Source organism: Saccopteryx bilineata, chromosome 1 (genome assembly GCF_036850765.1).
Source record: "Saccopteryx bilineata isolate mSacBil1 chromosome 1, mSacBil1_pri_phased_curated, whole genome shotgun sequence".
NCBI classification, from domain to species: Eukaryota; Metazoa; Chordata; class Mammalia; order Chiroptera; family Emballonuridae; genus Saccopteryx; species Saccopteryx bilineata.
Genome location: NC_089490.1, coordinates 243,605,310 through 244,086,617, shown reverse-complemented (window position 1 = coordinate 244,086,617; position 481,308 = coordinate 243,605,310). Strand labels below are relative to the sequence as shown.

Genomic DNA, 481,308 nt, shown 5'->3' with positions numbered 1-481,308 from the left:
CTTTGCTTTGGACTCACGTCAGATTACCACCATAAAGCATAAAACTCCTTTTATGACTTTCCTCTCTTCAAGTTACCTTCCGTGAAAGGAACTGAGAGTTAGAGGCCAAGATTATAAGAATCTGTACAATTCTGCAACTTTCTTACTTCCCCATGCTTACGTGTTTTATATTATTCCACGCTTCATTTTCATTCATTCAAACATTGAGCATCTGTTGTCAGGTGCTGTGCTCTACCCTGGAGGTTCCAAAACAATAATTAATGGGTCTACCCTCAGGAACTTGCGTCTAGTAGAGGGTGTGGTGGGCACTGATGCTGCCCACTCAGGACACCTGGTTCTTTCTTCTTAACAGAACCCCTGTTTTGTTCAAACAATAACATGTCTAGACAGGGGAAATGATTTGCTGTTTGTCTAGGAGTGAGCCTGTGAATGAAGAGTGAGGGGAAGTCTGCTGGGGATTCAGTGATGGATTTCCCCCTGAAGGGAAAGGCAAGAGCCAACCCCTACATCCCAGCCACAGGGAAACCCAGTTTCAGATGGTGGGCTGGTGAAAGCCACGAGGAGCAGCTGTGGTCCTGGGGCTCACTGCTCTGGAGAAGGGGAGCCCAGTCCAGCGCCAGGGGCCCTGAGGCTGAAGACTGTGGTTCGATTTCAGGCTCGAGACATGCGCCCGCCCCAGTCCTGCTACTCACTGTACTCTGGTTGGCAGCAACATAAGACTCTTCACAAGCCCTCGAACATGCTGTTGCCTTCCCCCATGCCTTCACACATGTTCTGTGCTCTTCCTAGAATGCTCTGCCCCATGTTTGCTGAATTTCAGTGTATCCTCCCCAAACCTGACATGACATTATTTTTTCTGGAATGCTTTCTTGGCAGACACTTCTGTATTTACTACGGTAATGTTGATTTCTCCCTTTCTATAGATACTAATGTCCTGAAAATGATCATTTTGATGATAGTAAACATTATAGAGTGCTTCAGTGTGCCCATAATTGTTAAATGCTTTATATTAATTACATAACTTAAGCTTCATGACAGCCCTATGGAATAGAAACCATCATTAACCTCATTTTACAGATGAGAAATATAAGTGATCTGTCCAGGTTTAATAGCTAGCATGTGGCGTAGCTAAAACTTAAACCCAGCTCTGCATGGTATCAGAGTTGGCCATATTTACCACTTAATGTAGCGCTTTTTGCTAATTATTGGTTTGCAGAATGTTTCCCTACTAGAATATAAATGCTTTAAAAGCAGTGATAAATTCTTGTTTTTCTTAAATTTTCAAAGCCGAAACAAGGATCTGGTACATGTAACGTACTCCAGCAATGGTTGCTGCATGAATGAAAGAATGAATGAATGAATGACTCAAACACTCAAATATTCCCATTGTCTATAGTAAAGTCTATCATTCAAGGCCTCTCACTAATCTTTGATACTTGCATTTCCCTAAAAGGACCCTGCTGAATACAGAAACCACTGTCTACAGAACACACCTTGCATTATCAGACTTCTGCTAGCTTATTTATGCCATTCTTTTTGTCTTTTGCCCATTCTTCCCAATTCAGTCTCACTTAAATAAGTGATTTCTCTCTCTCTTTTTTAAACCAAAATGCCCACATCACTCTGAATTACTAATTTGGCATATATATATTATTACACACGATACGTATTTTGGGTCGGTGCTCAAACGTTATGTGTTTCCAGTTGTCATGTTACCAGTCATCTTTGAATCCTATGCAGCCCCTGTGGCAGTGCTACGCAAGCCGATGGTGATCAGTGAATGTCTGCAAAATGAACGGGTGAGTGACAGGTAGTTGTAGTAGAGTGAGCGCAGGCTTCTTGGGAAGTCCTTTGTAATCCCAATCTCTCTACTCAGGTCAGTTAGGCTCAAATCTTACTATTAAATCTTTGGTTTACTACTTGGCTCCTTCTGAATTTCTTTTCTTATTCTCAATTCTTATCATTCTCATTCATCTCATTCACCCCAAAATGATGGCAGTGTTTTCCTCTTGGTTCTTTGGGAGTTCATGGTAGAACCAAGTACCCCTCCTACGGAGGTGTCAAGGGCTTTAAACTTTGCATCTGGTGGGCCCGGAAAGTCATGTCTAGAATCATCAGGTAGAGGACAGCCTCATGTGGGTAATGAGAGTGTCTTTTCAGCCACTCTTAACAGAGATGACAGTTTTCATCCATGATAGGATGAAGGAAAAAATATACTCAGCCCAGATGGCTACCTGTGAATTTGTGAACAGTTAGTGTAGCAAACAACCATATCTGTCTTATTAATTCTGGTCCCCTCTAATGGTTTACTTATCCAAAGCAAGTCTCCTTTGACCTGTTTAGGGCTAGCCTGGCTAAAAGGTGTTTTAAACACAAACCAACTATTATTGGCCTCACACACAATTTATCAGTTTCTCAGGCAGTTTGGAAACTCCCTTGGGGCTTAGAGTAAACTACACATTACCTATCTAGACTTTTGTAGGTTTTTATCAGCAGTCTCGCCATCAAGGGCCAGTCCTGGATGATGAAACTGTGGTCAATTCCATGTACCGGATCCAAAACCACCATGCTTGAAATGCCTTTAATGTCCTTCAGAAACCCAATGGCAATACCAAATGTCAGTTTCCTATGAGATAAATATTCCTTTCTCAAATTATTTTCACTTTTAACTTAACTCACCAATGTTCATTCAATCATCTTTCCATTGGAGTGTATGTGGGGTTTTTTTGTTTTATTTTTTTGAGTTTTTTTACAGAGACAGAGAGTCAGAGAGAGGGATAGATAGGGACAGACAGGAACAGAGAGAGATGAGAAACATCAATCATCAGTTTTTCATTGTGACACCTTAGTTGTTCATTGATTGCTTTCTCATATGTGCCTTGACCATGGGCCTTCAGCAGATCGAGTAACCCCTTGCTGGAGCCAGCGACCTTGGCTGGTGAGCTTTGCTCAAACCAGATGAGCCTGCGCTCAAGGTGGTGACCTCAGGGTCTCGAACCTGGGTCCTCCGCATCCCAGTCCACTGTGCCACCGCCTGGTTAGGCTGCAGTGTATGTGCTTTATGTAAACTCTGTCCCCTATGATGACCCAAGGAAGGGTTTGCTCCTCATTTCTCTCAAGTTCATCCCTGTCTCAGCACAGCTGATCTCACACTGAGTCCCCACAGTGTCCCCGAAGCAAGGAGCACATGGCGCCCTGCAGAATACTTGTCCGTTAGCGCAGTCGCTACTATCTGCTGTGCTGGAGAAACTAGACACAGCTGAGATCTGTTTCAGATCTACTTTACAGAGAAATAGAATTATGGGCTGAGGCTGGATGGGGAAACAGATGAGAAATACTCATTTGCTGATTCTGCAGAGGGCTCCCCTCTCCTTTGCATGATGTTCTCACCAGCCCGAACTCCCCTTGCATCTCGTGAGGCTTACCTTTACCAATCACAGCCCACAGGGTGGTACTTGGTCAGCCCGGCAGTCTCAAACTCTACCCTGTGGTTAAGCAAACCAGCTGCACCACTAATGATTTCAGTCCAACCTCATGTCTTATCAAACTTCCCAACAAGCCCCAAGAGGTTAAGCAGTGTAGCCCATGAGTCAGTCGCTCAGCTATGTTGTAAAATTTGGGTCCATTCAGACTTCTTTCTAACCAGCAGACCACATGGTCCCTCTTCTGCAATAGAATCGGCTAGTCTGCAGAGAAATGGTATTAAACTATTAGCAAGTGGTTTCTGACTCTTGCAGAAACACCAGCAACAATAGCCACTTTTACATAATGTTTAAAGAGAGCTGTTTGTGTTGGCAGCCTTCACTGTATTACACATTCCTGTCACTTAATTGTCCTTGCAAAGATAAACAAAAACCTTCTGGAGCAGGGCTGGAAGCAGTGTAACTCAGCCACCCAAATGTTTGTGAAATTGAGGGTAAGGGGAGCTAGCTCTATCTAGTCGGCTATACTCTGAAAGGCACCCTTTTCTCTACGCAGCCATCCATTTCCTCTCCTACTGCCTTCAATTCAGAAAGAAAGTCTAAAAATGTGTTCTGATTGTTGATCTCATTATTATCAAACTGCTTCCTCTAACCTTAAAAGTTGTTTGGCAAGTTGAAAGCTCACACGAGGCACAGTATCCAAGTCCCCTTAAATGCATCACATTGTTATAATGATGTTGATGAAGAGTGCGAAGAAATATCTTGGTAGACATTGGTAAAGAATCTGCATGAGCTAAGAACTGTGCAAAACATGGGCCTAAATATGGCTCTCTCTCTCTCTCTTTCTCTCTCTCAATAAAGGCAAGAAGAAGAGAAAACAGCTGCTTGTATGCATTTCTCCCTTCATCTTTTCTATGTATGGTTTCTGGCTGCGAGTCAGGGCAGAGACAAGCAAGGTGGAGGGCAGTTCCTGTGCACAATGAATTAACGATCGAGCTGCATGGTGAGGTCAAGCTGTTGTTAAAGATGGCCAAGATCTTTTCAACGAAGCAGAAAAATCATGCAGTGGCTTTCCTGAAACTTTGGGAACACTGAAAATTAAAAGTAAGTTTCTGAAGGTCATGTTTAGGGGTTGAGTGAGAGGGTGGCCTCCATTCTGGCCACACCTACTTCTAAAGACATATTCATGTGTGCCACGTCCTGTGTGTTTTATCAAGAAACTCATGAACTGTGGAGATATGACGTTATAAAAACAGGCATATGAGACATGGAAATGGGAACTAGGACTCTCATTCCCAACCCTCAGCTGCTGATTCTACTGAAGCATGTTGTCAGAAGAGAAAGCAAGGAAACTGGTTATGTTAAAATTATGCTTTCCCCTTTGAATAAACGTGCAGAACACTAACAAGCATGAGGTCCAGAAGAAAAGATCTTTTGTGGGTCTTATCAGTTAATTGAAGGAACACAGGGTGCCTTAAGATGCAAAAGACCTGAGAGATGAACCAATTGCTGCCTTTGCACATGCTGTTTCCTCTGCCTGGCTCACCCTTACTTCGTGTGTAAGCCTCAGATTGGATGTTACCTCCTTGAAGAAGCCAGACTTGGTCTTCTCAGATTCACCTGCCTCCTGAGTGATCTCATAGACTTTCTCAGTCTTATATTCTTCTTTTCATGTTTTTTGTTTGAAATCACCCTGCCAAGCACTGTCCAAAATTGAACCAAGCTCTTTCAGAATAAAGATACTACTGTACATGTTAATCCCTAGAGCCTGGCACATAGTGGGCTTAAAACAACAGAAATTCATTGTCATAGTTATGGAGGTTAGAGTCTGAAGTCAGCCTCACTAGGTAGAAATCTAGATGTGAGCAGAGTTGTACTTCCAAATCTGTTCCTTGCTTCTCCCAGCTTCTGGTGACTGCTGACATTCCTTGGCTTGTGGCTACATCACTTCAATCTTCAAGACCAGCATCTTCAAATCCCTCTCTGTTCTCTCTTTGCATTGCTTCTTCCTCCCTGTGTGTGTCAGATCTGCTTCTGCTTCTCTCTTACGGATACATGTGATTAACTTAGGGCCCACCCAGGTAATTCAGGATGATCTTCCCATCTGAAGATCCTTAACTTAGTCACATTTTCCAAGAGTTTGCCACATAAAATAATATTCACAGCTTCCAGAGATTAGGACATGAATATCTTTTCTGGGGGAAGCATTTTTCAGTGTACCACAGAAAAGTGGTACACTGCTTCTGGCTCTGCCACTGCCTGGAATTCAGATCTGAGCAGGCAGGCTCCTCTGTTGTTTGACTCAAGAAGGGAGGTGGTGATGCAGCCGTGTGCTGAGACCCGAGTGCTCTGGGGCTTGGCCCTCCCTCTTCAGACTCACTCTGGCTTAGAAGGCTTAGAAAGAAATTTTTTATAATGATAAAAGCATTATTATAAAAGTTATTTGATGAAGAATAAGATAACTGATAGAATGAGCAAATTCTTTGAAAATGAGGACATTGATGAAAAGGACATAAAAAATAAGTTATTATTAAAAAGGAATCAAGACATTTAATTTGGCAATCTGGGGAGATACTCCATAGCCCAGTAGTTAAGAGAATAGCTAAGACTCAGGTGGTTTACCATTTACTGGCTGTGTGATCTGTGTTCAGCTACTTAACTTCTCTGTGCTTTAATGGCCTGATCAATAAAATAGGAATAATAATCATATTTCTTCATAGGGCTGTAGCAAATGATTATAAGACTGAATATATTTAGAGCATTTGGAAGTGTTTGCTATTATTATTCTATTGTTTCAAGGAACCCAGAAATCCATAAGAAGAAATATGAATTTAGAACAAAACAGAATAGAGCAATGTGTGGAAGAGATACTTGATAAGAAAGAGACACTTTAAAATAACTGACCAAGAAAAAAGAGTTTAAAAAAATGCTGTATAAATGATGTAAGATGAAAGATATTTATTTTTTAAAAGCAAATTAAAGACATTTGCAACCACAAATTTGGGAGAGAAATGGGATAAACATGTTGGCTATCAGAAGAAAGATGAGGACTATAATTGAGGACATCAGAAAAATTGCAGAAAAGGCAGAAAAGAATGTTCCAAGGCAAACTGATCTTCTTTCCTTTATATGTGGTTGGTAGTGTTTTTTTTCAATCTTCTATGTCTTTGCTGATTTTTTAGTCTAGTTATTCTATGAATTGCTGAGAGAAGATTGATAAAGTCTCTAAGGTTGTGAATTGATCAATTCCTCCCTTTAATTCTGTTTTTATCTCGTCTTTTGAATCTCTCTTATTAGTTACAAACACGTTTATGACTGTTAATGCCTTCCTCATAAACTGACCCTTTTATTAAAATGAAATATCCCTCTTTATCTGGGATAATACTTTTTGTTTGGTGTGTTAGTTTCTTAGAATTGCTAAAAAATGAAAAAGTAACATAAACTTGGTGTTTTAGAACAAAAAAAATTTATTCTCTCAGTTCTGGAGGCTAGAAGACCAGAGCGGGCAGGGCCATATTCGCTCTGAGGGCTCTAGGGAAGAATCTGTCCTTGCCTCTTCCAGCTTCTGTTGGTTGTCTGCAATGCTTGGTGTTTCTTGGCTTGTAGACATATCTGTCCAATCTCAGCCTATGTCATCACATAGAATTCTTCTCCCTCTGTCCAAATTGCCTTCTTCTTATGAAGACACTTATCATTGGAGTAGGGTTTATCTTCGATGACCTACTTGATTATATCAGCAAAAACCGTATTTCCAGGAAAGGTCACATTCACAGGTACTGGGTTAGAACTTTAACATAACTTTTTGAGAAATACAATTCAACTCATATCTTGAAATCTATTTTATCTGATATTCATACAGACATTGCAGCATTCCTATACTTTTATTTGAAAAGTATAGTATATGCATTTCCATTTATTTACTTTAAAACTATTTGCATCTTCAGATTTAAAGTGTGTCTTCTATAGATGGTATTTTTTAAAATCCATTGTGACAATCTCTGCCTGTTGGTTGAATTGTTTAATCCATTAATATTTAATGTAATTATTGATTTATTAGGTAGGTCCACCATTTTAATCCTTTGTTTTATTTTTACCTGTCTCTTCTGGTTTCTTACTTTATGTTTTTCATTTATTGCCTTTAAAAATATTTGAATATTTAAAAATCAATTTAAATTTCCTTAGTGGCTTTTCAAAAGTTGTGTGTTTTCTTTGTAAGATTTTAAAAATTGATTTTAGAAAGAGGAGAGAGAGAGAGAAAGGCAGGGAGGAGTAACAGGAAGCATCAGTTCATAGTTCTTGCATGTACCTTGACTGGGCAAGCCAGGAGTTTTGAACCAGTGATCTCAACTGCTAAGTCAATGCTTTATCCACTGCACCACCACAGGTCAGGCTTTTATTGGCTTTTTAAAATTTTTCATGTTTTCCTTAGTTGTTGACTAAGGATTACAACATATATCCTTAATTTTTCACAGTTAACATGTGAAAACAAAGTTTTTAACTTTGTGTAAATTGTGGAAACTTTGCAAATATTTAGAGTTATATCCACTCTTGTTCTGTCCTTTGTGTTATGGTTTTTATATATATTACATATACCTATATTATAAATCTCACAAAACAATGTCATATTTTTTTGCTTTAAACAGTTATTTTAAAAATTAAGAGGAAAAGATAACATTTTTCATTTCCTCAGCTATTTATTTTTACTGTTTCTGATGCTCTTCATTCTTTTCTGAAGACCCAAAATTCTATCTAGACTCTTTTCCCTTTAGCCTCAGAAACTTCCTTGGGCATTTCTTATAGTTGATCTAGAAACAAAATCTCTCTGTTCTCTTTTATCTGGAATTGTTTTTATTTTGACTTCATCTTTGAAGGATATTTTTGCTGGATAAATTTTTTTCTGTCAGCACTTTCAAGACATTTCCATGGTTTCTGATGATAGTTTATTTCTTAATTTCATTCTGTGTCATTTTTCTTTTATTGTTTCCAAGGGTTTTTCTTTATCTTTGGCTCTACAGTTGATGTATTTTAATTTTAGTGTCTTCATGTTATTCTAATTGGTGTTGACACAGCATCTTGACTCTGTAAATTTCTGTTTTCAACAAATTTGGGAAACGTTTGGCCATTATTACTTCAAATATGTTTTTCTTCTCTATTCTTTCTCTCTTTTCTGAAGCTGACTCTATGTTGAACTATTATAGTATTATCTGAGACGTCCCTTGTTCATTTTTCAAACTTTTTTTCCCGTTTACCTATTTAGATAATGTCATTGATTTATTTTCATATTCATTTCTCTTTCTTCCTTTTTTTTCTTTCTTTCTTTTTTTTTTCTTTCTTTCTTTCTGATTTTAGTGAGAAGGGAAGAAAGAGAGCGAGAGAGAGATTGAGACAGAGAGAAAGAGAGAAAAAGAGAGAGAGAGAGAGAAAGAGAGAGAGAGGAACATCAATCTGTTCGTGTATGGGCCCTGACTTGGGATTGAACTGGCAACCTCTGTGCTTCAAGGTGATGTTCTAACCAACTGAGCTATTAAGCCAGGGCCTTTAAAAAAAAGGATTTTATTTATTGACTTTACAGAGAGAAGAGAGGAGAGAGCAAGAAGTATTAACTCATAGTTGCTTCACTTTAGTAGTTTGTTGATTGCTTGTTGTATGTGCCCTGACCAGGCAAGCCCAGGGCTTGAAACCAGTGAACCCAGCAATCCAGGTCAACACTCTTTCTACTGCGCCACCACAGGTCTGGCTCACTTACTTTGAAACAGCTCCATTTAGTTATTAAAGTTTATTCAGTAATTTAAAATTTTCAGTTACTATATTTTTCAGATTTAGAATTTCTACTTCTTTGTTGTTGTTTAAGTATCTCTGCTGAGTTTTCTGTTTTCACTTACTGAGTACATACTTCACTTTACTTTATCAAGGAGAGTTCAGATAGCTGCCTTGACAGTATCAGTTAGTTCAGCATCTGGTTCATCTCAAGGTCCGATTTGTTTCAGTTTCTCTTCTCTTGGAAATGTGCTCCATTTCCCTGATTCTTCATATGTCAAGTCACTTTGGAATTATCATGTCCATTATGAATGGGAAATTATGAAGATTCTGGTGTTTGTTGTTTTTCTCTGATGTGTATTATTTCCTTTGCTGTAGCAGGCAAATCTCTTGGCTAGGCTTGAACCACAGACTGTGTTTCTTTAGGCAGCAGCTCTGGTCTTGATTCAAATCATTTGCTTTAGCTGAAGTGTTTTCTTTTGCTCCATGCGTGCGTGGCTCATAGGCCAGCCTGAGACGTGGGGGGGACAGAATTGAGGGACCTTCTCTGGCTTCTTTCTCTCTCCTCCCGAGATTCCTCCACTCACTTCAGCAAGTTTCCCAGCTTCACTTTTCTGATTCTGCTAACCAGAAAGACTGTGGGTTTTTCCACCAGTGCCCTCTCCAGCAGGTGCCAAAATGCCAAGTGAACCATATTAACCCGAGACTAAAAGCCACAGAAATGGGGAACTTACATCATAGCCCTCCTCTCCCACCAAGTGTTTATTCCCCACAGCAGCCTGTCTGCTTCTGTTCACTCTCCAGTGACTTTGGGTAGTTTGCTTTTGTATAATATCCAGGTTCTTCTAGTGGGGAACTCATTCCCTTATTACCAGAAGCTGGAAGTTAATTTGACCTGCAGGTCTGTGTCTAACAGTAAAGAGTTGGAAACAACTTGAATGTCCATTAATAAGAATGATTATAGAGACTGTGATACATCATCAGGTGGAATACTATCTAGCCGTTAAAAAGGATAAGATCATTTTAGCTAGGAATGACCTCCAGGACATAGTCTTAGGTTTACAAACAAGTTTCACACGCTGTGTGTGCGGCCTGTAAAGGGGATACTGTGATGTGTCCTCAGGTGTCCCTTCCAGCTCACTGCACTCATTTCTCCAGCTGTAGGGGTGTGGCTGCAGAAGGAGCCCAGGGAAGGCCCTCTCTGGGAATTTCCCTCAGTCCCCTCTTCAGGAGCAGCTCTGTCAGGACTGAGTATAATGTGAGGGTAAAATGGCCTAGTCCCTTTGCCTGAAGGCCTGTCCTAGTGCTAGACTGCCCCAGTAATGTGGCAGAGACATCAGTTGGACTTGCTCCACAGTTCAGCCTGTTCTTCTGCCCAGCCTAGCTCCCTGACTCCCTTACAGGTGTTGTCCCAACAATCCATTCCCCCATTAACTCCCCTGCATGCAGAACCAGACCTAAGACTGCCATATACCTTTCAGGTAAACAAACAAACAACACACAGTTCTGTAAGCCATGTATCTAGTATGTAAAGACAGGAAGAAATTCTGCATGTATCTAGAAGTAAGGCAATAATAGCAGTTACATATAAGGAGAAATGAACCTGGGGGGAGGGTATTCAAGAGACTCTTTGTGTATGCTGTTTGATTTTGTTACAACTCAAATACTATATTTGTGTATCTTTGCGGGATTAAAAACAAATGCAATTATTTATCAAAACCAAAAGAAGAACTCTTCCTTTATCCCTTTATCCCTTATCCTTCAAAGCCCAGGTTCTTGGACCCTGTATCTGTATATTTTACACCCCTGCATGGATGTCCCTCAGAATCTTCACACTCAAGAAAGACTCAACATCTCCTCCCTCTAATTATTCCCCCTGTATTTTCTCTCTTGGTGAATGAGAGCGTCAACCACTTACCGAATCATACAGACAAGAAATGTAGAAGTCACTTTCAACTTTTCTGTCTTGCGGCTCCACTTCCAATGCATGTTCAAATCCTGTAGGTTCCATCTCCTTAATAATTCTTGGACCACTTAAATGCTTTTCATCCCTTGCCATTATCTTATTATTCCAGGTTGTTATCCACTTTTTTTCTGAATTACTGTTTCAGAATTCTCCTTAGCCCCTGTCTTGCTCTTACTTAATTCACTCTTTACGTTTTAGCAAGGGTAGTCTTTCTAAAACAAACTATTCAAATTTGACAGGGTAGGGGTTTGCCTGGAATCGTTCATACTCTTCAGTTGAGGTGTAATGTATTTTATGACCATTTCTGTGTTGGGCTAGGGGCAGCCTATAGACTGGAAAGAAGAATGACATGCCCAGCCTTGGCCCAGGTGACACAGAGGGTTCCATTGGGGCTCACAGCTTATTTCCCACAGCAGCCTTTCCTGGTGGTTCCACTGAACGCCGTGGATTATGCTGTGTCCATGGGCTAGCTGCAGGGAGTTCAAAAGGAGTAGCAATGATGAAAGAACAAAAGAAAAGATGCATGAAGAAAAGTTAAAATGTAATTTTGGCAATCTCACAATGAGCTAGGTCATGTCCTTAAATGCAAATGGAGGCTGAGAACTCAACTTGGTCTTAAAGTAGAAAAATAAAGACAGAGAAAGGGTAAAGAGGATTAAATTGAATTCTCTGTGTACTGAGAGGGCCAGTACATAAAATGTTATCTAAACAAGAATTTTTTTTCTTTAATGGCAGAATTGTATATCTTTAAAAAATATGTTGGTTTTCATTAAAAAAAATTTTTTTAATTTTAATTTTTTTCTGAAGTGAGAAGTGGGGAGGCAGAGAGACAGGCTCCTGCATGTGCCCACCAGGGGGATAATGCTCTGCCCATCTGGGCTGTTGCTCCTTTGCAACCAAAGCCATTCTAGTGCCTGAGGCAGAGGCCATGGAGCCATCCTCAGTGCCAGGGCCAACTTTGCTCCAATGGACCCTTGGCTGCAGCAGGGGAAGAGAGAGACAGAGAGGAAGGAGAGGGGGAGAGGTGGAGAAGCAGATAGTCGCTTCTCCTGTGTGCCCTGGCCAGGAATCGAACCTGTTAAAATTTTTGATATGTTTAAAATAATAACACCAACAGTTTAAAAGATTTTTTAAAAAGTAAGCCTGTCAGCTCCTCTTTTTTACCTTAACTATAGAAAATTTTCAAACATGCACAGAACTAGAGAGAATAGTATATCAACCCCCCACACCACCCAATTTCAACAGTGAACCTCCATGGTTCTGTGTGTCCCCTCCTGCCACTTGTTAAGCTGTTCTCTCAGCTCCAGCCCCCCTGCTGCATGCTCTCTGAGGTGCTGGGGCTGGGTCTCTTCCAACCTCACCTCTGTTCTGCCAGCTGGCTCCCTACTGGACTCCACCAATGCAGATGCTAGAGGGAGGCTGAGGCCCAGGAGGGAGAGGGACCTGCCTCTTCCTGGGCTCTCTGTTGAACCTCTCCACGATGCTGCTTCACCCTGGCAGCGGTCAGCCCTTCCAGAGCAACAGGAATGTCCAGTTTGCACTTTTTCTAGCACAGAAACTGGCCTCACCACCCCCGTCAAGGACAGCAGGCAGCCAGAGTACCTTTTGGAGTTATCCCGAGATTTCTGAGGCTGTGAGAGCCCTTCCTCGGGCTCAGAGACTAATACTGTCCTCTTCTCAGAGGTCTGTGTTCTAGCTGAGGGGCTCCGACTCCGAGCCTCTGGGTTCTGGTCATTGTGACCCCTTCCCGGTGTTCCCCACCCCTGGGCCTGTTGCTCCCTGCAGCTGCCCTGCCCGCGGCACCTCTGATCCTCTCTGCTGTTCAGTGACCTGGTTAATAGTTCATGTTCAATTCTCCATGACAATCAATGGTGTGGTTTCTGTCCTATGACAAGATCCTGCTGGTATGCCCCCCACCCCTTTCTTTCTGAAGTATTTAAAAAGCAAACTCAGGCCTTATGTCATTTCATCTGTAAGTATCTCAGAGTATAGTGCTAATTTATATGCCTTAAAATTTTTTACATGACCATCATAGCATAAACAAGCAACAAAATTAACAGTAATTCCTTAATCTGCTTAATAATTTGTTTTGCATACAAATTTCCTTGATCTTCGTAATGACTTCTGAGATCTTCATAAGTGTTGTTCACAGATGCCCCTGGGATGGAGGGAGGCCACGGGGACAAGGAATGAGGGAGGATGGTGCACTGCTCCCGCTGGGAATTCTGAAGGGCTCACAGGTCCCTGTTCTCTCTGTGTGAAGGCTGTGCCCAGGGTAGAAAGGAGTCCTAGGAGAAAACAGGACTTGAAGAGCAGAGCAGGGGGTCCTGGGAGGTCCTGGGAACTGAACAGCAGGGCTCAGATGTGTTGCCACGGAATTATCGATCGCTGATGGGCACCACCTCCTCACCATAAGCCCGTGTGACGAACATGAGTGAAGGAAGGCTCTCCATCCACAGCCTTAGCAAGGAGAGAACTGGAAAAGGTGTGTCTGGGTGGCGACAGGTGGCACGCACTCACAGGTGGAGGCTTTGTTTAGTTCACTCTGTGCCAGGGAGGCGGCTCCCGCACAGTGCGCCCCATGGGCTGTCTGTCCCCGGCCTTGGACATAAATCTTCGTTGCTTTCCCAGAAGCATCACTGTTGCCAAGTGGCGGTTTTCATAATGAAAGTCTCGGTGATTTATTTATCTTCTCAAGATTCTCCAAACACAAGAAACTTAATTGAACTCGTCTAAACACTGTCAGTCACCCGTAGCCTTGAAGACCTCCTTACTCCATGTTTAGAGCATAACTAAAATTAATGACACAATAAAGATGCCAAAACTCTGGTCTCTGGTAGAGGCAAAGGGAAAAGTCGTGAAAAATGAGCGTACGTTTTTCATTGCTGTAGTGCATTATAATTCAGTTTCGCGGGAGACGGTGAGCGTGAGCCACCCGGTGGAGAGACTGGCTGGCGGTGGCCGGTTTCTAATGAGCGCTGTGACCCCCCTGAGCCTGCCGGCTGTCCTCACATCAGACTGGGAAAACTCGGCTCACAAAGAAATCAAGATAGTTTTAATTGACACTTGGTAATTTTCAGTGCTGAACCATTAACTATAGAACTATATTTGCACATGATCATTTTCTCAGCATATCAAATTAGCTGTATTTTCACAGCTTAGTTAAAACAGCCCCAATATTACTCTTGATCTTAGAGTCCAGGCTACCCCAGAGTGTGTTTCTTGGTTATTTTCTGTGGATTTTATTGGCTCAATAGCTGTGCAAACCCCAGCTTTGGAAGATGAAGCTATATTCTCCTTAATCTCACCCTCACTGTTCATGAGAAGACCAGAAGAGAGAAAACCAAGTTTCTTCTTTTGCTTTGCTGCTTTTAATGATATGAGTGGTTTAACTCAACTACCTAGGGTAGCAGTTTTCTCATGTGTACAATGGAAATGAGTGTGAACATTTGCCTTGTTTTACTTATAGGGTTGTGACAAGAATGAAATGAGATAGTTTCCTTTAAAAATGTAAACAAGGAGATGACGTCAGAGTAATGGCGGGGTAGGAAGTGATACCGATAAATCTCCCCCAAAACTCAACAAGATCTTCAACCAGAAACAGAAAAACCTATATTTGGAGTTTCCAGGTGCTTCGCAATACACCCAAAGGTATGATTGAGTGAAAAATAGGCTAAATATATAACCAAACCCCGAAGGAAATAGGGAGTAAGAAATGCTCCGCCTTCCTCACTAACCTAAACAGGGCGGCTTTCTCTGGGAACTGTGAATATAGAAACTGAGGCGGGCAAAGGGGGTGAATAGATCCAGGCCGCCGCGGCACAAACGGCCGAACCAGGCTGTGGCATAGAGATCCAAGCCGAGGAAAATCTGATCCTGTGGCAACCCGGGCAGTACAAGCTAACACTCGCGCCAAACCCAAACAAAGAAAGACAAGCAGAGCGGCCATTTTACCCGGTCTCCTGGTCGGTGCGCAGTTAGTGGGCGAGAATTTCTTCCTAGGCCCCGAGAGTGGGTGCCCGTGTTGCCCCATGGAGAGGCAGGGTCAGAGGCCTTTCTGTGGGCCGAGGGCAGAGTCTCTGGGCAGCCCCAGCGCCCTGGGAAAGCCACACACGGGAGTGAGTGAGAACTAATTCCAACGGTGGAGATTTTCCGTGCTGGAGGGGGTTTCACTCAGAGGGAAACGCGGCCGGCCTCATATCCTGGTTTGCGCGCGCAGATAAGGAGTGAGCAATTCCTCCGAGTGCCTTGGCAGTGCGCGCCCATGTTATCGCACAGAGGGGCAGAGTCAGGGGCCTTTGTGTGGGCCAAAGCGGAATCTCAAGCCACCCCAGTGCCTTGCAAAAGCCACGCACGGGGACGGAGCGAGACTCAATTCCAACGCTGCAACTTTTCCCTGCAGTTGGGGGTTTCACTCAGAGCGTGAGACTGCTGGCTGGATATCCTGGTCGCAGACAGTGAGTGAGAGTTTCCTCTAAGCGCCCCGGAAGTGGGCGCCCGCTTGTGTTACCGGACAGAGTGGCAGACCCAGAGGTCTTTGAGTGGGCAGAAAGCCCGCCTGATTATGCTAGCAGCTCTGACTGACTGAGCCTTATCCAGAGCCCTGTGCTGAGTGGAAATAGAGTGGGGAGTTGCCAGCTCTTTGAGCCTCTTACTATCCAGGCAGAGGCAGCAGCAACCCCATAGCTGGATTATCAGGCTACTAATTGAGGAAGGAAAGACTAGGAGAAAGGCTCCAGGAACACGGACTCTCTCACTGGCGGAGCCTATAAATGCTAATGAGCTTCGACTGCCAACGAGACTAAAGCACAATACATGACATCGCCATAGAGACTTATCAACTGCAAACCTCTACCTGAGCGTGCCAAAGGGGCAGAACCCGGGGTACAGAGTCACCGACCAGGAAGAGGGAGAGAAAAGAAAAAGCAAGAAGATAACCTCTCAAAATCAAGAATAATCTGCAGACTTTATAACCTATCCCATTTTATTATATTTATTCGTTTGTTTCTCTTATCTTCATTCTTGATACTTTTTTTTCCTCCTCCAATTTGGCTGATTAACTCTCTACTGGTCTTACTCTCTCCTCTCCTTGAACTACACTACCCATAAGTGTTACATCTCCCATTATCTTTTCTCTTCTCTTCCTTTCTCTCTATGAGGGTTGCACTCCAAAACCCTTAACTCTCTCTCTCTCTCTCCTTTCTTTTTTCTTCTTTTAGTGGTTCCCTCTTTTTTTCTCTCTCTCTCTTTCTTTTCTCCCTCTATATTAGTTTCTTCCTTTCTCCTTTACATCTCCTCTCATTCAAACCTCAATAACAAACAAATTATCTTATCTGGGACTCAAACCTATGTTTGTGGCATTTTGGGGGGTTTTTACTTCACCTTTTTAACTCACTAGCAGTGCTCCCATCCCTGGCTCTCCATATTATCTAGTTCTTATTCCACTAAATACAATAGTAATTTTTTAATTTGTCCCCCCGTTTTTCCGTTTTCCTCTTATTCCTCTCATCATAACTCTTAGACAACCAACACCTAAAAGCAAATCTTTTTATTCTTGACCCAAATTTTTTCCTTATTTGCTTTTTCTGGGTCCATACGCTCTTTTTTTTTCTTTTTTCTTTTTTTTTTTCCCTTTTTTTTTTCTTTTTTTGCCCCTTTATTACTTTTCCCCAATTCAGGCCCTCCATCACAGGCATTGTTTGTTATAATTCACAGTCCACCACAAGATTTTCTCAAGAAAGAGGGGAGAGGAGAGGAGAGGAAAAAAGGAGGGGGGGAATAATTTCCTTTTTTTAAAAAATTTTTATTTTATTTTATTTTTCTTTATTTCATTATTTTTTTTTTTAAAAAAACAACTCTTTTCGATTTTTTATTTTTTTATTTTTTTTAACTTTTTATTCTTTATTAAATCTCATTAATACTATCAACAAAACCACCCTCAGATGCCATTAAGGAAGAGAAAATCGAATATCATGGATTCAAAAGAAAGAGAGGTAACACAGCTAGATGAGGAAAAATCTATGGAGAAAAAATTTAATATATTGGAAACCTTGGAGCTAAATGACAGAGAATTCAAGATAGAAATCCTAAAAATCCTCCGAGATATACAAGAAAACACAGAAAGGCAATTTAGGGAGCTCAGAAAACAACTCAATGAACACAAAGAATATATGTCCAAGGAAATTGAAACTATAAAAACAAATCAAACAGAGATGAAAAACTCAATTCACGAGCTGAAAAACGATGTAACAAGCTTAGCAAATGGAACAGGTCAGATAGAAGAGAGGATTAGTGAAATAGAAGACAAGCAACTTGAGGCACAACAGAGAGAAGAAGAAAGAGACTCAAAAATTAAAAAAAATGAGATAGACCTACAAGAATTATCTGACTCCATCAAAAAGAATAACATAAGAATAATAGGTATATCAGAGGGAGAAGAGAGAGAAAATGGAATGGAGAACATACTCAAACAAATAATAGATGAGAACTTCCCAAGCCTGTGGAAAGAACTAAAGCCTCAAGTTCAAGAAGCAAACAGAACTCCAAGTTTCCTTAACCCCAACAAACCTACTCCAAGGCATATCATAATGAAATTGACACAAACCAACAGCAAAGAAAAAATTCTCAAGGCAGCCAGGGAAAAGAAGAATACAACATATAAAGGAAGGCCCATTAGATTATCATCAGATTTCTCAACAGAAACTCTACAAGCTAGAAGAGAGTGGACCCCAATATTTAAAGTCCTGAAAGAGAGGAACTTTCAGCCACGAATACTATACCCATCAAAGCTATCCTTCAAATACGAAGGAGAAATAAAAACATTCACAGATACAGAAAAGATGAGGGAATTTATCATCAGAAAACTCCCACTCCAGGAATTACTAAAGGGGGTTCTCCAATCAGATACAAAGAACAAAAAAAAAACAGAGCCACAAGTAAAAGCTCCAAGAAGAACACAATAAAACCAAATTTAAACTGTGACAACAACAAAAAGAAAGAGGGGGAGAAGACGGAGATTAACAGTAGCAAAGGACGATGGAGTACAAAAGTACTCACAAAATAGTTCGCTACAATGAACAGGGTAGGGACCCTTTTCATTACTCAAAGGTAACCACCATTGAAAAAACCACCACAGAAGCACATGAGATAAAAAAGATAGCAACAGAGGAAAGATGTATGGAATACAACCAAATAAAAACAAAAGATAGAAAAACGAAAGAGAAGGATCAAACAAGACACAAAACTAACAGAAAGCAAGATATAAAATGGCAATAGGGAACTCACAAGTATCAATAATTACACTAAATGTAAATCGATTAAACTCACCAATAAAAAGGTACAGAGTAGCAGAATGGATTAAAAAAGAAAATCCAACTGTATGCTGCCTACAGGAAACTCATCTAAGTAACAAGGATAAAAACAAATTCAAAGTGAAAGGCTGGAAAACAATACTCCAAGCAAATAACATCCAAAAAAAAGCAGGTGTAGCAATACTCATATCGGATAATGCTGACTACAAGACAGCAAAAGTACTCAGAGACAAAAATGGCCATTTCATAATGGCTAAGGGGACACTGAATCAAGAAGACATAACAATTCTTAATATATATGCACCAAACCAAGGAGCACCAAAAAATATAAGACAGCTACTTATTGACCTTAAAACAAAAACTGACAAAAATACAATCATACTTGGAGACCTCAATACACCGCTGACGGCTCTAGATTGGTCATCCAAACAGAGAATCAACAAAGACATAGTGGCCTTAAACAAAACACTAGAGCACCTGGATATGATAGACATCTACAGGACATTTCATCCCAAAGTGACTGAGTATACATTTTTCTCCAGTGTACATGGATCATTCTCAAGAATTGACCATATGTTGGGCCACAAAAACAACATCAGCAAATTCAGAAAAATTGAAGTTCTACCAAGCATATTTTCTGATCATAAAGCCTTGAAACTAGAATTCAACTGCAAAAAAGAGGAAAAAAATCCCACAAAAATGTGGAAACTAAACAACATACTTTTAAAAAATGAATGGGTCAAAGAAGAAATAAGTGCAGAGATCAAAAGATATATACAGACTAATGAAAATGACAATACGACATATCAGAATCTATAGGATGCAAAAAAAAAAAAAGAATCTATAGGATGCAGCAAAAGCAGTGATAAGAGGGAAGTTCATATCGCTTGAGGCATATATGAACAAACAAGAGAGAGCCCAAGTGAACCACTTAACTTCCCACCTTAAGGAACTAGAAAAAGAAGAACAAAGACAACCCAAAACCAGCCGAAGAAAGGAGATAATAAAAATCAGAGCAGAAATAAATGAATTAGAGAACAGAAAAACTATAGAAAAAATTAATAGAACAAGGAGCTGGTTCTTTGAAAAGATCAACAAAATTTACAAACCCTTGGCAAGACTTACCAAGGAAAAAAGAGAAAGAACTCATATAAATAAAATCCAAAATGAAAGAGGAGAAATCACCACGGACACCGTAGATATACAAAGAATTATTGTAGAATACTATGAAAAACTTTATGCCACTAAATTCAACAACCTAGAAGTAATGGATAAATTCCTAGAAAAATACAACCTTCCTAGACTGAGTCAAGAAGAAGCAGAAAGCCTAAACAGACCTATCAGTAGAGAAGAAATAGAAAAAACCATTAAAAACCTCCCCAAAAATAAAAGTCCAGGCCCTGACGGCTATACCAGCGAATTTTATCAAACATTCAAAGAAGACTTGGTTCCTATTCTACTCAAAGTCTTCCAAAAAATTGAAGAAGCAATACTTCCAAACACATTTTATGAGGCCAACATAACCCTCATACCAAAACCAGGCAAGGATGGCACAAAAAAAGAAAACTATAGACCAATATCTCTAATGAATACAGATGCTAAAATACTAAACAAAATACTGGCAAACCGAATACAACAACATATTAAAAAAATAATACATCATGATCAAGTGGGATTCATCCCAGAATCTCAAGGATGGTTCAACATACGTAAAATAGTTAATGTAATACACCATATCAACAAAACAAAGAACAAAAACCACATGATCTTATCAATAGACGCAGAAAAGGCTTTCGATAAAATACAACACAATTTTATGTTTAAGACTCTCAACAAAATGGGTATAGAAGGAAAATATCTCAACATGATAAAGGCCATATATGATAAACCATCAGCTAACATCATATTAAATGGCACTAAACTGAAGGCTTTCCCCCTTAAATCAGGAACAAGACAGGGTTGTCCACTCTCTCCACTCTTATTTAATGTGGTACTAGAGATTCTAGCCAGAGCAATCAGACAAGACAAAGAAATAAAAGGCATCCATATTGGAAAAGAAGAAGTAAAGGTATCACTTTTTGCAGATGATATGATCCTATACATCGAAAACCCCAAAGAATCCACAAAAAGACTACTAGAAACAATAAGCCAATACAGTAAGGTCGCAGGATACAAAATTAACATACAGAAGTCAATAGCCTTTCTATATGCCAACAATGAAACAACTGAGAAGGAACTCAAAAGAATAATCCCCTTCACGATTGCAACAAAAAAATAAAATACTTAGGAATAAACATAACAAAGAATGTAAAGGACTTATATAATGAAAACTATAAACCATTGTTAAGGGAAATCGAAAAAGATATAATGAGATGGAAGAATATACCTTGTTCTTGGCTAGGAAGAATAAATATAATCAAGATGGCTATATTACCCAAAGCAATATACAAATTTAATGCAATTCCCATCAAACTTCCAATGACATTTTTTAAAGAAATAGAGCAAAAAATCATCAGATTTATATGGAACTATAAAAAACCCTGAATAGCCAAAGCAATCCTAAAGAAAAAGAATGAAGCTGGGGGCATAACAATACCTGACTTCAAACTCTATTATAGGGCCACGACAATCAAAACAGCATGGTATTGGCAGAAAAATAGACACTCAGACCAATGGAACAGAATAGAAAGTCCAGAAATAAAACCACATATATATTCAAATAATTTAGGATAAAGGGGCCAACAACACACAATGGAGAAAAGAAAGCCTCTTCAATAAATGGTGCTGGGAAAACTGGAAAGCCACATGCAAAAGAATGAAACTGGACTACAGTCTCTCCCCCTGTACAAAAATTAACTCAAAATGGATCAAAGATCTAAACATAAGACCTGGAACAATTAAGTACATAGAAGAAGACATAGGTACTCAACTCATGGACCTGGGTTTTAAAGAGCATTTTATGAATTTGACTCCAATGGCAAGAGAAGTGAAGGCAAAAATTGATGAATGGTACTACATCAGACTAAGAAGTTTTTGCTCAGCAAGAGAAACTGATAACAAAATAAACAGAAAGCCAACTAAATGGGAAATGATATTTTCAAACAACAGCTCAGATAAGGGCCTAATATCCAAAATATACAAAGAACTCATAAAACTCAACAACAAACAAACAAACAATCCAATAAAAAAATGGGAAGAGGATATGAATAGACACTTCTCCCAGGAAGAAATACAAATGGCCAACAGATATATGAAAAGATGCTCATCTTCTTTAGCTATTAGAGAAATGCAAATCAAAACTGCAATGAGATACCACCTCACACCTGTTCGATTAGCTGTTATTAGCAAGTCAGGTAATAGCAAATGTTGGAGAGGCTGTGGAGAAAAAGGAACCCTCATCCACTGTTGGTGGGAATGTAAAGTAGTACAACCATTATGGAAGAAAGTATGGTGGTTCCTCAAAAAACTGAAAATAGAACTACCTTATGACCCAGCAATCCCTCTACTGGGTATATATCCCCAAAACCTCAGAAACATTGATACGTAAAGACACATGCAGCCCCATGTTTATTGCAGCATTGTTCACAGTGGCCAGGACATGGAAACATCCAAAAAGCCCATCAATAGATGACTGGATAAAGAAGATGTGGCACATATAGACTATGAAATACTACTCAGCCATTAGAAATGATGACATCGGAACATTTACAGCAAAATGGTGGGATCTTGATAACATGATACGAAGCGAAATAAGTAAATCAGAAAAAAACAGGAACTGTATTATTCCATACATAGGTGGGACATAATAGTGAAACTAAGAGACATTGATAAGAGTGTGGTGGTTACGGGGGGGGAGGGGGGAATGGGAGAGGGATAGGGGGTGGGGAGGGGCACAAAGAAAACAAGATAGAAGGTGACAGAGGACAATCTAACTTTGGGTGGTGGGTATGCAACATAATTGAACGACAAGATAACCTGGACTTGTTATCTTTGAATATATGTATCCTGATTTATTGATGTCACCCCATTAAAAAAATAAAATTATAAAAAAATAAAAAATTAAAAAAAATGTAAACAATATGTACTTGGGAAGTCTCCGGAAATATCTAGTAATTTATGTAAGTCTTAAGATTGCCGCTGCTTATGACTTTAGTAAGTTCTTTAACCTTTCGTCTCCTTCAGAAGGAAGTTCTGGAAGAGAGATACTAAGTAGAAAGATTCAATAAATTCTACATTTCTTTCTAAAATTGTCAGCAATGATAGCAGCTGAAAGTCTGATATATGATGTAGAATTTATCAAGTCTTTCTCTACTTATGCAGTGTTGGAAGAAAGGACTCTAGACTCCAGGAGACTAGTCACTTGTCTATTTATTCTATTCACTGTTGTGTGCACTCAAAGAATGCCTGGGCTTGCTCTAAATGCTTAAAGATATTGGATGAATAAATGAATGAGCAACTGACTCATGTTTGAGAAGCACCAATATTCCCTTATTTCAGCTATTTTCTGTAATGAAAGAACTGTTCTTCCTAACATCGGAAACAATATCTCTTCAAGGTTAAGTGCTCTGGGTTTGTAGTTAGTTGAGTCTGAACTGTATTTCTGGTCTTGCCATTATGCAGACTGTATTATCCAGAGATGGTCACAATGATTATCTCCCATTCCACACATTCTTTTGCAACATGAACTTGCAACTCCTGGATCACGAGGTACTTGGTTTCTCCACTGTATTGAATCTGGGTGAACTCAATGACTAGTTTGAGCAATACAATTTATCAGAAGTGATGTTGCACTAGTTACAGACATAGCCCTGCACCAACCTGGCAGTTTCTGCTTCCTGCCTCTTGTACGTCAGCCCCCAGGTAACTTACACACCCAGCAAGTAGGCAAATCCTTTAGCTCCAGACAGCAGCCACTGTCTGCTGGACTTGTACCTTCTCAGCTGTCTGTGTGACTTCTTAGATGCACAGCAGAAGCCAGCCTGAGTCTCTATGCTGTTTCTGACAAGTCTACCTGTTGCTTTAGCATCTTCATGGCCCAAAGCCCTGTTACGTCACTTGGTTTCTGCATGCTTGCATTTCAAACATTTCTTCTCCCCATCTTGCTTCTCTACATTCAATTTTCCTTGCAGCAAAAGTGGGTTAATGCCAACTGACATGTTTCATGATGTAACTGCGTCTTGTTATTTGAATTTAATTAATCCAAAGCCTCTTCCTGTGGCATATCCACAGGATATGGAGAGTCACTCTGTGGACCACCAATTTGGTAGCATTTATTGTTACATTAACTTCACACTGTCTCTTACAAGGCATTTTAGACCATTTAATTTGGCTTTTATGAGCTTGATCATCAGTACCTTAATGGCTAGTGTGTTCTCTAGAAGCAGAACTGAGTTACAGCTTTCATAAATGTATGGCATGGAAATAGCCAAAAGCTTCAGAAAGATTCCTAATTTCCCTTTACAAATCTCAAGTAAACACATTTAATTAGTAAAACCTCATTCAGATCTAAAACCTTAGCTGCAAGAGATTCTGGAAAGGAGACTTTAGTATTTCAATCTTTCCCAACAGAGATCTGTCAAATCTTTTGACATCTCAGCAGCATTTGACACAATTGGCCACACCTTCTTTCTTGAAGCACTTTCTCTTGTCTTCTGTGATATTCCACAATTCACCTGGGTTTTGACCTACTTTTCTGGTCCCTCTTCTCAGTCTCTTTTAAGATTGTTCTTTCCCTACCCTTTCCTCAAATGATGGCGTTCCTCTTATTTATTATGCCCCAGGCCCATTTTTTTCTCTTCTCCTACATGTTTTCTTAGACAATCTCACTTATGTCTATGTTTCCAGTTAGCATCTAGACTGCTCACAAAAACTAGGGGATATTTTTAAATGAATATAAAGCTATAAAATATACCCTAATTTTTGTGAGCAGTATATTTGCTGTTAACTCCCAAGTCTGTATCTTCAGTACATATCTCCCTTTTATGTTTCAAACCTATATAGCCAACTTCTTACTAAAATTGTGTGTCCCAGGCCCTGGCCGGTTGGCTCAGCGGTAGAGCATCGGCCTAGCGTGCGGAGGACCCGGGTTCGATTCCCGGCCAGGGCACACAGGAGAAGCGCCCATTTGCTTCTCCACCCCTCCGCCGCGCTTTCCTCTCTGTCTCTCTCTTCCCCTCCCGCAGCCAAGGCTCCATTGGAGCAAAGATGGCCCGGGCGCTGGGGATGGCTCTGTGGCCTCTGCCCCAGGCGCTAGAGTGGCTCTGGTCGCAACATGGCGACGCCCAGGATGGGCAGAGCATCGCCCCCTGGTGGGCAGAGCATCGCCCCTGGTGGGCGTGCCGGGTGGATCCCGGTCGGGCGCATGCGGGAGTCTGTCTGACTGTCTCTCCCTGTTTCCAGCTTCAGAAAAATGAAAAAAAAAAAAAAAAAAAAATTGTGTGTCCTGAAGGCAAAACAAATTCAACATGTCCAATAATAAATCTATCCTATTTTCACTCAAACTTTATCCCTTTTCCATGTTTTTATCATCTGTGCAGTAATTCAGTCAGAACCTTGATATTTCAGAGGTTTCTGTTTTTTACCTGGGGGCTGACGTACAAGAGGCAGGAAGCAGAAACTGCCAGGTTGGTGCAGGGCTATGTCTGTAACTAGTGCAACATCACTTCTGATAAATTGTATTGCTCAAACTAGTCATTGAGTTCACCCGGATTCAATACAGTGGAGAAACCAAGTACCTCGTGATCCGGGAGTTGCAAGTTCATGTTGCAAAAGAATGTGTGGAATGGGAGATAATCATTGTGACCATCTCTGGATAATACAGTCTGCATAATGGCAAGACCAGAAATACAGTTCAGACTCAACTAACTACAAACCCAGAGCACTTAACCTTGAAGAGATAATTGTTTCTGATGTTAGGAAGAACAGTTCTTTCATTACAGAAAATAGCTGAAATAAGGGAATATTGGTGCTTCTCAAACATGAGTCAGTTGCTCATTCATTTATTCATCCAATATCTTTAAGCATCTAGAGCAAGCCCAGGCATTCTTTGAGTGCACACAACAGTGAATAGAATAAATAGACAAGTGTCTAGTCTCCTGGAGTCTAGAGTCCTTTCTTCCAACACTGCATAAGAAGTTTCATTTTGACTTGATGGAATTAGAATCGGTTGTGTTTACGAGCAAGTAACAATCAATTTTTGATCCTAAGGAATGCTGGAATGAAGCCCTATGGGGAAGTGGAGGTCTGTACAGAGTTAAATTCAAGCTTGACCCAATCAAAGTTTATGGCATCATAAAATATTTAGACCTCTTGGTGTGGCGTGTATTCAGGGGACATTGTATACTTAAATATTTACAGCTGATAAATATTTTTAATTTTATGACTACTTGACACAAAGTAGCTTGTAGGAAAAATGCTTGAATTTAGCATGCAAGCGAATTAATGTCACATCCTGTCCTAGGGTCAAACCATGGTGTTAGCTAAATGTTTGCAGGCCAATTGCCACAACAATCAGTTGGATCACTGTGCAATCCAATTTCCTCATTAAGATAACTGAATCAATAACAACCAAATCAGACTCACTCTATGGAAATCTAATCAATTGCTCTGTAATCAGATATACCAACTCTCCAATCATATTAATTTAATTTGATTTGGTTTAGTTAAGTGACATAGACACAACCTTCATGGGTGCCTGGTTTCTCTTCATACTCATAGCATGACATAATATTAGCGTGTGAAGGGATCCTACAGACATCTGGTTCTGTGCCTCTCCCATGGGAGAAAGTATATACAGTATACAAAGTCACCACATAAATGTGATGTGTCTTTCTAGAGTGCCAAGTAGATCCTCTGATTTGGAGGGAGATACATTTATATATTTAAACAAGTACAGCTATATCATGGAATATGTATTAATCACAGTAAATTACGTAGGTATTTGCTGGGGTAACAAAAAACTCCCAATCACATAATTTAAAGCAAACAAAGCCTATTTTTCATTCATGTGACATGCCCATGAGGGTCAGTTGGGGCCTGTGTTCCAAGCTCTACTCATTCTGGGATCTAGATTCTTGGAGACGACTCTAGAACTTTGCCTGTTGTCTAGTGGAGGATAGATAGCTAGAGTAAATCATGGACTGCGTCTTAATACATTCATCTGAAAGGGGCAGGCATCATTTCCACAATTCATTGGCCAAAGCGTGTCATATAGACCCATATATTTTTAAAGAGGGATTGGGAAGTGCAATCCTACTGTGTGCTCAGAAGAGCTAGAAATATTTAGTGAACATTATTATTGTCTGCCACAGAATGGAGTCCAAAGGTCATATAAACTTTAGGATGAAACACAAGACTTAGAAGTTTCTTGCATTCTGTGTGCATCCAGTAAAATGTTGATTAAACAGGAGAATCCTAGAAAATGATGCATATTTGCCTAAAATGTTTCATCTATCTATTTATCTATCTATCTATCTATCTATCTATCTATCTATCTATCTTTTGATGTCTAAGGTGATTTCTATGAGAGTGAATAAATTGACTGGAGTTTCTTATTGTCTAATATCCCTAAGTGCTAGATCTATGTGCTACTCTGAAGCCATCAGCAAAGCCACCTGAGTGGAAATTCCTTCAAGATGTTTTACAAGTTTTTTACTATTGTCTTTTTCATACACTATTTGGAAACAATTTCCAAATGCGGGGGATTTGCATTTATTAAATATTTCCAAAATTTTAAACTTATTTTTCCAGCAATTATTATTTATTTTGGAAGATTTCAAATATACAACCAAGACTCCGTTCTTGCATTTCTACCACTTAATCTGTATAGTTTTCATAGAAACAACAGCTCTACTTTTTTGTAATCATATTTTCTGTGTATTTCAATAATATTTAATTAAATTCTGTAATTATAATAAGTGCAAAAGTCACCAACATATTTGGAAATGCTGTAGTTCAAGTAGCAAGAGCAGCAGTGCAAGGACATTCTAGAAAAATCTATGACCCACTGGCCCCAGCCATTCCTGTGCATTGGGTAAGACATTTAAATAACAAATGGACAGTACCTGGAAATAATCTGGTGAAGTGATTGTTTAAAAGAACTTGTACTAAACTCTGGTGGAAGAGTTTTAGAGAACTGTCCATGATCCTCATATTTCAATTAATAACCCTAAAGCCCAGAGCCTATGAACTACATAAACTCACCCACTCATTAATTCATTGATCACTTAACATAATACCCTCTAGGTTCATCTATACTGTCACAAATGTTAAGATTTAGTTCTTTTTATTGCTTAGTAATGATTTCAACACACACACACACACACACACACACACACACACACACACACCACATCTTCTCTGCCTGTTAATTTATTGATGGACACCTAGGTTGTTTCCATATATTAGCTATTGTAAATAATGCTGCAATGAACATAAGAGTGCATCTGTCTTTTCAACTTAGTGTTTTTTGTTTCCTTTAGATAAATACCCAGAAGTGGAATTTCTGGATTGTATGGTAGTTCTATTTTTATTTTTTGAGGACCCTCCATGCTGTTTTCCATAAGGGTTGTACCAATTTACAATCCCAACAGTGCACAAGGGTTTCCATTTCCCCACATCTCCACCAACACTTGTTATTTGTTGACATTTTGATAATGGCCATTCTGCAGGTGTGAGGTAATACCTCATTATGGTTTTGATTTAGATTTCCCTGATGATTAGTGACATTAAGCATCTTTTCATATATCTATTGGCCATCTGTAGGTCTTCTTTGGAGAAATATCTATTCAAGTCCTCTGTTCATTTTTTAATTGGATTGTTTGTTTTTGATGTTGAGTTGTATGAGTTCCTTATATATTTTGGGTATTAACCTCTTATTGGGTACAAACTTTACAAATATCTTCTTCCGTACAGTAGGTTGTCTTTTCATTTTTATTGATGGTTTCCTCCACTGTGCAAAAGATTTTTAGTTTGATGTAGTTCTATTTGTTTATTTTTGCTTTTGCTGCCCTTGCCCAAAGAGACATATGCAATAAAGAAATATTGCTGAGACCAATGTCAAAGAATTTACTGGCTGTGTTTTCTTCTAAGAGTTTTATAGTTTAAGGTCATATATTTAAGTCTTTATCCACTTTTAGTTTATGTTTAATTATGGTATAATAAAATGTTTCAGTTTCATTTTTTTGCATATATTTGTTCAGCTTTTCCAACACACTTTTGATGAGATTGTCATTTCCTTTTGCAATTCTTGCCTGCTTTGTCATGGATTAATTGACCCTATGAGCAAGAATTTATTTCTGGGATCTCTATTCTGTTTTAGTGATCTATGTTTTTTTAGTGCCTATACTGTATTGCTTTGATTATTACAGCTTCATTGTTGAGTTTGAAATCAGGGAGCATAATACCTCCAACTTTCTTCGTCTTTCTTTTGATTGCTTTGGCAGTTCCTAGTCTTTTGTGATTACACATAAATTTTTGGAATTGTTCTAGTTATGAAAAGAATGACATTGGTATTTTTATAGAAATTGCATTGAATCTGTAGGTTTGCTTTGGGTAGTATGGACAATGTTAATTCTTCCTATCTATAAGCATGGTATATCCTTCCATTTATTTGTGTCCTTTTCCTTTTTCTTCTTCAATATCTTATTGTCTACAGAGTACAGGTTTTTGCCTCCTTGGTTAAATTTATTCCAAGAATTTTATTCTTTTTGATGTAATTATAAATGAGATTATTTTCTTAAAATCTCTTATGGATAATTTGTTAGTGTATAGAAATACAACAGATTTCTGTATATTAATTTTGCATTCTGCAATTCTACTGAATTCATTATTAGTCCTAATAGTTTTTAGGTGGAGTCTTTAGGTTTTCTCTATACAGTATTGAAATAGTGACAGTTTTAGAATTTGGATGTCTTTTATTTCTTTACCTAATCTGATTGCTGAGGACTTCTAATACTATGTTGAATAAAAATGATGAGAGTGGGCCTCTTTGTCATGTTCCAGATCTTAAAGGAAAAGTCTCAGCTTTCACCATTGAATATGATAGCTATGAGTATGTCATATGTAGCCTTTATTATGTTGAGGTATGTTCCCTAAATACCTGCCTCGAGAGTTTTTATCATAAATATGATGTTAAATTTTGCCAAATGCTCTTTCTCTATGCATTGAGATAATCGTAAAAATTGAATCCTTGGTTTTATTGATCTGATGTATCATATTGATTAATTTGCAGATATGGAATTATCCTTGCATTACTAGACTAAATCTAACTTGATCATGGTGTATAATCATTTTAATGTATTAAATTCAGTTTGCTAATATTTTTTTCTTTTTTTTATGATTTTTTTTTTTGTATTTTTCTGAAGCTGGAAACGGGGAGAGACAAGTCAGACAGACTCCCGCATGCGCCCGACCGGGATCCACCCGGCACGCCCACCAGGGGCAACGCTCTGCCCCTCCGGGGGGTTGCTCTGCCGCAACCAGAGCCACTCTAGCACCTGGGGCAGAGGCCAAGGAGCCATCCCCAGCGCCCGAGCCATCTTTGCTCCAATGGAGCCTTGGCTGCGGGAGGGGAAGAGAGAGACAGAGAGGAAGGAGGGGGCGGGGGTGGAGAAGCAAATGGGCGCTTCTCCTATGTGCCCTGGCCGGGAATCGAACCCGGGTCCCCCGCACGCCAGGCCGATGCTCTACCGCTGAGCCAACCAGCCAGGGCGGTTTGCTAATATTTTGTTGAGAATTTTTACATCTATGTTCATCAGGGTTCTAGGCCTGTAATTTTTTTTATAGTGTCTTTGTCTGATTTTGGTGCCAGGGTATTGCTGGCCTCATAGAATGAGTTTAGAAACATTCTTTCATCTTGTATTTTTTGAAATAATTATAGGTATTAATTCTTTAAATGTTTGGTAGAATTCAACTGTGGGCTTTTGTTTGTTGAAAGTTTTTTTTTTTTTAAATAAATTTTTATTAATGGTAATGGGATGACATTAATAAATCAGGGTACATATATTCAAAGAAAACATGTCTAGGTTATTTTGTCATTAAATTATGTTGCATACCCCTCGCCCAAAGTCAGATTGTCCTCCGCCACCCTCTATCTAGTTCTCTGTGCCCCTCCCCCTCCCCCTAACTCTCTCCCTCCCTCCCTCCCATGTCCTCCCTCCCCCCACCCCTGGTAACCACCACACTCTTGTCCATGTCTCTTAGTCTCGTTTTTATGTTCCACCAATGTATGGAATCATGTAGTTCTTGTTTTTTTCTGATTTACTTATTTCACTCCTTATAATGTTATCAAGATCCCACCATTTTGCTGTAAATGATCTGATGTCATCATTTCTTATGGCTGAGTAGTATTCCATAGTGTATATGTGCCACATCTTCTTTATCCAGTCTTCTATTGAAGGGCTTTTTGGTTGTTTCCATGTCTTGGCCACTGTGAACAGTGCTGCAATGAACATGGGGCTACATGTGTCTTTACGTATCAATGTTTCTGAGGTTTTGGGGTATATACCCAGTAGAGGGATTGCTGGGTCATAAGGTAGTTCTATTTGCAGTTTTTTGAGGAACCACCATACTTTCCTCCATAATGGTTGTACTACTTTACAGTCCCACCAACAGTGAATGAGGGTTCCTTTTTCTCCACAGCCTCTCCAACATTTGCTATTACCCTTCTTGTTGATAATAGCTAATCTAACAGGGGTGAGGTGGTATCTCATTGTAGTTTTGATTTGCATTTCTCTAATAACTAATGAAGCTGAGCATCTTTTTATATATCTGTTGGCCATTTGTATCTCTTCCTGGGAGAAGTGTCTGTTCATGTCCTCTTCCCATTTTTTTATTGGATTGTTTGTTTGTTTGTTGTTGAGTTTTATGAGTTCTTTGTAAATTTTGGATATTAGGCCCTTATCTGAGCTATTGTTTGAAAATATCATTTCCCATTTAGTTGGCTGTCTGTTTATTTTGATATCAGTTTCTCTTGCTGAGCAAAAACTTTTAATTCTGATGTAGTCCCATTCATTTATCTTTGCCTTCACTTCTCTTGCCATTGAAGTCAAGTTCATAAAATGTTCTTTAAAACCCAGGTCCATGATTTTAGTACCTATGTCTTCTTCTATGTACTTTATTGTTTCAGGTCTTATATTTAGGTCTTTGATCCATTTTGAATTAATTTTAGTACACGGGGACAGGCTGTAGTCGAGTTTCATTCTTTTGCATGTGGCCAGGGTATTGCTGGCCTCATAGAATGAGTTTAGAAACATTCTTTCATCTTGTATTTTTTGAAATAATTATAGGTATTAATTCTTTAAATGTTTGGTAGAATTCAACTGTGGGCTTTTGTTTGTTGAAATTTTTAAAAATTATTATTGCTTCAATTATATTTCTAGTAATTGGTCTATTTAGATTTTCTCTTTCTTCCTAGTTCAGTCTTGGAAGATTATATGTTTCTAGAAATGTATCCATTTTTTCCTACATTGTCCAATTTGTTGGCATATGGTTGTCTGTACTATTTTTTATGATCCTTTGTATTTCTGTGATGTTGGTTGTAACTTCTCTTTCCTTTCTGATTTTATTTATTTAGCTATCTCTCTTTTTTACTTGATGAGCCTGACTAAAGGTTTATCAATTCTGTTTCTATTTTCAAAGAACCTGCCCTTAGTTTCATTGATCTTTTCCACTGTTTCCTTTCTTTGTAGTCTGTATTTTGTTTATTTCCATTCTGATCTTTATTATTTTCTTCCTTCTACTTATTTTGAGTTTTTGTTTTTCTTTTTGTTACTTTAGGTGTAAAACTAGACCATTTATGTGGAATTTTTCTTGTTACTTGAGATAAGCCATTATCACTATAAACTTTTCATTTAGAACTACTTTTGCTACATCCTATAGATTTTGGAAATTTGTGTTTTCATTTTCATTTGTCTTGAGGTACTGTATTTCCCCATGTACAAGATTCAGCCTTTTTCGAAAAATTTAGTGTCTAAAAACTGGGTGTGTCATATACAGTGGTTGTAGTTTTATTACTTGCATTCCCTGCTTTTTCACGAGGCAATATATGAAGACAGTGATTCATCATCAGACAGAGATGAGGACAAGTTAATGGATGAGAGTTTTGACAGTGATGAGGAGTTGTATGAATTTTATGATGAATAACTTTATGTAATACATTTTTTTCAAATTTTGAGCCCCCAAATTAAGATGTGTCTTATACTTGGGGAAATATGGTAGTTTTTGCTTTCCTATTTGATTTCTTCTTTTACTCATTGGTAGTCTAGTAAAATGTTGTTTAGTCTCCCTATGGTCGTGTTTTTTCCAGTTTTCTTCCTGTAATTGATTTCTAGTTTTATACTGTTATGATTGGGAAAGATAACCTGATATGATTTCAATCTGTTCGAATTCATTGAGACTTGTTCTGTGGCCTAACATGTGATATATCCTGGAGCCTGTTCCATGTGCTCTTAAAAAGAATATGTATTCTGTAGTTTTTGGATGAAATGTTCTGAAATAGCTATTAATCTATCTGGTCTAATGTGATATTTAAGGTCATTATTTCCTTATTGATTTTCATCTGGATGATCTATCCATTGATATAAGTGGAGAATTAAAGTTCCTTACTATTATTGTAATACTGTCAATTTCTCTCTTGATGTCTATCTACATTTGCGCTAGATATTATGTGCTTCTATCTTGGATGTATAGACACTTACAAATATTATATCTTCTTCTTGGATTAATCTCTTAATCATTATGTGGTACCCTTCTTAGTCTCTTTTTACAGTTTTTATTTTAAAGTCTATTTTGATACAATTATTGCTACTCCAGCTTTCTTTTTGTTTCTATTTGTAGAGTATCTTTTCTATCCCTTTACTTTCAGACTATGTGTATATTTCAATTTGAAGTGCTTCTCTTGTAGGCAGTATTTAGATGGGTCTTTAAAAAAATTCATTCAAACACCATATGTCTTTTGATTGGAGCATTTAGTCCATTTATATTGAAAGGAATTACCAACAGGTATGTATTTATTGTATTTTGTCAAATTTTTTTGGTTGTTTTTGTAGTTCTTCTCTTCTGCTTTTACCTTCTCTTGATTTTTACCTTTGTGGTTTGCTTGTCTTCTTTAAGGTTCTGTTTGGATTCCTTTTAAAAATTTTTTTGTGTATCTTATGTAGGTTTTTTATTTGTTTACCGTGAGGTTTATATATCTAGATCTAGAACTATAGCCATCTACTTTCAGCTGACAGGTGTTTAAGTTTCAACATATTCTATTAGTGTTACAGTTTTACTTTCCCCCTTTACACTATGTTTTTGAGATTATGTGTTGGATCTTTTTGTTTTTTGTAGCCCCTAACTACTTATTATAGTTATATTATAGTTGATTTGCTACTTTTCTCGTTTAATCTCCATATCTGTACTAACTTTTAAAGTGGCTGATTTGCTGTGTTTCTTACATATTTGCCCTTACCAATGAGATTTTTTTCTTTGATATATTTTTTATTTCTGGTTATGGCTTTTTCTTTTCTGCTTGAAGAAGTCCTTTTAACATTTCTTGTGAAGCTGTGATGAATTCCTTTAGGTTTTGTTTGTCTGGAAGCTCTATCTCTCTTTCAGTTCGGAATGATAGCCTTGCCAGGTGAAGTATCCTGGGTTGTAGGCTTCTTTCTTTCAGCACTTTAAACATACGCCACTCCCTTCTGGCCTGTAAAGTTTCTCCTGATATATCAGCTGGTAGCCTTATGGGGGTTTCCCTTGTATGTGACTCATTCTTTTCCTCTTGCTGCCTTCAAGATGGTCTTTTTATCTTTAACTTTTGTCATTTTAATTACAATATGTGTGGGTTTTTCCCTGGCAGGATAGCTAGGTTGGTTAGAGCATTGTCCCAATACACAAAGGTTGTGGGTTCAATCCCTGGTCAAGGCGCATATGGAATAGATCGATGTTTCCGTCTCTCTTTCTCTCTTCCTTCCTCTCGCTCTAAAATCAATCAATAAATTTAAAATATATATTAATATATGTGGGTTTCTTTGGGTTCACCTTGCTAGGATGTCTCTGCTTCCTGGGCCTGGATGTCTGTTTTCTTCCAGGTTAAGAGAATTTTTAGACTTTATTTCTTCAAATAAGCTTTCTGCTCTTTTCTTTCTCTTCGTCTGAGATCTTTATAAAGTGAATATTAGTGTGCTGCTTGATGTACCAGAGGTCTCTTAAATTTAATTTTCTTTTTCCTGTTCTGAATGAGTGATTTTCACTATTTGGTCTTCCAGGTCACTAAGCTGTTCTGTGTTATCTAATTTACTGTTCATTCACTCAATTGTATTTTTCATTTCAATTGTTGTGTTCTTCAGTGTGATTGGTCCTTTATCTAGTTGTCTTATCCTTTGGTGAAGTGTTCTCACTGACTTGCCCTATTTTACTCTCAAGTTTGGTGATCATCCTTATGACCACTACTTCAAAGTTTTTATCCAGCTAATTATTAATACTTATCTCCATTTCATTAGGGTTGGGTTTTTTCCACTTTTTTTTTTCTTGTTCCTGCATTTGGAATATATCCCTGTGTCTTTTCATTTTGTTTGACTTCCTGTGTTTGTTTCTATGAGTTAGATAAAACAGCTATCCTTTTTGATGTTGAAGGAGTCCTCTAGTGTCTAAGCAGCCTCTGTGTAGACTGTGTGCTGGGTGGTTTGGGCAGGCTGCGGGAGCCTGAGAGGGTAAGTGCGGAGCCCGGGGCACCCTGGGAACTGGCTGGCTGGGTCTGGGGCTTGGCGCAGGGCGGCTCAGGATATGTGGGTGTGGTGATGTCCTGGAGGGCTGGCTGTCTGGGGCTGGAGTGAGCACAGGTTGCGGCGGCCCACGGCACACCGAGGTACCCTTGCGGACCATCCAGAGCATTTGGACAGAGCTCCCTCATGTTATGTATGTAGAGAGGGAACAGACACATGGCATTTACAGGAACTTCTTATCTTGGAGAGTTTCTGCAGATCCCAAGGTGTTTCAGAAGCTCCCTAACGTTCTCTGTGTCACCTCCCTTTTTCTCTCTTGTTTGTTGTACAAGAGCTGTTTAATCAGCCCCCTGTTGTTTTTCAGGAGGAACTGCTCTATATATAGGTGTATAGTCAATGTGTTCATGGGAGGATGTCAGTTCAGGGTCTTTCTATGCTGCCATCTTGAGCAACCTTTTCACAATATTTAATACTGGCAGTGTTTGGTGTCTAGTTTTCTGTGAGCACTCACTGATGTAGACGTAGTTATTGTAAACAATGATCATATATAATTAACCCTTCAGAAGTTTATTTTGCTTGTCTTATAGACCCCTCTCTTGTCCTCTGAAAGTTTTAGTGACATCTGCTCACTTCTTCCTTCAAAGTTATTTTCTCTATTTTTCTTCCTTTCTTCCTCTCTCTTCCCTCTTTATTTTCTCATTCTTTTCCTCTCTTTCTTTCATTATGCTTTTTCCTATTTCCTTATTCTTTCACCTTGCTCATCTCCTTTCTCTTTATTCTCCTTTTACCCTTTCTCTTGCTTTCTTCAGCCTTTTCTCCCTTGAAAAACCTTACTCCTGTTTTCTATCAGCAGAAACCTCATACAACTTGTAATCTTTTCTGTTGCCCTGCAGTTTAAGTCAAAGGGTTTCCCTGGGGTGTGTCTCCTAAGCTGGCAGCCATTCCGGACTTCAGATCTGGAGATACAGTGACGCATATTTCGAGACGAACTGATAAGAATAATCAAATACAAGCTGCCAGTCAACACTTACAGAAAAGCACGATCTTTAAAAGAATGGAAATGATGCTGTACAGAAGCCAGAGGAGGATATAAAATTTCAAACTACCACTCTGAAGTGTAGGGCAGACAACTGGAGAAGCTTGAATTAAACACAGCAGAGTAAACACACAGCACTGGATGTGGGAAGAGCTAATGGCGGCTAAACTAAGAATTAGAAAGTGGGTTTGAAACTTCCTGTGGGAGCCCTGAGTTGGCCTGTTTTTCCACTCTGTTGACTCTGTGCCAGCAAATACATCTCCTTTTCATTTGTCAGCATTTGTTTTCTTGTTAGAGACTGGGATTCCCGGCAGTGGGAGAGACCAGCACTGCTTAATATGCAGGACCTGAGCTCCTGCAAGGATCTCTGCACGCTCGCTTCTTCGTGCTTCGGAGAAGCTGGTGGCAGTGACAGCGACCTGGGCAGTCGCTGGGTGTGTTTCCGGGGCTGGTGGCACCTCGGACAAACCCTTGTCTTTCTCCAGAGGCAGTTCCCTCATATTGTCTAGCGACTCCTCCCCTCCCCAAATTTTCTGTCTTGGTTCAATTTCTTTCTCCCTGAGCTTACCTGGGCTATACCGCCTTTCTTCACATAGCCAGATAGTTAAGCATTAGCATTCTGTTTCTTTTCTGGGAGGGATGTTAGAAAATCAGCTGGGGAGGGGACATGAAGGAACTTCCTGGGGTGCTGGAAATATTCTCCATCTTGGTGTTAGTGGTGGTTGTATGAGGGTAAGCACATGTAAATAGTCATTGAGCTGACATAAAATTGTGCACTTCATTGTGTGTAAATTATACCTTAAAGAGAGAGAGAGAGAGAATGAATTTAGGATCAGCAGACCTGGGTTCGCATCCATTTAGCGTTGTGTGACCTCTGCTCTTGCCAAAACTACACTTATTCCTGTAAACAGGAGTAGATACAGCACCTGCCAAGTAGGTTTGTGGATGTAATGCGAAAGCACTCAGCACGTATGAAGTGCTTGGTACAGAGTTAGTTCTCAATAATAGATTGCAGGAATTATTATTGTTTGAGAAAATTATTCTCTGAACATGGTAACAAATGCAAATGTTTTTATGTAAAATCCTCTGCATATTGGCACATCTGAGAGCATCTTTCAAGGCCTTGACTCAAAGGTGTGACTGAGTGTGAAGATTAAAGACACTGTAACAGGCCAACAGAAGAAAATTATCAGGCAGGCAAGGGGCCTGTGGATGCTCTTTAAATTACACTGGTCAGGCAGCCCCAGTCTCCTGGCCAGTCTGGGCTGCTGGCCTCACCTGTATATCACACTCATTACAAACACATTTCTTGAGTCCAGGAGGCTAATTGTGATGAATTCATTTGGCAAATTAACTCCAATCATAGGCAAAATGCAAACTCTTAATGTATGTGCTCTAACACCAGGGCTGAGAAACACAGCTGTGACTAATGGCGTTATTTCAGCTCAGCAGTGAAGAATCAGAATCTTCCTTATCCTCTTCCTGCCATCATGAGAGTCTGTGTTACTATGCCCAGGAAATGGATGAGACCCCTGGTATTTATTGCTGACCTCTCCTTTGCATATAACTACTTAGAAATCCATAGAACTGTAGAATTTCAGAGCTCTGTAAATTCTTAAGGATTAGTGAAGTGAAAACCCCTCACCTTATAAATGCAGTAGCAGGAGAAGTAACTTGCACAGGGTACATTAATCTTCAACAAGTATTAAGTGACTGTGCCAGGATTTGTGGTAGACTTTGGATTCCATAGCATGCCATAGAAAAACTTCTTCAAGCTCTCTTTTAGAGTTTTTCTAAGCCAGACTATAACTTAACTCAGTGCTGCCCTATGTGTGTTGATGTCTTCAATAAACCAGTGATCTTCTAGACTGTGTATGGAGGCTGGAGTGCCAAGTGAAGGATTACGGGAAAAGCCAGGGCTCTGCTGCCGGCACCGCAGTCTTGCAGGCCTGTACGCAGGTCCGACCCCATGTGCTGTGACTATGCTCCTGTGCCCCAATCTGGGGGGGGTGCAGCCTTCATCGCTGTCTTCCCTGCATCCCCCCTTACCCTCTCTGCTTCGTGCAGCTCTTTGATCTATCACTTTTCTTTTCTGACTTCCTGACTTGTAGGTGACACTGGATGTCACTCCATTTTGAATCCAACCACCTAAATATCCTGGAAAGAGAAATGGAATAAGCAGGGACTGGCCAGTGTCCAGACCCCCTAAACCCTGGATGCTGACTGCACGTGTTATGGGGTGTGGAAGGAACCACACTTGACCACCCTCTGGGCACGGGACCTGAACTAGTGAAGTGGACCAGGTACACAGTGCCAAAGACTATCGGAGGGTGCGGCAGATTGGAGAGGGCCCGTCCTACATAAAGGGATAGTCACTATTCTGCTCAGAGGGTTTTGCCATGGAGATTGCAGATCCAGCATTGCAACATCTTCAGATTTTTGAAAAAGATAAAGCAGAAAATTTTATTTTTAAAAATGATATTCTGCAGCTCCTTGAAATCATTCTGTGGGTCAAATAAAAACATTTGTGTGTCTTGAGCTGATTTTTTTTCTTTCTTTTTTTTTAACTGCTACCCTAAAGTGTGGTCCAGAGATATTCTTTCAAATTCAAGGCTAGCAGGTGGATAGATAATGAGGTTTGTGGAAGGAAGGGGTTTGGATATTGGAGGCTGTTGTCGTGGGTCAGGCCAGATGGTGCAGATACTGTGAGGGAGCTGCGATCACGAGGGAGCTCAGTCCCAGCCATACCGTGTGCCTCTCCCTCTGGCAAAGTCATGAAAGCAATCTGAGCCTCCCTTTCTCCTCTGGTGATATGGGCTCATGCCACCTTCTCAGGGATTAGTGAGTCATGCAGTCAAGACAGTTCATGTTATCGAGGTACTCCATCCGCTCATTCATTCATTCAAGTGTTTATGAAGCACCTGCCCCGCAGCAAACACTGTGCTAAGGGCTTGCTGATTAGTAATGAACAGAATAAACACAGTCCTGGGCCTCAGAGAGCACAGTTCAGAGGGAAAGGCAGGCGACATGGGGGCAGTGTGACAAGTGTCATCAAGAGGGTGGAGGTGCTATGGAAGCCACGATGTGACCTGGCTTCATCTTCCTCACCTCTTCCTTGGCTTGCTGTGTTCCCACTGCAGGTTCCCGAGCTCTTTACTGAGCGTGCTGAGCCTCTTCCTGCCAACCTCTCTCCTGTCCGAGCATCCTTGGCCTTCGATCACTCAGCTGGAGTGATCTTTCCCCAGATATTTGTAGAGCTGCTCATTTATTCCATTCACCTTTCCTCAGAGAGCTGTCCTCCAACTGTCCTCTCTAAAATAGCAATTCCACGTTTTTCTCTATCACTCATGGCTCTGGTTCATTACCTTTTTGCACTTGACATTCTGGTATATATTTGTTTTGTTGTTATTCTTCATTGTCTGTCAGCTTCCTGGGAGCCTGGGCTTTTGGCTCTTTCATTTAGGGCTATCTCCCCAGTGTTTGGGACACAGCCAAGACTCTGGTTGTTATTCATCAAACGTTTCTTGAATGAGCGAACGAGGGAAAAGCATGGGGGGACCTAATTTGGTTCAGGGAACGTTTCCTGGCTGAGGTGACATTTAAGCCAATAGGTTGGTCAGATAAAGAAGTTGTTCAGATAAAGAGGGGAGAATGCACAGTGTTTGGGGCAGAAGACAGCGTGGTGGAAGTCCTGGAGATTAGTCAGAGCTTGTCACAGCAGTGAAAGAGTCGAATGTGGTTGAGTGATAAAGCATGAAAAGGGTGGGGAAGGGGAAGGAGCCATGATGGAGAGACAGGCGAGCCGTGTGGAGGGCCCTGAAGACCTAAATGGAGCTTGGATTTCATCCTACGGGATGGGGATGCAAGATGGGAGAGCCACTTTGCAAAATGGCTTGGTAGTTACTCACAAAGTTAATATATACTCTTTCCAAACAACCCAGCAGAACCACTCCAGGTATTTACCCAAGTGAAACAGAAACTTACTTTCACACAAAAAAAAACTCTTAAGTTTTTATAGCAGTGAGTTTTTTATTCTTTGTCACCAAAAAAACCACTTTTCTATATTTTGAATGCTGTGGTGGTTGTTACATGGCTGTGTGTGTTTGTCAAAATTTGCACAATCCTGTACTCAAAAGAGTGATTTTTCTGTATGGAAATTACTTTTTGATTAAAAGAACTCTGGGAAACCATTGGAAGGCTTATGGCAGAGGAGTGACACAAACAGATCCATGTTTCCAAAGCATCGCTGTGGCAGGGGGACGGCGAGAATGGACCTGGGAGCCCAAGGAGAAGGTCTTAGTGGGGCAGGTGACAGATGACTGCAGCGTGGGCTGTGGTCAAGTTGGGGATGAGTGAAATGGAGGATTTGAGACATTTAGAAAGTAAAATCAGCAGGGCTTGGTAATTGATTAGACTCGGGAAATGAGAAAGAGAGGAGCCGACAATGATGCTGAGGATTTGGCTTAGGGGTCACTGGGCAGACAGTGGTGCCCTCTGCCATGGACACGTAGGACGCACAGGAGGAGGAACAGGCCTGTGGGGCACATGGTGTCAGGGTGACACGACCTAACCACAGGTGGACACACATCCTGTGGGCACTTAACGTTTTTGTTGGTTTCATGGACTTGTTGTTTCATTTCAGCTAGGTAGCACACACCCGAGTACTTACTTCTGGGGGCCTCTTTGCAGCCGTGGATCAGAATTCACCTGTCTTGTGTCAGTTGAGACTTCATGTTCTGTAGCGTCAGAACCCTCCCATCTTCCACACTTGCTGCTGCCACCACTTGGTGGGTCAAGCTCTCATGTCTACTTAGTTTACATGGCGTCAGCCATATCATTAAAATAGTTATTGAGTCAGATGGTGGGCCGTTCCGCACGCCAACGACCATTTTCAAGGCTCTTTAGAGACATATCAAAATAAAACAACACAAAAGAGCAAAAACAGATTTCATAAAAGGTTGGTACGAATGCCCTAGAAAAGAGAGCTGCTTCTCCCAAAGGCCCGGCACCTGCGCCTGGAGGCGGCTAGGGGGGCGTGGCTGTGCAGAGAACGGAAGCGTCCACGTCCTCCTCCGAGCTGTTCGCTCTGTCCATTCTCCACCTGGATGAAGACGGTGAGTGCATCTCTGGCCAAATCACCTTCTCCTGCTTTCAAGTGGCCCAGATAACGTGTGGTCTGGCCTGGCGAACTGAGACTGAATAAGTGCGGGTCATGGCCTGGAGATGATACATTTTTTTCAGAGCATTTAGAATTCCCAACCAGTGTCAGACTGATCCCCCAAACATGCTTGTGAAGGTAGTTGGAAACTCTTGCCTATATTTATGAATAGGGAAGCTGAAAGAAAGAGACATTCATTCTAGACAAATCAGCCTAGACTCCAAATAAAGATAACAGCAGATTATTGTTTCTTTAATCTTCCCTAAAACATCTTACCTTGCTTTAGCAGCATGTTGCAATTTTATGGGCCTTCTAAGCATCGCATTCAATGAAATTGTTTCCTAGTGGCTGCCTCCAGGTGGGTGGGGTCACAGCATGATTTTGATATTCTTTATGTTGGCTATGTTTTCTGGTTTTTCTATCATAGCCTGCATTACCCTTATAATTATAAAAGTCATGAAAGGAACTTCACTAAAAATAGTATGCACAGTAAGAGACCATTTAGAAGTCGTACATATGAGATTGCACACCCAGGTGTCAGTAGCATTCCTCAGGTCTGCCTAGGAGTAGGGATGATTTTTCTTTTCTTCCCTGTGCTTTCTGTGTTTTTCCAGACATTCTGTGATAACTACAAATGACTTCCATAACCATAAAATAATAAACCACTTTTTTAAAAATAATTTTTTTTTTTTTAATGGGGTGACATCAATAAATCAGGATACATATATTCAAAGATAACAAGTCCAGGTTATCTTGTCATTCAATTATGTTGCATACCCACCACCCAAAGTCAGATTGTCCTCTGTCACCTTCTATCTTGTTTTCTTTGTGCCCCTCCCCACCCTCTATCCCTCTCCCATTCCCCCCTCCCCCCCCCCCCGTAACCACCACACTCTTATCAATGTCTCTTAGTTTCACTATTATGTCCCACCTACGTATGGAATAATACAGTTCCTGTTTTTTTCTGATTTACTTATTTCGCTTCGTATCATGTTATCAAGATCCCACCATTTTGCTGTAAATGTTCCGATGTCATCATTTCTTATGGCTGAGTAGTATTCCATAGTGTATATGTGCCACATCTTCTTTATCCAGTCATCTATTGATGGGCTTTTTGGTTGTTTCCATGTCCTGGCCACTGTGAACAATGCTGCAATAAACATGGGGCTGCATGTGTCTTTATGTATCAATGTTTCTGAGTTTTTGCTCAGCAAGAGAAACTGATAACAAAATAAACAGAAAGCCAACCAAATGAGAAATGATATTTTCAAACAACAGCTCAGATAAGGGCCTAATATCCAAAATACACAAAGAACTATAAAACTCAACAACAAACAAACAAACAAACAATCCAATAAAAAAATGGGAAGAGGATATGAATAGACACTTCTCCCAGGAAGAAATACAAATGGCCAACAGATATATGAAAAGATGCTCATCTTCTTTAGCTATTAGAGAAATGCAAATCAAAACGGCAATGAGATACCACCTCACACCTGTTCGATTAGCTGTTATTAGCAAGACAGGTAATAGCAAATGTTGGAGAGGCTGTGGAGAATAAACCACTTTTTAAAAGCTGCTATGCAGCATTCTTTGCCTCAGTTAAGGGCTCTGTGGGAGAGAAGCCTGGCTCTCAGGGCTGACCCTGAAAGTAGCTGGTTTGTGACACCCCAGGGGACGACCAGTTCCATGGATCTAAAGAGGGGTCGGAATATTAGTGCAGTCCTTTCCATCAGCGTCAGGACGCGATTAGCTAACACATGTAAGAGTGCTGGGAAGGAAGGTACTGAGCTGGCCGCCATGGCTAGAGCTGCAGTTCCATAATGTTCTGTTCAATAGTATGAAGGGAACATGTGATTTGAAGGCACATTATTTTTATTTGAGGGGAAAAGACTAAATCACAGTCATTAAACCAATCTCCTGTACTTTGGCACTTCTTGTGCCAACTGATGTCACGTGACAGCAGAAGGGGGGAAGGTTTGTCCCTACACGCCTGGGCATCCTGCCACCACCAGGCTCAGACACAGGGATCTGGCTCTGAGAGGGTGAGAGCCGTGGGGGTGCGGGAGCCCGGGGCACTGCCAGCTCTGGGAAACCAGTGTGAACAGGGGTTCCGGGAAGCCGCAGCAGGCACCCCTCTGGGTCTCGTTGGCTGCTGTGCCTGAGTCCTCCATAAAGACAGACAGTCCGCTTTCTGACAAGCAAAGCACCACTCTTGGCTGCACATTGACAGAAAAATCTATGGCTGAGTGGGATGGGTCCGTCAGAGCACCAACGCCATTGTTCTCCTCCAGTTAAAAGTCATGTAATTATCGGTGTGCAGTCGTATAGTTTTATGGCTGTAATGATTCACACAGATTCTCCTTAAGAAGGGGGAAAATGACACAGAAAGAATGGTTTAGAGAGCAACCTGTTTGACTAGAGGAGATTTTATATATAAAAGAGAGAAAGAGATTTATATTTCTCTGAACTGGAAGTTTCACTAAGCATTTAAAAATATATTCTCTTGGTACTTCCCTCCCACTTTCTCCCCAGGAATGGAAATGAAAATTATTTAGTCTGGGTATTCAGCATAGTTTACGTTTCTTCTGCGGTTAACACTAGTAGAAGAGAGGGGACTAGTTCCAATGCTTGTGTTCTGATGCCACTGTCGTCGAGGTTTCTCTGTTGTGAAGTGATTGGTATCCTGGTGGAACTAGGGTCCTTCAGCTGCTTTTCTATATTACCATGGGTTCTTTTTTCATGTACCTAACAGAAAAAAGAATAGTCTCTTTACTTTTCAAGCAATTTTAGGAATTGTCTTATGGTTAGAGAAAGAAAACAATTAACAAAGCTTAAGTTTATGAATATTAAAACCAAATGTTAGAGAACATCTTGACGTATTTTGATTACTGTCAGTGTGACCGCAGGGAGATGGCCGGAGGAAATAAGATGGTCCTCTTGGCTCAGGCTCCAGAGCTGAGGGCAGTGCCCGCGAGGCCATCCACAGACTTGTCCCATAAGAGGCTGGAACCAGCTTTGCTCCCCACAGCGGCGTTGCCCACCTTTACCTGCACATAGAAAAGGCAGTAACGATACTGAAAGAAGGTTAGTGAGAGAGATTCCTCCGAACCCAGGACCTGGGTTCCTTCCCCTCCTCCTACTCTGAGGAAATGTGTGATGGGAGGTGGGAAAGTGTCGGAGGCCCAGGGTGTTGGCCAGGAGAGAGGAATAAATCATCCCCACTCCCCGCCAGACTAGTTGTGTGCATACCTGCACGGACCCAAGGCTGCCGTGATTCAGAGAGAAGTCTTAGGAAAGTCTGACAAGTGCTCCACAGTGTGGGAAGGGCACAGAGCCAACAAAAGTCCAAAGGGGATGATTGATGGAATTGTTCTCAGTAATAAGTTGAAGAGAGAGGATGAAGGGACAGCAAATAACACTTCCTCCTATGGTGGCAAGGGTGGGTGTCATCCTGTCATCTACAGGTCACGGGAGACATCTCAGATGAAAGCCAGGCTCTGGTTTTCTTGAAAGAACCCCACCCAAAGGGTCTGCCCACGGGGACGAGACAACCCAGCAGAGAGACTGATGAGTCAGCTGCTATGGAGGAACTAAAGGCATCTTGAATGGCCAGCCAGGAGACATTACTCTCTTCAAGCAGGTGTCCCCAGCAAGCAGGTTGCCAAAGAATGACAAAAGGGATGGCTGAAAGAAAAAGCCAAGATGTGCCCTGTAGAAGATACAGAGCGCACCACCACCATATTACTCCAGTGCTGGTCTGGTGAGGCTTTGCCCCTGTACCTCCCTCTCACCCCTTGCCCTGCTTCTGGAGGAGCTCAGAGCGGCAGAGTAAGTGGGGGGAGGGCATTACAGCGCGACTAAGAACTGATCAGCACCCTCCTCCCTTTCTTAATGCAAGTATTTGAGCCCAGGTCAGGCCTGTATTGGGGAGGAGAGGAGTTTTGAAAGACATGAGAGACTAAAGTTTGGGTTCAATGAACTGGACTTTTTAGAACCTGAAAATGAGACATCTTTGATAGACATATTGACTAGGAGAGATAAGGGGTTGGCCTGGGAGACCATTGAGGTGTGGGAAGAAGGACCCAGCAGAGGAGGTTAGAGACCAGTGGGTGGAGAAAACAGATTTGCTCCCTGAGGGTCCCACCCTTTGAGACATCAGTTATCTGAGGAAGGACAGCAGAGGGATGTCCTGTGTCCTGTGGTTTTATGGACAGTTTTGGAGACGAGCAGTCTCAGTCCTTGACATGCAAAAATACTCCTCTGTTTCTGTTATACACACCTTGGAAGACCTTTGTTTTTGATAACATAGTCTAGTCTAGTTCTGGGTTTAAAGATCTCTCTTCCACTTTCTCTGAAGATATTTGATGTTAAGAGCTGTGTAGCTGGTCCAGAATGTAAAACCGAGACTTGAAAGGCATGCTTTCTGTTGAAAGGTAGGCCTGGTATTTGTAAAGCATGACCGGGAAGCCTTCTCTGAAAGGCAGGTTTGATCTCAATCGAACCCCTAGTGTTTGGTACTAAGAGCACAGTGATTAAGACATCAAACCCAGAGCCTGGCTCTGTCTCTTCCTAATTATATGACCTTGAGGAAATTACATAACTACTCTGTGCCTTATTTTTAACTCTGTGTGAGTTAATGCTGGTCAAGTGCTCAGAATGCTGTCTGGTATGGTTAACACTGAGGAGTACTCGTCATTGCTGCAGACACTGTCAGTTCCCAAGTCCCTATCTTTTTGGCCTGCTTCAGAACTGCCTTCGGTGGTTCCCTGTGCGCACCCATAGCTTCCTGCCCCTTCCTTCCTTTCCCGTGGGTGTTTCCTAGGAGCAGGAGTGAGCTCAGCCCCAGTGCGCGGCTGGTTGGCTGGTAGGCTGGTAGGAAGAGCCAGGAGTTAATGTCCCAGAAGAAACAACCAATCACTGAGGGCTGGGGGTGGAAGACCAACCCCCCAGCTCCTGTTCCCCTCAGTGAGCATATTCTGAGGTGTGTTCCCCATGTTCTGTTTGCGGGTCCTCAGTGGGGCAGAGCTCAGTTGTCCACAGCATGCCCCATTCATTTATGCATCCTGTATTGACTTGCCTGCCTCCCTTCTCTGTCCCACATCCTCACTCTCTTATCAAGTTTTCTAAGATCGCCTCCGAAATAAATGACCTAAGCGCAAATCTTTGTCTTATACGTGGGTCTTCTAGGTCCTGAGAATTCTATCTTAAACATGTATCATATCACCCACAACCCATAGGAGTTGCAGAGCTCACAGTAGGAACTCAAACGCTTGTTGATTTTTAATTCTAAATTATCTCCATTATTTACTGTCTCTCCCTGAATCCCCATGAGCTTACAGTTCGAATTGTATTCCCAGAATTTCAGATGGAGATGTCATTGTCCTTTTCTTAAATATCTCCACTTAGAGGCTCCAGGCTCTGCGTTTGCTTACCCCTGCCTCCCAGAGCCAAACAGCATCTCCTGATAGCGGAACGCAATCAAAACTCTGTCTTAACAATCGAGACCCTACCTTTCATGTTAAATCAGAATCTGGCTGGCTGCAAATTAAATCTCAAATAGTAAAAATGCTAATTTTATATAGTAAATACATCAGTTTAACGATTGTCCTCAGATACTCTAGACCTGTGCTGTCCATTACAGTAGCCACTTGCCCCCTGTGGCTACTGAGCACTTAGAATGTATGGGGTGTACACTAGAAAATAAGCTGTGCATTTTCTAATCTTCGAACAAATAGCTTAACCTTTCTAAGCCTCAGGTCCCAACTCTGGAGAGTGGAGATGGTGTTTCTTGACCGTATATTTCATAGGGTTACTATGAGGAAGGAATCGGAGAGTAGAAGGTTTGACTTATGTGGATTGGTCTCTGAGATGAGTTCCTAAAATAACCAGTTTGGGAAGCTGCAGATTGGGTGACTGAAGATTGGCAGAGGGCATCTAGTGGTAAATGAAAAAGCCCTAAAAGAATATAGACCTAAATATATATTATCACTTAATTTCCTTAACTGAGTCTGACATATCGGTTAGTAGGATAATTATCCCTATGGGTTTGTTTGTTTTTCTAGCTATGCACACATTTTCATTCTTGAGAACCCAAAGGAACAAAATGTTATTGGCATCCTCTCCAGAAACAAGAACAGCTGCATCTGTTTGGGACATGTCCCAGGCTGCTTCTTCGTCCCTGTGTGGAAGATGCTGTTATCTGTCAACTCAGTACTGTGGAGGGAGCCTGCATGCCCACCACCCGCCTTCACCAGCACACACGCAGCTTCTGGGTGTGCTGTATAGACGCTCTGCTCTATCTTGTGAGCCTGGGGCAGTGGCCTTAGGCAAGGAGGACACTACCTGCATTGGGTTTTCTCTTGAAGTGCACAGTGATGATCATGGAGCCCCAGTGGAGGAAAGTTCTGGAAGGCCCCTGCTTTTCCATCACTGATTTTATTCTGACAGTCACTGCTGTATATGGAAGGGTCAGACTGTTGAGCCTGGAAGAGGCTCAAGCAGAGGTTCCCAGCTCTGGATGCCAGTTAGACTGTCTTGTGGAGACTTCTCTGAGAGTCTGAGTTGACTGAATGAAAACAGGGTCCTGGAACTTGGTAATTTATAAAAGCTGTCATGGCTTGAGAACCACTGACCTAAAGTTGGGACTAGAACCACTGTCTCTGGAATTCTCATCCAGGTAGTTAAAGAGTCTGAACATGGGCGTCAGACTCAAATATCTTGGAATTTTGATTATTGTCTCATTTACTCACTAATTGAGGACTTGACTAACCTATTGAAGTTCTCAATTTCCTTGCATATAAAATGGTAAAAATAACACTTACCTCAGAGCATTTTGGGGAAAATTAAGTGTAAAGATGTGTTTGTTTTCTCTAGTCATTGTGAGCAACTTGAAGAGAGGGACCATCTGGTACTGAAAATAACCAGATCTTTCTGACTCCAGAGTTTATTATCTTAATCAATGTGCTACAATGTCTCCCTAGCCTGTGCTAAATGCTGTGTCCCTGGCCCTGGCATGATGCCTGCCACCTCAAAGCTACTCACAAGTATTCAATGAATGGACACAAATGAAAAGACGCACGTGAATAAATAAAGCACCTAACTCTTGGTAAATAATTAGTTAAATGTTCTCTTTTCTGTGGATCAGGCCTCTCCACTGACACTAGTAGATAAAAACAGTTTATTTTCAATAAAGGCAACATCTAGCTAACAAAATTATATTGTGCCTTATATTATTGCCATAGCAATACAAGAAACTTGATCAGCAACAGATCAGTCCCATTCTTTCATGTACTGTTAGGCAGGATGTGATTTTAACTTGGCATGTCTTGATAGCTCCAGATCAGAAAAGCAAATATCAGTTCATATCTTAGGCTCCTGTTAATCTTCCAAATTATTATTTGGACACTAGCTGTCAGCATATTTTATATGTTTCCTACATGGATTCTGAACACAGCTGTGCTAAAGCTCGGAGGGCTTGTTTAACACATTGGAGCAGCTTGGAGCAGTCGGAAATGCACAATGTGTGGAGTCAGCAAGTCTGAGTTCAGGTTTTATCTATCTACCAGCTGTGAAGTTTTCAGCCCAAGCATCTCAGATGAAGTATTCATGCCCTAGAGGTTTGGGATATTATGCTAGAAGGTCTCTGATATGCAAAATAAACACAAGGCATCCATTTATCCATTAAGCAAGTATTTATTGAATGCCAGGCATTGTATTACAAGTGAAATGAACAAGACAAATAAGTTCCCTATTCTCATAGAGCCTTAGATTCTTTAAAGAGAGACATATAAGTAAGATAATTTCAGATAGACATTATTGCTATTTTTTTTAAAAAGTAACATGCCATTATGTTATTTATTTATTTATGTGTTTATTTATTTATTGTTTTAGAGACAGAGAGAGGGACAGATAGGGACAGACAGGAAGGGAAATGGGAAGCATCAATTCTTCATTGTGGCACCTCAGTTGTTCATTGATTGCTTTCTCATATGTGCCTTGACAAGGGGGCTACAGCAGACTGAGTGACCCCTTGCTCAAGCCTGAGATCTTGGGCTCAAGCCGGCAGCCTTGGCTTCAAGCCAGTGACCTTTGGACTCAAGCCAGTGACCATGGTGTCATATCTATGATCCCACGCTCGAGCCAGCAACCCTACACTCAAACTGGTGAGCCCCTGCTCAAGCCATATGAGCTTGCGGTCAAGCTAATGACCTCAGGGTTTTGAACCTTGGTCCTCAACATCCCAGTCTGATGCTCTATCCACTGATCCACCACCTGGTCAGCCAACATGCCATTATTTTTAAAAGGTAACAAGTTTATTTGAGAAGGTGTGGTAATGGGTTATTATTACTTACCTACCACAAATCCATGTTGTAATACATGGATTACGTGTAACTACCACAGTAGTAATAAGTTTCATCAATAAATACTAAACTTCATGGACAAATTATGGTAAGAAACAGCATATTTAAATAATCTCAAAGTATCTTTCCAAAAGTTTTTCTTTTTAATTACAAAGGGCAAAATAGCAACATTATAATAGATAAATGTGGCAGGCATCACCTTAATTTAGTGATAAAAGTGTTCATCACTGTAATGGTCCAAGTCATCAGCATATGTCCGTAGTCATGATGCACTCAGATGGAGACAGCATCACTTTGTGGTTTGTGTTCCAAAAATACATAACCTGATTTTCAATCATGAGCAAACATCGGCAAATCCAAATTGAAGGCCATTCCACAAAATAACTGACCAAGAGTCTTAAAAAATATCAAGGTCATGAAAGACAAAGACAATTCGAGATTAAAGGAAACTAAAGAGATATAACAACCAAACACAAAGTGTGATCCTGGATTAGGTCTTGAACCAGGAAAAGAACATTAGTCAGGCAATAGGTGATATTTGAGTAAGGTCTATAGATTATAGTATTATATCAGAAAACCATGTCCTGACTTTGATCCTTTTACAGAGGCTATATCAGATGGTAACATTTGGAGAATCTGTGAAGCATTCACAGAAAGTGTTGTACTGTATTTGCAATATATTTGTAAGTCATTTTAATAAGAAAAGTTTGAAATATTTTAAATTATTTTAAAATGTGAAAATAAAACTCTCAGCCTTTAACGTATTTCCATGGTCACCTCTTTCCTAAAACCTTTTCTGGCCTCTTCACTATTGTTGTTCCATACTTATATTTACTTCTATATTAAAATGGCTTCTCTCATGACTCAGAGGTCCATACTTTGGCAGCCTGGAGAACACACTGACCTATGATCCTTTTGTCATTTGGTTGGTGCAAAAGGTCCTCCCACCCCACCCTGCAAATTTGTCATAGCTCTCTACTGTTCCTTATTGTCTCACACAGCAGGTTGGCTTTACTCATTCCTAATACCGATCTTTTTTAATAGTTTGAACATTTTTACCAAAATATTAAAACCTTGTTTAACAAATTAAGCAAAACATCTCTTCATAGATAACTTGACTTCAGACTCTTGGGATGACCACATTCACTGATTCACAGGGTCTGAGTTAATGTTCACTTGACTTCTGTTAAATCATGAAAATAAATGCTATTTCATTTTTGACTCAAAAATAGCCATTAGTCACCAGATTCCTAGCATTGCTCTTTGGGTTTAATATCAAATGAGATCAATCGCAAAATATATGAAAATGAGGAAGTTCAGAGAGATTTATTAGTCATTTCTCAGAAACCTGATGGGCTCTCAGTTCAGGAATTACATCAACACTTCCAGAGCCTTCTTCCACCGCATACTCCAGTCACCTGGAAGATTTTAAAAATATTGATGCCTGGCTGCCACTTATGGAGATTCAGATGAACCCCTGTGCAGCAGGACTTAGCATTCATGTATCCTTTTAGGTTTCTCAGATGACTCCAGCGTGTGCCTGGGTTTGAGAATCACTGCTCATCTGTCATTGTGTTAGAGGTGATTGAGCACTCTTGTCCTGGGGAAAGAATGTACCAGGAACTTTGGCAACTTAACAAAGTTTACCCCTCCCAGTGCCTCTCGATGTGCAGTGTGGGTCACCGAGAAGAAATTATACATTGAAAATCCCTGGGGAGCTTGTGCAGCACGCAGATGTCAGGGTCTCACCGTCACAGATTCTGATTCATTCTTCCTGCTGCACGTCATGCTAGTTGCCTGTTAGCGACCTCAGAGGGGGGCCTGCGTTTTTCTCCTGTTTCAAAGCTTTCTCTCTAAATCTCTTGTCCTGACCCATTCATTCTGCCAACCACTTTGCCTCTTTTTAATCCCACACAATTCCAAGTTTATTGCTCATGCTTCATTCTCCATCTTGAATTTTCCCATTGGACTTGACTTCTGGCATATTCTTCTCCCTGGCTTCTCATTGACCACAGTGTGGTCTCCCTCTGTGAATCTGCTGTCGTTTGTCTTGGGAAACTGTCCACACACCTGGTCTACTCTTCCCAGCGGTTTCTCTACTTTAGTGTCACCTCCTCCCATCTTTCATAGGCTGGACTTATCTCTGTTTGAGCCTCCCTGTATTAGTTGCTTTAAAAAACTCAGTGACTTGACACAATCACTGTGATTCTCTGGGATAACTAGCTGTTTCTTCCAGTCTGGACCAGCAGGCCTGGAGTGGGACTCACTCAAATCCTTGAGACCTCCACTGAGATGGTGGGGACAGCTGGGGGCCCCTCTCCCTGTGATCTCTCATCCTCCAGTTGGCTTCTTCAGATGGTAGAAAGGCTCCAGGCAGGCAGCAGGCGAGCACCAGCCCCAGTGAGCACTCGTCTCTTCCAGCCTCTGTTTGCTGATGTCCCACTGGCCGAAGTCAGTCACATGGCAAAGCCAAAGTCAATGTGGGAAGTGGCTACCCAAAAGTATGATCTCTGGTGACCATTACTACAAAAGTAGCCTACAGCCTTCCCCCCAGTTCCAATTATTAATGCCCCTTTCACATGCAAAATATCTTCCCTTCCTCCTGAGACCCCCTTAAGTCTCATTCAGCTATAGCATTAGGTTTAGAGGCCCAGATCTTGTGATTTCTGTCAACTCCGAGTGGGATCAGACAGTTCCCTGGCTGTGGCTCCCCTAGATCCAGAAACCTGTAATTTACAAATTAGATGCTCTGCACACATTCAGCAAACAATGGGAGACAAAGACAGAACAATAGTAGTAAATACTTCCGTTCAAAACGGAAATGAAAGGAAGACAAAGGCAGGCACGGCTTCAGAAGAGTCTGGAACCCTGCCAGGCACAGGCTGCGGGCCCTCCCATCCCGAGAACGGGATGCACTTCAGCAAGACCCCCGTCCATTGTTCTCCATCGCTCTTGGCACCCGTCCTGGCTCTTGGCTTTGCCTTCTGATACAATGTTCCTTTGCCGTAAGAAATAGCCTGTGTTGGCTCCTGAATACCTTTCTAAACTTGCTTCTTAATTAAAAAAATGTTGGAGCCTCAAAGGCTATTGTAGAGTTTGTGAAATCTCAGCTCCTTTTTCTCTAAGCCGCCTATATTTTTTGTTTGATTGTTTTTAATCAACACTTTATTTTTTAGAGCAGTTTTAGGTTCACAGCAAACTTGAGGGAAAGGTTCAGATTCGGGGCCAGCATCGCCTGCCTCCACACGTGCACAGCGTCCTCCATGACCAGCGTGCCCCCCAGAGTGGTGCGTTGGTTACCGCTGATGAACCTGCACTGATACAGCATCATCTCCAAAGTTCGTTTACGTTAAGGTTCTGTTCTGGTGTTGTAGATTCTGTGGTTCTTGACAAATGTGTGGTGATCGGGCCCATCATCATGGTATCATACGGAGTAGGAAACATCCTCTGTGCGCTGTGCTCAGCCTGTTCTCTCCCTGCTCCACCCCCACCCCCACCCGTCAACCGCTGACCTTCTCACTGTCTGCATAGTTGTCCCTGTTCCCGATGTTGCTATGCTTTATCTTCAGTACCACTCTCTAGGTCGTTGCAGGTGTTCTGTTATTTTCACTTAAACTCACTGCATGCTCCAAAACCACACTTACCACCCTTTTTGTGACTGGCCTCTCTGATTTGGGTGTGACTGTCTGCTGATAAGCAATATCCATAAGGTCCTTAGAAGCCCTTTGTCTACCTGACACGTTCCACTGGGAACCACCTGTAAACCCCAAACCCCAGTTTCAAGCACCAGAAAGTTTTTTAAAAAAGGAGAACAGGAAGGGACTGTTCCTGTAAAGTAGAGACCAAGGGCAGAGACAGACCCTCAGTGGACGGATCTGGAACACTCAGTTCTCACTGAGCGCAGTGTGGACGGGTTGAACTCCCCTAAAGGCACAGGGCTGGGCAAGAAGCCAGAATCTGACAGCTGCCTTCCCAACGTATTATATATTCAGTTTCTTAAAGTATTTTTTTTTTCTTAAAATATTTTACAGGTACGTTTGCAAGTGATTTCATGGTATTTGTCACATACTGTTTTAAATGGCTGGATGGTTCTCCATCAAGTTAATATGTCATTCTTTACCATTCCCCTAATTTAGGCCGTGTTGGTTTTGTACTGTTAGAATAACACCACTGTCATCATCTTCATACATTTTCACTTTTGAGTTAATTGACTATGATGTATTTTCCAGGCTTTCAAGAATTGGCTCACTGGGTAATAGTAAAGGGACATATTTGAGGCAGGTGAGCTAAGTGTTGTCTATAAGAGTTGTACCCATTTGTTTATAACACCATCATAGACCTACCTGTTTCCCAGAAGATTTGCCATCATTGAGTTTTGTCCTTTTTCTATCTTTTCTAGAATTTAGTGAACCTCATGGTTTGAATTTCCATTTCTTTAATTCCTAAATAGGACAATCATTTTTCCTTTTGTTAATTTACCCAAATTAATTTTTCTTGTCTATTCCAGTTATGGAGCGTAAAATTAACATTAGTTTCAGCTACAAAAATAAATGTAATCAATAAAAAGTTTAACCATGGTTGTTTTCTTTCTCACATGAAAGAAGTCTGGGGACCGTCAGCGCTGCCTGGCTGCGGCATTGCCAGGAACCGGGCTCCGTGGCTCTCACTGCTCTCCCAGCCTCCGGGTCAGTGCTGCCACCGGCTTTGTGTTCCCGCCGGCAGGCCAGAGCCCTTCTCTTTAAAGAAACTTTCCAGGGGCACAGCACTTTTGTTTATAGCCTACTGGCCCCCACTGAGTTTTAGATCAGAAAAACAGAGAACAGATATCATGGTGATGAGCAGTCTCTGCCGCACACAGCCCATCTCCTTCTTCCTTAGGGCTGAGGAGGCACCCGCACCTGCACCGGAGGAGGAGGAGGAGACTTGCAGGGGGGGGGGGAGTAAACATCAGAGAGCGCCAGGACTCAGGGCACAAATGCGCGTGCAGCAGTGCAGAAGCTTCACCCTGTGGGTTCAGAGTCCCTCTGATCCTGGACTCTTTCCGATGCTCAGCTCGTAGCCATCCTCTCTCCATCCCTTCCCCAAATTCTTGACATTTTTCAGAGACCCATCCAGATCTCAACTCCTCTCAGTCTTCCCCTATTACTTGTTTGAACCTCAACTCTGAGATGGGTCTTTGATCATGTCTGCATGTGCAGTTGAACGAAAGAGATCATACGTTTATGGAAAGCGGGCCTAGTTGCTTACATTTTCAGCAACCAGCACCTCTGCCTCCCTAGTCTTCCATATTCCGTATCTGAGTCTAGGAACCCCTGCCTCCTCCTAAATATCCTGTTTGGGGGAATCCAGGGCTTACAGAGTGCGAGAGTGTAATTTACTCAAGAAGGAGTCTGTGTGCCTTCACACCATTGGCTTTCGTATTCTTCTAGTTGGTGAGTGACCAGTATGGCCCTGGGATAAGAATGTTTGGGACTAGTGATGTGATGTTTTCCTTTCATTCTTTTTTTTTTTTTTTTTTGCATTTTTTCTGAAGCTGGAAACAGGGAGAGACAGTCAGACAGACTCCCGCATGCGCCCAACCGGGATCCACCCGGCACGCCCACCATGGGGCGAGGCTCTGCCCACCAGGGGGCGATGCTCTGCCCATCCTGGGCGTCGCCATGTTGCGACCAGAGCCACTCTAGTGCCTGAGGCATAGGCCACAGAGCCATCCCCAGCGCCCGGGCCATCTCTGCTCCAATGGAGCCTCGGCTGCGGGAGGGGAATAGAGAGACAGAGAGGAAAGCGCGGCGGAGGGGTGGAGAAGCAAATGGGCGCTTCTCCTGTGTGCCCTGGCCGGGAATCGAACCCGGGTCCTCCGCACGCTAGGCCGACGCTCTACCGCTGAGCCAACCGGCCAGGGCTTCCTTTCGTTCTTTTATTTTGGCTCCACAGATCTGCTTTAACAATAACCCAGTTATCAGAGAGTATATTCCTGAAAATTGTTACACGTGTGGCTTGGAACTATCAGAGATACATTATGTGTATGATGAATAGGAGGATGGTGTCTGATCATCAAGATGCAATACTTTGTTTCATAAAACGGGATGTCTGTCCATTTAGTCACAAATATATAACATGGATCAAGTGCCTGTAACCTACAAGGCACCATGCCAGACAATGTGGGGTCCGATACTGTGGGAGAGTCGAGATGGCTCAGCCCAGGATTCTGCTCTCAAGAAGTTTTTAGTCTTGTAGATGAGAAACACATACATAACTGTTAGTACGTACCCTTCTATTTTCCCCTTTAACTGCTGGAGGACGGAAGAAACCATGTTAGTAGAAAGAAAACCTTGCTATAGGTTGATCAAGCACAAATGGGCAGCCTAAGAGTGGCCCAGAGCAGCCCTTCACTTTGCCCTGGAGATACGTCTCAGTCTATAGTGAGCCACCTCCGATGGGGCTGAGGGCTGGCACTGCCCTCTCTCTCTGACGTCCTCTCCCAGGGTCTCCTCTGTCTTTTGCCTGCTCTGCCCTCCCCCTGCACCCTTCTACTCTGGTCCCCGCTTATCCCAAGATGTGGGCGTGGAAAACCATCTTTCCTGGTTGAGCTTCAGAGTATATCACTTAGTCATTCAACAATCATCTGACCAAATAAAGTCAAAACAAAATTTCCAACTTGTTCTTGCTAATGCGGATTAATAGTATTACTGTAGTATGTTATTATGCTAATAGAGAGACTATCTTTTTTCTTACCTTTACCAAGCATCAGCTATGTTTTCTGCTTTTGTGTCCTTGACAGGAAACAGAGTTTTAAGAGAGAGGATTTGATTGGAGAGAACCCTGTCCTGCCCTAGAGGGAAGCCATAGGCTCATAAAGTAGGAGCTGAGAAAATGCCTGGGGAGTGGGTAGGGATGAATGTCAAGGCTAAGAGGACAGTAAGGCCCTGGGTAGACCGTGGGCATCCTCATCATGGGAGGTGACATTTGCATGGGCATGTTCAGGGCAGAAATTTGGGCCTTTGCTATAGTGTCTGTTGCGGCCTGCCATGTTGACTATTATGAATTTTGGCTCTTAAAGAAGGCGGGACAGGTGAGAGAGGGCCTAGACAAGAAACTGGGAGGCAGTGTGGTCTTAGACTCAGATAGAGACCAAGTTCACATCCTCTCTGTCAGGTACTAACTGTGGGGATTTGAACCAACTACTTATTTCTCACGTGCAAAATGAGATTAATAATACTGACACCATATTGGATACATAGTAATGTCTTGGTATTTCACATGTTGTTTACCATAATGTGCTATACTATGGCTAATAGCCTTATGAGGCAGCTTATAAGCTGCAACTTGATAAAATTATAAATGAATTAGTTCTTTTATAGCCACAAAAGTATTCAACATATCACTCATTCAGATTCAATGGCTCCACTTCCAGAACGTTCTTGACACATCTTGAGTTGTCAGGCTGAGGCTTGAAAAAGGAGGAACCCCAGGCTTTGTGAGTCAGAGGAACCGCAGGGGATCCAGGTGCTTGGGCGTTCCTCCTCCCTGGGTGCCAGGAGGGAGGCCCCCAGCCTGGAACTCCAGCTCAGGGAGCTGAGGCAGGGCAGGGAAGGGAAATCTTGTTTTGCTTAGAGATAAGGCCTAAGGCCGGTCGCTTTCCTTGTCATGGAAAGCAGAGCTCAGCTCGAAATGAGGAATCACCACCCTCTTCCGTTCTCCTTTCCAAACCGTGTTCTTGTGCAGTGGCAGAAACACGTGGGTGGACAGGACGGGGATCCTCGGTTCTAGTATCCGAGCTGCTAACCCTCTGGACACCCAGTGCCCTCCAAGTCTACACTTAGATCATGCTCACGCTGGAGAAATCTCATCCCTCTTCCTACGCCCCTATGTCCCTCCAGCAACTGGGCTTTGGAGGGCCTTCGGAGCTAGAGGCTAAGGTTAACTTTGCCCAGTAACCTGAGGTTGTATTTGGAGGCAGTTCAGGTAGGTGCCTTCGGCATTTGCTTTTCATGATTAGAAACCCTGAAATGCTGAAGAGGCTCTAGTTGGAGGAAAAGGATGCAGAAGTAAGTAGGTAGGAGTGTTCTCACCCACTTTACTCACCAGGAGAAGGGCTTTAGAAATTGTCTGCCTTCAGATTGCAAGTGATGTGTCTGGACCATCTCAGCTCATCAGATCTCCTGCACATCTGAGGTTCCTGGGAATGAGAATGTGCCTGGAAGACTGAGGGTAGGGCAAGAGAAAGAAGAGGGAATGAGCAGTTGGAACTTGGAGGAAGTCAGCTGTCTTGGCTTGAAGGAAACAGTGGGGATGCAGTGAAGGAAGGGATGATGGACAGAGGTTGCCCCAGAACAAGCCACTGTTAGGGGCACACACAGTCCCATGGACGAGTACATGGGTGCGGGTAATTTTAATAGAATCAGTTTCCAGACCTGTCTCCACATGTGCTCCTTTCTAGAACCGATCCCTCCCGGGCACATCCTGGGTGTCACGCTAGTTCTCATTCCCCATCTCCCCCTTTGCAGTGGCTCCCATGGCAACTTTTCAAAAGGAAGGTCAGCCTGTCGCTATGGGTTACTGCTGCCCCAAGGAGAATCCTCCTAGCGCCACAGAAGGGGTCAACTTGAAATGCTGCTGTCTGTGTCGCCAGTACATATTTTGCATTGATTTCAAGTAGGAGGAGGGGAGAGATTAAGGTTATAGTTTCAAATTAAAGTAAATTATATGGAATATTTTCTTTAACATTTGCTCAAACTCATGGGGAAAGAATTTTGTTCAGTTTCTGACAAAAGATTGCTGTATATTACAAATCCATACACATCTCTTAAATGTGGGCAAAAGTCTCCTGCTTGCTTCAGTTTTCTGCACTTTTAGTGCTGGGAATTTCCACAAAATACTGTCTCATTCTAGCAATAAGCAACATTCATCCATGAGACATAAACTAATCTGCTTTAAAAAGCCAGTTTCCTATTTTTTGTATGTAATGATTATTTTAAAATTTTATAATTATTTTATTTCACTCAATTATAGACTAATATGAATTGTAATGATAAATCAATTGAGTATATTGATTACCATGTAGAACTTTATGGTGATAAGAAATTTTAACTTTTTCCATTTTGAATGAATAATAATCATAATGAATGTTCAATCTAGAAAAAATTTAATATGTAAAATTTCAACTTAGGTAACATTTTGCTGCCAAGAATTCTGATATGATGATCAATAGAAAATGTTCCAGCTTAAAAGTATATCATGCTAAGATCAGATTCTGTGGGTAGCATAGACGGCAATGGGTGCCAGGAGGGATATAAATGATGGGAAATTCTGGCTGTTAACGAGCCTGCTCATGTTAAAGAGCTTTTTGAATAGATGAAGGTAGGTAGGTATTCAATACATTTAATCAATTGATTTAATAATTTTAAAAGTCAATGTGTCAGAAGATGTATATTTATCAATTACTTCAACTTATAATAGAAATTGTACATGTTAACTAAAAAACGTGTGAGGAGGATATAGTTTTGCCACAGATGTTAGGAGATCCCAGGACAAAGCATTTTGTAGATCAGTCCTAGGAAGTGGGGGATTAGAGAAGAATGGGAGGGGTGGGGAGGATGTGTCCGCCCCTCCGCAATCATTTCTGGGCCGTCTCTGCTTGGTTGTCAGTATGTCTTGACTGGCTCCCCAAGAGAATTTGAAGCAGAGAGACCCTGGATTGGAATGCGCTTCATCCTCCTGAGTGCTTGCTCAGATGTGACTGGCGTCACGATGGGCTACACGCATGTATCCTGACTGCAATGTGTCTGCCGTTCTTTCTGTAGGGACCACAACTCTTCTAGAGAAACAGGGGGTGCAGTGGGACATGGCCAAGGGTTGGCTAATCAGAGCCCCTGGAGCACCAGGGTCTTGATGGTACTGCCATTTAAGTGAAAGGATGTGATCTTAAAAGTGTGTGATGGAATGCATAGGAGACGTGGATTCTCCCATCAGCCTTCACGGCCCAGAGCCCGAGATGTGAATAGGATTCTTCACACTCAGGCTCCCAGGCTCTCAGTCCCCCATTGGTGGTGATGGCTCTCCCCTCTCCGTGACCTCATCTCACATCTGCTGGTGCGCCTGCTCGGTCCATTTCATTCTCCTCTCCTGCTGCTCTCCAGACTGTCACCACTTGCTTAAGATGTTTGCCAGCAACTGCTGTTTGGGTGGAAGGTACGTTGGGTTCTCTGGGTCTAAGTAAAAGCCAGTCCTTGTAGAATCCAGTTTCCCTGCGGCTCCAGAAGGAAGGTATTCTGTATGGTTTGCCCAGTTCTCTAAGGACAGGCTTTGTCCTGGAGTGTTGACTTTGGGCCTGGTATGGCGGGCACAGGGCAGGTGGTGGTGGGGCTCTCTGAGGCCTGCTAAGACACCCTGTTGGCAAAGTGAAAAGGGAGGGAGTTCTCGGACAGCCACCGCCTGTGGCCTCACAGCTCTGAAGCCCAAAGAGAAAGCATTTGAGTGTGAAACGGCATCTCCAGTTAAAAGTTAAAATAATAACCTTCTCCATTGGCTGTTTCCTTATAAAACTTAAAGTTGCCTTTATGACGGAAGGGTGTCATAGTGGTCCTCAAGGTGGGGTGCAAGGTCTGCAAGGTCAAAACTGTTTCCATAGTGATACAAAGACTTTTCTAAATGCTTATTCTCTAAGAGTGTATAGGAGAGGAAAACGTTTTCATCAACTCTCTTAGGTTAGCGTTCCAGGCTGGGTTTGAAAAAGAAACTCACAAAGACACACTAACAGGAGAAAGCCTACACATTATACTGAAATTTTATATGTACCCGGGAGATTTCACAGCAGGATGAAGCCCAAAGGAGTGCCCAGAGTGGGAAGCTTTAATACTGTTTGACAAAGAACCAGTACATTTATGAAGAACTGACAAGACCAAGAAGTTGGGGCTAAGAGTAGGAAAGGAGAAGTAACTCGGAGAATAAAGTCAGTTTAACCAGGTTAGCTCAGCATCACCTGGTGTTGTGTCTGGGCTGACGTGTCAGTCTTCAGTAAAAGGAGATTGTCTCTCCTGCCTTTAGACAGAAATATGGAGCCTGGTTTGTGTTTTGCTGCTTCTTAATTGCCTTCAACTCAAAATGAGCATTTTTTTATGCTAAAAAGTCACACTTTGGGGTGACATATCCTGGTTTCCTTCAAGTGTACTGTGGAATTTTCCAGATGGCATCTTTGCTCTGATGACAAATACAACGTGTGCTTTTAAAGTTATATGTTTTAGATATCTCCCGGTTCTAATTTTTATTACAGTAAACATCAATAGATATAACCCAATAGATATAATGAAAGCTCTTTGGGAGTTTCAATAATTTTTAAGATTGCTAAAGAGTCCTGAGACCAACATGTTGAAGAATGGCTGCCTTCGAGCTTATATTTCAGTGCCTGTTTGTCAATTTGGAGAAAGAGGTCCCAAACCAAGGGGAGCCATTGCTCCGGGTCACACGTAGCTTGAGACAGAGCTCCCCCTACTTCCACCCCCGTCCCTCCAGGGCTTGCTACCCTGTTGTATGTATTGCTGTGATATGTATATATAATTTGGCTAATCCCTTCACCTTCTTCAATCCAGTCCCCTTTCCCTCTTCCCTCTGACAGCTGTCCATCTTTTTCCTATAACCCGGTCTCTGTTTCTATATTGTTTCTCAGTTTATTATATTCATTAGGTTTTGCATATGAGATCATATGATATTTGTCTTTCTCTGACTGGTTTATTTCACTTAGCATAATAATCTCCAGGTTCATCCATGCTGTTGCAAAAGGTGAGATCTCCTTTTTGCATGGCTGCGTAGTATTCCATTGTGTATATGTACCACTGCTTTTTTATCCACTTGTTCATTGATGGACACTTGGGCTGTTTCCAGGTCTTGGCTAGTAGACAATGCTGCACTGAACATGGGGGTGAAGATCTTCTTTTGAATTAGTGTTTTGAGTTTTTATGGAGTCTTTTAATCTGAGGATGCAGCAAAACAGTGCTACATTAGGCTACTAGTGTTAGGAAAATTGGTCAAGTAGGGTGTGTTTGTGCTCCTCTAGGAGGGATGCTTGGTTTCTCCACAGGGAGCCAGGCACAGGTCGTTCGGGATGGGAGCAGGCGGGACTGAAGCAGCGGAAAGGGCAGGCAGGTCTGCCACAGGCATGGTTTGGACTGAAAGGTGACCATCTGATGGTGACAGTCAAGGTCTGTTTTGCCTCATTTCTTGGATTTCAGTTGTGACACTAAGCAAGTTACACATTTAAAACTCAAGTTCTTAATCTTAAATTCTACTTACATGTAGATTAAGATTTGTAAATGTATCAATTTTAAAAAATTATTTTGGCAGACAATTTGTTGCATCACTTACAAATTCAAGTAAGAATTCTGAAGGTTGATGGAAATGAGTTCAGAGAAATACAATGATAACAAACAAATTTATTAAGTAATTACTATGTGCCTCATTACATTTTAAGTGTTTTATACATATGAACTATTTAATCTTCCCAACACTCCCGTGAGGTAGATATCATTATTATCACCATTTGCCAGAATGAGGAAACTGAGGCACAGAGAGAAGTCATTTACTGTTATGCTGTTTGTATGATGATTTAATGTTAAAATATTCCAGCATAAACTTGAGGGTGATGTTTGTATGTGTAATTTAACATTAGCGCCCCACCCCAACCCCAGGTAGGTAGGTGCAGGTGAAGTCTGCTGATCAGGAATCCACATCCTCGAGGTGGCCATGTTCCCTGAACCTCTCTCCCCCATCTTGCTGGCTGGTCCTGCTCTCAGAGTATTTTTCCGTCTACCTTGAAGTGACTCCTTTTTGCAAGGTGCTTGTTGGAGTGTTTGAGGATGGAGCAGGCCCAAACCAAGCTTACAGAAATGGACTTGGGGTAACAGCTTCATGCCTGCTTATCAATAAACCTTTGCATCTCTATAATTTGATCTAAGACTTTCTATCATGGTAACATGCACCTGTTAGTGAGCTTGTCAGGGACTGCTGCACCTTTGGTCACCAACAACCCAGACTATTATCTAACTATCTCAGTGGTGAGGACAGCATGCCATGGCCCCATGTCACATGGCTAGCAGGTGAGCATACCAAACTACCTCTCTCTCAGGGGAGACTGAGCACAAGCAAGCAGGGTGTTAGCAAAGGGGCAGGTTTGTAGGGAGAGGGGCAGAGGGCATAGCTGAGGGCAGTGGTGTTTTAAGAGGAAAGAGTCTTTGAGTCAGTAAGGAAGAGGTGGGTGCCTTTTTAGGTAAGTTTTGGGGCAGAGGGAGGAAAGCGGGGTTCTGCCTGATGGATTCTATTTCTTTGGTGAAGGAGGAATCAAGGACTTGGATTGAAAGTAAAGGGAATGAAGTTGGAAGAAGGTCTAAGTTCAGCCGTGATGGAGACAAAGTCCCTTGTGTTTCTCCCATTGATGTTCTTGTGTGAAGCTGGCTGTCCAGACGAAGGAATGTGGGACTTCTCCGAAGGAAAGCCTTGGGGGCTAAGCATGGCTCTAGGGTCAAAGCAGAGAGCATTTGTCCCAATTCCTGGTGCCTATGAAAATGTCAAGGTCATCCAAGGGGAGACCTGGGAACCTGCCTGTCCCTCTAATGAGCAGTGAGAAGGGGAAGGAACACAGCTCAGACCGAATGGCCACGTAGAAAGAAACATCCGCTCAGCAAGACTCAGCCAGCCCAGAAAGGGAAGACACTGGGGCACTTTGCTGTCCCTTCCCAAAGTGCACGGGCGAGTTCAGGGTGCCCTTGGTGAACGTAAAGATTCCCTGAGGTCAGAGAGTAGGACAGTTTGTTCTGGAGAAGATGACATGATCCTGCCTTGTTTCTCTGCAAGAGCGGATGAATAATTCAAGGCGGTGGTGGGGAAGTGGACTCTGCAAGGGCCAGCTCAGAGCAGGGACAGCTTGGTGGGGTGCCATGGGACTGAGTCCTCATTCCAACTTGTGTGCTTCTCAGCATCCTTGGCACCAATCCCACATGGATCCCTGGAGCCGTGCTCCTTTTCAGCCAAGGGAATGAATGTCTGCCACAGAAAGGCCCTGGAGGAACTTCAGAACTCGGATGGAGACAGGCAGGCGAAAAGAGGCCAGCAGACCCCCCCTCGGGTGTTTGCACTGACCTCGGAGGACAAATGAGGAGGGGCTGTCACAGGAGCGTAGGTTGGCTGGCCTGGGAATCCCATGGGCCCCCTGGACCTCACTTCTGTCTGCCCACGACATGGCATGGCCACGGGCTTCCTTCTCCACTCACAGGGGACAATCTCTTCCCCAAGGACCAAGTCCTGGCGGCCCTGCGCAGGGACTCACCTTTACTCCAGATTCTCAGTTCAAGGAGCAGATGTGAAGGGCCCTCGAGTCCAGCTCATGCCCACTTCCAGCTGGAACCAGATGTACACACTGGCAAAGCAGACAGCTTGGCTGAAGAAATGGCAATCAGCTGGCTGAGTGTGCCCCAGCTCCAGCTGTCAGTGTATTATCACTGTGTCCCTGACACTCAGAACACAGCTGCAAGGCCCCTGAAATGCACAGAACACCCACTGCTCTGGTAGGGCAGCTGTACACAGGCCTGGCACTGCCACCCAGCTCAGACAGAAGTGCCAGCTCCGAGACCAAGGGGCACTCTGTGCCCCACCACGTGGAGGACCGCTTTCAGCAGCCAAACGCGAGTTAAAGCTATCTGGGCAACATAACTGAACATCAGTGTATGGTGTTTTCACACAGTTTTCAGTAAACAGTATTCAGCTTTAAAAAAGCATGTCGTAGCCACTCAGCCACACACTACTCTGAGAAATACCGGCAGCCAAATCAAGGTCTTGCAGGAGACAAGGGAGTGGATATTGATTTCAATAAGCCTTCATTAATCTTCAGCAATCGTCCCCAAAATGCAGAGTAAGGAACAGCTGTGTGGCCGCAAATCCTGCTCAGCCAGTCAACCCTTGGCAACTTTGAGTCGATCACTCCCTGGGGTTAGTGCGGTCTGATAACTTTTTGGTCACTCAGGGAAAACTAAGCATCGTATTTCATTAAAATGCATGTCCTCACATTTTTTTGTAAAGTAGTACTCCCTGTTATTTTCCCAAAAACATGTACGTGGGGGTAGAAGGAAGATGTGAGGGAAGTCTTAAGGGAGTGGGCTGTGTGTGTGTGTGTGTGTGTGTGTGTGTGTGTGTTTGTCGGGGTGGGGAAGGGGCACTGAGAGAAAGAGTCACTACAATATTTATGAAGGCAGAGCATAAAGAATCCACTCATCCATTAGCAAGCCAAGACTGAGCACCCACAGAACTACTAGGATTTAGGAATGAGATAAATTGAGACAATATTAGTAATGAGAACAGAGCACTTGCTACAACTAACCCCCATTCCAAGCTGCTATACTCCGAGGGTTGTGTCCCCCCAAGTTTGCATGTTAGAACTTAACCCTCATGGTAATGGCGTTAGGAGATGGGGCTGTTGGGAGATGAGCAGGCTATGAGGGCAGAGTCCTCCCTAATGAAATTAGTGTCCTTACCAGAGAGCTCCCAGAGAGCTCCCTGTCCCTTCCTCCATGTGACACAGTGAGCGGACGGCCATCGGTGAGGAAGCGGCTGTCATCAGACCCCAAACCTGCCAGTATGATCTTGGGCTCCCAGCCTTCAGAACTGTGAGAAACAAGTTCCTGTTGTTTATGAGCCGCACAGTCTATGGCATTTTTGTTACAGCTGTGTGAACGAACTAAGACACAAGCCATTGTAAGCTTCGGAAAATGTGTCATCTGGGGAGGAAGAGCAATATATACCTAGTTAGCAATAAAACGTAGGAGAATGTGATCAGTAGTGTAAGAAAAAAATGCTATGCAATTGCACAGAAGAAAGACAAATTCTGAAGTTGGAGGCAGGGGATAAGAAAGGCTTCCTGGAGAATGTGTGTGTTGGCCGCCTCGGCACAGCCAGCTGCCACCCGGAGGGATAGTGACAGGGCAGTGGCTCTTGCCTCTCAGCTGACACAGAGGATGGTGTGATACATCTTTGGATGAGCATTTGCAACCCCTATTTTGCCCTCTTTTTCTATGGGGAGGTTGGAAGGCGGAAAACAACTCATCCAAGGCTTCCTTGCCTCAGGAGGTCCACGTGAGAATTAGAGTCTTCCTGGGAGCTGCCTTGCATGACATTTGGACAGAAGATGTGAAGCAGAGGCTGTTCTCTATGGTGGATGCTGACAAGTCAACTCCAACATGTCTGAGTGTTGGAATAGCAGGTCCAGCCTCATGGGGTGAGGTGGTTCTTGAGGCAGCAGGAGCGGTGGGCACTACAGCAGTGGAAGAGGTAGGCACTGCAGCAGCAGCAGCAGGCACTGCAGCAGTGGGAGAGGTAGGCACTGCAGCAGTAGGAGAGGTAGGCACTGCAGCAGTGGGAGAGGTAGGCACTGCAGCAGTGGGAGAGGTAGGCACTGCAGCAGTAGGAGAGGTAGGCACTGCAGCAGCGGGAGGGATGGGCACTGCAGCAGTGGGAGAGGTAGGCACTGCAGCAGTGGGAGAGGTAGCACTGCAGCAGTGGGAGAGGTAGGCACTGCAGCAGTGGGAGAGGTAGGCACTGCAGCAGTAGGAGAGGTAGGCACTGCAGCAGTGGGAGAGGTAGGCACTGCAGCAGTAGGAGAGGTAGGCACTGCAGCAGCGGGAGAGGTAGGCACTGCAGCAGCGGGACAGGTAGGCACTGCAGCAGCGGGAGAGGTAGGCACTGCAGCAGCAGCATCAGTGGGCACTGCAGCAGCGGGAGAGGTAGCACTGCAGCAGAGGGAGGGGTGGGCACTGCAGCAGCGGGAAGGGTGAGCACTGCAGCAGCGGGAGGGGTGGGCACTGCAGCAGCGGGAGAGGTAGGCACTGCAGCAGCGGGAGAGGTAGCACTGCAGCAGCGGGAGGGGTGGGCACTGCAGCAGCGGGAGGGGTGGGCACTGCAGCAGTGGGAGAGGTAGACACTGCAGCAGTGGGAGAGGTAGCACTGCAGCAGCGGGAAGGGTGAGCACTGCAGCAGCGGGAGGGGTGGGCACTGCAGCAGTGGGAGAGGTAGGCACTGCAGCAGTGGGAGGGGTGGGCACTGCAGCAGCGGGAGAGGTAGCACTGCAGCAGCAGGAGGGGTGGGCACTGCAGCAGTGGGAGAGGTTGCACTGCAGCAGCAGGAGGGGTGGGCACTGCAGCAGTGGGGGGGTGGGCACTGCAGCAGCAGGAGAGGTAGCACTGCAGCAGTGGGAGGGGTGGGCACTGCAGCAGGGACAGCGGCAGCTTGTCCTCTAGATGCGACCAGCAGGGTGACCTTGAAATCAAAGGTTCAATGGCAGCTGCTTGGCTTCTGCTCCTGCAGCATTTCCCATCTGAAATGCCTGCTGTGCCTCTGTGTCCTGAACTGAACCCCAAGAAATAGTTGTCTTGAATGGCAATTAATAACTCCTGCAGATAAACAGTAATATAGAGGAGTATCAGCTGACTTGGTCATAGTCACATAGACTGCATCCTTTGTCGGCCTCCTGCATGATGGCCTTTATTCCGTCACCCGGTGTTGTGTCCTTGACAACCAGCAGCCCGTCCCGCAGAGACGCATGTGGGAACCACTCTTCCCTCCTCAGCACCGTTCCTTCCTCATCCCTCTCCACTGCGCTCCTTTCCACCCCTCCTCTGTCTCTTCTCTAATTCTCGCTGCTCCTCCCCCAGCAAGCTGCACGCGCCTTTGGCCCTTTGCACTCCTGTTTTTGTACTCTCTCCTTCAGGAAAATGCATTCACTCTTTCTTTTGTCACTTCCCGAGGGTCAGGTGTGTGCTGTGACCAATGTAAAAATGACTAGCAAGTCTCGTACTTGAGGGACTTACTGTTTACTAAGAGAGGTATAAGTCTGGTATATAAAAACCACATTCTAGAATAATGAGTACTATAGGAGAGTTACCAAAAAAGGCTTTGAAATTGAAGACAGGAAATAAAGGAGGTTTCATAAATAGAGGGCATCCTGGCACCTGAGCCTGAGAGGGCTTTGAAAGATGGAAATAGACCTCAGAGAAAGGAGGGTGTTTGAACAAGAGGCAACATGAGAAACTTGAGTAGAAGTAAGGAAATTGCAAGTTGTGCAGCGATATTTTATACTCATATCCATAAAGCAGCGTGACAGTCAGAGTGTCAGGCCGGTGGTCAGAAGCCTTGCTTACCAGCTTGTATCTGCTCAGCATGGCGCTGGGACGTAGCAGGCATGCAGCCCACTCAGTGTGGGCAAAAGGAGGTGTACTGTTGTGAGTACACAAAACACAGCTTATTATTGTACTATTACATATTAAATATTATATTCTTTTCCATACAAACAACTGTAAGCCTCCTTTGCCCCAGCCTGTATGTGTTGAATGAACATCTAGAAGGATGAATATTCTTTCCTGTCATGCCCAGAGATGAGTCTAGTCAAGAACCCTGAAGCCCCCTCCACCCTCCTCCTGCAGCGAGGCCACTGCGAGTCAGCTCAAGACACTAGGCCCCTGAATTAAGAACTAAACAGTGTCCACATTTTCCATATGCCCCAGCCAAAGAGCCTCCTGCTTCCTTTACCTTCTACCCTTCTGCAGCTGGCCCGTCCGCAGGGCTGGAGGGCCTACCTAAAAAACATATCCAGAGTACGGCCACGTCTCATCTCCTCCCGTGCACCGCCCTTCCATTGCTCACTTTCTGCTGTTGACCCCCAACAAACGCAGCAGCCAGAAAGTTCCCCTTGGACTAGAAATCGCAGCACAGGACACCCAGGCGCCTCTCATTGCCCACGTTCTGTAGGGCCTCATGGGGTCTGGCCCCTGCTAACCGCAGGAGCCCATACGCTTAGTGGGAGAGTAATAACAACACTCCTATTCTGTGAATCCCATGCCAGCTCATTTCTTACTCACACATGGTGACACACGCACTTTGACTTTTTCCCACTTTCTTCCGACTCTTGCCTATTACGCTGAAGTGTGTTTTTTCTTCTCCTTTCTTGGTCTCATTTGTGAGCCAGAGAACAAGCTGTATTAAGTCTAACACACCTAGAACTAGTTATACTGATTTAACTACCTTCGTGTTTGTTAGTTGAAGCTAAGCACCAATGTTGGCATCTTCTGGTGTGCAGACCTCCCCATCTGCGGGGCCTGTTGGGCACCCCCTGGGCGTTTCTTTGCCTCCCTCTCCTCCCCAAATATCCTGCTACTCCTCAAGTTCCAGGCTCCTTCAAGTTACAGACTATTTCCAAAATAATTGCTTCCTCAGGATTATTGTTCATATATTTTGTTTAAGCGGTGTTTTAAAAAGGCTTTTCTTATTTATTTCCTTTGTGATAAACAGTTTTTACCAATATTATTAATTAAATAACCTTTTGTGATGTTACCCTTAAGATAAAACTAATTTACAATGAAGAGGAAGGAACAAAGAAAAATTATTGCATAACAAAGTTATTTTTAAAATATTCATTAAGTACATTTTCTCTTCTGCTTTCTTTCTTTTAAAAAAAATTTTTTTTGAGTCATTGTTAGGAAAAAGGCAGAAATGAATCTTAGTCCCCAATGTCAATCAAGTCACAATATAAAGAAAGAACAAAGCAACTGAACATACATGAGTGTGCACAGGCACACACACACACACACACACACACACACAAAATGAGGCAGCCACAGATTCCAAATTAAAGCGGGGCACAGGAAGTCCGTTTTCATCAAGGTAAACTGCTGTGCCAGGTAGAGGTTCTCGCCTCTCAGGCCGCATACCCGTCTGGGAGCCGGAGGAGGGAACAGCCCCAGAGCACTAATGTCGGAGTCCTCAGAGGAGGACTGGCTGTTTTATCTCACGGCACACCTCCGTGTGCTGGTGCCGCGGGCCCTGTGGTCTGTGCAAGGAGACAGAGGGCGCATTTATTCTGAGCCAGTGCATGCTTTACAGAGCATCTAGCCAGGCTAGGTAAGTGGAAATAAAGGGACGGGCTCAGGCCAGTATTTTGGAACTTGAAAACATTCCACAGCCTGAGAGAGTGTCTGCACAGTGACCGTGACAATGCTGGCTGCAGGCCGGAGCAGATGCACTTCCCAAGCGTGTCCAGAGGAGGCAAGGAGACCAGAGAGCACCCCGTGGGGCAGGGCAGATGCGTTACTGCCAGATTACCGTAAGAAAATGGGGAAATCGGAGGGTGTAAATGACTGATGTCCTCAGCAGAAGTGAACATCTCAGCCTGAGTTCTCATAAACACTTTTGCTTCCAGGAGAGGCAGGGAAAAGGGTGGCTTCAAGTGTAAGCATGACTTCAGGGAACAGGGAGGCGGTGTTTTACGTGTGCATTGAATCCCTGCCCCCGTGGCACACATGCCCATGGATGCTGCCCGGAGCCTGGAACACCACCTCTTTGCGGTGGCTGTCTGCTGTGCCATACGGCTGCAGAGCACCTTCCAGAACTCTTCTCTGGTTTGAACAGTTTCAGATTTACGACCCTGTTGGCCCAGGAAGGAGCCAGAAGTACATTTTCCCAAATTCCTTTGCAGCCAGAGAGGGGCATGGGCCTGGCCTCTTCCAATGCACCATGCGAGACTGATTATTAGAAGAGAAGTCCACAGAGTAGAATGCTGTGTGCAAGATTCAGATGATGGCAGAGAAATGCAGGGTCCTCAGAGGTGCCAGCAGTTCCTGCAGCTGTCCCCTGCCGCGCTGTGACCGCAGAGTCCCTCCTGACCAATAATGAGAGCATTGGTCCTAGCTGACTCGCCTTCAGCCCTGATACCTCGCCCGCCCGCACATTCTGTGTAACAGCCAGCATGGTCCAGTGAATACAGCCAGGGCAGCTATAGTGAATGCCGGTGTTTGCAACCAGAGACTCTTACTAATATATAGTAATACTCCTTGCACATATAGAATAGGGGATGCCGAAAAACTCAGTGGTCAAAATAAATACCTTAATGAGCATTTAGATATGCCAACTTGCAAAATGTATGCATGTGTTTACCTTTATTTTAAAGTCAAAGGAACAGAGTCTCAGAGATGCCTCAAAATTGATTCAGATACGCTCAGATTAAAGCTAGAACCAGGCTTTCTGATTCCTTGTGCAGCACTTTCTCCACAAGAACCTGCTTCATTTTATGAGGATACTTGAGTCACATTCTTGATTGACTTTAAGTAGAAATTCTCAAAAATGTTAAAAAGTATTTTACAAAGTGGCTGTTGGCTTTCAGGCACTGACATGACTGTGAACAGGGCTGGGAGGAGGGGCAGGAAGTACAGAATTTAAAGGGCACCAAAATATGCAGTGGTCATAACACTAGCACAACATTAATGAACTAAGTCCTCGATGAATGAAATATCATGATCTTAAATGAAAACAGGTTTAGTATGACCAATTTTCCCATTCATCTCAAACTCTGATGTATGTAGTTACAGATCCTGCCTGTAGGGAATGTATGTGTATTGTTTTAAAATGAATTAACAGCACAGCTGAGCTGCCTAATCTCCTCCTCAGACAGCCAGAGTTTGCACCTTCTCCTCCAGGTGTGCGCATTTCCCCAGCGGGATACACAGCAGCACGTCTCTGAGCATTCTGGAGCTCGTAAGCTTGGACTCGGCCAGAATATCCACATCCAGACCTGTCTGGATCTTGCAGCAATATTAGCTCTGGCTGAATATCTAAAATAACAGAGTAATAGAAACCAAATGAAACACAATGAGACAGAAGATTAAATTTTAATGAATATCTGGACTGTTGGCTGTCCAGCAGTAGATGCCTTGATAAATCATAATGATGATAATAGTGATTGACATTGATTTGACACTGTGAGCTGGAGGCTGTGATAGACACTTGACATAGCCCATGCATCTTACAGCCCCTGTGATGGGGGGACCTACAGAAGGGAGGTTGAAGTCTGTGGCCAGTAAGTGGCAGAGCCATAATCCAAGCCCAGGGCTGACAGGCTCCAAGGCTGAAATCTTCCCGCAATCCTGTTTCCCTTCCAGAAGTGGATGTGTCTTCTTTGGAAATCAAGAAGTGTGAGCACGACAGAGCATAGGGCAGGACCTCCCAGCAGGCCAGTGGATGTCATCAGATAGATGGCCCTGCCCTCTCTTTGATGAGCAACCAGAGCCGTGGAAAGAGAGAAAGCAGTGACCTTCAAACCTGCTATGTCCATCCAGTGACCCAGCCCCACAGAATTATTTCCGTCATGTTGTGAAGTTTGTACAGTTCCGAAGGCTGACCTCACATACATTTATGATCATTACATAAACCTGGAAGTTTTGATGTGAGGACCATTTCAGAAGGCATTCTAAAACAGATGGGGAAACTGAAGCCCCAGTAACTAAAACAATTTCGATGGTAAAAGTGGGACTGGAACCCAGTTTTCTCAATACCCAGGTAGAGCTCCATTCACTGGCACTCATTAAACACTGCCACTCAGAGTAAGTCCCCATTCCTATGCTTCATCGGGGAGGCTGAGTGGCTGTCCTTAGAAGATTTAGTCTGCAGACCACAGGTCAGAGGCTGGCATTTTACAAACCAAATCTAATTTGCAGATGTAGTTTTTTCTTGGTTTGTAAAGTGTTTTTGAAAAATTTCAACTGGTCAGTATCATTTAAAAATCAGAAGTTTTCACATACAAATCCAGAGTTCTGGCTTCTTTTGAAAAATTCCGAGATGAGGAAACACTGCAACCATTTCCACACATGGCAACTGCTGGCTAGAGCTGGTGCTGTGTGACTCCCAGGAGCCAATTGTGAAGGGCTCAGAGATGGTGTGAGCTGATTGTTGAATAGTTAATAGTCTGAAATCAGCCATGGTGAGATTATTTACACCATGGGTACTGGCCAAACAACAAATTAGGGCTTTTATTTCTCCTTCTTTTCCATTCCCTGCAGTGCTTGGCCCTCCATTTCTCTTCTTCCTTTCCCCCTACCTTTCTCCTTTCATCTTTCCCTTTCCCTCCCCCCTCCCTTGCTTGCTTACTTGCTCCTTTTTTTTTTTTTTTTTAGTGCCAGCTTACCACCATTTCACTGGCTAGAACTAAAGAGAATCACCCTGTTTAAAAAACACAGTCCTGCTGAGCTGCAGCATCTTCACTTATTTATGTTACCTCCTAGTTAGGAATGGAGCTGAGATTGCATCTCTTATAATAGAGTAAAGATATCAATGGTGCTCTTCCTAAAGCAAGCTTGCACATTGTTGTTGAATAGGAAAAGGGGTCAGTCTTCACTATTTCTTGATTTTAAATGTTTTTAAAACAATTTTTAAATGAAAAAGACACAATGAAATGGGAAGATATTTTGTGTTCATGGATTAGAAGAATCAGCATAGTTAAATTGGCCATATTACCCAGAGCAATATACAGATTTAATGCAATCCCCATCAAAATCTCAATGTCATTTCTTAAAGAAATAGAACAAAAAAATAATCAGATTTGTGTGAAACCATGAAAGACCCAAATATCCAAAGCAATCTTGAGAAATAAAGCACAAAGCCAGGAGTATATCACATTACCAACTTTATACTACAGAGCTACAATAATCAAAACAGCATGGTATTGGCAGAAAAACAGACACATAGAGCAATGGAACAGAACTGAGAGTGCAGAAATAAAACTGCATGTATATGAGCAAATATTTTTTTTGACAAAGGAACCAAAAATACACAGTGAAGGAAAGAAAACCTCTTCAAAAAATGGTGCTGGGAAAATTGGGAAGCCACATGTAAAAGAATGAAATTAGATAAAAACTATAAAATGAAATTTATAAAAAATATAATTCAAAATGGATCAAAGAAAGATCTAAATATAAAATCCAAAACAAATTATATAAAAGTAAACATAGGTACTAAACTTGTAGACCTTGGCTGTAGAGAACATTTTATGAATTTGACCCAAAGGCAAGAGAAGTAAAGGCAAAAGTAAATAAAAGGGACTATATTAAACTAAAAAGCTTCTGCACAGCAAAAGAAACTACAACAAAACAAAAAGGCAGCCAACCAAATGGAAGATGATATCTGCAAGCAACAGCTCGGACGAAGGGTTAATATCCAAATTATAGAAAGAACTCATAAAACTCAACACCAAACAAACAATCTAATTAAAAAATGGGTAGAGGAACTGAACAGACACCTCTCCCATGGAGACATACATACAGCCAACAGATATATGAAAAGATGTTCAACTTCACTAGCTATTAGGAAAATGCAAATCAAAACTATAATAACTATAATGAGATACCCACCTCACACCTGTTAGATTGGCTATAATCAACAAGACAGATAATAACAAGTATTGGAGAGGCTGTGGAGGAAAGGGAACCCTCATTCACTGCTGGTGGGACTATAGATTGGTACAGCCACAGTGGAAAACAGTCTGGCATTTTCTCAAAAAATTAAGAATAGAGTTACCATTTAATGGCCCAGCAATACCTCTACTGAATATCTACCCCAAAAACTCAAAAACATTTGTTTGCAAAGATGTGCACCTTCATGTTCACAGCAGCATTATTCATGGTGGCCAAGATATGGAGACAACAAAAGAGCCTTTTGCTAGAGGACTGGATAAAGAAGATGTGGTACATATATACTAAAGAGTACTACTCAGCCATAAGAAAGAATGAAATACAACCGTTTGCGACAACATGGATGGACCTCAAAACTTTTATGCTAAGCAAAATAAATCAATCAGAAAAAGTGAAGAACTATATGATTTCATTCATATGTGGAATATAAAACTGAGATGCATAGACATAGACAATAATATGGTGGTTACCAGAGGGAAGGGGGTGAGGGAGTGGTGGTGGATAAAGGGGGCCAAATATGCAGTGACGGAAGATGGTTTGACTTTGGGTGGTGGGCACACAATGCAATATACAGATAATGTAGCATAGAGATGTACATTTGAAACCTATATGATCCTATTAACCAATGTGCCTCATTAAATTTAATAATGGTAAATAAATAAGGACAATCATACCCTCCCTTAAACATTTTTAAAAATTCAGCTATAACACAAATGTGCAAAACCTAAAAGCCCAGTTCAAGGAGTTCTCATAAAGTGAGTAGCACTTTACAGTGTCCAGTTGAAGAAAGAGAATATTGACAGTCTACCTGGAAGCCCCCTCATAACCTCTCCCAATTACTGCTCCTTTCCTCCTTCCCAAAAGACACCATTCTCCCGACTTCTTAATACTATGATTGTGCCTGCTTTTTTATATCAATAGAATTGAGAGTATATATTCTTTTATACCTACCTTCCTTGATTTGACATTATATTTGTGAGATCTATTTTTTTGGAATGGGTGAGTTCAGCAGTTCTTTCTATAAATATTCCACAATTTATTTATTCATTCTTCTATTGGGTGGTTTCCAAATTTAGTTATCTTAGCCTGGGTCCCTGCGGACGCTTTATTTGGAAATGTTTTTCCTGAGAGCAGGTGTGCAGGCCAGGGAGAGTGAAATGGGAGAGGCAGGGCCAATGTATGGATGTGCTATTAGGTTAACCACTGCTATGTGGAGCTGGTGTCCAGTCCTGCCAGCATCCTAAGGCAGTGGTAGTCAACCTGGTCCCTACCGCCTACTAGTGGGCATTTCAGCTTTCATGGTGGGCAGTAGTGGAGCAACCAAAGTATAAATAAAAAGATAGATTTAACTATAGTAAGTTGTTTTATAAAGATTTATTCTGCCAAACTTAGCAAAAATCTGACATAAAGTACTTGGTAAGTAATTATTATTATATGCTTTAACTTGCTGTAACTCTGCTTTATAAATTTTATAAAGTAAAGTTACTTCCCTACTTTATAAATCACCATTACTGTGGAACCGGTGGGTGGTTAGAAAATTTTACTACTAACAGATACAAAAGTGGGCGGTAGGTATAAAAAGGTTGTTTACCCCTGCTCTAAGGGGATGGGTGGAATGCATTTTAGAACTATTCACCAGTGGGGACAGAGGGTAGAAACATTTTCCATTGTCCATTGGCTCCTGCCTCCCACTGGCGGACAATGGCCCCACAGCATTCCCTGGAGAACACATTCTCCTGTTCTCCCTGGTCATGCATGTATAAGTTTTTTTGGGAAGTCCCAAGTCAGAGAAGCTGCATTGCAGGAAGTCAGATGTGTGTGGAGCAAGCTCGAGGCAAGACATTACTCACTGCACCTGCTAGAAGCCAAAGCCCGCAGGAAATCAATAGTGACAGCAAAGTGGGGCCAAGCGGAAGTGTACACATAATGGCTTTTTGAATAGAGTGACTGTGGGCATTCTTGTGCATGTGCCTTGGTGCACATGTGCATATAGTTCTGTTAAGCTTAGTCATAGGAATGGAATTGCTTAGCATTATGTATTTGCATATGCAGCCCTAGGAGATACTGTCAGTCTTTTTAAATGGTCATTATTTATTTACATTTCCACCAGAAACGTCTAAGAATTGAGGTTGCTTCATCATTCTTTGTTGTCATACCTCTTTCTAAAATGTCACTTTAAAATAAATACAAATCACAGACTAATGGCTGAAGGCTGTTGCCAGATCGTGTCTCCTCAATGGTGTGGTTCACTCCGCATCACATTTCACATCTGGTCATCCAAGTGCTGTCCTGGGCCGCAGATGTGCTCATGTGTTCTGGACTGTTGGGCTGAGATCAACAACTTCTCACTTGACCTCAGTGGCAATCCAAAGTAAACAAAGAGAAAGGAACAAGACATGTAACATCCCAAAAAGAAGTTGCCATAATTGATTACATTTCATTTATCAGGAAACCATTCCAAGACTTTGACTAATGTGAGACTCCCTGTTGTGATAGAGACTCTCTTCCTCAATGGGGTGTTAGGACTCTCACCTGTAACATCCAGGCGCCTGCCTGCTTCTCTCTGCTCCATGCAGGCTGCCGGTAACATGTCAGAGATATTAGATAATACTGGGGAACAATTCTTTTTCATTTTCTGTTGCATGAGGTTTTAGAACTGTTTCTATATATTTCTGCATCACTGATTCCAAATCTGAAATCTGTTTTCTTGTACATGCTCTAGTTTTTATGCAATTTTAATTTGTTTTTGTTACAGTTAATGGTATGCATTGGTTTTTAAATTGGAGTTAAAGGGCAACGACTCTTGGATTGAACATAACCACAAGGCAATTAATGTTTTACAAACATCACTTTTACATAATTGTAGTTGTTTTTACATGTAAAAAATTATTATCTGATAAAAACACCCTCTTATTTTAAGATTGAATCATGGCTTTTTGAGTAGGCGTAAATGTAAGAATAGCCCTGACACCTTCTGTTATATTTGTGGCTGTTACAAACTTCAATATCAAAAACGCAATATTTCATCATTTGTGACACGTGCATATATTGCCTATTTTCAAGTTCCCCTTGGTGATCAAGCTAAGAATTGGACTCCTCATACTGTGTGTCATAATTATAAGAAAATGCTTCGTGACTGGACGAAAGAAAAACGCAAAGGAATGCCTTTTGGTATTCCCATAGTTTGGCGTGAACCTAAGGACCACAGCAGTGACTGTTATTTCTGTCTGATCCATACAAAGGGCATCGGCAAGAAAAAATGGCATATGATCGCATATGCTAATATTCCTTCAGCAATACGACCTATCCCACACTCTGAGACACTCCCTGTTCTAGTTTTCAATGGTTTTATCTCTTCTAAGGACGAAGAAAGTGAACATGGTGATCACGTGTATTTTGATAAGATGCATGAGGGAATGGTTGTAGAGTCTGAAGGGTCTTCTGATGCCAAGCAGTCATTAACCCCTTGGCAATTTAACCAACCCGAACTGAATGACTTAGTAAGAGATTTGGGCCTATCAAAGAAAGCAGCTGAGTTATTAGCCTCCAAGGCTTCAAGAAAAGAATGTAATTCACTGGTCAGCTAAAGTATCCCATTTCAGGAAGCGTGAACAAATTTTTGTGGACTTTTTTTCCCAAAGACAAGCACTTTGTTTACTGCCATGATATCAGTTAGTCTTATCGGCCAGCTAGGTCTTACCACTTACAGTCCAACAGAATGGTGGCTATTTCCTGACAGCTCTAAACGAAGTCTGAGATGTGTTCTCCTACACAATGGTAGTGTTTATGCAGCAGTTCCAATTGGTTATTCAACTCATCTGCAAGAAGATTATAATGGCATAAAAATTGTCCTCAACTTTCTGAAGTATGAGGAGCATAACTGGATCATTTGTGTGGATCTTAAAATGGTAAATTTCCTGCTAGGACAACAGAGAGGTTTCACAAAGTATCCTTGCTTTCTGTGTTTGTGGGATAGCCGAGCTCAGGAGAAACAATGGACACAGAAGGAGTGGCCGAAACGTAAAGCTCTGGAAGTAGGGATGCAAAATATTGTGAATGAACCTGTAGTTAATTGAGACAGGATCATTTTCCCCCCACTTCACATCAAATTTGGCTTAATGAAGCAATTTGTTCATGCTTTGAATAGAGAAAGTGAATGCTTTCAACATATTATTTCTGCTTTTCCTGCCTTGTGTTATGAGAAGATAAAAGCAGGTGTATTCGATGGACCTCAAATTTGAACCCTCATACGTGATGAAGAATTTGCCAGGAAGATGAATAAGGAGGAGAAAGCAGCATGGCAGTCTTTTGTAGCAGTTACAAAGAACTTCCTTGGCAACAAAAAAGCAGAAAACTATGAACTTCTGGTTCAAAGGATGCTGTTGGCTTTCCGCGACATTGGATGTAACATGAGCATTAAGATTCACTTCCTGAATAGTCAGCTTGATAAGTTTCCCGAAAATCTTGGAGCTGTTAGTGATGAGCAGACTACTGTTGGAGCATCAAACGAGATTGTCCTCAACAAGTACACAAACACAAGAGCTACAAGCACAAATTTTTGCCTGAACAGAATTTAAATAAGTTTTGCACAAATTTTATGATTAAAATAAGTGTTTTAATATGTTCTATTTTGAAATTGTAGACATATTTTGATGCAGTCATATATTTTAGTGTATTTACTGCATTATATAAATTATTATATTTTCACAAAGATGATGCCCAAGAAGACATTCTACTTCATTATGTTAAACTAAATGTTTAAAAATTGTATAATAAGATGAAAACCTAAAATCTGGAATTGCAAAAAAACTGTAGTTTACAGAGAAAAACTAATGTCAAATTTGAGATCAGCACACTCAAATTAGGTAAGAACAAGTGTTTTTGTGGATGCAACAAAAATTTTGTTCCCCAGTGTAAAGAAACAGGAAGGAAGGCAAGACCACTTTTCAAGGTCTGGCCCCAAACTCCCTCCTCAGTTCCAATCCAAGGTGAACCCCCACCTGACTGCTCCATAATGCAACAGAGCAGCCAATGCTCTCATTCTGAGTGCTTTTGGCTCCCACTGGCCATAACAAAATTCCTCCTTCTGGTCATCTTGGCCTGAGCTTCAGGGAAACACCTAGGAGATATACCAGGTCTAAGAGAATCACACAAAGTCTCTCTAGCTCTAAACATTCGTTCCAAAGACAGGGGGGTGGCGGTGAATGAATTGTAAAGAGAAGGAGTTTCTACTCTAGAAACCTCCAGAAGCTGCTGTGTTCCTCCTCCTATTTGGCCTGTGTGGTCGTGCCTCTCCTTGACGACTACGAGCAGAAACTCTCCAACCGGCTCCCACCCTTCCCCTGCCTGGCCCAACCCGCCTGGTATCTGATCGAGGTGGCTCTGGAGCTCCCTGCAGGCCTCCCTTGCTCTGCCAGGCCACTGGAGCTGTGCCCAGTGCGGAGTCCTGGGCACAGGACACCTCTGGGGAGTCCTCTTCCCCAGAGGGATGGCTCACCATTCAGGGCAAAAGATTCTTTCTGTACCAGAGGCCAATGGAGGTCCAACTGACCCCAACTTCTTGCACTGATTTGTATCCCAGAGATGTCCTCAAGTTTCTCGACTTCCTCTCAGCTCCTGAGGAGGAAGGCCCAAGGTTCAAGCATTTTTCTCTCACTCTTCTCTCCGCTCCAGGACAAAGCTGGCTCACTGTAAAGTGCTCCTGCATTTCCTAGACTCTGAACATGCTATTCCCTCTACCTATGGGCAGGAGGGAGGCTTCCCTGAGGGTGATGGGGAGCCAGAGCTTAGACCAGGGGTCCCCAAACTTTTTACACAGGGGTCCAGTTCACTGTCCCTCAGACCGTTGGAGGGCTGGACTATAAAAAAAACTATGAACAAATCCCTATGCTGACTGCACATATCTTATTTTAAAGTAAAAAAACAAACAAAATGGGAACAAATACAATATTTAAAATAAAGAACAAGTAAATTTAAATCAACAAACTGACCAGTATTTCAATGGGAACTATGGGCCTGCTTTTGGCTAATGAGATGGTCGATGTCCGGTTCCATATTTGTCACTGCTAGCCGTAACAAGTGATATGACGTGCTTCTGGAGCCATGACACCTGCGTCCCGCGTCACCGGAAGTAGTACTGTAGGTGAGCGACACCGCCCTTTGCGGCGCCGCTCACATACAGTATTCTCACTGACCACCAATGAAAGAGGTGCCCCTTCTGGAAGTGCAGCGGGGGCCGGATAAATGGCCTCAGGGGGCTGCATGTGGCCCATGGGCCGTAGTTTGGGGACCCCTGCCTTAGACCCTTATCCCACAACAGTCAGTATCCATTGTCGGGCTCACTGTGTCTACTTACCAGCACTTCTGTGCATCACATTCCATTTTCATGGCCCTGGAGGCAGCTGCTAGAATGAACAATGTTACCACCCAACAGGGAAATGGTGCCTCTGGACACACAGTTAGGAAGCGGTTGCACTGGCATTCAATCCCAGGCTGTGGGGCTCCGGAGCCCACACCTTAAGTAGCTATATTGCACCCGGATTTCTTGCCCAAGTCACTCAAATGCAGGCTCTCCACTCCCAGCTATCCACTTTAATCTGTTTTCTTTGTGGTCCCAGCTCCCCGGATTGTCCTGAAAATGACTCTGGGGAATCTGGTTGGGAATTTGGTCGTCAGCTTGACTGAGAAGTGTTTGTTTTCCCTCTCAGCCTCTTCTCAGAGTCAGACCATCATTATCCGTAGGAGCCAGCACAGCCCCATAGAAGTACAGGGAGAGCCACAAAGGCCAGCCTCACATTTGCAATTCCAGGCTTCCTGGTGGCAATGCATTTTAACAGGGTGAAAAGAAGGCAGTAAATTGATTTGAATAATATACTGTATTTAACCTAATATCCAACACATTGTCAGCTCAATATATATTCAATATAAAAATACTTTATGAGATAACTCACATTCTTTTTATTCATACTAACCCTTTGAAACCCGGTGTGTGGTTTACACTTAGCGCACCTCTTCATTTGCACGGGCCACATTTCACGTGGTCAGGGGCAACATGTGGCTGCTGGCTAACATACTAGACAGAGCAGATCTGAGCCATCGGTCCCTGTGCCCCTGAGACATTTCCTGTTAGACGTGTCCATTCTAACAGTGTGAGCCTGTAACACAGTGTCTGGCACACAGGAGGTAGGCATTATTCTTTCTTCTGTTTTTGCTTTTACTCATCCTCATACTGACTTATTCTTTCCCTCTGATCTTGTTATATTTGTTCTCCCTTTCCCAGGTGCTTGGAAGGGTGTTAGGTGACATCACTGAGGCCAAAATAGCTCATCTGTCCAGAATGAAAACTAGATCCCTGCTCTGCAGACTCTTCACCCAGCCCTTTTGTAGTTTATTCAGAGTGACTTGAAATCAGCCAGACCCTCCCGGCAATGGAAAACCCTCAGAGACAAATATTATTAATGTCTGGAAAATGTATAGTGCATTTAATCAAAATAACATCAGAGAGCTATCCATGAGAGTTGGCTCCTTGTCCCAGAAGTGCTATATTGCTCATGTCAAGGACATGTTTTCTTATCTCTTGCAAGTAGATATGATTGAGGTTAAAGTTCATCCGAATGCAGTGGTTTGTAAGCAAGGCAGCATTTGAGAATTATACCTCTGAGGAGATTTCGCAAATGTTGTCTGTCCCAAGAGCCTTGATAAATCAAAATCACAGAGCCAGCTATATGTATATTTTGATTCTCACACTGTTTCCTCCTCCTACCTTGAGGAGGCCACCTTCCCCATCAGAAGCCACCATCACGATGGCTCTTCAGCCACATGGCATCCAAAGAGCAGCACTGAAATGAACTGGAGAAAATCACAGCCCTCAACCTGCTGGCAAAGGCCCTTCTACCTGCTCCTCAAATCTTTGCCTGTTCCAAACAACCCCCCTTTCCAGTTAACACATAAAGGCTGTGACCTAATTTTCTTTTCCTAACCGTCATCCTGGTTTTCAACCTCTTCTCCTTCTCTGCTGTTATTTCAGACGTGGCAGGTGAGACATGGCCATAGCTAAGAATGTACAGGAAATCAAAGGATGGAGCCCAGATTGAATCAGGGTCTCCCGCATCTTATCAATTTACCCAACAACATTGTCTTCCTCTGTAGAGGTCACTGCTTTATGCGCATAAATGAGAATTAGAACAGCTCGGCCCTGCCCCTTCCTGCAGCACAGCCCTGCGGGGACAGGGCTGCCCACTACTTCCCTAGAACATTTACCATAAATCTGCTTTTAAAAGACATTCTCTTACAATACTGTCAATGGCCCCTGTATTAAAAATGAGAAAAATATGGAAACACGCATTAAAATATTCAGAAATAAATGGCTTCTTTATTACATAAAAGCTCTCATGTGTCTCAAAGGTACTGAGAATAGAATAATTTATCGTAAATGAGATTATTATTGCTGGGAAAAGGTCTATTTTAACGCCAATTTTCTTGGGGATTAAACCAGACCCTAACTGTCCACTGGGGGGTGTTCACAAATGTAAGTCAAATACTTAAGAGCTTTAAGTGGGAAATTTATGCTGATGCAGCAATCTTGGGGGAGACAGAATACATTCTGTTTGTTCTTATCTCTGCTGGGGGCGGGGCAGAGGGCTCAGCTACAGTGTCCAGGGGAAAAAAATGAAGATAATGGTTCCTCTGAAACGAAGATGAAGACCCATGGTGCTCTGGGGGTTTGCACCGCAGCGTCGGAACCCGACTCGGCCTCCCGGGTGTCCAGCAGCTGGGCGGCGTCCAGCGTCGGGGATGGATACGCTCTGCAAAACAAATATTGTCTGAAGAAAATTTTATCCTGTTTCCTTTGGGATGTATGTTTCGCAAGAAGACAAATGGGACTCAAAAGGAAAAGTGCAGATCTGGAATTCAGAAAGTGAATTGTATTGTCCAACGCAGACAGAAGATAGGGCTTTTTGGTTAATATGCACCAAGGATGTATGGCCGCTTTTCAGAGACTCGGATTGAATGTATTTCTGAATGAAAGTTACACTGAATATTACTTGATCTCTCTTTGTTGAAGCAGGGTCAGCTTTATAAATATATATATTAATAACCACTGTACAGTAACCAAGCAGAGAGTCAGTGACTAGAATGCCCCTTAAGTCAGCTTTTATGGGACATGGTTTTAATGGTCCCGGGGGAAGAAAAACAAACTTTCTCACTAGTCCATGGTGTCTGATGACTTATGTGAGGCAGGAGAAGAGTGATTTTGCTGCTCAGATGACTTCCATGGAGGATAGCATGCTGCTGATTGTATCATATTTCACATTCCCTGTACCTATCACGGCGTAATTTTATAATCCAGCATTGTGATAACAAATTCAAGGATTCCTGTTTGGAGCGTTCCTTCCCTTCCTTTCCCATTTTTAATTCCTTCCCAGTATCCTTTATGCTAGGTGCTTTTGCAACTCTGTTTCTGTTCTGTGCCCTGCTACCCCTCTGGAAAGATCCCTGGAGCTGAGAACATAAATGGTCATGCTTGTCCTTTGTTTAATGGGAGGAGGGTTGGGCAGCCAGGGTCTGGGGCTGGAAGAGAGGAGCTGGCAGGGAAGAAGTCTGTCTTAAGGACAGGCCTCCCAGGACTGATGCCTTGGCCGAGTACTCAAGTCCTTGGATGTCTACACTGGGGTTATAATGAGAGCTACATTTATTCAGCACTTAGTGAGCACCAGGACTTGTGTGTGCATCATGCCCCTTAATCCTTATGTAGCCCATGAAGTAGGCACGATTGTCTCTGTTCTAAAGAGGAGGGCTGAGGCTGAGCGAGGTTAGGTCAATTTCCAAGTCCACATCTCACCTGACTGGCTGATCCATGTTGTGTCTTATCTCAGGGCCTGAGCTCAGACCACTCTGCTCCCTGCCCCACTATTAGACACGGCGTCCTTCCCTCCCTTTACCCCCAGCCCCCTTCTCTCTCCTTTTCCAAGTGAGGACCTCAGAAAACGTATTCACATCATCTCTATTCTTTGTAAACTCTTAAAGAGCGGCTCCTAGACCAAAGGCTCACAGGTTCCCAATTCTTTTTACCTCAGTGTGGCCACCAGCTTACTGCATCCTGGTGGCAAGGATCACTGGGCCTCAGTTTTCCTAACTGTAAAATGAAGACGTTGGGTTAGATGGTATCTGAGGACAATCTGGCCTCTGACATTGGGTGACTCTCCCAGGTCTAAGTGGGGCTCTGGGACATGACCTACCTGGCTTGTCCCCACCTGGACCCTGAGTGCTTGGAGGTCAGCACCTCTGATTGCAAAACCTGGATTTCCAAGCCCTAAATCACAACATCCATGGTCTGAACCATTAGGTGACAATAAGTGTAATAATAACATTAAATCTGTTCTAGAAATTCAACAACATGGAAAATATGGTGGATAAATCTGGACCTACCCCCTTGTAAACAGTGAGGAGCATCAGGAACTTCCTCATTTCTATCACCCTAGCTCTCCTTCAACACCCAGACCCCGAACACTCCCCTGCCCCAAGCTCCAGCAGCGGAACAGCTGAGCCAGTGCTTCTGTTCTGTTGTAAAAGCATTCCTAGGATGCTGGGTGGTATAGCTGATTTGCATATTATTCACACGTGTTTGCATGTTGATTTTGTCGAGTGGTTCCAAGTCCGGTTTGTAAAATAAGAAATTGCAGCAAATCAGCGCAAACAGGGCCACGGCATGTCCATTTGGAGCAGACACACCAAGAGTAAGTGTGTCTTTAAACCGTCCATGGAAACCCTCCCCACGTCAGGAGAGAGAAAACTAAAGAAGTAGGCAAATTTGCCATGGTGAGAAGCCTGGCTTTCCTGGCGTCTAATGGGGATAGAGTACTCGGAGAGGAAAAGTGCCAAATGGTATGTGATTTCTAGAATCTTGTGTTTAATAATTAATCCCTGTTTCCCTTCCATTCTTTCCCACCCCCTCAACTCCTTCCCCTACTCAAATACAGAGCTTTGATATCCTCTCAGGAATTAGTGTATCTTGAGCTGTTTACATAACCAGAGATTAAGTGCACTTTTAAGTAGAAAATTGGGCAAAGAAAAAAACAGTCGTGATAAGAAAACCAGAAATGTTGTGTGCCTTGGGGTTGCATTCTCAGATCCAATGTTAGCAGCCTTGGAGGGGCGCCGGGTAAAAGCATTTGGGGGACTCCCAGGTTGGGGTGGAGTGGCTGGTTGACTCTTCTTTGCAAAACTGGATTAAGGGAAAGCAGATGGTGATTGACACCTGGCCCCCTCTCTGAAAGGAATTCATTGTGCTTGTGAGATAAGATAAAACTCTAACACGAATAATACTGTTTAGTTTCTCCTCTTTGGTGTTGGCTGGCTCTGCTGGGTTCTTATTTTTATAGGCTTGATGGTGGTGCAGTCTGAGATGATCCTGGTGGAGAGTTGTTGCATCTTTGTACACAGTAGGGTCTTGTGCACGAAATGGATGTAGCACAACCCTCTGCCTCTCCTTCCCTCTGTCTGTGCCCTACCCCCCTTCTCTGATGAGCCTGCCTGACTCTCAGGCAAGGGGAGCCATTACTTCAGTAAGATTTTCTTCAAAGTGGATTGGAATGACAGTGCACACAGGGAGGTGGCGTCAGCCCGTGCTGCTAATCCTTGAAGAGCCGACATTGATGTGCAGGCAGAGAGGAGACACAGCAAGGTGGATCCAGGCCTCTCCCTGGTGAAGGGAGAGGTGGAGCGCATGGGGCAGTGGCAGGGGCTGCAGTGGTCAGTTGGGGTCAGTAGCTCTTGTCCTTCTCAGGTGCAGAAAAATCAGTAGGCTGCTTGTGAAAATGCAGATTCCTGGGTCTCAGCTCCTGCCCATGTGGATCTGACTCTGCCCAGATGGGCAGTCTCAGACGCATCTGATGCAGGCAGCCCAGGATCAGAGACAACTGGACGGGATGAAAGGGAGCAGAGAGTCAAAGGGCACCCGAGGCAGGCAGCACAAAGTAAGGTCCTCCGTCCAAGTAAGTAAAGAAGGCCACTGGGAGTCAGACTCAGGTTCCGATCTCAGCACCATTTTCACTCCCCTCAAGCCTTCTTCCTTTGTGTGTGAAGTAGGGGGAGGAGTGGGAATAACAGGGGCTCCGTGGTGAGTTCTTGCTCAGCACAGGACTGTGTTCTGCGGATTGCCTCATGTGACCCTGTCCTTCCTCCTCATTTCACATGTGACAAGACCAAGGACGGACTGATTACATAACTTGCCTAAAAGGCCACACTGCTAACAAGTGTTGGAGCCAAAAGTGCGAGTTGGAAGATTCGGTGAGAAAAAACATAGAGGAATTATCTAGCCCCACCTGACACACAAGGGGTGGGGAGGGGAGCACTTCTGTTGAAGTGAGAACCTCTGTTTGGGGAGCGTCAACCTGCACCTGCAGTGAGGAGTGTGGCAAGCGCCAGGTTCTAGATTGGATGGTAAGAGCAAATCAGAAAATGACTGCTTTGAGTTCTCCTCCTTTTCCTAGGAGTCCCCTCATCATGGTTCTTAGAACAAACTCAGAGCCACCAAAGAGAAATAATAATTTTGTCTATAAGAGAGTTTGCAAATAAAATCTGTGGCACGTCAGCACCCTCCCACTCCCCACCCCCACATAGACCTATATATACACTTCCTTCTGAAAGAAAGAGGACCAGTTTCTGCCCTGGCCAGAAAGCTTGATTGGTTGGAGCATCATCCAAAGGGCAGAGGTTGCCGGTTTGATCCCCAGTCTGGACAAATACAGGAATGGATTGATGTTTCTGTCTCTCTTTCTCTCTCTCCAGACCTCTCTCTCTGAAATCAATAAGATAAATGTTTAAAAATTTATAAAAAGAAAGAGGACCATTTTCTACTGGGAAAGGTAGACAGTAGACCTGGGAAGAGCCCAATTAAAAAAAAGAAAGAAAAAGAAAAGATATTCAACTTTCTGAAAAGGTAGAACTCACTTTTTAAAATCTGTATCTGTATCTCATTAGGTAAGACCCGTTTAGTTAGTCTTCCCTTTAAGGTAGACCAGAGTTTGGGGAGGGAGGGAGTTGAATTCACTTCTGGGAATTCAGTTCCCTTCCTCTCCATTTCATTCTAGTCCCTCAGTGCAACCTGATAAACGCTAAGGGGCTGCTGTCCATCCGGGAACAGCAGGTGCGGGGGAGGGGAGTGCGACAAGTGGGAGGAACCCTCCCTGCACTTCTTCCAGATAAGACCAGAAGTGGGCATCATTGGGCCAACAGTGCTTTTTTTGGCCAGAATGAGATCAGAGAAGACAAAAGGGCTATAAACAACCAGGATAAAAAAAAAATGGATTTAGACTTTGGTGATTAAGCAGAAGGGACTAAAGTAAGGGGACACAAAGATTTGCCTGTAAGCAACCATCCATGTACAACTCCGTGAGTGCTGGTTTTCACTGAGATAATAGAATCAGAAAATTATAATGTATTATACTTTCCCATGCTCTGCTTCACCTCATCCCCAAAACAGCCCATGTTATCACCGTGACTTACAAATGGAGACACTAAAGCTCAATCATAACTTGCCCAGGGGCCTAAGATTTTTACATGGCCAAGGTGGGGCATTGACCTCCTGTCTTCTGTCTCCAAATCTATCATTCTTTCTGCTCTAGCACAATTTCTATGAACATCTTGCCTTCATAGAACATCTTGCCCCAGTACAAGTACTTGACGTTGTATTGTCCTTATGTGTACTTCATTTATTTTTTGCTTAAGCACTAGACCAGGGATAAAGGAACGGTGATTTTGATTGTGTTTTGTGACTTAACAAAGCCTTCGTTTTCTCACCTTTAAAAATTGGGTCTGGACTAGGTAATGTCTAGCATTGTCTAAGCTCCAGCATTCTGTGATTCTGAAATCTGTTATTACATGAGTTCACACTTCATTTTTTTTAGTCTTCCAAAAATCACATTTTAAGAAATGGTGTTCATGCCATATTCATTAGAGTTTGAAAACAGAGCTATATTTCAGCTTTTTGGAGGCCAAAAAATGAACTTTGATATTTTTGCAAATGTGAAAGTTCTTTCAGCCATGCCAAATTAACTTAAAACATCTGAACGGTCTGCCTCTAGGTATCGTAAAACGTTCACTTTTAGGCTTGGAATTCTCCTTTAGAGAAATTCTATTCTCATGGATGGTAGAGTAAGACACTGAATGCTGCCGAGAGCTCTGGGGAATGCTGTTTGCTGGGCGGGCTGGCAGCCAGCTAGTTATTGTTCTTGCTAATTCTTGATAGAGAAGGGAGAAGTATTTCCTAACTATCCCTGGAATCCCTGTCAATTAGCTTGGAATTTGAGGGATTTTCCTGATGTGTTTTGTGGAGGTCATTGAACTTCGAAGGGCCCAGGTGATGATTCTTAACCCTGCAATGGAAGATGGGCTGGCTTGGGAGACCCTTTAGGGTTGAAATCCCACGTCGTTTTCATCCATCAAATGTGGCTCTGCTGTTTCATACCATGAGTGACACAGAAGCAGCTTATGACCGGGTCCACACAGAGTAGCTTGAGAGTGACTTTCTCAAAGTGCAATCTGGCCTATGTGTCTAGGCCCAACCTCAGACCAACAATCGCCTAAAATTTCTATGGGTGGCGGCCAAAAATCAATGTTTTACTGAGTGTCCAAGTGATACTTAATCGTGCTGTAGACTGACAATCACAACCATTCAGTCTTCTGAAGGAAACACATTTACAGGCACACAGAAAACAGTTATCGCTACAAAGCCCTATACCTGCGGAGTGACAAGCCGACAGCTTCTGGGTGAGCAGTCCCCTGGGGAGCCCGTGGGTAGATGGTCAGGTGGAGAGAAGACTTCTGAGACCCCTACACCTGCGACAGCCTAGGAGACAAGACGTGCCAAAGAGGCGACGAATGCGGCCGGCAAGGGTGGGAAGCTGGGGGCCGGGCACTGTGTGGGGAGCATGCGCAGACAGGGGCGGGAAGCTGGGGGCTGGGCAACTGTGGTGGGGAGTGTGGTGGAGATGCGGCAGAGCCAAGCTCAGCGTGGGGAGAGGGCGAGAATGTGGACAGCTAACATTTGATCGAAGAAGTAGTCAACTTAAAAAAATTTTTTTAAAAAATATTTGATACATCATAGGCTATGGCAGATATGATGGTAAGACAATCTGTTAAGTAGCTGCCTTTGTGGACCTTACACATTAGTTGTTGGGGGGCAGCAAGGTGAAGAGTGCAAAGCTTCATGAAGCAAATCTCTTCACCCACAGTAAGATGTAAATGACAAAGGAGATGACTGGAGATGCCAAGAGGTGGTCGTTAAGGTGTCAGACAGGAGCCATGTCATTCACTCGTGAAGTGACTGTGAAAACAAGGTCACACAGGGATGGTGTGCAGGTGGAGGAGGCTAGGGGAAGCGGAGCCCAAATTTGGGTTTAGGAGGAAGTTACACAGATAAACAGGGAAGAGAATGGAGTCAGAGGTCTCCCTCTTGGGGAGCAAAGGCTGGGAGAGGAAGGAGGGCTCAGAGAGGCATGCGATTTTCCTGCCCTAGTCTGGCTGCGGGTTAGCATTCTGAACTTCCACCATCTTGCCCACCGCACAGTCTTCCTAGACTCTAGTCACCTCCTTCGGACACCAGGGGACCTCGGGGTACTGAGGTCTGTGGAGAGCCCACCATTGCTGGCAGTCTGAAAGGTGGGACCTACCCCAGGCTCAGTTCTCAGAGACCCAGCTCTGAGGGCAGGTGAGGTGACACCGAGCAGCCCTTGGCCTGCTTTCGAGCTTTTCTTCTCGAGTTCCGATGGTCAATTCTTTTATCGTTGATCTCTGGCTCCTAATTTGCAAAAGGGAGCCAAAATGTTAACGAACAGAAAAGGTTCAGCAGTTGCTGCCCCCCCCCTCCCGCCCCCAGTCTTGCAGAGGGGCAGGGCAGGAGCGGGGTGGGGCGGAAGGCACAGTGACCTCTGCTGGCCTGTGTTTATAGGAAGTGCCTTCCACACACGGAGCCTTCAAGAGACATGAAGGGTGTGATTATCAGGCTGGCGGTAAACGGGAACACACTGTGGCTTTGTTTGGGCTTGTGGGGAGTTTTTGGTGAATTTTTTTGCTTTCAACCCCCCTATAAAAATATTTGGGGATTCATTGGTGCTGACTCTGCGTTTCTCACCTCGAGCCCACACTTTCTCTCCCATGAACACACGTGTGGTTTCTCAGGAGCCCCAGCGAGCCCACTCCTGTTAACTTTACACAGACCAGATGTGTCCAGACAAGTCCCCCCACTATTGCGCCCAGGCGAGGCTTCACTAGGAGCGTGGACGAGAGCTGGGGAATGTTGGTTCCTGGAAGCGCACAGGGATTCCTCTAAGCCAGCAGGCCATGTTTATTTTATTATTAAGAGATTTTTTTCCCCCATTGAAAAGGGGACACTGCTCACATTCAGAGACTCGGTAATTCTTCAAGTCAATTGGGTTGAGCGCGCTGACGCACGCCGCCACAGAGCCCACTCTGGCCAAGGCGCTCCCCGTGGCACCGGCGACAGCAGGGACCAGTGGCCAGCCGCATCCTCAGACCCGCTGACTCAAGGCTTACTGAGTTCCAGCTTCTGTGTTCAGGGATAAAAAAGATAGGTATTTGAAATGTCTTATTTAGATTTAGCTAAAGCTTGGCTCTGGCTGGCACCAATTTTGGTCTTTGTCACCAAGCTTACAGGATAGCTTGAAGAACTGATGGCCCTTGGTGGTGACAGGCCTGGCTCCTCACTACACCAGCGGCCTTTTGCACTGCCTTCCCTGGAGCCCAGGTCTGCGAGGCCACTTTCACTGCCTGGCTCCCTGGGAGGCACACATGAGTTGTAGAACAGCTTCTTGGAGGAAAACGTGCCTGTTTAGAGCAGATCATTTTAAAGGTGCACGGGTTGGGGAAATAACGGATGGGGTTTCCTCCGCTGGGCCCATGCTAGGGCTACACTGCCTTTCAGACACGCTCATGCCCCAGTGTGTTCTCCTAGTTTTTGTTTTGCTTTGTCCGTGATCATTTCGACAAATGCATGTAATAAATGACCATGATGTGCAAGGTGCCAGGTGCTGACATTTATCCCTTAATTTGTATTTTACTTTATTATTTTCAAGCACTTCACTGTGGTCTCGGCGGTCCTTTCTCTGTTGCTGAAGGGATACAAGTAGCCCCACTTCACAGTGAGCTGGCGGAGGCTGGGAGGAGTGTCTGCAGTCACAGAGCCAGTCGGAGGTGGAGCAGGGATGCAACCCATGTGCTTTGACCGTAAGAACAGAGCATCTTCATGACACCACAGCCCCTTAGAGGTTGAAGCCTGGAGATCTGTGAGAAGATTTACTGTGACAGGCTCTTAGAAAGTGGCACCCATAAAGTGGGGAAGAAATGCAGATGGTGAATCAGAGCGGAGAGCTTGGCATGCCCACTGCTCCTCCCAGGTGCCCAGGGCCAACAGTAGAGCTGAGAGCAGGTGAAGAGCTGCCTTGGCTACTCATTGGCTGTGTGACTTGGGCCACCTGTTTAACCTCTCTGGGCCTCAGTTTCCCATTTGTAAAGTGGGAATAATAAAAATTCTCAATTCATATACCATAGTTATGAACAGTAAATGAATCGATATTTGCATTGTCTTAGAAGAGTGCCTGGCACACTGGAAATGCAAGGTAAGTGCTGGTCAAATACTGTAAGTGGAAACTTTGCTCCCAAGCTGAGCTGGGCCAACTGCTGAGGATGAGGGTGTGAGTCGAACCCAGCATGTCATCAAGCACTGTTCTCGAGGGCTGCACAGAACACATGCTAACAAATCAGCCCATGTTATTGTCAGTGGGCAGGAGCCCCTCTTGCATTGCCCATGTTTTCTAAAGTAAAAATTGTGCACATGCTTTGAGAAGTAGAGAAAATATCTGAAGTCTTCACTGTGCTAGAAAATCTGGATGGGTATGGACACCTGCGCTCAAGGGCACCTGGCTGGTCTAGCTGGGGAAGAACTGCTTTGCAGAGTCATCAAGTGCCCTGATGAAAGAGATCTTCACAACCAACTAATTCTTTCTCACCACAGACCCAGCCCTCTCTGCCACAGACCAGGAAAACAAGGTCCAGAGAAGGCCATCGACTTGCTTGTCATCACACAGGCCATATGCCAAGGTCACCTAACCTTCTGAATTGTTATTTTTCCTCTCCACATTAAAGACCAGGCATCCCGGTCTTTGGGAGGTTGGCTGAGGATACTTGTCCTGGCTGTGTGCTTACTCTACGCCCAGCTCTGAAGGCTTCAATGGACTTTGGGGTTCCCCTGGAAGTGACAGTTGTTTTGTTCCTGCAGGACTGGTGACACCTCACAGAGGGTGATGAGTTCTGGATTGTCCCATCCCACCCCAGTCCTGCTGCTCCTGGGCACTGAGGTGGCCACTGTACTCTCAGGGCATCTTAGTAAAAGAGACACAGATTCCAAAGGCATCCTAGGTGGTTTCAAAGTTTTGGGATAGGCCCAGAAACTTAATAGACCCCTGAGTTCTTGGGTCAAATGGTCTAAAACAGGGATAGTTATATACAACCTACTAATTTTTTTTTTCTGTGCCTGAAACACTCCATTTCAAACACATACACACCTGTTTTAAAAATGGTGGTATTGACAAGTGGTTGAACAGAACCTATATAGTAATAAAAATGACCCAAATATTAATGGTAATGACTGCCAATGCCACTATTATTTATGAGCCTATTCCTATTGCCCCTTTACAGATGAAGAACTTGGGGCTCAAAGATGTTAAGCTACTGGCCCGTTAAGATGTTAAGCTACACAGCTAGAACATGGCAGAGCAGAGCATCCAAATGCAGGCAGATGCCCCAGCAAGGGCCCTGATCTCCACGCTGTCCTCCCTCTGCAGACATGTGACAGGACATGGACCACGTGGAAATCTACAGTGAACTTACAGAGAAGAGGCCTGAGGCCATTCACATCAGTGTAGACTGAGATGTACAAGCTGAGGCCTTTTAAAGAGCATGAAAAGGAAAGGAAGGCCCATTAACATCCAGATGGAGAGGAAGCACATTGCCAGAGCAAATGCGAAAAGCCAGGCAACAGAGGGGCCATTGGGAAGGAGGTGAAAGAACAAGAGAAGCACAGGAGAAAGGTCTTTTGCCGCCCACCTCATCAAATAGCTCGGGAACCAGTTTTTATCTTCATAAGTTATGGCTGGCTGCAGCCAACTGTTTGCATAGTGTGCGGATTGGGATACTTTATTGCTTTATGGGTACTATAAAGTAAATGTGATTAAAGGCAGAAATGACATGTGAGTTCTGGTGAAGGAAGCAGTAATGCTTGAGCCAGGGAGTTATCTCTGCAAGGTTTTCTAATCAGAAGAGTGAGCTTCCCATTCCTGTGTTGGGAAGACAACATAAGAATAGATGGAGGACAAATATTAAAGCCCAAGACCAACTGCACATTGATTACAGTCTGTGAGGCAAGTAAACCAACACCGAACCATGTAGGGACCATGACAGAGGCAACAGAAAGACCTTAGCACAGAGAAGAACTGTTTAATTACATATCATTTCAAAAAAGGCTTCCTGCAGTAATAAGCTGGAGCTGAGGCTTAGAAGATTAAGTAAGCACTACCCAGCTGGAAAAGGGAACACAAGATGGAAGGGATTAAGGAGACTGAGACAGTGTGTGCAAACACACACAGCATGAAAAGGCGTACAACAGAAGAGGAAGAGCAAATACCCGGGCTGAAAAAGGAAAGTAGTTGCTATAATATTAGCTAGGCTCTATATTAGTAAATTAGCAGGTATGACTGAATGGGCCTTGAGGCATACACAGCAGGGGCTAGAGGGCTGTGGCCAAAGGTTGAATGAAGACTGTCTTATCAAAGAGTTTACACATTAAATGGAAAAGTGGTGTAAATCAGAGTTATATTTTAGAAAAATTATTCTGGCAGCAGCGTGAAGGAAGGGTGGAAGGGGCACAGTTTAGGAAGCAGGCAAACAAGTTAGGCAATAGTGAGGTAATGGGAATGGCAAAGGGGACAAGTGTGAGAATGTATGAATAGGAGCAGCCAGCTGAGTGGTGACAGATCAGACATGACAGAAGAGGAAGGAACCAAGGAGGAGTCCAGGCTCTGATCTGATGGCTGTGGTTGATAGCGATAGATTTCACAGAGCTGGAAAATGGAGTAAGATGGGTTTGCGGCAGGGGGGATGGCCGCCTGGGAGTGAGGGGTGATGGGTTCTGTTTTGGACCTACTGAGGAGGGCTCGTCTGGGCGTCATTGCTTGTAAACAGTGGGATACATGATTCTGGAGCCAAAGGAGAAGCTTTGGCTGAAGGTCTGCAGTTGAGAGTCATCTGCCTATTTTGGCGGTCAAAGCCCAGGGGCTGGGTCACATCGCTCAGCCTTGTGAAGGGAGAGAGGACCAAAGACAAACACTTGGGCAACAATCACATTTCAGGCATGGGCAGAGAAGAAGCAGCTTGGGAGACCAAGAAACAGTAATATGAGGGGTAAGGGGTAAACCAGGAGAGGGTGGTGCCCAGAAAGGGCAGGACTTTTCAATGAAGGGGAGTGGTCAGCACACCCAGATTAGGCAAGACGCTGGAGACAAGCCAGAGAAGGCTCAGCAGGGCTCTCCGGCGGGGGCCTTTCGATATCAAAAGCAAAGACGTGAAACATATTCCTGTATTGTGAAGACTGTGTGAGGGCAGAAATGAAAATGATAAAGGAAGGTGTGATACTGTGATTCATAATACAAAATATACTTTTGGTCTTTATCTCATTTCTGGCACAGAATTCCTAAAAAGAAAACACCACCTTTGAATTTCCTGTTAAGAGTAAAAAAAAAAAAAGAAAAGTCTTGATATTCATAACAAACCTCTTTCAATCATACCTGAGTTTATGTAATCAGGTGAGTTTTGGAAAGCACCTAAGGACAGGGGCTGATGGTTGCCAGGGAAACCTTGTGATTGACGTTGGAACTTTCAGTTCCACCCACAGTCCTGGGGGGGTGAGAGTGGGGAGAAACAGACTGGAGGTTGAATCCAACACCAGTGGTCAGTGATTTATTCAATCTTGCCCGTGTACAAAGCCTCCATGGAAATGCAGACAGGCTGGGTTTGGGGAGAGTCCAGGTTGGTGAACCAAAGCACTGCCATGTGCCATTGTGCTGGGTGGAAACTCCACAACAGAGAAGCGCCTTTGTTCAGAACCTTGCACTATCCATCTCATCTGGCTGATTTGTATCCTTTAAAATGCTTTGTAATAAACTGGTAATCTAAGGAGTGAATGGGTTCCCTGAATTCTGTAAGCCACTCTAGCAGATTAATCAAAACCAAAGAGGGGGTCTTGGAACCTCTGATTTATAGTCAGTCCATCTGAAGTCCAGGTGACAACCTAGACATGCAATTGGCATCTAAAATGGGGGGAATGGGGGAAATCTTGTGGGACTGAGCCCTTAACCTATGGAGTCTGGTGCTATCAGGTGGTCTCAGAACTGAGTTGAATTGTGGGACACTGCTGGTGTCAGAAAATTGCTTGATGGTGTGAAGAAAAAACCCACATATTGGTGATCAGAGTCTTAGAAGGCAAGTTAATGGCCTAGATTATATAAGGCACTATGGGGCAGGCAGAGGAAAATACTGTAGAAACAGGACAACAGGCTGAAAGAATTGTTACAGAATCCACTGCACGGTCATGTGCATATTCTCTTCCTAGGGGAAGTCGGGGGGGGGGCAGGAAGTAGAAGAAGGAGGAGTAACCATCTCGTGGCAGAAGAAATGACACACTGGAACGATAATTGGAATTATGGAAGCTGGTGCTTAAAAGAAAGAATGTTATAAAACTAGTGGAAATAAAAATGGCTAAGACCACAATAAAACTTGCAGGTATTTTAATTAATATTTTTAAATATGTAAATATCACCCCCCCCAAATGGAGATGTAGAGAGTTGTGTAGAATAAATGATGACTGCTAACATCACAAAAAGATTATAATGATGCGCCCGCTGAAGACTGTATACAACACCATCTGTGAAGTATTCACAACCAAAAGCCTGAGCCTCACACTGATGGCCCCTCTAGATCCAGCCTTCAGTTTACACGAACCAAGGGGACCAAGCATCTTATTGAACAGCATGGAAATAAAATGAGCAAAATCTAGATAGTGGGAAGCTCTGCAGGACAAATGACCTGGTGTTTTCAACAAATAAATTACAAACACAAAAGAAAAAAGATGGTGAGACTGGAGACATGTCAAACAAATGCAAATGTGTGGAACTTTCTAGATCCTGATTTCAATAAAGCAATTATAAAAACAATTTGATTTAAAAACTGGGGAAATTCGAACACTAATTGGATATTTTATGACATTAAGGAATTATTTCAAATGCTTTTACATGCAATTTTTTTTTTTTGTATTTTTTTTTTTCTTAAGCTGGAAACGGGGAGAGACAGTCAGACAGACTCCCACATGCGCCCGACCGGGATCCACCCGGCACGCCCACCAGGGGCGACGCTCTGCCCACCAGGGGGCGATGCTCTGCCCCTCCGGGGCGTCGCTCTGCCGCGACCAGAGCCACTCTAGCGCCTGGGGCAGAGGCCAAGGAGCCATACCCAGTGCCCGGGCCATCTTTGCTCCAGTGGAGCCTTGGCTGCGGGAGGGGAAGAGAGAGACAGAGAGGAAGGAGGGGGAGGGGGTAGAGAAGCAAATGGGCGCTTCTCCTATGTGCCCTGGCCGGGAATCGAACCCGGGTCCCCTGCACGCCAGGCCAACGCTCTACCGCTGAGCCAACTGGCCAGGGCCATTACATGCAATTTTTAAAAAATCTTTATTGTGTGTGTATTTATGTATCTATATCTATCTTTCTACCTATCTATATACTGAAATATTTTTGATGCAATGACACAATATCTGGGATTTGCTTTAAAATAAAATAATGAAAGTAGGACGGGAATGCGTATGTGTTACAGATAAAACGGGGATTATCCTGAGCTGATGAGTGTATTTTAGGTTCATAAGGATTCAGTATACTGCTCTCTTCATTTATTGTATGTTTAAAAATTACTATAATGAAGGGTTTTAAAAAATCAAAGAATATGAATATACCCATGACTTTCTTTTACAACTGCCAAAGAAATAAGCTTAAAGTGTTATTATTTCAAAATTGTCATTATTTCCTTATGATGTTGAATCTCTTCTGGTTTTAAATGGTCCTAATTAAAGAGCTTCCACCAATTCTTAAAAGTTAAATTGCTGCTGGCCGCTATTACAAATGTGTGAGGAATGCGTGTGTGTGTGTGTGTGTGTGTGTGTGTGTGATGTATAATTATGACAAAAAAGGAAGTAGTGTTCTCATAAAATGTGGCATTCTGAAAAACCAGAATAAAGGACAGCTGTCTGAAGACTTTAGGGAGCTTAACAAACATTATCATTATTACTCATCTGGGGGTCCCTGATTTCCTTATTTACAGAAGTCAACAAATGGTGGTTGATGCTTCCCAGTACCAAGCAATTTTGGGGGTTTGGAGGATATAATGGTAGACCAGATAGACAAAATTACTCCCTTTGAGAGTATTCACGTGGGGAAGCATTTCTAAACCCACAGAATGGTTGTGCAGATCACGTACAAAGAAAGCATTGGATGATTGCAAATTCTCTACCATGTCTGGTGTTATTGTGGTGAGATTCCAGATGTGGGAATGAGAAATTGATTTAAGATACCAGAGAAAAGAAGTCTGGCAGGAACCAGAGAAATGCTGTAGTGTGGACAAGTGTAAGTTGTTTTACTTTCTGTTGGGTTTTCCTACGGGTTAAATTCCTGGAAAAACTTTCTAAAACTTTTGCACAGTGGAAGGACTTATCTTAAATGCCTGCATTTGGCACTATGCACTATTCCTCCTATTCCAGAGGTAATGGGAAATGTGAATTTAATCAGTATCATATTAGAATTAATGCATTTTAGTCTCCAAATAGTCAACCCAGCTTGAATTAATCTAAGCGTAAAATTCCTTTTCTGAATTGAATGCTCTTCTGATACCCAAATATGTAAAGTCCAATTTGTTTTCCTTAATTCCCTAATTTTAAAGTTCTGTCCAAAAGGATTAGCAAATTTCCCTGGATTCATTTTCTCTTTTTAAATCCCCAGAGTAACTTATTTCTTAACTGGCTTGGGTTGCGTTATGTTTGCGTTTAGTGGATCTTATCAACTCGCAAGTGGCTGCTTGACAACATTTAAAGGGCCAGCAACTCCTACTTGAGAAACTGCCACATCAGTGAACTTACTAAATAATAGCCTACTGGCTTGAAAGAGTTAAAATAAGTTTTGAAAACATCCTAATTTCCAAAAAGGGAATAGCTTATGTGCTGGGAGATTCTGTTGAAACTGAATAGTGATGAATTCATAACAAAATAATTGTCCAGAAGACTAAAACCAGAATATGATATACGGAGACAATGTAACAGGCTGGAGCCAACATGTAAGAGGAGAGCTGTACTAACTAGACCTGCACAGGAGACAAGTCCACAGAACGTAGCTCTCAGCCCCTCTGCAAGCAAGTAACTGGAGACGATGATTCATGACTTCTAGGCCTTTCCCTGCTCATCTGTCCTCCCACGTTTAGCATTGTTACTGGGGATGATGGTTTCACTGTTTTGCTGAAGAATCTAAGACTGAATAGTTTGTTTTTTGCTTCATTGATTCTTGCTAATGTGCATAGTAAGTTTATAAATTGTGCTTCTGTGTATAGGGTTATAAAAAAGAAAAGCTTTAGGCTTTCATTCTGACTGAATAGTAAGTAGATGAGATTACTTGCTAAACCTGGCTACCTGGCATGAAATGCAAGGCTTGTATATTTCAAACGAGGTCAGAATAGAAAATTATTATTTTAAAAAAAATCTCCCAGAATTCAGAACCCAAAGGAATGCGGTCTCTCTTCAGCACATTCTCATTGGGAGGTCATATACTTACTCTAATTGCGTTGTTTTTGCTCCAAACATTTGGAACTCCTCTTGTGGGATTGTCTTCCGAGCCTGCAAAGCATTTTGCTGAGAGTCCAGCTCTGTGCCAAGTCTCCGTCCTTGGGGTGGGGTGGGGGATGGGAGCCATGGAAGGGAGTGGATTTAATGATTTCTGGAAAGAGCCAAGAGTCATCCAGAGGCCAATCTGGTAAATGGTGTGAGTATAACCATTTTGGGGTTAAAAAAGGAAAAAGGCCGTCTATGAAGTGTGGAGGCTGGCCCTGCCGTTTGGCCTGTGAGCCGACTCTTTGAAGGCAGTCCTCAAAGAGGCATGCGTTCCCAAGCAGCTTTGGCCCCTGACTGGCATTCTTGGAATAAATGTATAGTCTCCTAAAGTGACTGCTTTCGAAGTAGCATTTCAAACGCACATTTTCTTCTACAAAATGCAGAGTGCTTTTTGCACAAACTAGCACGGTCACGTGCAGTGAAGAGCCATCATTTGCTTAGGATCCAGAGTCAAGGTAAAGGCTGTTAGGTAAACATACTCTCAGTAACACTGAGGAAAGAAAAGAACTCACCAGTGGAAGTGTTGGTTGTTCCTCCCCCATAGGCCTCACTTAGGATGCCGCCATTCTCTATAGATCTACCGTATATGCCCTAGTATAAGGCCAGCCCAAACATGAGACCCGCTTCCATTTTCCAGTAAGTCCTTTCTTTCCCCTCAGCACAATTTTAGAGATGTAGGTAAGAATCACCAATTATTTACTTATAAATATAATACTTTACCAATTTAGCTGCAAAGTTTAAATGATTGTACATGTTTATAAAATTGAAATATTAGTATTATATATTATTTTATGTCATGTAAAGAAATATTAGTATAGTTTTCTTTCTCCGCTCCTGTATTTCAACTACATCCCAAACCCCAGGACCGCACTGAAGTCTTTTGTTTCCTCTCCTCTTTCCTGCCGCTGCATGTTCTCAACCTCAGCCTATTCCTGTAACACTTTAAAAAAGTGCTACTTAAAAGGCTTCTTTTCAACACTCACTCTTGCAACTGTGAGGCCAGTCACCCCAGTGAAAGAACAATGAAATATGTATTAAAGTTCACTGAGTTCCCTTTCAAATCTTGCATTGATTAAGGGCATTTCAGGAGAATGCGGCTTCTCCAGAAAGGACTGTGTTATTTGAAATGAAACAATGCTGAGAACACCCTGTAGTGGGGGGTTCTGAATATACAGTGATCCTTGTTTCAACGAGTGACTTTGGGGAGGGCCTTGCTTGGTTTTTTAGTGTACACAGAGTTAGTGATTTGCTCTGTGGTACCCCACAAAGACTGCACATCTCTCTGAATTTTCATGCCTCTTAAAAGCGTGAAAGTGGGTTACCAGCAAAAGAGTTCTCGGGAAGAAATTTGAGAGGAAAACAGTGTAACGGACAGAGAATGGAGGACTGTTGATTCTGTCTTGGGGTACAGTAGGGGAAAAACAAGGTACAGTGAAATGTTTGCCCCTAGGAGTGGGAACACATGACCTGGATTACAAAGCAAGTCCTAAAACACTGTACAATGTTTTTGTGTGTGGAAAAATAACAGAAAATAGCTGAAGGAGACAGGGATAGGAAAAGGAAGCAGGAAGGACGGGAGTCTGTTTAGTTAAATAATAATGCCACTTCTCCGAGGGCATGATCAAGACTCTGGCTTTGAGATTGCAAACGTTGGCATACTGGAGGCCATTCTGTTTTGATGTTAATCCCCAGATGAACTCTCACTATGGTATTTAACATCGTGGCTGAAGCTGTTGTTCTGATCCTGGCTGGGCTCCCAGATTTTGAATGGCCTTGGTGGCTCTCCTCATGTGTCCAGAATGGTTCATGGTATTGACGCCTTTGCAGGGACAGTGGCACTCCGGCAAAGAGGCAGGCTTCACGCTGCTGGCAGCTGCGTGTGTGCTGGCCTCCACGTTCAATTTTGGAGATACAGAATTAAAGCAGTCTCCTGGAGCAGGGGTAGAGAGCCCCGGCTTTACACTTCTCTTCCGTTTCTACTTTGACAGAGCTCAAGATAATGGCCTTCCAGGTATGTCTGCTGACCTGGCTTATGATGCCCCCCATGCATCATAACCCGCTCCCTAATTTCCTCCTCCTAGCTCTATAGGCACTTTCTCCCCTAATGTTGGACAATCATCAGCATGATTTGGAAGTTGCATTATGTCTCTGAAAGGAGCTGATATGGATAAATAGTCTTTTCTATTTTCTGTATTTTTGTTATTCCCTTCATGTGCTTCATTAGCCAGAAATGTTGACACCATGTGGACTGAAACATTATGAATAAAAATTCCAGTTGGTCCAGAAAAGTGAATTCGTGTATGTCTTCTCAGGGAAGCCTGGAGAGGCAATGAGTGGTAGTGGACAGAACTGGGTGATGAATGAGTTGAGCTAGTGTCTCATTTCTGTGCTCCCCCTTAATCTCCAGACTATGGGCAAGTCACTAAATCCTCTGGTTGTCTATCCTCACAGTATTGCAGCAAGAGTTGACTCGTTCGCGTCTCAGATTTGGGCAAGTGCTAATACTGAGCATTTACTCTACACCAGAGACTTGTGGGGATCCGCACTGGTCAGTTCTTGGGATGCACCCACCCATCCTGGAAGGTGGCCTCTGTTATTCACAGGTAATGACACAGAGGCTGAGGAGTTGTACGGTCCCAGGGAAGGCAACTTTCCTTTGACAAGGTCCTACGTAATGGTTATATTTATTCTGAAGAAGTGAGGCAGATGTTTCTGAACATTGACAGAAAGAGATCAGCCAGGTTTTTTTATACCTTTGGTTCCCCTCCCCTTTTTCCCTTTGTCTTTCTGAAGCCTCAGGTAGGTAGAATTATTAAAACTCTTCTTTTCGTGATCCATGATCAACATCAGTGCACTCAAGACCCCTCTTATTTTTTTCATATTTTTCCACTCTACCCCTCGTCTCCCTCCCTTCCTCTGTGTGCACTCACTATAGTGTCCTTAGTCTCTGTCTTTGCAATCTGTCTTCCAGACATCTATTTAAACACATGGATCCTTAAACAATAAAGTTATTTTGTATCAGTGTTTTAAATTTACATAAATACTATCAAGCTTTGATTCTCATCCTTTTTTATTCTTTTCTTACTCAATGCTTTGTTTTGAGATCCATTCATGTTGCTGTGGGTAACTCTTGTCCGTTTTGTCTGGTGGTCACACAGGATTTCATCATATCATATCACATTTTCTTTATCAATTCCCTTATCAGTGTACATTTAGATTGCCTCCAACTCCTTGCTACCACAAGCATCTGGACATGAACGTCCTCTAATATGTCTTAATGCTCACCAAAAGTCAGGAGTAGGACTTTAGGGTCACCGTGTGTATGCATTCTTATTGCAATGAGTGTTGCTGGGTTGTTTTCTAGAAAGTCTGCGTTGCTTTGCGCTTCCTGCGTGGGCATCACTGTTTGCCCGCAACCACACAAGCACTTGCTGTTTTCTGGCCTTCTAATTTTTGCTGTTCTCTATTTTTTAAGTGTTATATCATTCTTGTTTTACTTTACATTCATCTGACTACTACTAAGGAAGACCATTCTTCATACAATTATTAGACATTTGGTTTTCCTCCTGTGATTTGTTTATTTAAACTTTTGCCCATTTCTTTTTCTTACTGTGTTTCTTAACTTGGCTGGTTATTATAATATGGCTTTCTAATTGGTCTAATTATCTATAAGGAACCTCAGCCTCTCCATGTTCTCTGCTGTGAACTCCACTTTCAATATTGACTTAACTCAATTGCTAGAGTTTCTTCATAGATTTAAAAATATAATTCCTTGTGGGTTTTGGTTGTTGTCATTATTTTCTCATAGTCTGCTACTTCTGTTAGCTTTATCAATAATGTGTCCCAATATCTGATATATCTTCTTTTTTGGTTTTGCTTTAACTCTTTGAGAATTCTTATTTTCCTACATAAATTCTAGAATCTATTTTATGTTTAAAAAATCCTTCTGGGATTTTGATTGTAATTGCATTGAATTAAAGATTAATCAAGGAAAAATGAACGCTATATGATGTTAAAGCAAGCTATTAATCTCTGGGCTATTTAGACTTTCTAATGTGCGCTTTATTAGGCTTAAGTTTATTCTCTATAAAGACCTTATATTTTCTTTGGTTAATGTCTACATACTTTGTAGCTTTTGATGCTACCATAAATTGTGTCTTATATTCCATTGTATTTTCCGTGAGGTTATTGCTTGTTTATAGGAACATGATTGAGTTTTGTATATTGTTTTTATATCTAACAAGTTTGCTGAACTCCCTTTTAATTTTAGTAGTTTACTGGTTTTCTTAGGTCTCCCATGAATTTGATCACAGTATTGTAACAGCAAATAATTATTTGGTCTCCTTCCTTCCCAGTCTCGGTGGGTTGGCCAGGACTTCTCGTCTCTGTCTGTCAGAGAGTGGCCCTTGTACCAAAGCAGTCATGTCTTCTTAACTTCAAAGGAATTGAATTGGATTTTTTAAAATTAAGTTTTATGATTGCAGTAGGTCATTTCTAGAAAGCCTTTATTAGGCTGAAGAAGTTCCCCTTTGTTCCTGATTTTAGAGAGTTTATTTAAAAAACATAGATGTTGAATTTATTCAAATGCTTTCATGCTTTTGTTAAAATAATCATGTCATTTTGCTCTTTTAGTCCGTTAATGTGATGAAATGTTTTAGTGGTTTTATAATTTATTTTCTTAAGCCATTTTTCTTGAATGGGCCCTATTTGATCATGTTTTACACTCTAAATGTATTATTGAATTCTGATGGCTGATGCTTTAATTAGGATTTTCACGTTCGTGTTCATAAGTGAAATTCGTCTATAGACAGTTTTGTCATCTTGAACTGAATTTGGTATTAAGACCATGTAAGATTTAGACTCTTTCTCTCTCTTTTATTTTTCATTATTTGTGCAGCAGTTAGTGTAAGACAAGGATATTCGCCATGACACAGCCCTTCTTCCAGTTTCTCCCTGTGAATGAATGGTAGCCGAGTGTCAGAACAGCCCCGCACTTTCTGTCCCACCCACATTGACCCCTGCACATCTGACACGGCAGCCCAGCACAGCACAGCTCTCCCCCAGTGTCTGCTCCCACCACCACTTCCGCTCTCATCTCTGTGACATGATGAACATGTCTGGATGATGCCACAACCCCCGTCTGGTCTTGTCTTTGTTTTTACCTCCTCGCAATTCATTCTCGACACTAGCAGACATCCACTTCCCATGGAAATCAGCTCACCTGATGGTTAGAATTGCCTCCTATTTACCCCATTGAAGAGAAAGGGATTCCCACCTAAACTTGTGGGCATGACTCATGGTCAAAGACATGACACCCTACACTGGACAGATGACATTGATAACAGTTTATCAGTCATGTATGCTCACAGTCTGGGGGAGAAGTATACTGTGTGTTGTACTCATTCAACAGAATGACCCCCCTGGGGGGGGCAGGAGGCTGGCTCTGTAGTATTAAGAGTGTCCCAGAGGAGGATGTGATTGGTTGTTTGACTAATTGGGGAATAAGCAGGAACTGCAACTTGATAATTTAATAAAAGGGTTGTTTGGCGAGGAGCTCCTTTCTGCAGGAGGAAAATGAAAGGAGAGCTTGTGAGTAGCCATGTGATATTCCCAAATATCAATGCAGAACACAATATTGGGCCTCATAACACAGGCTCCCTGGTCAAAACTCTCCAGTGACAACTACAAGGCCCTTCGTGGTCTACAACTGGCTACCTCTCTGCCCTTATCTCCTATTCTCTCCCTCCCCCCAAATACTCCACTCCAGGTAAGCCAACCTGTTTGTTCTTATGCAAACTCCATAAATGTGTTTTCACCTCAGGCCCTACGCCCTTACTTCCCCCACTCCTCTTTCCCCAAATATCTCCATGACCTCTTTCCTCACTTTCTTCAGGTCTCTCTCACTTCAGTGTATAATAAAACACATTATTTTGCATGCTCTCAAACTTTATATAAAGAGTATTCTGTTATATATTGTTTTTCTTCATTATTATATTTTTGAAATTCATCCAGGATGCTACATTTATCTCTGTGTCATTTATTTTATCTACTGTATTTATTCCATTTTATAAATATAGCTACATACCTTCATCATCTCTTACGGATTGATGTTTAAGTTGTTTCCAAGTATTTCCCATTACAGACAATGCTTCAGGGAATAACCTTGTTAGGCTTCCTTGTGAAGATGTGTCATATTTTTCTTTAAGGTACATATTGGAGTGTGGAATTGTTGGTCAATGGGCAACATGGCCTTGCCGGGATTTGGTCCCCAGAGGTGGGGCGGAGAGAGCCGTGTGGTCTTCTTCCCACTGGCTAGCGAGAAACTCCCAGAGGAGATGAGAGGCACTGAGATCTAAAACAGGCACTGACATGAGGAAGCGCTGACAGTTGTCTCCATGGCTCGCTGAAGGGGCTCTCTCTGTCTGTGAGCCAAGTCATTGTTCCCGGATGCTCTCACTGAGGGCCACCCTCTGTGAAGCACATGCTGCCGCTAAGGGAACTGTGTCACGATGCTCCCACTGGCTGGAAGGGGTGGCTGCTACGGCCAGTTACTAGACTGGGGGCAGGGGTGTCTTAGCTCTTAGAAATGTTGGACCTTCTCCCTCAGCCATACGTGAGTCACTTTTTACCAACAGGGAAGAATAGGGATTTGGTCTTTGTCAATAATCCCCATTAAGTTGAAAAATAACAATTTCCCCCTGGGAATCCTTGGTAAGAATCAGAATGCCTAGAAACTAGGGAAAGAAACTCAAAACAGATTGAGAAGTTCTGAATTAGAGCATGGTTTTCAGATTTCTGGTAGAGGGTGTGTTCTAGGGAAAAATGGCTTCATTGGCATATGTATCTATTTACTTCTCCCTCTGATAGTCCTTATTTTTTTTGTGTATCTCCTCTATCTCTGTCTCCATCTATCCTGATCTCCCTCCTTCCCCTGCTTCCTTGGTCGTCACTTATTTGGTCCCTTGAGTATGTTAGATTTGTCAGTAGTATCTCAAGAATTTCAAGACCCTGTTTTGCTCCTGTGGTGTTCATGTTTGGACACCAAAGGAAGCCGGAGGAAATGCTTGATACTTTTAGTAACAAGAAAGGGTTCAGAAGAAATCCATGCATACAGAATCAACCCCTGCCCTAGAACTTGTCCTTTGGCTTGACGGCCTGAGTCATGTTATTGGTTCAGCTCTCTTCAGTGCATTATAGAAGTGATGCTTCCCCTCCAGGATGTTGTCAGGGAGGCCTCTTGGCCACCAGAACTTCATACAGCCCCAGGAAGATGGCTATAAATGGCCTGATTAGAAAACCATTTCTCGCAAAACACCATGATGCGCATATACCCAATTTCCTCAGAAACAGGAGCCAAAGGCAATGTGGAGTGAGAAATAAGACAATGAACTGAAAGTCGGGAAACTTAAGTTCCAGTCCTGACTCTGTCACTATATATAGCTGGTGCCCTTGTCCGAATTACTTAGCCCTTTGGACTTAGTTACCTCATTTAAAACATGAAGACTTTGGGGTAGGTGATCTGGTCAGCAGCTGCTAGGAGGCTATAATCTATTAAGCAACTTCTAGATACACTCCAAGGCACTTTTTAGTTTTTAAATTTCTTGACATTGGAAGGAATTACACTTGTTTGTATGCTTGAGATCACTTAAGTCATAATCATTTTGTGATCTTCAGTGATTTTAGATGCCATGTTATGAAGAAACCTCATGACTCCTCAGCTCCCAACCCAGGCCTGTTTTCTCATCTCTGCCATTACCACATAGTTACTTTGAGGGGGGACATAAGCATATCAGAATTAGATCAGTTTTGTCTTACCATGACCACTCTGTTTCTAAGCCTGTCCCCTAATACTCGGGGGAATGTCCCAAGCCTACTATACTGTTCTTTTTGGGAGGATGCACTCTACTTCTAGGCTAACAGTGAGAGGCATTGTTTCAATTAAATATTTCCCACTAAATAAGGACTTTAGCCTACTTCTGTGGCTTCCCAAGGGGCATTTTCCATGAAATTGGAAGGAACATTCTTTTAAAGAGGTTGGCAAAGGCCTGCATCTCTTATTAACCATTGTGAAAACAACTTGCTTCTTGTAAATATGGCTGACATATTTTTGCCAGAGCAACAAATTTCTCAGATTAAAATTTCTCATCTCACTTCCTATCCAAAGATTGCTGTCAGCCCTTTGCACCAACCCCCCATCTTTTAAAGAAGAACCTTTATTCTTTGGCCCCTTCTTGCCTTTTTATCGTTATTCCTCATTGCTCTAGTTTGCATACCCCCCCTTTATTCTCTAATAAGCATATTTCCACCCCCAAGGAATAGGGAGAGGACAAAAACTGACTACCTACTATGTGCTAATCACTGTCCTAGATATTTTTACATTTGTTATCTGACTTTATAGCTGAGGAAATGAAGGCTTGGAGAGGTTATACACATGCCCCACTCATGAGTGGAAACGTTGCTGTTACCAAGGACTGTTTGACTTTGAGCCATGATTATTTTGCTGTAACGCCTGCCTCTAGTCTAAGGGTCCCACCTCCCAGCCTGTTAATCAACAGTGTTGTTTTGGGAATCACTCTTGTCAGACTGCTCAGTAGCTGCTCCTCCTGCTCTTTCAGTCACCTTCGTAAGCATCTGACTTCCTGTATTAAATGTCTTTGGCTGACATGACTTCTGGATCCGGACTGGTACAACCCATTATTCAGAAATGTGTTTTATATAGTAAATATTAATATCAGATTATTTTAGAGCTTAAACTTCTTTTAGCCCTGCCTTTTTATCCTCTATGTTATTAGCTGAGGTCATTGAAACCCAGAGAGGTAACAAGAATTGTCCAACATCATGTAGCTAGTTAGTGACAAAGTATAAACCATATCTTTGCCCCAAACAAGGAACCAAAATGGCAGAATGGGAGCATTTCAGAGGGTTAGACATTTTTAACCTGGGCCCCAGTCCTGACCAGTACTAGATCATAATTCTCTGGACCTCAGTGTCTTCATTTGTGAAATGGTAATGATAACCTTTTGCACCATTGTTGCGAATGTCAGGAGATTTTACATGTAAAATGCCTGACACAGCATCTACCTCATGATCTGTACTCAATACATGATAATTAAATGCATTATTCTCTCCTATCCATAATCGGCAAGACTAAACTTCCCCACTTTGGGAGCCAGCAGGAAAATGTCCAATAAAGACAGTCATCTTTTAACTTACTCCTGCTTAATTCAACATGCTATAAAGCAAACCAGATGTCCCCTGGATTCAGACCAGGGCATACCATATTGGATCCCAGCAATTCAGTTAGTTTTGCACACTGCAAAGAATAAAAGAGTTTCTTATCAAATAAGTAGTCATAAGTTTTCCTCCACAGCACATATATGTAGTACATGTTTAGGAGGGCATGAAAACATTACATTTTCTTCTTCTTGCTAAAGAAATGTTAAGTGTGCTCTTATACCATGCCATTTTTCTTCAATTTCTTTTCTTTTTGTAGGAAGGAAGATGAGGTAATATAAATTTCTGATTTTCAAATATATACAAGCTAATCAGAATTGTGTTATTTTCTATTTTCAATTGATATTCAACAGAATGCAAAAGGCGTTGTGGAATTTATAACCACATCAATAACTTTTTTTAACCTCTGGATTTTACGGGGGTGAAAGATTTCTAGACTGCCAACAGTTCTAAGTCATGCTGAGTGGCAGGTGTTTCTAATGCACAGATATCCACATACTGAAATGCTCTTCTCACCTATTGACTGGTTTGAGGCAGCTGTAGACTGTGTCTATGTATGTGAGGGTCAGAGCTTCCCAAAGAGGCAGCTCTCCAGAAGGTAACTAGCTGGCTGTTGTACATGGCAGGGGATGTGTGAACACGGCCAGGAATCCAGACTGAAATGCAGATGTCTTTGAATCCACTGTTGGTAATGTAGTGTAGTGCTTAGGTCTCAATGAAAGCAAGGAGTGTGTTCAAGGCAGTGATTGAGAGGTGTCAAAGTGGGGACTGTTTGTAAGGATAGTATGGACCAGGGTGTGGAGTCAGAAGAGACCACGAGGCACCAGGGGCTGACAACAGTGAGCGGCCATCACCACTCTAGACTCGAAGTGTCAAGGGGAAAGATGTGGTTACCAGATCCTAGTAAGAACTATGATGTGGGAAAGGGGCTGTCTGATAGGAGTGTGACCATCAGCAGGTGAACAAGGCCACCATGGCCAGGAGAGAAGGGGTCAAAACTACCCTGACCTCTCTATGCACTCTGACCTCCTACCAGTGCTTGCCATTGACTGAACCCAACAGAAGCCTGTTGATGTACTCCACATGGGCCAGCCTCCTGGGTGCCCTGCAGAGTGAAGAAAGGTGGAAATGGGCTTGGAGGGGCAGGTGGAAACTAACGTGTGGCCAGCCTTTGACTGCAGGGAGAGGAACAAAAACATTACTTCCCTCAGTTTTTCCTGCATTATAGTGGCTCTATGATTCATTCACACTTGCTGATGGAAAAAAGTATCTATTATATATACTTGTACCAGGTCATATGAGATTGGGCAGAAGGTTAAGCTCAGTTCTCTTAAGGAGCTGAATTCTCTCAACTTGGAAGATGTTTCACTTGTGTGTGCGCGTGCATGTGAGTGTGTGTGTGTGTGTGGGGGGGGGTGTATTTCTGAAGTGAGAAGCAGGGAAGCAGAGAGACAGACTCCTGCATGCTCCCGACCGGGATCCACCTAGCATGCCCACCAGGGGGTGATGCTTGGCTCATCTGGGGCATTGCTCAGCTGCAAATGGAGCCATTTTAGCACCTGAGGTGGAGACCATGGAGCCATCTTCAGTGCCCAGGCCAACTTTGCTCCAGTGGAGCCTTGGCTGTGGGAGAGGAAGAGAGAAACAGAGAGAAAGGAGAGGGGGAAACATGGAGAAGCAGATGGGCACCTCTTCTGTGTTCCCTGGTCTGGAATCGAACCTGGGACTTGCACACACAGGGCTGACGGTCTACTGTAAGCCAACCGGTCAGGGCCTGGGAGGATGTTTTACTTTTAAGCCATAGAAAGATCCTCAAGGGTTTGTGGTCTCAATAGTCTTCTGTATATGTTGGGGTTCTCAGGGGCTCAAAAAGTGACAGTTCTGTTCCTTGCTCAACATAGACATAGGAATTGGGCAGATGAAGATTTTGTTAAAAGTCACCTTCAGCATTAATAACCATTATTAATACTGGTTATTAACATTAGAAAGCAACATGTCGTGGGAAGCCGAACAAATGGGTTCCTGAGGCTGTTTGGAGGAGTCCATGCAGTCAGAGGCACGGCTGGAGGGGTGTAGGCCATGCCCACAGGGGCAGGGTCCTTACGGCCAATCTCTTGAACAAATGGAAGTATATACTTCATGCGAATGGACAGACCCCATGAGAGGAGGGACAGGAGCTGAGGCACCGTCCGTGGTTCTTCTTCCCAAACGCAGGGGGGAAGGCTGGCCTTGTCCCTTGATGGGAAGAATTCCAATAACATTTAAGGGAGTGTAAAAACAGGCAAGTCGGACAGACTCGTGGTTCATCCACTCCTTATTCCCTTTCTAACGGCAGTACCCAGGGGTAATCTCTAAGAGAAGGGGTCCAGTTGTTTCCCAGGCTTTTAAGAAATAGACCTGTGCCCATACCTGACTTCCAGAAACCTTTGTTGGACCTGTTGACATTGATTTGCACAACTTCATAGGGAAGCCAGGTCCTTGTCCTCCCTCCCCACCCTCCACCTCCATACACCTGCACAATGAGGGAGAGAGGCAGGGGGACCAGGTGCCACCTCCACTTCTGTCCTGCAGGTGGCAGAAGCACCATGGACTGTCCTGATCCGGGGCAGCCTCAGGCCAAGCCAACGACACTGTGTCCGAGCACTCTGAGGTTTCCCGGACACCAAATCACAGTCAAGGTCAACAGTGTTGTTAGACTGTGGATAGCTCATGGTTAGGGTACAACAGACAAATATGAGACCCCTCGACTTCCTTCCATCAAAGCTCAATAGCCACTGCCAGTCCCCTCTGACCCTTTGCTAACTGGGCTCATTCAAACCCTGTTTACTCAGTGCCAGAAATTCTTGACCAGCCTAAACTCAAGTACCCAGGGTGGGATGCTGCTCTAGCTGCTCTGTAGAGACGGGCAGGTTGTTGCAAAGACCCTCATGTCCAGGTCCCACTGACTCTCTTCTCCAATGTGTCCCCCTCCCCCATCGGCCCATCCTAAATCTAGTGCCACCAAATGCAACATAGAGGACCTTCTCTCACACACAGTGCAGAGATGGTCAGAAACTAAAGCCATGTATGCTCCTGCCTACTTGACTTTTCTTCCTAGACCTCTCAGAGGGACATTCCTCATCTCCGTCCCAAGCCCGGCCCGTCTGTTGTGCTCCCTATGTCTGTGAAGTCACCCTCACCCAGACAAATGTGCCAGCCAAGAATCTAGGGGTCCCTCCTGCTATCTCAGCCTATACCCAAGTCATCGCCAACTCATTCCGATTTTTCCCCTGATGATCTCGTGTGTCCCTTCCCCACCCTCCTGGTCAGTGCCACCATCCTCTCTGGCCCTAACTGTTGTGCCTGCGCCCCCTCTCGCCCTGTCTCCAGCTTAGCTCCACACTGCAGCCAGAATGATTTTTTTTTCTTTTCGAAATGCAAATCTCATCATTGCACTTCTCCACATTAATGCTTTTCCATAGCCTCCTCTTGCTCCTGGGATGAAAATGAAGCCCTTCCACTGACCAGTTAGACCCTAATCTAGCCCTTGCTTCATCTCCATCCCCTCGGCCAGCTCCACTCCCCTTGGCCTCCCTCCACAGCCCTGTCTCCTGGGTACCATTTCTCCTCTTGCCAAAGGCCCCAGACAAACGTGCTTTTCCCACTTGCAACACCCTGCATTCCCCTGCAGGTGCGGGGCTGTGGACACCAGATAGTGGCCAGCAGTCACGTCTTGGGACACTGAGACTCAGACACACCATTTCATGGCCCCAGCGCACATGCCTCTTCTGGGCACTTAGTGTATCACAATTGGACACTTATTTGTGGGTCACATTTTATTGATGCCTGTCTCCCCAACTACAGTGCATCCTCACGTGGGCAAGGACCCCTCTCTTTCTGCTCATGATGCGCTGCGTCCACGGTGCCTGGCATAAAGAGGAGTAGGTTGTCTGTAACTGTTGAATGAATCACAAGGTCCTTGAACATCGCTGGAGTGGGGCACCACCCGCATGCCCTGGGCTATTCGCCCTCAGCTCCTCTGCCTCCCTGGTGGATTCAACTGCTACCCTGTGAAAGCCTGTCCTGCTCCTCTGCTCTGTGCCTCCCACAGAGGTGACCCCACTAGGGTGGGACGCGGGAACAAAAGGACCGATCCCTGACACTGCGGCCCACAGGCCCCACCCACCTCCTCAGAGCCATTCCATTGATGTAACTGCCCCAGGCTGCCCGTGTCACCCACACTGAGGATTTGACTGAGCTCACTGGGCTTCCCAGCTCTTCCTCTGCTCCAGGCAGAGCACAGAACTGAGGCCTGGGATGCAAAGCAGAAACTCTGTTCTTCTCTCTGCCTTTTTCTCCTTTTCCTTCTCTGCTTTCTCCTTCGGAATTCCTCAACCAAAGCCACTTCTAAGACATTCTTCCTTCCAATGGAAATACAAACCAAACGTGCATAACCAGATCAGTGCGACAGAGTGACCCCCATGCCTGCACATCAAGCCAGTGAAACCGGGAGACTTGATTGGATGCACAGTTTTACAGAAAGTAATCTATCCATGCCTTTTGGAATATGTAGCTCTCCTGTAGTGTATGTATGTCCATAGTATGTGATTGCATGTGCATTTGTGTGTGCATGTGTGTAGGGGACCTGCAGAGAGGTCAGCCCCTGTTTCCACAGGCGGGCCTCTCTTGCTTCTCCAGCTGCCTGAAGTCTCTGTAAGAGAGCCAGGGGCAGTGAGCAGCCCTCTTCCCTGGGGTGGCGGTGAGAATGCACTTTGCAGACCTCCACTTCAGGGAGCCAAACTGAGCCCAGCCCAGCACCTGAGGTCTGACAGCCATCTTCTGTTTGCCCTAAGGTCATGCATTCTTTAGGTGGATCCCAGCTGATCCCTGCACAGAGCAGGGATACCAAGGCAGATTTGTTCCTGGGTGACATAGATTCCTGTGACAGCCAGCTGACTTTCACTCAAGGGCCTCCTGATCATGAACCTCTGTAGACTCCAGGGCTATCTAGGATGCACCCACACAACCTCCCTTCCCTCTTTCCTCTATTTGGGTCAGACTTGAGTTGTCACTCCCAGGCACACCAGCTCCCTCCCCATGGTCTCTTGCAGATGGTTCTCCTATGAAATCCTTGCATGTTCAGTCCCATTTTAGCACCTGCTTCTCAGAGGACCCAGACTCATTCATCTTTCCCATCTTACCCTCTCTAGACGAGCATCATGTCAACAATAGCAAAGCTTTCCAACCATTGTTTTGCAGTAAGAAAAATGAAAAAAGAATTTAAAACTACACATATATAGTGTGTAGACATATGGATGAACCACACACAATATCTAATTCTTATATAAATTAAGCAATTGCATGTTTTAAAAATGCCCTTCAGAAAGAATGAAACAGTTCAACATGCTGGGATTCATAGGTGGTCCTTAGTCCTGCTGAATTTCTTCTTGACTTTGGGAACTGTTTTATGTAGTGATAAGTCCTTAGTGACCTCACCAAGGTCAAAGTATTGTGCATAAAGGCCAGAGCACCTCAGAATTTAACCCCAGGCTCTGAAAACTCTTGGTCTTGTGGGACTTTGCCTCATTCATAGGGTCAGAAACTGAAATGAAATGTTTTGTATCCCAAACAAAAGAGAGGAAACTAGTGAGAGAATGAACAAAGCGTCTGTTTTGAAGAGGAGCTGCCAAAGCTGTGCTGTGGAAGATGAAGTTCATGGCTCCACCAACCTTCTGGGATCAAATCATCCACTGGAAGAATGGTGTCAATCGTATAGATATAGTATATTCATATACATATGTATAAACGAGGGCCTTTTAAATCTAGGAAATGATTGCTCTATGATTCTAATCATAATGTTTATTACAAATATAACTAAGCATTTATTGAATACTTAAATATGTGTTAAGAATTTCAGATACACATGCCCATTCATTTTATTAATTTCCAATTTACAGAAGATGAAGTTATATAATATGATAAGATTGTACACACCAAAGATAATTTTATTCCCTCAGAGTTTTTTCTAAATAGATTTATCTTGATCACTACATCAGTCATAAGGTTCTAAGGAGAGAGCCACACGGGCGCTTCTGGAACAACCACGGCAGGTGAAGCTGAAGAACTTCCATGGGTTCCACAGCTAATAAGGCGAGAAGCAAGATTCAGCCTCAAAACTGTTAAACTCCAAAGATTTCTGTGCCTTAGAACTGCAACAGTAAACACTTAACAATAGAGTTAAATGTTTAAAAAACAAATAACAACAAACTGTATGATTAAAGAGATAGTTGGGCAATTCAATATGAGAAATTACTATAGATTGAACATGAGTTCTGGTTCAGTATTTAAATGACCTTGACAAGCAGAGTTTTCTCTGGAGAGAAAAGAGCCTATTTTCTTAAAATAACAAAAGAGCTAATAGTATTGAAAAAACACCACCTTCTCTCAGAAACAACAGGAGGAATGACATAAAGAAAGAAACAGAAGAAAAACAACACACCACTATTGCATACAGTGCAATTGCTTCACTCAAGCTGACATTTTATCTTTCTTATGGGTGTAGGAAACATATTATCATGGCTGAGTTATATTTTTCTCTCTTCCTTATGGCCCCTGAAATTCCACGTTGCAAAATAAACTAGCTTTTAAAAAAATATCCTACTTCTTTGAAAATTATTCACTCTTTTCCGCCTGTTTTCTCCCCAAGAAATATTTTGGAGCAGTGTTTGGTACCCCTATTTATAGCATTCCAGTTTTGGCAGGTATGGGAACATTTCTAAGTGGGTTTTGTTTTTTCTTTTTTAATCCAGTGTTGATTTAGGTCTGTTTAGCCAATGAAACAATTGGAAGCACTCTCAAGGAAGGTTCAGATCTGCTGATGGCTGATAACATTGTGAAATCTAGATGGCCTCAACCAAGATTTCAGGGCTGGGGAGTTCAGGTCAGTCAGAAAAATCTTCCTCTTGCCATGGTTTGAATAATTATCCTTATTTCTTTTTTTGGTGACTGTTCTGAAGTAAGCTTCCCCTTGACACAGGTAGGAAGGGCATCTCCTGAACGTTTTCCTGGTTGCTGGTTACTCTGGGCTGGACTCTTAGTTTGACAGTGAGGTAAGGAAACATGTCAAGGCCTCCCACCTCCCTATAGCTGGGCTCTGGCCTGCGAGGGACCTTCCTTTGGAACCTATGCCTAACATTTGGGTTTTAACCAAGTTTCACATGCTGACCAGAAACAAACATTAGTGGTTCTTTTGTTTAGGAGAGATGCCTGCAATTTCTGGGTTTTGTTTCATAAATCACTGAAGTAAATACACTGGAAAGCCAGTTGGATAACAGGCACCTTCCACTCCCATCTGGCATATTTTTATGGGTGGTATGGTTGGGTTTGGTGTTTTTTGTGTTTTTTTTTCTGGATTTTTCCACCCTTAGCTTCCCTATAATTAGTGGGCCTTGAAAAAGTCCTGGTTTGCCTTGTAAATGTAGAGGGAGAGCTTGTTTGGGGTCAGCTCACTTTTTCTTGTCGCCTGGGTCTTGTTGGCTACAGGGAGGAGGGACCACAAGGCATACAGGGCCCCAACATGGCGAGATGGATGTCCAACTTCAAACATGTCAGAGAAAGCTGCCCTTTCCTGAGACGGAGTGTCTCTGGCAAAGTCCACCTCACTGGGGCCAGCTGCAGAACCAGGGCAGCCCGATCCAGGAGTAGTTTGGGTCAGTAAGACCACCAGAGCTCAGCAAGACGCTTAGGAGAATCTGAGGCCGGTGAAGAGCTCACGCATTCATGGGGGACACAGAGCCGCCATCAGGTACCATGCCACCAGGAGGCACGTACTTGGCCCATTTTCCTTGAGTAAGAAACCTCTCCAAGGTCACTCAGTCAGGCTAGGTCAAGGCGAGAAACAGGTCTGGGGCAGCCGCGTACCCGCCATTCCCCTCCTCACCCCACATCATCTAATTTGCAGGTTAGTTCTTTTCTCTCCTCTGTTCATCACTGTGATGTATGTTTCTCTCTTTCTAAAATATGGTAAGTACTTTAACAAAGTCTTTAAACACTTTTATTATGAAAACTTCACATATATAAAAGCTAGAAAGAATAGTATCTTGGACCTCATATGCCATGACCTAAGCTCAACAATTATCAAGAGTTTTGCCACAGTTGCCCCATATCACCCCCACTTCTCTCTAGTAGACTATTTTAGAGCAAATCCCAGACCCCGTCACATCTCTGCTGTACTTCCATACACATGCCTAAGCATTGCAGATATTTTTACGTGTAGACATGCCATTTTCCCACATAAGAAATTCCTTAATATCTTCTCCCCTACTCTTCTATCTAAAACTTCCCAGTTGTCGCAGAGAAGTCTATTTGCATGACTTGATTGAGCAAGGATCCTATGGACGGCCTCTCATTGCACATCTCTTGTCTTTCTTTATCTTTTCTTCCCTGCCACACATTTTTTGGAGGAACCAAGTCAACTGTCCTGATGCTCATTGCTTTCCCACAATTACATGTGTTATTCGAGGACCAAGAGTTGGGAAAACCCATCTTACCAAAAATCTCACAGCAACCAACAAAAAGCATTATTTATCCAGAAAGAAGACATTATTAATGTGTAGACAATGTGTGGGTGATGATGATGATATATAAAAAATAAAAATGTCCTCCGATGTTGAAATTGATTAGTAAGGAGGGTTACCCTATAAATCACTTGCTGTCATTTAGGTACAGTTCTTCTCTCCGGAGATAGCTTACAGTAGCAGGACACGAACTCAGTTTGGAGGCAATCAATTGGAACTGGGAGGGAGTACTCACCAATGGAAGAGTCTGGGCTGCACTTGGAGAAACATTCCATCCATTGCCCACTTTTCTCTCTTCCCTCGTCCTGTTATCTATTTTTTCTATCACTGAGTTTTAAAAGCAGCTTTATTGAAGTAACATACAATAAAGTGCACATATTAAAAGTGTACAGTTTGATACATTTTGAGGTATGAATATATTTGTGAAACCAGCTTCACAATAATAATGATATCATCCAACCTGAAGTTTCTAGGCACTGCATTGTAATTGTCCCCTGCTCCCCCTGCCTCTGTTCTCAGCTTCTCCCTACCCCAGACAACCGTGATTTGACTACCATCACTATAGATTAGGTTGCATTTTCCAGGAACTTATATAAATGGAGTCATTCAGTATGTACTCTTGTCTGGCTTCTTTCATTGAACATAACTATTTTGCAACTCATCGGTGATGTACTGAGCATCAGTAGCTCATTCCATTTTCCTGTTAAATTACAACCCATCGCATCCTACTGCTGATTAACCAAGGGGAGGGTTTAGAAGGGGACGTCCTGAAGTTCTCTCGGGTCTTCAGTGGCTTCTGTACTTCTCATGACCCGCTGGCCTTGGGTCAATCTTGCTTCATAAACCTACTCCTACATGAATAGATTCTTGCCCTATCATCCTATTCTTGTGTTTTCCTGACCACAGTTCAGATAGGAATCTAAAGTTTATGTCGCCTTTCAGTTCTGTAATGGCATGAGTACGTAGGTAGTGGCGCTGGGCCTGGCTGAGGGCAAGGACAGAGGAACATCCATCTAATAAATCATAGTAACACCAAATTTCACTTTAAGGCAACACCAAAATTGCTTTACCCACCAGTTCTGTGAATGCTGCCTTTAGCTATGGTATCTTCAAGGGATCCTATTTCTTTAACTACTATACTATAAATGCCTTTACCTTTTCTAAAGACTGAAACAATGATTGTAGGGAGAATGATTTTCTTTAAATCTTATGCAGAGGATGTTGCTGTTGTTGTTTATGACTTATTATTATTTTAAAAGATACAGTAAGTATCTTCCAGGTGTGGTTTTTAAGCGCAAGCTCAGAATGGTGATCGGATGATGGTGAGACATGTTTACAGAGAACAGTTCCAGAAAGGGAAGGTGAATAGACGCCATTGTAGGAGAAAAGAAAGAATGAGAAACACTGTTCTTCTTGCTCTTAACCCAGATTATAGAAGGAAAACGATGTCCCCATACTGTCTCCCCTCCCCCACCCTGCGGGGATTCAGTAGGAACAGGATGTCTTTTTACTTAGAGAAGCTTATCTTTCCCGAGAAAGCAGTTCTGATTTGCTTGGCACATACTGGCGGTGAGCCTTCAGCCTTCTTCCTTAAGGAGTCAAAAGGAGAGTGTGAGGAGGGTGTGGCAGGGGATCCAAGGTCACAACTGCCATTTTATTTCTTCCTAGAATAACATTTTCTTTGCTGGTTGCCAGCATGTTTATTTTTATGTAGATTTGACCTTGGTTGCAACCTTGAACAACTAAAATAGAATAAAATAACTATAAGCTACTTCAAAAAGTTTGACCTTAAAAAGTATATAAAAATGTAAGACAAAGGCAGGAAAACGAACCAGGCCACAGCTTTGAGCACAGACTCAGTGAGCTTCTTGGGTCTAGTTAAAATATCAGCTTGGCGCATATTAGACTCCATCCTGTGTAGATTACTTCTGCAGTGAGCGCCGCCTTTATCGATTGTTAGAGTGGAATGCGCGGGAGCATTATGTTACAATCTGTCTCCAAATGGCTTTCAGAAAGAAATTTCCTGTAACTCAGAGGCAGACATTATGCAGGGAACTGAAAGGGGAGAGAGTAGACAGCGGAATCTCACCCGGACTTTCGCACATGGAAAGGTGGTGGAGTGTATACCCAGAGAGAGCTCGTATTGGTTTTCCCAGCACAGAGGGTCAGTTTCAGCTCATTTTCATCTCAACACCAGAAACTGTACTGACTGTGTGACATGAAGCCACACTGACGGGGTGGTGGCTTTGAGGGTCGTAATTCGAAAGCTGGTTTAGAGTCCAGGGCCTCTTAGCTCCTGTTGCTCCCCTGGTTTATCTCTCCTTCAGCCATCTGCTCTTGCCCACACCTCAGCTCCTCCACGAAGCCCCCCTCTTCCTTCAACGGCCGTCGAAAGCACCACATCTGGTACTGACTGCCGTCTGCACATTATTTTCTAGCAGTTATACATGCATTGAGCTTTTATTATGATTAGTATGTCTTACACATTGTGTATCCTCCAAAGAGAACTTTAATGCATTGTGCAGAGATTAAGTGCTGTGTGTGCGCACATTTACCCCACCCTGTCACCTATTGGTTCTGTTAGTCAAAGATGTGCTTTATCTAAATTAATATTATTTGGGTTACGAATACCAGAAACTTCAGTTTGTCTCAGTTTAAACAATAAAAGGACTTTATTAGCTTAATGTAACAACAACAACAAAATTCAGTTGTTGGTTTGGTTTCAAGTGAGGTTCAATCCATGGATTAAGGATATCAAAACAGACCTGATTTCTTTCGGTCCCTCTGCTTCGCCATCCGTGAAACTGGCTGTATCCTGCACTTTTGTTGTTGTTGTTGTTGTTGTTGCAGGATGGCTTTTAACAGCTCCTGGGACAATTTGCACATCCTTGGTCACATCCAGACAATAGAGAGCATCTTTGTCCCAGCATTCCCAACACAAGTCCTGAGAATCCTTGCCTGGGCTAACTTAAACTGTGTATTCAGCCTAATGACCCCCTGGATATACAAATTAGCTTAGGCTAACCTCCCTGGGAGATATGGATCCCCGAACTGAAGCTGGGAAGGTCAAATCAGTACATGAGAGCTTGGGAAGCTACCAACAAATGCTGTAAAACTTCAACAGACTGTATTTATCAACCTCCCACAGTCTGCTGATGTTGAGTCTCATAGAGATTGATCTTTTCTCTGCCTTTCATGTATTTTTATCCTAGGGAAGATAAAAGGAATAGATCAATAACTTTGGCATCATGTGGCCTCTGCAGAATTTGGCACATTCTCACATTGCCACTCACTAATAAGGTTTTCCAGGGACTGCTGTACCTTTCTGTTCACTGCCCAGCACCACAATGTTCTCTTTAAAAAAAGAAATATGCAAAGAGGGGTACTAAGAAAGAAGGAAAAGAGAGAGAGGAAAAGAAAGGAGGAGGAGAAGAAATGCACTTGAGTTTGTAAGCAAACACAGAACCCCCACAGGTCTGGTTCACTCAAACTGAGTTCACTTCCAGGACCAGGTCTGCCGAGTACCATGTTAAAATGCACAATGAAGAGCCACCTCATTCTGCTGGATTTACCTGCCTTTGCTAGTTTATTGACAGGCGAATGGCAGGTATTTCTGCGTGAGTGATTGGGCTCCTTGAAGGAGACATTCCCCTCCAGTATGAAGCTTGTTTCTTCTTGGTCCCTACAGTGGGAGGCCACATGATTTCAATTCCTATGTTTCTATTTCTGACATGATCTGGGGTCATTCTTGCTGGCAGGAATAAGCTATTGGTCCACGACATGACAAAAATGTACTTTCAGTTTGTGTGACCAACCAAGCAAAGCCCAGCTCTCAAAAGCTAAGGGCAGGAGAGAGGCACACAATGCAATGATCCTTCCGGCCCTGAATTTGCCATCTAAAGAATCAGTCTTCAGTGCGAACCTAGGTGGCAGAGGGTGGCAGGCAGGGAAAAAGGTCAACCTCTGGAAGGAGTCTGTGTGGAAGAAGGAAAAACCTCCCCATCCTTCTATTTTTGAGTATAAGCTTCAGACTTACAAACAATAAACAATCTTCACTTTGAACAACCCTAGTATCTGAAAATACTACGTGATGCAAAAGCAGGTTTACAGTTGTGAGGCCACAAAACACAGGCTTTATTCTTGTGTTATTATTTATTGTTTTATTATTTTCTAATTGAACAACTGTAAATTGACTTTTTGCCTCACCCTGTGTAATTTACAAAACATCAAAGAAAGAAAGTAAAGGGGATAGAATAAGGAATTTTTTCTTTTCCAGAATAATGTCTGCCAGGATACATGGCATACTCCCTCGCCAGGCATGGCAGCTCAGTGCTCCTGGAACTTCTCTGGACCACATCTACTTTGTGAAAGAAGACAATTTAAGACTCACTGTTTAGTTGCTTGTTGAAACTTGAATAAAAATGTGGAGGGCTGGCTTTATCTGCCTGGTGGAAGACTTCGGTTTTAAAGAGATCTGAAATGCATTTTCCTTTAGTGCCTTATGCAAATTACCGTGTTCAAAGAGATCGGGAAGATAAGACTAGTTTTTGCTTTGGGAGAGGAATCATGTCAAATAAAAGAGCCACAGACTGTACTAAAACAAAAATGACGTTTGGAGACACATTGTTCCATCATCTCCAAGACCTGTCTCAACAAAAACGTGCTATCTGGTCCCATCATCCATTCAGGAAGGGGGTTGAACCTGCCCGTCTCTGGGGCCCTTCTGGGGGGCCTTTCAGTCTTGGATTCTGTGTGCCTGGGTCTGCCAAGCAAGGATCAGGACTGACACAATGCAGGTGTTCAACCACATGTTCTTCTTGCTCACTGTGCCTCCTGGGTATTGACTGTCCCGGCACAGGGCAGTTTTAATAGTCTCATCATGGTGTGTGGCATTCAGGTGTCTGCTCACTGCTTTCTTCACACCAAACACCTGTGAGAGGAGCATTCTACAATCACACAATCAGAAAAGTCATCTCTATCGAATGTTTGGGTAAGATAATCTGGTGGTCTTCAGCATAACTTGTTGCTAAAAGCTGCTGTCTGGAAAATTCCAGCATCATAAAGGCTTAATAGGTGGTCTTGGTGTTTTAAATTTTTAAAGGCATGTTCATGGCTAGACATTGACCTGTAATAGAGGCTGAACATCAAAGATAGTGTTCACAGCTATGTAAGAGTAGGAATAATAATATCAACTGGGTCCTTCTTGTAATCCTGAGCCCAAGTCTGAGTACCAAATGCTAGTGGAACCCACAGAGAACCTGGGAAAAGGCACAGAGGAGACCGAGGAATCTGATTAAATCTTATTAGAAAATAAGGTACGAAGGAAGCTGATGTAAAGGCCTTGGAATTATCTAGCTTAGAGAAAAAGGTTGTTCTGATCTGATGAATCTGATCTTCTAAAAATCTGGTGATTCTCAGAAGGGAGAGTTGGAAAGTCAAGAAACTTGTGAGGTGGGAATGGTTTCCAACAGTGACTCAGGATTGGTCTTTCCAATTTGGAATAAATGATTAAAAAACAAAAACAAATAAACAAACAAAAAACTATGCCTAAGAGCAGAAGAAAGACTCCTAAAAGCTACCTTCTCATCATTTTAGGTTGTTTTCTCTCCATAGACCTTATGTTTTGACAAATTCTGTAAATCAGTTCCACTTATTAAATAGTCATATATTCACTTTAGTTTTTCTAGGATAGTCCCACTTTATGACTCTTACCAGTGAGATTATTAAGAGCTTCCCCTTTCAATTTCTAAGTACCCCATTTGAAAAGTAAGTTATATGGGGATCCTAATAAGCACCAACATGGTTTGTTTTTGGAAATATATAGGGATGCCATAGGCTACCTCTTTTAAAAAGTAGCTAAAAAAACTCTATTATTGGAAAAATTGTTTGAGATAGATGATCTTTTACCCTGCAAATATATGACTCTGTGATACTACTGGAATTATCCAGAACACCCGTTACTCGTCCCATGAGAGTGACATGGACAACTACTCACAGGTTCTTCAGCCTAATTTGGAACAGACAAGAATTAGAACAAAGCACATACTTTAGCCATGCATCTCAAGGGAGAGAAAACCTCGTTCTATCATCTAGGCTGGGCTCTTCATAGTTTTCAGATGCTCAAGAATCATATTCCTTCTGCCTCTGGTAATGTATGACTGTGGAAAGAAAATCAACATGTCTAAATTGATCTCTTATTTAATTAATCTAGCAAATACTTAGGAGCATCTAAATGTGCCAGGTACTGTTGTAGATTCTGGGGAAACAGGAGTGAAGAAAAAAGGCTTAACCCCCTATCAGATGTACTATTGGTGAATATATTCTCTCATTTAACGGGTTATCTTTTTATTTTGTTGATAGTTTCCTTTGCTGTGCAAAATCTTTTTTGTTTGATCTGGTCCCATTTGTTTATTTTTCTTTGTTTCCTTTGCCTGAGGAGATACATAAAAAAAATATTGTTACAAAATAAAGTCTGAGATTTTACTGCCTATGTTTTCTTCTAGGATTTTTATTGTTTTGAGTTTTGTTTTTAAGTCTTTAATGCATTTGGAGGTTATTCTTGTGCATAGTATAGGAAGGTGGTCTGGTTTCTTTTCTTTCTTTCTTTCTCTCTCTCTCTCTCTCTCTCTCTCTCTCTCTCTCTCTCTCTCTTGCACATATCTGTCCAGTTTTCCCAACACCATTAATTGAATAGACTGTCTTTACCCCATTGTATGTTCTTGCCCCCTTTGTTAAATATTAACTGACCATAAGGTATAGGTTTATTTCTGGACTCTCTATTCTGTTCCATTGACCTATACATCTGTTTTTATGCCAGAACCATGCTGTTTTGTTTACTATGACTTTGTAGTATAGTTTGATATTAGGTAGTGTGATTTGTTCTCCTTTCTCAAGATAGCTCTTGCTATTTGGGGTCTTTAGTGGTTCCATAGAAATTTTTGGAATATTTATTGTAGGTCTGTAAAATATGCCATTGATATCTTGATAGGAATTGCATTGAATCTATAGATTGCTTATGGTAGTATGAACATTTTAATGATATTAATTAATTCCTCCTCTCAAGGAACACAGTATATGCTTATACTTACTAGTATCTTCTTCAAGTGTTTTTTTCTTCAGAGTCCTATGATTTTTCAGGTACAGGTCTTTTACATCATGAAATATCTTTTTTCCATCCCCTTACTTTTAGTCTGTCTATGTCTTTTTTTCTGAGGTGAGTTTTTTTCATAGCTAGCATATATAAGGGTCTTCTTTTCTTATCCATACAGCTGCCCTATTTCTTTTTAATAGAACATTTAAGCCATTTACATTTAAAGTGATTATTGATAGGCATGTATTATTGTAATTTTATTGTTTAAAACTATGTTCCTCTGATTTCTTCTTCTTCTTCTTCTTCTTCTTCTTCTTCTTCTTCTTCTTCTTCCTCCTCCTCCTCCTCCTCCTCCTCCTCCTCCTCCTCCTCCTCCTCTTCTTCTTCTTCTTCTTCTTCTTCTTCTTCTTCTTCTTCTTCTTCTTCTCCTTCTCCTTCTCCTCCTCCTCCTTCTCTCCTCCTCCTCCTCCTCTTTCTCCTTTTTCTTCTTCCTCACTTTTCTCCTTTTTCTTCTTCTAGAAGACTCATTAACATTTCCTGTAATAGTGGTTTGGTGGATTTATAAAGAACTTATATAACTCAACACCAAACCAACAAAAAATATAGTTAAAAATGGGCAAAGAACCTGAATAGACACTTTTCCAAAGAGGATATACAAATTGCCAATAAGCATATGAAAAGATGCCCAATATCACTACTGATCAGAGAAATGCAAATTAAAACCACAATGATATATCACCTCATACCCGTCGAATAGCTGTCATCAGTAAATCCACAAATAACTAAGTATCGGCAAGGATGTGGAGAAAAGGGAATCCTCTTGCCCTTTTGGTGGGAATGCAGACTGGCACAACCACTATGGCACACAGCATGGGGTTACTTCAAGTAATTAAAACTGTAACTGACTCATACCCCTGTGATTTCACTTCTTAGAATATTTCCAAAGAAAGATGAAACAGCAATTCAAAAGAATATATTCACCCCAATGTTCACTGCAGCATTATTTACAATAGCCAAAATTTGGAAACAGGCCAAGTGCCCATCAGTAGATGAGTGAATTAAAAAAAAAAAGCTGTGGTGCATTTACACAATGGAATGCTACTGGGCCATAAAATGGAAAGAAATCTTATCCCTTGTAACAGCATAGATGGACCTGGAGAACATTATCCTAAGTGAAATAAGCCAGACAGAGAAAGACAAGTACCATATGATTTCACTTATATGTGGAAGCTATTGAACAAAATAAACTATAAAAAAAAAAAAAATGGAACAGACTCACAGACACAGAGAGTAGACTGACAGCTGATAGAGGAGGGTGTGTTGGGAAACTGGATAAAAAGGTGAAGAGATTAAGCAAATGCAAAAGAACCTTGTAGACACAGACAACAGTATGGTGACTACTGAAAGAAAGGGGTGGGGAGGCAGAGGAGCGTAAAGGGGGATAGATGGCGATGGAAGGAGACTTGACTCTGAGTGATAAGCACACAATGCAATTACAGATGATGTATTATAGATTTGTACACTTGAAACCTATATGATTTTATTAACCAATGTCACCACAATAGTCGGTAAAATAAAAAAAAAAAGACTTAATCGCATCTTCCTGGTACTTACAATTTCATTGGCAAACAGAAGGTAAACCCAACAAGTATATAAATGATATGAGGTGTGGTCACTAACACATTGTAAAATACTTTTAAAGAATGCACACCTTGCATACGAGAACCCAGGTCACCAGAAAGAGAAAAGCAAAAGAGCCCATTCTCCAAGCCTGTCCTTAGATTGCAGGCAGCACTGTGGCTGCTCCCTGGGCTGCAAGACGCATGCTTCAGCCCTTAATATAAATCAGATGAGTGACTGCTGGTCCACAAGCAAGTGACTGTCATTGCTGCAGGCCACGCTGGGGAGATGGGCTCCCCAAATGCTAGGGTAATAGCTGTGGCGCTTCCCTGAGCTCTCAGTGGGGGTGGCCCTGCATCAAGGCAAAGCGAAGGCCCAGGGATCCCATGTTTCCCAAAATAACAGCAGGGCCAGAGAACACAAGTGTTTTTCCTGAGAAATCACTGGTTTGGGGATTTGAGTTCACTAGTTTCCCTTTTATTCTCACGCACTACTTTATCTTGAAGCCTCTCCCCCTCCGTTTCATTCCTTGGGGTGTCCGTCCATGGGAGCAGTGTTAGCTAAACGAGGGCTTGGGTTTTATTTATTTATTTAGTTAGTTTTATTTCATTTATACATCAGAAGAATTTTATAAGGAAAAATGGTCAAAAATAAATTTTTAGGGATTATAGCATGACCGTGCTCATAGCATTTTCCAAAAGTGAGCAACAGCACAGCAGAGTTGTTCCTCATGTCCCGCACATAACTGCATGGAGCACTTTATCTAGACTTTACAAGTAGCTGTGGGTACACAGACGGTACCCCCGAAATCCTTATGGAATCGCATGGAACAGTCAACGTGTTCCAGACAAGCCCCGTGGTGGTCCGAGGGCCCCGTGGGCAACTGCTCTGCTCTGGCTACATTCCAAGGCTCGATGTCACCCAAGGGTGCAATCTATAAGGATGGCACAATGGGCTCTATTTTCAGGGGAATGCGTGGACACTAATTCATACACCAGAAGCTGAATCACATTGTTTTTTCAGGCACACAGAGAGGAAGTGCCATCTCCCCTGAGCTATGACATACTGCCAGTTACTGGATGTATAGTTACTTCTTTTTATTTTTTTATTTTTTTACAAGGAGTAAGAAAAGAAACAGAATCAAGAGCAAGCTAAGCCTACAGAAACCTCAGAGACGATTCACACAAGGAAGAAGGAAGTGTGGGAAGTCAAGGGCATTGCCCAATATCACCGAGCCTGGCAGCATCAGGCTCTTTTTCTCTAGGACAGAGGCGAGGAGCCCTCGTCTTAACCCATGAATGCCTCTGGGTTGGCCTGGACCACCGCTCTCTCCCATTCTGCATGGCAACGTGGAGAGCCAAGCTCTCCCACCTGTCTCCGCCTTTGAGCCCCTCAACACCTGCCATCCACCCCAGCAGGGACACTATCTTGTCTTTCCAGGTAACAGGGGGCCTCAGGGAGCAGCCCCCCCCCGGGGGGCTGCCATCACACAACTGCAGAGGTGACTTCCCTCCAGTGTCACGGGGTCTGTCCAGCTGTGCTCTCCATCCAGTTCTTCCCACATCTTCGGGAACTGGCTCCTTTCTTCACCCAACTCTTTCCTATTGTCCTCTGCACACACAGGAATGTGCTTGGGTCTCTCCATCTTTAGAAAAACAAAATAAAACCCGTCAATTGTACATTCCTTTAACGAGGCGCCTTAATCACTTCGGGGCCACAGCGTTAGACTAGGTGGCATTGCCTCTTCCTCCCGGTTCCCCCTAGCCTGCAGCCCCTCCCCCACCTCACAGGCCAGGCTCACCCCAAGGGCCCTGTGCCTTTCTGGCGGCCAATCTCATGGCCATGCCTCAATCCTCGCCTTTCCTGACCTCTGTGGCATTGGGCACTCTTGTATCTTTCTATTTCTTGAAACACTCTCCTTCTAGTCCACAAAACCACTCACTCTTGGATTTCCTCTGAATTCTTTGGCTTCTCCTGCTCTGCCTTCCTCTTGGCTCTGTTTCCCTCATACATGTGGGAGTCCCCTGGGGATCTATTCTGATACATTCTTGTCCCTCTTTGCTGTTCCCAGAGTGGTGTTTTTTTTGTTTGTTTGGTTGGGTTTTTTTGCGAATAGAATCCTTTCCCTCCCTTTAAGGCCTTTCATAAGTTCCCAATTATCCTCCGAATAAATCCCAACTCCTGCACAGGCCTTACCAAACCTCTCCTGACCAGACTCATGTTAACTTCATGGCTCCCCCTGCCCTGCAAACTCCCTAAGCTCCATTTCACATGAGCAATTAAGTGAACAAATCCCCTCTTTCTGGTTTCCACGTTTCAGGAAACGTTCCCTTTGCTCACAGCACACTGTCTTCCCCCATCTTCCCCCAGCAAATTCTAAGATTTTCTCTCGACGCTCAACGCCAATTTCTAGCGTAAGGTTTATTGATTTTTATTGTTTTTGTCTGTTTATTTTCCCATTATATTTTGAGTTTCTTATGGTGAGGATTCTTTTATTTATTTATTCTTTTAAGCTCTGTAGACTTCCAGTGCAACACAGTGCCTGCATGAGCAATAAATTTGTTGAAGGAACGAGTGAATAAGTGAAAGACCTCATTCCTCTTGATTTCCAAGTCCAGCAAGTAAACTAAGTTTGGCTCTCACAGACTTTTCCTAGCAGACCTGAGTACAATGCTTCTAAACCAACTGCACATTCTCCACAAAATAAATATCTTGAATATTGATTTTCTATCTTCAAAATAAATGTAGTCCTGTGGGGAGGCTGGGAGTAATGTGTTTGTTCTGGCCTTCCTGGTAGTCATGGAAAAGAATTACAGCCTTGGGCAAAAGGGCATCCCTCAGTCAAGGGGATGTGGTGTAATCTGGTGGGCAGAGAGGGCGTCTTAGAGACAACATTCTATTTATAATTGGTGTTGACTCCCTTGGGCCACTAAGGTGACAGGCAGTAAGGACTGATTCCTCCTCTCCTCTCCTCCAGTCTGTCCGCGACTTGATGCTAGCAGAGGGGACCTGCACTTCTAACTTCCAGTGGGGTTTCTAGGGGAGAAAAGCATTTTCTGGGAGATGGAGGCCAGAGAGAATTCTGCTAAGATGTTATTCTCATGCGTGTTTCTGGTCTGGTTGCCACATCTGTGTAGTTCTTATGGGCTCATCATGGGTTCGTGCTGTTTTCCTCACAAGATACCAATGTATTTAAGAGCTTGAACCACATATTTTTCTTCCTTTGTCATGTCCCTCAAGCCAAGTTTAGCTGTCTGCTTTCAGAGCATTGGCCAATAGATCTTAATAATTGTTTATGAGTATAGTTACCAATCATAAACTTGGATTCTTTTCTTGAATATAAGTAAAAAATAATCATAAAACCACCATTTAGTATTTAGATCTTCAAGGTGATGACATATAAGCTTCTCTATGGAACCCTAGAGAATAGAAAACCTCAAGAAGAAAATATGCAATTCAAAAAAAACAGAAAGAAAGAAAGAAAGAGAGAAAGAAAGAAAGAAAGAGAGAGAGAGAGAAGAAAGAAGCAATTTCATTACACAGGCACAATGACATGATTTTTCAAACTATTTCTAGGATAATAAACAGTATATTTTTAAATTGTGGCACAATCTGCTGCAATAGATTATTGCGGTGATGGATTGCGTCTTGTTGAGTAAATGTAGTTGTGTGTAGCAAGGAGAGAAATGACAGTCCTCAAGTAGAATGAATTTCAGCCACCCCTAAGTTCTGTATATTTCTAGCTCCTTCACCCCCTTTAGACACTGAGTTAAATAATAAAAAGAGCGGAGCTTTTGATAGAAGGATCTTTGGTTCAACACTTCTAGATCAATGAAACCTGTTTGTTGTATCTAGTGTCCAAGATGACCACAGTGGTCTTTGCCTTCTGGTATTCATGCTCTTGTGTAGTCTCTTCCTACAATGAATGATGCTGACATGCAAAACCGACAGGATTTAGACACACTAGAATGTGAATTTCAATGTTGGGTCATAAAAGACATGGTGGATGTTGCTTCGCTCTCTGTTGGATCACCTGACCGGCTGCTCTGTTATGCAGACTTTCATAGCAGCCCTATGGAAATGTTCACATGACCAGCCATTATAGCTTCTTATCTGCCTCAGCTTGTTGGCAATATTGAAAGCCATCTTGAAAGCAGCTTCTCCAGCCCCAGTCAAGTCTTAAGATGACTGCAGACTCAGCCAACATCCTCCACAACCTTGAGAGAAATCCTGAGCCAGGGCCAGCCAGTTCAGCTGCTCTTCAATTCCTGATCCACAGAAACTGTGAGATAAATGTTTGTTGTTGTTTTAAGACACTGAGTTCTGGGTAATTTCTTACATAACAATAACTAAAATGCAGATCAGAGAACAAACTGATGGTCTAATACTGTCATGAATATATGGTCACTGCCTAGATTGCTTCTTCAAAACTGACATAACCATCTCCCATCTCCTGAAAATATTGTTTCATGACAACACATAGCTCTGTCCCTTAATAGAAACTACTCTCAGCTAAAGTTATGTTTTATCCTGAATTATGGCCCCTGCCTGGGGCAGCCTGTGACCAATGACTAACAGGTGGAGATAAAAATATCTAGCACCTTTCCTTCAATATGTCCCTCTCCCTCTCCACAGTCTTGCTTCCTTAAATTCCTTAAAGGTGCATCTCCTAAATTCTCTGCAAAACTAACCTTCTACATGCAACTCTATCTCAGAGTCTAGTTCCCAGTGCAATCAACCTAAAACAGGTGGGACCTGTAGTGGTCCTTGGAAGCAAACCATAAGGCAGATGGTCTGGTTGGTGTGCTGGGGCCTGGTAATTTATAGAATGGGGACAAGGATGTCTGGGGAGGCAACACTTGCTTGGGCCTTTATGGGTGGGCACCAGTAGCATGTACTATTGAAGAGGCATTAAATAATCAAGTGGCTCAACTACTAGATGTCAGCCAGCCTCTGTCCTCGTCAACCCAGTGCTTGTACAGTGGATTCACAGACAGAGCAGCCTTGCTGGAAGAGATGAAGGCTGATGCACAGACCCAACAGCACACTCACAACGGCCAGTTTAGCCAACAGTGCTGCTGAGAGTTTACCCAACCTGCTGGCAACAAACACTGGGTCTCCACTATGGCACCTTCACTCAAGGGGACCAATGAATCATTTGGGAGCAAATCAGTTCTTTTGAATCTTTTCAATTGTAGAAGGAACAATTTACTTTGACTAGAATGGGCACGTATTCTAAAGTAGGTTTGCTTTTCTTGCCTGCAGGGCTTTGGCTGATTGTCTTTTGGTGCCCATGCCTGGATTTAGTGGACAGGGCACAGGACCACAGCTTGAGAAGGGCCTGGGAACTCGGGGGGCTGGTCTAGGTCCTCCGCCAGGCTAGCCACCTAGATCAGTAGACTTGCTGGCTAAAGATGGCAGAAAGCTAGGGTGAGTGGTGGAGGATAAAGACGATGAGCATCAATCATGAATGTGAGATTAACTGCAGCAGTGGGGCTATTGTTTATCCCATTAACACTTCTGTGTTTTTGTAAGAAACAAGACTACCCAGCACCCTGGAGATATTGTTTCCAGATGGGATAAAATTGCCAGTAAATGCAAGTGTATCCAAGTGGCCTGTAGTGGGTGCTGGAGTGTTCTATTGAGGACCTTCTTCAGGAACCCTGTACTCGTGCCCCAGCTGCTGGACTCCCTGCTGCTGACAGGTCAGAGCTACGTGGATCACTGAGGACTGCCCCTGGCCACCGAAAACCAGTTCACTTAAGGCCATGTTTTCTCCCAGGGACAGCCAGTGACCAACGGATGGTTGAAGAGAGGATACAAGGGCAGGGGCATTTGTTGGCACTAGGTAAGAGCTGCCCCTAGGAACAGCTCAGGCCCCTGTGCAGCTGTGCTGTGTGGGTTAGCGTCCACACTTCCCCACCTGCCTTCCTTGGGTCCCTGCAGGTGTGTGTCTCAGGACACCCCCCCAGTAGACACACATGCCACTCTGCCCCAGGGTCTGCTTCCAGGAAGCCCAACCTAAACAGCTTCCATACAGGGATTTTAAACTCAATCAACACAGAGAAGAAAAACAGGCCAGAGGGAAGCCCATGCTTTTCATTATTAGCCACCTAGAGAGGAAAACTAAAAGTTATAAATTTTAGGAAGGTAGGGGAAATGTTGGCTTCGGTGCGTGTAATCGGCTTGTTAGTGGCCACGGGGAAACTGAGCCTGTCCTCACAGCATGGGTGGATGGGCAGGAAAGAGGACCAGGTGTGCGGCCGGTCTCCCTCAGCTTGCCCGAGGGAGACGAGTGGAAATTATTGCGAGGCTCTTCGCAATCTTTATGGATATTATTGTCGTGCAACTTTTTGTTTGTTGTGATCACTCTAGTATAAATAGTTGTGATTTTTAAGTTTCATTAACATCTTACTAAACAACTTGTAGCCTCTTTAAAAGAAGAAACAGTTTCCTGGACATGTGACATTTTGCCGGGGAAAGAAAGGGAAGCAGGAACGTGGCCATGAGTGGAAAGGGCGAGGGGGCGCTGACGTGGGATCCCAGAGCTTATTCACACTGAGATCAGTGCAATCTGTCGTGTATTTTGATCCCCCCCCCCCAAATTCTTGTCTTTTCTTAGCCTGCTTCACCCTGCTCTCCACCTCGGAGGGAAGGTTGACCAGTAGAGGTGACCATACCGGTCTCTCTCTGGCCTCTGGAAGGATTGAGCCCCCGGAAGCTCAGCGGAAGGGGAGGAGACCTGAGGAGGGAGGGAGGGAGGCTGGGGAGGCTGGCGGACTTCTCCTCCTCGCTCCCCTCCATGAGGTTGCCCCAGGCTGGATGCGTTCCTCCACTGAGGGCCACCGCTCCTGTCCCACAGCCCCTCTGCACAGCTCTGGGAATTGCGTTCTGCTGACAGCTCCCCCGCCCGGCCCCTTTTGCCTTAGGGGTGCTGACTACCCCAAGGTGTCAGCTGCTCTAAGGTTTTGACTGCCCCCTCCGGTCTCCCGACCCCCGCTCACATCTTTGTCAATCACGCTTTCATGAAACCCGCACACTGGACAGTCCCAGTGGGCCGCGCTTCCTCAGGGCCCTGGTGGATCATTTCCCCGGTCCGGTTCTTCCATGGTTCAGAGACAGGACTCTGGGCCCGGCTCTTACAGAACCAGCTCAGCACCCAGGTGCACATCGCCTCCTTGCTCTAGATTAGGACATCCCCAGTGAGGCCTTCCAAGATATAAAGCGTAATTCTGAATCCAACAAGGAAGTGCTTCCGCCTCCTTCGGGGCTTTGGTGGCTCATGCTGTTTTCCTGTGGGAAGTTACCAGGCAGGAGGCCGGAGGAGAGAAGGATTGAAATACAAAGCTGCCCATGAAGAGAGGGGGCGAACACTGAGACTTGGCGTGGGCCTGGCACAGGTAGCAGCAGGCCCAGGCAGACGGGAGACTGAAACAGGCTTCAGCAGAGCCAGGCCAGGAAAGACGTAAGTAAACATGGGCTCTGGGGATGGAGAGGTGGACGGGGCAGTGAATGGCCATTCCTACCACCCCTGCCACTCGTGTGCCTACCGTTCTAGTGGCAGCTGCATTGACCAAGCACCCCTTGTGCCCTGGTCATGATGCTTTGCGTTCATTGGTTTGTTTCAGCTTCACAGGACAGAGAAGCTGCTGTGGGGGGACTGGCCGAGCGACACCCAAAGACTCAGGCCTCGTAAATGACAGCGCAGGAACTCCAACCCTGGGGTTCAACCACTGATTTAATCACCTTCTAGAACAGATCTGGCCTGGCCCTACTGATGCACACCCATGCCAGAGTGGACATTGGGAAAGTTCAACACATCCTCCTCTTATCGCTCAGAAATCGTGGAAGCAGACCCAAAATCACGGTCAGTCCAGTACCAACCCTATCCGTCTGAGCCAAACATTATGCAGAACAAGATGAAGCCCCCACAGGCTGGCGGGTCCTGGATCAGAGAGCCCAGTTCCTTCACTGCCCCCTCCACTGGCTCTTCCCATCCAGATGTGGCGACTCGCTTCCATGGGGCCAGGTCCAGAGCACGGGCCAGCCTGGACACAGAGAAAGGGAACATGGCAGCGTGTCTGTCCTCTGTGTGTGGGATCGCCGGGGGAGCAGGGTGGATGGAAGGCACTCCTCGTGCAGTCAACAACCCAGAACAGTGTGCACCCCAGCGCAGGGCCACAGTCTTTGCATTAGGCCTTGTGTTTGTATAACCAAGGATTCTACTGCTCTGGTACAAAGCCTGCATTGAGCCTGCCACAGGGTTTTCTTCAAACATCAGGCTTGGTGGAAGAAAACCCAGTTATCCACATTGAATCTCCCTTCACAAAGCAAGCTGCCCCCCCCCCACCCTCTTTCGCTAAAGGACAGAGTGCAAACTTGAACCTAAGACAAGGGGACTTGCTTCTTTAAACTGCTCTCCTGCTCTCCCCACCTGTCCCTCAGTTTGGTTAGAGTCTCAACTCCTTTTAAATGTTTGCCTGGGGGCCCTCCTGCTTGGGCTGCTCTGGAGAGCCAGTTTCAGGCCCTTTAATTTGCATGTCGTGAGGGCCATGTGCTTTTCTGATTCCCTGAAGTGTGTAAAAATAACTGAGGAGCTTTTACTCTGTACAATCCTTTGCTACAAATATGCTTGCCCAGTTCTGGGCCCATTAGCTTTAAAGGAAAGGTGGAACAGAAAGGGAGACCTCCTCTCTGTTTCCCAGGTCTTTGGGCCTACACCCGCCGTGAGCTACGATGGAAGCAGTTAGTTATCCAGAAACCAGGCACGTCCTCCTTCTGATCACTGTGGACAGGAGCGATGGAAAGAAAAACTTCAGTCATGTGGGTAGACCGCCGACGCTGCGGGTGGCGCAGGTCCGAGGGCCATCCTGCTGCTGTGACCGGAGCTCAGGAGTCACGGAGCGGGGCACCATCTCCGGGACAAGGCACCTGGAAGTTTGAACTGGACTGGAAAGTCCTGGACATGACAGGGTCTTTTTTAGTGAAAAAGAGAGAGAGAGAGAGAGAGAGAAAAGAAGAAGAAGAAGAAGAAGAAGAAGAAGAAGAAGAAGAAGAAGAAGAAGGAGAAAAGAAAGAAAGAAAGAAAGAAAGAAAGAAAGAAAGAAAGAAAGAAAGAAAGAAAATGTTACTTAGATGTCGAAGGGTTCAGAGAATTCCCACACCGCCTTAGAAAGACCCCAAATGAAACGCCCCCTGGTGGCCGCACGCGTTCTCACTGAGGGGCTAGACCTGTGTCTGCTCACCCACCAACATTGGGATCCTTTTTCTGGGTCGCTCAGGACCTGGTCTAGGGAGAAGCAGAGTCAAAGAGTGCATTTCTGCTGCTATTCTTGCTCCTTTCCCCAGCTAACCCTCAGTCGCCAGCATTCTTCAAACCCTCGTTTAACTGTGAACACCCGGGTTTTCTTCCTGTGCTGACCACAGTTGCCCGGTGGTCATGCCACTTTCTGGCAGAGCCGGGCAGAGGGCCAGCCGCCTCTGGTCCTCTGAGAGGAGGCCGAGGAGAGATGCCTCCCCTCCCGGCCAGAGGGGCTGTGGCTTCCCACCGCCTGGACACTCAGGGTAGAATCAAGCAGAACAAATTATAGGGAGTAATTTAGGGACAGGGTGGGGTGGGGCATGTGCCTCCATCCAGACCAACATTTTCAAAGGCCTTCATTTTGTGAAGGTGTTGTAGCCAAAACTTGCCTTTCTCTTTGTAAATGAACCCATTTGTGGAAAATTCTGGAAATAAAAGAATAAGAAGGAGGAAAGAAAAAGACAAATAAGTTCTTTCAGTGCTAGCTATCAAATAACCCTACCATTTCGGAGTTGCAGTCTCCCCCGAAGGATTCATTTACCGTGGCTAGCAATATTTTAGTCCCCACATCTTGTCTTCAGAATGCCAGCGTGGGCTCCCGGTCCTCGGAGGGGCTCTTGAGAAGGGGACATGTTGGGTGCAGCGCTGGGTACCCGTTCCTGAGCCGCAGACGCCGGGTGCTGGGCAGGCACAGGGGTCCTCGGCTTCCGTTTGGAAGCTACAACTTTCACACGTAAAACATTAGAAATAATGTTAGGTCCATATGTTAGTAAAAGTGGTGAATAAAGATATAAGGAAAAGAGGAATTTTAAAGTTAACAAAAGAGAATTGTGAGGGCTTGAGAGAGGAGGAAAGCCAAGCAGAGGACTGAGTGAAATGTGGAGTGACCACGAGATGAGTGACTCACACCGACCGTGCTGGTCAGCACTCCTCGCCTTCGAATCCCACTTCCTCTTCCTCATTATCACTTTCCAATTTCCTTCCTTCCTTCCTTCCTTCCTTCCTTCCTTCCTTCCTTCCTTCCTTCCTTCCTTCCTTCCTCTTCCCTCTCTCCCTTCCTTCCTTCCTTTACTGGAATCTGAGCTCCTCTTTCACAGCCTGGTTGTAACCTCTGTCTTCTTTGTGGAGACTTTATCCACACCATCACCCCACTTTCTGGAAACTCTCCTTCCGCTCACAGTTGGCATCACCCATTAAGTGCTTAGTTGATTTTTGTTTATTTGAAGTGTATGTGTTGTTGATCTCAACAAAGGATACAGTCTTTGAGGACTAGGATATCTTCCAGCCGGAGGAGACATTGCGGGAAACAGTGGAACCACTTTGCAAGCACTGGTTTGGTGGATTGAAAGTTCAGGACCTTGTTTCTCTGGGAACATTATCATGACAAATGTCCCTGTCTGGGGAAGCTTTCCATTTCTTGGCCATTTCTTGGACATCATGCTTCTTGATGGCTCTGCAGGATTCCCTTCTCAGCCCAGTGGGTGAGTGTGCTAACTCCTTGCAAAATGTTTGAAAAGAAGAATTGCATTGTTCTTAGAAGACAGAGAAGAACAACCTGCTTTCTTTTTGTACTTTATACTCAAATATTTGTCTGAGCCAGATTTGGAGACTACACTCTCCGCGTGGAAAGGAGGGCAGGTCAGCTGGTGATCTTTTCAGCTGATACACAACAGTGTCAGCTTCCACTGCAAGAACAGCCAACCATAGTTAATCAGTATGTGATCCAAGACCTTTGCTCTGCTCATATCCCACCTGTCCTCTTCCTCCATTTTGAGTTTCTAAGGTTTCTCTCCCAGGAGGCATGGAGGATAGAAAAGAACAAGGGAAAGAGGACAAAGTAACAAAGGAGACGTTGTTAACAGTCACATTGCCCTGCTTGGAGACTGGCTGCAGAGAAGGCAGAAGGTTATGCTCAGAACAAAAATTTTGGGTTTAGGATCACCTTGAGATTTAGCTGTATGCCAGCCATGTCTCCTTGGCTTCAAACAGTAGTCTGAAAGCAAAGTAGACCACGTGTGGTATTTGAATCGTACCATGGATAGCTTCACCCTCTGCTTTAATTTTATTCCAAGGTGTAATCATGGTTACTTTCATTTGATTTGATAAGTATCAATTAAGTACCAGTCACATTATGTATGAGGTGATCTGATCTGTACAACTATTCTTCCAGGTGGAAATAATCACCCCATTTAAACAGATCAGGAAACCAAGGCTCAGAGGAGTGAAGTAAGCTTCATCTGTTCAACACATACTGATTGTGAGCCTTTCAAGTGCCAGGATTTAGAACCAACAGGTAGTAGAACTAGGAGTCTGGGACACGTGTGACTGGATTCCGAGCCAGGGTTCCTCCCCCAGGACTGTCTCGTTCCCCTTAGGGAGGAATGTCTCCAAAGGCGCTTCTTCTCTTTCATCCTCATTTTAAAAATATTCCCTTTGACTTCTGGAAGCTCTTTGAGTACAAAGTGAGGACTGTTAACTACTTCACCAAATGGCAGTGACAATATTGGGATATGTCTGGTTTGTTTGTTTTTCAAAGGAGAGGTAGACAGAGACAGTTTTTGGACTTAATTTCATGTTTCTTAACTTAGGAGCAGATTTGGGAAAGAATAGGAGAGCCAGTAGTTCCTAAAAGCAATATTTCGGGTGTGGGAGACTCTTCAATGTGATTAACTGAGCTGGAGAGATCAGGATGGTTTTCTTAAAAGGACTCAGTCTGACAGTTACACTGTATTCTTCTTGTCCTCTGGCTCTGTCTCAGAGAATCTACGCAGGTCCCCAAGCCACATCCCCAAGAGTCAACTTGGACTCCCCAGACCCGATCTTACTGAGGGAACCCACTTCTCCAATATGCCATGTCCGCCATTCACAATTCATGATTTTCTCTTGCCTACATTTCTACAACTAATTGGTCTCCATAGCGCTGGTTTGATTTCCCTCAAATCCATTTCCCACACAGCTGCCAGGGTAAATTTCCTGATATGTAAATATGTAATATGTAAATTTGATCCTGTTTCTTCTCAATGCTCTTAGGATAAAGTCCAAACGTTTACTTATTTATTTTTATTTTTTATCTTTTGAGAGAGGCAGGGAGAGAGAGACAGGAACATCGAGCTGCTCCTGTATATGCCCTGACTGGGGAATAGAACCGGCAACCTCCATGCTCTAGGAAGATGCTCCAACCAACTGAGCTATCTGGCCAGGGCTTAATTCTTATTGAGACAGAGAGAGGAAGGGAGTGAGAGGAAGGAAGAGAGAGAAGGGAGAGAGAAGGGGAAGGGAAGTATTTGTTGTTCTACTCAGCAGTGCATTTTTTGGTTGCTTTCCATGTGTGCCCTGACCAAGGATCAAACCTGCAACCTTGTTGTTTAGGATGATGCTCTTAATTGACTAAGTTAATGGGCCAGGGCCTAAAGTCCAAACATTTTAGCAGAGCAAATAAGCTCCCTCATAATCTAGCCCAGCACTGTTCAATATGATGTAAACCACATGTATTATTTAAAATGTTATATTAACCATATTTAAAAAGTAAAAAGAGGCCCTGGCTGGTTGGCTCAGTGGTAGAGCGTCGGCCTGGCGTGCAGGAGTCCTGGGTTTGATTCCCGGCCAGAGCACACAGGAGAAGCGCCCATCTGCTTCTCCACCCCTTCCCCTCTCCTTCTTCTCTGTTTCTCTCTTCCCCTCCCACAGCCAAGGATCCATTGGAGCAAAGTTGGCCTGGGCGCTGAGGATGGCTCTGTGGCCTCTGCCTCAGGAGCTAGAATGGCTCTCGTTGCAACAAAGCGACGCCCCAGATGGGCAGAGCATTGCCCCCTGGTGGGCGTGCCAGGTGGATCCCAGTTGGGCGCATGCAGGAGTCTGTCTGACTGCCTCCCCGTTTCCAACTTCAGAAAAATACAAAAAAAAAAAAAAAAAAAAAAGTAAAAAGAAACAGGAGACAATAATTCTAATATCTTTTATTTAACCCAATATATTAAAAATATTATTTCATCATGCAATCAATATTTTAAAAATATCAATGGAAAAAAGTTTTCAGTCTTTTTTCTTGTATTATATCTCCAAAATCTGAACAACAAATTTCTATCAGAAATCCTTAATCTGTTTTTAGAGTTCATAAAATCTATACTTTGAAGAGTAAGTTCACATAATCCAAATTGTTAAAACATACTTAAAATTATTCCAATAACTGAAACAAGTATTAGTTTAAATTAAAATTAATCAAACACAAGTCAACACACAATTATTCTGTCCCATTAGGCACACTCGAAGCACTGACTAGCAGGTGCCCGGGGCTGCCACATCAAACAGCACACATCTAACCCGTCTTTAAATCCTCAATAAGACCTCAAGGACATTATGCTCAGTAAGATAAGTCAGGCAGTAGAGGACCAATACCAAATAATATCACTTATATGTGAAATCTAAGAATGTCAAACTCAGAAAAACCAAAGAGTAGAATGGTGCTTACTAGAGGCTTACAGGTGGGAGACGAAAGATGTTGCTTAAGGGTGCAGACTTGCAGCCAAGAGCCCAACCAGTCCCGGAAGCTCACGCACAGCACAAGGAACATAGACAGCATCGTATTATCATCACCAAAATACTAAGAGATTTGACTCCCCCCCCAAAAAAAACCAATTATGCTATGTGGTAGAGTGCTATTTTTACAATGGCCATCATATTAAAATATATAAATGTATCAAATCAACATGTTGTACACCTTAAGTTGACACAGTGTTATATATCAAACATTTGAATTTCTAAAGAAAGAATAATAGCGACTGACAGTAGTATATGTCAGGCACTGGTCTAAATATTTTCACATATTAACTTATTTTAATTGCGTTGCCATATGACAACAATCCTATGGAGATACTATTATGCCCCCCACTTACAGAAGGCACAGAGAGGTCGAGTAATTTGCCCAAGTTCACCCCGCTGGAACGTAGCAGAACTGAGGTTTGAACCTAGGTTACCATACTCTTGACCCTATGCTCTTAACCACAGCGATCTTGACCGCCTCAAATTCCTGGAGCTCCAGGAAGCGTCCTGGCGGTGGTCACATCTGTTTCTCCCTGGTGCTCTGGTGACTCTCGAATAGAGGCGTGCTGGCTCCTCCAGCCTGGGAGGGTGGTGTTTCCCACACTGCAGCGCTATTTTTCTGGTAATTGTTTGGTACTTATCTATGTGGATTGTGGAATGTCAGGATTCATAACAAATTCCAGGGCAGAAAACATATTTAATCAGATGAACTTATCAAGGCTCATTTCCCCCACCCCTTTAGAAATGTTCAAGCTGCTTGTCAGCTGACACTGTCCCGCTACCCCCAACGAAAGCATTTGATAAGCCCCCTGGGTCGCATAACTTGGTGTGAACTCTCTGCCTCTGGCCTGGGAGCCGATGGCTCTCGGGGCGCTGACCCAACATTTCCTGTCCTTCCTGGCTAACGAAGAGCAGCCCTTCCAGGAAACGCCTGCTTTATACAATCCCAAGTGAAGAGTGCCCCAAGGCAGCCCGAGGATGGGTGCAGTGAAGTCTGATCAAAGGTAGAAGATTAAAAATGTAACAAAAATATTACAACAGGAGATGGAAAAGAATGCGAATTATGGGGCAAGGCAGCTCTTGCCACACTCTGACTGCAAGAAGAAGTCACCTGGTCACACGAGCAGGTAAAGGAATGCTGCTGCTATAAATCACTATAAAAATCCACATGAACAGAATTACATTGAAAAAATGAGATGAGAAGAGGAAAAGCTAATTGTATTTTGATGTAGTCAAACTAATCAGTATTCTTTTCACAGACAAAAGATAGGATTTACACAGTGGAGCCATGGACATATTAATGGTCTTTGGTGAACAGGATCAAACGGTTTGACAAAACTACTAGAGATGAATCAGCTTCTTAATTTAGCCTCATAGACACGAACCAAGATAGATTAGCTTCTAAGACCCTAGCCAGAGTCTGGCCTTCACATGACTCCAGGTTCTAAGCAAAAGACTTGAACTCTGTGGGCCCCAAACCATGGGGGACTAGCCTAGGACAGACATCCAGTGACAGCAGGTGAGTTGTTCGAGAGAAATAATATGTGGCTGGGGGTATGAAAAACAACTTTGACCCTTGCAGGAAAAAGACTAATCCTGCCTTCCCTTCTCCTCTAACCTGTCCCAGCATACACCAGGGCTTCCCCTTTATCTTTGTCCACTGCAGAGAAAGGAAAGAGTAAGTGTTTTGCCTGCGAGGTTGCTGATATCCACGTAAAACGTTTTGCCTGGAGACCAGACTTCTGCTTCCAGCCATGATGGAGTAACAAGGACTTGAATTACCCTCCCTACTGAAACAACTAAAAGCATTTTCAAAAACATGAAACAATGGTGTTCAAGACACTGATTATCAGGCAAAAAAGGAGAGTGATCTGTGTGAGATAAGAAAAAAATCAAAGTGAGTCCTACCATTGTCCCCACTCGCTTCTCTGAGTTAATTTATGGGCACAGTGCTGCAAAGGGAAACCCAGAGAGTGCCCTGAGTCGAGGAGAGGGAGCAGAGAGACAGGAGAGAGCAAGACCACCAGAGTTCTCAGGACAGACTCTAGAGAGGAGAGAGAGAGAGAGCCACAGAGAAAACTCCAGAAAGAAGACTCCTTTGAGTAAGCATTTAGCTCATAAGTGCAAGCATGTGGAGAACGACTGGAGACAAAGATAGAACCACCAAAAGGAGAAGAGGTGGCAATGTTTGGTGGTCACGTAAGGTCAGAAATCGTGCCTATTTGCACATTGTAGACTGAACACTGCCATGATTCCAGGGGGACGGGGCAGGGTCCTCAGCAGGCCTTGCTTTCGTAGTGGGGAATAATTAGCCCTGATTATTGAGCACAGAGCACTTCTTCATTCCCACCTAACAAGACCGAAAAGCATATCTCAAATGATCAAACTGTTTCCCAGTAACTTAACGCTGTTCCAAACAAACTAAACAATGTTTATAGGGATACAAAAATATCCAGCATCCAACAAGGTAAAACTCACAATGTTTGGCATCCAAAAAAAAAAAGTACCAAAAAACGGGAAAATATGTGGGGGGAAAAAAGCAGTCAATTGGGATTTCCACAGGTGTTAAAATCACAGCAAAGGACATTAGAAACAGTTAGGACAACTCTATTCCTCGTTCTGAAAGCTAAGTAGAAACATAGAAGGTATAGTAAAGACCCAAATTCAACTTTTAGACATGAAAGTGTAATGTCTGAGATGAAAAATGCACTGGATTAGATTAATAGCTAATTAAACATTTTAGAAGGAAACATTAATTAACTTGAATACATAGAAAGAGAATTATCCAAAATGAAGTACAAAGAGAAAAATGAATTAACAAAAATAGTAAACAGAGCATCAGTGAGCCATATGGCTTGAAGCGGCCTGATACATATGTAATTGCAGTTCCCGAAAGAGGGGCAGACATAACAGGCAGCCTCCAAGAGGTCCCCCCATGATCCTCAATTCCTGGAGTTCATGATCTCCTTAAATCCCTACCTCTTGAATGTGGATTGAATTTATTGACTCACTTCTAAAGAAGAAAATATGGCAGAAGTGATGGTGTCTCACTTCCCGTGTTAGTTTATAGAAAGGCTCTGCTTTCTATTTTGGGCACTTTCTCTCTCACTCTTAGATCTCTTTTCTCTGGGGAAGCCAGATGCCATGTCACAGGGTAGTTCTGTAGAGCGGTCTACCTAGCAAGGAACTAAGGTGCCTAACAAGCATGTGAATCAGTTTGAAAATGGATCTTCAGAGGTCTTCCAGTAGCTACTGGCCAACGCCTTGGTTACCGACTCAGAAAACGTGTGATACAATTGCTTTTCAGCTGCTAAATTTTGGAGAAATTTGCTGCACAGCAATAAATAACTAATATGGAAATAGCATTTATAGAAATAATGGTCAAAAGGTTTCCAAATTTGATGAAAACTACAAAGCCACAGATCCAAGAAACTCAATGAATTCTAAGCACAGAACAATGATGAAAACTATAGTAAAGCATATCATAATCAAATTATTCTGAATAAGTGACAGTGAGGCAATTTTAAAAGCAATGAGTAAAAAAAAGATTCACCCCAAAGATATAGATGACAGCACATTTGTTGTTAGAAAAAATATGTAAGCAAGAAGACAGTAGAGCAATATGTATGCTCTACTATGTATTCCAATCCTTAAAGTTCTGAAGGATAAAAGCTGACAACAGCAAAATTATGTTTCTAAGACAAGGTGAAATAAAGATTTTTTCCAGACAGAAGATCAGGACTTCAGTACAAGAAGCGTTAACAGAAGTCCTTACAGCAACAGGAGAATGATACCAGATGGAATTATGTATCTACACAAAGAAATAAAGGAAACTGGAAATTGTAACTAACTACCTGGGTCAATTTTTAAGATTTTAAGAAATATTTAAATCATATAAAAGTATAATTTACTATTTAAACAAAAAACCCTAAAAATTAGTGTGGGATTTATAACATAAGTAAAATTAAATACATGACAAAAGAAAAAGCACAAAGGACCAGAGAGAGAAATGAACACTTCATGAAGTGGTTCATGTCTTTAAAAGTAGATTGTGATAAATAAACATGCATGCTGTAATCTCTAAAGTAACCACTAAAATAACAAGGATATTGACTATTCAGCCAACAAAGGAGATAAGAGAATAAAATGGAATTATAAAAAATACTCAATTCAAAAGAAGGCAGGATAAAATGAAAGAACAGATGGGACAAATAGAAAACAAGTAATAAGATGAATTATTTAAACCCAACCATATCAGTAGTGGTATAAAATATAAATGGTCTAAACTCCCAAGTAAAAGGCAGAGATTATCAGATCATATAAAGAAAACTAAGATTCTTAGTTTATACCCACTTAGTTGCACACCCACTTTAAATAGAAAGACACAAATTAGTTAAAAGTAAAAGAATGGGAAAATATATACCATGACAATGTTAATCAAAAGAAAGCTGGTGTGATTATATTAATATCAGACAAAGTAGAATTAAAGCAAAGAATATTACCTGGGACAAGGAGGGTCATTTCATGAAAAATATAACGATCCTAAATTTTTCTGCATCTAGTAAGAGAGAATCAAAATGCCCAAAACAAAAATTGATAGACATGCAAGGAGAAATAGAGAAATCCATAATTAGTCAAAGATTTCAGTATCACTCTCTCAATGATTGATAAAACGAGTAGACAGAAGAATTCAAGAAGACATGAATAACTCTATTGACCAACTTGACTTAATTGTCATTTATAGGACACTCCAACTAACAACAGAATACATATATTTTTTAAGTGCACACACAAGATAAAGTATATTCTGGGCCATGAAACAAGTCTCAGTATAATCTTGCATATTCTATAGCCATAATGGAATTAAATTAAATTAAAATTAAATGTCAATAACAGAACAAAGTTCCCCAAATATTTGGAAACTATATAACACACATCTAAACACATGGGATAAAGAAGAAATAACAAATATTGAAAAGTATTTTGAAGTGATAAAAATTTAGAAACAGCCTATCAAAGTATATAAGATTCCTCTAAAGACGTACTTAGGAGATTTTTTATAGTGCAAAATCACCTGTATTAGAAATAAGCAAAGGTCTCAAATCAATGATATCTGCTTCCACCTGAGACACCAGAAAAAGAAAAGCAAATTAAACCCCAAACCAAAGCAACTTTGAAAAAGAACAAAGTTGGAGAACTATCAACTGATTTTGAGATTTATCATAAGGCTTAAGTAATCAAGAGTGTGGTGTTGGTGTAAAAATAGACAAACAGGTCAATGGAATAGACTAGGAAGTTTGAAATAGGTCCTCACATATAGGGGCAAATGATTTTCAACAAAGCTGAAAAGACAATTTCCTTGAGAAAAGATTCTTTTCAACAAATGGTATTGAAACAATTGGATAGTCCATACAAAGAAAAAAAATTGAACTATTGCAATCTGTACCTCATACCACATACCAATGGATCAGAGACCTAAATACAAAGCCAAAACAGTAACACTTCTCTAAAGAAAATACAGAAGAAATTCTTCACAGGCTTGGGTTAGGCATGTTGTTTAGATGCAACACCAAAGCCATGACCAATAAAAGAAAAGACTGATAACATGGACTTCATCAAAATGAAGAACTTTTGTTCTTCAGGAGATACTATTAAGAGAAAGAAAAGATAAGTCATAGATTCATAGATTGGGAGAAACTGTTTACAAAGCATCTATCTGACTTGTATCCAGAATACGTAAAGAACTCTAAAGACTCAAGAAAAATGGTTGTACAGATGCACGCCCTCAACAGGGGTGTATGAAAGCTCCTGCTGCTCCTCACTGCTGATACCCAGGACAAAGTAATATTCTTTATCCATTATAATTTTAGGGATCATATCCCTAATTATTCATAAAATTAAGCAAACTTTCATAGGCTATTTAGTACTTGAAAATCTTTTGTAAAGTACCCGATAAAGTCTTTGCCTATTTTTCTTACTAGTCTGCTTTTTAAAAAATTAATTGGTAGACAGTTTTTAAAAAATCTAGATAGAAGTTGCATATATCATAATAAATATTGTTTTCTAAATTAAAAATTAAAAGATTCAATAATAAGTAAACAACTGACTCAATTTTAAAAAGGGAGCAAAATATTTGAAAAGACACTTCACTATAGACGGCATGTATTCATGGCACATAAACATATGAGAAAATGCTCAATTTGAATAGTTATTAAGGAAATATAAGTTAAAAGCATGATGAGATGCCATAGCACACCAATTCAAATGGCGACAATGAAAAAGACCAAGTCAGTATTAACCAGGATGTGAAGAAACAGAAACTTCCAATACTTTGTTCCTGGGAATGCAAAATGGTACAACCACTTTGGGAAACAATGAGGCAATTTCCCTTTTTTTTTTTTTTTTGAGTCTTATTTTTCATCTTTATTGAAATATAATTGACATATAACATTGTGTAATTTTATGGTTTTGATTTTTTTTTTTTTTTTCATTTTTCTGAAGTTGGAAACAGGGAGAGACAGTCAGACAGACTCCCGCATGCGCCCGACCGGGATCCACCCGGCACGCCCACCAGGGGCGATGCTCTGCCCACCAGGGGGCGATGCTCTGCCCATCCTGGGCGTCGCCATGTTGCGACCAGAGCCACTCTAGCGCCTGAGGCAGAGGCCACAGAGCCATGCCCAGCGCCCGGGCCATCTTTGCTCCAATGGAGCCTTGACTGCGGGAGGGGAAGAGAGAGACAGAGAGGAAAGCGCCGCGGAGGGGTGGAGAAGCAAATGGGCGCTTCTCCTGTGTGCCCTGGCCGGGAATCGAACCCGGGTCCTCCGCACGCTAGGCCGACGCTCTACCGCTGAGCCAACCGGCCAGGGCTATGGTTTTGATTTGATAACTTAATGAGTTGGTTTGATATATTTATGCATTGCAAAATGATTACCACCATACAGTTAGCTAATACTTTCTTTTTTTATTTTTTAATTAAAAAATTTTTATTGTTAATTTTAATAGGGTGACATAGATCAATTAGGGTACATAGGTTCAGAGAAAACATCTCCAGGTTGTTTTGACATTTGATTATGTTGCATACCCATCACCCAAAGTCCAATTGTCTTCGTCACCTTCTATCTGGTTTTCTTTGTGCCTCTCTCCTTCCTACACCCCCTCCCTGACATGAAGCTAATACTTTCTTCATGTCACATAACACCATGGTTTTTGTGTGGTGAAAATATTCACTATCTAGTTCTCTCAGATCTATAATACAGTATTGTTAACTACAGTCACAATGTTGTATATTAGATTCCTAGAATGTACTCATCTATAACTGGAAGTTTGTGCCTTTAATCAACATCACCCCGTTTTCCCCACCTCTGAGCCCCTGATAACCACTATTTTCCTTTCTGTTTACATACGTTCAGCTTTTCTAGGTTCTATCTGTAAGGAATATCATACAGTATTTGTCTTCTCTAACATATTTCACTTAGCGTAATATCGTACATGCTGGCTGGTTTTCTTAAATCAAGCAATTGAATTTGTAAGCTTGCCTGCTGCTTTTAGACAGGGCAGTGGGAGAAAGAAAAGATGTCAGTTTCCATTTCCTCCCTTTTCAAAAAAGGTACTAGAGCCACAGTCCTGTAAATTCTTCTCTCAGTGGAAGCCCCGAGGTTCATGTGTGTAGATCAAAGTCAATACCAAACCCGTTTCACCAGTTTCTAGGGCCACAGCATTGGCACAGGTACATGACAGGCTCAAATTCAGGTCTTTTTACTGATACGAGGCCATGTCTCCTTGGTGATCATTATGTCAGATCCACGTGTACCTTAAAAATCCTTCATTTCCAAGATTCAAGCGTGAGCAGGTCTTCCCGTTACTCTCCTTGCTAAAACATCATCATCAAGGTTAAGAATACCTATGTTTGAACTTCATGTATAAGCACATGTCTCTGTGTCTGAACTCAAGTAAAAAAAGTAAGTTTTCTTTCAATAAAAGGAATATTAACTGTGCTTTATAGATATGTGTGAGTAAACAAGCATGAATGATAATAGGACAGTGTTCCAATACTCTGAAGACTGTTAGCAAACTATCAGAAAATGCCAATTCCTTAACAGATATTTCAGGCCTCCACCTGCAGTGCGGGCATCCACAGTGCTCACATTGGCCAGATAAGTAGTTTGGTCTTGAATTTCAGGATTTCCTTTCATCAATGTGGAGAACTGTACCCTTTGAGCTGAGGAGATATTTCTTGTCTCTGGTTTGGTTTGTTTGGATATTTTTGGCAGCAAACACTTGTGTTTGTTTGCACATTTATAAAAGAGTCCTTTATTTTGCCCTGTGTGAATTTGACCTTTCACTTTTAATATAAATAAATTTCAAATAAAGCAGTAGTCATTTAACCCTATGCCAACCAGAGTAGCTAAATACAAAAATCAAAAGTCTGGAAGCTTTCAGAAAAGCAAAAGTGTCAGCTTTTGCTGGAACGACAAGCTGCTTGCGTTACTTCAGAGCTGAAGGGTTCGAGGTGGTGGTAAAGAACTGTGGTGTCTTCAGTTTCCTGTTTGTTGCCTCTGTGTGCTTCACGGCAGTGCTAATACAGCCATTTTGACCTCTCAGCTTTGTTAAGTGAGATTAACGATGAAAGACGAAGTGTTTCTGGTTCTGACCAATACTTGGGCAGTGACTTCTGGCCTCTTCACTTCCTCCGTTCAGGATCCATTGTGCCATCTGTGCATCTACGTGCAAATAACCTTTATGAGGCTTGATTTCTCACCTGTGAAATGTCTGTAGTAATATTTCTCTGTCTGAGTTGTTCTGAAGAAAAAATGGGTTGTGACTGCCCTGCCCTGTGTCTGGGACATAGCACACACCCAGTAAATGTGGGAGCCCTGCCCTAAGTCTCCTTCCATTTCCAGGCTGACTTCATGGCCGTGGGACCTAGACAGCCAAACGGGTCCCATGCTTAGAAGGGTCCGGCTCTTGGTTTCATGCTCTGCTGTCGTTATCTTGAAAATTTTAAGACCTTTTGAACAAGAGGCCCACCCACATCTCCATTTTGAACTGGGCCCTGCAAATTATGTAGCCACTCTACTCTCTCTCCCCTTTTTCAAACTTTTTGGGTTTGAAATACTAGATGTGGTCTTGGTTTCCTGGGTTGGGCCATTCTGTTGGTTACCTACGAGGTGTGCTTACGGCCAGAGTGCTGCCCGCTCAGCTCCACTTCCCCAGCCTGACCTAGGCCTTGCCCTCCTGCCGACAGGGCCACCACCAATCTTCTGGTCAAGGCACATGTGAGAGGTCGCAGAGCAGCTTGGAACAAGAAGGCTTTTCTTCAACTTCTAATTGACCCAGCAGGGAGGCTGTCTCAAAAGACCCCATCAGCAACCAGGCTGTCAGGTCACTGGTGGTTTTTGATGGTATACTCTGTTCCTTAATCTTCCCTACCAGGGGCAGAACCAAATTTTGTGAGGCCTAAATTTATGGAATGTAGAGGCTCTCTAGGGGGAAGAGAAAAAAAAAAAAGAGTACTCAACCACAAATACAAAATTATATCCAGGGTCTTGTAAGAGGCCCGTGCTGGCGAAGGAGCCTGAAGCTTATGTCCCCTTCGCCTCCTGGGAAATCTGCCCTGCTTCCTCCCCTGACCAATTCATTCGCACATGCTGCTTTTTATACACACGTGATACAAAACCCTTTAAGAGATCTTGAACATAGCACATTGTATATAGCTCCTGGGAATGTCGCAACCACTCAGGACAGAGCTCCCCTCTTTTTCATTCTGTGAGTAACATATCTGTTCCTGTTCTTTGATGCTATGCAGGTGCCCGAAGCTTGTTCATTTCTGTCCTGAGCTGTAGACTCTTCCCTAGGATTCAGGCTGTGTGTGCAGTGACCTCCTTGACCCCCTCACATGTGTCTCTCTTGCCCTCACTCTTCATCACAGTCTGAATCCAGCCCACTGTCACCAACCCCGCCCAAGTCACCTCAATGTTCTAGATGGTCTCCCCGTAACCACAAATATCCTGCCCTAATATAGTCGCTGTTTGGCACCCAGAGCAATTGTCTAATACCTAAATAGATCATTGCCATCCCCAATTTAATATCCTCCAGTGGCTTCTCATTGGGCTTTAAATAAAACTCTTCATCATGGTCCACAAAACCCTGCCTGACTTCCCTCCAGCCTCACCTCTGCCACTGTCCCCTTTAACCACAGTGCTCAGTTTAGGTCTTCGGACACGCTCACTGGTTCCTGTCCCCCAGCCCTAGCCCAGGCTGCGCCCTTGGCCTGCAGGGCTCTCGCCTCTGCTGTTTGCGAGATGGTTCTTCTGTCCTTAGGGTCTCAGCTGAGCCTGAGAAACCTTCAAGAGTGCAGGTCTTCCCTTTCCCTTATCACTGTGCCCTGTTGGTTTCCTTTACAAAGCTTGCTATTTTTGGAAATTCCATGCTGTTTTTTTGCTGTTTGTTCGTCCACTTATCTATTTTTCCATTAATCTATGGATTTCGTAAGGTTAGAGACTGTCTGTTTTTCCCCTGTGTGTACTACACAACTTGGATAGTGACTGCATGGAATAGGCACTAAGTACACATTTGTTAATGAATGAGTGAATCAGCTACCGCTGAACATTGAACAGGCCCTGTTGCTGTGCATTTATCACACTGTGCCACAATTTAATTATTTCCATGTGTCTTTGCCTGCTTGACTATGATCTATATAGGCAAGTTATAAATGATATTTACTGTTGGTATTGCCAGCATTTAGCATTGCTCGAGGTGGCACATAGCCTACTGAGTACTTAATCAATGCATATTTAATTAAATTAGCTATCAAATTATTGATGACCACTGGCTCTCAACTTAGAAATGCTCAGTGGAACCCAACAAAGGTAATCATTTCAGCTGAAGAAGCAGGCAATAGTGAGAAAATTTTATAATTAGCCAAGAATAAGATAAACCAATGTTATTTGCATCATAGTAAGTTAGATCATTGAAAGATACTTGAGATGGTTGATAACACCATGCTACTAACTGAAGTGTTCATGCAACATGTTACTATAGTTCATATGACTGGAGAAAAGTCACAAATTTTTCCTAAATATATCAGCACTATTATCTGTCATACTTATTAAGTTAGGATCTAACTTATGCAATAGGCTTCCAATAAATGTTCATTGATTTAATGAAATACCAATTGGTGCTTCTGAATGTTTTTATCTGATAGAACTCCATCTCTTCAACTAAATTATAGTCTTATTGATAGTAAAACCATGGAGATATAATTACTATTCCTTTGAATTTTCCATAGCAATGCCCTGACATTTCTCTCTCTCTCTCTCTCCATTTTTTTTGGTCGAGACAGTACTCAGTACATTTTTGTTGACTGACATATAGCATGTTTCCACACCCAGTGCCAAGGCAATAAACCAGGCACTTCAGCATTATTTAGGCTTGTCAAACTGGTAATCTGCGTTCTTGCCAATTTAAACTTGAAAATAATGTTGCATACTACCTGGTGACATCATCACATTTCTGACAAGGACACAGTCTGGAGAAGATCAGTGACTTGCTGAAGTGGTACCATGACATGAGCAAGACTTCAGGCTTCTCACCTTGGGGTCCAGTGTTGACTCTGCTCTAGAAAGCAGACTGTGTGGCTTCGGAAGAATGAAAAACAAAAGGAACAAAAATTAGGTAGTATTCACTTAAGTTACAGATTACTTAATGAGATTCTTAAGCATTGAGAAGTGTTTTTATTCTATCAGTTTCTGTAGGGAAAGCAGAGTAATGATTCCAACATTAATGTTAGATTAACTTTTCTTCTAAAGACCCTCTTGCATTGAAACAGAGGAGAAAAGCGCAGAATTAGATCGGTCATATTTCATACAGACAAAGTTTGTGTGATTTATGATACTCTCCCATTATTTTTCACAAACCATAATTCATCTCAAAGCTTTACTTCAGGATTGCTTTATCTTTCTTTTTTTAAAATTTTTTTTATTCAATGAGATGAGGGGAGGCAGAGACAGACTCCAGCATGTGCCCTTACCGAGATTCACCTGGCAAGCCTACTAAGTGGCGATGCTCTGCCCATCCGGGGCATTGCTCTGTTGATCAGCAATGAACTCTTTTTTAGCGCCTGAGGTGGAGGCCATGGAGCCATCCTCAGTGCCTGGGGCCAACTTGTTCCAATCAAGCCATAGGTGCAGGAGGGTAAGAGAGAGAGCGAGAAGTGAGAGGGGGGTGGAGTAAAGAAGCAGATGGACGCTTTTCCTGTGTGCTCTGATCAGGAATCGAACCTGGGATATCCACGTTCTAGGCCAACGCTCTGCCACTGAGCCAACCGGCCAGGGCCTGCTTTATCTTTCTACACTAGGATAAAAACATTTTCCCCCATGACAAATAAATAGCAGAGTGTGCTTAGTTATAAAGATAACTTTTAACATTTGGTTTACCCTCATTTTCTGATTTTGATAAATATTTAAAATTAGTATAAGCCCCCAGTTTGAAATATAAAAAAACTCTGAAAAAAAAAGACACTCAAAGAATTTGGATTTGCCCAGATGACCCAGGCTGACCACAGAGTTATAACCCTTTCCTCTACCTGAGAGGTTGGTGCCCAGGAGGGCGCCCAGGTCCCAGTCATAATTCTCACAGCTGTTTGGACAGGTCTGCTCTGTGCCCACTGAACAAGCTGCCTGTCCTGGAGGAGTGTTAGCTCGGACTGCACTCCGAGGTGTGATTATCTGGGGAGTCCCTAAAAAAGGTCACCCAGACCCCATCCAAGACCAATTTAACTTGAGTTCTGAGGATCTATATATATTCTAAGTATTTGAAATGACATGAACCCACTGTGCAGCCAGGGTTGGAAACCACTGGGAGTCTCTCTCTCGGCAGAGGGAGCCCTCTGCCCCCCCCTGCACCCAGTGGGACGAGGACCCACATGGGGCATGGAGAGGCTGGTTGCACAAGACTGCCGTTTTCTCCAATTGGAGTTGAGCAGGGAAGACAACAGCAGCAGCCTCTAGGTATGTGCCTAGAGGACAGATTTTGTTTTGCTTTTGTCTTTCTGCCAAAAGTACAGAAAGAGAATAAAGGCCTCCACTATCCCCTAGAACAAGGTGTTTCAACCTCAGCTCTGTTGGCAGTTAGGGCTGGATACTTCTTTGTTGTAAGGAGCTGTCCCGTCCAATGGAAGCTGAGCGGCAGCAGCCCCAGCCTTTCCCTACTCAATACCAGCTGCACACCTTTTCCCAGATGAGTCCACCAAACACTGTCTCTGGACAGTGTAGAATGGCCCCAGGGGGAACAAAATCGCCCGATTTTCCATCAGAGCGGCAGAAGCCCTGACGGAAACTCTGGCAGTCGCTGGGGCAGCGTGGCTTTTGTAATCATTGCAGAGGAAGGCAAGCATGCCTGTGTCGGAGATGACATCGGTGGGGGTGGAAATTCTGGACAAGGCATATGAAAAACCCTGAAAGGGGTCATAGTGATCGTACTCCGAGCCAGCAGCATGGTGTGGTGGCAGAGGCCTCCATGGTTGTTGTGCCAAGGCTCTGGCCTAAGGGGGTGATGCCAGGCAGCCAGGGGGCGAGGGGCAGCTGCAGGCTCTGCAAGAAGAGGGAAGGTATGCATTAAACCTTGGCTGTGGCTGGGAGAAAGAGGAGGCATGTGGAAGGGTTCAGAGGGCACCTGGGTGCCACTTTTGTGGGATTAAAATGTCACATTTGGTGGTTCAAAACCCTGCACTTGCCTGGTCAAGGCACATATGGGAGTTGATGCTTCCTGTTCCTCCCACTTTGTCTCTGTCTCTCTCCTCTCTAAAATGAATAAATTAAAAAAAATTAAAATGTCACATTTGGGTTGGACAATAGAGGACAGCCAATGAGAAGGAGCTATGCTTGATAGGGTGGGACTTCTGGGTAGTAAGTTAATAGAATAAAAAGAAGAATGGACTTTGTGATATCCTCAAGATTTATTTAACGCTGTAATTGCTGTTTCATTAGTCACAGGCATTAAATTAGGACTTTAAAGGTTGTATTTACCTACCTCACGCTGCCTCCTTAAATAAGGCCAAAGGGGAGTTAGAGAGGATAAGAGAGAGCAATTTTCATAGCCTAAGGGATTAGTCCTAGGTTCACATTTTACATCACATCATGCTACCATTTACGTTTGGAAAAGAGCATTATTTCATCTGTGCTTATCGATAATATTCTCATACAGAAAGATCGCCAACTGTATCTGCACTGACACAGGAAGTTAAGGTTTTGGTAAACAATATATAACACAATGCATTTATTTTTCCACATGTGCACTGAACTCTTTGAAATAAACAAAACACAACTCAGAAATACTTTCCAGAATTGGTTTACATAATTCACCAGGTTTTCCAGTTTAGGGAGCAAACGACTTTCTTTTTGTAGAGAATTGTAAATTTTTAAGCAGAAAGTGATGTCAAAATTTATCTGGCTCATTAAATATTAATCTCAATAAAAACTAGAGATTATTAGAACATTGTATTTGCAATTCTAACCTTAAAAAAGATGTTAAATGGTGTCTAAGTTTCAAAGTTGAAAAAAAGAATTCATGAGCAGTCTAGCTCCCCTCTGACGTGTATCACCACCACTTTGCCACGCTCGTTCCAGGGGATGTACTGGCAATTCAGCATCTTCAAGTGTTTCAATGGAAATAAACCAATTGCCACTTGGAAAAGTTATTAAAATGTGCTTGGAGAATCTTATATCAAAGTTCAGCTGGTAGCGATTGCAGGTCCCCTATCATGTTGCAAACAGGTTGCTTTCAGACCAGCTCAGCTTGTGAGTACTTTTTTTTTTAAGGTCGTGGAAGCTGAAGGTTAAAAAAGCAAACAGGAAAAAAAAAACCTTTTTTTTAAACTTAGAGATAAGCAGGAAACCCAAAGAACATATTCCTAACAATAAGACCTCAGTAATAATACTGAATAGAAATTCAACCAGGTGGATCGGACAGAAGCCCAGACAGACATCCAGGGAGTATTCTGTGAGCCGCTGCGTCACGCCTGTGCCTCCCCATCCTCGTCTGCATATTGGGGCTGTGAGCCAGGCAGCCCGTAACACCAGGAAAGCATCCCCTCCATTGTATATATTTTAAAATGTGTAAGCATCCTCTTGAGAGATAGCAGTTGAGTTAATGCACAATAAACAATAAAATAAATAAAATATCTCTGCATCTGTTTCTGAAGCATTGCCCAAGATTTGGGGAATGCAGAAGGTGAGGGAGGGAAGAGGCTTGCTTTTTATGGTAGTGTGTAGAAAAAGGGGGAGGGTGTCATGTGCAAGTTAAACATTTCCAATTAAAGTACTAATTAGTTCCAAACATCCAGGTGGGCTATGGCATGAACTGTGTGATTTAAGAGGTTTATGAAGCACTTCCGGGGCAGAGAGTCATGGAAATAATGGGTTGCCTCTAACCCAGACACCCCCGTGAGAGGACATGTTCTTGATGAGAAGGCGCTGGGTTTGCAGTGGAACGAGTGTAAACTTGAGGGCCAGCCCCCTCGCCTCACCTGGCAGCCTGAATGTGTCCACCTCTGAGCCTGTTTCCAATAAAAACATGAACACAGTACCACTTTGTAGGTCATCAGGGGGTGGAATCAGACAATGAAGCACCAGCTTTTATTCTCATGTTTAAATAGTAGGTGCTGGCACTACAGATAATTTGCACTCTCTGGTCATGATCCATGGTCTCATTCCAAATCGGCTCCAACCCAGAAACTAACCTTGATTGATTGATTTTGCAAGCACAGATAGCTGCATGCCATGCACTCTTCCAAATCCCATGTGTAGTGTAACTTGTTTAGTTTTCCTAAGAATCCTAGGAGGTAGGTATTATGATTATCACCCCCATTTTACAGATGAGAAAACTGAAGCACAAAGAGGTCAGGTAATTTGCCCAAAGTCACAGAAGGAGCAAGCGGTGAAGCCAGGATTCCAGCCCGCACACCTGGCGCAATGCTTACCCTAAACCCCTGTGCAGTGCTGCCTCCGTGCAAAGCTGGAAATAAAGTTCGATGTCTTTAAAACAATTGGCCTTCTTGGGAGGATTGTGCTGGATATCCAGGTTAGAGATGTTAGTCTGCCCCGTTCTCCCATCCACAGGTTTGGGAGTTAAATGGGAGCTGGTGAATTCACTTTCTTCTGGGCAGCAGCAGGGGCGAAGGTCTGCTTCCATTAGCCTCAGCAGCTGCAGAAAGTGCCCCCCCAGGGTTTTGCGGCACAGGTCCTCACGCTCTGCACTGTCACCTTTGTATCTCTGCTGCCTCAATGCAAATAGGAAATATTAAATTATACCTGTATTTCCTGCATTCAGTAAACATTTGTTTGGTGCCCTGTGTGCTTGGGACTCACAGAGTCCACCAGAGAGCCAGCGCCTGCCTTCAGGAAGCCCGAAGGATTGCGGTTGGGGATGGTGAGGCGTGCACAGGAAAATACCAACAGGAGGATAATGGATGGAAGGCATTCAGTGAGTAGAGTTCAGGGGTGTGATTCAGCCTGAGGCAGGCCAGTTCAAAGCTGAATCTGACCACAGGAATGAATCGGAGACCAGAACATCCTGGATGACTTGACTTTCTTTACATAATGAAACTCTTCTGAAGTTCACTTCCAAGCCTGAAGTTCAGGCTCTGGAAGTATTAGGGTACCAGAGAGTTTCCCTCCTGGGAATTAAATAACTGACTGTTCTATGATGAGCCACTGTGATCATTTCTTCCAGAAATGCCGCCCTGGCCCCTGAACCTGAGCCAGCCCCGCCTCTGGTCCCCCAGGTCACTCTGGGCCCATCTCCATCTGAGCCCCTTGCACCTGTGAAATTTTCCTTGAGGGTCTCCACCTGCCCTGGGCTTTAGAGAGACGGAGTGAAACCACATCAAACAGGTTTCTGCTGAAAGGTTTCCCTGAGTTCATGTGTAGTGTCAACATACAGCTCTCCTGAAACACATCTGACTGTATGTTCTCGTGTGAGGAACAGCTTTTGATTATTCTTGAGACTAGGACTCCAAAGAACAGTGTTAGAGGCACTGTGCTAGCTGCAGAAGAGAGAGAAACCCCAACAGGCCCTGCCCTCCAGGAGTTCAGACTTGAGAGGGGAAGATAAGAGCGTAAGTAAGTAATCATAATTTGGTCCACTAAGTGCCAGATTACAGGTCTGTCCTAGGAATGGACAGGTGGTGGAAAGGTCTGGAAAAAAGAGTGTCAGAAAAGACTTCAAAGAGAAGCTGATGCAAGAACTGCGTTTTCAAGAATGAGTTGGTCTCCACCGGGATAAAAGGAAAGGGCCTTCCATTTAGCCTGCTTCCATGCTTGGCTATTGTAAATAACGCTACAAGGAGCATAAGGGTGCATGCTTATTTTGAATTAGTGTTTTGAATTTCTTTGCATAAATACCCAGGAGTGGGATTTCTGGGTCATACAATAGCTCTGTTTTTAAGTTTTTGAGAAACTTCCATACTGTTTTCCACAGTGGCTGCACAAATCTGCATTCCCACCAGCAGTGCAGGAGGGCTCTCTTTCCTCCACATCCTCACCAGCACTAGTTTGTTGATTTATTGATGACAGCCATTCTGACAGGTGTGAGATGATAGTTCATTGTGGTTTTGATTTGCTTTTCTCTCATGATTAATGATGTTGAGCATCGTGTCATATGTCTATTGGCCATCTGTATGTCCTCTTTGGACAAATGTTTATTCAAGTCCTCTACCTATTTTTAAATCAGATTGTTTGGGGTTTTTTTGGTGTTAAGTTGTATGAGTTGAGTTCTTTATATATTTTGATATTAACTCCATACTGGAAGTCTCATTGGTGAATATCATCTTTCATTTAGTAAGCTGTCTTTTCATTTTGTTAATGGCTTCCTTTCTTTGCTGTGCAATTTTCTAAAGTAGTCCCATTTCTTTAATTTTCTTTTGGTTCCTTTGCCCAAGGAGACATATCCAAAAATACCTGCAGCTAATATAATACTTAATATCAACTGTAATCAAAAAAAATTTTTTAAAGAATGAATTACCTTTAAAGTCCCTAATTAAAAAACACAACAACAACATGTGTTTAAACGTTATAAAAGAAAAAAAATGGGTCTTCCAGGAAGGGGCACCCATGCACACGGAGGCAGGGAATTAAGAAAGCATGGCTATTAGGAGATTGTCACGAGGTGTAGATGAGCATGAGCTACTATTTGGAAGGCAACTGTACCTACCTAGAAGGAGGGCGGATCAGGAAGGAGATTCTGTGCCAGGGATCGTGTTTAAATTTTTCCTGGGGATAGGCAATGAGAAGTCATTGAAACGTGGAGTGAGGTCATCAACCTCCCACTCTGAGAATAAAATTATAGGGTGGCATGGAGGATGGTTTGGGGCTTGCAGAACTGGAGGACACTGCAGGTGATGATGATGGGGGACAACCAAGAAGCTGGCAGTGGACAAGGAAAAGAGTGGCCAGACAAACAAATGATGAGGAGGCAAACTTGACTTGCGGGTGTAGGGAAGATGAGTCAGAAATGACTGCTCAGTTTGCGGCCTGGATGGCTGTATCATTATCAGGAGGAAAACACAGGCAGAGGGACAGGGTCAGCTGGGAGGAGAAGAGAGTGGCTTCAGTTTGGGGCATACTGGTTCTTACGTGTTTATGGCATCGATGGGCAGACCTACAGGTCTCGAGTTTGGGCTGGAGATACATATTTGGGAGTTGTCAACTTAAAAATAATCTCTCAGGCCATGGGAGTGGATGAGATCACTCAGCAGAGTGAAAAGGGAAATGAAAAGAAGCACTCCGAGTGTAGAACCCTGGAGAACAAAATGCCAGGCGAACGCGGAGGAAGCAGGAAGGTGTTCCCAGCAGAGCAATGCAGCAGAGCCTCCTGGAACTGTGGTCTGTAAGTCAGGACTTCCATGTTCTTCCTGGTCTCAGGAGGTGTGCACCAGCCCACAGAAGAGCTGTGCCTCCATCAGAGCTCAGGGTCCCCGAGAGAAACCTTGGACTGACATCGGACCTGCCTGGACCTTGCATCTTTCCCTCTCTCTATTGTCATTCCAGTCCTTTGAGTTTACGTCCTGGTTGACTGGCCCCCTAACCTTGTCTTCTGCATCAGACCAGTGGTGGCTTCCCGCATCAACCCTGGGCGCTGGCCACTTGGTTAACAGGTGTCTGCACTCAGCTCTTGCGCTCATTTCCAGAGACCAGGCCCAGGATGATCAGGAATGTCACAGGGCTTGAGTCTTAGACTTGGAAGTCATTGTCACAGAAGCCATATCTGAGATCATGGATGAGATTGTTAAGGGCAAAGTTTGGGAAAGGAAAGGTGAGAGACAAAAAGAAATTGAAGCACTAATGTGCCTTCAGGGGACCTAGAGAGTAACAGGGCCAGTAAGGTCAGGGAGCCTGGAGGGTAATATTTAAAAAGACTGAAAACAAAACAAAATATAGTGACATGGAAACTATGGAAGGCAACTAGTAAATGAAGGAGGGGTGTCTGCAGTGCAGAATGCTGCAGAGTTTGCAGGAGGAGACTGGAGAATAAGCCAGTGGGTTTGACAAGGCAGAAGTCAGACAGTTTGCTAAAGAGACATTTCAGTCCAGTGGTGGAGCTCAAACTCTTAAAAGAAAATGGAGACAAAAAAGAAGGGCTCAAAAAAAAATTGTAAGAGTCCATAGCTGCCCCTAACACTAAGGAACTTGCAATAGAATTGAGAACATGAGCTAGCCTAAGTTGAGTGAAAATACAAGACACTGAGGAAGTGTATGCCGCATGCTCAGCCCCCTTCTCACTGTACTTTCATTCCTTCATGATTTTATCCACAGCCACAGCTTCAAAGACCACCTGTGGTGTAAGCCCTCCATGCTGACATGGCGCTGGGCTCAGCGTTGGGTCCCGACCCACCTCCAGCCTCCAGCTCCACGCTTCTGCCTGCAAGCTGAGGTCTCCCATCTGCATCCTTCCTACACTCCACAGATTCTGTAACGGGGCTGCTTATTCTTTTAGCAGTGGTGCCAGGACACTGAAAATCAAATTTGGGGCCACTTGACCAAAAGGGCTTACCTTAGTTCTGGGACTTTGAGGCCCTGGTTTTCAAACAGGGTTACCTGGGGACTTAGGCATGGCCCCTGGTTTATCTTTCAGAAAGGGGAATGCAAAGGTCTTGTATTTATGAAAACCTATACTCCTGACTCACTTTCTGTCCTCACTGCTTGTTTGTCCGGTGACCTCTTTCTGAGCTGTGCCCTCCACAGGACGCACAGCCCCCGGCGGGGTTCGCTCACTCTCTCTCCTGACCATCAGTCTCTGGAGGTTTAGAGCCCAGAAATGGGCACTGTGAGGGGCTGTCCTGTGCACTGAAGGATGCTGGGAAGCATCGCTGGCCTCTGCCCCTAGATGCAAGTAGCACCTTCCTCCCCAGTTGTGACAACCAAAATGTCTCCCGACATGGCCGATGTCCCTTGATTGGGTGGGAGCTACTACGTTGGTGCTTTCGGCGCTATTTCTTCTGCTCCTGCAAAGCACTATCTGTGAGTTCAGTGACAGGTTGCTCAGCCGGGGAGAGAGGGCATCCCCAGGCCAGAGGGACCGGAAGGGAAAGCACCTGCCCCTGCTTTGCATCCCTCCCACCCTGCCAACCGCGCCTGCTTCTTTTCTTTGTGCAACACTGAACTCTCCAGCTCTGAGCTCCAGCTTCCGAGTTGATAATCTCATTACAACTAATCCTGTTTACAGCCATCCTCTTGGCAGAACAGTCTTGTCAGGAGCGAGGCCCTTTCCTTGCCACCTATGTCCTGGCTGCTCCATTGTTCCTGGGGCCTGTGGCCTGGCCAGTGCAGGCTGTCATCGATAGGGCTTATCCTGTTTACGGGGCGTCTGCAGAAGGGCCTCATCCAACACTTCCATCCCTTCCTTCACGAAATGGCTCTCTTTGATCTGCGCAAGGCGAAATAGTGTTTATCAGAAGCCGAGCTTCCTTTAGCTAATGATGGGGACATCCTGTCCCAGAAAGCTCCCCAAAATAACACTTTCCGAATTTCAGAATATTTTCAGGTTTCTCTTTCTCCATAAGCATTTTCTGCAGGGTCTCCTTTTATGGCAAGTAAAGCCCAAGGTGGCTTCTAGTTTTTGAAGCTCAAGGTAACACAAGCTGAATGGTTCTTTGCAGGTCACCACCACACAGGAGGAAAGGAGGGCCCGATGATAATATGAACATTTGGAACCAGGACAATATACAAGATTAGGGCTGGCCAGGTGAGTTGTAAACTTCAGGTTACTTAACAAGGTGAAGAGAAGGGCAGGGGTGTTAGTCATCTGAGTAACAGGGTGGTAGGAGCTAGTTCAATCCTGTGATGAATGGCAAGTGGAATTTTACTTTTTTTTTTTTTTTTTTTGGCTTTTAAAGAAATTGGCAGGTCAAGAGAGATTCTCTGCCTATTGCAGAGGTTCTCAGAATGTGGTCTCTAAACCAGCAGCATCACCAGGGAACTCATTACAGATGTAAATTATCAGGCCCCTGCCCAGACACTCAGGAGGTGGGGCCAGCAGTGTCCACTCATACCCCAAATGCAAGGTGTGCACTGTCAGTTAGGTAGCTGGTTAGAATGCAGATTCCCAGGTCCCGTCCCTACAGACACAGATCCCAGATCACTTGGCCTAGGGTGGGCTCTGGAAGTCTGTCTTGTTTTTTGTCTGTGTTTTTGTTTGTTGTATTAAAATATAGTTGACACTTGACAACAATATTATACTAGTTTCAGGCATACCAACCACATAGTGGCACTTATATACCTTACAATGTGACCTCCGTAAATCCAGTAACCGTCTGTCACTGGACAAAGTTATTCTGAGATCAGGGCCTACATTCCCTCTGCTACACGTTAATCCCTGTGACTCATTTATTTTTTAACTGGGAGTTTGTACCTCTTAATCACCTTCACCTTTTCACCCCCGTCCCTTCTGGCAACAGTCAGTTTGTTCTTTGTTTCTGTTTGAGTCTGTTTCTGTTTTTATTGTTTGTTTTGTTTTTTGAGATTCCACATATAAATCAAACCATACTGTAGGTGTCTTTCTCTGGCTTATTTCACTCAACATAATACCTCTGGGCCCATCCATATGGTCACTGCTGAATAATATTTCATTTTATATATATATATCCATTCCTCTATTGATAGATACCAAGGTTGCTTCCATCATGACTATTATAAATAATGCTGTAATGAATATAGGGGTACATATATCTTTTTGAATTAATGTTTATGTTTTCTTTGGATAAATGCCCAGAAGTAAAATTGCTGGCTCATGTAGTGGTAATCCAATTTTTTTTTTTTTTTTGAGAGAGAGAGAGAGAAAGAGAGAGAGAGAGGCAGCGGTTTGTTTTTCCAGTTATTCACTCATTCATTGGTTGATTCTTGTTTGTGCCCTCACCTGGAATTGAACCCATAACCTTGGTGTATCAGGATGATACTCTAACCCACTGAGCTACTGACCAGGGCAAGGTAGTTCTATTTTTAATTTTTTGAGGAACCTCCATACTTTTTTCCATAGTGGCTGCAGCAATTTACAATCCCCTCAACTGCACTTAAGTGTTGCCGTATCTTCACATCCTCACCAACACTTGTTATTTATTGACTTTTTGATAAAGTAGCCATTTTGACAGGTGTGAAGTGATACCTCACTGTGGTTTTGATTTGCATTTTCCTGATGATTAAGGAGGCTGAGCATCTTTCCATATGTCTGTTGCCCATTTCTATGTTCTCTTTGGAGAAATGTCTATTCAGGTCCTTTGCCCACTTTTTAATTAAACTCTTTGTTTTTTTTATTTTGAATTGTATGAGTTTTTTATATATTTTGGACATTAACCCCTTATCAAATATGTCATTTATAAATATCTTCTCCCAGTCAGTAGTTTGTCTTTCATTTTGTTAATGGTTTTCTTCACTGTGCAAAAGCTTTTTAGTTTGATATAGTCTTATTTCTTTATTTTTGCTTTTGTTGCCCATGCCTAAGGAGTCATATACAAATATATATATTGCTAAGACTGATGTCACAGAGTTTACTGCTGGTTTTCTTTTGGGCATTTTGTGCTTTCAAGTTTTATAGTTAAGTCTTGAATCTATTTTGAGTGTATTTTTTATATGGTGTACAAAAATGGTCAAGTTAAATTTTTCTATGCCATTTATCAAAGAGATTGTCATATCCCCCATTGTACATTCTTGCTTACTTTGTCATAGATTAGTTGACTGTATAAGCTTGGGTTTATTTCTGGGCAGCCTATTTTGTTCCATTAACCTAAGTCTCTGTTTTGTATCCATACCTTACTGTTTCTATTGCTATATCTTTGCAATATAGTTTGAAATCAGAAAGCATAACTCCAACTTTGTTCTTTTTTTCTCAAGGTAGCTTTGGCAATTCAGGTGTTTTGTGGTCCCCTATAAACTTTAGGATTATTTGTTCTATTTCTGTGAAAAATGCCATTGGTATTTTGATAATGATTGCATTAAATCCGTGGATTGCTTTGGGTAATATGAACATTTTGACGATGTTAATCCTTCCAATCCATGAGCATGGTGTAGCCTTTCATTTATTTGTATTATCTTTAATTTCTTTCATCAGTGTCTTATAGTTTTCAGAATACAGGTTTTTCAAGTATTTGGTTAAATTGTTTCCTAAGTACTTTATTCTTTTTTGTGCAACTGGGACTATTTTCTCAATTTCTTTTCCCTGCTGATCTGGGAATGTTGCTGCCATTTCCCATTCACTGGGCAGGTGCCTTGGGGTTAGTACAGAATTTTTTTCAAGTATACTCTAGTCTTTAAATGGCTGATTTATCACTGTGCCACATAGCAGGCTTGTATGATCCTACACGCTGCACAGTGACATCCCGCCCCCCCACTGCAGGCCACCCATTTGGGGGTGGAGTTCCCCCAGGTATGCCGTCTCTGTCTCTCCTGACCTTGTTGTGCAAAAACTGCTCCATCAGCCGTCCGTTGTGCTTCAGGAGGAACTGCTCTACATGTATGTACTTCCAGATTTGTGTGTCCATGCAGGAGGTGAGTGCAGGGGCTCTTTATGGCCCCACTGTGGACACGCCTCTGCCTTGTTAATAAGCATCCCAGGGCGATTTGGATTCACGCCTAGAGAAACACTGACCCGTATACACAGGGGCAGTGAAAGTTTTCCAGTGCTCCAGTTCTATTCTGAAGAGCCTCCCTTCATGGCTGAGTAAGAGCAGGCATCACAGTTCGGCTTCCCTCCCGGCCAGTGGTGAAGCTGGCTGCTAGGGTTACCTATGCTGGCAGGTGGTTCTGTTCAGGATTCCTCTCATTCTGGAAGGGAAAGCTGGCCCTTTCAACCCCTTCACGCTGACATCTGAAGCTCTTTGCTAACCCCGAACCTGGGGCTGGGCCCATGCTCCTGGCCTGGAAGCAAATGCTTTTTATCCCATTACCAGTTCTTTGAGCCACAATCCAAGACACAGCTGGTTTTCCCAGGAGCTTTGTTTTGCAGGCTGATGCATTCCAGGCATTGCTGAGATGCACTTTCCTCCTCCTCTTTCCTTCCGGCCCCTGGACTTAGTAATCTGTGCACATGTAGCCTCATGGCATGAGTATCCTCAGCTCCTACCTCTCTCTCCCAAAAGCCGTCTATCCCACCAGGTCCCAGTCCTCACTCTGCAGAACTGCACTCGTTGACCACTGCCTGTTCCAAGAGGGAGCTGTGTGTCTCAGATGGCAGCTTTCAGGGACAATAGTGCCGCAGTTTGCCTCCTGCCTTCCTGGCTTTGACTTCTCTGTCCCTTTAGACTTCTCACCACCCCACTTTCATGTCAGTTCTGAGGGCCTCTCGGGGGCTCTATGTTTAGCTTTCCACTAATGAAAACAGTACTTCTCATAAGGTTGACTGTCATCTGTTCTCGATGACTCTTCTTCTAATCTGTCATCGGCACCGCACTGAGATGGTCATCCTTTGTCCCCAGCACCCAGCCATATCACCGTGCCAGTCCCTGGTGGGAGCCTACAGAGCGATGCAGTGCCACCTGCACAGACATCGGAGGAATGGGACAAATGCAGGCTAAGATCAGCTCACGCTCTGCTCACTGGGACGAGTGGCTGGGGACACCTGGAGGAAGGTGCACTGTTTTCCTTTTTTTGTTTGTTTGTTTTTTACATGACAAATGTTTATATATACACGTAATTACATGAGATTACTAGCTGAGACTATATTAATGTGCTTTATTGTCATCTTATTGTTTATGTGAAAATGAAGGCTTGAGAGTGTTTTATGGGAAATAGTAAATTCATAGATTCTGTGACTTAGAGCAGTTTTAGGTTTACAGATAAACTGAGCAGAAAGTATAGAGAGTTCCCATATAGCCCTACCCACTCCCTCCCACCCCACCTCCAGTTTCCTCTATTCCTAACATCTTGCAAAAGTGTGCTACAATTGATGAACCAATACGGTAGGTACACTGTCATAGGCTCAAGTCCGTGGCTCAGGTTAGGGTGCGCTCTTTGTGTTGTAAATGTACAGGTTTTGGCAATTAGAGAATGACATGTATTCACCATTTTGGTATCATATAGAATAGCTGCACACTCTAAAAATCTCTTGTGTTTCACGTCTTCACCCTTTCACTCCCCCTCTTCCCTCCCCAGGCCCTGGAAACTACTGGGTTTTTGCAGTTTCACAGTTTTGCGGAAGGTACACTTTTTTTTTGTACAGAAGAGTACCTGCCAGCCTAAACCACAGGGGTGTTTCTGCCCAGAAGCATGCCATTTTTAAAATTTAGCAAATACTCGGAGCCTAAGATCAAACCCAATTCAGGACATTTCCTTAGGTCATTTTGACATATCCTAACTCCCTTGTTTCTCCTTATTTAACACGCCTTTTCTTGACGAACATGTCCTTCTGCTCCCCTCCCTCCCACGCATTCCTTCCTTCTCTCCTCTGGTCCACCATCTTCCATGTCAGTGCGTCCAAAAGGACCTCCTCCAATAATGTAAATGTTCAACCTCTGTGAGTCCGTACAGTAACCGCTAGCTTCACGTGGCCATGAAGCACTTCAGATGTGGCCACAGGGATGAAGGAACTGAATTTTAAAATTCTATTTCATTTTAATAATTCCAGTGTAGCCCCATGTGGGTAGTGGCTATTGTATTGGATAGCACAGGTTAGAGTTTTGACACATGCCAGATCACCCATTCCGATAGCTCTCATAAACTGTCCCCTTCCCTTCGTACCTGAAATCCTTCCCTTCTTCTTGAATCTCCCCAGAGTAATTAGAAAAGATACAGCATTCTGTGTGACGTCACTGGAATCCACAGCTCCATGTCTGTCATATTCATCATCATCAAATGTGCACATATCTTCTCTCACTCATGACGTTAAGATGTCTTGTAGGAGTTCTTTAATTTCTGAGGCTCTTCCGCATTCCTTTTCTATGCATTTTATGCCTCCCTCTGTATTGTCTGTTCCAATCTCTCTACTCCTAGAAAACACAGCTGAGTTACCTAACTAATGCTTTAGTTGGCGCAATGACAATAAGCTATTGTTGGTGGGTGAATGGTGCCCTCATAGATGACTGTGGCACAACACGTAAGGTATGGAAAAGGGAGGAGAGAAGAAACAATAACATCACAGGAATTAAGGGCTTCTGTCCAGGAGTCGGCCCAGAGGGAGCAAGTTGCTATGGACTGTGGCTCTCAGGGGGCCGGAGTGCCAAGTACATCTGTGCCACCTGCCAGCAGGCCTGTGACATGGGTCCAAGTCTTACTTACTCCCTAGGCACTCAGCTTTCTCTTCATACACTGCAGGGTTTTGACCAGGTGCTCCAATTTAAGACGCCTCTCAGATTAAAATGCCCCTGTGTCAAAAGTACTCTGAGATTAACGGGGTATGTTGAAACAAACTTTGTCACCCACAACGTTTCACACAATCGCACCCCCACCACCTCCTTCCCCAACTAGCCGTGTTTCTGACGAACACATCAACTTTGCTAAGGACAAAACCAGAACAATATTTTAAGAACCAACAAAACCCAGTTTAGAGTGAGTCATCAGTCCGACTGCAGTGGCTTAATTGGCCACAGAAGTTTGTGAATAGTCTATATGGTGACCTTAAAACATCAGCACAAACCTTTTATTTCCAGTGCTTTGAACAGAAATAAACACAGTCATTAAGCCAAAGTCTACATTCCACCAAACAGATGAGAAGCGAACACAGAGGTATGGACACCCGGGCCAAGTGTCTCTTGCCTGAATGCCCATGTGAGTGGTCAGTTAAAGGCCTGCTCTCTGTTTTATATAAGCAAGAGCAGGTCTTTGCACAGAAAAATAGGGTGAGTTGGTGCTAGAGTGAAATCAATGCGCTGAAACTCTCAGTGTGCACTTAATTAGCACTTAGGCTTCCAAGCTAAATGACTTGCTAATGGCAACTAAATTGTGGCATGACACAGAGTGGAATAATTGATACCTAACTTGGGAGGGTCTGATGGAGTGTCTGTAGCCAAGTGCCGAGACAGTTTTCCCGCCCCTGCGAGCCATTGGGAGGAGCGGTTCCGGGCCTGCGCAGTGAAACCAGGGCACCGCGCGGTGAGCCCTCCGGAGGGGTCCTCGGCTCTGTGGCGGCTGTGTGTTAGTTTTACAGCATCACTTGCTTACTGTCTCTCTGTCCTGGGCTGTAAGTTTCAGGAGGGCAGGGATTGTGTCAACTTTTGCTCAGAGCATATAGTGAAGAGTCAACAAAAACCTTTTGAAGGAAACACGGAAGCCATTTGCAGTCACTGGAGTCACATCCCTGGGCCTGATCCCGCGCTCTTGGACAAGTAGTTGCCCTGCCTAGGTCTTGGTTTCTTTTTCTGTAAGGGAGGATAATGATAGTATCTAGTTGACTGAATAATTGTAAACGTTAAATGAGATAATACATGCAAAGAGCTTAGAACAGCTCTGGCAGGTAGGGAGGGCTCAAGAAATGTCAATGTTTTTTAGTAATGATGATGATGAAAGCTAATGTGTAATAAGCACTTCATAAATGACAGTTCTTTTATTATATACTGTCATTACTGAAAAGGTATTTGCCCTTGGAGGTATTAGTTATACGGAGGTCCTCAGTTACACTGTAACAGGCCCGCTGTTTCCCCTTTATTATCTATGCTGGCACAGAGGCAGAGACAGTGTGTCAAAGGAGACACCCAAATGATGTTCACAGTGGTACATGGAAATTTTACAAGCGTTTCCCACTGCACTACATTCATCCCTCTCTTACCTCCTGGTACCCTGCTCTCATCTCCATTTGGCCAGTTCTCCCAGAAAGCTCCCAGCATGCAAATCAGCCTCCCCTGCAGGATCTGTCTCTACCATCACAGCTAAGGGATGCTTTTTGGCAACCTGTTCTCTTGTGGAAACAATTTATTGCCGGAAGGTAAATGATAGAAACCTATATTATTAGGATATACTCAGGACAAGAAGGGAAGTAAGAGAAAAGACTTGAGGCTAAGTTTAGATCCTGCGTTTACTAACTGAGTCACATCTGGTAAGTTACCTGGTTATGTGAGTCTCAGAATACTCTCAGTTCAGTGGAAATTATCAATATGTGATTTACCTCCTGGGCTTACGACAATTAAATAAGGTAAATATGTAAAAGGGCCTAGTTTCATTTAAGATAAGAGAGTTTCTAAATTGTAAAAAGTAGAAATTTTGCCACTTTCCACCCTTCCAAATCTAGCCATCCGGTATTTATCATATATAGTTATATAATGGAGTAAAGTTATCAGATCCTTACCTCCCTCCTTCAATTTTCTTGATTTAATGACATTAGATTTAAATTTTATGGCATTTTCAAGAACAAGGTTTTGTCTGTATTTGGGATTGAATTTTATTTATTTGAGAACTGACAGTTGTTTACATCAAATTATTTTTAATAGGTAAAATCACATTGATTTATTTTATTCTCTTTTTTACAGTTTAGAAACTGTAAAATTTCTAAATTTTAGTATTCATAGTTCTTTGAATTATAACTCTATATGCATTACTATTTCTTGTTTAAACATTATCTAGCAAGATCAATAGTTAACTTACAAAAAATGAGGGAGAAGTTAGTGTGAGACTTAAAACAGTATCCTAAAGAATGTAATTGTAAAAATGAGAATAGTATCATAAATCTCCTTGATGTAAAGGTACAATAAACACTAAGAAATATATGCATGCTCTGCTCCATTGTGTTCCAATGGAGAGAATACATACACACATTGCGGACCTGTGGAGAGGCAGTTCTCACAGATGGTCAGGGAGATCAGCTGGCAGAAGAAAAGGAAAAAACCAACAGGGTCTGGTTGGCGGTGGAGCTCTGAGAGTTTTGTTCCTCAGAAGAGAGATGCTAATCTCCCAGTTCTGGAACTTTCCACATGTGTAGTGTGAGTAGTGGCTTAACCTTCTGAACCTCAGTCTACTCATCTGCAACAGGGCACCCACTTCACAAAGTTGCTCTCATAATTAAATTGGACAGTGGGGACTCTGCTAGAAGGAAAATGGTTTTCCTCACAGCCACCAGTCCCAGCTGAACTTTCTCTCTGAGATAATGTTGTTATCAGTCACAGATAAAGTGGGCCCGGGGATCTGTATAAATGGGTGAGGCCGGGATACAAATGCCGAATTCTCATGGAGCCACAGGAAGGAAAGAAGGCAGGGTGCAGCTCCTGGCCAGGGCCTTTCCATGGGCCCGGTATGCGGTAAGCACCAGACATGTGCTTTGGAATGGTCTTTCAGGGCGTTTGATGGAGATAAGGGACCCAGACTGGAATGCAGCTGGTAGAACTAGCAGACATTCAGGAGTGAAGGGTTAAGAGCAAAGCATGGAAGTTAAGCATGCTGGGTTCAAATTCCAGCTTTAGAGCGACTTTGGACAAAAGTGCCTAATTTCTCTGCATCTCCGATTAAGTCTCATCATTAATCTTTCTGTCGACCCTCCTGCCTGCCACCTCACACTCACCAATGACAACATCCATCACTTCGAATGGCTTTGTGTTGCCTTTCGGATAAAGGCCCAAGCATGGCCACAAGACCTGGTCCCTGCCCGCCTCTCCGTTCTCCCTGCCCGCTCTATCCCTGGTTCTCTCAGCTCCAGCAGCAGTGGCCTGTTTTCAGGCCCTCAATAAAGTGCCACGTGGCACTTTATTGCCCTTTTGATATTCAACATCTTCTTGTCTCTTTGGCCTGGAATGATTTTCACCCCCAGCTTCACTGTCAACTCTCAATGACATGAGTAACAGGGATGTCTAGGCATAAACATTTCTCAGCAGGATTTTTGCTCCCGTTGGCATCTAGGTGAGAATCCCTACTCCATGCTCCTGATTTTCCTTTCTTTATGCTGACTATACTGTGATGTCTTCTTCCCCACCCCACCCCCATCTCTGCCTTGACTGCATGAGATAGCAGTGTATGTGTAGAGGGTGAGGCCAGGCAGTAGGAGAGCATTAGGTCCACCTTTGTTGTGACTGCAGTCTGAGTTGAGCCCATCAGCAGCCTGTACTACTCACCAACTAGATGCACGACAACTTCCCATCAGGAGACCTGTACTGACCCACAGATTTGCAATGGCTGGAGGAGGAGATGTGTGTACAGAGTTTAGCACAACTCTTGGCACGTGGTCCATGTCTCAGTCAATGGTGACTACTGTTGTTAGTAAGATTGCTTCAGTGATAAACTTGTTTCAGTTCTAAATTCTTTGGTGGGCACATCTCCAAATGGGAGAGTCAAAGCAAGATAAGCACACTGCTTTTTGCATCCATTCTTTTGAATTCTATCAGAGCGTTTTAGAGCAGAATGAGATAAAACAATGTACCAAACCTAAAACTAGAGCCAGGAGAGAAAATGGCTTCAATGCGATAGCTCCAGTGTAAATTGTATGTTTGCATGGGCTCGGGTCTGGCTGCACTCCAAGCACAAACATAATAACTCAGTCCCTCAACCAGATGTTACCAGTTTGGAGAGCTGTTATTTAAAAAAAATAAATCATAATTTATGCCTTTCAAAACCTACATGTTAGTATTCAAACGTGACTGCAGTGGATAACATATGAAAACACAATTTGTCGAAGGTTATTATGGCATCCATATGAATGTCAATACCCGAGTCTTATAGCTGAGTGATAGAAGGTCAGTACTGTATCTACAGCTGAAAGTTTAAGGTAGGATTTTCCGAGTGGAGACCAGATCATGTAAAATTTGGTATGATCGAGTTGCATCTTTTTTTATTAAAAGGTTATGAATAAGTGTGAACCTTCTTTTATTTTCAACTGTCCAGGTCTCCTGTGTCATAAATTTTGCTGGAAATCTAACATGAGCAGGATAAATGCTAATGATTCTTAGTGTTGGAAGAAACCTCATGTTTCAGAGGAATGAAGTTCTGATGTTGGTATGTCATGTATCAGGACTGATGTTATAAAACAGGAAGTTTAATTCCATCTTCTAAGACTGCTCCAGAACTGCATGAGAAGGTGAGCATGAGAGAGGATATGAAGGGACATTTGGGAAAGGGAAGGGAAACCTGACTAGTTTCTACCTCTTCTAGACCACAGTTGCTCTACAGCTGGTAGCCTGAGCCTGGCTTTTCTCTGACCATCCCCATGAGCTTCTATTAATAGCTGCGGTGTATCTGTTAGGAATGCGTTTGGCTGCAAGTAACAGAAAATCCAAACAATAGTGGCTTCAACAAATTGGAGATTATTTTTCACACATGACAAAAATACAGAGTGAGGTGGCTGCTGCTGTTGTTTGTAAGTCCTGAGGACCCCAAGCATTCTATCTTTCTGCTCTGCTATCCTCACACCCTCATAGTCTAAAATGTTTGCTGTAATTCACATCTGCTTTGAAAGCAGGAAAAGTGTGGTGTCTCTGTTTCTTTTTAACAGAAAATTAAAGGCTGTATCAGCATTCTCAGGCAAACCATCCACTTTTGTTTCACTGGCCATGAAAACGAGCGTTGGTTGGACAAGTATTGAGTGAGGAAAAGGATGGATGTGGATATTAGATAAGCAGTTAACAGCGATGCTGCACTCGGCTTAGTCTCCATGCTATACTGGTTGCCGATGGCAAGTAGGAAAGGAGACTGACGTAGGCAGTGACCAGTCACGTTCTTTTGGCAGAGAACAAGTGTAAGTGAAGATGTGACTGGCCGTTTCTGGTGGCTTCCAAATCCATAAGAGCTCAGCAAGGAAACTCACTAATTATATTTTGCTACTAATTTATCCTTGAAAAATTATAATACTATTCAAAAATAAGGTAGGTAGCCCTTCTGAGCTGAGCTAGATGTTTTACAACACAGAAAATGAGTGACCAAGGAACCTGTCATAATGGCTGAGAGGTGACTGTATGACTATGGGGGTCTCTGTACTCTAGAAACACCTGGGCCTCCCTGAGGCCCTGAGCTGGCACACAGCCATTCTGCCAGGCTGGGCGGAGACCTGAACCTTCCCCTTCCATTCCTTTGCAAAAGCCACACAGCATTTCTCCTCCTGACCTTAATGGGAAGCACATGGGGAGCCCTGAGTTGGGAGCCCTTCGATGTTCAAATTATGTTGTTCAAGTGAGGGCTATGATAAACTAACCTCCAAACATGACCCTGGCAGAATTAGTAGCCTTGCTTGTCCTGGCCACGTTCCTGGTGCAGTCCAGGGTTCTGGGAAGATTCACTTTAATTACAACCTCTTTCGTCCTCTTCTCTCTTTCCTACACTCACAATCTCTTACATAACATATGGTACAGATATCAAAACTAAAAATGTCCTTCTTGAACGATTTAAATGGATGTAATTTGCATTTAGCTTCTTTTTGACCAGAAGAGGCATGCGTCACTTGAATTCTATTTATTCCTTTCATTTTTTATGTCTTAGTGAAACTTTCATTTTTGTTTTCTGTGGCAAAGATAATAAAGAAACTACGGTATTTTCTAAAATTTTTTTTAACTCTATGATATCCTAGGAAGACTATTTCTTTTAAAGACTTTATTTTTCTTAGTAAACTAGGAAGTTATCAGGAGAATTGGTTCTTTTACAGTGTTTTGCATGGTGCTGATGTATAAAAGTTAAAATTTACATTAATTAACTCAAAACATTGGTTATTACTAGAAACACCACATTCTCCATAAGCTGTGAAAATATTAGCTTGCATTAAAACGCTGGATCAAAAAGCATTTTCAATTGTTTCAAGTTACCACAAAATGCATGCCGTATTTCTTCCTTCAGTTCCACAAGGACTCAATGTAGCAAACATTGAGCGTCATAAGTACGTGCTTTGAGTAGAGGCACTGCACATACCAGGACCTGCTCTCAAAAGGCCCTTGTTCCATTCAGAGGAAACAGATACAAAAACAAATAATTGCAGTGCAGTATGATAAAACACAGTGATAAGAACTTACATCAGAACAGGGTTTAAGTCTGTTGAAGGACGGTGAAGGAAGGGCGCTGAAGAGGGTTCAAGAAGGAAGGTGACGCCCAATGAGAAGCTCTGGATCGGAGGGAGGCTGAGCGTGGTGGGCATCATTTGGGCAGAATGAAACCACGTGGGGTGTGCGTTCTAGCGCAGGGAAGGAGAGGCAGGGATGAATTTGCAACACTTAGAAGGTTAAACGGAACACCTCAGCAATTTGGTTTAGTGTCTTCTTAAAAAGATGAAGCTTAAGATGATTTTGCTGGTATTGTCTCTTCAACAGATAACCTGATCTGAGGCAAAGTTTTGACAAATATGATGTGGGCATATATAAATGCCTAAGGCTATATGTGTAAACAGTGTCTTTTCAAGGCATTTGTTCTTGGTACATAGCAACGACCTGAGAGCAAAATAAGAAAATGATCTCTGTACGTGGTGGGCATGGAGAAAAAAAGCCAGTGTGGTTTCCTCACTGGTCTGAGAGTCTCCATTCTGTGTGAAGGAGGGGTGGCTTGGCTACCTACCACTGCATATAGGCAGGAAAGCCTCCCTGGTTAGGAAGGGCGAAGCAGCAGACTGCCTCATTCATTCATCTTGTGGACATGTTCTGAGTAGCAGGATGCTTAGAACTGGGGATAGACAAGTCAAGAAATTGTAGTCCTTGCTCACAAGGCAAAGGGAGATGTAAACAGTTACTCTTTCTTAGAAGTGAGGCCAGCATCCTTATAGAACACAGAGAAGTGACCTAACTCCTGGTGCCAACAGAAAAACTTCACAAAAAGGAAATGATTCTATAGCTTTGAAGGTTTTGAAGAATGAGGACAAAGAGGGACATATGGTGGCATTTCAAAATAGGGAAATGGGAGGTGACAGCATTGTTTCTAATTATTTGCTCCATCCCCCTGTTAATTTCCCTGCTACTGTTAAGTCCGGCTTGATCACGTGACTTGCTTTAGCTAAGAAAATGTGAGAAGTGTTTTGTTTCACTTCTGAGCAAAACCTAATAGATTCATCACAACATTCCAACATTACTCCTTTTCCTGTGCCACATGGGAAAAAAAAATTATTTTTCAGAAAGGTGCTTCTCAGAGTAAAGAAAACTCTTAGAGTAGAGCTGTAGACAACATGTAGCATAATCAAGGTATCAACCTGTGTTGCTGAAACCACCTGTGTGGCTGTGTGGGGATGGTTGTTACAGCAGCAACTTAGGGAAGCTAACGCAGAAGTAGTACGTGCAAAGGTGTAGAACTATGAATGGTTATGAAATGTTTGAGGGGTGGTGAGAAGTGTTGCATGATCCGGAGTATAGATTCAGTGTTCAGAGACTTGAAAATCAGAAATGAAGTCAGAAATGTAGGTTGGGAACAGATTTTTTAGGAGTCTTTAATGTCCTGCTAAGAAAATTTAACTTGGCCCTGGCCGGTTGGCTCAGCGGTAGAGCATTGGCCTGGCGTGCGGGAGTCCCGGGTTAGATTCCCGGCCAGGGCACACAGGAGAAGCGCCCATCTGCTTCTTCACTCCTCCCCCTCTCCTTCCTCTCTGTCTCTCTCTTCCCCTCCCGCAGCTGAGGCTCCATTGGAGCAAAGATGGCCCAGGCACTGGGGATGGCTCTATGGCCTCTGCCTCAGGCGCTGTAGTGGCTCTGGATGCAACAGAGCGATGCCCCAGAGGGGCAGAACATCGCCCCCTGGTGGGCGTGCCGGGTGGATCCCAGTCGGGCGCATGCGGGAGTCTGTCTGACTGCCTCCCCTTTCCAGCTTCGGAAAAAAATAAAAAATATATATAGAAAATTGAATTTGATTCCTTTTTTTTCTTTTATTGTTTTTGTTTGTATTTTGTGTAATTTTTTTCTAATAATTTTATATTTTAATGGGGTGACATCAATAAATCAGGATACATATATTCAAAGATAACAAGTCCAGGTTATCTTGTCGTTCAATTATGTTGCATACCCACCACCCAAAGTCAGATTGTCCTCTGTCACCTTCTATCTTGTTTTCTTTGTGCCCCTCCTCACCCCCTTTCCCTCTCCCATTCCCCCCTCCCCCCGTAACCACCACACTCTTATCAATGTCTCTTAGTTTCACTATTATGTCCCACCTACATATGGAATAATACAGTTCCTGGTTTTTTCTGATTTACTTATTTTGCTTCGTATTATGTTATCAAGATCCCACCATTTTGCTGTAAATGTTCCGATGTCATCATTTCTTATGGCTGAGTAGTATTCCATAGTGTATATGTGCCACATCTTCTTTATCCAGTCATCTATTGATGGGCTTTTTGGTTGTTTCCATGTCCTGGCCACTGTGAACAATGCTGCAATAAACATGGGGCTGCATGTGTCTTTACATATCAATGTTTCTGAGTTTTTGGGATATATACCCAGTAGAGGGATTGCTGGGTCATAAGGTAGTTCTATTTTCAGTTTTTTGAGGAACCACCATACTTTCTTCCATAATGGTTGTACTACTTTACATTCCCACCAACAGTGTATGAGGGTTCCTTTTTCTCCACAGCCTCTCCAACATTTGCTATTACCTGTCTTGTTAATAACAGCTAATCGAACAGGTGTGAGGTGCTATCTCATTGCCGTTTTGATTTGCATTTCTCTAATAGCTAAAGAAGATGAGCATCTTTTCATATATCTGTTGGCCATTTGTATTTCTTCCTGGGAGAAGTGTCTATTCATATCCTCTTCCCATTTTTTTATTGGATTGTTTGTTTGTTTGTTGTTGAGTTTTATGAGTTCTTTGTATATTTTGGATATTAGGCCCTTATCTGAGCTGTTGTTTGAAAATATCATTTCCCATTTAGTTGGCTTTCTGTTTATTTTGTTATCAGTTTCTCTTGCTGAGCAAAAACTTCTTAGTCTGATGTAGTCCCATTCATCAATTTTTGCCTTCACTTCTCTTGCCTGTGGAGTCAAATTCATAAAATGCTCTTTAAAACCCAGGTCCATGAGTTGAGTACCTATGTCTTCTTCTATGTACTTAATTGTTCCAGGTCTTATGTTTAGATCTTTGATCCATTTTGAGTTAATTTTTGTACAGGGGGAGAGACTGTAGTCCAGTTTCATTCTTTTGCATGTGGCTTTCCAGTTTTCCCAGCACCATTTATTGAAGAGGCTTTCTTTTCTCCATTGTGTGTTGTTGGCCCCTTTATCAAAAATTATTTGACTATATATATGTGGTTTTATTTCTGGACTTTCTATTCTGTTCCATTGGTCTGAGTGTCTATTTTTCTGCCAATACCATGCTGTTTTGATTGCCGTGGCCCTATAATAGAGTTTGAAGTCAGGTATTGTTATGCCCCCAGCTTCATTCTTTTTCTTTAGGATTGCTTTGGCTATTCGGGGTTTTTTATAGTTCCATATAAATCTGATGATTTTTTGCTCTATTTCTTTAAAAAACGTCATTGGAAGTTTGATGGGAATTGCATTAAATTTGTATATTGCTTTGGGTAATATAGCCATCTTGATTATATTTATTCTTCCTAGCCAAGAACAAGGTTTATTCTTCCATCTCATTATATCTTTTTCGATTTCCCTTAACAATGGTTTATAGTTTTCATTATATAAGTCCTTTACATTCTTTGTTATGTTTATTCCTAAGTATTTTATTTTTTTTGTTGCAATCGTGAAGGGGATTATTCTTTTGAGTTCCTTCTCAGTTGTTTCATTGTTGGCATATAGAAAGGCTATTGACTTCTGTATGTTAATTTTGTATCCTGCGACCTTACTGTATTGGCTTATTGTTTCTAGTACTCTTTTTGTGGATTCTTTGGGGTTTTCGACGTATAGGATCATATCATCTGCAAAAAGTGATACCTTTACTTCTTCTTTTCCGATATGGATGCCTTTTATTTCTTTGTCTTGTCTGATTGCTCTGGCTAGAACCTCTAGTACCACATTAAATAAGAGTGGAGAGAGTGGACAACCCTGTCTTGTTCCTGATTTAAGGGGGAAAGCCTTCAGTTTAGTGCCATTTAATATGATGTTAGCTGATGGTTTATCATATATGGCCTTTATCATGTTGAGATATTTTCCTTCTATACCCATTTTGTTGAGAGTCTTAAACATAAAATTGTGTTGTATTTTATCGAAAGCCTTTTCTGCGTCTATTGATAAGATCATGTGGTTTTTGTTCTTTGTTTTGTTGATATGGTGTATTACGTTAACCGCTTTACGTATGTTGAACCATCCTTGAGATTCTGGGATGAATCCCACTTGATCATGATGTATTATTTTTTTAATATGTTGTTGTATTCGATTTGCTAGTATTTTGTTTAGTATTTTAGCATCTGTATTCATTAGAGATATTGGTCTGTAGTTTTCTTTTTTTGTGCCATCCTTGCCTGGTTTTGGTATGAGGGTTATGTTGGCCTCATAAAATGTGTTTGGAAGTATTGCTTCTTCTTCAATTTTTTGGAAGACTTTGAGTAGAATAGGAACCAAGTCTTCTTTGAATGTTTGATAAAATTCGCTGGTATAGCCGTCAGGGCCTGGACTTTTATTTTTGGGGAGGTTTTTAATGGTTTTTTCTATTTCTTCTCTACTGATAGGTCTGTTTAGGCTTTCTGCTTCTTCTTGACTCAGTCTAGGAAGGTTGTGTTGTTCTAGGAATTTATCTATTTCTTCTAGGTTGTTGAATTTAGTAGCATAAAGTTTTTCATAGTATTCTACAATAATTCTTTGTATATCTATGGTGTCCGTGGTGATTTCTCCTCTTTCATTTTGGATTTTGTTTATATGAGTTCTTTCTCTTTTTTCCTTGGTAAGTCTTGCCAAGGGTTTGTCAATTTTGTTGATCATTTCAAAGAACCAGCTCCTTGTTCTATTAATTTTTTCTATAGTTTTTCTGTTCTCTAATTCATTTATTTCTGCTCTGATTTTTATTATCTCCTTTCTTCGGCTGGTTTTGGGTTGTCTTTGTTCTTCTTTTTCTAGTTCCTTAAGGTGGGAAGTTAAGTGGTTCACTTGGGCTCTCTGTTGTTTGTTCATATATGCCTGAAGTGATATGAACTTCCCTCTTATCACTGCTTTTGCTGCATCCCATAGATTCTGATATGTCGTATTGTCATTTTCATTAGCCTGTATATATCTTTTGATCTCTGCACTTATTTCTTCTTTGACCCATTCATTTTTTAAAAGTATGTTGTTTAGTTTCTACATTTTTGTGGGATTTTTTTCCTCTTTTTTGCAGTTGAATTGTAGTTTCAAGGCTTTATGATCAGAAAATATGCTTGGTAGAACTTCAATTTTTCTGAATTTGCTGATGTTGTTTTTGTGGCCCAACATATGGTCAATTCTTGAGAATGATCCATGTACACTGGAGAAAAATGTATACTCAGTCACTTTGGGATGAAATGTCCTGTAGATGTCTATCATATCCAGGTGCTCTAGTGTTTTGTTTAAGGCCACTATGTCTTTGTTGATTCTCTGTTTGGATGACCGATCTAGAGCCGTCAGCGGTGTATTGAGGTCTCCAAGTATGATTGTATTTTTGTCAGTTTTTGTTTTAAGGTCAATAAGTAGCTGTCTTATATATTTTGGTGCTCCTTGGTTTGGTGCATATATATTAAGAATTGTTATGTCTTCTTGATTCAGTGTCCCCTTAGCCATTATGAAATGGCCATTTTTGTCTCTGAGTACTTTTCCTGTCTTGTAGTCAGCATTATCCGATATGAGTATTGCTACGCCTGCTTTTTTTTGGATGTTATTTGCTTGGAGTATTGTTTTCCAGCCTTTCACTTTGAATTTGTTTTTATCCTTGTTACTTAGATGAGTTTCCTGTAGGCAGCATACAGTTGGATTTTCTTTTTTAATCCATTCTGCTACTCTGTGCCTTTTTATTGGTGAGTTTAATCTGTTTACATTTAGTGTAATTATTGATAATTGTGAGTTCCCTATTGCCATTTTATAGATTGCTTTCTGTTAGTTTTGTGTCTTGTTTGATCCTTCTCTTTCGTTTTTCTATCTTTTGTTTTTATTTGGTTGTATTTCATACATCTTTCCTCTGTTGCTATCTTTTTTATCTCATGTGCTTCTGTGGTGGTTTCTTCAATGGTGGTTACCTTTGAGTAATGAAAAGGGTCCCTACCCTGTTCATTTTAGCAAACTATTTTGTGAGTACTTTTGCACTCCATCGTCCTTTGCTACTGTTAATCTCCATCTTCTCCCCCTCTTTCTTTTTGTTGTTGTCACAGTTTAAATTTGGTTTTATTGTGTTCTTCTTGGAGCTTTTATTTGTGGCTCTGTTTTTTTTTTGTTCTTTGTATCTGATTGGAGAACCCCCTTTAGTGATTCCTGGAGTGGGGGTTTTCTGATGATAAATTCCCTCATCTTTTCTGTATCTGTGAATGTTTTTATTTCTCCTTCATATTTGAAGGATAGCTTTGATGGGTATAGTATTCGTGGCTGAAAGTTCCTCTCTTTCAGGACTTTAAATATTGGGGTCCACTCTCTTCTAGCTTGTAGAGTTTCTGCTGAGAAATCTGATGATAATCTAATGGGCCTTCCTTTATATGTTGTATTCTTCTTTTCCCTGGCTGCCTTGAGAATTTTTTCTTTGCTGTTGGTTTGTGTCAATTTCATTATGATATGCCTTGGAGTAGGTTTGTTGGGGTTAAGAAAACTCAGAGTTCTGTTTGCTTCTTGAACTTGAGGCTTTAGTTCTTTCCACAGGCTTGGGAAGTTCTCATCTATTATTTGTTTGAGTATGTTCTCCATTCCATTTTCTCTCTCTTCTCCCTCTGATATACCTATTATTCTTATGTTATTCTTTTTGATGGAGTCAGATAATTCTTGTAGGGCTATCTCATTTTTTTAAATTTTTGAGTCTCTTTCTTCTTCTCTCTGTTGTGCCTCAAGTTGCTTGTCTTCTATTTCACTAATCCTCTCTTCTATCTGACCTGTTCTATTAGCTAAGCTTGTTACTTCGTTTTTCAGCTCGTGAATTGAGTTTTTCATCTCTGTTTGATTTGTTTTTATAGTTTCAATTTCCTTGGACATATATTCTTTGTGTTCATTGAGTTGTTTTCTGAGCTCCCTAAATTGCCTTTCTGTGTTTTCTTGTATATCTCGGAGGATTTTTAGGATTTCTATCTTGAATTCTCTGTCATTTAGCTCCAAGGTTTCCTATATATTAAATTTTTTCTCCATAGATTTTTCCTCATCTAGCTGTGTTACCTCTCTTTCTTTTGTATCCATGATATTCGATTTTCTCTTCCTTAATGGCATCTGAGGGTGGTTTTGTTGATAGTATTAATGAGATTTAATAAAGAATCAAAAGTTTAAAAAAATAAAAAAATAAAAAAATCGAAAAGAGTTGTTTTTTTTTAAAAAAAATTAATAATGAAATAAAGAAAAATAAAATAAAATAAAAATTTTTTAAAAAGGAAATTATTCCCCCCCTCCTTTTTTCCTCTCCTCTCCTCTCCCCTCTTTCTTGAGAAATTCTTGTGGTGAACTGTGAATTATAACAAACAATGCCTGTGATGGAGGGCCTGAATTGAGGAAAAGTAATAAAGGGGCAAAAATAAATAAATAAATAAAAGAAAAAAAAGAGCGTATGGACCCACAAAAAGCAAATAAAGAAAAAAATTGGGTCAAGAATAAAATGATTTGCTTTTAGGTGTTGGTTGTCTAAGAGTTATGATGAGAGGAATAAGAGGAAAACAGAAAAATGAGGGGACAAATTAAATATTACTATTGTATTTAGTGGAACAAGAACTAGATAAAATGGAGAGCCAGGGATGGGAGCACTGCTAGTGAGTTAAAAAGATGAAGTAAAAACCCCCCAAAATGCCACAAACATAAGTTTGAGTCCCAGATAAGATAATTTGTTTGTTATTGAGGTTTGAATGAGAGGAGATGTAAAGAGAAAGGAAGAAACTAATATAGAGGGAGAAAAGAAAGAGAGAGAGAGAAAAAAAGAGGGAACCACTAAAAGAAGAAAAAAGAAAGGAGAGAGAGAGAGAGAGAGAGAGAGAGAGAGTTAAGGGTTTTGGAGTGCTACCCTCATAGAGAGAAAGGAAGAGAAGAGAAAAGATAATGGGAGATGTAACACTTATGGGTAGTGTAGTTCAAGTAGAGGAGAGAGTAAGACCGGCAGAGAGTTAATCGGCCAAATTGGAGGAGGAAAAAAAGTATCAAGAATGAAGATAAGAGAAACAAACAAACAAATATAATAAAATGGGATAGGTTATAAAGTCTGCAGATTATTCTTGATTTTGAGAAGTTATCTTCTTGCTTTTTCTTTTCTCTCCCTCTTCCTGGTCGGTGACTCTGTACCCCGGGTTCTGCCCCTTTGGCACGCTCAGGTAGAGGTTTGCAGTTGATAAGTCTCTATGGCAATGTGATGTATTGTGCTTTAGTCTCGTTGGCAGTCGAGGCTCATTAGCATTTATATGCTCCGACAGTGAGAGAGTTCGTGTTCCTGGAGCCTTTCTCCTAGTCTTTCCTTCCTCAATTAGTAGCCTGATAATCCAGCTATGGGGTTGCTGCTGCCTCTGCCTGGATAGTAAGAGGCTCAAAGAGCTGGCAACTCCCCACTCTATTTCCACTCAGCCCAGGGCTCTGGGTAAGGCTCAGTCAGTCAGAGCTGCTAGCATAATCAGGCGGGTTTTCCGCCCACTCAAAGACCTCTGGCTCTGTCTGCCACTCTGTCCGGTAACACAGGCGGGTGCCCACTTCCAGGGCGCTTGGAGGAAACTCTCACTCACTGGCTGCGCGCGCAGACCAGGATATCCGGCCAGCAGTTTCACGCTCTGAGTGAAACCCCCAACCGCAGGGAAAAGTTGCAGCGTTGGAATTGAGTCTCGCTCCGTCCCCGTGTGCGGCTTTTGCAAGGCACTGGGGCGGCCCGAGATTCCGCTTTGGCCCAGACAAAGGCCCCTGACTCTGCCCCTCTGTGCGATAACACGGGCGCGCACTGCCGAGGCACTCGGAGGAATCTCTCATTCACTATCTGCGCGCGCAAACCAGGATATGAGGCCGGCCGTGTTTCCCTCTGAGTGAAACCCCCTCCAGCACGGAAAATCTCCACAGTTGGAATTAGTTCTCACTCCCTCCCGTGCGTGGCTTTCCCATGGTGCTGGGGCTGCCCAGAGACTCTGCCCTCGGCCCACAGAAAGGCCTCTGACCCTGCCTCTCCGTGGGGCAACACGGGCACCCACTCCCGGGGCCTAGGAAGAAATTCTCGCCCACTAACTGCGCACCGACCAGGAGACCGGGTAAAATGGCCGCCCCGCTTGTCTTTCTTTGTTTGGGTTTGGCGCGAGTGTTAGCTGTATTGCCCGGGTTGCCACAGGATCAGTTTTTCCTCGGCTTGGATCTCCGTGCCACAGCCTGTTTCGGCCATTTGTGCCGCGGCCTGGATCTATTCACCCCCTTTGCCCGCCTCAGTTTCTATATTCACAGTTACCAGAGAAAGCTGCCCTGTTTAGGTTAGTGAGGAAGGTGGAGCATTTCTTACTCCCTATTTCCTTCGGGGTTTGGTTATATATTTAGCCAATTTTTCACTTGACCATACCTTTGGGTATATTGCAAAACATCTGGAGGCTCCAAGTAAAGGTTTTTCTGTTTCTGGTTGAAGATCTTGTTGAGTTTTGGGGGAGATTTATCGGTATCGCTTCCTACCCTGCCATTACTCTGACGTCATCTCTGAACTTGATTCTTTAAATGGTAGAAAGCCAGTAGAAGCTACAGAGTGAGATGAAAAGATTTGTTTCTTAGGAAGATGATTCTAATGGGAGTGGACAGAGCCTAGCACCAGAGAAAAGTTGTTGGAATACTAGGAACTAATGTTTATGGTACACTTACTGTCTGCCAGGCATTTTGTATATATTTACCAAAGCAATCCTCACAGCCCCACTTGGTAGGTATTATAATGGTCCTTTTTTTAATCAGTAAGGAAACTGAGGCACAGATAGGTTCAGTAACTCAGCTTGGTCACTCTACAAGAAGCAGGAGATTCAGAATTCCATCCCAAGCCCCTGGGACCAGAATCCATACTCTTCCCCACAAAACGACGCTCTCAAAATCCAGGCCAATGGCGCTCGACATCTGAATGAAGACAGTGTGTGAGATGGAGAAGGTTTCGAGTCTCATATATCTGAGATTGCACAGAATATGACAGGAGTTGGGGCTAAGGGTAAGAGAAATGGAAAGATCATAGACAATGCCCCATTTTTTAACTTAAAAGACTAAATAAATGGTGAAACAATGAGCAGAAGCACATGTTTGGGGTGGAAACTAAAGAGTTTGGGGAAATGTTAATTTTGAGGCAATCCCAGGTACAGATGGCCTGGTGGTGCTTAGAACATGGTGCCAAGGCTCAGGAGCAACGAGGGGTGGAGACAGATCGGGGGGCACAAGGCCAGAGCAGGATGGTGCTCCAGCAGATGCAGATAGCGGGCTGAGAAGATCAGGGGCAGAAATCAGAAGACCCCACACTGAAGGAGTTGATGAGGAGGAGCCAGGGAGAGGCTGAGAGACAGTGAAAAAGGCAGGAAAGGTGTCAGAGACCAGAGAATGGGATTGCAAACAGGTGTTTGCCACCAGTGACTTACCACTGGAAAACCAGGAGGTGACCACTACCACCTCTGTCTGTGCCATGCTCCAGCCATCTAATGACTGTGAGAACCAAGACCCTCTGCGTGGCGACATAAACAGCATGGACACCAGCATCCCAGGGGAGGTGCAAGGATGCACAGGGTGGAGGTGGAGATGATGAGCTTCCCCAATCATGCCTCCCCCAGAGCTGAGCACTTGTACACTCATTGAAGACTACATAATTGCTCACGGACTTTTAAAACATTGGGTTCCCATAACTGGGGAAAAGTGCATTACTTCAATTTACAGGAATTGCCTGGTTCCAAATATGGTAATGAAAAATATTTAAAAGTACAATCTTTTCTGGAATACTCCCATACCTGAGAGAACCAGCTTATTAGATTTACTTCTTATGTGCTCTCCGGTAACACTATTAAATTTCAACTGCCTATAACTAGTTAGAATAATGCCAAAAATATTTGCATAGAATTCCCCCAGTTTTTTGACTTAGTAGAAAACCAGAATCTTTTTTACATACAAATAGCTTGAAGCTGCACAGAATTTATTATGCAGTATTCTACTAGAATACTGCATGCTTTGTAGTACGGGGAGAAGATATTATTATTATGTCTACAGTACAAATGAATCTCTGTCCAGTGAACCTCAAATTGTTGAAGTGATGTTGAGATAGTATTGGAAAAGGGTTCCACAGGAACAAAACTTAATATGTAAAGAAAATCATAGAGCATTCAAAAAATACTTTCAAAACAATAGAGGTAAAACGATCTTAATGTTTTTTCCATTGCGGGATTTCTGAGAGCCGTTAATATGCTGGTTTACATTGTGTAACTCCACAGATGACTATATAGTCTTCAATCTTATGTGACCACAGAGTGCCATTTTTTTTCAAGAACATATGACCTACTTTATTCACTGTCCTAGGTGGTGGAGTATATTTCTGTTCAAAATATTTGCTGCCTCTTCCTAAACCATTCTTTTTCTATCCTTCCCTACTCCACTGAACACAGGAGTGGCTATGTGACCTTCTTTGGCCAATGTTATGTGGCTGCAAGTAGCACGTGTCACCTCTCCAAGCGGACACATTAGCCAGCCTGTAGCCCACCTATCTTCCCTACCTCTGCTACAAGACCAGTGGTGTTCTAGAGAGAGTGTGTCCCTCTAACGCTGAGTTCTGGAGTGTTCTGTAATGTAACAAGTTCTGTACTATATAATGTTCTGAGTTCTGTAATGAAAATATAAGTGTGTAAGAAATAAACCTTTAAAGTCGTAAGCCACTAAAACAGCGATTCTCAAACTTTTTGAAGTCAGGGCGCATTTAAAATCCTACAAATAATTGTAGGCGCAGTGTATACAAATTTCTGAGAAATATCTTATAATAATTAAGTCAAATATTAAAGAAAAAATATAAAGTCCAAGTGTGCTTTTATGGTAATTAAACAAAATAAATATGACAAAATTAAATTATTCTGACATTAAGAAACATTTTTATGTTACATTTTTTGAGTTATGATTTTTAAAGTTCATAAAAAAGAGGGGTTAAAAAATTAAAAAATGACAAAAAAGTTATCTTTTTATATATACAGATACATTCTTAGTAAGATTTAGTAAATTTGGCAGGTCCCGGCATGAACGTGTTAAGTTTTTTCATTCTTGTGTTTATGAGAAACACAAGCCTGATGTGTCCTAGAAATTTTTTTAAATGTTTGGGCATATATTTGAAGGCAAACTCTCATTTCCTCGTCAATACATTGAAGAATTTCTCTCTTTTTACTCTTAATTGTGTTGAGGGTAGAAAATCCTAATTCACAAAAATAGAATATTGGAAATTGTAGTAAAATGTTCAAAGCTGTTTTAGATATTGCCACATATTCTTCTTTTATAGAAATCCAAAAGGCTTCAAGAGACAATTCCTTATGCTTAATCATTAATCCACAATCTGCGGATATAGCTGCCAGTTCTTCTTCTTCTGTTAATGTTAAACCAAAATCACTTGAAGCTTCCATGAATGGGTTTCTAATCCAATCGTATTGTTTAGTGTTAAGTGATGGAAAATGCTATAAATTAAATTCTTCCCATCAGCCTTCAAGTCCCATTTTATTTACACTTAACTCTTTTTTTTGCTTATTTCCAGAATCGGATTCTTCAATATCATGCTTCTTTTTGAGAAATCTATCCATTTTATTTGGGTGTATTTATCTAAAAATAATATAATGATGTGTTAATAATAAATATAATAATGATGTGTTAACAAAAAGAGCAGTATTTCTGTAGTGAAATGGTATAATAGAGTAACTGTATTTATTTTTATATCTGGGCACATGCTGTGAACCAATGCAGCTAGTAATTCCAGGTCCCAAGTGGAAATGGTGCAGAATTAAGAAAATATGCAGAATTAAGAAAATACGGGGTTGGGATGGCCCTGTGATTGCTGCTAGCAAGAACAAAGTGCACCCAAAAACTGCATCTTGCTTTATTTATAGGGCAAAGTGAGGCCATTAGCAAATCTTAACTTTACACCAAACAAAGGATAGAAGAAACTTGCCTCCAGTCTTTCTGGGGAACATGAAGGGTAGTGTAACAATCCAACACCACAGTTTAACAGCCTTTGCAACCTAATCAGGCAAGTGAAGTGGAGGTTTGGGCGGACTGTCAGTTTACAGCCAGTTCCCCACACCTCTGTCCCCCAAAAATCTAAACTCCAAAACCCTGTTGAATTTTTGATCCCCAACAGGCACATATTTCTCTGGAATACCATAGGACACACCTGGTCATCTTCTAGGGCACACCAGTATGCCCTGGCACACACTTTGAGAACCACTGCTCTAATATGTTGGTTATTTGTCCACACGGCTAACTTAGCCTACACTGACTCTGTCCTACCGCTGAGCATTTCCAAGTTGTCTGAATCTCACTGCTTCTTGCAGGTGCTTCATTCAGCTTCAATCTCATACATGACAAGATGTCTTTAGAATTATCTTTTAGGCTCAGGCAGTAACACTTGAAGGTGAACTAATATATATATATATATATATTTATATATAACAGGGCTTAGTGTTATGGCACACATACTGTTTCTCATATGCTGAGAAAATTGCCTGATATTTGGCCAAAATAAACATTTCTAGGCTCAAGTCTCAGAGATTTTGATTAAATGGGCCTGGGAGGTATCCAAGGAATCTGAATTTGAAACCAGCCTCCCACAATATTACTGGTGCAGGTGATTTGTCAGCTCTACCTTGGGGGGTATTTTGCTCTAACGCCACTCACTTTATTAACTATATTGTGATAACATGTATTTATATAAGTCCATTCCAATGTAAGGAGGCACATGGAGTCTCCTGTTTTGAATCACTAGAGGTATGTATGAAGTTATTTTTGCCACATTTCAGTTTCTATTCATTATATTTTATTATAGTATCATGTAAATAGTTTATGCACAAAATCATACTCTCGTGTTTGAATGTTTATCTTATTCAAAAAGCCTGGCTCTAAGTGACCCTTGGCTCTTTCCAAAAATAAAAAAAAAATCAATCCTCTCTAAAATGATTAACTTCTGTTACCAATGAAGATCAAGGGTTATTTCAAGTTGCAAGTGACAGTAACCTGATTCAAACCTCAAACAAACAAATAGAAAGGTTACAAAACTAAAATGTCCATGGTTTTGAGAGCACGAAGTTCAGTTGCTGGTTGAATGAGCAGGACATGTTGGAACTGGAGAGCAGATCTGCCTTCCGGAAGGTGTCAAGAGTGAGGAAGAGCATGGAGTGGAGGATGGTGTGCAGGCTTTCCTGAGAGGAAGACCCAGCAGGCAAGGCATGACCAGAAGATTCTAGGTTCAATGATTTCCAACAGATGTGAACAGACAGAAGCCCTGGCAGCTGGGTAGTGAATGGCCAGGGAGTAGGGAGTAGGTAGACAGAGTAAGGGTGTCCGTCAACTATATTCATTTATAGCTGGATCTAAATGCTCATAGGATGGCTTCAAAGTGTGTCTTTCTACACTCGGCTCCGCTCTACCCCATGTCAGCTTCACTCTCTGGTGTCTCTCCCACCGGGAGCAAGATGGCAGCCACCATGCTAGTGACACCCAAACCGGGTTTCATTGGTCTGGCTTGGGAAAGCCAGTCTTTGATCAGAAATGTCCTGTTTGGACCACATACCCAACTCCGGAGACAGGGATGATGTTATTGCTCCCTGAATCACAGATGTCCCCCCCCCAAAGAGATGAGGGCCCTGTTCCCAGCAGCAAGGGGGCAATGAAGACTGGGCAGGGAAAATTCTATCTTTCCACTGTTGACTTGATGACATTTCTCCTACTGTGCACCTGCAATCTGACGCACACACTGGGAGTTTTTTTTTCTCTAAAGAAGATTTTTTTCCTGAAATAAGTAAAGCAAGCAATTTTATTCCAAAGTGTTTGAAGTAGTAAGCTGATGATATTTATTCCTTTATGAGAAAATATAAGAAAGGACTTCAATGTGATAGACCTCAGTTAGATCTAATTGCAGTCACAGGAACCTGTGCTTTCTACATCAATATTGTCTGTTGATAAAGATTTTCTGCTAGATATATTGAACCTACATACCTATTAACCTTTAAATTCACAGTTATTTAGTTTGCATGGAAACTGTATTTTCTTCAGATGCATGAGGTTTAATGAGAAAAGTGCTGGCAGCCATTTGTCCCTGTAAGTCAATTACTAAAGGCTGGAATCAGAGCCATTTGCTACAAAGAGTTCTCAAAATATCACAGAGAAAAGCAGTTCAGCCTTCATCATAACTTCTGTTGACTCACTGTTGATTTTAAAGCAAGATGCTACACATCAGGTCTCAGTATTTTTTTTTAAAAAGGGTTTGTGGTGCCTTTTTATTTATGCTCATATTTTCACATATTGATTGTCATAAACAATTTTAGGGTAAGGAAGTTTACAAATAAAGATGTTTCTCCATTGACCTCTTTCTTTTACCTGAACAAAGCTTCCTCTGCATGTTCCCCCATATAACCAGGATGCCTTTCTCAAATGTTTGTATTTTGTGTAATGTGTTAGTTAGTATGACGCCTTGTATACAATGCGTGTTTAGTAAAAGTCACTAATTAATGACTCAGCACCACATCAACATGTTTTTGCATTATGCCACCACCCACTGAAGCACTTGGAGTCATTTTTGAGACAACTTGGAGTTTGGCCAAGCTATAGATACTTAGATATTTTACCAGAAACTTGGGAAATTCTAAAAATGAGATTTTTTTTTTTTTTTGGAAAATGTGACTTGAAAAAACCAAAACATCACTATGTTTATATGTTAATGCTCAAACTATGAAGTGCAGCACAATGGATAAAATGAGGTTTATTTAGGAAAACTATTAAACTCTTTCTAGTTGTTGACAGCCTCGGCCTCAAGGTTTCAACATCTGACTGTGCAGAGGAACAGCTCCCACGTGGATAATCCTCGTGGAACTTGTGTGGTCACGCAGCTCCAGTGACTTCTGCCCTCTCTCCCTGTACATTTCCTCCTCTGCACAGCAGATATAGTGACATGTGTGTTTACTGGAGAAAACATAAACCCAGTCAGGAAGCCAGACTGCCCCTGTAGCCTACTGACCATTGTGAAGGTGATACATGGCTGCTGTCCCACATAGTGTTCCAGAACCGAAAAGTTCAAGGGCATGGAGGGCTTGTCTGTGTCGGTCCCTTCCTGCAGAAGCTTGTAGGAAAACTGTTAGAAAGAGAGAGGAGAGTGAACAGTGAGTTGCCCGGATACATGGCCAGATGTCCAGAAACCAAACCATAATAGTCTTTGCAATGGTGTCCTTGAATTCCTTGAGCAGGTCGTGAAATTCTGACAACTTCCGTATCTGTTTATGTCGTCAGTGTTGGTTCAACTTGTGGATTCTGCAGACAGCTTGATAAATGATCTTCAATTTTATCTCAGACAAATGCATTATGGTTCAGTCAATTGTTTTGCTTATGAGAGCACTTCAGGGTTTTGTCTATAAACCTATTTCAAGTTAAAAGTTTCATTTCCAGCATGTTGCTTTACCGATTTTCACAAGTTTCTTCTTTGTATGTATCTGGATTTTGCTCAAGCCCCTCCCCACAACACGCACACAAGCAAACTTAGGGTAAAAACATTGTGTATTCGGTTACCTGATCATTTCTCATCTCAGGCAGCTGACTACTGTAGGTACACAAGTCCCTGCTGACATTACTGTGAGGCCTGCCAACAAAACAGTCTAATGTCATGTTAAGGTAGTAGAAGTGATGACCAACCCAAGTGCAAGTCCTGCTTCATGCGAGGCTAAAGGCATGTTGACTCTTGGCATTTACAGTTGTTTGCTTATTGAGCCGTGTTGGGTTTCTATGGCTCCGAGTGCTGGCTCACATTACAGTCAAGTGAAAGCAAGAAAATTCAGGCAAGCCTTTCATGGAAAAACAGGCCTGCCGATACTTCAGGTTTCTTGGTTAGTGAACAGAGCAGAGGGAGATGTAATCTCCCTTGATTTTCCCAAGATTTTGACGGAAAGAAGTTGTGGAGTTGGAGATGTGGGTAGGTCATGTTAGAACTGGAGACCAGACCTGCCTCTGCCCCTGGGAAGGCAGTGGGGGGGGGGTGCTTCCCCAGGAGGGGGGATGAGGACAGTGTGCGGGCCCAGTAGGGGCACGGCACCCAGGAGGCTAGGCATAGGAAAGGGGCTTTCCAAACAAGGTATCTGCACTAGGAAGGCTGGATGCGGTAGGAGCAGGTGAGCAACCGGAACTGGCGAGAAGGAACGAGGTCGTCAGCATCAAGAGCGCTAGGCAACCGAAATCATGGCAGCCTCTGGGGCTAAGGGGTGGGCCCTAACCGTGGGTTGTAGAGTTTACAAGGAGACCAATAAGATGGGAGCACAGGGATTAAATCCAGAAGCAGTCTGATTCCAGCAGTGATTTGGCACAGACCAGTGAGGAGAAGGGAACCCATACCCACTGGTTGCCTGCCATATGCAAAACGAAGCAAGATAGAGAGATGGGGAGTGTGGAGGATTCAAAGTTTACATGAAGTCGGGGAAAGCCTCACCTAGGAGGTGACCTTTGGCAAATCCTTGAAGGAGGGGAGGGAGTGAGCCATGCGGATACCTGGAAGAAGAGCATTCCGCGCAGAGGAAGCAGCAGGTGCCGAAGCCACGAGTGTGAGTGCGCCTGCTATACTCCACGGACAGCCAGGAGGAGCATGTCGGATCCGTAGGAGTGCGAGGCGAGCAGGAGACAGGAGAAGGAGCAGGACGGAGCTGCAGGTGAGGCCGGCACAGCCCTTTTAGGCCAGCGGCTTTCAGCTGGGGTCAGTTTCTTCAGGGGACATTTGGCAATGTCTGGAGACATTTTTGGTTGGCACAGTTTGGGGCTGTTTGTCCCAATGTCGACTGAAACAATTCAAAGTGGACGTTCTGCATGCATAGGGAGCTCCCATCTGGGCAAATGGGTGGCCAGCATGTTGGACAGGGGCATTAGATTCCAGACTGGTGTCTATAGATTGAAGTAGTCAGAAACAAACAGATACAAAGTTGTGTTGTAAAACCTATTATTAAAGTATGATATACGTAAAGAACAGCGTACATTGGTGAATTTCTCAAGCAAAATACCAGCACTTCACTAGCACCCAGATCAAGAAATAGAATATTATCAGTACACTGACAGCCGTGTGCCACCTTCTCCAATCAGCCCTCTTCCAAGAGTAGCCTCTATCCTGACTTTAAATGCCATAAATTAGTTTTGTCGGTTTTCGAACTTCTAATACGTGGAATCATATAGCCTGTACTTGACTTCCCTTCCTCACAACATTGTTAGTGAGATTCATCCATATTTTTATATAAAGTTTAGACCTTTCATTCTCATTGTCATATGCTGGGCCACTGTGTGACTGTAGGACAGCTGATCTGGTCTACTTGGGTGGGCATTTGGATGGCTTCCAGTGTGGGGTTATCATGAACAGTGCTGCTGTGAATTTCCAGGGCATGCCTTTTGGTGAAGCCAGGTACCCATTCTGCTGGGTGTACATGTAGGAGTGGACTTGCAGGGTTGCTGGAGAGAGAAGCTATCAGGACAAGATGAAATGTAGCATGACAGGTGCAGTAACAACTAGTAGAGATATACTAGAGTAGGTTGGACAGGCTCAAGAGTGGAAGATGAAGCATTCAACAACCACGAAGGGAATGCACACCACGTACAGGGTACTAGGGATTCAGTGATGAGCAGAAAATTAGGGTCCTAGCCCTCAGTGATTTTACTGGGAACGAATTAAATGAACAGTGGTCATTTAATTACAACCGTGGGATGAAGGGATCTAACCTAAGCTGGGGGTCAGGCCACTTTCTGAGCCCAAGTAGATGTGAACCAGCCCAGAGCTGGCAGTGAAAATTCCCAGGCCGGTGAAACAGCGGGAGGGAAGTCTCAGGAGGGTGAGGCACGGCCTGTGAGGAAAACAGATGGTGCCAGTGGGAACAGAAAGCAGAAATGAGAGCAGCTGGGAGGAGATGGCAGGGGCGGGCAGGCCCATGGGCCATGGGCTTTGTCTTAATCGATTTTGAAGCCTTTGAAACTGAAAGTAAGGAGAGAGCTGGGAGCAGGAAGGGTGACAGAATAGGGTGAGTGCAGATATACAGATCGATCTGTGAATCTGCATTTCAGCATTCATCCAAGAATTCAATCACATTTATGGGATGAGGGACCACCAAGTGATTCTGGTAAAGCCTGGAATTGTTTGGGTATCAGTAACTATCGAATCAGTGAATACATAAAGAGAAATTTATGGGGTTAACACAACTTGAAAAAAAAACTTGTTAAGACTAATTTGCCTTTGCTCTGACATTAACTTGGTTCTTTTGGTAGATTTCCATTCTAGCAACAGTAGCTAATATTTGTTCTGTTATTATGCAGCAACTTTCACTCTAAGCTGTATGGAGCTGGTGTGTTCTCACATTTATCCTCAGCACAAGGCAGGGAGGCAGGTTTTATTCTAGTCTCCACCTTAGCAAGGGGAAGTAGATATCTGAAGGCACGCTGACCATCCCATTAGCCAGGCAGGATTCACGCTCAGGCACTCTGACTGATGCCAACCCAGGGCTCTCAGGGACCACTCCCTGTAGCCTGCAGAAGGAGATCCCAAACAAGTCTTAATAAATTGGCATTGTTCATTACACACTAACCTTGTGAGCTGGTGTGCAGGACTCCGTTCTCGAGGGCATCATCCCCTTGCAGTGGACTAAGAAGGCTGAGCTGCGAAGCCAGCTGTGGACCAATGACTGGGGCTCAGCAGAGTGTGAGGAGTACCGGGGAGGTGCACGGTTCAAATTGTGCAGGCCTTGTGGACCACAGAGTGTTTCGGATGGCTCTCATCATGCAGAGGGCAGGGGTCTGAGGGGTCTGAGTGAGGGATGCTGGTCACTTAGACCAAGGTGAGAGCAGTTAACATGCAGATGAGATGAGAGAGTCTAAAGAAAAGACTTTGCAAAACGCTGGGCCATTGCGGGCACTTTGTACGAGGTGGCTATTGTTAACCATGAGGGCAAGCGACTGGGCCAAGTTCATGGACTGGAGACTGCTCCCTACAGCCTGGCACTGAGAACGATTCCAAACCTCTTCCAGCCCTGTGTGGAGAGAATGCGTGTTGGGTAAGTGGGGTTCCCCATGAGCTCGGGATAGGCGGCGGGGAGCACACGCCAGGATACCTTCATCTGGTTTCAGGTAGAGACAAGATTCTCATACAGATGATTTTGAGTCATTTTCCTCACTATAAAAATATTAAAATACCTGAAATATTATGTGATATAAGAAATAGGTAGGTTATAAAAGGATTTTTTTTTTCATTAGGACAAAGTAACACCTGACAGATGGTGGATTATAGAAATTTACACAAGTGACCTTGGGTTTGGAACTATTGATGGACAAATGCACTGTAAACAGAGGATGAGCAGGCAAGTTGGTCTGATTTAGGTCAAACACTTTCTTCCCCCTGCAGAGACCCATAAGGCAGACTAGCATGTTAAATGTCCAGAAAAGCAAGCACACTGAAGAGTCTTCCAAATTGACTTGACCAAGGAAACTTTTCTCCACCTAATACCTATTAACAGCTCGTAGAAATGATAACATCTGCTTTGATATTGTGTTATAGTAACATGAGGCTGTGCTACAAAATGTCTGATGTCCTCTATTTTGGTCCTGCCTTTTATAGAGCTTGATGAGAGGGAAAAAGAGGAAGGGAGGGGGCACCCCGTACATAGTATTTGTTTTTATAAAAGCATTATCACTTAATGATAATTGATTGTATATGTGGCACTTGCTCTGAACCCCGTGATGGACTCCATGACTGACAAGGTTTAGCCTCTGGCTGTTGAAGATGGACGCCCATCCTGAACCCATGTTCTGAAGTTGCCTGAGTTCGGACTGTCCAGCAGACACATAATCCCACAGATGGAGCCAGTCGCACAACACTGGGGCCTATTCATTTAAAAATGCTTTAAAATTCATTTCCAATTCTCAGTTCAGTGCCTGGTACATAAAAGACACTCCACAAATGTCTTTGGGGTAAATGAATGAAAACATAACTGAATGAATAATTATGGTCACTATTTGTCCTCACCAGAGAAAGTAATTATGAAACCAGCAGGTATTATGCCAAACCTCAGAGAAATTTTGAATAAAACAGTAAGTCTGAGAAGTAAACAAAACGTCTTTGTTGTTCTTTGCAGATTTAGCAAGTTAGGTCTACTTTTGTTTGAATTATGCTTACAGAAGAAAATAGTGCCTTTGGGGGAAAAAAAACTGGATGATGTGATTGAGTAACTTTGTCCTTTAATAAGTTGGATGTGTTTGTGTACATTAGGCAAATCACATAATCTCCTTGTTTGCTTGTTTTGTGGACTAGGTGATCCCTAAAGTCCCTTTCAGTTCAAAAGTGTCCATGAATCTATTCACTTATAAATGTGATGCTTTGTGCTTGTTTTCTCCTTGCAACATTGTAAATGTGCATAATCTTCACCCTAAAATGTCTTAGTCCAGATTGCCAAGGCCCCAGGAAAGCAAAGAATTCCAACGTTTTGCAAGAATATCTTCTCATTAAAGGAATGCGCGTAAGAAGAAAATAAGAGCTCTATTAACAGATGTCCTTGTAGAAGTCCCCGTCACTGAGCAGATGAATTTAGCCTACTCTGCAGCAGATTTGATGAGCATAGTGAAGACAGTCAACAAGAGGCCTGAGGACAGGGGCAGGTCCCTAATAATCTCTGTAAGCCAACATTTGTGCGTTCTTATGAAGGGGTAGCCATGGGTCTAATGCTCTACTGGTGCTAATTCATTTCCTCCTGACAGTTACCCTGTGAAGCAGGTGTTGTTATTATACTTATTTTACAAATGGGAAAACTGAAGTGTAATATGGTATGTTAAATCTTCCCACTATTATGGACCTAACAAGTGGTGGAGCCAAATTTGAACCCAAGTAGAATGGAAGCAGCAGCCCTGCTCTGAGCCACTCTGCTATGCAGTCATTTCTGCATATCCTCTAAGCCACTGATGGAAGCTGAGGTAGCCCAGTCACCCAACATTCATGGGAAACTCACTGTACTAAATGCTGTCAGGGGCTGAGGGGGGTGAAAGGCTTGAGGACCTCATTGCTACCCTTGTTCAGCTAGCATTAAGCAACTCACTCCAGGCAGGATGAAATGAGCAGTAGAATAGAGTTTCCAGGGAAGAAGGAAGGTGGCATTTGGACTAGCCTCTAAGAGCAGGATTTGAATAGACAGCATTTTGGAGAAGAGCATTTCAGCTTTGAGTAACAGCATGGATTTTCAGGTGTGCAAAGTAGATGCGTCTGCCTAGATTGTGGGGCATGCAGTGGGAATGATGCTTGGCTCTTAGAACGTTCTGAATGCTATGCTGAGGAGTCTAAATGTCATTCCACAGGCTATAAGGAGCACTTTGGCTTTTACTTTGAAGCATAATTCTGGAGAGAGCATGGTGAAGTATAGTCTAAGCAGAAGGAATAAGAAATTAAGTCGGGGCAATTTCAGAGACAAGTAGAAAAAGGGATGGAATGGTGGATGTTGTAATATGGCGCCCAGAACCTCTTCAAGAATGAAGGTCTCACTATCCTAGCCACTAAATATACTGCCCACAGAAAGCCCTCAGCTGCCAAGCTCTTTTACCCAAGATCACGCCCCCTTCTGGTATGGTTGGCATCAAATGACTGACTGATTACTGTGGGGGGTGGGTTAAAGACCTCTACTTCTCACCATAGCTCAAGACAGCTCTGAAGGATCATCACAGATTTAGAATGCCCTGCATTGCCATGAACTTTTTTCTCTGCCCGAGCCTGCTCCTTCCCTTCTTTTTAACAGGCTGTTATCCCAGGAGGACTCCCTAGTAACCCTCCTCCGTGCTGATGTTTTAGAATCTGCATCCTGGGAAACTCAACCTGTTTCCAGTGGCCATGTGGTTCATTGTAGAAACAAAACCCACAGCTGGGCATCTATGCTGGAACATAGCAAGTAAAAGAGAAGTATAAATCAAAGAAGATGCCTGACCAAGGTGGCTAGAAGAATGATGGTCTGAGCTGGTATGACTTCTCCTCTGGATAACTCTATTAGGTCCCTCAGCGGCCTCCCTGGTTCTCTTCTTGACCCCTGGAAGCTACTCTTCACACACAGCTAGAGGGATCACATACAGAAGGAAATCAGAAGTCCTTATCTTACTTACACTGCTGCACTTGACCTGACCCCAGGTACCTCTTTACGCTCCCATGTTGTAGCCACCCTGGTTTCCTGGAAGTCCTGGAACATGTCAGCCATGCTGTTGGTCTCCAGATGTTCCAAAGGCCCCATCTCTCATTCTGTTTAAGCCTATCTTCTCAAAAACTCAGTGAAGCTCTCCAAGTATCCCACTTAGAATTGCAACCCTTCTTGTTCTCTATCCCTTAAATCTTTTATTTTTTCTAAAGCACTTATTTCAAGTTGACATTGACATTATATTACTTACTTGCTTGTAGATGTGTTTATCATCTGTTTCTCTCTCTACAATGAGATCTCTATGATGACAAAAACTAGGTGTTCTTCCTTGCCACATCCCTGGTCAGGCACACAATGTATGCATATGTTAATGAAAACTGGGGATAGAGGAGGAGTGCATTTTCAGCAGAAAATGTGAGTTTTATTTTGAAAATGTGTCTGAATAGCCAATTCAGGTGTTCAGGTAAAGACAGAGTAGAGGATGTTCCCTGTGAAGTGGGCATGGGGTAGGGGGAGGAGAAAGAGCTAGACCACAGTTCTTAAATTGTTTTGGGGAGTATGAATCTCATGAGAGGCTGTTTGATGGAATAGAACCCAATTCAAACAGGTTTAATAAAAGAAAAATAAATGAATAAGAAAGAAAGAACAGGGAGAGAGAAGCAGATAAAGATAAGATGGATGGATCGATAGATAGATTAGATAGATTAGATTAGATAGATAGATAGATAGATAGATAGATAGATAGATTAGATAGATAGCACAAACCTGCAGAGGGAGAGAGCAGAAGGGGCCTACTGGCTCATACAACTGCCAAGGCCAGAGGCCAGGCCGGGCTGGGCCCAGGGACCCTATCAATGCTGTCAGCAGTCGGTCTCGTCACCTCTCAGCTTGCTCTTCTCCCTCCGAGGCAACTGCTCTGTTAGCCAGGCTCTTTGGAAATGGGTCAGATGGCAGGTAGATCACCAGAACTACTTCCAATCCCTTCTTCTCAGCAAACCCAGCTAAAGACATGACTCTTCCACAACAGTTCCAAGAATATTCAAGGAATTGGGCCTAGGAGCTGGCTGGCCTGGCTTGAGTTACGCACCCAGAGGGATAAACAATCTGATTCACTTTCTCCTGAACATGTCTGAAATGCTGAGCAGAGCTCCCAGGAACTGACAGTGTGTGTCTCTTCCCAGCTCCACATTCCACGATTTCTCCTTGGGAACTTGAAATTAACCGTGGTGAAAGTATTTACATCAGTGGTTCTCAAACTTTTTGAAGTCGGGGTGCATTTAAAATCCTACAAATAATTGTAGATGCACTATATACAAATTTCTGAGAAATATGTTATAATAATTAAGTCAAATATTAAAGAAAAAAATATAAAGTCCAAGTGTGCTTTTATGGTAATTAAATGAAATATGACAAAATTAAATTTATTCTGACATTAAAAAACATTTTTATGTTACATTTTTTGAGTTATGCTTTTTAGAATTTGTAAAAAAAAAGGGGGGGGTTAAAAAATAAAAAAAAAAACAAGAAAGTTATCTTTATATATATATAGTCTTAGTAAGATTTTGTAAATTCAGCAGGTCCTGTTGCAAATGTGTTAAGTTTTTTCATTCTTGTGTTTATGAGAAACATGAGCCTGATGTGGCCTAGCGATTTCTTCAATGTTTGGGCATATATTTGAAAGGCAAAGTCTCATTTCCTCATCAATACATTGAAGAATTCCTCTCTTTTTACTCTTAATTGTGTTAAGTGCAGAAAACCCCCACCATACTTATCATCTTAACTTCACACCAAAGAACAGAAGAAACTTGCCTCCAGTCTTTCCGGGAAACATGGAGGGTAGTGTAAACAATCCAGCACCACAGCTTAACAGCCTTTTGCAACCTAATCAGGCAAATGAAGTAGGGGGTTGGGCAGACTGTCAGCTTACAGCCAATTCCCCACACCTCTGTCCCCCCAGAATCTAAACTCCAAAAACCCTGTTGGTTTTTTGGTCCCCAACAGGCACATATTTCTCTGGAATACCATAGGGTGCAACTGGAAATCTTCTAGGGCACACCAGTGTTTTTGCAACTCAGGTTAATAAAGAATATTCTGATCTTGTTTTAAATGGGTCTTAAAATGTAAACTTTATGGAGATAAAGTCTCTGTTTGTTTTGTTCACTAGTACATAGCAAGTGTTCAATAAATATTTAATACGAACTTAAAAATCTATTAATGATAACAGAGGTATATTTTTATCCCGCCTTATGCTTCCTCATAAACGTCCCCGTCATACCTCTGATATGTATTTATATATAGGAACTGACCTTTCCTCCCAAAGCCCTGATCACAGTTCTGCACAGCCATCTGAAAGTTTCTGTGCTTATTTGTGACCCCTCACCCCTCCCTTTTGCCCGACATTGCAAAATTAGGGTTGGTTGCATTTCTACCACTTGCAGGAATGAAATCTTTACCAATCAATTTTCATTGATATCTGTTATACTGAAAACTATATGGAATATAACATTCTTTGTTCTTTAACTGAAATTTTTTTATTTATTAAAGATGGACAAATGTATGAAAGTCCAGGGCTCAAAATACTGAGTATAACTATGTGTATAAAATAAGGTGTTGTTGTAAGGCATAAGTAAAAACAACACTCTCTCTAAATCCAATGGCTGTGTATTGGGGGCTTTTAACCCTGTCTGTTGGGGGTTTTAAATATAAAGATACTTTCATGTTGAAGGAAGTGCTCCTCCTACAGAGGTAAGTGATAGTGTTAAAATATGATTATGGGGTCTCAATGCAGAGGGAAGCTTAGGGGTAGTGGGGTGAGCCAGCCCCCACAGAAACACTGTGACATACAATATGGCAGAACTCAGCACCCAGAAGAAACAGCATGTCATCTATCTCGGTGAATGAGAAAGTCTGAAGCAGGGATGTGCCAGAGATGGAGTTAGATTCAAGCAGAGGCAGAGCTGAGGGGCCAGTTGGACTACAGAGAGACTGAAGAGCCTACCTCTGGGTTGGGAAGGGCTTTGCATAGTTCTTGGTCAAAACCCAACTTTGTCAAAGCCTCACCTCCAGTGTCAGCAAGTTGTAGGCGAAGTCCTAGTGAAGTTCCTGAAACTATAAATGGCAAAAGGCTTAGTGGCTGGCACTAACAGTGGGACATGGGGTCCAGTGATAGGAAGGTGGGTTCTGGAGCCAGCTGGCTGTGGTTTGCATCACACTGTTGTCAATATCTGTGTGGCCTTCTTTGTAAATGGGGATGACAGGCCTCCCTGCAACCCACAGAGTTGCTGAGAGGATGGAATGAGTTGGCATGCAGCACTAGGCATGCTGTGAGGATGCAACACATGTTCATTGCTGGTACCTACCAACGAAGTATTCTGAACCTCATGCCTAGCCAGTGTCTTCTAAAGCACTACAGTTACTTTGAAATTAGATGATGTTCACTCTTTGTTATTTTGAACAAGCTTTGGCTTCTTCATCTCTAAAGTGGGACTAATACCTGTAACAAAAAAAAGTGCCCAGCCCTGAGAATATATACACTGATAACCAATTCGTGTTAATCTCTCAACCAGGGGGGTGCATGTACAGCTATCTCTCCTTCCTAGAGTTAAGAAAAAAATCTTGTCAAGTTTAGATAATTGGTGTAGTCCAGTTGGGCCTACCTGGGTGGTACAGTGAGAGTCTATGAGCACTCGAGTTCGAACTGTATGACACCTTAAGTTTGTTAGTGTTAGGCTTTGTTAGTGTTAGCTCTTTGAGCATAAAATTCTGAGATTAAACAAAACAGCCAGAAACCGACGTCTTGGGCTTGTGTCAGAAAGACTTTTGGAGCTGCAGACCTTCTCTCTGAGACCCAGCAGGGAAGTCATCAGCAGAAGTGTCCCTGTTGACCAGAGCTGCCATAGTGACGGTCACTTCTGTTTTCCCCTAGGATACTCAGGTGGTGGACCAGACTAGGTACCAAAGGAAACCCGAGGGACATTGCTGTTTTTGAAATTATTTAACTGACTCGTTATTCTTCAGCTACCCAATGTGTCAGAGACCTTGAGTTGAGCCTGTTGGCAAATGTGTAACCATTAAAAATTCTTCACCAGAAAATGGAAATAAAAATTCACTCTCTTTTGGTTTTAGATTTTTTTATGGTGTTCAGACCATTGAAGGCTGTGAATTAAGTGCATCAGTTAGAATAATATATTTAAAGATGTAAGGAATTTGGGTCCAATTTCGAACCACTCCTCTACCTCTGGCTTGACCTCAGCTCCATTCCTTCATCTTCCGGCTTCGTCCTCCATCTGCTCTGATGCCTCTGGCAACACGCTGAGTGCAGTAGCTGTAGGAGTAAATTAAATAATGGGCTTAATATCACCACTGAGAATGGAGTAAATTACTCTTTGGTGGGTTCCATTAGCTCAACTGAGAATATTAGCTCAGGATTGTGGGCCTATGATGGACTATAAGGAATAGGGTAGCATCCATTTTAACGTCTTGCTTTGCCCTTAAATGACTTGACAACAGATAAAGAATACTACGGGGCAACAAAGAGCAAAGTGAGGACAAAGGAGAAGGCTTGGGAAGTCAAAAGAAGAGAAAAAAGGTGGAGGGATGGAGGACTCTAAGAAAAGACCAGAGGTCTGAGAGGAGACGTGCGGAGAAGAGAAGATGGGGTGATAGGAAGATTACTCAGTGAGAGGAGGAGCAGGATTTGAAATGAGGGGCCCAGTGGGAGGTGTGGAAAAAGGGGCAGAGCAGAGGAGCAGGCCAGTTTATTCTAGAAAATGAGGGTTTGCGAGTTGTGTCTCTGGTCCTTTCAGGGGCTCTCCCCTCCCGATTCTCAGTTTCTGCCTCTGGGAGTTAGCTTTAACAGTGGGAGGCAGTTTACCTGTCAAAAGTCTCAGAAATTTAACAACATTCTTCAGGTGAGAGGTCTTAAAGACCCAAGGAGTTAACTGAACGTCAGCCTGTTGGGGGAAAGGGGCATTCCTCAGTGCTCCTGGGTCAAACAATTCAGCAGTTAGAGGACAGAAGATGACAGGGAAACAATAAAAGGGATAAAAGGGAACAAGATGATCTTATGGATATCTTAATGACACCTGTTTACTCCTCAATCTTCTAAATATACCCACTAAGGATAACAGGAGTGTATAATCACCTCACAACCTCAACTAGTCCCAAAGCAGGCTCATGGATCTGCTTTGGCTGATTTAGGGTTGGTAACAGAATATTATAATAGTGATAATAACCGTCACTAATATTTTTGCTTACTTTGTATCAGGCTCATATACTGTGCATTCGTCCAAAAGGGATTTGAGGTGTTTACAAAAAAAGAGAAATTATACGAGGGGAGGAACCTCTATACATACACACCTTGGCTGACAAAACAATTGAACACCTACCCCAAGTGGTTTTATAGAAATGAATTCTTGTTTTTTCCACCACCCTATGAAATAGCTACCTTTTTTTATGGAGAAGGAAACTGGGAAAACTGAGATTTGATATCACATCCTTGGATTGCCTTCAAAGGCCAGTATTAAAAAAAAAGAAAGAAAGAAAACAAAACTCTGTAGGAGCCTGGCTACTTACTTTCAACAATAGCAATTTCAAAACTCTTTGCCAGGGGAAGGAAAATATATTAACTCTTGTCTGCCACCAAATGATGGCCCAAACCGCTGTTGGGAAGTGTCTCTCTTAACTTAGGTTTTTGAATACTGCTCAAATAAAGACCCTCCTGACAAATTCCTCTCGGAGCTTAGCCCAGGAAAGACTTTCTCCCAAACAAACTGTGATTTCTTCCACTTGGCAATGAGAATTATGAAAATCTTCACTTCCCCTAATTTCACTTGGCTGTGAGGAAGCTTGGAACTAAGTTTTGTGCTCAAATGCTATTGTTAGTTTCAGCAAGACTTTTTCTTGATTTTTTTTTTTTTTTAATATTTGTCTTTCATGGCAAACCACCTAAGTCTCTTTGGAAGAAAGCACAGTATAAATAAACAAAAGGTAAACAAAATATAATACTGTTGGGGCTATGCTAGAGATATAATAATTTACCAAAAGAGTTTATATAACACTGCTGAAATCTTTTTATATGAAAAAGAGTATTCTAAACAGAATCCCGGGCAGATATGATTGTTTATAGTGTTAATCACATTTTTCATGACCCTCAAATAACATTCCAAACCACGTTGGGTAAAGAACATAACATCTAGAGAAAATTAGCTGATTGCTCTCATATGTCATTTTGTTACAGGGATCTAATTAAAGTTTTGAATCTTGTCCAAAACTGTGCTCTAAAATAAACCAATTTAAATCTACATTTATCATTCAGGCTTAAAATGAAGAATAGTTTCACTCACTTCAACCATTCACTGGTTAATGACTATGCTTAATTTGCAGATTTTTATTTGCTTCCAAAATTTCTTCCAGGAACAAAGCCATATCTTGTCCCCCTGATTGATAAATGCTATACTACATGTTCTCTCACCCATCCCGAGAAAGTCTGTTAAGGGCCAAGATGTAATTTAATAACAAAACTCCATCATCTCATGTTTGCTGCTTTTGTGATGATCAATCCTTTCAAAGAACAAAGCCTTTCATTTCCAGAACTTTCATTGCAGGTATGATTGCCTCTGCCTAAGCCTGCATGATTTTAGTAATCTAGCAGCTTGATTGTGGTGACTCCATTTTATTTCTTCACTCTAGTCCTCAGAAGCATTATTTTATTTTTTAAATTTTATTAAATGTATTGGGGTAACATTAGTTCATGAAAGTATATGTTCAAGTGTGCAATCCTATGACACATCATCTGTATATTTATTGCATTATATGTTCACCATCCAAAGTCAAATCTTCTGTCACCATATATTTGACCGCCTTTACCCTTTACTGCCTCTTCTCCACCTCCATTTCCTCTGGCAACGAACAAACATGATAAACAGACAAATACAAACTGAGAAGAACAGATAACAGAAGCATGTAGTTTTGGTGTTCAAAATATGCAACTGGTCGGGACCATGCGTTACTGTGAAACATTTTCCTAGGGAGTCTACTTTGTAATCAATGTACTGGCAGGTGTCTGTTGCCCGTTTTAGCTACATTATCAACAGGGAAATGTTATTTCAGAAAATAAGCTTCATTTTGCCAATTTAGAAACTGCTTTGGAATTTCATCCAAAGGTTTCTAAAAAACACGTTGGCCTTGGGGCTCGTGCATCAAATAAATCGCAAATAAAAACAAAACAAAACAAGCTGGCCTCTTATTGAAGGTGGGGCTACAGAGCCCTATGACTCTGCGTGCCAGGGGCTCTATCTGGCACATTTTTGAACTTTGCAAAATTAATTGTGTCTTAGAGAACATCATCAAACGCGTCCGGCATAGAGCGTAAACATCTTCAAACCTTGCTTCTGCGCCATCAGACGCTTTCCAGCTAATTTCATTTGGTGCATTACTCTGGAAGAAAATCAAGGCCAAGTGAAACTGCGGAAATGGGAACAATGCAGGGAGGAAAAATCTCACCCCATTAAGGGAGCCGTTTCTTCTCTGCACAAATAAGCCCACCACGCCTTGGAGGCAAGACTAGATGGCTCCAGGATATTCTTTAGAATGCCCCGCGGGCCCTCTCGGGCTGAGGAAGCCTAGCACCGGGGAGGAGAAATGGGGCCTGGGCTGCAGCGCCCGGCCAGGGGCATTTTAGGTAACTCGTAAAATCTGTGCAATCGCCCCGTCCCTCGTCGCACTCTCAGGCGCAGAAGCTGGCTTTCCTGTGTCTTTTCAGGGGACGCTAACACAAGGCCCCACGGCTCCTTCTCCGCTATGCACTGTCTGCAGAGCGCCTTGGCTGCGCTCGGGGAGCCGTTCCCGTTCCCGCAGGGCCTCTGCGCGCTGGGCCGGCCTGGCGTGAGGGCTGCACCGGCTCGGCCGCTCCGCTTTCCCTGGCTCTTCCGTGACCTTCCGAGGCCGGCCGCGCGACCGGACTCCTCGCGGAAGCGCCTCTTCTGGCGTTCGCGGCCCGCGCGCCGCGGCTCGCCGCCGACTCGCAGGAGCGGCCTAGCGGGTGAGCGGCGGCCGCGCGCGCGGCCGGGACGGGCCTCGGGTGGGTGTCACAGCGGGGGAGCGCGGCAGCTTCCGGCGGGGGCGCGCGGGGCGGGGCGGGGGGCGGGGCCGAGGCCGCAGCGCCCCCAGCCGAGTGGCGTGCAGGCGCCGCCCCCGCGCGCCGCAGTCCCGGCTGGAGCGTCTCCGCCGTGGCCGTTGCGTGACCGTTGCCTCCGCGCGGCTCCGGCGGCGGCAACGGCTCCCGGGGCTCGCAGAGGGCGGCGGGCCCCTCGCCGGTGGCCGCCTGTCGCGCTCCGCGCGGGGACAGGGCAGCGAGGCGGCGGCGGCGGGTAGTGCCCGGCTCTCCTCCTCCTCGCCTCCAGCCCCGGGCGGCTGCGGACTCCGGGCAGCCCCCGGGCGGCGGCCAAGGCAGCGGAGCCGACGGCGCGGGATGGCGAGATAGCGGCGCGGGAGCAGCCCGTGAGTGCCGGGGGCGGGTGGGCGCGGCTCGGGCGGCGGGCACCGCGGAGCCCGGTCCCGGGGGCGCGTCGCCGCGAGCGCCGGGCGGCCCGGGCAGGGTTGGGGGACAGCGCTCCGGCCACCGTTCGTCTCGGGGTCTGGGGCGCATCCGAGATGAGTGACTGGGGTGGGGGAGGGGGAGCGCACCGAGTCGCGCTGCTCTCCGCGCGCCCTTGGGCCACTCGGGTCCCGGAGGGCACGGACTCCGCGGCTGCTAACTTCTGCCCCACGCAGGGCAGTAAGTTGAGACCAGTCTACCTGGGAGATGGGAAGGAGCTTTAATTTTTATTTTACTTTGATTTGCATATATCCCAAGTCGGCTGTACTGATTAATTCCGAAGTTTAAGTGTTGGAGATTGCAGTTATGCTTTATGACAAATGCTGCTTCTGATGTGTCATCTCACAGGACAGAGCCGGATCATGAGCTCTGACCGACAGAAAATTGTACATCAGTGTTGTGAAATTGACATCTGGGTTTGGAAAATGACTCTTTCTGGTCCTCACCTTCCACTGCCAAACATATATGAGTTCTTTTATTTGAAGTTGGTTATTGTTCTTTTCTGTATGGGTGTGTTTAATGCAGTCAGATATTGATATAACATGTATACTGTTATGAATGGCATTTGTGTGGAAATGACCTTTTTTGCATTACTTTTTATGTGTTCTTTTAAGATTACATTCAACAGAAAAGTTTGTTTAAAGTTTGCCTTCGTTTGCAGTTTCAGAATTATCTTTAAAGTTGCTTGAAATACAATTAATGTGACTTAATGATTCCTAACTGAAATTTAAAGCAAGCTCTCCTCCCCCACAAATGACAACGCTTTAAAAAGCGTTTGTTTAGTGCAAATGATGCTTGCCCCTCCCCTTAAAGGATTATTTTGCCACAGATCTGAAATCATATTTCACTAATATCAGAGGGTTCCTTGTCTGAGCCTGACAGGAAAGGAAAACTAGGTATGGTGTGTTTTTTAAAAACAGGAGACTGTCTCCTTACTTGTTTCTTAGTGTGACTTTATGTTTTATGGCTGGGTGGGAACTGTGTTGGTTTGGAAGCTTCATTAGGTACTTTACACGCTCAATATAAATGAGGTGGGTTTTTTAGGTAAACCAAGCAGCTCTTTTCCCTCCAAGTATTGAATGGAGGCTTATTTGCTTTGTAATAGGTGAGCTCACTAGCGCACCTCTCTAATTAGCGGAGACTGGATTCTCTCCTTAGAATTAAGGATCAGGAACTGTGTGGTTGAAAAGAACAAACGTTTGTGATTTTTTAAAACACTTTTGCTTTTCGATGGTCATCCCTAAATATCATAATTTCATAATAATATAGAATATTTTAATATTTAAAATTTTCCTATTAACTTGCGGGACAGGCAATATATGTATACTGTTGAAGATTCTATGGAAATAGAAGTCTATAGAATGGAAAGTACAGGGTGGGGCAAAAGCAGGTTTACAGTTGTTTGTATGGAAAATAATACAATAATCAATAAATAGTAATACAAGGATAAACTGTTTCCCATGCTCAGGACTCTAAATCTGCTTTTGCCCCACCCTGTGTGTATGTCTCCCCCTGATGTTCCAGTTCACCCTGTTCTCCATTCTTACTAGCTCCTTGCTTACATCTTTCCAGATGTAGCCTATGCTAGTATAAACATTTAGTATGTGTTCTTTTTATTTGACTTTCCACAAATAAGGACACATTGTATACTTTGTTCTGCACCAGCTCCCCGCCCTCCCCTTTGCGTACTCAATCTTGGCAGTCTCTCTATCAGCACCGAAGAGAGCTGTCTCATTCCCTAACAGCTGCTGAGCACTCCATAAAAGAGAAACCATAATTGATTTAACTTCTTCTTTATTGAGATATGTGTAGGTTGTTTCTAATATTTTGCTATAAATTGTAAAACATTCGTTGTTAAGTGGATTTCAATATTTCCAAAGGCCCCTAAAAAGTAATTTACTTCTCTGTATCATGTTCCAGGAAATAAATGCCCTTCACTCCAATGTACATCTTTACATCTTTAGCTTTTATATAACTTCAAAGTGATCCATAAGGATCTTGTTTATGTTTATGGTCAAAGGGTGATGGCCAATAACTAAAGTCATATTCCTTAACACCATAGCTCTTTGTTTTAACACGAGTAAAAGAAAAGATACACATTTTTAAAAATAATCTATAGGAAAAATTCTTAGGGGCTTAAATGTTTTTGAACAGGGAGAAAAGGCTTATGCCTTTGATTAAATTGAACATTATGGTAATTAGTGTTCTATAAAACTTGTTTACCTCTAGGCTCTAAAATCCTTTTCTTCTGTAGATTATCACCAATATATCATATTTTAATGTTGCTATAGTATTGTTACAAATCTTATAGTTTGGGAGGAGGTTATTAATAAGTCTTAAGAGAGAGTTTGCTTTTAGAAAATATTTAGCTCTTTTATTTTAAATTAAAAAGAATAAATTGTACAAGGAGTAATGGTATATATTGAGCCTAATATATTATAAAATTTGAGTATTAGGTAATGTTGAACTTTACATTTCCACTGTTTTTTTTTTTAAACTTTATTATGGACACTATTGTTACTACAGCCTGTTCCATTTTTTTTTTATTTTTTTTTTTTTATACAGAGACAGAGTCAGAGAGAGGAATAGATAGGGGCAGACATACAGAAATGGAGAGAGATGAGAAGCATCAATCATCAGTTTTTCATTGCGACACCTTAGTTGTTCATTGATTGCTTTCTCATATGTGCCTTGATGAGGGGTGAGGGGGGGCTACAGCAGACAAGTAACCCCTTGCTTGAGCCAGCAACCTTGGGCTCAAACTGGTGAGCTCTGCTCAAACCAGATGAGCCCACACTCAATCTGGCAACCTCGGGGTCTCGAACCTGGGTCCTCTGCATCCCAGTCCGACACACTATCCACTGTGCCACCACTTGGCTCTACTGTTTGTTTTTGAGAATGTTGTAAAGACTAGAACAAGCAATAATGATCTCTTTTAGAGAAAAAGAAAAGAGAGCAGTGGAGTATTGGGACAGATGTTCTAACAAACTGAGCTACCCGGCCAGTGTAAGTGATCTTTTTGTTTTAACTGATCAAACAAATCTTTTAGTATTTAAGGTGTTTTCTTTTTCCTTTATTATTTGGTAATTGTCATTGTGGTACAAAACACGAATATTGTTTATAATTGCTCTTCTTAAATAAGTATTTATTGAGTGTTCGTTACACTATTTCAGGCACTTTGGAAGGCTAAGAATATAGCAGTGCACAGGATGTACAGGTCCCACTGTGAGTTCACATCTTAGTGGGGGAAACAGACAAAAAGCAGAGAAGTAATAAAGGAGTTAATATCAAATAGTGTTACATACTGGAAAAGTAACGAAATAAGGTCGCTGTGGTAAAGAGCGGGGCCTGCTGCTGATTTACATTGAGTGCCTCTGAAAGCCTTTCTGAGATAAAGAGATTTGAGTCAAAAGCTGGAGGGCAGGAGGAAGCCTGTATTTTGGAGATTTGGATGGAGAGTGGCTCAGGCAGAGGGAACAGCAAGTGCAAAGGCCCTGGGACGGGGCTTAGCCTCAGGTGCCCGAGGAGCAGAGGGCTGCCTGTGTGGCTGGGGTTTGTGATGAAGGGCAGAGTGGCAGGCAGGAGGGAGCAGAGTTGGGCCCTGTGCCCTGTGTGTTTGCATACGTCAAGGAAAGTTTACAGAAGTGAAGAGACCTTGGACGGTGGAGTCTCTCCACCTACTGGAAGCCCCCAGGAGGGCAGGCACACACCTGCCTGTTCTTGTGGGTTCCCCAGCATCAAGAACAGCCAGTATCACAACAGGCTGTGAATATTTGTTTAATTAATGAATAATCAAAAAGTTTTAAAAATAAGCTTGGCCGCTTTTGATTAGAATGCTCAGATTCGAAAGTCTTTCATCTAAGCTTGCCACCTTGACTCTGGCCCTTGACGTCACCCAATCCGTCACACTGTTCACAGCCTTTGAAAGGGTTGCCTTGAGTTGGTTGTGTTTGATGGCGATTCCCTGAAATTAAAGCATGAAGCCTTAAAAACACTCCCAGTTTTCCAGGACATTATAGTGATTTCTAGCCATTTAGTTAGGAGTTTCACCTTGATTTAAGTAGATTAGCCATTTGCTGCAGTGTAAAGTTTTCAGAGATGCCCTTTTTTTTTTTGTTGTCCTGATGTTTTCATTCTTTTGGGCTGATGACAGACTGACAAGCACACATATGTACTTTGTGAAGGTGTTTTGTTTTTTTTCCTCACAGGAAGAATGTGTGCATGCTCTATTTTAGAGAATATCAGGAACTGTAGTATTTCCTCTTCCCAAATCTAATGTTTGTCATTCTAAATATATGTTCCTTTATGTTAATTGAAAGCTTGGGAAATGAAATTTTGTGCCAAGCAGTTGTGATAGACAGCTAATAAAAATCTGCTGCCTTTCCCGTGGCTTTGGCTTTTGGGCTCCTGTTCAACATCAGGAGTTTTGTGATCTTGCAGAATGAGGGTTTTTCATTTTTCTGTTTCCTATTCTGCTTGGTTGATACCAGAACCCAGTAAATTGTTTCCACATAAGATAATTTTATTTTCCAACCCATTCTCATAAATTCTATGCAAACACTATATCAGAGATGGATGCTATCACTCCGAAATCTACAGTAAAGTCACCTTTGTCACTGTCATTGAAGGGAAAGCATTTCAGGCAAGCAGCAGAAGCCCTTAGGCCTCTGCTCTATATGTAACTGGTTGGGGTAAATTTAGAGACTTAGATGTTTGAGTTAAGGTACTTCTACTACTTCCTTTGCATTTCCCTTTGTGAACTATAGAGATTCAGGAATTGCACATTTGCCTTACATTGTCTAATATTACAACACACTTTTTTACCAGTTGTTGCTGACGTCACTCATGTGAGCAGAGGTTGTGTTTTATGGTTTTACGTTGCAAGTTGAGGAAAAACGTCTGGTGGGTAAAATTTTCATGTCCTTTTGCGCAGAGGTGAGAAACTCTTGGCTCTTACTCATTCTTTTGGTTTTAGAGCAGGTACCCAGAAGACTTGGAATCGTTCTCTGTACCTGTAGTTGAGAACATGTGCTGTTATTAAGTGGCAGTATCCTGAGAGACCACAAGGAGGCGATATTACTTCCTGAAAGTCTTTGTGTGGCTCTTCTCTAGTGGGGGGCTCTACGCATACTGAGCCCCTTGCTGCGATGCCTTCCTCTAACTGCTGTAAGAAGCAGACTTTACCCAGGAGACCCTGGATCCAAGCACAGTTGCAGAGGTGGTAGCTGGAGCCTCTGGTGGAAAGTAACCAGTGATGGCAGAAGTAGTGCTTCCCAGTTCTAATACTAGACATGCTAGTGGAGCAGTGTGTGGCAGTTGTTCTGTAGGCAGAGTCGTGTGTCTGTTGAGTTGGGAGTAGGGGTTAGCTGCTGCAGAGTAGTAAGAATTCACCACCAGGACTTCTGTACTGCAGCCCCTGAGGGTGCCAGTGTGCCATCTTAAGCTGCAATGCCTGTCACTCCTCTCCACGGGCTTGGAAACCCACCCCTGTACTAGTGAGGTCCTGTTCCATGTTCCATGTCTTCGTATTTATAGTGCAGCGCAAAAGTAAGGAGGCAAGAGCATTTTAGAAATCTCTGAGAAATAGTTAAAGTTGGGATCACAAATCTTCATCCAATTGGGACCTTATCCTATGTGTATTCCCTGAAGATACTTGGGTTGTCAAAGTTTTACTGTAGATATAGAATATTTTTGTGAAGTGAGGGGAACCTGGTTCTCATTTCATGGAGGAACACTAGAGCCTAAAATGGAAAGCTCTTATGAGTAATAGGAACGTAAACATTCAAACAAAACCAAAGCCATATAGAATTTTAAGAGCCAGAAGAGACCCCAGTCATCTGGTCAAGTTCTTTCATTTACTGATAAAGGAACCAAGACCCAGAGGAGTAGGCATTCAGTGATCTGTTGAATCAGTGAATATCTAAAAGGATTTTGAGAACTTCAGATTGCACATTAGCTATAAGATAGTATTTATAAAACTAGAAGGAATGTACAATTTATTTATTTATTTATTTATTTATTTATTTATTTATTTAGAGGGGAGAGAGAGAGAGAGAGAGAAGAGGGAGGAGCAGGAAGCATCAACTCCCATATGTGCCTTGACCAGGCAAGCCCAAGGTTTCGAACCGGCAACCTCAGTGCTCCAGGTCGACGCTTTATCCCACTGCGCCACCACAGGTCAGGTGGAATGTACAATTTTTATGAGTTTCTTGTTCAAAAAAATAGAGCATGTTGCTATTAAAGCCCAACTATGCAGGCTAATACTAGCCAGAGGTCAAGTGAAGATATGGTGTTGTAGTTACTAGCCTGAGGTCTTTCTGAGCCTGGTGGCACTGGATTTTCCAATAGTCAATAGTCATTGAATAAGCTCAGTCTGCTTGGAACCCAATGCCATTAAAATTTTATATTTGAAAACACATGTACTTTAAAATCTAGCATTTGTTGTCAGATTGTTTGTGGATTTTCTGTGTTTTATTAATAGTTTCACTGTTTTTAGAATTTAGGGCCATTTTGGGATTTGACTATTTAAATATGTATCTAGCTAACCAGGAAGTTTTGGAAATTGTCACTTCGAAAGTCTGCTGGTGGGTGTTTCAATTGTTACAACTTTCCAGGACAGCAGTTTTCTGTTACTCATCAAAAGCCTCAAAAATGTGCCATGTTCCTTAGTCAGGCGTTTCCACCAGAGGAATGTAAGGAGAAAAGTAAAGCATGTTTACAGAGGCCAGTCTATAGCAGGGTCCTTGCCCACATGGTGCCTGTGGGCATCATAGTGCCAGCAGGAGCTTCTCCCCCAAAGGCACATCCTGATTGGTAGGAAGTCCGCTTAGTGGGCTGTCTCAGAATTGGGAGGGGTGTGCTTCCTGAAAGTTTAGGAAAGACCTGTCTCCAGAATCTGGTGACCGCCACAAAAAATGCATGCAGAAAGTCCACCTCTAATATGCAGAAATTATTGCTGAGGCTTTCTTTATGATACTATGATAATTATAAACTAGAAAAAAATTTAAATGCTCAGTGATAGGGAAATTGATCACGCAAATTATGGTATGTACATGTAATGGAGAACTCTTTGTTAATGGTTACGTAGGGGAGTATTTATTGGTGTGGAAATTCTCAGAATTTGTAAGCTGAGAAAGCAGATTATGAAAAGGTATGTGTAACCTGTGGTGGCTCAGTGGATTAAGTGTCAATCTGGAATGCTGAGGTTGCTGGTTCAAAACCCCAGGCTTGCCTGGTCAAGGCACATATGGGAGTTGATGCTTCCTGCTCTCCCCCCTTCTCTCTCTCTCTCTCCACTCTAAAAAAATAAAGTCTTAAAAAATTCCTTAAAAAATCCATATTCTTTATATATGTGTGTGTGTGTGTGTAAACTGATCTAAGGTTTTTTGTTTTTGGAGGATAAATGTGAGAGAGAGCTAGCTAGTGTGTGTGTGTGTGTGTGTGTGTGTGTGTGTGTGTGAGAGAGAGAGAGAGAGAGAGAGAGAGAGAGAGAGAGAAAGAGAGAGAGAGAGAGAAAATATACCAAAAAGATTATATACCAAACATTAGGTGAGATTATCTTTATGTGAAATTACAGATGACTGTTATTCTTTTATTTTCCTGATTTCCAGCATATAAAGCATGTTGTATTCTAAAAGGAATGAAATCAGATCCCATTTTCCATTTACTGGTTGTGTGAACTTGGGCAAGTTCTATGTCTGTTTCCTTATCTGTAAAATGGGAACATTCCGGTGTATTGGTGTCTGCAGGTAGAGGTGGATAAGTGTAGCCTTGACCCCACTGAACTGATATTTTGAGGGCCAATATTATATAGGGTAGGGCAAAGGTAGTTGTGAGTATGTGAAATGCAGACTTTATTCTTGTTTTACTCATTAATTATTGTATTACTTTCCATATGAACAACTGTTAGCCTACTTTTATCATACCCCGTGTTTCTGTTAATACAGGATTTCTAAGCAGAATAACTTTCTTTCCTAACTTACATAAAACTGTTGTGAATAGCATTTCAGGACATTCTGACAAAATATTCCGTTGTTTCTGGTCACTGGGAAATATTTGTTGACTTTTTATTTGCTTTAATACTGAAATGCTTTCCATTGCCAAGAAATTCTGTTTTGAATTGAAGGCAATTTTTTCTTCCAGTGTTGTCTTCAATAATCCTGTATGATAAATTCTTGAAGGTCAGGGTCCAGTCTTCTCCTACAAAGTTGTTAGAATGCAGTGTGAGCCATTATTCAATAACTAGTAAGGGCCTTTTTCTTTTTCTTTCTTTTTTTTTTTGCCAGGCAGTGGGTAGGCATCAGATACGCACCAGTGCCCAGGACAGACGTGCCCTGCCCCACCCCGCACTTGAGTGACACGGGAAGTAACCAGTACTGTTCAGTGCCGGGAGGTACACACTCAATAAATGTTATCACAGTTGACCATCAGGTAGGCTTCATTTCCTCTCCAGCGATTTTAAAAGAAACTTTGTTGTCTGTTATTTTTCAGTGAACACAAACATTCCTCTTGCTTATTCTACAAGTTTCACCGGGAACAGATGAGGTTATTTCTCCTGGGCATTTACTGATGATTTACTGAGAACTTATACTATAGCTGTGTGAGAAGATCCTAGGGTAATGGACTTAAAGTTGTTACTATGTATCTTCTGTGAGGGACTTTCCTTTTTGAGACTATCTTTTCTGAGATGGGTCCCTACTGATAAATTTAGGAAATGGAATTCATGGATATTCTGTTTGGGAAATTCTAGCACATAATCTTACTGAGGACAGGGTCAATAAAACATTCAGTTGAAAATAATGTTTCTATCTGACTTTAATTTGATAATTTGTTCCTTATGCATGGAAAGTTGTTTGTTTTTTTTCTGAGTTGGTAACAGTTGTAAATATTTGATATAAAGTAGACCCTCTGTAGTCACAAAAGCTGTCTTGGAACTTTCATGGCAGATGCTGACCTTGAGTTTATGTCCCTCACATAGCCTAATAAAAGAAGACGCTTTCACAAATCACTTTTGTTGTTGTTCCAGTGTAGAATGCATGATTTGTTAAGTCACGTCACGGGTCGGAGCCACCAGCAAAGTCAATGTTTTATACTTTATTTATGTCACTTTTTTTTTCCCTACCTCACCATTGCTTTCATGGCTCACTTGATCCCTCTGTCCCTGCTGGAACCAGTAGTTAGCTTTCTTTTTTTGGTTAGGGGGGAGCTGTCACTTTTTACAAAGAAACGCTTTTTAGCCCTCTTTATGAGATATGCTGAGTTCGTAATGGCAAATAGAGAGCAACGAAACTGTGTTAACATGCAGACACTAGACTGCTGGTCGGATGGAAGATTTAGCCAGCTCACCCTTCTCAGATGCCAGCTTCAGTAAAATTACAGATGACTCTGTTTTGGAACTTTTCAGCTCACTTGCAAATAGTCAAAGCTGTGATTGCTATGCTCATCCATTCCATGGGCCAAGTTGCTGGGGTCAGAAACTCAAATGCTCCAGGGGCCATGGAGGTCTACATTGCTGGGTGGGTCTCATCTGCCTTTTGTTCTTAAGCTTTTGATAAGACGGTAAGGACTGTTTCACTTTCTTTTTAGTTCTGGTAGAAGGTAGACAACAGTGATGCTCTAGACCAGTGGTAGTCAACCTGGTCTCCACCGCCCACTAGTGGGCATTCCAGCTTTCATGGTAAGCGGTAGCAGAGCAACCAAAGTATAAATAAAAAGATAGACTTAACTATATAGTAAGTTGTTTTATAAAGATTTATTCTGCCAAACTTAGCGAAAATCCGACATAAAGTACTTGGTAATTATTATTATATGCTTTAACTTGCTGTAACTCTGCTTTATAAATTTTATAAAGTAAAGTTACTTCCCTACTTTATAAATCACCATTACTGTGAAACCAGTGGGCAGTTAGAAAATTTTACTACTAACAGAGATACAAAAGTGGACGGTAGGTGTAAAAAGGTTGACTACCCCTGCTCTAGATGGTAAATGGCAGCTGAAGTTTGTCTCAGTTTTGGGGACTGGTAAGGAAAGACAGTGGGAAGGAGCATGCCCCCCGAGTTTTGAAGGCCAGGTAGTGTTTGTTAAACGGACAGGGACCAGTGGAGTGAGAAGGGTGTTCCAGGCAGAGGGTATATTGCGTGCAGTGGCACAGGGCTCGAGCACAGGGCCTGTGGTCAGAGCAGGACTGGGAAGTTAGGCGGCAGGAAGCAGTGGGGAGCCTCATGCCATGCTGAAGTTGGCACCTCTTCTGGTAGGCCAAGGACAGCCATGGAAAATTTCAGACGTGTGAGCCTGACATTTCAGAAAGGGGACTCTGGGTTGTGCCATGGAGGACTTGGGAGTCCAGCAGCAGTGAGGAGCAGCAGTTGCAGGCTTGGGGCAGTTCCCCGCAGGCCCAGGGCAGACCCCTGCCAGCCACAGCCAGGCTGGCCCTGGAAGCTGGTCTCTGGGCACTGACATGTGCCGTAGTAATGGCCACAGGCTCCTGCCCTGCTCAGTCCAGCCTGCCCTTTCCTAAAGCTCCTGATGAAGCATACTGAAGAGCGTGAATGTGTTCAAAGCACTCAAACACAGATCTGTCACTAAATGTTCAAGGAGTCCCCAGGTGTGGGTGGTATTCGAAAATAGGAGCAGGTGGAGTCTGGAGTGACTGATTAGCTGCTTGAGCTAAAGCCGCTGGCCAGATGGCGTGACCTTGCAGTGACAAGACAAGTCCATTCCGGGGTCTCGTGGACAGCTTAGTGCCTAGTTGTAATTCTGTCTCGTATACTTGAAATTTGCTAGGAGAGTGGCTCTGAGGCATTCTCACCACACGTGCAAGAGACAGTAGCTGGGAGACGACAGGTGTATTAATTAACTAGGTTGTGGTAATCATTTCACAGTGTGTATGTATATCCAGCCATCACGCCATACACTTTCAGCACACACAGTTTTACTCATCAGTTATATCCCGGTGAGGCTGGGAAGCATGTTGTACCTATGGAAAGATGGGATAAGGATACTTAAAAGGAAGATCTGTATTGAAGAGTACTTATCATTATTTGGACCGTAATAAAGGCAATAATAATAGCTTCTGTTTCATATTAATAACACCATAATGTTTGGTTATCTGTTTATGAATTTTTCAGTCTAAAAATGCATCCTCCAATTCTAATACCGTTGGAGGACACGCTTTGTGATGAAGTGAGGAGAGAGAGCACGCCCTTCTTTTCCTCATTTCGGCAGTTACCCTGCATGATTGGCCAGTCTCAGTGCTTTTCCCACATGCTGCTGCTTAATCAAATCCACTCCAACCTGGGTTTGTCCATTTTCTACATGTCATTGTTAATGACACTGAAATTGTTAATGCTAAATTAATCTTATTGGACTAGTTTGTTGGATTAATTCATCAGCATCCTCACTAACACATCCAATATATTTGTTATTTTGCCCATTTCTTTAATTGATAGATTTACTTATTGCGATGCCTGTTAACCTTCATCCAGTTCTTAGAATGTCAAGAACTCTGTCCATGTGTCTGTCGCCTTTGTCCAGGTTGACAGCATCCATTCATTAGCATCCTTTGAGCCAGGTTGATCATGTGGTGAAAGAATCCCTTCATGCTCTCGCTCTCTCTCTTTATTTCTCTTCAACCTGTACTTCTTCCTCTTGCTCATAAGTATTTTTCAGGCATTACTTTGGCTCTTGTTCGAACCGAGTCACCTGTCTTTTTCTGACCCATGCTTTCCCCATTCAGCCTTGTCAGGTACGGGCATGAAGTGGGCTGAGGTCCACTGTGCTGGGGTCTCTTCCCTGCCCGTTCCCTAACTGTGTCCAGGATTGGTGTCAGGCTCACACGTCGATGATCTGTGTGATCCACTTTCTATACAGAATGTCCCTTTCCTAAATAGTTTTGTCAAATACCAATTATTTCAAGGTCTGTTGTATTTTTCATTCTCCATTCCACTCTTCTGAAGAAGACTCAAGAAAACTGCAAAGTAATGTTACAGGGTTTTCAGTTTTGTTTTGTTGTTTTTTTGAGAAGCATTTGTTGTCTGAAATGATACTTAGGATTTTGTGATTTGGGAATAAACAAAACAGAACCAAAAAGACTGTTCATGTTTTTTTGGAGAAGAGAGATTTCCAATTCAGACCCCAAAGAATGTTAGGAAAGCATTCAGGCACATTTTGGTCAAAATCTGTGCCCTGAAATAAAAGTCTTCAAACAACTTATATTTTAAGGTTATTTCAACAGCAACACCAGAACTTTTTAATGCCAATGCATTTTGAAACAGGTTGTTAACTGGCGCCCGAAGAGCTGGGTTTGGCTTGCGTGTGTGTTTTGTTTGGCCAGCATGAGGTTTTTGCAAAAATTGGAATTAGTTGCCAGCATTTAAAAATAAGGAGATTTCACATTTAAAAAAAACACAAAAAAGCATCCTGCGTTTCTGGCCTTTTTGGAAATCCTTGAAGGTCAGGGTCAGGCCTATATGGGACTCTGTTCCTGCAGGTGGTAACAGAGCAGAGCAGTAGGGAGCCCGAGCCGACTGCCACCAGCCTCCCATCCGCCCCGCCCTGCATCTCCCTCACCAGCTTCCTGGTTGGTAGGGCTGGCTCTCCGTGTGTGTGTGTGTGTGTGTGTGTGTGTGTGTGTGTGTGTGTGTGTGACAGAGAGAGAGAGAGAGAGAGAGAGAGTTTGCACCTGCTGCGTTAAGAGCTAAGTCGTTAAAAGCACACTTAGAATTGGAGGGAGAACAGGAAGGTGGCAGATGGTGGTTGTGTTGCTGCTTTGTCCTGCATGATGTGATAAATTGAAATTCTTGTAAAGCAGGTGGTGCCTCCCCCAAGAACAGCATGGAGCCAGGGAGGCAGGGTGGTGATTGACATTTCTGATCACATTCTCCATCTACTAGTTCATAGAGGTGACACATAAGGTGTTACATCTAAGAATAATACAACTATAAAATTTTCATGACATTTAAAGTAGGGAAAGTAGGCCCTGGGTCAGAGTGTGTAATGTCAGAGCTATTAGGGGATTTGTCCCAGGTCACATACCTGTGACTTAGTCATTGGTGGAATAGGGGCTGGAGCCTAGGAATCTGGTTTTGTGGGTTTTTACTCCACATTTTCCAGTCAGTGTAATGGTCTAGGGATGAGATTTATAGTCAGAACTGAATTCAAACCCAAGCTCTGTCCCTGACTTTCTGAGTGACTTCAAGCAAATGCCAGAAACCTCTCTGTACCCCACTTTTTTGTTATAAAAAGGAGAGAATAATGATACTAACCTCATAGGGTTGTTATGGGATTAAACTCAATATTGCATTTAAAGAACTCAAAGTAGTTCCTGCCCATAATAAACTGCGTGATATCTGAGAAATGGTGTTTATGAATCCTATGTTATCGTAGCTGATTCAGCTAAAACCAGAATGTCAACTACACAAAACAGTTACATAGTTAGTATTTTTCCCCCATAGAATGCAAAAAGGGATTAAAGATATTTTTACTCCATGTGTGTTTAAAAAAGTCTCCAGCAGTTTGAGTTGGTACTGTTTTTTTACTTATACATTTTTCAGTAACAAACCAGTGATTGAAAAGCATACTGTTCACCCTTCTCTCCAGAATGTAAAGAAACAACTGAGAGTCATCAAAGTATTTTAAGTCCTCACCAAAGACTCCACGAGGGTGGGTTTGTTCAATTCACTGCATAAATGCTGAATATCTAGCACATGTCTGTCAAGCCCCCATCTCTGCTCTTGGGGAGGTCATAACTACCAGGGAACCAGGGCCGGAGGAAGGGTAGGGCAGCCCTGGAGTGCCTGTAGGCGATATGATAAATGCCCAGGGGGAAGTTAAGGTGCCATGGGATCACAAGAGTGCTCCAGTCCCTGGAGGGTGGTGGTCTGCAGAGACAGGAGCCGATGCCCGGAGGTCCAGGAGCAGCAGGAGGAGGGCAGACTGTAGAGTCCAAGTTTGAGTCTGTTGTTCCCACCTACAGTCTGACTCTTGGTGGGGCCAGCACAGGCGCTTGGCCAGGAGCTTGAGCATACAGATGAGGGTGAAAGGTAGAGATGTGATGACTGAGAGCCAGGCTGGCGATTGTGGGAGGTGGGTTGTCCGGGCCTGGCTGGAGACCGTGAGCAGAGTTCAGTAGTGACTTAGATCACTTGTGCAGGGGAGGTGGATGAGGGCCTGAGCCGGAGCCCTGGGAGTGGGAACAGAGGTAGAGGTGGGGGGAAGGAGGCAACGCCTATTCTGGAGCTAACCTGGTGAGAGGTGGAAGGAGTGAGGAAGGAAGAGCCGTCTCCAGTGGGTCCTGCCTGGCGACCTGCAGACCACTGCCCTTATGGGGGTGGCTCTGGAGTGCACGAGAGCCAGTTTGGAGGGAACATGTGTTTAATTTTGTGCATGTGGAGTTTTTGAGGAATCTCTGAAATATCTAAGTGGTTATGTAGTATCAAAACATTCATCGTTCCCAGAGGACCTCATTCGGGTGGATTTGTGTAGATAGGCAAGAGATCGTCCAGTAGACCATTCATCTGTAACTGGTAGGAGGCCAATACAGGAAATACAGATTTGGAAGTCATTAATTATGAGTGGTGGTTAAAACCACAAAAAGATAATGCTGTTCAGTGAGGGGAAGGGGGTGAAGAAGCCACAGGCTGGACAGCCCACCGAGGACGCTGACAAGCAGTGGCGTCCCAATGGCCTGTCAAGTCAAGGGGGAAGGCATGGGCTATTTAATTAATAGTGTTAGGGTAGGTGGTGACCCTTTAGAGGGAGAATAAGGGGGATGAGTTCTTGACTCATACTGTTCACCAAAATTAATTTCATATGGATTAAAGCTTAAAATATTAAAAGCCTTCAGTGCACTTGAAGGCAATATAGCTGATTATTTCTGTGATCTTGGTATGAGAGAGAAATTTTGGTCAGAAACCGTAAAGGGCGATATTGAGAAATCTGACTTAATGAAAGTCAAACAAAAACGACATTGGAAAGTAAGAAAGCAGATTGGGAAATACATTTGCAATGTATTGACAAAGTTAACATAAATCTTATGATAGTTCTTTGTTATCAAGCAGTGAAGCAGAGATTAATACCCAGTTAGGAATAAAAGGGCAAAAGATAGAATAAGCAGTTTATAAATAAAGCATTGAAAATTACCAATAAACATAAGGAAAGGTGTTTTGATGACACAATAAGGAAAAGCCGTTTATGGTCCAACAGTTGGAAGAGATTAACATTTCATATAAATGATACTTCTTGTCTTGAGAGTGTGGGCAGCAGGTAATGGGAAAAGGAGCTGTTCCTGGTTCTTTATGAAGGTAAGCTTTTCTTCTGCTTTCTTGCATATTAAAAATATTTTGGTTATATTTTTTTAAAGATTTATTTCTTGACTTCAGAGGGGGATGCGAGGAGCGGGAAGCATGAACTCATAGCAGTTGCTTCTCCTGTGTGCCTTGACCGGCAAACCCGGGGTTTCAAGCTGGCGACCTCAGCATTCCAGATCAGCGCTTTGTCCACTGCCTCACCATAGGCCAGGGCACCTCTTCCGGATGTTTTTGAACAAGAATGAATGTTCTTTAGGTTGTTTCTTTACTGTAATAATGGAGTGTTTTACCATTGTTATAGAGAGAACAAGCAAGCTCATTTGTTTGATGGACATTTATTAACATTTGTTGCATACTAGTCACTCTTGAAGCCTGTCCGAGGGGAGATGGGTACAGATGTCACTTGTCAGTGTGATAGAGTTTCCCACGGACCCTGAGGGGTGGGAAGGCCTGGAGTGTGGGGAACATTGCAAGGGGTCTTCTGCAGAGGCAGTGGCTTGAGGGGGAAGCGAGAAGCTAGTGGCAGCATGGAGCTCTTGGTGGCCCTCTGCGGTGTGGAAGGGGATGGTTGGTGGCCATGTGAAGGGGTTTGACCGTCAGACTGAACAGGAGCTTGACGTTTGGAGCGGTGGGCGCCCTGGAGATTTTAAGCACTAGCAGGAGGCACTCAGATTTGTCTTGATGTATCACAGTTGATAATGCCCGGGCTCTTGAATGAACAGGGAAGTCCTCACTGGAGTGAAGACTACCAAAACTGAAAGGGTCCTGAAAAACAAAAATTTTAATGACAGTATATAAAAAACTCCAGGAGACACAGAAAAATGTAAAAATGACAAAATATTCTACTTGAATTGCAGACCAAGAAATAACTGCGATTCTTTTGAGGAAACATTTTCCTGCAGAATCCACTAAGATATATTCTTATCATGTAGCAAGAGCTGAATTTCAGTTTTAAATTATTCTCCTGCGAGCAGGACACACCTGCAAGTGCAGCGCTGAAGCCAGAAACAGTCCTTCTGCCTAGGTTCCCAAAAGTCCTTGGTTCACAGTGCCCTTAGTGTTTCATTAATGTTTTTATGGTGCCCTCAGGTCAAAAGAAATACCCAGCAGTTCCTTTTATGAACTAGTTAGGTCCAAACAACTTAATAAGTATTTATGACCTGACATGTTAATAGCAGTTTAAAAAAATAATGCATATCAACTTAAGGGAAGCCACTGTGTGAACCTGTTGGGGACTGCATAGCTTCCCAGATTCTGGCCACAGACTGGCCCTGCCCCCCATTTCTTTTTCTGCGGTGAGTGCTTGTGTTTCCTTCCAGCCACCAGTGCCCTTTGCTCCCCTGCACGATGAGGTGACCCTGGCGTCCCTGAAAGGCCTGCAGCGTGACCTAGCGATGAAACTGAACTTATCTTGAGCCTAAGGTTCTGACAGTGCTGAACGGATAGCACTTCTTCTGCTCTGAATATGTAAGAAGTACTGTAATAGCCAGTTCCTTTGCTTCTGTGCCTTGGGGCCCCAGCCCTGACTTATGCCCTCAGTGTTTGCAGACCTGGGGTTAGTATGACACCTAACAAGGCACCAAGTGTGGGCATAGAGTCATGTATATCTTGCTGTTCCAAGTCACCCATCAGCCAGCCTCGAGTTTTCAGTGTCTTCCCAGTGCTAGGCGCTGGGTGGGGGGAGGGGTGGGGGAGCCCACAGCCAACGGTGAGCTCCCACCAAGTCGCTTACAAGTTGTGGGAGGAGTTACAAAGTGAGGCATTGGGCCAGGGGCCAGCAGACCTACGGTCAGGAGCCAGGTAGTACACATTTTGCCTTTGCAGGCCGTGCAGTCTCTGCAAAAGCTGCTCTACCCTAATGCTGTAGTGGGAAAGTGGCCGTGGCCATGCCTGAACAATGTGTGTGGCTCTGTTCTAATAAAACTGTTTACAAAAGCACAGGTGGATCGAACTTGGCTCCTGGGTCCCTGTTTGTGCAACCCCTGTAATAGGGGTGTAATTAAAGTGTCACTCTTCCCCTTGGAGGTTCCCAGGTGAATTGAGGAGAGTGGCAGAGAGCCGTAGCGAAGGAAATCAGAAAGAAAAATAGGTGCAGATGTGGAGCCAGGAAGGAGTCCAGCAGCTTGGAGAACCGTATCAGTTTTCATGTGACCCGGAATGAGATTGGCAGTGGTGGGGCGAGGGACACAGGCCTTCTTCCCCGGGATGAAACACCAGTTTCATGGATCCTTGTTATAATTTTGTTTGGTTTTCTGCCTCATTTTGGGGGTTGACCCACATCCTCTCGTAGCCTAGAGAATGGGTGCGTGGCCGGTTGCTGCCACCTTCAGGGATGAGGTTGGCAGCTTGGTTCGCAGGTGCCCATGTCGTTGGTTACCTCTCCAGATGCCCTCTGGGCATTTGCACTGTCATTCTGCTGATACAGCAAGAGACAGCTACACTCATTTTAAAAATTAGCTCCTGAAATTCTATAAAAATGTGTTCTCAAAGAAGAAGGCATTGGAGGGAGAAAAAATCAAATTCTGACAATTGTTATGATCAGAGAGGAGCAGAGACAAGTTTACGTGTGCTTTTTTTCCCCTGGAAATATTCAGGAAGACTCTGCTTATGTATTCTTTTTTCTTCAGATGGCCCATCTGAAAGTCTCGCTCAGTAGAGAAACCAGATCTGTTACAAGTATAGTATTATGTTGCCTAAATGACTTACTCTAAGTAAATAAATGTTGGTACAAAAAGTCTTTTTTATCATTCTGCCTGTTTTCAGTCAAGCAGGCATTGGTGACACAGACTTTGATTGTTCTGTTTCCCAGAGCACACCACCCTGGTGCTCATTGACTTCCTCAGGGTGGCCCTGATCAGTGGCCCTTGCTGGCCCTAACCTGTGCTGAGGGTGTGCTTGCGTGTTGCCTGGCAACAGGAGTGGGATGCTGAGGCTTACCTTTGGGAAGCTTCTCACATGGACCCCGAGTAGAGCTGCGCTGCTTGAGGCTGGAGCCCACAGTATTAAGTGATTTGCCCTCAGTCATGCCGCTAATTAGTAATGGAGCCAAGGTGACAGTCTGAGTCCACACAGAGCAGCACCTAGCCCAGAGCTTGGCCTTGGCTTCCTCTGTCCCTGCCCTTGCCACTTTGTGGGTCACGCTTCTCTTTTCTAAAACAACTGTAAATAGGTAGTGAGGGACAGTCACTTCAAGATAATGCTCAGCCAGTCAGCGACTCTGGTTTGTGATTATTTCTGTCTCTGTTATCCAGTTTTTTCTGTACGTGCCATGTCACTCTGTAACGTTAGCAACTGGCGTGTTAGACATTTCATGGGTACGTTTTCATTCTGATAAGTCATTTCGGTGACACTGGAATTGACTAAAAAGTTGTTCATCCAGAAAATAATTAAACAGTGAAAGAATGTATGCTCGGGCCTCGTGCATGTTTCGATTATAATTAAGCTGTTGGGGGTTCATGTCCTGGGCTTTGACAGCACTCTGAAGTCACCAGGAACAGTCCTGACATTTCCTTTCCCTGAGGTTTTCTGAATTATCTTCCAGGCTCTGGTTATTTAGATGTTGAGTTTCCTTTCCTTTATCAAGTCCCTGTTCCTCATATCTCTGGTGACGTTTTCTATTTTTGTCTTCCTTTTTCCGAAAGTTTGCTCAGTGTTATCTGTCTTTGAAAAAATGTTAATATCAAGCCACGTATTTAACTTGTAAGAGCTGTTTTTATATCTGAGTATTCCTTTCTCATAGTGCTGTGTTTGCTGCAGGAGTACAGTTTAGAGGTAGTTGCTGTCTTTCTCCACTAGTTTTTTCCTGTTTCCCACATTATCTCTGTGTCCTCTGGGAGTAATTTTTATTTTCCTTTTGGTTTTCCAGTTTATCCTGAATTTCTCTTATATTCTTTGCATGTATTGGGGTGGGCAAAAGTAGGTTTATACTAGTGAGTATGCGGAACAGAGTTTATTCTTGTATTACTGTTTATTAGTTATTGTAATATTTATTTGTATTTGTCTTCTTCTGTAAACCTACTTTTGCCCACCCCTGTATGCTCTGTGGTCTTTGGTTGTCTGTTCTGGTAAAAAAAAATCATGCAATGTGAGGTCTGGCACGGAGTTCGCAGTACGTTGAAGGACGTGGCTGGGTTCAACAAGAGTGGCTGGGCGTCTCCTCTGGGCACTTCCTCAGTGTCAGGTGTGGACAGCTTTCTGTTTTGCCAGTTGTGACTTTGTTGCTGCACTGCTTTCTTCAGCTGTCCTTTGTGTCTGTAAGTAGAATGCCTCTGTGGAGTGGGGAGCAGTAGCCATCAATGACGTCTGTGAATGGACCTCAGAGCCTTTAGTGTCAGCCCCACAGGTCACCGCCGCCTCCTTCTTGCACCCAGAGAGGGCTTAACTGGCACAGCCCTCCGCCATCGCTGTTTTCCTCCAAACCTGTCAGCTGTCCCGGCACCTTATCGGTCCCCCGTCCCTCCCACAATATGCATACAGGACTTACAGTGTGCTGGGCACTCTTCCAAGTGCTTTGCATAATTTGCTCATTTAATCTTCACAACAAACTTGTGGGGGGAAATGCCGTTATTACCCCCACTTTACAGATGAGGAAACCGAGGCACAGAGAGGTCAAGATCATAAAATAGGTGGCAAAGCTGGGGTTTGGACCCCGTCTCTGCTTTAACCAGCACTCTGTCCTGCTTGTAGTGCACTGGTAAGACCCCCCCATCTCCAAACAGTCTGAATCTCACCACCGCATGCTACCTCTGCTCTCGTCGTAATGTTAAACTTGTGTTGTTTGTGTGTAATCAACATTTTTGTCACATCCGTGAACTTCCTATATTATCTCATTTCCTTTTCTCTTTAAACTATTTAAATTTATATGAAATAGAAACTTTATATCATGATGTTAATGGAAAACTGATACTATTCATAAGCAAGTGACTATAAAAGTATATACTCATCTAAAATTTAAAATGTTGCATGCATCCCTTAAAATTGTCAAAATTTGAGTTTTATGCGCTGCTTTTCTGTACTCTAGTAACATTAGAGCGGAGAGTTGATAAACGTGGTTAGTCATAATCTTGGACTTGAAGCCTGTCATTTGGAAATTGATGCCCTAATGGATCGCCGAGGCAACAGCTGTGTCCGATTGCTAATGTCGCCTAAAGCCAACTCAGCTTGCGTCCAGTGTCTCCGGGGTTATTAGTGCACAGTATGTTTCAGTGTGAGCGTGCACAGCAGGAGGCGTGGGTGTGGAGAGGTTGGAGTACCATCTGAAACTCTCCTTCTCCCCTAGGACTTGACCACGTCTTACAGACCACGTTGTACAAGTGATGGACGTTGCCTGGTGTTTGAGACGACCGTCTTGGATGGTGGCCAGCGAAAGCATGAGGGTGACATCAAATTTCCGGTGGCTCTTATCAGCATTCATTCTTCTGTATTTAATGAGTCAAGTAAACAGCCAGAAAAGGGGTAAGTGCCTCTGAGTTGCAGAGAATGAACTGACTGCCCTGTGATCCTGTGTCTGCATCAAAATCTATAGCGTTTGGGGGTTAAAATCCATTTCTTTGTCATCTTTTATTCTGTGTACTTTCAGTTCTTCTTAGAAGGCCCTTAAAGATAGATCTAAGTATCCTTTCCCCATTTTAAATACTGAAGTACAATTTACATACTAAAATTCACCCATTTGGGATAAAGTTCTGGGAATTTTGATGGATGTGCACAATAATGTAACCACCAGCACAGTGAAGACCTGAGCAGTCCTAGCTCTCTAGGGGGCGCCCCTGCCCTCTGGGGTCACCGGCTCCTCTTACCCCTGCCCGCACTCACCTGCTTCTGTCCTGCTGGGCCTTTCCACATGTCAGAAACGAAGTCAAGTCTCTCTCTTTAATATGTTACTTGTTTTCATCTTATTTAATTATATTAAGAATGTGTGTAGATATAACCTAGCTTAATCTATAAAACATTGTCCTTCTGTCCCTGGGTTTAGTTTTTATATTATTTCCATAATTAAACTGAACATCTCATTTCCCCAAGATCACCATTCAGTAACTTTATTGTAATTACTAGGATGAGCTAGTAAGAAAGTATAATTTCTAGTGTGAGTGCTTCTAATGTTTTTGTTTCATACATAGAGTTTTATGATTTATTGCTGTAGTAAATATCATGCCAACTATATGTCAAAATTAGAGAAAGAGACTTTTTCATAGACGTTGACAGAGAGCAGCAATTTTCAACCAGTGTGCCTCAAGATTTTTTAAAGCATTTCAATACCTATTTGCTCAAGGGCATTGACCTCGTTTCTTTTAGAATGTCAAATAAAAAATGCCAACAGCCCCCACAACAGTAGCTGTCTAGTGTGAATGAATCAAAATTTTACCTTTTATTTATTTTCTGTCAGTTCAGCAAAAAATACATTTTTTGGTATGCTATAGAATTTTAGTAATCAGTTTATGTGTGCTGAAGATGAACAGGTTGCAACTTGCTGAGCTAGAGTCTGGGTAGAGGACCTCACTTACTCTTGAATTGCTTCTTTCTTCCCTCCCTTTCTTCCTTCCTTTCTTCTTCCCTCTTTCCCTCCCCTTGGACCCTCCTCTTTTCTTTCTTTTCATTTTTCTTTTACAGTGACATGTTTTTCATTGCGTAGTGCGTACATTGCGAAGCACTACGTAGTGCTTACATACATTGCATCCATGATGCATGCTGTTTTTTAGATGTGAGTAAGCACTGTTAGATTGTAATCTTCTGAATTATTTGATACTTTACAGTTGTTCAGGCCCACATGAAATACATATTTTTCAGAGCCTTGTGTGAGCTCATTACTGTGTAAATTTAATACGCTTCATAAAAATCTGAAGGTCGGTTATGGGATTTCTCTGCAGGTGGCAGTCTGGTACCCTGCAGCGAGGTGGCTGTGCTGGCTGGGGAGCCCAGAGCTGGTTTGTGGGGTGGGGAAGACATGACTTTTACCTCGAGTTTTTCTTCCTTTTCCTTTATCTTCATATTTGCAAGTGAGGCTCTCAGAGATTAAAATTCTCCCAGACCCTCTGGGTCCCATCACTGAATCAGCACAAGCACTCCTTCTGTTTGTCTTAGTTGCTTGCAAGTGGAATTTTTGATAGAAGCCTAACCCCTAAGTGGTTTAGCGGTTGGTCCACTTTCATCAGGTTACTCCCAACCTCTTTGAAGCCAGAGCTACAAAAGGAAATACAAAACCAGTCACCTCCTGTGACTCAGGTTCATCTCAGCACAGAGCGCACAGGCCCTCTGCAGACACACGGGCTTGTACTTAGGACCAAAAACAGTTTCACTTACTGACTTTTACAGCGCACTTAAGTTATTAAGCATGGTGTGTGTGTGTCTCCTTCCGCAGGGGCTCCTCGGGACCTGAAGTGCACGACGAGCGACCTGCAGGTGTGGGACTGCTCTTGGAAAGCGCCGTCCAGAGCCGGCCACCCTGCTCTTTATGAAGTTTGCATTGAAAACAGGTAACAGAAATACTTTGATTCGTTTACAGCTACAACCTAAAAATAAAGGTCCTTTCTCTTAGATTTTAGAGTGTAAAGATTTTGTTTTGTAAATTTTTAAATGACGTTTGAAATCATAGCTCTCTATTTCCTAAAACTTCTCTTTCGTCAAGATGAAAACAAACCTTTCTCCTGGCCAAAACGTTGATTCTTTAGTTCTAGAATAAGGAGTAGGTGACACTAGTGTGCTGTGGGTTTTGATCCGCTATGGGGAAGGTTCCCGGGTCTATCCCAAGCCAGTGTTTACCTATATCAGGCTGAAGCTCTGAGTGTGCCTGACAAAAGATGTCAGTAATGGTGGCTTCACACTATCATGTCAAAGGTCTGGATTAGGAGTTCAAGGCTACCCTGGCTGTTTATGGCCACAGGAGACCCAGGTTCCTCTGTTCCTGATCTCTGCCATCTTTGGCACGTGATCCCCTCGTTCAAGATGAGGTATGAGGAGCAGCTGTCGCGTCTGCATCCCAAAAAGCAGGAAGGAAAAGAGAGATGCTTTTCTTTAAGGAGACTTCTAAGAAGTCCTACACGACACCTCTGCCCACGTCTCCTTGGTGGAATTTAGGCAGAGGCTGGGCCACGCCTCCTCCTAGCCAGATGGCGGTGTGCCCTGACAAACATTGGATTGATGTTAATAAGGGAAGGGGAAGTGGATATTAGGAGGCAAGTGGAGGGTCTGTTGCACCACCTCACCCTCTTGGTGAGGCTGGAGTGGGCTGGACACTTGGAAGTCTGGAGTTGGGACTTTTGGGCTGCCTTCTGGCTGGAACGATTTGCCTGCTCTCCCTGGGTCCCAGCAGGGCCAGAGGACTCGAGCACAGCAGGTCCAAGGCCCGCTGTGCTGTTATATGTTCCTGGTGTACATCAACATAGATGTGTGTTTAAGTACACTCAGATTTTTCTCTCATTCAGTGTGCTGTAACTGCATTGTTCTAAACCCGGGGTCATTGATCAGTTTGGATTAGATTGGATGTGTTGCAGAAATAATTCTCAGTTTTTATTTCTTTATTTTCTGCTGCAGAAATAAAGGACTATTACTGTTGAGTTTGTGTAGTTTTGGGTCAGCTGCCATCTCTGCCCTGTCTCTCCTTAGGGCTGCAGGCCCAGGGACTGTGGTGGCCAGGAGGGGCACTGCCCAGAGGGCTTTTAGAGCTTCCTACCAGAAGTGGTAGGTGTGACTGTCACTCATTTCTCTATAAGTACAGTCACATCACCGTCCCTTGTTTTGAGGAGCGGGGACGTGCCCTCCCACTGCAAATCCAGTAGAGGGAAAGCTCAGAAATGTGGTAAGTAGGAGCACAGGCCGAACCGGGGGAAGTCAGCTCTGACTGAGGGAGCTCACAGTGGACAGGTCCTTGTACCGCTGTGGGTTAAGGTCACGATGGGACTGTATGTGAGGGGCCAGGGAGCGCTGGCCAAGGATTGTGGCGGGCACTTCAGAGACTCTTCTCAGAGGAAGTGTGGTTGTGGAGCAGGAATACTCAGTTTTCTCAGCAGTGAAAGGACAGAATTACGCTCTAGGCTGGAAGAATATTGGGCACAATACATGAATGTTTGAAATAGCACCATTTGGAGAATTCAAGTGGTTCTGAGGCTGGGGGAGTGAGTCCCTAGCCACGAGGATTCCTGCTCCACCCAGGAAAGAATTCAAGATCCAAACTGTACAAGAGGTTAAAGTGGAAGTGGGTTTATTTGCAAAGCTGTGAGCCAGAGCGTGGGCTACTCCGCAGACAGAGCAGTGGTCTCTTCTTGCCCATGAGGCAGGGGAGGCCCCAGCCATCCCTAAAGGTTGGGCTTGTATCTGGTTGTTGTTTCTATGGGAAATGGCTGGTATGGAGAAATAGAGAGTGGAAAAAAATCATTAGGATGAACTTTAACCTATACAAGGCATATTCTGTGGTCTGTTTTTCTTTTATGGTATGAGTAAATGTTTGTGGTGCAAGCAAGCTATTGATAGTAATCTTATCTCATAACCGATTAGCCAAGTTTCATACTGGTGGCACGTAGCAGGCTTGGAGTGTACCATGGCTTCACGTGTGTCTGTTTGCTTAGTTCTCATGCCTCTTCTCTGTATTAGTTCTGTGTTGCTGGCACCAGAAAAAGCCTCACCATGTGAGTTGGGAGGAGGTGAGCCAAGCTTTTTGAATCCTCAGCCCTGTGTGAATAATGTGAACAAGCCCCTGTAGGAGCCACTGAGAGTCCCTTTGATTGAATTAACATTTTTATGAGAAATAAATATATAGGTAAACAATAGTAAGTAGAGTGTAAATGTGTTTCATAAAGAGACAAAGGACCGTGGAAGCACAGAGGAAACAGTCTCTTCTGTCTGAGAAAAGACTGGTGGGGAACTGGACGCATTTTTGAAAGTTGATCAGGGAGGTTTGTTCGGTGATCCATGAGCCAAGACAGGAGCAGACAAGTTGACGGTGTATTTTTTAGGGGCACCGCGTAGCCAGTTTCCTTCCTGTGTCAGTATCTGTAGGAAGTGAGGGCTGTATGGGCAGGTGGCTGTGTGCAGCGGGACGCAGGGCTGCAGAGGGAACTTAGGTGGGGGTCTCAAGAGCAGGCTACAGTCCTGATTCTAGAAGAAACCCTCTGCTCACTCACTCAGCTTTCCAATCCTGTCTGGGTACTTTTCTTACACCTGCATTGCTGCTCTTTCCACTAACCTCTCTCTTGTTGGTCTTACCACACAGTATAACCTATCAGGGTGTTGTATACACAAGAGATTATTTTCCAATGCATTCTGTGTTAATTGAGTTTTAATGGAAATTGTTATATTTTATCTGCTGATTAAAATTTGACTTCTTTTATTGTAGGTCCCATTCTTGCTACCAAGTGGGGAAAACAAGTACTAAAATCCCTCCTCTGTTAGCTGGTGATTATGAAATCACAGTAAACTCTCTACATGACTTTGGAAGTTCTATAAGTAAATTCATCCTAAGTGAAAAAAATGTTTGTAAGTATTTGAGAAGAAAATGGACTTGGAAATAAGTCAGAACAGTGCCTCTGTTGGTTTTATTGGGCTTTGTAATTGGCAGAAATTGAGCACTGTTTTGAATTTCAGTTGTCACATGAATGCTTTCACTTACCCAGCAGCTGTACTGATTGAGGAGTATGGCTGCCATCGAGGGGACACATGCTGTCCTCTCGTCCAGCCATTCACAGCCACTGTGCCATAAGAGTTTTTAAAACTTGAGTCAGGGGCACTGACTTCTTTTCCCTTAGATTGTCAAATTTAAAAAAAAGAGAGACGACACTCAACACCAAAATATCTGTTCAGTGTGAATGAATCAAAATACATGCTTTTTTTTTTTTTTTTTTTTTTTTTTTTGTCAGATGGGCAAAAAATATAGGTGTGCCGCGGAATTTTAGTAACTAGTTTAATGTGTACTATGAAATGAAAATGGTTGAAAACCACTGCTCTAGTCAGTTAAAAAAGTTGTCACTGAATTCCAGATCCTTCAGTTAGATGCCTCTTTCTTAGTCCCTTTGCCTGGTTGGGTCCTGCACACCTGTTAGAATTCCTCAGCTGCTCCTGGTCCAGAAAGTCTTTTCTGACCATCTCCTCCCAGTCAGACCCCATGCCTTGCCCCTTGGGCTCTCCCTATTTCTCCTTTGTGGCGTTCGCCATTGTATTGATAATTGTCATGTAATTAGGTGCTGACCAGGTTCCAAGGGACAGGGACTTTTTCTTCCTGCACTCAGCACCTATCCCAGTGCCTCGCTCATGGTGGGCATCTTTTGTCAATATATGGATTGAATGTCTTAGTGCATATGCTGCGGGCTGAGGGGAAGCATGCAATAAACCCAGGTGGACAGGGAGGGAAATTTTACTCTGCAAGGAGACCTTCACTGCCCCAATTGTCTTAACTTGAATGGTGGGGTAAGCAGGTTTATTGGCTCCTGACAACTCTTATGGAATTAGCATGATAGTAATATTATAATGAGTCTTATGAGGATGACCTACTTGGAAGCAAAGAAAAGAAGATATAATTACCTTGGCGATCTGTCCAGTTTCATGGACAGGGTGCCTCTTTGGAGTGGTCTGTGTTTGAGAAAGCACAGATTTTGAAAGAATAACACCAAATAAATGTCCAGCAACTTAGAAGCTGCCCCATTTTCTGGCCAAAGTGTTGTCCAGGGAAAGTGCTACTAAGAGCCATCTTTCAAGTAAGGAGGACAAAGTCATGTTTTTTGTTTTCTCTCCATAGTTGTATATGAGATTCTTTTGTACTAGTCATCCATAATCCCAGTGCCCACAGAGAGGTACTGTAAACACTTAAATATATATATATCTTCTGTGATCTAAATATACAGTGAGGTTCATAGTGGTCTATAACTTGCTTAACAGAAGACCAGATTTTCCAGTTGTTCTCCAAATACAAGTTGCCTAGTGTTCCATTGAATGGAGGTACCATAATTACCTTATGTGATTGGTTATTAATATTGAGTTGTTCATTTCCAGTTTTTCAATATTATAACCAGTGCTTTAATCAACAGCTTTTGCACATACATGTTTCTGAATTCGTGTGATGGTTTCCTTGGGCTAAATTCCTAGAATTGGGAATACTGCATTAAAGAAAATTCTACTTTTTATGACTTTTACTATTCATTGCAGATTGTCCTCCACAAATTTTGAATCCCTTTGTATTCCCACCAGCTTTTGTCTTAGAGCGTACCTGCTCTTCCACGTCCTTGCCAGAACTGGCTATTGTCCACCTTAGTTCTGCTGTTTCAATCTGATGGCCCCAGAATTATAGCACTGTTGTTTTTACCTTTCTGAGTATTATTTTTTTAATTATCACTTTTATTTTTTTCTTAATGATTTGCATCTTTTGTACAGTTTCTTCTGAAATTATTGTTGATTCTGTCATATTTGTTACAAATATTTTTCTAAGTTTAAAATGTTAACTTTATGGTATTTTTCATACTACAGGTTTTATTTTTATATAAATGGAATCTCTTGCTATTTTTCTAGATCGATATTTGGTTTTCATGCTTGATTTAAATGTTTCAATCACTTGGAATTTTGTGGTATGGTATTAGGAATCTAACTTAATTAAAAAAAATTCCCAGGACTCTGTCAGAGAGCCTGTTTGTATTGTCTGATTGCTCAGTGAGTCTTCAGAAGTAAAGTTACTGGAAGACAACAGTGCTAGAACTGGGAAGGCAAATCGAGAGATACTCTAGCCGACTTATTTGATTAATAGCTGTTTTTGTATATCATGTAATTTGTTGGAAGCATTTTTAATAATGGCTTGACTGTAATTCAAATATTAAGTTAACAGTGTCCCAATACGAAGATATTACTACTCCCACTCAGTACTGAAGAGAACATTGAAAAATGAATTAGATGACTAGGAGAAAGGAAGGTGGATGCATCAGCAAATCTTGGGGACCCCGCTGAGTGCCAGAGAAGCCACAGAGAGGCAGCTGTGCCTCAGAGGGTCTGCCTTCTTTGCTTATTTGTCACTAAAATAAAAGTATGAGAAATTATGTTTTCTCCAGATCTTAAGATACTTGCAAAAGTGGACGGTAAAAAGCAAATGATATATTTAACATATCTACATACATGTAATAAGTTTCTAACTGACAGGGTCAGGCACCAAAATAAGCCTTCCTGAGACATTTAATTTCTAAGCTTGTGATCTGTGTGTTGGACCTGTCTGGGGAGATTGAATATGTGGGGGAGTGCATTAAAGAGCTAGAAGGGCTCCTAGCCTGTGCTGTCCTAAGGCAAAAAGAATGGGGAGTGGGCAGGGATGTGAAAAGATGCTCTAGCTTTAAACAAATAAGATGAAAGAATCAAGTTTCTCGTTTCTAGAAAGCAAATTAACATTGTTCTCAAGTGTCTTTTAGCTGGAGAGAAATGAAGCTCATTGAACACCATGAAGTGAAGAAAATATGTGTGTGTGTTTAATCCTTTCATGTAAATTACCATCTTTAGCTTTAAATCGTGGATATGCCTGTGTTTTGAAGAGTAGCCCACTGCTATTAGATAAAATGTAAATTATGTGGACTTCTCAGGGAGGAAAGCATTTTAATGGATGAATGTTGCCTTAGTAAGATACTCCCATGTTTCATCCTTTTGGAATTACTACATCTTGATATCTTGAAACATTTGAAAGGAACACATTCTTGGAAAGACGCCTCTGCTCTGTATGGTCACAGTGGCACCTTGAACTTGCCCTCTCTTGGCACTAAAACGACTACTTTTCCTTATTTGCTCTGTTTTTAGAAGCAGGATCCCACTTAGCACTTCTCCTGTGGAGCGTGCCCACCCCCCCACCCCCGTCCTTATACCCTTATGTAGCTGAGTGGCTGTCGACTTTGCCACACACATGCACTGCTTCCTGTGCGGCCCTAAATATTGCACTCTATCAGTCCGTGGTAGAGCCCTGGTCAGCAGATGGCAGTTAAATTTAGTCGGGTTATTTTTAGGTTCCAAGATGAATGTACTATGTGGGTTTGCTCTGCCGTCTTTGTTGTCGAACAGTCAACTACCCTCTTGTAAGGACTTTATTTCTTTGGACCTTGATCTTTGTGGGAAGCCACTAGGATAGATAAGAGGCTTGAGATTGTATGTCTGCATTTCTTTTAACTTTCCTTCACCTGACTGTCATTTGAGGAGGGAACATGCAAGGAGTCCCTAGTTTCCTGCCTCCCACACCCGAAAGCCTGCAGTTTTGTAGAACAGAACAAGCTCATACCTTGTGGTGTCTTCCTCTACAGCAGGCAAAATTCAATAACGTACTCATGCCTTATAGATAGGCTACCTTACTTTTTTCTGATACTTTTTGTTAGTTTACCAGTTTTTCCCTGCGAGATGTCCATATTCTTCAAGAGGCGTTTCCTCCGTACTTTTCGTAACACAGCTACAGAGTCCACTGCCCCCCACCCAGACTTCTGACTTCTTTCTCAGATATTGATGGTCCCCTCACCAGTGCCACTGGTCTTTTCTGTCTTTGGTGAACTCTTGTTTGCCTAGGTGCCAGTCCATTTCTTTTGGTCTCAGGGATCCTGAATTTTCTCTGGTTTCCTTCTCTTCTCTGTCCTTCTTTCTAGGGCCTCTGGTCTCCAGAAGGTGTATCTGTCTCTCTGTAGCCCCCAACAAGGGGGCTCTCCTGTCTGAGCATTCACGTTCATTTCTTCTGCTGCATTCAGCAAGCTCCTCTCGAATCTGCGTCCACTTCCTGCAGATCCCTCTGTTGGTGACCGCCTCTTCCCCTGACACTTGGTCATCCACAGTGGTTTCCGGCATCTCTTCACAGTGGTCCCTGCTTCCTTTTGCCTTTCTTGCTTTTCTGGGCTAGAAATTTGAGGCGATCTTAGGTGTTTGCCTTTCTTGTTGTATTAATCCTTCATTTCTTTGATCCAGTCATTTCTTTGAACTGCCAGTCAGATTTTGTCCTGTCTTTAATGTAGATCGTGTCATGATCCAAGCCTTATTGTCCTGGACTGGCTTTCTCCAGCGGTCTCTGACTTGACTGCCTACCTCTTTCTCAGTCCCCTGCAGACTGTGCACGACACTGCTGACCCAGCCTGTCGGAGGGACGTCTAGATCCTGCTAGATCCTGTACTTCTTAGATCTGCACAGTCACCTGTTAGCTTCCTTCCTCAATGGCGTGGTCTTTACTGTGGTCTTGCTGCTACTTCCTGATACCTGTAACCAGGTGTAGCCTGTGGCATCCTGGTGTGAGCTTTTCCCCAACACAGGGGGCTCTCACACTGGGAGAGGAGTGGGGAGGCTGTGGAGAGAGCATACAGGGAGCTTTACCCAGATAAGCTTTTCCAATCCCCTCATTATTTTAGGCCCGACCTACAGCTGTACAGAGGCAGTTCTACTTTTCCCTGATGTTGCCTGCTTGCAATTCCCCACCAGACGACACTGAGTGTGGTGGGAACCTAGTTGCTATTAGAAGAGATATGAATTTGAAACAGCCAGCTGATAACTTTCTCTGATTTGGCTGTGAATCATTGGGAACTGCTTATACAAATAAATGCATATACTTGTTCTCTTTCATTAGTAATGGGTTCAAGAGTTTGCTTTTAATTCTTAATCATTTATTTTCTGATCAGGAAGGAATAGAGTTTAAGATGAATTGACTAATGGAATTATAATATGAAAAATCATTACCGATTTTATTAATCTTTATCTTTTGTTTCCTTTTTTTTAAGCCTTCATTCCAGACACACCAGAGATCCTGAATTTATCTGCCAATTTCCCAACTTCTACGTTATACCTGACGTGGAATGACAAGGGTTCTGTTTTTCCACGTCACTCAAATGTCATTTGGGAAATTAAAATTCTACGTAAAGAGAATATGGATGTGGTGAAATTAGTAAGTCTGAACAAAGTATATATTTCTTTCTTATGACATTAAAGAAATAATACTTTTTAAAACAATTTTTAAGGTGGTATCAGTGAACTTCTGGATTATTAAGGAAGTAAATCAGATGTTGTTTCAGGGTTTATTAAAACTACTGTGACTCAAAAACGAAAATTAAAATAATGTGCAACCATTATAAGAAGGAAGTTAAGGGAGGAATAACACGATTCTTCTACTTGAACACAGCAAGCATTGCCTCTGTGTATCCCCGTCTAGCCTGTATCTGTCATATGCATGCTTTTGCATCAGTGAAATAAAAGTGTACCTATAACTTAGTCTGTTATTTTTATCTTTGTCTGATAGTATAAACATAAAAAGAAATGATTTAAAACATACTTAGCCATAGTAACTGTTGAGAAATTTTATATAAGTCTGTAAGTTTGAATATGTTTTAATATGAAATAATGGTCTTATACTATTATAGTAATGCATCCTTTTTTAAAAAATCTAATTTTAAATGGTTTCCTTATGATCTGTCTTTAGTTTGCTCTTAATCTAAGGAATGGAGAAATAGTGAAGAGTTGTGATAGCTGGTAATTCCCCTTTTTATCCTTTTACTTGTTTCTTCCTTAACGGATTTGGAATATACCTAGTTGCCCCCCAAACACACACATTTTCTGTCTTTTTCCAATATTTTTGTTATAATTTTTGGTAGGCCAGTATTATTGTTTGTGTTATGGTTAGATAAACACTAATTATATCTCAACCAAGTAGTGTATACTATTCCCTCTCTTTCTTTCCTTCCCTCCCTCCCTTCCTCCCTCCCTCCCTTCTCTTTATTACTTTTTAGTACAATTTCTTGAATTGTATTGTATTTTTAGTTTTATTTATCTGCCTCATTAATTCAATCCTAAATTCTCTCCATATTATGCAAATCTCCTCTCAGAATGTTCAACCATACTAGTATTTTATCAATTAAACAATATTTGTGGCTAAATCTCTCTGAGGGCTTACTTCCCAACCCTTTTTATGTAAGGGCTCACAAAGATACTGACAATATTTGTGTAGCACAGAGTGTGGTAAATAGTTGAGGATTCTTTGGGCCAGAAGTGCCTAGGGAGCTCTAGTGGCCTTAACTCCTACCAGTCAACCTCAGTTTGCAGATTCAAACCTCAGTATTCCCATAACTCTTTGAAGATAAGCCTCAAGTCTTGAGGCACATTCATTAGGAAGCTGTGGTCTAAGGAGTCTCTAAGATTGTTCAGGCCATTCCTTTTACCTTTTCTTTTAATGGAGCCTCTCTTTCCTATATTCTCTGTCTTTTATTTCTTCATTTTGTTAAAAGCATATATTTTAGTAGTTACTTAATATTTATTATACTCTGCTATTTTTAATGGTAGCTTGCAGATATATTTTATTTTAAATTTAAATTAGTTGCCAACAGCATTAAAATGACTGTTGATTTCACTATTAAGAAGATGCAGAAAAATTGTAACTTTTACACACTTCTGGTGGAAATGTAAAATGCTGCTTGATGAATACACTGAGTCATGACATTCCTGGAAATGTCTTTATTCTGCATTCACTCATGCGTGCTAGTTTAGCTGGGTATAGAATTCTAAATTAACTCAAGATTTTGAAGATATTGTTCACTTTTTCTTATGGATCTGTATGGATCTATTTTGTTGTACACTTCTTTTGTGCCCCTTTCAGTCTGAAAAAACAAGTCACTCTGCTTGGGAAATTTTTTTGTTTTCTGTCTTTGATTTTCTCTTTCTTTCTTAGAACTGATGTTCTTTTAAAAATTGGACCTTCTTCCTGCTCCTCTAATTATCTTATCATTGCTGCTTTGCATCTGCATTTTCCTCTATTTTCTGAGCAATTTTTCCTAAGCTTTGTTTTATAGTCCTGCTATTGAATTTCTGTTAATATATTTTTAATTTATAAGCTATCCCTTTTTAGTTCTCTGTTCTTTTAAAAATAATGTATCCTGTTTTTACAGCATCTCTTTCTAATCTCTGAGGGTATCAGTGACTTAATTTTCTTTCTTTCTCTGAAATACCTTTCTTCAAGTTGCTTTTTTCTTTATTTTGATCTTTTATATTAGAACTTTTTCTTCTTTTCTGGTCATCTTGGTTGCTGCTCATTTTAAGTGAGTGACTCTTAAAAAATAAGAAAAATATAATTGGACTTTCTTTTTGCCTAGATGAGGCTTATTGTCTGGGGCTCATTATAGGTAATTGGGATAGGCTAATTATTAATATTATTTTAGGCAAAATTTTAATTATTTTAATTTTTTATCTTGACCTGTTCATATAAACAGAAAAGTCTGTTTAGACTCTTACCTGGTGAATATGAACTTGGCCATCACTGTTCTGGTAGCTGAATAGGGGAAGAAGGCAGGAGTCTGATCCCAGCCTTCAGAATGTATTGCTTAGCAATCCCACTCTTTTTGTTGCATTATTCTGCATTTTCAACTCCTCCTGAGACTCTTCAATCCAGAAGAGTCTCTGTTTTACTTTTCCAGAGCATTAAGCTCCATCCCTCTGCCAAGGTGCAGAAGGGTAGTAGTCCTTTGGTAGCAGAGAATGTGAGAGGCGATCTGGGTGTCTAACATCTCTTCAAACAACTTTTAAGCAATCTTCCTGTTTTGCACCTCACCTTCACAGTGCATTTCCAGGGGAACCTGGTGCGGCCACTTTCTGAGCCCTTTGGCATTTGTATGGTAGAAGGCAGGTTGTTTCGGGCTTTTCCATTGGAGGCTTGAGATTCGGCTTTCTCAGGTCTTCTGAGTCGGTTACCATTGATCATCCGCCCTCTAGCATCCCAGGTTTTATCAGTGGTGTGTCTTCTGTTTTTGCTCTTGTGTATTTTACACCTTAGAAAAATCTGAGTACTCCAGTTTTAAAAGAGATTTCAGGAAGTAAGAGAAGAGGAAATACTTTTATTTAGTCTGTTGTCTCTTTTAGTAGGTCTTCAATATTTGGTTTAAATCTTGTCAGTTTTCATAACTGAAATTAATATTTTATATTATGAATTGCATATTTAAAAATAAAAATTTAAATATAAGACACAAAAAACAAATCCAGTATAAATCAATAATTACTTTTTTTTTAAATGATGTTTCTCTCTTTGACTTCAAGTCTTGGAGCTACAAATCCATTAATTCTTTCTTCTCCATGAAAAATGGAGATCGTTTTAAGCAATTGTCTGTTTTCTTGTGAACTGTATCAAATGTTTTAGAATATCATCATTTTGTATAATAATGTAAGGCCTGAAGCTGAAGCAGTAAACATAAATGAATCACAATTATTTTTACTATAACTCTTCTGTTGTGCCTTATAGGAAACTGATAGTCTGTGTTTTTTAATCGTGAAGGAAAGCAGCCCATGCCACTACTAGGAAATGTAACTTTGTGTTTGTGCTCACTTTGTAGATGACTTATGCCACAACTCTGAATGGCAAAGACACAGTTCATCACTGGAGCTGGGCCTCAGACATGCCCTTGGAGTGCACCACTCACTCTGTGGGACTTCGATGCTACATTGATGATTCTCATTTCTCTGGTCGCAAAGAGTGGAGTGACTGGAGCCCCCTGAAGAACATTTCTTGTAAGCTTATATTTAAAGAATGTCTTGTTTCAAGTGAGTGAGGTTGACCTTGCTTCAGGGTAAGAGACAGTTGAAGCTTTCAGTTCTCTGTCCCTATTTGTCTGCATGAGGCCATAACTCAGGGAGAGGGGGATAGAGACCAAGGGCCCATCCCTTAGAAGCTTGTATTTCTAAGGGGAGGGTGGAAGAAAGAGACCAGCAAAGCAACCAGCCATAAGAGAATGAAGGATAGCCCAGGAGGGGACAGGGAGGGAACCCAAGGGGATGGTGACTCAGAAGTGGCCCTTGGATTGAGCAGTTCATTCAGCCAGCCACTTTAATAGAATGGCTGGTGTAGAAGCCAGATTGTAGTCTGTGGAAGAGTCAAGAGGTAGAAAGGAGAGTAGAAGCAATTTAAAAAATGGCCTATAGAGGAGAATAAAACCAAAGGTGTGGCTTTGAGCTGCAGAGAGATGGGATTAAAGAAAAAGTGCCTTTTAGGATGTGGAGTACACAAACATAGTTGGGCTGATAGAAAGTAGGTCTACCCTCAGTAGTACATAGACTCATTCAGAGGGATGGAATTATGTAACGAGTGACTTTTACTTGGTGCTGATTTTTCGCAGTTGGATATAAACACCTTATCAAACTTTTAGAACTTCTTAGACATTAACCTGTAACCTTAGACATTGACCTACAATCCCCTCCACTCCCCCACCAGCACTCCCCCATAAATAAATGAAACACACACACTTACTTTTTATACAAAAAATATGTCTAGGTCCTTTGAAACCTGGAGACATACCTTATCTTTGGGCCACCATTATTACGAAGCACCCAAAGTATGTTTTGTATACACTGGGCTATTTTATGGTAAAAGACTTCTGAAGTATTTGTAATTCCTTTTGATCTTCCTAGGGTCTGCTGATTCTCAGAGTAAGGTTTTTCCTCAAGACAAAGTGGTACTTGTGGGCTCAGATATAACAGTTTGTTGCGTGACTCAAGAAACAGTGTCATCAGCACATGTCGGCAGTACAAAATGCCCCCTTATTTATCTGGATGGGAAAAATGTTGCAATCAAGATTCATAATATTTCTGTTTCTGAAAACAGTGGAACAAATGTGGTCTTCCCAACAAAGGAAAACATTTATGGAACAGTTGTTTTTGCAGGATGTAAGTATGAAAATTTTTTAAAAAATGGTTCCTGCACTCTCTGAAAGCCATAATGTTTTTTTGAGGGGGCGGGGGGGGGGATTTTATTTCTTTTTTTTTTAGGTTCTTTAATATAAATGATATATAAGACACCAGGACTTTTACTTTGTTAAAGGTGAGGCCTAAGCTTGTTTTCTATAAATTTGTGTCTGTATAGTTTGTAGGTTTTGTAAAAATATATATATATTTTTTTCATTTTTCTGAAGCTGGAAACAGGGAGAGACAGTCAGACAGACTCCCGCATGCGCCCGACTGGGATCCACCCGGCACGCCCACCAGGGGCGACGCTCTGCCCACCAGGGGGCGATGCTCTGCCCATCCTGGGCGTCGCCATGTTGCGACCAGAGCCACTCTAGCGCCTGAGGCAGAGGCCACAGAGCCATCCCCAGCGCCCGGGCCATCTTTGCTCCAATGGAGCCTTGGCTGCGGGAGGGGAAGAGAGAGACAGAGAGGAAAGCGCGGCGGAGGGGTGGAGAAGCAAATGGGCGCTTCTCCTGTGTGCCCTGGCCGGGAATCGAACCCGGGTCCTCCGCACGCTAGGCCGACGCTCTACCGCTGAGCCAACCAGCCAGGGCCTTGTAAAAATATTTGAAACATTCAGCTGCCCACTTTTAGTTTCAACTTTTAGTCAACTTTGTTGAGTGAAGCGTAGTTTAAAACGTTTTTGAATCCGACATTGTTTAGGAATTATTCTATATAATTTCCTACCTAATTATAGCATACCTTTTTAAAATAAGTACCTGAATTAAAAAAAAAACAACTGATGATTTTGCACAAAAATCTTTATCATAATATATGCTTCTCCAGCTTTAAAATGAATATCTGAGAAGAAGGTAGTGGAGGACATGGGTGAGAAGACCCTCTGTCACTGCGTTGTGTGTACTGTGTCCAGAAGTGCAAGGCCCTCTTTACTGACAAGTCCCCGCCTATACCTCTGAAACTCCACTGCAATCCAGAAGCTGCCACGGGGGCTGCCCGACCTGGGTGCCTTGCGTTGAATGTGCACAGATAATATTGCGTGTACAGTTCTCTGACCCACCCCCGGGTCCCTCCGATGTGGTGCAGGGATGGCTTTGTCTCTAGCAGTGCTGCCTGTCTCCCTGCATTCTGAGTTAAAAGGCTCTGCATGTCGTCTAAGGGTCTCATGAAATGAAGTGTGTGAAATGCAATGATTTTGTGATTTTTTTTTCAATTACTTCGTCGTTGTCTTACGCTGTTTTACAATTTTCAGCTGTGCTCCAGATGAGCAGCCTTCTGTCTCTTCTTTCACTTCCGCAGACATCTAGGAGGAATTACATTCAGTTGCTGCTCTGCTCCCAGGGGAATAACCAGGATAAGGTGCTCTCCGCAGCCTGACGGCTGTACCCTCTCTCTCTGCCTCGCTAGTAATGCATCGTGGAATTCAAGCGAGGTTGAAGTTGTGTTCAAATTTAAATTTTAGAAAATTAAATTTTCTAATGGTATTTTAGGAAATGACTTACAGTCTAAGTTGAGATCCAGTGGTTTTCGGAGTATAGCTGCGGATAGGTAATACCTAAAAGTGAGATGTCCACTTAAAAGCATGAAAGAAAAACCTCAAAACTTAAAAGATGAGAACATCCACAGGTGTTATTTCAAACAGTGTTCTACTCTTTTCTTGTAGTTCTAGAACAAACCCATTTATTTCCTAATTTAATCTTTATTTGTAATATTTGTAAGTTGAAATATTGCTCAATCTATGTGAATTCAGAAACAGCTGTTGAGTTTCCCTCCCCAGGGAGCTCTTTAGAAACTTACAAGCAGAGCAGTTTATGGTGTGAGTCAGGGTTCAAGATTCATTTATTTTCTTTTCTCCTGTGGGGATTTTGTTAACCCACAATTTGTGGAAAAGACTTCAAAATTTTCGAATCAGCTTGTCATCTTCCCCCTATTCACATATATTCATAACCAAAACCTGCCAGGATTCTAATTTGCATTATATTAAATCTATCAACTTAGGAAAATTTTCTTTCTTACAATATTGAGTCACCCAAACCAAGGGCGTGGTACATTCCTCCATGTAGGTAGGTCTTCTTTCAATAATCTTGGTGATATGAGGTGTTCTATATTTTTTAGTAAATTTACTCCTAGGTGTTTGTTGTTCCAATAATAATGGTTTTTTCTTCTCCCCAGTAATTTTCTAAAATAAATTTATTATATAGCAGACAGAAGAATAGTTATTTGCCGATACCTGTCAGTGTTCATGCATAAGCTAACTTAAGTCATACGCAATATAGATCTTTAATGAACATTATTTGTTCAGTAATCATTCAGATGACTTATTTTTATTGATAGCGACACTTCAACATTAAATATTGACCTGAATGTTAATCTTTCATGATACTTAAGATATTTTTTTTATTTATTTATTTATTTATTTATTTATTTATTTATTTTTAAAGATATTTTAAAATGAGACACTGTGACATAGGATTAGAGCACATAAATATTTATATCATATGTCAAATTTTATACTTCCTCACTTGAAAATATTTTCATAAAAATGGCTTTGATATTCAAATTACATTTTCTATTTGCTTTAATTGCTAGCATAGAGAAATACAATTGAGTTATATCTGGCTTGCCTGGTTCACTTGTTTCTTTTGTATGTTAACTTCTTTGAAAAGAAAATCTGTACATTACCTTGTAAATACTACTCTTTCATTTTTTCTCCTTCTGTCTTTGCTTCCACATCTTTCTAGTTTGCTCCTGTTGTTTAGACTTTAAATATTTCAACTTAAATATATCTGCCAGATACTAAAATATCTGCATTTTAAATATACTAAAAAAAATTAGGTGTGTCGTTTTAATAAAATGACTGAAAGTTTGGTCTTAGATTTAAAAGTTTTTAAAACAAATATGTCAATATTAGCATCATATCCAACTGTTAGATTGTAATATAAATATATATTACTTCTTCCGGTATTACCTAAAATATCCCTGGAGGACATTATTCTTATCTTCAGAGAAGGCAGGTATATTTTCTAACTCTTGGTTAATAAACTAAAAACGGTTTAAAAATTTGGGTTTTTTAAAAAAAATAATTTTACAGAATTTGTCAGCAGGTAGATAATTATTTTTTAGAAAGCTTACTTTGTATGGCAGTTTGTTTGACCCTTTTGAGTAGTGAGTTTTTTTCATACTTGCTGACCCCCAGGAGTGAGTTTTTTTTCAAAAATGAAATTAGTTCCAGTGACAGTTTTATTAACTTAAAATCGTGTTTGTTTGATAACTAACTTATGGAAACAAGAAGAACATACATGTGCCTTTTTTTGCCTTACACATGTTTGATAGTACTCTGGATGGTCAGGAGGCACGAGGATGTACATGAACATTCATACTACTCAAAGGGTTTAAATGTCACCATAGGAAATATTGTTTTTTTATATATGCTTGGTGAAATATATCACAGAAATTTCAACTTTATAATCACTGTCAGACTGCATAATTTTCCTTCATCACTTTAACACACTCAGAAAAACATTTTTCCCTTTTTAGTCCTGCCTGAACAAGGCCAGAGAGAATAGTTTCAACAAAGAACAAAAACAAACCCTGGCTGGATGATTTGGTTGGTTAGAGCATCTTCCCGAAGCACAGATGTTACTGGTTCGATCCCTGGGTAGGGCACGTACAGGAACAGATTGATGTTCCTGTCTCTGTCTCTCATTTCCCCTCGCTAAAATCAATATATTCAATTAAAAAATAATAATAAAAAGAACCAAAATGACAGAAGAGGGGCAATCACTTTGACTGTAGGGAGATGCTGAATTTTATCTAGAGTTACTTTGTAGATAATAGTTCTGTTAACTTATATAAGAGCTTCAAAACTTCTAACATGACTTAGGTTGACTATTATTATTATTATTATTATTATTAAGGGAGAGGCGGGGAAGCAGAGAGGCGGACTCCCACATGCGCCCCAACCAGGATCTACCCAGCAAGCCCCCTATAGGGCGATGTTCTGCCCATCTGGGGCTGTTGCACTGTTGCTCAGCAACCAAGCTATTTTAGTGCCTGAGGCCAGGGAGGCCATGGCGCCATCCTCAGAGCCTGGGACCAACTTGCTCAAACGAACCATGGCTGCAGGAGGAGGAGAAAAAGAGAGAAAGTGGTCCTGGCCGGTTGGCTCAGTGGTAGAGCGTCGACCTGGCATGTGGGGGAACCGGGTTCGATTCCTGGCCAGGGCACATAGGAGAAGCACCCATTTGCTTCTCCACCCCCCCTCCTTCCTCTCTGTCTCTCTCTTCCCCTCCCGCAGCCAAGGCTCCATTGGAGCAAAGATGGCCTGGGGTGCTGGGGATGGCTCCTTGGCCTCTGCCCCAGGAGCTAGAGTGGCTCTGTTCGCGGCAGAGTGATGCCCCGGAGGGGCAGAGCATCACCCCTGGTGGGCGTGCCGGGTGGATCCTGGTCGGGCGCATGCGGGAGTCTGTCTGACTGTCTCTCCCCGTTTCCAGCTTCAGAAAAATACAAAACAAAAAAAAACAAACAAAAAAAAAAAAAAAAAACAAAAAGAAAAAGAGAGAAAGAAGGGAGAGGGGAAGTGATAGGGAAGCAGATGGTCGCATCTCCTGTGTGCCCTGACCAGGAATCAAACCTGGGACTTCCACACTTTGGGCCAACGCTCTACTACTGAGCCAACTAGCCAGGGCCATATTGACTTAATATGACTTGGTACTTCTTTTCTAATCATATATGTATAGGTGATTAGTAATAATACTTGTAACCTGTAGATTTTTCTGACTTAACTTACTGGACACACCATCCATTGAAAGACCTGATAGACTTAAATAGTATGTAAGGCCAAAAGGAAAAAAAAAGTCCATATCTTTACGTTGCTTTGAGGAGTTTTCAAATGAGCTAAGAGTCACTCTTCAATATATTTTAATTTGTCATTTCTAATGTAATATGAGTTCTGAAAAAACATGCTATTGTTTAAAAACTAAAGTGAAAAATTACATTATTTCATTTTTAAGGAAGTTGTACAAAATATAATTACCATTTGTGAAACATTTGCAGGGAACATATTTTAAATAAGTAACTACATTTTTCTTCTTTTAGATCCACCTGATGTTCCTCAAAAACTGAATTGTGAGACATATGATTTAAAAGAGATTATATGTACTTGGGACCCAGGAAGACCAACGGCATTGGTGGGCCCTCGCAGTACAGCTTACACTTTATTTGAAAGGTAAAGATCACCAGAGAAAGGTACTGGACTTCAGCAGCAAGAAGCCTGTTAGAAGGATGGTACATGATACATGATACAGGGAAATGCTCTATCTCTTTTATGTTATGAGCAAGATAGAAGACCAAATACATGGTATAAAATAGGATATACTATCGATACTGCAAGTAATGCATATAGACTCGATTTGTCTCCTTTTTGACAAAGCCTAGAATGAGCAGCCCTCAAATATGAACAGAGACTCTCCTGGTAGTAAGCTTATGGCTGATTATTTTCTTCTGTTTACTGGGTCCTATACATTTTCTTCCCTGAGTATGTAGTACCTCTATACACTTCAAAAACATTAATTAGAAATTTACCCATTCGTTTTTTTCCCTGCACTATTTACCTCTTGCCATTTTGACATTATTTTAATGTTCTTATTAACAGTTTTTCAGGAAAATATATTGAATTTAAAAGAGTTGAAGCGCCCATAAATGAAACCTATCAGTTATACTTTCAAATACTTCCAGATGAAGAAATATACAACTTTACTTTGTATGCTCGCAATCACCTGGGTCAGACAGAATCCACGGTTTTGGTTAATGTGACTGAGAAAGGTAAGCCGCTATTTAAACCAGTGTCTTCAAAATGACTTTAGAAGTGACATGTATGGAGATTAATGACAAGTGCATCTAGGGATTACTTTTTATGATTATTTTCTTTGCCATTGCTAATATGAACCTTGTAAATTTTATTTTAAAAGCTTTAAGATACATAATTTCAAGTCACCATTTTCTTGAATCCAGATAAAATTTTGCATTGGTCATTTCATTTACATAGAGACCATCTGTGGCTTTTTACTTAGTAGTTTTTAACTTCTAAAAAAATTTTTGCCCACTTTTTAAAGCCTTTTTACTTTGAAATAATTATAGGTGGTTATGAAAAATAATGAATTAACCCCATGGTCCCTTCACCAGGCTTTCCCCAATGGTGACAGCTTATGTCACTGTAGTACGATATCCAGGCTAGGCAATTGATCTGGGTGCAGTACCATGAACCACACTACTGACCTTGCTCAATTTTCACCAGTTTTTGTGTGCATTCAGTTGTGTGTGTGTGTGTTGTGTATACGTGTATGCGTGTAGCTCTCTGTAATCAGATGTATGTATGTATATAGATTCATGGAACCAACACAGTCCAGCTGCATAACTTCTGTCACAGCTCCATCCCACACTCACACTGTCACATTCTCGTCCCCAGGCAACAGCCCTATTGTTTTGTCAGCTTGAAAATATTCCATAAATGAAATCACACAGTATATAACCTGTGGAGGTTGACATTTTTTTAAACTAAGGGTAATACCTCTGAGACCCATCCAAGTTATTGTGAATTATCAGTAAATAGTTCAGTCCTTTTTATTGCTGATGATTTACTAGTTGTTACCAATCCTATTGATGTATAGCTCAAAATAGAAATAAAATATGGTCCATCACTTGGCAGTCATTGCTGTGGGCATTCCATGTGCATCAGCTCCGTGCCAGGCTCTGCCTCCCAGGAGATTCAGTTGAGGGGACAGGGCTTAACCCAGACGCACTCTGCTACAGCCTGGCAAGCGATGAGCAGATGACACTGCTGTCCTCTTTGTCAACTAGGAATCACTTTTATCAATTATTTCTCCCCATCATTGTCATTTCCTATTTTATGTGAGGACAAAATGGCTACATTTTATACTTGTGTGGTAATGTTTATATGCATTTGTCTGCCCTCTGCTATTTCAACGCTATTTACTATGTGGTTCTTTCCCACTACTCAGATAGGTGTATGCGTTGTCACGGGTGTCATGTGCTCTTAGCTTCACTGTGCCAAGACCTCAACTTGAAATGCTGTCCTGCATTCGTTTTTCCAACATTAGTCTGATTCTTCTTTCAAAGCTCATCTTACATCTTCACTATAGGATTCTTTTTACCCTGTCTCTCTAAATACCTACTATAGCTCTTAATATGTGTGCCCCATATTTAGAACTTAACTTCTGTGCTCTTTCTGATTTACCTTCTGTTTGTCAATCCCCAAGTAAATCAGAGGTTCCTTACATGTAGAGACTATACTCTAACTACCTTTCCGTATACTTGACAGCAGTGGAGGAACCTTCAGCAGGATTGGTTCTTGAACAATGTTGGCCTGTTGTCAGCAGTGAAGTGAGGCTTGTGTATTCCACAAATGCTGAGCAGAATGTTGCTCAGCACTTACAGTACCTCTCCTATTTTTATTTCCCTTGAGTCCCATTTGTCATATTAGGAAATATCTTTTAAAGTAATTAATCTTTAAATATTATATTTGCAGTTTATCCTCATGCTCCTTCTTCAGTTAAAATGAAGGATGTTAATTCCACAGCTGTTATACTTTCCTGGAATTTACCAGGCAGCTTTACCAAGATCAAACTGTTGTGTCAAGTTGAAATTAACAAAGCTAACTCAGTGCAAGAATTGGTAAGATTCTTCTAGAAACTCTCTTAGAGGTTATTTTGGATAAAATACTTAGTTTTCAAAAATAGCTAAGTAAATAAGTAAATTTTATATGCATAAGCTCTCATTATTATAAGAGATTTACTAAGAACCAAGATATTATATACAAATGTAATAACATTATATTTAGCAGTTGAAAACAGTTATAGTACTGGATATTACAAAACGTAAGTTTGACTTGTCCTACTCACATTGTTTCCAGGTCTAGTATAGTGCCTGGTATGTAGCTGGTGCTCAAGAAATTTGTGAATCAATGAGTAGTTTTTGCTGTAACCTTTCGCATTAGATAATGGACTAATTGGCAGCAAAGAGAAAATGTGATTTTTAAAACTGCTAAGTGCAGCCACAGGAGCAGGTTATAATTGGTTATTATAAGTCAAAACATGACTTTTTAATACATTTTCAATACTTAGGTTGATTTTTATACTGCATCATCTTGTAATTTGTGGTAAGTCCAAAATAAATGATAATCATACTTAAATGTTCATTTGGAAACTTACTAATGATTTCTACAATATCAGTCACACTGGAAAATGTAACTCCACAGGCTCTTTGTAATGGGTAATCGGGAGCTTAGAGGCTTTTCCTGATGTATGCAGATCCTCTAATTTGTTTTGAATTACTTAATTTTAATTTTATTGAGTTTAAATGTTTATTGACTTGCTACATTATGCATCACACTAGACGTACTGTAAAAAGAGCCATGTAAAAAAAGCAGGTTTGAGATGAAGCCTGCCTTCAGTAAGCTTCCAGATACCATCCAAATAATATGTGTAATTCTCAAGGTACCATTAGCCATTGACTTATTACTACAATTATATTCTCCTCTTTGCATAATTTAATTGACCACTATTATTAGATTCAGTATTTGGATTAAAAAGACACCTCAGTTTTGTTTATTGCTATTGCAGGGAATAATTTCACTGGTTTGGCATTTATATAAGAATTAAAATATTATAGTCCAGCTGGTTAGCTCAGTTGGTTAGAGCATTGTCCCGATATGCCAAGGTTGTGGGTTTGATCTCTGGTCAGGACACATACAAGAATCCACCAATGAATTTGTAAATAAGTAGAAAAATCAGTGTTTCTTTCTCTCTCACTCAAATCAGTAAAATTATTTTTTAAAAGACTTAAAATATTATAGGAATGAAGTATTTTTGATTACAGAGGTAAACTTATGTGGACCTTGAGTCAATTTATGTTACATATTTGGGAGGCTTTCTTATTTTAAAAAAGTATGTGTGTGTGTGTATTCATACACACATACACACCTATTCATTTTTTTTCTGATAGCGGAATGTCACAATCAAAGGAGTACAAAATTCAAATTATCTCACTGTTGTGGACAAGTTAAATCCATATACTGTGTATACTTTTCGGATCCGTTGTTCTAGTGAAACTTTCTGGAAATGGAGCAGATGGAGCAATGAAAAACAATATGTAACCACAGAAGCCAGTAAGTTAACTAAATGATTCATGGTTAATTATTACTGTGATTCCTGAAATTCTACAACTATTTTTAAAGAAGATCACTAAATTATGTAATCATATAATATCTACTAGTAAAATATCATACAGTCCTTTTAGATGGTGTTTTTGAAGTTTTGTGACGGGACAATGCTTGGCTTGTGTTGTGTGGAAGGCCTAGGCTACCCACCCCACAGTATGATCATGTCGACAGGAAGGTGATGGTGTAGGAAACCAGACTGGGACCCCAGTAAAATCAGGGGCTGATTTTTCTCACACTCTTTCTTGTCCTGGAATTTTCTTTTTATTTTCTTTCTTTTTTTGAGAGGAGGGGAAATAGACTCCCACATGTGTTCTGATTGGGATCTATTCGGCAACCCCTGTCTGGGGCCATGCTCGCAACTGAACTATTTTTAGCACCTGAGGTGGAGGCTCCATGGAGCCATCCTCAGTGCCTAGGGCTGATGTTCTCTAACCAGTCAAGCCATGGCTGAGGGTGGGGAAGAGAGATAAAAAAGAGTGAGGGGGAAGAGTGGAGAAGCAGATGGTCCCTTCTGTGTGCCCTGACCAGGAATTGAACCCAGGACTTCCACAAACCAGTTGATACTCTACCTCTGAGCCAACTGGCCAGGGACTGTCCTGGACTTTTCATCATCTATTTAGATTGCCTTTTCATTAGAAACAATTACTAACAGAGAGAATTTGTGAGAATTTTTATTTTTGACCGAAGCCTGAGAAATGGATGGGGCTGAGGGCTTGAACTTTGGTTTCTGAAGTTCATCTGAATTAGAATAGCAATAGAATCAGGTAACTGGTTTTCCTAGTATAATTCCCAAAGACAGGAAAAGATTCCTTGATTAGTCAGATGTCAGCTTTAAAACAGAAAGTAGAAATAGGTGTGATTTTCAGGAGTTATTCATCAAAAGATAGCAGATTCTTTACTTATATGGTACAGCCTGGGGAAGACAGAACTTCTTCCCCCAAGTTTAACAAACAGTAAAACAAAAAGTAATGAATGTTCATCCAGATTTTGTCTCTCCACATGAAGACTGGAGAGAGGAGAGAAGCTTTGCAATATGTGTAAGAAATATTTAGATCATCAGAAATGAATCGTAGGCATGAGTCCAGAAAATGAATATATTAGTTATCTCTTGCTACAAGACCAATTACCCCAAAACTCAGTGCCTTAAAACAGCAGCAATGTATTATGTCAGTATCTGTGGTCAGAAACTCAGAAGCAACTTAGCTGAGTGGCTCTGGCCTAGAGTGTGTCATGAAGCCAGTCACCACGTGGGCGGTAGCTGCTGGCTTTTTTTGGGCTGGAGGGTCTGCCTCAAGATGGTGCACTCACACAGCTGCGGGCAGGAGACATCAGCTGCTCTCCGTAGAGCTGCTGCCATCCTCGGAACCTGGCAGCAGCTCCTCGTGGACTTAGTGATCGTGGGGAGAACGGGGGTGCCTCCACAGTGTCTTTCGTGACCTAGCCTCAGAAGGGACATACCTTCATGTATGCCAGGGTTCCCCAAACTACGGCCCGCGGGCCGCATGCGGCCCCCTGAGGCCATTTATCCGGCCCCCTGCCGTACTTCCGGAAGGGGCACCTCTTTCATTGGTGGTCAGTGAGAGGAGCACAGGATGCGGATGCTGTATGTGGAGCACTGTATGTGGTGGCACCGCAAAGCGAGGCATTGCTCACGTACAGCACTACTTCCAGTGACGCGAGACACACGCGTCACGGCTCCAGAAGCGTGTCATATCACTTGTTACGGCTAGCAGTGACAAATATGGAACCTGTCATTGACCATCTCATTAGCCAAAAGCAGGCCCATAGTTCCCACTGAAATACTGGTCAGTTTGTTGATTTAAATTTACTTGTTCTTTATTTTAAATATTGTATCAGTTCCCATTTTGTTTTTTTACTTTAAAATAAGATATGTGCAGTGTGCATAGGAATTTGTTCATAGTTTTTTTTTATAGTCTGGCCCTCCAACAGTCTGAGGGACAGTGAACTGACCCCTGTGTAAAAAGTTTGGGGACCCCTGATGTATGCCATACGCTATAGGTCACACAAGGCAACCCTGATATAGCATGGAGGGGACCACGCGAGGGCAGGGACATCAGGAGGTGTGACCAGTCTCATTGGGCATTTTGGAGACTTGCCACCACTGGTGCTTTGCCTTCAGTTGATGAGCTGTTGTGGCCCAAAGGAAAGGGACATTTTGTTTATACTTCATTAAGATGAAGGCATTATTCACCTCACAGTCATTGAGTACCCATCATGTGTCAGGAATTGTTCTGTTCACCAGGGGCACAGCAGTGAATAAAACAGCACTCTCTGCCCATGAGATTTATCGGATAGAGGATTACAAATGACTGTTTTTATTACATACTAGTATGTCAGGTGGTAGTGAGGGCTACAGAGAAAAATAGAACCTAGGAAGGGGCTGACATGGGAGGAGAGTTGCAGTTTTAAACGGAGTAGCTGGGCAAGACCTCACTAATAGGAAAGTGAGCTGAGATGCAAAGGAGGGGGTAAGCTAGCCGGGAGGTCTATTCTGGGGCAGAGAATGTGCACAAAGCCTGGGGCAGGTCCAGCGCAGGCTAGAGGAGCAACCAGGAAGCCAGGCAGGGCCTGAGTAAGGAGGATGGGAGGATGAGAGACAGAGAGGGACCCTCACACCCACCACTTTAGCCTTGTGGGTGATTTTAACCCATCATAAGGGGCCCTGTGTTCTGCAGACTTTGAGAGCTTTTTCTTATTTCACTTGTTAAGTGGAAGCCACTAAGTGCTTTACCTATTTATTTAGAATTCCAAAACCCTAGAAAAAAAATGGCAAGCACCATCATCTAAATTACTGGCATTATCAACCAACCAACACGTCTTCAGACACTAACTCTTACATCTCTTTCCCAGTTCCTTCAAAGGGACCAGATACTTGGAGAGAGTGGCGTTCTGATGGGAAAAACCTAATAATATACTGGAAGGTAAATGTCACATGTCTCCTTGAATATTTCCATAACTTGATGATGGTAAACTACCTACTTGGTTACCAAGAAGCCAGGCTTTCTCGGGTATGCGGAACTGCCGAGCCTGTGACCGGGCTCCTAGAACCCCCGGATCCCTCCCGTCTCGCTGCTGCTGCACCGCAGTCATGTTCGTGATGAACGGCTCAGATCTCAGCCTTCTGTTCTCTGCTTTCATGGGGCCCATATGGTACCTGAGGATTTCATGAATTTAGTCCGTCTCACTTTAGTCAGAAATACAGCCAGAAGCTGCACGTTAAAATCCTGATTGTCTATGTTGCTTTTTTTTTTGATGAATAGGACACCAACTTTTTATATATTTTACGTGTAATTTGTTTCCCTTAAGTAAATTGCATTATAATTTGACAGTTTTGTAAAATTTATATAAAAATACAAATTGCATTATATTTTAGTTTTTTCCTAGTGGAACATTTTTGTTGCTATATTTTTTAATCTGATTTATGACCATTAAAAATTGCTTTCAACGTCAGATTTCATAATATCAGTCATAATCAGAGTTCTTTAGTGGATTTTGTTGTTGAAAGTAAAACAATGTGATTTTTACAAAAATTTGACAGGAATCACACTTTGAGTAAAGTGAAGTCTTTGGTGTGTATTCCAGACAACTTCCATTGCTTTGAGATTGTGTAACTGTTTCGTCCCCTCTTATCCTGACTAGAAATTCTCCTGGCTACCCTCAGTTGTCTGTCAAAACTCACAATAACATGGTACTGATTATATATTATTTCAATGTAGAGGAAGTTTTTTTGAATATTGTTCAAAGTAGATGAATGTTTAACCAAGGATTAAAAACATGGAAGTGATTCAGACTCTAACTACAGTCACAAGGTTAACCGTTCTGTCATGTTTGGGTGGAAAATTAAGTTGTTTTGGACATGTTGAGGTTTTTAAAACATGTGTCACTGGGCTGTCCTAGTCGAGTTGAGTCCAGTAGGTGGTGGTGGCTGGGAGGAAGGCTCTGGAGCTCAGGGGAGAGAGTAGAGCTGAAGTCAAAGCCTTTGGTAACCTACAGGGTAAATGGGGTCCCTCGGGGAGAGTGTGCAGGTGGAAAGAGGAAGGGGGGTAGACCCCCAGAAGATTAGGGCATTTTAAAGAGCCAGCGAAGCAGGAGAAGCCTGGGCAGGTTGCAGTGGCCAGATGACCAGAAGAAAATACCACAGATTTTCTGTAATGAGCATGTGCTCCTTTAAAATGAGAAAACAGTAAATGTTCTAAAAAGACTATGATGCCATGCTTTTTAATGTTTTGTTTTTATATAGAGCAGTGCTTCTCATAACACATTTTGACTTGCTTCTGTTTTAGCCTTCACAACATGTGAGGCTAAATGTTGCTTTTTACTTACTTCATTTTTATATTTCTGAGTGCTCGTACTGTGTATAGCACAAAGTTTTTGTCCCGAGTCACTTGCGCAGTTTACACTGCTGGTTAGCATCATCTTTTCTGATGTTATCTTGTGATTGTATGGTGTCCAGTTTAGACTTGATGTCCTGGCCTCATCAAGTGCTCACTTCTGCAGGTTTCTGTGACAGAATTTATCTTGCTGTTTTTCATAGCCTTTACCCGTGAATGAAGCTAATGGAAAAATACTCTTCTATAATGTGTCGTGTTCATCAGAGGAGAAAACACAGTCCTTTTCTGAGATCCCCGATCCGCAGCACAAGGCAGAGATACAGCTGGATAAAAATGACTACATTATCAGCGTCGTGGCGAAGAACTCTGCGGGCTCCTCGCCGCCTTCGAAGATAGCTAGTATGGAAATTCCAAATGGTGAGTGTGGAAGACAGCGTCGTGCCTACGAACAGGAAATTCAAGTCAACTGCTTTGCAAGGGTTGCTTGCTATCAGCTTTCTTCTCATAGTGTCCTGCTGCCGCTGACATATAAGGAGGAACAGACAGATGACTGTCAGCTGCTCCTGGAAACAGCGGTCACTAGTCTTGACACATCTACGCTGATGGATAAGATCATTATTGACCCAGTTATTGTGATGCATTGTGTTGGGGAGTTATGGTGGCAGATATTACTCCTAGGGAGAAATGTTTTAACAGTTTATTCAGATTCCATTTTCATGTATCTCCCCAACACCACGAGAGCTGATCCTTATGTTCACTAGGCTGTTTTCAAACTGTTTCAAACTGTCAGACAGGAAAAGATACTCAGTTTTATTGGCAGCTTCATTGATAAATCTTTCTTTTAATAGGAATCCTTTATTGATAAATTCCTCTTAAAGTCCAAATGACACCTTCAGTATAAACTTTTAAAAAAAGTATAATTTAAAAAAGGTGTAATTTTAAAATTACACCAAATGCTTTCCTTTAAATTTCATGGATTACCCATAAGGGCCTGTTCCGCCTCAGCTACCTTGGCAGCTTCCTGAATCATGCGTTTTAAATGGCCACTTCGCCTCTTGTCCCTGCCAACTTCTCTTCTGAGTCCATCTCCTTGGCCCGTTCTGTGCTGCCCCTGTACGGGGCACCTTTCTCTGAGCACCCGCTGTTAGAGGAAGACGGTCCTCCAAATATCTCTTCGATTCTTTCCTGGGGCAGTTTTACTATTTATCACTGACCTGGTCCTTGTGTCAGGGGGGCCAGGGGAATCGGGAGGGTGTTTCCGAGGCCCAGGGTCCCAACTGACCGATCCCAGGGCTGTGGCCCCCTGGCCTCGCTGCCTGGAGGGGGTGTGAGCAGCCCTCAGCCTGCACGCAGGCTCAGCCCCTCCCATGCTCTCCTGGGCGAGCAGTAGCCGTGTTATTGTCTAACTGGAGAGCTGTGTTTTCACCTTCACCCTGTCCCCTCAGAAGACAGTAATTACAGAACTCACAACAGTCTGGTCATTCGTTTTCATTACCGAAGTTCTAGAATAAATTGCTGTTCCTGAAGGGTCCCAAGCTAGAGGCCCGGCTGGTCAACACAGTTTACCTTGTGGCTTTATAACCTCATGGAGCCAAAAAGCTGTTAATATCCAAAGGCTTCTTTACTCTAAGCCAGATTCTTGTCTTGTGTTCAGTAGTAGTTGATTTGTGAGTGCAAATTTTATTCACAAAGTCTTTCTGTGGCTTTTTACTAAACCCTTACCATACATCAGTGGGAGAAAGTACAGTCATCCCTCAGTTCCTGTGGGGGACAGGTTCCAGGAGACCCCAATCCAGGGCTGCTGAGCTTCTCAGAGAGGATGGTGTATGACAGGGCGTTCAGGGGGCCCTCTGCATCCGCGGTTCCCAGCTGCTGACTGACAGTACTGTTTTTGTGGCTGCTTGAATCAACACATGCAAAACCCATGGACACGGAGGGCTGGCTATGCTTCTTTCTGCTGCTATTCTGCAAAAAATTTTTCTTCTTTTTTGGTCATTGTATTCTAATCCATGCTAATTTATTACTCCCTACCTTGGGCCTATCTTACCACCTAGGCTGAGATTGGATACAACCTCACACTGAACCCCTTCCCACCAGCCTCTGCACCTCACCCCTCTGTCCTCCATGGGCCCTGGTTGGGCTGTTCCCTCTATATTGCCCCACTAGCCTTCCTATCCCCTTCCCTCCCCTCCCCTCTCCTCCCCTCCCTTCCCCTCCACCCTGCCCTTCCCTCCCCATCCCTCTTCATCCCTCTCCTTCCCTCCCTTCCCCTTCCCTCCCTGACATACCCTCCTCTCACCCCTTCCCTCCCCTCCTCTCCCCACCCTTCCGCTTTGCCTTCCCCATCCCTTCTCTTTCCTCCCCTCCCCTCCCCCTTGCCCCCTCCTCTCTTCATCTTTCCCCTTCCCTCCCCTCTGCTCTTCCCTTCCCTCCCCTCCCCTCCCCCTGCCCTCCACTCCCCATCCATCCCCTCCTCTCCCTATCTCTCCCTTTCCCTCCCCTCCCCAACCACTCCCTCTCCCCCCAGTCTTCCCCTCCTCTCCTCTCCCTCCTCCTCCCCCCCACCCCTCATCTCTCCCTACCACCACCTCACACTCACTCCCAGGTGGTGACCAGGGGTGGGACATAGACTGTCCCCTGGTGCTCTGCCCCACCTCCACCTGCCACGTCCCCTCTGGTACCCTCTGCCCCAGCCTTCTCAGGCCCCAGGATATCACCACCTGATCCTGCATGCTCTTTTATTCCTTTGTTTCAGCTGCTGAGTTCATCTGCATGTGCAGGTAATTGCCATAGTCACAACAGAGGTAACAGAGTGACACTTCTAGGCTTTACATAAAGGTTGATATAGTTTGAGCGCTATTTTAAAATTTCTGTACAGAGAAGTAATTTTTATAACTCTTGCCTGTTTTCATGAGGTTCACCTTATGTTACTGTTTTTGACATCAGCAAAGTGTCCTTCTTTCTTGTTGAAGATGACCTCCAAATAGAGCAGACTGTTGGAGTGAGAAATGGGATTCTCCTCACCTGGAATTACGATGCCAACATGACCTGTGATTATGTTATTAAGTGGTGTAACTCCTCTCAGCCTGAGCCCTGCCTCATGGACTGGAAGAAAGTCCCTGCGAACAGCACTGAAGCCATAATAGAGTCTGGTACGTGTTTCTCGGAGTTCTGCAAAACTATCCTGAAAAGAGCAACGTGTGGGGCGACTGGTGGCAGTGAGGTGACCGTTCTCCCTTTCCACTGGGCTGGGTGTGGGTTGGGCCATGAGTGTGTGAAGGGATTCCTGTCCCGTGATCCAGTGATTACTTGTCTAGGAATTTATGATAAGAAAGAATGAGAGGGCAGCACTGATTCACATCTGAGAACGTTCACCACACACAGCATTATCTGTAGTCATAAAAACTGAAAACAACCAGGACAGCACACGGGAGAATGAGTCAGTTATGCCGTGGAGTGTTGCAAGCACTAAAGCCCATGGGAGATGGGACAGCGTGTGGATGTGCCCGTGAAGGCGGCTGCCGCCCTCTCAGATGTGTCATTGCGCGCAGTGATTTCTGGCTTGTGTTTGCCCTGGGCTGGGTTACTGAGGTTAGGGAGAGGCTGAGCACAGACGATCTGTACCCACATTCCCACTTTGCCTGATGTCAAGCAAGGGGCATCCGAGTGGCTGTGAGCGTGGGCACAGTGGGTGGGGCCAGCTTCCCCTGAGCCGTGCTGGCAAGCTGCCCTCGGTGCCATGCAGCCTGCAGGCTAAGCCAGCCTTGACCTTGGGCAGAAGTGACCTCTGCACTATCACTGTTCCTTCTGAGTAGCTGACAAGTGTTGTGTCACTCTGATCATTTACTAATTTTGAAAATACAAGTTATTTTTTATGATTAGAAAGCATCTGTTTAGAATTAGCTTCAACAGTTTTCAGAGTAAGTTATAAATTTGATATTTCTAAAAAAGATATATTCATGGTAATGTGCACTTATGAAAGTTTACTGATTGTGTCTATCCTATAGATCAATTTCAAGCAGGTGTAAGATACAATTTCTTCCTATATGGATGCAGAAACCAAGGATATCAATTACTACGTTCTGTCATTGGATATACAGAAGAATTGGGTAAGTTAAATGGGTAAGTTTTCTTAGAGTTTAAGGTAACATGAGAAATTATAAATTGACAACTGTTAGGTTCTAAAAACATTAAATTGAGATGTTTTAAGTTCAAGGAAGAAAAAATAATTTGTATGATAAATTTATATTTATAAATTACTTATTTTTCATTGATACTGTTTATATTTCACAAATTCATTGTCATTAAAAAAAATCAAAATTTGGGTGTCAAAAATACTTAAGTTGTAGTTATACAAATTTAAGCAACTATGAACTTATTCCAGACTATCAATAAAGAGGGGAGACAGAAATGGAAGTGTAGTTGAATAGCCACTTACAGAGTTTGCATAGGTTGCTTCCCTAGATCCCTGGATCGTAAGTCTGCCTCTGTGTGTCTGGTTACTAGTTTCACAGTAATATCTGTGAAAGGTTATGATTAAATAGAAAATAAAGCTTTAATTCCAAGTTTAGCTGTGTTTCGAGGCCAGAGGTCCCATTAGCCATTGCGGTCTGACCGGAGTCTGTGACCCTCCCTCAGCTGTTCACCTCTTCACTTCGCAGCTCCGCTTGTCGCGCCAAATTTTACCGTTGAGGATACGTCTGCAGATTCGATATTAGTGAAATGGGAGGATATCCCTGTGGAAGAGCTTCGGGGCTTTTTAAGAGGATATTTCTTTCGCTTTGTAAAAGGAGAGAGAGACACCCCTAACATGAGGGATCTGGACTCAGGTGAGTGGATTCCTAAACTGCGTGTCATGCTTCCTCAGAGTGCCCCATTCATTCCAGGAAGTCCGAGGGGGTGCCACTTGGGGCTTCATACTGGTTTCCAGACTCTGATAAAGCAGGGAGATGCAGCCGTTTGATGAACATGAGAATTTTAAGATTATTTTAAGTCCGTGGGAAATGAAGTGTTGTCTTTCAGAAATGACTTGTTATTCTGAAGCCTTTGATCCAGGCCCCATAGGACAGACACCTCCCTTCCTAGTCTGGCATGAGCTGAGAACCTTTTTTTTTTTCCAGAGACAGAGAGAGAGTCAGAGAGAGGGATAGATAGGGACAGACAGGAACGGAGAGAGACGAGAAGCTTCAATCATCAGTTTTTCATTGTGGCACCTTAGTTGTTCATTGATTGCTTTCTCATATGTGCCTTGACCGCGAGCCTTCAGCAGACCGAGTAACCCCTTGCTCGAGCCAGCGACCTTGGGTCCAAGCTGGTGAGCTTTGTTCAAACCAGATGAGCCCACGCTCAAGCTGATGACCTCGGGGTCTCAAACCTGGGTCCTCCGCATCCCAGTCCGACGTTCTGTCCACTGTACCACCGCCTGGTCAGGTGAGCTGAGAACCTTAAGTGGCCAGACTGGGGCTAGGTGTCTCCGTCAGCTCTGGTATAGCTGGCCCTTGACCACTGGTAGGTTTGTGCCCAAAGGACTTAGAGAAGCCTTAGACTTACAAATACACGGATATTTGTTTAGCCTCCTGATTTTTCCCCCAATTAGATTTCTGTTGGATCAGATGTTTCTTGTTTGTAGCCACATAGCACAAGCGTATCATCTTATCAGTTTGAGAGCTTTCATTTCCCTGAGTGACCTCTCCTCAGAAGGAAACCATTTTAATTACTTAATGCTAGCCTGACAAGTCAGGAACATGGGCATCACCGTATGGAGATGCTGACCAGGCTGCGCCTAGCCACCTCCCCAGAGCAGCTGCTCTAAAGATGTGCCCCCACCCCTGCCCAGATCACAGCGTTCTGCATTTCCCGAACCCGCGGCGCGGCCTGTGAAGGAGGGAATCACTAAATACCAAATTCTACAGACATTCGCAGTCTAGTGTAATTTGCCTAAATGCTCACACATTTTACTCTTGAACCAGTTAGAATTCTAGCATCTAGACTTGCAGTGAGACATGGTGAGTTGGTCACTAAAACTGAGTAGAGGATAGAGGGGGAAATACACAAAGCCACAAAGACAGAGAACTGGAGAGGGAAGAGTGCACCCAAAAAGAGGATCTGGACCTTGGGGGCCATTGGAAGAGAAGGACCTTGAGGAATGGAGGGTGGTGGAACCCCGATGGACAGCCAGGCATCAGCAAGAAGTAACAGGTGTCACCCTGCGGGGCCAGGTTGGAGGTCCATGGTTAGGATGGATCTGGACCAGACACTGGGGTTTGGTTGAAAGTCTGTGTAAGGAGCTGTTAGAACTCCCACGCCCTGCACCAGTGCCATAGAGCTAATATGAATGCTCTTCCTCTTGCTTGAAGACAAGAGGTTTATATTTTTTTTGGAGAAACTGAACCGAAGGGCCTCCAGACGGGACACCTTAGAAAACAGCATGACCCTTCCCTCTTCCTCCTTCCCACCCAGCCAATAGGATATCTCCATCCAGGCCTATTTTCCTGGAAAAGAGATGAGAGATTCTTTAGAAAAAATAAGCGGTTCATGGTGAGAGACATAAAAGGCACTGATGTTTGGGGGTTGTCCCAGTGAAACGTGTGGCCGTTCCCCACCAGGAGTAAGTGAAGCCCACCAACCAGTAAGCCCCACTCACATGCACCCTGAGCCCCGTGGGCCTCAGTGACTCACTCTGACACGTGAGGATCAGCCACGGGTAACCAGATGGCTGAGAAAGCTGCTCACAAAACAGATTCAATGTGGAGAACCAGTAATTTAAAACAAAACTACCCTTGGGTTGTTGAGCTATACTGCATGTATTAAAAAGCCACGACTCTGTAAAAAGGAAAGAGTAGGAAGACAGGTAAGAACTCAGCGTGAAGCCTGGCACCAGACTTCTCAACAACACGGCAGATGCTAGAAGGCATCACAGACTTGTCTGCGAAATACTGAGTGAAAATTACTTTCAACCTGAAATTCTCTGCTCGGCCATCTGTCAACCAATATGGGGGTAGAATGGAGACAGTTTTGGAGAGGCCAGCCACACGTGTTTCCTTCCCGCCCACTCCCTTCCCCAAGAAGCTGCTGAGGAGCAGCAGTGAGGGAGTAAGAGGGCCGGGAGGCCAATCCAGAGCCCTGTTTTTCAGTCACAGGTCCACGGACCAGTCCTCCAGAAATTCTATGCAGGTCCATGGAAGAGTTAACCAACCTGATGCTCTATGAAGATTATAGACCCAATTATCTTAGTGGAATCCGCTTATTGTCCAGGGCAATTTCTGCTGTAGTGGTCCCCGAATTAATTCCCATTTCCACCGGTTGCCAAGTGTAAACAGGTTGAAAACCACTGGTCTAGAGCACATGCTCTGGGACGGAATGCCCGGGGGGATAGGGGAAGAGACTGGTAGGGGTGGAGGAGGTTGATGGCCCGGGGACTCGGTTGTGCTGGACCCTGTAGAAAATTTTATTGAATATTCATTGGAGGACATGGGACTAAGTAGGAACTGGTACATCAAGCCAGTGAGGGTAAAAAGCAGCTACAACAGAAAAACCAGAAACGGAACATGATCATAGCCAGGTGTGTCTTAGCAATAATGTACATTGATATGGTCACAGTGACATGGACACTGGTTGTCCAAGAGGTTTTTTTGTTGTTGTTTTTACAGAGAGAGAGGGGGATAGACAGAGACAGACAGACAGGAATGGAGAGATGAGAAGCATCAATCATTAGTTTTTCATTGCACATTGCGACACCTTAGTTGTTCATTGATTGCTTTCTCATATGTGCCTTGACCACAGGCCTTCAGCAGACTGAGTAACACCTTGCTCGAGCCAGCGACCTTGGGTCCAAGCTGGTGAGCTTTTGCTCAAACCAGATGAACCTGTGCTCAAACTGGCGACCTCAGGGTCTCAAACCTGGGTCCTTCCACATCCCAGTCCAACGCCCTATCCACAGCGCCACCGCCTGGTCAAGCTGTCCAAGTGTTTTGATGCTCCTGTATGAATGAAGTGGATTAGGGGGAGGGGTGGGTGGTAAGGGTGAACTAGATCTGCATCTGCCTGTGGGACATGGGTAGATAATTCCAAAATATAAAATTCAAGCACTGCCCATCAGTTTGTTTTGAAATACGGAAGTAAATATCCAAGGACGTTGATGACGTGATTTTAAAGTAGGTGCAGATGCTGGGGGAAGGCGCTAGCAGGGAACTGCTTTTTTTTGGTTATTAGCCATATAGTGTGACTTCATTTTTTAAAATTAGTGTCTTGTTTGTATTATTTTGGTGAAAATATAAAAAACCAATAGTTTAAACAAGTCTTTACACTTCTCTTTGAAATGACTTGAAGGCTTCCTCACTAGTGTCTCATTTGAGAGCCTCTTTCTCTGAGTGGTGTGGAGTCACTCCATCGGTGTGCACTCTGGCTCCCCTGGCCTCACTGACTCAGGCAGGACCAGACAGAGTGACAGCACCCCGCCACCCACCAGGCATTATTCTGGAGAATGTGTGTGAAAACTTTACACAGCCCTGTGTGGTAGGGCCCTGATATTCTACATCAGAGTTAGAGACACTTGGGTCCAGGGAGGCTTAAGTAAAAGGTCCATTTCACATAGCTACTCCCTGGCAGAGGGGGAACCTGACCATGGCACTGGCTGGCTCCATGGTCTTCGGCCTGGAGATGGCCAACTGCCAGACTCACCTGACAGGGATGTGCGTGGGACAGCTATGAGAAGCCACGTGTTTAAAATGCTGTCGAGATCAGTAACAATAATATTCTTCACTTTAAAAATAGGTCGTTCTGACATAAAGACTAAGAACATCACTGACATATCCCAGAAGACACTGAGAATTGCTGATCTTCAAGGTAAAACAAGTTACCGCCTGGTCATGCAAGCCTATACGGATGGTGGAATGGGCCCCCCGAAAAGCATGTTTGTGGTGACAAAGGAAAACTGTGAGTTAAATGTTGCCATTAAGATGCTTCCCATACTTGTGCACAGTATTTCTGTTGGTTTTTGTTTATGTAGGAATCCCCTTTTTAAAAATTCCACGTGTTTTTTTATAGTGGATATAGGCAGTGTTAAAAGGCCAAGAGATGACTTATTTATTTTTGTTATTTGAAGCTATTTCCTAATGTGTACCTGAAAAATCAGTAAGTTAAGGATACATCTGAAGTCTTGAGTTCTAGATTCCTGTTGAATTTATATAATGGCCAAACAATTAAAAATTTTTTTAACATATCCAACGAAGAGTAAAATAAATATTCTGAAAAAATGTATTAAGCACAACCTATAAATCTGAACTGGAAAGTAGAGAAGAATAGACTAAACCCCCTTGTCAGCAGCAAAAAACTCTCATTTGCCACCGCTGAGCTGGAGTGCAGGCACACTCCTCCATAAATGATCATGAGGATATGGTTCTCAACTGGGGTGATTTCGCTTCCTTGGGGACACTTGACAATGTCTGCTGACACTTCTGGTTGTCACAACTGGCAGGTGCTGTTGGAAGCTAGTGATTAGGACCCCAGAGATGCTGCTGAACTTCCTACAGAGTACATACACGACAGCCTCCCACCCTGCCGCCCACACCCCACACCCCACCCAGACCCATGCGCAATGTCAGTAGTGCCGAGATTGAGAGACCCTGTTCTAAAGAATTTAAGTACTAGTGTAAAAATAATTAAAGTACTTGAAGATCATATTTTAAAAGTTTTTCAATGTCCCTGGAGCAGTTAAGATTTTTCCTTCTTGTTTACCAACTTTAATCTTGTCTGATGCAAATTTATTCTATAGTCCTCACGAAAACTGGTGATTTTAATATTTGCAATATTCTCTTTTCAGCCGTGGGATTAATCATTGCCATCCTCATCCCTGTGGCGGTGGCTGTCATCGTGGGAGTGGTAACGAGCATCCTCTGTTACCGGAAACGAGAATGGTAATGTACCTGCTTTTTCTTCTTATGGGCTGACGGTTATCCAGCTTATGTTTAACAAATAACTACATTTTTTTTTAGTTGAAGCTAGTTAGTAAAACATATATAATATATACACATACACACACACACACACATATTTGTTTTAGTTAGAGTTATTGTTGGATTTAATGTTAGGCGAGAACGTTGCACATTATTTAAAGGTTTAAAAATTAATAAAGTTGAAGTATAAATGTTTTCCCTACTGTACTTTCTAATTAAAGTAATAGCATTTGTACTCAAAAAAATCTTTGCAGACTTAAATATGACAATAGCTATGTCAAAGATGTAATGTAGTTTAATGATTAAGAGCTCATTTGGTGACCTACTGAGAAAATCAGGTCATTTATTCAGCAGATATGAAGGACTCCTCCTACATGAAGGAGGATAGAGTAGTGAGTTAAATAAGCATGGAAGCATGGTCCTTATAGACTTACAGCATGGCAGGGGGCTGGACACGAACCCATAGCCCTCCAATAAATGCACACGTACAGAGTGTGGTCAGGTCCTGGGAAGTGCGCCATGCTGTGAAAACCGCAGGAGAACCACATCGCTGGAGGCTTCCTATGGGAGTTCCATCTGAGCAGAGGCCTACAAGGTCAGGAGAGAGGCGAGACTATTCCAGGCAAAGGAACTGACTTCTGGGAGGACCAGGAATTGGAAAGAAGTTGATCATATGGAGAAAGTGAGAACTATGTGTAGGTGAATGGCAGGAGGTGAGGGTGAGGGTGAGGCAAGGCTCAGCAGGACAGAGCACCTCATGGTCAGCCGGCAAGGTCTGCTGTGGGCCAGGCTTGGGGCAGATGCTGTGTCTGTGCATAGACAGTCTTCTCTGGCCTTAAAAATACCATCCTTTATGACAAAGACAAGAATGTATTCTAGCAGTCCAGGCTTATAAGTCAAAATTGTATTAATTGAGAACTATAGACTAAATACCCTGCCTTGATAGCTACCATATTTCCCCATGTATAAGACTCTCCCATGTATAAGATGCACCTTAATTTTGGGACCCCAAATTTGAAAAAAAAATGTATTACATAAAGTTATTGAACTCAAGTTTTAGTCATCATAAAATTCATACCATTCCTCATCACAGTCAAAACTCCCATCCATTAGCTTGTCCTCATCTCTGTCTGATCACGAATCACTATTTTCAACACTGAGCACAAAAACAAGTGTGAAAAAGTGGGAAATGCAAGTAAAAAAATCTACAACCCTGTATATAATATGCACCCAGTTTTTAGATCCCAAATGGTTCGGGAAACAGTGCGTCTTACATGGGGAAATATGGTGTGTTCTCATTACCAAAAATCCCATCTTGAATCTGGTTTCAATGAGAGAGAGAGAGAGAGAGTATTTGAAGTTAAAGTTCAGACTTACCTTAACAAAGTTTTTTCCTGTAGAAATTTTGAATAATCAAGTTCTTTTGAATAGCTGTAAATACAGCATGACACTGAGCAAATCTCATTTTTCTTAGTGTTTTGTTTTTGCTTGAGATGAATAGCCTTTCCTTTTCTGCTGGTCCAGAGCCTGCTGTGTGCAGCAGTGAACCGTGTAACGCACATAGGTTTCCTGAGTTACCCATCATGCTCAATGCAGTTTGCAGGATGAACATTTTGTTTGTATGAACAAAGCCTACATTTTACTTTGGGCCTGATAACCCAATCATCATTTTAATTCTTTGCTTTCCATTTTCATAAGATACATAAGATACTGTAGATCTAGAAATAAGAGTAGTGCGTTTTTGTAGTTTTAAAGTTGGGACCACTCAACATGTTCGTAGAAAGTTCCAGTGAATGATCACACTAAAAGCGATTGCATTTTTATCATACGTTCATTATGAAATGTCCAAGTAAGCCTCATGATTCATTAACTATTGGTTGTCGAGTTGCTAATCTTTTTTTTTTTTAATTTTTATTTATTTATTTATTTACTCATTTTAGTGGGGGGGAGAGAGAGAGAGAAAGGGGAGGAGCAGGAAGCATCAACTCCCATACGTGCCTTGACCAGGCAAGCCAGGGTTTTGAACCGGCAACCTCGGTGTTTCCAGGTTGACGCTTTATCCACTGCGCCACCACAGGTCAGGCCTGAGTTGCTAATCTTAATGTGCTTAATTATTGTTTATTTAAAAGGATAAAAGAAACCTTCTACCCGGATATTCCAAATCCAGAAAATTGTAAAGCATTACAATTTCAGAAGAGTGTCTGTGAGGTAATCCTTTGTTTTCTTTACATTTATCTTTGGGGTCCTAGCTTTCTTATTGTAGTCTTTTGTGAAAAGTTTTTAACATGGCAATGTCATCCCAAGTAAAAGTACTGAAAAAAATAAGTGCTCTGACATCTGAATTTCTAAAATTATTCATTTTAAGTCATTTATACCATGCTCTTTTCCCCGCTACTATTCATAGCAAGAATAATATTGATAGGTAGAAAAAAAAAGTAGCTTTGCTCCAGTATGCACTACAGAACAGTAGAGAGAAATTTTTACAAGCAAATATGGCGGAAAAAAAAAATAGATAAAAGAATGCCCCTTTGTGTGGGAGGGGCATTGGACATCAACTTTGGTGCTATCCTTAAATCTCTTTTAAAATTGACTTCTAGGGAAACAGTGCTCTTAAAACATTGGAAATGAATCCTTGTACCCCAAATAATGTCGAGGTTCTGGAAACTCGAACCACATTTCCTAAAATAGAAGATACAGAAATAATTTCTCCAGTAGCCGAGTGTCCAGAAGATAGGTCTGGAGCTGAACCCGAAAATCACGTGGTTGTGTCCTACTGCCCCCCAGTCATTGAGGAAGAAATACCAAACCCAGGAGTGGATGAAGCTGGAGGGGCTTCACAAGTTATTTACATCGATGTCCAGTCCATGTACCAGCCCCAGGCAAAGCCCGAGGAGGAACAGGAGACCAACCCTGTGGCCGCGGCAGGCTACAAGCCACAAATGCACCTCCCTGTGACTTCTGTGGAAGAGGCAGCGGCAGAAGATGACTTAGATAAAACTGCCGGCTACAGACCGCAGGCCAATGTGAACACCTGGAACTTAGTGTCTCCAGACTCTCCCAGATCCACAGATAGCAACAGCGAAATTGTGTCTTTTGGAAGTCCCTGCTCCATTAACTCCCGACAGTTTCTGATTCCTCCTAAGGACGAAGACTCTCCTAAATCTAATGGAGGAGGGTGGTCCTTTACAAACTTTTTTCAGAACAAACCAAATGATTAAGTGTCACTTGCGCCTGCCATCTCAATAAGCTGTCATTACTAACACTGTGTCAGCACGGGGCGCCTGGGAGGGATCCTGTGAAGTGTCAGTGAGGTGGGCTTCACTGCGTGGAAGTCACCCGGAAAGTGTTCATGTGCTTTTAATGTAGTCTAAAAGCCAGAGTAGAGCAACGCAGAAGTTCAGTCCACACAGTTCAAGATGTGGAGCTATTTGTCATTCGAGCCAAAGGATTCTCCCGTTCCTCTACCTTCCAGAAGCACTTCTAGCCTAGTACCTTAGTACCGTCTGGTCCATCATGCAAAACAAACCCCACAGCAATTGTATCCTGTTCTGTGGTTTGTGGTTTTCTCACCTGTATGCTTCATGGAGTGGCCAATTTGCAGGCAAGGGAGAAAAATGTCCAAGTAGCAGGCAGTGTGGATCTGCCTGACATTTGCTCCATTCTGGATGAAAACCAAGCACAGATTTGAAAACTTTTAACATGATTCTCCTCTATTCACAGCATTTACAAAATTTAATATAATTTGTAATGTAGCAATAGCCATTTAGTGTTTTGTTTGATAAAGAATGCTGATTCCTGTGCCTACTGTATCACGATTATCAAACAGTTTTCTCAGGGGTACAAACTTGGAAAATGAGCGTGACACTGAGCTGCCCAAACCAGAATCGTCTCTTCTGCCTTTGGTAGGTTTTCCAGACCTCTCCATTATTTTTTTAATTTTCATGCTTGCTTTCCATATTGAAGTTGATCACCCTAATATTTTAAACTTAAATTCCTAAGACTATAGATCTAAGTGTTTTTTTTTTTTTAAATTTGGGTTATTTTTTTATATTATTCATAAGCATACAGTCCCCATGACTTACTGTTTGAGACGACTACTAAGCAGTATCTAGCAGCATTAGCTCTCTGCAGTTCTGACTGCCTCAGTTCTTCCTGAAAAGGCCATGCCACTGAGCTGGTCGCTGGGGCTGGGGCTGTGATACCTCATGGCAGGTGCTCCTTCTGATCATGGCTCGTAGCAGTTCCTTCTCTCTCAGTCCAGACTATTCGACCCAGTCCTCAGTTTTTTAAAATATCAACTAAAAAGATCATGCTTCTTACAGGAACAAGTTACTCAAGGGCTATTTTACATGAAATGTCAGCAAATTCATTTGACTCTATGGGAACCCTGTATTGCAAGCTGCTTGGTAAGCCATCCAGAGCCTTGTGTCTTCCCAGCACACTCTGCCCACCCTGGGGGTTTGTAAATGATGTCTGGATTGAATGTGGTTCTGAGAAAAGCAGGTGCAAAACCACAAAGTGTATCTGATCTTGCTCCTGCCCTCAAGTTGTCTATGTATTTTGTCTTTTGATACTTAAGGTAATAGTACTTAAAATATTGAAATACCTGAGTAAGTCAAGATATGCCTTTATTTTTTTTTAATCATCTGAGGTTCTGTAATGCATTTGTACATAATGGATCAGGGTTGTTTTGTTTTATTTTTTTTCTCCCCTCGCTTCTAATGTATCTTTATGAAAACTGTGTTGTAGAAAAAAAAACCACAGGGTGACAGAGGGCAAAATCTGTATAGGTACTCTGTGAATCCAGGTTTTAACTAGAATTCAGCTAAATTCCTGAGCTTCATGATATATGGACATGTGGAATGAAACAGTTATGTACACACATGGTATATTAAAACTATATAACAGCTCATAGAGACTTGCAACAATGAAACAGGTCTCCAACCAGGGCCACCTCTAACAGAGTTCCCTCTGTCATCTTTATTTCTCCTCTTGGGCTCCTTCCCTTAGGTTTCATCTGAGACATTCAGACCTGGGGCTGCCTTCTTTCCCTGCTGAAGTGTGTCACAATACCTCTTTTCCCCAGCTCATGCCTCGTTCCCCATTGAAACCTGTAGATCCTTCACTGTGTCTCTGTAAGATGTGTTGGCTAAGGTAGAAGTTTATTGGTCTAAACTACACTAAACTGAGATAATGGGAAAAGACCAGAAGAGATTGTGTGATCTCAGTCATCAATTTTTATGTGTTCCCACTGTGACCATCTGGATGCAGTACCCTTCTGTATAATGACTCGTTTGTTTGGCTAATGGTGGCTCTCACTGGGTTCTTGAATCCTTTCACTCTGTCCACAAATTCATTTTCCTGTCTCTTCCATCCGATTCCAGTCAAGCTTCTCATGTGAGGAAGGGACGTCCTGGTGGTCATTACGACTGTATTTTTCTTGTGAGTGACCCTCTGAAATAATCACTAGTTAATAAAAAAAATGTTTAGAAGACTTAGCGAGGCTTTTAACATTAGATAGACCTTTTACACTATGTAGTGCATGGCGTAGACTCATCTAGAACTGAAGTCTTCACTGTTTCGAGCCTGTAGAAGCCTGGAATTGAGATTGGCCCTGAGTACCTGGAGAGTTGAGTCATGTGTTGATTTGCTCAGGTGTTGGCCTTGAGTACCTGGAGAGTTGAGTCATGTGTTGATTTGCTCAGGTGTTGGCCTTGCTGTTTCCTGCAGCTTAGACCCCGGAGCAGCTGCTCACGGGAAAGTTTAAGGCCTCACGCTCCCATACCAGCATTACTTGCACTGCTCGTGGAGCTGAAGGATTGCATTTAGAACCTCTAATCCTTAACCGTGTGGCAAAGGTCACAGTTTTGAAACTTCATGCAACTTGTGTTCTTGTGGGAAATTAGTCCTATAATTTCTTCGTTGTCTTTTTACCTTTCATAATTAAAGAATACTATTGTTCTTTCTGTATTTGGGTAATTCAATATGTAGATTAGTAAAGGAGACTAAGGAATATTTTCTTCCAAAAGGAACTTGAAATCAATTTTATGGTATTTTGAAACTAAAGTACTCCCTAACATGTCAGTGTGCAGAAAATGTTATTTTAAAGTTTCCTACTGCTCAGGCACATAATCTGGGAAGACCTTTTGCTTATTTAATATTTAAAGTAATTTTTGTGGTTTTCTGTTAAAATCTGTGCATCTTTTACTTTTTTCTTATTTTGAAAGTATAAAATTGGGCATCTCAAGAATAACGTGGAATCATTAGCTAATTACAAAGACTAAGCATGTCATGGAAGTCCAGTGAGTAGTTTTTTGTTAAGTCTCATCCCAGACTGCTGATTTAGCAGAGTTTTTCAGAAGGGCAGTTGAGTCAAGGTATCCCTTGTACAGATCTGAGGCTATTGGCTTCAAGATTCAATACTCTAGAAGTGGCTGCACAGTTTGAGTAAAAACTCGGGAAAGACTCATGCAAAAGCATCACTACATATTGTATTTCTCCCTAATTTTATGTGTCCAGAGTTTCTTTATATTGGATAGGTATATAGCTTGGGATAAGTTTGTACCCACCAGCATGTGTACCAAACCAACAATACACCTTGACAGGCAAGCTTAATTGATTACTATGAGCACTCATTGTTTTGATAAACTGTTTTTTGTTTTGGGTTTTTTTTTTTTGTATTTTTTTGAAGTTGGAAACGGGGAGGCAGTCAGACTCCTGCATGTGCCCGACTGGGATCCACCCGGCATGCCCACCAGGGGGCGATGCTCTGCCCATCTGGGGTGTTGCTCTGTTGCAACCAGAGCCATTCTAGTGCCTGAAGCAGAGGCCATGAAGCCATCCTCAGTGCCCGGGCCAACTTTGCTCCAGTGGAGCCTTGGCTGCGGGAGGGGAAGAGAGAGAGAGGAAGGAGAGGGGGAGGGGTGGAGAAGCAGATGGGTGCCTCTCCTGTGTGCCCTGGCCAGGAATCGAACCCAGGACTCCTGCATGCCAGGCCGACACTCTACCACTGAGCCAAACGGCCAGGGCTGACAAACTGTTGTTTTTTTTAAGTGTTTATTTTATACTGGTATTTTCTGTTGAAACAAAGTTTCATAGTACCATGCCCATCTATTATATCCAAAAGAAAATGTTTCACAGAAGAAAAGGATTCCTGTCCAACCTTACTGGAAATGACTCTTTTAGATATGGCCTTGGAATATCATTGGAAATTACTTGGTTTGATTGGGTCTATTTCTATCTTCATGGATTATGTACCAGGACCATTATCAACACCAGTAGGGAGGATTAAGAACATTCAATTTAAATGTCAGGTAAAATTGTGTCAGGTAAAATTTTAGGAGATGTGATTTGATGTAGAATATATCCAAATCCATATAATTATGTTATTATAAGATTCTGTTATTTTTAACCATAAGTAGTGCTTGTTTCTCCCTATATTAAGAATGTTAATATTTTAGATTATAAGTGTACTAGTTATACACAGTTTACCTGTACAAGACAAATTCTAACTGTGCAACACTTTGATGAAAACTAAAAATAGTATTTTAAGAGGGGAAACCCTCTGAATGTTTTTATGTGCAAGTGCCTAGCTGAAGAACCATAGAAACAAGAAATGCAAAACCTCTCAAGTAAATTATAACTGATTGAATATTAAACACAAAGCAGTAGTAACTTATAATTCTTTTTGGTTGCTATAACTCAATACTCTAAAAAACTAAGAGATGTAAATAGGGGGTAATATTTAATTTTTAAGGAAATTCATTTTATTACATTTACATATATCTCCTAAGATTGTCTTTGCAGTAGACAGAACTCTTAAAAATAAAAGCAGTCATCACAATATAGACTTTATGCTGTACTTAAGCCAAAAATATTTTGTATGCCTGATTGAATGGCTCACTTAAAGGTATTAAATTCCTTTATGTACATTTAAAATGTACTTCCCTTTAGAATTATCCCATTTTAAATGGATAACTTTCAGTTTCCTTCTTTTTTTTTAATTTTAAAATTTTATTTAGAAAATTAACTTCAGCGGAGTGACGGAAAATGATTGGATCCTGGGCGAGGGGCACACAACACAGTGAATAGCCCAAGTGCCACAGAGATGTCCACCCAAATCCCATGTGCTCCCCTCAATCAGTGCCACCCTGTCAAACTCAACTTTCCAAACAAAAATTTTTTTAAAAAAAGGAAAAAATTCAAATGCAATGCGATCAATGGAAACAATTACCATTTTATATAAACAGTCAGTAAATATATTTTTCCTATTTATTTTATATCATATAATTTTTCTTTAAAATCTCTGCATGTTCTTGTTTTGCTCTTAAAGGCGATCTTCATTTGAATCTGAATGATAAAACTGTATTGCATGATAAGATCGATAGCATTCATATTTAACTTGAGCACCATCTTCTTTTAATCCTCTAGTTAGCATTTTTTGAATCTCCTGCTGCATTTCTTTCGAGGAAAAGGAAGGCTCTGGACTTGAAGAAGGAATTGCCAAGTTTTCTCTTGGATTAGACATTCTACTGGAAAGAAAACTATTACTAAGATTTCCCCCAGAAGGCATCTCCCAGTCGGGCCTCCTGTTAACAGTGCTGAATGACGACATGTCTGCTGTTTCTGCAGGATAAGGGTGGTGTGGGCCTAGACTGGCTTCTCCTAGGTCCATGATGGCAAACCTTTTTATAAAAACTGCCCACTTTTGCACTGCTGGTCAACCTGGTCCCTCCTGCCCACTAGTGGGCATTCCAGCTTTCATGGTGGGCCAGTCACGGGGCTGTTTGGTTGGTCCCACCATGAAAGCTGAAACACCCACTAGTGGGCAAGAGGGACCAGGTTGACCAGCACTGAAAAAGTGGGTGGTTTTTATAAAAAGATTTGCCATCACGGTCCTAGGTCTTGTTTAGTTCATTTGCCAATGACTTTCTACCTTCTGATTCTTCTAGGTAGAGTTGCTTGCATTTTTCTAGTTCTTTGTTATTACAGAATCGAGAAGTTTCCATTTCAAAGAGGAAGTACTCCAAATCTTCTAGTTTTTATTTTGGAGACTTCATATTTCAAATCTTGATTTCTGAGTTCCAGTTGACTTACTATTGAGGCATTATGATACTCTGAAATTTCTTGAGAAGCTTTTTGCATCTGTAAAAATTGATTTCTTCTATTTTTTTTAGCTAAATCTTGTCTTGTTCTTTTTTCAGTCTCCCTTTTGTACCTTTTGACCTCCGTGTATTCTACCCTATTCTGTTCTGTATGGGTTTTGAATTTTTTTTTAACTTCTCATTTTCATTCTCTAATTGTTCACACTTCTTTTGTATATTTTTTATACATAATAATTCCTGTTGAAGACATTTGCTCTTTTCATCCAGACAGACATTTTGAAGATGCAGTTTCCAGTTTTGCTACAAGATCATCATTCAAATTTGTGTCTAACAGGTTTGTCTGAAGCTGTTCAATTATGTGTGCTTGCCTTTTTTTTTAAAGATTTTATTTATTCATTTTAGAGAGGAGAAAGAGAGAGTGAGAGAAGGGAGGGAGGAGCAGGAAGCATGAACTCCCATATGTGCCTTGACCAGGCAAACCCAGGGTTTTGAACCGGCAACCTCAGTGTTCCAGGTCGATGCTTTATCCACTGCACCACCACGGGTCAGGCTGTACTTGCTTTTTGATTGTAACTTTTAACTTAGCATTTTCAGTTTCAAGCCTGTGCCTCTGATCCTGTGTCTCCTCTGCACATTTTATGGCTGCTGTACACCGATTTTGTGCTTCTTGTAACTTAATCTTTTAATGTATTAATCTGAATATCCATTTCAAGTTTACTCGGTTTTGAACCTCCAAGGAAACTAAACTCTCAGTTTTCATATTCATTTAACTTCCTTAATTGTTAAGAGTTCTTTTAATCTGATGTTCTCTGTTTCTGCTTCACCATTTTCTTCCTTTCTTGATCCAAACTACATACTCACAAAAATTAGGGGATCAGGGAACATGCAGATACTTCAGTACTTTCAGCCTTTTCACCAATGAAATAAAAGTTGGTTTTGCATCTCATTTGCATAATTGAACAACTTTCTTTGACTTGTTTGCTTTTCTGATGTTCTTGTTTAATAAAAAAAAAGTCAAATGCTTTTCTTATCACTTCATAGTCATTTTGAAATATCCCCTAATTTTTGTGAGAAGTATATACTGCAGCTATTGGATTAACTCAGTATGTTTATTTTATTGCTCTTTTTCATCCTGAGACTCACTTGGAAGTTGAACCTTCTCTTTTATCAAAGCCAGCTCTACCTTGAGCATGTCCATGTCATTCTTCAACCCTTCATATCTTGCTATAATTCTTCAGTTAGACATACTTTAGATGCTCTGTCAGTCATTATACTGTGGGGAGCTACCCGCATCTTCAAATTCAATTTCCATGCTCTTACAGTTACTAGTGTTGTATATGTTGTATAGGAACAGCGAGAAACAAACGTCTTGCCACACAATTAGCCAAATTAGGAAGTCTTTATTAGCTAGCAATGCGTGCAGACCACACGGGGGGTGGGGGGGAGGCTGGCTTTTTATAGGGACATACTGACTGAGGAATGGGGAGGGGAGAAAGTATAGCAGTAAAACAAAGCAGTGAAACAAGCTTTTTTACAATGTTTATCTATACACCTGCAACTTTGCAAAGTTAGCCCATGGCCACAGTCTGAGAAACCCGCCTCACGGCTGGGAATAGGGAATAACTTACTTTCAGAAAAAGTAAGTTCTTATCTCTGTGTTTTAGAGAAAGTTTTGCCAAAAAAAAAAATTATTCATGTTAAGAGCCTTTTTTTCCTACACTTCACTAGCACTGTAATTATCTGCATATGATGGTTTCTGAAAAAAGTCTCTCTTTTCTTGTAAGTATTTGTAGCTGCAGAAATAGCCAGCCTTTTTATTTCAGTCAGTTCAAGATGTCCTTTCGGATCACAAGACTGAAGTTTATGTTCAGTGCTTAACGTCCCACTCCTGCTACTTGGGTTCATATTTTTGGTCATCTGCATATCAAACTCTTGGTCTCCCTTCACTTCAAATGTAACTACTGGGTTCCTTATATTTTTATTTTCTGTATCATTATAAAAACTCACCTCATTTTTGTTAAAAACATGCCCAGTGTCTGGTTTGGGGTCATTTTCATAGTGTAATTTCACCTAAACAAAGAAGGTAACCGAGAAGCATCTTCTGAGAACCCAGGGAACAAATGAGACGGAAGAGCATTTTTGAGAGTGGGTTCTTCAGGAAATGTTTGGGATACTGCACAGGCAGAAACTCCAAATACACCCTTTTCATCCCAAAGTATGTTATTTGTTTAGTTAGAGGATTTGTCTTAAGCTTGCTCCTTCTTTTGAGTCATCATGTAGTAGTTCTTCCTTTTACACAGAAGGATGTCCTGAATATGCAGACATATTATCTCTGTCACATTTGCTATTTATTTCTGGCTCTTTTTTTTTTAATTTAGTTAGAGGATGTGAGATAGAGACAGACTCTCGCATGCGCCTGACCAGGATCCATCTGGCGTGCCCCTAGGGAGCGATGCTCTGCCCATCTGAGGCCGCTGCTCCATTGCAACTGGAGCCATCCTCAACATCTGAGGCCAACTCACTCCAGTCGAACCATGGCTGCAGGAGGGAGGAGAAGAGAGAGAGAGAAAGAGAGAAGTGAGAGGGGGAGGGGTGGAGAAGCAGATGGTAACTTCTCCTGTGTGCCCTGACCAGGAATCAAACCCAGGACTTCCACATGCCAGGCCAACACTCTACCACTGAGCAAACCAGCCAGGGCCTATTTCTGGTTCTTGAGAGACTTCTTGCAGATGGAAAAGTGGGAGAGGGATTTGCTTGCTTTGATTTTTACATGTGTCTTTGTGGACGGTATTTCCACCTCCATCAAGTCTTTCTTGTTCTTCCGGTGATGTCACTGCTAAGTCTAGTTCTCATCTGGATGGTGTGCATCCTTCATTTGTACTGCTTTCTCGGGAGCAGGATCCTGCACTTTTGTGGTAGGCTTTGAGTGAGAAGGTTTTTCAGTAGAATCTTCTACTTGTCCAGTTAGTATGTTTTTCTACTTTGATCTGGAGCCTCAAGTAAAAATGGACTTCTGTGCAGACTTCTGTGGGAGAGCCGCACAGGAACTCCCCAAACCCCAGGTGATTCTGCATCTTTGTCTTCTCCCAATGCTAATGCTGACATTTTACCACCACTATTACCTTTGGGTTCTCCATCAACATCAGTTGAATTGTTGTTTTGTTCTCTGGAGCACTTGCTTCTTTCTTTGTAACGTCAGCTAAGCTTGGCTTCATGACCGACCGTCTTGGGCTCCCAATCCAAGTCTTCATCATCTGATGGAAGCCAGGCTCATTAATGTCAGGTTTGCTGGAAAGGCTGTTTAAAGAGCTCAGTTTGTTAGAGCACCATCCCAAAGTAAAGACATTTCCAGTTCGATCCCCAGTTGGGGCACATTCAGGAATAGAGTGATGTTCGCGTCTCTCTCTTCCTCCCTCTATGAACTTGAACTTGTTTTTCTTGATTCTTGGTTTGGAGACTCTTCTCGACCAAGACTTTTGCTCCTTTCAGAAGACTTTTGAGATCTCCTTTCTTCTATACTTTCCAAGGTTGGATGGTGATTGCTTTCTATCTGGTAGACTCTTGCCTCTGTATAGACTAAAAGTTCCACCATCTGTTCGTTTTCACTTTCAGCCAGTATAAGTGCTGTGAGGTCATCCTTGTTTCTCACTTCGATCATGGTTTCGTGTGTAGGCAGCTTCTCTACAAGGGCTTGCGTTTCCCTCAGGGCAGCATGGTGGAGAGCAGTGTTGCCATGGATGCCCATTACATTTGGATCTGCTCCGCACTCTAGCAGAATAGCTGCACCTTCCTCTGCCTGGCACTGCACAGCCTTAATCAGAGCTGTCTTGTTTTCATTGTCACAGAGGTTCAACAGGCATTTCCTGCCTGCTAGAGCGTCACCACTCGGATGGTCATGGCACAGGCCAGACGTAGAGCTGTCCTGTTCATCTTGTCTGTCATCTACGCTGTTATCCGGAGCAACAGATCAGCTTCACTTTTGTTATGTTGCCTGCACTGGTAGCTTTGTGGATCTTCCCCAGGACTTTGTCTCAGATGTGGTACCTGGGTTCTCTGTCTCCCACGCTGCTCCTCCCTGGGCAAACAAAAGTCCTGGGGCTGCACCGTGCTTGAAAGGGAAAACGCCCCCTTCGGACCCGCAGCGCCCTCGCCCATCTGCCAAAACTGCCCTTCTGTCTACCACCAGGCAGGGAGGCACTGGGACCCTTCTCCCCCTTTCCCTCCCCTTACCCGCTCTTGTCCTAGAAACGGAAAACCAACTTTCAGTTTCTGAACTTACCATTTTTCCTAAGCATTCCAGTCATGTATTAGAAAATATCAAAAGATTTACGGGGATAATACAATTTTTGTTAAAACATAAAACAAGTTAAGATGTATTGGTTTGACACTAGTATTTTTGCAGTTGATCATAGAAAACAATACTGAATGATGATTTTCATACATTTAAAAAAAATATTCTGCCCCCAGTTTGATTCTAAATGCTTTCTCCCATTATTTATGATATATCCTTCTGTTTAATTATTTTCTTCCAACATAATGTTTAGGAAATATGTGAACACATTATGAATAGTTGAAGACAACACATGAAAAGAAACCTTCAATTTATTGTTGTGGAAAGATAGGTATTATACGATACCTGGGATTTGTTTTATCCCATTATTTCTGCCCCCTAAGAGCATGGCCTTTAAAAAAGCAAGCAAACAAAAAACGTTCAATTCAGAATTGATGGAAAAGATTGGCCTAGATAGAAAGACATCCTAAATCTGAGATGGTGCCACCTTAAAAGGTATGTCCAAAGGTCAGGTCATTTTAAAATACTCAACTTTTTTTAGTAGGAATGTATTACTTTTTATTCTTTCACTAGCTAGCCATAAGTTCTTAATAATGCTAGGAAATCAGTTTACTCTCAAAATTGCATTATAGTGAATTACTGTTTACAAAATACACATACTGTGAACAGATATAAGTTTTTGTTTTGTATAAGGTTGTTTGTAGAATGAGTGTTTTTTCAAAGGGGATGTTATATGTTAAATATTTTCAATTTTTAAATAAATACTAGCAACTCTTTACTAATTTTTGTTTGGTCAGGTGTGTGCAAATGTAGCTGAAAGATAGGGAGAAACTGCAGATCTAGAACTGTTCCCTTTCTCATTTCTTGAAATGTTACCACTACAGACCTTTTCTTTCTTTTTTTTTTTTTTTTTGACCTGAGTGATGTGATGTTCTGTACCTGAAATCATGCTTAATCATACAAGGAAACATTTAAATACAGATACAGGAAGCAGACTCTAGGTTGTGGGATATTTGTGTGATTCAGTCTGATTGCAGAATTCTGAGTTTAATGTGGAATAAAACAGCTCCACTTACAGAGATGACAAGTATTTTCTGCCTTGTGAAAATTTGGAGATGATGTTGCGTCAGAATGGAAAATTTGTTCATTTTATATCATTGTATAATTTCAGAGTTTAATTTCCATATCTTTTGGAAAACATGGCTATAGCAAGAACATAGAATATAAGCAACCTATTACTAAGAGACCTTAAATGTAAAACTAGTATGCTTGGCTGTTAACTCTTAAAAGATGTTACTTATGTCTGTTTTTAAAACATGCATGTATTTAACAATTGTATCATAGTATTGTCATGGAAAAAATAAATATATTTTCTTACAACTTACACTGATAGATATGGGCATTATTTGTTATTTCTTCCTGTTTTAAGCACTGAGGAAAATGTGGCTTTTGCTTTGTTACATCTTTGGGTCCCATACTATAAGAATTACCACTGTGACAAAAGCAGTCACATAGGGCTATAACTAAATATTTAATACATTGCTTTGCCATTGATACAAGCTTTCATATGTTCCATTAAATCTGTATTCTGTTTATCAGAGAAGTTAGCATAAAAATAATCCAATAGTGGGAATCTAACATATAAAAAAAATACTGGTCACGAAGGTGTGGTTTTTAAATTTATTTCCTATGAAGATGACCTCAACATTTATGGAGATTCTAGGAATATATCAAAATTATATCGTAAGTTGTTGAATTTGGCTATATAGTAATTGATTCAGCAGAACCTCAGTAATTGTCAAGTGTGAATTGATCTTAAATAGAATTTCATAGAGGAGAAATGAAGTATTCATATGTAGCTTACGTTTGCCTTGAGTAACAATGGAACTATTGGGGCTTGGATTTACCCTGAAGAACTTGCAGACCAATTGTAAATGAATTTTGTTAGTATCTGAGTAGAAGAGCTCACACATACGATCTGTCCTTCAGGGAGATCTCAGCACATACTTGTTTCCCAGATGGTGAATTCTTGAGCCAAAACATGTAACAACATAAACCTCTGAAACTTTGAAAAGGTCAGAAAGAGAGGAATGATGTCATAATTAGGGGAGAGAAACAATGTGTGTGTGAATCATCCTTTTTTAATGTATGTTATTCTATGTTACACTGAAATGTTAGCTTACAAACTCAAGTTCTTTACAGAAGAGCTAAGAATTCACTTTGAATAACCTATAAATTCAATCTATTGTCCTTCCTGTGGAATGACTAACAGCAAAATTGAATTAAAAATATTTATTAGGTCTACAAGAACCAGAGAGGCTTGACCTGACCTGGGATTAAATTGTAGCTGGTTTTATCCCAGAGTGATTAGTCTCAGATTAAAGAGACAAGACAAACTATTGAGGATGATTCTGATCATCAAAACCACGCGGTGGATGGAGATCATCCAGTCACAGTGAGTGGGAGGGCAGTCCTGCGCTCCTCATTCTTATCTGCCTCCCAAAGGTGAAAGGTGAAAAGGAATTTCAAGCCTTGGCTCATATGTAATCTCTTTTCCCTTCACAGCCCAGCCAAGTTATCAGGGCTGAAGAGCCGGCTTCAGTCTCAGCTTTAGAGGCGGGGACCAGTCTGTCTATGTTCCTATCGCTGGAAGTGCTAGCACCCCTCCCTCCCCTCTCCCCCAGAGCTGCTGGATGAGCCCAGAAGTGGGGTGTTAACAAATGGACCCACCTAGTCACAAATTACCCAATTACCAGTGTAGACAACCACACCCTTCAGAAATGGACCTGGAGTCAGCTTTTCAAAAATGACCACTTGGGGCTTCCTCCCTAACCCGTGGCAGCTGATGCAGGTTCCCACGCAGGGCAGCTGTGGCCTCACCTGAGCTGCCCAGCCAGACTTGCCTCAGGGCCAGTGCCACCACTTACTCCCTGAGTGACTGGAGAGATGTTACTCATCCTCTCCTCGATAAGCTACTTTTCCAAAGGGAGGTTTTGTAATAATTTCAGGTAGCGTCAATATTGCTCCCAACAGAACAGATGAGCCTCTATCCCGAGAAATCCCAGCAGCACCTGACTGCTCCACACCTTACAGGTGTAAATGCCTTCATACCAGTTCAGACGCACCTCAGGTCACACCCCAGTACCCAGAGGCCCCATGAGATGAACCACGGGAGCTGATCCCACGTGGTCGGACACAATCCTCTTACCTTTCTTCACTTTCTGTCGTCAGGGCTCCGTTTGAGCACTGCCAGCCCAAAGCCTTCCCGGGCGTCCCAGGACCCCGCACTTCTCCACAGCCATTAGCACAAATCCAACGCATTGATAAAAGGAATTGAACAATGTCTCCATCACTACTCCTGCATCCATAGAGCATAGCATTTGTATCTCTCATCTTAAGTGCTCGATAAATATTCCTGAAATAATTGTGCCTTGGGCTGGGAAGGGGGTGGCTTAATGTGTTTCTCTGGGTATTAGAAATGCATCACATCACACACCTGCCTCCTGTGGGCAGGTCTCCAGCTATGGAGAGAAAGTGGGTCCATCCAGCTTGTGGCTCCCTGTGGTGGTCGAGGCAGCTCCTCCCTGGGCCTGGGCCCTAAGGCTATGTTCAAGGAGGTCAGGCAGGTCCACACTGGATCTGGGCAGATGGCAGAGGAACTGCAGAGCCAGGGAGCAGTGGGGCCATCCCCTCCTGTTTATTGGACGCTCGCAGAGACAGGTGAGCAAACCGGCAGGGCGATCACTTCTCACAGCAGTAGGCAAACAGCAAAATGGCCCCTCCCGGTAGCGGGCAAGCGAATCCCAGTCCACCCTGAGTGGAAGCCTTTCCTATGTGCTCACACGCTAATCATGCGAAGTGCAAGCAAGCAAGCCTAACCCAGCTGTTTCCCCAGCAATGCAGCTACCCTGTGGTCGCCCACAGGAAAATCTGCCTTCATCTTCTTAGCTCCCTGACAAAAATAAGGTAGGTAGGGGATGAATGGGCTTTATCTGAGGTGACAACAAGTTAGAGCCCTTCTCTTACCCCCCGCTACAAGCGCCCTCCTCTCCTCTGCCCTACTTTGAAATTTTCATTCTCCTGGGTAAAGTTCTCTGTATCCTTCCAAGTGTCTATTGGCATGACCATTTCTGTCCCCAATTGCTACCTGCTCCTCTGGGAGGCCACCCTTGCCTGACTCTCAGGCATCTCCTGTGTGGATAGGTAAGTCCTGGTCCCTTCAGCAGGGCACACACCTCCTAGAAAGAATGCCTGTCTCTTCATATTTAAAACTTGCTTCTTTCTGGCCAGGTGTCTCCAAAGAGCTGGCCCGTGGTTCCAGGCTCCTCCAAGCTTACGGACTTACAGTCAGAGGTGGGAACAGCCTCCCAGCTTCCACTGGGGGCTCTGATTAGCCAGTCTGGGTCACATGCTGGTACGGTCATGTGGCTTGGCAGAGGTTGTAGACGTAAGAACCATGTATTAGAGTTGGAGGAGGGCCAGTCCTCCAAAAGAAGAGAGGTGATTTTTTTTTTTTTGAGCGGCAGGGAGAGAGAGAAAGAAAGAGATACAGAAACATCAAGCTGCTCTTGTATGTACCCTGACTGGGGAATTGAACCAGCAACTTCTCTCTAGGACAGGGTCCCCAAACTTTTCACACAGGGGACCAGTTCACTGTCCCTCAGACCGTTGGAAGGCCGGACTATAAAAAAAAACTATGAACAAATCCCTATGCACACTGCACATATCTTATTTTAAAGTAAAAAAACAAAATGGGAGCAAATACAATATTTAAAATAAAGAACAAGTAAATTTAAATCAACAAACTAACCAGTATTTCAATGGGAACTATGGGCCTGCTTTTGGCTAATGAGATGGTCAATTGACCTCTCACTGACCACCAATAAAAGAGGTGCCCCTTCTGGAAGTGCAGCAGGGGCCGGATAAATGGCCTCAGGGGGCCGCATGTGGCCCGCGGGCTGTAGTTTGGGGACCCCTGCTCTAGGATGATGCTCCAACCGAGCTATCCAGCCAGGGCTTAAAAGAGGTGATATTTTGAGTGGACAAAACAATAGATATTGGCCCTGGCCAGCTGGCTCAGTGGTAGAGCATCGGCCCGGTGTGTAGAAGTCCTGGGTTTGATTCCAGGCCAGGGCACACAGGGGAAGCGCTCATCTGCTTCTCCACCCTTCCCCCTCTCTTTTCTCTCTGTCTCTTCCCATCCTGCAGCCAGGGCTCCATTGGAGCAAAGTTGGCCCAGGTGCTGAGGATGGCTCCATGGCCTCCCCCTCAGGCATTAGAATGGCTCTGGTTGCAATGGAGCAAAGGCCCAGATGGGTACAGCATTGCCCCCTACTGGCATGCCGGGTGGATCCCAGTTGGGCGCATGTGGGGGTCTGTCTCTCTACCTCCCAGCTTCTCACTTCAGAAAAATACAAAACAAAAACAAATAAACAAAATACAATAGATACTACAGATTCACTGAAGAAAAACTAGAAAAAAGATAAAAAAGAAAATCGTATTATCTTCTTAAAGGGCATTAGCTATTTTTAACATTTTACTGCTTTCCCTTTCAGACATATATTCCTATGTGAATGTGTGAGTTTTCATATATACATATTATTAACATTAATATACGTTGCTGAGTGAGACCACGCAGCAGGCCTTGTAACCACACGCCTTTCCTCTATGCTGTGGGTCTGCCTGTTCCTTTGCTTCTGCTTGCCTTCCCTTCCACCAGTTTCCTAACAGGGCTTTCTGCAGCTAATCCCCTGGCCTGGTGCCTGTTCCTTTTGTTTCAACATAAGTATATAATATGAGCAAATTTCTTGAGCCTCCCTGGCCTTCCTTCTCAGAGACATTCCAATCCAAGTGGTTTTTCAGCCAAGTCAGAGCTGCAGCCCCTCCATACTAGTAGGACGAGGCTGTCCAAGGAGGCCATAGTCCCAGGCTGGGCCCTGGCTGGGAGCTGGGCAGCTGGGACCTTAGCGGAGGCTATACCACATGTTGGGAGAGCTCTGTGCCTTTGTAAACCATTTGGAACTTGAGCAAGTCAGAGAGACAAAGATACACAAATAGAAAAGGAGCAACCTCATCCCAAATGCTGAGACACAGTGTTCCTCTCACATCTTTCCAGGAAAAAAAGTAATCCTGGGAGCCACACACTTTCTAGGACAGAGACGTCTCTGAGAGGGCAGGCGGGAAGAGGAGAGAAAGGGAGTGGCCTGTCCTGCTCCTCCGATCTGGTGTGGCCAGGCTAGGCAGGGCCCAGGGGAGCAGGTTGCTGCCTCGAAACACCTTGCAACAGCTCCCCTGAGCTCTGGACGTTACTGTGCAGGGGGAGGAAAAGGAGAGAAGGAGAGAGACCAAACACAGAACTCACTGACTGTCGGGGGGACTCTGAGCTGCCCTCTGAAGGCATGGCTCTGGCCTCGGCTTTCCGGTTTGTCCAACCTACACTCCTTGCAGCACAACTTTGGAAGAAGGGAGACCTGGTGCTGAGATGAGCAACCAGCCTGTGCCCTGACACCTGCACCCACAGGGCTACCCTGCCCATGACCGCTCACCTGAGGGAGCCCCAGCACGCCACCGAGCAATCCTGGGTGCTTGGGCAGGCTGCATTCGAAGGGAGAGGTAACAGGAGAGAAGCTCCCCAGTGGAGCCTCATGGTTGTGTCCTTGTGGTGGCACCATGGCACGTTGCCAGGTGTTTTTCTGGCTAACCTCTGTCTTCCCAAGTCAAACAGGCCATGCCCATCTGCTCGGGCCCTCATCAAAGGCCGACAGTTATTAAGAACATTCTTTGACCATGAGGTTGAAGTGCAGTTACTCACAGGGCCTATCCCATGAGCCGGCCCATGTGCTGAGTGGATTAGTCATTTTTCTTCCTGAATACAACCACCTGTGAGCTAGAACTTTCTAAGGATGACCTGTTACCAAGGCCCACCGGCTTCAGTGCCATCAAACCGTGGTCTTAACACCCAAGCAAGGCCAAGGCAGGGCTGATTCTCTTTCCCTTCTGTGTGTAGTGTGTGCCCTGGCCTTGTGCTTGAGACACAGATGAATGACCGCTCTGCATCTCGCGAACCACCTCTGAGGGCGGGGCCCAGCAGCCTGAATTGGGATTTGATGCTTGCAGCCCCCTCCTCCCCAGGCCCCTTCGGTGCTGGTCCTGGGGCCTTTCCCTGCCTTTGATAAGCTTCCCACGCCCCTTCTCGGCTAAGGGGCTAAGGGCCTAGGCTGGCACAGGGCACACCTTTGCGCCCTTCCCCACCTCTAGGGCAGCCCCTGCGCGCTCCTGGACAGGCCTGGCTGCGGAGGCCAGACAGGGGATGGAGATGGAGCAGCTCCTGCCCTGTCCAGGCCCCTCTCCGGAGGTCTTCAAGCCTCTTCGCTTGGAGCTGGAGTTTTCCGCCTTTATTGCCCCAACGCTGGGCCCCTGCAGGCTGTCCCCCGAGAGGGCTTCCCTCCCGGGAAACGGCAGCCTTCTAGGGCCCAGGGCTGGCTGTCAGAGCCGGACAGGGGCTGCGAGCCCCTCCTGCTCCCACCCTTCTTCCTTTGGGAACTCGCGGTGCTAAAAACAAGCTTTCTGAGAACCATATTTTTCTAGGTTAAAGGTGAAAAATGCAGCGTTTCCTCCAAGTGGAAAGCGCTCCCTGCCAGCTCCGGGCACGTTTCCGAGCTCCTTCCTCCCACTCCGGGGAGGCGGGGGGTGGGGTCGGGGCGGAAAGTGGGAAGGAAAGCAGCAGCCACTCGGCCGGGCCGGGCCAGGCCGGTCGGGCTGCAGGGACAGCGGCGGCCTGTTTGTGTTGGACCGAGGGAGGCCGAGCGGGCCGGCTCCGGAAATGAAAGGCAAACAAGGGGGCGGGGATCGCAGCGCTGCCCGCAGTCCTGCCGTCCGGCTGCGCTCCTCCGCCCCGGGGCCGGTGTAGGGACAAGGAAGACCCCGCAGACCTCCGTGGGAGAACTCCCAGAAATGGGCTAGGAGGAAACATATGGGGCCCTGGACGTCGGTTTTAATAGGAAAAGCAAGCACAGTCCCTTCCCTTTACCCCACCCTCCGGCCAACCTTGCTTAGCGCACGGGGTTGGGGGGAGTTCTGGGGAATTTTCTCGGATCCTGATGGTGGTATCAGAGCTTTTCAGGAACCCAGGCCTCACAACCTCCTTCCTGGGCAGGGCGGGGACTGTGTGGAGCTGCGAGCTCCCTGGCTGCTCCCAGACTTTGATCAGGGCCAGGAGCCCGCCAGCCTTCTCTGGCACACCTCTCTGCAGAGCCCTTACCCAAATGTCCGCCAGGGTAAGGGCGGACATTTGCCTGCCTTCCCTCTGCCAGGTCCTCCTCCTCCGAATAAGGACAATACCACGTGGCAGACACCAGGGAAAAGGATGAGGGAGATCAGGGAGGTAGCCAGGAGGCAGAAGGAAAGGCAAATGCTGCCCCATCGGCTCTGGACCGGCTGAGCCAGCTCCTGAGAATTTTACAGACCCTGTCCGGCTCCCAAGGGTCCCTGCAGAAGGATTTTTGCACCGCTTCTCCCAACAGCACATGACTTGGGTTCACGGCATTAATGGCCCTGAGTTTTCACCCTCTTTGCCCTTTGCCAGGTGACAATAGATGGCAGTCTACATTTTCATCTCTTAAACCTATGCACTTCGACTAATAGGATGTGACAGAAGTGACCTGTGGCAGTTCTGATCCTCGGCTGCACAAGGCCTTATGAGTTCCCTCTAGTGCTCTTACCTGGCAGGCTTCCACAGGTCCTAAGTTGCCTCACTATCTCACGTGGGACCATCCTAAATTAGCCAACTGCTACCCATGAGAACAAGTCCAGCCAAGACCAGAAGCAATGCCTAGGCGAGCCCAGCCAAGATCATCCAAGCTGCCAAGCTGACCACTCAAGCATGTGAGAGGTGGCCACGTACACTGGTATGCCATGGGGGTCTTGTGGTGGCCGCTCACGTGGCATTACGGCAGACACAGAGGGCAGATATGCTCAGAGACAAAACCAGAAACCCACGCACCTAGGCTCAGATCGTCTGAGCTCTCCCACCTTTTGGACCCAGGTCAAGTCTCTTGGCTTTTGGACAGTGTTTATCCTCACAGCCCCCTGTGCTGTATACTCATCCCACATCTCCTGGTTTTTGTCACTGAGCGGGTCAAAGAGACCTGCTTCCTCCTAGCTTGGGATGTCCTGTCTCTTACCCTGTTCTCCAACCCTGAGCCTCCTGAGTGGTCAGCTCCTCTTGGGTTCCTGTCCTGTGGAGGCTCTCCCCAGCCAGATTTCTAGGGCCCTGACTCCATCGTGGTGTCTGTCACCCCTCCCCTTCCATTCACCCCTTCAGCATTCCACCCAAGTTGGTGATTCGGAATCCTCATCCACTCCAACACAGCCCCGGGCCCACACCCCTGAGTTCCAGCATGCTTCCCTGGATAACGCTTGCACAGAAGAGCACCTCATCTACAAACATGGCTCTTCTGGCTTCAGCTCAGCTGGATACTTCACGAAAATCACAATGATGTTTTTGGCTGGAAGCAATTGATTCAAAATGTGCTATGAAAGCAACTCTTGTTATATTTTGGGAAGCACTGACCCTCACAGCCCTAAAGAAAAGGTAGTGAGGTGAAGGTGCTTGGGAGGTGGTGAAACCCACTTTATATCATGTGGCTTTCTTCCAAACTGCACATTAAAGAAGCCAAGTGTAGGAGAGGATGAGTTGTTATCGTGGTTGTTGTTACCATTATTCTTCTGGGAGGAAGGATCCTGGTCATCAAAGTGTCCCAAAGATAAGCAGCAGAAGGTTGAAGCACAAGGTGAATGTCTCTAGTTTATTTATTCATTTTATAGAATTCTTAATGTGCCCAAAGCTGTGCTTTGCCCAAAGCTCAGTCTTCACTGAATGGACACCACACAAACAAGAGTTGAGTCATGACTAGGACTAAATATAGGCTCTTGCGTGATGGATCGCATTTCCCTACTCTCTGGGGCAAGCGTGTGTCTCACCGTTCCCTGAGCGAGTCCTGTCTTGGGGATCTGCCAGCGAGCCAGCTGTCACCAACATCACGTGTGTGAATAGCAAAGGGATAGCAATGGCTCAGAAAGAAGCAGCCCTGCTCCTAACCCCGCAGCACAGCCTTACAGAAACTGTCTAAGCGTTCGTTTCAGGACGAGGTCTCTGCACAGATCACTCACACCTCCACAAGTGAATGAGTGGCTGATGAATGAGTTCTAGCCTTCTTTATCTCCTTTATTCAAGTTTACTACAGATATACCCCACTCCCTTAAAACAAAAATGGGCCCTCAGTAACACATGTCCCTTTTTAACCTGCTTATTTTGGAAACTTCCGATTCACTTCCTGGAGCTGTCATTTCCTTTTTACCGTAAGAAAATGGTCAGCTCCCCAAAAGAATGCCCACCCTGAGTCACCTACCCTACTTTACTTTGGCCACTAAGGGCCCCAACAGGTCTCCTTTGGGAGAAAACTTTTAGGAACTGTGCAAAGAATTCAGGGTCGTCCACCCCAAAACTTGCAAAATTATACTGTGTGGACAATCTGCAGCTATAAAAATAGACACATACAAAAGGACAGCTACAAAATCAGGGTGCCCGTTTTCTTAGATTAGCATTATAAAACGTAGGGACTTCTCACTAAAGGTAAACTTTAGGGTGGCAGCATTACAATTATGATTCTACGTTCAGTCTCTGTTCAACCTTATTTCCAGGGAATAGTCAGAGCACATTGAACCAGCCAGTGAGGAGTGGAAGGGGTTAATCCTAATAATTCATGGGCCAGGGTGAGAAATTCCAGGTTCAAGGTCACCCAGTCATTCTGCTGTCAGTAAGTGTCATGAGTCAGGGAAGTAGAGAAGTATTTTAATGCTGCCCTCTGGGCCTCTCTCTCTTTGCTTTCTTTGTTTGATGCACACTGTGAGTCACAGCACAGTCACTGAGTGACCACGGACGGGCTCTAGAATTGGCCTTGATGTGTGATCTCTGGCAGCTGCTACCCATTCAGTGGACAAAGTCCCGTGCTTCCTACACAGAGGGTTCTGTTGGGTTTGGCCCAGAGTGTCAGCAGGGAAGGCCACACGGGGACTCCCATCTCGGTCCTAGTTTCTCAGCAGGGTGTACTTCCTCCTTGATGACAAGAAACACCCCTGGTCCCGCGCCTCTGTGTCTGGCATCGGCAGGGTCTCGGGGCCCCTGGGATTCTCAGGATAGGATAGAAGGCTCTGTCCCTTGGGCAAGGCCAGCTGGTGTTACTTGGCTCCACACGTGTTGATGTTTTTCCCATCTGCGGCATCTTCCACGAGGGAAACGTGGTAATCAGTGGACAGGGTGAAATGAGAGATGCAGCCCACGAGGCCTCGCAGGAACTGCCTGCTCGTGTGCAGGGCGATCTCCTTCATCCCACCTGCCAGGAAGCCAGAGGGAGGCGGTGAGCCCAGGCGACGATGTCCCGTTAGGACCTCTGAGTGTCTGCTGACCAAGGCGTCCCTTGGCCGACAGGGCAAGAGAGGACTGTGGGTCCCTCAAACTCTTCCGTATATCATATCTAAGTTATAAGTACCCTTGAAGGAACAGGGTGACTTAATTCAATCTGATACACAATCAGTGGCTATAAAAACCTACCGCCTGTGTGATTTCTGACCCAGTTGGCCACTTCCCACCAAATAGGATCTGGTAAATTTTGAAATGTATAATGCCAATAATATGCAGTACAAAGTCAGAGGTGAGATCATCTTAAACCAAAAGCAGCACAGTGATGCTGAACGCTTTCAGTTCAGTTCGCATTTGGAAAATACTTGGTTAGAGACATCTCTCCATGAATATGCTTCTGCACTAGCAGGTTCCTAGCTATTTACAGAAATACCACTCATTCTAATTCCGAAAGGGGCCAGAGAACAGACCCTCCTTCCTCAGAGGGAATTTATGGAGCTATATTTAGCAGGTTCCTGTTCTATAAATAAGAAAAGCATGGTTTTCCTGGCATATTAGTCCAAAGCACAAAAACATCTAAGTGCTTCCTGTCCCCTCAGCCATGAGTCAGAAGTTCAGAAAATGGGAGAAAGAACTACCTGGACAGCTTCCTATTTCCAAGCATTTGGGTGACCCCGGGCAGCGCCCGACCCCAAGGGGCCCCTGCATAACAAATGGAGGAGTAACATGAAAAGGCACCAGTGTTCTTTAGACTTGGTCCCAGGTCACTTACCCACGTACAGTGCTCCATTGATGTTCAGTTGCCTCATCCTGCCTGGCGATTTGCCTGTTCTGGCCCCATAGTCATCCACAGTTATCTTTCCTGATTGACCATCCCTGTAAAAGCCACCACCATGTTTGGAACTTCATTCAATTATTCAATTCAATTTCAGTAAAAACGTATTAACGTACCTACTATGCACCAGGTGCTATGCTAAATGATACAGCTGCAAAAATGAAAAAAAAAACACCCAAAAACAAATAACATACTCATGAACCCCAGGAGTTTCAGGTCTACTGAGGAAGACAAAAAACAAACACATTACAAATGACAACTGTCACCGCTCTCCGGCAGAAGAATGCCAGGGCACTGTGGAATGACACAGGAGGCAGAGGGAGGGTTGGGGGCAAGCTTCTCCAAGGAGGTTCTGTCTGAGACGCATTTTGAAGGCTGAGTGGGTCAAGAGAAGAAGGAAGCTAATGCCAACAGGGAGTCACTAGGAAGAGAGAAAGACAAGGGGTTGGCGCAGACTGGGCGCAGAGAGCGCTGGAGGTGGGCACAGAGTGGAGACAGATGAAGCTGGAAGCTGCTGGTGGCGGGCATAAGGAGCTTAGCTAGAATTTATCCTGATGGTGAGAGGGAACCGGAGCAGAACTCACTGGTGACCCGGTGTCCTAAGCACAAGGGGAAACTGATAGAGCAGTTTTTGGAGGTGGAGGGTTACTCTAGAGAAGGACAAAGAATGGCAGGACTAGAATGGCTCAGAAGTGCTTAAAGGATGCAAAGAGTCACCCGAAAGTAACTCTGAGCACCGGGGAGTGGAGGCATGTATCTGTGGCGAGGGCGCTGCAGCTACCCCAGACTAGCCAACCCCATGAGCCCTCTTCATCAGAGTATGTCTGCTTCTGGAGCTCTTGGTGGGTGGGTGGGTGGGTGGGGGACCGACCCAGGCTGCACTTTCCTATTTCCCGTAAGAGTTGTTTATTGGTCTTTTAATGCTCCTTTTTTATTGCAAAGTTCTTGTTTCTTGGGTTAATAACCTCTCTTGTCTTTCTAATAATTTTTAAATTTATATCGTTCTTTTCACTCATTGCCTCTGTTTCTTCCAAGTTGCTTTTCATGTTTGCTTGTCCTGACACTCATCTTTTACACTCGGAACAGTTTTCAATGCCCTGTGATCTCTGCCTGCCCCCTCAGAGCAGAGTGCTGAGCTCTTGAGAAGCAGGCTGACAGCTGTGTGTCCGGATGGGTTTGCTGCTGTGATCGGGCTCGGTCACTTCCTGGTGGGACACCAAGGTTTCCTACTCCTTTTACTGAGTCTGGCTGCCAGCATCCTGGAATCCCAACTATAGAGAAAGAATTATGGAGTTCTTAATATTCAACATAGGACCTGCCACAGGGGTCCCATCCTCACTTGTACAATATACAGTAGCCTATTACAGTATTTAGTTAGGCCCAGTGTCTCCCATTCCAGAGACTCTTAGCTTACTTTGTCCAGTGAATTGACTGTTATTTTTCCCTACTTTGTTATTTTTCCACGGGTAGGGAAAGGGCGGTGTGCCAGCTACATGGGGTAGGAAAGGGCTGTGGGCTTTAACTCCTCAAGTTAACTCAAGTAAATGCTTAAGTCTTCCTGCTTTTTTTTTTTTTTCCTGAAGCTGGAAACGGGGAGAGACAGTCAGACAGACTCCTGCATGCGCCCGACCGGGATCCACCCGGCACGCCCACCAGGGGGTGATGCTCTGCCCCACTGGGGCATCGCTCTGCTGCAACCAGAGCCACTCTAGCACCTGGGGCAGAGGCCAAGGAGCCATCCCCAGAGCCCAGGCCATCTTTGCTCCAATGGAGCCTTGGCTGCTGGAGGGGAAGAGAGAGACAGAGAGAAAGGGGGGGGGGGGTGGAGAAGCAAATGGGTGCTTCTCCTATGTGCCCTGGCCAGGAATTGAACCCGGGTCCCCCACATGCCAGGCTGACACTCTACCGCTGAGCCAACCGGCCAGGGCCGTCTTCCTGCTTTTAACCCCTCACTCACCTTCCAGAGGTTCTTGGCTCTACCACTATTTGCGAGGGGGACAAAAGGGTAGAAATCTGACTGCTCAAGCCTCAGTTCTTAAAGGAACTCTTCTAACAACTAGCTTTAGAGGCATTTCTCCTGTTCTGCCCCCCCCCCCCCCCCCCCCCGCTGAGACCACACACTGCCTCCCCAGTCTGGATACGCTAGTTTAGAATCTCATGCCAGAATGCTGCAATCGGCAATGCTCCCAACACCTTGCCTTGTCTGACCTGCCTTTTCCCCCGCATTATTCTAAAAATTCATTTTTTTCCACATTAGGTCATCAATTATAAGAATTTTATTTTCATTTTCTGTATCTCTAAAATGAGGCTATGTCCATTATAATCAATGGCATCTTAAATTTGAAAATAAATCAAATAATGAATGCTCTCATAATGTTTATTCCTGATGGTCTATGGCTTCCCATTAGGACTGTCAAGGCAAGGGTGCTTGTATTATTCAACGATGTCTCCCATGTGTCTGGAATATATCGTGCTCACAGTGGTAGAGGAATGAACGAGCAAACTTGTGGAGCTCTAACTGCTCATCTGAAATGGGAATAACTATGCCCATCTCCCAAGGCTACTCTGGAGGTCAGTGATGTGCATGCAAAGCACAGAGCATGGTGCCTGACACATACTTGCTCTGCACAGAGTGGTGGAGGAGTATGCTGTTACTGTTATCAATGTATCATCATTCTCACTCATACAATGAAGATCATAAAAGTTAATATGACTGTTAGCTAAGGTAACAGTAGGTAAAGTGCCTGGCAACCTGAAAATGCTAAATAAATGAGAATTTGCTTTCTCTTTCCTGCTGGCATTAGTGCCTGCAAGACCAAGTTTACTCAGAGCAAGACAGTGCAAAAAGCAGGGCTCCCCTTGGAGATGTCTGCATCGCTTGCCCTGTCTCTGACCCTGGAGTTGCTGCAGAGAATTAAGTTATCCACTCAACTCTGTTTGCCATAGCCTCGACGAGGTCCTGCTTAGATCTGTCGTACCATCCCAGCTGGCCTGTCTGTCCCTCTGGAATGTGGCTCACACTATCTGCTTGAATCCTCCCAACTACCCAGTTCCTGGCCTCACTTCCCCCTGTTCAGCCCTCACTGCAACCTAAGGCCCGCTAGGGGAGATAGCAATGATTACAAGACTAAGGACCATGTCTGCAAACCGTCTTCCTGGTGTCAAGCTCGATGCTCTGACATCTGAACTTCTTCTGCTGGAGTATTAGGGAGTATTCCCTCCAAAACATCTGAAACCTTGGCTGGGAGGGCTGCATCACGGAGTAGGGTGGTAAGAGCTTTGATCTGTGATTCTGATCTTGACTCTGCCCACACACAGCTGTACAGTCTTGGGCAAGTTACTCAACATCTGTTTCCTTAGATGTCTAGGAAGTGCCTGGACCCCTCTCAATGTGTATACTGATGCACATCATCAGACCACAACAATTTTGAGGGTTTAAAAATCCTTCCACAATGTCCAAGTGTCCTACCAACTTTCTCTATTTAAGGAAACTGAGAGCAGGGTGCTCACAGGATGAGAGTGACAGGGATCAGGTATGGTCACGTATTTTATTTCTTTGGATGTTTCTGAGTGAGCCCTTATAAAGACGAGTAAGAGAGAGATGAAGAACTTAGAAGCCACCCAGTTTAACATTTCTTGAAGTTGGTTTGGGGTATGAACATTTTAACTATGTTCTACAATATATTTAGATCAAGCCTATAAATATTCACTAAGGGGAGACCTTTCTTTTTTCAACAACTCAGAGTTGGGGTGTCACCAAAATCACTCTCTCAGGGCTTCCTAGGCGCCTGAGCAGCAGACGGGCACAGGTCAGCCTCTATTTCCCCACACATCCTAGGGTGTCGGGCAGGCACAGTGGACAAGAGAGTGGGGTCCAGCTATGGCTAGTCCCACCGCAGCCTGTGTGTCTGCAGAGCAGGGAACCAAGCGAGGTAGCCACATGTTTCTCAAGCCTTACTTCTGACCTCACGCGCCAACCACCCTAGAAAGGGTTATGTATGGTAAATTCTCAGGGGACCCAAATCAAAAGTCTCTGTTCAGCTCATCTTCTGCAAACTTCTTCTAACATGGCAGGATTGAGAGGCCTTCGTCCAGGCTAAGTCTAGGCCTGCTATGTGGTATCTCAATATATACATATTGTTAGGGATATGGACATAGGTAGCAGAACTATAACGTAAGGGAGTGATTCACCCAGAGTTAACTAGCAGTCAGGGGAGTGACTTTTGTGAGAGGGGTGACACATAATAGGGACATGGTACACATGGCTTTGCAGGTTCAGGTAACGTGATGTCAAAGGAAAAGTGGACAATTACCTACATAATGAGATTTGAAGCATTCCTCAAAGTCCACACGCCCTGAAATCTCATCTTACTAGAGAGATCCAGATCTCACTAAATAACAAGGCCTTCTTCCAGGTTAGCCATCAGAAAGTTATTTCTCCAGAAAGCCACCATTGAGTGAAGATGTGGGAGTTCAGCCTCTCAGGTCTGTTAGTGTCAGTCAAGGGCACAGGTGGGAGTTGGCAGCAGAACGTCCTTAATGTCCCGAATTGGGAGGAAGGGATGCCAGGAAGAGGAAACAGGACTAAACGGATGTGGAGGGCACCTCCCTCCCCTGCCGGGCCCCAGCTCTGTCCCACGCTGCAGTAGGTACTCACCGCACAGCCTTGACCCGGTGCCACCGGCCGTCGTTGAAGGAGCCGTTCACCATGATGGAAGCCACGCCACTGCCCAGGTTATAGCTAACGGTGTCGGGGAAGAACAGGACAACAGGACAACGCCATGAGCACGGGCAGACAGGCACAGGTGCATCTCACTGCAGAAGGCCCATGGAACTCAGAACTAGTTTCCTCAGCACAAAGGAAAACCATGTTACACACTAGCTTTCCAAGCTAGGTCAGGAATGATAAAAAAATGTTTTAAATTGTGGCTAAATCACGCATAACAACATACAACCTAATGGCATAATCATGTTTATGGGTATAGCTCAATAGTGTTGAATAGCCTCACACTGTTGTACAAGCCATCTCCAGAACCCTTTTTCTCTTGCAAAACTGAAACTCTGTACCCCTTACACAACCCTTCAGCCTCAGCAACCACCATCCTGCTTTCTACCTTATGAATCCGACCACTCTAGACACCCGTACAGCGCTGGTCTCTCTGCGGCTGGCTTATTCCACTCAAGGCTGATGATGTTCAGGTTCATGTACAGAAGCATCAGGACCAAAAAGGGCTTTCTGCGTGTAACGTGTTAATACTCAGCTGAATACTGTTCCCCCACCCCCAAGATTCATGTCCACCTGGAAACTCGGACTGAGACCTTCATTGGGAATAGGGTCTTTGCAGGTGTCATTAGTTAAAATGAGGTCTTACTGGATTGGGACAGCCCTGAATCCTATATTACTGGTGTGCTCATAAGAAAAGGACATTTGGACACAGACACATGGGGGAAAATGCCAGGTGAAGATGAAGACAGAGTGGAGTGACATGGCCCCAAGCCAAGGGATGCCAAGGACTGCTGGCAGCTGCCAGAACCGAGGAGGGAGCACGGAGCAGCCCCCAGAAGACCCAACCCCGCCGACGCCTGCACGTCAGACTCAGAACCTCCCGAAATGCGCGAGAAAGAATTTCTATTGTTTCAAACCACCCAGTCTGTGATAATTCGTTATGGCAGCCCTTGGAAACTAATACATCTGTTTTCACTTTAGGAAGTAAAATAAAACAGAACATTGAAGAGTAGGCTGAGCCCCAAAGAGATGAAAGGAATTTGCCTAAAATCCCAAAGCTAATGTATACAACTAAAACCTGGTGTCTCGCTCCCCACTCCCATTTCCTCTGCTATCTGATCCACGCAGTAGCTTTCTAGTTTCTCTTTCAGTTCCCAGATGCCCATACCCTAAGGGTGTCAGAGGATAAGCATGTGTTGTTTACCAGGGAGGACTATGTCCCTTAGTCCAGTGCTCATTCAATTATTCTAACTCAATTCAATTCAACAAATATTTAGTGAGTGACTACTCCAGGCCAGGCACTGGGCCAACTGCCTAGACTTCCCGTGATAATATAATAAAGCCTAAGTAATCCTGCTTTTGGAGGAAAATGTGTTCTACCTGGGACAGCTCTCTCCTCGTCTTGTTGAGAGGACATGTTCCTTCTCTGGCCAGAAAACGGGCAGGAGGAAGCCTGGACTGGGTCCCAAGCTCCTGCGTGCTCTCAGTGGCCACAGCAAAGAGCAGGAACAGAAAGCACCTGCCTCCCCCCCACCCCCGGGAGGCTCGCGGGTCCTTTGTTTCACAACAGAGGGCTTGGAAGAGTCATACTGCCCATCAGCATTTAACCAAGAACAGAACTTGGATGACTGGACAAACTCTGAGACAGAGCTGTGACTCAGATCCTGAAAAATCCACTGTTTTCCAATGAATTTTCCCACATCGAGTGTCTCCTTGTAGGAAGCAGCCTGGAGGTGGAATTTGCAGGTTACATTATTTAGTGTCAAAGGCTTGTTGAAGAAATGAGTGATGATGAAGACGAGCTGAGAGCTGCTGGTGGACACGTAGCTGGATGACCAGCTGGATGACCACGTGTGGCTTTTGTGAGAGGCAGCAGGCACCCAGGGCTCAGATGAACCCGCCCTGATTTCCACCATTGCCAAGGATGAGCTTGGTGACCTTGGGCTATGTGCTTGATGCTCTGTGAGCCTATGTAAGGTTCGTCATCTGTGACATGGGGGTAATCACACCTTCCCTGAAGGAGCGTGGCGAATATTAAGTAAGGTCACAGATGTAAAGAGTGTAGCATGTAGTTGAAGTCAGACAGTCCCACCACCCCAAGTACCAACGCAGCTGGCGCACAGGGTGGACAACAGATCCTCAGGATCCGGCAGCAAGGAGAAAGGTGCCACAGAGAGTTCGACTCGCCAGGCCTCTGCTGGGAGAGAAGTCATGTCTGAGTGTAAACCAACAGGCTGCAAGTATGGAACCAGCAAGGTCAGGAACACCCAGGTCTCAGAACAGAGGTGACCCAGGCATAACTGCGGGGATGCCCGACTGGAACACGATTAGAATCCAGAGAATGGAAACCTTGTGAGTTGTGTTTGGACAAAGGCTATCCTGCAGCCTGATGACGCTCCTGTTTGTGCAGAGAGCCAGAAGGTGATCGGGGGTGTTGACAGGGAGGCTAGGAGACAGGAATCCCGCACACAGGAATGAGTGAGAAAATGAACAAATTGAAGGCATGTCTGGTGTCGCTCTTGATGTCTTATGACTCTGGTTAGCATGAACCAGTTACCCCGATGGGAGTTACCCTACTGAACTCAGCGAGCGCGAGAGGTCGTGAGGCTGAGCGCCAAGGTGGGCCTTTAGGGAACGCCACCAGGTGAGGCTTTGAGGAAACCAGGTGGCTGTCTCCATGGGGTGACACTGGTGCTGCAGCCCAGGACAGCTGGCCAGTGTCAGAGCGTGTCCCTTTCTCTGTTGCAGGAAAATGTTATCGAGGTTGCATGGAAAATTAGTGGGAAAGACTGTCAGTCCAGTGAGTTTCACAAAACCTGCTCACTGGGTCCTACGCCCCACATATGACGAAACAAAATGAAACAAAACAAAAACAGAACACCACGCTCTTCGCTGAGCCTGTGGGTTCCTTTCCCTTCTTAATCTTGTATAAAAACCACAAATAAGGTTTTTAGAGTTTCATTGCTCTTCCTTATTCTCTGCCAGCAGGGCTTTGAGCTCTCAATTTGCATAAGGACCAGCATTGAGATGAAGATAAAAAGTCAAGAAAGTTGAGAATATATTCTATCTTAGGTTTTTACCGTTTGTTTTGAAACTGTGTCAAACACCAAAACCTCAAAAATGGTTTTTCTACCCAGTACCAGTTCACTCCCTAGGCTCCACTTATGTAAGCTGCTTGAAGGTGGGACCTATGTCTTTCTAACAGTAATAATAATAATGGCTACATTTTATGAAGCAGTTATATTGTGCTAACTTCCACACTTGTTATTCATCTGAGGTAGGGGTTTTTAGAATACAGAAAACACTTGATCAAGGAAAATAATTTTGATAATCATTATCACGAATAGCTAGATCTGCCAGGCTCCACACTAAGCCCTTTAAGTGAATGAACTCATTCAACCCTTTCCTTTCACAGGGAGGTCTGGTAACTTGTAGGAGGTCACGTGGCCGTGGGAACCGAGCCTGTCTGACCCTGAAGCTCACACCTTTGACCACTTCAGACCCCATTTCCCAGGTTTGGTCCCAGATTGTCTTTCATCAGACTCCGGTGCCCAAGGAGACCTGCTCCATTGGTCTGTGGGTGTGGGCCTGAATCCACCTCTGAAACCAGCTCCCAGCTGGCCCGCCAGAGCTGCTGCTTCCACACCCCGGGGCTGCACTCCGAGTCCGATGCCCAGCCTGCCACAGGGCATCCGTACGTCTGTGTTTCATGAAGGGAAGTGACTGCTCAGAGGAAGGAAAGACGGCACAGCAGCTGTGGTCCCTGGCCCAGGCACAGCGCAGGAGGGGTTAGGCCATGTGTCCTCCACACAGAACACAGCCAGAGCTCCAGACTTAAGACAAAATGTGGGGCCAATTTCCAGAAACCTGAGAAAGACACGGAACTGTAAGAAAATGTCCGGATGGAGTGGAGTTGTTAGAAAGGTGCCTGGGGGTATGAGAAGATGGGGGGCCCGTGGGGGGCTGCCCAGCGGCAGTGGGAGGCTGGTGGGAGCTGCAAGGTGGCCCTGAGCGGATGGAGTTTCCCTGTCTGCTGGGGGGGTAGTGGGTAGGTTTCAGCTGGCGGTAAGGGGGAAGCTGCCCCCCCCCACCGCCGAGCTACTGCTTCAGTTCCCTTTTCTGGGCACAATCAAGTACTTGAGGCCTTGGTGAGGTTAACCACAGGAAAACCACAAGAAAATGGCTTCGCGGCAGCCAGCCCAAAACCGGGGTGTGAAAAACTTGACGTTTGACCTTGGGGCCTGGGTGGGGGAGGGGCGGAGACGGTGAGAACTGCTCCCATAGGTCAACTGCCAACCTCCATCCACTCATATCTCTCAGGAGTCCCCAGTTGTCACAGGATCATGCCACTCAGCACGCTCTGCTATTTAGGGGCAAGTGAGAACTTGGATAAGTGACATTTACTCTCAAAATGCTTTTTATTCAAATTGGAAAGACTTCCATGATCCTACTCTGGCTGTCAGGAATCCCAGCGTACAACCCGCAGAAGCCCAGAATGAGGTCTTCATGCCCTCTGGTTCCGCTACCTTGCCTTGGCTTGTTTCAGTTCCAGTGAATTCTATGCCATTTAGTGGGCACTTAGACACCAGAGAGAGGATTAAAGAAGGGAAAGCCAAAGATACTCCTGCCTCCAAGGAGCGGACGGTCTAGAGACCGGGCCAAGGTTTCAAACCTCAGCGAGCATTGGAATCACCCAGAGAAAGAGCGAAGACAGATTGCTGGCCACACTCCTGGAGTTTGTCTGGTCAGGGGTGGGGCCTGAGAATCTGCATTTCCCAGGTGGCGTTATGCTGTGGGTCCGGGGACCACACTGTGAGAATCACTGGTCCAGACGTGTTATTTCTAACCTCCAGTGAAGAGGGGCCGTCATGCTCCCCAGAGAGGTGGCTCCCATTACACCAGCCAGTCCCTGCCCTACGGAAAGCCAGCTCCCTTCCATACTGGGGTGGGGGGGCGGGGAGTTGTCGTCAAGTGACCCCTTGGCTGTGTTGTAGCTACTCATTTGAAAAATCTGACAGAAAAGTCTGCATTCACTTCAAAGAGTTAAGAACTCCATGGGCTTCCTTACCAGTATCACACAAGAAACATTTACAAAACCCTAAATACTGGGTGGATCTACGGAGATATGAACCTGTGCTTTGTTCCCCTTCGCCATGGGAGACCGGAGGGCAGGCACTCTCCTCCCCAGGGCTGCAGGGCTAAGGGGGAGCAAGGTCAGAGTCCGGAGCCATGTCCCCTGACTTAAGACCTTCAGCTCTGCGGGAGCTGGGGTGCACTGAGCTGTGTGCTCAGCTTTCCACCACTCCCCAATTTGCAAGTGGGGAGCACACAGCAGAAACATAGGACAGCAGGGGTCATAACATTGTTCTGTCAAGAACCAGGTGTTAACATGTCAGGCTTTGCCATACAGTCCCTGGTGAAACTACTCAGGTGTGCCACCGTAGCTGGGAGGCTGCCACAGACAATGCATAAATGAGTCTGGCAGTCATCCAACAAAACACTAACAAAAATGGGTTGTGGGCCAGATCCGGCCCTCAGGCTGTGGACGGCTGACGATTGCTCTAGATTTGGATGCTGGAAGGAGGAACCTGGAGCCTCGAATAAGCCTGCAGCTGCAGGTAGCATCACTCTGTTTGGCAGGTCCTACCAGATGAAGCTGAAGGCAGCTGGCGGGGGTGGGGAGGGGGTGGGGAAGGGGGTTACCTGAACACTAGGGCTCCATCTCGAAGGCCCAAGGAAATGAAGTCACTATTGGACATGGGGCTGTCTCCTCTCCACATCAACAAGCCATCTTTGGCAGTCGTCTTAAACCTCATGAATACGTTTGATCTTGATCCTGACACCCTGGAAGAGATACACAAATAATTACACCAAATTAGCCACTGTCTATCCATATTCACGTCTGCATTTTTGTCTGCCAGGCCTGGGAAGCCAGGTAGGAGGGTGAGGATGGGCCAGCATTTCTGACATTACTCCCGGATTAGAGCTGGCGTCACCACCACGAGCCACACGACATGGTCTAAGCCTGGACTGTTCACTCTGCGGCAGTGTCTCTGTCCCCAGGTGTGGTGTCATCCCACGGGAGAGCGCCCCATGAGTCACAGATCAACAAGACTCTGGTCAATTCCATGGTCTCAGGCTGTGTGCCCGAAATACACCCCAGTCCTCTTTCTTCCCTGTCTGTCCACTGAAGGGTCCTCGGGAAAGTGTTCTCCATTCCCCAACACAAAGTGGGGTTCTTAATTTTCAAGAAGTTCAAGTTGACAGCTTCTTTGGGCCATGATCGTGGCTGTGGATGGCCAGCACTGGTGGGGACTGTCCCTGAGGACAGAGGAGGGACTGGACAGGAGGCGGTGAGTCAGACCAGAAGGGGGCTTGCTAGGGTAGTGGTCCTAAAGGTGCTGTGGCAAAGGCAGAGTGGAGAGGAACAAGAAGCTGAGAAGGGAGGGTGCTCAGGCAGGTCACGGCCACAATCCTGCAGCCATGGCTGCTAATAAGACCACAGGCTTTTGTGCTCTTATCAATTCCTGGGAATACGTTCCCAGTCTCACTAAGTGACTAGAGTTTCATCTGTCATATAGAGAAGAGTAACTATAAGGTCCTTAACTAAGAGGAAGAATAAACATAATTTTAATATTGCTACTACTATGACACTGTTGGAAAAGTCTCCCTCTATTTTCCTGTCACTTGTCCCACTAACCTGGAACTGCAGATGCATTTAGTAGTGAACAGTGGAGGGGACTTCTGTCTAGGCTTTCTGGAGCCTGATCTAGACACGATGAGACCAAGGCCGCCTGGCCCATGCAGGGTTCCAGCCTGGAGGGGGGGGTAGGGTCCATGGTGGCGACTTCTCCCCCAGGCCAGGTGCAGAGCAACCTAGCAGCCCAGCTCTGGCCTCCTTCCCTAGAGACCTGCTTTTCCCCGTCTCCTTCCTTCCCCCACGTGCCTTGGATACACTGATTGGTAGAAGCTAGTCATGATGGTTCCATTTCTCCTGCAGTGAGTGGTTTAGGGATGGGCATGGGACCCGTTATTACCCAATGAGATAGAGGAAATGTATCAGGAAGATTCTAGGAAAGATCCTTTTCCTTTTAAAAGGAGTCACAAGAAAGAATGTTTTTTCACTTCCACTGGATGTTGCCCTGATTCATGTCCGCCTTACGAGCGTCTCAGGGACAGCTGTCCTGTAACCACGAAGGGCACAACCCCTGGAGAACGTGCCAAGGATAACGAGGCAAAAAGACTGAAAAGATTTGGGTTTTTGAGAATACAGTTGATTCTCTGAATTAATCAAGCCAGGATCTAGTCTGACTGCCTGTTCTAGGAAATAATAAATACCCTTCACATTTAAGACATTCTTGAGTTGAGTTTTCTGTTACCTGTAGCCAAAGGCTTCTAACTGAAACAGATCCTGAACTTGACTTTTATCTGCAGCTTCACGCACACAATTCGCATGCCTTCTGTTCCCACCAAACCACCAGTGCCACTCTCTAAGCATCCAGGAAGCTCAAGTCATGGACCCCTCTCACACTGTTCCTGCTTTCTGGGGACTGGGGGCCCTTCCATCAGTGGAGGAAAGAGCTGAAGAAAGAAGAGGGTCTGTCTTGGTTGGAAATCAATTCTGCTTAAGGTCAAGACCACCAAGATCAATACAATGTGAGATTAGAGTTACATTTGTTCATTCAATGCCCCAGGAAAATGTCACTCAACCACTTTTGTTCCTTGAAAAGCCACCAACCTTCATCTAAAAACTGGGTGTTTTCCGCTTAAAGCTTTGCCTCAGTATGTTAAGAAACAGCCTGAAGAAGAAGGGCAATTCCTGGAGGTTGGTGCTGGCGGTATGATGGGGGTGCAGACTGTAAAGAACTAGGGGAGGGAAAAGAAAGAGAGCAGAGGCAAAATGAAAGCACCAAAGACAAGCGTCCATTGGTGGAGGTCTCGCCAGGGCCAGCCTTTCCCTGGTCATGTCTGCCAGCTATTCCAGACCAGGAGCTGGGACTCCAGCGAGGGGCTGGAGCTCAGCCACCAGGGCTAACAGCCCCCATGGTGACCCAGGCATCTCCTTGGGCCTTGTTCTTGTATCCACATGAAGAGAGCTAAAGAGCCTCTCACTGAACTGGACAGAGTCTGAGGCGGACAGTGGACCTTTGTTGCTGAAGGTGCAAAGCAGGACATGGACTTGGACCTGTTTGTCAAGCTGCAGGAGCACCAGGCTCCTCCGTGACAGGCAGGGCTGCAGAGCGCGGGCAGGGACAGCACGCAGCCCCCTGCCCTCCCTGGGAATCGCTGGTGACCCTGGCTTTGGGGTTGCTAGGACTGGAAAACCCGCGGCTGGCATGCTCCTGGGAGAGGGTTTCGGTTGTCAGAAGGGCTGCCTTTTTCAACTTTAATTTGTTTTTGTTTTGTTTTGTCCTAGTTTGTATATTTATGACGTGTGGTTGTTTTCCCCCGAGGCCACGTCTAAGCGGCCTTCTTTGAGAATCATCCTCTGGCACAGACAGTAAAGCAAAGCCCTGGGGAAGGCACTGAGAAATCCACCCCTAGAGAGATCAGGGAGGTGCCTGCTGGAACTCATTACCTCTTGAGGATGTCTGGATTGTCATAGGTCAGGTAACTGCGGCCGATAAACTGCGGCGTCTCGATGGTTTCCGTGATGGCTGAGACAGGACAGAAAATGGAGGTTACGTGGCGTGCGGTTCTCATGATCCCAGCACTCAACCCCCCCAGCAAGAAAATACAAAGAAGGCCAGTTCTTGGAATCGTAATGTTTGACAATGTGTCAGCGCCTTCCTCCTGGCCAGGTTTGGAGTTGTCTGGCCTGACAGCCTGGAGTTGGCATCCTCCTGCTGTCCCCTCCCAGGGGCTGGCTGTCACGGTGAATGCCCTCAGCACTACTGAGAAGGGCTTGCAATACGCTGACACTTGAACCATGCCCCTGGTCATTCCTGTGAGCCTATAAGAGGGTCTTGGACCATGTCGGGAGCAGCTAGGGGCCACCCTAGACGTTTTCTAAGGGAGGCAGAGGACAATACCCCCAACAAAGCCCACCGGAATTTCTGTACCTGAAGCCAGTCTGCCCCGGAACCCTTTCAGCCGTGACCACAAGGAGGAGAAAGGAGGAGAAAGGAGGCCATTGAGGTGAGTTTACAAATCACCTTCCAGTGTCATATTTCACAACACTTTCACCAAAAGCTCAGGAAGTAGCGGGGATTTTGGAGAAAGGGAGGGTTGGTCATTCTTATTTTATAGAAGAGGAAATGAGGTGTATAAATCACCCAGGGGCTCCCTGAGATTATACAGCTAAGAGAGCAATCGACCATGAACCAGACGAGCCCCCCTCATTTCTGGTCCTCAGCCACTTTTCACTTTCTGGGACTTCAGAAGTGTATTTCCTGCCCCTCAATTTGCTGTCACGTTGTTTTCCTGAGAAATCTTTCTTTTACAGAGTCAGCACAAGATTAGGTTATGTTGTTGCATCTGGTGTCAAAAACAGGGGGAAATTTAGGAGACTCCTGCCAGAGAGATAACAGCCATATCTCTTTCTTCTTTAGAAAAATATAGAAATAGCAGTGAAAAGAATTAAGGTAGAATAAATCTCATTTTCAAAGAAATGTGCAAAGCGAGAGAGCTTATAAAATGAGTTGGAGTTTCACAAAAAAAATACATGATTGGTGCAAAAAAGACAGTGAACTAAGTAAGGATCCTACATGCAGGAGAGAACATATATAATTATTGGACATGATGAACAGCCAGGAGAGTTTAAACATAACTTCTAAACTTTTTTTTAAAAAAGAGAGATAGGCCCTGGGCAGTTGGCTCAGTGGATAGAGCATTGGCCTGGCATGTGGATGTCCTGGCTCTGATCCCCAGTCTGGGCACACAGCAGAAGCGACCATCTGCTTCTCCTCCTCTCTCCCTCCTCCTTCTCTTTCTTTTCCCCTCTTGCAGCCAATGGCTTGGCTAGTCCGAATGTCGGCCTCAGGCATTGAGAATAGCTCGGTTGATTTGAGCACTGGCCCCAGATAGGGGTTGCTGGGTGGATCCTGGTCAGGGCACATGCGGAAATCTGTCTCTCTATCATCCTTCCTCTCACTTATAAGAGAGATAGAGAGAGATAACAGAAAACCCCAAAAGCCAATAACACTGGGCACCCAAGTATAAGTTCCTCTGTTGACAGGTCACCTATGGCATGTTCCCAAAATCTTTTCATGAACAGACAAAATTTAAAAAGAAGAAAACAGAAAAAGCAAAGGAAGAGAAATAAAAACTTAAAGTAATTTCTGAGAAATTGCCCACTTGCTCTCTGAAGCAAGGCAGCCCTGGACAAGAGCCCGCCGGCCTGGAGGGCCCGTTAGGGACAGAGCCAGAGAGCAAAGGCTCTTGAGCGTTAAACTCTGGACCGTGCCACCGGCCTCTCTCCCTGCCCATGAAAGTGGGCAGGAGGGGGAGGGGAAGGAAGGGCTGGGAAGGAGAGAGGGGAGAAAAGAGTGGCTTGCAAAATGGAAAGACAGTGGGGAACAGGGGAAGGAAGGGGCAAATGAGAGTGAGAAGAGGAGAAAAAAAATGCCAAGAAAGAAAAGGAGGAGAAGCAGGAAGAGAATGGACACCAGGTGGATGGGTAGCCCCCAGGGATGGAAAGAAAGGGGCAGGGAGAAGGCAGGATGCAGAGAGAACAGACCCGGAGGGGCAGAGCAGGCCCAAGGGGGCAGGTATGGGCACCAGGAGAGAAACAACAGGGCAACTGCAGGGGGCACCAGAGGCTCTCAAGGCCGGGGGCTGAATTTCAGGGTACTTGTGCTGAGAACAGAGGAGCCAGGCTAATGGAGCAGTCCTTCCTGGAGCCACAATGGAACCACGGTGCCCAGCTGGGTTTGGCTCAACCCCAGCGTGAGAAGCACCTGGCAGGGCCTGTTCCCGCTGTTACTGGCCATGGACGTAGGCCTGCGGCCAATAGCTGTGGCTCCCCTGGACTCCCTGAAATAGCCAGGACATGGTTGTACCAGGTCAGTTCTGCTCATGGAGCCTCAAAGGGGTCTGTGTGAGCCCCGTCTGGCTGCCCGCCGAGCCCACAGCTTGGGAGCTCAGTGCCTCCGGAAGTCCACCTGGGGCTCAAGTGCACTCCCAGCTGGCTCTTTCCAAGGGAAGACCCGCACCACTCTGGTAGGCACGACCAAGTCCCACGCTGCTCACCCCAGTTACCCTCTGCGGGCGGTTGGCCTGCCCCGTGCCCACGGTCTGGCCGGAGCCTGCCCTGGCACGAGCCCGGAGCACTTTTGCCGCCTCTCAGAGGACTTACTGTACTTACTATTGAGACAGTAGTTCCCACACTCTGCCATGTGCCAGCATGAAACAGAAGGGGGAGGGTCAGAACATCACAGTCATTGTCCAGGCCCGGTCACTCAGGCTGCAGGTCACGGGGAGCCGGCCTTGCTCCCCTCCCACAGCACTGTGGAGGGCCCATCTTGCCTCCCAGTCTCAGCTGGAGGCGGGGGTGAGGGTGGCAGAGCAGCGGTCCAAGAAGATGTGTATAAAAGGTGGCCCGACAGCTGGGAGATTCCCCTGACCTTGAACTGACAGTCCTCATTTATTTTAAACCCCGAGAAAGCGTTCCTTTCTGAAGAGTTACTTACGTTGTCAGTGATTATTACTTTTCTTGGCTCTAGGCCGCATGTGAAAATGGAATGATAAGCCAGCCAGTTGCCTCTTTCTCTCCGGAGTGGAAAATATCAGCTTAATTCCCACCCCACCCCACCCCACCCCACCCCCCTTTGCAAGACTCCAGAGTTCTGGTTATTTTGTGATTAACAAAGGACCAGGGGACCCTCCAGAAATGACACCACTGAATACAAAACAGTGAAACTATACTCACGGTAGTCAGTATGCATAGATAAATGTTCATTTGATCCAAAGACATGGCGTTTGGACATGACCTTACAGCCCTTTCAGACCCTTTGTGTTTTAAATATTGAAAACATAATTATATTTGACATTGTTTTTCTCTGTGGTGAAGACCTAACCGATGAATTAATTGAAGTGTGTTTTTGTCACTTTCTCACATTTATACCAAAAAGCGTGTACCATCTGATAACACACACACAAAAATATCCCAGTGAATCACAGTCTCGAAGCCAGGCAAAGCACATTCTCCCCTTGAGGGACTGGAAATTCCCAGCAGAATGAAGAGCTGGCTGGCTCTTCATGCCATCGTCACAGGACTGAGACAAAGGAAGTACTCAGGGTGCTGTAACTCCACTTTCCCAACAACCAGGGCTCTGGCCAATGACATCCTGGTGGACGGGACAGCCCGAGGGAGCCTTTTCTGCAGTGGGCAGCTCACTCACCCCCGCTGGGGCGGACCTGCCCCTGGGGGATAGGACTCTGTCAGTTCAGAATCTTGTTACTTGAAGCAGACTCTGCAGCCACAGGGTAAACCGACACACAAGCCTTTTTCTATACTTATTATCAGCCCTCAGCTACCTAAAGACCAATATGTAGGCTGAACACCCCACAATTTTTCACTGTTTAGCCGTACACCATCCCAAGAAAAGAAATTCCTGGTAGTATGCGTATTTTACTAACTTGTGTTTCTATATGCTGAATTATTTTAAAGTATGGCCGACACTTCCTGAAGTTACTTTTCATATACACTAGGACCAAAAAGAATTAATCCAAAAATATGATGTGAATCTACTAAATATAACATAAAATGTCCTAAATATTGTCTATAGGGTAGGTCAGTGTAGACCAGACCAGATTCCATGTTTTAGGGCCTTGCATCTATGAAGAACGCATGTCTTAGCTCTGCAGTGAGTACTGGTCAGCTCACCTGCTACAGAGAAACACCCCCATCTAGTGGCCTGCAAGGTCCTACACGGTCTAAGTGGTCTTAAGTCCAAACTGTTCTCAGTAATAAAGGGACAGGAAGGGAGGACCACAGTCCTATTTCTTCCCCTAGTAGCCAGTGTTCTATTGGTTGGGAGAACCCCAAGATAAAACAGCTGCATCCCACACCCTTGTGTTGGACACTCAGAGCATAGCAAAGGCCCTGAGAAGTCCTGCAGAAGAGACAGCGGTTTAACCATGTTGACGCAAACTTCTTAGACTACAGATCCTTGCCATTTTGTGCATGCGAAAGTGTGTGTCTGTCTCTCTGTGTGTGCAAAACAGCCATTAATATTCTTTAGAACTTAAATTTTTAACTTATTAGCCACTTACTTGGATAGAAGACCTGTGAGGAACTGGAACACAAGATGGTTGAATTTGGATGAGAGAGGAAAAGGAAAAAAGTCTCTAAGGATGGGGGACTGAGGAGGAGGGGCCCCGTGGATGCCCCTCTGGTAAGATGAGAAGGGGCCTTGGTATTGGGGTGCTGATGTTTGAGGTAGAGGAAGGCACTTAAGAGAGAGAGTCCCCAGATGAAGGTGAGGCCACCACCCAAGTCAAGCCTCATGATTTTTGCCAGCACCGGAAGTTGTGGTTGGGAATTGGAAGGACCTATGGCTCCTCCTGTCTTGATGGGTTCCCAAGGATGAGACAAAGAGGCTCCATTTCCTGAAGCTGCTCCAGGGAGCCTGTAGTGCCCTGGGGACCCCCAGGAGCTCAGAGGGGGGCCACATGCCCACGTTGCTGGCTCTCTTGCTCCTGCCCTGACCTTGCACAGACAAGAGGGCTCCCAAAACCGCCATGATGGTATGCGCGCCTAGATAGATCTCCAGGACTTATCTGAGTTCTGGGCCCAGTCCTCCCAACAAGTGTCCAGGGAAAACCAGACTCACTGAAGAGGCCCCAAACTAAACTAATGATGGAGGAGGTGTCCCTTGGTATGGATTGAGTGGGGGCTGCTGCTGTTGACTTCTACACCATATTGCTCGACGTAAAACAACAGGCCTAACTTCCACGAGGAACACTAGGAATAGGGTCATGCTCTTCAAGCACAGCCTGGGTTTTAGGCAGGCTGGGAGAAACCCAAATCTTTAAGTACATGAGGCTACAAATCACCTTGCTGGATTAGATGGGGCTCTCTCTGACCACACAGGATGACTTCCAACCCTTCTTGTTCTTTCAGGCTAAGAATTCACCCAGACTTTGAGAATGTTCTTCTGCACCTCTACGGAGCAATTGTAGTTGGGCCTTCCCCTAGTATAACAGCAGTCTGTGTTCTGCTGTGTGTCTGCTGGGGCCAGGAAAATTGTTCTCAACAGCACGAACCGGCACCCAGAACCCCGTGAATACTCATAAAATGAAGGGGAAGTTATGTGACACAGACAGCGCCTCTCACGGTGGGTTTCCATGGCATTGGCAACTGCTGCCATGGTGCCAGAAGGCCTATCTTCTTTTTAAAGCACAAGGAGACAATGATATAATGGGGGGGCAGCTGATAGGCCTAAACACCCCAGGCCTCCTTGTCACTGTCCCTCCTCCTTGGATCTCACCAGGAAGCCTCTTGTGAGGACAAGAGATCTGCCCCTTCATTCTGGTGAGATGTGTTTCTCACTGAACCTGGGCCCACCACAGTTACGAAATGATGAATATGAGCTTTTTCTATCTGTTGTGGCTAATGTTCTGTAGCTGGAAATGGGGGTTAACAAGATCACAAATTATCCTTTCCTTCCTCCTTTAATTCCCAAAGCTGCTAACTCTTCACTAAAGCCCGGACTTTATAAATTGACCATTAGTAGGGGTGCTCAAGGCAGGAGCAAGCTTGCACTGCCCATGGTGAGACAGACTCCTAAGAAATTGAAACACGAATGTGTGAAATCCAAACCCAATTTTCTAAATGAATGGGCCACTCTGCAACTAAATCTCTGCAAGTACACACTATTAGCTAAACAAGGGTTGGCTTGTTAGTATTATAATCAGGCTCGTTCACCAATGGATCAATTACTCTTCTTGGGGGGCTTATCATTAGAATGAGCTCTGTTAATAAACACATTTCATTCAATTTGCCATGTGGGTTTCAAAATCCATTTAAATATAATATTTCTCAATCTTCCACCTGGCAAATTGGCATCTTTCATATTTCCTAAGACTGCTGCAAAACAACTCTATCATTCCAGAGACCAAAATACCTGTAATTTACAGTTTCCTTCTAAGCTCTACCTCCAATAAAAGCCAGGACCCTGGAAAGAAATAAGAAAGACAGAGAACATATTCCTTCACTTGGGCTGACTGCCTTATGCCCTCCAGGCCTGTCCACTTTGCTTTTCTTAATTATGAATTCCTGAACAGGTGAGACCATCCCGACACCTCAACAGGAAATTCTCTGTGGCCCATCGTGGTGGCCATATGTGGGCAGGCTCCTACTAGACAGCACTGCCTCCCGGGAGCGGGTGTGGGAAGCTTAGTCCAGCGGGGGCCCGTGGTCTCAGACAAGTAGTGCAGGTTAAAAGCTGAGCAGTTCACAGCACCTGCTAGTAGAATTTATTTCTCTCCCCAATAATAATAACGGTTAGTGTTGGTTGAGTGCTTCCCAGGCATTCCTCCAAGGAATATGCATTATCTCACTTAACCCACACCATACCCTTGGCATTAGATCCTATTGCTACTTTTATTCCCATTTTACAGCGAGGAAACTGAGGCACAGGGGAAACTTGGCAGCATGGTAAACAGCAGTCTGCAGAAGGTTGCTTATATGTGAATTTGGAGAAGTATAATTTGTATTTTTCTGTATTTGGGAAGATTTCTTTATAATGTTCACAGGCAGGGGCCCAAGTATTTAGTCAGACTACTTATCAGCCTATTAGGATAGGCTCTGTGAGTGCCGCAGATGGAGGGGGACTTGGAAACACCCCCATATCATGGGCTAACCTTTCAGTTGCTGGACCATGAGGGGATTCTCAGGGAAGGAGCCAGGGGAGGGGTGTGGAGAAGTGATTCACGTCCTGTCTCGGAAGGATTTCAGCATTTGAATTATTAAATAGCTATAGTAGTTTCTAATCTACATGATTAACTATCTACTGTATCATTGAAATCATTGATAAAAATAAACCAGTATGGCTGTCCTGGTGTCCCCAACTCTTCAGTCCACCAACAGTCTGCCCACCCGATGCCGTGCCCAAGCCGCCCACGGGTACCTTTCTGGCAGTGCAGACCCTCAAAGCCGAGGGGGCAGTCACACTCATAGCCTTCCTTGCGGGGCCGGCAGCTGCCCCCATGCGCACAGGGGCCCACCACGCAGGGGTGGGCTGCATTCTCCACGTTCACGCCCCTGGTGAAGTCATGTTTCACGTGGATGGTGCGGTCGTTCAGGGTGATCTTGGGGAGAGAAAACGTCATGAAATTCAGGAACTCAGAAAACACCTCTGCAGTTTGTACCGTGGTCCTCAGCCCATAACCCCAAATGAGGTGCAGGGACAGAGCTTTAACAAGAAGAGGCCAAGTACAGTTGCTGCCTTGACTGTCCTAAGGGGCGCTGGCACTGAAACAACTGCGTTTGGCGCTTGGGGAATCTGCAGAGAGGAAAGCGCCCCCGGTTCTGGGAGGCCAGCTCACTCGGGAGGTTGGAGAGAAGTCCCAGGAACTACAAACGCTGCTCATTAGAACCCCCCAGGTACTTTTAGGAAATATCTAATGCCCAGGTTCCTTCCAGATCAATTGGATCAGAATCTCTGAGAGTGCTATCAGTCAGCAGGAACCTTTGAAAGCTTTCCAGGTGGTTCTAAGTGGCAGCCGGGGCTGAATACGCTGCCCAGAAAGCTGAGTAGGGAAGAATCCAAAGCAGCAGGACCAAGGCGGGAGCCCAGCTCAGGTGGCGGTGCAGGAGGAGCCTCGCACTGGACCGCGTGGTTCCTCCGGCTAGTGTTTTCCCGTGACTTCCTTAAGCTCCATCAGCAGGGCTCTCCTGACAGCCCCACTGCTCCCCCCGCCCTCCGGCCCGACATGCTTGAATTCCCATCCACTCTACAAGGTCTTCCCTGCAACTAAAGAAAAAGTGAAACTTGGCTCACATTCTCATCACCCTGCTGGGTGCACTCTCTGGGCCAGAGAGCTCCTTTGCCCCACCCTGTTTTCCCTGCAAGGGGGCTCTGGAGACACTGGTGAATTTTAGGAATAGATTACCAGGCTCCTGACCCCACATAAATAGACCCATTGTCTTTAGCCCTTGACTCAGCCTGTGCGTCTCCCCTGAGCTGTTGGTGCTTCAATGTCTGGAATGCTTAGCAGAACTCAGGGACAGAGAATACCCCCCCACACACACACACACACACAGACTCTCAGGAGAAGCCCCACCCTGCAGGGGGCCCCACGCGGTTAGCAATGGTACTTCTTGTCATTAATCGGTGTCTGCACAGGCTTGCCTAGTCCTGAGGGAGTGTCTGAGAGCTGGGGAGAAATTTCCTCAGCTCTGGATCTCAGAAGCTGCCAGACAGGAGCCAGGACCTTTCTGGAACTTCCCCCTTTTCACACTGCACATGAAGGACTGTGAAACTGTCATATGTAGCAGAGAGAAGCCAAGAATGGTTCCATTCACTGCAGGACAGGGCACAGACAACAATTTGGACCCTGGGCAGGGAGGGTATCCTTTCTGGGAAGTGAAGAGGAAAGGGCTGTGTGTTAGTGAGGGGCCATGCTGACCCAGGTGGGGAGGCGGGTGGAGCCTCCGAGCACCTCAGCTTGCATCCTGAGCGAGAATTCCAACCACAGGATCACACACGGCCAATCCCACTGGCTCTGAGGTGTCCCACTGAACTGAGGTGTCATTGTCACCACAGTACAGCAACAAAGGGAAACACATCAGAGTCAGCAAATATTGTCTGGACCCCATACTGGGACACATGGAAGGACAGAGCCCCAGGGGCCCTTCCCAGCTCTGATGAGCAAATCAAGATAGGACCTTCCTCCCCTGGCCCTCCCCCATCTCCCGTTTGAAAAGTATCGATGGCCCACATTCCAGCCTTGGACACTAACTAACATCTAGGCACCCAAAACGCTTTGCTTCGGATCCTTGTTCTCTCAGTGTTTGATGGTCCTGGAAATCTGGTTGGGGAGTCAACCTGCACATCTGCTGCAGACAGAACACACTAGTCTCTGGAGAGATCAGCCCCCAGAGGAATAAGAAATGAAGATGAGTGGGATCAGTGCCCTGTAACTTCTACTAGCTGAGCGTTCTTTTTCCTCCCTGGACCTCCTATGAGGGACTCTTTAATCTATGCTCTTGAGAACTCGGTTACATGACTGAAGAACAACTGTGAAACTGTGGGGGTGGGGGGAGGTCGAGTTGGTTCTTGCTTCAGCAAACAGCAAGGTAACCTTGCAGAGAAGCACAGAACCAGGAGATGCTATTAGACTCCACCTCCTCCCTCCCTTTTGTAGAAGTTTCTGGAGTAACCTGGTACCAGCTGCTTCTTCCCTCAACAGCCCCAGGATATTTTTGTGGATTCGCTGTTAAAAATTCATCTTCATCAAATTGCATGTGTGTTATGTCTGCTGGGCATAGACTCAGGAGCGGACGTTATTTGAGATGGGGTTGGAGAGGGATGCTGTGAGCCTTAAACAAATGAGACCTTAAAAACGTTAAAGCCCTCTCAAACTTTCTCTGGGAGCAGCAGGAGTCACACTGATCCCAGTTCTCAATTCCATTGTCTGCAGTCCAAGTCCAACCACAGTCATGAGAAAGCGAAGCCCGTACCTTCTGGATGCTCCCACTGAACGGCTTGAGGATGCCCGATTTGTTCTTCACTTCGTCGTAATTGGGGACGCCACCAATAAAGATATCTGTGTCGCAATTAATCTGAGTGAAGCCACCCTGCCAACAGAATAAGACAAAACACAGTGGGACTGTCAGAAGAGATGTTCAGACTACCACATGATGTGCCTTCCGATCCTTGCCTGTGGTCCCCCCAGCACCTGTCATGACAACCTGTCTTCTTGTTGGCTTGACTTTCACCCTGCTTTGCATTGCTGCTGACCACCTCTTTGAATGCCTGTGAGTTTCTTAACCTCTCTGAGACTCGGGTTCATCATCTGCAAAGTGGGATTCACAGTATCTCCCTCCCGGACATGTCACAATGAATGGGGCACACTGCTCACTCAGCAGTACCCCTCTCCTTGCAGGAAGATGACCTCCAACCTGTCAGTCTCAAGTGGGGCCATGTAACTTGCGTTAGTCAATACAACATAAACTAAAGAGAAATGAGTAACTTCTGGGCAAAAGCTTCCAGAGCTGGGGAGAGCCCACCACGCCTCCTTCCCAACCCCTGGTGCCTCCTTCCCAACCCTTGGTCCCTTCAGCCTGCCTCTCGGATGACCACTGCAGCTGGCCACTGCTGGACATGCAGCATGAGTGAGGAAGGAACCCTATTATAAGCTGCTGACGTTTGGGGGTTGTTTGTAACTGGCGGTAGCCCCGTGTGACCCCTCCTGGCCCTGAGTTGGATGCACACTCAGCATTCGGTATGGTCAGCTACTGTTATATTCAGGTAGCAGCAGGGATGCCTTGATTAGATTACAGACTGGACTGCTCTCTGCCGAAACCCTCAGGCAGCTTTGAGGGTTCTTATTGAGCCAGAGGAAGACGGGGCCCTCAGCAAAGGGCTTTCGGGAGCTGTACCACAAACCCAAAGGCAGCCATCACTGTCTATCTTCACTCTCACCTGGAAGTTAAAATAAGATAATGGAAGGAAAGGAAAAAGGTCTCCAGGGTCAAAGGGATTTCAGAGAAGCAGGCTGTTTGGACAGTATTTTGAGTGATGTTTGTACCCCACCAATAGGGTGGGGCCCCGAGGTGTGGGAGCAGGTACTTTTGTGCTCACTGAACCCTCCCTTTACCCCTCCAGCTAACAAGCTGCCCCAGCCATGTGGGACCCGAGGAGAGAAGTGACGGGAGGCCTGTTCTGAAGTGAGGGCCTCATGGCAGCTGGCAGTGGTTGGGACACATGAGCAACCCCCGGTTTGGGGTTTCTGAGCCTCTCCCCCAAAGCAAGGCCTCTTCTTTGAGCCCTTCCACAGCTCGACTCAGCTCTGGGCTGGCGGCGTCAGCATCATCAGCTGAGCTTCAGGGGTTAGGTTCAGTTTGGGCACAGACTCTTAAGGGCCCAGGTCCCGGGTTAGCCCCCAGAGTGTTCTATGAGTCTTGGCTGCCGGTCTCTAAGACCACAAGCCATGACTCTGAACATGGTTCAGACAGTGGGGAGCATCACCCCCAGAGGGGGCCCGCTGGGGCTTCCCTCTCCCATCTCAGCACGGCCTCAGCAGAGCCACAGGCAAAGGCACGCACAGCAGCCAGGGCCCACGCCACAGCAGCCAGGGCCCACGCCACAGCAGCCACGGCCCACGCCACAGCAGCCAGGGCCCACGCCACGCGCCTCCATCACTTTCCAGGCGGCAGTGCCCGGTCAGCCCCATCCATCCCGGCACAGTCAAAACCCAAAACAAAGGGTGCTGACTCCACCACACCAATTTCATTCTCATCCCCTGATAGGGTGGTAACAGGTGCTCTGAGGTGTGGTTGCACCTCCGCGGTGGCTCGTCACTGTAAGATCCCGATGGTAAACGCCACATCCGGAACAGTTCCATGTTCCTAATCCAAGGCCTTAAACCCTGTTGCAAACACTACTATCCTAAGCTTATGTTTCTTTTTTAAAGGCCTTTGTAATTAAGGCCTAGAGAGAGACAATGATTTTTGGAATTTAGATTATTAAGTGAACCTATAGTCAGGTCAACACTTGTGAGCTTCTAATTCTGTCTTGGACTAAAGTCATCCTTAGAATTTTCAGGATTCTTACAGTGACTCTTGTTATCCCTTTAAAATCCATTTCCCTTCATCCATCTTTCCTTCTTCCTTTCCCCTTCCTTCCTTCCTTCCTTCCTTCCTCCCTCCCTCCCTCCCTCCCTCCCTCCCTCCCTCCCTCCCTCTCTCCTTTCCTTCCTTCCACAGATATATATGGAGCATTGTCTAGGTGTGAAGGGTGCCTGTCTCTTAATGCATAACCCAGTTGGGGATTCTCCCAATTCCCAAGGAGGTTTGGTCCTGAGAGGACCTCCCACCACTGCCGTCCCTGAGGCTGGCTTCTGGACACATGTGTCCTTCTCTCTGCTTCTCCTCAACCAGACACCTCTTTCCCCACCAAAAAGTCCCTTTTCCTTCCCTTTCTATTTCCTACTGACCCATTTTCTTACCAGAGTATCCACATTCACCGATGCCCTCTTTATATCTTGCAAAGCATAAGAAAAAGAGTGTTGGGGTTTAAAATACTTGCAAACCCGAAGTCCCCTCTGCTTTTAGGTGCCTATAATTTTTGGAGGGTGTAAAGAATCCTAGTTGGTTATAACTTAAAGCAAAAATCATCTCTTCTTAAAAATGTCATTTTCCTTTGGACATATCCTTGGAAATAAAATCGTGGGTGAAAGTTATAAGCTTGAGTAGAAATTCTGAGCTCTTAAGGCCATGATAGAACACTATAAACTAATAATAGTAACAATAAGTAAACTGAGGGGTGCTGATCAGATGCCCGGGCTGTTGTGTTTTACACATCTGGTTATTCTAATTCGCACAACTCTATGAAGTAGGCACTATCACCACCATTATCCCCATTTTATGGATGAGAAAACACAAGCTTGAGGTCTGAGTTCACACTAGTGGTAAGGAAATAAAGCAAGATTTTGAACACTGAAATCGGGTTTTAGAGCCAGCTGTACTACAGCCCCATATGAACAGAGAACAGGACAGGTGGAGAGCAGTAACCACATCCACACACATCATTAGGAGCACAGGTGAGTCCTTCTTACCTGCGCCATGCCCTCTACCACCTTCTGCTTATCCACCTGTAAGATGCCATTCTTTGCTGTGCGAGATACATGCAGCTCATGCCAGTGGCCGAGTGCGAGGGGGTCTTCACTCCTGTAGAAGGAAGAACACTAAGCATGAGCCAGAGGTCATGGGTTCGATCCCCAGTCAGTGCATCAACGAGAAGCCATCAATGAGGGCATGTACAAGAAGAAATCAAGTGAATACACAACTAACTAAAGCAACAAAGTGAAACAACCAGCTGATGCTTCTCTCTCTCTCTCTCTCTCAAATCAATGGGAAAAGAAAAAGAAACAAGAAACAAGAAAACTGAGCACGGGTTAGCATCCTTGATGTTACAGATAACGGTGATTGATCCAGTTCTGATGACCCTGACACCTACGTCAGGTGCTTCACTCTGGTCGGCAAAAAGGAAATGATCACTGCTGCTCAGCAAACACAGCAGGGTTCGCTCCATTTACTGCACCTCTTTGTGGTAGGAAAATTACATTTATCATTTTATTTGTTCCTTACGGCAGGTCTGAAATGTGGATAGGATGAGCTTTGTTTTCCAGACGAGGGGTGACAGAAGAGTAAACTGTGATCACTGTTGCACACAAGCTTTGAAGAAGAGAATATTGTATGGGTTGTATGTAGTGTAAAACAGATTCCTTAGTGTACTGACATCTGCTACACTCATTTAAATGCACAGAGAAGTAAGATGGATGGATGGACAGATGAATGGAAGGAATGGAGGGAGGGAGGGAGGGAGGGAGGTCAGATACGGGATAAAAGGAAATATAGAAAAAGTTTCATTGTAGGTGGGTATGAGGATGTTTATTGTACTAGTCTTCCAACTTTTCTATATGTTAGAAATTTTTCATAATAAAATGTTGGGTCAAAGACAGGCTTCATGTTGTCTGATATTGTGAAGAGGATTAAAAATACTTTAAAAAAATCCAGTTTTAATTCAAGGTGGAATCACTTGAAGTTTAAATGATACTGATAAGAGTTTTACACATCAATTTTGAAAGTGAGGGGCGCAGGAAGAGTGTAACTATTGAATTTGTATTTCTGACGATGTGTTCCCTGTTCTTCACAGCGCCTCCCGATTATGCTGGACCATCTTTGGAAAACAGCCAGGAATATCAATGTGTACCATCTCTGAGAGGTCTTCACCCTCTTACTTGATTTTTTGCTTTGGCAGATGCTTTTGTGATCTGTTCTTAGCAATTAGGATTTAATCACCTTGGCTAAATCGATATGCAGTAAAGAAAGCAGTGGCACTTTCTAAGTGGCCCTGTGTCTATAGGAAGGAATGGCGCCCAGTTATGTTCTTGTCCCAGCAGAGGGCATTCCGTGTCGAAGTGCTGCCTCCGCGGCACGGCTGCATTGATCACGGCCATCACGGCTCATTACAATAGTCTCGATTTCTGAATCCAGTTCAAAATGAATTTGACCATCGTGCCCTTTCCCTAAAAAATGCTCCACAACTTCCTAGAGCCCAGGCTCTCATGGAATTTTTCTAATGAAGCAGGAAGACTTTGAAATGGTTTGTAACATACATGTCTTCCAAAGGAGCGCCTGAAACACTAACGGTGGTCACAGTGGTCAGGCTACCCTGAAGAGGAGACAGGACAAGGGAGGTGACGGTTTGCCTTTGTTCCTGGTGAACTTGGAGCACTTGTCTCTTGTTAATCAAACCTAATATTCTACGTCCAGGTGCCTTTCCTGACAGGCAGAAAAACAATACCTTATTATTTATTTTTTTAAAGTAAAAACTACTCTTAGGTGACGTCACGGAAATGGCACCGTGAGCAGCGCGTCCGACAGCTCTCCCCTAAATCACAACAAATTTATCAACTAGAAACAGAAAAATTTATCCTCGGAGCATTCCGGAGTTCCACACAAACTGATAGCGAAAGGACTGTTATCACTTGAATCTGAGAGACGAGGGTGTGGAGGAAGCTACCGCAGAGACGTTCTTTCAAACCGCAAGGAAGTGCGCCTGTGGTGAGTCAGCCCATATACTTGGGAACCGCGAGCCTCCGCGAGCGGCCGATGCAAGCCGCCACCGCAACGCTGCGAGCCCCCGCGAGCCGCCGCCGCGAGCGGCCGCCGCGAACCGCCACCGCGAGCGGCCGCCACGAGCCGCCGCGGCAAGCAGCCGCGAGCGCACCCGGTCCGGTTGAGCACCGCTGACGTTCCCAGCGGCCCGCACACTGCGAGTGGGGGTCGCCGGCCACCGGTGCCCGGAGCGCCCCATTCGCGTGCGTGCCTTGGGCATTCCACGCGCCCAGGGCGCCCTGCTGGCCCGCACACCCAGGGGGCTCCATTATCCTGCGCCTGGTGCGGTCCAGCCGCCAGCGGCGGGGTGAGCGGGAGAGGCTTGGGAGATTCTCTCCGTGGGCGGGGCACCTCACCCAGCCATTCAAGCTAACAATCAAGCGTTGGGGGAGGGGCGCGCGCAGGCAGCCTAAAATACCTTCAGAAGCACAGCTGCGTCCCAATCACTGAAATTAGCTTAACCCATAAAATCTGCGCACCCTCGGTTCTAATTGATAAGATCTCTCTCAGTTCAGCGATCCAAGACAAGAGGCGTGATATTTTTTAGTGCCTCTCGCTAAAGGGGCGGGGGCAACTTCTGATTGATAGAGCCTCCATATTCAGGGATAAACGCTAACAAGAAGGACTTGGCAGATAATAAGGTCTATACTACACTAGTCGTAAGCAGAGACTAGTGCCTCTTCTTCCCTGCAAAAACAGGCTACAAAGTGTGGAAAGCCTGGGTTGAGAGGTCCAACTAAATGATAGGCGCTGAACAGTCACCTTGACAACAATTGACTCCCACCCCCGCCTGATTACACTGGAGGCCCTGACTCTCAGAGCCTTTCCCAAAGCCTTGCACTGAGTGGGGATAGAGTGGGGATTTCCCAGCTCTTTGAGCCTCTTACTCCCCAGGCAGAAGCAGTTGCAGCCTTATAGCTGGATCACCAGGCTGCTAATTCAGAAAGGGGGGACTAGGAGAGAGAATCCAGGAAAGCAAACTCTCTCATCATTGGACCCTGCAAACGCCAACAAGCCTTTACTTCCAGCAAGACTAAAGCCAATTATATGACATTGCCATAGAATCCCATCAACTGCAAATCCCTACCTAAGAGTGACACAGGGGCAGAGCCTGGGGTACAGAGTCACCGACCAGGAAGAGGGAGAGAAAAGAAAAAGGAAGAAGTTAACCTCTCAAAATCAAGAAAAACCCACAGACTTTACAACTTGATCCACTAATTTTTTTGTTGTTGTTGTTGTTGTTTGTTTCTTCTATCTTTTTGCTTTTATTTCCTCCACCTCGGTCCTTCTATTCTCTGCCCATCTTATGCTTCCCCTTTCTTGAACTACACTACCCATGAGTGTTGCATTTTATTTTTCTTCTTTATCCTCACCCTCCTTTAAGGTTATACTCCAAAACACTTAACTCTCACTCTCTCCTCTTTTGTTTTGTTTGTTTTTTTGTCTTGCTTTATTTTGTTTTTTTCTCTTCCTATTTTATTTCTTCCTTCGTTTTTCTCTTTTTCTTATTTTTTCCTTTCTATTCGTTTTTTCTTTTCTCATTTTACTTTCCTCCCATATAATCCTCAATCACGAACAAATTAGTTAATTTGGGACTCAAGGCTTTTTTTTGGCTTTATTTCTCTTTTTTGCTTTTGTTTTTATTTTTTTTCTTGTTTGTTTATTTTTGTGGCATTTTGGGTCCTCCCAACCCAAGGTCTCCATTGTATTTAGTCTTCGCTCCACTTAATACAACAGATTTTTACTTATTATTTTTATTTTTTCTTCTTTATTATTCTTTTTTGGTCCTTTTTTCTGGTTCCCTCTTATCCCTCTCATTATATCTCTTAGTTGACCATCACTTACAAGCAAATCATCTTATGCTTGTCTAAGATTTTCTTCCTTTTTTTTTTTTTTTGCATTTAGTAGGTCCCTACTCCCTTTTTTTTGCCCCTTGAACTCTTCACCCCAAATCAAGCCCTCCATTATAGGCACGATATTTCCCTGAGGAGGGGAGAGGAGGGAAAGAGAAGAGAGAAAAAAAGGGGGAAATAATAAATTATTACTGTTTTTTTTTGTGGGGTGTTTTACCTTTTTTTTTTTTTACTTTTTACTCTTTATTAATTCTAATTAGTGCTATCAATAAGACCACCCTCAGATGCCGATAAGAAAGAGGAAATAGAATATTATGGATACAAAAGAAAGAGAGGTAACACAAATAGATGTGGAAAAATCTATGGAGAAAAGACTTAACATATTGGAAGCCTTGAAGCTAAATGACAGAGAATTTAAAATAGAAATCTTAAAAATACTCAGAGATATACAAGAAAACACAGAAAGGCAATATAGGGAGATCAGAAAACAACTCAATGAACACAAAGAATATATTACCAAGGAAATTGAAACTATAAAAACAAATCAAACAGAAATGAAAAACTCAATTCACGAGCTGAAAAACGAGGTAACAAGCTTAGCTAACAGAACAGCCCAGATTGAAGATAGGATTAGTGAAATAGAAGACAAACAACTTGAGGCACAACAGAGAGAAGAAGAAAGAGACTCAAAAATAATAAAAAACGAGAAAGCCCTACAGGAATTGTCTGACTCCATCAGAAAGAATAACATAAGAATAATAGGTATATCAGAGGGAGAAGAGAAAGAAAATGGAATGGAGAATATACTCAAACAAATAATAGACGAGAACTTCCCAAGCCTGTGGAAGGAACTAAAGCCTCAAATTCAAGAAGCAAACAGAACACCAAGTTTTCTTAACCCCAACAAACCCACTCCAAGGCACATCATAATAAAGATGACACAAACCAATGACAAAGAAAAAATTCTCAAGGCAGCCAGGGAAAAGAAGAGTACAACATATAAAGGAAGGCCTATTAGATTATCATCAGATTTCTCAGCAGAAACTCTACAAGCTAGAAGACAGTGGACCCCAATATTTAAAGCCCTGAAAGAGAAGAACTTTCAGCCAAGAATACTATACCCATCAAAGCTATCCTTCAAGTATGAAGGAGATATAAAAACATTCACAAATACAGAAAAGATGAGAGAATTTATCAACAGAAAGCCCCCACTCCAGGAAATACTAAAGGGGGTTTTCCAACCAGATTCAAAGAACAAAAGAAAACAACACCACAAGTAACAGCTCCACCAAGAACACAATAAAACCAAACTTAAACTGTGACAACAAAGGAAAAAAAGGGGGGAGAGGATGGAGATTAACAGTAGCAAAGGATGATGAAGTACAGAAATACTTATAAGATAGGGTACTACAATGAATATGGTAGGTACCCTTTTCATTACTTAATGGTAACCACCCTTAAAAAAACCACCACAAAAACACTTGACTTAAAAAAGGTAGCAACAGAGGAAAGAAGTATGGAACACAAACAAACAAAAACAAATGATAGAAAAACAAAAGAGAAGAATCAAACTAGATACAAAACTAACAGAAAGCAATTTATAAAATGGCAGTAGGGAACCCACAAGTGTCAATAATTACACTAAATGTAAATGGATTAAACTTACCAATAAAAAGACACAGAGTAGCAGAATGGATTCAAAAAGAAAATCCAACTATATGCTGCCTACAAGAAACACATCTAAGCAACAAGGATAAAAACAAATTCAAAGTGAAAGGCTGGAAAACAATACTCCAAGCAAACAACACCCAAAAAAAAGCAGGCGTAGCAATACTCATATCTAATAATGCTGACTACAAGACAGAAAAAGTACTCAGAGACAAAAATGGTCATTTCATAATGATTAAGGGGAAGTTGAATCAAGAAGACATAACAATCCTTAATATATATGCACCAAACCAAGGAGCACCAAAATATATAAGACAGCTACTTATTGACCTTAAAACAAAAACTAACAAAAATACAATCATACTTGGAGACCTCAATACACCGCTGACGGCTCTAGATCGGTCATCCAAACAGAGAATCAATAAAGATATAGTGGCCTTAAACGAAATACTAGAACACCTGGATATGATAGACATCTACAGGACACTTCATCCCAAAGCGACAGAGTATACATTTTTCTCTAGTGTACATGGAACATTCTCAAGAATTGACCATATGTTGGGCCACAAAGACAATATCAGCAAATTTAGAAAAATTGAAATTGTACCAAGCATATTTTCTGATCATAAAGCCTTGAAACTAGAATTCAACTGCAAAAAAGAGGGGGAAAAACCCACAAAAATGTGGAAACTAAACAACATACTTCTAAAAAATGAATGGGTCAAAGAAGAAATAAGCGCAGAAATCAAAAGATATATACAGACAAATGAAAATGAAAATACGACATATCAGAATCTCTGGGATGCAGCAAAAGCAGTAATAAGAGGAAAGTTCATATCACTTCAGGCCTATATGAACAAACAAGAGAGAGCCGAAGTAAACCACTTAACTTCACACCTTAAGGAACTAGAAAAAGAAGAACAAAGACAACCCAAAACCAGCTGAAGAAAGGAGATAATAAAAATCAGAGCAGAAATAAATGAAATAGAGAACAGAAAAACTATAGAAAAAATCAATAAAACAAGGAGCTGGTTCTTTGAAAAGATCAACAAAATTGACAAACCCTTGGCAAGACTCACCAAGGAAAAAAGACACAGGACTCAAATAAATAAAATCCAAAATGAAAGAGGAGAGATCACCACAGACATCATAGATATACAAAGAATTATTGTAGAATACTATGAAAAATTATATGCCACCAAATACAACAATCTAGAAGAAATGGATAAATTCCTAGAACAATACAACCTTCCTAGACTGAGTCATGAAGAAGCAGAAAGCCTAAACAGACCAATCAGCAGGGAGGAAATAGAAAAAACTATTAAAAATCTCCCCAAAAATAAAAGTCCAGGCCCAGACGGTTATACTAGTGAATTCTATCAAACATTCAAAGAAGACTTGGTTCCTATTCTACTCAAAGTCTTCCAAAAAATTGAAGAAGAAGCAATACTTCCAAACACATTTTATGAGGCCAACATAACACTCATACCAAAACCTGGCAAGGATGGCACAAAGAAAGAAAACTATAGACCAATATCTCTAATGAATACAGATGCTAAAATACTAAACAAAATACTGGCAAACCGAATACAACAACATATTAAAAAAATAATACATCATGATCAAGTGGGATTCATCCCAGAATCTCAAGGATGGTTCAACATACACAAAACGGTTAACGTAATACACCATATCAACAAAACAAAGAACAAAAACCACATGATCTTATCAATAGATGCAGAAAAGGCTTTTGATAAAATACAACACAATTTTATGTTTAAGACTCTCAACAAAATGGGTATAGAAGGAAAATATCTCAACATGATAAAGGCCATATATGATAAACCATCAGCCAACATCCTATTAAACGGCATAAAACTGAGGACTTTCTACCTTAAATCAGGAACAAGACAGGGTTGTCCACTCTCTCCACTCTTATTCAACGTGGTGCTAGAAGTTCTGGCCAGAGCAATCAGACAAGACAAAGAAATAAAAGGCATCCATATCGGAAAAGAAGAAGTAAAGCTATCACTTTTTGCTGATGATATGATCCTATACATCGAAAACCCGAAGGACTCCACAAAAAGATTATTAGAAACAATAAACCAATACAGTAAGGTCGCAGGATACAAAATTAACATACAAAAGTCCATAGCCTTTCTATATGCCAACAATGAAATATTAGAAAACGAACTAAAAAAAAAATCCCCTTCACGATTGCAACAAAAAAAATAAAATACCTAGGAATAAACATAACAAAGAACGTAAAAGACCTATATAATGAAAATTACAAAGCATTGTTAAGGGAAATCGAAAAAGATACAATGAGATGGAAAAATATTCCTTGTTCTTGGATAGGAAGAATAAATATAATCAAAATGGCCATATTACCCAAAGCAATATACAAATTTAATGCAATTCCCATCAAAATCCCTATGAGATTTTTTAAAGAAATGGAACAAAAAATCATCAGATTTATATGGAACTATAAAAAACCCCGAATAGCCAAAACAATCCTAAGGAAAAAGAATGAAGCTGGGGGCATTACAATACCTGACTTTAAACTATATTATAGGGCCACGATAATCAAAACAGCATGGTATTGGCAAAAAAATAGACACTCAGACCAATGGAACAGAATAGAAAGCCCAGAAATAAAACCACATATATATGGTTAAATAATCTTTGATAAAGGGGCCAACAACACACAATGGAGAACAGAAAGCCTCTTCAACAAATGGTGTTGGGAAAACTGGAAAGCCACATGCAAAAGAATGAAACTCGACTACAGCCTGTCCCCGTGTACTAAAATTAATTCAAAATGGATCAAAGACCTAAATATAAGACCTGAAACAATAAAGTACATAGAAGTAGACATAGGTACTAAAATCATGGACCTGGGTTTTAAAGAACATTTTATGAACTTGACTCCAATGGCAAGAGAAGTGAAGGCAAAGATAAATGAATGGGACTACATCAGAATTAAAAGTTTTTGCTCAGCAAGAGAAACTGATATCAAAATAAACAGACAGCCAACTATATGGGAACTGATATTTTCAAACGACAGCTCAGATAAGGGCCTAATATCCAAAATTTACAAAGAACTCATAAAACTCAACAACAAACAAACAAACAATCCAATAAAAAAATGGGAAGAGGACATGAACAGACACTTCTCCCAGGAAGAGATACAAATGGCCAACAGATATATGAAAAGATGGTCAGCTTCATTAGTTATTAGAGAAATGCAAATCAAAACTACAATGAGATACCACCTCACTCCTGTTAGATTAGCTATTATCAACAAGACAGGTAATAGCAAATGTTGGAGAGGCTGTGGAGAAAAAGGAACCCTCATTCACTGTTGGTGGGACTGTAAAGTAGTACAACCATTATGGAGGAAAGTATGGTGGTTCCTCAAAAAACTGCAAATAGAACTACCTTATGACCCAGCAATCCCTCTACTGGGTATATACCCCAAAACCTCAGAAACATTGATACGTGAAGACACATGTAGCCCCATGTTCATTGCAGCACTGTTCACAGTGGCCAAGACACGGAAACAACCAAAAAGCCCTTCAATAGAAGACTGGATAAAGAAGATGTGGCACATATACACTATGGAATACTACTCAGCCATAAGAAATGATGACATCAGATCATTTACAGCAAAATGGTGGGATCTTGATAACATTATAAGGAGTGAAATAAGTAAATCAGAAAAAAACAAGAACTACATGATTCCATACATTGGTGGAACATAAAAATGAGACTAAGAGACATGGACAAGAGTGTGGTGGTTACCAAGGGTGGGGGGGGAGGGAGGACATGGGAGGGAGGGAGGGAGAGAGTTAGGGGGAGGGGGAGGGGCACAGAGAACTAGATGGAGGGTGACGGAGGACAATCTGACTTTGGGCGAGGGGTTTGCAACATAATTTGATGACAAAATAACCTAGACATGTTTTCTTTGAATATATGTACCCTGATTTATTAATGTCATCCCATTACCATTAATAAAAATTTATAAAAAAAAAAAAAAAAAGAAAGAAAAAGCAATCAATAAACAACTGAAATATTGCCACTAAAAAAACAAACAAACAAACAAAAAAAAACTACTCTTGTCAAAAGCTGGCACCGAATTAAAAAGAGAGAAATGCTGGACTTCTGAGGTCCCACACTTCTGTGACCTCCCTCCCCTAGCTATGGCTGCCACCACAGAGGTGCAGGAAGCAATCTACCCAGGAGGGCTGATGAGCCTCAGCCCTCCCTCCCTGGCTTTCTCTGGTCATTTCTTATCCAGGATGAAGCCATTTGAAAGTACAAGGTGATGTGCAAGGTGTCCTCCTTTCTCAACCTGACAAATAGTTCTTAGTGACTTGCTTAGGCTGGTTTGCATAATTGTATGTAAATTGAACCAATTAAATACTCACCAAAGTTGTCCTCAGACACAGGATGTTTTTGCAGAATCAGAGGTACAAAAATGTTTGTCCATTCTGTCCCCAAGGTGGGAGGTGTCGCTGATGTGGAGAGCTTCAGCCATAGGGACAGAAACGAACTGTCCTTTTGCAAAATTATGGAACTCCAACAAGGGGAGCATTTCCCATCGGCCATGAAAGATGACCAGCAATTAAGGGCAACGTATAATTGCAACATCTCACCCACATGCTCATTCTAAAAATGACAGTTCAGCAATATGAAGAGTGATTGAACATGACCTGTGATTGCATTAAAAACAACAACCTGCTCACTGGTTTCCGACTGCAGGGCAACACCGAAGCAGAACATCCCAGGGGGTTTCAAAAGAGAATAATTGGGAAAACATAGGAGCAAGAAGCGTGTCTGCACTAGATTAGTGGGCCTCCGGCGTGAAGGTAAACACCACCATGGGAGGAACACAGCTGAGAAGAGCGAGACACAGACAGATAAGGAAGGCACTGGTGCCCAACAATCACAGGCTCCAGGGGACTCACAAAGCTACTGATGCACCGGGCGGGAGCAATCGATCTGCTAAGTAAATTAATACTGCAAACCAGGGGATGGAAGGGAAGTTTGGACAACTCAGAACCAATTCTGCAGATCCAGCAAGTAGCCGAGGCACCAATTTACTGCCGTGCTGTTAAAACCACTCATCATCACGCAGCCTTCTTGAGCATATTGGTCAGAGATGGGTCTTTGTAATTGCTGGTGATTCACGGTCAGAGAACAGCGAGAGGCTCGCTAAGGAACATAGTCACCACCGAAGAAACAGCGCAAGGGGAAAGTTAAAATTTACAGTGAGGTTGTCACCCAGGACATTTCTGTTCATTAAATTTCTGTTAATCCCTTTTTACTGGTCATCATTTATTTGCTGAGCACCGGTCACGGGAAGGACGCTCCAGGCCAGGTGCTGATTAATGACAACTCATTAAACTTCTGCTGACGGCACGGTGTGACCCCGCGTGGAAAGGGGTCCCCCATCTGAAGCGAGCCTTAGCTTGTTTTCCTTGGCTTGATGCAGAATTACCCATTGCACAGTTATTTTAAAAAAGGAAACCCAGACAGCATGATCGGTAGGGAGCATGTCCTCTGTATGAAACAGGACGGGCTTCAGGAAAGGTAACTGTGTAGGGAAGACAGGAAGATCACAAGCTATTGAGTGACAAATTCATCTTTTCCCAAAGTGGCTGCTGTTTGGCTTTTTTGGGGGGGGGCAGAGGGCCCTAAGAGGTCTCACCCCTTACCTGAGAACAGCGGTCCCAGAGCCGCAGTCGAAGCGGAACTCCACGTGGCCCCCCGCCATGCCGATGGATAGGAAGTCCTTGCTGCCCGTGTCATAGCTGTACAGGAGGACGCCGTCGCCTGAGTCGGGCCGAAAGGTGATCTCGAACTCCATGAAGGAAAGGTAGTGCCGGGGCTCCAGCGGCCAGGGCGTGGCAGCGTAGGACCTCAGGGACTCTCGGAACTGAGGAATGGTCAAGGTGAAGGCTGAAGAAACAAGCATGTCGTTAGGAGTCCCTCCGTGGCAGAACTAGCCAGGTTCTTTTCCTCCCGGGCACAGAGTTAAAGGACAGCTCTCAGCTGCCCTGCAGTGAGAGGGGCGGTCTAACTGAATTCAGGCTGGGGGAATGTGGCCGGGAGTGTGCTCTACAGCACCTCAGGGCGGGCCTCCAGAACTTCCCTCCATCCTGCATGTGTTCTCTGGCCCCTCACCTGCTGGCTGGATGCAGGAGTCAGGGGAAGACTCAACCCCTAGCAGGGTCACTAGAAGGCAGGTGCTTGTGTCCCTGAATGACTGTATGGAGCAGAAGCCACCTCCCTCCCAACACCACCATGGACCTGCAGTGATGTGTAACATGAGCAAGGGTCAACTTTTATTATGTTAGGCTACGGAAATGGGAGATGGCATGTCACAGCTTTGGCTTACCCTGACTCATATGCCCTCTTCCAGGTGACATGAGATTTTACAAGATACCATGTTAAATTTTTTTTTTCTCCAATATGGCATCTTAGGTCCAAATCTGAATCACTGGCGGGAAAGTTAAAACACATTCAACTCAGTGTGGTTTTCCAAAATCTTTAAAATTTTCCATTATCATGTGTGCATTGGTATGGGCATGTGTTTACACACACACATATATATATATACATATGTGTATATATGTAAATGATTGTATTTATATAATCAATATATACAGTATTGAGGGGTGGGGTGACTCAGCAGAACAATACAGAGAACATGGAACAAGATCACTCCTGTCCCATCACACTGTCCATGTTTCTGTGTAGGTCTTTCCAGCCTTTTCTCTGAAACTGTCAGCTATTCTAAGGAGCATAAGCTGTCAATGCGTCAAATTTGGCCTGCTATAGGCCTCACAAATATAGAATTTTCAAAGTTATTTGAGGTTCAAGAGGAGCCCACAAAAGCCTGGACCAGGAGTATCTTAAAGTGAAGGTTTGGTTTGGCACTTTGACACTTGAAAACGATCTAACCTAGTGAACAGAAAAAAAAAAAAAAGATTCTCCTGACCCTCTTGATAAAGCAATGTGAATCCCATAAACAAGTGTGGGCTTGGCTTAAAGCACATTGATGAGAAATTACATCATCATCAATTAACATGCAGATAGAAGTCACCATCAACTTGCTTCTTTCTCACCATCTTCGCAGTGTCGGCCTTTAAATCCGAGGGGGCAGAGGCAGATGTAGGAGTCGGCTCTGACTGCTGTGCAGGTGCCACCGTTGATGCATGAGGTCTCGTCACAGATTCCGCTGCTGCATTCACCTAAACACGGGACCGAAGTTACAAGGCCAATTAGTCACGAGCCAGTCCAAGACCATGGAGCTGGCCATGCCCACAGCTCACAGCTCTGAATAACTGCATTTCAGGTCCCACCCCTGTTGACTTGCACCTCTGTACCTGCGAACCAGCCTTCAGGATAAGTGGGACCTACCCTTCCTTTTAATTTGACTCTGGCTTGTTCTTTTTGAACAGACATAGAGATGCTTTAAACATGGTGGACACGATAAATCCTCCATAGACCTTGGGCAATTTTATGACCCCTGACGGGGATAGCTGAGTTGTTTCTGCTTTAATTTATCTCTCTGTGTTTCCACAAGAGTGTGTTTCAATCCTTCAATGTCAACAAAGAGTGTGTATGTTGAAAGTGCTCTAATGTGCATGGCCCCAATTACCTAAAGTGCTGCCTCTATTGGTTGAAAACTGAGGCAACCAAGATGAACACTGAACCATGTCTAAGCTTTCTAACTGGCTGGAATTGGGGACTCCTTGGTCTGCTGCAGTGAGGGGGAAGAGAGGGCTCCATGAGACCTCAGCATGTGATCTCAGGATCCCGATTTCCATCTCAAAATTACAATTTTTAAAAAATTGCTTTTTATTGATTAATGTCAGACAGAGAGAGAGAGGAAAGAAGAGAGAAACATTGATTTGCTGTTCCAGTTATTTATGCTGTTCAGCAGGTACTTTTTGTATACGCCCTGACCAGGGATTAAACACGCAACCTTGGCGTGTTGGGACAATGCTCTAATCCTGAGCTACCCAGTCAGGGCTCAAATTTAAGATCTTATGAGGGAGAGAAAGGTAGTCGCAAGCACAGAGTGCTGAAAAGTTTGACATCAGATGGGGTGGGTAGTTCTCTAATGGAACTCATATCCGAGAGTCCCACTGAGGGCATACGTGGTCATGCTCAAGTGCACATCACCAGATGCCCTGAAAACAAACTGACTTTTCTTGGGCTGCTTTCTTCTGCTTCCTTGATCTTCTTTTTCAGCTTGTGCATGAGAAATTAGTTAGTCATATGGGCCACAATCTGAACCAGACCTACATTGGTGACTACAAAACACATTTCGGGGGTCAGAGACAAAGGGGGTACATCTCTGATGGAGCTGTGAGGGGTCAGCTCTGCGCCTGACTGCCTCCCAGTCCCCGATGCTGCACCCACATGAGCTGGTGGCCCATCCCCTGTGAGATGAAGAGCCCCCCCCTGGCCTGATTGTGTCATCTCAGCAGAGTGAGTCCCTATCCTTCCCTCATCAGCCATCCGTGTTTGTTGAGGTGATCTGGTCTTTTCTTTTTGCAAAGCCTCACTGGGTGGAGGGGGGGAGGACTAGGGGGCATGTGGGTACCCCAAAGAGGAGACAGATGTCAGGTGCTGATGACAGAACTCAATGAAAGCTCTCCCGGGTGGCTTGCCATTCTGGCCGGGGTGGACTGGCCCCTGGGACTTCCAAGCAGCAGTGACCACCGGTCTCTGCTCAGCCCCAGCCATGAGAACATCATGGGCACTCACAGGCTCCACAGATGGGCTGACTTTGACCTTAAGAACCAGACTTGGACCAGCCCCTACGCTCCAGTTTCTGTGGGTGGAGATCCTATCTGAGAGAAGGCAGGTCCCACAGGAAGAAGTGGGGTCCTTGGGTTATCTTAGACACACATGGAAAAAGGTTTTTTACAAATTTGCCTTGTGGCCATTTGTTAAGAGGTAGGAGCTGGGGGGTGGGGGTGGGAGGTGGGGGTGTGTAGGAGCCAGCCAGAGTTGCTGACTTGATGACAACAGTGTTGCAGAAAGATTGTGTGTATGCAAGCCAACAGATGTGAGTGATCGGGCGAAGGAGGAAGGAGGCCTCAGAAATGGGGGCTGGGGGGAGGTGAAGGCAGCGGAAACAGAGAGAAAGTGGAGACTCCAAGAGACACAGAGAAAGAAGAAATAGTCAGTTCACTCCAGAATTAGCAGGTAGACCTCAGCGTGACCCTGAGGTTTCTAGTCTGCAGAGGGAAGAAGAGCGGCAGGAGGGGAGGAATGGAGGCACTGTGGCCGGGAACTGCGGTGGCAGAGGACCAGCTGGCTTCTCTGCTCAATGTGAGCTCAGGTGACTGTGGAAGGAAGCATCCGCTGCTGAGCCCCGTGGACGGGCAGGAGGAGAGCAAGCACAAGTGAGGGACGGAGGGGCTGCCGCCCCGCGGGGGTGGCCCTGACACCAAGAACAAATGGGCCCCCTGAGAGAGGACCCATGGAAAGGCCTCAGGGACTCCTGGGGAAGCACAGAGGTGAGGAGCCCGCAGAGGAGACAAAGGGAGACAGGCGAAGGGCCCTGGGGACCCAGACGGGGCAGGTGCACCGAGCAGAGGGAGAGAGAGCTAACACCGTGAGGGGACTGGGGGATCCGTGAACTTGGATAAGAAAGACACCCATCTTTATTTTCCCTAATTTCCAGCTGGGATGGAGTTTTCCCTTTCGTTACAGCTGCAGACAAAGACCTCTGGCTTGGGCAGTTCTAGTGACTCGTGACCGGCGGGCCTGAGTGATTGTCCTAGCGCACTCCAGTCATCGTGTGCACCTCAGGATGCCGTTTGTGCCGCTTACTATCTGGAAATCGTGCCATCACACCCACCATTAGTCACTCTTGTTCTTTAATGTTTTAGGGAACAGTACATACATTATCATAAATACCAAAAATTTGAAATATTGTATGGCTTTTGTTCAACATAACTGTTTCTTATTGTGCATATTATTCTCTGCCTTTCAAAAGCACTGTTCTGAGAAACAGTCCACAGCCTTCCCCGACTGCCTAAGGGCTCCACGGCGCGGGATCGGCCGAGCACCCGTGGTAACAGAGAAGAGGTAACTCTGAGGGACTCAGGGGAGGATGGGGGTGGTGTGTGGGTAAACGCGTCAGTGTCAGCTGGGAGGAAGGAGGTGCAAAGTCACGTGGGCAGAGCCGGCAGGAGCTCACCGTCACTAGGTAAAATAATGTTACTGACGATGTGCCAGCTGTTGTGTAGGTTTGTGCAAGTTATGAAGTGAGGGGCAGGACAGAAATCAGGTGCCCCAGGAGGGAGAGAAGGTAGGGTCCGTGGAGTGGCTACGTGGAGGAGATGCTAACAATGAGCTACCTTCCTGCCCCCCCCCCCACACACACACACTGCCCCGGGGACAGGCCATTTCTTCTGCCTGGATTTCACATCTCTCCTTGCTGCTTCCTAATGCTTCCTCTTGCTCCAGGCATCAGCTTCCCCTTAGAGCCCCAAAGGGGCTTTCCCTGCCCCGTGGGCTGTAAGACCTCCCTCCTGTACACAATCATTGTACAATCACTTCTCTGTAACACTTAGCCCAAATTTACATTTACTTGTTTGGTTACTTGTTAATTTGGTCTGTCCTCATGGTACCGACACTAGGGCTGAGCTGGGACCCTCTGTCTTATGCAATCACTCTATCCCCAGCACTCGGCATTGAGGCCAGCACTGAGCAGGTGCATACATAAACACGTAATAAGGTAAATAGGAGTAAGAGCCACAGCCACAGTAAGACCCATGGCAGACCTCCTGAGTCTCAAACAGCTTGGGAAGTTGGCTCTGTGACCTCACTCCAGAAGGTGTGGAGAGCCCAGACAGGCCTGGAAAAAAATGAGTGGTGGCAGGTTAGGTTTGAGAATTTAGGTGGAAATAACAAAAGAAAAGAAAAGGCTGGGCCAGAGAATAAAAAACTGTTAACATTGCTGAGAATGATGAAATGTGAGTTCAGAGAGAGCCCAGTAGCTGGGGACAGTCTAACGAAAGAGGTGATATGGGAGAGTGGGAGACACGAAAAGCCCCCTTGGGGAGTGGAAACTGGTTTGTGAGGGTGGAGGGGGGGGCAGGGGAAAAGTTGTGGTTGAAGATGACAACGTCAAGTTGGAGGTACCAGTTGGAAGACCGTGACCCGGAAACTGCTGTCCCCCCTTCTGGAAGCCTGCACTATATCTCCACCAGAAGTTTACTGCTGTCTGCAGGGGCCCAGTCTTCCTTGTGGTAGAACTGCTTTTTCTTACAAGAACTTATTTCAGGACTAACTCAGAGTAAAGCAAATATAGAAGTGGAAAAATAATAACCAGCCCTGTTCTTATGCCCCGGGGTTGGGGGAAACAATGGGAAGAAATGGCGGCGGGGGAAAGGGGGGAGGCAATGTGACCTATTCATATCAGAGAAAGAAATCACATAATCCAAATAGAAGCCCAGAACCAGCAAGGTGAGTCTGTCAGAAATTGGTCCTTGCTTAATTCTGCAACTTCTAAACCACCTGTCAGAGGTTACTATGAACTTGCCAGGTCATGAAGAGAGAAGAAACACCTTACACCTGGCTTGGTGGGTGGAGTTAGAGTAATAACAACAGGAAATATTTACATGTTTGCTACATGCAAAGCTTTATTCTAGCACTGCACATGCAGCACAACTAATCTAGACACAAACATCCTATGAGGTAGTTACTACTTATAGATAGGAAACTGAGTCCCAGAGAACCTAACTGATTTGCCAACCCCCACCCCACCCTGATCTGCCTTCAGAGTCCAGGCTCTTAAACGCCACATGGGACTGACTTTCAACGGACTGCGGCTGCTCATGTTCTGAATCCTCACCGACACCCAAGAAGAAGGATTTGGATGGCATGTCCTACCATGGTGGGTGCTTTTCTAATTGTTTGATGGTTGCTGATTGTGGTTCAGTTTCCTTAAGTGTTTAACTGGGGGCGGGAGAGTACCATAGAGAATAACAATGGATATAAAAATCACACGTGGATAAAAATTTTTTCCCTTTTAAGCAAACTTCATTGTTTGTAGTTTTAACAATGGTATTAGCTTCAGGAGTGAGCAAGGTGGAGAGAGGCAATCAATCTGAAGCCTACCCGGGAACCTGCGATGTGACCTGTGTGGTTAAGAGGGCGGGCACAGGAGCCAGAATGGCTGAGGTCAGGTTTAGGCTCCACCACTTACCGGCTGTGTGCCCTTGGGCAAGTGACCTATCTGTTCTGGACCAGTTCTCATTAGCTAAGGCTAATCATAGCACCTACTTCAAAAGCACTGTAGGGAGATTGAAAGTAGTCTAGAATGGTGGTTACATATACTGGGTGCTCAACGAATAGTAGCTACAAAACATAAACAAACTGCAAATGCTGTACCTGGAGACATGAGGATCTGTCCAGGAATGGAGACAGGGAGGGACTGATATGTGGTAAAGCAAATGTAGCAAAATGTTAATGGTAGAACCTAGGTAGTTGGTACATGGTGTTCACTGGGCCTGCTTCCAAAATAACAACTTGGAGTTGGAGGGGAAAGACCCAAAAAAGGGACTTGCCATTTCTTTCCTAGGGCAATGTCAGGTGAGGATGTGATGTTTAGAGATGGGGGACCGTCTTGGGATTGAGTCAAAGTAAAGAAATCACGGAGCGCTGCTGCTGCTGAGTCACTGTTCTGGACTGAACTGTCTCCCCAAACCTAAAGGTTGAAGGCCTAGCCCCCAGTGGGACTGGACTTGAAGCCAGGCCTTTGAGGTGGAAATTAGGGTCAAATGAAGCCCTAGGGTTGGGGCCTGATCCGCTCTGACTGGTGTCCTGATGAGAAGAGGAAGAGACAGCAGGGACTTGTGCACAGACAAAAGGCTATGTGAGGACCCGGCACGGCGGTGCCACCTGCAAGCCCAGGAGAAGAGCCTCTGGAGAAACCAAACCTCCCATACGTTGATCTCGGACTTCCAACACCTGGAGCTATGAGAAAATAAATTTCTGTTGTTTAAACCACTCAGTCAGTGGTATTTTGTTCAGGCAGCCCTGGAAGACCTAAAACAGCCACTTAATTAACCAACCTTGGAATTATTTATCTACTGCCTTCAATGGTAGAATAAATGTCCTATTGTCTTAAAAACAACTCTAGTCTTTTCAACAAATAAGAATACAGACACAGATCTTATACAAGTCACAAACCTAGATGACCTTGGGTGTGGGGATGATTTTTTCGATACAACACCAAAGGCACAATCCATGAAATAAATAATTGATAAGCTGGACTTCATTAAAATTCAACATTTCTAACCTGCAAAAACAATGTCAAGAGAATGAGAAGACAAGCCAAAGACTGGGAGAGAATATTTGCAAAAGAGACATCTGATAAAGGACTGCTGTCCAAAGTATACCAAGAACTCTTACAACTGAACAATTAAAGAGATCCAATTTAAAATGAGTTAAAAACCGTAAGAGATATCTCAACAAAGAAGATACAGATGCCAAATAAGCATGTGAGAAGATGCTCCACATCATATCTCATCAGGCAAATGCAACTTACAGCCACAAAATAACACTACTTACCTATTAGAATGGCCAAAATCGGGAACTCTGATGATAAAACTAGCAAGGATGTAGTAGAGCCATAGGAATTCTCATTCATTCTTAGTGGGGGTGTAGAATGGGACAGCTCTCCTACAAGACCGTCTGACTGTTTCTTACAAAACTAAACATACTCTACCAAGATCTAGCAATCGTACTCCTTGGTATTTTTATCTAAAGGAGCTGAAAACTATGCCCACTCCAAAGAGGTGGATGTTTATAACAGCTTAATCCATAATTTCTAAAATCTCAGAAGCAACCAAGATGTCCTTGAGTAGGTAAACAGATAAACTGTGGTCCATCCAGATGATGGAATATTACTCAGCACTAAGAAGAAATAAGCTATCAAGCCATAAAGAGACATGGAGGAATTTTAAATGAGTATTACTAACTGAAAGAAGCCAATCTGAGAAGGCTATATACTGTATGATTCCAATGATACAGGCCTGTTCTGGGACAGGCCAAACTATGGAGCACATAACAAGACCAGTGGTTGCCAGGGGCTGGGGTGGGAGTAGGAGATGAACAGGCAGAACACAGAGGATTTTTAAGACAGTGAAAATACCCTGTATGATACCATATGGTAAATGTATGTTATTACACATTTGTCCAAGTCCAAAGAATACACAAGAGTGAACCATAATGTGAGCGAAGGACTGGGCAACTATGGCGTGTCAGTGTAAGTTCATCCGTCGTAACAAACGCACCGCTGTTGGGAGGGTTGTTGATAATGCAGGAGGCCTGGCCTGTGTCGGGATGGGGGAGGGTGTGTGGGAGATCTGCGTACCTTCCCTCAATGCGGATGTGAACCTGCCACTTCTAAAAAAAAAACAGCTTAAATTTTAAAAAAAGGAATAGAAAAAAAGAAAAAAATAACAATACCAGCTCCACCTGCTATTTTGGATAAGCTATAACTTTTGCAAGCCCCTGTTTCCTCGTGGATAAAACAGGCATAATGATAAGGTTGACCTTCTAGAGTTAGTGTGAGAAGGGAATGAGGAGACAGAGGAGAAGGTGCTGAGCACTGTGGTCAGGAACTCGAATGTGACGGTTTCTCTCGGAAGCAGAGAGTATGGGGAAGCTCTTCCTCCCTGCGGTGGCTTCTCCATTGGCCTCGGTGGCTGAGGGTGAAGGGGCCCAACTATGTATGCTCTGTCTGGTGAGACCTTGCTGCATTTAAGGAGGAGGACCCAGGGCGGCGGCGGCATACAGCCCAGGGCTTGGTTCCCCATATTGATCACAGGGCTTGGTGCTCAGACTCAGAGTCTGCAGAGCACTGAGCACCGACCCCCCCCCCTTGGGCCCACCTCCACCCTGAAGTCCCGCATTAACCAGTCACTGAGAGTTGTAACTCCCTAGGCTGCTCACCTCCCTGGCCCACACCCCAAAGCCAATCCCACAAGATCCCACTCAGCTGCCACTTACCCACATCGGCCCCGCTCAGCGCTCTGCCCAGCGGCCAGGGCCTCATGTCGATCCTTTCCCCATTCACCATGAGCAACTGCACGCAGCCCTGAAAGCCTCGGTCTGTTCCCGTGGCTCGGACCAGCCAGTAAGTACTGGGAGCTCCACCAAGATAAAGAGGTGTCCGGAAGGTGATTTTACTGTACTGGCCCTTTAACATAGATGAAAACTCTTATTCATGAAACGAATTCAAAAGCCAAAAACACTGATTTTAACGAGGGACATGATTAGGATGTAGTTTACAGCCATCTGTATTTATCTTTAAGACATTGCCCTGCAGCAAAATTAAACCACCAGTTACCATAGGAAACTCAGTGAGCTTCTCAGAAGGCTGTTTTGAGAAAGGATGATTTTGGAATGCCTAGAAGGGAAGGGAGGGAAGGTCAGAGCCAAGAGCAACCCAACGGGCAGTGTACCATGCTGGCGTCCAAAAGAAACTTTCCCTTTCCAGTCCTGACACCAATGTACTGTGTACCTTGGATGGGTCACAGAGCTACTCTGTGTTTCAAAAGGTGATAATACTAATTTTGTGTATAGGTGGGCTGACATTGACCCTTTCTCTGTCCTAGTCACCTTTACACTATATCCTGCAAAAAACATTGGGACAGGGTGATTACCAAACAGATGTTGTTGCAAAATATTATGAAATTTGCTCATGGACACAATTTTTTTTTAAGGGTTCTTACAGTTAGGTGGAGACATTTCCAATCCAAGAGCAAACCACAACCTGGATTGTAGGTTATGAGGTTACAAAATACAGAGCTGAATGTTAGGGGGGACAAAATTAAGGCACCTTTGGTCACTCGTTCTTTGATTATGGAAATATCTCATTCATTTGGATTAATGGCTGTATAGAAGAGGGATGGGAGAAAGGCATGTTGTCACACTTATAAAATGTCCAGGAGTTAATTAAGCCACTGAAATGTAATCTTGATCTTCTCTTTACACTTTTGTTACCAAGGGGAAGACCTAGCCATTGTTTTAGCTTTGCTAATGAGCAGATGAAGACTCATAGAAAAATAATATACTGAACATGAGCCAGGCAGATGCAAAGCACTTGCAGTGAATTTTAGAGATTGTTTGCCAGCCAGTGGCACACCGTTGACATAACACAAATTCAGTGCCCTGTTGGCTTGTTCTGTTAACATCCTCAGAATTCACTCCTTCTGGATCCATATTCACCCTCCGGCCCATTCCCTGACCCAGGACCATGGTGGGGGCTGACAGCCCGGGCCTCTACTCCCTCCCTGGAGCGTTCTGTGCATCATAGGGTGGCTGGTTCCTCTGAGGTCCCCTTTGCAACGTCCCAGGCAACAGCCTTCGTGGCTGGCCTCTCCCTTCCTCTGAGGAGGGTTGCCTTCAGGTTCCTGCAGCCTGCTTTGTCTGCTCATGCAGGGAACTGAGGTTCCCCCAGAGTTTGTACTATTCCAGCACAGCCCTTAACAGTTTTTAATGAGCACAGGGCTACGAAAATTCAACTCACTTGCTCTGGGTTGGAATCACTCTGAGCTGTAACTTACAATGCAGCTTCCCTGTGGGATGAGGCTGAAGCTGGAACCTGCAGAACTTTGTCTGAGATCCCACTCATGCTGACTTTCGCCCTTCCCTGTCCATCTCTCCCCTCCCTTACAGGGTTCCTATGGCAGCGCTTTCTTAATCATCGTTTGCCCAAGACTCTTCATCTCAGGTCTGTTTCTGGGGAGTGCCACCTTAAGACAGAGTCATTTTCTCCTACAACAATTTATTAAATAGTCCACCTCCGCGGTCCTGCTTATACAACTTGCTTAGCGAGTCCTGGTAGTAGAGATAAATGTTGCTCTGAGTGTCCATAAAATTATAGGCTTCATTAAAACCATAGACTCTTAGGATCAGAAAAATTTGAAAACTCATATAACCCATGCTTCCACTGACTGCTGGGTTCCTTGAACATCCCCACCAAAAAGTTTTGATAAGCTACTTTTTGAATACCCCCAAGGACAGGGATCCATCTACTGAGAAAGTCTGTTCACCTCTGTACACCTTTGTGTGATTAGGTAAAGGTAAAATTGGCTCCTTGCAGCGATGCCATTCAGCTTCAGCCTTGGGATCCACAGAGAAAGTCCTTCTTCCCCACCCTCTCCCTTTGACTCTGATGAAAAGCCACTATCCACACCTTCATCTTCTCTCCTTCAAACTAAACAATGGCCCTTCAATCAATTATTCCAGGAATTTCAAGTCATTTTCCTATTTCACTGACTGCTCTTTGAACAAACTGCTCCAGTTTGTCTGTAACCCTCTTAAAGTATAATCAAAGATCTGAATACAATCCTTTTAGAGGATTACAGTCACCATTAGAGCTCTGGAAGCTGTACACATAGTCACCAGACTAAAATAAAATTATCACCTCCCTTTTTCTAGATGGTATGCCGCTAGTAATGTAACCTGTAATTTCTTTAGCTTATTGTTATGACATGGTTGTTTATTAACCTTCATTAAATTTCCTTGCTTTAAAGCTTGAGATATTTTCACAGGTGTTGCTTTTATTATAACTTCTTCATCCTGTTTTCATGATATATTTTGGACCTAAGCTCAAAGCTTCTTTATTTCTCTCAAATTTAATTTTAATCATATTGGCCCTATTCTTCCATCACTGATGTGACTCTGTAGCTTGTTTGTTCTGACTTTTCTTTCCTTAGAAATATAGGCATAAGTGATCTCACTCGATTCACATTCACTATATTTGGATTCTTGTTCCTCTGGATCTACTGGGGTCCAGATTACTGCTGGTCAGCAAAGCATGGCCCTTTGCACAACCCGCCTTGCCAGCACAGAGTAATGAAGAGCCAAGGCGGGGAATACACACAAAGGCTTTCTTTCTACATTTTTCCTTACAGAATACGGACACCTGACTGATTGTAATTACAGGTTCGGTGTCTTTGCGGATTGCTAACCCAAACTGTTTATTCTAAACACAGAGGTTCGGTGTCTTTGCGGACTGCTAACCCAAACTGTTTATTCCAAACACAGTCCTAAAATTATCCCGACCACGACAAATATGTGAGCATCTAGGTGATTTACTGAGTAGCCCAATGGTTATATTGTTTTACCACTTTCTATAATCATGGTCCCCCCAAAAGGTAGATAAATGGATTATATTCCTGCCTAGTGAACCTAGTGAACCAAGTAAAACCTCTTGGAACTATTTTCTAAAGACACAGGATTGGAACACCCCCATCTTAAAAGCCAGCGTTGTCTGCTCCTAATAGTGGCTTCTCCCTCTACGTCTGGATTTAATGTCCTGTGGAAAAAGGATATGTCCCCCACGTACCCACCACAATGATGCTTGCAAACTCATTCCTCCTCTTTGGTAGACGTGGGACGGATGTGTGCCGCGAAAGCTGCCCCCGAGCAGCAAGGCCCCGCAGGGGGACTTCAGAGTTCCGCTGCATGGGTCAGCGGTGAAAAATGGCCCATCCACTTGTACCCTGCCAAGTCTGCCTCAGCCCTCTGCAGTGGGGCCCCCTGAGGATGCCATCGAGGGCGCCAGGCGAGGGGCGGGAGGGAGGCTCACACTCACCTGGGACTGGCCCGTCACCGGTGTGTTATTGCTCAGCTGCAGCAGTCCGTTTGGCCCGTCTCTGTAGAGCATGACCGTGTGCCAGGCCCCCAGTTTGACCTTGTTCTCGCTGATGATGATGGCGACCCCGGTTCCACAGTTAAACCTGCGCAGGAGGATACAAAAAGAGAGCTTTGGTGATCAACCGGCTCACTATGTTTTCAGCCCCATGGACAACGCTCTCAGGCTGATGGCTTCTTGGAGAGTCAATCTGTTCAGAATCAGGTGTGCAAATACCGAGGGCAGTTTAAATGTATGCACAGAAGGACCAGAAGCCTGTTCTCTGAGGCGACGTCCGTCTGGTTATCTTTAGTCTGCCTGTGAAACCGTTAAAAGTGCAGCCTCTTTAACCTGCTTTTCTCTGCAGCTTAGAAAGAGATAGCAACTTAGAACCTCCTTGTCCTTTTCCAGAGGGTTACCAGGGGCCTCTGGTAGATTCAAGGTGCAGCAAATCAGAACTTGAGTCATTCTGCTTCCAGGGGTTTCTCTGGGGACTGCCTCCAACTTCCAAATGGCAGGCTCAGTGATGTTAATAAAATGTAAAAGAGCCAAGTCTTCGCACTTGTGTTGGCGGGCCAGCCAGCACTGCTGTCCTTGCCCAGCTGAGCCCGAATGCAGGGGCAGGTCCCAGGGGGCTCGAGCTTCGGGGTGAGGTGTGGACACAGGAGGAGCATTTGCAGATGGTTGCATTCTTCTTTTATTTTATTCCCAACCTCCATATGGCCAGGGTGCCCGCTGGTCACTATGCCTGGCATCTAGAATTCTGAGCCTTTCTGTTTAACGTCACACAGCCACCATGCCACTTCCCACAGGTCCTGAGATCACCAGTGGGGAAGGAAGCATGGCTGGCGGCATCCTTCTCCAGGCTGGAGCTGATTTCAGCCCACTCTCCTGGCCTCTCTCTGTCTGTGGTCCTCAATGGAGTGGAAAGGGATGGAGAGGCATTGCAGGAAGAGCTCAGACTCGCTCGGTAGGAGTTGCAGAGACAGAGAACTTCCCCCAGCCAATAACTGCCGGTCTGCTGGAGTCTCAGATCCTCCGGGTGTTCTAGGCCCCTGCCCTGAACCTGGAGGTTGACAGCAAACTCCCAGGAGTCAAAGCCTTTAGCCAAGGAAGAGGGGCCATTTTCTACCCCAAGTGGGAAGCTCAACAGTCTTTTCCAACTTAAACAGAAAGATGTTTTGTGTGTTTGTGTGCTGAAATAATCAAAAGACAACAATGGTTGATGCTGACTGAGAGCTTGCTATGGGCCAGGCACTGCGCTAAGCACTCTTAGGCATGGACTCATTTAATTCTCACAGGAGCCCTGGGAGGAAAGGCAGGCTTGGAGAAGTTGTCATTTGCTTGGGGTCAGGCAGAGGAGAACGGTGCCATCAGGATTTTAACCAGTGCACTGTGGAGAAGGACAAGGCTGATTCTCATTGGTTGCTCTCAAATAGGTGTGTGTACACCTCCGTGAAGGTGGTTAAACACTCACACCTCCGCCAAATCCTGCTCACGGGAAACCATGCACAAATCCAGTGGCTTCCAAAGTGTGTTGGGAGATAAATGACCAGGGCAGAGGAGGTGAGCCCAACAGCCTACTCCAGCCCGGAGGGCAGACAAGGAAGGGGTGTGAGCCTCGGGAAGCCTGAGGAAGCTGTTGGCTCTTCTCTGCTCTCCGTGGCTGTCAACCATACTTACCACCAGGGCCAAGGAGAGGATCCCAGCCTTCATTCCATCACCCAGGGAGCCCCAGGAGAGAAGGGACTTAACTGCTGTGCCTCACCACTGCATTCCTGGGGTCTGCAACAGTGCCTGGCATCCTGTGGGTGCTCGAGACACACTGGCTCTTGAATGAAAGGATGGTTGGGGGTTCCAAATGTTGCAGAGGTCACCTTGTGACCCTGATGCTCCAGTATTTAGCAAACTGGTCCATGCTCACCTTACAGACATGGTGCCTTATCTACGGGAACCCCTCTATACTTATTTTATTCATGCTATAAAAATGGACATATAACATAGAGTAGCATTAGAAACTCTGTGGGCTTTGGGCGGGAGTTACCTGAACTGGAGCGAGCGTCGGATGAGGGCCAGGGACATGAAGTCGCCCCTCTCGTGGGCATTCTCCCCACAGAAGAGCAGTAACCCGTCCTCCGCCTCTGCCTGTTGGATACACACACAGAGCCGTGAGCGCCTCCTCATCCATAAAGTGCCACCTGGAAACACTCATGAGTAGGAAACCTGAGCATTCTCCTCTCTGTGGTCCTCTCTACAAAGGCACAAGCATGTGGACGCCACGAATCCCCAGGCACATGGTCCCAGTTCACTTCCAATACACCACTGGCGGCGGTATCAGCTGTGTGAGGACCGGCGGGGAGGTGGCACAGGAAGGCAGCCTCCGTCCCACCTGCTCTTTCCTTGGCTCAGTGGACCCAGCAGTGGAGCCTCGGGAAACCACGGGTCAGAGAGAGGCTGTTCTCGCACTTGCCAAGTCTATTTTCTCCGGACAAGCATCCTGTAGTTTTTCCTTATTGTTATTATGTATTTCTTACTTCCTGCCCTCTGAGAAGCATGCAGATCTGCTTTCATGCTTCTCTCAGGAGAACGGGACAGAGAAGGTGCCCAGCGGCAAGCCTAGTTTGCCCTTCCCCCATGTTGGCTGTCCTAGACTGCGCCAGATCATCTTTTGGACACTCAACATGGTGACCATGACCTCAAAGGGACTTGTTTCCAGGTCTCCAGACATTGTCATGTCATCAGAGACACCCACGAGAACCATTTTAAGCTGAAGCCACGCCCTGAATTCTGCTCTGCAGGTGGTCCAGACCAGAGGGCAGCTACTGGGCCTCACGCTATGCCGGGGCTGTGTATTTCAGCTTTTCTTTGTCCGGTTACAGCTGGGATTTTGGAATGAGACTGCATTATGCCTTCTGACATCCTGGCCAGGGAGGCATCACTTTTATGAGCAACATGGCTGGGATACACACACAGAGCCATGAGCGCCTCCTCGTCCATAAAGTGCCACCTGGAAACACTCATGAGTAGGAAACCTGAGCATTCTCCTCTCTGTGGTCCTCTCTACAAAGGCACAAGCATGTGGACGCCACGAATCCCCAGGCACATGGTCCCAGTTCACTTCCAATACACCACTGGCGGCGGTATCAGCTGTGTGAGGACCGGCGGGGAGGTGGCACAGGAAGGCAGCCTCCACCCTTGGCACATGCCCAAACTTTCTCTCTGAGAACCTTCAGGCCAGTCACTGCCGTGGTTAAATCACACGCAGAACCCACCCTGCCCTCAGTGGTGCCTTGCACGTGTGAATGTGCCCGTCATCCTGCTACCCTGTAAACGGTCTCAGGACAGGCATTACCTTTGATACGGACCTCCCTGCTTCCTCTCTCCCTCCCCCTCCCTTTTGTGAGAGGATGTCCAATGGACAGTCATTGAATAACAATCCTTCTTACCCTAAATTCAAGAGTAATTTGAAATGCCTGATGGGAGTTCTTCAGAGGTTCAAAGGTTACATAAGAGTGGCCAAAGAACTGAGGATACTGTATAATGATATCTGAAAAAAATAAATAAATAAAACACACAAAAAAACAGGCTGTTTCCTTACTTCTTCAAATGCAAAAGTCAATTCACACTGGTGTTTGGGTGTCATGAAGTGCAAACCTCTAATCTGTTAAACCTAGTTTTACTATCTTTTTTTTCTCTACTTTTCATACCTACAATTCTCATTCTTGGGGATTTTGAGCTTCTGACAGTCTTAGAGAGAACCTGGGTCTTTCTCTAAAAATCAATACTTAAAATCTTAAAAAGAAAAGAGGCCAGAACAAACCCTACGTGGTCAGCAAAACTACCCTCTGGTTTGCAGTGGGGCTAACCCAGCCCAGCACCATGTCCTTCCCCACCCCCAGCAATGGCCTACCTTCTGAGCAGCTCTGGCCGCCTTTGCCCAGGTTGCAGTGGCATCGTGAGTGCCCCCACGTGTAGTCATTGGCACAGAAGCTGTCCACAGGGCAGAGAGTTTCATCACAAGACATGCTAAAGGGCCTCGGCACCGTAGGCACGCCGGTCTTTCTTTCTCTTGTCCCTGGCGTGGGCTGGGGAGCTGCCGTGGTCGTGGGGACAGACGCTGGGGCTGGGGGGACAAGCCTAAAAGCGGTCTTTGGGTTTGATCTCAGTGCAGTCTTGGATTCTACCAACAATTTCTTATTCCCTCCTTTGATGACAGGAAGTGGTTTAACCTACAGCCAGGAAAGGATGAACACCGAGTGCCAGGAATTAGATGGTCTGTTTATGGCACATGCCTAATGCTTGACAACATGGTCACTCTCGAGACGTCCCGCAACCCTGGGATGAAGATGGGGCAGGTGGTACTCACCCCGTCTATGGGCAAAGGATGTGAGGCTCAAGGATTTTTAGTACTTTGTACATTTTAGTACATATTTTTAGTGCTCTGTGTTACTCAGAAAATCAGTAAAGTTGGTATCATATGGCTAATTATTATTACAGTATCACAAAAATGGAATTGTCAAGGACTTGCTCATTTCTTGATAATACCTGACTTTGTAAAATTTCACCTGGTGGGAAATCTCAGCATGTTTCTGCCAGACTGTGAGTAGAGCAGGCAGGGCTGACCACAGAACATCAGAGCGGTCGGTGCTTCGTTAGAACTAATTTATGGTCACCTGGGGCATCCTAGTCAGAGGAAATAAATGTGCTGAAGGGAAATGAGCCAATTTAAGTCAGTTTTAAGTAAAATTCTCACAGTCCAACTTGCCTTGTTCCATAGGAAAACAAAAACACCCTGGGGGTTGGAAGAGCAGAGATTTCTGTTACCTTCTCGAAGGAAATATCCAAATCAAAGTCGTCATCAACTCCATCGTCATCCTCACCGACTCCTGTGTTCGTTATGTAGTGGGGTCCGTAGCGGCCGCTTCCTTCCTCCTCGGGGCCTTCAAAGGAAAGAAGCAGGCTGCTGTCACCATGTCCCCCACCCCGTCTATCCTCACTCGGTTACGCGCAGCTGCGTCGGACGCCTGGCGAGGTGTTGGCACACAAAGAATTCAACACAGAAGAGGAAGCATTGGTGACCAAAAGCTATGAAAAAAGAGTTGCCATTTGATACTGACAAGACTGGCAAAAGTGTAAAAGTTGGGCAATAAAAAATGTCACCAAGGATGGGATTAAGGGGGAATTGTACACGCTATGGTAGACGTGTACAGCCACTCTGCAGAACTGGGAACAGGGACTGCAGTGGAAAACCTTCACACATTTGGACCCAGCAAATAACTTACCGAATCAGAAAAAGCATGCATGTCAGGAGATGTGCAAAACATGTTCATCATAGCACCAGAATTTGTCACAGTCAAGGAGATCTTAAGTTTGCTCTTTATAATCACAAGGAACCCCCCAAATACCTACCAACAAAGAATGGCTACGTGAGTGACAGTATCTCTATGGAATGGAATCTACAACAGCAGGGGACACGAATAAATGTGTGCTTAGTAACACAGCAGCGGGGCTTAATCTCACATCATTTCATCCCAAAGTGCAAGATGCAGAAGAACACATTCAGTTTAATGCCATCTATATAAAAGCCAATGGCAAACAAAAATTAATATATTATTTAAAGATACATATGTGTGTAGTTGAAACAATGAAGAAAAAGTAAGACAGTGACAAAAATACCTGTGGAGGCCCTGGCCAGTTGGCTCAGTAGTAGAGCGTAGTCCTGGTGTTGTGGAAGTCCCGGGTTCAATTCCCGGTCAGGGCACACAGGAGAAGTGCCTATCTGCTTCTCCACCCTTTAACCTCTCCTTTCTCTCTCTACCTCTTTCTTCCTCTCCTGCAGCCAAGGCTCCAAAGTTGGCCCGGGCCCTGAGGATGGCTCCATGGCCTCTGCCTCAGGTGCTAGAATGGCTCCAGCTGCAGTGGAGCAAAGCCCCAGATGGGCAGAGCATCGCCCCTTGGTGGGCATGCTGGGTGGATCCTGGTCGGGTGCATGTGGGAGTCTGTCTGTCTGCCTCCCCCCGCTTCTCATTTCAGTAAAATACAGAAACAAAAACAAAACAAATACCTGTGGAAGGTTATAAGCATGTGCCCAAGGTGGTCCAGGGACCTTCCAGAGTACTCTATAGTGCTCTTATTTCCTAAGATACTGTTGGGTATGTATGAGTATTCAGATTATTTTTATATGCTATATATAATTTTTTTTCTTAGAGATATTACACCGCAGCAAGCACTTCTATACCCAGGAATAAAAGGGGCCTTACATGGTATCTTGGGGGCCAGCCATTTCCATTCGTTTTGCAAGACATGGGACCTTTCAGCATTGAAAGGAAGAACTCTTAGGAGACAATACAGGACATTATCCTTTGGGGGATGGTCAGGTTAGCATTTCTGCCCAGTAGCCAGCCAGGAAATGCACCAAAGCGCAACAGTCCTGACTAGACACTGGAAGCACTCCCGGGATGCGAGTCTTTCCAGTTCTGCTCCGTGGTGCCCCACTTCCTCCCAGCAGGCTGCAGCAAGCATAGGTACCAGCTGCCTTCTCCAAACTGGCACACAGGGCACCAGTCTCCAGCGCAGTAATGTTGCTGACAACAGAGATAACTTTGTAGGCTTTTGAAGCCCAATGGTTATTAGATATCCAATGTTTGGAAGACTGATAAAGGGAAGAAAGGAGGAAGGGAGGAAGGGAGGAAGGGAGGGTGGGAGGAAGGAAGGAAGGAAGAAAGGAAGGAAGGAAGGAAGGAAGGAAGGAAGGAAGGAAGGAAGGAAGGAAGGGAGAGAGAAAGGAAAAAGGAGGGAGGGAAAGAGGGGGGAAGAGAGAAAGAAGGAAGTGGAGGGAGGAAGGGAAGGAGGGTGAAGAAGAGAGAAAGGGAAAGAAACAAAACATTAAAAACATAAACTGAACTTAAGAGACATTCTGCTTTCAGAATAAACTAAACCAAAGACCTTTCTCAGAAAAGCAAACTCATCCTCTTCAAGGCAAAACAGCGAGCAGACTGAAAACGAAGCTGAAGGAAATGACAGAAAGGGAGTGTGGGAGGTGTTCTCAGCGGGCAGCCGCGGAGCAGAGATCTGATCTGGGACCAGGGAGAGAGAAGCGCGATGAGCAGGTGAGTGGAGACAGGAGATGCGGAGAAGGCGCGGTCCTCAGGTGCCTGGACACGTCTTGGTGGAGGTGGGATAACACACCACCTCCACACCAATCCCCACAGTTTTGTTTAAAACAGTCCACACGTCAGCTGGAAATTCCAGCCTGTGGATGCCAGATTTATACCTGGATGTAGTTTTCCTAACCCCCTGCATGCAGCCCGCACAGCTGGGGACAGACTGTCTTCACAGACTCAGGAAGCCCCTGATGACACCTTTCCCCTCTCCCGTCTCTGTGTATCTGTGCATCTCTCTACCTCTCTCCAAGCCTTTCTCTCTTCCTCTGGGTCTCCATCCTCTCTCCATCCCTTTCTTGTTATCCATTTCTGTGTCTGTCTCTCTCCTATTCAGAATTGTCGGATTATTGTCATTCTTGTTGCATTCTCCTCAATGTCAAGATTTTTCACTTCATTTTATGATACCCTATCTGAAAAAAAAAAAAAACTTTCAAAGATCTCCCCACCCCCATTGCCTGTAAGATAAATTTCAGGCACCTTGGTCAAGAATGAAGGATCTCAATGAGACTACCTTCTCTTCTTTTCCTTTTTTCTCCCACCACCATTATTTATTGAAGCCTACCTACCTCCTCTCTCCATGAACAGGCACTGTTGCGTGTTTAACATAATAACATTTCTAAACTTTACAATGATCCTGCAAGGTAAGTGTGGCTTATGTCACACAGTAGAGAAATAAATCAAAGCTCACGGAGATGAAGTGACCTAAGATCAAAGACTTTGTAATTGGTTGAGCCTAACTCCAAGCCTACAAAAGTCAAAATTTTGGGACCTGTTCCTCTTGTCACCTGCAAGAGAACAAGCCACTGGGGAGGAAGAGGAGGCTGATATTTAGAAAACTAACTCTTATCGATCATTCTTATGGTGCCAGGAGATTTTCAGACATTGTTTCTGCTAATCCTCCCCAAATCCTGTGAAACTGGTGTTATTATTTTCATTTTGGCATGGGAAGATATAAACTCAGAAAGATTAAAGAGCTTGCTCAAAGGCACACAGATAGTCGATGGCAAAGCTAGAATTTATCTTGGGCTCGCTTTGATTTCATCCTGCCACTTACATTCTGACTCCAAATTGTGTCTTTGGTTTTTGCTTTTTTCTCACCTTCTCTTCAAAAGTCTTAACAGACAAGCCAGTCTGTCAGCTGATTCCTGAATCGATCTTGTATTTTCTTACCCCAGGACTTTATGCTCTCCTCCACACCGCCATCCTGTTCCCTCTCCTACGTCCTTAGGCATGGCCCACTCATCCTCCCAGTGACACACATTTTGGGGAAACAGAATGCTTCATCAAAAGGTCCAAATCAAGTGATACTTTAAAAAGAAAGCATCAGACTTTTTTGGAGAAAAAAATGGTGACTCCCCCAAAGATGGAGCTGCCAAGACCTGTGGGACAGTCCTACCTCTCCTCTGGATGGTGCTGTCCACACACGGGTGTTTGCCCCTAATCATGAGCTTGGGATCAGCTCCCATAGCTTAATGAAATCAATAAATGTTTAGGACAGTGTTGATACCTTCTGAACTCCTGGCCTTGGAACGCTGCCCTTGTGTTTCCCAACTCAACTGGGAACCCCTTGAGGGTAGAGGCCATATTTTAGACTTGATATTCTTTCCTATCCTCCATTTAACCAACATGTCACATGCTCACCAACGGCCGAGATCTCCCCAGGCAGAGGAGACGCTCTGGCAATGCTATCATACTACGGTGGGACTCCGTGAGGAATACTTATACGGTGAAACTCTACCCCCAAATCCAAAGACGCTCCCTCAAAACTGCCACTGTTCCCAACTCAGGCTAGTGTTCAGGGTTGAAGAGAACTTAGACACCATCCATTCTGAATGTCTCATGAACACTTGTGACCTGAGCACACAGAAGAGAAGGGACTTTCTGCCCCTTAACCCATGCTAGGAAGTCTATCGTGAAGGGAATTCCTTTGAGAAAAGGACCTAGATGTGTTGCCAAAGGTACAAAATGATATGATGATAAGAATGGAAATGAATACAGATTCTCTGCTCATCTCAACAAGTAAAATATGGCACATATTATTCACTGGATCCAGTTCTTTGGTCTTTATAAAAATTGCTCTGTTTTGACACTGTATATAACATATCTCCTTGAAGCCAGAAGTTATTTCTGGGCACAGAAAGGGTGTGAGATACGAGTGGGGAAAGGAATATGGCATTACAAAGACTTAGAGTCAAAAAATTTTGACTTTTGTAGGCAGACCTTTGTGATCAGCTAGCACAACAGGTCCATTTCACAGAGGAGTAAACTGATGCTCAGCGAGACCACGTGACTTGCCCAGGGAGACAGCTCGTTAGTAGTGGCCAATTTAGAATTCTGGACTCCCAATGCCATTTTCTAGTACCTTTGGCAGCATTTCAATTTTTCTACCTCTCATAATAATCCAGGCTAATAGTCATTTCCCGTTTTATTAATAGAAAAGCAGTGCGCACTGAGAGGACCAGCCACAGCATGAGCATGCCCAGGAGAAACCCGGACGACAGCTCCCTGCTGCTGGGTCCTGCCAGCCCCACCCACCTCCCATCTCAAACTCAGGGCCCACATGAAGTTTTTACTAATGCTGTTGCTAAATGGAGACAGAATGTTCAGTCCAAGCCAGTGATAAGAATTCTCCCAGTAGCCTGGGGCTATTATAATTAAAGTGCATAACTTATCTCTTTCTACTTGGCACTTTGTTAATTAGGAAAAGAGAACATTAAAAAGGAGGCATTTATTTAGAACTGGAATAGTCAAACCACTGACTGAATGCAAAACAAGTTCAAGGGTATTTCCACTCTAAGAAAAACTAATACACAAAATATAAGTTTCTATTAATAAATTAAGGATGGCTTTTATTTTACAAAGACCTGCATGTTTGTTTTTATAAAGGCATTTCAACTTTTCTCTCTATATAAAGTGAGCTTCTCTGATGTATCAATATGGTATAATTCTGATTTTTAAAATCTCAACAGGTTTCTTTTTATGGAATTGAAAAAGTGATCCTGAAATATATATCAAAGAGCAAAGGGTCAAGAGCAGACAGGGCAACTGTGAAGAAGAACAAGGTGGAGGAGAATTACCTACCAGGCACCATGCCTTGATAACACTGTAGAAATTAAGACAGTGTGGCCTTGAGGGAGGGATAAAGGAATAGACTATAGAACACAGAAATGGATCCATAATAATATGGAGATGGGATACATCAGAAGATGCCATTAAAATCAATAGGAGAAATGATGAGTGATTTCATCATTGGTGCTGCGGTGACTGGTTATCGGTATGAAAATAATATGTATTAAATTAGGTTCCTGCTTCTCCATACCTAAAAGTAAATTGCCGGTAGATTAAAACCCTAACTATGAAAAACAAACATTTTTAACTTTTAAAATAAAATATAGATTTTGCTTAATGGCCTTAGAAAAAGGAAGTAGTTTTAAAAACTTAGAAAACATAAATCACAAATGAAAAACTGAAATATAACCACACAAACAAAATACTTCTGTTCAATAATTGATACAATAAGTGAAGTAAAAGTCACAGTGGAGCATATGTTTGCAACATATAATTAAGATTAGTATTTAAATGCATATATTGATGCTTATTTCAATTTTCTTACAGGTTTTATTCAGTTTTATTCAAACTGCTGATTTCAAACCCATTAGCGAGTAGTAAAAATAATTTAGTTCTTTGTATCATTCAGATACAATATTGATGATAGTAAGATGTTCTAAAGGCCTCTGATCACTGAAGAGATTTCAGTTTCTGCTTGCGAACTTTTCTTTCCACTGCATAAACTAAATTCTGAAGTTAGCGGCTCTCTCCCATTGTGGTTGGGCCCTGGAAGAAGTCAACCACCCGAGGCAGTATCCTGGGCCTTCTCTGCTGTGACCTCATCTCTATCATTCCCAGCGGCTCTTCGGGCTCTAAAGGTCTGTGACCCATCGCCATCTGCTGGATTGCTTGTGAACTACCGCCATCTGGGCATGCGTCCTCCTACTGCCTCCTATCCGTCATTCTCTAATAAGGTTCATGATCCTCAGAATCTGTTGGACTCTGGAATCGCTTACAACCCTGTGACTAAGACTACTGATGGGAGAAGCATCCCACTGGGCCAGAATGGGTATACATTCACATTTTAAAATCTGGCAGACCCCAGAGTTGGAGTCAGACGGCAACTAACCATGTTTCGTGACAGATCTCTGCCCTCCATGCAACTGGGAATGAGAAGCTGAAAACAGCAAAACTTCCGCTATGAGACTTGAGGTTTAAAAACGGGTGGTTTTATCCTCCTAGCATATGATTTTTTTCTTTAAAAAAAAAAACCCTCAAAAAATTGTCTCAAAAGTGTACTTAACTATGGATAGTATCTATCAAAGTACTAATCATTAGACTAGCAGGTAAGAGACTTGGGTTTCAAATGCTATTTATATTACCAATGACCATGCACATTGGTCCATCCATCAATAACACAAGAGAGAGGAAACAGTCTGACCTGCTCTGCTTCAGAGATATCAAAAGGGGAAATATCGACTTGGACAAGCCAAAAGACAAATAAAGACACTGTCAAAGTGGCCCTGCTTTGTATACAACGGTGAAACAATCTAAATGTCCATCGGCAAAGAATTACCTAAATAAATGTGGAAGAGCTTTATAATAGAACATACTGTGGTTATTAAAATTAATGAGGCAGATCTCTATTTACTTGTATCCAAAAAATGTGGATAGCATTTTGTTATACAAATAAAAAAACTGTATATGTACTATGATCTCATCATTGGATTATAAAAAATTCTGGAAGATTACGTACCAAAATGTTGATAGTGGTTACATCTGGATGCTGAGATTAGGTATAATTTTCAATTTTATTTTTTACACTTTTTATATTGCTTGAATTTTTTTTTCTAATAGTAAGTATAGCTTATTTTTTCTGTTAGAGAGAACAACAAGAAAGGCTATTTCTGCTTTGGGATATTACAACAGTTTCCTTAACCGGCTCCCTTGTTCTTGCTCCTGCCCCTCCAGAGACCTTCCTTCCATTACACAGAGAGTGGGTTTGTTGAAACCTAAGTGAGGTCTTTTCACTCCTCTAGTCAAGTGCTAGCCTTCCCTCCACCCATCTTCCAGTCGTCTCATCTCTCTTTGAGCAAAAGCAAAGTCCAGCGGCCTCCTGTGGTCTTCTAGGTCCTAGTCAGGCTCCACCAACCGTGATCTCGTCTCCCTCCACTCTGCTCCCAGTATGGCCGACCTCCCAGTATGGCCACACAGACCTCCTGAGCCTCCTTGAACACTGAACACCCGAGGATGCTCCTGCATCAGAACCTTCGCATTTGCCTGGGATGCTCATCCCACAGGTGGGTGGGTGTGTGGGTGGATGGATGGATGACGAATAAACAGAGAGATAGGCAGAGAGATAGCTCGATAATCAATCCAGGTATATATATATACACATACCTAGAGAGTTCACTCCCTTCTTGTTCAAAGGTCACTTTCTCAGGAGGCTTTTTCTGACTGCCCAGCCCTTCCATGCTTTGTTTTTCTCCATGGTCCTTACCACCATCTGACATGCTATCTGAATTTTAAAATTCATTTGTTCTCTGTCTGTGTGCCTGGACCAGAATGTCAGCTCTGTGAGGTCAAGGATTCCTTTTGTCTGTTTTGTTTACTGCTGAATTCTCAGCATCTGAAACAGTACCTGGCACATGGTAAGCACTAAACAGTTGTTTGGAAGAAAAAATAGATATATTGTTAAATAACTTGGGGAGCTGGTTCTTTAGAAAATGGGAGTCCCACTCACAAGGTAATCACTAGACTGGGTTCTTGGCCAGGAACTGCCACTAAGTGACCTTGAGAAGGAGGCTGAGTCAGCCCAGGCCTCAGTTTCCTCATGTGCTGAATGAGGGAATCCTTTCCAGCTCCCTGAACTTACAAACCCTCAACCAACTAAAATTTGACTATGGCATCTGATTATCCCCTATGTTCCTTGCAATATACTAAAAGAGGCAAAGATGAATGAGATAAAGTCTGTGTCCTAAATCTATAAGCATGAAAGACCAAAAAGTAATTCATATTTTTGGACTCCACATAAAAGGCACCATTCTCTTATTATATGAGATGATACTATTCCTTCTTGCTGTGGGTCCCTTCCCTATGCCCCCAGATCCACCTCTGCCCTTCTCCAATCTGCCCTGGACCCCAGGAGGCTGACCTGTCTGGCTCCCAGTTGTGTTCTACCCACTAGGAAGCCCTAGCAGAAGAATAGAAGGAGGAAGGAAAAGGAGTCAGTCTTTGTTCTTCAACTTGCATCCTACGAGGCTGTCACAGGACACCTGTCTGAAGGTCAAAGCTCTTGCCTGCTGACCCTCCCTGTCTCTAGGAGTTGATAATTGCTTCCTCTTGATTTCTTTACACCTGTCTGAACTTTTGCAAATAGTCCCTTCACTAAATTCACTTCAAATGACCCAACTGCCCATGCCTCTGTTTCCTGCTGGGAGTCTGGTGACACCTGAGATCATTGGAAAAGCCATCTTTTCTCCCATGGTTGTCTCTAATTTGCATATGTCTGCACATACATTTGGTTGCACAATCAGATGCACTCAGCTGGCCGGCACCATGTTCCTCCTATAGGCCCGGTCACTCTGTTGGGCTGATTTCATCTAACTCCTCTGGGCTCAGCCACTATTGTGGCCCTACATGCACTCATCAAAGAACCTAAGTGATTCCGGGATTGAGATGCTAACATACTATCAGAATGAAGAATTGTGTCAAAGCAGGAAGTGCTCCAATGGAAAGAACGGGAAAGAGGAACTATGAAATGAGTCTAAAGGAAGAGAACAAAACAGATAACAAGGATATAGAAGGGAACAAAGGGAAAAATCATTAATGTTTCTGTATTTCTCCCTTCAACATATTAATGCTTAAAAGCCCATTGAGACCAAAAGGAATAAATGGCATATCGTTCCTCATGTGTCTGTTAAATGCCTGCTAATTAGAGGGACAGACACTATGGCTGAAATTGGCACTGGGGGTGCCTTTTCTTTGAAAAATTGTATTTGCCCATCATTTGCTTTAAGTCTTTCTTCCTTAACTAGCCAGAGGGGGTAAACTATCAGTGTCCTGGTTGTGAGTAAATATATATGGTGATGAAAGGCGCACTGAGGTCTCAGAAGAGCAATTAACAGGGAGCTGGTATTTAAACAGCTGAGTGAATCATTTGCGTCAGAACCGATAAAGTGGCACAGGTGACTTACTCAGATTTACGTGCGCAGAGGCTGGAGCGTATCCACGGAGCGATCCTGCAGAGCGCACCCGCGTGCGAATGACACACGAAGTTTGTTTATGTGCAGACCGCACACTTAGCATGCAGATTGCCTGCACCGTGAGCACAACAAGTGATTTGTTCTTCCTCCTGTTTCATTTTTTGTCTTGCAACACCGAGGATTTACAAATCGGTGAGCTCCTCAATTTATTAGCCTATTTATTACAAGCTCCTGGAGTCACACCAAGCAGAGACAGCCCTCCCTCCACTCCACTGTCTCTGTGTTAAGAGCTCTGCGAGCCCTGACCGGTTTGCTCAGTGGTAGAGCATCAGCCTGATGTGTGGATGTTCCAGGTTTGATTCCTGGTCAGGGCACACAGTAGAAGCACCCATCTGCTTCTTTACCCCTCTCCCTCTCACTTCTCTCTCTCTCCTCTCCTCCTGCAGCCATGGCTCAATTGGAGCGAGTTGGCCCCAGGCACTGAGGACTGCTCCAGGGCCCTGCCTCAGATGCTGAAAAATGGCTTCAGTTGTGACAGAGCAATGCCCCAGATGGGCACAGCATCACCCCCTGGTGGGCATGCAGGGTGGGTCCCTGTCCAGGCACATGAAGGAGTCTGTCTCTGCCTCCCCTCTTCTCACTAAATAATAATAATAATAATAGTAGTAGTAGTAGTAGTAGTAGTAATAATAAAAGAGCTCTCTGGAAACTCAGACTATTCCGATCAGCACACGCTCGCCAAGTCTGAGCTCCACACTGAGTCCCCTCTCCCTGTCTGCTTTCCTCTCTCCTGTTCCTTTCTCTTTATCCTATAAAAGCTTCCTGCCTTCTGCCTCATGTTCCAGTTCTCTGGGCCTTCGAGAACAGAGGGTGCTCACTTGTGAAGTGTTGAATAAACTTGGTTTCTGTCACCTAAATTGTCTTTTTAAATCATCTTTAATAATACAGGCATTAAAAATGGTTTTTACACTCTTAAATGGTTGAGAAAAAAAACGTTTAAAAATAGATAATCTTTTGTGACACATGAAATTCAAATTTCAGTGTCTCTTGATACAGTTTTATTGGGACACAGGCATACACAGCGTTTATGCTCTGTGGCTGCTTCCATGCAAAGGTGACCTAGAAACCCAATGTATTTACTCTCTAGACCTCTATAGAAACATTTGCTGGCCCTTATCTCGGTAAATGGTTAATAGTGGGGAGGTTAAAAATAAACACACACATAAAAACCAGAGGTACAGCCCTAACTCTGTGGCGTTTCTCCTTTTCCCTTTTCCTTTTTGCCTGACCCAGGAAGTGCTTGTGCAGTTTGAATTCTCTGATGTCTTTTAAATCTGCAGCCGTCAGAAACCAACCAGCCAGAACCCATCCCGATGGTTCTACTTGACCGAACTCGCGTGGTCTCTTCTATTCTTCCACCTCTGTCAGCAAAACTTTTGCTTCTGGACTTTTGTTTCTGAATCGTGACATTCAAATGCCTTCCAGTCCCAAGAACAGAGCTTAGGGCGTGAGTCATAAAGAAAAAGCTATGGACCGGCTGGTGGCCTCCGTGCCAGACACACCGTCCTTCAGCAATTCTCTGTGGAGGAAACACGTGGTAACCCTCCTTCATCTGGAAGAGTGAGAGGCCGTACCCTCTGTTCGCACGTATTTCCTCAAAGTAAGCCTGAGAGGTAAAAAATATTACCTACCTACCTCAGATATTACAGCATTCATTTTACAGATGAGGACACGGAGGTCCAGACGGATGAGACAACTTCCCCAGATCTCACGGCCAGGCAGTCGGAGAACCGTGCCTGCCGGAGACTGTTCTGTCTAAGGGCACTGTGCCGGGAGGCAGTAAGGAGCATCCAGGGTTGCTGAGGACTTTCAAAGGCACTGACCAAAAGAGGCAGCAGGCTCTATGGAAGCTGCCAAAGGATGATGGTAAGTTGTGGGGGTTTGAGTGCAGGCCACCACCTTCTGTCCCCACTTCCTTCCCCTCTGCTCACTGCTGCAGCCCATCCCGGGGTGCTGCTGCCTAACAGAAGTCCTCACTAGTGACGAGGACAAAGGAAATCTATTTTGTGGCTACCCGGCGATGATCTAGCCAGGACCCCTGTCAGGCTGAGCTGGTCTCTGGGGAGATGGTCAGGCAGTTAAAAACAAGGGCTCCATCTCAGAGCAAGACTGGGTGAGCGCCAGAGTCACACACAGATGCCGACGTGACAAAGGACACACACCTAGCAACAGATGAACAGAGGCACGTCTGAGTAAGCAGGAAGGGAGAATGGAGAAAAGTCAGGTGAGGAGTTGGGGGTGGGGGTGGGGTGGAGAACTCTGGAATCAGGTTCATTGTAGAATTTTGATTGCTTTGAGCCAGGGTGGGTTTGTCTCAGCTCAGGAGAGGAAGTTTCTGAACTGTTAAAGAAATTGGATTGTGGGGAGAAGATGGCCAAACCCATCACAGCAAACATCTCTCACACCTCCCTGTGCGATCTCCAAGGCTCTGAGACCATAATTAGCCTTATTAGGACCAGAGGAGAGATTTCGTGTAGAAATCATAAAGCTTATTCTCATGATCAAGAAAGAACACAGGAGCTAAATCAGGGTTTGGTTGGAAAATGTCCATCTTCCCTCCTCAGCCTCCGTACCAGGAAATCGTACTCTCGAGCCCTAGAGTTCTCTCAAGACACCTCTTTCCCATCCTTGTTGCCTTGAAGTTAATCTTCCCTGACTTTGTGTTCTCCCTTCCTTCCTTCTTTCCTCCTTCCCTCTTTTATTTACTTTTTTCTTACTTGTGTTACAGTGCAATTCAGGGAGGTCCACTTCGCTTATTATCTTTGCCAATGGGGCCATCCTGGTAAGTTTCTGGGCCAACCTTCTCTTCCCATGTCCTCCTCAAATTTCCTGGGCAGCAGTGGTAGAAGGTTAGCCAGCCCCCAAAGCCGTCTCTGTGTTGTTAAGTCACATTCAGTCATTCACGTACTCAATCAATATTTATCGAGCTCTTACTTTGTACAGGGTGTAGGAAACACAACCTTGAACAAGTCATTCCAACTCCAGAATGGAGCTTATCCTGGAGGATCAATACAGATGATAAAATAGTTTCAGGCAGGAAAAGGGCTATGGAGAAAATAGAGCAGGGAACGGGACACAGGGAATGGTGAGAGTGCACCTCTCTGAGGAATCTCCACAGAGAGTTCCAGCCCAGAAAACAGGGTGTAAAAGCCTAAGGCAGGAAAGAGAGAAATGACTTTGGATAGGAAGAAAAAAGAACACCTTCGACTGGGGACAACAGCCCTGAGGATACCAATTTTACTTCTGTGAAAAAGAAATGATTGGTTCTTTCTCTGCCTATATCATGAGAATAAAATATGAGAAATTAAATGGTTTAGGGTACTAGGATTATATAACCTCCCAGGGAAGGTGGTCACACGTGTGAGTTATTTTTAATTTCATTTCATTTGGCTTTGGTAAAAAAAAATAATACTTTTTGATTGTTGCCATTTCTGTTATTTATAATTCATATTTTTATTACTTGTTCCATCCTTCTTGGATCCCAGAGAGTAAGTGACTTCCCGGCAGGGCAAATACATGTCCCACAAAGCCACACATGGACCCGTCTGTGTCTGTGAGATTCCATTGAGACCCCTGTTGTGATTGGCTAATTTATAAAATCCATCACAGGAATAAAGGAATGCCATTAAGGCATTATGTTGTTGGTATTTCTTTAAAAATTTAGCAGGATGGGGTATAAGGTGAGAGATCGTGATCTTCGCCTTTGCGTTTCCCTAGAGGAACAGAATGAGCGCTGATAAGTGAAGTGAGTCTCCAGAGAGATGGTGGAAGCAAATACAGGGGAGCACCATTATTCGTCAAGGTCCCCAAACTGCTCTATGTTCCACTAGAAGATGTGGACACTACAACGTCCTAGGATTTTCTTCCATTGTACAGTAACTTGTGGAGCTAAGATGTGGATGCTGAGCTCGCCTAGCAACACTCCAGTGAGGCTGTCAAAACCCGCCTTCTTCCTCACTCTGGCTGAGTGCTCATTAAGCAAAACACTGCCCTGGCTTTCATCAACTACAGACATAAAAGCAACTGACATCTACCAGTTGTCCCATTAACCAATTAAGCTGCTAATAGGGTCTGGCATTAATGGGTCCTAGGGAAGTCCATGCTTGTTGGTTAGCAGAGCTGAAGTGCTATGTTTCCTTTGAAAGGAGGTGGGTGCAGACCTAAAATAGGCAAGAGGAGCCCAGCGAGTGACCGTGTCCAGGGTGGGATCTAAGGGTTCCCGCTATGCATTTTGTGCTTCAGTAGTCAACCTAATCTTTCTGTACTGAAGTTTGCTGTTCAGCAAGCAAAGTGGGCACCACACCAAGAAAACATCCAGGTAGAAAGGACCTTGATGTGGGGTGGAGGAGGAGCAGTGAGCGTGGGAAAGCCCAGCAGGTAGAAATACTGTTCTTACAAACCCCTTCAGGGCCATTTCCAAACTGGGCTTGGGTCTAACCAATCGGAAGGGCCGGTGGCTATACACTCCTGGGGCTGTCCCAATGCGCACTGAGTCAAGTCCAGACCTGCATGTCTGTATAGCATACCCCACAAGTTTTAAATTTAAAAAAATCCTGACTCGTGGACATAGATAAGAGTGCAGTGATTATTAGGGGGCTGAGGATGAGGGGAGAAAGAGGGGGCTGGGGAGGGGGCGGGGGAGGGGAGGGGCATAAAGAGGGACAAATATAAGGTGATATAAGGTGACAGAGGATGATTTGACTTTGAGTGATGGGTATACAACATAACTGACTGTCCAAATGATGTGGAGATGTTTGCCCAAAATCTATGTACTCTAGTTGACCAATGTCACCCTGTTAAATTTAATCATCTAAAACAAAATTCTTATACATTTGTTCTGTGCTGTTAGAACTTTTTTAGTCCATTTTATTTCATTGCTGACCTTACTATTCTCATGCTACTTTGTATTAGAAGAATAAGACCATCTTTAATTTCCATCTCATTCAAGGAGGTGGCTCTGCAGTCTGCCATACATGAGTTCAAATCCTGCCTTTATAATTTTAATTCTTGGCAAAATACAGAACCGTTCAAAAACTCAAATTTTAAAAATCTACACAAAAGGATACCAATCCTTGGCACAAGGGTTTTTTATGTGTGTGTGAGGATTCATGTGGGGTTTGCTAGGTAAAGTGACCCATGGTACCTGAGCTCAGAGGAGGCTTTCACAATGGTAGTTCTGATATCTAGACTCTATTGTAATTCAAATAAGTGCTACTTGGTAATTAGGTATTTTTTACAAGTTGGAAAGTGGGTTTTAGAAACAAAAGAATAGTCTAAGCTGAAAGCAAATTAGAAGTTAGAGTGTGTCAGAACACAGGGTTCTTTAAAACATTAGCAGTGATCATGAGAAAAAAACACACCCCACAATTGAAATATCAATTACAGCCCATTCTTAAGTGTCTGTGAAACAGGCCATCTAATAAATCCTATTTCTGTTATCCTGATTTAAGTAACTGTATATATGTAAAAGCAGTTAAATTGCATTTATTTAAGAATAGTTCAGCCTGACCAGGCAGTGGCGCAGTGGATAGAGCGTCAGATTAGGACACAGGGGACCGAGGTTTGAAACCCCGAGGTTGCTGGCTTGAACATAGGGTCATAGTCATGGTCACTGGCTTGAATCCAGAGGTCACTGGCTTGAAGCCCAAGGTCGCTGGTTTGAGCAAGGGGTCACTTAGTTGGCTGTAGCCCCCTGATCAAGGCACATATGATAAAGCAATCAATGAAAACTAAGGTGCCACAACTAAGAATTGATGCTTCTCATTTCTCTCACTTCCTGTTTGTCCCTATATGTTCCTCTCTCTGTCTCTGTCACACACATGAAAGAAAGTATAGTTCATAATTGAGAGTTTTCACTGAATCAGCTACCTTCCCTGCACACAATTACTTTGAAATGATAAAATTTTCCTTTGCATAGGAGATCAGTTGTAATGAAACTGAATCACGTATCTGTGGGAGTAATGAATACACAATACAACATACAGATGATGTATTATAGAACTATACACCTGACACCTGTATAATTTTGTTAACTAATGTCACCACAATATATTCAATACAATGAATAAATTAATTGATTAAAAATAAACGTTACATATCTGTCAAGAACATTCACATACCTTATTCCAACGGATCCACCAGTGCAGCCATGATTATCAGAACTCCAAGCCCACACCAGTGCTTCAGTTTAGAAAGAGAAAGCTCAAGGGATGCCTCAACCGACAGCTCTCCCCTGACTCTAGTGTTGGCAAGGTGGTCTAAGTAGTTGAAGTGTGGTTCTTAAATCAGTCATGTGGGAACTTCTTAAACACTAGACCATAATAAGACTCTGACATTTCAAAAAATCCCCAGGAGATCTGCTAGACACCCGAGCTTCCCCCAGTTCCCCGAGGCGCACTATGGCAGAAAGAAACTTATGCCATCAGCTGGACCCCCATTTGCATGTCAACACAACAGCGACTTCCTTGATTCTCCCCGACCATCATCCAGAGGGACTGATTTACCTGTGCACCTTGATTTGAAAGGTAACACTACCCCTGAAGAGTCTTGGAATATTATTTTTAATCCTGTGATTTTAAAACAGACACATTTTTTTCCCAAAAGATAAAAATTGGGGGTGGAGGGAGGCTGTGGTATGTACTCTGTTCCTACAATCGTAAAAGAAAAGTGACCTCACATTCCCTAAGGAGGATGCAAAAATAAATCTTCTGTTGACCTCATGTACACAGAAACAGTCTGTGTCCCTGCTGAAAACATCTAACCTCCAAAGGGCTGGGAAACTGCAGAGAAAGGCTGAGGAGAGCTCCAGTCCAGCCTGTGCTTCTGCAGGGCACCACATGGGTCCTCATGAGGCAACCTTGTCCATGTGGCTAACTCCATGTTTCTGAAAGGCCGCAGTACTCACCAGAGGTTCGGATGGTGTCACTGGGCTGGCTGCGGGGGCTGGGGCCGTGGGGATTCGTGGCCCTCACAGCAAACTGGTAGTTGGTATCCGGATCAAGGCCCTTGATAACCATGGAGTCCATCTGGATCTGCTCTTCGATTAAGGTCCAACTCTCATCGAAATCTGGTCTTTATTGATTAAGGAATGAAACAAAACGAGAAAGAGTTGCTCAGGGACAGCAGAGGCTGAGGAAGCTTGCCGGCTTCATAAACCACAGGCATTCGCACTCTGGAAGCAACACTTATAAAAATGAGTGAATGTTTCCTATCTAAAAGTCATCTTGATTTTAAATCATAGGTCATCATTTTTAAGTCCTGGCCAATAAAAGCAAGTAGATCATTTTTAGGGTCAGTTTTTAAGTGCTGTTTCTCAATCAGCTGCTTTTCCCTGCATGGCCTTGGCTGTGGCGAAACGATCCCCACGTTGGCGTTCGTTGTCAAGGACTCCATCCTCCAGATATTTCATAGACAAGCCTTCCCCTGCTAGTCCCTAACCTGGAAGTCAGGAGAGCACAGACTCCATTGGCCCTCAATCTGTTCACAAAATAAAGAAATATACTTTTATAGCGTGACTAATTTGTCTGAATCGCCTTGGGAAAACCGAAGAAGATTCAGTTCATGGCCATTCTTCATACTCTGAACAGAATTGTACAACCGTGCTGTCAACTTGGATTCTTTACACACCCTGCGTTCCCTACGGGGAGTGCACAGTCACTGAGAGCTCCCAACACACACAGGCTCACAGGACAACTCCAGAGCTGGGCAGAGCCGGCAAACCCTGCCTCTGCTAACTGGCTGCTATCGGACTTCTGTAAGTCTGCATTTCCTCATCTGTAAAATGGGGGTCATGAAAGTACTTATCTAAGGGGGATGTCATAAAGATGAAATGAGATCTATATCCTCAGCAGAGCACCTGGCATCAGACAGTTAACACTCAGCATGTGTTAGACATTCTCTAAGAGACTTACCCACATCACAGAGCTAGAAGGCCAGCTCAGGCCACCTGCTAACTCTAGGCCTGTGTGCATGCGGCCAGTCCGCACTGGAAATGTGGCTAGTCTGAACTGAGAGGTGCTGTGAGTATAACATGTACACTGGATTTTAAAGTGTAAAAAAAAAAAAAGTAAATATTGTACTGATTACATATTGAAATATTTTGATTTAGTGGGTTATTATGTAAATTATGTTCTTAAAATTAAGTTCCCTTGTATCTTATCACCTTTATAATGCCACTATTAGAAAACTTCAACTTTCACATCGCCTCACATTATATTTCTACTGGACAGCGTTGCTCTGGACATCCTTGTTTTTGGGAGAACGGAGAGCATTCTGGGTAATAAGCGCTGCGAGATGACACTTGGGAAAGATTGCGGGTGGTGGGGGGCAAGTATGAGTGGCCTAGTTGAAGTGGAGGCTTTGCGTTAACAGCTAATAACGGTCCCATTTTTCAAGTTCTTTTGAAGGACATCAGACCCCCAGTGGATGACTGAAACCCCGGACAGTATGAAACCCTATGTACACTATGTGTTTTCTTATACATGCATACCTATGAGAAAGCTTACTTTATAAATAGGTAGAGTAAGAGATTAACAAGAATAGCAACATACTGCAAAAAAAAAAACAACCCTTACATAAATGTAAGTTCTCTCTTTCAAAAATCTTACTGTACTGTACTCACCTTCTAACATAAAGAAAGCACATCACGGCTTCTCCTTGGCGTCTCTGAACTGCCAGCATCACAACTCTAACACTTTGGGGTCACTAGTAAGTAAAATAGGGGACTTAACCACAAGCACTGCGATGCCACAACAGTCAATCTGACAACCAAAACTGCTCCTAAGTGACTGGAGGGGGGTTGGGGGCGCGTACACAGCATGGCCACATTGGACAAAGGGGTAAATAACGCCCTCAGCGGGACGGAGGGGGACAGTGTGACATTTCATCACCCTACTCAGAACACTGTGTAAAATTATAAAATGTTATTTCTGAAATACTTTCAGGTCATGGCTGACCACCAGTAACCAGAACAGCGGAGGGGGAAATCACGAGTCAGGGGGAACTACACCAAACCCTGTTCTAACGCTTCACTCATGTGTTCCCAGACTACCCTATGCAGTAGATTATAATATTAACCCCCTCTTTTCTTTCACAGAAGAAAACAAAGCATTAAATGGGTAAGTCACTTGCCAGAGGTCACACAGCTGATGAAAGGTGAGGCCCACTTGGATCGATGGAGGAAAGTTAGATTAAGAAGATCTCTGATATTGTATAAAAACCTGGGGGGATCATGGTTGGAAACTATTCTCCATCCTTTAGCTTGCTGCCTGGCCATCCCTCCATTGCTCCAGTGTGAAACACCTCTTCTCACAGATATTTAGAAAAAGGCAGGAAGCAAAAATGATTGACATTTGTCCTTTCCGAACAACTTATTGGACATGGAAATAAAACTCATTTTTCTGAAAGAAAGTTCTCAGAGGACACACAGATTTCTCTAACATGTGCTTGCTTAGTTGCTCTCTCTCTCTCTCTCTCTCTCTTTTTTTTTTTGTATTTTTCTCAAGTGAAAAGCAGGGAGGCAGAGAGACAGACTCTCGCATGCACCTGACCAGGACCCACCCTGGCATGCCCACTAGGGGCGATGCTCTGCCCATCTGGGGCGTTGCTCTGATGCAACTGGAGCCATTCTAGTACCTGAGGTGGAGGTCATGGAGCCGTCCTCAGCGCCTGGGCTAACTTTTTTTCTATGGAGTCTTGGCTGCGGGAGGGGAAAGGGAGAGAGAAAGAGAAAGGAGAGAGGGAAGGGTGGAGAAGCAGATGGGCGCTTCTCCTGTGTGCCCTGGCCAGGAATGAACCTGGAACATCCACACACTGGGCTGAAGATCTACCTCTGAACCAACTGGCCAGGGCCTTGCCTAATCTCTCTTTAACAGGAATTGTTGAACGCCAAACGGAGCCCCTAAGACCAGGAAAAGATGCTTCCTCGGACTCAGCGTGCAGAGAAGTGGTTTGTGGGGCCGGTATCTCAGAAGAATCCACACGTTTTGAGAAGCAGAAGTCACAGGGCATGCCCACTACAGGAAGTATGGCTTGTTTCTCTTTCTTGATATCCCTTCCCTAAAAATGGCTTCTCATGTAAACTAACTTTGTCATCAAAGAAAACCTCATTGAGCGGGAAGGAAACACATTTACAAACTCACATTAATAAGATCACTTCACAGAGGAAAGCCACAGGGAATACCCTAAAAGTAAAGTCATAAAAGATGTAACCTTTCTCTCCTGTTATGCTTTACTAAGCTTCCCTGTGGCATTTATAGAGGAAATGACCTAGAACTGTTTTCAGGTGCCATTGTTTACCCAAATATTTGCAACAATCTGCATGTAAAAATTATAGCCCCCTTCCACCTTCAAAAGGGTAATCATTTTGTATTTGTCCATTTAATGCAGAGAAGAAAGCAATCTTTTTGGCGAATAAGAGATTAAAATCATTAACCTTTAATTTCATTAAATAGAGTGAGAGAGGAGAGCCCACACAGATTGAATGCCAGCTCAAAACCTTTCACATTTGGCCTCTGCTTTTCTTCTGGGGTTTGCATTTAAATGTTTTTAGAGTCTCTCAAGGTACAAAGGTGCAAAGGTGAGGCTGGGAAAGAGATAGCTAAGCGAAGGTATTGTCTTTGATCACCCTCAAACAATAGCTTCCTTTTTCAACTAAAGAAAATTATTTTATTCATCTACACAGTTGCCAGTCAAATCACCATAGCAACACACGCCTGCCCATTTCCTCCACAATGACAAGGCTAGCAGGAGAAGAGCAGGCTGTATCCCAGATATGGATGGGCACCCACCAGCAGGTGGGTACTGTAAGCACTTTTCCAAATGGTGGGGGTCGAGTCAGGCATCCTTCATCTCTGGAGATCAGTGGAACACCTCTGAAAGGCAGCTGGGCAGGGAGTTCGGGGGCACAAGCATGGTGTTGGCAGTGCCTACTCAAATCTCAGTGAGCTGATTCAAGACAGCAAGACTCACTCACTGGCTCATTTGGGTGAGAAGCAGCACTGGCAGTGTAGCATCCGACCTAGTTACTGAGCACCCGACAGATCATTTCATCTGAGTACTTAGGGCTCTCAGGAATCACATGAGAGATTTTGTGAGTGAGCATCATTTTATTTTTCTAAGTAAAGGGTTCTTAGTTTTTATCAGATTCACTAATGCTTTGCCACTTGTCTAGTCAAGGCTCTCCTTGGACCCATGTGGACACTGAAGGAAATAATTTATACAAAGTCACAGAATCGCTAGGTGGTATATTTTTCTGTGTTATTCCCTTTCTTTCTTTTGGCATTTTAAGCACCTCTCCCCTTGCCAACCTTATCCTTAGTGGACCATCATTTTTCTTGATACCATCAAACCCAGTAGGTAGCTGCCTTCGGCTGGTCAATTGGCAAGTGATTAACGATTATCAAAGTGGGTATCCATCACACAAGCTGTATTCTGGAGGCTCCAAGGAACTATAAACATAGTTCCATTCTCAGAGTTTCTAATCTAATTGGAGATAAGAATCTAAGGATCAGTCAGAGCACAAGAGCATATTGCAAGAGCTCTAGTTAAAGGGGCCAATGTGAACAGAAATCCTGGGAAAAGTCTATGAGGACCAGGAAGAAGTTAAGTTAGGTTTGGAAAGTATTTGAGTTTGGATAACTGAAAAGAAATAAGAGCATCCTTGGGTGGAGGAGGACAGAGCAGCATCTGCTCTGTGTATGTTGTGCACATGAAAGATACTCAATATAACGTGTTTGGATGGTTATAAGCACTAGTACATGTCCAGTAAAGGGTGGTTGAGTTGAACTGAAATATCTTTAGAATTTGACCTTAAGACTAACAAGAATACTCTAAGCCAGGGGTTCCCAAACTTTTTACACAGGGGGCCAGTTCACTGTCCCTCAGACCATTGGAGGGCCGGACTATAAAAAAAAACACTATGAACAAATCCCTATGCACACTGCACATATCTTATTTTAAAGTAAAAAAACAAGACGGGAACAAATACAATATTTAAAATAAAGAACAAGTAAATTTAAGTCAATAAACTGACCAGTATTTCAATGGGAACTATGGGCCTGCTTTTGGCTAATGAGATGGTCAAAGTGCTCCTCTCACTGACCACCAATGAAAGAGGTGCCCCTTCAGGAAGTGCGGCAGGGGCCGGATAAATAGCCTCAGGGGGCTGCATGTGGCCTGTGGGCCGTAGTTTGGGGACCCCTGCTCTAAGCCAAGGTGTGGCAAATGTCAGCTGCTGCTAGCTTTAAGTGAAGTTTTACTGGAACAAACCATGCTTGTTTGTTTAGGTGTTGTCTGGGGTGGCTTTCCTGCCACAGAGGCAGAACTGAGAGGTTGAGGCAGAGATCACATAACTGGCAGAGCCTAAAACATTTACTATCTGACCCTGTGAGAAGCAGTTGTACGAACCCTGGCCCAAGACAACAATCTTTAAACTTGTTTGTGCCCCTTTGATTGTCTGAGGAAGCTTATGAACCCTCTCTCAGTAAATATATATATTTACTGACAGAAAGGGACAGACAGACAGGAATGGGGAGAGATGAAAACAATGTTCATTGATTACTTTTTTTGTATGTGCCTTGACTGGGGGGCTCTAGCTGAGCCAATGACCCTTTGCTCAAGCCAGTTACCTTGGGCTTCAAGCCAGTGACCTTTGGGCTCGAGCTGGTGACAATGGGGTCATGTGTATGACCCCACGCTCAAGCCAGTGACCCTGTGTCAAGCCCGCCCTCAAGCAGGTGACCTCAGGGTTTTGAATCTGGGTCCTCTACATCTAAGGCCGACACCCTATCCACTGTGCCACTGCCTGGTCAGGCTCAGAATAATATTTTAAAATAAATAAAATAAAATACATAGAAAACCAATTATATTAGAAACAATTATAAAAACAAAAATTGTGATATACTAATACTAGCATATGTACTTTTTTATTAGTATATTACATAACAATACCTAGCAATTGATTTAATAATTTTAAAGTCGTGATAAGCATAACTAGTATTTGGAGATATGTACAACAACTGTAATGAGATAAGAAAACATGTATAATTCTAATTGTGACAAAGTCACAGGAATTGTTAATACCATTGTGGTTTGCTGCTTACATTCATATTTGAAAACAAAATAAAACAAAACAAAAACACTTAATTTGGTAAAACAGGATATAATTTTTGTCCAGCCAAAGCCCAGAGACCCCTTGAATTCTATCCAAGGAGCACCTGAGGATCTGCAGACTACAAGCTAGTACCTTGGTCTCAAGGAGACACGATCCCAGAGATCATCCTGGGCGAATGCGACAGGCGCGCGTGAAAAAAACTCATGCTTTAAAAAAAAAAAAAAAAAAAAAAAAGCCTCCAATTCACTGTCAATTTTACAGATTGGTTTTCTGTGTGATCTGCTCTACACTAAAATGAATTGCAAGAAGACGTCCAAAACCACTAAGTAGTCATAGTTTAGAAAAAAAATGTATTATTTGACCTTCAGCTTTCTTTCTTTATTTACAAATTGGTCCAACCCAACCAAATGACAAACAGATGGACAGAATGGAGAAAGAGACCCAGCTGGCATTCTGTCCCAGGCAGAGCTGCCGACAAGCGCCCTTTCATTTATAGTTTACAAATGGCTCCCATGGCTGTGACACGAGAATTCAATTTATGTCAACTGCCATCAGTCTGACTGGGGATTACATCAGAAACGCTCATGGTAGGAGGGACGGAAGCTTTAAGGGACCCATTTGTAGAACAGTTGGTCAGACTTCTGCAGAGACATTCAGAATTGCCCTTTCCATTGGAGCCTGAATAGGTGAACTTGACAGCTACCAGAATTTCAGAGACCGGGCACCAGTCTGGAAGGTGTTTCTGAGATTTTCAGTTTGGAAAGGAGAGGTGAGAAGAAGGAATGCTTTGTGAGGCACCCTTGTTAACACGAAGTCTCACCTGCATCCAAGCAAGCCCACTCTCGCTCATTTCTAAGGCGATTCCTGGTGGTCAGGAAGACTGATACTTAAAAAGCATGACTTCCTAAACACGTTCTTACAAAGAAAAGAGGACTTCACCCTCATTCTTCCCTAGATTAACTAATTATAAAAAAAAAACCCAGTGATTTAAATAAAGTTCTATAGTTTGGGGGGCAGGAAAGCCGACACATCGCCGGCCACACCACCGTTCAACATCACAGCCATTTGCCCAGTCACTGGCATGTACTCTAGTAAAACACTATGAAAACAGTTGCAATTCACTCGCATCCTATGAAGAGCTCCAGAGCACAACTTAGCATTCAATGGGAACTTCCATGTTAGCCTGACATATTTAGGTATTACTTGAAGCTTTACCCCACACTGCCATTCCTTTTCTGATGAAAAAACAAAAGCAATAAATAACATTATATTAGAGAGAAGGGGAAAAGATGGGGTGCAGATACATGTTGGGGTGTTGTCTGGCTTTGATTTCATCAGTTTGAGGCAGGAGGTTGGTGTGAACCCCCTGTGGCTAGTGTGGCCATATGTTTCCATTACATGCGGCTCGGGGTAAGGACATAAGGCTTGGGGTAAGGACATACACACAGTCTCCCATGAGCCACTCTTCTAAGGGCTGCATAGACATCTCTTCACCTTCACAATCCTTCCCAGGTAGCTGCTAACGGCCCCATTTCACCCCAGAGGGCAGCAAGGCTCAGAGGGGTAAAGGAGTTTGCACAGGTTCCAACTAGTTGCTGACATTCTCTAGATTCAATCGCAAGACTGCCTGTGTCCCATTGTCTGCGGGAACCTACTTGACATATGGTACATTTACTCCACGCTAGGTGCTGTATTCCACAGAAGGGACGGAGTCGGTCATTACCCATGTGTCATGGTGAGCAAGACAGACCTTGAACAAGCAATTCACTGCAAGTGTGATGAGTCTTGCACATAAATGTTGTAAGTACACCTAACCCAGTCTGAAGAATGGGCAGGCGTTCAGGGAAGGCTTTTTGGAGGAAGTGATAATCAAGCAGAGGTCCTGAAGAATGAACAAGAGTTAGGTAGATAAAGAGGTAGTAGCGTTATCCTGGAAGATAATAGCAAGCATAAAGACTGCTAGCCCAGAAAGTACATGGCTATATAGACAAGCAGAAAAGACCTATCGCAAAACCCATGAACAGGAAGAATTTGCATTGATTAGGAACTTACTATGTGCCAGGCGCTCTTCTGTGCATTTTCCATGTATCAACACATTTAATCTCACAATGTCACTAAGAGAAAAGTACACTGTTATCCCTGTTCTATATGAAGCACAAAGAAGAGGCGTAAATAATCCACTGAAGAGCAAATGGTTTAGAAATGGTGGAGGTGTGGCAAAGGTCAGACCAGGGAGTCTAGCTCCAGAGCCTGCACACAAACCACCACTCTGCACTGCCTCTCCTTTGTCATGAGGACAGAAAACCAGTCACCAGACTTCAGAGGCCACATGGTCCAACCTTATTTTGTAGGTAAAGAAGTTGAGAGCTGGAAGCAAGCCACTTGTCCCGGGACTAGGGGCCAGCTCAGACCTTGTCTCCTGATTCCACATTTGGACAAACATAAACCTGAGAGAGGAAACCAAGAATCAGACTGTCAGCTTCAATTCTGAATGAGGAACTTCCTTAATTTTCTTAGGCTGTGACCTTGACCATGAGCCAAATCACATCATCCCTTAAAACTATTCAAGGAAAAATCCAGAATCCATTCAGCCTCCATTCTGAATACTGGACTTGATCTTCATTTCAGTCACAGCCTTTGCAGGGTCACGTCCCGTGAGGAAATGAAGTTCATTTGTCACTTGTGGATTAACAAGTGTTTATGATGGGATGGAAAGATAGATGACTTTTGACAAAAACGTCAACTTGTGAATAATTTTCAGAACCTACTCAGGTGGGCATGACCTTGAGATTCTCAAGTGAAAGTCAGCTTTCATGCAGCCCTGTGTGAAGATGAGTTTTTTTTTTTTTTTTTTTTTTTCATTTTTCTGAAGCTGGAAACAGGGAGAGACAGTCAGACAGACTCCCGCATGCGCCCGACCGGGATCCACCCGGCACGCCCACCAGGGGCGGTGCTCTGCCCACCAGGGGGCGATGCTCTGCCCATCCTGGGCGTCGCCATGTTGCGACCAGAGCCACTCTAGCGCCTGAGGCAGAGGCCACAGAGCCATGCCCAGCGCCCGGGCCATCTCTGCTCCAATGGAGCCTTGGCTGCGGGAGGGGAAGAGAGAGACAGAGAGGAAAGCGCGGCGGAGGGATGGAGAAGCAAATGGGCGCTTCTCCTGTGTGCCCTGGCCGGGAATCGAACCCGGGTCCTCCGCACGCTAGGCCGACGCTCTACCGCTGAGCCAACCGGCCAGGGCCTGAAGATGAGTTTTTTGAGTCTTATTATGGAAGGTGTCTGCAAAGAATCGGGGAATTATTTACGCAGAAACGTGTGAAAGGGAAAAGACAGGAAGCATTGCTCCTCCTCATTTACTAGTGTAACTATCTCAGGCTGAGATTGAGAGGGTGACACTTCTTGACCTGTGCTCCTAAAACACACACAGAGATATTATGCACTTTCCCACGCACACCAAAAAAGCCAGCGGTAGACTTTTTATTGAAAATAGCCGTTAAAAACTTGAATCTATCTTTTCCAGCAATTGACATTGCAAACCTCTGAAACAATTTTACGAGGTCAGGTCACACTGCAAAAAAACTATATGTAAGTTAAAAACAACAACAACAAAAAAAAACACCCAACTATGTTTTACCTTTAACCAATCTGATAGATAGCATATGTGAAGTATGGCACCCACTTGGAACATCAGGGGTGAGGAATATTTTTCTAAGACTTTGGATTTCATTGCCACTATAGTATATATTTTTTGCTTCTGAGAAAGGCACTTACCCTGGGGAAATTCTTAGGCAGAGGAGAAAAGTTTCTCAGATATTTATAGCCAAAATATTTCAAAGCATAGGTAGCTATATTTATTCTTGGTTCTTATTTTCATAATCACCAAGCATTGTTGCCCACAAAGAAACTTTCAGTATCTCTTCCACCACAAATGCACGATTTTTCTGTTTTAAAAAAAGCAGGTAAAAATTTTGAAAATACTGCAAATTATGTTAGAGCCTGCAGCCTTACTTAGAATTTGCCTTTTCAAATCTTTTCTACACTGATTAAAAATTAAAAAATCTACTGTTAGCAAGGCAGATAATGAACAACCCTGGGCCAACTTTAGGGGAAAGAGAAGCCAGATGAGGAACAAAAATTTGCTTGGTCATAAGCGCATGACTCGGGAGAGAGTCATAATGCATAATATCTGCCTGAAACATCATCAAACTAGCAAATAAGCAGTCAGGTCCCCCATACTCTGGCCAAGTGTAACTTCTCAGGGCAATCTCTTATTAACCAGTTAAGTATTTATAAAGATTTTAAAGACTATTTCCTATCAATGCCTTTATACCATTTTCCTTGTTTAATAAATAAGAAAACAAGTGACATGTGAGCACCTACCAAGAGAGAGAAAGGACGGGAACCTCACCTTCCAACGCCAGGACTTAGAAGGAGATTTCACATTAAGATGGTTGAAATCTATGGATAATGTCTGGCCAAAAACTGACTTCCACAATTTCCTAGCCTTTCCTGCCAAAGGCCTGCTTCCTGGATATAAACAAGAAACCTCGGGCTCGCACAGAGACCTGTCACAGGTGTTTCTGTACGCAGGAGATTATCTGGGCAAAAGGAATTTGATATTAAACATTAAATAGACCTGGCTGGGGAAAACAGAATTGCTGCAGACCCCCAGAGTTTTTCACCCTAATTGCAGTTTCTGATATGGAGCCCAGGAGAGCTCTCTCTAGACACGTGTCTGAAGGCACTCGCCTGCAGCGGGACAGGCTCTGAGATGTTTACAGGTGAGCGTGGGGATTTACCCTGCAGCCAAGCAGTAAATACCACAATGTGCTGTGAAGGCTTTCTGATTTCAGTCCCAATTTTAATTCTGTCCCCCATCCAGGTGTTTTGCCTCAGTAAAGCAACCAAAGCAACTGAGTCTCAATTTCTTTCTTTGTCAAAGGGAAATAGTGGCGTGGTAGGAAGGAAACAAACACATCAAATGTCTACTACATATAAACGCTATGCAAAATCTATGATCAACAGCCTTGCAACGAGGGTTACATTTAACTTGGTATTACAGATGAGGAAGTGGAGGTACAGAGAGGCAGTCACGTGACTACCGTTAGGTACTCTGGAAGAGACAATGGAGGCAGAAGTCCTAGCTCAGGGGCTGGAACCAGGGGTTGGCTTTCCCCCTTCTACCGTGCATGTTCCATTTGGAACTCTAAGATGTCCAGAAATTCTAAATTTGAAGTTAGCTTTCCAGGGCATTCTGAAGGTATATTTTCCAAGATCAACAGAGATCATATATATATATATATATAAACAGTTTGTTCAGATGGTGAACACTTTAAAAATATTTATACTTAAGACTTTGGGGCCTAAGCCCCTTAAATATTAGAGACAATGCTGAATGTTAAAATACATTTTTGCTGGAGAGGAAGTATAATTATTAAATGTAGGCACAGAACAGCCATATATACCTGGCAGTTTTTTAGGTTTTTAATGTCTACAAAGTTCTTTCTCATATGTGATTTCACTCAAGTCTCCTAACCACACTTTATAAGGTTGGAAGGAGTTAATCAGCCATGTTTTGCAGATAGGAACATGGTCGTCAGCGCCTCTGGGGCCCATGACAGCTGCCTCGTCCTGCCTCTGACTTCAGGAGCAGCTGTGTCACAGTTTCCTGGGAGCTCAGACTCCCCTTGTGCGGCCAGCTTCCAGCCTCAAGCTCCTGCTGTGCTCACATCTCCGCTCCTTCTCTCCAGGGACCTCCCCCACCCCTTTGTCCTTGATCCACAGCCAGCAGAGCCTAGAAGGTGAGAGTTAGGCCCCAGGGGGTAGGGGACCCTCAGTCAACAGAGAATGAATGGTCATGTTTTCCTGATAGGGAAATTCTGGAGGAAGGACTGTCCACATCAGAGGTCGCCGTGGCCTTGAGGTCCCACTGAAGACCCTGCGACCTTCAGAAGTGGTGTCAGTGATGCACCCTTCCAGGTCCTCCTTCCTTCTCTTACTCTCCTCACTCCTCACTCCTATTTCTAAACAAAAGAAAATACGTGCGCCAAGGCCCTGTCTCAGGCTCTGCTTTGGGGGACCCCAAACAATGAGGGGCACTGAGGCCTCAGGAGGGAAGGTGACAGGCACAGGGCCACATGTCCCAGCTCTTCTGGTCCTTAATCCAGTGAACCTCTTTCATCTTCTGTGTGCAGTTGTATATACACATCAACAACTGTGACTTCTGCCTTTTACCAAGATGCCAGACAAGGGTAACAAATGCATACATTAGGGCAAAATGAATCATAAATGACAACTATCACTTTTGCTGGGGGTTATACAGATAGCCTGCTAAGCTGCTTTTGGAAAACCTTGCAATTCATAGAAATTTTAAAGTATTACACTTTGCTTTGCTGGTGAATTATAAATGTTATGTTTCACTCCATTTCATACATGAAAAAGCTGACATTTTAGGACTTTGCAGTGTTGGCGTTTTAACTATTACTAGAACCAGAATTACTCCAGGCACACTCCTGGCTTGGCCTTACCAAATCTACTCAACAGAGGGACTGTAGATGACCCTTGAGGAAAACCACTGGCCTGGAACTTTAAAGGTAGGCAACTTGTTTTGTTTTTAATGTTCTCCTGTTTTCCATTACTTGCACCGCAATTGTCACCCTTTTCAACTCTCAGTCATGGACTTCAGGTCTGAATGACCCATCTGTCCTCACTTTCAGAGCTCAGAAAAGGACAGGTACAGACCAATTAGTGCTGTCCCCTCCCTGGCCACAGTGATTGGTTCAGGGAATAGAGAGGAACCCGCGCTCGGCCAATTGGAATGACTACTGAGACTTTGTTGGGTTATTTTCCAGTGGGGCCAGCCAGTTGACTGCAAGTCTTCAGTGCTTGGTGGCAGTCTCACCAGCACTCAGGAAGAGCCTGCCTGGAAATGAAGCCAACGAAGGGAAAGTGTGGCACAGAAATGGATGGAGAGGGACTGCCGAGGTGACATGGATCTAGTATTCCTTGACTTTAGATTTGCCATCGAACTCCACAGTCCTGGGAGCCAGTGCGTGACTGCCTCGTCTTCTTTTGAGCATCTGCTGCTTGGAATTCAACAAACCTGATGAAACCAGGTCCAGGCTCAAGCATCAAAGAGACATTGTGAGTACCTCTCCAAAGAAACACGTAACTATTTTTCCACAACCAAGGAATAAGCTGGGAAATCGAGAACGAGATGCAAAGCTAATCAAACCTTGGCAAAATCCTGACCCAGCTTCAGAGAGTCTCGGGAACGATACTGAACTAGTCTCTTTGTGAATCTGTGAGGCCGCCAGCCTCAGACGAATCCCATCACTTTTAATGTCGAGAACACCACCTGCACAAACAGCACTTTCATCAGCGAGGTGTTTCAACTCCAACTCCAGCTGCAACTAGCGTCCCGAGGACTCTCCGACTGGAGCTAGACTGGGAATTCCTTTTGCTTATTTTCTTTCCTTTTTGCTTAAAATTACATGGCAGCATTGGGAAGCTATGTCTCACATCTGTAAACTCTCAGAAAAGCTTCTAATCATTTTTCTACCCTTTGATAAGATGAATAACAAGGACTGGAGAGGTGTTAAGAAAACAAACAAACAAAAGCAAGCTAAAACCAAACCAAGAAACTTGCCCAAGGCAATACAGATACAATGAATTGTACTTGTTTTTTTTAAATTTATTTATTTATTGTTATTAAATTTGTGAGGTGGCATTGGTTAATAAGATGATAGAGGTTTCAAGTGTACATCTCTATGATACATGATCTATACATTGCATTGTGTGCCCACCACCCAAAATCAGATCATCTTCTGTCACCATATATTTGGTCCCTTTACCCTTTACTAACTCCTTCCCACACCTTTCTTTCCCTCTGGTAACCACCAGATTGTTGTCTGTGTTTATGAGTTTCAGTTTTATATCCTACATATGAGTGAGATCTTATGGTTCTTAGCTTTTTCTGACTGATTTATTTTGCTTAGCACAATATTCTCAAGGTCCATCCACGCTGTTGCAAATGGCAGTATTTCATCCGTTTTTATGACTGAGTAGTATTCCATAGTATATAAGTACCACATCTTCTTTATCTAGTCCTCTATCAAAGGACACTTTGGTTGACTCCATGTCTTGGCTACTGTGAATAATGCTGCAAGGAATGTGCACATATCTTTGTGAATAAATGTTTTTGAGTTCGTTGGGTAGATAACCCAGAAGAGGGATTATTGGGTTTTATGGTAACTACTCAGTTTTTTGAGGAAATGCAAGACTGTTTTCCACAGTAGCTGTACCAATCTACATTCCCATCAGCAGAGAACAAGGGTTCCTTTTTTGCCATGACCTCTATAATATTTGTTATTACTTGTCTTGTTGATAATAGTCATTCTAACAAGTACAAGGTGGTATCTCATTATAGTTTTGGTTAGCATTTCCCCAATAGCTAGTGAAGTTGTTGGCTATTTGTGTTTTTTTTTTGTTTTTTTTTTAAATATTCTTTTTTTTTTAAATTATTTATTTATTTATTCATTTTTAAAGAGGAGAGAGAGAGGGAGAGAGAGGAGAGAGAGACAGAGAGAGAGAAGGGGGGAGGAGTTGGAAGCATCAACTCCCATATGTGCCTTAACCAGGCAAGCCCAGGGTTTCGAACCGGCGACCTCAGCATTTCCAGGTCGACGCTTTATCCACTGCACCACCACAGGTCAGGCGTTGTTGGCTATTTGAATACCTTCTTAAGAGAGTGTCTGTTCAGGTCCTCTGCCCATGTTTTAATTGGATTGCTTGTTTGTTTGGTATTGAGTTGTATGAGCTTTTTATATATTTTGGATATTAACCCCTTGTTGAGTTGTCATTTGCAAATATCTACTCCCATTTGGTTAGTTGTTTTTTGTTTTGTTTTGTTTTAATTTGTTGTTAGTATCTTTTGCTGTGCAGAAGCTTTTTAGTTTGACACAGTCCCATTCATTTTTGCTTTTACTTCCTTTGCTTTTGGGGTCAAAGATATAAAATTTTCTCTAAGACCAAGATCCATAAGTTTAGTACCTATATTTTTTTTCTACGCAATTTATTGTTTCTGATCTTATATTTAGGTCTTTGATCAATTTTGAATTAATTTTTTTACATGGGGACAAACTGTAGTCTTTTGCATGTGGCATTCCAATTTTCCCAACACCATTTATTGTACTTGTTTTTTTTCATTTTTGTCTTTCTCTGCCTGGCTTATTTCTTTTTTTTTGTTTGTTTTAAAATTTATTTATTAAATTTAATGCAGTGACATTGATAAATCAGGGTACATATGTTGAAAGAAAACATCTCTAGATTATTTTGACATTTGATTGTGCTGTGTACCCCTCCCCCAAAGTTAAATTGTCTTCTGTCACCTTCTATCTGGTTTTCTTGTGCCCCTCCCCTCCCCCAACCCCTCTCTCCTTCTTCACCCCATCCCCCTCCCCCCAGCTCCCTCCCCTGTTGCCATCTCATTCTTGTTCATGTCTCTGAGTCTCATTTTTATGTCCCTTCTATGTATGGATACATATAGTTCTTAGTTTTTTTCTGATTTACTTATTTCACCCCGTATAATGCTATCAAGGTCCTTGTTTTTAAAGGGCTTTTCCCCTCTCCCTCCAGAAAAATCACCATCAAATATTTACTTCAAAGACAATGTTTCAAAGGCAGGGAGGCAAATTTCAAGCCTGAAATGCAAGTAGGCTTGTTGGCAATGGTGCCTCAGGGGTTTTCAGAGGTGAGGACTATCTCTGACTGTGGAAGGAAAACGGGAAAGAGGTCAGATGAGCAAGAATAGGTTTATATGGCCCACCAATGAGAAGGGGGGGAGAGGTGCTGGTCCCAGGACAAAGTATAAATAGACATATGTCTACCTTTGTTACCTATTGAGTACACATGCTATGAGATGGCACCCCTCTGGTCTCCTATCGTGCTTGGAATACTTGAGGCCACTAGTTTTGGCTTTTGGGTATGATACGCAAACTTACCTGATGAATTCCACAGAATAGTACTGAATAGGGGAGCTTCCTTCACTCTCTCCAGGTTTCCATGATAGGGCCACTTCGGACTCAGAAACCACAGTGACATGTGGCTGTTGGGGTGCTGTTGGAGGCAGGCAGGAATCTAGACAAGAGAGCAGACAACTAGTGGGCTGGTGATCTTTGTTGCTGGAGAAGTTTAATATATTAAAAAACCTGTGTGCTTCCTACTGCCTAAACATCTCTATTCAGAACAGCCTCAAAATCCAAACCAGGCCCTCGCTGGTGGCTCAGTGGATAGAGCATCGGCCCAGTGTATTGACATCTTGGGTTTGATTTCCAGTCAGGGCACACAAGGAGAAGTGACCATCTGCTTCTCCTTCCCACCCTCTCGCCCTTCTCACCCTCTTCCCCTCCCACAGCCAGTGGCTTGGTTGGTTCAAGTGTGGCCCCGGACACTGAGAACAGCTCAGTTGATCCGAGCACATCAGCCTCAGATGCTAAAAATAGCTCGGTACTCAAGCATTGGCCCAAGGTGGGGGTTGCTGGGTAGATCCTGGTCAGGGTGCATGTGGGAGTGTGCCTCACTATTTCCCCTCCTTTCATATATACAAAAAAATCCAAACCAAACAAACAAACAAAAAATAATCACAACTGGATTCACCATTAAGATTTTTCTTTTTTTTTTCTTTTTTTTCTGAAGCTGGAAACGGGGAGAGACAGTCAGACAGACTCCCGCATGCGCCCGACCGGGATCCACCTGGCACGCCCACCAGGGGGCGATGCTCTGCCACGACCAGAGCCACTCTAGCGCCTGGGGCAGAGGCCAAGGAGCCATCCCCAGCGCCCGGGCCATTTTTGCTCCAATAGAGCCTTGGCTGTGGGGGGGGGGGGAAGAGAGAGACAGAGAGGAAGGGGGGGTGGAGAAGCAAATGGGTGCTTCTCCTATGTGCCCTGGCCGGGAATCGAACCCGGGTCCCCCTGCACGCCAGGCCAACGCTCTACCGCTAAGCCAACTGGCCAGGGCCACCATTAAGATTTGAGTCAATAAGAGCTGGTTTCTCCTTCCGCTAAATCCCAGTCATAAATCCAACTGAATTATCATCCAGACCATTGATCTTAGAGCATACAATAGTGTGTACCCTTTAAAACCTCAAGTCATACTTCCACCTCCTAACAACCTTTCATCTGTTTGCATGATGGAATTGATATTAACCTACAAGGAAAATAAATGCTTAGTCACTTAACTTTCTGTGTGTGTGTTCTCCCAAATCATCAAAATACATACCAATGGTAGAACATTTGGAAAATGCCCTCATGTGTAAAGATGTAGGAGTCACTCATGATCCCCTCACCCCAGGGTAACTGCTGCTACTATTTTCATACCCAGACTTTCATATCTCTCAGCATTCATTGATACTATTGCTTTTGCCAAAAACATTTTTTTCTGCTTTCTCTTCTTAATAAATCCTATGCAGTTTTCAAAGTTGGGCCAAAGATAGGATTTTTTCTGATACCTTCTCTGAGCCTCGAGGTGGAGAAGTGCTCTCCCCTGAGTGCTCCAAAGTCCAGCACTGTAGGTAGCAGTTATCACAATCTGTGACTACAGATTAGATGATTTCTTGACCCACCCCACTAAGTTCCAAAAGGAAACTGAATTCCCAGAGCTCAGTACTGTGCCTGGCACATAGTAGGTCCTCTGTGATATATACTGAAAAAAGGAATAAAAGTAGAGGGCCTGCCTCTTCCTATTATTAATGAATTGAATCCATTTACCTTGGGGCAAGGTGGTAACATGCTGAGGAGAGCTAATCCACCCTTTGCCTGTCAGGCTGGAAGCTGCTATGCTCACTTGATATTTAGTGCCTGGTTTCAAATCTCCGATCACTTCCTCCTGTCAATGACCAAACAATAAAGGTGTCAGTGGGGCAAACCAGACAATTTCCATGAGCACTGCAGCTTGAGGCCCCTGTGACACTGCTTGGGACAGAGGCTGTTTAACTTTTTCTGAGATTGGCCAACTTTTCAAATTTTCAAAGAGGACAATGCCATGCTGTATTTCCCCAAACTGCAGAATTGCCTTTTATTGAGATCTCTACCATAGGTTCCTATGTTAGGAAGTATATACAGTGTGGAGATGCTAGACAAAGGGATGATTCGTGTCCTGGGCCATATGGAGCAAAATGGCACAAGATTTCATCATGTTACTCAGAACAGCGTGCAATGTAAAACTTATGTACTGTTTATTTCTGGAATTTTATATTTAATATTTACCGACCTTGACTGTCCGTGGGCAATAGAATAGCAGAAAGCAAAACCTTGGATAGGGAGGACTGCTGTGGTCCTGCCTGGGTAAGGCCATCTACCAGTCTCTTAGTGGCTAGCACTCACCTTCATGGGACACTTCCCACATTGGCATTTCCAGCTCAGACCTGCCTTTTGATGTCCAGCCGTAGGTTTAGGGCTACCTCTTGGACATCTCTACCCGATAACTACCAAGCCGCTCAAATTCAACATAACCAAAGCTCAACTAATCCTTCTGCTTCCTCCCACCAAAAGCAAAATTTTATTTCACCCCTTGTGCTATCTTTATCCAAACCAGAAATTCTTGACACTTTCCTCTCTGTTCACCCGTGCCTCCTAAACCACCATTCAATAGGTTACCAACATAGTTACCAGGACTCTTTCATATCACTTGCGTCTTTTTATGTCATTTCGTCCTCACAGATATTTCAGTCTAAGTCCCTGTACTTTTGATGACAGGCTCTGATCCTCCTTGCCACCAACATACTGCCTGGACCTCCAATGTAGACTCCACGCTGCTCGAGTTACCTTCCTGAACTCCAAATCTGACCATGTCCCTTCCTACTTTACAACCCCTTAGAAGGACATATTTGTGTCCCCCTGTTTATCCTTCCGGCCTTGTCTCATGCCACCTCCCTTCCCTGCATTCTGTATTCCAGTCAGACTCAAGAATTTGGCAGGATTCAAATTTATGCCATTCAATCCCTTGCCTCTGGGTCTTTGAACCTGCTGCCCCTCTATATGAAATGCCCTTCCTTCTCCCCCGCCTTGCCTGGCTCACCGCTGTTCATCCCTCATGACTCAGTTCTGCTGAGACATTATCTCATTTCTCTGACCCACCCCCTGCAGTCTGGTTAGGCATCCCTCCTCTGTGCTTCCTAGTGTCCTTGGTGTATCTCAATCTCAACACCACTCACCTTATATTGGAACTGTCTGTTTATCTGTCACCTTCGCTCCACCCACCTGAGGGCAGGAAGCAAGTTCTTATTCCTCTGGCATCCCAGAGCTTAGCATAGTATTATGAGACATGTAGCCAATGTCCAAATTATGCTTGGCATTTTTTTGATGAACAAATACATGAATGAGTGAATGAGCATAAAAAGAAATTAAACCATGGTGTTCAATGTAAGCAGATGACCTCGTAAAGAACTTGCTCCTCCTACTGGCCTCCTCCGCCTTGATTAACGACATCAGTGCCTTTACTCCAGGCCCTGGGATTAGTAATACCAGGAACAGGGCTGACTCCCTCTTACCCAGCTCCCTCCAGCCACCTGCACATGCGTCTCAGACCTGCTTCCCTCTCCCACTTCCTCCGAGTCCTGACCTGGGCCATTTCTACGGCCACTTGGAGAGGGTTTATCTCCAATCCCCAACACACACACCGCCACACACACGCACACTCACTCACACATACACTCTATCCCAGTGGTCCCCAACCTTTTTTAGGCCCTAGACTGGTTTAATGTCAGAAAATATTTTCACGGACCGGCCTTTAGGGTGGGACAGATAAATGTATCACGTGACTGAGACAAGCGTCAAGAGTGAGTCTTAGACAGATGTAACAGAGGGAATCTGGTCATTTTTAAAAAATAAAACATCATTCAGACTTAAATATAAATAAAACGGAAATAATGTAAGTTATTTATTCTTTCTCTGCGGATCGGTACCAAATGGCCCACGGACTGGTACTGGTCCGCGGCCCGGGGGTTGAGGACCACTGCTCTATCCTACATGCAGCTGCACAAAGGGTATTTGCTCAACATATGGACCTGCTTCCACAGCCCCTCCAGCTTGAATTTCCTGCATCTGGGCACTCCAGTTCCACCATATGTCCCCTGGTTCCATGTCAGGTTGGGCTCAGAGACTGCACGTAGCAAGTACACACCAGACCTGGTGCTCACTTCTCTCCTAGGCCTCCCCCTCCCCCCCCAGAAGTGGAGACACGTTTTCAAACCCACTTGATGCTCTCACAGACTTCTGCTTCAGAGTGCTTTCCCCTGTGACTTCACCATGTCGTAGGGAGTGGGGAGGCAGTGCTGTGGTCTCGCAGGCCACTCCAGAGAGCAGTGAGCAGCCAAGACCAAATATAGCTACTATTAGTCACCACGTGTTGTTTCTCTGCCCCAGGAACATGTATAGCCTAGCTTGACTCTCCCTGCAGCCCTGTGACACAGGTGTCCCTCCTACTTCATTTATAGACGATAGAAAGGGGCCCCTGATAAGTTAAGGACGCTGGAGGACATACACTATGATATGGCGAGGTGGCCACTGGAAGCCAGCTTTGCTTGACCCCAAGGTCCAAGTTCTAATTCTACAGTACACAGATGAAAAAATTAGATAACATTTAACTCTACCAAACATACTTATCATAAACACCAGAGATGTCAGATTATTATTATTTTATCTATAAACAGGGAAGTTTATGCCCCAGAAATTTTAAGGTTGTCACTAAAAATCAGAACCTACCTACTGGACCCTGATTTAAGATCTCCCCTGTACCTCACTCATGCTGTGTATTCTCTCACTGCGGCAACCCTGGCCTTTGTTGCAAAAAATGATGCTAGATGTTGTCCTGTTCATTGGCCAGACACATAGCTACAATGCTGCGAGGGTATCTAGGTCACACAGCGGAGAGGGAGCATGAAGTAAGAGCCCAGGAGCCAGGAGACTCAGTTTCTGGGCTGGATAGCTACCCATGCCACTTAACTTCTCTAGGCCAAACTTCCAATAACAAAATTCTGTGATTTTTCATAAATAACCTTCACTGGTAGCCAGTATACTACCTTGGATTCAATCAACTTCATGGTTGACTCTACAAGTCTGGTCTGGGCCTCAGTTGCCTTAGTACATGTCAGTAATATTTAGCATCATTAGATGGAAGGTACCAAAGAAATAGAAAAGCAATATCTTACAAACACCATTCTTCCAATGGTCCAGAGACAGGCTGTGCAGGCCAGAGTGAAGGGAGGCGTTGGAGGGATTTCCATCCCCCAGGGCGGTCAAGGGAAGTTAGAGAGTATCTTCCAGGGCTTTGTAGGAGGAGCAGCGTTGGCTTGGGGCCAGCACAAATCTTTCTCACTTGGGCCTGTCCTATGTATTGCAAGAGTCAGCACCCCTGAAGCTTGTTCACTAAGACCCACCCATACCTCCACATGCCCTACAGGAGACAAGGGAACCCTGAGCTGGGAGCCATTACTCACCAACTTCTTCATTTTATATATAGTCAAAGGGACATTCAGAGGGGTTCAGTGGCCTTGCTCAAGGTTACCCGGGCTGTGGGGACAGAGCTGAGACTAGATGCAAATCTCATAGTTCCTGGCTAAGTTTTCTCTCTCTAGCCCTGGATAAGATCCAAACAGAATCACTGTTCTGGGACAACCAGAACAGAGGAGTCTGGGGTAGTGTGTGGTGCATCTTCCTGGCTGAGCAAGACAATCTACTGAGAAGGAAACAGAAGAACTGTCTATTTCTGTTTTCCCTCCTCTTTTAACATGCCGTGGGATTTTAGAATGTACATACTATATCAGCAGGGTGGCATATGTATAATGAATTACTACATAACTATACATACATTGTTACGTCCTCAAATATTTGTTAGCTGATGATATGCATGATCAGAAAGTATGGAGACCGTCCATTTAAACATCCTTTTCTGTTTCAAAATCTTAAGGAATTACCAGCTTGTCCTGATCTGCTTTCCTATTTGTTTTTCCAGGATGAAACTGTAGGTTGCTCTCCTAAGAAAAAGGCAGGTGTCAAAGGCTAACCAAATCGGGAGTCTCTTTACACAAGCAGATTATCAAAGAATGCATCAGAATTCCACATCATCAGCCAGGTAATTTGGGTCATTTCATTATTTGCCAACCCAATCTCCTTTGGCATTCAACCCAACAAGTCAGTCGCTAGTTTTGGATGACCCAGTCCTGTCTATGAGAAGGTCTGGCACAGTTAGAAGAAGTAAGAAGAAGAGAAAAGGGGGTGGGGTGGGGGGACTACTCCCACAGTGGTGCTCACTTGTTTAAATATATCAATCTTATCCACCTAGTTTTGGAACAGAGCTTAAAGGACTTTAACCTTTAGAAATGTTCCCTTAATCTCACTCTGCCCTGTGAGATGAAGTGACACATACAAGGATTAAAGGCGGCTCCTTCCCAAATGGTGATAGGTGATCCGTGCTCCTGGGAGGCAGTGCAGTACGGGCCAGAGGAAAATTAAGCACTCCTCACTTCGGCCTTAATCAGCACGAGGGAGATGCGGAAAAAGCAGCATTTTGATCAAAAGAGACAGACCCCCCCCTTCGCCCCAGAATCCTGGGTTGGGGCAAGGATTTAACTTTTCTGAGGCATACTTACAAAAATCACCTGATGATCCGATTGCCCCTGCAAAGGAGAAAAATCAAAACAATGTGAAATGTAAAAGAAACTTACAGGAGCAAAAGGAAGCTGTAGAGGAGTTGACGCCCACCACGCCCAGCCCAGCCCAGCCCAGGGCAGCAGGCCCCCATCTTCCCAGGATGAATTCTGCTGGCCCCTCACTCGGGTCCCATTCCAAGCAGCTATGATTGTGAGCTTGGTTAACGCTCACAACATCCTTCTGCTACAGGATGATGTGACACAGGACAGAGGTTCCCAAACTTCCTCTGTTCACATCACCTGCAGTGTCTCGGGAATATTTTTTATAGTGCCTTCAATTCAGAAGACATGCCTGACAGCTCCATTTCTTTGGTACTTACACCCAAACGACTTGATGGCACTAGCTTGACAAGACACAGCTGTTCCCTTTGTTTACCTCCTGCACAGCGCCCCTGGGGGTTGGCTGCAGAGCCCTGAGTTCCCCTGGCAAGCAGTTTGGAGTCAGAGCAACACCACCTATGGATTACTATTTGAATCCCCACTGTGTCAATGAGGGAGCTGGAACCCAATGGGGTGACCCAGCTGAATCCAGAGCCCACTCTGCTATACCAGAGCCCGCCCCTGCCCTCTGCCTGACTCACTGCCTCCATATCCGGTTATTATCGATATTTCCTCTCTCCAGGCTGAGTATTCTGCACATCCCCTGCCCCCACGCAAACACACGGCACACAGGCAGCCACACTCACTCCCCTGGCTCAGAGCAATCCTCTCTACCTGAACGCCCCTCCCGCCTCTGCCTTTCCAGCTATGGCCCCTGCTTCAATTCTCAGCCCCACGCGTTACCTCTTGCCCACTTGTCCTTACCCCAACCTCTCTCTCGTCAAAGCCTCAGCCTGTCTACGCAGTGACGTGTTAATGACGTCTGGTCTCACGCTGTCCTCTAACTGTTTAGTCAGTGTGGCTGTGGTGTTCCCAATAAGACTGAAAGCCACCCAGGAACAGGGGCGCTGTGCTATCTCCTACTGGGTGCCCCGCAGCCACTATGGAAGTTATGTGAAATCGGCAAGGTTGTCAAAATGCTAAAATTTGAAAGCATACTCTAATGCCTGGCTGTAATTCACAGAGAGAACATAGTTAACATAAAAGCAATGACCATCAGGAATGACAACTGACATCCACATGGCTGCCTTCGCCTTGACCAAGGACTGGCACATGCACAATTTTATGTGGCACTCACAGCAGTATTATTATTACACCCTTTCGTGGCAGAAAGGGGCGGTTTAGACAGGATAAGAGACTCTGACCAAAGTTACCCAACTACAAGTACAGGAAGGAGGTCTGGAAACTCGGGGTGCTGTGTGCCCTCCTGGCCCTCTGTCTTCTGTTTGCACTGCGGTGACCGTCCCAGAGATGCCATGTAATTTGACAGGTACATTCAGAGCATGCCAGTGTCCCGCCGAGGTTCACATGATGAGACAGGATCTTGACTTCAGAGGCACTGTCTGGACTTCAACACACTTATCCCAAGCACTGTGCCCTCCCTGCCAACACTGTTCTAGTCACACACATTGCAGGACAGGAGGCTGGTAGCTGGGGACACTGCCAGCCCCTAGATGGGCCCACAGGCTTGTTGAAAGTTCTAGTGCTGCTGAGGGGAGACTGAAGCTCAGTGACAGTTTCCCAGGTGAGGTCAATCCAGTCTCCCCTGTTAGGATAGAGCAAACCACAGAGCCTGGAGCTGAGGGCTTCTGAGGCAAATGAGCAAGAGCCTGAGATGAAAAGCATATCATGCAAAGTCCACGCAAGCTGAAAATGCGTGTGTCTTCTTTTGGAGTCCCGGGGGCTTTGGTGAAAATCTCCAGAGCAGGGCTCAGCAGCCCTGGGGTGACAGTGGATTCTGTTACCGGCAGATGGATGATTTGGGGAAAGATATTCCACTCCGGAATCTCAGCATCCTTGTCAGTAAAATGAGGTCATAGTCGTCAAGATCAAATGCAAAAACAAATGGGAGGCATGAGTGATGGAGCCTGGCGGGTAACAGATGCTCAGTCAGTGATAGCTACTTATCACGGAGGACAAATAGGTTTCCAGGTGCGGTGCCCAGCAGGCACGTAGCCACTGCGCATTACCAACACGACCACCAGCCAGCCAGTACAGAAGTATTCTGCGCACTAATGCGACTCCCTGCAGAGTGATTGGAACCGCTCTAGCCTGTGGGGCAACTGTAGACCGGGAAAGAGGAGAATGAAAGAAAACAGAACGTGCCTCAGGGAGAAAAATCTACCCAGCGAGACCGTGACAGGAAACAGAAAAGAAATAGATGAAGAGCCAACAATTGGTTAGTGACAGGACAGGGTGCCCAGCTAGAGAAGGCAAACAATCACTGTGGACCCTTTGAGTGTACACTTCAAATGACATCCTTTTCTTCTGCACTGTGCCCCCAGGCAGTGGGGAAGACAGAACTGTGTCATATTTATTGATAAAGCTTTATTGAGATTTCAAAAAAAGTAGAGTTGAACTTTTTGAAGAAAAGAAGGGGGAAAACAGCTGTAAAGTGACTGTTTTCTCACATGATCAATGGGCTGGGTTGAGTCCAGAACTTTCTTCACGTGGCTGCCTTCCTGGTGGTCCAGGTGCACATGCTCACGAAAGGCATCCATCCATTCCCAAGGACCATGCAATACAATGCTATTACCATTACATACAGAGCAGCACACACACAGCACGTCAGAAATGCCAGCCCCAGATGTGCTCGGAGCAGCGCCATCATGGAGGTACTTACAGAGGTGGCGATGTCCTGGCTGAGCTGCACGCGATGGTACCGCTCGTGCGGGGGTTCGCCTGCGCCGACCGCAGTGTAGAAGACCTGGGGAAGACGCAGACGGCAGGGTGAGCGCCGGGCGGGGCTTCTCCAGAGGATCGAGGCCCAGGGGTCTAGGCGCACTCACACCTCCGTGGGCTCTGAGGGGCCCTGCCTCCTCTCACCCACACGACCTGGCAACAAACATCAGACACGCCGGGCCAGGGTCACCGACTGGTAAGCCTGCAGAGGCCCAGAGGGACACTCGTGCCGGGGAGCTGGGATGGAGAGGGCTGTTCACAGCTTCCGGTTTTTTTTTTTCCCCTCAAAACCACGACTCTCAGAATCTTTCATTTCTCCACATTTGATACATGAGCTGGGAAAACACATTTCTCCAGGAAAGGACTCTAGGACAAGGGCCTTGATAAACGGCGGCCTCCCGTGGAGAAACGACGACAGCAGGGGCTGGTGGATCTAGAATGTTACTGCGTGTGGGTGAGCTCGCCTCCCATCCCCAGTGGGCAGCGCCGCTCCAGCCCACGGTGCCCCACGGGAATGCCCATCCTGTGCAGCCAGCTCTCCTGATATCCCCAGAGACTTGAGAACTCCAAATACTTATCTGAGATCTTTTGATTTCTAAAAGTTGACTCATTTTTAAAACCACTATTTAAAGAGAAGATTTGGGGGAACATCAGTCAGTCCCATTGGTAATCGCTGATAGGTAGGAATGCTTTCTCCCTTCTTCCCTCCACTTCTCAGTTCACCCCATTACTGTGATGCAGACTGCACATTATTCTGTACGTGTCAACAACATTCCACAGTGACTCCCTATTACTTCCCCTGTTTCTGCTTTAGTCCCTAAGTTCGACTGCAGGCAGGTGGGTACAAGAACCCTGTCTTCTACTTCACGTTTTTTTTTTTTATCCCTGAACAGAGGAAGGGTTGGGAAGATCCTAACTGACTTTCAGGACACTAACAAATGTCCTTGAAAGGGAAACATTTCTTCTGGTTTCAGGAGGGAGAATGGGGCAATAATCGATATGGGAAGGCTGCTATTAGGAGGTCATCATGCAAGAGCAAAGATGAGAAGGTGCATATAGTCATCTCAGTGCATACAGCTAATCCCAACACACCCACGACGGGAACCCCCGTGCCCAGGTACTCACGGTATACCCGGCGACGGGGTGCCGAGGACGCCTTGGCATGTTCCACTGGATGCTGAAAGCCGTACAGTTCAACGCGTCCAGCAGGACATGCAGAGGAGGCCCCACCTTGCCTGTTTCGTTTTTGCCAGAACAAAAGAGCTTGTGTTAGAAGGCCCATGCATCCAACCTTGGGTAGGCCTACACAGGATGTAAGAGAGGGTGCGGACAGATGGAGAGCCGGGGAGGCAGCCATCTCTACAGCATGACTTCTCCTGAACTCTGCTGTCCCCTTCCAACCCGGCACTGACCGGGAAATCAGGCCAGCTACTGCTCTCAGTCCCTTCTGTATTTACAATACCTTAGGGACCAGGAAAGGGAAATTCAGGGTATTATAGATCAAACACTTCTGGCTTGATCTAGGAGCTTGGAATGTATTAAAGCAAGATGATGATTTTATTTTTTAACTGAGTAACATACAGATGTTTTATGTATGTGCTATATAGATATGTCTTTATATAGCCAGGAAATTCCCATTGCAGAATGTTTGAAAATATATTTAAGTGTAAATGGGTGTCAGAAAATTTCAAATGTTTTTCTGTGCATTTACTTTAAATAGTTTTACACTTACAAATAGTATATTTTATGCTCACAAAATCAATAGGTACAGATTGCCAAAATTTAGAAAATACAAAAATAATAATCATTTCACTATTCAGAAATGAGTCTTGTCAATATGTTAGTAGAGCATACCTCCTTTTAGTCACATGCAATTTTTTAAAAAATGGATGTATACATTTATAGTATTGGTATTCTATTTATTGTTGTGCTTATATATAATAGATACATAATAGATATTTACAGTTTTAAACACTGGATTTCCTAGAATGGTTCTGATTCTCCACTATGTCTCACAACTTTGTCCCCTTGAATTCTTCATCATCATGAAAGTTAGGGGGTCATGGCCACATGGCTTCCTAGGACAGGAAAGCCTCGAGAATGGCCCAGGCCAGGCCTCACAATATCTAGGGGAGGGTTGAAGGGGCAGGACAGGGCCCTGGTGTCATGCCTTCATGAAGATTCTAAACACGAGCTGGTGGAGCTCAGTGCTCCAAGCATGCCACTCTCACATAGACTTTCTCATCCCTATACATCGACTGGAAGATTTTTTTTCTTTCTTAAAATAACTGACATTTATATGATGCTAAAAGTATTATTTATATTTTTATTTTCAGATGATTTTAGAAGAAATAAAGTTGGAGAAATATTTTTAAGCCATATATCTGATAAGAGGTTAATACCCAAAATGTAAAACAACTCAACAGCAAAATACAAATAATCCAACTTAAAAATGGACAAAGGAGCTGAACAGACATTTTTCCAAAGAAGACATACAAATAGCCAACAGGCACAAGAAAAAGGTGCTCAACTGTCAAGAAATGCAAATCAAAACCACAATAGGATATCGCCTCACACCTGTCAGAATGGCTGTCATCAAAAAGACCAGTGCTGACTAGTGCTGACAAGTGTGGAGAATAGAGAACCCTTGTGCACTGATGGAAGATCCTATCAATGGAACAAAAGGCAGAGACGGTGAGAAACAAGGTAGAGACAGCCTTCCTCCTTCCACTCCTTAACACTGGAGTCCTTGGTGGTCCCGCCCAGCCTCCTCTCCTCAGCTGCCACCGTGGCCTCTTCCTGGGTGCTCTCATCCTTGCCAATTGTTCCCACATTGATGCTGGTGGTTCCCTGATCTATTTCCCCAGCCCAACCTTCTCTTTCAGAGGGGCAGGCCTATGTACCCAACTGCCAAGTGGACCCAGATGTCACCTGGGCCTCTCAAAGTCAACATATCAAAGCTGAGTTCATCTTTCTTTTCAACCTGAGCCTCTCCAGTAATCCCTGTCCTGGTAGATAGCATCACCACCCACCCTGACTTCCAGAAATCTGGCAGTCAATCCCCCCTTCAAATAGGTCTCATGGCATATCCATCCTCCCGTCTTTACGGGGCCTCAGAATCCTCTTCAACCCAGTGCAGGGAGCAGCACTGCCGTTGCTCAGAGCTGTGCGTGCAGTGGAACTTATTTTCCACTGGTCAAGACTTCCTCACTGCTTTCTCTGGCCCTTCTGGGACCTAAGAGACACAGTTTCCTTCCTGCAGCTACTACAACCTGCACCCTCCTCTGGAGAAATGTATTAGTAAACTAAATGAAACTTTTTTTTTCTGCAGAGCAGCTGAATAGAACACCAAGGTTGTTGGGGGCCAGGGAACTGGTGGCTTTAAAATGTGTGAGTAGGAGGAGTGTAGGAAAGAATGGCCTTTTGGTTGGAAGGGAGCACCAGGGAACGGGTCTTAAGGTATATTTGCATAACAATCACGACATTTTTTTTCCCTGGTGTGTTTGTTTGAAGTATCCTTGAGGGTAGGCTGGTCTCCAGCCGGGGCATCTGAAGCTATTTGCACAGCAAGCACACTGTGTGTACACAGATCATACCCTTACTGCCCTAGTTTCAGAGCAAGGTAAGCTAAAAGGCTGGGGTAAGCCGTCAAGTGCCCCCAACCCCGGACGGGAAAGCCAGAGAAACCCGTGGGGGAAGTCTTGACAACATGGTCTGATATCAGCTGAGGGGACAAGGAGACATCTGTAGGTGTTCCTGAATTGGATGAGCCAATGAAAGTATTTCCCTAAATCTTTTTCAGCTACCAAAGTGAAAGATAAGAGTGAAACTAACTTTTCTCACCTCTCTACAATTTCTGAGTCACCAGGAGAAAGTCTAACCTTTGGACAAGTGAAGCCCCAGCTGCATTTTCCATAAACTCTGAATGAAGCAAGAAGTTTTGATAATGTTTGTAACACTGAGGTTTCCTGGGAGTTTATCTCTTATGATATAAAAACATACCAGTGCTCAATTAAAAAAAAAAATCAAAGTAGCAGGTCACTTACATGTGAACTGAGCAAGATTTAAACAGATAAATGCAGAAATAACACCCATATTTAACCAACAATGGTTTCAATAACAGAGTAGTATGTTGCACAATAGAAAACTAGTATTGAAGAATTATAGCTTTAAAACCAGGATAATGCATTTACACAATATATCCTGAAGCTGTGTTCTTGCAAGCTAAAAGCTATACTTCTTAAGAGATAAATAAATAAAAACTGTGTTCCTTTGCCATGAGGGAGCTGTATCCTGGGCTTTTGTCTTTGGAGGGCTTTCAAACTGTATTAGGATTTTGTACCAGAAACTTATGAATAATTAGGTCAATTTCTTATGGTAATTTTATATCATAAAATACTTCAACTTCCTGAGCAAAATTCATCTGATTCAATTAGTTTTGTGATCCAACTCATAAAAACACTTTAAAATGCAAATAAAACTATCATCTGTGACAGAAATACATTGCTAGCTTTTTAGTTATTTGATTTTCACAGGATGAACCAAGTTATATTCACTGATGCATTGGAAAGTGCCCAGACTAACTAAAAAATAATCAGGAAATTCTGTATAGGAAAAAAAACTTATTTCCATCTTTTTGAAGCTTGCTCCAACTATTATTACTAAAGCAGTACTATGAATATGTAACCACAAATCTGCTGCTCGGGCCAATTTCAAGGTGACGCCTTCAAGGCAGCAGTAAAAATGTGAGTTTAAGACGCAGACCAACGTTTGTTCTAGTTACCCAGGGATTTAAGAGATTGTCAGACACTGAGGAGCAGTGTGAACTGTTTCCCAGAGCCCTGCAAGCTTCTTTTGGGGGGACAGAGGGTAGTGCTCACAGTCGTGCTTCCCTTTGAAATCCACCGCCCTTTCCAGTAACCTACCACTCTAGAGTATAATTCTAGAGAGTCACCCACCACTTGGGAGTATAATCGCAGAGTCACCCACCACTCCGGAGCATAACAGCAGAGTCACCCACCACTCTGGAGTACGATCCCAGAGAGTAACCTACCACTCTGGAGTATAATCCCAGAATGTGATCCACCACTCCGGAGTATAGTTCTAGAGAGTCACCCACCACTCTGGAGTACAATCCCAGAGAGTAACTCATCTCTCCAGAGTATAATTGTGGGATGTACCCGAGCACTTCAGCCCAACCACTCCCCAAGGCTGGAGTGTGGCAGCCCAGGCCCAAAGGACATGGCCTGCTGAGAGTCCAGGAATCCCCAACTATAGACCACTCCCTGAGCACCCAAGACCCAGATTCCTGCCCAGAGTCTTGAGCCTGTTTCCTAGTCCTTGGTGACCTCATCCTCACTAGAAAATATTACACAAACTCAAAATGAATGACACTCTACAAAATAATTAACCAATACTGTTCAAAAGTGTCAAGGACATGAAAGACAAAGAAAAACAGAGACTTTGCCACGGACTGAGTGAGACTAAGAAAATATGACAAGAAAATGCAATGCACCACTGTGGATTAGATATTGGAATAGAAACCGATGATATTTGAAAAAAAACACTGTCCTTTAGTTAATAGCGTGCACCAATGCTGGTTTTGATAAATGTCCCATGGCAATGTAAGATGTTAACTTTATGGAAAACTGAGTTATGGAAACTCTATATTATTGCCACAACTCTTCTATAAATCTAAAATTAATCCCCAAATAAAATACAAAAGAAAAGCTGTGGGTCTTTTTGTTTTTTCACCGTAATCCCAGCAGAGACTCCGTTCTCTCAGTCAGAGCTCTTGTCACTGGGCAAAGCTGTCTCCTCAAGCTCAGTTGTCCCAAGCCTGAAAACTAGCAACAGAAAGCCAGTAGCATCCTTCACTGCCCACTTGCAGTGATGGGCAGCCACAGTAACTCATCGGTGAGACCACCTCTAGCTCTTTCTTGTAGTCTCAGGGTCGAGTTTCTCTTGCTTCCTCCTGCCAACACTGGCCCCGGACCATACGATAGCACATCTGGTGTGGGAGCTACACCTGTCTTAGGAAGCAGCTTCTGTCTTCCCTTGTGCTGGCTGGAATCTGGCCTCTACAATTTCCAGGACAGCAGCAAGAAGCATTTTGCCAAACCTTCACCTCTGGCTCCTTCTTGGCAGAGCCATTGGGTTAGTAGAACATGAAGATTCATGATCAATGAGCTGCCTAACCTTGTTTGTAACCAGAAAATACTTAACATCTCTTATCCTTCTGGGAACAGAGATTAACAGTCATTTAAAAATGGAAACTAAACCAACCATTTCCCTTTTCCCCAAAATGCTGGAAACTTTAAAAACAGTAGGTTCATGGTTTCAGCATATGGAATTTGCTAAGGATGATAACAACTGTAAGTTATTGACCATCATCTCAAAGCCTGACAATCTTGAGCATTTGACAGAGAGAGTCCATTCCATCACCCCCAAGACCATAAGGCTTGTTTAGGCAAATAGGAAAGAGATTCCTCTTTCTGGCAGACACAGACCCCAGGCCGGGCACAAGGCTTAGAGAGAGGATGGACTTCCCACCCCCAGGCAGCTGTATGATCAGTCACTCATGGATTAACAAGGTGATCCCTGGCTGGAGTCCCAATTTCTGCAGCTCTTGACTGCACACAACTGGCCCAACATCATGTAAGTTACTCTTTTTAATTCCTTCACCAGCTCTATAAAGTGGGTGTCATCATACCTATTTTAAATGAAAACCAGAGGAAAGAGAATTATTAAAATGTTCAAGATCAGAGAAAATAGGAGTAGCCAGGATTTTACCCCAGGGATAGAAATTCCACCCAAAATGGATGTTTGCAGTCACTTGCAGGACCATGTGTTGGAAGAACCAGGGAATGTTGATGGGAACAGACAGATTTGCTACATGGGACAGTAGTTGTTGCCAAAATATCAACCGCATATCCTTTTATTCTGCTCTTGGGCCAAGATAGCAAGTCTTTCCTTGCCCTCTACCCTTTTTTAGTAGCATCTTAAACAGTAACATAAGAAAATGGGGAAATTTTATTTCCCCAGATTTAGGGTTGGGGGCAAACTGAGTTTACAAAGTTATTTCCCAGAAGAGACATCGTGGGAACAGCTAAATTAGACCTATGCCTCAAGACGGCTCGGGGGTAGTGAGGGGCACGTTGTGGGAACATGGGCTTTTGGAAGCAGAAGAACGTAATGGAATTGAGTCTGTAAAAAGGGGAGGATGAAAGCCTAATATTCAGTAAACAATGCCAAATAGAATGTGGAAATGGAGAATAACACAGTTGAAAATTACTGCCTATTGTATGTCAAGTACAGTTTCAGAGACTTTGGGTGTATTAACTCACCCATTCCCATTACAACTCTGTGAGGTAGGCACTAATATTGTCCTGTTTTAGGGATGAGAATTCTGAGAGAGAGGTTAGGTAGCTATTCCTATGGTGATGGAGACAGACCAGGAACTGAGGACAACTCAAGATCCTTGAGGAGTAACACAGGGAACTTAGTGCCAAAAATAACCAGCCAACCAGGAACAAGGGAACCTCAAAAGACTACTGGGATAACCTAGTAATAAAGGCAAATAAAAATAACTGATTTAATCATTTCTGTGCTTAAGTGCTTTACACATATTATCTCATCTAATCTTTATGATGACTTTTACAAAAGAGGAAACTGAGGCTGAGAGAAGGAAAATAAGTTGCCACAATCACACACCTCATAAGTGGGAGTAGGAATGGGGCGGTTGGACGCCAGAGACCAAGCCTTGTCATCATTAGGGCTTATGCCCCCCTCTCTTTAAAAGGATGGCAATATTCCTCTTCCCCCTATTGTTTCCAGCGCTAGATCATCTGTGCAGATCTGTTCAGTTAGAATCAATATGGTCTTACGGTTAATTAACAAAGTATAAAGGAGCATCTCACACATAGGCTTTGAAAATATGAAGTGCATGTACTACATGTCGGTGAATGAATGAGGGGAGGTCCAATATGTCATTGCAGTCTGTGAAGGAGTTGCATAAACGTTGACCATGCCTATCAGGACTTATGATCCCAATGAGGAGAGAAGATAAACATAGCTGAAACAATAAAATACGAAGTTGTCTCTGTCCAGCACAGAAAAGCATGTCATTGGTCATAGAAAAGACAGGACCATAAAATCTGAGTTAGAAAATCGATGCCCAGTAAATGAGATCTGAGATATGCAAAGTCTCCTTAAAGAGCTGGGATGCTAAGGCTTGACTGAAGGACAAGGCTAACAGTTGTGCTGGCTGCACCTCCATGGTGTCCTGGCTGCTGTTCACATTGATCAGTCAGTGCTCATGTCACACCGATTGTGAAATATTTTGACATTTGCCATCGGTCAGGACAGGCTGGGTCATGCTGCTGTAATAAATGGCCCCCAAACACAGTGGCTCACACAATGAAGACTAATTGATCATTCGTTCTACAAAACTGCTGAGGCTGCAACTCGCCTCCATGCTGTCCCCACTGTGGGGCCTAGGCTAATGGGAACAGCCTCTATCTGGAGCCTGGTGAACCATATGCTGGTTCTTCAAGCTTCTTCTCAGTAGTGACACAAGTCATTACCACTCACCTTCATTGACCAGAGCTAGTCACATCGCTTCACCTGAGCTCAAGATGTAAACATTATAGATGAACATTAGCATCCCATCAAGATGTGAAAAAAGATGCTATTCTGTGCTGGGGTGTGTGTGGGGGGGATTCATCTGGAACAGATACAGCAGAGTCAGAGGCAAACGACAGTGGTCCAGGGGAGCCCTGTCCTAGGAGGCTGTTTAGGCTCACATCTACATCACTGAGTAATTCCTTTCAACAAATACCAATCACTCTGGACATGCTCAGGGCCTAACAATGGGCAAGGAGAACAAAACTATTAGGCATGTGCAAGTATCTATTTTCCATGTCCTCACATTAACATAATTGTTCTAGCTCTGCTGGTCTCTCACTTGAAATAGTGGACTTAAAATACCCTTCAACTATAATTAAAACGCCATGGTATTGGCACAGAAATGAATAGGCAGATCAATGGAAGAAAACAGATAACCCCACAATGTACGAAAACATAATTTATGATAAGAAAGGTATCTTGGTTCAATGGAAGAATTATTCAACAGATGACATTAGAACAGTTGGTTAGCAAATTAGAAGAGAAAATCAATTTCAAGCCTTAATTCATACTTTACACCAACATAACTTTAACCCCAGATGGATTAAAAAATTAAAACACTACATCTGGTCCCTTTGATAGCTCAGCTGGTAGAGCAGAGGACTGTATTTGTTTCCTAGAAAAATACATCTGTAGCCAAAAACCAGTAAGACCGCCACCTTTTCACCCCAATCACCCCTGCATATTTAAGTTTTCTTAATAGAGCAAGTCATACACAAAATAAACAGATTATACAACAAATATATACATTTTAAAATTTCTTGCTGTCAAAACAATCAAAGATAAAATATAGGCTAGGAACAAATATTTATAGACAGAAACAAGATTGGTATCATTTAATATATAAAGAACTCATACAAAATACAACAGAAACATTTTATGGTTTAGAGAGAAAAATGGACAAAGGGCAGAACAGACAAGTCACTGAAATAGATAAAGTTTAAAAACACACACACAAGGAAATATTCAAAACACATGAATATTAAAGAAGTACAATTACTGCAGCCCTGAGGGTCACTGCCTATCTACAAACTGAAACGAGTGTTTTACAATGATAAAATCCAGTTCTATAAAGACTGTGTTTTTATACATTTTGATTATAGTTTTACTTGACATAATGCTTTTGGAAAGTAATTGGGCATTCAATGAGGACTTTTAAATATATCCTACTATGACCTAGTACTCGTATTTCTAGGCAGGTCAATTATAGTAACAAATGTGTAATCAATGGCCTATCATTAAAATTATTAAAATAATGTTTACATCATATTAGTAGTTACCACAGGAGGAGGGTACTAAAAGGGACAAGTATTCGGTGACAGAAAATGATTTGACTTCAGGTGATGGGTACACAACACAATCAACAGTCCAAACGATACGAAAGCTTTACCTGAAACCTATGTATTCTTACTGACCAATTTTAACCAATTGAATTTAATTTCTAAGTAAAAAAAAACAGGAAAAAATGAAAAAAGATAGAAAAAAAATGACACGAAGAGTTTATAATCACATGGGGAAATGCTTCTGTTAGAACAAGGCAGTCTACAAAATGCATGCACATACAAATCAAAATTATGCAGAGCCAAACCCTGAGAAAAAAATCAGAAGTTTATTGTAGTTGGCTCAAAATGATCAACTTCTCTTTCCCCTTTTCGATCTGTATAATTTCCTATAAAGAGCAGTTTTACTTTTATGAGAGCTAACTACTAAGCACCTTAATAACTGAGAGTAATAACTGAGTGTTGACTGTGTCAAGTGTAATGCTGGGTACTTTACAAAATCAAGGCAGAAGCAGCTACACCTAAAGGCAGAATAACATCTAATACATACTAGATGCTAAACATGCTCTGACTGATCCCATATATTATCCTGTCCTTAGGTGGTGTTATTAACCCTTTTTTACAGATAAGAATCTGAGGCACAGAGTTCAAGCATTTTTCCAAAATCCCACAGCTGGTGAGTCTGCCATGGAGCCAAGATTTGAACCAAGACAGGCTCCAAAGTCAGTGCTTGGAACTACACAGTGATCATGGCGTGTAGCTGTGGCAACAACCCATGGATATCATTTGACAGATGAGGGCACTGAGGCTTTGAGAATGTTAAGTGACTGTGGTTACAGGACAAGCAGGCAGGGAGTTTGTAGGTGAACTGGGGCAGGCCAACGCTGAGGCCCCTCCCCCTTTCTAACCCCTGGACAAGTTGCCTGGTTAAATCACTAGTACACCCAGTTCCCACACTTGTCTCTTCTCCCTTGCAGCCTCCTTGTCTTTAGTTAAGAAAGCTCTCAGTGGCTGGGTGTGCCAAGACCTTTAGTAATCAGCCCTTCCCTCTGTGTTTCTGCATTCCTTTCTCAGCATTTGCAATTCAAGGCTTGCTAACCTTGCTTCAGGTTCATGATTTGATAAAGATCTTGGTAGGGAGGAGAGTGTAAATGCATTATGATGTTTTGTAGATGTCTTTATTTCCATTTTTACTTTCATTAAAACAAACAAAACAAAAAATACAAAAAAAAAAACTAGACAGATGGATGCTAAACACAAAATGTCCTCAGTGACAAACCCAGGGTTCCAAGTAGGAGAGAGAAAGGCAAGGGGTGGGGCAGAGCAAGGGTGGGGCAGGGCACAGGAAAGGAAGTAAGGGGGAGATGCTGACCTCCATAGCTGGCCACCTCTGGGAACGGCCTGCTCATCACAAGGCTTTGTGCACAGAGTGACACCCTAAGGTGTCATTTTTTAGTAGTTTTCACACGTGAACAGTCTTTTTTGTGAGCAGGAAAGAGTTTATTGGAAAACTGGTTTAAATAGGGGCATGTCAGATAAAATGCCTACAAGATGGAAATCTTAAGGTCAGTGTCACTCCATTTACAACCTTATGTTTCGCTTAAAAATTGCAAATTCAGGCTAGAAGGGTAGATGATAATAGCTTTAAATTTATGTAAGACATTAGGAAAAGAAATTGGTAACTTTTTTTTCTTTTTTTAGTGGTTAACTTGTCATATTCAAACAAAGAGATTTCTAAATAAGGAGGGACTATGAAGAAGGGGTGGAGTGCTGTATCTTCACATGGAAATAACTAAAGAATAATTATAACAGACACATTTTGAACCCTAATGTCCCTCACAGAGGTTCTGAGTGATTTAACTCAGTACATAATATGTCTAACATTTAATCCTCACAATAATCACGTGCAGTAGCTGTCACCATTCCCACTTCACAGAGGAGAAAATTGTGGCACAAAGTTGTACAGCTATGAGTGACAGCAGGATTCAACTGCACTGTGTGACCTCAGCCCGCAGTTCTTACCCGCTCTGCTGATCTGCAGAGAGCAACCTCAGGGCCGGACAGAGACGCACCCAAACAGAGAGAGGGAAGGATCACAGAGTTTGGCGATTTGGGGAAAAGCGGATTGGATAGGTCACCAAATCTGCTAACACACTTCAAGGGATAAGAGGGAACTTCTGTTCTAGGGAAGACATGCCAGCTAATGTTCCTCAGATATTCGGCGACCACTGAGGTTCTAACAGTAATGGTGACAGCAAATTCCCCATTAGGGCTCATCTGAGCCACTCTCTGTCACGGCCGATGGGGCAGTCTAGTGTTATGTTGTGTGCTATAATGGCATCGGGTGTTATTGTATAGTGTTGGGTTATTGTCTTTCATTAAAGTGAAAGGCAAGTTGGACTTTGTCCCCCCAAAGTTGAGTTTACTGTCCGGTAGCGGATGGTCTGTCTGTCTCCTGTTCCCATTGTATCAGAGGAGTGAGAGGGATGAAGCAAGTACAACCAGGGGTCAAGGCTGAGAGATGAGCCTTCCCAGACCACCAGCCGCGAGGCACAGCTGCAGCCTTCACTTGTGCACTACGGTCCAAACACTGCCCGTGGCTCAAGGCTGCAGTCACAGTGCCCCCGTGGTCCCTCAGCCGCTGCTACACACAGCGGTGGCTGTGGGCTTGTCAATGTGGGGGTTCAGGGAGCTCAGTAAGTGCAGAGCGGGAGGGGGAGGGCAGGGCACCCTACAGCTTGCTGTTTCCACGGCCTGTTTCTTTTCTTTGCTAGTGTCAGCTTCTGGTCTAATGTAACCATCGCGTCCTGGGCTGCAGAAGGCTGCAGTACTTTTTCTTCCTGGTCGCTTGTCTGAACCCTGTCTGCACTCAGTGCAGCACTGGTAAAGCATTTTCAAATCCCCTAATTGGTCGTGGGTGCCAACTTCTGTGGTGTGAATGCTCACACCGTGGCCAACTTTAAGTTACCGATGTGATGTCATTGACCACAGAGTTGAGTTGAGATGGTGCAGTGTTTCCAAGGTGTCAGTACCAGAGGTAAATAATCTCATGAACACAGATGATACAAGATATAGTAAATACCTAGAAAGTGATGACTTTTGACTGTAAACTTACATGTTAACTTTTATAATGGCTGCTTTGCAAGATTCTTGAAAATCTAACAGCTGGCTTGGGTGGGCTGGGAGGGCCCAGCAGCAGCACATAGGTGTTACTCGTCACTACCGCCAGGACGCCTCAGAGTCAGCGCCCCAAAAACTGGTGTCTGGTGGGAATGCAGAGCCCAACCTGCACAGCCCCATGTGGCAAACCTGTAGGTGATATGCAGTCCAGGGAATCTCTCAGTTCTTCATCTCATATTCTTTCTCCTCCCCCACCCTCTCTGTCTGTCCGTCTGTCTGTCTTGGAGAGGCAGGCCTGGTAGAATAAAGCCTTCAAGAACTGTTGGGTGGATAGAGCGTTGGACTGGGATGTGGAAGAACCCAGGTTTGAGACCCCAAGATCGCCAGCTTGAGTGCGGGCTCATCTGGCTTGAGCAAAAAGCTCAGCAGCTTGGACCCAAGGTCACTGGCTTGAGCAAGGGGCTACTCGGTTTGCTGAAGGCCCACGGTCAAGGCACATACGAGAAAGCAATCAATGAACAACTAAGGTGCCTCAACGAAAAACTGATGATTGATGCTTCTCATCTCTCTCTGTTTCTGTCTGTCTGTCCCTATCTATCCCTCTCTCTGACTCTCTCTCTGTCTCTGTAAAACAAAACAAAACAAAACAAAAAAACTGCTGGACCCCTATTTCTTTCTCTAGAATCAATCATCATCACCTTTATTATTGCTACTTTTTTTTTTTTGAGTATCCACTCTATGTTCTGAATATACCTTACTTTGAAAGTTCACAGAAACCCTATAAAGGGAGCATGATAGAGCAGAGGTTGGGAACCTTTTTGGCTGAGAGAGCCATGAACGCCACATATTTTAAAACATAATTCCATGAGAGCCATACCACAACATTAAATTAAAATTTTCCATTATCCAATAAAAATTTGGTGTGGTCCTGGAGGACAGCTGTGATTGGCTCCAGCCACCTGCAACCATGAACATGAGCGGTAGGAAATGAGTGGATTGTAATACATGAGAATGTTTTATATTTTTAACATTATTTTTTATTAAAGATTTGTCTGCCAGCCAGATGCAGCCATCAAAAGAGCCACATCTGGCTCGTGAGCCATAGGTTCCCGACCTCTGTGATAGAACATAGTTTCTGGATAAGGAAACTCAAGAGAGTTTAAGTAATATGCTTAAGGTCCTGCAACTAGAGAAATATTAGAGCTAGGATTCTGATCCTGATGTGTCTGGTTCCAAACTCCGTGCTTTCCGCCATGCCAGGTCACTCAGCTGCCTCTCTCTTGGCACAACCCAGCCCCCAGCACGTGGGGGGTCCCATGAGCAGAACACACTCAGCTAAGGCTTCACCAGGAGGAAGGGAAGAGTCCTGGGAGTGCTGAGAGGGGCCCGTGGGTGGGCAGGGCCTCCCATCCCTGAGGAGGGTGGAATAGGGCAGCAGGGAGGCCCGCTGATTCTCACATGTGAACAAGGGCTTTCAGCGGTGCCACTTTCGTATAACACAGGCGAACCCTTTGTCTGTTACTTAGCAGTTGTGGGATGGGGGAGGGTTTGAAAGGAACTACTTCAAAAGGACATAGAAGAAGAAGTCTGTTTATTTCTAAGGGGACATCTTTCTAATATTTTTTTCTGAGAAACAATGCCTTCCCACACAAACTATGGGAATGGAGTAAGTAGGTCTTCCCCAGAAACAGAGCAAGCTGAGGACCAAGAGTTGGAGTTTACCAGAAAAATATTAAGAGCGTGCTCAAGGTCAAGGGAGGTTGCGCTCAGCCCCAGGCGAAACTAGGCAATAAAGCCACAGGGCAGTGGAACTCTGGGCCTCAAAAATACTAGACAATCCTGCCCTGGCTGGACAGCTCAGTTGGTTAGACTTAGAGCATCGTCCAGAAGCTCAGAGGTTGCCAGTTCGATCCTCGGCCACAGCACATACAGGAACAGATAGATAGCTGCTCCTATCTCTCTCTCTCTTTCTCTCCCTTCATCTCTCTCTAAAATCAATAAAATAAACATTAAAAAAATAAAACTTGCCTGACCAGGCGGTGGCACAGTGGATAGAGTGTCAAACTGAGATGCGGAGGACCCAGGTTCGAGACCCCAAGGTCACCAGCTTGAGTGCAGGCTCATCTGGTTTGAGCAAAGCTCACCAGCTTGGACCCAAGGTTGGTGGCTTGAGCAAGGGGTCACTCGGTCTGCTGTAGCCCCATGGTCAAGGCACATATGAGAAAGCAATCAATGAACAACTAAAGTGTCACAACGAAAAACTGATGATTGATGCTTCTCATCTCTCTCTGTTCCTCTGTCTGTCCGTATCTATCCCTCACTCTGACTTTCTCTCTGTCTCTGTAAAAAAATATATAAGTAAGTAAATACATAAATAAAAAAAATAAAACTTAAAAAAATATTAGACAATTCTGACCAGTGAATTCATAGCTTCTTGGGCATCTGGTCCCTTGCATGTCTGAGCAGTTTGAAATATTTCCTTAGTTGGATAGCTACCCAAAGAGAAAGCTCTTGCCCACAGAAATATATGCAAAGAAAATTCCAATTAGCATTTTTTTCATAGCTGCATGAGTAAATGGAGCCCAACACAGACCCAGGTGCCAAGTACAACAGATAAACAAACAAACAAAAATAGAAATAAAGCTATCTGTTACTGAGCAGCAAACAACCCCCAAAATTAATGTCTTAAAATAATCTTATTCATTTACTCATGATTCTTCAATATGGCCAGGACTTGGTGAAAACACCTTGTCTCTGCTCCGCACAGTGTCAGCAGTATTGGCCCGACTGGGCTGGAGGCTCCAGGTCCGAGATGGATCCCTCACACAGTGGCTTGCTGGTACAGCCATGGGCCCAGAGCATAGCTGGGGTTGGTGACCAGGGTCTGGGTTCTTGGTTCTCGCTGCCAGCTGGGCTTAGTTCTCCGTCCGACATGTGGCCTAGTCCTGCTGTAGCTATATGGAGCCTCCCCACAACATGGCGCTCTCGGGCAGTTAGAATTTCTACGTTCAGGTGGTTTCCCCCAAAGTATGAAAAAGCAGGTGCTTTCATGACTTCCTAGGGGTGAGGCTTAAAACTCAGCATCACTTCTGCATGCTACAGGTTAAAGCGAATCACAGGGCTGGCCCAGACTCCAGGGGAGAGGGCTGTAGAAGTGTGAGAGTCCCCACACAAGGTGACTTTTCTCATGAGCCTGAGAAGTTTTATATATTCAGCAGCGTAACTTCAGTCCATGTGTAAGCAGAATAAATAGAACAAGAGTTACATGAGAGCAAAAATTACAAATTATAGAAGAGTGACAACAGCAACAAGGAGATTCAGTGAAATGGCCTTGAACATTAGATTTTGAACTTGAAAAGTCAACACTGGGGACTGGCCATAGCCTCCCTGGGAGCCTGCAGGCCAGGCCACCAACAACCAGACCTTCAGCCTAAATGAGGTAGCCATTAGGCCTAAACTGTGTCCTTTGCGGGGTCCGTTGTCTCAGAATAGATACCATTAACAGACTAAATGTTGAACTCAGATTTGTGAACTAATAATTCGGTGCCCCTTCAAAGTGATACCATCTTTTTAAAAAATTGTGTTGATTCCAGTAAGATTTCTGTTCACTAGGCCTAGACTTTTACAAACCAAGTAATAATTTAGTAGGCTTATTTTTATTTCAGTTCTAGGAATGCGGTGATGAATGATGAACCAGCCAACACCGAGAATCTCCACCAGTCAGTCCTGTGATTACTGCTCAGCTCAGCTGACAACCATGGCAACAATGCCCATCTCGTCTCTGGTGATTGAGGGCTGCCTCTGTGGTCTCTGTTGTTTGTCGTCATCCTCCTCACTCTTTCTTTGTATGGGTATTATTTGAATATTTAATGTCCTGAACTGGGCATTGTTTTTTTTTTTTTTTTTGTATTTTTCTGAAGTGAGAAGCCAGAGGCAGAGAGACAGACTCCTGCATGTGCCCAATCGGGATTCACCCAGCATGCCCACTAGAGTGCGATGCTCTGCCCATCTGGTGCGTTGCTCTGTTGCAACTAGAGCCATTCTAGCACCTGAGGCAGAGGCCATGGAGCCATCCTCAGTGTCCGGGCCAACTTTGCTCCAATGGAGCCTTGGCTGAGGGAGAAGAAGAGAGAGATAGAGAAAAAGAAGAAGGGAAGGGCAGAGAAGCAGATGGGTGCTTCTCCTGTGTGCCCTGGCTGGGAATTGAACCCGGGACTTCCACACACTGGGCCAATGCTCTACTGCTGAGCCACCCAGCCAGGGCTGGGCATTAAATTTCTTATCTTCTTTCCTTTCTTCTCTGCCTTCTCTTTGTTCTGTTTTCCAAAAGATTTCTCCAACTTTCTTTTTAACCTTTATAGTGAATTTTTAATTTCTGATAGCATGTTATTGAAATCCAAGAGCTCTTTTTTTTCTCCCCTCTGGTTAGTATTTCCTTTTATATATTATTCTACTCATGTTTCATGGTTGCGATATCTTATCTCTCTAAGGAGCTGAGTGAATAATTTTTACGTGTGTTTTTTTTACATTTTTCTCCTTCTCATAGTTCCTATTTCTTCCAAGTTGCTTCTTTCTGTTTTATAATTTTTGTTTCTATCTTTCACGTCAGAGACATTCTTTGGATGCCTGAGAAGCCTTGATTATCTGCTCATATTTAGATATTCAGGAATAAAAAGCTCATTGTAAGCTTGTGTGTGTTAGTGGGACTCCCTGACTGTGAACTTTATTACAGTTGTTTCAAAAGTTTTTAATACCACCACTATTTTAGGTCTTTCCTCTTAGGCTGGTCAAATCCCAGAGAGAGATCCTCCAGTACCTGACCTGCAAGGGGAAGGCTGTCTGCCAAAAATATGAGAAATGAGTAAGAAAGACTGGAGGTCTCGGCATCCTGTGTTTGGGTGCCAGCAGTAGGGTACCCATTCTACTGCTCACTGCCTGGGGTACCATGAAGAAGGGTGAGTGATCCATAGCCTTCAGCTTTAGGTGTATTGACCAGCAATTCAGCTCTGGCCGCAGACTTGCCTAGACCACTCAGAAAAACTTAGAAGCTCTGTAGATAACTGGACTCATCTTCCTTACAGGAAATTTCAAGGACGCTTTTGTTAACAAGAATTCTCCCTGAGGGTTTTATGCCATTCACCTCACCCCAAAGTATCTTTATCAAAATATATCTTCTAATCATCAGCTATTCTCTATGAGAAGTACCATATTTTTCACTCCATGAGATGCACCTGACTATAAGAATGCCTAGAGTTTTAAGGAGGAAAATAAGAAAAAATATATTCTGAACCAAATGGTGTGTTAAAATATTTAATAAAATACCGTATTTTTCATTCCGTAAGACGCACGGGCATTTTTCTCCTCCACTTTGGGGGGCGGTGCATCTTATGGAGTGAAAAAATGGTATTTTGGTAACTACAATTGTCTTCATCTTATATTTCCCGTGAAATTTTTACTCCCATGTGATATTTAGCAACCCTTAGGCTTCAGCTAGCTGCCTTCCCCCTTCACTCCTCATTGACTGAAGACTAATGAGAATGGCATGATTGACTTGGGAAGAGCAGTTATCTTGGAAAATGTCCTTTAAAGATATCCCAGAAATGTTCTGGATAAATCCCAGAGACAAAGGGTGCATTTCCACAATTTGCAAGTGCTTTTCTTACTTCCCCTGTACAACAGGAACGACAGCCATCCCTGATCTTGTTGCACAAGCAGTGTACACAGTAAGTTGGGTGACATCTGCTAAGCCCTGGGATTCCAAGGGTCTAGAATGACCTCCCTTTCGAATCTGGGCTATTAGTGCATGAGGACAGCTAAGGAGTAGCAAGAATGGAGAGTACTCATGAAACCCTCACTTCAAGCATGTATAATCCATTCAGAAAATCGCCCAGGCACTGAGACAACTAAGGCTTTGTCTCTTACCAGGTGTGAGGGAAGCTTTAGAAAAATCTACATTGTCCACTTCCAGTTATTTGAACACAGGCGAAAAGGCTTGTTTTCCAGGCGCTCTTTTTTTTGTTGTTGTTCTTAGACACTTGAAAACAAAATCTCTTACAGAAATAGAGTCTGAAATTTCAAGAGTTTGAAGAAGTGATTCTGAATTGTTAGTAGAAAATGAACCTAAAGATGGAAATAAAATTAATTTCTATTTTAGAAGGGAGCAGGAAACTAATTTACTGGCTCCTTTTTCATGTGTGTGTCAACATTTATATTTATTTTTTCATTGCATTTTTATAACAACCTTATAAGGTAGTCATTGTTACAGTTCCCATGATGCAGATAAGAAAATGGAGGATCAGAGACTTGTCCAGGTTCACACATCAAGAGAGTGGATGAACTAAAAATTGAGTGTCACCTGGCCTGACAATCAGGTCTACACCAGGTTCACCACTACCACTCAAGGAAATACTGGCTTTAGATCTCCCATCTATATTACGAGGTCTATACGTCTAGAGTTGAAGCTGATCTCTTTCTATCACAGAATTAAGCTGGACCTTTTGGACTGTCAGAGGAGGGGGAGATTAATGCCAACCGTGTACCAGGCACTGGACAACTTAGCTGGCACAAGACACTGGGCTGATCTAGACATGGCTGATAACCAGTTCTCCCCAAATTTATAATATTTAAGATGTGTTGATCTTTAAATATCTATATTTTCCTTTCCTTATCATTTTTATGTTGTTTCACTCTATCTCTCTCTTTTTTTATTTTTACAGAGACAGAGAAAAAATCAGGGTGAGGGATAGATAGGGACAGACAGGAATGGAGAGAAATGAGAAGCATCAATCATCAGTTTTTCTTTGCGACACCTTAGTTGTTCATTGATTGCTTTCTCATATGTGCCTTAACCGTGGGCCTTCAGCAGACCGAGTGACCCCTTGCTCAAGCCAGCAACCTTGGGTCCAAGCTTTGCTCAAACCAGATGAGCCCGCACTCAAGCTGGCGACCTCGGGGTCTCGAACCTGGGTCCTCCGCATCCCAGTCCGATGCTCTATCCACTGCTCCACCGCCTGGTCAGGCTCTATCTCTCTTCTAATCCCCACACGACACCACCAGTAATATTTTATTGGGTTTTCTATGTGAACCCTAGCACAGGAAGATGTCCTAGTGCTATTTACGGGACCTGCACTGTAAATCATTCAAACTTACTGTTATTTCCCCCATCTCAGAAAAACCCTCCTGATCCCTCTTACCTGGTAACTACCACCGTTTCTTTCCTCTCCTAGGCAGCAACACTTCCTAAAAGAGTATCAAAGTCCAGTGTCTCTTCCCTTCCCATTTTCCCTTAATCCACCTCACCATGTCACTGAAATGCCTTTCTCTAAGTCACCGATGCCCTCTACTAAATCCAGCGCCCAGTTCTCTGTCCCCACCTTACCTGACCTAGCAGTAGCATTTGCCAGTTGGTCCTTGTCCTCCTGCCACACTGTGCACTTTGCTTCCAGGACCCTTTATGTTCTCTTGGTTTTACCTCTCTCTCTCGCAGAAGCTTCTGTTGGTTTCTCCTTTTCTCTGGCGTCTTAATGTTTTAGTGCGTACACTCCTGCCCCTGCTGGTCCCATCCCCCTTTGGCTTTAAATGCCCACATTTTGCCCACAACCTCTCTTCTGGACGCTGGACTCCTATCTGACTGCTTTCTTGGCATGTGGCAGTCTAACAGACTTCACAAATGTAACACATCCCACTCCTGATCCTCCAGCTGCCGTCAAAGTCCTTTCTTCTAGCCAATCAGGCTAAAGTCTTGGCATTGTTCCTGCCTCCTCTCTTTTACTCACGCCCACATCCAATGCATCAGGAAATCCCGTTGGCTTTAGCTTCGAAATGTAGCCCCAGCTCGGGGCCCTCTCCCCACCCGCACTGCTATACCTGGACTGAGTCACCTACTCCCTCTCTCCTGAATTACAGAAGTGACCTCCCCATGGGTCTCCTGTTTCTCCTCTAACCCCCAAAGCCTAGTCTCACCATAGCAGCCAGAGTGTTGTTACTTTAAAAAGGAAATTTTAAAAAAAAGAAGAAGAAAGGAAGGAAGGAAGGAGGAAGGAAAAGAAAGGAGAGAGGGAGGGGAGGGGAGGGGAGGGGAGGGGAGGGGAGGGGAGGGGAGGGGAGGGGAGGGGAGGGGAGGGGAGGGGAGGGGAGGGGAGGGGAGGGGAGGGGAGGGGAGGGGAGGAGACTCAAAACCCTGGAGTGATTCATATCCTTAGCATTGGTCTGACCCCCACGACCTTGTGCGGCCGACCCCTGCAACAGCCCTTCTGGCTGCTCCCAGGCCATGTCAGGTAAGTACATTCCCTCCCAGGATGCTTTTACTGGCTTTTCTTCACATTGCTTGTCCCTTTAATTCTTTTACCACCCCATTTAAAAGTGTGGTCATGTCTGTACCTGCCTAACAGCCCTCACACTCCCGACTCCTCGGTGTTTCTAGTTTCTCCGCAGCGTCACTAGTCCACACCTGTGTATTTACTCTCTGGTTCACCGGGCTTGTCTTTCTTCCTCCTAGAATACAATAAGCCCCACAATCACAGAGACCTGTGTCTATTTCTGTTCACCAAGGCAACTCATGCCCAGCCCATAATAGATGCTCAATAAATACACATCAAATAATTCTTACCTAAAACCTTGCTAGGAGATGGCATCAGAATAGACATGGGCGTGGCCAAGCCTCACTCACATGTCTCACCACAGCGTCCTGAATTCTGTTCCAGCTCAAGTGACTTTAGCTCCTTTATGCAAGCTTCATAGTACACAGATATTTCATAAGGAAAGAAAAACAAGTCATCAAGAGCACCACCCCTGGACCACATAGCCTGGGCTCATAACCTGCTGTTACCACCCATTAGCTGCTATAATTACTAAGGGGAATTTCCTCACCCTTTCTCTGCCTCAGTTTTCTCAACTGTCAATTGGGTATTTCAGTTGTAGCTGTATTCAGTATTGTACAAATGATAAATTAGCTGATACAAAGAAAGAAACTTAAAACAATGCTCAATATATAATAATACATACTCAATAATTTTGACTAATATTTAATAAAATATATTTCTATTTTATGCTTCTTTTTATTTGTGTTATTTAATAGAAGTCTTAACTTTCAGAATCACAGGCATTCCAATGATTATATAAGAGTGTATTCAATATATAATGGACCACTTGACACCATCTTAAAACCCCAACATATGAACATCTAGGAGTAATTTATAGCCCTATAGATGGCCCAAGGACAGGGGCTTGTGAGGGCATGGGCTCTTTAAGACTGAGCAAGGGGCTATTGTGGGTTCTCGTGCTACAAGGGAGCCATGGAGGAGGAGATACAAAGAGTTGGGATGTTTACATGTCTCCTAATTGAAGAGCCCTGGGAGACAGTAGCTGGGAAATGTTCTCTAAAGATGACTCAGACATGGCTCAGATAAAGCTGTAGTCACAGTCAATTAAAATGGAAATCTTTGAATAATGCCGGTCGCTGCACAGACAGAAGAGAATGCCAAAGAGAGATGCCCCAGCTCACGGACGGCCGCCTCCCTCCTTCCAGCGGACCACAGCTCCTCTATGATCACTCTTGTCGAGTGTGGACATGTTTTCTGCATGAGTCCTCATTAGCCTGCAAGGACTTCAGTTTTCTAGAAACAACTCTCCCTATGGTGTTGTCTACACTCAATGTGGATTTGGGCTGAATGGCACTGTTTCCTGACTTAAGTGCGCCGAGAAAACATTGTCCTTGGACAGATGGGGAGAAGATCCCAGCTGCAAATCATCCCCCGTTTGGCCACTGGGAGTACCCAGAAATAGCTCTGAATCTTTGTTGGGAGGTGTTCTGACCCCCAACAAAGAATGCAAAACCCCCTGGTGCTGCTATTTGGACAGTGAGCCCAGGAACAACAAGCTCAAATTTGGTGCTAATCACACTAATGAATGGCTCTTGCTGACTTTTTTTTTCTGTGAAGTATGATTTTAAAGACCAAGTAATTACTACAGAGTCAGGACAGCCTCAGAGAGTCAAGCAAATTTGGCTTAGGACAAAACTGTTTTTACATGTTCTTAAAATGTCCCGTTTCTGGCTGGAGTTATTGTTCATATTGCCTAGTCTGTAGAAAAAAAGTCCAAAATCCACAGGGCAGCACCAAAAGCAAGAAAATATCCAACTGATAGTTGAATACTAAACAGAATTGTATAATTTAAAATTCATTGCCTAGAGACTGGATATTTTTAAAATTCTAGAAATTTCTATATTTATCAATGGGTAAATAATAGATAATTATGGTATTTATTAGATAAAATCTTGATTTTAATGATACAATAAAATCCCTATCCCCTATTAATTTAAACTATATCATTTTTTTCTAAATGTTTTATTTTTAAATAATTTCACACTTACAGAAAATTTGCAAAAATAGTAAAAAGAATTCCTATATATCTTTTACCAAGTGTCCCTGAATATCAACATCTCACATAACCGTAGCACAATGATAAAATCCAGGAAAATAATATTGTTCAATGCTATTAACTAAACTATAGTCCTTATTTCAATTTTGCCAGTTTTTCCACAAATATTCTTATTCTGTTTAGGATCCAATTCAGAATCTCATAGTACATTAAATTGTTATGTGTCCTTAATAGCCTCCAATTTATAGCAGTTCTTAAATCTTTCCTTATCTTTCATGACTCGTAGAGTTTTGAAGAGTAGTAGTCAGTTATTTTGTAGTACATCCTTCAATTTGACTTTTTTCATGATTACATTGAGGTTATACATTTTGGGCAAGAATACCACAGAAGTAATGCCATTCTTTGTGACATATCAAGGGACACAGAATGTTAATTTGTCTTAAACTAGTGGTCTTAACCTTGGTCACTTGGTTGAGGTAGTGTCTGCCAACTTTTCCTCTACAAGATTAAAAGTTTTCTCTTTGTAATGAATAACTACCTTTAGATGAAAAGATACTTTGTTACAAAGAAGTATCTTGCTTCTCTTCAAACTTTTGCCCACTAATTTTAGTATCGATTGATGGATTTTGCCTGTATCTGTTATCACAGCACTTGACTAATAGTGATTTTCTATATCCTTTAATCCTTTGACATTTATTAATTGTGATTCTTGCATAAAGAAGAGGCCATTCTCATTAAAGGAGAGACAGTTGAGGACAATGAGGGGCTGCTGAGTATAGATGGTAGACAATGAACTTTAGAGTTAAACTAATGTCTATTGGGATCCAAACTGTCCAACTTACCAGGGTGCCTATTTTGTAAACCAATTCTATCATCATCATCATCATCATCATCATCATCGTCATCAAAAATGAACTCTTGCCTCCTGAAGGGAAATTCTTTAGCTGAGTTTAGAATAGTTAAAACAAGAAGTGTCAAGGGACTGTCTCTCTATCTTTCTGTCTGGGCTTCTCCCATAAAGAGACTGGATGGAGGCCACTCTTCTTTCTATCTTACCCTGTCAATGGCCTGTGGACACTATTGTTTTCATTTCTAAAGCACTGCATGATCAAGAGTATTGGGTATAACCAGAAGTAAGCTTGTTAAACCCCTCAAAATGTTTTAATTATTCTGGGGCTTACTTAAGATTACATTTTGCAGCTTAAATAGCACTAACCCTAAATACATAATGAATATCCCTTTACATTTCAGGATTGCTACAGTACTGCCTGCACTGGGGTACTTGCCTTTGCAATGGTCTTTCAATCCACTATCGATTGAAAAAGGGGGTACTTAGCAATGGAAGACATCCTGCTTTCCATGAGCATTTTTTCCTACTGGAAACACAGAAGGTAGCTTTACCAGTTGCCTGATAACCATCACCACCATCTTATTTATTCTTGGGTGTGTTTGAGGTATGGAGGAAGGTATATCTCAGTTGCAAAGTTCAAAACAGGATTCCTCTCTCAGTTCCAGCCTAAATTTTTAAAAAGAATCCCTCAAATTTTTATTTTTAATTGATTATTTTCTAACATTTCCCATTTGGTGAAAAACTGGGACTCTTCTAACATATGCCTACAAAAAGAGAAGAGATGTCCTATTTGGGCATCTCCCATTAGGCAGTTTGTCCATCTATACCTTTTTCATCAGTCATACTTTTTAAAAATTTGTAATGTATTATGTTAGACACCCACTGATTCAAAGACCTGACATGGGCTCCTTTCTGTCTTGATTACTACTATAAACATTCTTTCCTTTCCAAGCCGAAACTGATAAAATGCCAGCAACAACAACAACAGAAACCCGAGTCACTACAATGAAGTTCCAGGAACATCACTTTGAAGTAAACTGTCCAGACATACCAATCAGTGGCTCGTGGATTCTAGCTGTGGCTCTGAGTCATGGCGTACTGCCATTACTGTGAGCTTCATCACAAGCAATTAATTACTAATCATACCTAAAGTACTAATGTTGAAAACTGGTTTGCTTTTTAAAATAAACCAAGATAGATATAATTGCTGGAAAAGGAGGGGAATAGTGGAATTATAGCTAGATCCAAGGCAAACTGGTAAAACACATAGCCTTTTTTAATAGTGGGAAAGATTCTGAATGGAAGGGTCATCCTATGACCAGTGTCCTCTATGTATCACTTCAGGATGGCTGTTGGACAGTGAGTGCATTGGACCTGTGCTTATACTATAGAGTTGTACCATACATAAGCACTTCACTTATAAGAACTCAACCTATGCCCTTGACAGTAGGGGTCGATTAGATCCTTGACCAAAAATAAATCTCCCCCATGACCAGGCGGTGGCACAGTGGATAGAGCATTGGACTAGAATGCGGAAGACCCAGGTTCGAGACCCCGAGGTCACCAGCTTGAGCGCGGGTTCATCTGGTTTGAGCAAAAGCCCACCAGCTTGAACCCAAGGTTGCTGGCTCCAGCAAGGGGTTACTCGGTCTGCTGAAGGTCTGTGGTCAAGGCACATATAAGAAAGCAATTAATGAACAGCTAAGGTGTTGCAACGCGCAATGAAAAACTAATGATTGATGCTTCTCATCTCTCTCTATTCCTGTCTTTCTGTCCCTGTCTATCCCTCTCTCTGATTCCCTCTTTGTCTCTGTAAAAATTAAATAAATAAATAAAATTTAAAAAATAAATAAATAAATCTCCCACCCCAACATGGAAGCAGTATACTTCTGAGCCCCTTTGACATTGGGCTTGACCATATGATTTGGTTTCACAGTAATCAGGGTAGAGGGTAGAAATGAAGATAGATATAGATATAGATGACATAGATATAGATATCCTTCTCCACCTCTTGTCCTTAAGCTTAGCAATAATACTGGCTTTGACCAATGAGATGTTAGCAAACATTTACACAATAAGGTGTGTCAAGTGTTCTTGTGCACTTGAACTTGCCTCTTGTGTCTCTGTCATTTCCACGGCAGCCCCAGCCATGTCCTGGGCCCTGAAGACACCTGTATGAAGCAGCCCTGAACCTCACCTGTCACAAGGAGTCAAGCCCAGAAGAACCTGCATCTTGGAACAGCACTGCCCAGCTGAGACCAGCCAGGCTGACCTGACCCCAGCCAGCCTACAGAATCACCTAAAGCCATCGGAAAATACATATTTATTATACAATACATTTTTAAATAAAATATGTATTTCCGATGGCTTTAGGCGACTCCTGTGATTTGGTCGTTCGAACCCCGCCGGGGTCGCAACCCACAGGTTGAGAACCGCTGCTTTGGGGGAATGGTAAAATGCACCTGCTAAGAAAAAATATGTTTTCTGCGTGGTTAACTGTTCACAATTAAAGTATCTGAGGAATTGAGGGAGACCATAAAGTAGAAATTCTTGGCAGCCACACCTCCATACAGCACCAGTATCATAACACTGGTCATTAAAAAACAAAAACGAAAAAAACATTTAACATGTGTTAATGTATTGTATATAAGACTGATTTTAATCCTTACTATAATTCTGTGGGAAGTAAGTATTGTTATCCTTATTTAACTTATTTTTCAAGCAAAGAAATACAAGTTCAGAGAGGATGAAGGTCTTACTTAAGGTCACACAGCTGAGAGTAGTAAAGAGCTGGACTGAAACCAAGGTCTTCTGATTCAAATCTCATGTTGTTCCCACCACGGCACATGTGAAGACAGTGGCGCACAGCCCAGACTGGAGAGCAAAGGGTCTTCACGGTTTAAAACACTGGGCAAATTACAAGGTTAAAAATAAAAAGCCTTATTAGACTAGAAGTTCCCATTCAATAACAGTCCAAGCTCTTCTAAGTGGAAATGAAAAACATATGAAGTTGAAGGCTCAGGGCGAAAATAAAAGCTGCAACCAAAAAACAAGCAAAACAGAGAAGAGGTCTACAATGGAGCCACTTTGCACAAGGGCAACTCTGCTGCATGCTCCGTGGTGGGGAACAGAGCGCAGAACTTGATCAGCTTTTACTGTTAATGGTTCTCCATAGCAATATCAACTGTCTCACCAAGTACCATAATAATCAATGTCCACATGCCTCGCTATAGCACTGCATTCTTCCCTCCTAACACTGACACAGAATGTGACTCCTCCAGCAAGTTCTCCTTGGTTAATCACTGCACACCCTCCCCACACCAGCCAATCTGCTTCCGCACGTATACACAAAACTCTCATAAAATCAGCATGTACCTTTGCAAAGTATACTTAAATGGTTTACACGTGTATGTTTGTGTACCATCCTCTTAGTGTATCTGGGATCTTTATGTGATTTTTACACAGGAATGATTATTAATGCGCTAGGTACTTGGTTAACGTAGAATAGCATGCGTGAGGCACATGGGTGATTTATAAATAGAATAGAGTTCAGAGTCTGGAAGATAAAAGCAAATGTGTAGGTTGCCTGGACTTGCAAGAGACTCACAATGGGGCCACTGACTTTGTCAATGTTGTCTGTCCTTGTGGACTCTCTGCTTAAGCAGTGGGGACAACACGCAAAACACGACAAAGACGTGCTTTTATTTTATTTTTATTTTTGGAAGAGAAGATAAACCTATTTTTTTGTAATTTTATAATTGACTCCAACAAACCCACAATTAGAAAAGATTGAACTCCTCTTGCAGATAAATGTATCAGGAATGAACAGATCTCTTTCAATGGTCAGAAGGGAATTGCTAACCTAAACAAACATTGAAATTATTGTTTTTAATTTTTATTGAATTTCTTGGGGTAGCACTGGTTAATAAAATTATATAGGTTTCAGGTGTGCAATTCTATAATACATCATCTGTGTATTGTATTGTGTGTTCACTACCACAAGTCAAGTCTCCTTCCATCACCATTTATCCCCCTCTACCCTCCTCTACCTCCCCCATCCCCTTCCCTCTGGTAATCTCCACACTGTTGTCTGTGTCTGTGAGTTTTCCTTTTTTCCCCACTTAACCCTCTCACCATTTCATCCAGCCTCCCCCACAACCCCCCTCCCCCCTGACAGCTGTCAGTCTATTCTCTGTATCTATGAGTCTATTTCTATTTTGTTTGTTAGTTTATTGTGTTCATTAGATTCCACATATAAGTGAGATCATACAGTACTTGCCTTTCTCTGAGTTGCTAATTTCACTGAACATAAAACTCTCCAGGTCCATCCATGGCTGCCATTCTTCAAATAAACTTGTGCTCAGCCATATAAGAACAAAGAGGCAGTCAATGAAATCAAAAGACAACACATTAAAAACAGATAAAAGAGGCCCTGGCCAATTGGCTCAATGGTAGAGCATCGGCCCAGTGAGTGGAAGTCCTGGGTTTGATTCCTGGCCAGGGCACACAGGAGTAGTGCCCATCTGCTTCTCTACCCTTTCCCCTCTCCTTTCTCTCTATCTCTCTCTTCCTTTCCCTGAGCCAAGGCTCCTTTGGAGCAAAGTTGGCCCAGGCACTGCGGATGGCTCCATGGCCTCTGCCTCAGGCTCTAGAATGGCTCTGGTTGCAATGGAGCAATGCCCCAGATGGGCAGAGCATCGCCCCCTGGCGGGCATGCTGGGTGGATCCCGGTCGGGTGCATGAAGGAGTCTGTCTGACTGCTTCCCTGCTTCTAACTTTGGAAAAATACAAAACAACAATAACAAAAAAAAAACCCACAAAACAAACAAACAAACAAAAAACAGAAGAAAATGCACTTTTTCCCCACGGTCTACATGATTAATTTAAGAAGTTGCTGTGTAGGAAATTGTTAAGGCAAGTAATCTGATATGGTTTTTTTTTCAGAGGATTTGACTAAGACTATAATCTGTTTCCGCATTTATGGGGAGAAAACAATGAGAACGGTCACCTATCTTTGTTTAGAATGAATCATCATCTTGGGTCAGAAGTTTCTCTTTGGGCTTAGCATTTTCACACTGAAAGGAGAGGCTGGATCACCATGTTAGGAAACCTCACAGGGTGAGAAAAGTGACACCATGAGTGAGTGAGGTCACCCATCCATTGCTGTTTCTCACTGAGCTCAGTGAGCACCAAATACCATTGGTCAGGAACACGGGAGTGGGTGGAGTTTTCTCCTTCAGTCCCTTTTCTTAGCAGACCAGAGTGCAGCTCTGATACCAGGCAAAGGCACTTAAAGAGGCGCTTCCTTTTTCCAGTTTGGAACCAAAGTCCAAGGTCTTTGTCACCCCCTGATCATTAGCAATTGTGGCATATGGTTCGGAGTGTTACCGCAAGGTTAACTGCATTTTCCCAGTCATGTCATCCAAAGAGAGTAAACCATCTTGATTCCACTTCCATTTCTAATGGGAATAATGGCAGGACGCATCTCCAGGACCAGACACGTGGAGGGGAACCGGCTGCCAACTGCTGGAAACCACCCTGCCCTCCTCAGTCTGCTCCTTCTGTCCCTACTCAGGGTGGAAACTCCAAGTGACAACACAGATGCCAGAAGCTGGGGAAGTAGAGACGCTGATGGTGGCACAGTAGCATAAAAACAGAAAAACACACCTCTTCCCGAAATCCAGACTTCAGCACGAACTTCGGCAAAGTCAGCCAACAGGGACTGAAAGTGAGATAAATATGCATATGGATATACACATACATCTCTATAGTTACATTAGCATACATTTCTATAGTGATATTTATCTGCCTTATTCCACCAACATTAGGCGAAAATGAATGAGATACAGTCTGTGACTTCAAGAAGTCTACAGTCTAATCCAGAGAAAGACATACAAATGCATCCCTGCCAGGTGGGACAGTATAGTGGCATACTGACCACTCTGAGGCTTAGGAGCAAGAGGCAGAATTTCTGACCACCAATGAAGGTTTCATGGAGTAGGCTATGTCTGAGCTGAGCACAGAATATGGAGAGAATTTAAATAGGAGGCAAAGTGCTAAGAAAACTCCCAGCAGAAGGAATGGCATGAACAAAGGGATCAAGAAGAAAAAGGACAAGATGGTTTGGAGAGGGTCAGTGGCCTGTATCCAGTGTTAGGAAGTAGTAAGATGTCAGTGTGGACAGACAATGGGTTTGGGAATCGGAGTGTATGGAATTAAATCTTATTCACTGTATCCTTGGGCAAGTAACTTCCCCTCCCTGTATGGGCACTGCCAACGCCCATAGTCCCTTGGATTATCAGCACTGTTACAGAAAACTGAGTTTGCGCACTTCTGCCCAAGGGTACACAATGGCTGACAGTGCACGTGTGGCTTGTAGACAGGGCAAGGCAGGGCAAAAGTACTGAGTAGTTAACATCTCAAGAGCAACCCCCAACCAATGGCATTCAGACATTGGTAGAAAACTACCCCAGTCCCTTGGCCTGAAGTGTAGAGCTCTGGTCTACACATTCTCTAAGGTGGTCCACAGCTGGAGTGAGAGTCCTAGCTGTCCACAGTGGTAACTCACTCATTTTCACATTATTGATACTCCTTTATTGCTGTTATCACAATGTCTTCCATCACTGTGCTTCCTGGCATCCATGTCCTTGCTACAGGGTCTGATTTTGGAGAAACCCAAACTAGGATATTCTTTAATTCTCAGTTTCATGATCTGTCAAGTGAGAATTAATAATGTCTAGCTTGAATAATTGTTGTAAGAAATAGGTAAGATAATGGATATAACAGACTCAGCAAGGTATCTGACATAGTAAAGTGCTTAATAAATACGGGCTATTCCATAAATGTTAGAGATCCTTGAAATCTAGGGTGTCTGATGGAGGGTGGGGAACTTTTTAAAGGTTTTAAGGAAAAGAGGGCTTTGAGGATACTACCAGTGGTCTTTCTTGGGGGATTCTGGCCTTCATTGGAGAATTCTGATTTTCTTAGTAGAATTATGGCTCTCATTGTAGGATGAAATAGTAAAGACCCCTAATACTCCCCAATATCCATTTCTCCACTTATTCCAAGAACACAAGAGAGTTACACACTTCTGCCATGTGACTAGTTCTGACAAATGACTGTGAGTGAAAATTAGCGTGTTACTGCTGGCACAGAATATTGAATTATCAATGTGCGATCCACCAGGTCCCCCTAGCCCCTGCATCAAGAACCAACAAAATTCTACACAGCATAGCTTGGGTCACTGAGTGGTGATGTTGTGAATTATCAGCCTCTTATAATCTATGATGACCATGACTTACGAGTACATCTTGTTTAAAGCCACTGAGGTTTTCTAATTGCCTGGTAGTGCAGCATAACCTAGCTTGCCCTGACTAATGCAGAGAGACTGAAGGCAGATTAGGTAGGAGTCTACACAGGCCTCAGTGAAAAGAGTTTGAAATAAGACCTAGAAACCGGAAGGTGAAGGTGGGGAAGAGTAATTGTCCAGGAAGGAGAATCAGCAAGGAAAGGGAAGAGAAGAGGAAATGAAAGTGAACACAACTCCAGGGATTCAAGCTCAGGAACTGTAAGAAGATGGTAGAAGAAAATGGCAACCAAGATGAAAAGTGGGCCTGACCAGGTGGTAGCACAGTGGATAGAGCATCGGACTGAGAAGTGGAGGATCCAGGTTCGAGACCCTGAGGTTGCCAGCTTGAGCGCGGGCTCATCTGGTTTGAGCGAGGCTCACCACCTTGAGCCCAAGGTCATTGGCTTGAGCAATGGGTCACTCGGTCTGCTGTAGTCTCCTGGTCAAGGCACATATGAGAGAGCAATCAATGAACATCTAAGGTGCCACAACAAAGAACTGATGCTTCTCATCTCTCTCCCTTCTTGTCTGTCTGTCCCTATCTGTCCCTCTCTGTGTCTCTCTGTCTCTGTCACACACATACACACACAAAAAATGAAAAGTGGGTCTCAGAAAGGCTGGATTGTACGAGCCACGAGTTTGAAGAGGTTCTACCCCTCACCACCAAAAGAAGCCTTCCTATCCCCTCTGCCCACATAGGGATCATGGATCCACAATCATCATGCATTGTTATGGGTCCAGTTATAGGACAGATGGCTGTACTCAGGGTCCCTGCCTTTTAATTCAGTCTCTTCTTACCGTTCACAATTGCCCCAATATTGAAGAAATAATACATCTGGTCTACACAAGCAGAGGAAGGGTTGCTAAAAAAAATGTGGTTACCATATTTCTCCATGTATAAGATGCACCCTTTTTCAAAAAAATTGGGGTCTAAAACTGGGTATGTCTTATACAGTGGTTGTAGATCATTTTACTTGTATTTCCCACTTTTTCATGCAGATGAGGAGTTGTGTGAATTTTATGATAAATAAAACTTGAGTTCAATAACTTTATGTAATGCATTCTTTTTTTAATTTTGGACACCAAAATTAAGGTGTGTCTTATACATGGGAGCATCTTATACATGGGGAAATATGGGAATTTAGTATTGTCTAGACAAATCAATTATATAATTTGTAAGGAAAATAAAGTGAATACTTGTCATCTTTCTCCTTCTTATAATCTGAAAGTGTCTTACCAGAAGAAAAATTAGCATTTAGGTCATCCTAAGCTTCATTATATAAATGAAAAAAATACCACTTCACTTAGAGAAATGATAGGCGCCCTATATTTTCTCAACTTATAAATTAAAGTCTCAGCAACTCAGAACCCCACTCTCAAACCTTACATGTAGACCCTTTGATGTTATACAATTTTAGGAAATCATTTAATATTTCTAGGTAAAGTACAAATGTGGAATGAGGGCTTTCTATTTGACTAGATGATGAGAATAATAATATGAATAATAGATAATATCAAAGTAAAGTTTCTTTCTTTCTCAGCAATATTTTTTTCCATTTTAAAAATGACTATGTTTCTTTCACAATGCCAGAACTTATAGCTATTTTCCTAATTATATCAAAAGTGCAAGAAGCTCCCGACCAGGTGGTGGCGCAGTGGATAGAGTGTCAGACTGGGATGCAGAGGACCCAGGTTCGAGACCCCGAGGTTGCCAGCTTGAGCGCGGGCTCATCTGGTTTGAGCAAAAACCCACCAGCTTGAACCCAAGGTCGCTGGCTCCAGCAAGGGGTTACTCAGTCTGCTGAAGGCCCACGGTCAAGGCACATATGAGAAAGCAATCAATGAACAACTAAGGTGTTGCAACGCGTAATGAAAAACTAATGATTGATGCTTCTCATCTCTCTTCGTTCCTGTCTGTCTGTCCCTGTCTATCCCTCTCTCTGACTCACTCTCTGTCTCTGTGAAAAATAAATAAATAAATAAAATAAAATAAAAAAGTGCCAGAAGATGTCAAGAAAATTGGATAGTACAGTGAAACAGTCTCTTTATACATTTAAGCCTTTTTAACAGTTACTTTTAAAATCTGAAGACCATCTAATCTGTGCACTGAATTTTCATTTCTATAAAAATGCATTAATAAAGGTCTATATTAAGAAATTACACTGAAAAACAGTTCATAAGGTACCTTTCAGCTTTATAATTAGTTCTGTAATCTATAATCAGATGATTTAAATCTAATATAGTTCAATTAGAAACTAAGTAATTTCTATTTCCATCAGGAATCATTATATCTTTGGAATTTTGCAAAGCATTAATGAGTTTTAGAAAAATTATTGTATTTCTTACTCCCTTTATTCCCAGCCACTAGCACAATACCTGGCATGTGGTACTTGCTAACTAAACAAGTGATGAATTAATTAAATGAATAGGTAGCCATAAATAAGTGATTAGCAAAAGCATATTCATCGGTCACTGCTCCCACTCAGGGCACGAATGATACTCACTTCCATGTCTCAGCTCAGACTATTGCTTTCTGGTTGGCTGGGTGATCATTCTGACTGAATGGTGCCTTTGCCTTACAGGTCATTATACAGAAATGTGCCTGCTCCTGGACAATGTATAATCAAGTGCAAAGACTACTCATGCAAGAGTCAGGGGACACAGGTTCTGGCTCTGCCACTCCTGGGACTGTGGTCGTCTGCACATGCAGAGGTCTTCCTTAAATCTACTGCAAACTGGGCTCCGTGCCGGGCACATCATGAGCACTAAAGGGTTTAACTCATAAAACTCCAAAAGGGCAATGATTAATCCCCATTTTGCACATTCAAAAACAAAACAAAACTGAGGGTCAGAAAGATGAAGGAACTTGACCAAAGTCACAAATCTAGGAGGTAAGATTGCAAAAAAGCTCTATCTGACTCCCAAATCTATCACTAGTCACAACTCTAATAATATAGATAAGAGTTCTGCAAACTCTGAAGCGCCATACCAGTATAAGCGATCGTCATCAGAATTGCCAATCCCCTAAATTTCTATCACTGCCCTCATAGATACCTCTTGTCTGAAGGCAACAAATACCACTAATGTATCAGTGGAGTCCTAACTTTGCAAGACCTCTGAGGTAGGCTATGGCCAGGCTTCCTGTGTTCAACCCCTTCTTGGTCTGTTTAGATCAGACATGACTGTTTGAGCATGTCCACACACTTGTTATTCCATAGGCACAAGTTCCCTATTCTGGAGTAATGTCTACTTATCGTTTTATCTGTATTAAGTACAGCAGTCTAGTGCTGGTGGCTTAGTATCCTACCTGCAGGTGTTCAGCCCAGCAATATGGTTTCCTATTGGCAATTCCATGTACATAAAAGCTAAGTATGCTGGAGCTTCAAAATACATGGCTGAGGATTAAGGAGGTTTGGCCAACTCATACTCCAGGCTTCTCATGCCCTGGGTGGGACCTCGCTCTGGGCTGGAGGTCGACCATGGCCACTATGTGTGTCTTCCTTGAGGAACCGGCAATCTGGGGAGTTGTGCTCACCTTACACACACACCCTCCCCCTGCCCCGGGGATGATATCTCATGATAGCTATGCCGAGAACCTAGCATTGTGCTTACTGGAGTGAACGGTGAGATGTCAGAGATTTCAACATCAGAGTGCTCACTCGAGCCACATCTCCAATCCATTCTCAGCAGGGCAACCTCAGCCCAGGAAAACAGAAAGAAGTGGCCAAGGAGAAAATTTCCAGCCCCTAGGTTCAAATCCCAGCTCAGTCACTGAACTTCTTTCTGCCTCAGTGTCTTCACCTGCAAAATGGTGATGGCGGAAGACGTACCTCAAAGGGATGTTAAAAGAAATAAACATATGCTATTTCAAAGCACTTGAAATAGTGTTTGGCATGTAAAGCTTTGTGAATGTTTAAGTTTTTAAAAAATTCTGAAATGGTTTTCTTTTTTTTCATGTACCACATTTTTTTTTTTTTACTTACATGTGTCTTTATAGAAGACACAGATTTTACAGACAATTGGAAAGTTATGCACTGAAATGACTTCCATTGCTTTGAACTCCACCAAGACAAAAATTAGTTGATGATTTCACCACAGTTTGGCAGAAGCTTGTGTACTGTGAAGAAATTACCTATGCAAAATATGGTTGTGGCACAACAGGGCAAGATCTGTTTTAACAAAGCAAAACAATACAATTTTTCAAAGCACTGTGAGCAACAGAAAGTTGACGTAAGTTATGTCCTGAATGAATTAACAGCCTGCATTCCCTCCATACAGCATATGGAGACTGAGGGCTGCAGGTGCCCTGGAAGGCGTGGGGCTGGCCAGGCTCCACTCTGCATGGCCCTGGCATCTGTCCAACCCCCACTCCCGCCGCCCTGTCCCCACCAGCTAAATGTTGTCCTTACCAGGAGTCGGTTGTGCGGCTACACATTGTTATTTTAATCACATGACCTTTCATTTTGTAAATAGATAAAATACAAATACAACAAGAAAAAGTTGTTTCTGTAAAAGCTAGGTTTACTATTTCTAGAGAACTCAGTACAGGTGATTCTTAAACAACTACCATAACTTTAAAAGACTAAAAAATTTAGCCCCTTTCTGTACCAGATAACTCCCTGTTGTCTGAGTTTATGCTTGAAGGATAACCAAGAACTCAAATCAGTAGGCCCATATTAAAAAAATAGAAAAAAACTTCACCCCTACATCCGGACATTGTCAAATAAATCTTGCACTGCTATTTTTCAGCTAAAACTAAAATATGTATTTTAAACACAGGGTTCCAGCAATAGTTGGCCCTCAGCCTGTTTTATAAATAAAGTTTTATTGGAACACAGTCACGCCTCTTCATTTACATATCGCCTTTGATTACTTTTGCTTTACAATGGCAAGGCTGAGTAGTTGCAATACAGACCCAAAAAATAAAAATAAAAAGGAATAAAGTATTTACTAGCTGGCCCTTAACAGAAACAGTTTGCTAACCTCAATGCTCAAGGATCAGTTTCACACAAAGCAGTGCTTTATGAAGAATGATCGTAACTGTAATATGTTCGGGAACTTCGCCATAGTAAATTAAGTCCTCAAGGTTATCCCTAACAATGACAGGCAAGCCAAGTGATTAACTAAGCCACCCACACCATCTGATGACACAAATTTCCCCTCAATTTCCCCTTCAAGAGTGCCTCCTAGAAGGATTCACTTAAGAGTATACTTGGAGATGGCTCCAAATGGGAATTTTGATGTTGTACAAATGTACTCTCTTCTCTGCCTCAACACCCCTGCCTGTCTACCTGCAGATCTCAGCCGCTGAGAAGACGAGGTCCTCACAGAGCCCTGAGTTTAGCGCTAGCCACGGGAGCAGAGAAACTAGCTTGGGCTATCCTTTCACGAATCATTTGTTTCTCCAAGCATGGCACTATCTTAGGAGCTTGAGCTGAGGGTTCATTACCTTTAAACATATAAGCAAGACCAAACTCAAAAGGAAAAAGGAGCTAGTCAATGGAATAGAAATTGCACATATGTGAGCCTCAACCTACCCACCGTCATAGAAGTAGTGAGTAGGGGATAGAACACAAGACCAGGGGTCAGAAGACTTGGGTCTTAGTGCTGATTCTGTCACTAACTAGATGTATGACCTTGGGCAAGTAATTATCTTCATGAGACCACACAGGGTTAGACAGCTACCCTCAAGCTCCTTCCAGTGCTGAAACTCTAGGATTTCATGATGCCAGCCTTAGGAGTCTGTGCTGCTGCTCCCAGCACCTGGCACATAACAAGCATTATACAAATGTTAGCTACCATTGTTTTGTAAATGCACAATGCTTGCCTTTAAATGGAAATATGGGTTCACCCTCATTGTAACAATCAACAGTCTAAAAGCAAATTCTAAACAACAGAGCTAACCATATGCAATGAAGACTGAAATTTCCACTGGCCTTCTCAATTAGCACAAATGAATAAAGTTGTTTATTTTTTTCCTTTTCTGGTTGTATTGATGGTGGTTCTTAGATCTAAAGCCCAAACAATCACCCTTCTTATATCTCTCTAATAGGAGAACTGGTTTGATCACTAGCCTATATGTTCAGCTGCAATGTAGATCTTTTTTCCCCTAAAAATCTTGATTCAGGTTGAAACTAGGAACTGGAATTCAGGATCTGGAGTATCTAAACATCTTTTGCCTTCTTCCCATAATATATAAAGCCTTTGGGGAAAAGGAGTTATCTATCAAAATGGTAAATGACACTCATTCTTGATAAATAAAATTTGTCAGTTATGAGCATAAGAGAACTGTTTGCACCCACCATAATCACTCAGCCTCACCACCTCCGAGCTGGCCAGCCCACTTACAGCTACCAATCTCTGCAACTTTTTGCCCAGGAGTTTTCTCGGAAGACACAGAAACCTGCTCTGCCCTCCGGCCTGGCAGGCTGGACAGGTGGGAACTGATGCCCCCCTGGCAGCAGCTTCCTCTGGTGGGGACGGGATAGATGCAAACACCCGCCACTCACCCCGCAGGGGGATAACTCTGAGCCGTGGGTTCTGTGCTATTTTCGAGAGTTTCTCCCATTAGCTGAAGCTCTAATCATGCACAGTATAACTCACCTGATGAGAAAACCATTGCCTAATCAGTCTTCATCAGGTAAAAGGCATGTATAGTCTACAGGATGTCAGGAGTGTAAACACCAGCAACCCACGTAACAAGTGGGAGGAAGTCCAAGCTTGCTGTGCTCTCTCCCTGTAGGTCAAGTTCACTGGACTTATATTACAAGAGGTTAGTTTAACTTTTTCAAGAGATAAATAATGATCTTCCTTTCATTTCATATGTGTTCCAGAAACCTCTAGGTTCCCCAAGTTCTTATTAACTGCAATCGTTTCTCCACATCACACAGCGATGGACAGGTTAGCTTCCATGTGCTCCTAGCCACGAAACCAGCAGATTTGGGCCCAGGGGACAAGCTCACCCTCAGAAGATCAAGGTTTGCTCTCACAGTCGATCCATGAATTTATAGTGGGTATCCTTATGCAAAATCAGACCTGATCGGAGAGTTCTGAATGCAAGCTAAACACAAATCAAAATCTTACGGCTGAACTCAAGGGGAAAAATAGGAGAAATACAGCCTCTCCTGCAAAGCATTAGTACCAAAGGTATCAACGAGGGTTCCAGCAGAAAGAAGAACTCACTTAATTAAAATATTGTTTAATTAAAAGACTAGTTATGGAGGTGTGGGCAGCTTTAAGGAACAACCAGGAGTATTGCTGTGCCCAGAGATGGTGCCAGGGCACGAAGGGCAAGCTCTCCGGGGCCGCAGAGCTGGGAGCCGGAAGGTGGAGAGGTGCGGGGTTAGATGAACGCAGCACCAGAGCAGGGAGAAATGGGGAAAAATCCACCAGATTCCCTCCCTTGCTCCCCTCCAACCTCCTCCAGATGCCACCCCTCGGTGGCACCCAAAGGAAGCCAAGGACGAAGCAGTCTGAGTGAGGCAGCTGGGGCGGCCCCACGGAGCATGGAGCCGGGCAGAGGGGAGCAGAGTGTGGAGTGAGAAGCAGGACAAAACCACAAAAGCCATCAATCGGGGGGTGCAGAGCAGGACATGTTGGAACCCCACTCTTGATAGGTTAGACTTTGCAACTTTGCCATCATTTCATTTTCCCAATAGTTCATCTTTCCTATCACCCTCCTAGGATAATAATCAAACACACAGAAAAGTGAAATCGTTAGAGGGTGAACATATGTATACTCACTGTGTGAATTCTGCTGTTCACATTCTACCACACCTGCTTTATCACATATATATCCAGTAATCATCCCTCTCTCTATCCACCAATGAATCTTATTTCTGATGTATTTCAAAATGAAATTCAGGCCCGGAATGTGGAAGTCATGGGTTCAATTCCTGGTTAGGGCACACAGAAGAAGCACGATCTGCTTCTCCACCCTTCCCCTCTCCTTTCTCTCTATCTCTCTCTTCTCCTCCTGCATCCAAGGCTCCATTGGAGCAAGGTTGGCCCGGGTGCTGAGAACGGCTCCATGGCCTCTGCCTCAGGCACTAGGATGGCTCCAGCAGCAACAAAGCAATACCCCAGATGGGCAAAGCATTGTCCCCTGATGGGCATGCTGGGTGGATCCCAGTCAGGTGCATGCAGGAGTCTGTATCTCTGCCTCCCCGCTTCTCACTTCAAAAAAATACAAAATAAATAAATAAATAAATAAAAAAAGTTCAGATATCATTACACTTCCCCTTAAATACTTCCTCATCACATCATTTACTTAGCTTATTTTTATTTGCTATTACAATGCAACTCACTTTCAGCTTCACTTTATACGTATATACACCTTAGAGCTGAATACATTCTAAGAACTAAACATATATAATTAGTGAATGGGTCAATCAATTGGTTGTTTTAATTGGACCACCCGGGGCATTCATTTTACCAAGCATGTTGGTCCTTTTAACAACAAAGACTGCAAAAACTCTTTGCAAACACTAGCTTTTGGCTACTTTACCTCCCAGGGATTACATAATTGATCTTTGCAAGCAAGCCAGGGTCAGCACAATAAAAGTGAAGAGGAATGTTGAAGATCTTGAGGACTGTTTTTCTCCTGACCCCACAGTCAGATCTCATTAGGAGAGATGGACTATCCTCATCCCCTCTCCTGCAGCTTGGCCTTCTCAATCATACCACTAATGCCATTCCCACTCAAGCCTTATTCTCCTCTCTTTGGTTTTCTAGACAGATGGGGGAAGGAGGGGAATTGAACACTGGACTGTTTTACTTCCCCTCCCATTTCCCACTATATTTTGATGTATGCCTTTGCTTCTTAACCTCCAAGACAAGATAAAAAGCAGGTCTGAGGCAGCTCCACATGTTACTTTAAATTCTACCTGTTCTCCAGGTATCGAAAATGACATATTTCTCAGTATCAACTCAGTCAAATGTTGCTTAAAACCCCACAATTCCAACAGCCCTTGGCAACAGAAAGGTAAAATTTAAATTACGTACTGATGCAGACAGACTCCTCGAGCCATTTCCTTCTCTAAATCATACCGTTGTGTGGGTTTTCTAATGTCTGCTCAGGTTAAGCAAAAGTGTTGACACATGGAAGTGACTCCTTTTCGGAATTGTACCGGAGGAAGGAAATGCACTTGGGGACTGTGAAGAGGATCAAATTATTCACATGATATGAGAACATATCTGCCCAAAATGAGGCCATCGTTTTCCATTCCACTGTTGTCTGGGAAAGGCTGGCTGCATGCGAGACACACCACCAGACAACAGAGGGATGCATAAGCGAAGAAAGACATCATAGAACTTCCCTTGACAAAGTGACAAGTCTGATGTTATTGGTGTATCTGAGCCAGCTACACCAATAACATGATAAGGCAAATGGGAGAGGGAGAAACGGCTTCTGGCTGGAGGAGTACGTGAAGGTTTCACAGCACAGGCGACAGCAGTGACACTGCATTTCTTTGGGCGGAAATGAGGAAAGGATGTGCCAATGGGGAAGATCAACAAGGGGGCAGGTTCAGTACTGAGAAAGCAAAGAGAAGGTCCAGGGGAGAGCAATGATCTAGCTTGGCTGGAGGGGATGCAGGGCGTGTTTCCACAGAGAGGACAGGAAAGGTAAGTTGCGGCCATACTGTGACAGATCTCAGATGCTCAGCTTTAGAGTTTGGAAGGTAATAGAAAGCCAGAAAGGATATTAAACATAAGAGTGTCAGGCTTAGAACCTCATTTGGGGAAGATTATTATGGCAGAGTATGGCTGAATCAATATGGGGAGAGAGTGGACATCATAGAAGTAGCATCTTTTACATTTATTCTCTTAATAGTACAGTAAAGAAGGTAGCTGAGGAAAGTATTGATATTCTCACTACGAATAGCCTCTTTTTGGATAAGGAGACATACAGCTGATACATGAAAATCTATTTCTACCACAGTGGCTGTATAAAAACACAGGATCTTCAGTCTTTCTTCTTAGTTGTGTACAAAGTCCAAAGCAAAGGTTGGTTATTTTTATTAACCTCTAAGCTGACTCTAGGTCTTTCAGCAATGACATGAACTTTATGGCTGATCAAGACACAAAAAGTCTTCATTTGGGGATATAAGAATCTATAATATAAAATTAAGGAAATGAAATTCTTTTCAATGTTGTTTTTGTGAGAGGCTAAACTCAGTTTTATATGCGTGTCAGGATTGGCAATATTTGACATAAAAAAAACTATCATCTCTACCATTATATGAACTCTATAAACCTTAATGACCTAATTAATAGGGACTGGCTTTGGCGTGCTCATTGTGCACCAAATGCTTAAGTACTTTCCTAGGTGCGTTTTTAGTCATCACATTATCCCATTTATTTATCACACAAAACCCCTTATGATAGGTAGTATGAGCCTTATATTATTTCAGGTCAGAAATCAGAGGTGTCAAAAACTCAGAAACATTGATACGTAAAGACACATGCAGCCCCATGTTTATTGCAACATTGTTCACAGTGGCCAGGACATGGAAACAACCAAAAAGCCCTTCAATAGATGACTGAATAAAGAAGATGTGGCACATATACACTATGGAATACTACTCAGCCATAAGAAATGATGACATTGGAACATTTACAGCAAAATGGTGGGATCTTGATAACATGATACGAAGCGAAATAAGTAAATCAGAAAAAACCAGGAACTGCATTATTCCATACGTAGGTGGGACATAAAAGTGAAACTAAGAGACATTGATAAGAGTGTGGTGGTTACAGGGGGGAGGGGGGGATGGGAGAGGGAAAGGGGGAGGGGGAGGGGCACAAAGAAAACTAGATAGAAGGTGACAGAGGACAATCTGACTTTGGGTGATGGGTATGCAACATAATTGAACGACAAGATAACCTGGACTTGTTATCTTTGAATATATGTATCCTGATTTATTGATGTTACCCCATTAAAAAAGTAAAATTATTATTAAAAAAAAAAAAAAAGAAATCAGAGATGTAAAGAGACTGAGTACTCTACCTGGGATCAGGCAGCCATAAATTTCAAATTTAAACCCAGGTCTGTTTTATAGAATTCTTGTTACAATTCCTCCAAACTGAAGGGATGTGTGTTATGGGCAGAAGTTGTAACCAAAAACCCACTGATCATTTAAAAGTAGCTATCAAAGGAGTGCTTCTTTTTTCAAGCTAATGGCTTACTTAACTACACCACTTAGGAACTCCTAGAACAGGGGTCCCCAAACTTTTTACACAGGGGGCCACTTCACTGTCCCTCAGACTGTTGGAGGGCCAGACTATAAAAAAACCTATGAACAAATCACACTGCACATATCTTATTTTAAAGTAAAAAAACAAAACGGGAACAAATACAATATTTAAAATAAAGAACAAGTAAGTTTAAATCAACAAACTGACCAGTATTTCAATGGGAACTATGCTCTTCTCACTGACCACCAATGAAAGAAGTGCCTCTTCCGGAAGTGTGGTGGGGGCAGGATAAATGGCCGCAGGGGGCCGCATGTGGCCCGCGGGCCGTAGTTTGGGGACCCCTATCTAGAACCTCACAGAGATGTTTAAGAAACTAATAGAAAATCCTGAGACTTGAAGGATGCCACATTGAAAGATGCCACATTGTAGTTCTAGTAAATGTCTCATGTCACTAAAGAAGATGGCTAAATCGTGGCAGAATGGAAAGCTTCAAAGCCAGGCTGAGTCATCTAGGTGGTCCCTGAGACCAGCAAACGGTCTCTGCAGAAGACACCTCGCAGTGGGGGGAGGCTTCTAGAGCTATCCTCCAGCTGCTGCAGCTGCTGCTTAGTTGCAAATAATCCCTCTGTCATCCCATCCCATGTTTTGCAAAATGGACACCGACCTGCCAGGAGCATGAGTGAAAGCAGTCGGGTTCATTCTACATAGTGTCCTCGGACAGGCCTGGAGCCTCAGCCAGGAAAGGGTGGTGAGTCTTGCGGGCAAGGTGCCTCCTGGCTCCAGGGCCAGACTCAGCACATCACAGAGATCCTGCTCTTGCCTATTAGCTGGGTGATAGGAAGCAACAGAGTGAGGGGCTGGATGTCCAGGGTTCATGTCCCAGCTACGCCTGTTTCCTCTTTGCTAAATCCTCCACTCCAGACTTCCTCGTGGGGCAAGGGTTACACGACGTCCATTCTACGAACGTGCTTTGAAGAATGCAGGGCCGCAGCTAAACGCATCAGTTTACTGTTGTTGGGATCAGTCCACGCCATCCTCATCCCCATCAAAGCCGGTGATGAGGTGACCAAAAAATAATTTTTATATTTTCAGATGTATCTTTCGCTGAATAAATTATTCTACCATGAATGGTTTTTTTGTTTTGTTTTTTGTCTCTGTTTTTTAATTATGGGACACAAATACAAAGAGCTTCTAGAAAACTGTAGGGAAAAAGTGAGGTATAGTTGATAAACCCTAGAAATTCACTGTACTTTTTTGAGAGGGATTCATTTTACTTTTTGTAAAATATAGAAAAAATTAGAAACAAATAGCATATATTCCTGGAGCCACATGCATATGTTGGGGCCCTACTGCCAACTGACCTAAGTCAATTTGACGGCTTATAGTTTTTTAGGATCCTTTGTGGAATCAGAGCAGCCTCCAACAAGTACAGGTAGATGGTAGTTAACTGCTTTTCAACCAGGCTCCCCAGTACAATAAAAGCAAAGTCCAGGCCAAATTCTGCCACATATCAAGTATTCACAGGCAAGAAGTCAAAAAGATTCTCTACTCTTTTAATATCCCTTGTGTGTCCTTTTGGAAACTCCAAAACATGACATCAGAGACAACCACCCATATCTGTCCATTTTCATCTTGTGCACACCGGCGAACATCACACGCTTCCCCACCTTGTGCGTGACCGTGTCCGGACCTGGCACACAAAGCCTCTCGCACAAGCTTCTTTCTCTCTACCCTCTACGATAGCCTGGCGGCCTGTTACAAAGATGGTGACATGACAATATGGAAGTATTCAAGACAGAAGGGCTCAGGTCTTCAAGTCACCATCTGAAGGAGAGCAGCCCAGGAGAACTAACTGCCCAACAAGCAACATTCATTCTGAACTCAGAGTAAATGAAGAAGACATTTTTGTGTCAGGCCACTGAGATTGGGAGTTGTTTGTTACAAGCACCTTGCTGAAGCAGCTACAGCAACGTTCTAATGGGCAGGACCAGCAAACCATTGAGGAGGTCTGGGTGACTGATCCTACTGAGTGCTAAGGGGGGGAATACAGCCCTGAATGGAGCTTAACTCAAATGCAAAGCAGCGTGACTGCGGGCCACGTTGAAATTCTTATTTTTTGCCCATGTAAAAATCAAGGGACATGCATAACTTTTCCAGCTAATCACATATTTCCCCAATGAAAAACTGATTTCTAACATGATTTGTACTAACAAACCCTCTAGCCTGACAACAACCATTCAAGTATTTCCCCAACCATCTTGGACAGTGAACTTCATTGCAAAGTTCTTCAAACAGTAACTAACCAGCCCTGGGTGTGGGTTCCTGGCTAGCAGGTGGAGTTGGAAGCTTTTAACCACCGGTATAGCACAATCACCAGGCGATTAAAATAGATGTAAACTCACACACTGGATTGCTTCAAGTATTAATTAAGCCCCCTTAGGGAAGAGATTAAAGTAATTCACACAGTGACTGTCAATACTGAAGTATTTTAAAAATAAATTACAGACTGTAGAACAGGCATCCAAGTCACAGCCATCATCCATTTCACTTGTTTCTCTGCTCACTCTAAGAATTATGAGCAAAGGATCATGAGACCTGTTCCTAACTGTAAGATTAGATCAATAAAATTAGCCATCTGTCCAAGGAAAGCTTTAAACTCAGGTTCTCTTTCAGTATTATGTTTCCAACTGCCCAGATGTGAGAGAAAAGGGCCTACTGATACAATCCCATCTGCACAATGTAAACCATTAACTGGCTAATGTAAACTTATTGCACCAAGAAAAATAAACAGCATCAACACGGCATTAACTCTGATTCAGGATTTTGGGGTGCCCTGTCAGCAAACAAAAGTGTTGAGATGTAAATTGCTCCGGATTTGCAGAGTCAGATGAAGAAAGAATCTTCAAGTGTCTTGAGGGAAGAAGAGAAAGAAGAGACTGGAAATGAGATCAAAGCTTTAGACAGCGTGTCCTTGGTTGTTCTGGTTGGCTAAGGTAATAATAATTACTCTGATCATTGTTAGATAAAAATATCCTATCTCTGTGTAGCACTTTAGCTTTCAAAGCACTCGTCTGCTTTATTTCCTTTGATTCTGAAAATCAGCTGGTGGGGCTATCTGGGGTAAGTGGGGGATTTTTTTAAAGCTGAGGAAAGCAAGAATCATTAATAGAAAAGGGAAGAGCCACTGAGTCCGGTCTTTATCTTTCTACATCACAGGTAGTGGCTCATGAATTACTCAGTCAATCAATGAGCAGACCTGGACCATTTCTTAGTTCTCTAGCTTCGCTGAGATTTTTCACTGAGCCCCAGTCACACATCAGTCTGAATAATTCGTTTTCAAGAAGAGCTGCACCCCTCCCCACCACCACACCCAGCAAAACTTGCCCAAGACAATTGTCCTCCAGGACAAGACAATTACTAGGTGAAAGTCATCCATCACCCTTGGGGTTACTGGTTCTCAAAGAAATCCATTCACGCAAGACCACAAACTTGGCAGCCACATTTTCCAAACCAAACATCAAAGCGTGTGGTTGACCAAGGAGTCTTTCTGATGGGTCAACTAATATAGCTGGAAAATTTTACAATTCGGCACAAATTAAATCACGTGTAAGCAACCATACATTAACACAGGGGTCGGGAACCTATGATTTGTGAGCCAGATGTGGCTCTTTTGATGGCTGCATCTGGCTTGCAGACAAATCTTTAATAAAAAAAAATAACGTTAAAAATATAAATCATTCTTATGTATTATAATCCATTCGTTTCCTACCGCTCATGTTCATGGTTGCGGGTGGCTGGAGCCAATCACAGCTGTCCTCCAGGACAACACCAAATTTTTATTGGATAATGCGTAACGTACACAGGTCATTGTGAGGTCAGGAAGTAAACTTCCCTCCTTTTAATCAAGTAGTCAGCTAGCTAATTGCAGAAACCCTTTTGACAAAGAAGATGGCTAAAAGAAAAAAAGATGAGGAGTATCGTACTTTTCAGCAGGAATGGACAGAGGAATTCACCTTTGTGGAGAGCAGGTTCTGCAGTGTGTCTAATATGCAATGATAAAATTGCATCGATGAAACAGTCAAATATAAAGCGGCACTTTGACACATGCCATACTACATTTGCATCGAAATATCCAGCAGGGGACAGCAAGAAGAAAGCATGTCAAGAGCTATTGTGCAGAGTGCAAGCTAGTCAGCAGCAACTCCATGTTTGGACCCAACAAGGTGACTGGAATTTGGCTAGCTTTGCTGGTGCTTTAGCAATTTTGAGAAATGGAAAGCCATTCACAGATGGGGAATATGCCAAAACATTCATGCTTGATGTTGCCAATGAACTTTTGATGACTTTTCGGATAAAGACAAGATAAACAAATAAAAGACATGCCTCTGTCGGCAAGAACTGTTCACGATCGTACCATCATGATGGCAAATCAAATTGAGGCAACACAAGTGAAGGACATAAATGCAGCACCATTCTTTTCTCTCGCTTTGGATGAGTCAACAGATGTAAGCCATTTATCCCAGTTCAGTGTGATTGCAAGGTATGCTGTCAGTGACACACTACATGGGAAAGTCTTGCTGTTTTGCCTATGAAAGAGACAACAAGAGAGGAAGATTTATTCAAGTCTTTCACTGAGTTTGCTAAAGAAAAAAATCTACTGATGGATAAACTTATTTCTGTGTGTACTGATGGTACTCTGTGCATGGTGGGAAAAACAGAGGATTCGTAGCACTTCTTCATGAAGATGAAAAGAGACCCATCCTAAGTTTTCATTGCATCCTACATCAGGAGGCACTTTGTGCTCAGATGTGTGGCGAGCAGCTGGGTGAGGTGATGTCGCTGGTCATTTGAGTGGTCAACTTTATTGTTGCCCGAGCTTTAAATGATCGCCAGTTTAAAACACTACTGGATGGAGTTGGGAATAATTATCCTGGTCTGCTTCTGCACAGCAATGTGCGTTGGTTGTCAAGAGAGAAGGTGCTCAGCCATTTTGCGGCTTGTCTGAGCGAAATCCGGACTTTTCTTGAAATGAAAAACGTCGAGCACCCTGAGTTAGCTAACACTGAGTGGCTCCTGAAGTTCTACTATCTCGTAGACATGAGTGAACATCTGAACGAGCTCAATGTGAAAATGCAAGGCATTGGAAATACAGTCTTATCCCTTCAACAAGCAGTGTTTGCATTTGAAAACAAGCTGGAACTCTTCATCGCTGACATTGAAACAGGTCGTTTACTACACTTTGAAAAACTGGGAGAGTTTAAAGATGCATGCACAGCAAGTGACCCTGCTCAACATCTTGATCTCCAGCAGCTAGCGGGCTTCACATCTAATCTCCTGCAGTCATTGAAAGCGTGCTTTGGAGAATTTCATGAGCACACTCGTCTTTTTAAAGTTCATCACCCATCCACACGAGTGTGCAGTGGACAGCGCCGACCTGAGTTACATCCCTGGTGTCTCTGTCAGAGATTTTGAGCTACAAGCTGCTGACCCAAAGGCCTCAGACATGTGGGTGAATAAGTTCAAGTCACTGAATTAAGATTTGGAAAGACTTGCACGACAGCAAGCAGAGTTGGTGAGCAAACTCAAGTGGGGAGAAATGAAAAACTTCAACCCACGAACCAGCTGATTGTCAAAACTTGGAACGCGCTTCCCATCACATACCACACACTGCAGCGTGTGAATATTGCTGTACTGACAATGTTTGGCTCTACGTATGCATGTGAGTAGTCTTCCTCACATCTAAAGAACATTAAGACCAACCTATGATCACGTTTAATGGATGGAAGTCTCAATGCCTGCATGACGCTTAACCTCACCACGTATCAACCAGACTACAAAGCCATCAGCAAAACCATGCAGCACCAGAAGTCGCATTAATGGTAAGAAGTACTTTATTCATCTCTGGTTAGCAACAGCATAACAACGTTATTAAAAAAAATTCAGAGACTTATTGTACTTTAAAAGTGTTGGTCTACATAAAATACACACATTTACTTGTATTTAGTGTTAAACATATTGTATGGCTCTCATGGAATTACATTTTAAAATATGTGGCGTTCATGGCTCTTTCAGCCAAAAAGGTTCCCGACCCCTGCATTAATAATGTATGGAAAAGGAGAAAAGCACATGACATCCTAAGTGCCTGTGTTTATCGCCATGCCTGGAACACAGTCCTGTGGTTGCTCCTATTCATTCAGGATTTCTCTTTCTCTGTCGAGATTAAACAATCCCTGCTTCATAAATATTGCCTTCAAGCATCAGGCTTTTGATTCTTTTAATGCCTTGGTATGGACATTGCCTCATTTACTCCTTGTAACCTTAAATGATACGTTCTTTCATTACTCTATCTTTATAGATGAGCAAACTGAGGCTTACAGACCAATATAACTTGCTCTATGTCAAGTAACCAATAAAAAAAAATAGTGTCAGAATTTAAACCCAAATTTGTCCAGCAGCAGAGTGTGTGTTTTCATGCAGGCCTTCCTGCTCGGCGGGGAGAAGCCGGCCTCGGAGCTGCGTGGAGGTGGGTGGGCGTAGGGAATGGGGGGGGGGGGCAAAGCTGGTTATCTACCCTTCAGCATGGCTTGTTGTTAATACTGCCGCAGGGTCTCCCTCGTTTCTGCAGCTGTCTCTCAAGGGATGAGTTGCAGAAGCCAGGGTGAGTAGGAGGAGGAGTCTGCTCAGAGGAGGTACCTTCAGGAGCCTTCAGAAAACCACAAATCCCAAATCCAACCTTCAGAACACTTGCAAAGAGCCTAAGCCCAGGGCTGCCCGGTCACAGCACTGGTCCCTGTTGTTGCTGGTCATCCCACCCGGTAGGGGTAAACAAAGTGGCAGAAGAAGGCAAGTCTCCAAGTGTGGACTGTGACCCACATGCACCAAGTCACTTGAGGTTCATGTTAAAAAAGTAGATACCTAGAATGCACCCCAAGAGTTCTTAGCCATAATTACTTGCTTGGGTTAGAGGCCTGAGATCTTATGTCAGTGGTTCTCAAACTTTTTGAAGTCAGGACCCATTTAAAAACCTACAAACGATTGTAGGCACACTATATACAAATTTCTGAGAAATAAGTTATAATAATTAAGTCAAATATTAATGAAAAAATATAAAGCCCAAGTGTGCTTTTATGGTAATAAAACAAAATAAATACGACAAAATTAAATTTATTCTGACATTAAAAAACATTCTTATGTTACATTTTTTGAGTTATGCTTTTTAGAATTCATAAAAAAGAGGGGTTAAAAAATTTAAAAACGACAAAAGTTATCTTTTTATATATATAGAAACAGTCTTACTAAGATTTAGTAAATTCAGCAGGTCCCCGTGCAAATGTGTTAAGTTTTTTCATTCTTGTTTTTATGAGAAACATGAGTCTGATGTGTCCTAGTGATTTCTTCAATGTTTGGGCATATATTTGAAAGGCAAACTCTCATTTCCTTGTCAAACATTGAAGAATTCCTCTCTTTTTACTCTTAATTGTGTTGAAGGTTAAAAATCCTAATTCACATAAATAGGATGTTAGAAATTATAATAAAATGTTCAAAGCTCTTTTAGGTATTGCCACATATTTTTCTTTTATAGAAATTCAGAAGGCTTCAAGAGACAATTCCTTATGTTTAATCATCAATCCACAATCTGTAGATATAGCTGCCAGTTCTTCTTCTGTTAATGTTAAACCAAAATCACTTAAAGCTTCTGTGAATGGGTTCCTAATCCAATCGTATTGTTCAGTGTTAAGTGATGAAAAATGCTATAAATTAAATTCTGCCTGTCAGCCCTCAAGTCCTATTTTATTTACACTTAACTTTTGCTCACTTCCAGGATCGAATTGTTCAATATCACGCTTCTTTATGAGAAATCTACTCATTTTATTTGGGTGTATTTATCTAAAAATAATATAATGATGTGTTAACAAAAAGAGTGGTATTTCCATAATGAAATGGTAATAATAGAGAAACTATATTTATTTTTATATCTGGGTACATGCCAGAACCAGCGCAGCTAGTAATTCCACGTCCCGAGTGAAAATGGTGCGGAAGTAAGAAAACATATGAAATTAAGAAAATACGGGGGCAGGAGGGCCCTGTGATTGCTGCTGGCAAGAACAAAGCACACCCAAAAAAATGCATCTTGCTTTATTTATAGGGCAAAGTGAGGCCATTAGCAGATCTTAACTTTACACCAAACAAAGGATACAAGAAACTTGCCTTCAGTCTTTCCCGGGGACATGGGGGGTAGTGTAAACAATCCAGCACCACAGCTTAACAGCCTTTTGCAACCTAATCAGGCAAGTGAGGTGGGGGGTTAGGCAGACTGTCAGCTTACAGCCAATTTCCCACACCTCTGTCCCTCAAAAATCTAAACTCCAAAAACCTTGTTGGTTTTTTGGTCCCCAACAGGCACATGTTTCCACCATAGGGCATACCTGGAAATCTTCTAGGGCACACCAGTATGCCCTGGCACACACTTTGAGAACCACTGCCTTATGGAGTCAAGACCTGCTTTGAACCAGCTGTGGAAAGTGCGCCCTCTGCTTGTAGCACTTTGATTTGAATTTCACCTGATTCACCCACTGCACCCACCCCCATGACCAACGCACCCACACCTGGCTTCCCCATCACATGAAATCAGGGGTTCTTTGAGGTGACAATGTCTTCCAGCTCACTTGATGAGTCTGAAGCCACAATCTGGAATCCTGCTTTAAAACACAGGTCTCCAACCAATGCTATCAAAGATAGGTCTGGGGAGTTTCCCGCACAGACTGCCATTTAGGCTCTGTGGCATCTCCTTCTCCTTTTCCTTTCTTTATCCCTGAAAGAGCAGGTGTGCTTCCAATACCTGCAGTGTTACATGCTGCGACTCAAACAAGTGGCAGGGGTCTGGGCTCGTACAAAAGACCTGTTGCAATGGAGACAACATGTCATTCACTTATTCAGTTGGGAGACACCGCAGTCCTGCTTGGCCCAGTGCACTGGGAGGAGAGTACTGAATGTCCACAGGGCAACCCTGTGGGAGCTGAGGTCCTGCCTCAGCCTGCAGCGCTCGAGCCCGTCTTCCAGGGAATCTAGGGTGGAGTCACTGGACCACATTTGAGCTACCGTAACCCATGAACAGAGTTCTAGTCCCCAAAGAACTCTAAGGTTATAAAAGTCCTGGGCTCAGGATAAGAAACAAAGACAAAAACCACCACTCAGTTATTTCCTGGTCAAGTCACTCTTCCATGAGAAAGAACTCTGAGAAGCAAGTACTGCCTCGTGTTTTACTGCATTGGCCCTGACCTTGATCTCTCTGTCCCTTTACCTCCTAGAGAACCAAAGGGGGGGGGGAGAGAGAGAGAGAGAGAGAAGACGGGGCTTCTTTATAGGGATTAGATATGATAAAGGGTGGAGGACAGATGGAATGAAGGGTAGGAGGAAGGTGTTTCTGCTACAGGTCCTGAACTGACCAAGTAGCCAGGTGCTGGGGATGTACGGCAGGTTCACCTTGGAGATTCATGGGTTCGGTTCCAGATCACCGCGGGAAAGCAGATATCACAACAAAGCAAATCATGGAATTTTTTATTTCCCAGTGCATATAAAAGTTCATTAACACTGAGAGTCACCAACCTGCCTTTGGGAGCAGGTGTGGCTTGGTGCGTGCTGGTTCCAGCAGGTGTACCTGGCTTTCCCTCTCCCTCTTCCTGCCGCACATCAGAAGGCTCACCTGCACTTCTTGGTGAGACTCAGGGTTAGGGAGAAATGCCAGAGACCACGCAAAGGGTTCTGGTACAAGTTCAAGTTCAGCTTCTGCTGTTAACTTGGGCAAGTGCCTTAACCACCTTCAGCTCAGTTGTAAAATGAGGGCTTTTCACTTCCTTCCAGGTATATGATTTTAATTTGTAATCTGAAAAAGAACGAGGGACATCCAACAAATGGCATCTCCACGTCATGAAGACCCAGGGGAATGACAGTGTCCTGCTGATCTCAGACACCCCCTTTGCTACCTCCAGGTACTCTAGTTGACCTGCTAGCCCTTCTCAAGCCTTAGACCCCCCCCCCCCGGAACTCAACAAGATAAAGCAAGTGCTTCATTACATTGCAACATCTCCCTGTGATTCTTGTGGAAGAGATCAGTGGACAGCAGCCTCCAGAATACCCTATTGGTATCATTCACATTATTTTCTTTGGAAGCCTGGGCATAATCCCATGTACAAATTTTTAACAGAATTTAACAGGCTCCTTTCCACACACAGCAGCAGGGGTAACCCCTCTACCTGGCTCTGTCTCATGGAGCTCCCCTATTCAGCCAGGAGTCAGATGCATTCCAAGACAAGTGCTAAGATCTCTGTTTCTGGCTCTGGGTACCAGAGCCTCAATTCCCATTCCCCCACTTACAGGGTGTGTGACCTTGGATAAGATATTTAATCTCTCTAAGCCACAATTTCATCTTCAGTTAAACAGGTGTAATAATAGTACCCCCCTCACAGAGCTGTTGGGTTGATCAAATATACCAGTATGTGTCAAGTTCTTAGAATCGTGTAGCAAGCACTTAGTGTTAGTTATTATTATTTAATTTGACTTAACTTGAAAAATGTCATTTCTTGTGGTTTCAGAAAATGCAGAGTTTTCTTCATAATGCTCAGTGACAGAGAGGAGCTATCTTGGGGTGGAAGGAAGGTGCCTATGTTGGACCCAAATTAGACTCTTAATCGAAGCAGCTACTTGGTAGATAGGGTGGGGAATTTTCAGGTTGATTCTGAATCCAAGACTTCTCCACCAAGGCTGGACTTGTCAAAAGCGTCAATTTAGCAGCGTGAGGAGACAGTCAGGGTCACCAAATAAAACAGGACTGTTCCAGCATGCCTGCATGGTGGCCACACTACCTTCAAAGTACTGTGCACAGACCGATTTCTACTGAGGGAACAAGACACAAAGACTCTCCCATATGGGTACTAGCAGGATTTGCTGGTGTCTGGGGAAGATTATAAATTAGCTGGTAGCTGTTCACATCAGAGCCAAGCGGGGCACATTCAGTTTTTAATCTGGACCAATTTTCCGGATCAAAAACTAGTCTTTCTAAGGGATGTAAATGAGCACAGGAGGAAATTTTTTTCCCCTGAAGTTTATAAAGTAGCTGTCATTTTTATCGGAGCACCTTTCCAACATGAAAGCCAGTATCTGGATAAAACTATAAAGTAATAAAAAATTTGTCTAGGTGAAACATAGTCCAAACACTCTTTCTACCTCAAACTTGATGTATTTAATATGCTAATATGTTTAACAGATGGAGTTGCCACCATCAAAACCTCATCTACGCTTCAAATAAAACCAAAGAAGCCAACATGGCATATTCATGGTACAGATATCAGAATGAGATTGTGGAGGAACCAGGTAGAAAATATTTCTAGGAAAGGAACTACACAAAAATAAGAAAGGAAGTATGGTGAATCGTATGAGCAGTTTTATACAGCAGGCTTTTGTGAAATGCTTTGTAAAAAAAAAAAAAATCTGCTTAAATGTTTGAAATCCATCCTTAGAAAAACACTGCATACACAGTTCATGTTTAAGAACTACAGACAGAACTATGCATTGTTCAAAACTGACTAGATGGCTTTATATGAGTAAACACATAGAATGCAATTGATCATGATGTGGTTATCTTAAGAAGGAAAGTTAGAAAGAAGCCGCTCATGGAAATCTTGGCCGATGAATATACATGTGCATGTAAAAAAAGAAACTAACATAATATTACCTTGGACTGCTGCTATTATCTCCAAAAGGAATGGAACAGTGGGAATAGATAAATAGGATAGCTCATAATTTAAGTATGCTGCAGATTATGATAATGTTCTAAATATCAAGGCAGGTAGCAAGGTGCAGGTGATAGTAGATATAGTTTGAAAAGTGAGGGTGTCTCCCAGCACAGAAAGGCAACAAGTCCTATTTCCAAATGGAGAGATCCTTGAACAGCAAACATGTTTAAGCAGCCATATGGGAATCTGCCAAGATTATTTTCTTTGCCCGCTTATAAAACATTTGTCTCTTTCTTATAAAAACATTATTTGTGAAGACAAACTGCACTTCCTGCAAAGTTTTGTAGACTGCAATCAAATAAAGTTATATTGTTTTCCATTGTTCATAAGATATAATTAATCCCATAAGACAACCTTGCTTACAAAGTGAACTAAGAAAAAACAGATTTTTCAGAATTCTAAATATAGTATCAGCAAAGAAGAATAAAAATCGTTATTCAGGAAACAATGGTTAGAACTTTATTGCTTAGAAATGTTCTACTTTGAATAATCTCACAACACAGGCCAAATCAAAGCAAACAAAAATACAGGAAGACTTTAAACTGGTGTAACTAGAGGAAATGCAAGTTATTGTATTCCAAGTTCTAGCCAATTCTTTCTAATAGCTTACAAGGCACACATTTTGTTTAAATCCCAGAGCAAAGACAGGAGTTCAAAACAAGGTAAAATTAACCCACTGGGTCCTTCTTTCTGAGAAAGTGGAAAAGATTCCTAACATGAGAGTCCACATCCCTAAACTGTGTGTGGGCAGGGCTAGAGATGGGCATAGGGGACTCCAGGCAAATCTTCAGACGCTTAACAGGAAATGGCTGGGCTCTGGACAATATGAATTCAATAAGATGTTTGGAGACACAGGAGGAGCTGTTTGACTCTGCACAGTTGCAATCCTCTGTAATTGAGACGGCATGATCTCTAGCCCAGCTTTTAGCTCTCGGTGATCAAATGCAGAGCCTTCCACCTCTACTGTGCCTGTATAATAGATCATTCTTTTAACCAACAAATATCCCTGGAACCTCATGGGCTGGGGTGTGTGTGTGTGTGGGGGGGGGGAGGGTTGGGTGGAGAGGCTCAAGTCTTCTCAGCCCTGAGCAGAGATGAACCCCGTTAAACTGACGCTGGTAAGGGAAGAGAGAGAAGCGGTGCACAGACCTCTATGCGTCCTCACCGGGGACCGGGACCGGACCAGGACCCTGGCGCTCCGGTTGCGGTGCCCCCTGGCGCGCTGAGCGTGTTACCTGGTTTTCGGAGAGCTTCTCCAAGCGACACGGAGCCGGGTCTGAGGCTGGAGGCCAGGAGCAGGAGCCGGAACAAGATGCCTTGGATTAAATCCATTTCACCCCAGGCGCCCGCAAAGTTTCACCAAGTCCGGGGCGCACAGGAAAAGGGCGTCTCCTGGGGCACCAGTAGGCAGTCCGCTGCGCGGATCCCTGGCCAGGGTGCGGAGGTGGGGGGCTGAGGGAGCTGGACCAGCCACCGCCGGGGAGTCGGAGGAGGCAGGGCAGCAGCAGGGAGGTCGGCGTGCGAGAGTGAAGCAGGCTGCCAGCGGCAGGGCTTTTCGGGGGGGCGGAGGAGGCCGACGGGGAGGGACCGGCTGGCCACGCAAGGAGGGAGGCTCGACCCGCCCGGGGATGGAATTACAATAGGGTGGAAGTGAGAGGGGCAGGCCCTGAGACAATTGACTCTTTGCCCACCCCTAGGACAGTCAGCCCGCCTATCACCCCCTTCCAACGACCCCCGGCTCAGTCCTTGCCGGCTGATGACCTAGATTGGAGGACTAGGAGGGGCAACTTCGACCACTAGAGACGCGGGGACCGAGAGTGCGGGACCCTCGACCGTGGTCCTGACCCTGAAATGTTGCGGCGCCTCCCGCGTCCCTTGGTTGTATCCTCCTCCTTCGCTCCACTCTGGGTGCTTTCCACCAGCCTGGGGATTCCCCCCGACGCCTCCAAGGGCTGCTCGGGTCGGTCCCGCGCACTTGGGTGAGTGGGAGGGGGGAGGGGTGGGTCTGTGATTGGCAAGTGGGAGAGGGCAGAAGGAGGAGGGGCGGGACCGGCCGGCCAGGCGCTAAGAAGATAAATGGGATTTAAGACGCGCAGATGGACAGCTGATGTCCCACCACCCAGGCGGCAACGCCGGGGGGGGAGATTAAGGCCGAGCAGGGGAGCCGCGGGGTCCCCTTGCGGCAGAAGAAAGCAATAGGAGACCCTCCAAGAGTGGAGACGAAACTCCAGGTTAAGTCTGGCGTCGGGGAGAGGGAAGCGACCTCGAGCCCCCTGGAGGGCAGAGAAGGCGCGGGTGCCCGCCGCCTGGGCTGGGGCCAGGGGCCGCCGCGGGGTTCTGGGTACTGATCCCGGGACAGGAGTACCCGGACTGGCTTTCTTGCCCGTTAAGGTATCTTCCCCTCGGGGCTTGCTGCCCGAGGACTTAGTAAAATGAGCCTTTTGCCAGGTTTCCCTGCGAGAAGGGTGACCCTGGGACGTAACTCGCGTTGCACAGTGGCGTGCTGAGTTCCACGCCAGGGAGAAGAGAAAGCAGATACAATAAATAAACCAGGGAGGAAAGGCAGCCTCACCATTTCCTGGGGAAAGATCAAAGGCCTGAGGAAATGCCCCGCAGAGGGAGACCGAGGTTGCTAACTGAGAGGACGATGCGCTGGCCCGCCCCAGCTTGTAGCAGGGCTGAGGCTCCTTGGGCGTCCTGGCCCTGGCCTTCCTTGTTAACCGTGGGTTAGGAGAACCAGAGGGAATAAATATTGACTGATATATCTTCCCCGAATGAGGTATCCCCCGGCGAAAGGGTCTGTAATGAGCCGGATCTTGTCTGTTAGCTAAGCTCAGGATAGTTAACGCCTTAGGTTGGCGTTCCCAGATGTGCAACTGTTCATAGGTAACTTCAAAGTCTGCTCCAACTTGAGTATGTGGAAGTCTTAGCTGTGACAGAGCTTGTCCTTTCACACGGATCTGGAGCAGAAAAACAGAGAGACTGTGCTTTTCTCTTCCATGGCGATAACAAGGCCACGTCTGGAACCAGGCAGTGTGATTGTCCCCAGGGCTCCTAGACTAAAGGGCGACAGAACCACAGACCTTAAGGATTCTCAGAGCCCCTAGAAGTCATCCAGGCCCTGCCTCTGTACCCACGGGATTGTTCTTTCAGCATCCTTGGCAAGTCATGTGCCTGGGCTTGAACTCTACCAGCCCAAAGCTGTTGGAAGCTCTTTTCATTGAAGGTGATTTCTTCTATCAGATATAAGGTGGTACCCACAATTAGGCAAGTGTTACCATGAGGATACCTCCCATGTTGGTTCTTCTCTTTTGCTCCTTTCCACTTTAAAAATGATCCTCCCTGATGTAGAAGTTGGAAGTAATAATAACTATTAATATCCTGGCTAGCATTTATATAACACTTACTAAGTACCAGATGCTCTTTGAAGTGCTCAGTAATCCCAATAGTAGCCATCCCAGGTAGGTATTGTTTTTAGTATTATCTCCATTTGACAGATGAAAAAACTGAGGCATTGAAAGGTTAAGCAACCCACCCAAAGTCACGCAACTTCCAAGAGATAGACCATTGATTGAACCCAGGTAGTCTGTCCTAGAGTCCAGGCTTTAAGGAAACAGACAGGTGGAGAGCAGACACAGTGGCACACTGAGAAACAGGACATGTGGGTGTGTCATCTTGGGCCTTACTTGTGGTATATCTTGCTAAAATAGAGGAGCTGGATGAAATCATCATTGAATAACAAATTTTGCTTTCTTTTTATTGTGTGTTAAAATAGCAACATCTAATCCAAGCCATTTTTGCTTTGAATATGCTTTTTAAAAGACCTGTACAAATTGCCCATTGCAAATTTTGCAAGCCTTCTTGCTGATCTCCTCAACATGTGTCCATACCGCCTCCTCACACTTGGCCCTGGGCTTCCCTTCCATCTTTTGCAGACAGCCATAGGCGATTTGGAAACCTGCTTGGTTTCTTCAGAGGCCCTTCTTGTTCCTTCCCTGCGGAATTACCTCTGATTATATTGTTGTATTTTACTTTGGAGTACCCTCCAAAAGCTCTGGGTCATCAGGACATTGGGTTACGACCTCGCTTTAGTTGAGGGCACATGTTACACTGGACTTACTCCTTTCCTTGGCTGATCAAACCTCAGCCCCCAAGGTTCCCTCTTCTTCCAGTTTGACAACCAGTTTATGGCACTTTAAATCTGATAAAAGACAAATGGAACACTAACTTTCCTTCTCTCCCCACCTTCTGGGAAGAGGGGAGCTACAAAGGGCAAAGAGGCTTTGAATGTTTCATTTGAAAAAATCTGTTCAAATTCACTGGAGGTCTAAACTCAATTAATAAGGTCACCAGCAAAAAAGTGACCTGCCTGCTTTGCTCAATATCATGAAAGAAGACTCCGACCTTTGCTCCATGGAATAGATTTAGAAGAAAGTAAAGGCAAACATACCAATTATAGAATATTTAGAAAGTTCCTAAATGAGAGTGAGGGAAAGACAGCAGCAAAGAATGGGCTTTAGATTCAGTTTTTGAATAGGTTATATGTACATATAAAATTTGAAATGTGCACCAGGCAGAGTGTATAGTGAAAAGTAAGTTCCCTTTCACCCCTTCCTCTCTCAGAAGTGACCAGTGTTACCAGTTTCTTGTGTATCTTTCTAGAGATATTCTAGGAATAAACATACAAATAGGTACACATAAATGTAACCAAACAGGAGCATCTTGTACACACTTCTTAACCTGAAGATCCTTTCAAAGTAGCAAATACAGATCTGCTTCCCCCTTACTAAGTGCCAAATGACATTGTACTGTGTGATGTACAGCAAGCACTCTGTTCTTTCTTCCGTTGATTCCAATTTTACTATTATAGACAACACTGCAATGAGTGACCTTGAATATATAACAGTTTGCACATGTTATAATAGATGGTAGGGGACATTTCTAGACTAGCCATGCTCAGCCAAAGGGTAAATGGCTTTTCATTTTGATAATTTGGCCAAATTTCCTCCCAAGGAAATCATATGAATTTATACTCCCACAGGCAACATGTAAGCATGACGATTCCACAATTCTCATCAGCAGAGTGTCTTATCAAAATAGAACTATATATTATATACATGTAGATTACATTTTAATCAACAACAACATATAAAGAACACAACAAGTGTGCTGATTGATGCATTAGAGCAAGGTGAGCAGACTTGCACAACTACCCCCCGGATAAGCACCGGAACATGACCAGTACCCCCTAGTCTCTTCTCAGGCTTCCTCCTGAGATGTATATATTTTGAAGAAATATGAAGAGAGTTCAAACTTTCCATTCACTTTTTTTCTTTCCTTGTTTTTAATGAGAGAGAAAGAGAGGAATGGAGAGAGATGAGAAGCATCAACTCATAGTGGTGACACTTTAGTTGTTCATTGACTGCTTCTTATACATGCCTTAATGGAAGGGGGGGTTGGAATGGGGGCCTCCAGCAGAGCCAGTGACCCCTTGCTCAAGCCAGTGACCATAAGATCCTGTCAATGATCCCACACTCAAGCTGGTGACCCCGCACTCAAGCTGGCAACCTTGGGGTTTCGAACCTCGGCATCCCACTTTGACTCTGTATCCACTGTGCCACCATCAGTCAGGCCCCATTCACTTATAACTGAAACACACAAATAAAATAGATTCACAAAACATGTAAGCATTCCCCACCCTCAAAATGAAACAAGCATTATTGAGATTTGATCTTATTCTACATAAGGCTCTGTGTTGGGAACAGGAAGACTAATCGGAAAGAAAATGCAACAGTGTCTTCTGACTACAGTTTGTTGGAACAAAGACCGTTGCCCAGCCAACTGTCCCACAAAGCAGAACAAAGCAATCACGACAGGACAGTGCAAGCAACATGCTGTGTGTCAAGAGAGGAAGATTCTATGTTACAAATGACAACCTATGCCATAATACAGTAAAAATAGAGCCATTAACCTCACAAATGTTTAAATTATGCCTGTGTACATAATAGGATTCACCAGGGGCAGAACTGGAGTTACCAGGGTAGATTACCTGGTATTCCCTAATCTGTCCTGCCTTCTGCATGCACATCTAGCAGCACTGATTAAAAATGACTGGGGAATTATAGTTAAGTTGGGTAAACTGATGCTTTTCCAGCCTTCCATTTTCACGTAAACTTTTAAATAGATAAAGGTGCATAAATCCTAAGTATATAAATCAATAGATTGTCACAAGGGAATAAATACATGGGATAAGCCTCCAGATTATGAGACAGAACAATGCTGGGCCCTAAAAGCCTTTTCATTCTTCCCCCTAATCATAACCACCTTCCTCACAACCAAATGCAAAAGCATTTTACTGATTTCTAACATCTAGATTAGTTTTGCCTTGTTTTGAACTTTCTGTAAGTGGAATTCAGTAGTTTAATTTAGTCATCACTATCAGTCTAGCCCTGTGATGGTGAAGCTTTTTATAAAAACTGCCCACTTTTGCAGTACTGGTCAACCTAGTCCCTCCGGCCCACTAGTGGGTGTTCCAGCTTTCATGGTAGGTCAATCGCAGTGCCGTTTGGTTGCTCCGCTACCACCCACCATGAAAGCTGGAACTCCCACTAGTGGGCGGGAGGGACCAGGTTGACAAGCACTGCAAAAGTGGGCGATTTTTATAAAAAGGTTTGCCATCACGGGTCTAGCCTCTGACATAATGCTATTTTTGAGATTTTCATTCAAGTTGTGTGGCTATTTTCCATTGCGGTCTAGTATTGTGTACATATATTTGAATTCTATTGTGTACATATATTTGAATCTGTTTGCATTCTCCTGCTAATGGATATGTGGGTGTTTTCTGGGTTGGAGCTATAACCAAAAATACCTGTATGATTACCCTGGTATGTGTCTTTGATAGGAACAAGTATAAATTTCTGTTGTGATATCTGTGAGCAAAATTATTGGGTTACATGGTAGGCATATGTTTAGATTTGAAAGATATTGCCAAACAGTTTTCCAAAGTGGCTATACCAGTTTACACTTCCCCTGGAAGTATATGAAAGTTCCAATTGTTCCACAGTCTCACCAACATTAACAGTGTTTGTCTTTTGCATTTTGGTCGTTTTGGTGAATGTGCAGTCATAACAGAGAGTTTCAATTGGTGTTTCTTTGATAACAAATGAAGTCAAGTACTTTTTTACTTGTTTATTGGCTATTATATATCCTATTCAGTGAAGTGCCTCTTCATGTCTCTTGCCATTTTTCTATTGGATTATCTACCTATCTTATTGGTTTATGGTAGTTCTTTATATACTCTGGATATAAGCAAGAGGAATATTTTGGGGGGTGCTGGATATTTATATTAAAAGTGTTTTTCCTGCTCTGTCTTGTCTTTTAACTTTCTTAATGATGACTTTTATTGAACAAAAGCCCTAGTTTTAATGTAGTATAGCTGATCAATTTTTTTCAGCAACGTCTAGCATTTTTTTAGCTCTTCTTCAAAAAAAACTTTACCCCAAGGCCACAAAGATATTAGTACATGTTATTGTTCTAAAGAAGTTATTGCTTACCTTCCATACTTAGATCAGCCATAGATTTTTGTGTATGATGTGGGGTGGCGCTCACAGGCTTTCTGACTAGACACTCCCTCCCGTGTTAGCTGTAGGCAGCTGCAGCTCCACGGGGAGGAGGTGTGATCCCCAGGATGTAGCTTCTCCAGTGTATCTTTTCCTCTGCAGGCAGCAGCCCAGCTGATGTCCAAGGAGGAAGCTCCGACCACCCTCTTCACCTGGTGGAGGCCATGTAGATAGCTACCTGCATTATGTGTTTTGGAGCATAAACAAAGGCCATCTGCTCCAAAATATTTCACTTACTGGCCTTTTCATTTTTTTGACATTTCTAAGATTTGAAATCTGCTATGGGTCAAAAGTATGACTTGTTTAGGATGTACACACCATCTATTCCAAAAGGCACTGGGGAGAAATGGAAGAGAAATGTTTGAAGAGCTTTTATGCAGGTGATCCCTCTTAAAATGCACGTATTCTTCCTGAAAAGGAAGAAAGGCCCCATTAATACTATGCCTGTTAACACAGAAGTAAAGGCTAATTTATTAGCTAATTTAGCTGTCACCTAGGATATCAGCACCATGGTCTACCGTGGTTGGAACATATGAGTTTGATAGTGATTTGGGAAGGGGAAAGTGTTGTGCGTGAGGACCAGAATGTGGGATATGGATGTTTGTAACAGCAAAACCCTGGAAGCAATAAACAAATCATCACTGGGGAGAAATTGGTAAAACGCATCATGCGATATAATGGTACGTGACACAGCTATCTAAAAATAATGGGCTCAGAGCTTCAAGTGCGAAAATGGAACATTGTAAACAAAGCAAGATGCAGAACAGAGTGCAGGTGTTAACTGTGGGAGGGGGCTGGGGGGCCTCAGATAAATGAGGGAAGGAGCATTGTGTTCTCCTTTACTGCTTATATTTTAATCATAGGAATGTCTTTGTTTGGGCTCAGGAGTATGAGTGCATTTTCAAAGAATATAGGCAGTCTAGATGGAATGACAGGAGGAATTATGGGGACTAAGAAACCTAGAGAAGAAATTGGGGGCCTACACATCTTGGGAAAAAGAGAGAATGAAGGGTCTTGGGCAGGTGCCGCCAAAGGGGAGTGGAACATGAAAGGTAGACCTCACCGAGGATGTGATTTTGTCCAGTTCTACCAGGTTTAATGTGCAAGAGAGAGATCAAGAGGCTACCTTCTTCTCGAAAGTGCAGGGGACGCTGCAGCGTGTAGAGACGTTGGGGATCTCACAGGTTGTGTGACCTCCAGCTAACCAGGGACCACACACAACACAACAAAATGTTGGGGCCTCCCCCAGTGGCCACACGTAACTGCTCACCCTCCTAAAGGCATCTCTTTAGAGAGCCAGCATGCAATTCCAGAATGCATCTATTAAGAGAGCCAGCACGCAATTTCAAAATGCATGGCTTGTTTGTGGACCGACACGATGTCAGGAAGCTCTGAGTGGACTAGAGGTCAGGGGACTTGCACAGTAGCTCCAGCCTGTCACTAATTGTCAATGGGACATTGGTGATTCAATTGACTTCTTTAAACCTTATTTCTCTCTTCTCTCAAATGAGGGTATTGGAGAAGAAGATGTCTCAGCTCCTCCTAGGGCTGACAACCTCAGCTTCCACAGAAGAGCCTCTTTACTTTTCCCAGGATAGACAGATGTCATGCTTAAAAACAAAGGAGTCATGAAAAAGGTTTATTCTTAGAGAAAAATTTGAAGTTGGAAAGTAATAGTCTGTTGCACACACAAAAAAAGTAAAAATGCAACATTTAATGAACGCGCGCGCGCACACACACACACACACACACATACACACACACACACACACACACACACACACACACACACACACCCTGCAGGACAAAAGCAATCACTTGCCTCTGAGAAGCTGTAGGAAGAGAACGCCCAGTTCCCAGTCCACCCAGACAGAGAAACGGGAGGTGTGGGTAGGGACGGGCAGGGAAGACCATGACCGGAGTTGGGAGAGGGCGTAGGAAGCAGAACCACGTTGGCTCAGTTACTGGGTTACTTAGTGACTACAAATAAAGGCAGATTTTCTTTTCTTTTTTTTTAAAGGTAGATTTTCTGATGTCAAGAGAAAACCTGTGGAAAGAAGCAAGAAGCCAGTTTTTTTATATTATTATTGCAGTTTGATTATATTTTTATTGGTGTGTTTCTTAAGGGAGGAAGTGAAGAGAGGCAGGAGACTGGAAGATTTGAAGGCATGGACGCCACCAAGCAGAAGGTGTCTAGGACAGAGAAAGTAGCTAGGTGAGCAGAGTACTTGGTTTGCACCGCTGACGAAAGAACACTCAGCTTAAGAAAAATCTTATCAGTGTTTATCTGAGCCAAAATGACAATTGCTGGGAAGTAAAATCTCAAGGAACTGAGGAAATGCTTCAGAAAATGGCACTTGTGCAGCTCCTTTTGTACATTAGAATCAAAGGAGGAGACAAGATACGGAAGGCTGCATGGAACCCGGCCTTAAGGGGGCAGAAGAAAGCAAAGCAGGGAAATCTGTGGGATTAGACAGCAAAGCGGAGAGACACATGCTTCGTTGACATTGGTGGGTACAGGTAGTTAGTAATTAACATTTACAGCACACAGCGATGCTATGCTGGGAATGAGATCTCAAAGAAGGTTCTGTGGGAGTACCTTGAGGGGTCTGGAAAAAGGAGATCACTCTGACATTTGCATCTTAGATGCAAAAAGACAATAGACAGGCTCACTTAACATAAAGATGGGCCTTTGTCTCGGAAGCAATAGACTTAGGACTTGACTATCTGCCAGGACTTGCTTTTAGTTAGGAATTTTTCTGTTCCGACCATCCTATGTGGTTATGTTCAGTTTCTGAGTCTGCAGGGTCCACCTTGCAGACCTCCCCTGAGCCTGTCAGGTGTAGGACGTGGCCCCCGTTCCATCCACATCACACAGCCCCCGAGAAGAAAAAGTGTGAGAGGAAAGATTTAAGCATGAAAAGCTGTATGCACATCACGATGGTAGTGCTGAGGGGAGGAAGAGGAACGGGATAGCTTCAAAGAAAATTCTTTATCCAAAGAGTAGGAAGGGAAGACTTAGATTCATGCTTTTAAGTTAATTGACAATATGAAGAAAGATCAACTGCAAAGTATGAGGGAGACATGAGCCTCAGTGTCTTCCCTGTACAAGGGGTGTGACACCCGCTTTAAAAGTTGTACCCATCAGACGGGATAGCCTCAGGCAGTGTGCACACCGTGCACTTGGCTTCCACTGAGTGTTGGCTTTAATTGTTTTTGTTCCATCATGCTCATATGTATCACACAGACAGGCTAAGTCCTCTTCAGAGTTCAAGTCCAGAAGCACGAGTGGATTATTTCTAGGATATCACAGAAGACTAGGGACAACTATGAAGCTTTGATCTAAACATTTTCAACATGAACTGGGAATAATGGAAAATCAAGGCTTGTATCTTGGGACAATGAAAGTTCTCTCCCAAAAGATAATGATGTACTTAGATAGGGATTGTCCCGGGAACTGACAATGACTGAGCCATCAAAATGAGTGAACACAGCAGGATACACCTACAGCTGGTGGGAGGCCAGTCAGTCCTCATAGCTGCTGGGAACATCAGCCAATTCATAGTTTCCTTCAGCTTTACTGCCTCTTAATTGATCCAGTATGCATGTTTTTTTTGTGTTTCCTGTCTTTTTCTTTGTTTATTACTTATTACATGTCCCTGGGTGAGTCACAATGTCTCCCTGGCATCAATTCCGTGGACTGAACTGCATGAAGCACAAGATCCTTCCCAGCTTGGACATTTGTGCGTACTGGGCAGGGGGCATGGCAGCCCCTGGCACGGCCTCCTCAATCCTGTCTAGTCTCAGCGACTTATCCCTGAAAAATGCTACCATGGCTCTGGTGTCTGAGCTGAAAGAATAGACCAAAGCAATTGCTGAGTCCAGATGATGGGAAAACCCAAGGGGCAGTAGGCAGTTCTGAAAGTATTCATTTGGTGAACAGACAGGGATGGCTTTACGTGATTGTTCTGTGGTCCCAAGCTCGATTATAATCATGGGTTTAATTGGGGAAAAAAATGACAACTCACAATTTAAGCTACCCATTTTCACTGGGGTGAAAAGCAGACGGTACCAATGCAGCTTTTATCTTGGATGAGTTAGAAAGTGTGTTGTATACAAGTGTGCCCCCATAGCCCCATGCATGCCGGTGTACACCTGGCTTTAGAATACTTAATCTAGAGTGTTGGCTTTCATTTTAATTTATATGTATTCAAATATAAAGACAAACCATTGTTGAAATAAATGTAAGCCAGTAATGAAAGTGGAATATATCAATATATGGACCTAAATTGAGATTTCATTGAAGGAATTAATGAAGACAGCCACCTGTCCTCATAGCCTACACTTACACATTGTGTGAACTGTCAAGCCAACTAGTGCATGATATCAAAGAGTTTGCAATAAATTATTTATTTGGATTAGAAAATGAACTGTGTTTCTAAACCAAGTGTAAATGAGAGATAACGGTTTTGCTGTTTTGAGGGGATATGTGCATTTTCACTGAAAATCAGAGCAAGGAGTAAAGTAGATAGCCTAAGATGCAAAGGGGTGGCTTTCTGTCCGTGGCTCATAACTTGGCTGCGCATTATAATCACAAGGGGAACTTCACAAAATACCAGTGCCTGGGCTTCCCCGCCCCCGAGATTCTGAGTTAATTAGTCAAGGGTGAGTTCTCAGCACTGGGATTTGTCCAAGCTCCCCAGGTGATTTCAATGTGCAAAGTTGGGAATCCTTGCTGCACAGTGAGAGAGCCTCTCCTGGAGCCGGAAGGGGAAAGCCAGAAGGGGTGGGTCTGGGAAGACACTGCAGATAGAACTTATGCATTAGAGGAGGGGCTGGTCTGGAGCAGCATTGCTTAAATGTTAATAATGTGCACACTCATCTCTTGGGACCTTGTTAAAATGCAGATTCTGATTCAGTAAGTCTGAATGGCTCCTGAGATTCTACATGTCTAAGAAGCTCCCAGATGATGTCCGAGCGGCTAATCCAAAGACCACATTTGAGTGGCAAGGGTCTAGATGACCTTGAAGAACCTTCTGATACGAAGATTCTATTATTGTCTGACTTGAGAACATCAGGGCTTGAGGAACTATTTTTCCAGAGAGGGAGCCCAAAGGCTTGAACCACAGGGTGCTATTTGCCCAGCCCTGACACAAGGCTGAACAGACTTGCCAAGAAGCACAACTCCCTTGACCTACAGTTGGAGGAGTCAGGTTGAGACCCAGTGGAGAAGCAGATGTTTTAAGGAAACATATCAGAGCTGAAAGGGAAACAAGGGGAGTACTCAGATGCTCTGCTCAGTAGACCTGGTGTAAACTTAGAAATCAAGGCTTAAGAGTAAGATGGAAAAAAGTAGGGATGAGAAGTAGATATATTTAAGTATATCAAACTATTTCAAAGTTTATATTTTACATTTAAAAATTTTTTGAAACTATATTTGGGCAAAAGCATTAAAGATAAATCTAGTTAAGTGCATATAAAGGAAAACCATACTAGTTTTAAAGATGAGCAGTCACCAGGGACTGTGGAGGGGGAGGGATTGTTTACAAGGGGCATGGTGCATTTTGGGGGTGATGGTAGACCTGTTCTATGTCTTGACTCTGGTTACCCAATTGTATGTATTTGTCGACGTTTTTAGACTTGTATACTATATGTAAATTTTACCTCAATAAATCTGAATTTAAAAAATTGCATATTATGTCCTTTTTATTATTAAATTTGTTCTCTCTGTATTTCCTTAACCTCCTTCCCTAGCTAATATGTCCTGACTGTTTAGTCAGGCACAATACTAAATGTTTACAATAATGTGGAACAATTTCAAATTGTCATTTTCTTTCTTTCTTTCTTTCTTTCTTTCTTTCTTTCTTTCTTTCTTTCTTTCTTTCTGTCTTTCTTTCTTTTTTTTTTGGTATTTTTCTGAAGTTGGAAACAGTCAGACTCCCGCATGTGCCCGACCAGGATCCACCTGGCATGCCCACCAGGAGGCGATACTCTGCCCATCTGGGGCGTTGCTCTATTGCAACCAGAGCCATTCTAGTGCCTGAGGCAGAGGCCATAGAGCCATCCTCAGTGCCCGGGCCAACTTTGCTCCAATGGAGCCTCGGCTGCAGGAGGGGAAGAGATAGACAGAGAGGAAGGAGAGGGGGAGGGGTGGAGAAGCAGATGGGTGCTTCTCCTGTGTGCCCTGGCCAGGAATCGAACCCGGGACTCCCACATGCCAGGCTGATGCTCTACCACTGAGCAACCTGCCAGGGCCTCAAATTGCCATTTTCATGGGTCAAAAGATGATCAAATATCAGCTCTTTCATGTGACTTAATCTAATATTTACCACAACCCTTTAAGTTAGATACTATTTTTATTTTCATTTGAGGTACAAAATGAGGTTCAGGGTGGTTAAGTACTTTTCCAAAAAACAATGAGGAGCAAAGCCAGTTCCAACTATACAGATGTATGATTAACAGAGAGAAGTCGTGAAACACAGACAGTCTCAAAGGCAGAAAGCAGATCCTCCCATAATACGATCCGTCACCCAAAGTGATAACGTTTTGGTGTTTCATCATTAAATATTTTTCAATAAAAATTATCCTGCCTGACCTGTGGTGGCGCAGTAGATAAAGCATTAACCTGGAAACACTGAGGTTGCCGGTTCAAAACCCTGGCTTGCCTGGTCAAGGCACATATGGGAGTTGATGCGTCCTGCTCCTCCCCCTTCTCTCTCTCTCTCTCTCTCTCTCTCTCTCTCTATCCCCCCCTCCTCTCTAAAATGAAATAATAAAAATTATTCTGATGCTTTTAAAAAATAATTGAATAAGAGAGATAGAGACATTGAATAAATCCAGTGGAGCTAGAAATGAAGATTTTGTCTTATTCCAATTTGCCAGGCATTTTTATAATTGAAAAACAGTTTAATGCTATTTTACACACTAACAGGTTTAATTTTTCCCACTCATCTTCTCCTCTCCTCACTTGCTACCCCTTAATACGAAGTCAACTTCACGTATGTAAGATGGTGATTGATAATTACCCCGCATTTCCAATACAATGTAGCACTCAGAAAGAGCCTACAAGTATCTGTGTAAATAATTACCACATTAACTTATCTCCAGGGTCTCCTTATCTTCTTCTCTCTCCTGTGAGTCATTGATAATTTCCGGCTGCGGATGAATCCAGGGTGTCAGAAATAGAGAAAGTACATTGTAAAGTTAATTCCAGCTGCCAGAGAAGCTCGATAAGCCCCCAATAAGCTTTTGAAGAATCAAAAAAACTCTTTAAAAAGGTCTTTAAAAGTATTTTTTCATGTTTGGCCCAACAGAGTAATAATACTTCTTTAAAGACAAAGGGAATGGGAGCCAATCAATACGCTATTAAGACAGACACTAACGCACTGAGATAGGATTACAGGCTGAAGGAATTGTGAAACCTTTCACTTTTTCATTTTCAGCAAGAAGAATTGAGGAAAGTGGCTTTTTAAAACTTATTTTTATCTGAATAGCCTTAGGTCATACAATTTTTTCATTTTAGGTCAGGGAGTTCACCCTCAGTCCACATACAACCAAGAGATCAAGTTAATTTTATATCTTTTTTTTTTTTATAACATGACTTTATCCACAAGTTGGTCCAGCCTTCCTGATTTGGTGGAAAAACTTAACCACTTACCTGGTAGACTCTTTCCAATTTCCATTACTAAAAATATAGGAGCTTACCCAGATTAACTCACAAGGTAATTTGGCTGTATTTACACATTAACTTGAGCTTTGAAACACTTTCTAAATAGCAGTCAGCGGTCTTTTTATGCTAGAAAAATTGCTAGAAGTCATTGTATATCACCCCTAATTTCACAAGTAATAAAATGAAGACCCAGAGAGGTTTATTGACTTAAGACACACAGATCTCCTGACCAGTGGTGGTGCAGTGCACAAAGTGTTGACCTAGAATGCTGAGGTAGGCTGTTCAAAACCCTGGACTTGCCTGGTCAAGGCACATATGAGAAGCAACTGCTATGAGATGATGTTTCCCACTCCTTCCCCCTCATCTTTCTTTTTCTCTCTCTCCTGTTGTTGAATTCAATAAATAAAATCTTAAATAAAAAGATCACACAGATAGATATCATTGGAGTTGAAAATCACCCCCAAACCCTGTCTTTTAAAATAGACCAGTGACTTCCTACTCTGCTTGTATCTTAGTATTCAGGGAGCTTTAAGAATCCTGATGCCCAAGCTGCACCTCAAATTATATTAGAATCTCTGGAGTGGAACTCAGGCATCAATGTTTTCTAAACTTTTAGACCCCAGGGTTCACTCTGCAAGTGCACAGAACCATTGGGTACAGGCTTTTGCTATTGTGGGTGTTCCCCTTTAAAGAGTCAACTTATCAACATTACCAGAAGCATTTGACATGCACAATTTTGCACATACTCCAGACCGAACTTTGTCCTTTCAACCTTCATGACAGGTGGACTCCATTAGTACTATTTTACAAACACTTTCAGCTTTCTGTCTTTCAAGTTCTTGGTAAGTTTCTACTTCCTGGCTCTTGTGCTTGAGTGGATCATGTGACCAGGACTGTCCAATGAGTTGTGAGCACACTTTACTTTGGGCTGGAGCATTTAATTCCTGGTTCAAACCCTTCCACAGCTCACATTCTCTCTGTCACTTGGATCAACCATGTTCCACAGAATGATCATTCTGTAACCCTGGATCCCAGAGTAAAGTCTCAATACTCACAGTGGATATGTCGCATGGATGAAAAGTAGACCTCAGTTATTTTAAGCCACTGAGTTGGTGACCTTCTGTGTACCATGATTCACTCTATAATCCTAAAGCTAGTATTATATAAAAAGTAAATTATCTTTAAAAGAAAAATAAGTCTTCCACCCCAAAATCAGAATTCAAGATTTCTTTGGCTATTTTTCCCTTTTTTCTATTGACACTGAATCATAATATTTCATTTTGAACTTAAACTTTTGAAAGTCCTGCCTTGTTCCCAATGTTTACACAGCTTTTTCCATGCATCATCAAAATTTAACTAGAAGAACCACATGGAAGATTCCCAGATGTTCAGAAATGAGAAGCTGTGTTTAAGAGACCTGCGTGTTCTCAGTGCACACACATGAGGCTTCTCCTAACATTAACATCTTCCAGTAGATTCACACTTGAACTCATTTTTGTCTCTTTACACTATTGAGTTGTTGCTTTAAAATTGTTAGAAAGTCTCCAACAGGAGCACTCATTTGCTAGTAGAATCCATATGGTTGTGACTTATGATCCAAATCACTGCAGACAACCACCTGGGGCCAGAAGAGATGACCTCTAACTTTCTTCTTGGACTCATAGCTTATATTCTTATTCCAGAATATAGTATCCACCCATTTTTTTATTCCCCAGAAGTTATGGTAATGACAGAGGCCCACTGGAGCCCATGCATATAAAGGAACTGTCTTAAAGGAAAAGCTCTCCTGTCTCCAACTCAGAATTTGCAGGAGGGAAGAAGCAAAATGTACCAGCATAAATTATAGGCTTAAATCCAACCATGATCCCATGGGATGGGGAAGCATAGATTATGGGAAAATGAGGGTTAGAGTCATGAGGAAAAATGGCTGAAAAAAAGGGTGAGGAGATAGCACATGAACTTTAATAACCCCCAGCTGGCCAATCAATAATACATGAACTTGTCATGCAGTCAAACACAGCTGAGAGAACAACCCAGCATTGTATGGGTGAGGTGGGGTGAACTTGTGACCTAGTAATGAGCTTCTTCTTCATCTAACATGCATGAGTCCATGACGAGTACTAGATCCTTGTTACACTGGGCTATAGTTACAGACTTCTAAGGAAGGCTGGCCCTTCAAGGCCTTCTTTGACTCTATAGGCGCAAGGGTCCCCAAACTTTTTTTTTTTTAATTAATTTTGAGAGAGGAGAGAGAGAGAGAGAGAAAGGGAAGGGAGGAGCAGGAAGCATCAACTCCCATATGTGCCTTGACCAGGCAAGCCCAGGGTTTTGAACCGGCGACCTCAGCGTTTCCAGGTCGACGCTTTATCCACTGCGCCACCACAGGTCAGGCCGGTCCCCAAACTTTTTACGCAGGGGGCCAGTTCACTGTCCCTCAGACCGTTGGAGGGCCGCCACATAAAGTGCTCCTCTCACTGACCACCAGTGAAAGAAGTGCCCCTTCCAGAAGTACGGCGGAGGGCCGGATAAATGGCCTCAGGGGACCACATGCGGCCTGCGGGCTGTAGTTTGAGGACACCTGCTATAGGGTCTCATTTTATGTAGTTAATGAAAAAGATTTGTTTTTAAGCATTTACCTTCATTCTTTTGATTTCTCTAGGAAATTTCTCCCCACCCCTAGTAACCAATCCTGCAACAGGATGATGGCTCTACAACTTCAGGAATAAAATATATGAAGAAAGTAGGTAAAGGTAGTTTACAAAATAGTCAAGAAGTTTTTTGTTTGTTTGTTTGTTTGTATTTTTTCTGAAGTTGGAAAGAGGGAGGCAGTCAGATAGACTCCCGCATGCGCCTGACCGGGATCCACCCAGCATGCCCACCAGGGGGCGATGCTCTGCCCATCTGGGGCGTTGCTCTGTCGCAACCAGAGCCATTCTAGCGCCTGAGGCAGAGGCCACAGAGCCATCCTCAGTGCCCGGGCTAACTTTGCTCCAATGGAGCCTTGGCTGCGGGAGGGGAAGAGAGAGACAGAGAGGAAGGAGAGGGGGAGGGGTGGAGAAGCAGATGGGTGCTTCTCCTGTGTGCCCTGGCCGGAAATCGAACCCGGGACTCCTGCACTCCAGGCTGATGCTTAAGAATGTTGTTATTATTTTTTTTTTTCTGAGGAGTGGATATATTTCTATTGACTGAAGTTAAAGTCTGCAAAGTTTCAGCCCTGATTGGCTCAATGGTAGAGTGTTGGCCTGGCATGTGGATATCCTGGGTTTGATTCCCGGCCAGGGCACACAGGAGAAGCGCCCATCTGCTTCTCCACCCCTCCCCTTCTCTCTCTCCCCCCCCTCTCTTTTTCTTCCCCTCCTGCAGCCATGGCTTGATTGGTTAGAGCATATCAGTCCCAGGCAATGAGGATGGTTCCATGGAACCTCCACTTCAGGTGCTAAAATAGTTCAGTTGCGAGCATGGCCCCAGATGGGCAGAGCATCAGCCCCAGGTGGGGGTTGCCAGGTGGATCTTGGTCAGGGTACATATGGGGAGTCTGTCTCTCTATCTCCCCTTCTCTCATTTGGAAAGGACAAAAAAAAATTTTTTTTTAATCTGCAAAGTATGTTCCAGAAAGATGATTAATGAGCTGATGTTCCTGGGGAGCTACCATAGTGCAGGGGAGAGAGAGTAAGACCTAGAAGATGAAAAGCTTCAAATTCAAGTCTTCCTCTATCGCTCACCAATTCTGCAGCTGTGACAAAATTAGGTGTACGTTCAGACTCTAGGTTTTCCACATTGTAAAATGAGATACTGTAATAATAAACCTGTTCTACTTTAGCTGTTGCATTGAGGTCCACTTAGTTAACGTACTTTTCAACTCTGGGCTTAATACAGTATTGTTATTGATTTGAGAGAGCCAGAAAGTTCAATCATAATCATGACCAAAAATGGGTTTTGAGAAGCTATAAAAGTATTATGGTGACTGCAATTTGCCTTTAAAATTTCAAAGTTGACAACGTTCTATAACTGTGTGTTAGTTTTAATAAATACTCAGCAGTTATTGCTGTAGCAGGACACCCATATTTTAGGGGTGTCATCTCATACTTAATAAGGAGGCCACATGCCAGAGGCAGCTGCTATGAGCACTTCAGCTGTCTTTATCTCTGACCCATACCAGAGGTTTTGCTAATTAGCAATATGAATATTAACAATGGGTTTTCATTGCTGAAAATAGTAGCGCTTCATATATATGTGGATTGGCTAATGAGGCAGTCAGAAAACTTCGTAAAGTGTCAGGTGGTAAATTATTTTTGGCTTTTCAGGCAAATGATCCCAGTCACATTTACTCAATTCGGTCACTATCGCACAAAATCAGCCATAGACTATATGTGAATAAATTGGGATGGATGTGTTCCAATAAAATTTTATTTACAAAAATAGTCCCAGACCAGATTTGGCTTGTGCACTACAGTTTGCCAACTTTTAGGCTAGAATAATGTACAAATGCCTCCTGTCCTTGAATGGACAGTGTTTAAGAATATAAATCTCTTCACATTATTAAAATGGTTCCCAAGGTTGAATTCCAAAATATCCCTAAATTCACTGCTCCTTAGAGGATTCTGGATACCTAGTGGCAACTGCAAGATTAACCAAATTCTGTCTCTAAGATGTTATGGAATTTGGTCCAAATATGCCATTTTAACAGGGAGTATTGGAATATCTAAAATGGCAAGGACCTGAAGTCACTGAGCTGTGGCTTTTATGACTGCTTATCAATAATGTTTGTGTGGGAGCAGAATTTGTCTCTTGCTTTTATTAGCTGCAGCGTGATGATGGGATTGAGATGGGTGGTCCTCACCTACCTCTGGCTACTGACACACACCCAGTATGAATAAAAAAGAACATAAGGACACTATGCTGCCCCATTGGGTTAGGCCACTTCACAGCAAAATTGGAAGACAGAAGGGAGAAAGAGTATCACCGCCCATGAAAGAAAGAACTGATTCTAGAGAAAGGGAAAAGGCAAGCAAATAAGCCCTGCTCCATGAGGTCACAACCACACAGCACCCTGTCCTTCAGAGTCAAAGATGACATTTTCTCTACGAGTCTTTGTGGCTGGGGAGACCACCTCCAGATTCAATAGCCCTTTCGACTCTGTAAAAAAACAGTTCTTTGACTTAGGGCAGTGATTACATTTTACAAAGCTTGTTCTTGTTAGCACATTTACTGCTTTGAATTGTGGTATGTGCTTAGAGAGATGGCCTCCTTCCCAGCTGCTGACACCAGGCGGGATTTCCAACACCCCTTTTATAGAGACTGTGAGGATTAAGGAAAACAAGGTGCATGAGGCCTGGCCCTTAGTAAACACTTTATAAATATCAGGTGTTTATTATCATGTCCCAAGTAGGATAATGCAGCTTCTGTACCACAGAGGTGCTAGGGGTATTTTTTTCTTTCTTTTTATTAAAACTCTGCTTTTCCCTTTATACATTTGTTTGCAAAATTCTACAGTTTTAGGGCAGAAAGTGACATGCAAGATCATCTAACCCAATGTCTTCATTTCATTTTGAAAAACTGATCCTTGATCAGTGAGAAAGTTTGGGGAATTTCATCCAACGACATATTTCCATATGGAGACATAAACCTCATTAATACTTTAAAGCAAGCTTTAGAATTCTGAGGCCAATAACAGGGACTAAAATTGTTAATCTATTCCAACCAAAACATGGGTCAAAAAGTCAGTTTACAAGTACAAGGAAATAAAATATGGACTAACTTTGTCAACAGTTTAAGTCACTGTAATAGACACATTTCAAACAAAAATAACCTTTCTTTTCTTCTTCTAGGGTTTGAGGAGTCCAACCACTTCATGAAATAATTTCTGAAAGCTCTCTGAAAAGTTCATTCATTCAATTAATCAATCAACAAGTTTTCAGAAAACATCTCTATGGTTAAGTTTTCCTTCTAATGATTAGGACTAGCAATTATAAATGGGAGACTCCCCAAACTATACCCCCAACCTTAACCAGCCTCTCTCTCTGAATTCCCGTTTGGCTCCTCAGTTTTGTGGAGATTGCCTGAACTCCATTTGTTCAGTGAATATTCACTGGGCACTGATTCAGTGTCAGCCACAGTTCTGGGCACAGGGGCCCCAGCAGTGAGCAAGCCGGACACAGCCCAGCCTATGGAGCTGATGTTTTGGTGAGCTTTCTGAAGTTAATACCCATTGGTGCTTAAACAAGTTGAAACCAAATTCATTCAGATTCCAACCGCTGTTAAGCTCATCCTGTTCACCAGGCATTTCTTTGTCCCTCACCATGACCTTGGGGAGTAAGCTTGGCTACCGTACTCGTTCCAAGGTCTCACGGCTCTAGTAAGCGGTGGAGCCAGAATCCCATCCCTGATCTTCTAATTCCAGGCGCAGTGTTAGAATTCCTTCTCTCTCCTCTCCCCCCCTCCCCCCCTCTGCACCCTCCTTCTTTCTGCAACTGCAAATGATCTTTTCAGACAGGCACCCTTACAGCTCGTGCATTTCTTGGCATTGTTAGCCAGGCTGGCCTTCATTCTAAATGTCATTAGTCTGCTCATCCATTCCTCCCACCTCGCCCACCACCAGCCCCGAGCACCTCTGCATCTTGCAAATTGCTGCTGCCCACCATCGTTAGATCTAGGCTGCTGTGTCTATGTAGCCGTTCTGCTCAGCCCAGAGAGGCCAAGCAGGCTGCTGGCTCCTGGCATTTCTTCAGGAGAATTCCTCCCTAGTAGAGGAAACCAACAGTGGTCACTTTAAAGACATTACAGATGCCCCCCAAAAGGTTTGGGTAGCCCAAGAACAGAGACAAGTTCAAGTGAACCAGATGCTGCCATGATGTTTCTGTGCTAGAAACCTAGGAAAGGCAGTTCCAGTATTTTGTTTGCCCACATGCCCCTGTAAAAGGCTAAAAGTCAAACAAGATTGAGGCATTAGTTACTGACAAGTAGATCGAGGTTAAAACAGCATTGCATGTTACAGATGTGATTTGGGTTTAAATTTCTATAATCATCTACCTCATTAGGCTCATAAACTCACTGCATTCCAATAATGTACAAGCGAATACTTAGAACATCATTAGGAGTCTATTAAAACAGAATCGTAGAAATTTTTCCTGTTAAACAAATCAGGAAAGGAAAAGGAAAGAAAAAGTCATTTCCAGCTAAACTTAAAATGAGAAGCGTATGTTTGGTCACTGGTAATCACAATCTCCTAACTCACTTAATGACCAAATTTGGTGACTGCATCAGAATTTTGTTGTTGTTGTTGTTTTAAAACCAACTTACAAAACAAATACATATTTTTTTGGAATTTATGGCTTCTGCACTGAAAGAAATAGTAACTGGAAAGGAAAATGACAGAGAGCTATTATGACCCCGAGGCTTGCCACTTTGAGTCTACCAGATAAAGAGCGGGTCAGCTAGCTTTTCCCATGACTGTAGTGTGTGTAGGCAGATGTGACTCCATGGCAGTTTCATAAACAACCTCATTAGCTCCATTGTGCCCCTCCTCAAGCTGAACTTGGACATGGCCATAGAACTCTGGCTAAGAATACCTGGGAGGGAGGGGCTATCATTCCTCTGAACCACGGGGCACCCTCAGCGAGGATCACAAAGATGAAAGCCCAGCACAGGGTGCTGGCCACTTAGACATGGCAAACAAGACTAAGAATGTTACCATCAAATGAGCCATTTAAATCTCTGTTTATTTTCTGCTCATATCTCAGTTTAATGTGGATTGATTGATGGAAGAATGGGAAAGGGAGGAGTGGGGGGAGGAGTCTGCTCCAAGCAGTCATTCAGGACCCAGGATCCTTCTGTATCCTGGTCCTACCACCCCCAAGGCAGCGACTCAAACATCTTTGTGCCATGGACCCACATGGAGGTCTGTTGAAGCTTCAGGACCATTCCTAGAATAATATTCTTAAATTGTTATTTTGGAATGCATGAAATGAATGACTTCAGATTGCAAAACCAATAATATTGAAATAAAGCTATCAAAATATTTAAGAAGTTGTGGTGGATACACTTCCTTGTTACAGTAAGAACCACCCCAGTCACAGTGGTAATCACACTGTGATCTCATCAACAAACTATGTTTCATAACATGATATGAAACCACCTGTCATTTCTAGTGGCAACAGTGTCTTGGATACTGTTCATTAATTCTACTATAATTGCCTGCTTTCGTTAAAAAGTTAAGAAAATACTAAATTTCAGTTAGCTCGAGAAAATAAAAATGAGTTATTTTCCCCATTTAACTTCTCAGATCCCCTGAATTCTATCCACTGCCTGCTTTGGGGGCTCTGAAGACCCCAGGTAAATCCCCCGGCTCCCCTGATTCCAGCCAGTGACTAAACACAAGGGGGCTGGAGGGCTGCAGAGGAGGACTGAAGGGCCAGGCGGCAGCAAGCAGCACTCTGCGCTCCTCTCACTCAGCTCAGACCTGTGGTCACACCTAACGGCCTGGAGGCCGGGACACACAGGCCAGGGGCGTGCCCAGGGGGCAGAGGGCACAGTCCTCGGAGATGTCTTGATTCAAGAGAGCAGAGGCCATCCTGAAATAGTGCTTACTGCACGTTTCAGAAAAGAAAAGTTCTCTATAAACAACAAGCCTCTTCTTAGATACTTTCATTTTAAGGGAAATTATTTTAAACCAATGAACTTAAAAAAAAAATTTATCCCAAATTTGGTAATTTAGAAACCAAGTTACTAGGTTTTAGAATCTGAGCCGTAGGACAAAGGTGCAGCCTTGATAGAGTCTCGTTCGAGGTTGTCCTTGACCCACCTCATGCTGTCGAGGTCTCCCTTCGGGAAGACCCAACGGCCTCAAAGAAATAACACGTGAGGGTAACAGAACAAGGTGGACCAGAGTGTTGACCTGTTTTGATGACTGAACTTAAAGGTTTCCCTTCTCGTCACAACAAGGAACAGCATGTGCTTTGGGACATTGACTCTCACATTCTGGATGTTCAGTCATTCTTTGCAGAGATAGCGCGTGATTCTGATCCCAGGAACACAGCAGGGCCAAGCCCTTGAGAATGGGAGTCCCCACTTAGCCCACGTCAAAACATCAGGACTTCATGCCACGTCAAACACGCCCGTTTCTTCTCAAATATGCAGACCTGTGTCCTCTCCCTTGTGGGCCCTGCTGCTCTCTGTTTGTTTTTACTCTTCCCAAAGTGGTGCCTCTCCCAGAAGCTGACACATCATAAGTGAGAAGTATGAACAGGGGGTAACGCAGTCACAGAGCCCCCAGGAGATGTACAGCACGGCTGGGCTCCCCGACATCAGACATCGTGAGCCTTTGCCCCACAACCCTGTCTGGAGAATGTGCAAGGGCGGCTCCCAGCTCTGCACCCCGCTGAGGGCAGAGCTCTAGCCTGTGTGATAAGGGAGACGACAGAGTGGCCTCTGGAAAAAAAAAAATCTTCTATGCCCAGACTACAAAGAAAGGCCAAATATTTGGAAATGTATATGGCAGCTGCTGACACCATTTATTCTCAGAAAGCATTAGTCCTCCATGCCCTGCTCTTCTGAAACAAGACTGGCATCTCTCCTGTCCTAATGAGCCCCTGACATGTGATTTCTGCTGCAGAGCTATAAGAATTGAAAAAATCACCGGCATTGACTGGTAAGATTATTTATTCCATTGCAGTCAGGTACAGAAGGATACAAGAGTGGGAGAGCTTGCATTATTTCTTTTAACTGACTATTATGGGAGTTCAAATACCATTTTATTAGAATGCAAGATGTCAAAACAAACTCCATTGAAATCTAAATAGAGTTCACTTAATTGTATAGCTATTTACTATATAAATTTATTATACATATATATATCATAGATGTCACTTCATCATTACACTATTGCCTGTTACTAAACTCATAGCCTAACAATCATTCTAGTGACTCTGTTTCATAAACTAATGAAAATATTTTCTTAATTCTGCATCACGTAGGTGACGGTTGCAGTCTTATTCTCCCTGCCGCCATTAGAAAGCACGGTAGACATAATTTAAACATGTATGAAGCACACACAGAGCATGCTGCACCAAACACAGATCAGACGGTCCTGGAACGTGGTGGAGTTTAGGTCAGGGTTGAGTACACATGCCTGAGTATGGGGTCCCGTGAGGGTGGTCGGCACAGTACGCCTGGCTGTGTGTCCCTGAACCGGCCCGCTCACGACCCAGCATTAAGCAAAGCTGCAGAAACAGCCAACTCTCAATTTATTCAAGGGCTGATTGTTCAGCTTTTGTATTATCTGAAAACTTCAGACTGTTTTTCCCCCTCATTAGGATTGCCCCCAGAAGGTGATGTTGTAGTCTTCAATTTTACCTCTTTTTTTTTTTTTTTTGTATTTTTATGAAGTTGGAAATGGGGAGGCAGTCAGACACACTCCCGCATGTGCCGACTGGGATTCACTTGGCACGCCCACAAGGGGGCGATGCTCTGCCCCTCTGGGGCATCGCTCTGTTGCGACCAGAGCCACTTTAGCGCCTGAGGCAGAGGCCATGGAACCATCCCCAGCGCCCGGGCCATCTTTGCTCCAGTGGAGCCTTGGCTGCGGGAGGGGAAGAGAGAGACAGAGAGGAAGGAGAGGGGGAGGGGTGGAGAAGCAGATGGGCGCCTCTCCTGTGTGCCCTGGGGAGGAATCGAACCCGGGACTCCTGCACACCAGGCTGACGCTCCAACACTGAGCCAACCGGCCAGGGCCCAATTTTACCTTGTTACGAAAGCTTTGGTGGGACAGATAGTGGCAACTATTGGGGAAGGAGGAGAAAGAGAGAAACTATTTGCTATTTATTGTGATTACTCTCATTGAAATCCATTCATCCTTATAGCCAATAATCAAATGTTTCCCATGTGTGCAAAACAAGCCCCAGTCCTTAAAGCACTTTCTCTATCTATCTATCTATCTATCTATCTATCTATCATCTATCTATCTCTTTTTCAGCCCGCTTCCTTCCAAGATGGAGAGGTACTAGAAATCAGCGAACTCAGTATTGCTTTTTACATGACAAAGCATGTCTGTTCATATACACTCTCTGATCAGATCTTCACAAGAAGGTCAGGATTGTCTTCCTTTCCTAATGAGGAAACTGAGCCCCTGAGAGGTAAGGAAGCTGAGCAAGGCTACACAACACACCAGTGGCAGAGATGACATCTAAATGCATGTTTTGTGACTCAGATGCTGTGAGCTTCCATCCACCAGAGCTACTACCCTACCTAAAATAGCATGTTCCTCTGGGTCAGCTGCTGGCTAAGGGTGAGGAATCAGGTGTGGGATATGCTGAGGGTGACTTTCAATTATTTTCCTTCCATAGCATCTATATTCGTAGAGATTTTGGAAATGATTCAGAGATGTAGAACAGGGACAAAAAAAGCAAATGCAGAGGGTATGGGTGTGGTTTCCCTTAGCTTACGTGGTGAAGGGACAGTTGGGGCAGAAATCAACAAGTGAACATTTGTTCTTTGGACTTAACAAAACCCTACCATCAAAGGTCACAGTCCCTTGCCCTTGTCAGGCTTCGAGGGTCACCTTATTTCTGACCTTACAAAATTTTCAAGTTTTACAGCTACTTATTTAGACATTTAAAAAATATATGTCTACAAGATGAAATGAGAACAATTAAAAGGGATAATGTCAATTACCTATCACCGTGCTGGGCCCATAGACGTTCAATTTGATAGCAACTACTATTGCCATTAATGTTATTATTGTTAGAATGACTCTGCTTTTCTCTTAATTATGAAATAGCCAGCTATATTTCTTGACTTTGCCTATGACACAATGCACAAAAATGCTTTACCTGAAATTTCATCCCTTACCATTTAAGATAAAGGCAGTGACTGAGGATGGTAACTAAGCCAACTTTCACAAAAAGTCCATTTTGATGTAGAACACATATAATCACAATGTTTTGGACATGCCAGCTAGAGTTGCTACTTCATATAAAATGGATTATTAGAGAGGTATTATTATATGGCCAGCTGGAGTCAATAAACTATAACAATAAGTTATGCCAAATAATATATTTTTGATCCACCTTCTCTCTCCCTCCCTCCTCCTTCCGTTTCTCCTGGTCTCCTCCCACCATGATGGTTCACAGTATGTCACAGTCACATACCTTGGAAGATAAACAGACAGTGCCTGTGAGTAGTAATCAGATTTTACACAGAGAATTGGCTGATGTTTTGTTTTTCAATCCCACCATTGTTTAATGAGAATGGTCCCCACAGGGATTTGAGAGTGGAAAGCCACGCCTCCAAATCTTCCCCATGCCTGGACTTTGTCCACTGGGAATTTGCACTGGGAACAGTCTTCTCTTTTTTCAGAACTCTCTTTAAAAAGCCAAGCAATGCCTGACCTGTGGTGGTGCAATGGGTTAAAGCGTCGACCTGGAACACTGAGGTCACTGGTTCGAAACCCTGGGCTCACCCAGTCAAGGCACATATGGGAGTTGATGCTTCCTGCTCCTCCCCCTTCTCTCTCTCTCTCTCTCTCTCTCTCTCTCTCTCCCCCTCCCTCTCTCTTTCTCTTCTCTCTGAAAAAAAGAATTGAATAAATAAAGCCTTTAAAAAAAAAAAGCCAAGCAGTTCTGGGAAGTGTTACACTCAAGACCCTACAATTTGGTATAGAGAAGTGAATTTGATGCTTTAAAAAAAAAAATCTGAGTTACCAAAGTACTTTGTAGCATTGAGCAAAAGGATGAGAAAGTAGGAGAAATGATGATGGGTGGGGGGAGGGAGGAGTCCTAAAAATAAGCATTCTTTCCCTCACTATTTGCCCGGGCCAATCTTAGCTCTGAGAGGAACTCTGCAATGCAAACACCTCCCAGTGATGCCAAAGTGAACTTCTGGTCCTCCCTGAAAACCAGCTGACTTTTACAAAAACAGTTTTCCATAAGGATTATCAAATAAATGAACAAGTGGCTTAGAGCAAGTGACTCAAACTGAAGACCCTCATCTTCCTACATGAAACCTACCAGCCTGCCGACTCTGCATGCACAGTCTGTCCCCAATCTGGCCTGTCACAAAGACGATTTCCTCGTTTCTATGAAAGCCCACCCCTCCCCCTGTGGTCTGAATCTCTTCTCCCATGTCTCCTCAAAGACGTTGCTTCTGTGGTTATTTCGTTCCTCCTCCAACTTCCTTGTTCTTCTATTCACTTATTCCCATGAGCACATGAACATGTAAGTCTCCCCTGGTTCTCCTGTGTCAACGGCGTCTCCTTTGGCATCTGCACCTTCTCTAACCATTCTCCAGACAGAGATAGTCCAGGGCTTTGCCTCTAGTTACTCCCTTCCCTTTCCTCACAGCCCTTTTCTCCCTGGTCTCATCTGGCCCCAAGGCTTCAAATGGCATCAATATGCAGACGGGGCTGATATTTACATTTATAGCTTTGACCTCTTTCCTGGACTCCACACTGGTATCCCTCTTTGGTTTTGATGTATCTGTGTGGATGACTAATAGGGGTTCAAGAGTGAACTATTAATTTCTGTATCTCTCCAGCCCAAATTTACTCCTCCCTTTATCTTAACCATTTCCGAAAATGACTGTTTGCGAACAAAGTCAAGTAAAAAGCTAAGAGAACTTTTATTTCTCACCACCCTCTGTGACAAATGTACTAGGAGAGCCTGTGAACTCTCCCTCTGAATCACATCCCAAATCCATCCACTTATTTTTACCTCTTCTGTTCCCACCTTTATCTATACTGGGGGTAGTCAACCTTTTTATATCTACTGTCCACTTTTGTATCTCTGTTAGTAGCAAAATTTTCTAACCGCCCACTAGTTCCACAGTAATAATGACTTATAAAGTAGGAAAGTAACTTTACTTTATAAAATTTATAAAGCAGAGTTACAGCAAGTTAAAGCATATAATAATAATTACTTACCAAGTACTTTATGTTGGATTTTCGCCAAGTTTGGTAGAATAAATCTTTATAAAACAACTTACTATAGTTAAATTTATCTTTTTATTTATACTTTGGTTGCTCTGCTACTGCCCACCATGAAAGCTGGAATGCCCACTAGTGGGTGGCAGGGACCAGGTTGACTACCACTGATCTATACCATCATAACTTTTTTCCTAAAATAACCTCCTATGAAACTCTCAGATTCCATATTTCTCTACACAATCCCATTCTTCATGATCCTGTCGGAATTATCTTTTAAAAATGTAAATAATAGCATATCTTTTCTTTTCTTAAAATGTTCCAACAGCTTCCCATTGAACTTAGAATAAAATCAAAGTCTTTATTATGATAACCAGCCTGCCATAAAAAATTCCTAAAGAGGCATAAATGGAAAATTCCTAAGCTCTATGGCACAGGTATAGATAATAAGAGATTATCCCAATGCTGACAGAGCAAAAATTTCATGTCTCTTAATCCAAACATTATACTTGGGTGACCCAGTCTCCTTAATAGCAGAATGATTGCCTCATGATAATTGGGCTTCCTCTCAATATGGAGACTGGGTTCCCAGTGTAAGCTTACTGGGAGGTGGGAACACCAGGTACAATGCATTCTTCTTATGACTTAGCCTTGGAAGTCACAAAATAATCATTTCTAACATACTTTGTGGATCACAGCAGTCACAAACTCCTGCCCAGATTCAATGAGATCTATGTTTAGGTGTTAGAAGTGTCTGTCACATTATAAGAAGAATATGTGGGATGGGATAGATAGATGGATGTAGACATCTTTGGGAAAGACAATCTGTCTCTCATGTGGTCTTAGAGAGAGTTAGCCTTTCCCAGGAAAATCAGCAAAGGACTAAAGAGATAATTGTGATTTGCTTCAAGAAAGCTATCGCATATATAGAGAAAGAAAAAGAGAAAGAGAGAATCTCTAGAGATAGGATTTCAAACTAAATTTAACCAAAGTCATAAACACCTTCAGTTTCACTTGTGCACTCCATTATTTGAAAATTACTGAGACAGCCTGACCTGTGGTGGTGCAATGGATACAGCGTCAACCTGGAATGCTGAGGTCACTGGTTCAAAACCCTAGGCTTACCCAGTCAAGGCACGTATAGGGAGCAACTACTATGAGTTGATGCTTCCTGTTTCTCCCCCATCTCTCTCTCTCTCTCTCCCCCCTCTCTAAATTAAATTAATAAATAAAGAAAATTAAAAAAAAGAAAATTACTGAGACAGATGATGAAATTACCTTTCATTTATAAAATTGAGCCTGGCTTAGAAATGAGAAACTAGCAAAAAGGTCTCAAATATCTGTGTATCACCTGGACAAAGCTCATCTAATAAAGTAGATACCCTAGCAATAAAGGATAAATGAAAATTTAAGAGTTTTTTTATTGATTTTAATTTGTTGTGTTTACATAGTTACAGGTGTACCCCCGAATATATCTCCTTCCCTCACCCCTTGTTCTCTTTGATATCCCCCTTGCCCCCTCCCCCACTGCCTTCCCCCCTTCCCTCCATGATTTACTGTCCTGCCCTCTATCTCTCTGTGTTATGTGTATATACTTTCACAATAGCTTTCCTTTCTTTGATCCCCTCGTCTCATCCCCTTTCCCTCTGCCCGCTTTCCCTCTGGACTCTTTAACCCCCTTCTCTGCCTCTCTTCCGTTCCTCAGGTCACATTGTTCATTGGATTCCTCATATGAGGGAAGTCATATGATATTTTTCTTTTTCTGCCTGACTTACTTTGCTTAGCATAATAGACTCCAGGTCCATCCATGTTGTCGCAAAGGGTAAGATTACCTTATTTTTCACGGCCACATAATATTCCACTGTGTATATGAACCTTAGCTTTTAAATCCACTCGTCCACCGATGGACACTTGGGCTGTTTCCAGATCTTGGCCATTGTAAATAATGCTGCCATAAACATGGGGGTGCATTTCTTCTTTTTAATCAGTGATTTGGTATTCTTAGGATATATTTCTAGAAGTGGGATAGCTGGGTCAAAAGGCAGCTATCCCACTTCTAGGAATATATATTAAAAATATATATCCATTTTTAATTTTTTGAAGAATCTCCATACTGTTTTCCATAGTGGCTGCACCAGTCTGCATTCCCACCAGCAGTGCAGGAGGGTTCCCTTTTCTCCACAGCCTCGCCAGCACTTATTCTGTGTTGTTTTGTTAATGAGCGCCATTCTGACAGGTGTGAGGTGATATCTCATTGTGGTTTTAATTTGCATTTCTCTAATGATTAGTGATGTTGAGCATTTTTTCATATGCCCATTGGCCATCTGTATGTTCTCTTTGGAGAAGTGTCTATTCAATTCTTTTGCTCAATTTTGGATTGGATTGTTTACTTTCCTGGCGTTGAGTTTTACAAGTTCTTTGTAGATTTTGGTTATTAACCCCTTATCGGACGTATTGTTGAATATGTTCTCCCATTGCATGGGTAGTCTTTTTATTTTGTTCATGTTGTCTTTTGCTATTAAAATGTCTATACTACCCAAAGCAATATATAAATTCAATACAATTCCTATTAAATTACCAATGTTATATTTCAAAGATATAGAACAAATATTTCAAAAATTTATATGGAACCAAAAAAACAAACAAACCACGAATAGCCTCAGCAATCTTGAAAAAGAAAAATAGAGCAAGGAGTATCATACTTTTTGATATCAAGTTATACTACAAGGCCGTTGTACTCAAAACAGCTTGGTACTGGCATAAGAACAGGCATATAGATCAATGAAACAGAACAGAGAACCCAGAAATAAACCCACACCTTTATGGTCAATTGATATTTGACAAAGGAGGTAAGAGCATACAATGGAGTAAAGACAGTCTCTTTAACAAATGGTGCTGTGAAAATTGGTCAAATACATGCAAAAAAATGAAACTAGACCACCAACTTACACCATTCACAAAAATAAACTCAAAATGGATATAAAAGACTTGAATGTAAGTTGTGAAACCATGATCATCTTGGAAGAAAACATAGGTAGTAAACTCTCCGACATCTGTCGCAGCAATGCATTTGCTGATTTAACTCCACGGGCAAGTGAAATAAAGGACAGGATAAAAAGATGGGACTATATCAACCTGAAATTTTAAGTTTTAAGATTTAAGTCTTTCTTAAAATTAGAACACAATTCAGCCATATTGTGGAGCCTGTTGCCATTGTCATTTTCAATAAATAAATGTTACAGGAAGGAAGGTTACAAGTTGACTTCAAAACATTGCTCCATCTACTGCTTCACTTAGTAAGAAAGAAAACACATTGCTTTCTGGAACATTAAGCGATTTGAGCATGTGAGAATCAGGAAACATTCCCACAGAAGCCTAAAGATGAAAAGTCAGAATGCTATTTGTATGGGGGGCACTTGACAAGATCCCATTCTGCTTAGTCTCGCGACCCATCCATGGTTTCCATTAATATCTTTTCTTCCTTGTCTCTGAAATTCTTCATCATCAATGGCTTATTGTTAAAAGCTCCCTTCCCTAGCTTCAGGCCATTTTTACCAGCCAGTCCATGTTTTCCTGCCCCAACCAAGATTCCTTTCTTTTTCCTGACCACTAAGGAATTAACTTCCTCATGACATGCTACCATTTCAAGGATGTTAAGACTCTCTGGCCATGCCAATGGTATTGACTCCTGGCGTCTTCTTCGTCTAATAAGACTCCCTTACCCATCTAATGGACACCCCAATGTGTCACAGATACTCCCACAGAGCTCTGCCCTAGGCAGCTAACAATCTCCATGGCAACAGTCTTCCATCTGCTTAACTTTTCTAGATAATGACAGCTTTCTTTCCCTGGCAAGTGCTGATGTGTATCCTATATTATTCCATCACACTTTGCATTCTTAGTCTAAGTATTTTTTGGAAAAGGTATTTTTTAACATTGTTTCGGAAAGCAGAATTGTTGCCTTTTCTTTGCATGTCTTTGCCTTCCTCTGCACCCTGCCCCCTCTCCTCTGCTTTCCCCACCCCACTGGTGGGCTGCTCCTCAGGTCCTTAAACAACTTTAACACAGTTGTACTTTGTTTGCTGTGCATATCTGTGATTTTGGCTTTCTGAGAGGACGTATTGTGCTGGGAGGCGGAACTATTTGATTGGAGAATTGTTTAGACTGTGGAAAGCAGAACCATTAAATAGAATGTTTTATGGAGTTAAACTTCAAGGGAAAAAGAAGGCATCATTAATGCACAAAAAAGAATAAATGAAAAAGTTGTCATGGGTAGGACACTTGGATCACACTAAAACAAGACTTAACTCAAATCTTCATGTCAACTTCACCAAATTGGAATCTTAGCTTTGAAATGGAATCCAAATGGTGAGCATTTCAGTATGTAACAAGGTAAAATTGAAGGGAAAATGCTCAAGTGCATAAACCATAGCTTTCATATCAGCGCTTCTTAAAATCCACTGTCATTTTTTCATAATTCTTCCTCATTTTTTTCCGTCATGTGGGATTAACCAGCAAAATGGGGTGTCTTTTTCTAATGGTCTTTATACAATTTACAGAGATTGGAAGCCTATGACTGTGAAGGTTTATGTCAATATGGGACACAAACTCTGATGTGAGTGGAGGAGTGAACTCAAACCCCTGCTGGACACAGTGCAGGACAATACAGTCTACTGAAATAAATACTTGGCTGGGAACTAAGAGACCCAAGTTCTGAGCGTGACTCTTCCACTGCCTGGAAGATCTTCAGCAAGCCTAGGAGTCAATTTTCTTACCTGGGAATAAGTTGAATGAACTAACATTTCCTTTTAGCTCTGAATCTACAAGTGGCTATCATTCTATACCTAATATACCCTTTTACATTTATTATTCATAAGCAAGGTTTTCCTACCTCATGGACACCACAGGAAATCACTTCCCCATGTTATTAGAATATAACAAAAATCTTTTGTGCATGTCATTTGCACTTGTTGAAGATAAGTCTGTGTTCTTCATGCCTCTACATTGAGAAAGTAGAGCTATACGCATGGCACTTTATTGTATTGGCATCATCCCTCTAAACTTTACAGACCTCTGTGACTAGCACAATTATGGAACTATAGAAACAGGAGAGAAAAGAGGTAGAGGAAAATGCAAAGAAGAAAGGATATGGAAGTTGGATTTTTTTTTCATGTGTACATTGATATAAAGAAATCCTGCCTCCACCGGGGAATTGTGTAAGCTAAAAATCCCACCTGCCCAGGGCTTCAGACATAATGGGACTTCTTCTCTTTGTTGTTGGATGCATTGTGAGTTCAGACAACTAAGGCAAAATCTTATTAATTTGAAAGTCCAATTTTTCAAATGGATACACTGGATGTTCCAAAGATTGCAAGCTTAGAAACCTGGGTAGCTAGGTCTCTAAATCTCAAACCAGAACACATCAAAGTAATGCTGGGTCAGGGAAATGAATTTCCATAATAAAAACCTTGCTTCAAATGAGAAGCTTCCTGGATAGCAAAACTGTGCTTTTTAGTTTAGTTAATAATAATTACAAAGAGGCTGCCTAGACCAAGCACAGCTGTTAACACAACAACATGATATGACAAACTTTTGGCAACAAAAAACTCACATGTCCCGATGGTCCAGATGCTGGAAATATTTTTTACTCTCAGACACAAATCTGAAAAAAGGATGAATTCATCCCATGCCGTGCCTGATGCTCATTCATTCATTCTTAGTATTATGGATAATTAGTGTAAGTTAATTACTTTGTTATAATTACTGTATAGTTATATGTATGCATAATTATTGTCATCATTGTAAATCAGTGTAAATAATTACTAGCAAATTAACGATGTGTATTTGTGTTGCTACCTGTTTTTCAACACGAGTTAATTTTGTCAAAAAGAAATAGCTTTTGCCTTCTCTGATTATAAAAGTAATATATGTTCAACGTAAAAAACATAATGAAAGAAAAGCACATTGGAAGAAATAACATCATTTAGCCCACAACGCCTTCTTGTCTCTCTAAGTTCCTGAGATGTGTTAACCATATGTACTATTATGCAGTTGGGCACCTTAAAATATATTGATAGTATCCTGACTCTTGGGACTCTTCCCAGGAGACTCCCCTCCTCTTGGGTTCTGCCCAACATGGGAGAGAGCTCCTGAGCTCTTCAAAGCCCCTGTCGCATTCTAACCCTAACACCTCCTTTGTCTCCTATACACAACATCAGTTCAAGGTCGCATTCTATCTCTTCCCACCCACTCAATTTCTTGCCTTGATCCCAGAAGAGTTAGCCTTGGAACATTGGCCCTGCCTTGTAACAGTTTTTTAGCCTCCATGGTGCCTGGGAGGTGAGATGCTCATAACAGGTGAGAGACAGAGGAGGTGACCACTTTGTACAAGTCCTGGGAACACGCTCACACCATGTTTTCTGTGACAGCGCCCATGCAGCCCTTGACAGAGGAGGATGGTTCCCTAGGAGCTGTGCAATATGGTGGCCAGGTGGCCAGCATTCCCAGAGGAGGCTCGGGGGCTGCACAGAGTAGGTGTTTGGTGCACAGTTGATGCTATTGTTGGAGATTGGGCAGCAGTGGCTCATGTAGTGACATGGTCATCCAGTGCTCAGACACCAGGGCCACTTGGCTGCCATTTGACTTTGGCTTTGCTGGTCACACAAAAGGCCACCTACACCTCAGACTGACCAGACACTCATTGCTCATTCTAGAATAATGCAAAAAGCTCCAACTTGTAAAATAATTCCATGCAATGCTCAAGTGTGGTCAGAGTTTGCCAACGTGAGCCAGATGGCCATTGTGCACATTAGATGTCCTGCACTGTAAGCTGAACACGCCATTTGAAAGTATTCTGACTAAAAACGGGAGGGGAAAACGTAAGTGGCTTATGGAGTCTACACACCATGCTTATAATTCCAATAATTTCTGCCACCCTCCTCAGCTTCTTTTGGCGCCAGTTGAAACTTTTTTAAATAGAATTGACAAAAATGATGAAATACCCAACCTCTTTCTTTCACTTTCTTAAACTTAAAAATCATCCCAATCCTGGGGCTGACTGACATTTAAAATTATATTAAAGCAATTAACACTTGTGTCTTCCCCTCCTCAGTCCTCTGTCAACCACAGGGACCTTGAACCCTGGATGCTCTGGGTTCACCATTTCCAGGAAATATCCATTTGTGAACCTTTCCTTTTATACCTTTTCAAAATGTATCTCTCTTAGGCCTCATTCACTTACCTTTCAGGGAATAAAACTTGACCCATTAGTTTTTATTTGTGATTGCTAATAACCTAATGTTATTAGCTACCCACCCTTCTTAAAACCACAAACATGCATGAATTAGCATGCACCCACTTTCTAGTAGGAGCTTTTAGTATCATACCCAAAGAAATGAACAGTGATGAGATTTTTATGTAGACACAGGGGCAGATTGCCTAAAACTATACTGAAATAATAATAGGCAAACTAAATTTTTTGCAGACGTCTTTCTCTATTTATTTATTTATTTATTTAAGGGGTGAAAGGAGGGGAGATAGTGAGGCAGATTCCCGCATGTGTCCCAACTGGGGTCCACCTGGCAAACCCATCTTGGGCTAATGCTCGAGTATTAGGCCATTTTTAGTGCCTGAGGCTGATGTGCTCCAACAAAGCTATCTTCAGCACCCAGGGCCATGCTCAAACCAATCAAGCCACTGGTTGTAGGAGCAATAGAGGGACAGACAGGGGAGAAGGAGAGAGGGGGAAGCAGATGGTCACTTCTCCTGTGTGCCCTAACCAGGAGTCAGACCCAGGACGTCCACATGCCAGGCCAACGCTCTATCCACTGTACCACCAGCCAAGGCCAAGCTTTATCATCTTCATTCAAGAAGAACCTTATCTCTCTCCTTCCTTTCCCCTCTACCACTTCCCCACATTACTGATTAATAGCTCCCTGTGACAAAGACAGTGAAGATCCTACCACTAAGGAGGAAGGAGTTTTATTCCTAAAACTGTGAATTTACCCAGTGAGACTCTCCATGGCTGTGTGCTACATTAGCTGATGTATCAGTGACAAATAGTCCCAAAATTCAGTGGCTTATAAAACAAAACAAAACAAACAAATGGGTCAAAAGTAGGAGTATTGAATGTTTATGACCCCTGAGGGTCAACCAGGGGTTCTGCTCTGCATTGTCCACACTCTGAGACCCAGATGACAAGACATGCATTTTCTGGAGCATTTATGGTTGCCATGGTAGAGAGAAACACGAGGAAAGAGGATGAGGAGATTGGTGCACAGGCGTCAGAGTTTGGTCAGAAGTTGCATGTATCACTTCCTCTAACACAGGGGTAGTCAACCTTTTTATACCTTCCACCCACTTTTGTATCTCTGTTAGTAGTAAAATTTTCTAACTGCCCACCGGTTCCACAGTAATGGAACAGTATTATAAAGATTTATAAAGTAGGGAAGTAACTTTACTTTATAAAATTTATAAAGCAGAGTTACAGCAAGTTAAAATGTATAATAATAATTACTTACCAAGTACTTTATGTCGGATTTTCGCTGTTTGGCCAAATAAATCTTTATAAAACAACTTACTATAGTAAAATCTATCTTTTTATTTATACTTTGGTTGCTCTGCTACCGTCCACCATGAAGGCTGGAACACCCACTGGTGGGCTGTAGGGACCAGGTTGATTACCACTGCTCTAACACTTCCCTCACCAAACCAGTCCAAGGCCACACTGACTTCCAAGTGAGTGTGGAAGTACAAGTCTACCATATGCTTGGATGGGCAGTCAGAATATCTGTGAAAAGCCCAACTGACTAACTGAGCATATCAAACACAATTGTTTTAAGGTAAAATGCCAAGAACAGAATCTAGCGTTTAGCAAGAGCTGATATTATTGTCGTTACATATGGGTAAAACAGGTCCAGGATGTGAAATGATGAGCTGAGGTCGTTAGCTACTTAGGAACAGAAGACAGATGAGAACACATCCTCCTGAGTTCAGCACTAGAGCTCTCCTCTCTCAGCTCATCTGAACACCTAGCAAAGACAAGACACAGTCAGGGACCACCACAGGCAATGAGGTGACCACGAATTCTGCTTGTTTCCCATGTTGGCTTGCCTTCAAGAACAAGAGTCAGCAAAACATTTCCTGTAGAGGACGCGACAGTATATATCTTCCGCTTTTCAGGCCACACCATCTCTGTCAGCACCACTCAGCTCTGCCATTGTAGCTCAAAGGGCAGGCTCAGCGGGCGTGACTGTGTGCCATGGAGACTCTCTTTACAAACGCAGACAGTGGGCTGGATTTGGCCAGTGAGCTGCAGTTTGCTGACGCCTGTCCTGGCGCATTCCTTACTGGTGAAGGTCGGGTCACTGCCAAGTCAGAAAAGTACCCAAACCCAGGCACCGTGGGCAGGTTCCCTCCCCTGCCTGAGCCACCGGCTCTCTTCATTACAAAACCCACTTTCCAGGGTCACTGTGAAGATTAAACAGGCTGATACGTGCAACGCCCTTAGAAGAGCAGATACGCCCCCCAGTCTGCTCCCCAGAACTTGATTGCCCCGGACTGGGCGTCAGTCACTGTCCTCAGTGCTACTAGTTGGATGGAGAACAAAGCAAAGCCCCTGTTCTCCTGGAACTAATATTCTCGTCTAGCAAGTGAGACAAAGAGAAAACAGACGTGTAAGATGTCAGGAGACTGATAAAGGCTGAGAAGAAAAGTAAAGCAGGATTAAGAGTGGGAGGGAAGATATGTTTGTTAAATTTTATGGGGGGGGGGGCTCAGGGGAGAAATTTTGAGCAGAAACTTCACGAAAGGAGGGAACAAGGCGCGTGGATACCTGGGAAGCACGTTTAACACAGATAATAGCAATTGCGAACTCCCCCAAGCAGAAGCCCGCTGGCCGCATTCCCAGA

General features: G+C 43.5%; 2 protein-coding genes and 1 long non-coding RNA gene across 8 annotated transcripts; 2 read left to right on the top strand and 1 right to left on the bottom strand.

Annotated features, from left to right (window-relative positions):
- Positions 1-204,246: 204,246 nt before the first annotated feature.
- LIFR (LIF receptor subunit alpha) lies at positions 204,247-278,883 on the top strand. Of its 2 annotated transcripts, XM_066240058.1 has the most exons (21): positions 204,247-204,540; positions 212,923-213,067; positions 225,221-225,396; positions 227,297-227,411; positions 230,267-230,406; positions 235,629-235,792; positions 239,217-239,391; positions 240,289-240,543; positions 245,659-245,788; positions 246,215-246,384; positions 248,108-248,253; positions 249,583-249,745; positions 252,671-252,741; positions 254,355-254,568; positions 257,124-257,303; positions 258,159-258,260; positions 258,813-258,980; positions 262,924-263,085; positions 263,972-264,065; positions 266,234-266,312; positions 266,702-278,883. In XM_066240058.1, the coding sequence occupies exons 3-21, from the start codon at positions 225,258-225,260 to the stop codon at positions 267,320-267,322; spliced, it is 3,288 nt and encodes a 1,095-aa protein (XP_066096155.1). In that variant the 5' UTR covers positions 204,247-204,540; positions 212,923-213,067; positions 225,221-225,257; the 3' UTR covers positions 267,323-278,883. The 2 variants fall into 2 exon arrangements, with proteins under 2 accessions (XP_066096155.1, XP_066096147.1); XM_066240050.1 differs by lacking the exon at positions 212,923-213,067.
- An 8,820-nt stretch (positions 278,884-287,703) lies between these two features.
- On the bottom strand, positions 287,704-443,864 carry EGFLAM (EGF like, fibronectin type III and laminin G domains). 5 transcript variants are annotated; one of them, XM_066239995.1, is made up of 24 exons: positions 443,436-443,860; positions 388,678-388,787; positions 387,494-387,577; positions 384,712-384,738; positions 379,832-379,949; positions 378,065-378,200; positions 361,857-362,023; positions 345,301-345,416; positions 344,387-344,705; positions 343,923-344,023; positions 342,521-342,621; positions 340,438-340,582; positions 336,843-337,032; positions 328,925-329,050; positions 327,512-327,755; positions 316,206-316,317; positions 313,108-313,224; positions 310,553-310,733; positions 305,785-305,808; positions 303,058-303,136; positions 300,183-300,323; positions 294,411-294,494; positions 289,691-289,794; positions 287,704-288,892 (listed from the first exon to the last, which is right to left on the bottom strand). In XM_066239995.1, the coding sequence occupies exons 1-24, from the start codon at positions 443,530-443,532 to the stop codon at positions 288,738-288,740; spliced, it is 3,078 nt and encodes a 1,025-aa protein (XP_066096092.1). In that variant the 5' UTR covers positions 443,533-443,860; the 3' UTR covers positions 287,704-288,737. The 5 variants fall into 5 exon arrangements, with proteins under 5 accessions (XP_066096092.1, XP_066096111.1, XP_066096102.1 ...); XM_066240014.1 differs by lacking the exon at positions 443,436-443,860 and adding an exon at positions 408,016-408,292; XM_066240005.1 differs by lacking the exon at positions 305,785-305,808.
- On the top strand, positions 303,440-308,758 carry LOC136310954 (uncharacterized). Its single transcript, XR_010726641.1, has 2 exons — positions 303,440-303,617; positions 308,545-308,758. It is a non-coding gene; the product is annotated as an uncharacterized lncRNA (long non-coding RNA).
- Positions 443,865-481,308: the final 37,444 nt, after the last annotated feature.

What these genes read in the sequence shown, in the direction of transcription:
- LIFR (XM_066240050.1), top strand. Translation starts at nt 225,258, where the DNA reads ATGGACGTTGCCTGGTGTTTGAGACGACCGTCTTGGATGGTGGCCAGC. An exon ending in TAGTATGGAAATTCCAAATG is followed by an intron (nt 254,569 to 257,123) that starts GTGAGTGTGGAA and finishes TTCTTGTTGAAG; the next exon opens with ATGACCTCCAAATAGAGCAG. An exon ending in TGAAGCCATAATAGAGTCTG is followed by an intron (nt 257,304 to 258,158) that starts GTACGTGTTTCT and finishes TCTATCCTATAG; the next exon opens with ATCAATTTCAAGCAGGTGTA.
- EGFLAM (XM_066239995.1), bottom strand. Translation starts at nt 443,532, where the DNA reads ATGGATTTAATCCAAGGCATCTTGTTCCGGCTCCTGCTCCTGGCCTCC. An exon ending in GCTGAGCGGGGCCGATGTGG is followed by an intron (nt 329,051 to 336,842) that starts GTAAGTGGCAGC and finishes TCCCGTGTTTAG; the next exon opens with GTGAATGCAGCAGCGGAATC. An exon ending in TGGTAGAGGGCATGGCGCAG is followed by an intron (nt 313,225 to 316,205) that starts GTAAGAAGGACT and finishes TTCTGTTGGCAG; the next exon opens with GGTGGCTTCACTCAGATTAA.